This window comes from Camelus ferus, chromosome 3 (assembly GCF_009834535.1).
Source record: "Camelus ferus isolate YT-003-E chromosome 3, BCGSAC_Cfer_1.0, whole genome shotgun sequence".
Lineage (NCBI taxonomy): Eukaryota > Metazoa > Chordata > Mammalia > Artiodactyla > Camelidae > Camelus > Camelus ferus.
The window spans coordinates 43,227,127-43,803,842 of record NC_045698.1 but is presented as its reverse complement, the minus strand read 5'-3'; the positions used below and the strand labels follow the sequence as shown (position 1 = coordinate 43,803,842).

The following is a 576,716-nucleotide window of genomic DNA, read 5'->3' as shown; positions in this document are numbered from 1 at the left end:
GGGGAGTGGCCATAGATTTAAAAGTACTGGCAGACAGATTACCTGAACAGTAAATATTTTGAGGTCAATGTTAAAGTAAGTAAATGCAGTATACAAACCAGATGATGAGGATAATGATGATAATAAGCAACTAACATTTACTAAGCACTTGCTATGTGCTGCATAGTCTTCTAAATGCTTTGCACATAATTAACCATTTTAATCTTTACAACAACCTTACAAAGCAAGTATGACTAGTATTCCCATTTTACAGGACCTATAACATAGGTAAGGAAACTGTGGCACAAAAAGATTAAGAAGCTTGCCTAGTAAGTAATGGAGACAGACGTACTGGCTTCAGAGCCCATGCTTTTAAATCTCTTTACTAGGAACCACATATGAGAATTTTGGAAGACAAGAGCCTTAACGTGGGTAGGAGTTGAATCGCTAAGGTCCCTTACAACAATGTGATCCTCAGTACCTTGGATAGAGGTCCAAGTAGAACTGTCCTAATACTTCTCCTGAAGCTTTATCCTTCACAGTGTAGAGTGTAACACTTTGATTCCAAACATGAGCATCCGTCACCTGCTCAAATGAAAGTCCCAACAGCTCCTGGTAGATGTTCAGTAAGCCTTCAGTGACCACTTCAATTGGGAAGTATTCCTTGAGGATCTCTTGGTCTACAGAGTACTTGAGTTCTTCTGTCAGAGTCATGTAGTAATGAAGATCCCAGGCATTGATTCTCCCATCGTATTCAAAACCTCTCTCTTCACATTCCTTTTTCTTCAAATTTAAAATGAACTCTCGTTCTGCCTCACCCAAGGGTTTTAATTTCTGGCTTAAATCATCTGTGAGGGACAAGGGAAAAGTTTTAGCCATCCATCGCTCTTGGGGGCAAGCATATTCATACATACTACCAGGATTTTAACATGGCGCTTCCTCTTTTTCATACCCAATGCAGACATATAGGAGAAGAGGAGGAAGGTAGGAGGGAGGGAGAGGAGAGGAAAGCAGGCTTTATTATGACAGCACTGCTGTTCTTTTCGGAGAAATTTTTTTATGGCTCCCCACGCCCACTCCTTTTTTTCAACACCCAAACTAGGCCACAACTTCCTCAGAGCATCAACAAAGCCGGAGTTTACCTCAGAGAACTTGCACTCAAGAATGTTATAATTCAGGGAACAAAGCAATAGGCGAACTAAACTCATGTTCGTGATTATTTTTCAATGAGGTCAGGCTCCTCAGAGAGTCAGGGAAAACAAACCAGATGTGACCAGTGGTTAGGATTACTAAAAACTGCTCAACGCCTTTGACAGCCATGGGTTTAATCTATCACTACCCCGTTCCTATGGAGAAGGCCTATTTGGACACAGCAGTTCTACTTTTTAGATGCATACCATAATTTTTATAGTTTGGTCAATTTTTGACTGTTTCACTGTATTTGGTTAAATGAGTATGCTTTTAGCATGTATTTATTCTTCACAACTTGTAAACATACGTCAGAGAAAATGTGTTGGCTCTGTAAGGGGTAAGGCAGTTTGAGAGGCAGCCCTATAGTATGTGGTGAAGGCAGCAGCCTGAGGAAGGCTATGAAATGAAAGAAGGAAACCCATGGAAGATATAGAGATATAATTCTGATTCTATCTATCTATCTATCTATCTATCTATCTATCTATCTATCTATCTATCTATCTATTTATCTATCTATCTATCTATGTATATATATATACACACACATATATATACACACACACGTATGTATACATACACACATACATACATATATGTACACACACACATATATATATATATATACAGTCACCACTATAGGAAACATTCTCATCAAACCCATTAAAGCCCTTCTCTTGTATAAGACACATCAGAATATATAGCAATTGCCTCTTCACATCTCTGTTGTTTCCACTCAATGGAAAATTCATTGAAGAAAGGACCTTGTCTTATTCCTTTTTATAGTCCAACTATGCAGCATTCTGCCTATTATAGGGTAGTTGTTCCATAAATGTCTCATGAATGAGTAAATGAATCGTACAGATTGAATAGCTATCCTTTATGGAGCAAATGCTAGATGCTGTATGTAACACCAGCATATACATTAATAATTCAAGGTAAGGCCACTGAGAACACAGTGGAGTAAATTTCAGGCTGAACACTGTTTTTAAAACATCATTAGTCATCTTTAACTTAGTTAACCTACTAAAATTATACACTATTGTTAAAGGTGAAAAAAAATCTGAAAGGGATCAGTGAGAAAGTAAAAAAAAAATCATACTCGGGTAAACTCTGATTAGGGAAGATTAAAACAAAAATTAGTATCTTTACAATGGCAATGTTATTCAAGCATTCTTACTAAAATGAAAGAGTAAAGCAAAGTGACTGCTGAAACAGTGACACCAAGACTGAGAAGAGGGTGTGGAAGGGTGACAGAGGGCCAGTGACTAACTGTCATGGACATAAGAATCATGGTTTTAAAAAGATGAATAAAAAAGATGACTTTAAATGAATGTGAAGATAGTTATTAGACAGTTTTGATGCATATTATTTTGTATTTTATGTATTAACAAGTGGTTTCTGGAATATAAAATCTTTTTTTACATGCTCTATTTTCATTTATATCCTATTTACCACCTTATTTCATACAAATTCGTAAGCAGCCAAACACCTAGTAACAGTTGAACAAAGCCAGTGGGCTAATCCTCTGTGTAGAGCCCTAGCTATCTAGTTAGGAAATAGTATAAAAATCCCAATCAAGATACAAGACAGAATGAAGCAAGAACTAAAACAGTAATACAAACAACAGCAACCCTGAGGGCTAAGCATAGTATCTAACACATAGTAGGTGGTCAATAAACTTCTTTTGAATGAACGAAAAAAAGCAGAATGTTCTCAAAGGCATATGAGGTTCTGAGGCCCTCTATCAAATTGGTATCACGTGGAAGAACAGTCATAAGAAAAAAAAAGGAAATACACCAGTGACTGAGAAAAGGAGACCTAACCTAGAAAGGCAGTTACATGGCTTGTACTCTTCGCAGTGTTCATTTCAAGAACAAAGTCAGCATGCGTGCTGTAGCCCAGCAGTTTAGCTACTTTGGCTCGCAGTGGAAGTAGCTGCTGCAGGATTATGGTGTTTTCCTAGTAACAAACAACAACAACAACAAAGACCAAAATAAAGGTTATTAATTAATTGCATCCAAAGCACTCAGAAGATTCATTACAGTATTTTTATGCTGGTAAACCTGTCAAATATTTTTAGACCTTCTCAACTTCTAGTAAGTCATTCCATTTCAGTGTTACACAATTTTTTTTTGATTCATAATCCAATTTTATTTCTGAAATAATGGACTTTTTAAACCTCAGGGGATAGAGATTGAAGTCTTAACAAAATTTTAGGTACAGTAAACTTAGAGTACAAATACTTTATTAAGGACTAAAGTGATTCCACATTTAGTCTCATTGAGAGAACTGCACCAAATATCGGTACTTAAATTTTTATCTTATTGGTATACACAATACAAAATTTACCACTTTAACATTATGCCCATAAGTATGGCTATCTTTTTTTAAGGAAAATTACAAGTATTGGCAAGGATATGGAAAATTTGGAGCATTTGTGCATTGCTGATGAGAACATAAAATAGTGCAGCTGCTGTGGAAAACAGTATTACGATCCCTCAAAAAATGAAACCTACAATTACCATATGATTCAGTAATTCTACTTCTGGGTATATATTCCAAAGAAGTGGAAGCAGTGACTCAAACAGATATTTGTACACCCAAGTTCACAGCAGCATTATTCATAATAGCCACCCAAATGCTCAAAAAGAAAATGTGGTATGTATATACAATGGAATATTATTCAGCCTTAAAAGGGAAAGAAATTTTGACACATGCTAAATCATGGATAAACCTAGAAGACGCTATGCTAAGTGGAATAAGCCAGTCATAAACAGATAACTATTGTATGAGTCTACTTACATGAAGTTCCTAAAGTAGTCAAATTTATAGAGACAGAGAGTAGAATGGTGTGTGCCAGGGGCTGGGGCGTAGGGAGATTGGGGGAGGGTCAGTGTTTAGTGCGTATAGAGTTTCAGTCGGGAGAGATGAAAAAGTTCTGGTGATGCATGTGGTGCTGCACCACAATGTGAATATACTTAATGTCACAGAACTCTACTCTTAAAAATGTTCCAGGGATTTTTCTTAAATTATTACATTTTCTATATTTTATTTGCATTGAAATGCAAAAAAGTGACATTGTTTTATTAACAATAAAGGAAAAATTATGTAGAGAAATGAAATAAATATTGAGGCCGAAGAAAATGTACTTGTGATGATTAAATCATCCAATTATTTATAGACATGTTCCTAAGGAAAAATCACACAATGAGGTCAGACTACTGGGGCTCACAATTTTGCTCCACCCTTTACTAGCTGTCTGACTATTGGTAAATCCCTTAACCTTCGTAAGCCTCAGTTTTCTCATCTGTAAGACGTGGATAATACAAATAGCTACATCATAGGGTGATCATGAAGATTCAAATAAGAATATAAGTACAGCACATAGAACAATGCCTGGCACAAGAGCAAATACTATATAATTACGTGTTATAATTAGCATTATTTTAAAACTAGAATGGAAACATGGATATAAGAAATGCATAATTCTATATAATTCCACATAATTTAGAACTAAAGTTTAAAGTTTTCTAGTTTGAGTTTTTCTTTCACATTTTTCAGTTTCCTTAGAACTTTTCCCTAGACCGCCAATTTTCTCCCAGTATCTATTCCCCCATGGTTGTTTTTAGTAATAAAAGAATTCCTCTGAGCTTTTGCTGGACACATGGTCACCTGACTACCTCTCTTGGCCTTTTTTAAAGCTAGTTGTGTAGTTGGGGGAGGGTATGGCTCAGTGGTAGAGTACATGCTTAGCATGCTCGAGGTCCTGGGTTCAATCCCCATTACATCCATTAAAAAAATAGATAAATAAACCTAATTACCTCCCCCCCGAAATAAAAAACAAAATTAAAGAAAAAAAGCTAGTTGTGGCCATGTGATACACAAGGGAGCAAAGGAACGTGAATGAGGTAATGAGTGAAATTTCTGGATCATCTCTTTATAGATGCTTGTCTTGCTAGCTGTGAACTGAAGATGACAACAATGACCTTGGAAGCCATATAATCTGAGGATGGCAGAGCTGTCTTCCAGCTCTGGACCACTCACCTCTGTACTATTAGTTGCAAGAGATATAAATTGTTTTTTAAAAATTGTAGTATAACATATATAACATAAAATATACCATTTTAACCATTTTACATGTACAATTCAATGGCATCTATCACACTGTTGGGCAGTAACCTTTAACACTATCTGTTTCCACAACTTTTCCAACATCCCAAACAGAAACTTAGTAACCATTAAGCAGTAATTCTGCAGTCTCCCCAGCCATCAGTAACCATTAATCCTTTCTGAAGAAAAATGACTCACTGTGCTTTTGGTTGACTTTGTATCATTACTTAACCTGTACCCTAATGTCCACAGAGACTAATATTACACATAGGATGCGGCTATAGCAAAAATGAAAAATGTACAGGAACGGAAGGTGAGGACGCAGACACTGTTGGCTGGGAAGCTGGTTCTCCTCACTATACCACGGATAACATTTGTTGAAATTGTTGCTTGCCATAACTTGGAAGGCAGGCCAATCTCCTCCTCAGTCTTAGCTCTAGGCAGAGTGTTTGGACTAATAATGTTGGTGTGTTTGTCAGTATCTGTTCCTTTTAGAAAGATTATGTGAATTCAACTAATTCAACTGAGAATTAGTCAGTTTGCAAAGACGGAAGGAAAAGAATTTTGCTAAGAAAGGTTCTGCCCATGGCCCACAATCTGGGGTCTCAGAAGGCTGGAAAAGCCAGTTGCTCTGTATTCCTAACGTCGGGAGAAAAGATTGTGACTTACAGTTGCTGAACTGCAAAGACAGTCTGAGAATGCTGCCCTCCTCCTCAAGCCTGCCATATCAGAGGGTCTTGAAGCAGATGCCACTACACAGAGGAAGAGTAGGGTGGACACCATACAGGAGTCACATAGAAGTATACAAGAAAAGACTTGGTAGTTTTAGGACCTAGGACCAAAAGTGGCATTTGGGGGTAGTTATTTTAAAATAAATCTGATTGGAAACAAACAGATGAGAAACCTACTAAATTTCTGAGGAATTTTTATTACCAAAGATATAAACCTGGCCTAACATGCTTGTGATGATTTGACCCCTAAAGCAACCCTCAGGCTGTAAACTGGCACTAGTAGGAATGTACACTAGCAGCTGCCAGGTTATCATCATGGAGGGTAATGGACAAGAAAGAATTCCCTGCAGACAGAACCATGGGGCATGCAGTACAGTTACTAAAGGAATTCCTGCTAGAAAGGAGATCCAAATAAGTCCAACAGGCTATCCCAGGGACTTCGCCAGAGCACGGAATCGTCACAATTCCTGACAAACTGTTTCTGAAAATTGGTATGGGTCTGCTGTCTCTCCTCTTTCCTTTTCCAAACGGGAATCTTTAGCGTGGTTTTTCTGTTCCTATCTTATCACTGGTTGTGCGTGTTGGAGGTAAGGGGGCCAGGAAACCTGTCTTCCCTTCCGTAGGTTTCTAGGTCATGAGAAGTTGTAACAGGGGAGGACTATGTACCACCTAGAGACACTGGTCTTTGAGCTCAAGGCAGTAACTGGTTGGGATCTGATATATGATGAATGGATTTTGTCTGGTGGGGCGGGGGAAGAAAAGGTGCCCATGATTACTTGGATGGCCAGAGAGGCAGACTGTGGTGGAGTTACTAGACTCTTGGGTTCCATTTCCAATTCTTCCTTTTTTCCTTTTAGAAACAGGATTCCCTCAGCTGAGCAAGTGGCTGTCAAAAGGAGGCTACATTTCCTAGCCTCCCCTGCAGCTAGACATGGTTATATGATGGCCTTTGGGGTCAATGGGAAGTGAATGGAGTTCATGCATGTCATTTCTAGGTCTTCTTCTCAAAGATGCTCACTCTGCATTTTACCTTCCCTCTCAATGGTTTGGAAAATGGTGACAACTGGAATGGCCTTGGAAGTCACTTGCTGAAGAGAGAGAGGTACCCCATCAGCCTTGGACTGTTGACTTGGGAGAACACAACTTTTAGTTTATTTAATCCATTCTATTTGTATTAGAACAGCTTAGCCTATGGTCATACCAAGCAGGTTGCCAATGAACAAGGAAAAAGCTGTCTTACAGGCTGGAGGAATTAGGAGGCAGAATGCTCACATAAATGGGAATATCAGTCTCCGAGCTGATTTCAACAGTAGTAAACAAAGCAAACCTTTTCCCTAAAGTCCTCCATAAAAACAAAAGAAAGGCAAACATTTACAGTACCTCTTTGCATCTTGTATTAAAAGCCATTTCCATCTTCCTTCTGGTTTCAGGGATACAACATTTCTTCATGACAGGAAAATAGTGTGGGTATTTTAAGGTAATTTTATACTTGTCATCATCTGTCTTTTCTAAACTGTCAATGAAATCATCAGGAAGAGCACCTGCAAAAAATCATTTTCTCACACATCAATTTTCCCACTCATGATTGGTTTATTTAGCACTGGCATGGTGCCTTTAAGAAGCTCTAGGAATTCTGTGGAGTAACTGAAATTAAAGTAAAATAGTGACAATCCTTATAATAACGTTTTGATGTTACGGGAATGGGGGTGGTGGTTAGAGGACAGGTGGCCTAGGAGATGGTAATTTACAAGATGAATAGGCTTCAGTGCACTTGTACAGATGGTGTTCTGATGGAGACCAGGCAAAATTAAGCCAAGAAAAATTCATAACAGAACAAGAAGAGACTAGTTTAAGTTACAACGTAGAGGACACTGTGAGGCAAAAAAAAAAAAAAAAAAATTCAAAGCACTGAAGGGTGTTAAACATTAGCATAAGTTACCATGAAAGATTATGAAATTTCTTCTGGACTGTCTCCAGAAATCGTACACACTCCTATAGCCTAAAATCTAGGCATGGTTTGGTTGGGTTTTGTGTAGAAGAGGTGGTGGGTTCTGTAGAAGGTATGTTTTTTAAAGAACTCTTTTAACTTTGATTTGGCAAACTGTGAGGTGACATTATTTGCCTAAATTATATGATCTAATCTAGAAAAATAACAAAATTTTACCAAGTTCAGCCTTGGAAAATACAAGGAAGGTATCATCCTCATTGAGGTTTTTGTTAAAGTCAATGCATAGTTCACTCATTCTTTTCTTCATTGCTTTGATTTCCTAAAACAAAGATAAAAATACAGGACATTAACAATAAAATGAAACTTCCATTTTTATCACCATCAGTGAAGTAAGTTTCACTTTTATGTGAAGACTGGGTTTTGTATCTAACCCTCAGGAAGTACTTTCTAGAGATGTGCTTGATCAAATAGTTTTCTTCAATCTTCTATGTGGTGTCAATTAGCATCTGCATGTGACATGTACAATAAGGCAGTCCTGGCGATGTGTTAGAAATTAGGCGTAAATGTGTAAGAACTAAATACATTTAGCAGATGTAGTCAAAGCAGAGTCTGGCACATAGTACACACACAATAAGTAGTTGCTGAGTGAGTGAATGAATCTAATAGCCTATTAATAATGAACATTTCTAATCTTTCCCAATTTAGAATTTTAATTTAGCAAATCAATGTTCGGTGCTGAAGTAAGCCAAGAGATAAGAACCGAGTAATTAATTCTATGGTTCCTTTGGAAAACAGGATATGCCTTAATTTTATAGGGTGCTTGCAAACAAAGGCAATTTATGGGCCCTAACATTTGTATAGAAAGTATTAGGTGGGAGAGCAAAGGAAGAAATAAGAAGAAAACCACAAGAAAACATATGAGATAATTTACTAATCTGCCATACTCTTCTAAAAATGCTATATAATAAAATTTATGTAAACCACACTCATTCTCAAAATGTGTACCTGACCAGAAGCACCAAAATCACCTGGGAACGTGTTAGAAATGCCAATTCTTTGTTTTGTTTTGTTTTGTTTTGTTTTGTTTTTCAGGGGGGGTAATTAGGTTTATTTATTTATTTTTTAATGGAGGCACTGGGGATTGAACCCAGGACCTCGTGCATGCTAGGCATGCACTCTATCACTGAGCTGTACCCTCCCCCATAGAAATGCCAATTCTTGAGACCCACACCAAACCTACTGAAAAACAAACTCTCAAAGGTGGGGCCATGTATAATCAGAGATTTAATAAGCCCTCCCAGTAATTCTGATGCACAGTAAATTTCAGACTGCTTATTTAATACACAGTGTCACTTTTAAGCACTCTGCTTGTCTCCCCAAGCCCCCTTTCCCCTTCTCCCCCACTCTACAGTAGCCATGTAGTTTAGGTGGGACCGGAACCCATCTGAAGGTCCATGCATGTGACCTCTACACCAGTTAGGTAATCCCACCCTCACTGCAGCAGTGACTGGTTCAAGTAATCCTGGCACTCCCCTGACTAACAGTGGATTCAGGATTAGGCATACTATCCAGTCTGGGCCGCAAAGACATGAGGGGAGGTTTCATGGGGCGCCTGCTTTTCAGTGGTGCCCTCACACGTGTCTACCGTGTTGACATCACTCGGTCTGAAATTTCTTTCAAACTTGTTTCCAGTTCTCCTGGCTAGAAGAACAACCTGGAAATAAATCATGATTATATTTCCTGTGCAAAAGAATGAGCTAATTCTGCAGTCAAGTTTATTTCTGAAACTGGAAGCTCTCAATGGTATTAGACAACAGAGAAAGTTTGAGAAGCAAATCTCTCCACCTTTAAGGGGCATATATTCATCATAGGGTGTTTCATTCCAAAATGCTAATTTTACAGAAATAGACTCATAGACATAGAATACAAACTTGTGGTTGCCAAGGGGGTGGAGGGTGGGAAGGGACAGATGGGATTTTAAAATTGTAGAATAGATAAACAAGATTATATTGTAAAGCACAGGGAAGTATACACAAGATCCTATGGTAGCTCACAGAGAAAAAAAATGTGACAATGAATATATATATGTTCATGTACAACTGAAAAATTGTGCTCTACACTGGAATTTGACACTACATTGTACAATGATTATAAATCAATAAAAATGTTAAACAAACAAACAAACAAAAAAACCAAAAAACAAAATGCTAGTTTTAAAACTCTATGTCCTAAGGATTTTATCACCAGTGCTCTATCTCTGTATGAACAAGGGAGTAAGAATACAAATCAACTATTAAGATCTGAGCTAGCTATCAGAGAATGTACAACAGAGAAAGGAAAATAAGCTTAGCATACGTGAAACAAATAAAGCCTGGACAGGATTAAAACCAATTAAGCTAACAGTTGTTGGTCAGTCATCATGAGGTTAATAGTTGCAGAATGTAGTCACTGACTACCGAATACACTGTACGTGGATTCGTATTATGGGCTATTTCTCATGTTATAAACATGTGTTTCCCTAATTCCTGTTTTTTGTTGTATTGTGTTTCATTTATTCTTTTGTTTTTTAATAAGAAAAGGAAACAAACTCACATTTTGTACTTGTTCTGGAAGATGGAGCCCATTCCTTCTTCCCATTTTAACTGATTTTTCCAAGTATCGTCGGGCTTCAGGCTTTATCTTCCCCAGATCACAGGTCTCCTGAAATTAAAGAGTGTGACAATCTCTTTCATTTCTGTTACAATAGTGCATGGGTAAATCATAAACTATGAGGCCAAAGCAAAATTTATTCATCATCTCTCCTGGGCTATGAAGCACACAGGTGATTATGAGGCAGCCCTTTTTGAAAACCTAATTCATTTTATGCTTTACTGAGTTTCTGCTCATTTAAAACAGAAAAATAAATAAAGAGCTGACCAGAATTTCCTTGCCTTGCATCAGAATCAAGTGTGCCTGTACCACTTGAAAATGTGACTAGAAACATTTGCATGATCTCATTCTGAGCTTTCTTTATGACTGAGTGGTCTTTTTCACAAAACAGGTTTCTTATCACAAATCATCTGGATTTAATTTTCTATCATTTGCTAACCTGGTTCCACTTGAGAGGCAGGAATAGAAAGAATGGGCGAATTCTACACAAATGGAGAGGAGGATTCTTTTGCCAACATACCCAACACGGACAGCTGGATTGAATGCCAGCAAAAGGCTTCCAATACTTCAAAAATGCCTTACTGTCATTTGGTAAGCGAGGTCAAGGGACCAAGGCAAGCTGCATATGAACAAGCATCTGGGGAAAATGAGTCAGCACTGCACACAGAGGAGGAACGCTGGACAGTATATGCGAGCCTGTAGGCAGCCAGGCAACCACACTCACTGAAAAGGACGAGGGCCCTGGAGGAGAGGGGGACGTTCCCCTGGCCACAGCAAGGCAATAAACACACCAGATGTTTCTTTAAAACAGATGGCAGAATACACATGGCACATCTGGGTAGCGGGTCAGTTCGTAGTCCCTGGGAAGTGTGCTCCAGACAGACTCAGCAGGTGTAAAGGATTCAGTCTGGCTGAGAGCCAATGAGGGACTCCTGTCTCTAGAGGCTTCGAGTCCGCTCAGCCCTCGAGCTCTACCGCTGGCTGCACTCTCTCCAGGAAAGACTCGGGCCGTTCACCCCAAGCTTTATATTTTCCCACTAATTAGATCTTTAAAAGGACTGTGTTTAGCTCTAGGGCCTGCATTTTAGATTGTTGGTAAAAGGCTCTTGCTGCAATAGTTCTGTCATTTTTTATATTCTACTGCAGCAGGTAAACAGAGTCGTATTTCAGCTGAGGGTACTACTTGATACAACAATCTGTATCTCCCTTTACCTACCAGCAAATAGTTCTGAGTCACAGCACTAAAGCGCTTATTGTGCATCCATTACTCACAGTTTCCTCTGACTTTATCCTCAGTGGAGGCTGAGAACAGTTAAGACTCCTTTTTCCATAATAACCCGTTTTGTGTCCTTGGGGAATTTCTGAGCAGGCTGGCATGACTGGAGGTGGAACCCTCCCTAGCTGGTATTGGCACATACTGGGGTCCCAGCGGCAGGTGCCTGCAATGGCAAGAGACCCAGGATGGCTGGGGAGATAGCCGGGCTGTGGGCTGACTCCCTCAGAGAGGGCCAGCAGTTCAAATCACAGTGTTCATCCGGATATGATTAACTTGGGTTGATTGAGCTTCAACAGCGCCAGGAAGTCTGTCCTGAGGCATGGGGCATGGCAACAGGAGTCCCTAGACAGGACAATACTGGAAGTTGTAAGTCTGGGGAGAATCTAAGCAGCAGTTATGTGCAGTGGGGGAGAGGGAAAAAAAATCCCTGGTGAGAAGGGCCTGGCAAGGACACAGGTGAGCAGGCTGAGACCCAGAGCAGAGAAACCTTCCCACCTGGGCAGTGGGCCAAGGCAGAAGCAAGGCACACAGCAGGACAACAGTGCGGGTTCCTGGGCTTCACCTGGTCACACGTGGCCCTGAGCTTAGCAGAGAGGCTCATCGCAAGCCTTGCCAGCTTATGTACGGAGGATTCTTACTCTAACGCTTGATCAGGATGGGCTCTCATACTAGGTGGGCCTGGACCTGGCATACCTGGGAGCATCAGGGCTGCTACTTGAGAAAGCCTGTAGGTATACTCAGCATAGGAAACTCACAACTTCTGGTCTAGGTTAGGTAAAACTACTGACCTCCCTAAATAGGTAATCTAAGTGTAAACAGGAAGAAGGATGTTCTGAGAAAAATCAGCCCTGAATTAGGTCTAATTAACTATGACTAATTACCTGTCCTGAAATATCTGACTTACTACAAAAATGACACTTAACAAAAATCTGATTCAATTATAACCAGACACCTTGTGCCAATCAAACTCAGGGGGTCGGGAAATCTCCGGAGGTCCCTGGAGGGAGTAAAGCACTTCTAAAACGTGCTTCTACAGCACATTCCTGTCCCAAAGCTGATCATAATAATATTCTCCCTTATAATCTTCAGGCAAGGTCAGAATTGCTGCCCAGGGATTTTCTAAGAGGGAATCAGCCAACACTCTAGAAGGCTCTGCCACGTTGCACCTTCCTTTCCTGTAAAAGAATTTAATCCCTTGAATCTGAACAAGGTCTCAGGCCTCTTTAGGTGAAGTTTCTTCTCTTTGGGGTTGGGGTGGGGGTACAGGTAGGAGCTAAAGTTCTCTGAAGTAATTTTCAAATTGATATAATCTGACAGCAGGGGATGGTATTTTAATCTATGTGGTGATGAGATTTATTTTTCCCCAACTTCCTCGTATAACTAAGAGCATTTGTATAAAAGTATGTATGTGTGCACGTGCGCACACACGTGTTCCTACACATATGCTCATATGCTCATTTTACAGACAGAAAACTGAGGTTAAATGATTTCTCTAAGATCACACAGCTGTTTAGTGGTACAAATGGGGATAGAAATAAATTCTTCAAAATCTTAGTTTATTACTTTCCCTAATATGCCACACTGCTACATTACCATCCTTAATTCATTATCATTCTTTAAAATTTCATAGTGAAAAAATGAAAAATTGTCTTAAATCGCCCCAGTGCTCCCCACCTTCTGACCCATGACTTTGTCCTTTTCTTTACAAGACCTTCCCATTTCCAGTTTCTAAAATATGAAAAAATATTTCAGTGGGATTTCCTGTATTGTGTATCAAACTAGAATTTACAGTTTGTTAAAAGAATGCTGAAGATTAAGATAGTATATTCCTCTGAATATCATTTAGAAAAGCTGATTCATAAGCTCTGAATACACTAAAGAAATCTAACTGAATAACAGTATGATAATATAGGTCTTACTGCAAAAGCTAAAATAGAGATACAAACTTGTATAACTCAATGTGGTATATATGCAGTTTCTTTCCCCTTTTTTCTGTGTTTTTTCAATCATTTACTGTCAGGTTTCTATTGTTTCACTGTGAAGAGGACATTCTGAGGCAGCTGCCTGCACTCTGGACAGGAGGGCTGCAGAAAGGCCTGCTTGCTGATCACTAACTCAATATGCTCACACAAGATTCTCTGCTTCTGTGTGGGCCTCGGCAGGGCAAGGACCTGGAGAGGGGAACCACACTACATGGAGACACACTGTAACTGGGACCAGTTCTGTTCCATTCAACATCCATTTACTGAGCTCCAATTTATGTCAGGCACTGGGGAAACAAAGGTGAATATCCTGGAGGCTCCTTAAGTCACAAGAAGGAAAAAAACCCCATATGTTAGCAAATAATGTTAATATCATGCAGTGAGTGAAGAGAGGTAAGTACCTGGGAAGTACAAAACAGGGGCATCTGGCTAACAGGGAAACGAAGGCAAGGTAGTTGAGGCTTCATAGCAGATCTCTAGGCTTTTAAGAGCCTGACAAAGGTACAAGCTTCAGTAGTATTATGACCAACAACAAGACTTACACATTTCAAAATCAAGAAGGCATGGTAAGTAAAGAAAATTACCACCACCATGCTGAATTTTGGAAGTGGCTTTTCCTCTTTAAAAAGTTTTTCTTTTTGTTCTCTTCTTTCTCTCTCTCTCTCTTTTTTTTTTTTTTTTTGTCATAGTTTTAAGGCACTGCTTTTTAAAAAAATCTCATTTATTTTAAATTAATTAGTTATTTTTTATAAGGCATTGGTTCTTGTATTGTAATTTGGCACCGGGTCTCCATGGCTCAAAGTAGATCACATAATGCTTAAAAACACTGATATGCAATCTCGTGACTCATTCAATTACACTAGAACATTAAAATTCTGTTTAAATCACTAACTGGCTAAGATGAATTGGCAAGACCAAAGTCCATAGCTCTGAAAAAACATAAATATTACAATAGGTAATTGTATTTCTCAATTCAGCTTGTGTAATTCAGACTCAATTTCCTTAAAGAATTCTTTCTCTGTACTTACTATTTAGCAGGCTACTGGCATAAAATATTATATGCCTGGATTGTTTTATAATGAAGACAGTGTACATTTTCTCACCAATATGGCCTGAAAGAGTGTCTATAAAGCCTTTTTGATCTTTGCTGGCTTTTCAGCCAATGATTGAGAAGCCTTTGTCAGGCCTGGGAAACACCGAGACTTGAGGCCACAACTGCTGGCTTTTGATATCTGAACATTTTTCAGCTAAAGGAATAAGGACATCCTTGTTTTCATTTCTTTTTCTTGTATTTTTTCTTCTGGTAGAATTAGGGATAAATTAAATTTTATATTTTTATGTAATATTTGACATCTACAAATGAATATAACTACACATATATGTTATGAAGACAAATTGAATCCACTCTTAAGCTTATTAAATAGAATATTAAAACACTGCTATGAATTGTGTTAAACAATTTTTTCCAGTTTTACTACTTACATATACATTGTTTAGTTATGCTTCTTTCTGACTTTTTAAAATTATATATTGTATGCAGTATTCTGCAACTTTGTTTTTTTTTTCCTTGTTACTAAAATTTAGCCATGATGTTGCAAGTTGCTGTAGTTTATTTCCTTAACTTGTATAAAATATTTCATTATAAATATACTACAATTTATTGATCCGTTTTCTTATTGATGGAAATCTGAGTTGTTTCAGTGTTTTCCTATTATAAATAATGTTGCCATGAATATATGTCCAATTTTACCTGTGCACAAATACAAAAGTGTTTCCGGGTAAATGCTGAGGTGGGAGTGGGGAGGGTATGCTAACTTAACAGAGAATGTAAGATCCAACTTCATAATACTAGATTTCCCCCCAAATTAGTTATTACTATTATTTTAAAAATCAATTTATACCTTCATCAGTGGTGCACAAACATTCCCAATGATTCATACCCGCACAGACACTTGGCATTGTTAGATTTGTTAATTTCTGCCAATCTGGTAAGTGAAAAATGGTATCTTATTGCAGTCTTTATTTACATTTCCCTGATTTAATGAGTGTAAATATTTTTTCATATGCTTAATTGCCATTTCATCAGAAAAGTGTTTCATCTGAAATAACTTTCCATGTCACTTCCCCATTTTTCTATTGGGATGTTTGTCTTTTATTGATTGTAGTAGCTCCTTTTATACACTAGGTACTAATGCTTTGCTAGTTTCATGTTTTGCTAATTTCTTTTTTTAGTATTTGAGTATGTTTTAGTATTAATGTCTTTTCACTTTCTTTATTAATAAAAGTTCTTTATTTTAATGTAGTCACGTTTATCAGCCTTATATTTTATGTCTTGTTTAAGAAATACTTCCCTGCTCAGATGCCATAAAGGCATATTCCTATATAAATTTCCAGAAGCTTTAAAGTTTACCTATTTAAGACTTTAATCCATTAGGAATTGTTTTCACTTGGCTGTGAGGAAGCAATCCAATTTTTTTTCCCCACGTGGATAACCTATGTCCCAGCACCAATTACTGAAGGCCTATTTTTCAGATCTGTCATAGTTTCTCACTTTACTTTGATGAACATTTACTAAATGTTTACTGTACTTTGTACCAGGCACTCTGCCAGTGATACAAAATAGAATCAAACATGACACCTCCCTCCTTTGAGGGTTTTAACATAAAGTCTACATGACTTCTGGCAAGCATTTACCAGCTACTTCTATGCTGAAAAGTTATGATTTCTGAGCCTCAGTTCCTCCACTTATAAAAAGGGATACCTCAGAAGATTGGTGTAAAAGTTAAGTTAGATAATGATAGTGCTATACAAATGTAAAGTAGTATTACTAGCCACACTTGGGAAGGAGACAGGAAGACTAGAAGCACGCTGGTTAGTCTTGTGCTCCACTGTGATTTCATCCATCCAGTTAGTCAACAAATTGCTATTTTAAAGGTCCTGAAACGTGACTGCAAGTTAGTTGATACTCCCTACACTGAGAGGTGGTATCCCTTGAATCCAAGCAGATCGCAATGACTAGTCAATCAATATAGTACTGTGGAAGTGATGGTATGTGGCTTCTGAGATAGGTCACAAAATGCAATGCAGCTTCCATGTAGTTTGTTGCAACATTTGTGCTGAAGCCCTCTGGCTGCATGAAAGAAGTCCTACCACCCTGATGCTGCCATGCTGTGAGGAAGTCCAAATTAGTCCACATAAAGAGACTACATGGAGGTGCCTGGCAGGGACTTGAAGACAGAGCTGCCTGGCTATCCTCTACATGCTCCAGCTCCAGCCACCACTGCCTGCAACCACATGTGAGACTCCAAGCCAGAACTCCCCAACTGATACCTTTCTGAATCCCTGATCCACAGAAACTGTGATTGTTGCTATTTTTAGCCACTAAGTTTTAGAGTATGTTGTACATCAGTAGATAACTAGAACACTTATTTATTTTGCCATAAAGAAATGTGAAAGGTAATCTCATATTTCTATTCATCAATCTTAAGTGAAAAATAACATAAGAGCTAAAATAACACATTCTGTATCTAATTAAGATAATATAGTTGATTATCATCTACATTGGTGGTATCTTGAGACTTCAGTATTATTTACAGCACCCTCATTTTTGTAGAGCATGCCTGAAACTGATGACTCTACATAAACTTAAAATTCTATTACCCAGCCTAATGAAGGCTTTATGTATTATATTATGGTTGCCCTATTTTACTTACAGTGTTACAGAGAAACATAAATATAAGATTTAGATATATTTAACTTTGTTTTTTAAGTATAAATGGGATGAGTCCATTAAAGAGTCCATCTCTAGCAGAAAACTGATACTGGCAGTTTTAGATTTTTAAAAATATTGACTAAAAAATTGTAACTATTTGCCAAGAAAAGTATTTAAAGGTAACTAAATTCATTCACCAAATAAGCTCCAATGCATAAACAAACACAGTAGATACTTTTTATTATTCTGAAGTAGCCTTAACATTGTAAATGTTCTTAAAGATGTTCACACAATAATCCACATGTATGAGAATAAACTACTTTGGAAAGAGGAAAAATCATGTAACCAAATCCGAAACTATTTTAAGTTAATATAATAAATCCTGAAGTGAACGAGCTCAGATAAATGAACAAATCTAATGAATGCACTGGTGTTTATCAGGTCACTTATCGTGTGCTAGGTCTAGTCTACTATCCAGGCAGCAATTTTTTTTCCAAATTTAATGGTATCAGAGCCCAATATATAAAAAGTTGAGAAGTATAAAAGAGAAGTCTAGAGTGACAAACCTCCCATATCCTGATAACATTCATAATAATCAGAGAAGGTGGAACAGTAACAAGAACATTGAACTCAATTAGTAACATTAAGACTGCAATAACTTTTTGAGGCAAGAAAATCCCAAGTGAGAACTTAGAAGTCAGGATGAAAGTAGAACTAATCAAGGGAAAGTAGAAATGCTGAGGAAAAGTTCTAAAGAACATATATACTATCCATTCGGAAAAGAAATTAAATTATTTGGGGATGAAATAAAAATAGGAGACTATAAGGGCCATGATTTGAATCACATAGAATAACAACTGGGGTCAAAAGGAGAAAAGAGAACAATTTACCTAATAAAGAATAACCATAGTTATTTTAACTTAGGTTATTTTTATAGAGCCAAAGATGAATGATTATGAACCACATAGATGAATATCAATTATAAGGTGAAAAATGTCTGACATGAGAAAACAGACAGTAGGCACATCTTACATGTCTAAATAAAGTCTTGATTACATATTCTAGAGTGAATTACAAATAAAATACTTGAAATAAAACTGCTTTTTATTTCAACTCTTGTTGTAGTTTGCTGAAAGGAACACAGTTTTGAGATTTTGCATGTTTTTATGCAAAATTAAACAAAAATGCCTATGTGAAACATTGGTTGTTTTCCAAACAAATTGCTGAGTGCCATGAAAATAAAAAGTCAAATAAAAGACATGAAAATGCTACGGAGCAAATTAACGTCGGTGATGAAAAGACCAAAACAACACGTGGCAGACCCACCTAGAGCATTCATTATCCGTAATCTCTGTGAATCCTGAAAAATGTGAGGATGACAGATAGGAGATCCTCTGGCCTGCAGCATCAATACTATGTCATCAATACTATGGCCAAAACCACACAATTTGATAGATAATTCAATTTCATTTGCTTCTAGCTGATCTGATCTAATATAGACCTTGCAATATTTTAAAAATTCAAAGAGGTTTTTACATTAAACCATTAAGTTCATGATGGTTAGAAAGCCTTGTATTTATGGATGTACACTCTTTTATACTTGGTATTAATAATTTTAAGTGAATGTAATTAGCAATTCAACATAAACCTAAGCGGTATGACATAACATTATATAACACTGTGCTGCACCCATTATAATAATTAGAAACAAAATCTAGGAACATTCAAATACTTTTTATCGTTGGTTAAAGGTTTTTACTTTTTTATTGTCAGGTTTTTTTTTCCTTTTTAAAGGATTTATACCATCATTTACCTTTAAATGAACAATTCTCAGAAAGATATCTTCTCTCATGCTCATCTCGATATCAAAGCGAGAGAGTTTTTTGTCCGCTTCTGTACTTGCTGCTCGTACTTCTTTGTCAGAGGAGACGTGCTGGGGAAAGTCTAGCATGGTTCGCTCCACTGTTAACAGAAGAAGACACCATACGGACTCATCAAATCAGTATCAAGAAAAATATCTCGCACCTACAGGAAAGATTATCCCAATATAAGTTTTTCATTTCATACTTTCTGTAAAGGCTCCTGAGGCTGATGAGAAGCAGTCTCTAACGCAGGACTTGGCTATTCCAGGGCATTGTAAGGAACAATAAGGGTGTGCATGGAGTACTTACCAAAGTATGTCTAGCATGTAATTTAGTAACTGGGAATGTAGATTTAAAAAGATGTGGTTCTTATACTGAGGCATTTTATAGTCTGGGAGTTGGGGGTAGGGAAGAGTACTTAAAAAGATAAAGAACCATACAGGACAGACCAGCTTAGCTGTCAAATGAATGGGACAGTAACTCAAAGGCAGCAGCATGGAGGGCTGCAGCAAGCACTATGCGATGTCTGAGGGAGAAAGCGGAACCTAGAAGATGGGCAAGAGGAAGAGCTCCGTCAGGACTGGAGAAGCAGAGACTGCAAGCCTAGGGACTCCCAAACACAGAGGATGTTTAAGAAATGAGCAGACCAATTTAGTGGGATGGGTTTGTTTAGAATAGAAGTTCTCAACTTTTATGACAGACGCCTTAGAAAATCTAATCAAAGTCATGGACCCTCCTTCAAATGTTAACATTCATACAAATATAAAGACTTCCATATAATTTCAGAAGATTCCTAGAAATCTCAGTGGACAGATCCAGTAAGCAGCTGAATATTGGGGCTATTCCTGTTAAATGATGGTGGTAATGTTGTCCACTCTCATTTTCACATATTAAAGTTGGTTGTTGGATTTTTCATCATTTTTTGTTTTGACTTCAATAAATCAGTATCGTTTATAGGTATAGTTGGAGTTAAGCTGTGACAATGAATAGATTTCAACTTTAATATCTTTAGCACTTTGAAGGTATTGTAAATAGGTAAAATGTACACACGTGATAAAAGGTTGGCAGTAAAGCTATCCTTTACATACAAAGAAACTGCCCAGTTAAACAAGCTACCTTACTCGTGTCAGTCCTCTTAAGGCACTGTTACAAAGAAAGCTGTAAAAAAAATCGCCACAAATATCTGAATAAATTCATAATATCTGTTTAAAAAATCAAATTAGATCATTATTATTTTAGGATTTAATACATCATTTTTTGTTCCTTGATTAAAAAAAGAATGAAACATAAGATTTAAAATTCAATATATACAGCACTTGTTTAAGTGAGTTCACTACAGAGTTACAATTTCTGTTTCCTTTTAAAAATTAGCTCCAAAAGGTATTAAGAAGGAATCAAAATTGCTCAAGAACGTAAATGAGCAGAACAACATGCAGGAGTCTAAAACTGGAAACATATTCTTAAACAAACAATAATACTGAAAACCATTTCCTTCCTTACTTTGCCACAAAGACCTGGAACCAGACTTATGTTCTCACTGCCAAACTAGAAACAATGCTGGTGCCTGGTACCTGACACTAGACAAATGGGGTTTTAACAGCTACTGCAGGAGAGAGAATGAACTCTGAGAACATACACATTTAAGAGAAAGTTAGTCTTTAAAAATCCATTCTGAAACTCAAACATTTTTATGAATACCCCACAAAGATAAATTTGCGGGAGAGCAAGAACGAATGTCACAAAACTAAAGGTATACTTAAAAGATGAATGATTGGTAAAGAAACTGAATTTAAGATAATTCTGTTTTAAAAGGTTTCATTTTTTCCCCCACCAGTTTTTACATTTGTTCGATGCACAGGCTACCAGGCTGGCACACTGTCTTAGCCATAAATGTCTCAAGACGTGAGTGAATATGTGAACCAAGGGCAAACCACATACAGTCTGGGAGCTGCACACGAACCTGCCTGCTGGGAAAGCTCTGCTGAATGGGGACCAACCCCATCCCTTTGACACTGACTATGAGATCAACCAGACCTTTTTTATTCAAGAGTTTAAACTCAAGGCTCATAGAAAGATTTAGTGGCTAAAAATGAGAGGGAAGCAGTGGGTAGCAAGAGGCAGAAACAAACAAAAATGCAGAGGTAAGAGAAAGTAGCCAAGCTCTGCTATGGTAAGACATAGGGTAAGGAACTCTTAGTGAGGGTAAAGAGTCACTAGGTCATTAGGGCTGTGCAGGATTCCGGACAACCTCCCAAATTCCAGAACACATGCAGATGTTTACGATATCCAGTTCTACAGATAGCCTTTGTTCTTACAAAGCCTGGGTACACAGCCAAGGTTGTTTAGCCTTAATTATCCTACAAAACATATCCAATCCTTTGAAGTAACTGGTATGAATCTTCATCCCTTATAATTCAAAGGGTCTTATATTATAGAAATAATATATTTTAAGGGGGAGGGTATAGCTCAGTGGTAGAGCATGCACTTAGCATGCATGAGGTTCTGAGTTCAATCCCCAGTACCTCCATTAAAAAATAATAATAAATAAATAAACCTAATTACCTACCCCCCAACACACAAAAGCAAAAAAAAAAAAAAAAAAAAAGAAATAATATATTTTAAGTGTAGGAAATATGGAAAATAGAGAAAATCTTAAAGAGTAAATTAAATATCAAGTATAAACCCAGTACCCAAGATACCGGCCTTTATTAAATTTTTTTCTTCTGATTTTCTTTCTCTGTGCTTTAAAAAAAATGTTATTAAATGCTGTCCCTAAACATGATTTTAATGGCTACATAATGTTACAGAATATGAATGTATTATAATTTATTTAGCTATTCTACTGACTGCCACCTGGGGGTTGTTTCCAACCTTTTGCTATGGTAGAGTACCTGTTTAGACATAAACTTATACATGATTTTTCCTATATCTGATTATTTCCTTAGATTATGTAAATGCCTAGATGTGGAATTAATTACTGGGCTAGGGTATGAACTTCTTACAAATTTTGATATATATTGCTCTCCAGAAAGCAGTTATAAAGAGAGTGTACATTTTATAGCACCTTTGCCACATAATAAAAATTTTTAATCTTGGTAATATAATTCTAAGCAATTATGAATCATTAACCATTTAAGCAGTTACAAATCATTATGTAAAAATCAATGTCTTGTAAAATTGGAAAACGAATTGCCAAGGCAGGAAGCATAAAATGGTTTATGATGACCACAAAGTGAAATATTGATGTGCTTTTGCATCCTACTCACCTATATACTTCACCTCTACATCTGCCAGGGCCTGCAAACAGTTCTCGTAAGTTACTTCCTCAACGTCCAGCATGCCAATAGAATCATACACCTGTTTGGTCTGTGCAATGAGCTCCTCAGTTCTTGTTTTGATTTGCTCTGGTGAAAGATCCCACCTTAAAACATTTCTACCAGCTGCAGTGTAGGAAGACATTGCCTGAAGAGGAGACATCACTTCTCTTCCTAAAGTCATTCTCAATAAAATCCTGGAACCACCAACTCTAAAAGGAATCAGAAAAAAGGATAAAAATTAGGCATTTCTGTTGATCCAAAGTGAACATACAAATGTATATTACCTAATTAAATTTTAAATTAAAAAGAACTTTTTAATAAAATTAAGCAAGTTTCTTTCAGGGGAACACATATACACAAAACTAAATGCACTTGTATTTTCTTTTTTTCTTGCATAGTTAACAGAGTTAATGGAATCTGTACTTTCCAAACACTGAATTGTTTATGTAATTAAATCACATAGAGAAAAAAAGTTAGGTGCCAAAGACATAACAATTGTCCTTTATAAATTAAACCAGTAATCGTTCTTATTTAAACATTTTTCCTGTGCTAATGTCTACCTACTATGTATGTAGACTCAAAAAATATTTTGAGATTCAGCAAGGAAACATTTTCAAAATTCTCTTTTTATATGGAACAATAATTTTAAAAATGTTTTACCAAAATTTCAAGAGAATCAACTATGGCAATTTGAATTTAAGACTTGGAAAATAAACTCTGGTATAACTATGGTATTATCCTAAAAGAGAAAAGGAAAAAAATTAAGAATCATGATACCCTTCCTTTACCCCCTTAAAACAATGAAACTAAAAATTGATGCCATATGTGTGTACATACATTTATAACATATAATTATGTATAATGTATAATTCTAGAGCTTATGAATAAAAATATTATAATTAATAGGTAATATTTATTGTGTTTGGGCACTGTACTAAATGTTTTCTATTTACTAACTCAGTTCTCACAACAACCCTCTGAGACAGATACTGTGGTTATTCTCATTTAACCAAAGAGGTAACTAAGGCATAGAGAGAAGTTAAGTAATTTGCTCAAGGTCACACAGCTGGCTATATGGTGGAAGCTAGGATTAAAAACCAGGTAGTACAGATCCAGAACCCACTCTTCTAACCACAGTGCTAAACTTACTTCCTATTATCGTACAAGACCCCAAAACAACCTTATAATGTAGACAGGACAATACTCCTTTTTAACAGATGATGCAATTGAGGCTCAGAGAGGCAGTGACTTGTTTCATGTTATTTGTTTTGCAAATAAATATGCACTGTGTCTGGTCATTGTAACAGGCACCCGTTAAAAAAGGCAAATTGACTGGGACCCTGCTATTTATAATACAGTGGAGAAGACAAATTGATAAACAGGCAATTGTACTACATTGAGATGAGTGTCATGATAGGGTAAACAGGGAGGACTTTGAAAGACCACAGAAGGAGCGTTTCTAGAAAGATTTTCTAGAAGGAGTAGAGTAAGACAAGATCTACACAAGATGCAGAAATTATCCAAAGGCCAAAGGCTGTAAGGCAAGAGAAGTCTGAAAAGGTTAAGTGGGACTAGAGAATGAATAGCTTTGGGAATCATTTAAGAGTTCAGACTTATTTTGAAAGCAATGAGAGAGCTACTAAAGGGTTTTAATCGGGTGAGAGATGAGAAAAGATATGCATTTTAGAGAAATCACTCAAATTATAGTGAGTTGAAATGTTTAGAAAACAGGGATCATTTGAAAGGAAAGCTCCAAGTGTAACTGGGGAATAATATTATAGTATACCTAATTAGGAAACACAGGGAACTGGAGTGATGTAAAAGATATTCAGGAAGTAGCATCAGTGTGATCTGGTACTGAATGGATGTCAGGAGGAGGTGAGAGAACAAAAGATGATGTCCAGACTTCTATATTGGAACTGGAGAGATGGACAGAGGTGCTGTTGCTAAAAAAGGGAATTTAGATGAAGGAGGAGGCTCTTTCGGGGGGGGAGGGAAAGAAAAATTCAAGTTTGGATTTGTCAAGTCTGAAGCAGCTGTGGCACATGTAAGAGGAATTCATTAATACTAAACGGTAATTGGAGTTACATGGGTGGTTGAACTGGCCCAAGGGAATCTGCAGAGTAAGAACAGAAGAACAACTGAGCTCTAACTCTAGTTTAATCATTAAGGTAGAAGGAAAACCAAGTAGGATGGGCTTTAGGAATTGTGAAAAGTAAAACTGAAAAACGGAGGGAGTGAGTAACAGTATGAAATGCTGTACAAATCTCAAAGACAGAAGGCTCTCTGCTGAATTTAGCAGCAGGAATGTCACTGGTGACTCTGGTAAGAGCAGTGTCAGTGGGGTAGTCGCAGGGGTGGAAGTCAGATTTCTGTGGTTGGGGGCTACAGAGAAGTGAAGAGCCAGAGAGAGCATAGCTCAGCAATTCCCCACAGAGCTGGCTGTGAAAACAAGGAGACCTAACGCAGTATAAGGGGCTGAGACACAGGAGGGTGCATTTTAACACAGGAGAAACCAGAATACTGACCCCTTAACTGTCTCCACAATAACTGATGTCCCCCATGTGAAACCTACTGGCTGATGGTTACACTCACGATTGGCAGACTATTTTCTAATGCATTTCCTCATTTTTCCTTCAACCAGTTTACATATTTACCAAGAGTTAAGTCTGTTTGTTCCTAAATCTGTTTATGCCTATTACACTGGTTACCATGTAATTTAAATATTTAACTGATTAAATGCATGCAAAAAGAATAATCTGTTGTTTAGGTAAACCATATGGGGAATACTTTTTAGAAAGATAGTTACTAAAAAGCTAACCCCACCCCCCAAAAAAACACACCAGAACTGCTGTTACAGAAGATTGAGAAAAGAATTATGAAGATTCAGAAGGCTTCTAAATTCAGATTACTTATATATGTCTGGAGTGTTCTTGTTCTACTTTAAAGAAACTGAAATTGGAAATGAAAAATTTTCGGTAGAGTTTATACAAGGACAGTGAGGAATGCCAATCAAGTGATTCACACTTAACAAAAAGGCCTTGGTCCTACATTAAAATATATGAAAATAAATACACATTTATATCTCGTGTGAATACATTGTTTGAGCTATTTATCATTTTCTTATGATTCTATTTGAAACCAATTTTTAAAATTAATTATGAAATGACATACAGAGCAAGGTCCTAATGGAGGTCGGAAGAAACAGTATATAAACCATGGGCAGAGCAAATTGTTTTTGACAGGAAGATACTAAACTCTGGGTAAAATCAATGAAACAGGTAAAACAGAAGCAGTTAGGGTATAGTAAAAAAGTGAGATGTTTGAATTTAAGAAATCAGAGGTTAAGCCTGACAGAACCTAGATATTTTTCTAGAAGTGGATGGTTGATATAAACGAGTTGAAAAGAGCAAAGAACCGACAGCCTCGTATTGGACAGACAGTCTGTGTGAACACTGGAGTCAGCAGCTTGACAGCTGGGCCTGGGAGTGGAAAAGGAATGAAAACCTTCAAAGAATGAAGGGAAAGACCAGGTGGGTGGGAGAGGACACACGAGCCGGGGTAGAGAATGGCAAAACCAGACTGTGGGCCTTGAAGGTGTTTTACACAACGGTGAACAAATGCTGGTCTGGGAGCACAACTGGAGACGAGGCAGGAGTCTGGGAACCAAGATGTGGATCTTTCCTCCTTCTTTGTGGTCTGGGGTGGGGAAGAAAGAGGGATGTGGGGAAATATTTTCCTCAGGGTTGAGTGGATTTCAGGAAAGGGTAAGAGAAGAGAGGATCCAGAAAGTATGGAAATGGAGGGGTTTGCTTACTAAGCTACAAGGACTCCAGAAATAACAAAGGAGGAGTCCTAGAGTATAACCGGTAGATGAGGACGTGCTGGTTGTCCAGCCGTTACCTCCTCCCCCATCTGATTACCACACACTTTCCTCCCAGTTCTCATGCATCCCCCACAAAGTTCATGGTCTGAAGGTGGCTGCCCCTGCCCTTCGAGCTCCTGTGAGAGAAAGGGGCCTCGTTCCTGCCGAGTGTACCTAAGCAAACTTGTGTCCTTACTGCAGCTGGCATCCACCTTATGAGAAAGAGTGGAACCTAATTTACGATGAACTAAACACTGTGAACGGAAGAATAAAGGAAGGAAACCAAATATTTACTGACATCACTGACCCCTTAGCTCAACTAAGTCTGAAGCCTGACCTAGAGCTAGACTTTCCAGTTATGTGAGTCTATTGTTTATGCCAGGTCAAATGTGGTTTTATGCTATTTGCTTCATACAGGATCTTAACTGACAAAGGAATAAAAATTGATAAAGGAATGAGCTCAGAAAAAACAGAGTATGAAGGTCAGGGTATAAGAAATGATGGCTGACTGGAGGGTCTTACATGCTTGGCGGTGGCCCAACATAATAGGGATATGAAGTCCAGTGTGTGGAGTTGGCTGAAAATTTCCAAAACAATTACTCCCTTAACCCCTCATGGATACGTATGACTGAGGCCTTGGCCATGACTGGTTGGGCTTCCAAGGAAGTTCCAGTGAAGAGGTTGGCCACGGGATTACTGAGGTAAGGAATAGTGACAGGACAGACAAACAGAACATAAGATTTCTGCATCTCAGTACCGTGTTCTTTTCACCATTCCTCTCAGTACAAACCAATTATTCTGGACAAATTTTCATTACTGTTAAACAGCTTTAAAAGAAAATTATATCAACCATTCCATTGATAAGATAACCTCCACTGGTCTTCATTTATTTCCTGACATTTATCAAAAGATTGTTATGTCACAGCACACCTGATTTCAACTCAGGTAAGCTGATAAAGATGTCAGCACCTCCATTTCGGCTGAACAGCTATTCCCATAACCACACTTGCACAGTTTCTGTTGCAAGTAATGAAAAGCTACCACCCCTTCCTTAAAGTAGTATTATTCCTTAAGTGTGGAAGGGGTAAAAAGAAAGGGACAAAAGTTAGAAATCATGATTTCATGGGTCAACAGAACACATGGAAATTTTTTATCTTCTTGCCTTCTGGGATTTTGCCTCAATTCCTTTCAGGACTTATAATTCTTGTTACCAAAGAAAATGAATGGAGACAGGATTTCCTTATACTTTTAACTAAAATAGTTTGATCTATTGAGAATTTTTGTCTCTGCATCGTCTCTGCTTTTCCTCTTCCATTTTATTTTGCTGAGTATCCCTCCTCTTCTCTTTTATTATGATTTCAGGCTCATTCAGATGCTGGTATGTTTGCCTCTTCCTCCCGTTCAGGCTCTGCAGCCCTGGAGAACCGGACTTGGGGGGAAAACCAGTGCACCTGCAGTCATTCTAACAACTGTGCTTACACCCTTGAGAATCTGGTGAGGCTTTTTTATTGATTTTCTGCAACTGAGAGCTACAAAATTTGAAAGCAGGCAACATACTGTGATTCTGTCTTTCTTTACAGGAGTTCTTATGTGCAATTACCTGAACATGAAAATCTAGATTAAATCTGAGATTCCTACTGTCTAATTAAACACTAGGTTTTTTCCCCTATAAACTTCCAGGCTCTCTGCTACTTCAGTTGCAACCACACTGTCTTCATTTTCTCCTTCGTCTTTAAAGCACTTTTCAACATCCAACTCTGTGAAATTTCTAACCAAGAAATAATACAGAATACCTCAGTGGAATTGACAGGAAAATGCATTTGTTATGGGTCTGGTCTCCTGTGTCTAAAAAACAAATAAAGTACTTAGCGAGAGGAAATAAATGGGGCAGATTTTGATAGAGATCACCGGGTTGCAGAATTTCATTTGGACAAATGAGCATGCCACAGTTATTCTGAGTTAATTATTGTCTTAAAAAGTTTAGCAAAACACTTTATGGAATGTCTTAAAAAGTTTAGCAAAACACTTTCAGAAATGTTCTGATTTGCTGGATTCATTTTCTTTTGAAGCATAATTTAAAGGCCTCCACTCCCTCCCACCAAGGTGTCTTTGACCATTCCAGTTCATACAGACCTTCTATCACCTTTTATCTGTGCCATTCATTTTAGACACTTAAATAACTGTCATCCACCTGTTCCACTGTTTGTGTTGTATTAAAAGTTAGACTAGGACTTTCCCTCACAATAGCCACTGTACATTTCTTGTGTCACAACCCCGGAACACTGCTGAGCACACAGCAGATGTTTGATATATTTGAAATGAGATGGCGCTGACATGGCTAAAACATTACTGCCAACACCATCACCCTTCATCACCACAAATAAACATCCATACAGGGAAGTGTTTTATCAGAGCCAGGACTAGAGAGAAACTCCACTGTGTTAAATATTACAACTTCCATTTCCTCAGAATTTACATTTAATCCACGTTCCCACTCTTCCCTTATAGTGTTACTGTGTTGTAGTACGTGGTTCGCATGGTATTTCCTGAAATTGGCCCCAATTCTTTGAAATACTTAACAAATATTCCTAGAATTTACTTTGGAACTAATGTTTCTCTACAAGCTGCTATTGAGGGCTGCATTTCATCAACCCCTCCCTCATTCCCCTGACTGGAATTCCTTTATGTTCCTTTTTTTGGGAGGCGGGGGTAATTAGGTTTATTTGTCTGTTTATTTAGTGGAGGTACTGGGAATTGAACCTAGGACCTCACGCATGCTAGGCATGCATTCCACCACAGAGCTATACCCGCTCCCCACCTTATGTTTCTTTTAGTTATTTCTCATCTGGCTACTTTGTCAGAACCATTCCTTTCTAATGTTGATTCCTAGTGTTCACAAAGTTGTGTTTTTCAGCCACTGACTTAACTAAGTCACCCCTCTTCTTACAACGTACAGGCCACAGCTCAAGTCCGGGCTCCTTTCATCAGAGTACATAGGGCTCCTTAATTTCGGATTTCACCACGTGCCTCCTCCAGGCTTACCTGCTCCTTCAGGCACTTAGCCCACTTCTACCATGAAGCCTTCAGCCAAGGAGCACTCTGTCTGCTACATCTGTGCTGTCCAGCACAGTAGCCACATGTGGTTATTTAAATTTAAAGTAAACAAAATAAAAAACTGAGTTCTTCAGTTGCAGTAGGCACATTTCAAATGCTCACCAGCCACCACGGTAAGTGGCGACCACACTGGGCAGCACAGACAGAGAGCATTTTCATCACTGCAGGAAGTTCTAGTGGACAGTGCCACACCAGACGATCTCACTTCAGGAAGGAGATGTGCGCCTGTTCCCTCCTATGGGTATCCTTTCTCCTTCCCCTCACAAAGCAGCTCCCTCAGTGTCTTCTTTGGAGGAAAGAAAGAACAGAGCAAGTGAGGAAGGGAGAACTCTTTACTAAATAGTTCCTACGTACCAGGCAGTGTTAAAAACACTTATTCAATCCTAACACCATTCTGAGAAATACGTCTAAGGAAGCACTATTTTCATGAGCATCAGTGTAGTAGAAAAGACTTTTAGTTCTTTCCACAAGAAGCAGGGCCAAAAGGTACCAACAATATAATTAAAATATAAAAAAGGCTTTTCTACAAGATCGTTTAAATTTTACAAATCTTTTTTTTTTTTTTTTAATAACCGGGAGTTAATCTTAGCTGTGCTTACCAAGATAGAGGTCAAGTTACAAAATTTGACCTGCAGATTCCTGGTGCTAGTCCCTCCACATATCAAAAACATGTGAACTTACTGTTTTCTCTTGACTGTAAGTGTCTTTTTCTCTCTCATATTCCTGCCACTATCCCAAAGGTTAAAGCATCTCCAACTGGTGAACCACTCCCATAGTCCCAGTCTCTCTCCTGATACTCAAACTTCAACTTTCTCACATCCCCAGTCTCTTCACATAACACTCTCTTTCCCACTCTGTCTTAACTGAAACCTCCCTGGAGAACATCACCTCCACTATGAAGCCTCTCCTTCTTTCAGGCTTCTCATGCTACTGGGCCTTGTGACAGGGTGAACTTTCTCCTAGATCCCCAGCAGTTTCCAAATCACTACTGTGTCACAACCCTACTCCTCTGAGGCTGTTGACTTCCTGGACCACTCGCTGCCATCAAATGATCTCTCTGCTACTCCCTCACATTTATCAAAGATTTGGCCCTATAGCCTTTCCATCTTAAGCTCCAAAATCACGCCATGGAGACTCTAAGGGTAGAGGGATGAGCTAGACCACTCCCTTAACTTCAGTGTCTTGACCCACTTCACTCCAAGAATCTTACCACCACTTGCAGATGCTCCTAAGAAATGACAAATTCTGATACTCCACTCTCTGACCACAACCTTCTAACTTTTTAGGTTCCATTTCGCTATTGCTATGAGACCTTTTTTTTTTTTTTTAAACCTCATTTCGATCTCAGGTCCTTTGATCCTTCCCTTTCCTCACTCTAACAGGCTTTTTCTGCAGCTCCACTTAGACCTGGGGAATTACCACACTTTTGAGGGGCCCACCCTGGCCTTCCTCCACCTGCACTCTGATCAAAAGCACTAAGAGGAGGTGCCCATGCAGAGCCTCGCCCCTGCCCACCACACAACTATGCTTTGAGCAGCCAGGGCTCCAGGACTCCTTGCTCAAATGGCTCCCAGAGCCTATATGGGCTCCTTCCCTGGGTCAGCACTCCTGAGGTTGAACTGCACCATTGGTACAGTGTACACCTGTTGGACTGAGGGGTGTCATAGGTAGGAGAGAGTGTGGTTGGAGCTTGAACTTACAGGTGGGGGTGTCCATGCACAAGTGAGGCCCCTCAAGGTACAGGAGGGGGCCAGGGTGGACTCCCAATTGGACTATTGTCCCAGGTTACATAAATGTGAGAAGTGAGCCTTATGTATTAATCCACATCCTTCTCTAAAACCCAAACTGCCCTGCTCCTAGTCCTTCTGCTATATCCACCTTAAAAAATCTCTGCCCCGAACCATTTTAACTTCCCTATTCTTACATCTAGATTACTGAACAAGGTGGTAGATGTTGATGCATTTATATCATGGTCTCTGATTCGAGCTGGACTCTCAAGGCTTTAAGAAAATCCATCCATCAAGGTCTGCCTCTCATTCCCCACACCACTTATTTCAAACTATGACCAGCCTCCCAACATTTCTCAGAGCTCTCACTGCTGCTAGCTGACCTTGCTGCCTATGTTACTGAGGCCATTACACAGAAATTCCCTCAATTTCCCACCTAGAAACATAGCTACATTGATAATCACCCTTTCTTCTTTTCTCCTAACTAGTAGAGGAGGCTATCTGTCTTGTCCAATTTCTCACTCTGTGCTTGGGTCCTCTCTCACCTCTTCTGGGAAGAGAAGAATTTTAAGTATCTCCTTTGTATTGTCTCTTTACACACATACACATGCCTGAGTCCTTAGTTTCTTCATCTAAATAAAGCAAAACAGTAACTTCCTTGATCCTGGGTCTCTCACTAGAAAACACCTTCTATTTCTCCCCTTCCCTTCATCACCAAGACTTTTCAGAATGGTTGAGCCAGCCTTGGTGTCTTCATGTTCTCATCTATCTTTGATTCTTCAATCTACTTCAGTCTGGGTCTTGGCCTCGTAAAAAATGAAAACTGCTCTCAGCAGGGTCCCAATTTCTATTAAACCCAACTGATGTTCTTCAGTACTTACCTATCTTGACTTTTTGTGGTATTTGACAGTGTTGCAAGCCCTTTTTTTACTCCCTCTTTTTTGCAGTTTTCCCTTCCCTTAGCACCTGTGATAATAATTCTTTTCATTCTATGTCTCTGGCTGTATCTTCACAAGTTCCACCATCTGCTCTTCTTTTATCTTCTTCTTTAGGATTCCCCAGTATTCCTCAGGATTCAGTTCCATGCTCTTTTTTCTTCTCTTTTCATTTTATACACCCTTCTAGGTGTTCCGGTCCCCTTGTGTGGCTACATATGCGACCTATAGCTAAAGACTTCCACATGTGTATATCCAGCTCCAATCTCCTGAGCTTTAGACTCACATATCTAACGCCTATTAGATAGCTCCACCTGGATGTCAACGGTCACCTCAAATCCACTGTGTCCAAAAATAAAGTGACGACCTTCCTTAGTTCCTAGAACCAAACCTGTCCTCCTCCTGTATTCCTTATCTTAATTAAGATCACCAGCATGCATTCAGTTGCCCAAGTCAAAAACCTAGAGGACTTTCTAGATGCCTTCTGACATAGCTTCCAGATCGCCTGCAGAGTAATTCTTCTAAAATGTAAATCTTGTCATGGCACTTTCCTTCAGTGCCATGGTTCGGGATCAAGTTCTGACTTCACTGACTTCAGGATCAAGTTCAAGCTACTTATACAAGGCCCTCTGGATCTGCCCCTATGTCACTGGCTTTCTCATTGCCACCCTTCTGCCCTTGAATCTATGCTCTTGGCATAAATAACTACTTTCACATCTCCCTAAAATTGTTAGGCTCTCTTCAGGCCTTTCCAATGTTTCCCCCTCTGCCTGGAATACCTTTCCTCTCCCTTTCCTGAGAAACATCATTTCTATCATGTCTTATTTACCTTTTATATCTCAGCTCAGATTTCATTGGCTCCAGGAAGCCTTCTGTAACTACTTACAGCTGTTTTATTAATTCTTCCTCTGTGCTCCTAAACTATCCCACATGTACAGTGATCAAAGCACTTATCACACTGCATAGTATTCACCTATTTACTCAGCTGTGTCTCCAACAGACCCTGAACAGAGACTGCGTTTCAGTGATATTAGTAGGCCCTGAAATTAACATAGTTTGTGGTATATTTATATTTTAACAAGTTTACCCCCCAAATTCCACTTAAGGTTATTTGTTTAATACTTTTCTTCCATTATCTATATGTCCAAAATACAAGTTCCATCTGAGAGAGTTTAACTTCCATGGAGTATTATAAAAAGTCCTGATATCCAATTAGGGAAGATGACACAGGTTGGATAGAATGGCATATAATGGATATGCAGGCATCCTGAACGTTGCCAAAGGTTTTTCTTGTGAATGAACTGCCACACTGGGGAACCAGAGACAGGAGCAGTACTCAACAGTTAATGAGCCCTCCGCTTTGGGTACGCACAGCCCTTAACAAAGGTAAGCGTTTGGTATTCAAGTTACTAGAGTTCCAGACAATAGCTTTTTCATTTGTGGGCCTTTTAATTTGGCTTAGGATCCAACTGTTTTATGAACAGAATGTTCTAAAGTTAAATGCCTAAGAATAAGTCAACTTTAAAAGTAAACAGAGATTTACATTCTTAGCCAAAATTGTTTGTTTTGATGTTCTTTAGTGGAATTAATGTCCAGAAAGATCATTCCAGCTTTGTTTCTAAGTTTACAGAAAATGTAATTAAGTATGATCAAATGTGTTTATATCTCTCCTTATTCCCATTTTATTCCTGAGTTTTAAAGAAAAATGTGTGTCCTCCAACCTATGGTCTTCAGCTTTTCAGTCCTGCAATTTTCCCATTTACTCTCTTCAATTCCTTGCCTATAACTAATTCTTCCACGCTAGCACACCAAAAATGCTCTGGCAAATGTCATTTTCCTGCTTTCCTAGTCCTTCTTCCAGTTCTCTGACCATTTCTTCTCAGACTCCTTTGCTGGCTCCTCCTCCTGAAACCATTCAAAAAAGTTGGGTATCTCGCAGGATTCCAGCCAGATCTCAAGCTGGAGCTCCAGATCCACAGACATCTCAAATTCAGCATGTCCAAAACTTGATCTTTCTCACAATTCCCAATCTCAGTTTACCACTCTTCATCTAGGCTAACTTAGAAACAAGTCACGAATATGAATGATGAGTATCATCATCAACCCTAATATATATTAAGAGTCTGTTCATGTGCCAGGTGCGACATCAAGAGTTTATTACATGCCTTTCCTTATTCTATCCTCCGAACAAGGCAAGAGGCAGGTATTATTAACCCATTTTTACTGGGCACAGAGAAGTAAAGTAGCTTGCTCAAGGTCACACAGCAGGGGCGGAGCTGGGATTTAAACCCAGGCCTGACTACACAGCCCATATTCTTAACTACTGTGCTATACTCCCATTGCACCTGCATCCTAGAAAAGGAAAACATCAGGTTTCTTACCACTTGCAACTCCCTGAGCTTTCATCCTGCTTGTAACGAGGAGAGAATAAGATAGGCAGTTAAAGCATACACATTGACATCACTTGTCTGATTTGTTACCCATTCCGCTCCCTGAAGGACTCCTGCAAGGGTTGTGGAGGAGTGCCCCACTTCAGCTTTCATGCAGCTCTGAAAAACAGGCTGTGTAGGCATGGGCAGCTTTTAGTCATCCATTTCCAAAGAGTAAAACAACTCAAACTGGGACAACCTGATGGCTACCGTTTGTACCCAGGCCTCATTTTTTTCCAGACTCCTTTGATTAACTATTTTTTTTTAATTGAAGCATAGTTGATTTACAATGTTGTGTTTCTGGTCTAAAGCACAGTGATTTAGTTATACACATATATATATATATATATATATATATATAATTATTCTTTTACAAGATATTGAATATAGTTCCCTGTGCTGTACAGTAGGACCTTGTTGTTTATCTATTTCATATATAGTAGAGTGTATCTGTTAATCCCAAACTCCTAGTTATCCCTCCCCTCGCTTTCCCCTTTGCTAACTTTATTTTCTATGTCTGTGAGTCTGTTTCTGTTTTGTAAATAAGTTCATTTGTATCATTTTTTAGATTCCACCTGTAAGTGGTATCATATGATATTTGTCTTTCTCTGTCTGACTTACTTCACTTAGTGTGATAATTTCTAGGTCCATTCATGTTGCTACAAATGGCACTATTCCATTCTTTCTTTTTAATGGCTGAGATGACTAACTATTCTTAGGTAAGCAGTAAACCACTTTTGATAAAGCACTCCTAGAAGCTGCAAACACTTTCTTGAAGTACTCATGCAAACAAATAATCTACATTTCTTTTAGATGAAATTTAGCTGAGGCATTCTAAGAAATTTTCTGTGCAACAATTGCTACTTCTTTATTCCCTGGTGATTTCTCAGATAAGATATATTGACTTGTTACTATCATCTATGATTATACCTAAATTGTAGATTATATTCCCCCCTAAAAAGGCTTGTTATAAAGGGATTTCTCATAAAGTAAATTGGTTGATTCAGTCATTCCTTCAGTAAATATTTGCTGAAGTTACAAAGATAAGACATAGTTATTGCCTTCTGGGAGCTTACAGACTTGTAAAGAAGAGACATAGAGATGGATGTGAATCCAGGCAGCAAATTTTATACAAATAGAGCAAAGGGGAATTTAGAAAACAGAGCAAGTAACTACCTCGGGGAGGTTCTTAAATTTCTCTCTCTTTACACACACACACAAACACACACACTTTAGAATTTGGTTCTTCTCTTTCTTTTATATCCTTTGTATAAAATACTTTATTATTATTATTAGTTGTCAGTAAACAGCTAATAGAATTGATAGAGAATATCTTATTTTTATTTTATTTCAACTAATGTTTGTGGAAGGCCTTCTATGTATATTTCTGGAAATGTTACTCACGTTAGCTACTTCTAACTTCTAAATCCTTCAGTTTAATATTTTAGGGTTTATATGTCAACTTTCTCTATATAATCTGTACTGAGAAATTTAAAAATAAATGATAATTCTGTGAAGAGTGTTTTGATCTTTTAAAAAAAAATCTGTTAGAAAAAGAATATGTTTATAAACTAAGCCCCTATATAGTACCTAGTACTCGGTAAATATTTGTTGAATAAATTAAAAACTGTGTGAATACTGAATGCCGACCATAGGTTAGTTGGAGGTACACTAGGAAGGCTGAGTGGTATGTTATCCTAGGCCAGAGGGGAATGAAGAAGACAGCCTCCTTCTAATTCTACTAGAATGTAAGCTGTTTGAGAATGCAGATCAGGTCTTAGTCATCTTTTTATTTCTTGGCGAATGTGGAAGAATGTATCAGCACATAGCTTGTGTTGTAAATGTTTAATCGAGTACAAGCAATGAAAAATCTAAATTAGCCTGTCTTAGAATGACTATTAAGTTCAGCCTCAGACACTAAGTAAATAAGCTGATAAAGCAATCAAGAGAGGTGCTAAGACAATAAAGTTGTTGAAGAAAAGTAATTAAAGTGAGGGATGTATCATAAAGATACTCTGAGTCATGGATAGATTATCTACAGGACATGCCAGTGTACTTAGAAAGCAAAGTACAATTTGACTGCTCTTGCTTCCACCTGCTGGTATGGGAAAGTAATTTTTAGACAGGGCAGAAAATGTTCAGCAGCTCTAGAGAAAAAAAAAAAAGACTTTATGAAAAGATGGAACTTTCAAATTACTCCTGCCAAGGTAACGCAGTGTATCTCACATAAACAGCCATTCACATAAATGTACACCATGAACTCAGCTCCAAATATTTTGAGTTCAGAGCAGAACTACCCTAAACATGGAGATATTCCAGTGGCCTTTATTCTGAGAAGTCTCCAGCATCTGATAAAGTTAAAAGCATTACCCACTTTCATTGTGCCATCCATTTTTCTGTACTCAAAAACATAGCATTTAAATTTGAAGACTAAAATGATCAGTGCAACAATAATGGTCCAATCTTGGTCTTATATCATGAAAACATACTATTTTGGAAAAGTGCCACAAACAATCTCAGTTGTGTACAACTTCCTCTATAGATAAGGCTTAAAGATAGGACTAATTATATCATACAAAGGCTCCCCTAGGAATAAATGACTTACTTTCAACTCTTTTTTAAAATGTTAGTGATCCATTTTAAAAAAAGGCAATTTTATTTTAGATTTTGGAATGTAATGGAAATAAGTTGTTTCCAAATTTCATTGTAAATAAATGAAAAGGGACTATTCAAAGTCATCTTTTCCAACAAATAGGAATGAAGATTAAAAATGTTAGAAACTGCTTAAGGTCAAGTGAAGAATTATGTGACACTAGAAATATTTATAATATTTCTGCTCTAAAAAAACAACTTTTAGAAAAGGTTCATATTACTAAGGTTATAAAGAATGAAATAGAAAATCTCAGGTTCTGAAAAATAAGCAGCAGAAGAAGATAGTAGTCTAATTGATTTTCTCCTAACTTTCTGTATAGGACAAGTAGTTTTATAATTACAGTTTTTAAAACAAATTTATTATAAATGGACATGAAAAAAATGACTCTTCTTATTAAGACATTTAACTGGATTAAGTAAAGCCACCAGAGACCACAGAACATCTAAAATCAAGTGCTGTGTCACAAATGAAATCAAGGCTTCTTTAATAATTCATAAGTAAAGGGTCTACCATGGAAAACCACAACTCAAAAAAAGACATTCTGCTTTTATTTTTCTCTAGGAGGATGAATAAATTGCTTCTGGCACATTTAATTGGTGTTTGGGGCATACTTTCTAGAATTGAAATTCTTAGTAAATTACTCAGGAGAGTCTTCTCTCCTCAGTACATTATTTAACACTCAGGCTTTTTTTTTTTTGGGTCATTGACATGTGGATATTTTGTTGAGTGAATAATGATGCCTGGGGGAGGGTATAGCCCAGTAGTAGAGTGCCTGCTTAGCATGCACGAGTTCCTTGGTTCAATCCCCAATACCTCTGTCAAAATAAATAAATAAAAGTAATTACCTCCCTTCCCTAAAAAAATAAAAATTAAAAAAAAAAAATGATGACGCCTAAATCCTCATCCTAGGCCTGGCTAATATCTAGTTTGCTTTTCTTTTTAAAGACTGGTTCAACCACAAATAGGTGTTTATTATTTTTACATGTGACAATGGTGCTGTGATCATGTATTTTTGGAAAATGAATTTATCTCTTAGAACTATATATGGAAATACTTACGATTATACTTATGATTCAAGTAATATAATGTTGGGCATATGTTTCAAAATAATTAGTGGATGGAGAGGTATATGAAAAGAGTCGTGAGCTGACAATTTTGAAGCTTGCTAATGGGGAGGTTCATTATACTAATTTCTTAACTTTTATTTATGATTGAAAATTTACATAATAAAAAGTAGAAAAAATAACTGTTCATGTGCTTAGCTCCAGCTGCTATTCTAAATTCAGATATGTTGTTTAAAAAACATACAAATTCAACATTAAGACAACACTCATGCTGACAAGCATATTAAAAGGGATCATAAGTGGAGCCAACCCCAAGGGGAAACTAGAGCACAAGTGAGAATAAATGTATTTGATCAAAAAATGAAGATTTCATAAATTCACAGTTGAAAGGGTCTAAGAAACCAGCTAGTTCAAGTCCTCTAATTTAAGATGAAGCTCAGTGATGCTAAATCACAAATAATTAACTAAAGGCCTGTGCTTAAGCATTTAACTTTATTGCAGAGACAGCGAATGTTCTGCGATAAATGGATTATAAGAGAAGATTCAAAGTGATTCTGCTTTCTAGATTCTAAACCTTGAGGCTGACAACTGTAAGCACAGCTATCAAATACTTTAGCTAGTTACGAATAAGCCTCTAGCTGCTGTTTGGCCACTGCCAACCACCACCACGGCTACCATCAATAATAACAACAGTGTGAGCCATTTACACAGCAGTGTGGCTTTACATATACTAACTCATTTAACCCTCTGAACAATAACACTGCGATATAGACTCTATTACTATCTCTACTATCAGAAATGATGAAACTGAGGCACAGGGAGGTCAAATAACTTACCCAAGGTCACATAGCTAGAAGTGGTAACGCAGGCAGCCTAGCTCTGGAGTCAGTGCTATTAAGCACTATACTGTATCACCAGTCACACCAAACACTGTGGCAGTTCTGCCGTTCTCTTCAAGTTGTCCACAGCTTTTAATCTAGTACCTCATCAATGTCTGCTACTTTTCTTTATTCTCTCTTGTCCTTATTGAGAGACAGACAGAGACAAAATCACAAGGCGCAGCCTAGATGGCTCTGTGAAGATCCTTGCTGTGTCCCAGTGCTCCTGCTGGTCTGGCACAGCAACCCCCAGAAGACAACTGTCATTAACTTATGTGAGAAATGAGTAAATCCACAGACTATGGTGAGAAAAAGAAAACAATGATGCCTTGCATTTCTACAGTACATAAGCATACTTAGCAGATTTTACTTTAAGATGACAAAAATGATTTCAAATTCTTTGCCTATATATCAAAAGGCTAATCTTCCTCACCAATAAAAGATAAAAGACAGGTTTTCAAAACATTTCCTAAAAAGATGAAAGATGAATAATTACCAGCCTTAAGTCCTTTAGATTTGCAAGTCACAGTGAAAGCAGGGAAAGCATCTACTTGAATATAATGCAGAGTTGTTCATGCACTTATGAAGTGCTAATTATGTCCATGTACTGGCACTAAGTGCTTTTATGCATTATCTCATTTAATCGGCAGTCTATAGATGAAGAAACTGAGGGACAGAGAGATTGAGTTAATCATGCCAAAGTCACACAACTAAGTTAAGTGGTAGATCCAGCATGTGAACAAGGCGATCTTAATCCAGAGTCTGAAATATTAGCTATTTACTAAGCTGCCTCTTTCAACCTAAAAATGTTCTATTATTTTGTATCAGCCAAGCTGCTGCTTACCAACAGAATAATAGCATTTCAGAACTGGAGGTCATCTAGATTGAGAGTCCCTTCTATAGCAACCCAGTAAGACCTGGTGAGATGAAGGTGGGAGGAGAGGGGGAGGCTCTGATGATGACCATGGGTTTGGGTGAAGAGGAACTTTACATACATTCAATTTTAGACACACCGAGTTTCTAAGGCCAGGAAGACATCCAAGGGGAGATGTATAGTAGGCATTTGGAATTCAGGAGAAAGTGAGCACCGGGCTACTTGCTAAAGAGAAAAGATGACTAAGGCTCCGAGGAGCTTACTGGCTAATACGGCAGAAAAACACATTAGAGTTAATGGAGCAGATACTTACTGATTTTCTGTGTACCAAAGATAACAACAATATAGTGTTGTAAATGCAACTACAGAGTTACATACAAGAAGCTATAGTTGGACAGAGAAACAATACTCAGACTGGGGAGTCAGAGCAAGTTTCCTGGAGAGGAAGCATGAATAGGAACTACCTGGGAAAGGAGGGGGTGGGGTGTGTGGAGAGGTGTAAAGAGTAAGCCTGGGATAGCAGACAGGACTAGCAAAGGGCCACTTTCAATCACTGGCCGTGTATTCCAAGAATTACGACCAATTTGGAAGTTAGAAATGGAAATTAGAGAAGAGATATGGCTGGAGAGGATGACAAACAAAATTCCATGGGCTATTTATGTCATTCTGGTGACCTTAAACTTTGTATCATAAGTCATGGGAAGCCCTGAGTGAGAGGGTGAGATCTGTGTTTTAGCCAGGCACTCAGAGGGGAAGTGCGGAAAGTCAAATTTAGGAGGCAATGGAGATCCTTTAGGAGGCTTCAACAATTCAGATCAACCACTAGAATTAAAAGTGGTAGCTGAAGTGGGAGAGGGAACCATGGATTCAAGAAATACCCAAGAAGTAAAACTGGCAGGACTTTATGAAAGATGGGATGCCGAAGTTTCTAATTTGTGTGAGATGGTGGTGGTACTACTACTGATAAACACAGCAATACTGAAACAAACAGAAAGTGCAAGAACAAGGTCAGGTTTGGAGAAACATTACTAGGTAAGTTTGGGCCATGTCGATTTTTCAGTGCCTGTGAGATATGCCAGGATGTGGAATTGTGGTGATCTGGCAACTGGATATATGAACCTGGAGGCAAGGAGAGGGCGGGCTCCAGGTGGGTGACACAGATACAGATGTCTTCAGGTGTGTACAATTCTTAGCATAAAGTGGGGCATCTAAGGACAGTATGTAGGTAAGAACACCAGGGAAGACTGGAACAGTAGGGAAAGGAAAAGAGCATACTAGGTGGGCTGAGGGAAGGTTTCAGACAGGAGGGTGTGTGGAACAGACTTCAGCATGTACGTATGTCAGCTCAAGGAAAGGAGACAGAAAAGAGACCGAATAGACACTTGAGAAAAACCAAAGCTTGAGAGGCAAGTGTCAAGAAAAGGAAGCTTGAAAGAAATCTGAGGAATGCTCATAATAGAGGAAAATTAGGAATTTATTTCTCTAGAAGTTGAGCAAATGTGTCTGTTGGTACAAATGTAAATTGGTGCAGCCACTATGGAGATCAGTATGGAGGTTCCTTAAAAAACTACAAATAAGACTACCATATGATCCAGCAATCCCACTCCTGGGCATATATCCAGAGAAAACTCTAATTTGAAAGGATACATGCACCCCAGTGTTCATGGCAGCACTATGTACAATAGCCAAGACATGGAAACAACCTAAATGTCCACTGAAAGATGACTGGATAAAGAAGTTGTGGTAGATACACACACACACACACACATACATTTCAGCCACAAAAAAGAATGAAAGAATGCCATTTGCAGCAACACGGATGGGCCTAGAGATTATCACACTAAGTGAAGTAAGTCAGGCAGAGAAAGACAAATATAAGATACCACTTACATGTGAAATCCAAAATATGATATGAATGAACTTATTTACAAAACAGAAATAGACTCACATGCATAAAAAACAAACTTATGGTTACCAAAGGGGAAGGGGGTAGGGATAAGTTAGAGGAGTCTGGGATTAACATATATAAAATAGATAACCAACAAAGGCCTACTGTATAGCACAGGGAACTATCTTGCAACAATCTATTAAAAAAAAAAAGAATCTGAAAAAGAAAAGATTTGTATATACATGTGAAACTGAATCACTTTGCCATACATCTGAAACTAACTTAACATTATAAAGCAACTATACTTCAATAAAAAATTAAACTAAATTAGAAAAAAAAAAAAAGAATGTGTGGTCAACAGTGTAAATGTCACAAGGACACCAAGCAAAGTCAGGACTGAGAAGTATCCACTGCATCTGGCAACTAACACCCAAGGATTAAAGTGTCATCTGATTAGTGGCTCTTTCCTCCTTTGTTCTTTGGCAGCCACATCAAGCTGCTAATTCACACTGAACCGGAAAACAACTCAAGTTTCTAGTTTTTCCCACGTGCTGCACTTCCAGCATCCGGTTCTCAGGCAGGTGATGTGTGTAGCTTAAATATAAGACTTCATATTTGATACTCCTAAGAATCTCCTCCTTACTAGAATGGTGTTGCAGCGAGCAGAGAGCCTCTGGAACTTTAATTTTTTCCCCTTCACTTAGAGTCACCTAAAAATTTCATCAGTAGGTCACTTTTATCTTCCCCCAGTCACTGATAAAGCATTCGTGAGCTTCAGTATCCACAAATACAGTGTCCTCCACCGATAATTGCTAAACCTAAGAATTTTCCGCTTTATAATGCAAAAGCTATATGCACCTTCTAGAAGCCATACTTCAAATTGTTAATTTCATCTTTTCCTGGGCTAGTGATACCCGAGACGATCCCCTGCTATGATGCTGGGCAGCAGCAGCAAGCTACAGCTCCCAGTCAGCCAGGCGATCATGAGGGTGAACAAATGATACACTTACTATCACTCCATACCCACACAACTGTTCGGTTTTTTTACTTTCAGTACCATACTCAATAAATTACATGAGGAGTTCAACACTATTCTAAAACAGGCTTTGTGTCAGGTGACTTTGCCCCACTGTAGGCTAAGTGTTCTGAGAACACTTAAGGCAGGCTAGGTTTGGTTACAGTGTTTGGTAAAGTTAGGTGTATTAAATGCATTTTGACTTATTTTCAACTTATGATGGGTTTATTGTGGCATAAGCCCACCATAAGTTAAAGAAGATCTGTACTCAGTTCTTAATTGTACAAGTCCTTAGGACTACATTTTTCTTCTGCCTTGAATGGAAGGGAGGAAACTATGTCACTATGTACTTAACTTGGTATCAAGCACCATGCTAGACGTTCTCACATACATTAGTTGCTGTAATCCCTACAAAAATTATGAGAGATGGTTAATATTATCTCTATATTAGGTTTGAAGAAACTGGGACTTAGATTACACAAGCATTTGAAACTAGATCTGCCTCTAAAGCTATTCTAAGCTATATGGTTTACACATCCTCTTTCCTTTTTTTTTTTTTTTTTTTTTGGTGTAAATCTTTACATACTGAGATTTGAGGGGTTTTTTTTTTTCAGGCTTTACTGAGGTATAATTCACACATAAGATTACATAAGTTTAAGGTGTAGCATATTTTCCTTCTTGGAGTCATTTTATTAATTTCTAGCATGTTTGCCTTGGACATTGAACTAACTTACTCAGTGTGCTTATTTCTAAATTTGGGTAAATAGTCTGAAAATCCACTCCCCTGATCTTCACATGTCCAAAGCCTTCCATCCTGCAGTTACGACCTCACCTCTCCCTTTTATCCTGAAAGTCATCTCCTGCACCCCTGAGCTCCCATATCAGTTTCTCTGTCACTCTCTGTGATAATTATCACCTTCTAGCTTGTATTCTAATTATTTATGTATGTACCTTATCACCCTAAGTAGCCTGTACTGCCTTGGCCTTTTAAGAAAAGTCAGAATAAGAAATATCCTTTATAAAGTCTACTTCTGCACTTACCAAGTAAGTATTCTTGCAACTGTTATTCATTGCATTTACTCAATTTCCTCTATACAAAGCATCTACACGATAAATTTATCTCACAAACAGTACCAGGAAAAACTTTGTTCCTGATCATTTTTAACAATATGTTTTCCCTTTGCCTTTATTGCTAGAAAGTCCACAGCAAAATTCTGAACGCAGTTAAAACAACTAGACTGACCCTAATGGTTTAAAAATTTTTTTGCCTAATATACTTTTCTTCTTATTAATTGTAAGGTATATTTTTAAGTAAGCATCAAACATTAATTATGGTAAAGAGGGGAGTAAAAGTAAACTTCAACAAACAAATAATACCAACCTAGGTGCCTTGCAAACAGGGTCTGAGTTTGTTTTACATCCATCCTCGTGATATTTAGCACAGTCCCTGGCATATAGTAACTGCATTCGGTTAGTATTTGTGGCATGACTGAATGAAGATTTGCAATTTACATATATGTTTCAACCACATTCTACTACTACCATTTCTGTAACTTTACAATTTTTCAAAGTCATTAAAAACATTTTTGATGAGCTGCTATACACCTTACTGAGTAGCCGTGGGTCTTTTTCGCCATTCCGAGAATGTTTCCTTGTTTTTACTTCCCTTTAGCTATTTCAGAGCAGTTATGGGAGTATAGTTCTGATAGCACAGGGATGTGATTTCAGGATATGAATTCATCATCATGGCTTTTCTGGGGTTCTTCTTTTCTGGGGTACTTTTTCCGCTGGGTAGGGCAAGCTGCATGTCATTACCTTCTTGGTGTGACTAACAAGTATTTCTGCTTTCCTTAGGATTTTGCTCTGCTCAAAGTTATGTGTTTTCCCAGTTTCAAATAACTCCCACATCATACTAGTCCAGAGAGTCTGGTTTCCCTGCCCTGAGCTGGCCCCTGGCCCACTCATGAGAAGTTCACCTTCTATTCTTTCTCAGCTTGGTTTCTTCTGACCCAGTACTTCAGAGATTGGTACCTCCTCCAGTTTCTTCCATATCCGGGTTGACATATATGAGATAATATATATTATAATATATTAATATAATATATTAACATATATGAGATAATATATTATAATATATTAATATATTAACATATATGAGATAATATATTATAATATATTAACATATATTAATATATAGAGGATTCATTAATTAGACTGTTACTCTATAGACCTCCCAACTAGGTCTGTGGGGGTACCAAGTCATTATTTGAATGCTCCCAGTGATGACAAGGGAATATGACAAAGATCATGTCTTTTAATATATGGTTTCTCTTTTCCCTCATATACTTTGTATATACACAAAATTCCTATAAATCTGTTGGTTAAGTTAGTTTCCTACTGCATATTACTCGACTCTGTAATTTTTATTACACAACTAGGTGTAAATTAATACTTAGACACAGTAATTTCCTCTGGCAACTTTTTTTTTCACATAAAGAAATTCACAGTGAGCTATTTCATATAGGATTTGAAATATTTAGTTTCTACTGAAAGTTATACCTGTCATTGTCAATATAAAAATGCCAAATCTAGGCCTATCCTCCTTAGACATCAGGAATGAATGCTGAATTTTCAGTTATTATCACTGATAACATCTTTTTATCCAGCCACTCAAAAAATACATTTGTTAAGCAACTACTCTGGGAACAACTCCATGCTAAGTTCTGGAGGTACAGATATGAACAATAACCAGAAAACTGGCTCCTGATCTCAGAAAACTTGTGAACTAGTGAGGAAGACAAACACTATTAATAATAATGTGTGTGCTATGAAAGTCCTTGTAGTTGTCAGAGGAATCAGATTTAGTAGGAGTTTAGTGCAGTGGCAGGCATAGGCAAAATACACTATAAATATGCATTTCTGAATGGAAATCAAATGAAATATATCTAGAATATATAAACAGTACTTAAATTCAATATGAAAAAAAATAAACAACCAAATAGGAAAATGGACATAAGACACAAACAGGCATAAAATACAAATCGCAAATAAACATGAAAACATGCTCAAACTCATCAGCAACAATGGCAACGCATACAAAAACCAAGACGTACCATTTTACAGCCATTGGATTGGTAAAAGGTCTGACAACACCAGGAATTGCAAAGGACAGAGGATCAATGGCTACTGATTAATGCTACACAGGGAAAGGGAGTAAATTAGGATCGCCACTTTAGAAAAGGACTGGACATCATTTGGTAAAGTTGGGAATGTATATAAATCCTACAAACCCAGCAATTTTTCTTAGGTGTATATCCTTGAACATATATCAGGAGAGATTACAAGAATATTCACAGCAGTACTGCTTATAATAGCAAACAACTGGGAGCAACCCAAATATTCATTGACAAGAAAATGGATAATAAATTTTGGAATGGCCATACAGTGAAAGATCTTACAACCATAAGAATGAACCACAGCCATGTCAAATTAGTTTCATCATGTGAATCTAAACCATATATTGTTTTGGGAAACATACATTTGTGGTTACATTTTAAAGAAAAGCAAGAGGACAATAAATGTAAATTCAGGACACGGATTATCTCTGGGATGAAGAGGAGAGATATGGTTGGAAAGGGGATCATGAGAGCCTTCAAAGATACTAGAAATATCTTTTTGGATATATAGATACCTTTGTTCTATTCTTTTAAATATATAGATATAAAACATTTTATGTAAAATATTTTACAACAACTTTTAAGATGAATGACAGGTATTAGCCAGGCTGTGGAAAGATAGGGAAAGAGAAGAATGCTCCAAGTGAGGGATTAACATGTGTAAATTTAAGGCCAGGAGATGAGCATATGGACTCCAGCTGAAACCCTGAGTTCATGGAGTGAGAGAAGCTGGGAAAGCTAAGTCACGGTCAGAATGTATAGGGATTCATAAACCATGTGAATGAGTTTTGATTTTATCCTAAGATTAATGGCAATCAAAAGAAGAATTTTAAACTGGAGTGTGACACATCACATTTGCATTTCGTAAGGATCTCTGTTTTCATAAGGAAAGTGTACTAGGGGGAAGCAAAACTTGAGGCTGGGACTCATGGTGAAGATTTAGATTATAACCACAAATAGAGAAAAGAGAAAGAATTTGAAGACTTGGCAGTTCATGGAAAAAGCAGAGAGAGGAAAAGGCCAGGAACAGCTTTGAGGCTTCTGATTTGGGTAAACGGTAACGTTCACTGAGACAGAAAACAACAGCAAAAGAGCAGATTGTTAAGGGAAGGCTGTAAATTTAGTTTGGGATAAGGTGGCATTGAAATTGAAATTAAACAATAACATAACAGGTGCTCAATAAATATCTGTAAAATGAAAAAGTGTCTGAATATGAGCCCTCCAAAAAAAAAAATCTGTTCAATTGGTAGCTGGAATCTAGTATCAGTCACCTACATCATTTTTACATAAATAATTTGTGTTTCTCTGTTGTGCCTTGGCAGAAAAGAATTCCTGTGAAAACCATAAAGTTGTATATATGTAAAATCTTCAGTGTTAGAATGATAAGCTCTAACCATGTAGCCCTTATAGTATATATGTTACGCACTGTAGCAAGCAGGCTTCACCTCAAAGCTGTGATTATTTCAGTCACTACAATTCTGACTGCGACGTGAGGCAGAGAAAAAAAATAGGTATCAAAGATATCAGCTAAATGTGGTTGGGAAATAAGAGGGTACCTTCTGAATGCTACGCAGGAGGTGTAGATAATCTCAGAGTAGGTGAAATAGTACAAGTCTTCCAAAGTGAGCTATGGTGAATCAGAAACCCGTATTTTATAGGCTGAACTTTCTCTTATACTTACTGCAGCTTCTGTGTTGATTTTCTTTTTGTTTTGCATAATAATTAGAAAACGTCTTTCAAAAAAAAGTCAGTCTTCATGACAGAGAAAGGGTTTAATAGCGAAAAATGAAATATAACAGAAGAAATCCAGCTGATTTAAAAAACTTATAATCTTGGGGTAGGGCATGAGACCAGAGGGAGAAGTCATAAAGGAAAAAAGAATGATATGCCCTATTGCAGTAAAAATTTAAACTTTTGTAGGGCAAAAAAGCAAAAAGCAGTAACAGTCCACCTCAAAATTCAAAGACAAAAAAAATTTGCAACATCTACAAAAGGCTCTTACAAATGAATAATCTCAATTTGAAAACCTCCAAAATACAACTAGGCAACTCACAAATGTAAAAATAATAGCTAATATTTATTGAGCTTTTAGGTGCTAATGTGGACTAACTGCTAAAATGGCCTCTGTTCTCCATCCTTCTATGTATCTATGCCTTCTGTTAATTTGAATTTGCTGTCCCCCTCATCAAAAACAGGGTCTATTTCCTTATTTTTTAAATCTGGGCTGGTCTTAGGACTTGCTCTAGCTAGTAAAATGTGGCAAGTTGAGGGTGTTCCAATGCTCAACCTTGGCCTTAGGAAGGCTTTGTATAATCCCACACTCATGGAATCCTGCCACCGCCATCAGAACAAGCGAGGCGGCCTCCTGGAGGAAGGGCGATGACGTGAAAGAGAGCCAAGCGGCCAGAGCTTTGGCCACCCTAGAGCCTCAAACACGTAAGAGAGCTCAGCCAAGATCAGCAGAGCTGCCTACACAACCCACGGCTGATCGGAGGTGCAGAATGAGCCCAGTCAAGATCAGAAAAACTACGTAACAAACACGTAGATCTGAAAAATATTTATCATTGTACTCTATTGAGATTTAGTTTGTTATACAGCATTCTTGTGTCAATAGTAATTGATTTAGCCAGGCAATGCTCAAAGTGCTCTATATTTGTTATCTCTCAATCTTAAAAAGGTGATACGAGTTAATAAAAAAAATATATATACAGTGGTCTCTGCCTTTAGTTTCTGGCACAGAGCTCCTAAAACCCTTGTAATTTCCCAAGTGATAGGAGCACCAGGAACATATTTTGTTCCAATAGTTGGTCTCTGACCTTGGTTCCTGACACAGGGCTCCTGAAATCCTTATAGTTTCCTGGGTGATAAGAGTGTCTTTTGTTCTAATGATGTGACCCTGAGTGGGCTCCTGGATGGGGGCTGGTCAATGGAAAGACCAAGCCATAATTAAAAGCTGGGCATTTTCAGCCCTGCCACCCCCCACCCTCATCATGCCTACCTGGTGAAGCCTCCACAAAATCCCAACAGTATGGAGTTTGGAGAGCTTCCAGGTCAGTGAACATATCCATACCCGCAGAATGACACACCCCAGCTCCACGGGCTCCCACGCTTGGGATCCTCCCAGACCTTGCCCTACACATCTCTTCATCTGGCTGTTCATCTATATCCTTACAATATCCTTTAATAAACTGGTAAATGTAAGTGTTTCCCTGGGTCCTGTGAACTGCTCTAGCAAATTAATCAAACCCAAGGATGGGGTTGTCAGGACCCCAGATTTATAACCAATGGGTCAGAAGCACAGGTGACAACATGGGCTTGCAACTGGCATTTGAGTGGGATGGGAACAGTTTTACGGGACTGATTCCTCAAGCTGTGGGATCTGATGTTATTTCCAGATAAAAAGTGGCAGAATTAAGTTATAGGACATTCAGCCGGTGTTGCAGAGAATGTCGTGGGGAAAAACCTACAGACGCTTGGTGATGAGAAGCGTTGGAAGTGAAGGGTACTGTGTGAGCAGTAAAGGAGACTCACAGGAGAAGGGAGACTAGGGTTTCCTAGTACAGCTGAGTACAATTTTCCCCTCTCTTGTCTCATCCCCTACTCACCTGTCTGATATCTCTTCCATTCTAGTCACAGTGCCCTCTCCACTTTCTCAAATACATCATTTGAGGCACAGCATCACCTCAGCAAGCCCTTTCCTGTCAAATCTTTAATTCTGCTCCGACCAACACATACTAAGTACACCCTTTCCTGCTTCACTTTTGCTCCTTAGCACATTTCCCCATCTAACATACTCTGTATATTCCTTAGTTGTCTCTTCTTCAAAGGTAAGCTCCATGAACACAGGGATTTTGGGCTGCTTGGTCCATTGCTGTATCCCTAGATAGACTACCGTTTGGCAGATAATAATAAATATTCGGTGAGTGAAGAAATCAGCCAAATTTACTGATGAGGAAACACACAAAGAGAAGCTAGGTAACTCTGCCTGAAATCACAGTGCTAGTCAGTGGCAGAGCCAGCATTCAAACTTAGGCAAGCTGGCTCCAGATTATTGCAGCCTACCTGTCTAGTCCAGACGACTTTGCTACCTGTCTTTCTAACGCAGAGCTTAGCATACACATATACACCCAATAAACATCAGTTTCCTTCATTCTTCATATTTTAATCTAGGTGCTTCTCCCCATGGAAGTTCCGTGCTTTTTCTTAACCAAAGAGGCGACAAAACAACAACAGCAAAAATAAACCCTCCTTTACAACTTTCTAAAATTCATTTTTATAAATAATTTCAGTCTAGCCTCTGATACTTGAAACTTAACATCTTTTCTTCTTTAAAAAAAAAAACTTTATTAGTCTATTTTTCTTTTTCTAGCACCGTTGTTTTAAAAATTTGGGATATATAGCTACTGGATTTGGTGGGAAATTTTCAAGTTTATTTAATTACAGTCAGATACATAAACATTATTACATTTATGAATGACAGTAATTTAATTTGTCTGACTGTCTAATATTTCTCATATAAGTAATTTCTCACATCAGAAAACAAACAACTTTTTTGGTTTCTAAATCACAAGTTCTTAATTTTTGTTAAGGAATTATAGTCACCAAATAAACCTTCAATAACATAAGTAAATGCAAATTATAATAAGAGGAGTTTCCACTTATTAAATTGGTAGTGATAAAAAATATTAAAATGCCTGGTGTTGGTAAAGGTGTAGGAAACTAACATTGTATATTCTGCTACTAAGAGCATAATTTGGTAGAAACATTTTGAAGGGTACGTAGTAAGTACCAAAAGCCTGAAAGATGTGTGTACCTTTTGATGTACAGATTCCATTGCTAAGAACTCATACTAAAGAAATAATTAAGGATTTAGGAAAAAACTTAACAGCAAAAATGTTTATTTAAGCACCGCTACGCATAGCATGAAGTTGGAAATAGATGACACGTCCAACAGTAGGCATTACTTGGATTGTCATCCATCCCCAGATAGACTACATTATAGGTGTTTATAGTATGGAAGGATGTTTATATTACATAAAAATTACAATAGAATGTATTATATAATCTTGTATTTATTAAAAATGTCTGTACATGGAAAAGAGTTTGGAAGCTATTAGTAATTGGTTCTTCTGGATGGGTGGATTGTATATATTTTCTTTTGCTTCTCAATATTTTCTAAGTTTTCTACAATGAACATGCATTGCTATTATAACTTTATAAATCAAACTTCCTTTTCTAGTTGAAAGAGGAAACTAGGGCTATTCTAGCTATAATTGGACAAAATACTGCTGAATCATCTCTCTCATTTCTTTGACCATGCCATCCATCCCTCACTCTATAGTACACATTAGATTTTGCTTGGCTCGTATGCTGTACAATCTGGCCTCAAGGAGGGGAAATTCTCCTGATTTTATTTCTATGGCAACAAGAGTTGAAAGAAACCTTAGATATCATTTAGTCTATTCCTTTTCATTCTACAAAATAAGGAATTTGAGAGAAATCCAAGAAATTGGATGATTTAATTAAGGTCACACGGCTACCTAAACAGCAATTGAAATCCAGTCTCCAGATTCCCCATCTGCTTATTTCCAAGTAATTGGCTTAACAGCCCCCATCAATGATCCTGGCTGCCAAGTTGGCTTTGGGGAGGGGGTACGCAGCAGCTCCACCAACAGGAAAACCCAAGAGAAATCATAAGCCAGTTGAACAAAAACCTAGTTACTCTCATAACACTAAAATGAATTCCCAAGTGTCAGAGGAACAGGAAAAATATATCAAGAGTACACAGAGGTTCTTCCATGTTGTCAAGTATTGACTCCTTTAGGAAGATACAGATGTTGAAACAAAGAGATTCTGTGATTAAGTCACTCACGAACCACACGTTGATGACTGCTACTACTACTGTAGGAGTTGATTAATGGCAATATATATCCTTAAGTAACAAAATAGTTCATATATTAATGGTAGATTGTTAGCTTCTAAAAAAGTAATAATTATATGGCTTTTAACATTTATTTTCTTCCATGCATAAACAAAGAATATGAATAACACATATCAATGGTTCTCAAAATGTGGTCTGCCATCCTGGGTGGGTGTATGGGGAATAGTTGTTGAGACTATTTCAATAAGTACGTGAGGTTGAAAGTATTTTGTAATAATACTAAGACATTATTCACCTTTTCACTTGGTTGATGCCTGCACTGATGGTGAAGCAATGGCAGATGAAATGGTTGGCACTTTAGAACAAATCAAGGCAGTGGCACCAAACTGTTCTAGCAGTCACTATGTTCTTCACTGCCACTCCCTCAGGCTAAAAATAATGTCAACTTCACTTTAAAATGTCCTTGGTGTGATAGTAAAAATTATTAATTTTATTAAATCTCAACCATTAAATACATATGTGTGGCAAAGTAGCCATAAAGCACGCCTGCTGCATACCTAGGTACAATGGTTGTCCAGGGGCTCTGGCTGTCTGAATAAAAAGCACTTGTGCAACTGACTGAACTTTGAGCTGAAATAGCTGCTTTTTTCACAGAACACCATTGGTACTTGAAAAAAACGACTGGCAGACAAACTACGGTTACTCAGACTTAAGTATTTGACAGAGATTCTCTCAAGAAAGTATGCCTGTCACTTCAAGGAAGACTACTGAAAGTATTTGTTATCAATGAAAAAATGCCAGCTTTCAAATGAAAATTAGAATTTTGAAAAATTGTATCTGCCACCATGAGCTTGCCAGCTTCCTAATATTTGATGACTTTTGCAATGGGATGATGATATTAAGGAGTATGATTGCTTGATATTATATAATGAAATGTGTCAACATTAAGGAAGATCTGTGTAACACAGTGAAGATTATTTTCCAAATGATCAGTGTTTGATACTACAAAATCACTCAAACTATAAGACAGATCTATGGATTTTAATGTCACAGTAGGAAAAGTACATTGATAGTTTCATATTTCATGTTGCAATCATCCTTTAAAAAACTACCACTTGTCACACTTTGATGTGATATCAAAGAATACCCATGATTATCTTAAAAAATCTATTAAAATACACCTCTTTTTCCAACTATATATGACAGGTGGGATTTTCTTCATTTTCTTAATCCAAAACTAATCAATGCAACAGAGTAAATGCAGAAGCAGATGTAAGAATCCAGCTATCTTCCATTAAGTCACAGATTTGTTTTACAAAAGTGCAAAACAATGCTACTCCAAGGGTGATTCTTATTTAAGAAAACAAAACAAAACCCAGAAAACAAGTGTTGATGAAGATGTAGAAAAACCAGGACTCTTGTGCTTTGTCAATGGAGTGTAAAATGGTACAGCTGCTGTGGAAAACAGTATGGTGGTTCCTCAAAAATTAAACAAAGAATTACCATATGATCCAGTAATCCCTTTTCTATGTATATACCACAGAGAATTGAAAGCAGAGACTTAAACAGATATGTGCACATCAATGATCATAGCAGTATTATTCAAAACAGCCAAAAGATGGAAACAATCCAATGTCCATGGATGGATGAGTGGACAAATGAAATGTGGTATGTCCATACAATGAAATACTATTGAATCTTAAAAAGGAAGGAAATTCTGACACATACTACAACATGGATGAACCTTAAAGACATTATGCTAAGTGAAATAAAACAGTCACAGAAGAACAGATACTGTAATACTCCACTAGCATGAAGTACTTAAAATAGTCAAATTCATAGAGACAGAAAGGATAGTGGTTACCAAGGATTGAGAGAGCGGGTAATGAGGAGTTACTGTTTAATGAGTTTGGGATGATAAAAAAAGTTCCAGAGACAGATAGTGGTAATGATTACATAACAATGTGAATGCACTTCGTGCCACTGAACTGTGCACTTAAAAAAGATTAAAATGGTAAATTTTGTGTATATTTTACAATTAAAAAAAACTGAAAAAAAAATCTAAGGAAAAAAAAAAACCCCATGTCACTCTTCTCAGACATTTTTGGAAACATTTTGGGAAATAGTTATTTCCATTAAAAATGTTATTTATGCATGTAATGAGTTTATTATTGTTTTTAAAATAAACTAATAAATACTTAAAAAATCTCCCTGGTTTTATTTCTAATATGGTAAATATGGAAAGATATAACTCATGTAAACAGAAGCTCTTAAGTCTTCAGTAAGTTTTGAGTGGTAAAGAGGTCCTGAGACTAAAAAGTTTGAGAACTACTGTCTTATTTGAAATGTATTCTCTTTTTATACCTGCGTTATATGAAGACATGTATTTCTTCATTTGTTGGTTTAGCTTCATTTGACAGCTATATCACTTGTAGCCTGCAGACTAAAAGGACATCCTGGAACATGGTCAAAATCATCACATTAACTCTTTATGATTTCTATTGTTCCTGCATGCACCAAAACTACAAGGACTGAACAGCACAAAACTCCACAGATGACTGGAAGCATACAACAGGAAACTGTTAAAAAGCTTACATGCTGATTGATATGTTCTAAAGTAGTTTTATAAGGATCTAGCAAGAAACACACATTTTCCTTTTTCTGTTGGATCTTCATTCGGATTTTCAGTTCAAGGCTAAATTTGGGAATGGGGGTGGTAGTGGCATTGTTTCTGAAAACCACTCCATCCAGCACATCCGTGCAAAGAATTTAATTCTCTCACCATCTTGCTACTGGTCTACTGCAGAGGGGTGTGGTTAGGGAGCTAGGAAGCAATCCAAATCAGCAGCTGAGGCTGCCCCAAACCCTGTGCAAGCAATTATTTCCTCCATTTTGGGCCAAGTCAATTTTCCCCGGCAAGAGGCAGACTGTTTCATGGGGAAGAAGTAAATAAAAAGGACACTAGAAAGCATGGGCAGAAATAAGTAGCAAAACCATAGCGGCTTTATCGTGTGTGGATGTTAAACGATTTGTAAGCCAATGGTATGCATGAGGGGCAAATGAAAATTGTTATTCAAGTCTATAGCTGCTGGCACTTTTAATGACAGATCTGCAGTTCCGGTTGCGGGAGAAAGTCAAATGATTTTCTTATCCCGACCATCTTTCTGCATCCGTTTGGGGCCGGCCTGTGACCAGTCTCGCTGCTTGCGGCTGAGGCAAGTCCCAAACAAAGAGGAATGGATGCCCTCCCAAGGGAGCGGAGGAGGGAAAGGTGGCCCCAAGTTCCCGCGCCAGGCGTCCCTTGGGGTAGACTACGCGGGCCACGGGGAGGGAGGGTTCCAGGAGCGTTGTAGGGTTGCTGCGGAGAAAGGCTGGGCCGGGGCGCCCGGCACTGACCGGGCAGAAGACCCCGCCCTGCCCACGGTCAAGATTAGCCCGCGCAGGGGAGGTACCTGTGGAGGCCTCGCACAGCCGAAAGGCACTGGGCGATCATGGGAGCGCCGAGAGGCGACGGCGGCGGCGAGCGCGTTGTCCTCGGGTTTGGTGAGGGGGAAGCGGGGCGCCGGGAAGCCGCGTGGCGGCCTAGCGGAGGCGACAGCAGCTGCGGCGGCCGGCTCTGCCCGCGCCCTCCCACGTGCGGCAGCCCCACGCCCGCGCCCACTTCAGCCCCGCCCCGGCCCCGCCCCCGCCGGAGCCTCGGCCCCGCCCCGCCCGGCGCCCCGCCCCGCGCGGCTTGTACCGCCCCTGGGGGCGGTTCTGGCGAGACCCAGCAGCCGGGAGCAAAGCGCACAGCCGGGTGGGCTGAGGGGCGACGGCGGCCTGGGAGCCGGGGAAGTTTGGGCCACCGCTGGCAGTGCTGCGAAACGGAGGCAGGCTCAAGCCCGTGGACCAGGGGGCAGGAGGACCGGCTTACGGACGCCCTCGGGACCGCTGCCACCATCTCGCGTCCTCTTGCCTGGTAAGGGGCTTCCGTCTGGGAAGGGTGCATCTCCCGCCGCCCCAGACTGGGCCTGCACCACGCACCTGCAGCAAACCCCTTCAGGGCCAAGGAGAGGCCCGGGTACTGAAGGGAGGGAGAAGGAGGTCGATGTGCTCTAGGGAGAGGAAAAGAGAAAAGCCCGGAGGAGGTTGGACTTCTCCATTTCCCCTTCGCACTCCCTTTCCCCCTACCTTTCCATTCTTTTTTCACCCTTCTGCCCTGGGTCCTTATTTAGTACTTGCAACCCCGTAGCCTATAGGCTGGACTCGCCTTTAAAATAAGCACACCAATAATAAACATCCTAGCGGTGGGTACCACACCCTGGCTTTGAATTAGGGAACCTGGGGCACAGATGGATGATGCGATTTAGTGGAAATAAGCCATTAATGCCGTCTGGCCCTGCGCCACTGTTTGGATGCTATAGTATTCCATGTGAATGAACATGACCCGGAGCTTCCAGGTTGTCCACGAGAGCACAGCTACTGCAGAGAGCACTGGTCTGTTTGTAGTATCATCCACTTAGGCAGTGATTCTCTGACATTGTCTGTTGATTAAATAGAAATGCCATTTTTATTAAAAATGACATTCAATGGTTGAACAACCTTTCATTAATATATTTCCTCTTCACATAATTTTCTCCTCCTTCAAAAGTAGGTGGAATGCAAATTATGCATACATTTAAAAAAAAATCTCATGAAATAGAAGAAGATGCTCAGTGTGGATCAGCTTCTGAGTCAGCAGTATGAAATCTCCCTCAACTTAGTACTAAGGCCTTTGGGGGATTTCTACACTGTATCTATACCCCTGGCCTTATCTGGATCTGTACCATATATATAACGTTAAGACACAGCAAGCTATTCGATGAGAGTCTCAGCTTATGTTGTACATGTTTTGAGAAAAAGTTTGCTTTTGCAAGTTTAACGTAACCTAATATTACTGGGTATAAATGAAAATATGTCATACATTTCCATATGGATACTTCTCTAGAACTCTTTAAAAAGAGGAAGGAGTGAAGGTAATACAGGTTTTTGTTCTTGCTTTTTTTTTTTTTTTTTTTTTTGGTTGGAGAAGGTAAATTAGGTTTACTTATTTATTTATTCTTGGAGGAAATACTGGGAATTGAACCCAGGACCTCCTGAATGCTAAGCATGCTCTCTACCACGTGAGCTATACCCTCTCACCTTGCTTTTCACTTTTAATGTAGCTTATGATCCTTGTTATTTATAATCTTCACTGATTCTTTAAAATTACTCAGTTCAGTGTTTTCCTTTTTCTTACTGAGGAATAGTGTTTACGCTTTTAAAATGTCATCCATCAAGCACCTGGTTTATGCAGTTATTCGTTTCTTACGGGAACAAAGTCAGATGGATGCTTATACTTCAGATGAACAAGAAAGTTTGGAAGGTAGGCCCTGTTCTCTGTTCACTTGTGTTATAAGTATAAATAAAGACTAAATTAGCTATAACACTGACTCTATGATCTGTAATGTCAAAATCGGAATATTTTGTTGATTTTTTCAAGGAGAGAGACCTAACGATGAGGTTATGATGTTTTTATTCTCTGGGGCTTGTTTTGTTTGTTTCAATTAACAATAAGAGGACTGTTATTTATTTATTGAACAACTGTTATGTGTCAGAACTATGCTATTCGGATTAGATGGAATTTTTTCTCCACAGTGAAACAGATCCCCACTTAACAGATAAGTAAGTGAAACTAGATAGATTAAGTAACGTAACACAGCTAATATGTGGCAAAGCTGAGATTTAGATCCTGGTTCTTACTCTGAAGGTCTTGTTGTCTCTTTCTGATAGGAAAACATCCAGTTTAGAATCAATATGGAAAAACACTTTAGTCATCATAGAAGCACTATGTAAAAGTCTAATAATTATATCATTATTAAGTTCTGGTGACTTACTATTGGGGAAGAGAAGATTTCACTCTTGTTTTATGTGGGCTTTAAATATTCGATTCGATAATCTGTAAAGTTGAGCAGGATTTGGGTGACAGCATCACATTTCTTTGACACCATTGTTTCCGCTTCATGTTTATGCATTAGAAAATTTAAATTCAGCTGAACCATAACAAGAGAGAATTCTGCAGATGGGCTTGTGGATGTTCAATGAGCCCAGCTTCCTTGTGGCCTAAAGACTTAATTATTACAATGAGACAGTGCATTTGGGAGAATTTAATAAATAACAGTACTATTTGAATTTCCCATCTTGGCGACATGTCTATCAATTTCAACAAGGAGTTCCCTTATGAATATGTTTTTAGAAAGTGGGGATGAAAATTGGGCATTTGCTCTAAATCTGCTTGCAATCTGGTGAGATGAAATCTTTCCAGGTGGCAGTGAGAGGAGCAGGTGACACACAGTTGGAAAACATTGCAATTAGTCCATTTAATCAGTCCTTTTGTCCTCCTTGATGGTTAGACTGTGTGAAGACAAAGGTGATTGGTTATCTAAAGAAACTGTTTATGGTTGCTCGGTAGCAAACAGATCAATGAAATCATTTAATAAAAGATGTTTCCTTTGTAATTAAAGGCAGTAAAATACTTTCAAGGGCCAGAAAGAAAACTGAGAGTTTTTTAAAAAACCAAGATGTTATGTCCTATTTTTAGGATGGTATTCAGCCAAAAATGTGTGCCTTCAGCTGTGTGTTATATATGGCAGTCAGAAATGGTGCCAGTTGTTTTTGATCGACCCCTATTTTTGACTCTGTGAGTCTGATTTAATTGAATATGAAATCATGTGAAAATGTCTGCCCACCTTCTAGACATTTAAAAAAGACCTGGGAGAGGAGCCTGGTTTTAATACCAGCTTTACCACTATGGTGAAGCTGGTATATTATCAGCTTTGAGCCTTATCATCAGACTATGTCCGTCCTAACTGTTGTCATCTACTGACATCTGCCTCATGTTTTGATTGTTGTGGCTACTGTTCACTGTCTCTCTAGCACTACTCCTATTGTAATTGTTGGCAATTGCGGTACACTCATAGATGATTCTTCCCGTTCTCTCAGCACTCAGTTCCTTAACTTTCTCTCCTCTAGTAATCTCAGCCACTTACTTGCTTTGTCATACCCTGGACCAGTGGTTCTCAGTGAGGGGCAATTTTGCAATATCTGGACATATTTTTGACTGTTACGATTGGAGGGCTGGTATTACTAACATCTAGTTGTTAGAGGCCATGGATGCTGCTGACAATACTACAATGCACAGGTTGGCTCCCAACAACAACAAATGGTCTACTACAATATGCCAGTAGTTGCTGTGGTTGAGAAACTCTTCCCTAGATCTTGTCACTATCCTCCATAATCTCTGTCTTAAACATTTCACTTCCTGACCACTACTGCCTGCCTGTCCAGCTCACTTCCTCTAGAATCCCTACCCCAACAATTCTTTGACCCTACCAATACCTCTGAGCTGTTGATCCCTTACCATTTCACACCCCTCTTCCTACCCAGCTTAAATTCCATGGTTGATCATTAAAATCGTGACCTTGTATATCTCTCCCTTTCTTGCAGAACCCAACCTTGTTTAAATCCAGCTCTCCACCTACTCTGTGCCCATATCCACATGATTATGTATAGATGAAGCAAAGCACACTGCTTTGCTAACTAGCCCCAGTTTGAATTTATGACCACGAGCCTCAGGTGGACCTTTAATCCTACCCTCTGTTCCAAGTCCATAGTTTTGCTTTCCTAGATGACCACTTTAACAGTTTCTTTTGTCTTCTAAAAACCCCAAACGTCCTCCCTTGTACTCACTTTTAGTTGATGACCTTGCTTCTTCACCAGAAAAACTGAATTAATAAGAAAACAACTTCCACAGACTCCCCCTGCCCCATCTGCCCACTCACCAGCATCTATGCTCACATATTCTGCCTGCCTGCCTAGCTATTACCATGTACTATGGACTAAATATTTGCGTCCTCCCAAAATTCTTATGTTGAAACCTATTGCTCAGTGTGATGGTACTAGGAAGTGAGGTCCTCATGATTGGGATTAGTCCCCTTGTAAAAGAAACCCCAGAGAGCTCCCTTTTTTGTACTGGGTGAGGACACAGCAAGAAGGTGTCATCTGTGAACCAGAAAGCAGATCCTCACCAGCCATCAAATCTGCCAGCACCTTGATCTTGAACTTCCCAGCCTCCAGAACTATGAGAAATAAATTTCTATTGTTTATAAGCCACCCAGTCTATGGTATTCTGTCATAGCAGCCCAGACTGACTAAGACACCGTCGATAATATCCATTGTCCTTTCTAAATGATACCCTCTGCTAGCAGACTGGATCCCACCCTGTCTCACCTACTCCAGGCTCTCACTCTAATTATTTACCTTCCTTGTCTTACATCAGTAATTTTTCAACTTCTGCTAGCTCATTTCCATTGGATATAAACTTTCCATTATTGCTCCCTTCTTAAAACCATCAAAAACAGCAATTGATTACTCTTGGCACACTACCACCCCTTCTCCTCCCCAGACATTGCCTACCTTTTTGGTCTCCCTTTTGATGGGAAACTCTTTGAAAGAGTTTATACTTGCTTCTGCACTCTCTCTCCTTCTATTCATTCTTAAACCCACTCCAGATAGGCCTTTACCTCCGTCTCTCCACTATACTGTTCTCATCAAGGTCATCAGTGATTTCTGTGTTATGTAGTTCAATGGCCCGTTTTCAGTCTTCATTTCGCTTATTAGTTGCCATTGATAAAGTTGACGATCAGTCCCTCATCCCCATCCACCTGTATACTTTATTCACTTGGCTTCCAGGATACTTCATACTCTCTTGGATTTCTTCTTATCTCATTGTTTTCACCTTCTCAGTCTCCTTTGCTGATCCCTCTTCTTTTCCCTGACCTGGAGTACCTAGCATCTAATGCTTGATCTTCTTTTCATTATCTACACTCACTTTTTTGGTGTTATAGTTCAGCTTCTTGGCATTAAATATTTTCTGTTTATATGCTGTTATCTGTCAAATGTGTAGCCTCAGCCCTTTCTTCTGAACTCCAGACTCCTATATCCAACTGCTTACTAGCTACCACCACCTGTATATGTAACAGGCATCTCAAGTTGAACATTTCCAAAACTGGACTCCTGATCCTCCCAGGCAAAATCTGTCCTATTCCATGACTTGCCTAACTCAGTTGATGACTTTCCTAACTCCATCTTTTCAGGTGCTCAGGCCAAAAGTTTTGTTGCCAAAAGTTTTGTTACCATTCTGGACTCGTCTCTTCTTAGACTCTGCATCTAATTGTTTAGTCAGTCCTGTTGGCTGTACTTTCAAAATATATCTTGGCTTTTACCCACCTCCACTGAGCTCACCCCTGGATAGAATTAAGTATTTCTCATCTGTTTTACTGTGATAGCCTCTGATTGGTCTCTCTGCTTTGATATTTGCTGCTTCATTGAGTATTCTCAACACAGCTACTGGTGATCTTTTAAAACAGAGTATGTCAGATTCCATCATTTTTCCACCCAAAATCTTGCACACTCTTCATGTTACTACATTGTTTAAGGAATCTGTATAATTTGGACTTCTGTGATGTGTTGTTTACAGACTCCTCTTTCTCATTTGGCTTTAGTCAGATTAGCTTCCTCACTCTAAATGCACCAAAAACTCTTTCCTAAGGGCTTTTGCTGTTTTCTCTACCCCCATCTCCTTCCAGTGTCTGCCAAACCTCTTTTCTGAATGCGGATCCATTAAATCTGCAGCCTGCTTCCCTGCTCTGCTCCCCACGCTCTCATCCTCTTTGCACTGTTCTCTGCTCTTTGCCTTTTGTAGTTTACTGGCTACAGTCTACCTCTCCATCCCCCACTAGAATGGCAGCCCCAAGAAGTCAGGGATCTTTTCTGTTTTATTCACTGGTATACACAAAGCATCTAGAAAAGTGCCTGACACACAGTAGGTGCTAAGTAAATATTTGTGGAATTGAATTGATGAGTCGAGTCAAGTGATCCTGAGCATCTCACTTAGTTGGTCTGTATCTTTATTTCTAAGTCTATCAGGTGGAGCTCTCTGCCCCCCTCCTGCTAATAGATTTGTCAAGAGAATCAAAATCAGTGATAGCAGGTATATAGTATATGGGAGCTTTGGTATAACGTGCTATACAGATGGGATATGGTGGTATTGACTAGAATTCTTCACTTGTCTTTCTCTTCATTGGTACCAAACAAACTATTATTGTTTGGTGTTAAAGTGGAACAGAATTGTATACAGAATTTCCTTAGATTTTTATGACTTATTCCTGAGTAGAACCTCTGAAAGGAGGATCACATGTAATAATCCCCATTTCATAAGTGAGAATCTTGAGGTAAAAGCAAGATAAATTATAATACCGAGGTTATTTTTTTTTTTTTCCTCTCGATTAGTAATGATAATGAGATAGTCCTGAGTTCCAAGGCTGTGGTGGTTTTTTCAGTAAACCATATGTCTCTCTAAGTAAGTGTTAATGTTGAACACTGAACAGTTTGGCAGCAAGTTCACTTACCAAAACAATGGTGTTTACTTAATGAGGAATCTAAAATAGTCAAATGCGTAGAAGCAGAGAGTAGAATGGTTGTTGATACAGGCGAGGGTAGGAGGAAATGGGAGGTAATGGTCAAAGGGTTCAAAGTTTCAGTAACGTAAAATAAATAAGTTCTAGAGACCTACTATACAGCATAGTGTTCTATAGCTAACTGGATTGTATACTTAAACTCTGATAATGGGGTAATCTTACGTCAGGTATTCTTAACACACACACACACACACAGCATTAGAGGGGACAAGAGGAAGTGTTGGGAGCTGATGGGTATGTCTGTGTCCATGGCCTTGATGGTGGTGACGGTTTCATGGGTGTGTGTGTATCTGCAAGCTCATCGAGTTGTGTCCATTAAATATGTGCAGATTCTTGCATGTCATCATACTTCAGTAAAGTGGTTTAAAAACAATTGTGTTTAAAACAAAACAAAACAAAAAACAGTTACCTCCTTTAGTGATACTTGATTGTGTCTAGAATGTGCCAGATCTGTGTTCTCAGGTTAGTGGCAGCAGAGATAAAGGAGTTGGACTGGATTACCCTGACAAAATAGCACGCAAAAATCCCCCCGAGTCCCCTCAAGGACTTTTCACCTGTCAGCGTGTAGCTCTGAAGTTTCATATTCTGGTTCTGGTTAAAGCTTTGGTGGAGTTCCATCCATCTTTAACAAGGCTATTAATTAATATTTTGGGGTGGGGGGAAGTGCTCTTTTCCACAGATTTTATCACTTTTATTTCCTCAGAAATTAAACCATTACTTCCACTGTAAACAAAGAAGTAGGATGTACTGAGCATCTACTATTTGTCAGATTCTATTAAAGTCAAAGATGAATAAGATGCCAGTCTTATCCTCAAGGAGACAGTCTAATATGAGAGACAGACATTTAAGTGCATATAATATAGTGTGTATGATACGTACAAAAATAGAAATATGAAATGACGGATCTGATCAGGGAGGAAAGATGCTGATCCAGAATAAATAGATACGTATACATACATACATACATACATACATACATACATTAATTGTTTTTAATCAATTGTCTTCATGGCCACAAGAAAATAGGCTCTCATCCTATTTTCTTGTGGCCCAGTGTTTTTAGTGTAAGTACAAGAACGCCTACTTGGTGTAGGGATAGAAAGGGAGAGAATGAAGGATGGGTAAACAGTGGATTATTTTCTATCGAAAAGACATTTTTGACTTTTGGTAGTTGCCAACTTAGTTGCTTATTCAGTGTCTTTTCTAAGGAACATTGTTCTGTGATTAGTGAAAGTAATAATGTTTCTTTTTATTTTCTCAGAACAACAGTGAATACATAATATATCTTTTAAAAGTCATACACAAATGTACGTGAATCTGTAAGTAAGAGTTAGACAAATACCCTATGATCTCTCTTATATGTAGACTCTAAAAAATAAATACATAAATAATCATAAAACCAAGCTCATAGATATGTAGACTCTAAAAAATAAATACATAAATAATCATAAAACCAAGCTCATAGATACAAACAACAGATTGGTGGTTGCCAGAAGCAGGGGGTGAGAGATGGGAGAAATGGGTAAACTGTTTTTGGTTTTGGTTTAAGTAAACCGAATTTTTTAAAAAAGTCATATACAAATGTAAGTGAATCTATTCCACACTGTCTGGAAGTACACTGGATATTTTGGCTACATTCTCATCTTGTTGAGCCAGGAGAGAATTCCTTTTCAAAGGAGAGCATTCCCAGGATAAGAATCTGCCTCCCTTCCCCTCACTGAATACTTGCAGAAAGGACAGGATATGCTTTATTCACTGCTCCTGCCCTAGTTTAGGCTCCTTGTCTGTTTAGGTCATTGAAGTAGGAACCCACTTGGTTTTTTGCTTCCATTTTCTTCTTCAGCTTCCCTCTGTAATCCGTTCTCAACATTCTTACCAGACTTGTAGATCTAGAGACAAATCCAGTTATGTTCTTCTTCATGAAAATCTTTAATGGCCCTCCATTGGCCCAGAGCATGAAGTCCACATCCTTTAAAAACCGTATTCAAGATGCCTTATCATCCAGTGAGGCACGTCTTTCTACCTGGTCTGTATCCAAGCCATACTGGTTATCTTGTCCTACACCAAATGTAGATGAGGCATGTGTCACCACTTAACATGCCATGGATTTTACTTACTGTGTTTGTCTGCCTCCTATGAAGTGTAAGTTTTATCATGTGGATCCTGATTTTTGTGTTAGGTTAACTGTTGTAGCTCTACCACCTTAGAACAGCATCTTGTACATAGTAGGTACTTGATAAATTTGCATGCATGAAGGAATTTTTAAAAGCCAACCTATTGTCACTTAATTAAGTACACCAGGATTAATATTTAGTGCTTCCTATGTGCCAAGATTGTTTCTCTTACTATTCTTAATCAGGTTGAGAATTCTACTTCCCACATTAAAAAAAGATAATTGTAAAAATTTTAATTCAAGACGTTAGGACATTGGTGGTTAATCAGATATTGGTAATGGGGAATGTGGTGTTAATGAGTTCCTTTAACAAGAATATGATGTAATCCATAAATTGAGAAGTTGTATTTTAGGTAACGTTTTTCTTTAAGTGAGGAATAAGAAACCAAGCTCTCTTCCCTCAATAGCTGGTCTATAAACAGAAATCTCTGCAGCTGAACCGTTTAGTTTTCCTTATGTTCTGTGATCATAAATGCTGAATTACCACAGATTGCACAGTACAGAGTTCTACCAGGAAAAAAAAAAAGGTTGTTTCTTTTTTAGGTTGCTAATTTTTTTTTCACTATTAAAATTTATTTCAAGTTGCAATCCAGTGCTTGGAGACAGTTTTTAAAATCAGCTCAGAAGATACACATCTAGCAGTTTCACAGCCTTTGACAGAAATGTTCACAAATTCCTTCTGTAAGGTAAGCTGTCATTGTTCTCTCATTTATCATCTGATTATCTAAGTAAAACTGCAGTATTATGTTGGATTGTTAGTATTTGAGGGACCAGGCCTATAAGTAACTAACTTCTTCTTGGGTATAAGATAGTTTGCCCACATGGATATTATTCGGAACCTAAAATATAACTTCTAATATGCTTAAATTTTCATGTTAGTAACTCTTCTCATCCTTTCACCCTCTTATATTTAGTATGTCTTAGTTGACTTTTTAAGTTCTTTATATTATCTGGGTGTTTTTAGGTTTCTTAGATCTGAATTAATATTCCCCTCAAACATGACATAGAAAACAGAAGTTTTAATGTTTAGGAGGAAACCATATAGAAAAAGATTCATCAGGATTTGAGTCATCAGTTAGAAACAGATTTTATCAAGTTTGGCCACTGATGGGGATCTTTAAAACATGGAAAGGTTCAGGGTCAATGTGCAAAATCAAGACTGAAACCCAAGTGTTCTGATCCCTGTTGCCGACCACTGCCTACATGATCTCTGGTTTCTGGCCTTTTCAGGAAATATGGACTGTAAGACTGAAAAATTTTAAGGCTAGTGAGTTTAGGGCCTCAGGGGGACCTCCCATGTGGGTTTTCATTACATTTTGGTGCCACGTGAACTTCTTTGATTATTCTAGCTCTGTATTCATGCTTCAGTACAGAATGAGGAGCTCAGGAGAGGAGCTGCAACAGGCAGGGTGTCCTTCAGCCTGGCAGGGACATTGCCAAGAGTGCTGCCATGACTGTTTCTAGAACTCGTTGGGAAGAGGTTCTTAGAGTTGCAACGGAGATGGTAATTTGGCAGTAAACTGCTTGCTCCCTCTTTTCATACTGGGAAAAAAGATAATGCAGTTGTACTTGAACTCATCGAATAGACAGATGAAGTGTATGTTTGCAACAAGATGTAAGGAGACAGTGGCATGTCTCCGTGTTCCTTATCAGGGAATCCCTTTTTCTTCTCTTTGGTTTCTGTGGTTATTTCATTGTCCCAGCTTGTGGCCTCCTTAGGGAGTCCTATTTCAGGGGACTCATGGTCATGGCTATGGCCAAAGCCGACCTTCTTTACTCCTTGATGCCCGAGACCCCTGTGCTTGGGACAGCACTTGGATTTGCTCACTATGTCGCCTGTCACCACTGACCTACTACTGCAGAGATTGTCACTTTTTTTTTCCTCCCCTCAAAGCTCAGATTGACTTATTGACTGTTATACTCGATTTGAATAGAGCTCCTTTTTTTTTTCCGGTCATTTCTTTCTGATTGTATTTAATTGTATCTAAAATATAGTTTCTTAAGACTGGCTCCGTAGTATATCTACCTAGTTGTATTTGTGGTGTCAATCCTTCAATAGTCCTTAACAGCTATGGCTTCATGACATATGTTTGTTAGCAGATTATGGCGGAGAAAGTCTAAAACTTGGTTGAAGCAGTATCACAACTATTACAACTAAAGAAGTTATTGCCTTACCAGTTGTATTGGGTTGTTATATTGGGCAGTTTATTTCTGGGATACTGTTTTTTCTGTCCCCGCCCCCCCCCCCCAATTAAGTTTATATGCTAAATGGATTCCTTCCTTTTATATAAAGTGGCAAACACTTGTCCTCACGTCATGGGCTGCTCAAAGAGGTGTTCAGTGAATATGAGAATTAAATTTCAAAGTTGTAAAACTGTGGCAATTTCATTAAAATAATTCAGAAGGATGTAAAAGACAGAATGAATTATAATTCATTTTTCAATATGCCATTTTTCTGACCTCCAAAAGTCACTTTTTTCATGCATAAACTGTCTAGGCTTGTTAAAAGATTTGAAATAGATGGAACCCTGGAAGCAAGTACTGCAGGGCAGTAATATGTCTTTGAACTACACTTACATCCTGAGTGACAACACAGTCAGTTTTAGGTAGTGACCTCTGCTTATTAAGGTTCTCATTTTGATTCTATACAGTTTTATTCTAATACTTTATGGTTGGTAAAGACTTTTTTAAAGTAGGAACAACTCATATACTTTATCAGTGATCTTGTACTTGTGAATATTTATGTATAACTAGCACAGTGTATTTCCAGCGTTAGCGCTATCAAGTTTATTGAAATTTTACTCAAGACAAAGGTAATGGTGGATATATTTTAAATATGGTACATAGGTATATTGGTTACAAATCATGCTTTCTTGAAAATTATAAACATTTATGAACTTTAAAGTCAAGTTTAAGAACAACGCCATTTTAAAAAGAATCTTTCAAATTGGAAAAATACATTGTGTTCTCAGTGCCACTCAGGACATTTCTAGATTTTTATTTAGCTTCCCTAGATACCTTTAGTTTGAACCTTATTATTGCAAAACAGGTTTGAGGATGATAGTAGGTGCTAAGAACAGGAGTGTTATACATTTTTCTTTGTCTTATGGGGAAATAAATATATGTCCATCGTTTTAAATAATTTGGACAATATGGACTGAGAGAAAGAAGAGACTGAAAATCCTACTTCCAAATATTTCTACTGTTAACCTTTTTTGTATACGTTTCCCGTCTTTGATTTTCAGCCTGTGTGCATGTGTATGTATGTGTGCACATATTTACATAATAGGATCATATTATAAATGCTTTTTTTGGTACCTGTGAATTTGACTTAGTAGACTATCTCTTAGGATATTAACACTATGTTTGGAAATTATCACTAATATAAACAATCCCTTGAACATGTTTCTATTACCATTCTTTATATACTGATTCCATGTTTTACTTATGAAGTAGGATTTCTTGGTATGGGGAAAGCAAATAAAAAAGGTTTTGATTCACAGTTGCCCATTTTTTTCTAGAAAATTTCCACATAGTCACTCTTCTAATAAAAGTAGATGAGAGGACTTCCCCCCTTTTTCTTGCTAACATTATTATTTAGATACTTGATTTCATGGCATGGAATTACGGGTGATTTGCTATAGTGATGGGCAAGTCATGATTATTTAATGTTCTCTGGGATGACTCTTTATGTATCTAAATGGAAGTACTTTGTATTTTATTTAATTTCAGAATGACATTCTGCCCCTTTCAAACTCGGTGCCTGAAGATGTGGGAAAAGCTGACCAATTAAAAGATGAAGGTGAATATTTCATGGAAAAATTACTTATTTAGTAAAACTTACTGTAACTCTGGAGAAAGTGACTCTGTCAACTAATAAGATTCTGGTTTACACTGCCAAGACTGGATTGTCATAAGTCCACGTGGCATTTGTGAAGCAGAAATGAATGTGATAAGGAAGAAGCCTGGAAATATAGAAATGGCTTGGGGACAGTATAGGTATGGCTTGCTTCAAGAGGAGCAGATCTGTTGTGAGTAAAACTAATGAAACGGGTATCTGAAAAGGTGATTGTGTTTGCTGTGTGTACTCTAGGATCCTAGATTCTTTATGTTTAATTAAAGACATGAAAATGATTTTCAGTATTATTTTAACTTTTGTGTATTTAGTGTTTTTGAGTTTTTTGAAATTTGTTAATGTATGTGTATGGCACTTGACTTAAGTGTTTATTAGCCAGCACGTTTGATGACTAAGTTATTAAATTTTCTAACAGTGGTTATTGAAGCCTACTTGGTTTTAATAAATGAGACCATTGAGGATCTGTATTCAGGTTTTCCATCGTGTCAGTTATGTTAAGCTATAGAGGCAAGCCAGGTCAGGCCTACGAGATTTGTACTAAGAAACTGTAGGCAGAGTCCTGATCGTTAGCAGTGAATGAGGACCGACAAATACCCTGTCTTATAGGCAGAGAGTTATTAGGGAATATGTGATATTCAGAAGCTATACAAAAATGGTTCACAACCATTTTCTAGCCTTTTCTTTAGTGCATACCTTGAAGAAGGCAGTTGAGTTAAAAAAAATCATTTGTTGTCTAAAAAGGTAGATATCGAAAGAGTATACTTTTCCTATTCCTTGAGGCTGGTCCTCTCTATTAGGTCTATAAATGTTCACTGTATCACTGCTTTTAATGGCTGTGTAGTGTTCCACAGTACTGAGACCATGATTTTCTTACCTAGACAAATAATGTTGTAATTCTAAGTAACGTTGTCTTAGTCTTTGTCATTATTTATTTTCACTCTGGGGTGATTATCTTCTTTGGATTACATTAGAAGGTGCTGTGTTTCCAACAGACAGACTGGCTTCAGTTTTCAATTGTTTATTTCCTCTAAGAAATGATATCACTACAATGACTTAAAATTTTACAATTATGACTTTCATAAATTTCATGCAAAGTAAAGTAACAACCAGATCCTCATTGTCATTTGAGTTATAGTATTCCCTGAAGAATTTGGATTTAAACTATCCAGAGACATATGCATTTTTCATATAGTAGTTTGTAGTGGAAACAATTGAATTGATTTTTCTCCCTTCCACTCAGATTTCTGCAGTGGGTGAAATCCTCAGTGATGCGTCAGATGCTCCACTACCATTTCGCTTTTGCAGCTCTCTTGCTTTAGCTCTGATCCTAAACGGCAAATTGAAATTTTCTTTTTGCCTTTCATGTTTACTCCCTCTGCATGGCAGAACACTGGGAGACTGCATTCCCTGTAGAGTTTGTTTTGATGAAATGAACGTTAGTAAATCTAGGGTTGGAAGGTGCAGAATGAGACTCCTTTACTGTGGCAGCATGAGTAGACTGAATTCCTTACTGCTTTTGCCTTTAACCAAAAGCTCTTATTCTTTGTTTTCACTAAGACATGTCACATCTAAGACATGTTACACATAAAGTTAAAGTAGTTGAGATTTAAACAGGTGTGCTGTTCATGTGAAAACAGATGGCCGGGTAGACTGTCAAGCACAGGATTATTCCAGGCTGCATGTTATACTTACCTGCGTCAATTAAGGCTTCCAGCCAGCTAGTACTTTCTGGTACACACAATATTTTTGTGTTCTTTGCTTCTGAAGTGCTGCAATAAGATCAGACAAAACCAAGAAGGATTCATTGCTGTCATTCCCTGACATGTCACAGAAGTGCAGGCATGTCTCATAGGGTTATCTTGCTAATTAAAGGAGACAGGTGAGTACTGTGTATAACTGTAAAGTGCTCTGCACTGCTTATATTTATCTTCACAAATATCTGTGTCCGGAGCTTTTGTATATTGAATATTTTGTCACTTGAAGCTTTTTATCATTAATATGTATCAATATGCATATGTATATATACATACTATATATATTATAGTATCTATACATTTGATGTGGTTTACAGGAAAAGACATACAACAGATTTTACTCCTCCTCGTCCTCCTGAGATGCCATCCCAAGATAAAAAGACTCAACAGCAACAAGAGAATAACCCCCAAAATTTAAATTTTTTACAAGGAAGAAGCAAATCTATTTAAGTACCGAGGCTAATGTAATTTCTTGCTCAAGTCATAAAAATTATGTAATCCTTTTAGCTTCCTTAGAGGCGTTATATCTATTTCTTTTTGGGGTTGGGGATCTAAATTAATGTTTTAACTTTTAAAAAACAGCTTCATTGAGCTGTAATTGACATACCATGTGATTTACTCCTTTGACATGTACGAATTAATTGATTTCTAGTATATTCACAGAGTTATGTAGCCATCACCACAAGTACAGAACATTTTTTATCATTCCTGAAAGAAACCGGGTAGAAATCACTTTTTATTTTCATTTAGCAAGCACTCTTTATACTCATTTCTGCGTCCTTATTTGCAGTAACTTTCGTATAATGTTAAGTGCTTTCATCTACCTGTCTTTCCTTTAACCTTCCTGTTCCTGTTCTCTGCAAATTTACACTCTTCTTCTCTCATTAAGTAACTAATGATCTATTAAAAAAACAAGGCTAATAGGAGAGCTTCTGGTTTAGAGAAAGCTGGAAGGAATGATAGAGGCTTTTGTGATATAAATCCTTCCTCCTAATTCCAGTGTTTTAAAAATTTCAATTTTGACCATTGGTTCTTAGAAGTAAGCATGACACTTTTTTCTGTTTACTGGAATAGAAATGATAACTACAGGAAATCCCTTATCTTGCTGACCAGTTGTTAACATAGCTGAATATTGCCAGATGTATCTGCAGATGCCCTTCCTGAAGATCAGTACCCTGTGGGCTAGCTGTGGTTATCTGAAATTCTTTCTAGAAATTAATCTCCAATAATCCCCCTTTAAAAAGAACCTGTCTCCAGAAGGGATAGCACATAAATATATTATCTGCTGATAACATATTAACATGATTAGCTTTACTGGCTTAACCACTCAGCATGTCCTGAGGGCTTGGTTGTCAGCAGGTATACATTTTGACAGGGAGGACCAGGTCCAGACTGAGATGGTGATTGAGGGGGGTGTTCCATTTGGAACAGGATGGGGCAGCTCTAAAAGGAAAGAGAGATGCAGATAAGGAAGGTAAGAAGAGATTAGATTTTGCTATGAGATCATCACCATTGTTGCATTTACTCACTTATTGAAGTCTGGTTTTATAAGATACATAAACATTAATTTTTAAAGACTGCACTGTTAAAATAATTCAAGCACACTGAAGGCTAAGGAGTATCAACTCTATAGTACATATAAAATTTATCTCCAGTGTGGGGAGGGGAGAGTATAACTCAGTGGTAGAGTGAGTGCTTAGCATGCATGAGGTCCTGGGTTCAATCCCCAGTACCTCTGTTAAAGAAAAGAAAATTTAAATTAAATAAATAAATAAACCTAATTACCTATCCCCCCCCCCAAAAAACCCAAAGAATTTATTTCCAGTGTGACTGAAAACTCTTGTTGCTGACCTTCATGTTATTGTGGTTTCTATGATTAAAATTTATCTTTCAGACCTTATATTTTTTCTGTATATTATACCTACTGTGCCTATTGATTACTTCTTTTTTAGGCAATAACCACATGAAAGAAGAAAATTATGCTGCTGCAGTGGATTGTTACACACAGGCAATAGAACTGGATCCAAATAATGCAGTTTATTATTGTAACAGGTAAACTGGCAGTATTGTGACAGATTTATAGTTCTTAAACATTTGCACTAATAGCTCTGAAGGAGAACTGTAAAATTTGTTTTTTTATTTAGGAAATTTTGAAAGTTTGGAAAAGTAGAAAGAAGGAAAAAAATAAACCCGTAAACTTACCAGTTAGAGGCAGCCACTGTTACTAATAACCTTTTTGGCATCTTTTATTTAATGTAACTGTAATTAATTTCAGATTAATCTTTTTTCACTAGGAATATCATAAACATGTCCTTGTTTTACTGAAATCCGTCTTAAACATTATTTAAATGGTGTAAATTAGTCTGTTATCACCTCTTAATCTTTTTTGTCTTTCTAGCACCTATCATTACAGCTGGAAAGCAGTACTGTTTTTTAATAAATGGATAGATGTATCTTAATTTGCTTAACTCTTGACCTACTGGTGGACATTGAGGTTGCCTTTTTTTTTTTCCAATATTATAAAGCTGCAATGAACTTCTCTGTTTCTAAAATGATTTTCTGGACTTAAGTTTTTCTAGACTTTGGATCTATCCTTGGAAATGCACTTAATTGGTCTAACAGTATAAATAATTTAAAAAATTTGTTGATGCTAATTTCAAAATTGTTCCAACTGCTTTGAAAATATTTTGAAAACTAGTTTCCTCCCAAGCATATATGAGTATATTTGTTTTTACCACATCTTCTCAGTGCCAAGTACTTGAGTTATTATTTATTATTGTTAATTTAATATTAGTCTTATTTTGATAGTAATTTTTCTGATTTACATTTAATTACTATGAGGTTGGGCATTTTTCAAATATTAGCCATTTGTGGTTTTTTTCTTTAGATTATCTGTTTGTACCTATCCCAGCCCTCAGCCTATTTGACCTCAGACTTATTTCTTTTCTTCCCTGTTGTGCCCCAGGGTCTGACTCCTATAGGCTGCATTTCCCAGGATCCTTTGTCACCTGGGATTTTTCTCTGTATTCAGCCAAAGGAGGTGCTGGCAGGAGATTATAGGGCAGAAGGAAGGGAGAAGTTGGGTATTTCTTCCCCTCTTTTTACATCCGAGTATTAATCCAGCAGGGACTGCTTCTCTTCCTTATCTCCAGCTCCCACCCCAGACACCTGCTGTTGTCCCAGCTTTTGCCAGGCAATGTGGGGTTTTGGGCTCTGCACTCTGTCCCATCTTAGGGATGGTAATGGCTTCCTGCTCTTGCTAATCTCTGGACTGCTGCACAGCCCCCTGTTTGGCATCTCAGCTCTTCTATCAGCTATGTAATGAACTCCCTGCGCTAAATTATTCTTTTTAAATATTAAAGTTCCAATAGAACTTTCTGCAGTGATTGACATGTTCTACATCTATATTGTCCGATACAGTAGCCGCTAACCACAGTGGCTATTGTGCACTTGAAATGTGGCTCATGCAATGGGGAAACTCAATTTTTAATGTTTAATTAATTTAAGGTCAATTTACATAGATTAATTTAAATTTGAATAGCCACGTGTGGCTTGTGGCCACTGCATTGGACAGCAGAGCTCTATATTAACGATGGGATCTCTCTTCTCATCACAGAGCTTATTGTTTGACTTTTAATGTTTTCTTATGTAAAAGTTTTCAGTACATGTGTAGACAAATTTGTTTTCCTTTTCTTTTGAATTTTATTACAGGGTTTTTAGGCTGAAAGCTCTCCCCATTTATAGACTTGGCAAATAACTTCTGTTTTCTTATTTTTCCTTTACATTTAAATTTTATCATCTTGTCTATTTTGGTCACTGGTGTGACTATTTTAATCAATCTGATGCTTTTTATGACAGATTTATAAAGATTATATTTTATTATATAGTAAGTTCTTAGATTTGAAAGAGATCTTTAAGTTAATTTGGTCCAATCTTTCATTTAGTTTTTTAAGGTATGTTCATATGCTTCTGAGATAGTTCCTTCTCCCCACCTTTTCTTTTGTGGTTATATCTGTTAGAAAAGTCCTCCTTATGTTGACATTGAATTTGTTTCCCTGTAGCTTCTGTAGCTTCTCTCAGTTGACTTTATTTTTATTCTTAAGAGCAATTACAGAGTAAGTATGATTCTTCTTTTTCATGACAAAACCTTACAGTTTGAAGTGTGCTACTTCGCTTATTTGAGTTCTTTTCTCTGCATTAAGTATTCACAGCTTCTCCAATTATACCTTACATAGTTCAGCTTTAAATCTTGCGCTTGTGCTCTACACTTGTTCCAGTTCACCTGTATCCATTACTGTGTAGCTCCCATAAGTTAGCATGGCGTATCTGGCCTTGGTCTGAGTAGAGCAGTCTTGTGGTGTGCTCATTTAACCTACCTCTAGATAACATCTACCTCTAGATTAGTGGTTTTTTTTTTTTTTTTATTGAAGTATAGTCAGTTTACAGTGTTGTGTCAATTATAGCTTAGTGTTTTGTAGCATTATTTATTAAATTTATATTTTGCTTTCAGTTTATTAAAGCCTGCCCTTCTTTTTCACACACTCTGTCCATCCTGTCACTCAGTCATATACTCATTTGACAGGTTCTTGCCCAACACCTGCTGTGTAGCAGTGTTGTCACAGGAGGTAAAGTGGGTTGTCTGGACTCAAATGCAGGGTCTTACATTTTATCCCTATAGAATTGTATCTTGTTACAGTCTTTTATTCATTTGTCCCTTAGTTGTTTGGAATAATTTGTAAAGTAATATATTTGCTTTGGCTCCTAGTTTCATGTCCTCCACAAACTTGAGAAGAGTACCATATGTTACATTGTGTCAGTGTTATGAAGTCAACTAAGGCAGCAGTCATGGGGAAATGGTGAAGAGCAGGGGTTCTGACCCAGGCTCTTTGGATTCTGATTTCTGACTCTTTCACTTAGACCTGTGTGACCTTGAGCAAATTATCCTAACATATCTTAGTTTCCCCCATTAGTAAAATGTGGATAATAGTACTTATCTCATAGGATTGTTGTAGAAATCAAATAGTTAATACATATTAAGTGCTAGGAAAGTGTCTAGTAAAGAGTGTACACAACAATAGCTATTATTATTATTATTATTATTTATGCAGTCTGGGTTTTTATTGCCTTAATCAGCATATGAAAAGAGATCCAAATTTATTGGGGTCCAAATATGTTGTCAGTTGTTTTTCTCTGAGTTACCAGTCTGGTGGTAACACTATTAAAATAGAAAGGAAATGATGTTAGCCTGATAGGACTTGTTCTAGATTAATCTACTGTCATTTTTCTTCTTTTCTTGATCTTGTAACGTTTTTTAATGAAAATTTTCAAAGTGGAAGGTAGTTCACAGTGAATATGCATATACCCACACCAGGACTGTACCATTAATATTTTAGTATGTTTGCTGTATCACGTTTATTCATCTCTCTGTGCCTTTCTATTCATTATTCCATCTTATTTTTGATGCATTTCAAGGTAAATTGCAGGCATCAGTACACTTTCCCCCTAAATATTTTAGTACTCATATCATTAACTAGAGTTCAGTATTTTCTAATTTTTGAGGTAAAACTTACTTGCAGTAAAAAGCACAAATCTTAACTGTATGTATGTTCACTGAGTTTTGACAAACGCATACACCTATATAACTCAAAACCCCTATCAAGACAGTGAAAATTACAACCAGCCCAGGAATTTCCACCTGCCCCTTCACAGTCAGCTGCCTAACGCACTCACCAGAGAAAAGCATTGTTTTGTTTTGTTTTTCCACTATAAATTAGATGTTAGAATTTCATACATTAGGAATCATACTATATGTACGTTTCTGCGTGAGTTTTTTTGGCTTAGCATAATTGTTTTGAAATTCAACCATGTTGTTGCATGGTTTTTTTTTTAAACTGCTCAGTCATAGTTTGAATGTATCACAGTCTGCTTAGCCATTTTCCTCTTCATGGGCACCTGGGCTGCCTTTAGTTGTTGTTATCATTGTTGTTGTTTTTGTATCTTATACACAATTTATAGTTGTTATTTTTGGAAGAGTTGGATCCATAAGGAATTTAGTTGGCCATATTGAAAACCTACATTTTCTTTTATCACAAATAAATCTCTTTATTAGTCTCAGCTCAGAAAAATAGAAAATACAGATAATTTGTGGAGAATTAATTCCCCAAGCTGTGCTTTTATATTTGGATTTTATTCTCTATAATCATATGAATATGCATGCTTTAATTTAGCATATGAAATCTTGAAATAAATACATTTAATAGTGTAATAAAATGTTATTAGCAGATAATGAATGTTACCAGAAAATTGAATATTTACAGACCTCAGTAAGCCATATACTTTTAACTATGAATATGTTAAATCTGAGCCTAAATAAATCATTTACTTTTAATGAGATTAAAGTTTGGTAATAGTCTTATGTCCACTAGTGCTGTATTAGAAGAGATTTTTGGCAATACCCATGCTTGCTTTTCGTTTATTGTTAAATTGAAATGAATAATTATGCTCCTTTTTTTTCATTTAAATAGTATTAAATAGTATCTTCTTCCCTGAGGAGTTCAGTAATAGAGCATGCAATTTAATATTACATAATTAGAAAACTTTATTTGTGCATTTAATACAAATATTGAATAAAGCTTTAGGAATGTTTTAGAGTCTAGTGGCTGTATCTCAATAGTCTATAGTCTTGCCAGCTACCCCTTGCCATTTTTCTTAGCCAGCTGACTGCCAAAGGTTTGGAAGCTCAGAATAGCAGATCTCAATCTTTCTTTTGATATGCATTTGCACAGTTTTATTACTATACAAAATATTGGTCACATATTAAACTTGCTAGGTTGAACCTAAGTTTATTTTTCGTAGAAGTGACTTTTTTATATGTTGTAGAGTGGTCAGTTGGTACATTTCTTAAGCATGTCTTTCTTTTCTAGCATTTATTTCTATTTTGACCTTTTAGGATCCTAATGATGCTTTAGGCTCAGCTTAGAGCCTAAAACCTGAGATCTTCCTTGAAAACCTGGGTTCTTCCTCGAAAATCTCTTATTTAGTTTTGCTTCTCTTCTGTGCTCCTAGTACTTACCACCACATATAACATTTGTATGTTTATTGTATGTGTTCTGCCTTATTTTATAATTATATGCATACTTGTTTTATTTCTTCTGTGGAGGACAGAGATTGGATATTGTATCTATTCATATTCCCTATGGTACCTAGCATTGTGCCTCACAGGAGTTCAGTTTTTGATGGATGTCTGGAAGACTATAGAAGAAATATAAGAAATTTCCAGTGATGTTGAAGTGATCAGACACTCTAACACTTAATACAACAAATGATTGAATATAGGTCTAAAACATTTCCAAGTCTTTTATAATATGAAATGACATTTCATATTGAACTAGCTATTTCTGTGACTTCTGTCCCTAAACAGTACAGATCTCCCTCAACCTGTGATGAGGTTACATCCTCATAAACCTGAAAATGTCATAAGCTGAAAATGCATTTAATACACCCAACCTACTGAACATCATAGCTTACCCTAGCCTACCTTAAATGTGCTCAGAACACTTGCATTAGCCTCACAGTTGGGCAAAATCATCTAACACGAAGACTATTTTATAATAAAGTATTGAATATCTCATATAACTCATTGAATATGGTAATGAAAGTGAAAAACAGAATGGTTGTGTGGGTGCAGAATGGTTGTAAGTGTACAGGTTGTTCACTCTCAAGATCGCATGGTTGACTGGGAGCTGTAGCTCGCTGCCACCGCCCAGCATCATGAGGGAGTATCATACCATATATCACTAGCCCAGGAAAAGATCAAAATTCATAATTTGAAATACAGTTTCTACTGCATAAATATTCTTTCGCACCATCATAAATTAAAAATTGTAAGTCAAACCATTGTAAGTCAGGGACCACCTGTATTTGAAATGAAATCCTTACAGATGTATCTTTTGTGCAGCCTCATTGCTGAGTACATTACCTTACCCAGAGTCTTCTCATGTTTTGGGGATGGACAGATGGTTGAATGTCTGAGGCAATAAGTGGAATTAAAGATATCAGGAAAGAGAGAGAGTGTGATGGAGAGAATTTGTCAGAAGGTCTCTCATGTGATGTGGGGCATTTGCGCTGAAGGTGGATTTGATGGACAGGTGGAGCTGGAATAAACAGAGGAGAGGGGAAGGCATTTATGTTGGAGAGCATAGTTTGCAAGGCAGAATTAGGAAGCAGAAAGGCATTGTACCAAGGAATGCTAGTGACAGTGTGAGCTCTGAGAAGGATGGGAACAGAGATCACATTGTTTTCCTCCACCTCCATAAGCAGCATGTAGTCATTAGGTTCACTGGGATTTGAATCTGGTTTGTTGAACTTGGAGTTGAATCTCAGTTCAGCCACTAAGTAGCTATGTGACCTTGGGAAGCCACTCAACCTTTTTAAGCCTCAATTTCTTCACTGGTAAAATAGAGAGAATACTATCCACTTCACAGGGTAGTTGTGAGGAATAATGAGATGTATATAAAATCCCTAGCATAGTTCTAGCCTTTCAATATTTTTGTTTCTTTCAAAAAACGATGTAATTCCTAGTTGTAGGAATAGATTTTTGTTATAATTTATGCGTAGTATACAATATGGGAAATGTTAGGTACCTGTGATTTTTTCTGCCTTATTTTTCATAAAAATAGAGCACAAGTTATATTCATGCTCTTGCTCTAACAAAGTAAAGAAAGCGAGGGTGTCTGCAAACATGATGACTCTGACTGTTTTGTTCTGCTGGAATTTCATTAGTTCTGCCCTGATAACCAGACAGCAAGGGCAGAGAGAGCAGACCACATTGTTATTCAGTTCAGACATTGGCGTGTTTGGCTTCATCTCACAGAAAATTCAAATACAGCCTGACTTCGCTTCCCTTTCCTAGACACAGATCCAGACGCCTCTCCTCTTTCTTTTGTGAGCCACACAAATCTCCTTTCATCCCAGCTTGCCGTTTGTGATCTTTTAAAGCTAACGCCATCACAATTGAAACACAGTTGTACTCTTTCCTTCTGCCCACTCTTCTTTCTGATCTGAATTTCCCTGCTTTATTCCTTGTCTTATCAATATCTGAAGCTAAAGATCAGAGAGTCTTCCTCTATGATTCCCTTTTCCATATATCTTCCAAATAGCTCATTTGTTCTCTCCTTCATTCTTATCACTACTCCTTAGTCAGCTTCTTAATTTTTGCTAACCTAGTACCATAGTAACTTCAGTTGGCTTCCCGTTTCTACTTGCACTCATTCCAGACTTCAGTCAGAAGGATTTTTCTAAAATGTGAAATTAATCATTAACTCTTGCTTTCTGTTCACTAGTTCCAAATACCTACATGACCAAATTTAACCTCCTCCAAATGATACATAAGATCTTTTATAATCTAGGTGCTCTCTTTCTTTTTAACTTTATTATCCTCACTTTTCTTCCTACCCCATTCCTCTTCTCTCTGCTCTCTATGCACATGTAATTTGAAATTTACTGACTTCCTGCAAATGCCATGTTGGGACATCGCTTCATGCTTTTATGTGCTCCTTCCTCTGCCTAGAATATTTTCCTCCCTTATCTAATTGGTCAATTGCTAGTCATCTTGCAAGATTCTGTTAGGTGTTGCTCCTTTTAGGAAGACTTTCTTAATTTCTTCTCTCTCCAGCCTCCTGACTATGCTCCCCTTCCCTGCCATGCCCCATGGAGAGGTGCTGCCCAGTAGAGTAGCTCCTAGCCACATGTGGCTGTTTAAATGTAAGTCAATTACAATTAATAAAACAAAAATTCAGTTCCCAAGTTGCACTAGCATATTTCAAGTACTCTTTAGTCACATGTGGCTAGGGTCTGCTGTTTTGGATAGCACAGGTGAAGAACTTGTCTATCACAGGAAGTTCTATTAGACAGCTCTGCATAGGGTTAACCATCCCCTTCTCTGGGTTGCCTCTTCCTTTGATATTTCCATTGTTGCACTTATAATATTTTTTATTTATTTACATATATGTTTCCCTATTAGACAGTGAATGTTTAGAGGGCAAAGATGTATCCTCTTCATTTCTATATATTTGGTTTTGAGTTGGGTTTAGTTATTATAGGTATTCAACAAAATTTTGAGTTGAATTGATTCAGTGAATTTTGGAAAGGAGAATAGCCCCTACTTGAGGACTTCTAGTGGTGAAACAGCCACATGGCAGCATGTTGCTTATGTATGTATTCACAAATAATGTATATTTAGTATATATAATTTTTGTATGACATATATATTTAGAGAAACAAATTATTTGTGTATGCATATATACATGTTTGTACACGCACAGACACAATTTTCTTGCTGACTCTAAATACTTTAGTTATATTTCCTAAGAATAAGGATATACTTTGCATAACTATCTTACCATTCACATGTAAGAAGATTACCATTAATATTAAATTTCTCCAGTTGTTCTTCAAATAAGCAATCTAACCTTACATGTAAAGAAACTAGAAAAAGAAGAACAAACAAAACAAAAAGTTAGTAGAAGGAAGGAAGTAATAAAGATATAAACAGAAATTAATGAAATAAAGACTAAAAAAAAACAGAAAAATCAATGAAACTAAGAGCTGATTCTTTGCAAAACAGTATGGAGGTTACTCAAAAAGATTAAAAATAAAACTACCATACAGTCCAGTAATTTAAGTTCTGAGTCTTTGTCCAAAGAAAACAAAAATAGTTATTTGAAGAGATATATGCAGCCCAGTGTTCACTGTAGCATTATTTACAATGGCCAAGATATGGAAGCAACCTAGGTGTCCGTCAATAGATGAATGGATAAGAATGATGTGGTATATTTATATGATGGAATATTACTCAGCCATAAAACCCCTGAAATCTTGCCATTTGTGACATGTATGGATCTAGAGGGTATCATGCTTCATGAAATAAGACAGAAAGACAGATATTGGATGATCTCACTTATATGTGGAATCTAAAAAACAAAACAAATAAACCCAATGAGAACAGGTTCATAGATACAGAGAACAAATGCATATTTGCCAGAAGGGAGTGGCATGGTGGGTTGGATGAAATAGATGAAGGGGATTAAGTGGTGCAAACTTCTAATTATAAAATAAATAAGCCAGAGGACATAATATACAGGATAAAGAATATGGTTAATAATATTGTAATAGCGTTATATGGGGACAGTTAAATACTAGAATTGTCGTGGTGATCGTTTCATAACAAATGTAAATAACGAATCACTATATAACTTACCTGAAACTAACATAAGATTGTACATCAACTGTATTTCAATTAAAAAAAAGGAAAAAAATTATCTATACTGTCAGATCATGTGAATAATCCTGTTCCCCAATAATCTTTTACTCACTGTTTTATCAACCATTAATGATCTGTCCCTGAATCATTAATACACTGATGGTTACAAAATGGTAATTTTCTAATTTTATCATTTTCTTAATATTTATTTCCTCTGTATTTCTGTACAGAATATTTTCTTTCCTTCTCCCCCTTCTCTGCTTTCCTCTTCCTGTGTCCTCCCAAACTTTTTGAGTATTTATTGTATGGAGTCATGAATCTTAAAAACTTCACTATCCAGTGTGTTATCACCATAATTATTATTTTATGTCCTTAAATCATATGATATTTTGCTAGTGGGAGCCCCTTTAAGCTGGCTGTGTGTCCTTTTATATACCTTTATTTGTTTTTGCACACTTTATTGCTTTCTGGGACAATAAACTATTCCAGATTTGCCTTGTGCTGTCTCTGCCCTAGACCTGGGCTCAGCTATTTCTGCAAGGAGCTCCTGTTTCTTTTAGTGGAGAATAGTTTCTAGGAACCAAGATCTGGTTGCAAGACATGAACATTGCTACTGAAGTGTTATTGCTTCTAGGTTCTTTCAGAGGACAGAGCTAGGAAATACATTTTTTGAAAAGTCATCAGGAGGAGGAGTCCTCAATTTGTGTCCAGTGTCACAGAGATCTTCCTTACCTTCTGCCATTTTATGTTTGTATCTCTCTTCTACCAGAGGAGAGCCCTGCTTTCCAACAACACCAGTGTGTGTAGTCATTAGCTCTGTCCGTCAATTGGTATTACAACACCAGTGTTACGCCACTAGCAAGCCTACTAAATAAACTTCAGAATTTCTTTGCAATTTATTTTTTTGTCCTTGGAACGCATCTCACCAAGGATATATACTCAGAATACAATACTTGAAAGTTACGTAAATTCTTTCTTTTTTGATATACAGTTAGCTTCATTTGTTTCCGTTTTATTCTGTTTTAAGGTTTACCTTTTCATCCTTTCTGAAGTGTCATTCCCATTTCAGTCCCATCTGCCCCTGTCCAACCATCCTCTAGAGGATGAGAGTGAGGCTTTTAATGACTTCTGAGTCATGTAAATCTTTTTCATAAAATTAAACTAAAAAGGATGATAATAAATAATGACTCTCACTATCCTTAGTAATGTTCTTTGCCTTACACTTGATATTAATATTTCTACACCAGCTTTCTATTGCTTGGTTTTCAGTTTGCCTGATTGTCTTTTTCTATCCGTTTAACTTCAGCTTGTGTGTGATTATGTTTTAGGTGATATCTCATGTATACAATTTGAGAATCTGACATTTATCTAGGCAACTTTATGATTACTTATATATTTGAATTACTTTTTGTCTTATATTTTGTTTTCTTCTCCCTCTCTTCTCTCTTTCTTTCTTTTGTATTGATTGTTATTTTTACTTCATTTTTTTCTTTCTAATTATTTGGAAGTGGTACATTCTATATCTCTACTTTTCATTGTCATTTTAATGGACAGTCTTGTCATCCTGTTAGTTTTGTGTCAAGTATTCAGTCAAATAAACCCATACCTCTTTTTCGCATGAACTACCAAAACAGGTTTGTTGAATCCTATACTTTCATATTTACATTTTTTAACTCAAGCAAATAAGACTATGTGTTTATTTTTTTCCCCACATTTTATAGTCTTAATCAGAGAAGTAAGGGTCTCAGTCATGCTGTCTCAAGAAAGGTTGACAGAAACCTGGACTCACCACAACCTTTTCTTTACAGTCTGGCAGCCCTCAGCTGCACCCCTACCCCTCCACCCCAGGAATCTAAGCACGATTGAGGCCAGGAATATTATTTTGATTACTGCTCTATCCATTATATCTAGAAGAATGCCTGTGCATTAGCTAGCCCTTAATAGATGTATCAGTTGAATGAATAAAGTGAAATACTTAGTCTGGACGAGAAGGAGTGAGGTAAATGGTGGATGCAGGGTCGGAGACATTATGGGAATTTTTAGTCTGAAGGACTTGCATGTTGAACAGTAAGTCTGCTTGCTGAGTAAAGCCCTGAGGGTTGAGGTGAGCATTACTGCAGAGAAACAGAGAGCTATCTACTATCTGGGTTGCATGGAGGGGAGTAAGTGGCTTCATTATATTGTCAAGTCCCAGTTATTCTAGGAGAGTTTTGCTAGAGATAACTTGGAAGGAATTAAATAGTCCTTAGTTGCTCTGAGATTCTATGCTAAGTAGATGGAATACGTTGCCATACTTACCTACAGCCAGATTTGGGCACCCAGGTAAATTTCATTTTTCATCTTAGACTTGGAGATAATCTTAACCCTGCTAGTAAACTGATCACATAACAGTACAGCACTGTGAGTAGCCATTCACAGCAATCACTTAATTTTTGTTCCTCCTTCATAATCCCAAACATCCTGGTGTTTTCCATTTTCTGTCTGGGAGAATTAGGAAGCAGTATGTAGGTAGATCAGTTGTAGGATTCTCATATTTATCTTGTCTGTAGCCAAGCAAACTGTGAAAAACAGCCTGCATATTTTCTCTGAATTGTGTTTCTGAGTTTTCTTTTCATTTGATTATAGAATTATCTTGATTTGATTTAGATATTTACTGGGAGTGATATACAAATTGGGACAAGGAAAATGTAGTTTTATTACCACCTGAAAAATCTAAATTAGTGCCTTGAATGCTGCTTGTATTAAAAATCTCTTCTTTTTCTCTTAGGGCTGCTGCTCAGAGTAAATTAGGTCACTACACAGATGCAATAAAGGATTGTGAAAAAGCAATAGCAATTGATTCCAAGTACAGCAAGGCCTATGGGAGAATGGGGTAAGTTCTGGGAGAATGTTCAAAACAGTATATCAAATAGTATCAGATATGCTGTTCTTAATGGCTTGGTTGTGAATTTCCTGCTTAATATTGTACCCTCTAAACTAATAAGATAAATATGACATAGAGAGAGGAAATAACTGCAATTTCTGTAACTTGAGAGAGAAGATTAGTTGTGTGATGAATGGCTGGTTGTTGGAGAAAGTCATACAACCATACTGAGTAGATCCACTTCATATTCAAGGCCACAAATCTCAAATGAACTCTCAATATTTTGGCAGATAATCCTACTACACTTCCTTCTAAATTCACCTTCCCACTCTCCGAGTTGACCATTTCACACCTACTCTTCTCTTCACATTTCCCCCATACATTCCATGGTGACTCTCAACCTTTTACAGTTGAAAAAATAAATGCGTTTAGAAGAAAAGTAACTCTTCTTACTTGTAAGCCCACCAATCTATCTGCATTTGTATCTGTACAGATTGCCTTTTTTCCTGTTAAAATGGAAGGGTAAGACCACTTCCCTTCCCACTCACTCATGCTTTAGGGCTCATCCCTTTGTACCTTCTCCAGGACGTTACACTTGTAATCATCTCCTTTGTCTTTACAGCATTAGTTTTTTCTGTCTCTAACAATGGTAATGACTGCTTGTAAAAAGATCATCAGAAATCATCGGTTAGAACCATCCTTTTACTCAGCTACATAATTTCCCAGTTCCTGTTTCTCTGCAAAGGCCCTGATAGTTGTCTGACCTTGCTGTCTCACCTTCACCGTCTCTTATTCTCTCTTCAGCTCACTCTCGTAGGACATTTGTCTGTATCACTCTGTTGAGAGCGCAATTCAAGGTCTCCAGTTGTCTGTATTTTCCCAGGGTCAGTATTCAGTTCTATACCCTTACCCTACTCCATCTCTTAGTATTTGGCATGAGTAACTACTTTTTGAAATACTTCATTCTCTAGGCATCTGTGACACCACGCTTCATGGTTTTCCTTCTACTTCACTGGATGTTCTTTCCCAGTCTCTCTTACTGGCTCTTCCTCCTCTCCCACCTCTAAATAATAGTGTGCTCCAGGGCTCCCTCCTCTGCTGCTGCAGTTTTTCTGTCCATATTCTACTTTTGATTCCAGTGTGTCCCATGCTTTTAAATTCCATCTTTAGTCAATATGCATTATTCATGAATTCTGTATTTATGAATTCACCTACTTGCTAAAGCTTTTTTTTTTTTTTAATGTAACCCCAAATCTGTACTCACTGTGCTTTTGTTGTCATCCACAGAGTGGTGAAAAACTTGAGTCACCTGACATGCAGGATCTCAGCTGAGGTCAGATAAAGCAGTGCTCTGCCTTTTGGTTTCAGTTCTCATGCTGTAAAATGAGTGTCTTTTTTACAGTCAGCGTAGTGCTATATTGCATTTTTGTGCTTTTTGTTGTTGATTTCCCTTTTTACAATTGCCCCCCTACATAGGTTGAAGTATTATCTTAGTGTTCCTAAGGGCAAGAAGGCTGTGATGTGCCTCACCAAGAAAATAACATGTATTAGATAAGTTTTGTTCAGGCATTCTTAGTGCAGTTGGCTTAAGTTCAATGCTAATGAATTAGTGATATGTATTAAATAAGGCTGCTTTAAACAGAAACACACGTAAAACAAGGTTGCATATTGATTGGTTGATGAAAATCTTGTGACCAGAGGCTCACAGGAACATAACCTTATACTTCTTCTAGGAGAAATTGTTCAGTGTTTGCTAATTCAGTGTTTGTGGTGACTTTGTAGAACATAATTACTGTGGATAATAAAAATAAACTGTATATGTTGGTGAATCTCTTAAGTTATACGTCTGAACTCCATACTCATATATTCAACTACTTTTCATCTCCACTTAGATGTTTCATAGATATTTTAAACTTAACATATCCCATACAGAACTCTTGTTACCTTCTTAAATCTCTCTCATCTGATTAAATGTACTATCATTCCGCCTACCCAGTGCTCAGGTCAGAAGCCTAGGAGTCATCCTTCATTCTTACTACACCGACACATCTAATCTATCAGCATGTCCTGCCAATTCTAGTTTCCAGATACTCCTTGAATTCAAGAATTGATTGCTATCTTGTTTATAACTCTAGTCCAAATTACTGTCTCTTACTTAGGCAATTGCAATAGCTCCTTAACTGGTCTCCCTGCCTTCACTCCACTCTCCCCATCTTGTTGGTCCTTTGCAGACAAGTGAGAGGGAGCTTTATAAAGCATAAATCAGATCATGTCATTCTGTTGCAACCAGAATGAAATCCAGACTCCAAACCATGGTCCTTTGTTGCCCTGACGTCATCTCTTCCCACACTTAGTTTTCTGTGCTCCCTCTTCCTCGCCTTTGTCCTGTTCCTTAAGCATCCCAAGCTTGCATTGTTTTCAGGGCCTTGGTGTTGATTGCTGCTTCTGTTTAGAATGCTTTTCCCCTAACTTTCATGACTGCTTTCTTTTCATTGCTCACATCCCTTGAATGTGGCTGCCTTTGAGCAGTTCCCCTATTTATCCTCTTTAATATTAATCTTTTTTATCTGCATGTTTATTGCTTTGTCTTCCCAGATAGAATGAAATTTTCTTAACCTCAGGAACTTTACCTTTTTCATTGTGGAATCTAAAATAGTGCCTGCTACACAGCAGGATTCCAATAAATATGTACTGACTGTTGAGTAATTGAGGATTCTGATGAAGTATCTTTCATGGTTGACTGGTAGGAAACTAATTAGGCTCTGAGATTTTTTTTTCCTATGGCTAGGCGTTGTATTTTATCTAGATCAGAAGTCTGTTAGGTAAGTCAGCCAAAAAAAAAAAAAAAAAAAAAAAAAAAAAAGAGTAATGCTTAAAAATAAACTAAGAAAAAAAAATTAAAAAACCCTCAATACTATCTTTCCATGTGTACCATTATTGTTTCATTCTCAAGTAATTTTCCAATAAATAAATTCTAACTAGGTAGAGGAAAACATCAAATTTGGTAACTCACTCTTTGACCTGTTCTTGGGGTAATAATGTGTTATTCGAGTTGTAAAGGCTGCTAATTTTATCTATTTCACAACTAATGTGTCTTACCCAGTAGTGACCAGCTAACACCCCACAGCCTACTTTGTGTATTTATTTAAATTATTTTTTTAATTGAAGCGTAGTTGATTTACAGTGTTGTGTTAGTTCCTGGTATATAGTATAGTGATTCAGTTATATGTTATTATTGGATTATTATAAGTTATTACTGGATATTGAATATAGTTCCCTGTGTTATACAGTAGGACCTTGCTTTTTATCTATTTTATATATAGTAGTTTGTATCTACTAATCCCAAACTCCTAATTTATCCCTTCCCACATTCCCTTTCCCCTTTGGTAACCGTAAGTTTATTTTCTTTGTCAGTGAATCTGTTTCTGCTTTGTAAATAAGTTCATTTGTATCATTTTGTAGATTACACATATAACTGATATATATTTGGTATTTGTCTTTCTCTGTCTGATTTACTTCACTTAGTGTGATAATCTCTAGGTCTATCCATGTTGCTGCAAATGGTATTATTTCATTCTTTTTTATGGCTGATTAGTATTCCATTGTACATATACCACATCTTCTTTGTCCATTCAGCTGTTGATGGGCATTTAGGTTGCTTCCGTGTCTTGGCTATTATAAATAATGCTGCTTTGAACACTGGGGTGCATGTGTCTTTTTGAATTAGAGTTCCCTCTGGATTTATGCCCAGGAGTGGGATTGCTGGATCATATGGTAAGTCTATTTTTAGTTTTTTGAGGAATCTCCATACTGTTTTCCGTAGTGGCTACATCAAATTACATTCCCACCAACAGTGTAGGAGGGTTCCCTTTTCTCCACACCCTCTCTATCATTTATCATTTGTGGACTTTTTAATGATGGCCATTCTTACTGATGTGAAGTGATACCTCATTGTACTTTTGATTTGCATTTCTCTGATAATTAGCGATATTGAGCATCTTTTCATGTACCTGATGGTCATCTGTATGTCTCTAAGTTTTCTGCCAAATTTGTTTGATTGAATTGTTTGTTTTTTTGTTATTAAATTGTATGAGCTGTTTGTGTATTCTGGAAATTAAGCCCTTGTCGGTCGCATATTTTGCAAATATTTTCTCCCAGTTCATAGATTAGCTTTTGGTATTGTTTATGGTTTCCTTTGCTGTGCAAAAGCATCTTCTTTGTATGTTTGGTAGAATTCCACAGTGAAGCCATCCAGTCATGGACTTTTGTTTGCAGGGAGGTTTTTTTTTGTTTGTTTTTTGTTGTATTACAGATTCTGTTTCACTTCTAGTGATTGGCCTGTTCAAATTATCTATTTCTTCTTGTTTCAGTTTCATTGGACTTGTTTCTATTTTTTGATTTTTAAGGTAAATTGATATGTATTGTGGCTCAGTGTCTCTGCTAGGAAGGAAGAAAGTGAGATATTATGAAGTACAAATCTAGCTCAGAGTTCTTAAAACGGTTTTAGCATCACGGTGTTAAATGGCCATAGAATTGTTAGTCAGCTCACATCTTTATGGAGCTTAATCATTCATAAAGCAAATTGTTTCACATATTAGGCTTAAAAATGGAAAGATATGTAAGGTTCATTTCTAATCATTAAGTCTTGATTCATGTAGGAGAGCCAAGGTTATCACCAAGCAGAATTGAGAGAGTGCAGATTTACAGAATCTTGGAATTAGAAGGCAGTGATACTCCTGTGAACTATGGTACAATTGACCCTTGAACAATGTGGGGTTTAGGGGTGCTGACCCTCTGCACTCGAAAATCCACGTGTAACTTATAGTAAACCTTTTGTATCCACAGGTCGTCCGTATCTGCAGTTCCTCTCTATCTGCAGATTTAACCAACCTCAGATTGTTTAGTACTGTAGTATTTACTAATGAAGAAAATGCACATATAAGTGGACCTGCACTCTTCAAACCCATGTTGTTTAAGGATGAACCGTACATTGAATAAATTAAGTGTAATCTGGATTCAAATTGAATACAAACTAGGTGTTTGATTAAATTTATGATGTCCTGATGTTATTTAATTATATATCTTACACTCTTACACTGTATTCTTTTCAGGCTGGCCCTCACTGCCATGAATAAGTTTGAGGAAGCAGTTACAAGTTATCAGAAGGCGTTAGATCTTGATCCTGAAAATGACTCCTATAAGTCAAATCTGAAAATAGCAGAACAGAAGTTAAGAGAGGTATCCAGTCCAGTAAGTTACTAATGCCAAATGAGTGACTTTGTCATTCACAATTTACTGTAATCAACTTGTAGTGGTCAGACCATATTCTGAAGAGAAAAAAAATCTCACTTTTAATTGTCATAGGTTTAGATTACTGTTTTATACTGAATAACTTCTTCAGCAGAATAGGTAACATTTATTATATTCTAAAAGTAATGTTACAAATATGCTAGTCAAAGTAAGAAAAATAATTTTAGTCAGAGTTAATTGCATGAATAGAATAAGGCAGGGAAGTGAGATAAAGAGTCTATATTTCAAATCCCTCCTTTATTAGTTTTAATGAGATGAAAATTCAGAATTCTGCAAAAATTTCAGCTCTTTTACCATGTCTGAAGTTCTCAAGAAAAATAGTAATAGTCCTCTCTATGGAGAGGTCAGCTTTTTCACAGTATTTTATAGAATATTTATAAATATATATATATTAGTTTAAATTAAAAAAATTGTAGTGGTTAGTATAATTCTCAGATATAATTGTTTTACAGACAGGAACTGGACTGAGCTTTGACATGGCTAGTTTAATAAATAATCCAGCCTTCATTAGTATGGTGAGTATATTTCCTTTTCTGCTTTGCTGGCTCTATTTTCCACTAGAGCTATATAGTTCTAAACTTTTTAGAAACAAACAAGAGCGCTTTTGTGGTGGTGGTGGCAGGAGAGAGGTAATATAGTGCTGTGGCTGTTGTCTTTAACCTGCCCATGTACTGCTTTGTGGAAAAGCCATGGGTGGACTTCAGGAAGATAAAAACAATTCCCCTCCCACTGTGAGCACAGGAAGGAGTGAAACTACGAAGTCCTACGGAGCAAGGTCACGTCTCTTACTTTTTTAAAGAATTATTTATTTATTTATTGGTGGCGGAGGCAATGAGGTTTATTTATTTACTTATTTGGTGGCGGTACTGGGGATTGAACCCAGGACCTTGTGCATACTAAGTATGCATTCTACCACTGAGCTATACCCTCCCCTCTTCTCTTACTCTTTTGAAGTGGCCCTTCTCAAATGTAGGAGGTTCTTTACGCTTTACCAGCTTGTAAAGAAGTTTGTAAAGCTTCTGTTTTCACTTTTGGCTTTTACTGGTCTGATCAGTAGTTAGTAGTAAGTAAACTGCTGTCAATATCCTTAGTCCGTAGTGTTACTTGTAATCTCTTTTTCCTTGAAACGTATTTTCAATACCATTTTTTCTAGTACCTCCTCTTTTTTACATTCCCATCATTCACTTTGTGTAGCACATTAAAACTCAGCAAAATGTTAGGACTTACATGGTTTAGTTTTTATTCCAATGCTTTTAAAAAAAACTGTTACTATGAACTGCCTTTAATGGTAGATGCCATTTTTCAATTCCAGGCAGCAAGTTTAATGCAGAATCCTCAAGTTCAACAGCTGTAAGTATATAGAAAGAGCATATATTTCCCGCTTCCACTTGTCAGCCTCCTAATTGAGCACATCAGCTCCAAAATGATAAAACTGGCCCGAATGCTGGTCAGTGGGAACTTAAAGTCATACCCATTTGGTCCAACCTACACAATGTGTGTTTATTTACCTGCTTTTCTTTGGCCAGTATCCTGCTTGCCAAGCGTATATGCCAATTCCAGTGATACATCTCTTGCCCACTGTAGAATGTCAGGAATGATGACAAACGCTATTGGGGGACCTGCTGCTGGAGTTGGGGGCCTAACTGACCTGTCTAGCCTCATCCAAGCGTAAGTATTATTTAAAATAGAAACAGTAAAAAAGTATTTCATGTTTTATAGTTTGTGTCTAAGGTGAGGGTACCAAGGCTTTCTTTTAAATTTTCATCTTTTACTGTTAGTATCAGTGACCTCATTAATTATTAAATCTAAAAGTAGTTCATAAATTGAAATTTTCTGATTGAAGGGCAGGAATCCAGAAGATCTGGGTCCAAGAAACATTTTTTTCAGCAGGTTTGAATAGCTATTCAAGGATGTATATGAAAGTCAAATATCTACTTAAAGTATGTGTGAATTTAGGTACGCAAACATATATATACTTAAAGAATTTATTTATTAAATTAGGTTTATTTATATAATAGAGGTACTTGGGGATTGAACCCAGGACCTTGTGCATGTTGAGCATGCGCTCTACCACTGAGCTGTACCCTCTCCCCAAGAATTTATTTTTTTAATTTTACTTTTTGAGGGGTGGTAATTAGGCTTATTTATTTATTATTAGTTTGTTTTTTTTAAATGGAAGTACTGGGCATTGAACCCTTGTGCATGCTAAGTATGCAGTCTACCACTGAGCTACACCCTACCCTTCACACATACATATTTAAAAATCATATATTATAAATATGAATGTTTCAGACCACTTAGGAAACTTTTATTCACTTTTTCAGTGCCCATCATTACTAAAGGAACTTGTTTCATCTTCTTGAGCACATTACCTTTACCTCCAAGTTGCTTAAGCTACTGTGCTTTTTGAATTGCTTTTTGAATCTGTGTGATGCTGCCAGTGGAAACACATGAAGTGAGAAGTACCATTTCCTGTTTGTGATCATAACTATGTAACCCTATTTGCATTTTTAGAGTGATCTTTAAGTGGCATGATTATAGTGATACCTAACACTTGCAGTTGTGAGTCACACAGAGGAATTTGGATTAAATTTCTTTACCTGTTTAAAGATCAGTGCTGTTAGGTGACTTCATAAGCATCCCCAAATGGGTGTAACACCTGCCACACGAGGGATGATTAAGACTTGACTACAGTAACAAATACCTTGCATTATATTTGCAGACCTATAAAAGCACATACTTGTTAGCCATTGGCTCATTTGTGGTTAAGCACTTGGGGATGGGGTGGTGGATTTCACCTCATTCAGGAACTCACTTTTTAGCTTGGGTGTCTCATTTCTTATAAAGAACACTGCACTGTAATAATGCTGTATGGATGCATTGGTAAACTTGCAGATACTAAAGTTATGAATCTAAAACTTGTTTCTATACAAGACGTTCCCTTTGGGTAGTATCCATATCTTTTGCAGTTCTTTTTGCATGTGTATTTTGTGACTGGAAATTCCCTAATTCATACTACTTTTCCTCTTTACTATAGGGGACAGCAGTTTGCTCAGCAGATACAGCAACAGAATCCTGAACTTATAGAGCAACTTAGAAATCACATCCGGAGCAGGTCATTCAGCAGCAGTGCTGAAGAACATTCCTGACTTAACCAGAATGCAGACAGTTATGGCTCTGAAGTGTTTGCTATAGATAGTGGCCAAAACAAAAACAAAAACAATCTAAAGAATATATCTGTCTAAACAATAGGTTTATCACAAACAGACCTGCACATAACATGATTCCTTTGTAAATGAATGATCAGTAGCCTTGTTAAGTGCTAGTATAGCACTTAACTGGACAGGGTTCCATTTTCAAATCTTCATCATGTTTGTATATTAGACTTAATAGCAGAGTATATTTATTGAACCATAGGGCTGTTTATTGGTGAGTTGAGTTCTCTAGCTTCAAATTCCCCTAAGCAAACTTTTTGAAAGGGGACCAAAGAGGAAGGTTTCTCATTCTGATTTAGGAGAAATATACTTACCACTGAGCAGCATATCTGGAGAGAAGGTTGTTACCTGGGTTTAGCTTTGATAGCTATTGGTAATGAATATATGTCATGGGGGCAGGTGCTATCTTTAATGCTGCTTATTCTGATGGGTGATGAAATCTTAAGAGCTGGTGGAAAGCAGCATTTGGTGCAAGGGCTGTTATTTTGAAAAGAAATAGATGCTGTGAATGTATAGAAAGTGGAGGTAGGATGCTCAGGTTTTAGTTCTTAACTAACCTCGCCTGCAGTTTGGTATTGATAACATTAGCATGGCCAATTATGCTAAGTACATAATAAAGTACATTTAGAAATCCTTAATGATTCTGGTTAGGTCAGTTGTATAACTGTTCGGTTTAACTATCACAATTTCCCCAGTGGTGACTTTACTGTGGAAACCCTCCAATACATCAATATTTAAATAAGCCGATGGCTTGGCCCTTAAGTTAAGGATTTTCTAAGTGGCATTTTATTATGTGCCTGTAAACACTGATTTTTTTTTTAACTCAGTACTTATTTGATGGGTTACAAAAAGCATCTATCGCTAACATTGCTTGTTCATGTAATCCTCTGCTATAATTTGGCTTGGCATGTTGCTTTTATCCTTAACCTTAATTTGATACCACTTAAACGTAACAGGGGACTTGAAATATTTTATTGGAATTAGGATACATACTAGTGGAGAGAGATGTTAAAGTACCATGGGAGTGGCTTTAACTACAGTGATAGATGAGGCCATTCTAATCGCAACTGGAATTTCTTTTGTTTATTATGAAATTGGTAAAGTTGGCAGACACATAATGATTTCACAAGTGTTGTGAGAGAAAACTGAAATAGAAAGTAATATAAAAGTAAGTCAGTAATACTGATGATGATCAGAGCCTTACTATAACTGTCCTCCTCAGAAGGCTAATTACTTGGTATCTTGAAGTTTAAAAACCAATTTTCCCTTTGTGAGATTACAACAGAGGTTCTATAATTTCATTGTAAGAATAACCTGGAAATTCATTAAAAATGCAGATTCAGGGGCACAGCTTCAATTTTTATTTAGTAGGTCCTTTAATAAGGTCTGGGAATCACCATTTTAAATAGCACCTATACTTCTGGCCAGAGAGAGCAGGACTTAAACCTAAGCTAAGCCTTCTGAATTAAATATGCTGTATTGCATCTAAACCAGCTTCATTTTTCATGAAGTTAAATTCATCTCCTAGAGTTCAGTGTTATACAGAATGAAGTGCTAACTAACCAAAGAAAAATGATGACTGCAATGGAAAAAAAAAAAACCAACAAAAAACGCAAAGTTGATCCTTAATAAAAAATTAGTCACTCCTACCCAGTGTTGAGTAAGAAAAAGTCCCCAGCATAACTATCTTGAGTTTATTAACAATGCTTTCAGATCAATAAAATTGATGAGCCTCTAGCTGACTGACTAGGAAAACAGAGAAAATAGGTAGCAACAGTATCAGAAGTGAAAGAGGAGATACCATTACAGACCCTGTCGACATTAAAAGGATAATTAGAAAATACTATGACCAATTCTAGGTCCATATATTTAACAACTTAGAGGAAACAGACAAATCCCTTGTAAGGTACAAACTACTAAAGCTCACGGAAGAAGATACCTCCAGAAAAGACAGCTACAGGCCCCAGCGATTTCAGTGGTGAATTCTCCCAAACATTTCATATCAATTCTACACAATTGCTCCCAGAAAAGAGAAGAGGAAACGCCTCCCAACTCTTTTTGTTTAGCTATTACTCTTATACCAAAATCAAAGACATTATAAGAAAAAAACACTTTAAAACAATACCTTGATTTGCTAATATCTGTAGTTAAGGTAGGCATTCTTTTTACATGAAGTAATGGGAATTGGGGTATTTCTTCCATTTTACCTTCTGGTTTGTTTGTTTTCTAATATATCACCCATTATAAATTAAATCTAGGTATCTGTCCATTTACCTGGATTTCCATTCTATTCAAGCCGTTTTTCCTCTTTAAGTGCTTTCACCACTTTGGAATCACTGCATTCATTGCATGCTATTTCAAGAAGGTTTACTCTGAAAATTATAAGTAATGCTGTAAATGTTACTTTGCTTGTCTGAAACAAGAGGATGTTAAAGTAAATTTTTATATACATTCTACCTGGGAATGACTGACTTCTATTAACCACATTTCACTATAGTAGCTGTAGCTGTTATACTGCTGTGTAAAACTTATAATGTCCTTTTTATGCAAAAGACATTTTCATTTAATGTACCAAACTGTTCATCTAGTTTTTATAGTATGGTTTAAACAGATCCTTTCTAAGATGACACTGTCTAACCTTAAAGAATGAACAATATGTGTCTAGGTTATTGCTTATAAAAGGATACTTTGTAATTAAATCAAATTATATAGCAGATTTTAAGTGATTGTTACACTTTACTTTCAGAATTTGAAACAGAAGGTTCAGTCATGAGAAGATGCTCGGAAATCAATAGAAGTATCCAGTGCAGTGGCTATAAAGTCTTATTTCATCATTTACTCAATTGTGCTCATTTTGGAGGAAAGGCAGACTTCAGTTTTACTGCTTGCACTTTATTTTCATTAATTACCTCTCCAATTTAAGGGCAAATCTCATTCTGAATATAGCTTTCATTTTGGACCAATTTGTCATGGCAATAAATAATTATGCATTTAAGAAAAACCAATTTCTGTATTTGACTTAATGCATTCTTACATTTAAGCAATTATATATACATGCTTGAAATTCAACTTACCAAAATAAGTCTTTATTTAACAGCATTAGTTTCTGTTTTCAAAATATTGAAACTTTTATTACACTCATGTTGCAAAGTTGTGTACATTCTTAACATTCTCAGTTTTGTTTATGGTGTAAGTCAATTAGTATGATTACATGCAGAAATACAAAGTTTTATAATATCAATACATGATTTACAGTTCAAGATTAAGTATCAGAAGCTGGAAATCCTGTAAATATGCCTTATGAAAATAAGTGGCTTATTTTTCAAAGGGAAAAAATCTAGGACTTTTTAACTTGGAAAATTATCAGGCTTCTTAGTTCAGAATTAACAGAGTAATCAACAACTTAAGAAATAAAACCAATTATGATCTACTGTAACTGAAACTTAGACGGGCGTGTTTGTATGTAGACACAAACAAAGATAAACACCAATACAATAATTTTGAAAACAACTAGAAAAACTCATACTGTTAGCAAATACAAGGTTACATAAGGACTACCCAAGTTGTTTTAAACGTTTTTGTTACTGACCAGCTAGGGGAAAAAAAAAAAAACTGGGGTTAACTGAATTATTTCTAAATAAAGTATGAAAAGAATTCTGAAGTTTTAAGACACGACGGTTATCTTCTAGATCGAGGCCGGTACACTACGGCCTGCAGGCCGGACTGGCGGCTGCCTGCTGTGAACGGACAGCTGCGCTCGGTCTGTCTGCTGGCTGCTTTTGCCCAACAGCAGCAGGGTTGAGTATTTTCAACAGAAACCACACAGCCTGCAGAGACCTAAGTATTTACTACCTGGCCCTTCACATGAAAATTTTGCTGACCCCTGTTCCAGATACCTGCTAGGGACAAGTGGTCTCAAATATAGACCTCTTGGGGAATAAAGTCCAATGGTCATTTAAAACGAAACAAAATAGCATATGTGTAGAAAATGTACAAATGTTCATTTAGAATATAACTCACAAGATAAAATCAGCAGATGGTTCTTTTCAAAACAAACATTTAATATTTAACTGCTTTACAGGAAAGAAATTTAAATAATACATACTTATTTTTGCTGTTGACTTGATCATTTTACAAAGGTGACAGAAGTACACAAAGTTCCTGGAAACTCAGTGAAAAGCACAACAATAGAAATTTTCTTCAGCTTTCCACTTTAATGGCCGAAGATACCACACAGACTTGTGCGATGTCGTCGTATTCATATGTTCTCTTTAAGAACGTGTCTGTGAGTCTTAAGCCGGAGACGCTCTATTGAGAGAAAAATATAGATCGAAGTTTTCATTCATTGGTAATAACCAGAGAAAATGTGGGTTAATATTTTCTACAGTCCCCAAATACTGAAATTGTTGAAAAGAGAGCATACTTGCAGTCCCTGTACTGAAGACAGTAGTGTAAGTGCAAGGCAGAGGGAGGAACTGGGATGTAGTTTTCCAAGCTGTCTTCCTGAAATGCCACACCAGTGGATGGAATTGGTATTGCACATCTCCAAAACCAGATCCATAGTCCTTTCACTGCTGGAGGAATCAGAAAAACAGGAATAAATCTTGTTCCTTTCACAAAGAGGTACTGCGATATTTATTCCACTCTTGCCAGTGAATTCCTTTTTTGAGTGTCCAATAGAAAACCAGAAACAGAAATGAAAAGCTATCATTTCATTTTCATTTCGCTTAAGATAGAATCAGGAAAATGAAAGGAGACAGCATCTTCTAGGATGCTCAGGGGAACTGAGACTAATCTGCCTGTCTGGATGCGGGCCTCCCGGTTCTTTTAGTGAACACTGGCTCCCTGATGCTGATCGGTTAACAGTTTTGCCACTTTGAGAGACTTCCAGGCATCTGTGTTTAATCTTATTGCTATATATTCTTCTTATTTTTGTTAGGTACTCTACAGGAAAGAAGAAGATTAACTGAGTCTGGTCCAGTGCTTTTTCTGTTTAATCTATGTTCCTTACCATTCACATAATATAGAAAATGACCAGCAGGATTAATAAGTAAAAGTATTCAAAATTGTAGAATAGATAAACAAGATTATACTGTATAGCACAGGGAAATATATACAAGATCTTATGGTAGCTCACAGAGAAAGGAATGTGACAACGAATATATATATGTTCATGTATAATTGAAAAATTGTGCTCTACACTGGAATTTGACACAAAATTGTAAAATGATTATAAATCAATAAAAAATGTTAAAAAAAAGTCTTACACTAGAAAAAAAGAAAAAAAAAGAAGTAAAAGTATTCAGGTGTTCAGTGTTAACATGAAAAGACTACTTCTGTGTATAACTGATATCACGAGTTCAACTTAAACTTACTAAGTTAAAAAACTTTTAATGAAAGTATGCACATTAAAAAAAAAATAACCAAAAGGCTCATAATGAAAAACAATCTGCTACTCTACCACCATTCATGACTACTTTCATCTCTTAAAGCTCTTTTCTTCTTCTCATAGTTGGCTCTACATTTTTCAATTTAAACTTGATTTTTAGACATATTGATTTAATTTAGCTTTTACATGCCTGTCTCCCCCCAACAATCTGAAATGTCCACTGTGTGCCCAGACCAGTGTATATGCACTACATGAATTTTCTCATTAAGTTTCACAAAAATCCAGTAGGTGTATGTTGTGTGTGTATGTCTGTGTGTCTGTATGTGTTGGGGGGTGGTAATTCCATTTGTATAGATGAGGGAACTGAAGATCTGAAGCACAAGTGCTTTTTAGAAAGCCTATTTGAATCACCAAAAGGTAAAGTACCCAAAATAAATGAAATTTCTTTATTTATTACAGCACTTTGTCATCTGGCCAATAACTGATTTGTTATAACTTGAAAATGCAAAACAAAAAATCCAAAAGTACACCTTATTAGGTACAGGGTCTTTTATCTTGTGTGTGTTATTGTTTGTTGAGCTCCTATGATGTGTCAGGCACTACATTTATAATGCTAGGTAAGACATGGTCTCTTCTCTTGAATTATTTGCAATCTAGAGAGGAAGAGATTAATAATTATAGCAATAAATGAATGTCACTAAAAAACTGTATTAAATTTGCTAGACAGAAAGGGATGATTGTACAAGGGAAGGTCCAGTTATCTTCATAGGGAAAGTAGGTATTTTTATCATTTTGAAGGATGTATATTTCCTATCTCCCTAGTATCACAAAGTCAGGATGGATATAGAATTGAAAAGGATTATATATTCAGACCATGAGGAATGGGATTCATCGCTGCAATATTATCAAAGTGCCCCAAGTAGTAATACAAGTAGTGGCAAAAGTGACAGGACTGGGATTTAATTCTAGGTTTTTCTGGCTTCAAAGCCCTATCCTCTTTGCTTCCCAATAGCTAGATTATACTCTATTATCAAAGCCTTGTTTTGAATCTATGATTATTCCTTATATTAAATTCATAACCAATTTTTACCTTCTTAATACGAAAGATACAACTCGGGTATAAGTATGCCTCAGAAAAATCTATCTTATTATAGTAAATCTATAATGTACTGTTCTGTAAGAACCTAGTAGCTCATGTTTTAGTAATCTGAAGTGTGAAGGAAGTGTAAACAAGGAAAAGAACACGGACTTTGAAGTCAAATACACCCAGTTTCAAATTCTAACCCTATCTCCACTAGCTCTCTGAGCTTGAATAAGTCACAACCTCTCAGTTGGCTTTCTTTTGCATAGAATGTAAATAATTAATACCTACCTCATAGATATGGAAATAAAATACAGAAAATGTCTAATATTGTAGGATCTCTAAAAAATTTAATATACAGCTACGAGATGAAGAACTTCACAGTATTCAGTGTCAACATCAGAGATGGATATATGGCAAGAGGAAACTTTAAAGGAGACAGTGTGTTTAAAAGATTTAAAAATTCTCTCTTAGATGAAGAAGAAAGGACATCCATCCACAAACACTGGCATTACCTGCAGTTTGTTATTTTACAAGTAATATGAAAAGGTTCTTCTAGGTTTACAGTATCTGGAATTGCCTCCAAAGACAACCTAACATCTCCATAACCTGGAGCCTAAGAGAAAAAGCAATACAGTTAACATACATCTATTACAAAACCTTTCCATTTTAATGAAGGTATCAGTCATTCTGCTGTTCTTCATTCTAACTTCTTTTGTTGCTACTACGTGTAGGATAGCACTATAGCTCCTGACATTTTTGTTATAATTACTCCACGTTTAGGAGAAATATAATGAATCTCACAGGTAAACAGTAAAGAAGTTTCAGGGGGTTTGATCTTAAAGATATGCTTTCTAAAGATACTGTAGCTTATACATACTCTACAAGGTTACTGCCTGCACAGAAAGAGGAAATTCACTGAAATGATCCTGGAAGAAAATCATGTCTGTTCACAAGATACACTGGCAGGGACAGACCACAGAATCAACATGCCATGGTGGGGAGGGAAGCAGCTCAGTGGTAGAGCATCAGAGATGATAGCTAATGGCTGTATCCAGAGGTAATCCTTTTTCCCCAATTATTACCTCAAATAGTATAAGAAAAACAAATTTTAGAATGTATCTCAGTAGGTACTACTCAGTATAAAGTGAGGATTCTGTAGCATATTCTCACTAGCATAAGAAAAGGAAGACTGGCAGCCGTTCATACTATTCGAGTAGCAATCAGGCCAAATATCCAACCAATGTCTACAAGATAACTTGAGTGGGACTCACCTGAGTTTCAGATGACCTAGACCTAAACATCTTAAAAAAATGTAAGAACTGAGTAGGTAAATGTAGTGTAAGTCCAAGAGTTCCAAGACATTGCAAAAAAAGAAAATTTTAGTACAGTGGAAGTCAGACGAACAGCAAGCATGAGTTATCACATTCATTTAAATTGTTTGGAAAAGTAAAAAATCATGTATTATGGACAAATTAACATGTGAACATTTCTCCTCATTTAATACCCATTTTCTACCTAGAGACCAGTGTAATAACTAGTCTTTTATTCTCTACCAATATTAATGCTTTTTATAGTGCTCTGATTTTTAGTGACAGACCTAGGAAAATTTAACCTGTTCTAACTATTTGCTCCCCACACACCAAAACCCCCACCAATGTTTTTTCTAGACTCACCATTCTTTGAAGTTGGCTGGTCTGCAGTCTTCCTCTTTCACCTAGATTTGTTTTCCATACTATATCCAATTTTCCAATTACTGTTACTCCCTTAATGATGCCTGCTTTTTCTGCAAACTCCTTCTTGGGTTTTAGGCAGTACAAGTATTGGCGTGTATCCATTGGCTGCAAATACGCTCTTGACCCAAATGTAGTTACACTGAGGGGTGGAGACAGAGATGGAGACAATTCTCTAGAATCTTTTAAAAGAGAAACCAAGGCTGTGATTGTTCCTTTGAACAGGAATTGAATGATTTACCATCCAAAGTTCTAGAATAGAACAGGTCATTGGTTTCGATACAAATGAAAAGGACTTGTACTGGAAAGACTTATTTTTCTTTAATTTGTTTTCAGTTTATATGGAAAATCTTGAAATTCGTTATAACAGAATGTAATAAACTACCTAAAGTATTGGACATGTATCAATTAATTGAAAAAATGCAACAGAAATCAGAACCTTAAGTATCCTGTTCCTTTTCTCTAAAACTATGAAAGAAAATAGTTTAGAATAAGAAACATACCATTCTAAACTAAGTAATCATTTTCAAAATGAATTAAAAGATCAGGAAAAGAATGGAAGATTATTGTTTTTCTCTGTGGGGGTATGAGATGCTAAGAACTCTACTGTAGCCACCATAATAAGATAAAAGTAAATTTTTCTTTCTTGGTTAATAACATCAGGTACTTTCTACAGGTATTATCTTCTTATCCATGTAAATGTTAAACCTACAATTTATTCTTCTTCTGAATTACCTACAGAAACACATGTGTATCTCATTTTCATAAAAAATTAAATCCTTTATTCTTATGCTCATTCTTTTTGATGCTGAGAGAGTATTTCTTCTGCAAACTCACTGCTTACTCTTACCCTAACTTCTCCATCATCATTTCCTTTATCATTTGCAGCATAAGGATGAACTGTTCCATACTCACCTCACTGAAATATTATGAAAATTAAAAGAATAAATGCTTCAAATACAAATGGCTAGTATCTTATTTTTATGTGAAGGGAGGGACGAGTAGGTGGACTACAGGAGATTTTTAGGGCAGTGAAACGATTTTATAAAAAAGTCATGATGGCTACATGTCATTACATCTGTCAAAATCTATAGAATGTACAACATAAAGAGTGAACCCTAATGTAAACTATGGACTTTTAGTTAATAATAAGAATCATTATTGGTTCATTAATTATAAAAAATGTGTCACATTAAAATAAAATATAAATAATAGGATGGACACTGTAAGTGCGGAGGAAGGCATGTGGGAACCGTACTTTCTGGTCAATTTTTCTGTGAATATAGAACATCTCTAAAAAAATTAAGCCTATTAATTAAAAAATATATACAAACTAACCAAGAGTAACAACGTTAGAAAAAGTTCATGTCCTTCAAAATGAAAACAAACACTTCATAATTCATATTTACCATTCTCCAGCTAGGTTGACTGAATTTAATTCTGCTACATTGTACATTATAGATGGTTCCAGTGAAACTTTCTCCATAAACATGGGTGAGGTTGTAATATTCTGAATCTGGGCTTCGAGAAATACTTCATCAGTCTGAAAATATGAAAAAAAAATCCACCAAAGTATGATGGTGTTTAAAGTATTTACCTCAACAATAATATCTAATTTATATGAAGAAAAAACATTAACCACAAATGTGATTAGTTCATGCCTGCAAATCAAAGTTATCATAATTAATGCAAGAAAAGAAATCTTCATCCTACCATAATTAACAGGGGTAAAGTCAATTGTTAGTCAACTGATAGCTTTTCAAACAATGGATAGGGGATAACTATAATAATTTTTTGTATTAATGTCCAAAAATATTTAACTGGAGTTTCATTTACATATATCTTAGATTTTCTAGTAAGTTATTAAAATGTTAAAATGCAATTTAGTATAATGAATATACCTGTGCACCTATCATTTCAGTGCTACGTTAAGATAATGGGTCTTCATTATAATATTCCTGCATAATTTAGCCTCAATTTTCATATTACTTCGATTTAGACAGTATAGGGACCACTAGTATAGTTGAATGACCCATTTTATAATCTTATAGAATTTAACTTTTTAATTAAAGCAAACTTTTTAGTGGTCAGTAGCTGGATTTCTTGGTTCATTGTAAATGTACATTTAGGGCAAAAGCATCTGAATTATACTAGATAATCTTTGAGTTTTTAAGTCAAACAAAAGGTACTATGTAGCCTCAGTGACAGATTTGAAAACTAATGCTATACTTCAGTCAGTGGGTAACTTAAATATGTACTTTTTCATAGTTTTTTAATTTCCTGATTATGCTAAACATCTTTCGTTTTATGCTATTTAGTTTTTTTGTGTGTTTATAATTAAGGATAACAAACAACTTGGCTCATTTTTAAACAAACCTATATACAAAATGGTACACTAAGGATATTTAAGAATTATTTTGTTCAAAAGTTTCATAGTAATAATACAAACAGAAATAAAACAAAATAAACTACGACCAAAAACAAATTGGCTCTTATTCAGGAAAATAGAAATCATTTGCAAAATTATAATGAAAGTTATAATTTAATGTATTATTAATCTAAAATGAAACAGTTTCTTTAGTCTTTGGCACATGTGCTCAAATGAAAATATAAATACAATGATTTACCAGTTTAAAAGAATGTACATGTTTAAAAGCATTTTTCTGTTACTTTTTCTCAGGGAAAAAAAAGTAAATATATCCCATCGATCCATTGCTTTAAAAAAGAAAAAAAAAACCACAGACCCACATTTCAAATTTTCAAATGCAATTTTCTGCATAAGTTTAGAAGCGCTTAGATAAAATGAAAGAAAAACAAGCAGCATAATGGAAAATTAAGTTAGTTTGAACAGTTAGTATGAAGTAATTTGACACCTGAAAAATTAACATAAGAATTCAGTGCTAAGGCAGTTGATGTTATAATATATGTAGTGTGTTATAAGCAAATGTTGCTTATATTTAATAGAAATTTGAAAAGATTTTAGCCAACTTGGGAAAATTTAATTTTCTCCCATTTACTGTTGTCAAGGGGCCATCTTTACCTGACCCAGACTTAAAACTAAAGCCACCGTGCATTTGAAGATGAATTTCAACTACATAGTTTATTCAAAAAATTATAGTATGATATTTTATATTAAGGCTATTTTAAAAAATGTTAACATGCCTCTTTTAAAAAATATCTACAAGAAAAATACTAAAAATGAGAATATAATTGTTTCAATATGATCATTTTTCTTTGGTTTATTTTTTTCCCACAGAATAAGACAATCAATATAAAATAAAAAGTACAAATTGTATACATTTTTTTGAAGTCACATAGATAGTATTCACAACTAACTTTGTTTTTCCACTATGTTTTGTAAAGAGATTAATTAGGCAGAGTCAAAAAGTGGTAAGAAAAGCATATAAATTTATAATAAAAAATCAAATTACCACAGAACTGAGGTCACTCTAATGGAAAAATAAAAAAGAAAAATTAGAAAAATCAGATTAAATGTTAAAGAAAAGGAATAACTTTAAAATAAAATGCATTTCTGCATTTTAAAAAATTTACTAAATAAGACAGCATTAGTAAAACAAGGAAGTAAACAGAAAGTAACATAAAGAGATATGACAAATCATTTTTCTAAAAAGGTGAAACTGCTAAGGTTAAATGAATAGAGAAGAACACTATATGTGAACACTCACACAGGAGCAACTATTCAAGGGCATATCTTGGGGAAGAGAGGTATATCCCATGCTTTTCTAGTTCTAAAAATTCTTTACCTACATGGTAATTCTTCATGGATTGCGTAGGATGGATACACACGATCTGCCACATTCAGAATATATACTGTATGCCTTCTCCTAAACTTATCTAATTAATAAAGGAATCATTTTATCAAGCAACATCTTGGATGATCAGAGTTCCATTGATCCCACTTTAGGGAATGCTGGGCTAGACTACTTTAGACAACTAAGAGTTTATTCTCTTCTTACTAACAGATTTGTTTGTTTTTTTCATATATATTTCTAAAGCAACTTATTTATTAAGGGCCATCTCAAATGTCAAACACAGAGCTGGAAATCATTTTTCACCTTTCTATGTTCCCAGAGTCTAATAACACTTCATGATCGTGGTGGGGTGTGGTGCTTAACTATAGTTATGTCATGTTGTCTCCTCCACCAGATCTAAGTACCTTGAGGATTGGGAGGATGTTCAGTTTATATTCATTTCTCTTCAGTACCTGGCATGGAGCTCTGTACCTAGCAGGTGACCAAGTGTTTGAAGTGCTTCTAATGTTACCAATTTTTTTTTTTACAAGTTTTTTCTATTTTAGAAGACTATAACAAAGTGTCTCATGAAATTTGTTTTCCTTTAGGTGATTCACATATTATTAGAATTATTAGAAGCAGCATAAAAACCATGTTTGAAACAAATGTGGGCTAATACTAGTCATCGTGTAAAGACTTTGGCATAGAGTAATAAACATAACTATGGATATTACTGTAGTTTACTAACTCCTACAATTTACCTGAATTGGGGACCAGAGATTCTGCCTCATGCTACAGGCTGAACAGTATTTGTTTGTCTAATTAGATAATATCAAATATCTTAGAGAGACACTAAATGCTATTTGTTCACTCTTCACTTTAAAAGAAATGTCTATTTTCAAAAGTTCAGAATTTTAGTAAAATTTTTTTAGCTTAAGTTCATTAGCAAAGTTGAAAGATTATGTCTGTATTTAATGTTAGCTGGAAAGCACAGCCAATAAAATTGTTACTGAGTATACAAACAGAGTATTATATATAAATGAGTAAAGACTGAAAGGGAATATTGATTAATAAAAAACCAATTATTTTTTGGTGTGGAGGAATAGTGGGTTTTTCCCTTTGTTTTGGGGGAGTGTGCTACTTTTTCAGTATTACTCATGGAATAACTAGCAATTAAAAAAAGGGTTTGCAACTCACTCTGAACATTAGTGTGATAAAACTACTTGATTAGCATCTTTATGTACCACCATATTTCAACAAAGAAAACCTAAAATAGCTTAATATATACTCTCCTAGGAGCTAAATAGAAAAAAAAGACCCACCTACAGCCCTGTTTGCTTTTAATTTTCCAATATATCTATACCAGCAGAATAGTTAATCAATCTCGCCTCTCACTATGAATGAAAACTTTCCCAGTAAAGACTTTAAAATTCCCCAAGCTGGATAGCTATACTATAACTAATCAACAGTACATTATTAATAACAAAAAATGATAGAACAAATATGTAGTATCTCAACTCCCCTATGCCTCAAAAAGAAATGTCAATTCTTTAAACATCTAGTAATCTCCTTGATGAGACTGTATCCTCCCAACAAATACATATACTCCTCATTATGTAATCAATATTCCATGTGCATTTGCAACTCTTCTTGGAATGGCTTCACGGCTCTGACACTTGGACATTTCTAACACCTATTTCTTCCAGACTCTGCTCATGAAGCTTCTTCAGACTACTCTAAAATCTCATCCCCACAGTTCCTGTAGCACACCTTTTTTATCATCCTCTTTAGTTTCACTATATACTACTCTAATTACCTTTGTTATTTTATGTGCTTTTTTCTTTTCTCCTAATAGGTCTTTACTGCAGGTCAGGTTCCTTATCTTAAGACATCTCAGTATGGCCAGTTGTAGCACAAACTTTATACTGAATAAAAACTCAGCTGCTGATTGTAAAAATATGTATCAAATTTGACATGTGGCTGCAAACTTCTGATCATCTGGTTTTAGAGTAATAAAAATATACTTTTAATTTCAAAATATTGTATCTGAATATCTTCAAGTTTATCAATGTGTTATGAAACACGTGAGTTTTGGAGGGGAAGAGGCTTGCTAGGAAATCTGCTTTTTCTGGCGCTTTAGATGCCAGGATAAAATAGAATTTTGTAAAATAAATTTAAATAATAAAACCTTTCTCCTATGGCAAATTCCATTTTATCTCTTTTGTTAAGATACAAGATAGTTTGCCTTCTATTTAAAAGTTACTTCTTTCTATATTTTTGCCAAATTTGTTTCTGCAAAGGAGCATTTCAAGCCATTCACCAAACAGCAACGTAACTCTGGATGGCACAATGACTTCACAGGATAAAGAATTTAATGAGCTGAGCTCTATTTAATATTCTTCTACATGAATATTAAATTTTTTCCAGGGTTAGATCTACTACTTTAATTTCTGTAATATTAGAACCACATTTATAAATATATTTAACAGACTGCTAATGCTTTTTGACAGTAAAAACAACTATTCAGTGGAAGCATAGGGCAATCATTTAATGAAAGGGGTTGAAAGCCTCACAAAATTAACAAGAATAAAAATCAAGGCATACTGATTCCATGTAAGTTGAAAACAGCAGATTAAAAGAGATCTACAATGAAGTTATTCACTTTTGATTGAACTTTATGCTCATTTTTCACAAGTAATTTGTCGTCTTGTCAGCAATTTACTTTAACATGAAAAGAAACATAATAAATCAGAATGTTGGTCAAATAAGATCTTAAGGTTGAATGTGAAATACCATTAAGTGCCCAACACTTACCTCTGCATTGTAAAATTTGGTTTTCACGTCCAAAGGTTTGAGAACCTAATTGAATAAAACAGTCAAAGGAGATTATTATCATTTGACCGTTTATTTTTGTTTATTTGTTTTAAATCATAGGGCTTAAAGTTGTCAAAGGCATTTTCCAACTTTAACTTTTCTAAGCCTTTTTTAATGGATATTTAATACTCTTGTAAAAACAAACAAAAACAATCCCAAATGCACTTTTTACAAAGCAACCATAATTTCTTGACTGGGTTATAGTTAAGTTATACAAGTTATATGCGTTTGTACTTCATAATATTTTGTTAAACAAAACATATTTTATGTATTTTTCTTTACATATTTCACTAAAATGTTTATCAAAATAAGCAATTGAACCTTTCGCTTTCTTTTATAAGGCATGTAAAATCTTAAACAAGTAAGTGATCCAGCAAGGCAACAGCAAAATTTATTTTCCTATTGATAACGCTTTTTCTTCCACTTACAAAGAGGGGGATAAAAATACACATAGCATCATATCTATGTAGCTACATATGGTCATCTCATCTCCCCATCCATATGCATACATGTGTTAAACCAGGGGTTTTTGACTATTTTTTTGATCATGGACTTTGAAAATTGTGTATAAATACAAAATTCTAACTACAATTTCAGTGATTTACAGAGTCTCTGAAGGCAGCTTGGTCCAGTTAGCCCAGGTCAATAAACTTTCACTTAATACTTCTTTAGAAATTTGACATTATTTACACTTAGTTTGTCTAGAATTTACACTCACTTTATCCCTCTTCTAGATTCCTGTATATTTAGTTAAGGCATGAGTAACAGTTTTTTTTTGGATAAAAATCTTCAAGTAAAACATTACACTGGTGATGACAGTTTCTCTGCTTTTATTTAACTTACTTTTGTATGACTTTAGATTGCTAGTAATATGACAAATCCTAAGATATTAAGCTATTTGCTTTATTTGGAAGCCAGTTTTCACTGCAGATAAATAGGAATAACTTCCTAAGGGGGGGAAAAGTAATCTAAAAACTATTTACCACTGTCATATTCAATACCTGAAATTTGAAGAATTTTCTAAAATACATTTTTTCTCCACCCTGAGTTGTATAACTCACTGCACACACCAAGCTGAAACAGAAAGACGTTTTAATGATTTTGAATTATTTTCAATTTTGTTTCTTAATAGTTAAAAATTCTATCCACAAATTTGGAAAATATTTATGCCAATGATGTGACAATGTAGCCAAATGAACCTAGAATAGGAAAAAAGGAGTTCCAGCAGAGATGGATATAATTCTATGAAGAAGAAAGCTCTGATTAGTAAAGGAAGATATACCAGTTTTAGAATAGGAAGTCAATAACTTTTCCTTCAAAAAGTGAAGTATAATCCAATATGTATGCCAGAATAACGAAATAGCTGAATGAAATATAAGTTCATATAAACTAGAATATAATTTTTTAGAAAGACACCAGAATAGAGAAAGACTTTTTAATATAAATGCACTGGAAAGAAAAGGTCTCTTTAAAATGTATAAATTGAATAAATCAAGAACACTAAAACAAAATTAAAAAACAAACTGGGATAAAATACTTCTAACAATACGAAGAGAAATTCTTGTAAGCAAAACTTTAATATCTCATTCCAATTAGGAGAAAAGGATACACAGGTCAATTGCAGTACCATAATCAGTTAACAAAAATGTAAAAGTGTTCAGCCTCACAAAGCAGTCAAAGAAACAAATTAAAATAATGAGAGAAGATTTTTCCATTTCTTAAGATTTGACAAAAATTCTTTTTAAGAGCTGTCAGGTCAGGGTTGGTAAGGAAAACTGACTCTCTTTACACTGCTAGTGGTTTTAAGAAATTCAGAAAACATTCTGTCAGTAAAAAAGTCTTAAAAATGCTTATATACTCCTATACTATCCCATTTTAAGTAATCTATCATAGGAAATATTATAGTGTTAACTACTGTGTTATTTATAATAGTGAAAGACTAGAAATAATGTAAAGTCCAACATTAGGGTAAACGAATTACAGTACATGGTCCAAGCGTATAAGGTAAAGCCATTTTAAAAATAATGTTTTCAAATAATACTGACTCAAGGAGGAAAATGTTCACAGTGCATTGAAAAAGATAAAACCATGGTAATATAATTAAAATTTTATAAAATATTTTAATATTTTAAATATACTTTATTAAAATAAAAATATTTATTCAATATACTTTAATATTTTGATATTTATTTTAATATACTTTTATTTTAAAAATTTAAATATATTTAATATTAAACTACTCATACATATCTGATATATATATATATATACACATAAACAAGATTAGAACATAATATACCAATATTTAATAGTGATTATAGTAGGAACACAATATACCAATGCTTAACAGTGATTACAATGGTGACCAATATAGGAAATTAAATTTCTCCTTCATACTTGTACCTAGTATTAAAACAGGTGCTAGGGACTTAAGAGTTCACCAAAACTCAATACTTGCTCTCAAAGTGCTCACAGTCAGAAGCAGGATAGCAAGGTATTGCACTGGTTTTGAAGCTAGATTAAGATTTCTATTCTATGTCATCATGTACTAGCTATTTAATTCTACAAGAGTCTCATTTTCTGTAAATGGGGATTTTACACGTTTAATATTATTTCAATAAACTCAGTTCCAACAGATACTAACCACTGTTCTCTGCTAAATCCTGGAGATACAGCCAATTTTACAGAACTCACACTTTAATAAGGACGACAGGCACTCAGTAAGTAATTTGAAGTACAAAAGATGTAGAAAAAAATGGCAAGTTGTGGATGCTCCAGAATGTGCAGAAAGGGAGATTTAATCTTGTCAAGGAGGTCAAAAAAGCCTCTTTGAGGAAGTCATGCTAAATCTGAGATATGAAGAAGTAACAGTAAACTAAGCAAAATGACACGGGTATTCGTTTGTCAGGGAACAACACATTTTAAAACATGGAGGAGTTCAGAGATAACAAAAGACAATATGACTGCAGTGCAGAGAGCGAGGGAAGCATGATGAAGGGTGAAACCTAGAGTATGTTGCGCAGAACTCTGGAAAACCTACACAAAGTCAGAATTTCCTAGGGCTTGTGGGAGATCAGTCAAGTGTTAAGTAACTTATCCAAGATCACACAGTTACATAAATAATTGAGCTGAAATTTGGACTCCAGAAAATTTGACTTCAAAGCTTATACCAACCACAGAATATATATTAAGAAGTGTCTGCAACAGAGCTTATTATCAAAATGAATTAGTTAAATAATAGCTAACATTATATACTTCTTTAAGACAAAGAAGAGAAGCAAAAATGGTGATGTAAGTGGAGATGAAGAGGGGATACTGAGAGACGGTTAATAAGAACTAACAGGACTTTGTGAATCAACCGGATGTGGGGGTGGTAAGGCAGACAGAGAAGTCTAAAATTACTTGAGATGGCTCAAATTTTTATATTTGCCTCTCAGACAAACAGAAATAGAGCATTCACATTCAAATACATACAGAGGTTCAGGAATACAGAATTTGAGATTATTTTCCTCATCGCTTGTCTGACTTTGGTTCTGTATTTTTGATCTCTCAGGGTAGAGTGTATTTATATACAGTTAAATACAGAACTGAAAATTTTTGAATTTCAAAGTAAATGCTATAACATCAGTTGTTAGCAATTCAAGGGAATAAAGGTGCTTTTAGAGTGCTACCTGGGTTTTAAAGGTTTGCATTGATTTTGATTTTTTAGGTAAGATTTTCTGTAGATGCAAAAATGAAACTAGAGATAAATGAGGGTAAATTACATTTTTTTTCCCTTACAAAACACTTGTTTGAAGTTTGTTTCTGGCAAGCATGTTAACATGGAACATAAAATTCCTTCTGAAGTAGGTTCTTAGGCTTAATAATACATGGAAATAAAGCAAAAACGTCAAATAAAGGCATATATAAGTAAAAGCCTCTGAGATCTAGTAAAATTAATTCTTACATGTGTGTTCCAATCTCCTTTACTTCATGGTGTATGACATCATCAATACAACAATCAGGTTTTAGTTCAGCCACTGCAGAACTGGAGGCTGAAAGATTTAAACGCTGAGAACTTGTCTGAAGATCAGCCTTGAAAGAAAGAGAGAATAAAATCCAAATGAGACTGGTTACCTACTGGGTATGGACAAAGTATGGGTGGACAAAATAGGGGAACAGGAACAAGGAAGCAGGGATAAAGGGGGAAAAACACTTCTCTGGGTAAATCTTTCTGTATAGCTCTGATCTTTGAACCATGGTAATACCTTTATTATATATTCTGTCTCTTACATATTCAGTTATTAAACAGTAGTAGCTCACATTTACTGGGAACCTTCCTACATGCAAGACCGTGTTCTAAGCACTCATTTAATGCCCACAATCCTGAAATAAGTAGTTGCACCACCCCTATTTCACAGACAAACCAAGGCACAGAGAAGGAACAACTTACCAAAGGTTATACAACTAATAAGTAATGAGGCTGAAATTCAAAATTCTTTAACAAACATTTTAGAAAGTAGAGAAGAAGGGAAAAATAAAAAACTAAAATCCACAGGCTTTCGGTCCAATATATTTTCCTATGTGTTATTTTTTAAACCATAACTAGTGTATATATTATATGTAGCTGAGCACTTTTACATTTCTCCTTTTTCATGTTACAAATAATGCTGCACTTAACATTACCTACCAGGGTTTTTCCAGGAGCTGGAGATATATTAGTGAACAAAACAGACTAAAATCCCTGCCCTTATATAGTTCAAATGTTTGTGGAAAATAAAACAGAATATAGGAGGAATGGAGGGTTAGCTTGAGGTAGGGGAATACAATTTAAATTGTAGGGTAGGCTTCATGCTGCAAATTCGTTTTTGGATGAGTAGGATTAAAAAAAAAAGCCAGAGAGGAAAGGGGAGAAAAGAAACCATTCCAAGTAAGTTAAAAAGAGTTAGCAAAGCACCTTAAGTGTAAAAGCTCAAGATGCATCAGAGGCCATTAAGAGTTTGGTATAATTAAGTGATTCATGTTAAAAAGTAGGGAAAAAATATTTAAAAACATCAAGAATAAGCTTCAAGAGAATAGAAGCCTTGTCTATTTTGTTTCCTGCTATAACCCTAGTATCTAGAAATTCTTCATGCCTGGAACATGGACTTGTTGAATAAATGAGCAAATGCTTATTACACACCATTGGTTCTAAGAGTATGGCTCCCAGACTAACAGAATCAGCATAACCTGAGAACATGTTAGAAATGTAAATTCTTGGGCACCATTTCTGATTGATTAAATCAGGAACACTGAGGGGTGAAGCTCAGCAATAGTGTTTTTACAAATCCTCCAGATGATTTTAATAGCTTCTAAAGTTTGAGAACCAACGATACAGACCATAGGAGTTATCTACTATTTTTTTTTTATTTATAGCACACTATAATGTTTTTTGTTTCTAGAACACATTATTTTTTTTGTAGCATGCTGACGTTTTCACACTTACTGCTGAAAAATTCTTTTCAATTAAAAAACAAAAAACCATCTTAGTAGTTTCCAGTTAAATATAATAGATTATACAGCATTTTTATTCTCAAAAGGAACAGTAAGATATCAATGAAGGAATAAAAGAAAGTAAAGATTCATAATCTGTTTTCCACATTAGAAAATTTTAAAAGCTATAAACAAAGTTTTGAGGGCAGAATTCTGAGTAGCTGAAGTAATGGCAGTAGAGTAAACTGTTAATCTCCTAAGTAATCCTCAAACAAATCAAATAAAATAATTAACTATACAAACCCTGTGTTAGCATAACTAGAGGGCAGCAAATGTATGAACTTCAAATTACCTGTAAGGAGATAAATAACAAATTTCTGCAAACAAATTTCTCATGCTCTTGCCATGAGCCTTCACATCGGACAACAAAAGTTCAGGAAAGAATTGAGCTTAAGAGAGAAGATGAGAGTAGATACGGGCCTAAGAATGATCAAACCCACTGCCCGAAAGACAAAGTCTAACCTAAGCATGAAAATACTCAGAAAGTGCATTACTGGAAAATGAGAGCAAGTCTACAGGGAAGAGACTTAACTGTATGTTTGATTGTGGAGAGGCAATTTTGGAAAGATAAGACTCCAGGGGAAAAAGAGAGTTAAAAAGCTGAGGAACCTTTTGCAAACCATCAGTGAAGAGAAAAAGCAGCAAGAGGAAAAACATTTAGGATGCTGCCGTTCATAAGAAAAAAGAAAAACTGAGGAATACTCAACCTTTTCTTCCTCCACCACTGTACCAAAAGCCACTCAGTAAAGAAAACATACTTTGCTCACAATGCTGCAAGAGGGTGTATGTGAACTAGGAATAACAAAGCATGCCAAAGTGCATTTTACAGAATGCGAAGCCACCCGCAGTCATCAGCTATACAAAAATACTATAAAAAGAAAACACAATGATAACAAATAATTCATTGATCAAAACTGCCACCCAAAACCAGTGGCGAAACAGAAGAAAACTGTATCACAATATTCAAACTGAATTAAATATCTCTTTAAAAAAACTGGAGGTAATTGCAAGGCACCCAAGGAAATACAGATCTGAATGAAAATTTACTAAGGGGAACTAAAGAAAAGCAGATAAAGGAGAACAAACTTAGATGCAATTGCAGTTTGTAAAATGATAAACAAAATGCAAGTTCTTAGTTGAAACTAAGATGACTTGGTGACCACCGCACTGCTCAATAAACATTAGCTATTGCTGTTACTATTCCAAATCGCACTGCCTTTATAGAAATTAACACCGAGTAAAGCCCATGGATACATAAATACATATTTTATAACAAATATGTTCTTGTAATATCTGCTTTTTAAATATTGACTTAAATTATACACATTTGCTGATTTATTCACCTTACAAAAATAAATTTAACATTTACTGAATGCCAACAGTCTATGCCAGGAAAAAAGTTCTAAAGTCAGACTTTTTCATAATCAAATGCAGAGGTTGCCAAACTTTTTCTTTAAAGGTCAGACAGCAAATATTTTAAACTTTGAAGGTCATACAGTATCTCTTGCAACTACACAATTCTACTGTTGTGGCCTGAAATTTGCCACAGATAATAAAGAAATGATTGAGTGTGGTTGTGTGTCAATAAAACTTTATTTATGGACACAACATTGTAAAATGATTATAACTCAATAAAAAATGTTAAAAAAAACTTTATTTATGGACACTGAAACTTGAACTTGATATAATTCTCACTTTACAAAATAAGCTTTTATTACCTTTCTATCATTTGAAAATGTAAAAACAATTCTTAGCTTAGCATTAAATTGCTTTACAAAAACAGGCAATGGACCAAATTTGGCCTGCAGGCTGTAGTGTGCCAGTCTCTGATAATGAAAAGCGAAATCCCAACCATAGTATGAGAACCATATGCACATGTATGCAAAAATGTGCATCCAGTTTCTCCAAGTTGGGTCCTGTATGAAATTCGGAATATTTGCTCTCTGAGGTCCTTTTCAATTCTAGTACTTGATGATCATGTTCATCCTCATTCTAACTGGACTTCCCTTTTGGCAATGCTCTGGTGACCTAAACTCACCACTTGAAGACAGTTTTGACAAAGACTTCTTCCCTACATACAATGAATTTTTACTTTCTTTATACCCTTTCTCCTTGTGAATAAATTTCAAGTTGTTTAATTGAGTTAGCATATTCTGTCTCTTGATTTCTAAACTACTGCAGGAATTTTCTTATTGATCTATTTCCTACAAACCATCCTATACAATGCTTTCATGTTAGTCTTCCAACACAGTATGACTACCTCTGCTCAGAAGTCTCCATGGACTGTCCACTGTCTTAAAATATCCTTAGCCTTAGCTTTGCTTTTAAGATGCTCCACTGTATGGCTACTACATATCTCTGCAATCTTCCCGACTCTTGTCAAATGAATTTTGTTCACTGCTACAAGAACACATTATATATTTCTATGTCTCTTCCAATTACATTCCAATTACCAGCTGCTTCCAATTACCATGACCCTCTTTGTCTTTTTCTTTAAATCCTGCCATTCTTTCAAGATCCTCTTGTGTTCCCTCTCCTTCAATAAGCCTTCCTGAATGATGCAGTCCCCTGTGATCTTTCCTCCTCTTTCAAATTTTATCACGCTAATCACAAATTATTAACAAAATAAAAACAAAACCCTATTTACCTTTGGTACATTTTCTCACTCAAGCCATCACAAAATTTGAGGATAGGGAAAAATGATTCTGTGCTTAGCATAATATTTTATTATTTTAGATGTTCAATTAGTGCTTGTTATTAATGACAATTAAAAATCTAGTATCAAATGTGGATTTTAATGAAGTTCCAAAACATAAGAATAGAAATTAAAAAGATTTTTTAAAAAGTCCCAAGTTAAGAATGTCACTTACTTTTACCAATATATCTTTTACGACTTGATTGCTATCATTATGAACGCTGATATAACTGGAAAAGGTCTCTCCCAAAAATATATTCCTGTGAAATAAAATTAAATTTTAAGCAGAAATCTATTCAAGTTTGAGCAGCACTGTGAACTTCAAATGGAGAAGTTACTGAAAGATAGAGATCAGGTGAGATACTATTTCAGTATTTCTTTGTTTACACTAGGCTGGTCATTCATTACCTAGTGCAATTCAAAATACTAATTTAATCTATAAAACATGTCACATATCTTGGCCCCCAACTACTGCACAAACTGCCAGTTCTCCTAGATATAAGTCACTGAAATCAGATCCATCTTAAGAGTCTTAAGATTTGTTACTGAAGAGGCTAGAGAAATGCAATTTTTGAAATAATTTATGCTCTGAATCTACAAGAGACCCAAGTTATTGATGTAAGAGTATTTTTTACCAATTTATTTTATTTTTCCAAGTTATTCTAATGAAAATGACTAGTGACATTGGTTTATATTTTTATAAGTATATATTTTATACATATAAATACATAAAGATACAAATATATATAAGTGACCACATTCTATAAACCTTTTAAAAAAACCTGAAAAATTCCTTTTGGTATCAAATTGTCTCAGTTGCAAACAGAGTGGAACCAGGAGCTTCTACCTCATTAACAATCTAGAATAAGAGAACAGTTAAGAGCAAGAGAAGGAACAAAACATTTACAGCTCCTAATTAGCTGACTGGTCTGATAATTTATATTGGGAGAGGGCTCTGAAGATGTATAAAAAAAATGCTTTCGAAAGACATTTAGACTGTCAGTTAAAATAAAAGGAATTTGTGGGCATGAAAAAAATATGGTAAGATTTAAAGAATAAAGTTAAAATCCCATCATCCTAGGAACCACTATTGATATTTTGGAATGCATCTTATTTAACTAAAAAGACCCAGAATCACATAGTATAATTTTTGTTAAGACTTATTTTTTAAACCACTTAAATTGTATCATGAGCATTTTTCCATCTCATGGTTATTTTCTGAAAACATCATTTGTAATGGCTTCAAAGTATTGTTGCATTTCTTACCCAAAATTCTGTGGTAATGTCAACATTTCTCCCAACATTAAAATTTCTGCACCATTTACAGTTGAAGGATCATCTCTCATAAGCTGGTTAAAGAGATCTCCTGTAGAATGAGAAAAACATCAAATTTTAACATTTACCTTATAAATAACTTTTACTGACCTAAAGAAATAGCTGGGAGAAATATTTTAAGAAATAATCTCTTAACAAAAACTGTATTTTAAAAAATCCAATTTCTAATCTTCAATACAACAATGCATGCCCCAAATTCTGTTTCCACAGAGAATGAACACTCCAGGAACAAAGAAAAACGTATGTCATGAGATATAAAATACAGACAGCTCCAATAATTTAAATAAAGGAAATGCTAACATATATTGATGGAACATTTGATGATAAATGAAATTTTTATAGTGTCATTACTAGGAATGTATTTTTATCAAAACTAAAATAAAAGTCTCTTGCTGCCATGAGGTATCAATAGTATCTTGAATTATAGATATGAGTGAGATCTGTTACTCAGGTAACTACCACTCACAGAACAGGCCACAAAGAATGCAGCAAAGAGCATAAAATTGGAAAGGTTAGGCTTATTCCAAGGAAATACAGGCAATCCAGGTTTCAACTTTTCCATAGGTGCAAGTAGAATAAAGCATGTGCCATACCAGGTAAGTCTTTCTCTTCACATGTTACCGGAATATTGGTGAATAAAGTAGGTTTAGTCAACCGCATCACTGTGATTTAGGAGAGAAAAAAAAAAACAAAAAGAAAAACTTAGATGCAATTGCAGTTTGTAAAATGATAACAGAATGCACCTAACATTTATCTAGAAAAACAAATAAATAGCTTAATATGTGCCTTCGTAGAAGCCAAATAGGAAAAAAGACCCACCTACAGCCCTGTTTGTTTTTAATTTTCCAATTTATCTATACCAACAGAATAGTTAATCAATCTCCTTTCTTACTATGAATGAAATCTTTCTTAGTAAAGACTATTTAAAATTCACCAAGCTGGATAGCTATACTATAATTAATCAACAGTATATTATTAACAAAAAAAGATAGAACAAATATGTAGTATCTCAACTCCCCTATGCCTCAAAAAGAAATGTCAATTCTTTAAACATCTTTAAAAAAAGTCCTAAGTGACTTCACTATAAACAATATCAGGAAAGTATTATCCAATATTAGCCTAAGAGGGAAAAAAAGTTTAGATGTACCATTTTGAATATGAACAATAGTTTTATTCCAAAAAAATTCCTTGTAAGTTTTATCTCTTGGTTATAATCATGGGCCACTGGAAGTTCAGTAAGTGGCCCTTTATGTAATACTAATTCTATGTAAAATTTATGAAAGTATCAGTTAAATGTATAGGTTTATAGAAGTCCAACCAAAATTAATATTTGTTCTTGGACTGTAACAGAATGTATCTAACATTTATCTAGAAAAACAAATAAAAGTAAGCTAAGGAAATTAATGGGAAAAAAATGAGAAAGAAATGGACTAAACATATATTACAACATTTCGGCCCATAACCAACTAATTGGCTTACTAATGCAAGACCATACAGATATACTAGGTAATTTTAAAAAAAATATTAGGTTGCGGCAAGAAAAATCAACATTACAAGGTGCTAGGACAAGTGGTTAGCTATCTGGGAAAAATAAAATTAGTTTACAATTCATTTCAATATCAATTAAATTGTATATACATCAAATTAAAATAGACAAAAATTAAGCTATAGAAAACTAGACAAAGTGAAAATTTATTAAACATAGTCTAGCAAAAATTAAAAAAATCTTTTTCAATTAATTTTAGATTAACATTTCGATCACATCAAAATAATACTAGACAACATACAATATAAAGACAAAAATATAAAATTTAAAATCACACAAACTTGTAAAATATTTCAGAAAATGAATCTCAGAAGACTCTCTTTATGCTCTACCAAAAATGCTCATTTTAATCAAAACTAAAATCTTTAGATTATTGACCTAAATAACTAAAGCACAATATGTGGTATTCATTACCATGTGTAAAATTGTAACACCTAACTACTAATTAACTAGCTCTATCATTCATATGAAATTTAGTGCCTTTTTCATCTTGAGCTTAGCTTAAATGTCTTTTTCAGAAAAAAAGTCACCCTGTTTCTCTCATAGCACCTTGTATTTCTCATGAACTGTGTTTACTTACTTACTTGTTTATAGCAGTCCTATCCTTCTTGAGGATTAGGATCATGCTCAGTTTTGTGGCCTCGGTGCTTGACACAGGTTCTGGCACATAGTATATTCCATGGATCTTTGTTGAAAGAATTAGCACCTCACCAAAATCCTCAAGTGGCATTATTTTGAAATTAAAGTTTTTTGAACTAAGACCATTAAATAATTTTATATTAAATAGATGGCTTTTGAAATAGTCAAAAGTGCTAATGTTAAAATTTCTGAAGTCACTTGGGTAGCTGGAATCTACTGAGCATTTACTAGTGCCATACACTATGCTAAATACTTTACAAGTATTAACACAATTAATTCCCATAACTTCAAGGTTGGTATTATCATTATCCCCCTTTAACAGATAAGGACACTGCCTAGGGAGGGTAATTTGCATATGAAAGATTATACAGCAGATAGATGATAAAACTAGATTTGAATTCAAGTGATTTCCCTCTGTTTAAAAATAATTTTCCCTATTAACTATAAGCCCAGGGTCATAAACCTGGAATCATGCCTTATCAGAAACATCCCAAGGGAACTCAAAGTGGGACTCTATCTCAAACGAACATTAACCATCAATGGTGTGGCAGGGAAGTGGTTAAGGAGGCGTTTCTGACTTTCTACTTTATTCTTATGTTCAACTAGGAAAACAGATTAAAATTAAGTACAATATGAAGGGGATAAAAAGATGTTCTGAAAATGATATACAGGAGATAGTTCTTCTCAGTTTAAATATCTGACTCTAAGCTCACTTTTAATACCAATTGGTGTTCTGTAGTCTCCATTTTTTTTTCATTTCAGATGAAACCAAATATTAAATAAAGAGGAAATACACTCTCAAGGGAATTATGAAACACTCTTAAAAAACTATTCTTGAATTCACTCAAACTGTGTAGCCAGCTTATTTGCTTATTATATGCTCAAATTTCCATTATGTACAAAAGTCCTATAAAGCTTAGTTTGTGGTGATTCCATGGTTTTCTAGGGAATGAGACAGCAGAGAGTGAATAAACAACAACCCTCCATTACAAGTAAAAAGATCCCAAACTGGTACTTAAAACACCTGTTCATATTTTCAAAGAGGGTGAAAATTAGCAGAGGGGATAGCAGTTTATGTAAAGTACTATCATCTTGTAGACTCAAAGAAAATTACTATAAAGCACCATTTGTCATACTGCAGATATTTAAACACAAACTGGGAAAGCCAAATTAGTGACATAAAACTAACTCATTGCTTGAATGATAATACAAAATAGGCCCATATCAAATAGAGGTTTAAAATTCAGTATTTCCTGTCTTAATATGAATTAATGGACCTCAAAAATTAAACTGTTGAAAAAGAGCAAATACCAATAAAAAACAAGGTTTAAAAAAACTGGCAGAGGAACTGTAAGAAAGCTCTGGTTATTAAACAGTGAATATGTACCCAATTTTGAATGTTAAAGCAACTTTTTGGTCAAAAATTAAAAACAGAAGATGTGTTTTTAGTTGAGTGACAAGTATTCACTACACACATTGCACAATTAGTGCCATGTGTAGAAACACTCTGAGTGGAGCTCACAAAACAAAGACATTTGATTTACTTATGAAGTTCAGGTTTCATCTAAAATATTCCAAAAAGCTTTTTAAAGTCTTCAATAAATGTAAAGATAGCCCTGAGGTTACAAACTAATGAATTAGGCCAAGTTCATCTTGCATGTACATTTTGCTTGCCCAGCACATTAAAAAAATATTATGGAGATTTTCTCCAGAGTTTCGTAGTTTCAGAGTCGTTACCACAGTCTTATTTGTCTAGTCCCTGAAGGCATTCAAGTTTGTGAACTTTGAAATAATTTAGGGCATTTTCAGCAGATTAAATCAAAGTGAATCATTATGCAGGAGCTCATCTTAAAATTTTTCAAAAAATGTTCTTTAAGATATTTGATAAGTTGGCAAAGTTAAATTCGTGTGATGCCCTCCACACCTTTTTTCTTAGAATTTGAGTTAGTATTTAAGGTAGATAGCTTGTCAGGGAAAAATAAAATTATGGTACTGTTGCTACTTTCCCGGAGTAAGTGCTTTGGCATTTTACCAAATGGTTTCAGATTCACCTTCCTGTATACTTCTTTGCTCCCCTGATTTGTTTTCTTGCTTATGACTTAACAGTGGAACCCAGAAATACTGCTGAGCCCAACTGTTAGCTAGTGCTAGAATCATCAGTCCTACGGTTCTAAATACTCTAAAAAGGCCTCAAAGATTCTAAATTCTTAGGTTTTGATTACTCCCTAAGTCCTGTCTAGATAGATGAGAAATGAATCTCTCCTTCCTTTTAGATCATAGCACTATTTGCAGTAAAACTCAATCTTCATATTGTCAGTTTAAAAAAAAATATTTATTTATTGTTTACTTCTCTTTTTTTTTTTAGGGGGGAGGTAATCAGGGTTTTTTTGTTTGTGTTTGTTTGTTTGTTTGTTTTAGTGGAGGTACCTGGGATTGAACCCAGGACCTTGTGCATGTTGGGCATGCACTATACCACTGGGCTATACCCCCTCACCCCATATTCCCAGTTCTTAATCACCTTTTCATTGTTTTTCAATGGGGTAGAAAGTAATTTATATAGAGTAAATTAGAAAATTTTTAATCTGCCACATATGAAGACAAAGAAGCTCTTTTTAACGTGAGATTCTTAAAAAGCTACTCATGAGACTGTCATAAGAAAATATTCACAAGAATATTTTCAGCTCCATATAAAATCATTTCAAAATAATAAAAATGTATCAGAAAAACCTCATTGTGGTCTATGTAAATGACCTTGATTTAGGATTACCAACTTTTAATCCTTGATTAGCAACCTAAATGCTAAGTAAGACCTAACAATAAAAATCAAATCCACCCTTTATGATTGCACAGTAATATTACCCAACTCTTGTTTGCAAAGCTCTCTGGCAATTATTCTGCATTCTGATTTTTCTTCAGCAATCTTGAAAATCGAGATGACTTAAATGAATGAAAAGAGGAAGTAATGACTGAAAAAGTTATTTTGGAAACTCCCTCTACACCTGGTGATTTTTTAAAGACTTCTGGAAGAAGTCAAGGACATGATGATTATTTTCTACACAGCAGTCTCAACTGAGACAATAAAAAGGTACTCAAAGTAGTTAAAAATAAAACAATGTTTGGATAGTGTGAAACCTGATTAGAAAAGATTACCTCTTTAGTTAAAATTGGTAAACTCCTTGTGTTTTAAACAAGCTCAGCCAGGCCAAGCAATGAGAATCCCTCCAAAGGACATATTTACTACGTATTATCAAGTCCCTACAACGCCAGGCACTGTACCACAAGGCAAATGTGTTTCTGCCTTCCTAATGAGTACAGTCTTAACCGATTTTTTTCAGGGATGTGGCTGACTCCATGTAAACTCTGTGAGGGCAAAGTCCATGTTTGTCTCCTTCCTTACTTTATTCTAGCACCAAGCTCATGGTAGGCATTTAAATTTGTTAAATAAATATAGTTTTTTAAAAATAAAACTTTTATCATATAATCACTCTGGGTATTTTTATGAAGTCATGTATAAACCCAATTTATAACATTTTGCTATGGGGAAACCACAGTGACTCCAAGAACCAGAGAACTAGTACTCAGCATTAATGGTCATTAAGACTGAATTACCTATATTAGATTAAATAAATAACAACTTGATCTCTTACCCATATTTCATACTTCACTTCAAAAGAGGCTGCCTTATTGCCTTAGAGATACATTACAGTCCTAGGCAAATTATATATTTTGTACTTGTGTTTCATAACAACATATCAACTATTGTCTATTACATATCTGTGGAAGTATCAACAGAATCTGGGCTGGTCTCTCAATCTGAACTACATTCATGCCACTTGAATATCATTCATGCCACTTGAAGACCATTCCCAACAGAATTGGTTTTAGTTTTATTTGGGATAAAAAATCACTACATTTTAGGTGAGTAAAGAACAAATACTGTAAAATTAGATTTTGGGGATTTATCAAAATTCAAACTATTCACTATATTTCACTATAATTCGACCACTGGAAAGATGAACAAAAGGAATAGAACATTTTACCTCTAAATTCAGTATAAATAATAATTTATCACAATTCACTTAAAAGAAGGCTGCTCAAAGTAGAACCCAGAAAGTTCATGACTTAACTGACAAGCCTATGAATTCACCTGATATTTATTTCTGGGATATAAACTGCACACATATTACCATACAATTATTTTTCACAATGTTAGGAATAAATAGCTTATATTAGAAAGGGGTCAAATAAAAAAAATAACTTATTAAAATTTATCTCATTGTTTCAGTTCATAATCAGATCATTCAGAATACTATTCTTTTTGACCATCAGTGGAATTCATTACATACTAAAAATAACACCATATTTATTCACAAATAAACTTATTTCCCCAGTAAGTGCTAATCTTCCTTTAAGAAGATTTCCCACATATTCACAGTACATAACATCACAGAACACCCATATCTCGCCTAAATGTCTCTGAATTGTAGCATTACAAGATGGAAGTTCATTATGCCTGATAATTCGATTGAGTTTTGCCCAAATGTCTTCCAGACTTTGGTTGTTACAAACAGTGTGTTCTATTATCCATCTTGCTCTATAAAATGAGTGCAAATTTAGTGCCTTTAAACTATCTTGCAATTTTTTAGACAAAGGAAAAATATTTTCAGTACAATTACTGCTGGGAAGTGAAACACTCCAAGACCTCCTTTTGTGTTGTCTTCCTTTTTCTGTTCGTTCATCCAGGTTTCCAGGATTAGTCTGTTCACTCAGTGTGTGTGATTGGATTAAGTGCCTCTTTTTTGTCAAATTAGGTTGAAACTCCAATAGATCTACTGTGCAATCATAACTCTGTGATTTAACATCATGTTCTGAAATGGTTAAGTATTGTCTCATATCTTCAGCTGCCTCTTCAGAAATCACAGGTGGTGATCTTCTAGGTTTGAGAAGTTTGGACTCGTCATGAGGAAACCAAGGAATAAATCTTGATAGTGGCCGAGTGGGAAAGTCTTGAATTGCTTTCTCTGCAATTTTTGGCAGTTGTGTGGGATCCCTCTCACTTGGTCGATAATGTATTATTACTTCTGTAGTCATTCTGCAGTAATCCAGTTACTCTTAATGAAGAGAAAATTTCTTAGCTGAGTTCCTCAGAGCTAGAATGTAATTTATAATTACAAGACTCTCTTTCCAAATCAGAGGGAAACAGGACCTAAAGTGGAAGTATTGCAAAGAATAAGATATGGTAGAGATAGCCTATATATAGATAGGCAGAGGAAAAAAGGAAAATCAAAACCAATCTCAATATATTTTACCAAAGGGCTACTGGTAAATGTGAATGTAATCCACACACTGGAAATCCTTTCTCTTACCAAAATAAGGGATCTGGATTAGATGCCCTATAAGATCCTTTCAGCCTAAAACTGCTAGTAGTCAACATGTTTAACTGAGCAGATATAATGGATCTGGGAGTATTGATATTAATATATTATACAGTAATGATCTTAAGACTATAGCAGAAACAAAGAGTAAATTAGTAATATTTAAAATGCTAGGTTCATAAGAAGATAACAAAAATGTAATAATTCTTAAAAATGTGAGACATCTGAATTGAAGACAACAAAAATCACTGTACTTTTTAATCTCTTGAATAAAATGTATATTATATGTTACAATTATATGAATTCTACCAAACAAATATACAGACAGAATACTTAATGATTTTATTTCATTTTTAGAACACTGAAAACATGAAAATGGCTTAACTTTGCATTTTAACAGGCTAGGAACTGGTTTCGTGACAGTCTCGTCTGTATAATTGGGGCACTTAAGCACTATCAAGACCTTAGTAGCATGGCTCTTAAATTCCAATTGGGAGGATGAACAAAAACCCTGAAGTCTTTTTTTTTTATTTCTTTTTGCTCTTAGAACAAAGAAGTCCTCAAGTTGCCCCCAGTTAAGTCATTGATAATAAGTTCTAGCACACAGTACACAGGCTCAAGAATGGAGCCTTCCAGCATCTGCAAGTTAGGCTTCCTAATCAGGCCCAAAGCTGCATAAGCTGTAATGCAGGCTCCTAACTACTGGAGACAAAAACAAGTTGAATCCCTTCTCCCATAAATCATTAGAGAACTACTTGATGGGGGTTTTTCCTTTGCCAGGACGACTGTGAGTGGGGATTCCTTGCCATGATGTCACAATACTCATTCGACCAGATTCTGAAGAGTCAAAAAAAGTAACCAATCTCAAAATGATTCTTTTCACTTACTGTTAATGTTCACTGAGTAACAGATTTGACAACTCAAATTCATAAATGACTGTGATCCTTAACATCCATAATTTTTAATATGAATCTAAATATAGATAGTACATTCTTTCAAGAAAATAATGCTTTTATCTTTTTCTCCCCTCTTCCTTACATTTTCATATTTTAAGATATGGCATTGAGAATTCTTTCATTGTTGTCTGAACTTAGTGTTGTATTCGAGGGACACTCAAGTTGTGAGAGCACCTTAGTATTTTACATATATAAAAAAGCAAACTTAAATGACCATGTATTTGACATCCAACATTGGTAAAATTAAAATCTGTGAAAATTCCTGGATAACTATGACAACAGGGAAGAATGGTATCAAAGAGCTTTAAGAAAGCTGAAACTATCAATGATTTTAAAGCACTTGTCCTTTTAGGTTGCTGAAATACTCTTCCCAAGGAATCTTCTATTTTGGAAAACAGAAGATACCTGGGAAAGACTATTTTATCAGCCTTGAAGGACAATGGCAGTTAGCTTCCACTCTCTGGAATTTAACTGTGTTTAATATCTTCCAATTTGTATAAAATGACACCTAGAAGCTAACGTAACTGTTCCAAATTCCCATCAAATTTTAAGGGAATGATGTCTGAAAATGCTGTTTCCTTCATTAGGAGGCAACTTGGAGTTGTGGAAAAATGAAGACTTTGTGTTAAAATATTACCTCAATCACTTACTAGTTTTGTGATCTTGAAAAAGTTTAACTTCTGAATTATCTATTCCACATACTTGATGTGAGATGACCGATAAAGAACATGACAGTTTCTTCTTTCTTCAGAGAAAACCCATTTCAGACCAGGATATTTGCTCAGGATAAATTTACAGGTCCTACTGCTATATCAGTTAACATTTCAGTTTCTTAGTTCTACAGTCAGTCAGAGACAGTTCTGATAACCCCAACTATCAGAATATGATTTTACGTTACAAATGGAACTGGTGAGCTTCTGGAATGTTTGATGCTTACACCACAACTGAGGGGTAAGAGTCCCTCAAAATGGACACCACAGGGAAGGTAAGTGCAATTCAACTGAATTCACATGTCTAACGAGCATTTTCTCAGCTCAGTGCAAGAAGATAATGGTAACCACACAGTGGCCTCCAAGAAATAAGTGCATTTGTGGTAGTAGAAAACAAATGAAATAAACTGAAAGCATTTCAAATAAAAGTATTAAGAAAACAACAGGAGTTCCAAAAAAGTATGCCCTGCTGGTTTTCCCACAATAATGATCCAATTAAACCATCAAAACTGTTTGCTGTGGACAGAAAAAGAAAATTGACCTGAATTTTCCCATATACACACAATACTTTGAAGTAAACGGCAGTGTGTTTTAACAAATTTAAATTATATGTTGTACTATGTATCTATAAATTCTTGCCACGATACTAGAGTAATTTCACAGATGAAGCGGAAGACTGGTAACTGTCATTGCCGCAGGAAGAGACGAGACAGAAAAAAAACCACTTTAGATACCCGCTGTTAATCATACTGGTTTACAGGGCTCTCCCCGGCTTGGGAGGGGACGCGAGCTTCTGCGGCTAAAATCTGTCTGGTGACTGCAGCAACACGTAACAGAGTAAGTAATTCACCAGTTATCTACTCCATTCTACAGGGAGGCTCTCAAACCTAAAAAGCGAAGAGAAATCCCTTTCTTCCGCTCAGAGCCAAGGAACAGAGCAGTAGGAGAGTACCGACAGTGTTTAAAAAGGACGAGGCCTATATCCCAGAAGCCAGGTCTATGTGCCAAAGGCTTCGAGAACTAGTGAGAGAAGGAGGGAAATTAAGGGGAGTTGGGCTCGCAAAAGTTTACCTTTCAGGGCCAGCAGGTGCTCCTGCTTGGGGGGATTCACTTCCATTTTGACCGGCACTTTTGACTCACTGGCTACGGAGGCTGAAGAGGTTCAACCAGCAAGCATGAAAACAGAAAAGCGCACGTTCGGGAAGACAGGGCATCAGTTTCTCTCTGCTGCCGGTGGTGCCTTAAATTCTCCTCTTACCACGTCCTTTACGGACTCAACGGCTTCCTTTTACCAAAGCCATCTCCTGCCTCTTAGAGACTATTCGTAAAATACTTCTCTAATTTCCAGCCACAGTCAACATACCGCGACTTCAAGAAACCACTCCTCGGGAACTACACACGGCCTCCCAAGTATCTACACTGCGGAGTAAAAGATGGAGATGGGGCCTGCTGGGATTTGTGGTCTAAAAGCCGCACGGCATGCAGGGAGATGTAGTCCCCCGTCCCCGGTCCGTTTTACTGTTGGGAAGACTATATGGTTACTGGAGCGGGAGTTACCTTCGCCAACTTTACTTCTGTTTTACCCCTTCTTTTCCTCCTTAACTTTATTCCTTCCATCAACTTAAGACTCCTCAATAATAACAAGAAAAGTAACAAAGGCCCCCCACCCATGGCTGTGAAGCCAAACACCTAATGATCGGCGGGAGGAGGAACGAAGAGGCTGGCCGAACAGCACCCCACGTCGCACTGCGCCTGTGCGCAAGCGGCGAGCGCAGAGGCTTCTGGGTGGCTCTGCCCCCGCCCCTCAGGTGAAGGCCGTGAAGGCTGCTTCTGCGGCACCGCTCCTCCTAGGATGGCTGCCCTGATTGTAAACAAGCCTGGAGCGGGACTAGACAGTGGCCGTCAGGGCAGCCGGGGGACGGCCGTGGTGAAGGTGAGGGACTTTGCGTGCTCTGTTCTCCACCATCGGCCTCCCTTCGTTTCATTCTCGGAGATCTGGCGGCAGCGCCGCGGCCCTGGCTTTTTTGGGCGGGATGCGCGGCCTCTGGGCCTCCTTCGGCATTACAAGGCTTGCCCTCCCCACCTCGACCCTTATAACCCCACGCCTGAGGTTACCTGGTCTTCTGCTCGTGCCAGTCCTCTGCTTGGAGTCGCCAGTGGGGACATTTGTGTATCCACCTGCAAGAATGACCTGGGCTTGTCTTTGCCCAGGTCCTTTGCTTTTAGTTAAGCTCAACAGGCATTTATTAGCTTATTTTTTGTTAAATTGAGCCATTAGTATTGTCAGATGTAGTTAGATATTTTAACTCGTTCATGTCTACTTATGAGAAAGGTTAATTCCCGTTTTACAGGTGAGGAAACTCAGGTTTCAGTTAACGCAGTGTGTAGCAGAGTCAGAGCTGGCTGGCTCTACAGTATGCTTTTCGCTGTTGCACTACTTCTATAATCAGACCTGTATTATTGCTTGACCTGCTCTTGGTAGGACAATCTGTCAACACTTTTGAGAAGTCTCCAACAGCACCATAAATGCTGGGGGATGTGAATTGCCCTATGCTTGAAGTCTGAAATTCTACCATATGTAAATGCTCTAAAATGTATTTACTGAAAAATCAGTTGAAATAAGAGGAATTCATTTTCCCTTTGATTCACACATACACGGCAAAGATCTGGAAGGGTTAACTGATCTCAGTGGTTTGTAGAATAACCTTTCAGGATCATCTATAATTTGAGATATTAGTAATTCTTGTTCTTTTTTTAAAAATCTTAATTCTTTATTATATATTAGAATCACTGAGGACTTAAAAAAAAAATCTACTTAATCCCCCAGTTCTGATTAAGTTGACGCCAGTATATTTTTTGCATTGCCAGAGTGATTTTAGTTTGCAACCAGGTTTCAGAACCCCTGGACCAAATATCATAAATTCTTTTAAGATCTTAAATAATAGGCACCTATGATTTTTCACATAATTTTGGTTTTATATGACAATAAACAATATATTTCTGCTCACAACTGTATTATCAGTCATTATTGGTGGTGGTTGATTCATCTGACCATGAGGTATTAATGAAGTTATTCTGAAGGTACACGACATATCTGAGATGCAGGGGAGCCCTCTTACTAGGCTTGTTGTAAAGTTGAGATTTTATTTATTGAATTGTGCTTTTTCTAAGTAGAGACTACCTGAAGATTATTTTGTGAATTTACTTGAAGAAGTTGTAATTGGAATGGTTATTACTCTGTAACTACTTTTCTTTTTTCTTTTTTTAAACTTTTTAGGTTTATTTATTTATTTATTTTAATACAAGTACTGGGAATTGAACCCAGGACCTCATGCATGCTAGGCAGGCACTCTACTGCTGGGCTATATACCCTGCCCCTGTAACTAGTTTTATTATCCTATTTGTCTTAAAAATCTCAAAAATAAACCAAAGCCTAATGTAACTCCAGTTTATTATAGCACAGAGTTTGATATATTAGAGGATGATTTTGTTAATTTTCATTTTTGGCATATTGTGAAGTTTATAAAATTAAAAGCTTTTTTCCCTACCTAGGACTTAATTTCTTATGCTGTTAGCCACAATTTCTATTCATAAATACTGAAGAAAGAATTTTTTCCTCTGTTATTTACTGCATTGATGCAAAATAGTCTCATAACTATTTTTGGACCCATGTTTGGTTTACTAATCAGTGGAATTTTACTAGTGCTTTTGGAAAAAACCTAGGGTAGCAACATCAGGAAGTTATTTTATCTTGTGTAATGATGGGATCAGAGATATAAGGTATGAATGAACAAAGTAAAATTTTAATTTGGTTCTTTGGAATTTTTTGTCATATGTAAGTTTAATGTATTATGGTGTCACTATAGTGAGAACATTTATTTAAAATGTTGCATTTATTTTATAATATCTAATTCTTTTGTGAATACCTTTTCTGTATTTAACTGAATTTGATATTTAAGTGAGGATATTTAAGTGAAACTTTTTAAAACAGTAAGATAAATTGAAGTGTGTATTATGTATATATATAAAATTTATGCAGAGCTGTTCCCCGTTTCCCTTCCTTATTGAGAAGTGCAATTCCAATGTAATGTTTCCTGTGTATCTTGCCAGAAAGATAGTATGCTTGTAAAACAATATATATAAAAATATATGCTCTCTTTTGCTCCCCTCCTTTATGAAAAAGTTAAATATTCTGTATGTCACTTTCCACTTTGCTTTATTAATATGAAATCACTTTGTGTGTGTACATAAACCATCCTCTTCTTCACTAGACTGCATAATTTTGCAGTATATGAATGTGTCCTAATTTATTTTCCATGTATATTTGCTTTGTTTCCAGTCTTTTGCTAATGCAGAAAGTGCTGTAAGGAATAGCATATAGATCTCACACACGCGTGATATATTTATAGGACAAATTCCTGGAAGTAGAATTACAAAGCTACTCAAACATTTGATGGATATTGCCAAATTGCCCTCCACAGTGGCTATATTAGTCAATAAACAATTCACAGCAACGGCAATGTATTTGCTCTCCCACATGTCTACCAGCACAAAGTGTTACCAACCTTTTGATCTAATCTGAAAAAAGTATATTGGTGTAGCTTTAATTGCATTTCAAAATGTTTTGGGCGAGGTTGAACATCTTTTCATATAATTAAAGAGCTCTTTTCATTTTCTGTGAACTGCGTTACATTTAAGCTTCTTTTGAACCATACTGGGATGCAGGCCAGTTATGAATTATTTGAATTATCTGTTTACAGTGAAAGATGGTTGCATTTTAAACACTGACTCCAAATTAATTGCAGAGTTAAGATTAAAATTTGTAGTAGATCATGGGTGGCAGGCACAGGAATTTGTGGTACAATTGAACAGTTCAGGGTGGGTATTTTTTAAAAAGTCAATTTGTGAAACACTTAAGGTATATTAAGACATGAGAGTACCTTTGGTATTTACACTTTGTTGACTACTTATAAAACAGACTCATGAGCCTGGGGATCAGAATATGCCAATTCCTGTCACCTTTTTTTTTTTGACTGACTGCATGACCTTGAGCAAATCATGTACTTGTAATTGTAACTAGATAGACAAAATATTTTCTAACCCAGTGGCATATCTATTAATTGAGAACAAGGAATTGAAATTTAAGTCCAATTGCATTCTTACCTTTATATTATATAATGGAAGTGGCTACTAGAAGATAGTTAAAAATTACTTACAGTATTTTCTTAACAAGTTCTTTATCATTTACAAGGTAAATTGTCATCCTAGCAAATATTTCAGATTACTTTTATCCAAAGTAATGATGATTCTTTGAGAGTTATGTAATTGCAGAGAAATAGTTTAAGAATCCAACTTTGGTAGAGTTATATTTTGTTACGGATTTAAGTATAATGAATCAATTCATAGTTTTCAAAAGCTAAAGATGTTAATATACAACGTTGTCTTGGTCCCTGACACTTATCATTTCAAGATTTCACTATGTAGAGTCTGTCAGAGAAGGTGATAAAAAAGGTGATTTAAAGTTTTACACCTAGACAGTTTTTTCATGGAGAAATAAAGTAACTTAACAAGATTGATTCATTAAGTTATGCTTTTAAAGTCATTTAAAGATCACATGTTTCCTTTCCAATTATTAGGTGCTGGAGTGTGGAGTTTGTGAAGATGTCTTTTCTTTACAAGGAGACAAAGTTCCTCGCCTTCTACTTTGTGGCCACACAGTCTGTCATGACTGCCTCACTCGCCTGCCTCTTCATGGAAGAGCAATCCGTTGCCCTTTTGATCGACAAGTAACAGACCTCGGTAGGAAAATTTACAATTGTTCATGTAATACAAATGTCATAGAAAACAATTTCTTTCCATTGATTTTTAAAAATTTTAAATTCCAAGGAGGTTTCAGGTCCTGTTAAGGCCAGTAGTCTTAAAACTATAAACTAGCTCACTTTTAGGTACTAATTTTATTTCGCCTTCTGAGATGTTTATATTCAGTGCTTATAGATGAATAGTTTTAAGATACCTGAGAAAAACATTCTAACCTTATTCATTTGCCTAAAGCCATTATTCCAGGAAAACAATGTTTACCTTAGAAATGAATAGACCAATAATGGAAACACAAATAACTAATTTGAGTCTTAGCGTGTTGTTGACTGATATCAGAGACAAAAGTGTGCAGCTTGTGAAAACTACTCCTTGTTTTCTGTTAAAATGAATTTAAAGGTCTGATGGATTTTTTTCAGTTTCTTGCATACTTTTAAAACTTCACTTTATTTCAAAATGAGTTATTGCTGTGGGAGATCAGATTTGGAAATAACAACATTTATTAACATTTGAACAGTTATTTTACAAACATAAATTCCATGTTTATTCTTCTCGATAATGGAATTTTCTCCAAAATTAATAGTTTGAGGTTGTAATTTTTTTTTAAGGTCAGTAGTACTATTTGTTTTAAGCTTGTTTCCATGTATTCATACTGTATGTCAAGTGGAACACATTCAAAATAATTTAGCCACCAAAAAAAGAAAGCAAAAGTGCCCAGATTTTTAGACTGTAAAGCTTTAAAATGCTAAGAAACATGATTGTAAAATGTTTTGTTGTAGGGGATGAATAGGTTTCTTAAGGTTTTGGTAGTCTTTGAGGGTATCAGTCAAGACCAGATTTCCAAGCTAGGTAAATTAGGAGATGGCTGTGTTTTTTAAGAGGGCTTAAGGCAGCGTTCCTCCCCGTGAGGGCTGGGAAGGTTGATGTGGGAGGATTCAGAAACCGTTCCATCACCTTAAGTGAGTCATCAATCCCTGAGGCCTGTCTGAAAGCAGGAGGGAGAGCCCTGATTTCCGTGGAGGTTGCCTTTCTGTCTCAGATGGGGAGGAGTAGTCTCTGAAGACCTGAGGAGGGCCTCCCGTCGGCAGGGCCTCCTCTGGGGCCTTCTGCGGGGCCAGGAGGCTGTGGGATCCTCAGACAGAGGCATCTGTTGACTGGGCCACATAGGAGAATAGGATTTATAAAGTTAAATGGTAGAAAAATATAATAGAACTTTCAAGTGTGTTTCTACTTAGAATGCTAAGGAGTTATGTATTTTAGAGAGATTATTAAGACAATTGTTCTAACATAAACAGAAAATGGAGAAATTTTGAATTTGTAAAATTTAGACATTAATAATTATTAAACTATGTGACACAGAAATTACTATTGAGTTATGAGGTAGAATGAATAATATTCCATTTTGTTAGATTTAGTTTTTATTTTTATATTCCAGGAGATTCAGGTGTTTGGGGATTGAAAAAAAATTTTGCTTTATTGGAGCTTTTGGAACGATTGCAGAATGGACATATTGGTCAGTATGGAGCTGCAGAAGAAGCTGTTGGGATATCTGGAGAGGTATTAACTGAACCTGGTGAAATATTTGTTATGAGCATGAACTTTGTCTTTTAATTTAAAATACTTGCCATTATAAGTACAATATTACCTCACTTACCTAGCAGGTAGGATTCCAGAAACACAACTTTTCACTGCATTACAGTTCTGAAGGCAACGATATCACCAATAGAACACAAAACTGAAACTTGAATTCTCTGAAAATACTGTACCCAAACTATGTTTTAAATTTATCTCCTCATCATCATGAGTTCTACCTAAGGATAAAGTGAAAGAGTAAGAAGATTGTGGAAGAATAAGAAGGCTGTGTAAGCTCCAGTAAAGCAGAGGTTGCAAAAGTGAATCATTCAACAGTAAAGCACAGAGGAAGAAAGAGGATCTCCATGAAAGAGGCCTTTAGTGTAGAGGCAGGATGCCTTAAAGGTAGCAGTAGCTCCTGATGGATTACTATTAAATATCTTCATGAAAAGGTTAAATTGTGTGTAGGTGTATTCTCTTTATCCAGACATGTAAATATCCAGTAAATATTAGAAAAACCATTAACACAAGTTAAACTACATTTTTAACACTTAAAGAAATTGTCTGTATAGCTCATAGACTGTTCTGGGCATAAGAATAATTGTAGTAAATAACTGTTAATAATTTTAGTGATCAGCTTTTTTTGGTTTATTATTTTTATTGACAAGGTTTATAAGAACAAATTAAATAGTTAAAACCAAAGGCCAATTCTTAAGTCTCATTTAGTCGTTTATTTCACTCGTTTGTATTAAGTATACGTTTTTCTAATGTCTTAACAACTTTATCAAGAAACAAGTCAAATCTGTGAAAATATTTTAAACTTTAAAACCACATCTTTAGTACCAAGGGAGAAAATGTCAGATTGGTTTTTTTACTGCTCTTTGATTAGATCATGATTTCTTAATAAAAAGGAAGTTAGTGAAATGAATTTCAAACTGAAGCACTGTTTTCTAAAATTTTTGCAGTTCCTTTATGTGATTTATCTTTTATTTTGAAAGACATTAGAATATTATCTAATGTTGACCTTGTAAGTTATTTGTCAGGTCTGGAAAACAAGATGTGACATTTCTATTTTACATATATACATTTTTCATAATTGCAAATAAAACTGTTTAACTTTGGCTTTATTTTTTATTTAATGTAATATTGAATGACACCACTGATGTATTTGCTAAATTTTATTTCTGGAAGAATTTGTACCAAATCTTTCCCTTTCCAGCTATGACCTTCTTGTAATCAGTGAAAGTTTTCAAAGCATTCTTGATTATCTGACAACTAGAATTTTCCATCTCAAAACGCTTTTTAGTAATTTGTAAAAATCAGAAATAATATTTAAAAGCTTATATATAACATGCATTTTATTTTATTTTTTTCCCCCTAAATCAAAGGTTTTCAGCCAGAATAGTGCAATGTGGAGCTTTAGAAAAAATACATAGCTCAGACTTCATCTACAACCTATTGAGAAAGAAGTATTTCTCAGGTTGGAGTCTGGGCATCTATGCTTTTAAAAGCTTCAGGTTATCTACATAATGTTCGTGCTTCTCTTCTTCTACATATCATCATGACAAGTAATATTTAAAGCAGTGGGGATCTATTTAATATCAGTTTTTTCCGCCATAAAAAAAGACTTCTAACCTTTATTGTCAGTTTCTTGTGTGAAAAGTGAGGGGATTTAGTGGAAGATATGTTTTCACTGACTGAATCAATAACGATAGTTTTATTTTTGGCCTCAAATTCATAACATATACTGATGATTTTGGAAATAGTTTCTCTTTTATCTATAGAAATGAATAGCGAATGAATTTTGTATTTAATTACTGGTATATTTTTATATATAAAGGCTGATCAGTTAAAAAAGACGTATGGACTTTTATATTTCAAAATTTGGCATGTTATAATGATTGGGGTTTAGTTTTAATATAAGACTTTTTTGTTTATCAGAGCATCATTCGTTGTGATGAAGATGAAGCTCACGTTGCATCTGTATATTGCACTGTATGTGCAACTCACTTGTGCTCAGAGTGTTCCCAAGTTACTCATTCTACAAAGACATTAGCGAAGCATAGGAGAGTGCCTCTAGCTGATAAACCTCATGAAAAAACCATGTGCTCTCAGCATCAGGTGCATGCCATCGAGTTTGTTTGCTTGGAAGATGGCTGTCAAACTAGCCCCCTTATGTGCTGTGTCTGCAAAGAATATGGAAAACACCAAGGTCACAAGGTATGTATATAGTTAAAGTGGGTAGCTCTGCCTAGTTTACCAGCCCACCATTCATTTTCACTGACTTGGTTCTTTATGCTGGAAGTAGAGGTTGAAGGAGAGCTAAATGATGAATGAGCCGAGCTTGGTAGTGCGAAAAGAAGCGAGAGATTTATTTTCTGAATGTCATAACAAATTTCAGAGAGGCCTCGCTCTTGGGAACGAGCCTGATTCTTTCTTTACTCAAAAATGGCTTTCCAGTAGGAAACAGAAGTTCTTTTCTTTGTGTGCATGTTTTCATAATGCACTGGATTGTTTTGATAATATTTGTGTCTACTGATGGACTAATGCTCGTGATAAAATTTTAGAGAGAGTCTTTTGGATTCTTGTTTAGTGATAAATGGACTTCCAAATTTTAAAATATTTCTTTGAAGGATAAATAGTTTTGAGGTGAAGGTGAATTAGTATTTCTTAAGCTCTGCTTTTTGTAAATGTGTTATAAAAGCTGCTTGCAGCTGATGCCTTTTTTTTAAGTAATAGGAGTGACTTAAATAGCATTTTATGTCATTAGTCACTACTATGCATTGTTTTCTATAATTATGTTGCATCTTATAGCATTCAGTATTGGAACCAGAAGCTAATCAGATCCGAGCATCAATTTTAGATATGGCTCATTGCATACGGACCTTCACTGAGGAAATCTCAGATTATTCTAGAAAATTAGTTGGAATCGTTCAGCACATTGAAGGAGGAGAACAAATAGTGGAAGATGGAATTGGAATGGCCCACACAGAACACGTATGGATGTTTTTCTTCCCTACTCTTTTCCCCTCTCATCTTTTCACCTGCTAGTATTTGTTGAGCAATTACATTGTGCCAGTACTGCACTAATCATTGGAAATAAGTTTCTAAAAAAAGTCTCTGTCTTCATGGAATTTATAATCCATCATGGAAGAGAGACAGTTTCAAGGGTGGTAACTGTGTACTTTGTCGGAGAAGTACAAGATGCCCTGGCGTGGACATTTCGAATGGCAATAGTTTAGGTGAGGCAGGGAAGGCTTTCTAGAAGGTATGACATCTAAACTGAGACTTGAAGGAATTTAGTCAGGGAGAAGAGTAGGGTGGGGAGTGAGTTGTCCCAGAGAGGGAAGCATATGTTAAAATGCCTGGCAGGGAGAATTGGCCATACTGTAGACATTTAACTAAGTTCACTATGATTGAAGCTTTGAATAGGGTGGGGCATGGCAAGCAAAGATGTTAGAGTGTTGAGGGCCAAATCATGTAGGATCTTGTTTGCCATGTTAAAGAATTTGGACGTTATCTTATGGGCAGTAATGAGCCATTGAAGAATTGGCATAGGAATAACATAATCAGACTTGCATTAAGAAAGTTTGCTCTTTAATGTAGAAAAGGAATTGGCAGAGCAACAGAATTGGAAGCAAGGAAACCTATTGGGAGGTTGCTGAAATTACCTGGTTGAGAGACTTGTATGGCCTATAATTCTAGAGTGGTGAGAATGGAGAGAAGGAGGTGGATCTGAGATATTAAGGAAGCAGACTAGGTAGGTCTTAGTGACTGATTGACAATATTGATTGGATAGGTAACTTAGAGGGTGAGGCATGATGCCTAGGTTTTTACCTTGCTCAGCGTGGTAGATGGTGATATCAGGCACTAATGGAAAAGAAAGAAGAGTTTGGGGAGGGGAAAATGGACCAAGGTAGTAAGTTTAATTTGGATGTTGAATTTATTATTTCTGTGAAATAAGGGGAGATACCCTCCAGGGAATTAAAGGGTAGGTGGTGTTGGGAAGTGAGTGTGTCTAACTTTTAAGAAGTTTGGCAGTGAAGAGAAGGAAGGAACTAAAGTGGTAGTGGTAGTTGCTCTTTAAAATTGTGCTATAGAGGAGAAAGGGATCTTTTCAGATGAGAATATAAAACCCTGGGACAGACAAAATGTAGTGTTTTTCTTTGGTAAACGAAAAGTTAAAGCTAAATCATTGGGGAATAATGCTAGAACTGCTTTCTGTCAAATATAGTAGCCATTAGGCTCATATGGCTATTTAAGTTTAAATTATTTAAAAATTCAGTAAATGCAAAGTTTAATTCTTCAGTCTCACTAGTTACTTTCCAAGTACCTTTTAGGTGGTATAGCTAGTGGCTATTATATTGGTCAGCACAGATGTAGAGCATGTCCTTCATCACAGAAAAGTATATTGGACGTTGTTGTGCTGGAGTGGAAATATTTTATTTATTCCTTCAGCAAAACATACTAAATGCTAGACACTGTTCTAGCTAATGAGGCACCACTGTACAAGTCAAAAATACCTGCCTTTGCAGAGTTTACATTTTAAAGTGGGGGAGAGAGACAACACATAAGTAAAGTACTTATGGCAGAAATATGTTAGGTGCTTTGGAGAAAAAGAAGGGAAAGGGGGTTGTGCCCTTTTATGTCATGTTTGAGGACAGTCTCCCTGAGAAGGGCCATTGAGCAAAGACCTAAAGGAGATAAGAAAGGGAACCATGGCTAATATTTGAGGAAAGAGCATTTCAGACAGAAAGAAGGCAGCACAAAGGCTTTGAAATTGGAGTGTGCCTGGTGTGCTTAAGAAATTGTGAGGAGGCTGAGTGTAGCTAAAGTAGAATGATTGGTGGGGACCATAGCAGGAGTTGAGATTAGATAGGGCCTTATAGGCACTTGCTCTTCTTTCTGCCAAGAATGCTCTTCTTCATGATTTCTTGAGGTTCCCTCTCTTAAGTCCTTTCGGTCTTTGCTCAGATGTCTCTGTCTCAGGGAGTCTGTCCTTGAACATCCTATATAAAGGATTTTGGCATTTACTCTTAGTGGAATGGGAAACCGCTGGGGAGTTTGAGCAAAATAATAATTGTCTTTCTGACTTAACATTGAAAAAGGGTAAGTTTGGCTTCTGGATGGAGAATACATTATAGAGAGCAGGAGTAGATCTAGTGAAGACTATAGAAGACTGTTACAATAATCAAGTGAGAGATGATAGAGGGTTGGATCACACTGATAGAGGTGGAGAGGCATGATCAGATTCTGGATGTATTTTGAAGTCAGCAGAATTTGCTGAAGCACTAGTTGTGGGATACAAAAAAGAAGTATTAAGAGTAACTCCAATTTTTTTAGTTTGAACAACCTGAAAGATGGAGTTGCTATTTATCAAGATGGAGGAAGCTAGGTTTGGGGTTAGGAGAGACTGGAGAGTAGGTATTCCATGTTGCTTGAGATGTTGTTTAAACAGTTGGACATCCAAAGGCTATGGTTAAGAGGAAAGATCTAGTGTGGAGATACAAATTTTGGAATTCTTAAGGGTATAGATGGTATTTCAATTTTCATTATTTCACATATAAAATATTTGTTAAGGTTACAGTTTAAAACTTATTTTTATTTCCTTAGGTACCAGGTACTGCGGAGAATGCCCGATCATGTGTCCGAGCCTATTTTTCTGATCTACATGAAACTCTGTGTCGTCAGGAAGAAATGGCTCTCAGTGTTGTTGATGCTCATGTTCGAGAAAAACTGATTTGGCTCAGGCAACAGCAAGAAGATATGACTATTTTGCTATCCCAGGTTTCAACAGCCTGTCTCCATTGTGAAAAAACTTTGCAACAGGTATGTAGTTTAAACATGTTAGGACGTAGTTTAAGAAAGAGGATTTGTGAGCTTAAGTAGGTAGTTACCAGAGATACACACCAGTCTATTTTATTAATTTAATAAATATTTTATATTATTACTGTATGTTACTGCGGGCATTAACGCTGTGCTTAGGACGTGGTCTCTAACCTCAAATTGCTGCACTCAGCCATATCAGTGTCTGCTTCTTCACATGTCCTCCCCACCGTAAAAACCGTGGGTTGTAGAACCTCTCTAACTTCTTGTCTATTCTTCAGTCACGCCAAGCCCTGTGACCCTTCTTTGCCAAGCATGTACTATTCTTTCTGCTTGGTGGGCTTATATCTCCCTTTTCTGATAGGAGAAATCTTTCTTCAAAGTTTAGTGTGAATGTTTGCCATTCTTTGAAGCTCCTCTTCATTGTTCTTTTTTTTTTTGGGCGGGGAGGGGATTGCCTCTCTAGCATGTACTACATTTCTGCTCTAATTTAGTGGTTCTTAATTTTGATGTCACACAGCAAAAGTAGGTTTTTTGATGGTTGAAGTAGCATAAGCAATTTGTTACCTAGTTTGCAGATGTTGTGCTTTTAAAATACATTAGATTTAAGGCTATTCTAACAAAAAGTCAGTCTTTCTTGTTACTTTTTTGAATCTGTCTTCATGAGCATGTGATATAAGGCTAATTGTTGCCCTGGGAATTTCCAATAAGTTGCAGTCTATCTTATCTTTACTCTGTTATTTCTAATGATTATGTTGATTTCAAATCATTGTAGAGCTAAACTTTCTACTATTATAGAGCTTTTCCACTTAAATATCTGATTAGACTTATATGAATGTAGCCAGGCTGTAACCATATCAGTCTTGAGTCCTTTAGTCCTTATCACATTGAATTGTAGTAATTGATGTTTATGCCATTTATTAAGTTGTCTCTGAGCCCCAGTCCTATTCTTCCATCCTCTGCTTTGTGATGCTGGGACTGGAACTCTACCAATCATGTACCTACTTTGCCAGCTGACTCCAGGCTAGTTTAGTGAAGTAGAGGGAGGCTGGAAGGTGGGAGGCAGTTTCCTGTGTCTGCTTGGAGTTCTTGTGGATGTCACTGCTCACACAAAGACCGCTTTCCTTAGAGAACAGACTTTCAGCTCAACGTGCCCCTCCTGTAAGTTTCTAAGTTTTAATAATTCTAGCATCTCTACTTTTTCCCCTTCTCCCTGAGGGTGGTAGCTGTTTCCTCCACAATACCTCAGAATTCTTTTTACCCTTTCTGTTACCTAGTTAATAACTACACCTAATTAACAGGTCTTCATATTAATTTTTTTTTGTTCATGTTACTGGTGTGTTTTTTTGTCTCCTCACTTGAACCTAATGATATAATATACACATTTGTCCCTCTGATTGTTGATAGGATATATCTTTGTATCTCTAAATTCTTTGTATCTGGATAGAAAGAGCTTAATACTTGTTCGGCTCATGATAGATTATCAAGCTATACAGCAAAATCAGAAATGGATCATGTCCTAAATCATACTTATGTGAATATTTCAAAGTATTTTTATATTTATTTTATTAAAAAGTATGTTCATAGTTACTGAAACGTTTAGAAGTATTATTAAGAGTTTCTGAAGCATTTTGTCAGAGTGAACAATAATTATTAATGACATGGTATTATCTCACTATGTTAATGCAGATGAAATTGGGATCTTGGATTCATTCTTCATACAGACCTGTTAGTTTTGTTCTGATTTATGGCCACAGGACTCTAACCTCAACCAATAATCCTAAAAGTTCCTGGTACAGGGATAATTGAACAGAGGAATGGCTGGAATATCACATGTTTATTACCAATTTTGAGGACAAAACTTAATCATCCTTCCCTCTTCTCCAAAAAAAAAAAAAAAAGAAGATATATCATCTAAGTTCAAGGCGTGATGCTGAATGGTTAGGATTTGTTTATTTACTTAGCAAGTATTTGTTGAGGGTCTACTGCATGCTATGTATAGTCTGGGTACACAGAATATGTCAGTAAACAAAACAAGCCAAAATCCATAATCTTGTGGAATTAACATCCTAGCAAGAAGACAATGAGCCATAACCATATCTAAATAAGTAAATTATATAGTGTGTTAAAAAGTGATAAGAGCTAAGGGAAAACACAAAGTGTAAGGATACCGCAGATTGCATTTTTAAATAGTCAGGGTAAGCATCATTTAGAGAAGGTGAGATTTGAGCAAAGACTCAAAGGAGAAGAAAGTGAAGGAACTGGTTCAAGACCTATTGGAGGGAAGAAGATTTCAGCTGAGGAAATGGTTAAAGCAGAAACCCTAGAGTGACATGCCTGGTGTGTTTGAGGAACTGCAAAAGAGGGCACTGTGGCTGGAATAGAGTAAGCGGCGGAGAGAGTAATAGGAGCTGATATTAGAGGTAATAGGGAGTATATGTAAGGAGGGCCTTGTGGGTAATTGAAAGGACTTCAGCTTTTACTGATTGAAATGGGGAGACCACTATGGGGTTTTGAGCATAAAAATTATTTGGTTTTACTTAAAAGAATCACCCTGGCTGATGTGTAAAAAATACATTGAAGTAAGGCAGAGATGGAAGGAAGGAGTTCAACAGCCAGGAGACTACTGTAGATTCCAATTAAGAGAGAATAGTAGCTTGGATAGTCGGGGCTAGAAGTGCCCAAATTCTGAATATCCAAGAGGATTTGTTGACAGATTGTGTGTGAGGCATAAGGGAGGAGAGGGCAAGAATGACTTCAAAGTTTTTGTTCTGAGCTATTCAAACAACTGAATTGCTGTCAACGAATGTGAATATACAATAGTGAGCAAAAACTGAACACCACTTCTCTCATGGAGCTTACATATTGCTGGGAGGTCTCTGTCTTATGATGAATGCATTAGTATAGAGTATCTCTGGAGTAAAATTTGAGAAACTGGAAAGTGCTTGACTTTGAGGAGAGGGAGACATCACAGTTTAACCTTTAGTCCTTTTTTTTTTTTAAATCCAATACATGTATATCTTAAATTATTTAGGAAACTTTTCATAGAAGTACAACATATACATATAGAAATACGTGCATAAGTGTTCAGCCAGCCAAATTTTCAGACCAGACATTACTGTGTAATCAGTGTCCAGATTAAGTAACAGAATATTTCCCGCACCCCAAACCCTTCAGGTGCCCTTCTAGTAACTATCTGTCTTTCCTCCTAAGGATAAACCACTGTCCTGATTCTAATGCATACTTTGTTTTTGCCTGTTTTGGTTATTAATATAAATGGAATCATACAGTTCAAACTCTTCATGTCATTTCTTTTTTTACTCTACATTATGTTTGTGAAATTCTTTCATCACATGTAATTGTGGTTCATTCTCATTGTAGTAGTGTTGCATTTGTGAATACGCCACAATTTATTTATCCATTCTTCTTCTGATGGGCTCTTAAATCATTTATTAATGCCTGGTTATTATTATCTTAGTCAAATTTACATATAAGTTAACTCTGAATACTGTAATGTTGAATGAGTTTTCTTGAGTTTTGGTGATATCTCTTTTTCTTGTATGTCTTTAAAAAGTTTACAAGACATACTGTCTTCTCTTTTCTAGGATGATTGTAGAGTTGTCTTGGCAAAACAAGAAATTACAAGATTACTGGAAACATTGCAGAAGCAGCAGCAGCAGTTTACAGAGGTTGCAGATCACATTCAGTTGGATGCCAGCATCCCTGTCACTTTTACAAAGGTAATATACTGTACTTCATTTTTAGGTGTGTTTTCTGACAAATAATAATTGTTTTACATTCCATGATAATCTGCTTGAAGAGACAACTAAGAAATTAATGAACCATAGATTAAAAAAAAAACTATCAGAGGAAAATAGAAAGTGGTGTAAGAAATTCCCTGTACTCATCACCCACTTTAACAGTTAAAAACTTTTTATTTCATCTGCTCTTTCCCTCAGTCTCTGTCTACCTGCAGCCTCCCAGGTTGCTTTTTTTTTTTTCAGATTTTAAAAACTTATTTTTTTTAATTTTTATTTTAATTTTTTTAACATTTTTTATTAAGTTATAATTATTTTACAATGTTGTGTCAAATTCCAGTGTAGAGCACCATTTTTCAGTTATACATGAACATACATACATTCATTGTCACATTCTCTTTCACTGTGAGCCATTCCCAGGTTGTTTTAACAAATTCTGACATTTTTCATCCTAACATCATATCATTCCATCTATGTAATATTTTTGTGTGTACTTCTAAAAGGTAAGTTCTCTTTTTAAATGCACAACCAGAATACTATTATCACACCTAAAAAATTTAATAATACATCTCTATTTTTTCTGTTATCCAGTTAATATTTAAATTTCCCAGATTGTTAAAAAAATATTTTTTAGGTTTGTTTTTTTTTTTTTTTTTTTTGAGACAGAATCCACACAAGGTATGTATTTGGCATTTTGGTTGATATATTTTGGTCTCATAAAATGGATTCTCCCTAATTTAAAAAGGCATATGTTTTCCATTTTGCTTTCTATTTTTAGGGACTGATTTTTTTAGATTTTAATCTTGTTTTATAATTATGTGAAACACTTACATGATCCAGAGTCAAATCTACAAAGCAAGTTTCATTCAGAGAAGTCTAACTTCTCTTCCTGCTGCCTCCAACCTTTTCCTTCCTTCTCCAAAGAAAAGCATTAAGAATTTTTCTTAGTTTTATTCATCATTAAAAAAAAATAGAGAAATCTATTTGTATGCACACTCCCCACATTTAAAGGTAGAATACCTTACACACCTTGCACTTTTCACTTGGGTGTTCATCCTAGAGCTCACTCTATAGCAGTATACAGTGACATTGTCTGTTCCTTTTTACAGCTGCAAGCTGCTTTATAGTGAGGATGTACCACATTTGTTTTTATTGTGGAAAAAACACATAATATAAAATTTACTATCTCAACCATTTTTAAGTATATAGTTTAGTATCGTTAAGTATATTCACATCATGTGAAACATCTCCAGAAATTTTTCATCTTGAAAAACTGAAACTATACCTTATAAACAATAACTCTCCTATTCTCCCCCTTCTCATCAGTGCCTATAATTATCATTATACTTTCTGTTTCTTTGAATTTGACTTCTCTAAATTTCTCATATAAGTGGAATCGTATAGTTTTTTTCTTTTTGTGACTGGCTTATTTCATTTAGCATAATGTCCTAAAAGTTCATGCATGTCGTAGTATGTGACAGAATTTCCTTCCATTTTCAGTTTAAATAATATGCCATTGCTCGTTTATGCACATTCTGTTTTTCCATTCATCTATTGGTGGTTATTTGGCTTACAGCTACCTCTTGGCTATTGTGAATAGTGCTCCTGTGAACATGGGTGTACACATATCTCTTTGAAACTTTACTTGTAATTCTTTTGGATAAATACCCAGAAGTGGGATTATTGGCTCATATGGTGGTTCTATTTTTAATTTTCTGAGGAATTGCCATACTGTTTTCCATAGTGGTTGCACCATATCATATAAATCCCACCAACAGTGCACAAGGGTTCCACTTTTTCCACATTTTCATCAATACTTGTTATATTCTGTTTGCTTTGTTTTTGATAGTAGCCATCCTAATGGGTGTAAGGTGGTTTTGATTTGCATTTCTCTGATGATTAGTGATGTTGAGCATCTTTTCATGTACTTCTTGGTAAGTTCTTCAGAGAACTTTGTACATGTCCTTTGCTTGTTTTTTAATTGAGTTATTTTATTTTTTGTTATTGAGTTGTAGGAGTTCTTTGTGTATTTTGGATATGAATCCATTATCAGACATATGATTTGCATATATTTTCTCCCATTCTTTAGGTTGTTTCTTCACTCTGTTGATTGTGTCTTTTGAGTCACAGAAGTTTTTAAGATTGATATAATTCCATTTGTCTATTTTTGCTTTTGTTGACTGTGCTTTTGATATGATATCTAGGAACTCATTTCCAAATCCAATGTCATGAAGCTTTTCTGCTGTTTTCTTCTAGGAGTTGTATAGGTTTGGCTCTTACATTTAGGGCTTTAATCCATTTATTTATAATCCAAATATTTGTAATTTTTATATATTCTTTCTAAATTTACCCTTTTATCATTATATAATGACCATCTTTGTCTCTTATAACAGTTTCTGACTTAAAACCTATTTTGTCTGATATTACAGTAGCTACCCTTACACTCTTTTGGGTGTGATTTGTATCCCAAAAGGTTTGCATCTTTTTCCATCCTTTCACTTTCAGACAATGTGTCCTTAGGTATAATTTGAATCTTTTGTAGACAGCGTATTGTTGGATCTTGTTTTTTTAATCCATTTATTCAGACTAGGTCTTTTGAGTTGTGAGTTAAGTCTAATTATATTTAAAGTAAATATTGACAGGTAAAGACTTACTATTGCCATTTTATTCATTGTTTTCTATATAACTTGGTAGTTTTGTTTGTTTGTTTCTCCTTTCCTCTGTCATTGCCTTCTTTTGTGTTTTATTTACCTTTTTATAGTGTCATGGTTTGATTCCCTTCTCATTTCCTTTTGTGTATATTCTATGGATTTTTTTTTGCTTGTGTGTTTACTATTGCTATTACATAAAACATCTTAGTTATAACATTGTATTTTAAATAACAATTTAACTTCAGTTGCATTCAGAAAGTCTACTCCTTTACAGTTCTACCCCTGTATTTTGTTATTGATGTCACAAATTAGGTCTTTATATATTGTATACCTATTAACACAGGCTTCTAGTTTTTTAAAAAATGTTTTTATTTCAATTCTATGAAGAATTAAATTTATGCACCCAAATTATAATAATACAGGTTGCTATTTGTCCATGTAGTTTTCATTACCATTTTAAATTTTCTTCATGTTGCTGTCTAGTGTCTTCATTTCAACTTGAAGGACCCCTTTAGCATTTCTTATAGAGCACATCTAGGGGTAATGGCTCCTTCAGCTTTTGTTTTTCTGGGAGAGTCTTGATTTTCCTTCACTTTTGAAGGACTTATGCCATATATAGCATTCTTGGTTGACACCTTCTTTCTTTTAACACTTTGAATATATCATTCCCACCCCTGAGAAATCTGCTGATAATCTTATGGAAGCCCCCTTATATGTGATGAGTCACTTTTCTCTTTCTGCTTTCAAGGTTCTGTCTTGACAGTTTGATGATAATGTCTCAGTAGGAGTCCCTTTGGGTTTATCCTAGTTGGAATACATTGAGCTTCTAGAATTTTTGTGTCCAGTTTCTTTCCACAGATTGGTAAGCTCTCAGCCGTTATATCTTCAAGTAATTTCTCTCTGCCCCTTTATTTCTGTATTCTCCTTCTGGGACTCCCATTCCTGGAAGTCTCTTAGGGAGCTTCACTTTTCTTCACTCTTTTCTTTTTCTTCCTCTAACTCGATGAGTTCAAATGACTTGTCTTTGAGTTGCTTATTCTTTTCTTCTACCTGATGAAGTCTACTGTTGAAACTCTTTAGTGAACTTTTCAGTGCAATTATTTTATTTTCACACACAGATTTTGTTTTTTTTTAAAGTTTCCATCTCTTAGTTGACATTCTCATTTTGTCTATTCAAAGTTTTCCTATTTTGTTTATTTATTTGTGTTTCTTTTAGCTCACTGAACATCTCTGTGACAGGTTTTCAAATTCTTTGTCCAGCAGTTCATAGATATGAATTTGTTGAGTGTCAGTTACTTGAAGTTTATTTTGTTCCTTTGATTGGGCTCTTTTTCCCTGTTTCTTGGTATGCCTTTTGATCTTTTGTTGAGATTTGGGCTTTTGAAAAAACCACTGCCTCCCCCAGTCTCTATGGGCTGTCTTCGTGCCTGGGAAACCTTTCATCTATAAGCCCAGCTAGAGATTCTAAGACTTCCCAAAACTCTTCTGGGGAGATGCCTTTGAGCTTGTGCGTGCTGCTTTTACCTCAGGTTCCCTGCTCAACTTGCCCCTGTCTTCTCAGAAGCCAGTAATCTCTTGCTTCCTCTGGTGTTTCCCCAGGGAACTGCAGCTCTAACATGCCATGTCTTTGCCTCTGTTTCCAGTGGCTTCCAAACTATGTCACCAATACTAAGAGGTCCAAGTCTGGTGAAACCGAAACTAGTGTCTAAGGCCGCCCCCAGATAAGCCAGAACACTGGGCGCTCAGGCCGCTCTCTCTGTTTCTGTCCGGAGGAAGGAGCCTGGTATGAGAGTTTTCCTCCCTGTCACACCATGCTATGCCAGGTAGGGGGAGGGCCACAGATGGGTGTGTAGAATTCGGTGAATTTTCCTAACCCTTTTGGTGGAATCCCTCCTTGGTTTTATGGCCTGGGTGCTGCAGCTTCTCAGCTGGTCTCTAGAGTTCTCACAAAGGTATTCTGATCCACATATTGTTTCTGAACAATATGTATTTCTGAAGCTTAGGACTGGACTGAATTGTAGATTTGGGAATCGGCATCATATAGATGGTAATTCAAGTGCACGGAGCAAAGGAAAACATGTAGAATGAGAAGGAGGCCTCATATAGACTCTGCAGAATGCCAACATTAAAGAGGTGGATCAAAGGAAAATGACAGGGAGCATCCATAAAGGTGAGATGAAAACCAGAAAAATTTGTATCACCAAAGTCAAGAAAAGAGTGGTCAAATGAGGAAGGAAAATAATTTCTGACACTTAAATAGCAGTTACCATATCCCAGGGACTGTTGTGAGGATTTTTAGAAATCTTATAAAAAATTAATCCTTGCAGAAATCCTATGTAAGTTAGGTACTATTTTTATCCTCATTTTATAGATGAGAAAAGTGAGACGGAGAGGTCATGCAGCTAGCAATATATACAAGTATGTTCATTGCAGCATTGTTTATAATATCAAAAAATCAGACATGACCTAATATGTATCAGTTGGAGACTGGTTAAATTGTGGTTCAAGGAATATAATGAAGCAGTTGAAAGAAAAAGGTAGGTCTGTATGTTTTGAAATGAAAGGACTCCATAATGTACTATTGAGTGTAAAAAGTTAGTCTCAGTGTAATGAGGGTTTTTTTTTTTTTTAAGTATATTTTTGTATGTCAACCAGTGTGTGCACAGGGAAGTGTCATGAAATTGTTAACAGTGGATATTTATGGGAAGTGAGTATCTCTTTTCATTTTTAATTAATATATTTAGCACAGCATAAAAAATCTTAAAGAAGATTCAGTTTAGCTATAAAATCTGGGAAAATTAAGTGGGTGAGTGTATTTTTTTAACTTACATAAAAACGAAGTACATAGTCAGTTTTCCTAAGCTGAGATTTAGCAAAGCAATGAGGAATGATTCATCTTTCTAAGAAGATCAAGGGCATTTTATTTTATTTCTAAAGGTATTTTAATAGGGAAATTCAACTCAGGTTTTAATGGGTTAAGGAATGAATAGGAGACAAAAAATTTAAGATATTTTGTAAACAAAAGTATTAGTGCTGATACTTTCTAACTCCCTGTCAAAATAAAAAGATTAAAATTTTTTTAAAATTATAGGACAATAGAGTTCACATTGGACCAAAAATGGAAATTCGAGTTGTTACGTTAGGATTAGATGGTGCTGGAAAAACTACTATTTTGTTTAAATTAAAACAGGATGAGTTCATGCAGCCTATTCCAACAATTGGTAAGTATGAATATTGCTTTTTACCTTAATGGACATTTTACAGACAAACCCTAGCTTACAGCTAAGTTCTTGGGAGTCTTATTTCGTGCCAGTGTGGTGGGGAGATTGGCTCTTAAGACAGCAGCATTTCAGAGAAAAAAATGCAAGATTCGTGGCTATGGGATGAAATGTGGCTGGTGGGATAGTTAGAAGGAGCAAAACATTGGTTGCTGAGGTTTAGGGGTGAGGTTTAGGGGTGAGGAGGTGGTAGTGGTACAGAGATGACATTTGGGTGCTCAAGGTCCTAAGGACTCTTGATGGTTTAGAGGGCTAACCCTGGTTACAGGTATATGTTTCCCTATGTATGTTTATTAGGAGTGGAATCAGTTGGGCAGCAGTAGATATTGCTGTATGAAAATGATTTGTAAGTCACATTTATAAATGGGGTTGCCTGTGTTTGATGTGTCACTTATTATAAATATACATTCAGTATTAAAGTAACTTTTTTTTGAAACAGGTTTTAATGTGGAAACTGTAGAATATAAGAATCTAAAGTTTACCATTTGGGATGTAGGTGGAAAACACAAATTAAGACCATTGTGGAAACATTATTACCTGAATACTCAAGGTAAGAGTGTAAAAATGACATCTTAATTTTTCACATTTTTAGGATGCCAGTTTTCAGTGGTTTGGCTTATAAAGCTGATATTCTAGCATTGACTAAATATATGACTATACTTTTAAATATTGGTAGCGAGCCCCACATTATTAGGAAAATTAAGGTGGAAATCCTGGATATGTACTCTGGTTTATTTCATGAAAAATTATAGCATTAAGGTATTTAAACTATATATGTAGGCAGTTAACAGTATTTACCTCTTGTTGCTCTCAACACCTAAAGTATGTTATTACCGTTCATATGATTGATCGCTGGCAATATTGTGGTGTAGGGTAGAATTTGTGGTGTATAATTCTGTTTAATTAAGTACAGTGCAACATTTATCTGATTATAATCTCTCAATAGCTCCACTTCTTCATTTTCATTCACAATTACTTGCTACCTGCAGAAGAACCTATAGTAGTTTGCTTTTGACCAAACTTTGTTATATCACATATATTCCACCTAGCATTTATTCACATTTGGGCTCCATTCTACACCTTGCTTCCTGTATGCCAACACAAATGTTATGTTCATGCTGCCTGTTCCATATGTCATCCTATTTTCCACCTAGAAGAAAGACTAGATAATTTTTACTTCGGGATTTTTTATACTAAGTTTAGTATGAGCCAGTGATTAAGGGGGGAAAATGAAATTTTGAACATAAGGAATGCTTGAAAAGTCTGGGATGTTTAGCTACAATAAGGTAGCTGGAAAGATTTCAAAACAAAATTAATTCAGTAGATATTTATGAAGTCTCTGCTGGTATTTTGAGTACAGTCTATGGAAAATGCTGTACTAGACACCTAGAGAGAACACTCTGGAGAGATACAGATGGTGATCTATTTGTTTTTAAAAGACTATTTTTTGGTAAAGGCAGTAGTAATTGAAGAAGTAGTATCCACAGGTAGATCATGAGAACTACATTTTCATTTATTAAGAGAAAAATATTCAGTGATATGCACAGCAATATGTGTTTGGTAGAGCAAGTGTTGTAAATATTGTTATTGATGGGGAAACAAAATTTGAAAGTTACGTGAACTCTTTGAGATCATATTATTTCTAGGTGATCCTATGATAATAGGCAGACTTCCTGTGAAAATAATGATGGTAGACTAACCATAATATAGTAATTAGAACATTAAAATATTTAGTCCATTTACTGAAACTTAATAAGTGACTGAATATTTTTGTTGTCTTTTTTTTGGTAGCTGTTGTATTTGTTGTTGACAGCAGTCACAGAGACAGAGTTAGTGAAGCACACAGTGAACTTGCAAAGTTGTTAACGGAAAAAGAACTCCGAGATGCTTTGCTCCTGATTTTTGCTAACAAACAGGTAACACATTTCAGAATACTTATTTTAGCATTCCACATAAGGTAGCTGTTACTATTTCAAGAGAAATAATTCAGTAGATATTTATAAATTTTCTGCTCTTTATTTTGAGTACAATCTATATGGAAGATGCTATACTTGGTACCTTGGAGTTTAAACAAAAAAAAATAAGGTAGTTGATGTCCATCAGAAACTTTTATGTACATAGGTAAGCCTGTTAAGTGTATATTTCTAATACAAAGAAAACTGGTAACTTCAGTAATATTAACAAAGTATGGTGGGAAATTAGAGAGTAGTTCTAAAGGTGGAATTCTAATAAGATTTATAAAAAATTTGAATTGAAATTATGATAAGAGTTGAAATTAGGGGTAAGACTTTGAGTCAATATGTGAAGGAAGGAACACTGCAGGCAGAAAAAATAAAAGCATGAGTATTTTTAGGGAGCATCAAGCAGATCTGTATGTAGGGGAGTAGGCAGAGGATGAAAAAATCTAAGAGTAACAGATGACGCCATGTCGAAAAGGCCTGACAGGGTCTGACTGAGAAATTTAGGTTTTACTCTGTGAGCAAAGAACCATCAAAAGGTTTTTGGGCTAGTTGGTGATAAGATCATATCAGTGTTTTAAGATTGTAATCCTGGGGGTATGATGTAGAATTCATGAGGGTCAAGGGAGTGGAGACAGGCAGATGGAGTAAATTGCTGCAGTAATTCAAGTGAGAGTTAACAAGTAGTTGAATTAGAGGAATAGAAGGGTAGAAGCAGATTGAAGAGACTTTTTCATTGAGATAGAATTGTTAGAATTTGGTGCCTGAATGGGGAGGATGAACAGGGAGTAGCTGGGTTGCTAGATCTTGAGCCTAAACTTCTGGGACGAGGAGAATGCTTTTCTTTAGTGTAGTAAGGGGGGCTTAGATATCATAAGAAGGAAGAACAGGATGAACAGTAAAGGATTTTCCCCTTAATTAAAAAAAAAAAGAGGCAAACTGTTAAGAGCTGATATACTTTGTTTTATTTATGATTAAAGACATGCAAATAAGGCAAAGTGAAATACCATTTTCCACTTACCGTATTGTTAAAGACAAAATGTTTGATAATCCTCAGACTTGCATATACTGTTGGTGTATTAAACTGAAACATTTTCTTGGAGGACAATATAATACTTGTCAAAGTTTTAGATGTGCATGCACTTTACCCTGTATTTCTATCTCTAGTAATGTATCCTGCAGACAAATATCCTAAGGTTATTCTAGGGACAATTTTGCAAATGTATGTATGTAAAAAATATATATGTTTGCATCTATTTGTATGTATTTGTAATAGCACAGAAGCACATGACTTCAACCTACATATACAGTATAGGACTGGTTAAGAAAACTGTGTTCCAACTAGTTGGCCATATAGCAGTTGCACTGTGCAATATTACAATAAGGACTGGGAAAATTTTAATGGATGTAAAGTCTATTACGGTTTGGGATAGTATTTCTGTCTAGTTCTCAGTGATTTAAATGTGACCAAGCCTTCTGTACTTTGTCACAAAAAGCGGGTTTTCCAGGTGTCTATTTTGGTGAGTGTCAAAATAAGAATTTATGGTGTATCACTGTCAATTCACTTTGAATTAAAATATATATATTGCAGAAAAAAAAAAAAGAAAACTATGTTCCACCTACACAGTGGAATGCAACTCAGATGTTAAAAATAATGTGGAAAATCTGCTTGTCCTGATAATGGAAAGAACCTATATCTTCGAGATGTGTATTAAGTAAAAAATAAAAAGAAAACTAGAGTATGTTCCTACTTATTTTGCATGAATATGCATGAAAGTTTTCTGGAAAAATATGAAATAAATTGTTACTGATGCTTGCTTCTGGGAAGAAGTAGGTATTCAGTAGTGTTAGGAGTGAGAATTTAATAAACTCTTCTTATATAAACCCTATATAAAAGTCATTTTTTTAATGATATACATGTGTTAACTTCTTTTTAAGTTGATGCCTTATAATTACCTAGGCAGTATCATTCATTTAGGGGGCATGGCCTTTACTGATTTCATTGTGAGGCTCTTCTTGCAAACTATATTATAACCAAAACTCTTAATTTTTTTCTATTCTCATTAATCTCAGGATAATTACTGAACGGTGAATTTAGGTTTTAACTTTAGGCTTTTGTTAGAATGGTACCAACAGAATTCTAGATGGCAATAATTACAAAAATGATAATTTTGATGGGCTGATTAAAAATAAAATTCTGATGTGTATATATCTCTCAGGATGTTGCTGGAGCTCTGTCAGTAGAAGAAATCACGGAACTTCTTAGTCTGCATAAGTTGTGCTGTGGACGAAGCTGGTACATTCAGGGCTGTGATGCTCGAAGTGGTATGGGACTGTATGAAGGGTTGGACTGGCTCTCACGGCAACTTGTGGCTGCTGGAGTATTGGATGTTGCCTGATTTTAAACGCAGCAGCTGTTTACAGTTTTGTGATTAAGAGTTATTTTGCACACAGTATGTTGTAATAAATTCTGTATCTCAAAGATAATTAGTTAACTTAGGATGTGTATATAAAAGGACTCTTGGATTGGAAATTCAGTACAATATTGCTTTTAAAATATTCTGTAGTGAACTGTATCTGATTGAGTAGATTAAATTGGATTAAATAGGGACTTACTGAGTATACTTTTTTGAGACATTTGTTATTTAAAGTTTTCAGATTATATGTGACCCATATATTGGGAAAGAAGTAATCACAGAGAAAGGGTAGGTGAAGGTTTATTCTTTCAATGAAAAAGGAATATCTAACTGAGTGCCTAATGGAACCTCTGTATGAAGCAAGTGAAGCATGGCTTCATCTTTAACTTGCCTTTTCACTGGATTTGGCAGTATTAATTTAGCGACAGTGACTTAATGAAATAAAATCCAAACTGCATCTTTGGGTAATGGGATTAATTTAATGTTCAGTATAACAGAACACCTTTAATGCTAAGAACTATAAGCTATTGAAAATTAGTATTTTATACAGTGTTTCACTAAAAGTTTCTTGTAAAACCTTTTGTATAAAACCCAGTGAGTCAGAATGAAATGTTACCTAACTAGGCTTGTCAGATTAGTACTACACTGAAGAACAATTCATAATAGAACTGTGAACGTCAGTTATATACTAGTTGATCTTCACTTATGAAAGACTCATTTGTAGGGCTGAGCCTGGATGTAATAATTTCCTAGGTCAGACCTCTAAATTGGCCCTTGTATTTTTCCAACATAGTTAAAGTACTTAGTGTGTTTCTTTTTAACATAATATTGCATCTTTAGTGAGAGTGGCTACAGGTAAAATGTAGTAAGTTACACATAGAAACCTGGGTTGGTTTTGCATAAAAGGTAGAGATCTAAGTAGCAAACTGCCTTTACCTCAAGAGAAGTCATTTAAGCAGTGGAGACTGCTTATTACCTTACTTTAAAATGTTTTCCCAAAATAAGTGCATTTATCTTGACAATAAAACATGATCAAGGCTTTTCATGACAAGGCCTTGGAAAGTTGAGAGAGAGAACATGTAGAGAAAGGAAAAGAAATGTACAAAAAGTTTACACCACATTTATTATGCAGTGTTCGAAGTAAAAGTTTAAAACTTGTGCTCTTTACTGTTTTTCATTTTTTAAGGAAACTCCCTTATTATGGCAGTACAATTTATATTTAAACATAGCCAGATTGGATTTTATGGGTTTTTAAAAAATGTTCTTTATATTTTAGGATGAAGTTGAATCCTAAATCTTATTATTTGAATTCCTGTAAGGACATTGATGTCTGATGACAAGATGTGACTTTTCGGTGGCACTGTTCTAGTTCAGTCTCTTCAAATGTATTTTTGTTTAAAACAAAACTTTGAGAAAACAGTGCATTAAAAAAAGTCCATCAGTGTTATGGGCAGTGTGTAAATATGTAAATATAATATTTCATCCTTTATTTTTCAAGTAAAAGGTCATGCCATTACAAATGTAGCTTGTGCATATAAGTAATTCTTCTGAATTAGTATTTGACTGATTGCAATAACTGTGAAAAATTTAGAACATGTTACATTTACCTTGAGCCCTTGAACTGTTTTCTCTACTAGGTAACTGAAAAAAAAGTCTGACACTAACATGTAAACTTGCTTTCCTTGTAAATTATTTCACCAATTTAGCTAAACATTTAAATTCACGTTCCTAGCATATTGTTAAAACACAATTTAAAAACTGCTTAGAAGTGATTATAATGTACATAACAGTAGTGTTTGTGTGTGATTTTTTTTTTTTAAGAAATATTTTTCTCAGGTTCTTATTACTATTTGTGGTTGTATTTTTTCACTAATTATTAGTTAAGATTGTGTTAGTTCCCTCTGGGAAATGTCAAATTTAAGAATAAGAGAAAGGTTTTAAATACAGTCTATTAGGATTTGTCTCCTAGCTCTGAATTTCTGTATTAAGCCTTAATAGTATTGTGTATGGTTTATGAAAGCAGGCTTTTTAAAGTGTATAGCCCTGGTCTGTAATTCTGGAATGCTTTATAATCACCAGAAGCCATTATTTGCATTACATATATGATCAGTATAGACAGCAATAAAATATTGAAATTGTTTTAAAGTCCTATCATTATTCTAAAAATTCTGTTTTTTGAACTGTCTATCTAGTACTATTGCTAGCAACCAGTTAGTCATATTTCTGCTGCAGTTAAGAAAACCAGTAAGACAAAAAGGGGAAGGGATTGACTTGCATGTCCAATTTGAGATGCAGTTTATTAAAAATTTAGAAATAACTTACTATTTGCAATTTAGGTCCCATTACATGTTTTATAAATGTAGTGTTTTGAAAGGAGAGCTAAAATTTTGCACTCAACAAAGTAAAACTTGCTTTTTAAATTTAACCTTGTTTCATGGTGCATTTTAAGTAACTGTTTTGAGAAAATGACTTGGAAAACTTAGCTATCTCCTATAGGCTAATATTGCTAAAAAAAAAAAAAACAAACTTTTTGTGTTAACATTGATATACTTCTCAATTTTCAAAGTGGTAATAAGGAAGACAGCTGTGCTTTTCCCTAAAAGAATAATGAATGAAAAGGATTAATGAGTATAAGTATCAGATGTTATTTGCTAATAATTTAAAACATAATTAAAAAAAGACATCTGGCAGCGTATGTTTTTAGGTCTACTGATTAAATCTGTGATGTAGAATAGAAAAATTCATTAATCAAAGTATTTTGGGAAGAATGAGGCATTACCACCACCACTTGGTGGCAGTATTACCAAAATTTAGGATTTAGCGTTTAGGAATGATTAAGTTGCTAGGTAGTTAGGTCAAAACACCTAAAATTAGGGAGAAAAGGCAAATGTCATAGTGAAAGTCATCTTGTGTCCAAATTTTAGTTCTACTTTTTAAAAGGAGGACACAATATTAATTTAAAGTAGAACAATTTTGCATATTCTTCTATATCACACAGTTTGTGGTACAAAGTGGGTTAAGGAAATAATATTACTGATCAATAGAGAAGTCTAAGTTTACATTTAAAGCATAAGGATGCGAAGTCTGTTGAACATGTTCCTCCTAAATGTTCTTAAGAGTCTGGAAAGGAGAAGCAGTGGTTCTGAATAGCTACGAAGTAATTTATAAGGGTAAGTAAAGAAGAAATGATATCAATGTAAGATTGGACTCATTGTTTTATTGCTCCAATTTCTACTAATCTATTATTAGATAGTATTTTTACTCAATATATACTTTCTTGACTACATTTAGTAAGGTAAGAAAAGATATACTATAACTTGGAGACAAAAATTGTTTAGCTACATTAGAAAAATGATGTGAAAACAGTAAATGAATCAGTATATAAAACCAAGGACTCAGGTATTCATTTTTTCTGATTCTTACATTTGAAAGAATATTTCACAATTATTAAGGAATTTAACACTTCTGACTAAAGGTACTTCCTATTTATTTATTGAAGTTTTACTCCCACTACTTACTACTTAACTAATCAAAAACCAAAATTATTTGGCATGACACACAAACCTTGTAAAAGAAAGGATATAGTATATTACTATCAGATCCTGGTATGCTTTCTTAGTGGATCTAAAGAAACATATAAGGGCATATTTCTAAAAAGCTAAGGAACAAATACATAACCATTCTTATCACTTAATATGGTTTTAAGTCTCATGAGAAATACATGTAAAGAGTGCTGTGTCTCAGTTTTAGTCCATTTCAATTAATCACCTCGTAGGATGAGAACTACTGCAAGAAAACTCAAAGGCAGAGTTTTTTTTTTTTTTTTTTTAAATAGCCTTTAATGAAAAATACAATACTGAATCCTTGAAACATGATTTGTATATTCAGCAAATCTTAAGGGCTTCCTCGTGTAAAATAATCCTATATTTAATATATGTGTATTTTTATTTACACATACAATGAGACAAATCTTATCTTACTTTACAGTAATATTTATGATGCTGACATCCTCATAGGGCTTATCTGTTTTGGGATTGACTTTGACGTTGGAGATCCTTTGTACAACTTCCATTCCTTTAGTCACTCGTCCAAATACTGTGTGCTTATTATCAAGCCAAGGCTGTGTTGGAGGACAAATGGAAAATGTTGGTAAGCCCAGATTTCTTTAAACACACCCTCTGAGCAAATTAAAGAGAATTTATACTTTGGCTTTGCTTTTTAAATATAACTTAAAAGATATACTTCCACTTAGCATCTTTTAAGAGTGATTTCCATGTTTATATGACAAAATATAAAAGCAAAGTATAATGTTTAACTAAATATCTGCATCTTTCAGATCAAAGGGAGTTGGAAGATGTTTGCTAAAGTTTCTTCACATGGTTTAAAGAATTATGGGTAATTATTTAAAGAAACATGGGTAAGAATTATGGGTAAGGCTTTAAAAGTTCTCTGCAGGAATCCTACCTGCACAGTTAAGAGGCAGTAAGGAATAGTTTATGCAGCATGTTCTTTGGCATCAGACAGATGGGAGCTCAAACACTGGCTCTGCTACTTACTTGACCTTTGGCAAGTTAATCATGTCTCATTGTTTCTTCATGTAATTTTTTTAAAACTGGGTATACTGATACTAGAACTACTGTGAATATTACATGAGACCATGTGCCTGGCAGATAGTAGTTACAAATATTTTCCCTTCATTGCTTGGTGCTTAATTCCAAAAATAAAATATAATTTTTATAATTTGGTGGAACTGCATAGTGATAGAGAGCTACATATTCTTACATTGTATTTCATCAAATCTACAATGTCATTGATTATGGGTTCCACTCTGATTTCATAGATAGAAAAATGTGGAAAAAAAGTCTTAGTATCACGAATTCTTGTACTCTAATCCTCCCATTCTAAAGATGAGGAAACAAGCCCAGAGGTAAAATAATTAGTAGTGGCAAAGTTCGCTTAAACTCAAGTGTCCTGAATTACAAAATGATTGTTTTACAAAGTTAAATCTGATTTGTTAGGTAATTTTAATTTTTTTCTAAATTGTTTCCATTTTTATATTTTGGCAGATACAAATAATGGTAGAGAATAAAGCAGCTCTCTCTTCACTGAATTCACTCTCTCAGATCATAACCTATAAATCTTCAGCTTATAGCAATGCTGTTCTACTTACCGTTGGTACTACTGTTATGAAAAACTGGGATCCATTAGTGTTTGATCCAGCATTGGCCATGCTGAGTGTATATGGTCTGTCATGTCGCAATGTTGAATGAAATTCATCTTCAAATTCTCCTCCCCATATGCTTTCTCCTCCCATACCAGTACCTGTTGGATCTCCTGTCTGAATCATGAAGCCCTAACAGAAAGTAGACAAAACTGTATTATACATATTACATATATGTATGCTTTGGAGTCTGTTTGTCAAAAGTGTTTTGCAGTCAGTGAAATCTTAACTTTATTAACAGTCATCCTATAAAGTGATTAAACCCATAGTTACATTTTAATTTGGGTAATGTATTTCCATTGCTTAACTAGTACATTACTTCAGTGACTGAAACAAAAATGCAGAGGTCTTTCCATTTATAAACATGTAGTATCTTGCTCATCTAGTTAAAGCCAATTATTAGTGTAAATGAGTTTTAGGATACTGTATACCATGTTAGGTCTTACATAACTACCCCACTCTTCTATCCTCCCTTTCCCTACTCTGGATTTCCTAGTGAGTAATTTCACCACTTCCTTCAGAACCCTGAAAGCTGATTTTTACTTCCGATATTTTTCCTGCCATTTCTGACCTGCAAGTAACCAAGAACTACATCACTGCCCCATCCATTTTACGGAATGCTGCTCAGCAAAATCCTAGGCTGAGTTCATTCTGCTCTTCAGGTATTAACGGTAGTTTTCACAGATAAAATGGCAACATGGCTCTTCTATTATTTAATCTTATCTTCTAGATCTAGACCTTATCTAACCACTAGGAACATGTTACCTTGGCTATAGGTTTTATCTTAGCAAGACACTTTACTCATTATCTGACCCTTTGATTTAGCTGCTGACAAAAATATTGCTGCATTGTTTCTAAAAAGGTAACCATGCTACTATCCCTATATCCTTGATTCTAGATCTGATATTCATGACCATCCATTTTTCTTTGGGCTTCGATAGTCCGTTTCTTCTATTCCTTTCTAATAAACTCCTAAGTGGGAGAGAATAAGATTCTTTACATTTAAACCTCTTGTTATGTAATAACATACTATTCCTTAAATCATATAAAATTTGTATAACTTACCTTAATTATACGGTGAAATGTATGCCCATTATAATAACCATTTCTGCTGTGAACACAGAAGTTTTCCACTGTCTTAGGGCACCTAGTAAGAAATATATTAAAAATGTGAAATCTATTGGCAGCATCTTAGGACAGTTTCCTTTGTAGTTTGGCTTCCTAATGGGTGTTTGCAATATCTTTTGAATGCTTCAGAAGGACAGGCTGTTTTTCGTAACTGCTGATTTCAGGACAACCAAGAGTTGAAAGGGCATACAGGCAGTAGCATATTCTTATAGTTTAACATTTTATCTTTAGATATGATTGCTTTTTACAGTTGAGTTTTACAGTATTTAGATTCCAAAGTCATTCTGCAGTTAAAAAAACATAATCATAGCACTATATGTATATAGTTAACTGCACATAGTGGGGTTAAGTTCCTGGGAAAGGTAATTTTCTTAACAACGTCATAGTATGGTGACATATTCCTGACCAAGGACTTATTCACTGAAATGACAGCTTCTAAATTTAACAAACTTTAAATGACAGTCACACACTCACACACACTCAGAGTATGAAGTTTCTAAATAATATTAACTAATCTCATAAGATGATTTAATATAGTACATTATCATGTCGTAACTCCTAAAGCTAGGAATGGCAGACAGATTCAAAAGAATCTTGCACCAAACACAGTAGGGAATAGGCTTAATGGATGCATGGGTTCTGAACACTTAAGAATGAGATGGTCTAGGAGTCTAGAACTGCCTAGTTTTTGGTTCAGTACCAAGGTACGGTTTGGATATAAAACATTCATGTCCAAAATAAATAAATGCTTTCAAGTCAAGGTGTTGTAAAAGATGTCCTCTTTCAGATCAAGAACAACCAGTGATATTGTACTGTATTTGGTATTGCATGTTCACTTTGCAAACTTTTAAACTGTCCAGAATACTTTTCTGCTTTTTCAAATGGAAGCCCTTATTTTTTTTTTGTTGTTGTTGTTGAAATTTATTTTTAAAACATCGCTACTGGGACTAAAGAATAGGTAATATATGTCTAGCAAATGTCAGTAAGGAAAAATAATTATCATCCCTTTTAAAGATGTGCTTTGAGAGGAAAGCTACTTACAACAAACAAGCCACAAAACTTACAAAGTGTAAATTAATGATAATGGTGATATACACTTGTATAGCACTTTATAGTTTACATTCAGTGCTTTCACAGCCAATATATTTTGATCTCATAATAATAAACCTGTGAAGTATGTGTATATATCTATAAAACTTTCCCATTTTCTAGCTTAACATTTAACAGAAAGCTCAGGCTAGATGCTCAAACATTTAAATTCTTCAAAATTCCTTCAGTCAAAATAACAAGAACTTTTAAGTTGTATAATACGTTTCTTTGAATATACATATTTACGCTTGTGTGTATTTACAACAATGAAAATAGTACATACTCAACAGGAAAAAGTTTGATGTGAATGTCTCCCATGCTTGTGTGGATAATGGCACTGTCTGACACTCGTTTAGGTCCCTCAGCTTGGGTAGCTGCCATGACTTCTTCTTTAGAAGGTTTCTCATTAAAAACGTCTCGGTCAGAATCTGCACTTTTTGTATCTTCTGGTTCTCGTTTAGTAAACTCAAGGAGGAAAATAAAAAGTGAATTAAACTTTTCATCTGGTTAAAATTTAGGACAATAAAATTTCACTTCTAATGAAGTATTTGAGGAAAGTAAGAATTCCCATCAGAATAAATCCTTATTTTAGTAATCACTTCCTATCACAAGCTGTGTAAGGCAGTTAAATTATTTCTATACTTACCTAATATGAAAATTCATATATTGAAGATGTATAATTTCAAATGGAATTTAATTTTTTGGTGTGGAAATTTTTTTGAGTATACATTTAACAAGATGCAGTTTTAATGGAGTAGTTCTCTGCTTCTGCCATATAGTACATCCTACCTAACCTGCCGCCTGTTGCTTATTCTTCACTATTTAGATTGTCTGGGCTTGGATTCTGGCTCTGCCTCTTACTAGTTATGTGACTTTGGTGAAGTAAATTAATTCCATTTCCTCATTCATAATGGGGATAATAATTACTCCAAATGGTGCCTGCTGAGAAGATTAAATGAAGGAGTGGAAAGTGCTTAGAGAACAGTGCCTAACATATAGAAGGTGCTATATACACATTAATAATTGTTATTACGATGAGCAGGACTGGCTGATGGTAGGATGAGGATTCAAAAATGAATCAGTAATGGATCTTGACCTTCCACTTTTTTCTTCTTCTTTTTTTTTTCAGCACCCTAACGATCTATCTAAATCCTAAAATGTACATTTTGAGTGAAGTTGTAGAAATCTCAAGATCTTCATGTTTTAGGGTGAATTGAGAAAAAATTTTTTAGTTGTTAAAACTCTGACTTCTCAAGTCCTGTTTCTTTTATTTGACTCTTAGTAAGCAGAAATCTTTTTCTCTAAGACAGCTCTAACTGGGTATCAACTAGTGCCCAGGCCCTGTCTTGCCCAATGTCATTCCTCGATCCACCTGGATAGATTCCAAATAATGGAACAATCAAGCTAGGATGTTACTGCCTTAACATCTTATTCTCCAGTTGTCAGAGGAATGGCATGTCTGTTGTACTATTTAATTATATGAATTTTTAAATAGTTATCTTAATTTAGTTCATATATGGAACTATTAAAGTTCAAATTTTATAAAATTTTATTTCATGATACTTCATTTGAAAATTTTAGTTTTGCTAAAGAATATATATGCCTAATAAAACAATGAAAATTTATGAAAATGTTAGCTGTATAAATACACAGTGAGTGACAATTTTTGTTTTTCTATTTCTTTGAAGTTTATAGGAACAGACATGGTTTAGTCAACATAAAAATAAACTCTGGGGTCCCTCACACCATACACAAAAATAAACTCAAATTGGCTTAAAGACTTAAAGAAGACATGATACCATAAAATTCCTTGAAGAGAACACAGGCAAAACATTCTCTGACATAAATGGCAGCAATGTTTTCTTACATCAGTCTCCCAAGGCAATAGAAATAAAAGCAAAAATAAACAATGGGACCTAATCAAACATAAGCTTTTTGCACAGCAAAGGAAACCATGAACAAAATGAAAAGATAACCTACACACTGGGAGAAAATATTTGGAAATGACACAACTGACAACGGCTTAATTTCCAAAATATGTAACAGCTCATACAACTCAGTAACAAAAGAACAACCAACCCAATCAAAAAATGGGCAGAAGACTTTAATAGACATTTCTCCAAAGAAGGCATCGAGATGGCCAATAGGCACATGAAAAGATGCTCAACATAGCTAATTAGTAGATAAATGCAAATCAAAACTACAGTGAGGTATCACCTCACACTGGTAAGAATGGCCATCATCAAAAAGTCCACAAATAGCAAATGCTGGAGAGGGTGTGGAGGAAAGGGAATCTTCATAAATTGGTAGAGCCACTATGGATAACAGTATGGAGGTTCCTTTAAAAACTAAAAATAGAGTTATCATATGATCCAGCAATCCCACTCCTGGGCATATATCGGAGAAAATTCAAATTGGATAAGATGCACGCACTCCAGTGTTCATAGAGCACTATTTTCAATGATCAAGACATGGAAGGAAACTAAATGTCCACTAACAGATGACTGGATAAAGAAGATGTCATATATACACACAATGGAATATTAGTCATAAAAAAGAATGAAATAATGCCATTTGTAGCAACATGGATGGACCTAGAGGTTACATACTAAGTGAAGTCAGACAGAGAAAGACAAATATATGATACCACTTATATGTGGGATTTAAAAAAAAATGATACAAAGGAACTTATTTAAAAAACAGACTCACAGACATAGAAAACAAACATAGTTACCAAAGGGGAAAGGTGGGAGAGGGATAAATTAGGAGTTTGGGATTAGCAGATACACTACTATATATGAAATAAACAAGGTCCTACTGTATAGCACAGGGAACTATATTCATTATCTTGTAATAAACTATAATGGCAAAGAATCTGAAAAAGAATATGTATGTGTGTGTTATATATAAAATTATATTTTTACACTTTGTTGTATACCAGAAACTAACACAACATTGTAAACCAACTATACTTTAAAAAAACAAAAACTAACCCTCTGGGGAAAGAAAAAGCAAACTTACTAATATTTTTTAATAGAGTGGATGGAAAATTAGTATATGTGTTTTTAGTGTATATCAAAAATTATCATTTATGATTTATTTTTACCTTCAAAATAGTTAAATTACAGGTAAAAACAAGAAAATTATTTTCCTTTAACATGTATTAATAAATTTTTAGTAATGAGTTTGAAAGTTAATAACAAAATCCTCATCTTAAAGGAATGTACCCATTTTAGGTTAAAAGCTTGGTTGGGGTAGGTAAACTATTTCCTACATTTACCAAATGCTGGTAACCTTTAAAGCATCATAGCTGCTTGTAATATATAGCTAAATGAATGATTATACTACAATAGGTCACTTTACCAAATTCCATGGATTCAACAGTGAAGAAAACACACCGCCCTTTATGGATTTCATATTATCTTGAGGAGGGGAGAACAGTGTCAGAGACCAAAAACAAACAAAAAAAAACCCAAACAAAAAAAACTCAAAACATAAAAAACCAAAACAGCAAATTATTCCAACAAGTGTAACACATAATACAAGGAGGCACACCTAATCCAAATTTGATGTCAAGAGAAGGTTTCCAAGCTGAGACATCAAGTATGAGTTCAGAACTGGGGAGACGTGTGTGTCTGGAAGAAGAAATAGCCTGTGCAAAGGCCTACAGGCAAAAAAGAACACGCAACTATTGCAAATGGGATCAAGTTCAGTATGGTCAGTATAGCAAATGAACTAAAAATGAAGAAAGATAAACTCAGAGCGCAGCTATTGTAGATAGCTGAGGAGTCATTAAAGGATTTTAGGCAGAAGAATAATCACACATGGGTCTTAGAAAGTCTCTTCCTGGGGAGTGAAGGACAGAATACAAGCACAGAGGTCTCTATACTTTAGATTTTTCTGCTTGGCTGAACAATTAGAATGGCGCTATTCCTAGACAGCTTAGGAGTTTGATTCTGACCTCCATCATAGTTAATGTGCAAAGTACTTCTCATTCTCCAGAAAAAAATTCTTCAGGAACTTACAATTCCAGGGTAGCATCATTACAGTGGAGTCAAAAGGTAAAAAGAGATGTAGTTAGAGAAGGAAGTATGCAAGTTCTGGGGAAAGAAGTTACGTTCAAGAGAAAAAGGTGAAAAATACTAAAACTGAAGAATTTTAAAATCTCCACAGCAAGAACTATTTTGGATCCAATTATTACTACAACCACTTACTTCCTATCATCTTAGACAACACAAATAGTTATAGAAGCTGGGCTGAAAGTTTTTCACTACAGGATGGAAAACAGTACAGAAATACTTAAAATCAAGACCTAGTTAAAAATTCTACAGTATTAATTTTGTAAAATGGTACTATGGTTGTTTAGAATGTCTACAATTATTGCCAACATTCTCTTCAGTTGAAAGCACAAGCTAAGAAAATAAAACTCCAACCAAACTGGAAGAAACATTAAGGTGTATCTCCTAGTACTTCCACATACCATATAAAATCTGTTCTTTTTGAAAGAGGTACACACTATTGTTGGGTCAGCTTGAATATTCTGAAGAACTGGATTTTCAGAAGCTTTCATTTCTATAGTAGTTGCAGCACGATGTTTTTTGGCTATTCCCTGAAACAAAGCCAATTGCATCACTCTAATATTCTCTTGCTTGCCTAAGATCCGCACACACCTGGAAAATATGTTTTATACGATAAAATTATCAGGATTCACTCCAATTATAACAACTTTACAGATGAAAGTTCGGAATCAACTATCCTTTATCTTTGTACAAAATAACTAGTAAAAGGTTTTTAAAAAGTGTTTCTTTACCCCTCCCACCACCCACAAGAAGTTATTTTAAATTGGTAGGTATCTATAATTTTCAGGTTAAAAAAATACAGTCATTCATACAGTTTTAACCTGTCCCTATTATCTTAATCTTTCTGCAAGCCTTCAAAGATTTTGTATTGCCAAGAACTACAGAATAAATTTGTTTATATGTGAGAATGTACAGCACAAGATTTTTCCTCCTTTAAATATACTGTAAGTTCTTTTCATTTACATTCAGTGATAGTATCTGATTATAGCAATTTTGTTCTAAGACCAAATGGACTGTTTGCACAAAAGGCTTATTGTGGTTTCATGCATTTTAGCTTCTGATTTTTTGTCTAGCAGGATGTAATGCTGAATTCTGTGGTTAAAATATTTGGCAACATTTAACATGAACCAGGCTAATTTAAATCAATAAGCAAGAGACAGACTGAAACTTGTTAAAAAAAAAATTGCAACTATGCATATCTTCCTTCCATTTCTTTTACAAACATGAGTGGAAACTTTTTACATAAGATTATAAACAACCAAAAGACCACAGAAAAATCCAGTCAAAACATTTGGTTAAGTTTAGACGTTTGGGACCATTCCACTTGTCTTGGAACAAACAAAACTCCCATTGTTTCTCAGAAGGAGGAAATGGTCCTCCAAAAATGCATTTTTAAAAAGCATACATCATATTAAAGCTTACCGGTTTGTTTCTACATTTATAACTTTAATGCCCAGCATTGTTCCATATAGCACGAAGTGTCCAGTTTCATCAAAAACTATATTAATTAATCTTACTGCATCCACCTTCTCCAGTTCACGTTCTACAGCCATTCGTCGGCCAAATTCCATGTCTGGTAGCTGTTGCCTCATCTGCTGCAGTTCAGTAAACATCTAAGAAACAAACCATTTATTAACAAAAAAGCTACATGATAAAGGGAATGAGAATTTAAACAGAAGCAGAGTATACATTAAGAGGCACTGACAGTTGGTGTACTTATATGTTTTCTTAGGGAGGATTCTAAACACTATAAGCAGGAAATAAAAAGGCATTAATAAGTTCAATTATTAAAAAAACCCAGTATTTACACTAACTAGTTCTTCTAATGAAAAAGATACATAACTATTGCTTCTTTACAGAAACATACCTGGTGCTTTTATAAGCCACAGACTAGCACTTTCCAAATGAAACATAATGCAAACCACATATGTAACTTAAAATTTTTTAGTAGCTCCTTTAAACAAAGTAAAAATTATCACGTAAAATTAATCTTAATGTTTTATTCAGTCCAATATATACAAAATATTATCAAAAGACCTTAAGCAATATGAAAAATATTAAAACATTAAGCAATATAAAAAATGAAGTAAGTTATATTCTTTTTTTCCTTAAGTCTTTGAAATCCTGTGTGTATTTTATACTTTTAGCCCATCTCACTTTGTACCAGTCACCTACCAAGTGCTCAACAGCCATATGTGCCTAATGGCTATTAAATTGGACAATGAAGCTATAGATTGTGAGGTCCTTGTAAAAGGATCATGGGCCTGCCATATTTTTGTTGAATGAATGATTCAATTCATTTTGCTGAATGAATGAACTCTTTAATGATTTCACTAATTTATAAAAATTTCATGATATCTCAGAAAATGTTTCAAGTTGTTTTGGTGTATCACTACAGTTATATCATTAGGTAAATGTGATTTGGGATAGATGAATATTTTTATGAGTGTCCTTTAGTTTGGACATTTGGTTTACTTTATTGAGATATTTAATACACCACTTCCAAGATAGGGGTCACATCTTAATTACTATGTACTACCACACTCTAAGTCTCTCAAAATATGTAATCTTTACATTTAGTTTGCCAGCCATTTAGAGCAACAAACTGCAGAAATCAAAAATAGCTCTCCACTGCAGATGAAAAGAAGCCAGGCTTATGTCCCATCTACTTCCTATTTTCATGCCTGCATTAATAAAATCTCCAGTTTTTCTAGGTATGGAAAGAACAACAATATAAACAACTTTAAAAATGAAAACGTGCCACGTGTATTAGGGAACAACATGAGGCAAAGGTCTTCTAGGAGAGCTAAAAAGCCTGGCCATTAGGGTTTATTGTCTCCAGTCTCTGACACTGATATGCTGCTTTACTCTTTTGCTGGAAACAGCCTAGATGCTGGACTACATTTTTGTAGTGTGGGACTCCGATTATTTTTGCTAGAGAGAAGATTCAGTTTCAAGACTTAAAAGTTTGCAGATGGCCATCTGCCCACATATAAATATTTTATAAATGTTAATTCAGCCTTTTAAGCAATCAGTTATCTTTTTACAGTATTCAAGCTTTAATAGCAGGGCTTCTATGACTTCTATCACTGCACGGTCACAAGCAGTGATCCTAGTTAATAAAAACTAGAGGATAAAACTTTACATCATCCAATTAAATTTGTCTATTTTAACTAGGACTCTAACCAGCTAGAAGCTCCCTCCCTTAACATGGAACTATGGGATTCTAGTCATTAACTAGTCACTAGCATTGTTACTTATTTGATTGGCATTTGGCCTTTTTTCCTGCAAACTCTCTCATTCTCAATCTCAACTTCTCTCATATGCTTTGCTACTGACTTCCTCTTATTACCCTAGTCCTGTAACTTCAACTTGTTGAAGACAACAATGAAGAAAGAGTGGATTAAACAGCTCAGAGAATAGATTTTAAGTATTTTTCATAAGGAATCTTGTTAGACTTGTAAGTTATAAAGAGTTTTAAAAATTACATTTAAGTTGAAACTAATATGTAGTTACCCACTACCATAAAGAAGAATACATCATAAGAGAAGATTTTCCTTTAAAGCATAATGGAAAGCTATCTTGTTCCATCAAGAAAATGAGTTATGAGGATGACTTGACTAGCAAATAATTTTTCCTTTTGTCTGGATTCATATTACTTCAGGTAGATAATCCACCCAACTTACAATCACTTGCCACCTAATAAGAGTATCACCTGAGTGGTAGAATTTTTGAAGAGCTTAATGCAGGAACCTAATGTAAACTGGTGACTACCAAGACTGTAGAATTGACACTATTATATAAAAAACACTATTGCTACAAAGATTCAATCCACCGACTTTCAGAGGATTTGACATACCATTAGCAGTTAGAGAACCACTTGATGGAAACAGGTGATGAGACTCAAATTTCCACAAAACCTAGTTACCTTTGTGTGGATAAAAACTCTTATTCCACAACTACATGCTCTAACAAATTCTCATTAGCAGTAATTATGTATTAGGTACTGTTCTTAGTGCTTGAAATACAATGATGAGCAAAACAGATACAGGGCCAGAGATCACACTCAGTTGAGTCTATTGGGGATGGATATACAGTAATCAAACAATAAGATCATACAAAATACTATAAGAGAAAATAAACAGAGTGATACACAGCCACATAAAAAAAGTTCTCCTTTCACTATTGGATGAATAGTGAAAGATTCCCAGAGGAAGTGACTCTTTGAGATTTGAAGGATGAGTTCAATATGTAATGGGAGGAATCACTCCCGCCACCAGGAACAGCATATGCAAAGACCCTGTGGTGGGAGGCATATTCAAGAAATTGAAAGGCCTAACTGGCTATAGTAAGAGGCAGGGAGAAAGGTGATTTACAGTAGGTTGGAGTGGTAGGCAGGGACACAACACGGCAGATCTTAATCCTAAGAACAACAGTAGGAGGAAAGCAGAATAGATAAAGGGAGCAGGAAATGCAATAGGCCAGGGAAAAGATTATGAACTAGGATAATGACAGCTGTGCTAGAAGGAAATGGATGGATTTAAAGTATATGTAGAAAATAAAATCAACAGGATTCATGATGAATTAAATAGAAGGGTGAGAAAAAGAGTTAAAGATGACTCAGGTTTCTGGCTTGTGCAAGCAGACAGATATCGGTGTCATTCATGAAGACAGCAAAAAGAAAAAGAATAAAAGAACAGGAGACTCAGTCTGTTTATAATAGAAAGCTGGAGAAATAAATTTGGAAGCAGTCACACAGACAGACAAGAATGAACAGCTTAAGAAGAAAAGGAGGCCTAGCATGAATTTTGAGGATCTCAAAAGAATGAGTTTGCAAACAAAACAACTGAAAAAACAGCCACATTAAGTGTAAGTGGCTCAGAAGATAATACATCCTAAACGTAGGGAAGAAAGTTTTAAAGAGCAACAATGCAAGACAGCAGACAGCTGAATAATATCTTTAATATCTTAAGAGAAAATAACTATCAATCTAAGTGTCTGTATCCAGAAAAATACCTTTAAAGAAATGGCAAAAAATAAAGACATTTTCAGAAAGTAAAATTAGATTAAATTTATATTGCACTTACACTTAATGATTCATCAAAGACTCTCATGAGTTTTCCAGTTAAAAATCTGAAAATTCTAACTTTTCTATCAGAACCAATAGTAGCTATTTTCTTCCCATCAGGTGAAAAACATATGCTGGTCGGATAAGCCTTGCACTTGGCAAATTCATATAAATCTGTGTCAGTTTTATATTCCCAGTTCACATTTTTGGGGAATTTATATTCATGAGGAGGACCAGTCCAGTATTCAATCATTCCAGATTTGTCAGAAGACACTATTGCTTTGTAAACTGGGTTTAGCCGTATCTGAGTAAGAGGTGATGCATGGAGTTTGTCAAAAATATGTAATGGCTGGTTATCTCCTCGACCATCGTAAATGAAAATTTTTCCTGTACTCTTCTCAGAAGCAGCAACTGAAGATATGGCATCCCCTGGGCAATAGATCCACTCACATTGTCCCGGAAAATAGCTAAAATAGTAAAGAATTGAGGGGGAAAAAAGAGGTCAATACAAGTAAGCAACCCTCCCCATTCTCATCAGCAAAAAATGTCCTGGCCAATGATTTAGCTTGTTTTGGATTCCTTGCTCAAAAGTAGCAGAGAGACACAGAAAAACAATGAAGAATAGCCACTATTTTTTCTCTTTCTGATCACATCAATGCAATGATAACTTCTGAAGATCTATCAAACCACAAGAAGGGAACTGTATACAACAGATCATTTATAGGGAAACCTAACCAGACCTGGGCCCTAAAATATTCTGTGGTATAGTTTTTCAGATCTCTGTCTATGTATAACTTACTTTTAAATAGGTTAGTGTGTAACAGTATACTTTATAAATCCATTCTCGAAATATTTAAGATCAAAATATTTTAGTCATGACTATGCTCCAAAGAAAAACATTCTGATATCACATTCTCATTATTGGTAACTTGATCTTAAAACCATGAGCTTTGAACATACTACCTGATAAACTATACAAGAACTGGGACAGATTTAATCAACACACCAAACTCAAACTCAAATGTTTGTTGTCTCCTTCGAAGTAGTCAGCCTGAGAAGTTACAGTTATTCCAATGATTGAGCTAAAGCTCATAACTTTTTTGGGGACTCTCAGAATTTCTACCAAAGGTTAAAAAATTACAGGCATACCTTGAAGATATTGCAGGTTCAGTTTCAGACCACTGCAATAAAGTGAAAATCGCAATAAAGAGAGCCACACAGATTTTTTTGGTTTCCCAGAGCATATAAAAGTTATGTTTATATTATCTGTGGTCTATTAAGTGTGCAACTGCATTATGTCTAAAAAAACCAATGTACATATCTTAATTAAAAAATCATCTGAGCCTTTAGCACATCATAATCTTTTTGCAATAGTAACATCAAAGATCACTGATTGCCATAACAAATATCGTAATAGTGAAAAAGTGTGAAATGTTTTTGGAATTACTGAAATGTGCAATAATGACACAAAGTGAGCAAATGCTTTTGGAAAAATGGTGACTTGCTCGACACAGGGTTGCCACACACTTCAATTTGTAAAAAGTACAATATCTACAAAGTGCAACAAAACGAGGTATGCCTGTACTCTTTCAACATCCTCAGAGGTAGCAAATGTTCAACATTTATGAATAGATTTAATTTTTTTTAAATAGGTAAACCATGGGGGAAACAAATCTGGGGAAAAGGAGATTATCAATAGGTATTTCTACTTGTAGTCAAAAAATAAGTTCTGATCATACATAATGAGACTGATTTCCTTTAGTGGCTCATAAATTGGTTTTGGAGGAAATTCCAAAAGAAGTTCTGCTACATACTGAATAGTGTAGTTACATTCCCACCCCTACCCCTCACTGCTCCCTTCACACCCTGAAGCCCTAATCCCTAATCCCTTTCTCTGGAGAAAAGGTCTTTAAGAGCTAATTAAGGTTAAACGAGGTCATAACCATAGGGCCCTAATCCCACAGGCCTGTGGCCTTCTAAGAAGTGAAAAGCAAGACACCATCCCTGCCTTGTCCCCAATGATGATAAAGTGTGAAACCCAGAAGAGCTCACAAGAAACTACACCCTGCTGGAACCTCAGTTTTGGACTTTCCAATCTCCAGAACTGTGAGAAAATAAATTTCTGTTGCTTAAGCTACCCAGTCTATGGTCTTTTGTTTAGTCTCATTCCCATACAGTCTAACCACAGAGTCTGGGTGTCAATGTACTTCAAAGTTCAAAATTACTAACAACTCCAAAAATGTGCATAAGCCTTATAAGAACACAATCTCCTATTACTGAACTAAGCACAGCAAGGAAGTTGATTCCAAGTGCTAATAAATTAGACATGAAGGATCCTCATTAATTTACTAAGTTGTATTAAATGCATATAACGACTCCTTGATGCTGTTTGGAAATTTCTGCTGTGATTAACAACAAAAACCACAGCAGTTTTCAAACAGCATCATAACAAGGATTCATAATATCTAATTTTTCTGAGTAAAACCTAAAGGCGCATTTTTTAATGGAATAGCAATATATTCTGTTATGTAATGGTTAAGTTCAGTTTAAAAATTATTTCACTAAGTAAAAAACTATACTTTAAAAAAGACTTACCCAAGCTTTAGCATATTGATCATGTCAAAGTTCACTACATCAAACACCTTCATTGCTTTATCATCACCCACAGAACAGAACAATGCTCCCTCAGAGCTAACTGCAATACTCTCGATAACTCCTATTTAAATAAATCAAAACAGTCTAGTAAATACCAATGAAATAAATGGACATGATTCAAAAAAAATTTTTTTAAAGAAACTTTAATGAATATAATTTAAAAAGAGAGAAAAAAAGTCAAATTCTTACCGAGGTGACTACGAAAATGTTTAACAAATTCAATCCCCTCTTCTATTTTTTTCCAGAATTTAACATGTCCATCATGACTGGCAGTAATAATAAAGTCTGTCCTGCATATATAAAATGTGGAAATTAATTTCTAATGCAGATATAAGAATCACTTAGCAACCGCAAAGCAATCATTCACTGAGAATCTTGGACTCTTTTGTAACAGATTTGTAAAAAAACCCAAAAAACCCCAAAAAACTTTCTTTATGCAAACCACTAGATTAGGGTAGAAAGAACACAGCAAAATCTGAAGCTTTTTTCTGTCTATCACAACAACTGCTGCTGCACTAATTTTAACCCTAAGAGCTAGGCTCAGAATTGACCTAGGACTTGACATTAAAAAAACAAACCAAAACAAAAAAACCTCACTGGGAATCACTAGATTTTGGGAGTTCTTTATTGCTAAAATTACCCTATAGGCAGTTTTTTCACAGGAAAAATGTACCATTTTTCCAAAGCTGATAAATAATTAAATTGCAATATACTACTTTCATATACAGCAAGATTCAATGTAAGTGTGTTTTGTATCTTCTCCCAAGTATTTTGATTGTTTGTATGAAAAAGATTTTGTACAGTATAGCTTTCTCTGTCAGCTACATAAAAATAGAAACCATTTATTGAAACGTGGTATGTAACTGAGATAATGTGTACTATTATTATTATCCTTCTACAAATCCCCATTCATCTATTTTGAAGGTCCTGTGACATTTCCACAATGTCTTAGTTCTCATCATTTCCCCCTTGAGTACTGAGGATGTCAGCTACCAACTACTCCCATCTTAACTAATACACCCTTCTTCTGGGAAGCTCAGGTACTACCTGGATCATCCTCTTTTGGCATTTATCTCCAGAAGACATATACACAAACTAGGGAATTTTGTCTTAGAGAAGGCACTCCCTGTATGATACAGAAAAGAGCATGTAGGTCTTTATTTAACTTAAACTAATACAAAATCTATGGAATTAAATAGAAATCCATTAATATGCTAAAATTACTTCTACAAATCCACCTCAAAATTGAAGTGTTTAAAACAAAATTATACTTTTCATAAAAAAATGAAGATGCGATAGACTTACTTGGTGCACACCACATGGGTGATAACATCTCTATGCATGTAACTCCGTTCATACATGGATGCACTGGGGAGATTATCAAGATAGACTCTTTCAAACTCTAGAACTAAGGGAAAAAAGTAAAGAAAAAATTTTATTTTTTAACAACTGGAACTAAACACTATTTTGTATTTTCTTCTAGATTTTAATTTCTCTCAATTCATGTGTAATGAAAAAAATATAATGTCTGTTATGTCAGTTGTAACTTTCATTATTTCACAGAACTGAGCAACATCATTATTTAATCAGTCAGGACAGGTTCTCAGGCATTATATAGATGTTTAACTGTTACCAGACTTAAGAATTGAGTGGTTCTGGCTTAATGTAAAGCTTTCATTAAAAACAAAAACCTTAAAGTTTCATGAAAATATCACAACCATCTTTCTAATCACGTAGATTCAATTTTTGTGCTAATTTAAATAAATAATGAGGTCAGTGGTCATCTATATTTCTCAATTTATCTTGAAGGCACTGACCCTCTTTGAAGTCACTGATACCAGGTTTGAAACAAATAGACACAATAAAAACTTAGATTTTTAGAGCTGAGAAAGTCCTGGAGGATATCTAGTTGAGTGCGTCTCAAGCTTTTTACAAGAACAAAATATTTTTAAAGCGGCAATCTGAGTAAATATTTCATTATATGAGCTATGAAAAATTTTTCCAGTAAGAAATGACATTTTATGCGTACCTAATAAAACAGTCCAATGATGGCCAAAGTTGCTACAATAAGTTGCTAAATGAAACACAAGCTGTTTCATAGTTTTTTCTAATTACTAAATAGCAGACTCAAAGTTGTGTCCAACAAGCTACTTTTACCTTTTTAGTAAAAGAATTCCCATTTTTGTATGGGAATACTGACATCCAGCTATAAGAAGACCTTCTCTACAGTTACATGTGACCATGTGCCAAAGAGATAAAAGTGGAAGTATTGTATGACAGTCAAGAAGTCTCCTTGAAGAGGTGTGCCCTTCTTCCTTTCCTCAACCTACAGCTTGGAACCGGGAGATGAGCGCTGTATTTCTAATAACTGCTAAGGACAAAGATGAAGTCCATACACTAGTGATGTTAGGGCAGAAAGCTGGAGAGAGCCTACGTCCCTTTGGAGCCTCCACACAAACCTTAGATTGTCTATTTTAGGACTTTTACTCATGAGAGAAGTATACCTCTATCTTTTTAATGTTACTGTCATTTTGGATTTTTCTATAATATGTAGCTAAATTTAATTCTATCTGATACACATTCTTTTTTTGCTGTTTGTTAGTTCACTTGTTGAACAGATATTTATTGAAAACAAAATAGGTTACAAAGCACAGGGACAAAAAGAAGAGTAGCACATAGTTTCTGTCCCTGAGAAACCATCAGTTTAATTAAAGTTGGTGCCACATAATTAAGAAAAATGTCTTTCTGGAAATGTCTACAGAAGCCCAATGTCCAAAGGACATATTAAAGGGGATGTTTCCATTTCTAGAAATTTAAATATATTACTAAACCCCTGTCCTTTTAGACAAAATCTTCTATGGCATTTTTCTAACATTTCATATGTGTTTTTAAATTACAATTCTTTTCTTCAAGCTGAATACACTACTGACTGGCTTAACTACAATAAGCATCTAATTGTCTCAACTGTAATTGCGTTTATAAGCTCTTTGTCTCCTAATGCTAATATCAGCACTTAAACATTTTGGGATTTTTTTCCATTTCCTCCACTCTTTTCCATAAAAAAGGACATGGAAAAATACTGTAATACAATAAAATAATTAAGAGCATCAAAATCGTAATATTCATTCATTCATTCAATACTTACTTAGCACCTACTATATGCAAAGCACTGTACAAAGCAATGGAGCAAAATATGCAGTCCTTGCTTTTACATGCTCAGTTTTAACAATGGAGAGAAAAATTAATCAGATAATCTCATGAACAAATATACAATTACAGAATGTAGCAAATGTATTGAGGAAACAGTTGCTATGGAAGATTTAAAAGGAAGACCTAGACGTAAAAAAGGTAAGGCACTTCAAAGGTGTTAATGTACAATGTTCAAAAAAGTATCTTCTTCAAACTCGGATACATAAAATTTGAAGGCTACCTATAAATTCAGTGTGATAAACATACCTCAGAATTATGATCAGTGTGCTTTAGAAACCCATCTAGACTGGAGAAATCACAGGCTTCCCAGATGAGGGGTGATAGCTGAGCAGTGCTGAAGGTTGAACAATAGTTAGCCAAGTGAAATGATGAGGGAAATTACTCCAGGCAGAGACACCATGATACTCACCTCGGCATCCACAGGAGAAAAAAGAGCATAACCCATTCTCAAGTGTTTTAGTATGACAGGAGTACAGAGTAAGGAGTAAGGGTTTGGGAGAGAGAAGTAATGGAACAGTGCTGAGAGATGTAAGGAGAGATCCTATCAAGAAGGGCCTTGTATGCTATGTTTGGGAGTTTGGAGTTGTTTTGAAAATAGTAAGAAACCACTTTAGAATTATAAGCAGGGAAAGTAATAAAGATTTGAGCTTTCAGAAAAGTCACATGTTAATGGTCTTAAACGTTTAAGGAAAACATTTCAAAGAACTTGAAAGATAAAATCTAATCTATCCCTTTCATCACTCTTTCTATTCGATAAAATTCTGTCACTATTTCACGCTAGTGGCAAAGTGCTGCGGGCCATGGTATCCCATAAGTATGGTTTGAATACCACAGACCTCGGTTTTTAGATGAGAAACTTGTGATTCAGGAAACTTACGTAACTTTCCCTAGGTCAGAAAACTCATTAGTGTAACAGTCAGGATTGAAATGATTTTTACCTATTCTTTACGATTCTAAATAGGCACCGCCTTCCCCGGCGGCCCAACACACTAACACCACTCTTGAACTAAAAGCCTTAAACAGAAGCAGTACTCTTTTCCACATCTACTGAACGGAGTTATAAATTCCAACCTCTATAGCTGCTGTACGGATTAAGTGCGAGGCGCCAAACGCGTTAAGTATCGGCGTAAGTTACCTTTAGCGTCTGTTACAAGAAATCAGAGATTAATAGTGTTAGATACCATCTAAGAGACGCTTTACTCCGACCAAATCACTATTTCGGGAGGACGTACAAGTACCGAACGGCCAGAAGTGACAAGAGGACCCTCTGTTCCGAGGGCACAAATCCTCACAATCACACACCCTCCGCCCTGGGGTCCGGCTTGAACTCTATCAGTACTAGGGGGACGCAGCATTCCAACTCTCCCCTGTGCCTATCTCTGTAGCTACCTTTCCTCTTCTTAGCCAACGTTGCCTCTACAGGTAAAGGCCCAACCCAGCGCTCTTCATTTTCCTCGTCGTTCTCTTGGGCCACCGCCACTGCCAGCTCTCTTTCGCCGAGTTCCGTTTTTTCCGGTTCCTCCGCATCCCGGCGCCTTCTCCTTCTCTGCTGAGAATCACTACCACCCTCGGCGGCCATGTTGTCCGCATCGTCAGAAAAAGCGCGACCCTTACAGCTGGGCTACCAATGCTGAAGCAGTGGCGCAGCCTGTTCGTCAGCGGCCGAGCGAGTTCCGGGATTGGCTGGGGTGGGTGGGAGCAGATCCAATCAGCAAGCAGCGCGCGCGTTCCTGGGCGGTGGAGCCGCGTCTCGCGTAGGCTGAGGCGACCTGAAGTCCGCACGGCTGTGGTGGTAAGCGGCGGGCAGGGGAGAGGCCTAACGGTTGAAATTTGCGGTCAGGGTTGGCAGTTCCCGCGTTATGGAGGGGGCTGACCTCGGAGGATGGATGCCAGACGTCCAGCCAGGCCTTGAGTCCCTCTCTTCTCCTGCTGTAGAACCCCAGCCTGTTCGGGGAGAAAGAAGGGTGGGGAATTGAAAGAACTGTTTAACTTGGCGGTCCTCCTTTCAGGTGCTCCAAACATGTCTTTTTTCCTGAGCTTCTTGGTTGTTTCACGCTCTAAAGAAAGTGTGCCCGCTTGTTACTGTTTGGCGGGGGGAGGGGCGAGGCAGAAAACGCCCGGTAACCTAAGTGGCCGGGGCAGGACCATTCTCCCTTTTGCCTTCACCCTGGTCTAGATTTCCATCTCTTAATGTCCATTTGGACTTAAGCTCTCTTCTTTAAAAACATTTTTTAAAATTGTGGTGCGCGCGCGCGCACACACACAAACACACACACACACACACACCAAAATTTACCAGCTTAAAAAAAACAGATTTAATTGACGTTATATTAGTTTCAGGTGTACAGCATAATGATTTAGTATTAGTATTGGGAAATGATCACCACAGTAAGTCTGACATCCATTACTTTACATAGCTACAGAATTTTTTTTCTCTGTGTGAGAACTTTTAAGACCTACTCTCTTAGCAGCTTTGAAATATGCAATACAGTATTATTAACTATAGTTACCTTGTTGAACATTATATCCCCATGATTTATTTATTTGATAACTATAAGTTTGTACTTTTCAGCTCTCTTCATCCATTCCCACCCCGCCTCCTGCCCCCTTTTCTGGCAACTATCAAACTGTTCTATAAGCTTAGTTTTTTTTTTTTTCTTTGTTTTTATTTTTAGATTGCACATGGAAGTGAAATTATGCGGTATATCTTTCTCTCTCTGACATTTCACCTAGCACAATGCCCTCAAGGTCTATCCCTGTTGTTGCAACTGGCAAGATTTCATTCTTTTTTACTGCTGAATAATATTTATCCATCTATGTATTTTACATTTTCTTTTTTCATCAGAGGATGGTCACTTAAGTTGTTTCCGTATCTTGGCTATTATAAATAATGCTGCAATGAACATGGGGCTGCATATATCTTTTTGAATTAATGTTTTCATTTTCTTTGGCTAAATAACCCAGAAGTGAAATTGCTGAATCATTTGGTAGTCCTATTTTAAACTTTTTGCAGAACCTCCATATTATTTTCCGTAGTGGCTTTATCAGTTTACATTCCCACCAATAGTGCACAAGGGTTCCCTTTTTTCTACCCCCTGCCAACACTTGTTTCTTATCTTTTGGATAATAGCCATTCTAACAGGTGTGAGGTGATACCTCTTTGTGGTTTTGATTTGTATTTACCTGATGATGTTGTGCACCTTTGCTTGTAACTGTTGGCCATCTGTATGTCTTCTTTGGAACAATGTCTATTTAGATTATTTTTCATCTTTAAATCATAATGTTTTTGGTATTGAGTTGCATGAGTTCTTAATGTATTTTGAATATTAGCCTCATTTCAGATTTGAATATTAGCCTCATTTCAGATTTGTTGAAAATACATGATTTTCAAGTATTTTCTCCCATTCAGTATGTTGCCTTTTCATTTTGTTGATGGTGCCCTTTGCTGTGAAGAAGCTTTATAGTTTGATACAGTCCCAGTTGTTTATTTTTGCTTTTGTTGCCAAACCCCCAAAAATCATCACCAAGACTGATGTCAGGGAGCTTATCAGTTATGTTTTCTTCTAGGAGTCCTATGGTTTTAGATCCTACATTCAAGTCTTTAAACCAATTTGAGTTAATTTTTGTTTTGCATGTGCTCTCCAGTTTTCCCAACACCGTTTTTTGAAGAGACTCTCCTTTCCCCATCATACCGTATATTCTTGGCTCCTGTGTTGTAAATTAACTGACCATATAAGTGTGAGTTTATTTCTGGGCTCCCTATTCTGTTCTGTTGATCTATGTATAAAATTTACCATTTTAATTTCTTCTTTTTATTCATTACATGTAACTTGTAAAATGCCCTTCCTAAAATGATGCTTTCAAAAGCCTTCTGGTTCCGTATTTCAAACCAGTAAATCTCTACTTTAGTTTTGAGGTAGACACCAGATACAAGGAAAGAACTGCCCATAGGAAGCACTTGTTAAAGGTTTTTATTTTTTCCTAAATTTTAAAGACTCCCATTTTTGACCCACCCTACCTACTCAGTTTCTTTTGTGTCTCACAAATTTTCCATGCTCATACTTGCCTCCAGGCTTGTTTTTAATGCCTTGAGAGCATCTTCACAGCAAATGCAGGTTTCACTTTTACAGCTTCTCATCTGTTAGAGCCTATGGCAAACATCATGAGGGATAGCATTGTTATCAAACAATGATAATAATGATCATTATCATTTCTAGGGAGCTGGTACTGTGTACCAAGCACTGTACTAAGCCATTTGTTCTTCCAGGTAGCATTCTCTCATCTTCTCTATCCTCAATTCTGAAAGCACTTGTAGTCTATGTTGTAAAATTTACCACATGATAGCACTTCCAACTACCTGAAATCCTGTCGGCTATTTAGTTGTGCATTTGTTTATATTGTCTCTTCTCAGTGAGAATGTAAGCTCCATGAGGACAGAGACTTTTTCACCTACACTGCTATAGCCATAGTGTCTGACAAATGGCACACATTAAGAATGAATACAGCTTAGAATTACATGGGTACTTTCTGTTACTTTATTTCATATATATTAGTCTTTTTCCAGTAATAGTATGAGGTTCTTTAATTAGTGTTAGATCTTTTAAGTTTGTATGGCATAGTATCCCTAAATATAGCAACAATATTGTTCTTCAGTAAGTGGTTGAAAATTGAAATACTAACTGAGGGCCTCAAAAGATTGACTTGTTCTCTTTCCGGAAAAATAGTTTAAAGGGAAGGGGTAAATTTAAATCCTTAAATGTTTTTGTTTATTTATGTTCTCATACTCCACTGAGCTGCATTTCAGCTAACTTGTTGAATATATTTCTACATGCACACACAAAGTTTCAAGTTACTTTTGTGTACTGATAATGTATTTTATTGGTTAGTATTCTACAAAGTGGGGAAAGATCAATTTGCACTTAAATTCTAAACTGAGATATATTTAAAACAAATATTTATGATTAACTTTTTTGCTTAAAAATATTTTGAAATTATTCATGACTGTTTATGGCTTTGTGAACTTCACTATATCTTTTGTGTACAGCAAGTAAGATGTTTAGTGTTAACATTTTGTATAATAAGTTTAACAACTGGTGGGGCAAGTCTTCCCATCTTATTCTTCGTGAGGATCTTGGCTGTTTTTTGCCCTTTGCACTTCCGTATAAATTTTAGAATTAGCTTGTCAAGTACCACAAAAACAAACACAAACTTTTAGAATTTTAAAATAGATTCAATAGATTAACTTGGAGTGAATTAACATCTTTACAATATTGAGTCCTCTAATCTATGACATAGCTCTCTTTTTATGTCTTCTTTAAAACCTCTCTGTTGATAAATAGTTGATTATTAAGCAATATAAAACTTAAGTTCCATATAAAAAAAATTTCAGGGAGTAGGTTATTCTGGTTTGCATTTCGTGTTGTGGGATAGATGTCCTCATTGTTTTTTATTTGCTCTGTTCATCTCCTTAAAATTACCCAACTTTGAATCTTACGCCATCAAACTCTACCAGCTGTCATTCCTCCTTGCAGCAGTTATCTATCTAACAAGACTGTCGTGCTTCTTCATTCCTTGAAGATTTTTAGCTCCTGACTCACTGTCACCCTCTGTCACACTATTATTGTAAATCTTGATTTTAATATCCATGTCTTTCCAGTAATGTGGCCTCTCTTTTTCTTGACCTCCTTTCCTCCAGTGATTATATTCTCCATCTTATCTTAGCTAGTTGGTCCTATGATCATACCTGAGAGACTTTGTCATTCTTTCACTTTGTCTCTGTCTGCACCTATGCTCCTACACTGTAGAGGAAACACACATCCATGTTCTAGTTTCACTTTAAATTCATGGCAACTAATCTCAATTGGGCCTTTAATGCTATGCAGTAATCCTACTGTTTCACTCTCTCCCACTCTCATACATCTATTTTATCCACTTTTTTTTTTCGTTCTTAAACCTCCAGTGCTTTTTCCCCACCCTCATTCATAGCTGATGGCCTTAGTTACCATTTCATTTAAAAAAAAAAGAAGCAATCCAAGCAGAACTTCCACAAGCTGCTACCAACACATGTACTCACCTACCTGTATCTGTGCCCCTAATATTCTGTCTACCTTCCGTTAACTGTATATACATCTATCTTAAACCAAGCCCTCTACTTGTGTACTAGATCCAATTCTTCTCCTTCCTCTTCTTTATCTCCTGCATCAGCATTATTTCCTTCTCTTAGTGTATCATATAAAATGCTGTATTTTCCTCCATCTTAAAAAAAAAAAAACTCTCTTGTCCCAATATCTCCCTCCAGCTGGTGACTAATTTCTCCTTTATAGAAAAAATTTTGAAAATGTTATATACTGGATTGCCATAGTTCCTTGCCTTCTAGTCTCTCTTGAATCAACTCCAGTCAGGCTTCCACCATTCTACTGAAACTACTTTATAAAGGTTAAGAATAGCCTTCACTTTTGTGTATTTACTTTAATGAAATTGTGTGACAAATTTCTATAAAACGTTGAGGTATAAAACAACCATTTATTATGCTCAGTGATTCTTTGCATCAAGAATTCAGGCAGGACACAGCAGGACACACATTGTGTCTCTGCTCCACAATGTCTGGGTCCTTGTCTAGAAGACTCAAAGCCTGTGGGCTGAATCATTAGAAAACTTGTTCACGTGCATGTCTGGTGGTTGATGCTATCTTTTGTCTGGGAACCTATCCTTTCTGTGTGGGCTTCTCCACTTGGAGAGGGGCTAAATGTTAGTTAGCCCTAACATCTGTGCTAATTTGGGCTTCCTCACAGCATGGTGGGTGGGTTGCAAGGGTGAGTATTCTGAGAGAGACAGACAGATGTAAGCCTTTTATTATTTAGTCTTGGAAGTCATGTGACAACACTTCCATTGTATTCTATTCATAAAAGTAGTCAGAAACTCATTCTCAGATTCAGGGCTAACAGGCTCTGCCTCTGAATAAGGAATGACAACCTGAACTATTGTTGTGACTATTTTTGGAAAATACAGTCCCCTATCCATATTGTCAAGTAAATTGTCAATTCTCTGTATTTATCTTATTGACCTACTTATCACTAGTATTTGATAGTTCATTATTCCTTCCTTGGACACTTGTCTTGGACTTCAGGCTATCACAGTTTTGTTTTTCCTCTTACCTTACTGGTCATTCCTCACATTATTTAGGTAGTTCTTCCTCATCTCCTTAATCTGTCCAGGTCTGGAACTCTTTTCATTTCTATCTGTACACTCTTTCTTTTCTGATCTCACCCAGCCTCATGGCTTTAAGTATCTGGATGGGAATAACTCTCAAATTCTAGCTCGAAACTTTCCCATGAACTTCAAACATATATATATATATATATATATACACACACACACATACATGCGTGTGCGCGTGCACACACACACACACACACACACAGTTGACTAATTAGCAGCTCCACTAATAGACACCTTAAATTTAGCATGTCCTAAACTGAATTCTTCATCAGCACTCCCTCATGTCTTGCTGAATCTATTTTCTTCTGCCATCTTCTTCATCTCAGTAATTGGCATCTTCATTTTTCTAATTGCTTAGGCCCAAGCTTTTAAAATAATAATTGATTCATCTTTTTCTTTGACACTTTGTATACAGACTGTTAGGAAATCATGGTGACTGTATCTTAATATATTTAGACTTGGACATTTTGTACCACCTCAGTGTTATTCTGGTTCCCATCTTACCTGGATCATTGCAGTAGCTTTCTAACTGGTTTTCTTGCCTCTCTCTTTACTGGCTATAGTTAACCAGAATTATGTTAAAGTGTAATTCAAATCATGTCATTTCTCTGTTCAAAACCGTCTAATCACTTAACATCTCAGCCTCAGTTCTTAAAATGGCCCGTGAAGCCCACATGATCTCATCCTATTGTCTCTCTGACCTCATCTTGTATTCTCTGACTTACTTAGTCTGCTCTGATCACATTGGCAACTTTACTGCTTCAGGAACACAGCAGTCATATTCCTACCTCGAGGCCTTTGTACTTGCAGTTCCCTCACCAGTATCTCTTCCCCTAAATATCCATGTCTTACTTTTCTCTCTCCTTCATGTTTTTGCTTAGTTGTCAACTTCTCATTGACCTTACATGACCACCTTATGTAAAATTACATTGCCCTTGTCTCAGCACTCCCTATGTTTTTCTTCCCTGCCTTTCTTTTCTTCACAGTACTTATAAATTATTTGATTTACAATAGTATATATATTTTAATCTTTTAAATTTATTGTTTTTCTCAACTAGACTGTAAACTCAGTGGTAGGAGGGGTTTTTGTCCACTTTGTTCACTGTTACATTTTTAGCTCCCAGGTGAGTATCTGGCAGGTCATGGGTATTCAACAAATACTGTTAAATGAACAATTTTTACTTTAGGTTTTCTTATAAGGTTGAGAAAGTCACAAGCACATGTCATTGAGTCAGCAAGATCTAGATCCAGATAGTACTACAGATATGGAAGATGTTACAGATGCTGAAGAGGAACTTATTAAAAAATGTGAAGAAATGTGGAAAGATATGGAAGAAGTAAGTATCAAGAGATGAAAGTGATATATTAATTACTATAAAAATTAATTCCATTTCAACAGTAGACTTAGGAAAGAAATAATAGTGCTGGTTCTTGAAAGCCATTAGATTATGATATATATTTATATAGTTTTTAGACCTATATGCTTTCATTCAAGAAACATTATACTAGGTAAGCTGTAGAAAGAGAAAAAATTATGGCAATCCTTGCCCTCAAGGAGATTATCATCTAAGGAGGCAATAGCAATTATATTAGAAGTATTGTGTTAAAGTGCAAAGAATATGTGTGTACTTAGGAGAAGTACCAAGCCTAGACTGAAGGAGTCAAAGATAGCTTTCTAAAAGCTATCTAAATGACTCAATTCATTTCTAAAGGATAAATAGGAATTAGCCTGTGAAAATGGGGGAATACAAAGCAGAAAGGACAAAATATATAATGGTTGGAAGAGGTTAGAGAACTCTAAGTAGAATAGTTTGACTTATGTAAATTAGGACTCATTTTGTTGAGTGGATATTATGGTAAATTAGTAAAGAATTATAAACATGAAGATATATGTTGAGGTTTGGGAAAATTACTCTGGTGATTTTGGAAAAGATGGAATATGGAAGAGTGAGACTACAGGTAGAGCCTTCAGGAGGCTCTAGTAGTAGTCCTGGTAAGAAGTACTGAAAGGCTCAATCCTGTCATTGCAAATAGAAGAATAGATTCAAGAGATATTAAGGAAGTTGGACCAAAAGGACTTGAAGGTTAATTGTTGTGGACTGAGGAGGGGGAATTACAGATAGTTTTAGGTTCCTGGTTTGGGCCATTGAGTGGTCAGTAGGGTTATTTCCTAAGATAGAGAACATAGAGGTGGGGACGGTATAGCTCAGCGGTAGAGTGCCTGCTTAGCATGCACAAGGTCCTGGGTTCCCATTAAAATACATAAAATAAATTTAATTACCTCTACCAACAAAAATTAAAACAAATTAAAATATATATATAGAAAGGGGAGAACACATACTTAGGGAGTTTAAGTGGAAGTATGATTTAATTTAGAAAATGTTGTGTTTGAAAGGTGTGTACATTTTCTAAGTTAATGAGATAGAGTCACTTCTGGTACACTGTATGCTTGTAAAAATTTGTTGTACTTAAAGTAGTGTAATGTATGATATAGGCCATAGACATTTTTTGGATCATATTCTTCCCAGTAAAGTTAAGGCAGGTTAGTGGGTTTTTTTCCTTTTTTTAAAATTATTTTTTAACATATAACCTTGGTACACTGGATCATGACTGTATTTTGAAGATACTTTATATAATCTTGTTTTTTTACTTTTGAAAATTTTTTTAATACAGAAATTTAAATTTAAAAGTAACAAATTTTACTGCAACTAAAAATAAACACAAAATTTAAATTGTCCATATTTTTACACAGATATAAATCACTTAACAATTGTGGGGTTTTTTTTTTAATGGAAAAGAAGCAATGTCTCCTGAAGGCTTTATTTTCTTGTGATCTTAACTATCTTCTTACCTCTTTTCTAATTTTTCTATAGTGCTTTCTCTCTTTTTTTTTATATTTCCCATTTTTCCATTGTATAGTTTCTAATTCACTCAAGTTGTTAGTTTGTTTTTTTTTTTCAATGCTCATTTTTTCATTCTGTATTGAGTCTGTTATCTACTTTTACTTTTGATGTATTCACCTTGTTTGGCTGCCTTCCTGATCTTCTTGCTTAGGAAGTGAGGAATTTAAACAAACTTTTCTCTTACATCAGATATTTGTGTATTGTTTTAGTGGAATATTACACTGACTGATATAAAAGGACAGGGAAAGGAAATTGTCTGTGGGTTATATAGTGTGTGACTTGTTTTTCTTTACTTTTTAAATCAAGTGTCAGAATAAATTATCACTTGTTGGAACTGAGACACTCACTGATTCAAATGCTCAGGTATGAATCCTTTTGTTCTTCCTAAAAAATAGGTAAGTGGAATTCATTGTGTTTAGATAAGAAGTGTGTCCATCTATATTTATGCCAAGTATAATAGCTTTGTTAATACCTGTATGCCTAATGATTTGGAAGATTTCTACTCTTTCTGATTTAAGAGAAGTATTCTAAAATTTTTTGAATAAGATGTTATAAATAAATAAGATAATATTTTCTTTATTGTTTATCTAACAACCGTATACATTTAACTTTGAGTGAATTGCTCATTGGCTGCTATTATGGTACCTTGTTAAAAATTAGAATGAAGACCATCCTACTTTATGTTAGATGCAGTAGCCAGTTATTTTACTGTCCAAGTGGAATCTTAACTAGTTTTACCCTAAGCTTAAAAAAAGGATTAAGATATTCACTTTAATAATCAAAGACCTATGGAATTAGTTTAGGAATATACTAGTGGATCAGTGCAACAGATTAAGAATTTAGAATATGACAAAGGTGATAGTTCAATCTTTGCGAAAGGGATGAATTAGTTGATAAATGATGGTGGTACACCTAGATATCCTTCTGGGAGAAAATAAAATTAGACTTCTCTCTTTCATTATATAAACATAAGTTCTAGATAGATTGCTGTAAAAATCTTATAACAAAAGCTTGAGACTATTTATGCAATCTAGGTAGGTACAGGAGAAAACGTCTTGGCTAATAATAGAAAACTAGATATTGTAAAAGTAAACTTAGATGTATTTGACCAAATAGATTAAAATGTTTTCGTGACTAAACGTCTAAGAACAGAGTACAAATAATTCCCATAAAAGTTCTCCAAAACTGGTAGGAGCATGTCAGAAGACAAAGGAACCAATTAAAGGGACTCTTGCAGTCCAAATTTGGTATCCTTTGAGCATCAAAAGAAATAATGGCTTCAATTGATTATAATGATACGAAAACATAAAAATATATGAGTGTAATAATACTCAGTAATAAATGAGAATGAGAGAGATAGAGAAAGAAATGGGGGAAAAACCTACTTTGTCACTTTTGGAAGAGCCTATTACACCAGATCTTCAAAAATTTGTGATAAAAAATTAAGCTAGCTTTTGTAAAAAGAAAAAATTGTATATCGATAAATAAAGTGTTCTGTTATACAACGTAAAACTAAATATTGTATTTGGAAAAACATACAACATATAAATTATCATCTGGTTTCCTTTGGAAATGTCATTCTTGTAGAAATTGAGACCTACTGAATCAGAATTACGGGGATGAAGCCTGTAAGTTTCCTCAATAATTTTCAGGCAGTAAGCCAAACACTGGTTTTGACTCTATCTCCTTATGTAGTTGTGACTAATCAGTATCCTGAGATAGTCAATAATAACATTATCTAAAGAATCCACAGATTGTCTTTTCCTACTGTCTTCAGTGTCCCCAAGATTATTTCCAGGTTTAATGATTCTCTAGGAGTACTCATGGGACTCAGTTTATAGTCATACTAATGGCTGAGATTTATTACATTGAAATGATGCAGAGTAAAATCAGTAAAGGGAAAAGAAGCATGGGGTGAAATTCAGAGGAAACCAGGAACAAGCTTTCAGGAGCCCTCTCCCAGTGGAGTCACATAAGATATGCTTAATTACCCCAGGAGTTGTGACAAGTGTGAAATGTTGTCTAGCAGGGAACCTCATTAGACACTCAGAGCCCAGTGGTTTTTGTCGGGGGGTAGTCATATAGGTACTCTTTGCCTAGCAGTTGTCAAAATACCTGACTCTTGGAAGGAAAGCAGGTGTTCAGCATAAATTAAATTTTTGTACAGTGAACTACTCTTATCAGTTAGGTTGGTGGGAACCATCTCAAGATCTAGGTTCCCAGATGCAAGCCAGGGCCCACCGTTGCAAGCAAGCCTTTACAGATAATCTCAGGCTTACTTTTTAACTCTTTTCTGCATACCTATTAACTCCAAAGCTTCCATATTAAAACTCAATCCATTTTCTAAAGCAAGAAGTTAGATATTTAAGTGGGAAAATGGCAAGATTAAAAAAAATTGTGTTTAAATCATTTTAGAAATACTACTGTTATTTTCTTTTTTAGAAAGGGTTGAATTTTATAGCAGGGTCAGAAATAATTTGGGTGTTTGCTTTAGCTGGGCTTTAGCAAGGTAAGAGCTGTGTTTCATCGGTATAGTATGAGATTAAACTGAAATTACAGTTTTTTAATAGGTTAAAAAATAAGTACCAGTAATTTTATATATTTCATTCTAATATATTCAGGAAAAGTGATGTAGATTCCTTTTCGTTGTGATAGTTTTGCCTAGTTTAAATACTGCTTTTTAAGAATTTTTTCTAGTAATAATAAACATTTATAAATCACTTTATAGTTCACAAAAAACTTTTTTACATTCTTATTTAATTATCTATAAGAAAATAATATTAAACTCTGTTTTGTAAAAATTTTAATGCATGGAAATGCATTTTTATATAATTAAACCTTTCAAAGAGACTAGGTTTTTTTCCTCTGACTGTTCAACAGACAGTATTATGATCGGGAGCAGGGTCTTAGAACTCTGTATCATAAAAATTGGTTAAAGAAAGACAGGACTTGGTGTCCTTTTAGTGTCCTTTTACAGGAATATTTACTGCATTTCTGAAATGTGAATTTTTGATCTGTTTTGCTACCTATAAGAATTATATAGAAGAGATAAATGTTCTGAAATTTAACTTTAAGCATACATAGATTTTAATTTCATGGTCTAATCGGACAACAGATATATCACATAGGTTTGTAATGATCAAAATTATAGTGATTAGAACTACCTAATATCAAAAAATTTATCATAATTTATCTTTGACTAAAGGGGTACACCAATTAACAAATTATTGTGCTGTAAAACTGGTTTTTATATGTGACTTGTGGAACCAGTCTCATTTTATAATTGTCTCTATGTATGTGTTTAAATTTATTTTTAGCTACTCAGATTAATATATTTGCAAGTTTTCTGAAAATGCATAGAGAGGAAAAAGAGCATCTTCAAACCAAATTTGTCTAAAAAACATTGGCAAGAAATAACATATTTTTAAAGAATATTAACATAGGGAATAAACTTAATGTACTCAGGTTCTTTAAGGTTGAATGGTGAAGTTAGAATTGATCGTTTTTAATACTGTATCACTAGCATAATGGCAGTTGATGAGCTATAATTAGTGTAGTTTAAAGCAAAAATTCTGTTTGGAGTGATACTTTTTAATAGTTTAGATGGCTGTTATATTAGCCATATGTGTTAGGAACTTGTATTAAAGAATTAAGACTCTACACTTTCATCTATGAATACATACAAGAAGTGACTGTTTTATTCCCTTGTTTGTTTTGTTTCATAGCTGTCATTATTAATTATGCAAGTGAAATGTTTGACTTCTGAACTCAGTCAATGGCGGAAAGAAACTCCTGAAAGTAAGATTCTTATTTTTAGGTTTATATTTTTGTGAACAAATTAATGGTGAATTAATTTAATGGTCACAAGAATTCAAGATCCATTTAGCTTTCTTGAAATTACCTAAATTCCATTGATATTAGGATGTCACCTTAATTTTCTTTTCTTACATATATTATTTTATGCTTATTTTATTATTATAGATGAATGTATCTGTCTCACATTAGAGTATAGTAATCTTGATTATGGAGACTTTACTAATAGCCATCATTGTTTTATATGCTCCAGTAGAAACTGTAAATTGTTTCTTAATGAATGAAACTTACCTAGTGGAAGAGAGAAATTCTTTTAGATGCTTATTTACATAAGGGCCACATAGATTTTATGTTGCCTTTTGACTTGTCCAACTGAGGCCAACTATATTTTTGCTTTTAGTGGAGAAAAAAAAGATGACTTAAAAATTTGTAGTTATAATAATAGAAGATATTTTTGTCTTATGAAAGCCTACATTTCTCTGTTGCATTTTTACATCTGTATTTGATCTTCTGTATAGATTGCACCCTTTTTATTTTTTTGTATGTCTCCCTTCTTTCTCCTGTCCCCTGTCTCCTTTCCTTTAGTTCCCCCTACTTCCTTTCTTAGTTTCTTTTGTAGGCTTATCTTTCTCTATTCCAGTTATTGGAATTCTTTTCTCCTCATTCTCTTCCTAGACAATTTTATCTGCATTCTTTTCTTCAATTACTATATTCATGCCAATGTCCACCACTGTTCTATGTCTTCACTACCATCTAGTAATCTTTTTAATTTTAGCACTTCTGCTAGGTACCTATATACAATTGTGATTTTAATTTACATTCAACTGTGTATCATATTGCCTCCTCTAGCATTATATTGACCATCTCAGTGACTACTCATACTCTGTTGTTAAAATGTTGGTGTTTTCCAAATGACTACATTCAGCTTTTTTCACTTCTTTCTTTTTATGCTCTTTCAGGATTATATTTTCTGCTTCTATTTTTATGTGTTATATTTGTATTAGACTTCTATATTAGCTTGCTAGGGCTGCCATAACAAAGTAGCATGGACTGGGTTGCTTAAACAACAGAAATTTATTTTCCCATTATTGTGGAGGCTAGAAGTCCAGGATTAAGGTGCTTGCAGGGATGATTTCTTCTGAGGCTTCTCCCTGTGTCTTAACAGGGTCACCTGTCTGTGTTCTAATCTCTTTGTATAAGAACACCAGTCATAACTGAGTAGGGCTTACCATGATGACCTCATTTTAACTTAATTACCTCTTTAAAGATCTAGCTCCAAATACATTCACATTTTGAGGTATTGGGGATTAGGATTTCAAATTATGCATTTAGACAGGGTGGGAAAGGGTGGAGGAATGGGGAAAGGACGTAGAATTGTAACAACTCTCAAGTCTATATATCCAAATCAAACTTCTTTGTAACATCACACTTTACATATCCCTCTACCTTCTAGATATCCTTTCCGAATTATTCTACAGATGCCTCAGATTCATGAATTGATCTCCATTCCTTGACCCACTGAATGGGATCTATTTGATCAGCCATGATTTTAAAAGTCCTTCTAGATACTTCTAGATTTTTCGTATTTCACATATAGTCTGTAAATACTGAGCCCTACTGCCACAGATTTACTTTAGGCCTTTATCACCAATCCACTACTTTATTATAATAAACTTTTTATCTCTTGATCAGGTTTTTTTTTAGTTCTAGAAATGTTTAAACTTAAAAGTTGAAGGTCCAACTTCATTCTTTCGCGTATGTATTACCTAGTTTTCCCAGTAGTTTTGTTGAGAAAACTGTTCTTTCCCGCATTGAATTGTCTTAGCACTCTTGTCAAAAATCAATTGATCACACAGTAAGAATTATTATTTCTGGGCTCTCTATTCTTTTCCATTGGTCTGTATATGTATGTCTCTATGCCAGTAGCACATTGCTTTCATTACTATGTCTTTTCAGTAAGTTTTGAAATAGGAAATATGAGACCTTCAACTTTGTTCTTTTAGGAAGGATTTCTCTATTTCTACAAAAAAAATAATTGGGATTTTGATAGGAATTTTACTGACTCTGTATATTGCTTTGGTGTTGACATCCTAATATTAAATATTAAGTCTTATAATCCTTGAACACATGATTTTTTTTTCTATTTGTTGGTGTGTCTTTAATTTGTTTTGTCAGCATTGTGTAGTTTTCAGTACACAAGTTTTTTGCCTCCTGAGTTAAATTTGTTCTTAAGTACTTTATTCTTTTGAATGCTGTATGTCAGAAAATTTTAAATTTTTATTTTTCTAACTATCATCACCCCTTACATACACACATTGTACTGGTAACACTGAACACATTGATCTGTTGGTCAAATACCTACTGTGCTTAGGGTTGCGAGTCCCATAGGCTACCATACTGGAAAGACTTCTAAAATCTTTATATTCTTAGAGCCTGCCATATTGTACTGGTTGAAATGATTGAATGAATATTGAAATGCTACTTTTGGCCACACTGGCCAAGAGGGAGATTTTTAAGCTTTATGTTCTTAGTATCCTTTTCATTGTATAGCCTTCCTGGGGCTGCCTATAATTAATTCAAATATAGGGCCTATGAAGCACATAGCTTTTTCCTGTTAAAAGATCCTCTAGAATAGCAGATAGCTTAGAAAGTTTTTAGTAACATATCATTTGTGAAATTTTCAATAGCACTTTATTAGGAAAGGTAAACTTTTTTAAGTTTAAGGGTTGAACTTTTCCAAGTGTAAGGGTTTGATTTTGCTACCAGAATTACAATGAACTCTTAGTTTATGCTCGTAAGACTGGCAAAAATTTTAGAAGTCTTTATAGTATCTTATTTATTGCTCCTAGGAAATTTTAAAACAAGAATCCAGCATCCTGTTTTAAAATTCAAAATACACATTTTAATCTATGAAATTTCATTTCTGGGAATCTGTCCCACAGAAATGAAAGCACCAGTATTAAAGACACAAATAAGAGAATGCTTCCTGCATTATTGTTTTTTGTTGCTAAAAATTAGACACAAAGTCATAGCTCAGTCAACAGCAGAATTACGTAATACATTATGGTATATTCACTCTGTGGAATATAATGCAGCATAAAAAAGTATGAATTAGGTGGAGTGTATAGCTAAGTGGTAGAGTGCCTGCTTAGCATGTGTGAGGTCCTGGGTTCAATCCCCAGTACCTCCATTTAAATAAATAAATAAATAAACCTAATTACCTCCCCTTAAAAATTTTTTTGTTTTAATTTATGAATTAGACTTATACCAAATGAACAGAAAGGATTCCCATGGGGAGTTTTGTTGAATGACAATACAAATAATGTGTATGATATGATCCTATTCTTAAAACCAGCAATAACCCTCATATGTATATGTACAAATATATATATACAAATATATATGTATGCATAGAATCATATGACCACAGAAAACTATTTAAGCAACATGCTATAGATTATTAATTTTTTTTGAGGGATAGGGAAAACAAAATGAGAAAATAAAAAGGCACTAAAAACAAAATGCATAAATGTCACATTAAAATTATATTTAAGTTGGCTATATGTGTAAAGATGTTAAATAAAACTAATTTCATAGAAACTGTACACATTTTATTAAATGTTCTATAATATATAAATGGAAAGAAAAGGGGGTATCTTTGAAACTACAGAATCAAATTCTTGGTTTTTGAGAGTTAACTAAGCATATGTATAATTTTATTTCATTTTGTTCCTGTAGTGATTCCACTGAAGGAAGAAGTTCTGGTGGCATTAGGAAAAGAAGAGGTAAGTCACTTAATGAATTTATAGTAATCCCAAATAATTTGTAAGTAGAAATGTTTTGGATAAGTTCATGCTGTGACAAGTAAGATAAAACCATTTTAAAATCGTATTTTTTATTGAACAGAATATTTTTAAAAATTTGGATTTTGAATTTAATATGTAAATTTTACTCTTGTGTTCAATTTTCAGCTGATTAAACTCTTCATAATAAAAGCAAAAAGGTTAAACATAGCTAATGTTCATACATATATCTGTCCTTCTCAAAAGTTAACATAAATGTTGATAAAGACATGTTTTTAAAGTGTAAGGTTTTTAGACCAAAGTGTAGGAGGGAAGATAGAAACAGAAGAATTTTAAAGAAGGTTATAGAGCATGGAAATAGTATCTGTGTGCCTGAAAAAGAAATGGGGATGATAAGAGAGATTATCTACCCTACAGAACTGAAGAAAGTCTTTGGATTTGAAAGAACTTGGTACTTCAAAATTCAGTGTTTAAGTGTGAAACTAAAAACAAGGAGATTTCTTTAAAGTAAGAACAGACTATTAGACCCTGTCTCCCTTTCTCTTTCCCTGTCTCTTTTGTGATCAAGCAGCTAACTTTTACCCACAAGCCTGAAAACTGGAAGTGTATGGTATGGAGACATTAAAGTATTGAGAATCTGGACTCAGTGATACCAGGTTGGGTGTTTAGTAGATGTGGTGTGAGGTCAAAAATCAGAAGGTTCAAGTCAACATTTTTATACTTGTATTGTGGAAGTACCAACTCTTGATCTGTCTCTTGAGGCCCTGCAGTCCGGTATAAAAGAAGCCTCAGACTGGAGGTAAAATAATCTTCTCTGAAAAATCTAAATGGCTCAGGGAAAAAAGTCTATAAGTATTAATATATGGGGGTTCCCAGTGAAAAGCAAGGCGGCTATACATCAGAAGCCTCACTCATAAACAGAGTATGTTTTTTGAGTTTTAAATGTGAATGGCCAACTTTTATTCAACTTAGTATTGGACTTCCTAGCCATAGCAATCAGACAAGAAAAAGAAATAAAAGGAATCCAAACTGGAAAGGAGGAAGTAAAAGTGTTTTCAGATGACGTGATAGCATACATAGAAAATCTGAAAGTCATTACCGGAAAACTACTGGAGCTCATCAGTGAATTTAGTGAATTTATGGGTTACAAAATTAATATACAGAAATCTGTTGCATTTCTATACATTAACAATTAACTATCAGAAAGAGATATTATGGGAACAATCCCATTTATCATTTATCATCACATCAAAAAGAAAATACCTAGGAATAAACCTACCTAAGGAAGTAGAAGACCTATACTTGGAAAACTGTGACAGTGATGAAAGAAATTGAAGACACAAGCAGATGGAAAGGTATACTATGTTCTTGGATTGAAAGAATTAATATTGTTAAAATGACCATACTGTCCATGGCACTCTGCAGATTCAGTGTAATCCCTATCGAAATACTAATGGCATTTTTTTCACAGAACTAGAACAAATAATTTTTAAATTTGTAGGGAAACACAAAAGACCCTGAATAGCCAAAATAATATTGAAAAAGAAGAACAGTGCTTGAGATATTACACTCACTGACTTCAGATTATACTGCAAAGCTACAACAACCAAAACACTATGGTGCTGGCACAAAAACAGACACATAGATCAATGGAACAGAATAGACAGTCCAGAAATAAAACTACAGACTTATGGTCAATTAATCTACAACAAAGGAGACAAGAATATACAATGGAGGAAAGAGTCTCTTCAATAAGTGGTGCTAGGAAAACTGGACAGCTACATGTGAAATAATGAAATTGGCACATTCACTAATACTATGTATATAAATAAACTCAGAATAGATTAAAGACCTAAATATAAGATTTGAAACCATAAAATTCCTAGGGGAAAGCATAAGCAGAACACTCTTTGACTTAAATCATAGCAATATTGTTTTGTATCTGTCTCCTAGAGTAAATGAAATAAAAGCAATAATAAACAAATGGGACAATACCAAACTAAAAAGTGTTTGCACAGTGAAGAAGACTATCAACAAACAATAAGACCACCTATTGAATGGAAGAGGATGTTTGCAAAGGATATATCTGATAAGGTGTTAATATCCAAAATATACAAAGAACTCATACAACTCAACATCAAAAAAATAAACAAACCAATTAAAAAAAGAGTGGAAGATCTGAATAAACATTTTTCCAAGGAAGACATTCAGATTATCAACAGGCACGTGAAAAGATGCTCAACATCACTAATCATCAGGGAAATGCAAATCAAAAACCACAATGAGGTATCACCTCACATCTATCAGAATGGCTGTCATTGAAAAGAATACAAATAACAAGAGAGGATGTGGAGAAAAGGGAACCCTTGTATACCATTGATGGGAATGTAAATTGGTGCAGCCACTATGGAAAATGGTATGGAGGTTTCTCAAAAAACTAAAAATAGAACTACCATATGACCCAGCAATTCCACTCCTGGGTATTTATCTGAAAAAAGGAAAACACTAATTTGAAAAGATATTTGCACACCAATGTTCATAGCAGCATTATTTACAACTGGCAAGATAGGGAAGTATCCTAAGTGTCAATCAACAGATATGGATAAAGAAGAGGTCACGTGTGTGTGTGTGCGCGCACGCGTGCGCGCACACACACACAATGGAATACTACTCAGCCATAAAAAAGAATGAAAATTTTGCCATTTGTAGTGACATGGATGGACTTAGAGGGTATTATGCTAGTGAAATTAGTCAGATGGGGAAAGACAAATACAACATATCATATGTGGAATCTAAAAAAATATGACAAACTAGTGAATATGACAAAAAAGAAGCAGACTCACAGATATAGAGAACAAACTAGTAGTTACTAGTAGGGAGAGGGAAGAGTGAAGGCAGGGTATAGGAATAGGGGTTTAAGAGGTACAAACTATTATGTATAAAGTAAGGATATATTGTACAGCATAGGAGAGATAGCCAATATTTTATAATAACTATAAATGGAATATATCCTTTAAAAATTGTGAATCACAGTGGGGAGGGTATAGCTCAAGTGCTAGAGTGCATGCTTAGCATGCATGAGGTCTTGTGTTCAATCCCCAGTACCTCCTCTAAGAATAAATAAATAAACCTAATTATCTCTCCCTGCAAAGAAAAATTGTAAATCACTATATACCTGTAACTTATATAATATTGTACATCAACTATACTTCAGTTAAAAAGAAAGGCCAGCCAGTGATTATTGACATTTGTGAAATACCTCCAAATACAAAGGCAGAAATCCAGAATAACTGACAAAGATGAATCATAAGGAAATAGAGACAATTCAGGGAACAAAGAGAACTTAGTAAAATAACATCTTCAGAGAGATAAAAAAATTTGTTTAGTCCACTAAATAACAGAATGTAAATTTTAAAAAGGGACAATTTTACACCCCCTAGGATGACTATCATCAAAAGACAGATAATAATAAGTGTTGGTGAAGTTCCAGAGAAATTAGAGCACTTACACACTGCTGGTGAGATTGTGAAATGGTGCAGCCACTTTTGATGACAGTCTGCTAGTTCCTCAAAAGGTGATAGAAATATTCTTTGAACCAGCAGTTTCTCTCCTAGGTATATACCGAAGAGAAATGAAAATATGTGTGTCCGCACAAAAACTTACCCATGAATGTTTATAGCAGAATTTTTCTTAATGGCCAAAAAGAGGAAACAACCCAATGTTGATCAGCTGGTGGAAGGATAAATAAAATGTGATATATCTGTACAATGGCATATTTGTCAATAAAAAGAAATAAAGTATTGATATAAGGGCATATATACTGATATGGATGTACTTTGAAAACATTATGCTTAATTAAAGAAGCCATTCAGGAAGGATCACGTATGATTCCATTTATATGAAAATTCTATAGAGACAGAAAATAGATGTTACTTGTTGATTAAGGCTGGATATTTGGAGAGGAAACAGGGAGTGTCTGCTAGATATTAATGGCTACTGCTAACAAGTGTCCCTGTGAGATGATAAAAATGTTCTAAAATTGGTTATGCTGATGTTTGCACAACTCTATGAATATACTAAAATTACACACTTTAAATGGGTGAATAGTATGGTATGTGATTTATATCTCAATAAAGCTGTTACTGTCAATCAGAGGTGAAGTAAGAGCCCTTCTGTTTTCTTTTTTTTAATGGAGGTACTAGGGATTGAACCCAGGACCTTGTGCTACTAAGCATGTGCTGTACCACTGAGCTACTTCCCTTCCCCGTTTTCATTTTAACTATTACAGATAAAAATAACAAAGGAGTCAGATATTTAGCTTGTCTCTCATTATTTTGCATTTTCTTGTGCATCCAGTGAGCCAACTTTCAGAGAATTGTTTCTATTATTTTTAACTTTCAGTGATAATTTCTTCCTGCAGTAACTGACCTTAGTGCAGCTGATGCCTTAGATCTTTCTTGCACACTTCTTTTTATTCTCTTAATGGTGTCTTTTGAAGGGTTTAAATTCCTAATTTGATTAACCCAACTTAATTAAGTTTTTTTTTAAAGATTTATACTCAAATATAAAAATATTTGCTCAACTTGCAGTCAGAGATTTTCCTGCATTTTTTTTCTTTTTTTAAGAAATTTTAAAGTTTTACATTTAGTATTTGGATCTGTGACCAATTTTGAAATAACGTTTATATGTGGAATGAGTTATTGATAAAAGTTCTTTTTTTTCATATGCATACTAATTGTTCCCGCACAAACTGTTGAAAAATTGTTTTCTTTCTTTTGAATTTTCTTTGCACATGCATTGAAAATTAATTGACCATATACATGTGGATCTATTTCTAGACTCTCCATTTTTCTTCCATTCTGTGCTGTGGATGTTTATCTTCCTTTGTTCTGTGCTTCTGTCTTTAGGTCAAATACCATATTGTTTTGTTTACTGAAGATTTGTAATGTCTTGAAATTAAATAGTATGAGTTCTAACTTTGTTGTTCTTTACCAAAATTGTTTAGTATTTTCATATAAATTAGAGTTGGCTTGTCTATCCCATAAGTAAGCTAACTGAAATTTTGACTGCGATTGCCTTGAATCTGTAGTTCTAATCGAGGAGAAGTGACATCTGCTACATACTGAGTTCAGTTCAAATCCATGAGTATGGTCTCTGTATTTATTAAGGTCTACATTTATTTGGTATTTTGAAAGTTTATCTCACCAATGTTTTGTAATTCACTGTATCAACAGACTAAAAAAGAAAAAAGCATTTGATGATTTCAATGAATTAAAAAAAAAATGACAAAACTCAATATTCATGATTTTAAAAAAGACTATAAATTATAATGGAAGTGTGCAGGTCTTGTACATGTTTTAACAAATTCATCCATTTAGTATTTCATATTTTTATGTTATTAAAATTGTATTCCTTTTTAAAATTTCAATTTCCAATTATTTATTGCTAGTATGTACAAATACAATTAATATTTATATATTAATCTTGTCTCTAGTGTTCATGATAAAGCCCTTTTTCTAATAGCTTTTTTGTAGATTCTGTAGGATTTTCTATATTAGCTAGTCATATCATTTGCAGTCAAGGCAGTTTTATTTATTCTTTTCCATCTGGATGCTTTTTATGCCTTTTTTTTTTTTTTGGCTTTTTGTACTGTCCTAGAATATTTAGTAATATACTGAATTCAAGTGGGCAGAATGGACATTTTTGCCTTATTCCTAATCTTAGTAGATAGCATTTGCTCTTTCACCATTAAGTGTATGTTAGCAGTAAATTTTTCATAGATACCATTAATAAAATTGAGAAAATTACCTCCTGTTATAATTTATGAAGTCTTTTAAAAATCATGCATTAATATTGAATTTTGTCTTTATTTTTTCTGAATTTATTGAGAAGATGTTTTTTCTTTTTCAGTTTGTTAATATAGTAAATTTCATTGATAAATATTTAAAAACTGACTTCAGCTGTTTAAGTTTATTCCTAAGGATAGACTCCACTTTGCTGTAATGTATTAATCTTTTAAATTTATGGTTGAACTTAATTTGCTAAAATTTTTTAAAGATTTTTGTATCTATTTTTTGAGAGATACTGGTCTGTGGTTTTCTTTTCTTGTAACATCTTTGTATCAGGGTAATACAAGGCTAATAGAATGATTTCAGAACTAATCTCTCTTCAAAAGAATTTGTATAAAATTAGTATTACTTACTCCTTAAATGTTTGTCAGAATTTATAGGTGAAGCTGTCTGAGTCTGGAATTTTATGTGTGTGAAAATGTTAAACTATAATTTCAGTTTCTTTATGGCTAGTCAGGTTTTCTGTTTTTCCCTGAGCTTTGGTAGTTTGTGACTTTCAAAGAGTTTGCTCATCTATGTATCAAATTTATTGACATAAAATTATTCATAGCGTCACTCCATTACCATTTTAATGTTTGTAGTAATGCCAGTTTTCCCACTCCTGATGTTGGTAATTTATGTCCTTTTTTCTCCTTTAATTAGTTTGGGTAATTTTATTGACCTCAGCGAATCAGCTTTGGGTTTCATTGCTTTTTTCCTATTTTTGTTTTCTATTTCATTGATTCAACTTTTTATCATTTTTTTCTTCAGCTTATTTTTTATTTTATTTGCTCTTTTTCTAGTTTCTTATGGTGGAAGCTGAGGTCATTAAATGACAGCTTTTTTCTAGTATGAGCTTTTAGTAGTGTAAATTCTCATCTGAGTACCTCTTTTGCTTCATCCCAGAAATTTTAATTTTATTTTTATTTTCAGAAGTGCATAATAATTTTTTATTTTCCTACTGATTACTTCTTTCATCCATGGATTATTTAGAAGTGTGTTTTCATTATCCAAATATTTGCAGATTTTTCCAGGTATCTTTCTATTATTGATTTTTTAAAATTACATTATTGGATCATATTTAATGTAATATCAACATGGCTGCATTAAAATTACATGATTTTTCTTTCCTATTTGTCCTACCTTTTCTCTGTTCCTGTTTGCCTGTCTTCTTACTTTCTTGGATTGTGTATTTTTAAAAATAAGCACATTATTTACATTATTAGCTTATTAGTTATATCTCTTTTTTCATAGTGACTCTAAGGTTTATAATATACAGCCTTATATTACCACTGATTTAGATTTATAAAAAGCTAATGGAAACCCTTAAACATCAGGAGAATGGAACTAGCTAATGTATTCTAGAAACTAAAGGATTCTTAAAATCTAGAGCTTATTGTTAACCCCCTATAGCCACACAGCCTTCTTTTGTGTTCCTCAGATACCTTCAGCATACTCCTGCCTCAGGGCCTTTATACTTACAGTTCCCTTTGCCTAGGACATTCTTTTGCTAGATAGTGACATAGGTTACATTTGCCTTCTCTCTCTGCTACTAAACTGTTAACTGATTAGAGAGGTCTTTTCATATCATCCTACCTAAAAAAGCCATCCCTGCTCCTCATTTCTATACTCTTGTTTTGACTTATTTTTACTTCATGGTACTTATCCCTCCCTGGACTTACAAATTTGTTTGTCTGGATTCCTCTCTTTGTTCTGTTCACCATTACATCCCTGACTCCTTCAACGATGCCTGGTGGTCAAAAACTGATCAATAAATGTTGACTAAGTGATATTAATTTGTGTCTCTTTTGTATAGTCTCCTTAGAAAAAAGACCTCATCTTCCTTTTTACTCAAAATTCACCACTAAATTGCCTTTCAGTATGAAATTAAAATTTATTGCTCAAACTCCTTATATTTTTTAATTTAACAGTGAAATATTACAAAGAACTTAGTACCTGCTGTGTATTTCCCTTTCAAAGACTTTCTCCTGGGCTTTTTTGCTATTGATTTCTGAATATATATTCTAGACCAATATGTAAATTTCACCATCGTTCAGAAATATAATTTTTTATAGGATTAAAGACTAAGCAATTAATTTTAATTATTTCATTCTAGTTCCAAAAATTGAGAGGTGACCTTGAATTGGTACTATCTACTATTCAGTCAAGGAATGAAAAGTTAAAGGAAGATTTGGAAAGGTATATTTAAAAGTACCGTTAATCATTGATACATATTGACTTGGTATTAATATTTTATTTGACTATTGTTTATTTTGTTTTTCCATGTTTTAAAGGGAGCAAAAATGGTTGGATGAACAGCAACAGATACTGGAATCTCTTAGTGTACTACACAATGAATTGAAACATCCGGTTGTGACATTTTCTGAATCAAGGTATTGATTTTGTGTTCTAGGTTTTTAAATTAGGAGAAATTATTTCCTTTTTAAAGTTACATGAAATATGTAGATGAAAAAAAAGGTAAATTTTACCAGAAATTGTGAGTCTTACTCTAACTTTTGCTAATTGTTAGATTATGTAATCTTTTAATAATTCTTTGAGTAATTTGAATTTTAGTTTTCCTACACATGAAGTAGAGAATATTTCTCTCAAAAAAATGATGTAAATGAACTTATTTACAAACTGGAAATAGACTCATAGACATAGAAAACAAACTATGATTATTACCAGAAGGGAAAGGGAAGGAAAGGAGGGATAAATTAGGAGTTTGGGATTAACATATACACAGTACTATATATCAAATAGGTAAACAATAGGACCCACTGTATAGCACAGGGAACTGTATATTCAATATCTTGTAATAACCTATAATGGAAAAGAATCTGAAAAAATATATATATACGTGTAACTGAATCACCTTGCTGTACACCTGAAATTAACATAACATTGTAAGTCAACTATACTGCAATTAAAAAAAAGCCAGTTATTTGATTTGAAAGTTTTGGGGAAAAAACTGAAGTTTGAAAAAATATTTTGAAGTTTTAAAAAAATTTTTTGATCAACTTTATGAGTAACCAGTTGCATATACTTTTGTATTTTATCAGTGAAATATTTCTCTTAATTTATTTTGAAATCTGTTAGAATCTTTAATCAGCTGAAAACTAAAATGCGTGACATAAAGGAATATAAGGAAAAAATCTTAGTTACCTTGGGCGAGTTTCTAGAAGACCATTTTCCTCTGCCTGATAGAAATGTTAAAAAGAAAAAGGTAAGTTTCAAAGAAGACATTAATGTAGATATTCTTATATGAAATTGTTTCAGATAGGTTCAAGTATAAATTTTCTGATATATTTTTGTACATTATACATTTCAAAGATATATACACATGGATACATGTACAGAAATATTCAATGTACAGAAATATTCAATCATCAATCGCATTATTGTATTTGTTGAAAAATTAGAAGCAACCTAGTTACTCAATAAAATAGGACTAAATACTTTTTTTACATTGTATCCATATGATGGGAAAAATGCAGCTTTTAAAAATAAGGTATTGAGCACTATCAAAGGAGTTTATAAAATGCTCACAGATTATTGTTAGATGGGAAAAACTCAGATGATTGAATTGTATGAGTCTAATTTGTACCAAAAAATGTAATAATGCTTGTGTCTGGGGCTAGAATTGTAGGTGAGATTTGTTTTTGTTTTCATTTTTACTTATGTTCCAAATTTTCCATAAAAAACATGTAACTTTTAAAATCAGAAGGTATCTGTTAATTAGGGTAAGTTACTAGCTATTTTAATAGTAGTTATGATGGAATAAACCTTTTCCACAAAAGCAAATAGATATTTCATTGAGTTTCAGAAGATTGGGAACAACACTTTAATTCCTTTTTTAAAAACAGTAAATGCACAACATTGTAAACTGCTTATACTTCAATTAAAATAAGTAATTAATTAAAAAATAAAACCAGTATATGGTATAAATAAATGGAACTTGTAGAAATGGAATAGACACAAAGGATATCTTTGGCATATTTTTTAAAAATCTCAAGACTTGGTGGGGGATTTCTCCATTCTTCTGGGATGGAATGTTCTCTGTAGACGTCTGAGGGCAGCCTGTAGATGTCTTGTTGCTTCTGACTATATGCCTGAAGAGTTCTTTATCTTTGAACTTCAGTAACTTAACAGGGATATGTCACAGTGTTGATCATTCAATATCAGTTTTGCTTTGAAGATGACACTGTTTCCAGGGGCAGATTTAGAAATCATTTCATGGAAATTATATTTTATTATATCATATTCTTATGTTGAAACATTTTTTCTTTGTCTGCTTTCATTATATTTTTCCTCTGGATTTTCTTGGATTGTCTCAAAGCTTTATATTTTCATTTGTGCCTAGCTGCTTCTTATTTCTTTATCAGTTCTATAATTGTGTTTACTTTCATTACTAGTGAATGATATGCTGCTTTTTGCCATTTTTTCATTTAGTATGGTATTAGGGGACAGATTTTGAGATCCAGCTTTACTGTCTTTACTCAGGAATCGCAGTTTTGTTTTTTTTTTTCTTTTGTTTTGTTTTTTTAACTATTTCTTTAATGTGTTTGTATTTCCATAAGACCTGATAAGGACTCCATGGCAGTCTTTGACTTTTGTCAGGAAAGTACTAGATGTCCCCATACTTGGAGACTTTGCAGTTAATTGAATAATTGTCTGAACTTAAAAGTTAATGATTAGGTTTATTATTATCCTGGGAGATTTCTAGCAGTTTCCCTTAGAAACTTGTCCTAGTGAACATTTTCAACAGTAATTTGGATAAAGAGGTAGAAGACATGGTCATTAAAGTTTACAAATGATGTGAAACTAAGAGGACTAGATAGTAAAGTTATTGGATGACAGAATTAAAGACTGTTTTTCAACTGGCCAAAATAAAAGAGGATGGCCCAAATAAAATTGGATGATACTTAGTGGAGAATAGAATATCTTTCTTGGGTTTAAAATGTTCAGTAATGAAGGAGACATATCTTAGCTAAATATAATGAAAGAGACTTCAGCATTTTAGCTGATGGTGTTCTTAGATAAAGGTCGGCAGGGTGAAATAGATGTCCAGAAGCTAATGCAATCTCAAACTTAATGAATAGAATTCCAACATCTACAGGTATGGAAATGAGTCTTTTCTTTTCATCTTTGATTTTCAAATCATACCTATACCATTGTGGAGACTGGATGTTTTTAAAAAGGCAAATGAGAGCACATTCAGAGAACAACCATGATATTGAGGAGCTGCAAGTCTATGAAAAATAATTGAAGAAACTCCTGAAGACTAATATGGAGAAGACATGGAGTTCATAATAGCTGTCCTCAAATATTTGAGGAACTCTTGGATAGAACTGGAATGAGATTTATTCTCTGTCATTCCAAGGAAAAAATAACTACTGAGTTGAGTTAACATTAGGAACTGTCAAAAACTATAGAAAGATGAACAAGCCTCCCTGGGAAGCAAGTTTCCTGTCCTGAAGCTATGTAAATTTAGCCTGGAATGTCATTTGATTGAGATATTTTGATTCAGAGGGTTCAAACAGTTTCTTTCAGGTGTGTTATAATACTTATAATATAATTTATCCATTATATGTTTATAGATAGACAGCCTGAATTGTGTCTTCTGGTAATTGCAAAAGATTTCCTTGTCTTAGAGGTTGTTTCAACTATATTTTTATGAACCTTACTATTTAGTATAAGCAGGTTGCTTTTTTCAGAATTCTTAAATCATATAATTATAAATGTCTGGTTTTAATATAACTTGTATCATTGTGATTGAGAAATATTAATTTAAAATTTTTTAAATGAATACAGTCTAGTATTCTGCCATTGGCTGAATCAAAATGTTAATTCTTTGTTATTCATACTTCTCTCAAAGAAAAACATTCAAGAGTCAACTGCACAGCTGATAACACTGCATGAAATTTTGGAGGTAAGCGTTTTGTGTGGTTGTTTTGTCTTTAAGATGTCTCTTAATTAGTGATTTGTGAGCAGTTATATGTAGGCTTGAAAATGAAAAAATGTGGCTTTAGTTCTTAAGGTATACACCAATTTTTATTAAATATGTGTATATTTATTTGTCTTTAGAGTAAAATTAGTTTCTATTTTCTATAAAATACTAGAAAGAATATTATTTTTTAAAAGAAGATGAAATTGACTCTTGCCCTTAATCATATTATCAAGATTATTACTTTAAGAACATTTTAATAATGTTATTTATTATCTACACAGTGAAGCCCTATGGTTTTACATTGATGTAATCTTTAGTTGGCAACTCTGTATTCTATCTAAAATACATAAGTTAATTTAAGGATTCTTTCCACAAAGTTGCAGACATTTGTGCACAAGTTTTCCATAAATTAACACCACCTCCTTTTTTTCATAATGTTAGGACTGAGTAATTCCAATTTCTACTTCACATTTACTTTTTTTACCAATATCTTGGACCTTTTTAAAAAAAAGTTTTGAACTTCAGCCAAATTATTAAATATATTAAATATTTTAGAATATCTTGATATGACAATCTATTGCAAATTAGACAGACAGGAAGGTAAATAGTCTGTGAAGAGCTATTTAATGACTATTGTAGCTTTTAAAAATCACTGGTAAGTTTAGAAGAAAGTAGTTTTAGAAAACTTGTTTTATTATAACTAAATTGGATGCCAAAGTTTCTAGTTTTTCCAGCTAAGTGGTTTTGATGCTTCAGGATATCTTAATATAAAATATTATTGCTTTGAAAGCAGAATGCAAATATTTATTAGATTTGTGGTTAGAATCTTTTAACATATTTCTATTTGCTCCATTTTATACTGAAACTAAAAATACTACTATTTCTCATGGATGACTTAACTTTTTAATAAAGATTGTCATATATGTGGCAAATATTGACAGTTATTAACTGGAAAGTACATGTGTGATTTTTCAGTAGTGTACTATGGGATACTATATAAAACTTAGAAACCACTTTTGTCTCTAAGGATTATATTATCAATGATAGAAGGAAAAATTTAAACTGCAGTCAGTGAAGAATGAAACAATATACATGTTCATCTTAAAGTAGAATTTTTAGCATTTTATTGTTTCTGGCATCTACTAGAATTTTGATTAAAATAATTGAAGATAGACATGAAAAGTAAGAAAGATTTTAAATTGTGTTAAAATAATCAATTGCTCTAAAATAGGACTAATATTTAATTCTCTTATTGCCATACCTAATAGAAATGAGACCAAAAGCTTTTTTTATCCAGGATGTGGTAGTTGAAATAGCTAAAGTTAATGACAGATGAAATTTTATTTCAAGAATTGAGATATTGATATTATTATGAAATGTCATTGAGATGAGAGCTTTATAGTTGGTTTACCATTTAATTTTCTGTGGCATTTTATATTTGTATAAATTGTACTTTTCCTTTTCTGTGTTTCTTAAAATAATATCTTTAAGTTAAAGCTTTGGCCTGGCAATACAGAGATACAGAGTCTAATCCATAATCTGCTATTAATTATGTGCCCTTGGAGGAATCTTTTAACTCTTTTGAATTCTGGCTTTGTAAATTATGAAGGCACTGTGTGGGAACTGAAGAGGTAGAGTAATAATTGATATACATTTAGTATTTTTAAGTATGTTTCATAGAACGTCAGTGTCCAGAGAATTTAAATATGTCCTCTTGGAAAAACTTCTATAATGCCAGTGGATCTGAGAAAGACGGGTGATTCTCAGTGCACATTAGCAATCTTTCCTCAGCTTGTTTAACCACAGAACCCTGTTTCTCAAGACTAAGAGAATTCTCATGGAGACCAATTCCATGGAATGCCCTTTGGGAAGTGTTAGTCTTATATAATTTATACAAATACTCAAAACTTCTCAGTTTGTGGTTATAACCCCTCAGTATCCTCAGTGAAAAAATCAAATATTTAAGATGAATTTGAAGGAAATGATGATGATAGAATTATTGTTTTGAGGATTTATGGGATGAATCAGTGGTTTTTTTTGATGTGAGAGGTGGGGGGAAGGGTTGGTGATTTCTTTCCCCCAAACATTAAGACATGCATGCTGTGTTTTTGAACTCTATGTGTATTTTGTTGAGTATTTAATTTTTAATATTTATTTTTAAGAAATTGTTATAACCAAAATTCTAACATAAACATAAACATAACATAAAGAGAAGTGGGAAAATTGTAAATGCCTTTTAACCAGTTTTTAGGAAATGTTTTTAAAAGTTAAGATGCAGAGGTTCATTTTAAAGCTTTTTCTATTTACTAATATTTGCAATTAAAAAATCAATAATTGAGTATATAGAAATGATAAAAAATTCAAAGAGAAAAGAGACCAACATTCTTTGGTAAAAAACTTAATGTTTTATTATGGCTATATCAATTTTTTCCCAAGTAAGGTATATTTTGAATGATATTTTTTCCTAGATTCTTTTAAATAGATTATTTGATGTTCCACATGACCCGTATGTCAAAATTAGTGGTTCTTTTTGGCCACCTTATATTGAGCTGCTCCTGCGTAATGGAATTGCCTTGAGACACCCAGAAGATCCAACCCGAATAAGATTAGAAGCCTTCCATCAGTAAAAGGATGGTCTTTTTTCACAGTACTTAAAGAATCTTGTCATTCAAGGATAATGGAAACACTGAGGGCTACTTGGAGAAAGAACATTATTTGCAAATCAAATGATATGGTTTTGAAATTTTAACCATGTAAATGTCATTACATATTTTTTAAAAAATCAAAAAGTGAAGAGCAAATTATGAAATTCAAAATAAACTGAAACATGAACCAAAAAAATAAAAACCATTATTTGCAAATCAAAGCACATAGGCCATCTTCCTTTTATGCTTAAAATAACACATGCTGCCGTCTACTATTCATTTAAAAATGGTCCTTTCACATTCAGTCAGTGCTTTGGTGTTTTCAACTGGATGGACAAGAATGCAAGTAAAAAATACTCTAGAATTAATCATTATAAAACTTTAAGTGTACTTCTATGGAAAATTCTTTGTTAATTTATAATATTGTTAATGTAACATTACTCTTTTGAAATTCATGAATTTCTTTTACACATTTTGATTTCCATTTGGTGCTTACGTCCTTTAAATTTAGAATTATAATGGAAAGTCCACTTAACTTGCAAGATGTTCAAAAATTGACTTAGTGTCTCACATAGAAGGGAGTATAATTTAGAATTATTTAGTAAATCTGTTCCATGTATCCTGCCATATTTCTTGACTTGTTAAAAATTGGAATATAAAAGAACTAATGGATAAAGGTAGCATGAAAACTATATTTTAATGTGTATTATATTACAGGTGATACTATGTATTAAACCATTCTTGATTCTGTTAATTGTTTCTAACAAAATTGTGTTCATAAAATTTTGTTAATCCTCTGTGACTGTTCTGGAAATAAAATTCTCATTTTAAAATCTCTATCTTTTTTGGTGATGTGGCTTGATATTTTAGTAGATTAAACAGACTTTTTCATAGGTTGATGAATGAAGATATTCTAGAACTACATACAAGCTAAACTAGAGAATTCCAAACCCTTTTTGTACTAATAATTTTCTAAGAGGATTTAGTACATACTTTTGTATTTGAAATGCTTTCTACTGTAGTATATTATCCACATTTCTTGCTTACCTTCAATACTTCATCTTTTCCAAAGTAAACAAATACTATTCCAAGTATACCATGTCCCTTTTTTAGAAAATACAAATACTGTTCAATATTTTAGAAAATGTAAGTTTTTTTATGGGAAGATGACACATAAAATCAGCTTCCTGGAATACTCCAGTTGGGAGTCAAAGGAATGAGCAACTTTATTCCTTGAAGCTGCCGCAGAAGGGAGAAGTCTGACGTGAATTCTACAGAGCAGGTAGTACTGTTGTCCATGAACTTCTCTGTGTTGCAGATTACAGAAATAAATAGGTAAAGGCAAAAAACAACTTGATGACTTACTCAGCAAGTCTTTATTTCAAATAAATTTATTGGTTAGGATCTTTTTACTACAGAATTTCTATAAAAGTTTAAAGAAAACTACGATGATTGCATCCTACTTCTTAATTTGTTAACCCAGGCTTCTTATGTAACAAGATTTTTTGTCCATTTTTGATCTCAATCATAAACAAATTAAATTGTAGTAGAATTAGTCTTAACTTGTATTCCATCTAAGCTTAGAGCCCTTGAAGCTTTTGTGGCTTTGAGTTTGTTGGAGAAAATGTTTCAAGTTCTGAGGACCTATATGTAGGAGCCATCAATACTGATGGCAGAAACATTAAGAGTGTAATAAAGGAGTATTACAAGTAACTCTGTGCCCACAAATTTTATAACTTGGATGAAATGGGCTAATTCTTTGAAAGACAGAATCTACCAAAACTCACACAAGGAAAGATAACTACTCTCCAAAAACTTTTATCTGTTGAAGAAATTGAATGAATAATAAGCTGCCACAACAGATAACATCAGGCCCAGATGGTTTCCCTGGTGAATTTTACCAAACATTCAAGAAGAAAATAATGCCAATTCTGTATAACCTCTTCCAAAAAATAGAAGAAAACTCATTCTGTGAAACCAGCATTACCCTAATACCAAAATCAGACAAAGACATTTTAAAAAAGGAAAGCTACAGACAAATATCTTTCATGAACATAGATTAAAAAATCCTCAACAAAATAATCAAATTCAACAAAAAAATCAAATTTAATTCAACAAATAAAATTATGCACCATGGCCAAATGGTATTTATTCCAGTTATGCAAGACTGGTTCAGCATTCAAAAATCAATGAATTTAATCTATCACGTCATCAAACTAAAATAGAAAAATCATACCCATGGATTACAGAAAGGCTATTTGACAAAATATGATACCCATCCATGATGAAAACTCTTAGCAAGCTAAGAATAGAAAGGAACTTCCTTAGCTTGATAAAGAACATCTACAACCTTATGTTGTTATTAAAAAATTCTACAGAAAACTAAGAGCTAACATACTTAATGGAAACTAGATTCTTTCTCTCTAAGATTAGGAACAAGACAAGAATGTCTCTTCTCACTACAGCTAATCAACATTGTACTGGAATTTCTACCTAATGCAATAAGGCACAAAACATCCCAAGAATCAACAAAAAAATCTCTTAGAACTAAAGACCAATAGCAAGATTGCAGGATACAAAGTTAACATAAGAAAGTCAGTTGTTATCTATATACCTGAAACTCAAAACATTATTACATTAGAGTAAAAAATATGTACAAGATTTACATGAGGAAACCTACCAAAGTTATAAAAGAAATCAAAGAAGATCTAAATAAATGGAAAGATATTCCATGTTTATGGATAGTAAAACTCCATATTGTTAAGTCTTATTTCTTTCCAAATTGATTTATAGGTTTAATGCAACCCCAATCAAAATACCAGCAAGCTACTTTGTGGAAATCAACAAATTAATTTTAACTATATGGAAAGGCAAAAGACTCAATAGCTGCCACAATATTAAAGAAGAAGAACAAAGTGGAAGGATTGACAGCAACCTTAAGACTCAGTATAAAGCTACAGTAACCAAGACTGTGATATTGGTGAAAAAGCAGATCACTGGAACAGAATATAGAGCTCAGAATTATACCATACACATATGGTCAGCTGATCTCTGATAAAGAAGCAAAGGCAATCCAGTGGAGAAAGCTTACACTTTTTCAACAGATGGTGCTAGAACAACAATACCTTGACATGCAAAAATGAAAAAAAGAAAGAAAAAAATAGACACTAACATACTGACATTACATCTTTAAAAGTTTATTTTATTTTCATTTTTTTGGTGGGGAAGGGAATTAATTTATTTATCTTAATGTAGGTACTGGGGATTGAACCCAGGACCTTGTGCATGCTAAGCAGGTACTCTACCACTGAGCATACTCTCCCTTTCTGACATTACATCTTTAACAAAAATTAACTCAAAATGGATCAGAGACATAAATGTAAAATGCACAACTATAAAACTTCTAGAAAATAACATAAGAGAAAATATAGTTTGACCTTGTGTTTGGTGAAGACTTTTTTAGATAAAACCCCAAAAGCACAATCCATGAAAGAAAAAAATTGATAAATTGGACTTTATTAAAATTAAAAACTAATGATCTGTTAAAGGCACTGTTACAATGGAAAAACTAAGCCACAGGTTGGGAGAAAATATTTGTAAAACATGTATCTGAAAAAGATAACATAGAACACATCAAAATATACAAAGAACTCTTAAAACTCAACAGTAAGATAACAGAAATCCCAATTAACATGCACAAAATGTCTAAACAGACAACTCACCAAACAAAATGTACAGATGGCAAATAAGCAGATGCAATGATCTCCACATTCATAGAAATGTAAATTAAACAACAGTGAGATACCACTACACACCTATTATAATGGCCAAAATCCGAAACATTGACAACATCAAATGCTGACAAGGATGTGGAGCAACAGGAATGCTCATGTATTGCTGGTGGGAATGCAAAATGATACAGCACTTTGGAAAACAATTTCGCAGTTTCTTCCAGTACTAAGCATACTTTTTCTATACAGCCCACCAATTATGCTCCTTGATATTTACCCAAATGAGTTGAAAACTTATGTCCATACAAAATCCTGCACACAAATGTGTGTAGCAAGCTTTTTTCCTAATTGCCAAAGGCTGGAAGCAACCCAAATGTTCTTTAATAAGTGAATGGATAAATATACATCCATAAAATGGAATATTATTCAATCATGAAAAGAAATGAGCTATTAAGCCACAAAAAGGCATGGAGGAAACTTAAATGCATATTCCTGAGTGAAAGAAGCCAATCTGAAAAGGCTACACATACTGTGTGATTCCAGCTGTATGACATTCTGGAAAAGGCAAAACTATGGAGACATTTTAAAGATCAATGGTTGCCAAAGGTGGCTTCAGGGGGTTGGCAGCAGGGAGGGCAGGGAGAGATTGAGTAAATAGATAAGAGTATTGTGAATATTTAGGGCAGTGAAACTATTCTTTATAATCCTGTAATGGTGAATACATAACACTATGCATTTGTCAAAACCCATAGAACTCTACAGTACAAAGAATGAATCCTAATGTAAACTATGGACTTTAGTTAATAGTAATGTATCAGTATTAGTTCATCAGTTGTAGCAAGTGTAAAACACAAATATAAGATGTTAATGATAGTGGAAACTGTGTGCAGGGGGAGAGATCCTAGTACTGAAAGTGTATGTGAGTTAATGTTTTAATGTGAAACACTTTATTATAGCACTGCAAATAACAGGAGTATCAACATTGTGCTGGGTTTCTCTGTACCAAGTCACACTGAGCAATGAGGTGGGTGCTACACATGCAATGGGTTTTGCCATAGCTAAGGAAGCCAGGACCAAAGAGTACTTAGCAACCTCTGTAGCAAGCAGCAAACAAGCCAGTCCTCCTTAGGGGGAGCAAATACTTAGGTTAGTCATGCTGTGGTTACCTTGACATATTTAGTTGTCTATGTGACTAGTTCCAGAAAGTGCTCAATATTAGAATATGGGTAAACCCTGTAGTTTTGCACTTAGCAAAAGCATGCAAGTATGCTCTTGGCCCAAGGAGGACTGCCTCTCCTAATATATATACCAACAGATGAGACCAAACATTTTAATTATATCAATGAGAATCCTCTTAACTCGCATACCAAAACCCAATTACCTTATGCAGGAGATATACCCAAAACAAAATTATTCAGAAAGGTTAAACATAAAAGGATAGAAAAAGCCTATAACGCAAATGGAAATTTTTTTGCCCACTTAAAAATTGGATTGCCTGTCATTGAGTTTTGAAAGCTTTTGTACATTCTGAATACAAGTCCTTTATCAGATATAGAATTTACAAATATTAGGTAGGATTTACAAATATTGGATAAGAAAAACCAATATTGGAAAAACTACTGAAATTTGAGTAGGGTCTACAATTTAGTTAATAGTATTGTACCAATGTTGGTTTACTGGATTTAATAGTTTTAATGCAGTTATGTAAGATGTTTATATTCGGGAAGCCACATGATGGACAAATGGAAACACTACTTTTGCAGCTTTAAAATTACGTTAAAATAAAAAGCTAAAAAAAAAGACTTCAAAGTGATACGATGAGTTCTCACATTAGTGTACTCTTTTAAGATTTGACATGCACAGGTAAAATTTCAAAGAGCAAAGATGAGAAATATATAGAAAGACTTAAGAACTAGGTATATTAGTGGATCAGAAATCAGAAAGAGAAAGTTGTGAGTGGAAGTGATGCCACAGTCATATATGCCTCTGGATTTAGAAGTACTTACTGTGAGAATTTGGTTCTTTCCTGGTAATGAATATTAAAACTTTTCCAGATGAGAAAGAGAAGTAGAATCAAGGTCACTGAAGCTAAGGGCTTGAGTGAGTCTTTTCACACCCAAAACCTTGTGAAAGGAGGTTTAAAACAAAAACAACTACTACTATGGCTTATAACATGCTGTGGTACTCACATCCTTGAGTAGCCCCACGTACACAGATTATGTCTGCATTAATCTCTGTGACCAATAGCATTGGTGAAAGTGACAGTGTGAAGCTTTGAAAGTAAGATCATAGAAGACATGGCCTCTTCCATCTTGATCTCACTAGGACTTTTGGCTCTGGGAGAAGCCTGACACCATGTCATGAGAACACTCGAACAGCTTGAGTTGATGGCCACATCAGGAGGAACTGAGATCTACCAACAGCCAGCAGCACTTGGTCAGCTGTGTGAGCGAGTCACCTTCAGCCTTCAGATAACTGTGGCCCGGACCAGAATCTTGACTGCAACCACATGGGAGACTGAGCCAGAACTGCCCAGCTAAGCTGTTTCTCGGTAAATGACGCACTGAAACTGTGAGAAAATAACTATTTGTTGTTTTAAGCCATTTACTTTTAGATTATCTTATTATATAGTCACATATAATTTTATCATGCGAATGTTAAAACATCCTAACTGGTTATGGGTTTGAGGATGGGATAGACTAAAGCAAGGAAAAGGAGTCAAAACATAGGGGGAGAAGGAGAATAAAAATGACAAACCATAACATAAAGCACAAAATACTTTTCCTAGGAAAATGATCACACAAATAGAAATGTTAAATAAGTAAAGAAAATTAATCAAAGATAGCCAAGGTGCAGCAGATTTTGTTTTTGCCTCTGCTTTTCCTGATTTCTAACAGAACTAAATTTTGTTTGGGTAATCCACTCTTCTCTACACAACCACGCATTTAACTAAACCAAACGTGGTTTGTGTGAATTCCCTTCTTAGTGATTTATTTAGGAATACATTTGCTGCAATATTGACTTAATATATATGTGTCTACTGAGGAACTTTAGGGGAAGACTTTTCTTACTGATTAAAATAATATATAGGAAGAGATGCCTTCTCTTATTCTAGTGGATGTAATTGGGACTGCATGGAACATCTGGAACTCTTTAACCATAAAGAGATTGCTATGGACAAATCTGGCATATTTAGTATGGCAGAGTCTCAAAAAAGAGAACAAATTCTGATAATGCTATTGAGCCAGGGAATTAATTGGCCCTAGAGCTACTGTACTGGGGAACATGATATACAAGATAATAAATTTTCCTTCTGGTTTAAGTCAGTTGTGACAGGTTTTTTATGTTACTTGAAACTGAAGACATTCAAGCTGGTAGCAATAGTCAATAAAATCATCAAGTGAAACTCTCACTTAGGATGAAATTATTTTATGAAATAGTCTGACAAAGACTTTAAAATGCATATTTTGGGGTTGTTGGAAAAATTAATTTCCTTTTAAAAAGGGGTAGGCACTGTAACACAAAAATAGGAACAAGTGAAGTAACATTTGGTTATGAAAAGGAATTAATTACAAATCCCATATCTGCTTAAATATAATAATTTAAATACAAATTTTACAAGTAGGATAAACTCTTGACTGGATAGTAAAAGACTCAGTTAAAGAATTAAAAGATAATTTGAAGAATTCACCCAGAAATATAAAGAGATAAAAATTATAAGAGCAGATAAAAGATGCAGAGGACAAATTGAGGAACTTCACCAACATAGAAGTTCCTGATGAAAAGAACAGAGGGAATGATGGATAAGTAGTATTTGAATAGGTAATAGCTGAAAATTTTTCTGCAGTACAATAGAAAGCCTCATAAAAACATGTGCACTGAATACTGTGCAGGATAGATAAAGCTGAAATTACACCATGAAACAGTTTAGTAGAACTAGAGAACATCATGGAGAAAGAAGAAAAGAAGAAAAAAGAAAAAATCAGTGCAGAACTGGTCCCGCAGGGAGTGAGCGGCATAGGAAGAAAGGCATCCTCGTGCTAGGATGTCCCCTCTCAAGCCAGGAGGTCAGCAGGGACAGCAGCGGAGCTTCTGAAGCTTGGAGGAGAAAGTGGCAGCTGCTTGATAGACAGAACTAAAACAAACTGGCATGGAGGGACCCTGCGATCCCCAGTCCCAGACATGAGCTAGCAGGGATGAGCCAGGACTGACTGCTGGAGATTGGTGAGGAGCCCAGGCAGAGGGCTGGAGCCCACTGCACAGGGGACTGGAGGACAGTGTGAGCTCTGGCAGGGGTTGTGTGCGGAGCAGAACAGCCTGGGACCCCCATAAAAAAGCACCACTGTCGTTGTATGTGTGGGGAAGGGGTGCAATGCAGTCACGCCATAGCTGCTTTCTCTGCTTGGCTCCATCGTTGGTGTGTTCTTGTGAGAAGAGAGGTGGGGCTTGGTCATAGCCATCGCTGAGGCAGAGTTGAAAGCTGAATCTATATCCAGCAGCCCTGCAACTTCACAGGCAGGACTGAGATATGTTTACAGCCTAGGCAGAGAGGGTGGATTTGCTCTCTCTGGACCCTTTGTGGACCCACGCCTCTGCTCACAGGCAAGGAGTGGAGTTCTGGTGCACAGTTGGGCCAGTACGGGTATTTACAACAGGCAGGTGAAACTTACAGTACATGGAGGTGGGGCTGAGGTCTGCACTAACCCAGTGGCGCACCACGGATTGAGGCTTGTAACTGCACACTCACTATGGCGGGCCCTAGTGCCTGACTTTGGTGGATCTGACCAGGTGGTTCCTGGGGCCCAGAACCTGGGGGACACCAGAGTGGGTGGCCAACATTCCCACAGCTAAGGCTGGGACAAAGGCAGCATCAACAAAGAGTATTCTGTAAGCCACATAACAAGTGACAGACAACACCACATAGGGCACTTCCCAGTGGACAACTCCTGCCTACTCTTCTTCCCAGCTGAAGCACTCCAGCCCTGCCTACTATACATCGTAGCTCAGAAACGGGTCTAGAAGCCTCTGTTCCAGCAACAGGGGAGCAGACCAGGCCCCTTTCAAGGCTGTGACAACCACAGAACAAAAAAGGAAGCCCTGCTCAATAACAACAATCAGAGCATGCTCTGAATGAGACAACGCCAACCACATTCCCCAGTCAAAGGGATAACAGCCAGCACACACGGAAGGAAGACAACCATCCATACTAAGAACAGTCATCACAACAAAACTATCAGATGCACACAGTCTACACAGGAATGCTCCCATTTTAAATAAACACAGATAAAACAGACTTTCAAGACAACAGTAGAAAACTGACACTCCTAAATCCATACAGTGAGAAAATATAAGTAAGTGAAGAAGCAGAGGAACCACTCCCAATTAAAAAAATAAAAGAAATCCCCTGAAAGAGCAGTTATTGAAATAGACCTCAATAATCTACTAGATCATGACTTCAAGAAGGGAATGATCAATGCACTGAAGGAACTACAAGAGACTATCAATAGAGATAGAGAATACTTTAAAAAAGAAATTGAAAGTATAAAGAAAAGCCAGTTAAAAACAAAACTCAGTGACTGAGATAAGAGCCGAGCTAAAGGCAGTCAAAAGCAGAGGAGATAATGTAGAGGAATGATTAAGTGACTTAAAAGACAGGATAACAGAAGTCACCCAATCAAAACTGCTGACAGAAAAGCAAGTAAAAACCAATGAGAGCAATATAAGGGACCTATGGGATAATATAAAGCATGCCAACCTACACATAATAGGGGTCCCAGAGGAGAAGAAAGAGAAAAGGAGATTGAAAAGGTATTTGAAGAAATCATGACTAAAAACTTTCCAAACCTAAAGAAGAAAGCAGTTATCCAAGTACAGGAGGCACAGAGGGTCCCAAACAAGAAGAACCCAGCAGACCTACACCAAGACATATTATAATTAAGATGACCATGGTTAAAGATAAAGAAGGGATTCTAAAGGCAGCAAGAGAAAAACAGTTAATTGCAAGGGAACCCCTGTAAGGCTTTCAGCTGATTTTTCTACACAAACACTGCTGGCCAGAAGGGAGTGGCAAGATATATTCAAAGTCCTAAATGAGAAAAGGCTGCAACCTAGGATACTCTATCCAGCAAGACTATCCTTTAGAGTAGAAGGAGAGATAAAGAATTTCACAGACAAGCAGAAACTAAGAGTTCAGCAATACTAAACCTATGCTAAAAGAAATATTGAAAAGTCTACTCTAAATAGAAAAAAGCAGGAAACTATAGAAATGAGAAAACCATCATTAGAAATGTGATAACTACAGGGAATTGCAATAGAATAAACATGAAGATGTGAAAAAAAAAAAAAAAGACATCAAAATCATTAAAGGTGGGAGAGGGGAGCAAGAAAATAGATTTTTTTTCCCTTTTCTTTTTTCCTTTTTTTTTCTTTTTTTCCCCTTTTTCCCCCCATTTTTTTAGGATGTATTGGAGCCTACATGACTACCAGTCTAAAGCAAACAGATATAGTAAGGGGTTAACACACTTGAAAAACAAGGTAACCACAAATCAAAAGCATATAATAGTCACAAAAACTAAAAAAAAATTAAGCTAATACAAAAGAAAATTATTGAACCAGAAAAATAGCATATGATACCACTTAAATGTGGAATCTTAAAAAAAAAAAAAAGGACAAAATAACTTATTTACAAAACAGAAACAGACTCATGGACATAGAAAACAAACTTATGGTTACTGGGGGTGGGGAAGGGGATAGGAAGGGATAAATTGGGAGTTTGAGATTTGCAGATATTAATATATATAAAATAGATAAACATCAAGTTCATACTGTATATAGCACAGGGAACTATATTCAATATCTTGTAGTAACCTATGGTGAAAAAGAATATGAAAATGAATATATGTAGGTTCATGTATGACTGAAGCATTGTGCTGTACACCAGAAATTGACAACATTGTAAACTGACTATACTTCAATAAAAATATATATTAAAAAAAATAAAGAAGCCAATGTTTTTTGCTTTTTTTGTAAGAAAAAATTATAGGAAGTAGGCAAAAAATTTCTTTAAGAGAATACAAAGAGTCTAAAACATAAAAGAACAAAGAGTTAAAATTGACTATGTTAAAATTAGGAATTTCTGTCTATAGCAAAGGAAAACACCTTTAGAGAGCGTTAGAAGGCAGCCCAAAGAATGGGAGAAATTATTTACAGTATCTGTATCCAACAAAGAAGTCAAATCTGAGATATATAAAGACTGTCCCCAAATCAGTAAATAGAAGACATTCATTCCAATTAAAAATTATACTGGTGAAAAAAACTTAAGAGACACTTCATAATAGAGAAGAAGTATCTTGAAAATATTTTTAAAATAAAGGAGAAAGAGTGTCTTAGTTTGTTTGGACTGCTATAAGAAAATATCACAAACTAGGTAACTTGCAAATGATAGACATTTATTCTCAGTCCTAAAGGCTGGAAGTCTTGAGATCAAGATGCCAGCATGATCAAGTGAGGGCCTTCTTCCTGGTTCACAGTGACTTCTCCATATGTCCTCACATGGTGGAAGGGATGAGGGATCTCTGTGTGCTCTCTTTTATAAGAACACTAATCCTATTTACAAGGGTTCCACCCTCATGACCTAAGCACCTCCTGAAAGCCCCATCTCCTAATACTATCACACTGGGCATTAGTATTTCAACATATGAATTTTAGGAGGACACAAATATTTAGACCATAGCAGAGAAGAATTCTAGTTTCTGATTAAGATGGAATAGACACACTTCTCTCTATTCCTCCTGCTAAGTACAGCTGAAAACTTGACACGTTATGAAAATATTAAGAAAACTGAAAAGTAGACTGAAGAGGGCACACTGGCTAAGGAGTTAGTGAATTGTAGTTCTATTTAGTAGATGGAAAAGACAGAGAAATAAGCTGAATTCTGTTTATGTCACATGAAGTTTGTATTGCCCATCAGATACAATGGAATAGATATTTAGATGGAGGAGCCGTTGACATATAGATGATTTTTAAAGCTGTGGAAAAAGGGTGCATTAATCAAAGGAAAAATTAGTTGACAGAGAATAGAATGGGTATCAGGAATGGGCATTTAAATATTTAGTGACTGAATAGAGGAGGAAGGACCATTAGGGGAGGAGGAAAGCTAAAAAGTATAGTGTCAAGATCCTGAGGGAGGAACATTCAGCATTTCCAGAATTTGAGAGTGATCAACTGAGGTGGATGTTGTTGGGAGTTCAAGAAAGAACTACAAAATTGACAAGATTTGGCAACATGGATGTCTGAAAAATCATTATTTAGACTTCACTGAGTTCCCTTATTTGAAGCCCATAGCACTTACAAAATATGTCACTAAGTTATGTAACTTATTGCAATTTTTCTGTAACCTTATTGAGGAAAGGAACATTGCCTTATATTTTTATACTTCTTTGCCTTTTGCACAATGCTGAAGAGTAGGCATTTGTTATTGGCATATCAGGGTCTTTGCTGTTAGCTCAGTGATACTCTTTGCATCTTCTCCTCCTTTTTGAATATTAGATATTTGTATAGTAAAGTTATAAACCATTGATTATACCCACACTTTCCTTCTCAAGTTTTAAAAAAATTCCTGCTTTTGATCTCATAGTCTTAATAAGAAAGTAAATAAGGAAAGAGGTTAAAATGAAATTATTTTTTGCCACTATCTAAGGTAAAAATTTTGGGTATAAAGACTAAAATTGTAAGGTAAAATTTAATACATGAATTTTAATTTGCTTTGCTCACCTGTAGTGTACCAGTGTATTGGTAATTGCAAATTTTAACTCTTTTTGAAATTGCCAGATGAATTGTAATAACAAATCACAGTAATCTTTCTTTTTTCGCCTTTTTGTAAAACTGTAAATTATACCAACTATACAGAGATTAAAATAATAGTTACCTATGTACACTCAATACCCTGAATTGGTAGATGTTAACATTTTATGATAATAATTTATGTTGTTTTGTTTTTCAAAGAAAATTTTACAGATTTTGTTGATGACCACTTTGTGCTCTTCCTTAATCCCATCCTCTCCTCTTTCTCCCCTAGGTAACTGACCTTCAAGGTACTGTACGTTCTTCCTCTGCATACTTTGGTAAGTTTGATATATATATTTGATGTTAAAAATAATCATAATTTTAAAATTTTATAAATTATACATTTCCTATCCCAGTATCATGTTAAATTTTATACATCGTACCCAGTTTGAATATATCCTATTAGAGCATTTCAACTTAATATGTAATTTATCCACATTGACATGTGTAGATGTAGTCTGTCATTTAACTGCCATATATTATTCCATTGTGGGAATAGATTACAACTTACTTTTTTCCCAATTGATAATCATTTAGGTTGTTTCCATTATTCACTGCTACAAATAGTGTTGCCGTGATTATTAATGTGGATTCTCAAGTGCAAGAATTTCTTAAGATTATATACTTAAAAGTAAAATGGCCAAGTCAAAGACTGCTATGCGCATATTCCTCTTTATTAGATATTGCCAAATTCTTCTTTGTGATGTTTGCCCTTAATTTACACTCCCATCAGTGGTATATCAGATGTCCAGTTTCCCCAATCCTCCCAAACACTTGATATTTTCAAATTTTAACATTTTTGCCACTCTGATGAAAGAGAAACATTTACATTTCCATGATTCCTAGCAAGACTGAACATATCATTTTTCATTTATTGGTCATTAGCTTTTTTCCTCTTGTGACTTTCCTATTTATGCCATTTTCCTTTTTTTTTTTTTTTTGGCCTGTCCCTTATAGATTTGTGAGAGATCTTTCAATATTCTAGATATTCATTATGTCTCAGTTATATGTGTTGCAAATTCTTCTCCCACTTTCTGGCTTTTGTTTTTACTTTTTAATAGTTTTAAAATTTCCATTTAATAAATTTTAACTTACCAGTCTTTTCCTTTATGCTTTGAGCCTTTGCACCTTAAGATATCCTACAATAGTCCTTTAAAAGATTAGTAAATATTTCACCATATCAAATTCACATCCAGTCTCATTGAAAGAATAAAATGTTTTGTGTAGAAAACGTATTGAATTTGGTTTTAATGTGTTAAATCTGGTTTTAATGTCTGGGAGGTAGAATTCAAAATTTATCATCTTTAGAGATAGTCACCTGCTCCAATTTAATAATGTCAAGCAAGCGTAAAATCAGAATTCTTCATCTAATTTTTTCTGAAAATACAAGCCAACAATCTAATTTTAAGAAACGCCTTAATTTTTAACTTAAAAACATTAAATTTCATTCACTTGCTAATATATTAAAAATTATAAGGTAGAAGTTTATTCTTATCTCTGAAAGTTCCTTAGTCCCTATTCTTTGGCTCTGAAACTCTCCTGCCTTTCTGTTTTTCAGTTTCTGAAATACATACACATATACATGCATACATACAAACTCACTCTTCTCCCAAATTTCCATTTATTCCTTCTTTGATTTTCTGAAAGGGCCTGTCCACTTAGATTTAATTAGGCTTCTAAAGACTGATAGCAAAGCTCTTTTTTAGATGTAAGTAGTGGGTTTGCTATTAACTCTACTTTGCACATAAATCTTCATCTCTTAATTAAACAGAAAGAGAAGGAAAGCTGGAGGGAAAAGTTTTCAAAGAGTAAAGGACTGGTCATTATAAAAATTTTAAAGAATTTCTATATCAACTTAAGTTCTCTCAGGGTTTGATTTAAATTTGTTTCATTTAATTCAATTTCAATCCCTGGTACCGCCTCTAAACAAACAAACAAACCCAATTATCTCCCCCCACCAAAAAAAAAAAAAAAAAAAAAGAAAGAAAGAAAAAGAAAAAGTAATAATGCCTGGATATTACCCTAAAGCATGTACATGCTAACAGAAGTGCTACACATAGTATTAAGATGGCAAGATATTAATATAGTATTTATATTACAAGATAAGAAGTGAGGAGGAACCAATAGATTAAAAGAATTACATGGTTACATGGGTAGGTTTCTTTGTGAAAATTTATTCGACTAAATACTTTTCATCAAATTATATATTTATGTACTTCTCTATATGAATATTTTACATTAATAAAAAGTTTTTTTAAAAGGAACATACAAGATAGATCAACCTAATTCAGTATATAGATCCTGGTTCCAATAGAAAGTTTTTTAAAATCTGTATTTGCAATTGAGGAAGTCTGATATTTGATGAAATTAAGGAATTATTAATGTTTTAAGAGTAATAATAGTGGTATAGTAGTGGTTATTTTTTAGTCTTTATATTTTATAAATACAGGTAAATATTTAGTGGACTCAATGAAATGCTACCTGGGATTGGTTTCAAGGTAATCCAGTGGGGTGGAACAAGCAACAGGGTTTGACACTTGTTGAAACTGGATGGTGGATACATTGGGGTTCATTGTACTATTTTTCTACTTTTGAAAGTGTTTGCATTTTATGTAACACAATTAAAATGTACACATACACACAAAAAGTTATTAGCCCTTCATCAGTTCTCATGCTAACAATTTTTCACCCTTACTCATACTGTTTTTCTTACCTCAATCATTTGAAGGAAAGGAATCTGTTGGAAATTTTTCATTTCTCTGTTTAGACGCAGGATGGCACTCTTTGAATAAGTAATTAGCCAAAGTCCACTTCTCATTGAGTAAGCAAGCTCCTTTCCTTTACAGTACTGCTATTTCCTAGGGCAGTTTGTCTTAGTTGAGAGTAAAAACTTTTCAGATGGTTTATACAGATGATTACTACTCATATCTTTACTTTAGTTTTCTCTTCTGGCTGTGTCTATCTACTGCTAGTTTTTAAAAAATTAAGGGTAAAGTTCAACAACTATTTAAAAGGTGGTTTGATGCAAAACCAGCTCTGTGCCCACTGTATTTTTGCTGTTTACAATTATTGCTAAGAAATTAACCATCTTGTGTATTTTAATGCAAATATCTATCTATATATCTATATCTAAATAGCCCCATATGAATCATCTTTATTTAAAACTGTCAATTCCAACCATAGGACATATTTCTACGTTTTAAATGGCACTGAGCCAAATACTACTGATTAAGGTCAAGATGAGGACTATTGACTGTGGACAGATGCTTTCCCCTTTCAGTCCTCAAAGAAGAATGGAAATAACTCTATTCTTGGATGTCCTCAGTCTGATTCATGCCTTCTTTTAGCCAACTATTCATGTATTCACCAGAAGAATTACACCTACTACCTCCGGTGTAGGAAGGAAAAAAAAAAAATCAAATGAGCAATAATGTTAACAGAAGCTTGAAACTTAAGAGCTGGTATTCAGAAAGGTCCTTCTCCCCACCCCCTTCCCTCCGGTCCAATTCCCCTTTCTGGTTCTGGCCATCGGAAATTGACTTGGCGTTAACTGCGGACTGGAATTTCAAGGCGTCAATTCCCGCCCCCCTTGGGCCCCCCCCCCGCCCCCCCCCCGCCCCCCCCCCCCGCCCTCGGAAACTCTTAAACCTCTCCCTGCCCTATTCTCTACTGTAGAGACAGATAAATGATGCAGCAGATTACACCGCTGAAAGGCAGCATTTGTCCTGAGCTATTTTCACATTTTTTCCTGTTTCCGATTTGTGTGCCAAACTTTTGTTTGCTTGCTTAGGACATGGATAACATATTTGGGTATGTTCCCCACCGTTTAATGCCAGTGGCTTTCTCCCAGCAAATGAAAGTGAAAGTGCTACGTTGTAGCTGTGTTTTATTCTTAAAGTATGGACTGGCAGCTGGTGTGTATGGAGTGGTGGGGAGGGGGCGGGGAGGGTGGATTTAGGAAGCTTGAAGAACCAGTTTTGAGGTTTTGTTTGTTTATCTTGAGATCGCAGCAGGATTTCTGACCACCCCCCTTCCCCTTTTGGGGTCTGACTTCGGTTTTATTTTCATTTGGGCAGTCACTGAAGTTTCATTCAATGTACTGACTTAAAAAAAAATACAATCCTCTTGTAGCTTTCCCCGGTTGCACTTTAAAACACCATCCAGTCTCACCCTCATCTGGAAATAATGCAAGCTTCTCTCTCTTCCCCCCGCTCCCTCTCCTCCCCCACTTATTCTCTCTCTCTCTCTCTCTCTCTTTTCTTTTAAAGCTCCACATAACCTGAAGTCGGTAATCAGATGGAAAATGTGCTGGTCTTAGTTTATTTTAGTCTACTCTCCCTTTTGGTGACAATTTTATTTGTTGAGATATATAAAGAAAACACAGGCATTTTGTGCACATGTAGCTACCGAGTCTTGAAATCTGCCAGTGATCGAAGTTTGTTGTAGTTTCCCCAGAGACACTGTTTATGTGCAACTCTTAACATTTCTGTTGCGTTGATTTTTTGAAAAATACATGGAGAAGGGCACCAGAGATTTTAGCAGTGACATTAGTTCATCTAAAGCCATTCATCCTCCCTCCCCCTTCCCTTTACTAAGAAACTAATCACAATCCAGGCTAGAATTTCTAAAAAGAGGTTAGAGGAGGAGGAGGAGGAAAAGAGGCGGAGTGGGGAAGGGGACTGAGGTTAGAAGGGCCAGAATTTCTCTCATTCACAGGGTGGAAAAGTTGACATTGTCTAAGCCCTTCTGAATGGCTGGTAGTTGGTTACCCCGATTGTACCTCTACCTCCCCTCCCCCTCCACGTGACGGCCCAGGACACATGCGCACCCGACGCAGCCCAGCACATCTGCAGACTGACGTCAGTGTGCTCTGCCTCCGAGGAAAAGCTGCCAAAATTTTGCTGCAATTCAAGTTGGCTGGGGGCCGGTAGTGAGATCTAGGGCTACTTCAACAAAACTTTGCTGCCCTTCCTGCTCCTCTTGTCTTCTTTTCTCCTGATACCTTTTGATGCTCTTCACATGTTATTTGCATAGCAAAGGCACTAAAGCTGTCCAGGAAGAGAGGGCACCACTTCCACCCCCATTAAGCCTTTTTTTTCCCCTTCCTTCCTTTCTTTTTTTTTTTTTTTTTTTTCTTTCCTTTTTTTTTTGGAGGGGGGTGCGAGAGAGAAAGGGGGTTTTGCAAAGGCAACATCTCAGGATGATAGCCTGGATGTATTGAAGGCATCTCTTTTTCTGCCAAATCGGAAAGTCCGTTCTCTAAAGCCCGGGTTAGTCAGACTATAGGGTTTTATTCTGGCTGCAGAATAACTAACTGACTGCTGTGGCTTTGCAAAGGGGGGCAGAAAAAAAAGTTAAAGAGGAGAGGGAGTACGTGAGTCGTCCAGTGCAATCTCTATTGTTTGAAACTTACTTTTTATCAGAATTTGAAGATGAAAACGGTAAGGAAGACTTCACAATATTCAATGAAACCGTTTTTTTTTTAATTAAAACTTGTGCTTTGCTTGTCTTCCGAATAACGCGTAGAAAACTTTTTTCTGTGTCTGTTTTTTTTTTTTTTTTAATGGCAATGAGTGAGCTTGACTGAACTCATTTTACAGATAGAAATCTTTTAACTCCAGACTAGTCGGGGGATGGAGAATTCTGGGTCTTGCAAATATTTTATGATGCAAAAAAGATACGTTTATTATACAAATAGACGTGTTTTGTGAAGTGTGACTTGATTATGATTTTTGTGGTCTTTAATCACCAAAAAGTAATCGGGAAAGTAATAATGATGTGTATTTGAAACTGATTTCCAGTTTTCTTAAAGAAAAACCTTCTGCATTTTATAGTTTCAAGTCAGTGTCTTAAGTAGTCAGACAAGTGCATATTTTATGCCTGGGCTAGAGGGCAGAATTAATGTGCTAGCTATAGCCTCGATGCTCAGGGATATGTTAAGCTCTTAATAGGCTAATCAAAGAGATGGAAATGTGTGTTTTTGATTTACTTTTGGTCACTTGGGACGTGCTAGACTCATAACCCTCCGGAGCCTTGAATATGGGGGTATGTCTGTATATATGGTATATGAGATCAAAGTTCAGAGATTGGTGGGGGAGGGGGTTGTGCTGGAGGGGTCATTGGAAAGCTGCCTTGTGATAATGTATACTACAATTCCTGTCTTTGGTAATTTCTTTCCTTGTTGTACTGGAGGCAAAGAGAGCGAGAGAGTGAGAAAGCGCACTGAGAGGGAACAAGAGAGTGAGTTTCTTACTCTTGTTTTTATTTGAGCTGCCGGTGCAACGCGTTTGGGCCAAATGCCAACTGTCTGGGTCACACGCGTTTTATCCAAATAGATTTAGCGCTGCTGTCTGGAAATGGGCTGCTGAATGTTAACTTTAGGATCAACTCAACCAGGGCAGCTCAGACTGTTACCCTCTGTCTGGGTGAAGTGGGATGGGGGGGCGGTGGGGGGTGAGGGTGTGCAAAACGGGGGCAGGAAAGGGGAAACTGAACCATTGCTTGGAACTTTTAAAAACATTCTGGAGTGTGATTTTCAACATATTCTTTTATGTTCAAATTTCTCATACAAATTTTCTTCCTTTTTCTTTCCTTTTTAAGCTTATATTGATTAGGCTGAAATTTAAATGTGTGAATGACAGTTCTCAAAATTCATGACAGGAAAAGAAATGTAACATAAAACTGGTATAGTTGAAAGGAAATTGAGAAAATTATTTTTGGAGATAATTGTTTTCCTGTGTTTCACCAAAGTGGTAGCTGTAGTTCTGGTTTATATTAATTTAGTGTTTATATGTGATCACTGGTGTTTTGGATTTTTGAAAAATAGCTGTAGAGGCAAATACATTGATTTCAAACAAGTCCAGGTTCATTCATTTCTCACAAATGGCAGCAAATGAAATATATGTTGTGGTATTAAATATTTTTGTGATTCTCAAGGGGAAAACCTCTAACCTCAAGACCTTAAATATTTTAATACTTTTCATGTCTGGGCCAATACATGTAAGATTAATTGCTACTCTTGTCTACTCTTACCACTTCCTCTTCATTTCCTTAGCAACCATTAGTAGCTACTAGTGGTTTAGCACAGGCCTCTATGCCAGATCTTACCCTGTGTATGCTTTTTGTGAGAGAATAAAGAGAGGTAACATATTAAGAGAGTTAATAGCACATTCTTTGGAGCATTTTTTCGGGGGAAGAGTAAAAGGTGGAAGAGATGGATAGCTCTTTTGGTTCTACCAAAAGACATAGTTGATTATCAACATTTTGAGTTAACCTCAAGAGAAAAATGTGTTTCTATTTTTCAAGAGAGAAGTTTTAATACAGATAACATATATTTAACTTTCCATCTGGAAAAAAAGTTTGGGACTATATTTAATTTAGGGCTTGATTTTTATAGAATAATATTTTGTAATTTTGCTTTTGGCTTATTACCTTTTCTTGTTAGGTAACTTTTGAGTGTCTTTAACTACATCCTTCCTTGGTAACCAATCTCACAAAATTGATGAATGACCTGGAATCCTTTGTACTTCAAGCCTTGGCATATAGTGGGTGACAATAAATATTTGTTGGGAGAATAAATGGAAAATGAGATGAGAAGTTAATTTTCACATATAAAAATTGAATAACCTGAAGGAAGCACAGTATTGTTGCTTCCTATGTGAAAAAACCGAATCAGCTTTAAAAGAAATAACCAGACTTAAGATGGATGAGAGAAGTTGAAAAGGATGTTAGACGTGTTCTTTAGCTCCATAATAATAGTTCATGGGAGGAAATCATTACCTTGGCTACTCCTAGATCATTTGAGTGGGAAGTAAAGATGATAGAGGAAAAAGACAAGTAAGTACTCTTCAACCAGGGCAGACTACTGAGGGAGTCACTGAAGCACAAGTTGTCTGATCTTATTTCTACTTAGCTAGTTTAGCTTTGATCCATGGAAGCAGGTAAATGATCCCTTAACTTTACCAGTTGGTGCATTTGTATTAGGGAAAAAAAGCATATGTGAAATCAAAGTAAAATGCAAGTTTTGATTCTCTTTTCAAATTTTTAATAGTTGTAAGCCCAATTATCATGACTTCTTCTTTACTGTTTGCTCTGAAAGAGAGTATAACCTAGTTGGTCGATTGATTACATCATCATATTCAGCAATTCCACATTTTTAAGGGAAGGAGGAACATGAAGCTATTTTTTGAAGGAAGGCCTTTGAAAAGTGATGACTCAGATAAGCAGAAGAAGGGGGCTCATATTTATGTAACCATTAAAATGAAGTGTGTGGACACTTTACATCATGTGTAATCTAATTTAATCTCTCAACAAGTCTTTGTAAGGTAGATAACATTATCATGGTTTTAGAGATGAGGAAGCAGATTCAGAGAGGTTAAGTTGGAGTCAAGCCAGGACTCAAAGCCTTTGTGCTTTCCACAGCATAATCTACCATACAATTTAAAGAATTAATGCATTATGATTTTGGGACAATTGTGTAGTATTTTAATGTTCATCTGAATTTTGGAAACCATATCTCGAAAAGCTAGTGCCTATGTATATTTATTAATGATGTCCAGATTAACCTCACCAGTAGGTGCCAGAAAGTAGGTTCTCCCACTTATTTTTATTGTGTACATGACTAGCAGTGGTTAGATATGTTAATCATTATGGATTGTAATTGAGCTTAAGCCAACTCATTTTCTTATTGTAAGTTTCTTCACTGGCACTGGGGCCCTGAAAAATGTGGAGTGGGAAGAGGGTAGTGAGAAAGGAGAAAGAAATTCAAATTTCTTGAGTGCCCATGTGCCAGGTACCATATGTAGTGGTGGAACCAAGACTGTAGCTCTGGTTTGCTTAACTTCAAAGCTCCTGCTCTTTCTATTATACATCAATGCCCTTCTTACTACAGGTCCTTAAAAGAACTGTTAGTTTACTTCTGGCCAAGTAGTTACATACTACTTTTCCTCTCAATGCCACTGGCTTACTTATCTTGAGCATTTATAGGACAGTTCTAGTAATGGTGAGAGTGGGAGTTAAAAAACTGTGAAGAGCAGAAAATTTCTCAAGGGGAAAAAAAAATTGTTCCCTAAACCCAGCTAACTATATTGTAAGTTTGTCAGTTTCAGAGCCCAGGAAAATTGGAAAAAAGAATGAATGATTCACTACAAATCTATCATCACTACTAGAAAATTAACTCAAATGTGTTAATTATATATTCCTCTTTAAACGGAAGATTAAAGTATATGAGGGACTCACTCAATGTCAGACAGTTTTCTGCAAAACACTCAAGTAATCTGATAAATATTAAAACAATGAAGAGTAAGTGTTTATGAAGCAACAATTATGGAGTTGCAGACTGTAGGTAAGTAGGTTGGAAAGCAAGATAACTGGATTTTTTTCTTTACAACTGACACTTGAACAACACAGGGTTGAGCTGTGCAGGTCTACTTTTACAAGGATTTTTTTTTTCAATAGCAATTCTGAACTACTACATAATCCTCAATTAGTTGAATCCCCTCTGAAGGAACTATGCATGTGGAGGGCCTATGATAAGTTATATTCAGATTTTTGCAAAAGGTCGGTGCCCCTAACCCACATTTGTTCAAGAGTCAATTCTACTGTTATTAAATAATGGTGTGATTTAATCTCTTTAGAGGTTTTTTTTCCTGAGAAAGGATTTATAGTGTCTGTTGTCACTTCTAAATCATCACAGAAGTAATTTTGAGATGAAGCAATTTTTTGTATCAAGTTACTTAAAACTGTTCATGTTAATTAACCTGTGTCATTTATGAATATCTGGTTGTATGCAATTGCTATTAAATATTTAAATTCGAGTAGCTAGAAATGGAAGTGTGATGTCATACAAAGAATTTTGACTTTGGAGCCAGGTAATCTTATGTATGAATTTGGGCTCTGCTGTTTTTGAGCTGTGTGGCCACTATGGGCTTCAACTTCCTTATTTGTAAACTGGCAGCTGTATTAGTTATCAATTGCTGCAAAAAAAACAAAAAACAAAAACAAAACTGTAGACTTAGCAGCTGAAAACAACACACATTTATTAACTCACAGTTTCTGTGATTTCAGGAGTTCTGTGGTTGATGGCTTAGCTCTGTGTTGTGTTTCAGGAACTGTTGCGAGGCCACAGTCAAAGCATTGACAAGGACTGGGGTCACCACAGAAGGCTTGAGTCGGGAGGGTATCCTTCTAAGTTCACATATTAGCGGGCAGGATTCAGTATCTTGTAAGCTATTGCCCTGAAGGCCTCAGTTACTTGCTAGTGGTTATCTGAAGGCTGCTCTCAGTTCCTTGCCATGTGAGCCTCTCCATATGGCGACTTGCTTCATCAAAGCCAATAAGGAGAGACTACTAGAAAGGTGGAAGTCGGAATCTTTTGTAATCTTATCATGGAAGTGACATTCCATCAGTGTGGAGGTATTCTATTGGTTAGAATCAAATTACTCAAAGAAAGAGGATGGATACAAGGGCAAGGATATCAGGAGGTAGGATCATTGGACCATTGTAGATTCTGCCTGATTCAGGGGCAATAATACCTACTTTACAAGATTTTTGTCAATGTTAAAAGAAGTAATGTATATTTAAAGTTCTCTTTATTTTTGGTCTGACCTTAAACTACCTTTCTATTACCTGTTAGTCTTCTGCACAAGGACCAAACTTACTATTACTACTTTTACTGATACTATTTTCCTTTTTTTCTTGCTATCTAGACTTTGTGGAATCTGTTTCTTTAATTTGTTAGGATTGCCCCCAGCAACTGGACTTGTGAAATTACTTCCATCTTCCAGAGCCTATCTCAAATGCTACTTTTTTTTCATGAACTTTCTTCACTCATTCTTTTTTGACTTACAACTCATCCCCCTCATCTGATCTCCTCTAACACCTTTCATAACTTTATTATGGCATATGTCGGTCTGTCCTAATTTTTCCTTTGTTCCTTAGATTATGAGCTCCCTAAGACAACGACTGTATCTTAATCTTTTCTTATCCCCATGTTGGCATAACATCATTTAAAAAACATAGTAAGACAGTATTTGTTGATTAATGGATTAGTTTTTCCAGGTTGAGCAGTTTAATAACTTGTAGAGACAGACATAAGAGACTAAATGATTGTGGTTGTAATTACCAATATTTATAGCATTATAGGGAATGAAGTATTCGACATTTGTTAATTTTACAATCAACCTTAAATATCCTTTAATATACCTAAAGTGACTATTTTAATCACTATTTATTTATTCATTTACTCATTCATTTTTTTCAACCAACAAATATGGAATTATTATATGATAATACTATATACTAAGGATTTGGGATGAAAATCTTTCTATAATATCTTTTGTGTACTTCTCTATCATAGCAGTAAGTTATCTTATTAGTAGTAATTTAACCTTTTATTCCTGACTCAGGCATAGTGTTTTGAATATCAGATATTGAACTGTAACACAGTCATATACACAATATGAACTGTTAAGCTATATAAGGGCCATTTGCCTCTATCCCAAACTGTATTGCTTTGGGGTTCTAAAACTATTTTCTAGTTTTTCCTCTTCTTTTGTCACTTTAATGCTTTCAGAGAGCTAGTTTCTAATCCCGTTATTTTTTTCTTTTAAAGTGCTGTATGCTGGGACGTCAGGTAGCCAACTATGCTACTGTTTTATATAAAATGTGAATTCATGGACTCTGAGTGAAGTTGTAAGTCGAAAGGAGAGTACATAAAATCTGTTGTGATACCTGAGATGAATTTTTAAAAATTCTTTTCATAAAATTAATTTCTTTTTTTACAGTTACATTCTAGATTAAATTGTTTCATATGTGTTGCTTATGACTCATATAAGACTTCCAGATAGAGTCCAGGGTTACTGTAAATATGCTTCAACTTTTTAGAAGTTTAGTTTATGCTACTGTGTGAGCTTTCACAGACAGTTGCTCAGTGCCACTGTGTATTTCTAGATGCACTCTCTTAAGGAAAAAATGATAAGTGCCTCATAAAGCAACAAGTCAGTCTCTGGATAGGAGAGTACTGAAAAGCATGTTAAGAAATGAGATCACATACTGTTTATCACTTTCATAAAATGAACTCTGTGAAGTCAGCTTGTTTTTTATTTTATCTATTTATTTAGATACTTGTACAATATCTTCAAAGTTTTAAAAAGAGACTTTTTATGATTCCCTTTCAAATTCCATCTTTGATTATTAAGTAGCTCTGGCATTATCCTGCTAACCATTTAGTTTTCTAATTCTGTGTTTAGTCTTGTGAATGTTTATTTAAATTACAAAGCACAACATTGGTCTGATTTAATTATATTATTGTGTAGTATATGTCCTTTGGCAAGCATTCAGCAATATAGATCTGTCCATTCAGTATATTTTTCATTTACCTTAAACTTTTTTTGTTTGTTTTTCTAGGTTAGAAAATGGCCGTACTTTCATAGCTAATCAGCTTAATGCTCTGCTTATGAAAATTTCACCATCTTTTTTTTTTTTTTCATTTTGGATTGAGAAAATGAATCCAGATATAGAAGAAAGTATGGGATGTTGGAAAAAAGTACCCGTTAAGTAGTGGAACATCTAATAACTCACTCTCAAGAAGTTTTAAAGAAATAAAGTTGTTATGCTTCGATTTTGGTATGGTATTGACTCTCTAGCACATAGGTAGCCCTCTAAAAAATCATCCAGTTTTCTAAATTATGGAAATTTTGTGGAAGTCGTTGACCTGGATTTTGAGCCTCATCATGGCTTCATCGGAATTTCATAGTGACCACAGACTTTCATACAGTTCTCAAGGTAGGATTCCTGCTTTTGAAACTGACAAAAATATTGCTATTAATCTGACGAGAAAAGACTAAATATTTAGGTTGGGTGAATGTCTTCTTTGGGATATGCAGTGGTAGGAGTAGAGTCCTACTGTGTCAATTCAGTGCTAATTTCATAAGTGTTTCAGTGCTAATTTCATAAGTGTTAAAGGCTTTAAGAGTCTGTCTACTAGTGTTTCACATCCACTGCATTTTTAGGGTTGACTGGTCTTTCTCAGAAGATAGACTCAGGACTCTTCTTTTGAATCCTAAACTTTAATAGGCTCACTCATTCCTAGGGTTTATAGGCAAGGTATGTTCAAAAGGAATCCAAAGGTTTGTCCTATAAAAGCAAGAAGCCAGACAAATTCTGATGTAGTATCCTTCTGATATGGACCTTTAGTGAAAAAAAAAAAAAGTCTCCAAACTTAAGAACTCTCATCTAAGGAGTAAGAGCTGGATAAAAGAGTAAGAGTTATAAGAAGTTTAACTTTTCAAATTTGAATCCATAAATCCCTATAATTTTAATACATAGAATTGAACTTTACATCATAGAAAAGATCTTAACAGAGGTCCCAGGAAGGGAAGGTCATTTTGTTTTCCTAGGTCAGTCTAATTCTTATAGAATTATTGAAACCATACCTTTTGGATTCTCCTCTCATGAATGTATAGTAACAGATCATTTTTTGGTGCTGATGAGCCAGATTTTCAAGGCTGTTACAAATTGATGTAGAAATCCAGAAGTCCATGTGTACAAAATGTGGCTCTCAAGGTAGATCAACAAAGTCAAAGCATTTAGTATGAACTTTTATTTATAAGAAGTGAAATAAATATTGTCTTTCATTTTTTTCCCATTTGATCATGGTTTCATGGGAGTTTATATTTGTGGATGAACTCCATGTATAGACAGTGAAGTAATTTGAAGACATTTGGTTCTTTTTTAATGGTAAACTTAGGTAAAGGGAGATGTGATTAAGGAAGTAGACTGGTAATATTTAGTACGCCTAAGTGAGGAAAATATATTTAATAGTACTTTGAATTTTTTGTCAATGTGATGATTTTTAAACAACTTTATTGAGGTATAATATACATACCATATAATCAACCATTTAAAGTATACAATTCAAAGGTTTACAGTAAATTTGTAGAGTTATACAACCATCATCACAATCAATATTAGAATATTTTCATCACCCCCAAAAGAAACTGTGTGCTCATTAACAGTCACTCCCAATTTCCTTCTAAACCACCTTCCCTGCCAGCCCCAGGCTACCTCTAATGTATTTCTGTCCATAAAGATTTGCCTATTCTGTATATTTTATATAAATAGAATCATGTGACTGGTTCTTTTTACTTAGCATAGTGTTTTTATAATATTAGATAATGAGTTTTGGTTTTGAAGGCAGTTATTATGGAGGTTCATTCATGCCATAGCATGTATCACTACTGCTTTCCTTTTTATTCCAGAATAATATTCCATTGTGTGAATATACCTCATTTTATTTATTCCTTCATCAGTTAATGAGCATTTGGGTTATTTCCTCCTTTTGGCTATTATGAATAATGCTGCTGTGAACACTCATATACAAGTTTTTGTGTGGCTATATGTCTTCATTTCTCTTGTAAAGATACCTAAAGGTGGAATTGCTAGGTCAGATGGCAGGTAGTTCCATGTTTAGCTTTTTGAGGAACTGCCAAAGTGGCTGCTGTATTTTACACTGTGACTGATAATCTGAAAAAAAATTCACCAAGGCTATAGAGATTCTATATAAACTCCTTTGGATAGCTTTTATAAATATATTTTATCTGAATGAAATTCTGTTCTTCTATATGTGTACTTTTCACTGTTTTTTACTTCAATATAAAATATTCATATTTACTGTAGAATTTAGCTCTTAGAATTAATGTTTTTAAAATAAATTTATAAAAGAAAAAAGCCTTTTAAAATAATATTATTTTAAAGAATGAAATGATTGGAGCTCCATTCATCTTTAGATTTTAAACTTTTACTATTTCATTTTTATTTTATGCAACATGTTTTGTTCATACCTCTCATGTAATGATGCATAGTTTTAACTGATATATTTGTTATTTATACTGCTACTTCTTTGTTCTGTTAAATTTTCTTTTCTTCCATGTGTTTTTTCTGGATTCTCTGCCTTGTGACTACAAAGAGGAATTCCTGACTTATCTAGAACACTACCAGCTAACTATTCCAATAAGGGTTGATCAAAATGGAGCTTTTCTCAGCTTTACTGTGAAAAATGATAAACACTCCAGGAGAAGACGGAGTATGGACCCTATCGATCCACAGCAGGCAGTATCTAAGTTATTTTTTAAACTTTCAGCCTATGGCAAGCACTTTCACCTAAACTTGACTCTCAACACAGATTTTGTATCCAAACATTTTACAGTAGAATATTGGGGGAAAGATGGACCCCAGTGGAAACATGATTTTTTAGACAACTGTCATTACACAGGATACTTGCAAGATCAACGTAGTACAACTAAAGTGGCTTTAAGCAACTGTGTTGGGTTGGTAAGTAGATGTTATAATTTTAAATTTCTGATGGGGAAATAAATTCACAATGTAAATGTCTTTCTCCAGATTAAAAAAAATATAAATGGTTTACCTAGGGATGGTAAAATTATTAAAATTATTTCTGCTCCTTTGCTCTTAAGCTTTTTAATAATGTTTGCATTGACTTTTCAAAGTAAGAACTCTTTTTAAAACTTTGTATTACTGAGTAGAAGAATGAGCGAAACTTCATGTTTCCGCTTAGGTTTACATTTTTCTATTCAAATACGATAGCCTTAATGCATAAACAAAACTCAATCATTGATGAAGAGCTTAAAAGCATATGTGTATGTATGTGTATTATGGCAGGAGACCATGGCACCGATTGCCTCCTTAGGTCTCTTTCTATAGTATCTTTCTCTGATAATTAACATAGCTTAAAACTACTTATGACCTACTTATGTTCATAAATTCTTGAAGAAAAACCTTTTATACCAATGGTTCTTTTATGAAATAATTTTCCTTACATTTATCTGAAGATTGATAATAAATCTTATTTTACTTAGAAATTAGATTTCAAGAGTATAAGATCTATGCTGAGCATTTGAGTTCATTTAATGGTAAATACACAGTTCAAGGTTGCACATAGTAATGCTTGTAGAACAAAGCATAATCTTCTATTTCCTCTACTTTTTCTACTCTACACTTCTGCTACTGCTTTACCCTATTCAGGCTAATGTAGATGCTCCACTGAATCTTTGTATAAAAGAGTACAGACATTTTGATGCTCAGCTCATATTTTTCAGAAACTATTTTTCTTCTTTACTCTGTCACATCCGTATCCTCATTTCTACTTCAGTATAAAAAACACTTAATTGGATTTGGGTTTAAGTAAGTTCTAAATTTGAAAGGAGTAAAAGAACCATAGAGTGGAGAAAAAAATTTTGCTGTAGATAATGTATATAAGAATTTGCTCAGATTGTCTGTTTTCTATAACTTAAAAGTTTTTTTTATTAAAGTGTAGTTGATTTACATCTATAACTGTTGAGTCAAAATGATTACTTAGATTTTAATATTTAGATTTAAAATAGGTACATTGAGTAAATTTATCACTAGCTTGTTTCTCTGTAAGCAATTGTTAAGCTTTATATACAACAGAGACTTATCTTTTTGAATAAAGATAAATTATTCAGAATAAATTTGTTTTAAAACTTCTTATATGTTAAAATGACATTTGTTGTTAAATATCATAGAAAAATACTGCTCCTTGTGATTGACCAAGCTCTTTAAATTTGGCATTAACATTAATTATGCCATTGATAATTTTAACAGGGTGGTGAAATGAACAGATTTGAGATTTAGGGAGAAAAAAAAAACTAATTCCATTGTGAGATTTGAGGGAAGAGGAGTGATTGGAGATATGAAGATGAGTTAGATCACGTAGGAGATAATGAAGGCCTTTACAAAGACTCTGGCACTGGGAATGGAGAAGATAGGATGAATTTGAACCATATTTTGGTGAGAAAATTTATAGGATTTGTGTCTTATTAATCTTCTCTTCCCTGGCATATAGTATATAGTAGATATTTGAAAATATTCTAAAAAATTGACATATTAATGAACTCAGTGTGTGAGAGAAAGAAATTGAAGATAGCTGAGGTTTCTCTTTTGGATGAGGCTGTATATGAATTTTGCTAGTTGAGAAAGGGAATCCTAGTGGAATGTTGGATTGGAAAGGAAGATACGGAGACTGATTTTGATACTGTAAATGTGAGGAATCTGAAGAAATCAAGGTTAAAGGTGTCTAGTTGACATTTGGGAACTATAGCTCTGATCAGAATTTAGAAAAGAATTCAATTCTGGAAACAAGTAATTTGAGAGTCATTAATATAAGTGACTACTGATGAAATTGTGAAAGATGTTGTTGATGAGTCAAAAGTGAGAATAAAGTTGAAGCTGGAAAGTTTTCTTTACTTAAGGGGATAGTAGAGTGTCACCCAACTATTCTTCATCCTCACTGAGACTTTCTGTGTCTCTTGTTCTTGTTCCTTCTGTTTGTTAACACCTGTTTTGCTTTGCTTCCTATTGAAACTGCATGGTCCATGTTTACTAACTTTGATTACTTGATTAAGGTGTGTGGTCTGCCAGGTTTGTCCACTAAAGTTACTATTTTCCCCTTGGCAACTAATAAGGAATTTGTGAGCAGATACTTTGAGATTATGTGAATATCCTATTCATCATCACACTTTTACCTATCAATCTTAGTAATCCTCACCTTCGTTCTTATTTTATATCATGTTACATTTTTAATCAAGTGGAATATGTAAACAAGTTTTTTTAAACCCCACTTTTCTTAGGCCCCTTTTGACCAATTCTGTTTTTAATTGTTTTATATAAAATAGTTTTTGATATTGAGATCATAGTGTTTTCTAATCCTATTTCCTTTCCCTTAGTTTGTGTTACAACACTTGCACCATTCAAAGAAAAAAAATTCCTTGTGTTATAGTTTATCAGTTGTTCAAAATAATGTCACATTTTAGTTTACTTTATATTTGGACCATGGCTTCTTATTCAGGTTTTGTTTTTCTGGAGTTTCTAGTTACTTTTATTTTGTCTTATTGAGAAAAAAAAAAGATTTCTTTACCAACTTGTCAATATTATCTAGTTCCTTTGTGCTTGTAATATATTCTGTTCTTCTTTGGAGGCATTTTTCTTGGAGTCTACTGGTTAATTAATTTCTTGAGCCACTGCACATCTTTCATCTTGGGATTTCTTTTCTCCTAGGTTAGTTCCACATCTTCTTCTTTCTGAGTTTACACCCTGGTTTTGTTGGAGAACATCTTCAAGTAATTACCTCAGAAAAGGTGCCTGAGAAGTAAAATTTCTAAGTCCTTGCCTATTTGAAAGTGACTTTATGCTACCCTCATGTTTGGTTAGTAATTTAGCTAGATATGGAATTCTAGGTTTAAAAATAATTTTGCTTCAGAACCATGGATGATGGAATTGGGAAAGGAAAATAGGAGACATCCAATTTATCTATATGGTTTTATATCTTAGGAAAAGATTTCAAGATCTTAAAGTAATAGCATTGATTCATTTGGGGTGACAGATAGAAGATTGCTTCTTGTTCTTTTCTTCTTTAAAAAAATTTTTTTTCAAAATGGTATGAGTTTTTCTTTACCCTTCCATTTAAAACATAATAATGTGGTGAGCTGTGGGTCTTCTATCCTGATCCCTACTTTGTATTTGATGGGGACTTTCAATTTAAAGACCCTCCTTCAACTTAGAGAAGTTTAAAAAAAAATTTCCTTAATTTTCTCTCCTTTCCCACGACTACCCTGTTTTTTAACTGGTTCTCTGCTTCTCTTATCTCTCTCTTTTTCCAAACCTTTCTCTTTTTTGTTCTAAGTTCCATGGGATGTTCCCAATTTTGCCTTCTTTTTCTTTAATTGATTTTAAAATTGTGACATTCATATTTCTAATTTTCAAGAGATTTTTCTTTTCTTGATTGTTTCTTTCTTTATATTTTGTTCTTATTTCATGAAAAGTGATTTTTAAAATATCTCTGTAGATACTAAAGACTATATCTCTAGTTAGAAAAGACTAATGACCCTATTAGACTTTCTGGTCACTTAGTTATGTCCACACTTGCCTCTCTATGTTTTCCATTATTCATTCATTCATTCATTCACCAAATACTTCTAAGTACCTATCATATAATAGGCACTGTTCTAGGTAGTAGGAGAACAATAATGAACAAAACAAGAATCCTTGTTATCATATATAGCTTGTATTCTAGTGGAGGAGATACACAATAAGAGAAATAAGTAAAAACCATAATATGCTGGATAATGATAAGTTATAATGTAGAAAAAATGTTGAGTAAAGACCTTAAAAAATGAAGAAAGGAATGCTGACATCTGATAAGATTTTCAGGTAGAAATCTTCAAGTACAAAATTCTGATCTGAGAGTGTTTGAGGAACAGTGAGGAGACTACTCTCATGACTAGAGCTGAGTGAGAGAGGAAGAGTAATGGTAGGTGAAGTTAGAAAGAGAGCTGGGGGCCAAATGTTAGGTTTTAGAGGACACAGGATAAAATCAGTGAGGACTCCAGGCTTGGGGCCTGAGCAACTAGAAGAGTATAGCAGCCCTCAGTTTTGATGACAAAGACTCAGGCATTAACTGAGATGCAAATGCTGTAGGGGGAGTAGGTTGGGGAGTGGTGTATATCATAACTTCAGTTAGACATGTCAAACTTGAAATGTGTGTAGGATGCTGGATATGCAAGTCTGGAGTTCAGGAGAGAGATGTAAATTATGAAGTTGTAACTTTGGGAGTCATCAATGTATAGATGACATTTAAATCCAGGAGATTATATGAAATTGCTTTGAGAGGATTATATATAGAATAATGAAGAGGCCTAAGGACTGAGCCTTTGGGCTTTCCAAGAGCTTAGGGAGGTCAAAAAGACGTAGGGGAGACAGCAAAGATGAGCAGGGTAAGAAAGTTGAAGGAAAACTAGACAAATATCCTAGAAGTTAAGAGAAGGAATTATTTCAAGGGAAAACTGCTGCTGCGTAGAACAAAATAAGAGTAGGACTGAAAAATGACTACTGAATTTATTAATGAGGTGTTACTGATGACCTCAACAAAAGTGGTTTTGGTGAAGTCATAGTGGGATTTGGAAAAGAGGCCTGATTGGAGTAGATTTAAGAAGGAATGAGAGAAAAGAGTATATAGACAATTATTTTGAGGACTTTTGGAAAAGCAAGGAATGATCAGTTGCTGCAGGCAGAAGTAAGGTCTTCATCATTTTGTTTGATAAAGATGAGAATCATGATGTAAAGAGAAGGGAAGTTTCTTGAGTGAGTTTTTTGATAGGTGAGAAGGGATGAAATTATCCATATAAATGGAATAATTGTTCTTATCTTGAGAATGGACAGTTAGGAGGGAAGTAAGAACATGAAGTGGATGGAGGACAATGAAAAGGTGATGGGACCATTGGGGCCTAGTGTGTGTGAAAGGACTGTCTCTTGGAGTTAGGATACTAGAGGAACAGTACTAGAAAGACAAAAGAATGAGATATTTGAAATTGACATTATGGCAGAGTTACAAATATGGATAATGTTATAATCTCGGGTTCATAACTGTGGGTATGAGTAAGGTCAGGTGAGGGACAAGATATTTGAAGAAGAGGAAGCCAAGGAATTGAGAGGACAGGGATTGAAGAGACCATGTATGATGTTAGTAGTTCCTAACCTGGGGTCTATGGATGGAATTCAGGGGCTTTGTTAACTGGAGTGGGGAAAATTTCATCTTTATCTTTCCTAATTCATATCTGAAATTTAACATTTCTTTCATTTCATAACAAACCAATAAAGTAATAGCAGTACCTGTGACTTTGTCTCTAATAGAAATTATAGATATTTTCATATTATGTTGCAGTTTTTGCAGGTCCTTTAAAATATTACTGTTAATCACTGTTGTGAAGTTATGGTAGTCACTAGGTCTACTGCAAAACTTCTTATTAAAGTGTTATATAATGTCATATGTGTTACTATGTTACATTTAAAAATATTTTGATAACTATATTTCATTACAATTATTTTTTTAATAATCCTGTATATTTTGCATTTAAGATATTATTCTGAGAAGTGGTCCCAAGGTTTCACGTCTAGACTTCCAGAGGGGTTCAGGGCACATGTACATACACACAAATTTTAAGAGCCAATGGTATAAGAAGATAAATGAAATCAGCAATTATTCAGGAATGGTTTTGCAGAGAGTGACTGTGATCCAGAAGCTAAGATCTCTGAGTAATGAAGAAAGTGACTCTGGGTCAGTAGGTAACAGCAGCTAGCAGAGGGAGAAAGTGATGCTATGAGATTCAGAGGTGGTGAGGTTTCTTCTTTTCTGTTTATTTTCTCTCTCTCTCTCTCTCTTTTTTTTTTTTTTTTTTTTTTTTTTTTTTTTTTGAGAGAGAGGAAGAGTTGTTTAGAAATGGTAGTGAGCCACAGGGACACTTACCTTACCTCCAGGTCCAATAGGAGGCATGTAGAAGAGAAAGCAGCCACCATTCCAGAGGTTTTCAGGAAAGAATGAATGTTATTTAGGGAGATTCAGGTTTTTGTTTGAGCAAGATGAAGTGAACATTCACGGATGAGGCTGAGGGTATAGGAGATTTTGTAGGTAACTGACCTTGAGTTTGAGAGGGCATAGAAGCATTTTAAATAGTGAAGGGGGAAGTAGGAGATGGGATCAGAAAACACGATGTGCATAACCATACAGGGAATAGAATCCAGGGGATATGTCTTGGGCTTTTTGGAGGGACTGATGTGGTAGGGAAAGGGGGCATGATGAGATTAATCCTGATGATCCTGAGGCCAACAGTATAGAGATGAGTGGGGACACTGAGGGAAGTGAGAGTAGGACACTTGCTAGGCATGCACGGATTTCTGGGACTCCCCCTTAACTCAGGTTCTTCATCATCTGGACTCCAGTACCTTTCTAATCTTAACATCATTTTCCCCTTCTCTCCCTTTAGCCGCAGTAGCTCCTTGCTTTCCTCAAATACTGCACACATGTTCCTTCCTGATTGCCTCTGCACTTGCCTCCTACTGTCTGATCTGCTCTTTCCCAAGATATTTGTTTGGCTTGCTCCTTCACCTTATTCACGGTTCTGTTCAAATATCACCTTACTAGACAGGATGTTCCTGACCATCCTAAATAGTTTGTATAATTCCCTCTGTGCTCTGATTATTCTCTGTCCTCTTATGGCTTTGTTTTTCTTCTTAACATTTCTTATTACCTAATTGATCATTTATTTATCTAATGAGTTCTTTTTTTCCTGGCTCCTCCCACCAGAATGTAAGCTCTGTGATAGAGCCAGAACTTTGTTTTGTTCACTATTGTATTCCCACCTCCTGGAACAGTACCTGCTCTGTGATAGGCACTCAAAACATACTTGGTGAATGACTAAATAAAGTTAGAGAAGCAACACTCAGAGGATGAGGGAATTATAATATAGTGGCTAAGAGTCCAGGCTCCGAATTCAGTTGAATGAATTTGTTACTTAACTTTGCTCAGTATAGGTTTCTCATCTGCAAAGTGGACCTGATAGTAGTAACTTACTTCAAAGAGCTATTATGATTAATGAGGTAATGTGTGTAAACATCTTACAGAGTACCTAACACGTCAAATCTCTGGGTTTTCTTCCAGGGTCTTTCCATTCTTGAAATTAGAGATTTTGTTTACTTACAAAAACCAGGTGTCTGACTCTGGTTTTCTCCAACAACCTACTCAGGTTGCTGTTGGGGACTTTTCAGCATCCTTCTGCCCACAGTCCAGCATCACATGACTTTAGTGCTCTGCCCTTTCTTGGCAGCACTCTAGACCCTGCTTCCTACACTTCCCTCTTAACAAAATTTCATATACAAGGTCTCTTCTGCACGTGCCCTCCTTTCTTCAGAAACCTTGCTCAGTTTACTCTCACACTGTTAATCTTTCTGGTAAAGTAATTCATGATCAGGTATTAGAGTTTGTTAGTGGCATATTATATTACTCCTGACAATATTTGCATATGATTTCAAGACTGATATCCTTAAAGTAAAGCAAACAATGGTGAAAATAATGTGAAGTGACTAGGACTGCTTTTTTTGTTTTTTGCATTCTCAGGAATGCTCATTTCGTGTAGGTGGTTGCCAACTTCATCTGTAAGTTAGGGGAGCTCTGATTATGTCTTATTTTTCTTTCTAAGCATGTGGTACTTAACATGAGTTTCCCTAAACACAATCATAGGAGTTTAGATTCAAAGGGATCTTAGAGGCTATCTGAACCAGAGGTTTTCAGCAAAACTCTATTCTCAAATGAAAATATTATGTGGAAACTTAATATATAAATTAATAAAAGCACAGCTGATTCCTAAGCCCAGGAATCCAAGCTGTGTAGGTCTCCCTTTGTTGTCTGGAGCAACCCCTGCAGGCACTTTCATGGAACCCTTAGGGCTCCCTAGAGTGCTGTTTTGAAACCACTAATTTACACCAACTCTTTCATTTTTCCAGCTGAGGAAATACACCCAGAGAGTTTGTGTTTTGTCCAGTGTTATAGGGTAAATTAGTTGGATTAAGAGCAGTCCTCACATGTGCTATTCTTGGGATAACACTATTAGAGAAGAGAGGAAGTTCTTACTTCTGGTGCATATAACTTTTACTATCTCATTTCTTTTAATCAGCCAATTTTACTTGGTATATATACTGCATATGAGACACTGTCTATGGCTGTAACTGATACAAAGAAATATGAGACATAATTCTTTGCCTTAAGAGAGCAAATAGTATGGTTGGGAAGATGAAACATGCAGTTGAAGTTATACCAAATTTATGGCTTTTTTCCTGTACTTTATTATTATAATTTTTTAATGGAAGTATAATTGGTTTACAATGTTGTGTTAATTTCTGGTGTACAGAATAGTGATTCAGTTATACATATTTATATATATATTCCTTTTCATATAACAAACTTAAATATAGATGCAATACTTGAAATGCAGCAAAGCAGTGTAGAATTAATTAAAAAGAAAGAATACCAATGATATGCTCTGCTGGATCTGAGAAGAGGGTAAATTTGCTCCAGTTGGGCTAGAGAAAATTTTAAAGAGGAGCTATGGCTGAGCGACGTAGGACTTGGCTAAGTAAATAGGTGTGAGGCAGTATAATACTGTGAATAAGAGCAGAGCTTTGTGTGAATACCTGCTCCTTCACTTACTTCTACACAGTATTAGACAAGTTCTTAACCTCTGAGCCTATTTCCTCATCTGCAAATGGGGATGTGTGGGATGTGTATTAATTCAGGACATATTAATTAATGTAACACAGACCTTAAAATGTAAGTATTTTATCAAAATAGAAGTTTACTTCTCTCTTATATCAGTGTCTAGATTGGACAGCTTTCCATGAGGTCACTCAGGGACCCACGTTCCTTCTCTTTTGGCTTCCACCTCCCCTACGTCTTTTCTCAGAGAGAGTGGAGAATTCCACTGGGGAGATTCTCAGAGGCTGGGCCTGAAAGCGGTATATGCTTTGCCCATTTTCTGTTGGCCAAAACTCAATTATAAAGCTATATCTAAACAAGGCTTATAGCATGTAGAGATATTTAAACATTCTTTTTAAAGAATAGGAAAATTTATATAATATTTTTCTGAGTAAAAATAAGTCACTAAATTTTTATTATCATGTGTTTTAACCTCCTTTTTGAAGGAGTATCAATTTATTTTTGACTCCTGATAATAAGGTAATTAATATTTAAAAGGATTCTTCTTGGTAAATTCTTTGCTTTGTTTTCTTTTAGCATGGTGTTATTGCTACAGAAGATGAAGAATATTTTATTGAACCATTAAAGAATACCACAGAGGATTCCAAACATTTTAGTTATGAAAATGGCCATCCTCATGTTATTTACAAAAAGTCTACCCTTCAACAACGGCATTTGTATCATCATTCTCATTGTGGGGTTTCGGGTGAGTGTGTGGTTTTAGAAAGTGTAGTATTGTATTGCCATTCTCTTTTTTCTGGCATGTATAAGATTAATAGTAAAAGTAAATAGAAATTTGAGTAATTAGAACGATAATGTCCAGAGTCCTCTTAAAAGATGTGACCTATCAATAGTTTTAAGTCAATTCTGGAAGGTCTTTAAGAAGTCCTTAAAATACAAGTCTGTGTAAAATTTGATTTTCTTTTTTTTCCTTTGAAGGGGAAACTCTATTTTATCCAAGTAATAGTTACAACTTTTGTGCACAGGTGTCCCATAGTACTCTGTGCTGTTTAGTTCGCCTGATTTTTATGTTAGTGGTAGGAATCTAAACCCTTGAATAAGACTTGAAGAGTCTTAAGGTGGTATTCAAAGACATTATTGGTTAGGGTACTATAGAAATTCATAATAGGGACAGCAAAGCCAGACTTCGGTGGCCAAAGAAGGCTTCATGGAGATGACTTCTGAGCTGAGAGAGCAATGGGTAGAGTGTTCCATATGAAAGAAATAGCATTTTAAACATTTCCGAACCAAAAGAGAGAATGTCACATTCTAGTGCCTGACAGTTTATGTAACTGGATATTAGAATATGGATTGGAGAGATAAGGGTGAGATTCGTAGTGTTTGGGGGCTGTGGGGTGAAACTGGAGCGGTAAGAAGGGACTAAATCACAAAGGACTTGTAAACCATGTTGAGGAGTATATCTTTAGTGTACTGGAATCCCACTGGAAGGTTTTAAGCAGTAGAAATCACATGATCATATTTGGGTTTTAGAAAGAGAACTCTGGCAGCCATTTGGAGACTGAATTAGAGAAGAGGAAGACTAGATGTAGGGGGTTAGGTGGCTGTTTAGTCTAAAGATTAGAAGGCTTGGTGAAACAGAGGGTATATAGCATAGCACAGTAGAAAACATGGACTTTGGCAATGCTGTGGACAAATTACCCAACCCCTCTGAGTACTCCTGTCAGTACACGTTAGTTCCTCAGTCCAATTGTAGCTGTCATTATTATTGGGATGATTGTTTCTAGCATTTAAAAAACCACTATATTAAAATAAAAAGATTAGATTTATTCTATGTAGTTCTAGTAGCTGGAACTAGGAGCAGAATATTTCAGAGGCAGATTTCAGCTTAATACAAAGAGTTCACTAACAAGTAAATTTGCTAAAAATGGAATGGACTTTAACAGGTACATTTGTAAAATGGAATGTGGATTAGTGAACTCTCTTGTTTCTTCTCCATATCCTTCATGGCCTCTTTTTCTTCTCTATCAAGTGTTCTTTGGAGTTCTTTCCTCAGCTGACTGTTCTTATTCTACATACTCTCTTCTTGGGTAACCTCTGAGGCTTTTAATCATGGGAGGTCCTTGTTTGGCAAGAATAATTGATTCTAGAAAAAGACCACTTAAAGTGAATCTACTTGAGACACTAAATAAAATTTCATAGTAAGTAATAAAAAAAAAAGGTTTGATTTGTCTTTGGCTTGAGTAATGAAACTAAACATTATGGAAATAGTTTATCTTGTATTTAGCAAAATTTAGGCTATAAGTACACTATATATAAATTCTTTGAAAACTAGGATTCAAATATTTAGTTGTTTATGTGATATGATTTCCCCATAATTTTTTCCATAACATAACATCCTTCATGTCATGATTGCAAAGATCACTTTTTGCAAAAGTATTTAAAGATTTCATCATATTCTGAAAGGTATCTCTTAACCATTTGATGTTCAAATTATCCTCTTTTTGAAGTGACTATCTTGTTATTAACTGGTATTATTAACTGGTAGTTCCCAGGCAGATTCTTATTTTTCAGTGGTTTAGGCATGAGTCAGGCAGTTCTCCAAATCATACTAGCCATTTCTGCTAACCCTAACACCAGTCCATTTAGTTCAGACCCTCATTATCTCTTGCCTAGAACACTGTAATGACTTTCCACCTAGTCCTCCTGTTTCCACGTTTGTCCTTTTGTCTTTTATCAAGTCTGTCTCCTAATTCTGTCTTATATATCTTCACTGGCTTCCCATTAGTGGGAATGTAGTAATAGTTCTCTAAGTTCCATGGGAATGTCACTAGATGTTATTGGGGAAAAAAGCACTTTATGTTTTATATGTTTGGGAAATGTCTGATTAAAAGAACTACTTATCTTAATTGTGATACTGTTTCAACAGTGTAGTTCAAGTGATATGTGCATTTACAGGCATACATTGTCAGTTAACTTATTCTCAGGAACTCAAATTTATATCAGAATATAAGATATAAAAACTCTTTTGACAGTGGGTGTATTTTTCTCATATTCTGATATGAATGTTCCCATTTTGATTTTTCTTTAATGGAGGAACTGAGGATTGAACCCAGAACCTAGTGCATGCTAAGCATGTGCTCTACCTCTGAGCTATACTCCTACCGCCTGAATTTTCCCATTCTAATTAGATTTAAGCTACTGATAAAATTTTTTTATGAAAGCAATATCTGTTCTCTGTAGAAATTTTAGAAAATACAGGATAAAAAGAAAAAAGGAAATGAAAGTTGCTCTTATATCACCACCCAGAGATAACTGAGTGTTCTTGTATTCCATTCTTATAGGTATTATTATGTCTCTATATCTGCATTATCTACTTATGTATTTATTAAATAAGTATTCATTTAGCATATATATGCAAGACTATTCCAGGTGCTGGGATGCAGCAAAAAGTAAAGCAAGAAAAGTCCTTACTTCCAGAAGTCTTACATTGTAGTGAGGGGAGACCCTTACTAAATAAGCATTTAAACAAACACATGGCCAACTATCAAGAAGTAATAAGTGAATAATGAAAAATAAAGCAGATCAGTGAGATAATGTTGCATGGCCATATATATATTAAGAATATTTTGAGATTGAGATTGATCAAAAACTCAAAATAATATTTCCGTTGACAAAGAGCCATATATTTGGTTTTGGGGAAAAGTTCTTTTTTGTATGTGTTTGTGGAGGAATGTTTTCTTTAACATTCTGTCCAGAATTAAACTGAGCAAAAGCACACGTAATGAGTATCATTTGAAGAACTACTAATCTCTAAAACAAGTCAGTTGTGTATTCTATTTTAAACTAAAAATATTAATTATATATCATTAAGCTTAATGTTAAGCATATAAAATGTAGATATTTTATAATGATCAAATCATGCATTAAAGATGTTTAATTTAATCTTTAAATTGAAACTGAAGATACTCTCTCTTTAGATCTTATTCGTTCATTATGCATGTGTTTATATTATATATATTTATTAGACTACAACTTTTTGTGTATAGGGATTATACCTTTTCGTTTATGAATGTCCATCAAAGACCCTGTATTTTATATCTGATAGAGCAATAGCCAAAGCAAACTAACAATTGAAAACATAAAAAGTTGAAAATTATGAAAAGGGTGTTAATAACAGCAGCTACCTTATACTAAATGCTATCAGATGAGAAGCATTATTGCTAAGTGTTTATTTTGCCCAAATGTGTCTAATTCCTTTTACAATACTTTAAGTAAAAATAAGGAGAAATTGAATGATTCAGAGAAGTGAAAATGATCAAAATAATGGAAATTAAAACTTATATTTAGACATTTAAGCTGTCCAGTCAGAGGACGAGAAGACTAGGCATGATTTGAATACATGAGTAGTTTCATCATCACAGAAGACTGAGCAAGAGAAATTGAAGTAATGTTTATTCTGAAAAGATTTTGGTCGTCTCATAACAATATTACCACAAAAAAAGTGCATTAAGCAATGCACTTTTATTATCTCATGGTTTCTGTGGACCATGAGTCTGTACCTGGATGGGTTATTGATTTAGCCTCAGCCAGGACTGGGTTCTTATCCAGTCTTTATTGGGGAAGAATCCACTTCCTCATCCCCATAGCAGTTGGCATCATTCAGTTCTTTGTTGTGATAGGACTGAATGCTTTAGTTTTGGGCTGTTTGTCTTCCAGAGGCCACCTGTAGTTCCTAGCCAATTATGGTTCACCAGCTTGGTTGGTTGCTTCCTCTACATCAGCAAGGGAAAAACTCTAGTAAGAGAGATGCTACAATATTATGTAACATAGTTATGTAGTCATATACATGTGATCATGTACATTCCATCATCTTTGCTGTCTTCTGTTGTTAGAAGCAAGTCACAGGGCCTGCTCATACTCAAGAGGAGGAGATCAGGAGGCAGGAGGTTATGGGAGTCACCTTGAGAGTCTGTCTGCCACAGTGGACTTAGGGGAATACTGGCTGTCTTTGGGATATGCTGTTAAAATAACAAGCAGTATGTTTCTGCCTCTCTTGACCATTAGGAAAAAAGACACTCATTTAATTTATATGTGTTTCAAAAGTGTTTGATGCTTCTTATGGTCATTTCTGTCTTATTTCTTAAAATTTATAACTTCTGTCAAAGTAATTTTTAAAAGGGAGAGGCTATAGGAAAACAGAATAGTGCCACTTTCTGTCAAATCAATTCTATAAATTAGTCTAATTTTTCCCTCACTAAGTTTTTCAGTAAGAAGAGGTTAGAAAGATTTCCTGTTCATTATAAGGATATGAAAGTAGGGTATACAGAGGACCTGTACCTGTTCAAGTTTATTAAATGAAGATGAATATCAATGAGGCAAATGTTTACAAATACCACAGTACTAAAATGTTTCCTCTGTAGTAAAAGACCAAATGTCTAGAAATCAAAGGATAGATCTACAATCCACCTGAAAATGTGATTTAAACTTAGCCATGCTCATTCTTGGAGTCTGCTCTAAGGTGGTCAAAGTAGCCAGTGACTCTCTTTTGGCTTTATATAAAGGCATGAAGGAAAGATCAAGATCATAAGTTTTGATGGTGAAAGCATGATAGTAAACAAATTTTCATATGCCAATAAACAAACAAACAAACTTAGTCATGCTTGAATTGTCTTTCAACCCTCATGCTAATGCCATTTACCTCTAAGTTTTGGAAAAGGAATACTTTGGGTACTTTGTCAGCATGAATAGTTGTAGATTGCAAAAATAAGTGAAAAAGATAATTCACAGCCTTTTAGAATTGAGATTTCTAGAGCAGTAGAATTGCCCTAATTAAGATAGTTTAATAAAAGCATCATACTTTGCAATAAATGTGCAAAAGCATTTTAAGAATAGATTTTTGCAACATTAATATATTTCATCAGAACTGTCTTAGGCTGTTTAGAAAGTTAATGCTCTAGTTGCTTTTTAAACAACTTTAAATGATTTTTTAAAATACCAATTCTAAATTTAAAAGTATTGTGATGTAATCACTTACTAGAATAATATGAAACGATTATTTGAAGATTCTTTTTTAAAGATAATTTATTAGATTTATTTTGTTTTGTTTTCATGAGCAGTTGGAAATTATTAATGTTTAACTTTTTAAGATAATATGATTATTTTGAGAAATTTGAATTTAGTTTTTTTATTACTGCATTTCCTCATCTCCTTCCCTCACTTTGAAAAATCTTAGTATATTAGAGAATTTATGAGAAGTATATCTACATGAAAGCTCTATAAAGAAGTTTAATTAGTGAAACTATCTGAACGAGTTAACTGTTTTTATTGTAGACCTCATAAGAAGTGGCAAACCTTGGTGGTTGAATGACACTTCTGCTTTTCCTTCTTCGCTACCGATTAATGGCACACATATCCGCAAGAGACAGAAGAGATCAGTAAGCATTGAGCGGTTTGTGGAGACATTAGTAGTGGCGGACAAAATGATGGTGGGCTACCATGGCCGCAAAGACATTGAACATTACATCCTGAGTGTGATGAATATTGTAAGTTTGATCCCTCTATGTAACTTTTTAACTTAATAGTTTATTGTGGTTTTTGACTATTAGTGTTTCAGTTCCATAGAACATAAATTTAAAAGTGACCTTATTGTTCATTTTCAGATATTACGACTTTCTTAATGGATTATAGATCTTATTTAAGAGGTTTCCTTTGACTTGAAATATCAGCTCACCCTCTTAATTACTATGTTGTAGTTCATCTTTATGAGAAAATATTTCTTGAGATAGACTTGTATAGCAAACCTTTTACTGAAGCATCTTGGAGGTAGAGTTCTAAGTGATATGGGATAAAATACCTTTTAGTATACACAGTGGTTAAATTGATGAAAAATTGTTTTACCACTCTAAAAAAATATCAATCACCCTATGATTTTTGTCTGACTTTGTGTCTTTTCTTATTTTCTGGAGGTCAGGTTGCCAAACTTTACCGTGATTCCAGCCTAGGAAACGTTGTGAATATTATAGTGGCCCGTTTAATTGTTCTCACAGAAGATCAGGTAAGAGTGAATTAGTTTATAAATCTAAAACTCTTAACAGACAGGCTATAGAATTATATATTACAAATAATATACTTTATTATTGCTTCTCTTACGAAGTTCTAGTTGAATATGATTTTCAGCTCTAAGCATTTAATATTTTAAGCAAATTTTAAATAGTTTACAAGAATATACCTTATGTCATGTTAAAGCTATATATGTATATCAGCTACCCGTTTCAATATAAAGATGAGCATTTGCATGACAGACCTTATAACAGTGGTTTTGGTTGGTTTTGTATGCTGATAATCACATATATTCATGTTATCATTAAAGCTGGAACTCGGAGGAATATCTGTTCAATAATACACTAAATTAACTCTAGGTCAGATATTACAGAGATAAAAATTGGCAAGAGATTATTCCTAGAAACCACTACTTCTAATTATAGTCCCACTTAAGCCTTCAAAAGTTTTAACAACTGACCTTAGTAATTTGTTTGGAACATTTCTGGTATGCATGTTGTATTGCAGCCAAACTTGGAGATAAACCACCATGCAGACAAGTCCCTCGATAGCTTCTGTAAATGGCAGAAATCCATTCTCTCCCACCACAGTGATGGAAACACCATTCCAGAAAATGGGATTGCCCACCACGATAATGCGGTTCTTATTACTAGGTATGGTTTGTTGCAAGTATTTTACCTTTGATTGTTGTGTTTGATATTGTAACTATATTTGGTTCTAGCTAAAGCCTCATTCAGGTAATGAGTATAGAGAAAGCAAAATGGTAATTTATTATTCACCATTAAGAAAGAATACCTTACACTATTATTGTATTTGCGTCAAGTGAACAAAATAATAGAAAAGATTTAGAATTGACCTAGAAATTTAATAAGTATCTTTTCTTCTACTAAGATCTATTCATAAGTTTTAATTGGAAGCACATGTATGTTTTATTAATTGAACAAAATACATATTAAAAGCAAGATTTTAAAGTCTGAGAAAAATAAATTTTAAAAATAAAAATGAGTCATCACTCTTAGTTATAAACTATATTATTCTCACCTCCAAATTGTTAAAAGTGAGAACATCTGTAGCTACAGAATTTACTTAGATGAAAGTTTATTTAATTAAAAATATTTTACTTAAGAGATGTAAGTATAAAAAAGCGGATTTATGTTAAACATCTTGTCTCTCAGGCAAAATTATTACTTGATGATTACCCGATGAATATTTATATTTCTTTCCAGTTTTACAAAATTGTATTCAGATTTATTTTTTTCCCTTACTCTCCAACAATTCTGTGAAGTAGATAGTGTTATTATTTTTTCCATATAGAAAATGAGGAAATCAATTCAAAATATTTAAGTGAAAGAACAGGGCTCAAGCCCTGGTGATCCTGTCTTCTTTGATTTTACTATGCTGTCTGTCTTAGTTTTTTTAATACTCTAATTATGGTTGATTAAAGGCATGCCTAAATCGTTTAAAAATCTTTGTCTTTTGACTTCTTAACAGTATTTAAAAATGAGAACAAAATTAATAATAATAAATTAACAGTAAGCAAAATGGAACATTATTCTATCTTGGCTAAGTGAAATGGCCTTTGTTATCTCAGGTATTTCTTTTATTTGCAAGGCAGTATTTAACATATGTTTCATCTCTGTTGAACCCAGTGGCTCCACACTAGACTCTATAGAGGGGGAGTATAAAGTATTTGGAATCAGAATCTTGAGATCCAGTAAGATCATGTAAATTTAGCTTTTTGAAGAATGTTCCTGTTAACTTAGAATGTTCCTGTTAAACATTCAGGGAAACATTGAGTTAAAGTTTCTGAGCTGACTATTTTTTTTTCACAATTATACTTGTTTTAATTGACTGCATCTACCTGGCATCATAAGCCAGAAAATTTTGTTTATGATATGCTTGCTGAATAAAACTAACATTGTAAGTTTCTATATTCAAATGTGTTGACACATCAGTTTGATAAATTCTGCAATTCCTCAGAGTCTTGTGGTCTGGAATGATTTCCAGATATATTTGAGGAGTTAAAAATATACTAGAATTTGCAAATATAGAAACTTTTGTGTTAAAATATATATGATATGATTAGTGTCAATGAAATTACTAAAGGAAAATATCTCTTATATATTGTTAACAGAATGGTCCCAGGTATTTACATTGGCTTCTGTGTTTATATTTATAAAACCCTACCTCTCCCTAAAAAGTAATGCCCCTGATGCTTCACATTTTTGTTATTGTATCTTCACTGGATTTTTAACTTTTGCATCAAATGACAGGAGTTGTACTAAGACTACACATTTGTAAATATTCGATTAGTGAAATACATCTGGGCAGTTAGCTATCCTTTCTTTGTATTCAGCTGACTGACTTGTTTCTCTGACTTGGTCCAGATATTTTTTTGATCCTCTGCAGAGCTCTTCTTTGCTTCTGTAAACTATTTTGAGTGCCTTTTTGATGTCTGAGATTTGAACATAAAATCTTCTTTTTAAACTTATCTCCTAGTGGTCAGATAACACTAGAAATGATCTCAGGATTTAAAGGACAGTACTACAGAGAGTTCTTACCTCAGATCATTTTAGATTGGTTATGTAATGGTGGTTAGAAACATGCCTCTTTGGGACAGCATAGAATGCCTTTTTGAATTGTTGTTAAAGTCTCAAAGTAACTCTTAACTTATTTAAAAGTCTACAGTTATCTTTGAAATATTAGGGCCAAAGAGGACTTAACTAAATGAGATGACTATCTGAGTATTATCTCTAATAATTAGGTTGTTTTTTTTTTGTTTGTTTGTTTGTTTTTTTGTTTGAGGTTTTACCAGGGCTCGGCTCTCCTTTACATATTTTTGATTTGTGAAATTGAACATATGTTTAAATCATACTGCTACTTTTAGTAAAAGTAATTATGAGAATTCCATAAATGATTTTATATCAATGTTGAAAATTGTTTCATATAACTCACTTATTAACATGTTCAGAGTTGTGACTCCACCTTTTAGAGGTAAGATAATGATTTATGTTTGCTGGAAATGTCAGCTCACCAGGGAGAATGTATAATGTGTTTATTGAGAATTTCAGAGGAAAACTGATGGATATGTTTATCTCTACTAGGCCAAATTTTGTCCTAGGGATTTAAATGTTTTAAGCAGAAAACCATTTGGAACTGTAGTTACTTAGGTAATAATAGTTACTTTTGAAAAAAGGCATAAAAACTCAAAATATTATCTTCTCTTAGCAAATGATATTTTGTTTTATTTTACTGATTTAATTTTAAACAAACTATACTCTACAAAACTATCAGATCACCATGACTATAGACAGAAAGAAAATAAAGAAAATTAAGTCCCCCTTCGAAGAAAATGAAGACAGAAATGTGTCCTCAGGGGCAGCCTGTCAGGTTTTCAGGAAATGCCAACAATATTAAGCAAGAGGTGGAAATGAACTGGGACATAATACAGGTATGCATAGCCTCTTTCTGTCACTTCAGTTCATTTGATTCCTTTTTTGTTGACAAGGATGGCAGTGGCAGTGGCACTAGCTAGGGAAGGGCTGGGAGTTTTCTGTTCTCTTTTCACTTTTGCCAGTGGTTCCTTGAGGCTTTGGCACCTGATTCCTTTCCTGGGTATTCTCTCTGGTATTTTAGCTTATTGTCATCAGTTGTTCAGCTCAAAGCTGTGACCTCAGGCAGGGTAGGTCTTTGCCATGGTGTTCTAGTGAACATGCACTGTGTCAACAGATTGCACTAACAGATTGGGCCCTCATAAGTTTGTTGTTAAGTTTTTGCTTTGAACTTGGACTGAATTTCACCATGAAAGCAATGCAAGTATATCTATTTGTGTATCTATTTAACTCTTAGTGTAATTTTGTAATATACCACGAACAAGGCCTAGTAATTTCTTTTTCTTTTCTTTTTTTTTAAAGGGAGGTACTGGGGATTGAACCCAGGACCTCATGCATGCTAAGTATGCTCTCTACCATTGAGCTATACCCTCCCCACAAGGCCTAATAATTTGTTAAAGGAAAATTCAATCCCAATTCCAATCTGAGCTATCATAATTATATCTCTTACTGCAGGAGAAATTGTATTTCTCCCAGTTTTTTGGCCTGGCTTTGGGGATGGTGAACAAGACCCGAGGAGTGACTCTTAAATAGTGGTTCTCAGACTTTTGTCTGTTCCAACACACTCTGGGAACATTTTGCAGTCATAGCAGTGCCCCTTATTGTAGATGCCGTAACCTCCTTCCTTATTGTCTGTCCCATGGTGATTCTGAAGTGTACTCCTTCCTCTGCTGTGGATTACTGCTCTGGAGCCCAGGACTTCTGCTGGATCCTTATACTTCTTCTCAGTCTGGGATCATGTGTGTGTGTGTGTTACCTTTTCCTTCAGAGGAACTTCTTTTTACCCCTGCTGGGTTTTCTATTACCTATTAGCCCAACATTTCCAGTAATTTTTAATTATGATTTTTCTTCTCTGTGTTTCACTAAGTCATGGAATGTTGCCTCATAGCTTTCTTCTCATTCTTGTTCCTGAACTAAACAGTCCAAAGTTTCTTGGAGAAGCACAGTGTAATAAGGCTCCTTTCTATGCCTCTTTTTCTTTTTTCATTTAGACCTACAAGAAAATGTTTTAAATGGGTGGTTCAGGGACAGCCTGCATCAGGTTCACCCAGGCTATCTTAAAGTGCAGACTCCCTGGTTCTAGTCCAGACCTACAGGGATAGGTGGACATGTCCCACTTCCCTTCTCTACTTTATTTTTTTAAAAAAATTTCATTGAAGTATGCTTGATTTACAACATTGTGTTGATTTCGAGTGTACAGCAAAGTACAGTTATGTATATATGTATTTTCAGATTAGTTTCTATATAAGGTATTACAAGATATTGAATATAGTTCTCTGTAAAAAAATTAAATTTTTGTTGTTTTATCTGGTATCAAAACTATTGGATTAACACCAAAGAGCATTTAAAAACAATTAATATATGTGTATATTTTAATTTTTATATATATTTATGTTTATTTTAATATATAATATATAGTGAACATCTGTTATACATCAGCTAGTTTAACTAACCTTTTTTTGAAAAAACTGAGGTATAACTGACAAAATTGTGTGTTTAAAGTGTACAATGTGATGATTTAATGTGCATATACATTGTAAGCTGATTGATCTAATCAAGTTAAGTAACACATCCATCATCTCATAGTTATCTTGTTTTTTTTTTTTTCTTTTTTTTTTTTTGGTGAGAATGCTTCAGATCTATTCTCTTGACAAATTTCAAGTATACGCATAGCATTATGATTAGTCACCATGCTGTATATTAGATCCTCAGAATTTATTCGTTTTGTAACTAAGTTTGTGCCCTTTGACTAATATCTCCCCATTTAGCCTACCCTCCATCCCTAGGTAACTACCATTCTACCCTTGGTATCTATGAGTTCAACTTTTTTTGCTTTTTTTTTTTTAAATACCATATATAACTGAGATGTCTTTCTCTATCTGGCTTATTTCACATAGCTAAGTGCCCTCCAGGTTCATACATGTTGTCACAGATGACAAAATTTCCTTCTTTTTTATGACTGAATAATATTCCTGTGTGTGTGTGTGCGCGCGCGCGTGCACGCGTGTATGCGTATTTTGCCTTTTCTTTATCTCTTCATTCATTGATGGACACCTGAATTGTTTCCATATCTTGCCAGTTGTGAATAATGCTGCAATGCATTTAAGGGTATAGATAATTTCACTTCCTTTGGATATATACTGAGAAGTAGGATTGCTGGGCCATATGATAGTTCTATTTTAAATTTTTGAGGAACCTCTATACTTTTTTTCCATAATGGCTGTACCAATTTACATTCCTACCAACAATGTACAAGGGTTTCCTTTTCTCCATGTCCTCAACAAATTTGTCTTCTCTTATCTTTTTGATAATAGCTATCCTAATAGATCTGAGGTGATATCTCATTGTGGTTTTGATTTGCATTTCCCTGATGATTGGTAATGTTGAGCACCTTTTCATGTACCTGTTGGCCATTTATGTATCTCCTTTGGAAAAATGTCTATTTGAGTTCTTTGCCCATTTTTAAATTGGATTATTTGTTTTTTTATTCTTGGATTGTAGAGGTTTTGTTTTGTTTTGTTTTGTTTTGTTTTGGTGGGAGGAGGTAGTCAGGTTTATTTATTTATTTATTTTTTAAATTTTTGTTTTTTTAATGGCAGCTCTGGGAATTGAACCCAGGACCTTGTGCATGCTAGGCATGCATTGTACCACTGAGCTATATCCTCCCTGCTAAGTTCTTTATATATTTTAAGTATTAATCTTTTATCAAATGTATGGTTTACAAATATTTTCTCCCATTCCTTAGATTGCCTTTTCATTTTGTTGATTGTTTCCTGTACCGTGCAGAGCTTTTCAGTTTGATGTCCCACTTGTTTTTATTTTGTTGCCTGTGTGTTCTGGTGTCATATTAAAAAAAAAATCATTTCTAAGACCAATGTCAAGGGGCTTTTCCTATGCTTTGTTCTAGGAGTTTACAGTTTCAGGTCTTACATATAAGTTTTAAAATTCATTTTGAGTTTATTTTTGTGAGTGGTTTAAGATAGTGGTCTAATTTCATTTTTTTGTATATGGATATCCAGTTTTCCCAACACTATTCCAGAGACTCTCCTTTCTCCATTGTATGTTCTTGATGTCCTCATCAAAGATTAGTTGGGCATACATGCATGGGTTTATTTCTGAGTTCTTGATTCTGTTCCATTGGTTTCTCTGTGTCTATTTTTATGCCAGTACTGTGCTATTTTGATTACTTTAACTTTGTAATATAGTTTGACATCAAGATTTGTGATGACCCGAGCTTTGTTCTTCTTAAAATTGCTTTGTTTTTTCAAGATATTTTGTGATTCCAAATGAATTTTAAGACTTTTTTCTATTTCTGTGAAAAATACCATTGGAATTTTAGTAGGAATTATGTTGAATCTGTATATCACTTTGGGTGGTATGGATATTTTAACATTAATTCTTCCAATCCAAAAACAAGTGGTACTTTTCCATTTAGGTATTTTGTCTTCCATTCCTTTCATTAATGTTTTATAGTTCCAGTATAGACCTTTTACCTCCTTGGTTAAATTTATTCCTAAGTATTTTATTATTTTTGATGCTATTGTTAGTGGGATTAATTTCTGAATTCTTTTTTAGATAGTTTATTGTTAGTATATAGAGATGTGACTGATTTTTGCAGGTTTATTTTGTATATTACAATGTTAGTAAATTTGTTCATTAGTTCTAACAGGTTTTTGGAAGGGTCTTTAGTTTTTTTTGTGTATAAGATTATGTCATCTGCAAACAGACAGTTTTACTTCTTCCTTTCTAATTTGGATAAATTTAATTTTTTTTTTCCTTGCCTAATGACTCTGTGTAGGACTTCCAGTACTATGTTGAATAGAAGTGGAAAGAGTGGGCATTCTTATCTTGTTCCTGATCTTAGAAGAAAAGCTGTTAGATTTTCAGCATTGAATATATATATAATGTTAGCTGTGGGCTTGTCATATATTGCCTTTGTTTTGTTGAGATACATTCTATTTTTAATTTTGAGGGAGTTTTTATCATGAAAGTCTGTTGAGTTTTGTCAGGTACTTTTCCTGCAGCTATTGAGCTGATCCTATGATTTTTATTCTTAATTCTCTTCATGTGGTATATAATATTTTTTGATTCATGAATGTCAAACAATCCTTGCATCCTAGTGATGAATCCTACTTCATGGCGTATGATCCTTTCAAAACTCTGTTGCATTCAGTTTGGTAGTTTTTGTTGAAGATTTTTGCATCTATGTTCACCATGGATATTGGCCTATACTTTTGTTTCTTGTAGTATCCTTATTTGGCTTTGGTATCAGAGTAATGCTGACCTCTTAAAATGAGTTTGGAATTGTTCATTTCTCTTCAGTATTTGGGAAAAGTTTAAGAAGGATTGGTATTAATCATCTTTAAATGTTTTGTAGATGTCACCAGCGAAGCCATTTGGTTCTGGGCTTTTCTTTGTTGGGAGATTTAAAATTACTGATTCAATCTCCTTACTCATTACAGGTCTATTGATATTTTCTATTTCTTCATGATTCAGTTGATAGGTTCTATATTTTTAGTGATTTATCCATTTCTTCTAGATTATTCAATTTATTGGCATGTAATTGTTCGTGTAGTCTTTTATGATCCTTTGCATTTACATGATTCAGTTTTAATGTCTCCTCTTTCATTACTCATTTATTGGAGTCTTCCTCTCTTTTCTTCTTAGTCAGAGAGCTGGTGGCTGGAGTGCTAGTGCTTGCAGAGTGACAGCAGCTTTGGTGTTGGTGTGCTGGCTGTCCCACAGCAGTAATGATGTATGAGTTGCAGGTATAGGTGAAGTGGCCATGAAGATGAAGTCTGAAGCATGGGCACCTAGAGGGCAACAGTAGCAGTTGGGTCTTGGTGCTGGCTAGCTTGAAGTGATAGTGGCCCTGGTTCTTGAGATGTAGGCATGTGTGGAGTAGCCATAGATCTGGAGAATGGGTGTCACAGAGTGGCCCTACATCCAGAGGCTGGAGTTTGGGAACAAGTGTAACAGCTGTGGCTCTGGAGTCTGGGATGTGTTCAGGGTTTGGGAATGCTGGCAGTTCCATTTCTAAAGCAGCACAATAGCCGCTTCTTCTTGGAGTGGGCACAGCAGCATCTCCTTCCCCAGGGTGTGTGGCAGCAATAGCTTTTGGTTACTTTGGTGGTGGAAGCTGCCCGTCTTCTCTGGAGCAGGCTGCTGGGCCCTGTGCCAACCAGCACTACAGTATCCTCCACTGTGAAAGCTGTGGGGAGTCCGTGGCAGTTGTGAGGACTGTTGAGGCTTGTTCTCACCCTTCCTCTTTGTTCCTGGTTGTCTCCAGACATCTCTAAGCCAGTCTCCGCAGTGATCCTTTCTGTGCAGTTATTCTCCATTTTTTGCTGCTCTATGTTGCTCTAGGTTCCTTATTGGACCCTTGAGCCCTCCCAGAGCTATTTTCCTTTGTGGATTGCTATCTAAATTGTTGTTTTCTGTTGGGTAATGAAGGTTGGTATCTCCTACTTCACCAGGTTGCTGATGTCACTTCCCTACCTTTATCAAATCTTAACATTATGCCATACCAAAGAGCAGTTTCATGTCACTTTCTAAAGTGATATACTTTAGAAACAATGGTTACTTCTTGTAGTATACTAACTACCTGACATTTTCGTTCTGAATACCTGAGTTAGTGCTATAATGTATAAATTTGTGGAAATATGGTGATATGAAATAAGTCAACATTAATGGTGGTATATTGAAACTGATCTTTCATTTTTATGATTTGTTTTTAGTTAAAATATCAGTAGTTGTAACTTACATTGATTGCTTCTATAGGCTAGCTCTGTTACAGTTATCTGACAAATATTAGTACTCATCTAAATCAGCTTGACTCGACATCTATTAACTCTTTAAAATAATGGAATATGACACTATATAATTAAGTCAAAAAATGATTAATATTTTGTACTTGATACTTTAGAAACAGAATTTAAGAAGATAAAATAGGACTGTATGTATACACTTAAAATGTTACACTTGCTACAAAAGTTTTAGATTACCCTTGTTAAACTTTATACTGAGAAATTAATGAATTGTATTAGTTAATAGTTACTTAGGGACATAAGTCTAAAATTTTTCAGATTATGTTGAAATTGTTTATATTTTCACATGAAATCAGGAAACATCCACCACAAATTTAAAGTCTAAGCCAATTTCTAAATTTATTTTGTTGCAAAAACATTCAAGAAATCCTTTTATGTCTGAAAATAAGTAGGAATTCAGTCACAGAGTGTACATGCATCAGTGTTGAGCAATTAACATGAATAGACTAATGTGTGCATTTCCTTCCTGGCTTTCCATCCTATCAAACATTGGAATCATATTTTCCATCTGTAAGATATTATTATTTAACATATATGTTTTGAATAAGAATTATAACCTAAGTTCTTCCTTTTGGTTACAGCTTTATTGAGATAGAATTCGTAGACCATACAATGTACCCATTTAAAATGTAAAATTAAATGGTTTTTAGTATATTCAAAGGGTTGTGCAGCCACATATAATTTTAGAACATTTCCATCATTCCCAAAAGAAATTATCCCCCATTCCTTTCATCCTCCCCACCCCAGCCCCAGCCTTAGGGGTAAGGCTAATCTGCTTTTGTCTCTATAGCTTTGCTTATTGTGTATGGACTTTTCATATGAATGCAGTCATACAACATGCAGTCTTTTGTTACTGGCTTCTTTTACTTTGCATAGTGCTTTCAAGGTTCATCCATGTTGTGGCACATACCAGGGCTTCTTTCCTCTTATTAGCCTAAATTCTTGAAAATTCAAGGAATAGATCTTTTAAGAGTGTCTCTGTTAATAGGCTATTGTTCAGTAATTATACTTTCTTTTCAGTTTTTCATTCATAAAATGTATAGGACCTATAAATACAACTCAAAATACCGATGCAAAAATGCACACAAAGTCACATAATTTAGTCTTTAATTAAAATGAGCATATTTATCCTCTTAAGGGATCATGACTATTTGCTTTGATGCTGCTGGATTTTAAAGGGATTAGAATTTCCAAAGTCAAACAGTGTTTTCAGGTGGGAGATTAAAAATAGCTATAAAAATGGTTTCTTGCTAAAACTTGGCCTGTAGTATGTAGATTTAAACAAGTTTTTAAAAAATATTTTGAAGAATATATCAGAATTATATGTTGACTTCATGATTATATATTAAAACACAGGAAAGTAAAATTAAATATGGTACATTTATTTGGTATGCATTTACAGATTTTTCTTAATCCTTAAGGAAATGCCAGTTAAATTTTTTTATGAAGTATTAGTAAGCTTTTAAGAATATGCTCAGTTCACAGGCAGCAGAGGAACTTTGAATTCAGATTTTGGGTGAATTGATTTTGGTATTTGGACATTTTGTAACATTTATTATTCTCTTACCACTCTGACTCTACCATTCTTACTTATCTCCACTGCCTATACCTTTCTCCTTCCTTTTTCAGTTTTTTTTCCCACTTCATCCCTTGTTTGTTGGTTCCTTACTCAAATATGTTTATCTAGATTCAATTTCCATTCCAATCTAGGATTGTGACACACTTGAGTGACCTTAACTTCTTGTGCAATCTGGGTCACTTTAAGAGTGAAAGAGGGTACCATTGACAGTTAAACCTAGACAAAAGGCACAAACTAGGACCAGGCAAAACAGGATTATAGTAATCCCAGGCATTGCCTATGTTTACTTGTTAAATTTTAATTAAAAATAGGAATAAGAAGATACTTTTCCCTCAGTGCCTAATGTTGACTAAATAACATGTAATTTAGTAAATAATCTTTGTACACATCTGGACTAAAACTGTACTTTATTTGTGATGGGCATTATTAAATAGTTAAATCAAAGAAGGGTATGTTGTAATCAACACTTAACTTTAAGGAATAGTAAGTTAAATATTTATGTTGGTTTTATGGATGTATTTATGTTGTTTATTATGTGCCAAAACCAGATATTTACTCATTTAAACCTCACATTAACTGCATGAAATTGGTTCTGTTATTATCTCCATTTTATAGAGGAGGAAACTGAGACATAGGGAAGTTAAATGATCACACATTAATTAGAAGACTCAGGACTTAAACCAGATAATCTGGCTCCAGAGTCCTTTTGGAGGAATTATAAAAATGTTCAACAAAAATTAATGTGGAAATACGTTACTAATATTAGTGCCTGTGGTAGACAGTCTTCTAAGATGGCTCCCAGTGAGCTCTGCCTCCTGGTGTTCGTGACTTTGTGTCATTCCTTCCTTTTGGATTTGGGCTAGACCGAGTTAGTTGACATCTTAACTGTTAGAATTCTTCCTACCTACAACGAAGGTGTATCTCTCCACTTACTTAGGTCTTTAATTTATCTCAGCAATGTTTTGTGGTTTTCAGTATTTTCACACTTGTCCTTTTTTGATGTTATTGTAAATTGTATTGGTTTTTTAAATTCATTTATAAATTATGCATTACTATTATATAAAAATGTAATTGATTTTTGGTATTAGGTGGGTAATATTGACCTCACAGAATGAATTAGAGAATATTGTCTGCTTTTCAATTTTCTGAAAAAACTTTTGTAGAATTGGTATTACTTCTTCCATAAATGTATTTATTTATTTATTTGTTTACTTGTTTATTTATTTAAAATTTTTTTTTTTTCATAAATGTTTAAGAGAATAAGTGAAGCCACCTAGACCTAAAATTTTCTTTGTGGAGTGATTTTTAACTGCTATTCAAATTGTTTAGGAGATCCAGGTACCTGGTAGGGAGGCATGATAATAATTTGGAGCTATTATTAACTTTATGTTTTGAGAGCAACCAGGATTTGAGAAGAGAAAGTATAGTGGGATCATAGAAGTAGCACCTGATTTTACATGGAGGTATATTTGATCAGAGACCTCAAAATTTCATACATATTTGGATAAACTATAGGTGCTTATTCAGGAAGGAGACAGTGCATATGAAGGATGTCGAAAATATGAAAGAGAAAATTTAGATAACCAAAATCTCAGTATTTTTAGGGTGGAAAGTGAGTAAGGAATTACAGGAGCTGAGGTTAGACAGGTAGAATTTCATTCATTGATTTATTCATTTGATCTTTATTTATTGAATTGAAAATATGTCATGTGCTGTTAGCTGCCAGGTATTCAGTGGTGAATGAGTCAAAGACTGAGCTTGATGGGTATGAAGAAAAGAAGTGAAATGTAGTGAATAAAGTGGAGAGTGATATGAGGTAATGTTAGAGATGTTGCAGGGGCCCTAGCATGAAAGGTTTTGTATGCCATGCTTATAGGTTTAACACCATAGATATAGATTTAGATATGTAGATAGATAGCCACTTCCCCTATTCATGAATATTTAAACTGATTTCTTTTGTTTATTTTTCAGTTATTAAAAACAATGTAATTCTTTTTGTGCGCAGGTACAAGTATGTCTGTATTATATGAAGTGCTAATTAGGAGTATATGGAAATGGAAAATTCTTCAAGACATAAAACAAAGCAAACAAACAAAGCCACAGAATAATACAAAAAATCATTATTTCTTTATTTTTTAAAGAATCAACTAATAAAAAAAGAAATTTAGCTTTTATTTTCTTTACATAATGGGTGACATTGGAGAAATTTAAGCGGAAAAGTGACATGATCAAAATTTTAAAATATCCCAGGCAGGGGTGTGGAGGAGAGATTGTGTGTGTGTGATTAAGTGCTAATATATGCAAAGCAGTGAAAAATGAGTAGAAAAAAATCAATGCCTCTTTTCTTTCTAGTTCAGAAAGGCTTTTTAGAACCCTTTGAATTAGCATTTCACTTTCCTTTTTTTCTTCTTATCCCAAAGAATTGGATGCTAGGAAAAAATCTTTGAGTTCTGATGCTGGAAGATGAGGACTTGATGAGTGAGATAAAAGAGAAAAGGGAGATTTGGGGCTTAAAGAAGGGGGGAAACTCCATTTAGAAACAGGTATTAGAAGTTCTTTTCTGGTTAAGTTTTTACACTGGGTTCTTTTGGGACAATATTTACTAAATTAGCTTTACCTTTCCTCCCTCACTCCCCCAAATTTATCAAAAACCAGCATTCCTACAAATGATATCTTTCTCATTTCATAAATTCTCAGACCTGATAATATGCCATTGTTAAAGGAATATTGATAGAGATAATTCTAAAAAGTCTTTCTAGAAGAAGCAAAAGCAGCATTTGAGTAACTTACCCACTTCTTTCACAGTCTTTTCTCGACTTACATTTACGATTAGTGACCTCATTCATTTTCATGATTTTAAATACCATTTATATGGTTAGGTACATTTATCCTTAAGCACCGTTTATATCTAAATATACATCTTTAGCCTGGACCCCTCCCCTAAACTTTTTATTTGTATATCGAGTTGTCTAATTGACATCTCCATGCCTCCCAAACTTAGCATGTCCAAAACCAAATTCCCAGTCTTTCCTTTAAACCTGTTCTTTCTGCAGCTTTTCTCATTTCAGGTTCTCCCTGAATGGCAATTACAATATATTTTTCTGTCATAAAAAGCAAAAGAGGCTCCAATTAGGAAACTAATTATCAAGAAATTAATAAGTTGATACTTGGAAATTAATATATATTAGATTCAGCTGTCATAGAATTCTCAAGCCTTTTCTCTGTTTCCTTCCTTTACATTGATTTTTTGTTGTTGTTAATCTCCCATATCTTTGGGCTTATCTCCTAATAGTTAGCTTACGTATGTCATGAGCTATTTTAGCAAAACATACATACTTAAAAACACTATTAAGAGGGAAGAAGAGGAATTATAGTGTTTGCAAAGGTATATGAAGTATTTAGAAGATCCTGCCAACCAGTCCATTTTTCTGGAGTTCTAGGTTTAACATTCCCATTGGGTTTAGGGGCCTGAAAGATACACTTAAAATAATACAGTAACTTTGTAAAAGTTCCTTTAAAAAATAAATTGTTCCTCCTTTTCACCTATGATAAAGGCTAATTGAGAAAGCAAAGACTAAGAGACTTATGTAGGGCTCTATAGTGCTGCAGTGGAAATACTGGAAAAATAAATAGATAAATGATTAAAAATAATCTTGAGATGTACAGAAATTGTCATCTCCTCTAAGAAATATTGTAAAGCTGCATTCATTCATTCATTGAGATATTCAGCAAACATTTATTTATTGAGTGCTTACTATGTGTAAATTGTTGAGATCACAGTGACCAAAAGTCTGAGCTCTTAGCTTTCACTCTAGAGAGAGAAATAGATTATGAAGAAGTAAACAAAGAAATATATAATTTTAATGTGTGATATGTATGTACAGAGACAAACTACATATAGTAGATGGTAGAAAAGTGTCTTTAATAAGGTGGTTTGATTTAAAAGTTCTGAAGGTGGAGGAGGACATGACAAGGGCATGTGTTTTAGGCAAAAGAAATAGCACGTGCAAATAATAAACACTAGTAGGTAAAAGAGATGGGAAAGAGTTTGGCTTGTATGAGAGTATTTGCTACAAATGCATACAAATGCACTCTTTCCCCCCCTGTTTGTTTTTACTTTCTCTTTCTTTGAGTACTCTTCGCTGTTCATTTTGAAGAAATGCTAATTGGGAACATTATTTACATTAGTTAGGACTTGTTGACTTTTTCCCTTAAGGCGATTGCATATTGGATGACTTTTTTCATGGGAGCAAAAGTGTCAGTGTCTATGGGTCTTTTCTGTGAGACCTTTTAATTTATCCAGAAAATAACCTAACAGTTTCCTATCTAATTACATGTGTTCTGAAAGATGGGGGAGAGGTGGAAAGGTTTCCTGTGAGGACATTGTCACTTTTTTTCAATTTTGGGCTTTGCTATTGCCTTCCACTGGTTAAGATGTCCTTGAAACTAAGCCTCTCTAGTTTCATTTCTTCAGAAAACAAAACTGGAGGTCAGCGGTATGGAGGGGAGCTGTTTTCTAAATTTGCAGAGAAATATCCAATCTGTTGTATACAGATTTTTGAACCAATCCCTGTTTTTAGCCTCTCGTCTCTGTCCTTTCAAAGGTGGTTAATTCTTTATTTTCCATTTCCTTTTAGCAAAGATAAATTTAAATCATTCAGAAATATAGAACTAATGTTGATAGTGATAGCCGAAGTTAACTATTATAGTGATAGTTGAAATTATCAACTAATATTGATAATGAAGTATGTGGAATAGACAAAATTTTGTTAAATTTAAGACAGATTAGTGAGTGTAGTTTTGTGACTTCATGTAACCATAGTAACATGTTAGTTGCTGAGTAACAGTTATTAGAATATCTACTTTCTTAAAATCTGCTTGTAAAATCAGACATGATTGGAGTACATAGAATGTAATAGTTTCTAATTTTGTATTTAAACTCTTCATTATTAAAATAGAATTATTGTGTATTTTTTCTATATAGAATGTATTAATTACTAGCCTTTCATTTTATTGACTTTCTTTTAAAACATCTCCAAATTAGTGATTTAATTTTGATATTACCTAGGGTTGGTTAATTCTGATTAATCACTCAGTATTATATTTGTAAATAATATTATATCTATAGCAAATTTGTTTTCTATAAATTTCACTTTCTCATGTTCACTTTGTCTTTCTCTTTTCCCATTGACCCTGTACCTCCCAAAGGCAGTTCTTCGCTTCCTCAGTTTTTTCTTAAGTATTTTGTTTGTGATCCTTAGTCTGGTTAGAAGAAAGCTTTGATTTCCTACTTTTTGTACAAGTGTCATATCAATATAGACTGAGCATCCCTTTGGACTTCTCCCCACTAAACTCTTTAAGAAGCCATCAGAATTGATAGATACCGTGGTACTGTATTGCATAGTAGGATCCTCAGGAAAATTCAGACATGTAAAATAAGTTGTTTAATAGTTTTCAGAAAAAAGCAAGTAGTTTTCTACCCAACTTGAGTGTAGAATATAAATTACTGAGTCATTTCGGTGCTTAGTAGGCATGTACTCCTTGAAGCCCTTTAACTCTGCTCTGGCTTTCCTCCATTGCCATGTAAGTATTTTTACTTTTCCATGGAGTTTGTAGAAGAATAATGATAATGTTTGCTAAGTGAAGGGTGACTAAAAATAGTAATACTTTCTCAGTGTGTGCTTAGTGAAACTTTCTAGTGGGAATAGAGGTAATGATACAAGTAACTTTCAAATCATGGTTTTTGAGCTTTTGAAGTAAACCTGTTACATTACATCCCCTTTTCCATAAATAATTTCTTAAAGGAAGAGAAGTTTGTAGTAAAAATTCTTGTATTAACTTAATTGTGACTAGAGTTTTGGTTAATTATGTTTTCTTGCTTTTAAAACTTACCCTTTTTGCTAGAAGTATAGCTGCAAATTAAAGAAAAAAATCTTTTCAAATATTCTGAGTCATACTAGCATTTGACTTATACCTGCATTTAGCTGTGTTTGGTTATCTATCTACTCTTATTCTAAACTTTGGGGTTTTTTTATTCCAAATATGTATTTGCACTCTCAGTAAGCTCTCTTTCGTACCAGTATTGGTTTTGTGCTTTTTTTTAAGCCAGTTACGTTTGCCACTTACTATAATCAGTCCCAATTTTAGGAATCAGTGCATTTATGGAAAAAAACCAAAACATAGTTGTATTGTTTCTCTGGGATTGAGCTTTTTTGGTAATAATTTTATATAGATGCAATCCACAGACCATATAGTTCACCCCTTTAAAGTATACAATTCAGTGGTTTTTAGTATATTCACAGAATTGTGCAATCATCACCACAGTGTATTGATTGAAGTTATTTCAATTGTATTTTTTTAATGGTTACTCTTGAAATTTTATCAAGCATATGTAACAAAGTAAAGTTAATTAGTATTATTTTTTCCTGGACAAATCAAATATATTGAAATGTTTAAATATGACCACTCCTGTTGACTTCTGTGGTATTGTTGTTCTGTATTTTATTTCAGATTTTTTTTCTAATTCCACAAACTAGACACCACCACCACCATGCCACCATCACCACTACCCCTTCATTATCTTTGCAATTTTTGTATAGACAACAGGTGTTTTCATTCATTTCCATATGCGTCAATTCCTTTCTTGACTGTATTTTCTTGCATATTAGGGATCATTTTCCTTCTTTCTGAAGTGCATTTTTTAGGAGTTTCTTTAGAGAGTCTGTTTGTAGTAAACTTTCTCTGTTGTTGATCTGGAAATATCTATTTTGGCAGAGTTCTTGAAAGATAATTTTGCTGGGTTCTCAATAGTAGATTTATGATTACTTTCAACATTTTGAAAATAACATTTTATTCTCTTTTCGGTCTCATTGGTAATGTGTGAGGTTAGCGTGATTGTCAGTCATTGTATGTGTAATCTATCTTTCTAGCTACTATCAAATTCTTCTCTATATCTTTGCCATTCTGAATTTCTCTTGAGGAATATATTTCTAGGTATTTATGTTACTTAATATAGAATGTGCCTTTTGTGTCTTTGGATTCATATATTTCATCAATGCTGGAGGTTTATAAGGTATTAGATTTGCAAACATAGGTTTTCTTCAGCTTTTTGTATTTCCTCCTGGGTCTTTTTAGGTGTACGTTTAACCTTATTTAGCCTTCTGTTCTCTTAATCTTTTTTCCCCATAATTTTCATCTACTTGTGACTTTGTGCTGCAGCCTCGGTGATTTTTTCATATCGACAAGTTTCTTAATTCTCTCCTTGATTCAGTTTTGGTGGACTGTATGTTTATAGCAACTTGTCTATTTCTTTTAAGTTGTCCAGTTTATTGCCATATAGTTGTTTGTAGTGTTCTCTTAGGAGTTTTTGTATTTCTGTGGTGTCGGTTGTAGTCTCTCTCATTTTCATTTCTTATTTTGTTTGTTTGTGTGCTCTCTCTTTTCTTCTTGGTGAGCCTGGCCCGGGTTTGTCAATTTTGTTTACTCTTTTAAAAAACCAGCTCTTGGTCTGATTGATTTTTTTCTATTTTTTTAAATCTCTATTTTATTTATTTCCTCCCTGATCTTAATTATTTCTCTCCTGCTGATTTTAGGTTTTGTTTCTTCTTCTTTTTCTAATTCTTTTAGGCTAATTCTCTCTTCAGCTGTGATTAATCTGCTATTTAAGTCATTAATAGATTTTTTGTTTCAAAATTATACATTTTTTTCTTTTTTAGAAGTTTTGTTTTTTTCTCAAGTCTGCCTAGCCATTTTGACAGCTCTTTTTCCATGTTTTTATTTAATTTCATTTTTTTTGTTTTTAATATTTTACATTCACTTTCATTTTGTTCATGTGGCCAGTTCCCTATATAAAATAAAAAGTGGATTAATCTTGGATCTAACTGAACCCATGTAGTAAATTTGCCTTTCCTCTTTTAAGTTTATTTATTTATTTATTGCTTAATAATAAAGAAATGATATTTTAGGAAGATATAATAATGGCTAAATTACACTAGGGACAGAGTGACCAGTTAGGAGGCATCTACGTGACATATATATTGTATTGTTGACTTAGAGAATGGGAAGTATATGTTAAGCAGAAACATTGTAAAGACAATTCTATGTGAGAACTAAGAAAGATTAGGCAAAAATAACACCAAGTTTCACCTTCTGGGACGAGAATGATTTTTGCATTTACAGGTATGGAAAAATTGAGAAAATTATTGGCTTTAGAATGTAAGAATGATGATGGGACATTAGGATAGAAAGATCTATTTGAAGAAAGTACAGATCTAGCATTTAAAAAGTAAAAGATTGTGTATCATGAGGAAAAAGAGAGCTGAAACAAAGAGTATAAGTGCCTCCAAAGGAATTAAATTTGGAAGGGCCTGAGACTTCTGTGTAACCGGAATCAGGTCCTAGAAATAGATGTGGAGTCCATTGAACAAGACAATTTGTGTAATTAAGAAATCAGGTTAAATAAAATCAATGAAACAATTGATACCATAAATTTTACTGTATTTTTCTATGGAGTTGACGAGATTTTGGGGGTGTGCATGTACTTTTGTTTTTTTTTCTAAATAGGTCAATTTCAAGAAAGCCCAAGAAAAGATACTCAACATCACTACCTTTAGGGAAACACAAATCAGAACCACAATGAGATGCCACTACACATCTATTAAAATGGCTAAAATTAACAAATAAACAGCTAATAGCACCAAGTACTGACATATACCTGTCAGGGGCAACTGGAACTCTCATACATTGCTGGTGGGAGTTCAAATGGTACAGCCACTCTGGAAAACAGTTTGGTGGTTTCTTATAAATGGACACTTACAAGTGACCCAGGAGTTATGCTTCTGGGTATTTATCATTGTTAAATGAAATTTGTGTTCACACAAAAACCTGTATGCGAATGTTTACAGGAGCTCTAGTCACAGTCATTTAAAAGTGGAAACAACCCAGTTCTTCCACATGTGAATGCTACCCAGCAATTCAAAGGAGAGAGCTATTGACACATACAGCAATTTGGATGAATCTCAGAGACATTATGCTGAAGCTAGTCTCAAAGATTAGGTACTACTACAATTACATTGATATGACACTCTTAAAAAGACAAAAGTACCGTTTTGTAGTCACCAAGGGTTAGGGTTAGGGAGATGGTGTGAATTTAAAGGGATAGCAAGAGGGAGGGTTTTTTAAAAAACAGTAATAGAATTGTTTGTGGTAGTGGTTATACATTTATATATGTGTTAAAATTCATAGAGCTTTATATAAAAAGTTAATTTTACTGTTTGGTAATTGTTAAAATAAAAAAAATTTTCAAGTGCCTTTAAGAAAAAGGCAATTTGGTAACAGTCATAAAAATTTAAGGACATGCTATTTTAAGTAGTTCAGCTTCTAGGAATGTATATAACCGATGCTGTCCATATGGTAGCCAATAGCCGCATTTGGTTAATGAGCACTTGAAATGTGGCACATCTGAATAGAGATGTCATTTAAGCATAAAATAAATGCTTGATTTCAAAGATACAGTGCAAATAAAGGAATGTATAGCATCTCATTACTAATTTTACATTGATTTACATGATATAATGATAATATTTTGGATATAATGAATTAAATATAATATACTTTTAAAATTTTTAAAAGGCCATTTTGTGATTTATAGAGGCAATCTTAATGCTTATTTGATCCTTTACTGTTTTCCAAATGCACTGTCATAGAATCATTTGTGGAAATGTATTCTCAGAGCTTTAATCGGAAATGCAACTATAATGGAAACGTCTGCTTTCCCAACAATGCTTATTTAGCACCATTAAATGTATAACCATTTACATATTATTCCAGGAGTTTTGATATAGGAAGATCAAGAGACTTTGTTAATTTCATGCACCTATTCTCTAAAGCATCCATCGACAACATGATAAACTAAGTATGTAAATTCCTAATTTAAAAACAATAAATTTGGTCCATAAGTGAATGACACTGAGTACATTTAGTTGTTACATATAAATTTGATTTTCCAACTAAAATTGCCCACTTAATTGCCTACTTCGAGTTCTGTAGTAGATCCTTTGGGGAAAAGACCGTTTCAGAAAAGCTTTGATTTATTCTTTTTTCATGATCTGTACTTCAAAGTAGAATTTTTCTTGCTTGATTACACTTAGGGGAAGGGGGGTGGGCAGAAGGAGGAAAATCAAAGTAAGCTATACTTTAAAAAGAAAAGAAAAGAAAAGAAAAGAAAAGAAAAGAAAAGAAAAGAAAAGAAAAAAGCAATGACAACCTGGAAAATGAATTTGCCTCTTTAGTTTTATATTGTTTCAGCTAAACCCTGTGATGAGGTAATTCCTGGTGAACTACTTTACAAATACTGCTGTTGTCTTGCTATCTTCATATTTAGGCAAGAGCAAATTAGGATGAACAGTCAATACATATCTGATGAGTTAGATTTATTCATTGTTCTTAGATGTGAAATGTAGAATGGTTGTGAATACTGGGCTTTGAGATTCCCTTTTTTAAGTAGCAGCTGTTAAAGTGTAAAATAAATACTTAGTAAAATGGTATTCATAGTTTCATGTTGTGTATATTATGATTAAAATTGGTCAGGAATCTGAAAAGATGTATAACTTCAAATACATTAATGTCATATTTTTGTTTATTCTTTGACGATTTTTATCCTAATATGAATTTGAGTTTAGTTTTGCTGGAACAATAATAACAGAAAAAATCCAAATAAAAATATTTTATCTTAAACAATAAATTTTATATAGACTTTTGCTGTTAACTGCTATTGCTTATCAGCTGGACTGTGTAACTTTAACTTTAGGAAGAGGGCCTTCTTAACTTTTGTTTTATTTTAAACCAGCAATGTTAAAGTCTTGCCCTGGAAATAAAAATATTACATTATCAGCTTCTGGAAGTATAAATTATAAGATAGAATTTATAAGACTCTCTCCCTCTTTTTAAGTTAGAGACACTGCAAGTTGGGTTTAGAATGCTTTTCCTTTTTCAGAAAATAGTCTGATATGTGTTTACCTTTATCTAATTAGTTGATAATTTAATTTGAATTTGGAGTATGTATGTAGAGATCATATTATTATGTAGTTTGTTAATATTTTGAATTAGTTATTTTACAGTAGAAATGCACAGAACCTTTTGATTTTGCATGCAAACACAACACACACAGTTTTAAAGAAATTTGTATTTCAGACTAATCCAAAAGTGGGGTTGAGGTGTCAGTTAACATATATTTCTGTATTATTTTGTGTGTGTGCCAGGAGGATATTACTTGAGAAGAAAGAAAAACAATAAAAAGACATTTTTAAGATAGTAATTTTTATGGGTCTTACTACAAATGTGCTTTTTTTTCACTTTTATAGTAGCTTCTTAAGGTAGATTTTTCTATTCATTAAAGAAAAATATGATGCACAAATACAGACTTAATAGTTTAAGACTCATTATGTTTTCTGTGTTGCTCTCTTGCAAGCTACTGTATATTTCTTGCTATTTGCTCTGATTTCTTAGAAATCATTGTTAAATGCTTTTATTGTTTCTATATAATTGACCAGCCCATAAAAGCAACTTATAATTATTACCACCTTTTTCAGAGCTTAAATTTTCTATTTTTCTTTCTGATAACATGCTCACGTAATTGTAAGCTGCCACTGTTCATTTTTGGAAAGATAATAAATGAATGATTAATTACTCTCCTATGATAATCACACTTATGGGATATAGACGTTTCTTTAAAGTATCTAATAAATTTAGAGACAGGTATCCAAACCAGTATTGAGGAGTGAAATATAAAAATTTGTATCTTGTGACATTCATATTGACAGCTTGGAATGAGAAAGAGTTCGAAGTCTCATTCTCTTCACAATTGTAGTATCAATTATTATCATTCATGCTCATAAGTGTGTAATATTAATTTATATCTGACTAAAGAATTGCCTTTACAAAATTGGCCTTGAAATTCAGTAGAAGTGACCTAAGTAGTTTTCCCCTCCAATATCAGAATTATTGTCCGAAAATATCGAGAAATGTTAAGAGAGTAAAAAGAGAATGATTACTGTTGGAATATTTATTTCAATTATGATTAAAGATAATATGGCCTGATTTTATTGCTAAGTAATAAGTGCTTCCTACATGTAAAAGGAAATGCTATCTCAGTTCATATTTAACTTGTGGCTCTAAAGTGAGAATATAAATTTGTCTAAGAATTTTAACTTTAACAGATTTCCAAGGAAAATTTTGACTTTTATTTCTAACTTCTGAATTACTTAAAATGATTTTATGACAGGAATGCTGAACAGTGGAAACTGATACGAAGAAGATGCTTTAAGATTTCATGTAATGTTGCACTTTGCCTTTTAAATTATTTTTTAAAAATTGATTTATAATTTGGCTTTGTGAATGTATTGAATCCTAGTAAGGGCTCTACTGGAGCTTCAAAAATTAAGGAAAGGGGCTGAGAGAACAAGATCCATAAAGAGTGAAGATTAGATTTTAGGGGCTAAGAAAGACACAGGAGACCTGAGATAGAAAGGAGGGGAAAGGGGATTCTAGGATAAATTTATACCCATGAGGTTTTTGTAGCATCACCTTTGTGGGAGAATGAGGGAGACATTGAGGGAGACAAGTCAGAGACCCTGAGAAGTGTGTGTGGAAGAATTTTATGAGCATGATTGGGCTGACTCATTTGGATGGATGGAATTTGAGAGGTGATATTAGGGTAGGGGGACCAGAAACAAAGTGCTACTTTGGAAAAAAAGATTAGTAATGAATTTCTAAAACACTTTAATTTGAATGTAGAATGAATTGGTGATTACTGTCTGATATTAAAGTACAAAATAAAGAGTTCCCTAGATTTGACACTAGATATTCTTTAATCATTATTATCATCAGCAGAGACAAATATCTTTTTGAGTTGTTGATTTTAACTTTGGTTAAAACATTCTTTGGAGATTGGTTTAAGAGAAAATAAAAGCCAAGTGAAGTTATCAAAGATTTAAATCTAAAATACCAAATTACAGGTATTGTTTTTAATGTTAAAAAGTTACCAAGAACTACATTATAGTTGGATTTTATCCAAATTTTGCTTTATTACTATTAATGAAAGTTGGGGAACCTAAACAGAATTTTATCTTTACTTCAATAAGTCACCCAACTTATTTGATGCTTACTTAGACGGAGCTTTTTAAATAGCCTATTGATTTTTTCTTCCTATAATTATTCTTCCTTACTATTAATTTCAGTGGTACTATTTTGCTCTTTAAACAGTATTCAAACTTTACATTAGAATTTAATTAAGAATTGAATAAAAGATTTAATAGACAGTTCTCTAGAGAAGATATACAAATGACCAATAAGCACATTTAAAGATGGTCAGCATCATTAGTCATTAGGGAAAAGCAAATCGAACTACAGTGATATACCACTTTGTACCCACAAGGAGGGTGGTAATCAAAAATGACAGAAAATAACAGGTGTTGGTGAAGATGTGGAGAAATTGGAACCCTCATATATTGCTGATATAAATGTAAAATGGTATAACCATTTTGGAAAACAATTTGAATTTGATAGAAAACAAAACAAATTGGCAATACTTTAGGGGTTAAATGTACAATTACCTTATTATTCACCAGTTCCATTTCTAGGCATAAACCCAAGAGAACTGAAAACATGTGTCCACACAAAAACTTCTACACTAATAATAGCATTATTCATAATAGCCAAAAAGAGGATACAACCCCAGAGTCCATCAACAGATGAATGAAAACTAAAATGCAGTATCTATTCTTATATTATTCAGTCATAAAAAGGAATGAAGAAGTGATTCACGGTATCATATGGATGAACATTGAAAACATTATACTGTGTGGAAAAATGTCGAATACAAAAGGCTATATATTATATGGTTCCATTTATATGAAATATCCAGAATGAGCAAAACTATAGAAACAGAGTATAGATTAGGGGTTGCTTAGACTGGGGAGAAATAGAGAGTGATTTCTTGTGGGTAGAAGCTTTCTTTTTGATATGAAGATGAAAATGTTCTAGAATTAGATAGTGGTGATGGTTGTATGTGGTGAATATATAAAACAACTGAATTGTACACTTTTAAAAGGTGAGTTTTATGTGAATTCTATCTTAGTTTAAAAAAAAAGAATTAAAAAGTGGAGGAAGATAGAAAAGTAGGCTAGAGTCAGATGGTAAAGTTTTTATTGTTGATTTATAATATTTCTTTATATATTCTGTATACTAGACTCTTATCAAATATATGATTTGCAGATTTTTTCCCATTCTCTGGATTATCTTATTATTTTCTTGATGGTGTTTTTTGGAAGCGCAAGTTTTCAAATTTTAATAATTCTGTCTTTCCCCTTTGGTTCTTGTGCTTTTGATATCATAGCTAAGAAACCATTGCTTAAAATAAGGTCACAGATTTAATTCTGTGTTTTCTTCTAAAATTTCTAAAATTTTTTTCTAAAATTTTTAGGTCTTACATTTAGATCTATGATCCATTTTGAATTCATTTTTGTATGATTAGAGGTAGGAGCAAGGGGCTCTTCTTGTCCTTCATTCCTACAGAACACATTTTCCCAATTTTTGCCTTTATTTGAAAGTGTTCATGCACTTGGGTTAGTTTTCTTCTATTCTGAATCATCTCTAAATTCTATCTTTCCTTTATGGCCTATTTCACTTGCCCAGAAATCCTTTAAAAATTTTTCCCTTTTATCCACAAGAAAACAGGAATAATCATATCTCTCATATGGCTTTATCTGTATTTTTCTTACAGCACCTTTGTCACTTTCCATCTAGTACTATAGTTATTTATGAAAATGTATTAGCATTCCTCCCCTTAGGGCAGGTTCATAGTTTGATTTGTTTTCCATAGTTTAGCATTTAGTATATATATCTGTTGATTGAATTACATAGTGAATATAGAGGAGGCAAAAGGAAATTACAATTGTTTAGAGAAAGAATAAAATTAATCTCAAACACCAGTAGACTAATAATCTTCAATGACCATTGAATTTGTAGAATGTGTATTGGTCCTTTATTAATTTTGTTATTTTAATGTGTAAGAAAAGGATATACTCTAATCGTAAAATGACTTTTACTTGTGGCATCAAGTTACAAACGCAATTTTTTGTGGGATTAAAAATGAAAGTCATTCTATGAAAATGTTCCTTGGGAATGGAGAGGAATCTTTCATTATTTAGTTTAACTGGCCAATTAGGAATAGTTAATAATATTGCTTATATTTTGTCTTCTTTTAAATATTAATCTTCTTTTACAAATGGTCACTTATAGATAATAGTGAAAAGTTTACTTAAAAAATATCCCTGCAGTGCTTATTGGAAATGTTTCTGGAAAATCTGAGTTATACATTGCCCTACTGAAGAAAATTGCCTGGGAAAACTGTGACTGACAGCTTATACTAAGGTTTGCAATCTTGCATAGGTATCATGCCAAGTTTTCATTTATTCATTTTCTTGAAAGTGGAAGGAGACAGGAAAATGTAGGCTTACTGCAGAGTTCCTTTAGAGAAACCATTGTCATCTGAAAGGATGTCCCACTGAGCCTGACTCTAGTTGTAATCAGTGATTCTTTAAGAAGATATGGAGCCTCTTTCTATGTTTTTTATAGGGTCATTTTGAGAGGATATAAATTGATCGAAACTGCAAGTTCTTCCTTCAGTGCTTTGGAGAAATAAATGCAGTTCCATGAACTTTGATTTTTGATGTGTAGGTTAGAGCAGTTTATTAACAAACTACTAAGCAACGTTTGCTAAAACTTGATATTCATAAAATTAATCAACATATTAGAAAGTACTGAGATACATATGATTAGGGACTTGTAAACTAGTACTAAACAGTTTCAGCTGGAAATAGTTGGATTTTCAGAAAAACACTTTATCAATGTTGTTTTGAATTAGTCATGGTCTCCAATAATTTCATTGTTGCTTTTCAATCATACTAATAATTTATGTTTATTTAATTAGGTTTGTTATTTGGTATCAAATATATATATATATTTTTCAAATATATATTTTGCATAAGCATCTTTACTGTTTGTTTTTGATGTATAATATTTGAATAACTTAACTATCATATTCTCAGTATGAATCATCCATAGCTTCACTGCTAAAGCATATGTACATACATTATCCTCTTCTCCAAATATATTTGTATAGGCATATATTATTGGTGATGTATGATATGAGTGTGTAACATTTAAATAGCTTACAACATATTATTGTCAAGGTATGAGAATAAGATTATTGCCTTAAAAATATTTGACATTGTTTTATGATATAAAATCATGTATATATGGTCAAGTGATATGTGTATGTGTATGTATGTTTGCTTCCACAAAAAATGCTTCTACATGACTCTACAATCCTAATTTACTCTTTCAAGGACTAACTTTGTTAATGGGTGAAATTCTACATTCATGTTTGCCATTCTACTATTACAATTTATCATTTTGGTTCTTCAAGGCTTTTAGCATTTGCTGTTTCCGTTTTTACTTATTCAAATATATGTTCTTGTAGACTATAACACATCTTAACCATTTGCTGCATTAAAGATCTTTATTATTGTTATTATTTTTTAATTATTAATTTAATTTTTGAGTAAACAAAGTTTATTCTAGGAGGAACAACTCATTGAGAGCTAAAACCGTTTTAAAATTTACATATATGTACTGTTCATTTTTTTAAGGCTTTATTTATTATCTGTCTTATTACTTTCCTAACTGTATCCTTGGGCAAGTTATTTTACTTCTTTGTAATTAACTTTTCTTACCTATAAAATGGGGATTATCATAATGACCTACCTCATGGAGTGATTATGAAGATTAAATAATTCTTGTAAATATCTTAAAACAGTGCCTGGTACAAATTAACACTCAATAAATGATAGCTGTTATTAATATGTAGTCCCCTTGTGGGATTAATTGACTTGATAGGAGATTTACAAGTGGAATACATAGTAAGAAAGCTCTAATTTCCTACTTCACCACCTTTTATGTCATAGGAAAGTGACCTACAGGAGAATCTAGAACTTTTAGCTTGTGACAACCTTCAACAAAAGCATAATTTCTTTCAAGAATTCTGTGCACCTGTTACTCCATAAAATATACCTATGTTTATTTTAATAATAAAAATTTTCAGTTACCTTTTAAATTGTTTTTCTCTTTTCCTCCTCCTCAATGTACCTCTAACTTTTAACAAAATTGAATCAACAAGAAGATGCACCATATTTATCTTATGGTTCTACCTATCTTATGGCAACCTGCCAAGCACCTCTAGTTACTCATACTCCAATTTGAAAAGTACAGGGACCAGATAGACTATGGGGAAGAACTGGCAGCAAAAGATGGACACAGCTAGAATAGGAAGAAAATGCTGATGAAAGAAATCATAGGATTGTATTAGAGTTATTTACATATTTGGCTTTTACACATTTTTATTTTCATTTTAAGTTGTCTCAGCTCAGGCTGGAATGACAAAATACCACAGACTGGGAGGCTTAAACAGCAGGAACTTATTTCTCACAGGAGGCTGAGAAGTTCAAGGTCAAGGTGTTAGCCAATTCTGGCTCCTGACTCTTGTCCTGGGTTGCAGACAGCTACTTTTTCACTGTGCCCTAACAGGGGAAAGAGAAGGAGGGAGAGAGAGAGAGACGACCTCTTTCTTTTCTTTTAAGGACACTAATCCTATTATGGAGACCCATCCTCATGACATCATCTAAACCTGATTACCTTTCTAAGGCCCAACTTCCAAATACCATCACATTGGGGGTTAGGACTTCAACATATGAATTTCAGGGAGGACACCAACATTCAGTCCATAACATAAGAAAAAGAAAGCTTATAACTATTATTAGCTGTTAACTTGTATCCATGATTTATTCAATTTAATAAATTGTGCATAGTTATATATAAACTGTTAAGAATAACATGATTGAATTTGTATATAATAATTTATAGACAAATAAATGCTATTTTTCATAATACACAGACATAATGCTTAGTTGGTTACCTGTACTACCTGGAACTTAAGCCCCTGTGACATGACCAAGTTTGTAATTGGGATTCCCAGCTTCTCTTTTTGATGCCGTTTCTCATTCTTTCCTAGCTCCCAGTATTGCTTGGGAGCCTAAGTATGTATTTTGGAAAGAATATGATAAATTCAGTCAAATGAAGTTGTAAATAATTTTCTGAAATTACAAATACTATGTTTTCTCTTCTAGATTATGTGACTTTCATAGAGACCAAAGCCTTTGAGTAACTACGCTGCTTATGTCAAAAGACTCAGTCAAATATGGTTTCTTAATTCATTGATGAATTAATATCAATACTAAAATGTGAAATTTTATTAGAATTTTTCCAGGATTTGATACATTACATCTGGATATAATGAGCAACTTGGATAAAGATTCTTAAGCAGTGATTTTAAATTGGGATAATGTGTAATACTCATGAATTTATTTTTATTGAGCCCTTGTACACTGTGCATTCTAAGAGCTGAAGTACAGCAGTGAACAAAATTCCTGCTCTCTTTGGAATAGCTTACATTTAAGTGGGAATGCAGATAAAAAGCAAGACAAATGAATATAGAGTAAACTAGTGATAAGTTCATGAAGACATTAGAGACTGTAGAGTCACAGTGTGTGTTTAGGTATATGTATAGGAATTGCTGTTTTACATAGTGTGATCAGGAGGCTTCTCTTAAGGTGATATTTTAGAGACTCAGTTGAAATGACAGAGTAAGCCAGGTGGATTTGGGGAGATATTTATGAGAAAGGCATCTGGTCAAATGATACAGGAATAATAAAGGCCTTGAGGTAGGAGCAAGCTAAACATATTCAAGGAAAATCCAAGGGACTAGTGTGGCAGGAGCAGAGTAAATGATGGTGAGTGAAGTAAAAGGTAAAATCGGAGAGGTGCATGGACTAAATCAGGTATGACCTTGGAGATCATGATAAAGATAGTATTTAACTCTTAGTGAGAGAGAAAGGCAATGCAAAGTTATTTTGACTTCCAGGTAGATAACATGCTGTATAAGAGCAAGTGTGAAAGCCAAGTTACCAGTTAAAAGTTATTCAGCATTTCCTGTCAGACATAATAGGAGCTTGGACCAGTGTGGTGGAAAGGCAGTCACATTCTAAATATATGCTTAGAAGGCAGAGTAAATAGATTTTTGCCATTATATTGGATAGGGGCATGAGAGAAAGGAGTAAATGAAAGCTCTATAGTTTTAGACTGACTAACTGGTTGAATGGAGTTGCTTTTTACAAGAAATGGGGAAGCATGCTTGAGGAGCAGGTTTGTAGAGGAAAATCAAGAGTTCTTGGTTATGAGATAGCCCAGGCGAAATGTCAAGATACATGAGTCTGGATTTTAGTAGGCAGTATAGCACTGTAGTTAAACATTTGAGAGACATCAGTTTACAGGTTGTATTTAAAGCCCTTGAACTAGATTAAAACACTCCGAAAGTAAGTGCATGTAGAGAAAAGAAGTCATCCAAAGGTTGAGTCTAAATTACTTTAATGTTTAGAAATCAAAGAGAAGAGGAAAAATCAAGAAAGGAAACCAAGAAAAAGCAGACAGTGGGGTAGAAGGAGAACCAAGAGAGTATGGTGTTCTGGAAGACACATTAAGAAAGTTTCAAGGAGGAGACCATGGTCAGCTATATCAAATGCTCTTGACTGAATAAAATGAGATTCTAGAAATCACCATTAGATTAGGAAAGATGGAGGCCATTGGTAATCTTAAAAAGAGCAGTTTCAATGGAAGAGTGAATTGAAAACCTGATTGGAATGGGTTCACAAAAAAAATAAAATAAAATAAAAGGAAAAGAAGTGAAGATGGTGAATGTACAAGAGGTTTTTTTTCAATGAATTTTGATATAATCAGACAAGAGAAGTCAGACAGCAGAAGGGATCATGGAGTACATGGAAATTTTTGTGTTTATTTTTGCTTTTTAGGATGGGTAAATATTACATGTATGTTAGTGAGAATAACCAAAGACGGGTAAAAAAATTGATAGTATTGAAGAAAGAAGGGAAATCTCCAATAACAATGCCCCTGAGAAGGCTTAAAAGCATGGGCTCCAGTATTCAATATGAGATAAGAGTCCTTGGGTGGGAATCTGTTGATTTTATTCCTTGTAACAGGAAAGAAGGCAGAGCATGTACATCAGAATATTGTTGGTGAGATTTGGTGTGTGAATATCTGGACATTTTTTTCTGGTTCCTTCTACTATCTCAGTGAAATAGGAAACAGTCAACTGAGAGCACATAAGAGGAAGAAGAGGTATTGAAGATTTGAAGAGAGAGGCGTGTGAAATAATCATTGATGAGAAGAGTGGAATGTAGTAGCATTGCTGAGAATTGCTAAGGCCTTACTTAAGGTTACTTCTTGAATTTAAAGTGAAATCAGTCACCGTGATCATGTTTCTTTTCTTCATTCAAATTCTTCTGGTTGGGTGTAGGCATAGCATAGGTAGAAATTTGAATTTCCTTAGGATTGGAGGTTTTGCAGGTGGGTACCTTGGAGAGAGAAAGAGGAAAGGAACATGAAGGTTATAAGCAAGAGGGTGATGATAAAGTGTGACCATGGTGTCTAAGCCTATGAGGGGAGTAATTGCACACAGGTGGTGAGGAACAGTGGAAAGTGGGAAGAAGCTGGGAAGACAGAAGATGATGGTCAGAGAGTAGAATGCTTGAAATTAGCAGTGACAAAGTCTTGAATATGACCATGGGATTAGGTGGCTGAAGCAGAGGGGGGACAAGACTATTAGAATTAAAACTATTAGACAAAATTAGAATGTTGAATAAATAAGAGGCCAGGATATAAGGAAGATTTTAGTTGATACTGAAATTATTAAGAGTTATGGCAAGTGACAGTGAAGACAGTGAAAGGAAGAGAGGGAGGGAAAAGTAGAAAAGGAAGAAGGGTGGGTGGAAAGACAGAGAGTGATCTAGAAAAGTGCTGTCTTCTCTGTGAAGATTATTTTGTTAGGTATTATAATAATTACAGAGAAATGTAAGATGTAAGGATCTGGGCAGTGAATTTTTTTCTATTATTTATTTATTTATTTTAATTGAAGTACAGTCAGTTACAACTGGGCAATGAATTTTTATGTAAAAAATACTCGTTCTAAAAGAAGAGGTAAGATGAAGTAGTGAGATTGTCTGACAGGAGAATAGAATAAAGATTGATTTAGTTAATTATTTTAAATACCCAAATGATATTTGAGTGTGGGGTGCTAAACAGTTACTTTCTATTTTCATATAGGATGGAACATGTGTTTATGGTTTATGTTTCCTGATTTAACTCTGCTTTAATACACAGACATGATACTAAGAAATCTGCAAAATAGCGTATATTTTTATTCTTTTGCTTTTTATGAATATAGGAGATTTTTAGCAAATTGCTGTAAAATGTTACTTCCATAGGGAGAAAAGAAAGTTCCTATGAGAGTATCTGAAAGAGATTGAAATTATCCTATTGAGAAAAGATATTATTCTTTTCTTTTTGTATAAGCATATTAGAAGTTATCTAACAAATTAATTGGTTAAGACTGGGGACTGTGGTGGAGAGAAGTTAAAAATTTTATGTGTCTGAAACACCTTCATAATTAACTTGGAAGATTTTAATGAATGGAGAACATTTTTAATGAAGATCTCACAAGTTCTTATAAATTATGCCAGTAAATTAATTAATTAATTATTAAGTATGTGGTTCTCCTGAGTTATCCATAGTCTCACAGTTTTATACTTCTAGAAATCCTTCTTCATCTTCCAATTCACCACACAGGCAAAGTGCTGGCAACATCACTGAAAAGCATTTAAGAACTTGAGCTTGTAGGAACATGATGGCCCACGATGAAGATGGGACTTCGAAGGTACAGGACTTTCATCTGCCTCAGTTGTTAATAGTTTTTTTTTCCCCCTTTGGAAGTACTACATTTATTATTTAAGATATCTCTTAGTATTAGAAGGCTCTTAAAAATTGCCTTGCCCAATTTTTGCTAGTATTGCCAAGAAACTAAAGGAAAAAGAGGAATTTTATTCAGATGCTAATTCAAGGGAGTGAAATCTAATTGAAATATTTAGACATGAAATAAAAAAGTATGCATGACCTTATGGAATCAAAGTGGTCTTCTGACCACTCAAAATAGTCATCAAGTATACAGGAAAAGACTGAACCCTCTTGAAAATTGTGGAATATGACTAGCATAATTCATATGTATTTATATTTAATATATAAAATTCATATATGTACAATTCATTAACAGTATGAGTGAGATGGGTTAGGTGAAGAGTGACCAGAGGAGAAACTGGGTGGCTATAGATAGGAAATGTCTGTTTTAATCAAATAGTAGTGTAAATTTCTTTCTTATCTCATGATCAAGACATTTTAAGCCCTGTAAGTTTTATCGTAATGTTTCTTTTTCTGAATTTAAATGTTTTACTTAGTTAAAGACTATTACCGCTTTCTAATACTTGGCAAGAATTCTTAAAATGGCTATGTACACGCATAGAAACAGGGTGGTAGTAATTAAAAGTGACATCAACTGGGCTATTTAATCACCTTCCAAAAACGGAGGGAGGAGCAAAGTGTGTTTAGAATTCAAGTTTGCTTTCTTGAGATAGTTAGTGTACCTTATTATTTTTTGTTGCTGTAAGTTTTCTAAAGGGAAATAATCCTGTTGAACTCTCTTGGTATATTACTTCGATTGTGTTTGTTTATTTTTTAGACACCGAAGTGCCATTCTGGTAATTAAGCAAGTGCATTGTGGCCTGTGGTGGGCTAATGTGATGAGTATGTGGCTTGAAGCCAGTGAACTGTCTGAATCTTTCCAACCATATTTAGTTGTTTTCAGATATATAGCTGTCATGATTACTGTGCTATACTATTATGATTGTGTCTATTGTAATAGTACAACTTCTCTTTAGCTGTCAAAATATAAGTTGTGTGATTTTGTACCATCAGTTAGAAGATTTTTTTGGTATATCTTTTCAATGTTGCAAAAGGGACCAGGGATTTACAGTAGAACTACCGAAGCTTTAAAATATTAACAGCCCATTAAGTGCAGGATATGGTTCATGAGGTTTAATGGGAAGTTGTTAAAAGGAGATGGAACTATTCCAGTGGTTGGGGAGGGTGGTTAGTGGCAAAGAACAAGGCAAAGAATAAAAAAGCTTGCTTTTCCTATAAATAATCAATGTTTGTAGATGAACAACAACAGCAACACAGCAAGCCTCTTTTGATCCTGATAAGCAGTACTAGGAGCTCACTGAGAAAGTCCACTTGGTTTGTTTGTTAACTTTCCTGTTCAGAGGATATCCAGCAATGTTGTATTAAAAAAATTTCCTGTGGATTTGAGATGCTTGGCATTCATTAAATCAAACATTTGGACTTTGAAATAGCACCTACTTTGTTTAACATTTTAAAAATTACAAGTCTCCTGAGACTAGTCCTTGGAATAGACTTTAGTGATTATCAAGAGAATAATAAAAATGCAAGTTTTTCAGAAAAGGATATTTTTAAAGCAAAAGAGTATAACACTTAAGAGCATAATATTTAACATAAACCTGAGTCTTTGTTCCTTGGAGAGTGGTACACTTCTAGAGTACATGTGACAATTAGAGTCTAATGTATCATTTGTTTCCCATGCACATACTTAGGTCTTGGGTCCTAGGTCAAGGTAGCAGGTCTAGTCTACTTGCTTGAATTAAATACATTTTTTCCCACAGCTCTTTAATCCTGAGTAATTTATGTAACTTCTCTGCGTCTCAGTTTTCTCTCTCTGAGGCTCTGCTACTTTACAGGATTATTTATAAGATCTAGTGAAATCATATATATGAAAGCACTTTGTAAATTATTATTTACTAAGTATATATAATGTTGGTAGATTAGAGTAGGTAAATCGGAAGCTAAGACTCTGGAACTTTGGAGATAGATCCAATTATTGAAATCATAACTCTACTTAATGCTGCTGCTAACTCTTTTCAGCAGACCAAGGTTAGCTTTACCACTTAGGCTTCATGGTTTTTTTTTCCTTTGGATTTTATATTTAATCAGTGTTATTGAATGAACTTTGAAAAAACTGAGGGCCCTGTGGACACTTCAGTGACAATTACAATGAACATTCAGCCCCACTTTCATACCTTTAATTCTTTACCTGACATTCCTTTTCAAACCAGTCCATGGTATTATTGACTGTTCACTGTCTGGAATGCCAACATGTTCTAGTTGCCTATGGCTGCATAACAAATCACCCCAAAACTCAAGGGCTTAAAACAACAATCATCATCATCATTATTATTATTACTCACATATGCTGTAGGTCAGAATTTGAGAAGGACTCAGCCAGCAGTGCTAGCTCTTTCTGTAATGCAGTTGCAGTTAGACTATGACCAGCATTGATTAAGGGGGCTGATGCAGCTTTTTCTCTTCGTGTGGTTTCTCCATGTTGTCTAGTTTGGACTTTCTAACAGCATGCTGGCCTTAGGGCAGCCAGCCTGCTCACAGGAGGCTCCAAAAGACAGTGTCCTGAGAAAAACAAGAGGAAGTGTAATGTTTTTTATGACCTTGCTTTTGAAGTCACAAACCTGCTTAGACTCTAAAGGGAGAAACATAGATTTTACCTCTTGAGAGAAGTGTCAAAGTCACAGGTGCATGGGAGATGTTATTATGACCTTCTTTGGAAAAAACAATCTGCCACATGAATGATGATTGATTCTGTCACTTCATATATAGCACTTGCTCCCTGTTAATGACCTCTCTAGGACCACAATATGGAATGATTTACTTTCCCTTTTCTTTTGTAACTACACAATTTTCCTGCTATACATGAACAAGGAAGCAATAAAAGCTAACTAAAAATAATAGATCTAATCTTTTTATACTCTTCTTGAATCTTAAATCAGCCTCATTTTAGAAAGATTGTTTACCATACCAAATGAAAAAAAAAAACCCAATTATCTCTGGAGTCATACTTAACAAAAGATGTGCTACTAAATTATCATTAGTTTAGAAAGTGCATTAAAAGCATGCATTATCACTGATTTGCATTAAAACTCCAGAAACTCTTGTTGGAAGAACAGTTTGTGCTATGACAGATAGTGAGGATGTTTATCCTTATTTTATATGGCACTTTTATACACTTTTCTTATAAAATTTATCACTTCACACTGCATTATAGTTATGTGCATATCCATCTTCCTTGTATGTTGTCATCTCTTTAGGGGTAAAATTTGTTGCTGATTTATTACTACTGTAGAGTGCTTGATAAACATTTGCTGAATTTGAGAAAAATAATCTATATGTTCAGGGAGTTGACAGGAATGGCTTCTGGGATGGAGATGATCACCCTGTTACGTTAACATTCCTCTCCAGCCAGCGGTTGGTAGCCTTAGGTAGTTACAGTTATTCAGTATTAAAGAACATTAGTTATTAGCACATTTCTGGTGTTGAAACCCCAACCTATTAAATCAGGGATTAAGTAATTCGGTAATTTACCCATACTAAGTGATACTCATTCTGTTTCTTTTTTCCCCCCCAGATTTACTGTGATGTAATTGACATATAACATTGTGTAAGGTTAGGGTGTACAATATAACAGTTTGATATAGTATGTATATATTATAAAATAATTACTAGAAAAAAGTTATTTAACTCATCCATCACCTCACATAGCTACCTTTTTTTTTTTTTTTACTTTTTGTGGAGAAAACTTTGAAGATTTACTTTCTAAGCACCTTTCAAATTTACAGTACAGTGTTAACTATAGTCATCATATTGTACATTAAATCCTAGAACTTCTTCATCTTATAACTGGGGATTTGTACTCTTTGACCACCTTCATTTCCCTCCTATTTTTCTACTTCAATATCTACCACTCCCTGACAATCACTGATCTAATCCCTGTTTCTATGAATTAGGTTTTTTTTTTGGACACCACATGTAAGTGAGGTCATTTGGCATTTGTCTTTCTCTGTGTTTTTTATTTCACTTATTACACTTATTTCACTAATCACAATGTCCTTAAGACCCATGCAGATTGTCACAAATGGTAGGATTGCCTTCTTTTTTATAGCTAAATAATATTACACAAATACCCACAACATTTTCTTTATCCAATCATCACTCACCTATGTGTTGGCTATTGTAAATAATGCTGCAACAAACATGGGGGTGCAGCTATCTCTGAGACAGCGATTTTATTCCCTTTGGGTATGTACCCAGAAGTGGGTGTCCTGGATCATATGGTAGTTCTGTTTTTATTTTGTTGAGGAACCTCTATACTGTTTTCCATAGTGGTTGCACCAATTTACATTGCTATCCAAAGTGTACAAGGGTTCCCTTTGCCATCACTTGTTACCTCTTTTTGATAATAGCTATTCTAACAGATACGAGGTGATAACTCATTGTGGTTTTGATTTGTATTTCCCCAGTGATTTGTGATGTTGAGGATCTTTTCATGTGCCTATTGGCCATTTTTATGTCTTTTTTTGTAAAAATGTCTATCCAAGTCCTTTGCCCAAATTTTAATTGAATTATTTGTTCTCTGCTATTGAGGTTATGAGTTCCTTATATATTTCGGCTACTATCCCTTATCAGATATATAGTTTACAAAAACTTTTCCCATTCTGTTGGTTGTCTTTTCATTTTGTTGATTGTTCTTTTGCTCTACTGAAGGTATTTAGTTTGATGTAATCCTGCTTGATTTTCTGGCTTTTGGTGTCATATCCAAAAGATCATTGCTAAGACCAATGTCAAGGAGCTTTTCCCCTTTGTTTTTCAGTTTAAGGTTTTTAACATTTACATTTTTATTCTGTTTATTTTTTTTCTATTTTTATTCTATTATACCTTTATTCTATTTTAAGTTATTTTTTGTGAATGGTGTAAAATAGGGGTCTAATTTCATTCTTTTTATGGGAATGTCAAGTTTTCCTAACACCATTTATTGAAGAACTATTCTTTCCACATGAATTTCTTGGCTCCCTTGTCAGATATTAGTTGACTACATATTTGTGGGTTATTTTAACAAATTTAACTCTTCTGATCCATGAACATGGGATATCTTTTCACTTATTTGTGTCTTATTCAATTTCTTGCATACATGTCTTACAGATTTTAGTGTATGAATCTTTATCTCCTTGGTTAAATTTATTCCTAATTTTTTTGATGCTTTTGTAAATGAGATTGTTTTCTTTATTTCTTTTTTAGATAGTTCATTATTAGTGTATATAAATGCAACTGATTTTTGTATGGTGATTTTTTTGGTATCCTGTACTTTGTTGAATCCATTTATTAGTTCTAACCATTTGTTGGTGGAGCCTTCAGATTTTCTATATACATGATTATGTCATCTGCATACAGGGACAGTTTTATTTTTTCCTTTCTGATTTGGATACTTTTAATTTCTTTTTCTTGCCATATTGGTCTGGCTAGGACTTCTAGTACTAAGTCAAATAGGAGTGATCAGAGTGGATAGATCACCTTTGAGTTGTTTCTCATCTTTGAGAGACTGTTGTCAACCTTTCACTGTTGACTATAATGTAACTGTGGGATTGTCATATTTGTTACATGGGCCATTACCATATTGAGGTATGTTCCTTCTATACCTACTTTGTTGAGAGTTTTTATAATGAAAGGATGTTGAATTTTGTCATATGCTTTTTCTGCATCTACTGAAGTGATTATATGATTTGTATCTTTTTTATTAATGTGATGTACCACATTTATTGATTTGTGTATGTTGAACCATCTTTGAATTTGAAGGATGAATTCTACTTTATCTGGTGTATACCTTTTAATGTGCTCAGTATTTTTGTTTGCTGGTATTTTGCTGAGAACTTTTGCATCTGTATTCATCAAGGATACTAAAAGGAATTTGTAATGGCATTTTCCCTGTAAACTTCTTTAAGCAGTTTTACAAATTATCAGCTATCTGTAGGTTCAGTAAATGTAACATTGTAAGCCAAGAGAGTAATAAAAAAAAGCATTCTTTTTATCTTACTACCTATTTGTCTTCTGGAGAAAGGATAATTTGTTAAGTACTCTTTGACTTCAATATTTGAATTAATTTTCAAGATTGCCTTTAAATGAACAACTATAAAGTAATACATATGTCAGCACTTTTTGAAAATCAGTTTTTAACAAGAAAAATAAAGCATTGCCAATTTGAAATGTTGATAAAATTTGGTAGAGTTGGCAGGAAATGGTTGGAGTATACTTCTCACATCCTGAGATTCTAAGTAAGTTAGAAAGAAATATAAAAATGTAATGTTTTTAAAATTGCATGATTATCATGTTTTAGATGGCTCTAAAGTTACTTGATAGTTGAGACATTTAAGCCTTTAAACAATCAGAGAGTTTTAAATTTTTAAATCACTGGGCAGTTTTATAATGTTGGCTTCTCCAGTGTTTTAGAACCTACTAAAGTAGATTGATCTTTAGATTCCAACAATAAAAATATTCTAACTTTGCAAAGAAAAGGAGGACTTAGAGGCTCCTCAGAGAAATGGCTGATTTCAGGAGTAGGTTAGGATCAGTGCTCAAAAAATTATAGCATTATGTAACAAGAACACAAGAGCCCGATTGAAGGGGTTCACATTTGCCAACCTGGGACCAACTGGGCATCAAAAGAATTAATTACAGTAATAAATTATAAACCATTGAAAAACTAGTAATTGATGTGTCCATAAATAGAAAGAGAGGGTCTTCTAATAGAATGCTGAGGGTTGACTGTAAATATAGAGGACGTCTGAGTTGAAAAATCATCATGGTAAAAGTTAGATCAGGCAAAGATAATGTATGAATGTTAAATCTAGAGAGAAATTTTGATGAGGAGCAGGGCATTCGAGTGACTTCAAGTAACAAGTTACTTATTAGGTTTCAAAAGTGGAAAAAAAAGTCCCAGAAATTATGCAGCGGAGAAATCAGGCAACAGCTTGATTAGGTAATAAAAGTGTACAGAATGAATGAAGGACAAATAGACCTAGTATATCTCCAGGTGTGATATTCTGGTCAAGAATGCCTGATTTCATCCTAATCACATTAGACAAATGCAAAATGAGGAATGTTTTATTCAAAGAAAGGAAGAAGGAACATGTCCTTTAAAAATGTCAGTGTTATAAAAGACAAAGACTGTGAAAATGTTTACGTAAAAAGATATTGAAGAGACATGACAACTAAACGTAACACATGACCCTAGACTGTTTTTCCTGCTGGAGGAGAAAAAAATAAATACTATTAAGGGCATTATTAGGTCAACTGACAAAGTTAGAATATTAGATAAAAGTATTTTATAAATGTAAATTTATGTAGTTGATATTCTTTGTGGTTATACAAGAAAATATGCCCAAGCGAATTTCTTAGGAAATATACACTGAAATTTTAAGGGTAAAGTTTCATGATGTGTGTAACTTACCATCAAATGGTTCAGAAAAAGATTTATGTGTGTATACAGAGAGCAGGGTGTAAATAATAATGCAAATAGGAGAAATTGTTAACAGTAGCTGAGTCTGGGCTAGTCCCTATGATTTTGGCAGCTGGTATAATCAAAGCTGTGAGAAAAGTTGTTGTAGTAAAGATAAAAGAAAAATAGCAATGAGCTTATTGTTAATGTCCTCATCTCTATTATTTTGGTGTATTCAGGTATGTAAGTAAGAAGGGACCCAAACTATTACCTGTTCTTTTAGCATATGTACAGTTAGAGAACAAACAGCATACATACTTTCAATGACCTGAGTGACTATGAATTTTACCGTTACTTGGGAAAGTATTTGCCAATCTGTGCTTGTGTATTAACCATTCTTTTGTTTATACCTTACTTTGAAAGTTCCCTTTGCTTCTGTCCTGCAGCCCTGTAGCTAATCTTCTAATCTACCCTAATTTTCACCAGCTTACTGAAATCTCTGGCAGCCTGTTCTCAATCACTTCCTTACGTATTTTCTCTTCTAGTCTTTGACCCAGAGTTCCTCTTATGAATTAGTCAGGAGGAATCCTGACCAATACAAACAGTTTTAAAATGCTTAACTAAGCAAGTCACAACACCAGGTGATCTCTCTCTCTCTGTAGTAGACCTGGTCTCTGATGAATTTTGTTGTATTTGTGTCTTTGTTATTCTTAATATGCTTGTATCAAACTATTTATGGAAAGAGGTTATTAATTAAATGAAAAAACTACCTTGTTTTCAGTGACTTTCTACTTCTTTCAGGATTGTTGGAGAAGGCTAGAATTATTTTATAACCTGTTGAGCCCTAGCTACTTCAGCTTCAACTTCATGATTTCAAGCTTTGAGAGTTCTCTTGACTACCTGTTCAATAGAACAGGTTCTCTTTGTTAGAACCTCCTATTCTTTTCATTAAATCAAAGGAATACATTTCTAATGATAAACTCCCAACAATGGTCATTAAAGGTGACTTTTTTTCACTCGAATGATGCCACAAAAATGAGTATTAAATCTGCCAATCTCTACCCATTTGTTAATTTCTGCTATATCAAGGCTGAAAATGGAAATCAAATCATGCCCATCAGACCACCCTTCTCCACCCTCCAACTATTACCATGGACTGGAAAAAACAAGCACACCTAGTGAAATGCCAGATAACTATGTAATAATAGATATGTACAAGGAAAGGGGTGGGTACTACATTTTACTGAGATCTATCTTGGACTAAGCACTATTTATACATTATCCCAGTTTCAAAAATAAAGAAAAGCACTAATTCCTTTTAAAGAAAAAAATATTGTCTCAGATACTCAATATGAAATTAAAATATTTTTATTATCATTGTTATTTATATATAAATGTGCAAATATAAAACAAAGTATGATTTTCTTATGCTCATAGGTCTTATAGAATCATAAAACCAAAATGAATTATAAATATAATAACAAGTACAAAACCAATAAAAGTTACATCACCTTCAAGGCAAAAAGTATTATTGGGGAAAAGGGTATACCTCAAGTGGTAGAATGCATGCTTAGCATGCACAAGGATCTGGGTTCAATCCCCAGTACCTCCTCTAAAAACAAACAAACAAACAAACCTAATGACCTCCCCCCACGAAGACAAAACTTTAAAAAAAAGTATTATTGAAACTAAATTGCCTCTCAAAGTGATTATGACACATGTTCCTGTGAGTTCAGCATGCCTCTACCATTGTGTGATGATGATTCTCCCGCTTTTTTTCTTTATTCAAACTGTTAGAAACCTTCATTTATAGAGAATTATGACCTCACTTGGCTTTCACTTGGCACAAATAAACTTTTTATGCAAGTTCCTCTGCTGGATTCTCATTAAACTATGACAATTAAAGTAGTCCTTATGGAGGACAATGTAACCCAAAACACAAATGTGAAAACAGTACTTTGTGAGCTGAAAGTTCATTCACTCTATATGCTTATTTTTATCATACATATGTTCATTATTTTATGAAAGATTGTCATCAAAATGAAGATCTAAAATTAAAAATAATAGATCATCCCTGACCAGGGGGAGTTTGTGCACCCCCTGGATGAGAGACACTGCATTATCAAATTTAATCCTTGTAACAACCTTAATAGATTGATATTTTTCTCCATTTTACAGATGAGAAGACTGAGGTTCAGAAAAATTAAATGCTTCAGATCACATAGTAGAAAGCAGATCTAGGAGAACACTTAGGTGCATTGGACTAGAGCAGGGTAGTAATGGAGGAGTGATAAGGGTTAGGTTGCATGTTATACTTAGTATACCAGTCTTATAACATTTATTGTACAAGTTTTATCATTTATTTTTTTTCTTTGGTCTCACACCTCATATAGATACGCTAAGGCAGATGTTAAGTTCACTATTGTTTCAATTCACTGAGTAGTCTTTTGTACATGGTTGCATATGGTAATCTACAAATTTTGGGGCCAAAAGATTAACCAACAAACCTCACTGTGGAAATTTTCAGGGTAACCCATGAGTTTAATCCAATGAGATGCACATCAAACAACTTACTGATGATCTCCTTCATCACCTCTGAGACTATACATAAACGTCACTACTATAAAACTGTTGATGATTACCTATTTGTAGAGTAAGAAACTTATTCCTGAAGTCAAGTGCCCTGTTCCATCACTCAGATATCAGGTTGACTTGACTTAACCATGAATCTAAAGTAACAGTGACCTTACTGTTAACCTGGCAGACATTTTAAAGCCTTCAATTTAAAAGTTACATTGTCACCATGTATAAAGTATAAAATTCTAGTCCTGTGCTGGAGGTAGAATTATAAAATTTGAAAAGTGTTAAAAAATGTATAAAATTTGAACAGCTAGTTATAATAGTTTAATGATGGAAATAGGGATGATGGAATTAACTAATCTGTGAGCTACCTTTTCTTTCTTATTCTGAATGTGCTTTAAATGAAATGACTATGAATTTTTTTGTGTGTTTAAAGGTAATTACATATATATGTGTGTGTGTATGTGTGTAACTAGTTTTCTAGCATTTACACTAAAATTCAGACTAGTAGTGTAGGCTTTATTTCTTCTGAATATTTTTATTAAAATAAATAGATTACCTGTGCTGGGATCAATAAATGTCAATTATCGTGCATATTTCCCCATATTTTGAACCAAAGAATGACTCTACTGAAGAAATTTCAAGTACCATGGAAGGCCAATATGAGGTAATTTTGAAATTGTATGTTATCCAAATAATTAAAATAGAAACCGGCTTGCATTGTTGTTCTTCCTTCTTTAACAAATCAAATGAAATCATCTTTGTTTCTCAATAATTATTTTGTATTCATCAGGAGCAAAAAGTTAGTGCAAGTTAATGGTTGTTAAGATGTTGATTAAAGAAGCTAATAGCAGTGCTTGTTAAGGTCACAGGCCCTCATATCCCCTGTGTTTGGGTAGTATAAATTGATATATCATTACTGAAAGGCATTTTGTCAATACGAATCAACAGTCTTAATATTTATATACCTTGGATCCATCAAGTGCATTTTTAGGAATCCCTTTTAAGGGCATAGATAGATACATCATCAAAGATTTATTTATAAGGATATTCATTGCCTTTTTTTTTTTATAATAGGAGAAAACTGGATGCAATATAAGTAACCAATAAAGGAGGATGTTTAAATATAAAATTTCAAATATATACAAAAATAGAATAGATGTACTCATTAACCAATGTTAATAAAGGAACTTTTTTAAAAAAAGAAAAATGTGGGATATTTTCAGTGTCAGGCATGATGTAATAATATATGGGTTTAAGTTCAGTTAGAAGAAAAACATCTAAAGGTGTAGCTGAGAAACCATTGTAATTCTTTGTTGAGCACTCACAAACCTGGTAGAATATAACTTAATTAGTAAGTTACAATCTTTGTTGTTAAAATATTCAAATATCAGGCTAGAGGGGTTCTGATTAAATAAACTAAAATCTGGTTACCATGAACACTTTTTCTTTTCTCTGACCATAGAAGTCATCACTGCTCCACAGGTCTTAGTCCTTCCTCTATGCTCAGCCAAAATGAGTAGTGGTAAATTGTAATCATCGTGTTGAACCTTACGTTTGGGCAGTGCTTATACTCTGAGATATTTCACATACTGCACTATTCCTTTTGATAATTTTTAAATTCCTGCAACCACTTCTTCTCGGGTATTATAAAATTGGCTGTGTTTGCTCCTTTCTTTATAAAATACTCAGTAATTGGATACAATATTGTGCTGTAGCAAATAGGAAGGACAAGCATCCTTCTATCCTGATGCTTTTAAAATTCATTGAGAATCAGATTTGTTTTGAGAAATTGTTTATCTTAATATGGAAAGGATGACTCAAAATATAAATAATAGTATATGAAATACTAAAAATGTAAACAATAAACATAATAAGAAAATGATAATAGTTTTTTTTTAAACTAAGTAACACCATGAGCCAGTCCTCTGCTAAGCACTTTATACATATTAGTGGAGTTTTGTTTTTTTTTAAGGGGATTCACATGTTGAAGAGAAGTGAAGAAAGTGGTATATACAGAGTGGATTGCTTGAATGGGGAGACATTAAAAATAGGGAGGCCAATTCAGAGACTGTTGGGACAAATCAGACTTGAAAGATTAAACTGAATTAGCACTATGTTGAAAGAAAGATTGATAGAATTGATGGTTAATTGGATATCAGAAGATGAGACGAATAAGCTAAAGATTATTCAAGAGGCCTAGGAGCATAATGATAGCATAGAAAAATTTGTTGGAGAAAATAATGCATTTTGTATTTAATGGGATAATCATACATCTAATTTGAAATGCCCATTTGTCAGATGCTGTATGGTTGGATTGTATCTCCCTAAAAAAAGACACTTTGGAGTCCTAACACCCGGTACCCCAAGTGACCTTACTTGGAAATGGAGTTGTGGCAGATCTAATTATTTAAATTAAAGTTATGTCATGCTGGAATAGCATGGCCCTTAATTCAATATGACTGGTGTCCTTATAAGAAGAAGAGAAGAGACAAAGAGACAGAGACAGAGACACACAGGGAGAAAACAGCCATGTGACTACAAAGTCAGATATTGAAGTGATGCATGTATAAGCCAAGGAGTCCCAGGGATTACCAGCGAATAAGGGAAGCTGGAAGAGGCAAGGAATGATTCTCCCCTATAGGTTCCAGAGGGAGTATGGCCCTGCTGACCACTTAATTTGGAATTTCTACCCTCCAAATTGTGAGGCAATGAATTTCTGTTGTCTTAAACCACCCATTTTGTTGTACTTTGATATACAGCCACAGGAAACTAATACAAATGCTAATGCTATTGTTTGATTATTCTTTTTAACCATTCTCTTTCCCCAGCTTCCTCCCTGGGAAGAACTTAAAAAAACAAAACATAAATAAGTAAATGGAGTCAAAAGTAGAGAGGAGAGTTTGTTAAATTTTTAAAAATATCTTTGCATTTATTAGTGTTTTATTTTCTTATCATTATTCTTAAATGGAATTTTAGTGTGGGCCAAATCATCTTGTTAAATTATGCAGGGATAGCTCATTAGAGTGTTCTGCATATGCTTTCAGGAAATAAAGATAATAATGAGTCTTTCCAGCTTGTTTGGCAGTTTAAAATCCCATAACCTACATTTTCAAGAATATCAGATGTCAGAATGAAGTGGAAATTTAGCCATATGAGATGGGAAGAATATGGAGATAACAAAGTAATCAAAGGAAGCATGGTCACAGGGCATGTGGTAATGACATATGCTCAAACGCTTTGAGGACTTGCTATAATAAAAAAAAAAATTACGCTTTGAGGACTTGCTATAATAAAAAATAAATTAAACAGGGAGAGAATAGTAAATGCTTATCTTTGTCTTATCTTTATCTTTAAATGCTTATCTTTATCTCTTATCTTTAAAGAGGTCCCATGTAAGTGCGTGTATTAATGCTGGTGTCTTAACTGTCAAATTCGACTTTTTTAATGATTGAAAGGATATCCAGGTTGTGTCTAATTTTAGACACTTCCTTTTCCCCTTAATAGGCTTTTCTGGCTTGGTTTCTGGTGTCAGTCTGTCTGTCTGTCTGTCTGTATCTATCTATCTATCTATCTTTCATGCAGGAATATTCCTCTTTTTATTTTGCTTTTTAAGTTTTGAAGATTGGTCAGTTAGGCTACCAAATATCTGACATAATTTGGGAAGAATAACTCTTTTAAGTGCATGGAGACATTTGATGTTTTGGAACTCACCGTGCCTAGGCCACAAGTTTTTATTCTTTTTTAAGTGAAAATATAGACTGTGACTCTCATTGACCTTGCTACATAATTTCCTTTTCCCAGAGGGTATACACTATCCATTTGGTTTCCGTGCAAAATTCTCCCTTTGATCATTTTAGTAAAGAACAGTCTTTATTTCCCTAAGTTCTATTATCGACTATGAAACCTGAGTGACTATAGTTTTGTTGGTTTAGATGATTTCTAGAATTGTTATCTTGCTGCAGAATTAATCATAGCAAGAGAAATTATGCCAATGTGGAAAACTGTAGGCTGAAAAGAAGCCAGGTAACTCATATTTGTATACTTGTTAATATACCTAATTTATAGTACTTAATATCTTTATTCAGTTACTAATTTGATTAAATAAAATGCAAAAAAACTTTAATATTCACTCTTAATAAGATGCCACAGGGCTGTTTAAGTGGATACTTAAAATTTTTTTGAGGTATTAGTTTTCTATAAAATATGATTTGGCTGTAATCATAGTTCATTTTTGCTTTATTCAGATTCTAGTGTTTGTTTTATTTTTTAAAAAATGAATCATAATAGTGATTAATGGCTTAGCTGGCTAGGAACATAAGAAGATTTGAATGTTTAGCCTCCATCAAAAAGATAGTTTGTCTGTCTGAATTTGTATATTTCATAGTTTGAACCATATGAAACCACCATGTTGTAGGTCCAATAGAGAACTTAATATGATTCAACTTGTTACTTAGCTTAGAATAATAAAGACTGTGGTCTGTCCTGCTTTTGATGCTTCTTTGCAAGATTGTAACACATAAACTATAAAGCAACAGTTTATCCCACTTAGGCATCTTTTGGTACAATTAGGATAGATGTTCATATTTGAAAGATAGTCAATTTTTTAATCCAGTACTTTAATTATTTTACAGTTTAAGATCAATTCATATTTTGAAATTACGGTTCTACAGCTGATGAAACCAGTACTCTGTATAAAAGTAAAAGTCCCCTCTTACTGCTTAAATGGATATTTGATTGTTTAGTTACAACAAATGAAACAAAGACAGAAAATCAAACTATTACCACTGGCTTCATTATGGAATTAGATTATTCAAATAAAACAACGTTCTGGAAATGTAATATTAAATTAACTTTATTTGAACAGATACAAAGCTGCTTCCTAAGGGGAAATTCTGTTTTTTCCTTTATCACTGCATACGTATGATAAAGAGTTTTGTTTTGTCACCAACACAGAACACCTGCACAAATGACATTTCTTAGTAACCCTACTCTTGCAGTGTTAGAAGGGGTTATCCAAAAGGACATGTTACCCATTCATTCTTCTAGGATAGCCCTTATTTTAATCAAATTAGATTACTAAACTAAGTGATACACCTTACAAAGACTCAGATTATAGCTTTGTGTCTCCTTTCAGTTTATCCCTTGTTCAGGTTCCTTCTCTCCCTCCAGCCTCTTCTTCCTTCCTTTCATTCATTATTGTGCCAAGAGTTGGTAAGTATTGTTCAGTCCCAGACAGCTCTTAACACATCGTCTAATTCAGGGAAACTTGAAAAGAAAATGTTATTCAGTGTCCCTGTGTAAAAACTTGGTGAAATTCTTTATATAACTTAATGTTAGAAGAAGTTTGTTTCTGTTAGCGCACAAATATGCATCCTGTAATTAAATAATGAGTATAATGGAAAATTAAAAGTAAATTATTTACTGGTTTAAATTATTTTTTTGTGTGTAAAAAGAAGTGCGGAGGTAGCCAGTCCAAGGGCAGATACAGTGGCTCCCTCTAGATTTCCATTCTGCTATACTTCGCATGTGGCTTTTATTTTCTTTCTTCAAACTCAACATGGCTGCTGCATTTCCAGGCATTACATTTACTTTCCAGGCAGGAAGAAAAATAAAAATGGTCTTTTTCATGAGGCTTCCTCCCACTCTCTACAAAGAAGGGGAGTTCTCACCAGGGAATTCTACCTGCATCTCATTGTCTAGGATTGTGTTACATTCCTAAGAGTATTTTTGTTTTCTAATCTCTATAGTAGAGGAAGGCAAGGGAAAGTGGCATTGAAATGGGTATTGAGTGACACCATGAAGCAACAAATGATAAACCATTCCAGACTAATAAATTCCAGCCCAAATGAGTTGATCTTTGCATTCTTAAAGCAGATGTGCTTTGAATAACATCAGGATCCAAAAGAAATCTTGTTATAGGTGAAATGATAGCTTAAATAAACAAAAGGAGTTTCTCCTCTTAAACATAGAAAGACAAATTGATTTCTGATGATCATATTTGCTAAAGGAAAATGTAAAATTAGAATGGGGAGGCAAAACAGACACACTATGATCAACTCCACAAAGTTAATTGACCTTAAATCTTATCTTTATGGAATCTTTCATTTCAAAATATAGCCCTCTAAAGCTTCTGAATTTCATGACTTTAATGAAGGTAGATTTTCATCCTGTGATTTTTTTTTACATCTGTCTGTCTGCCTATCAATGTGTCTATCTATCTATCAATAAAGTTGGCATACACTATTATATTAGTTTTATGTATACAACATAGAGATTAGACGTTTATACACATTATGAATTAATAACCATAAGTCTGGTAACCATCTGTCACCATACAAAGTTATTGCAATATTTTTGATGGTCTTCCCAATGCTGTACATTACACTTCCATGAATTACTTATTTTATAACTAGAAGTTTGTATTTCTTAATCCTTCTCACCTATTTCACACCCCCCACCTGTGGCAACTACCCATTTATGCTTTGTATATGTGAGTCTGTTTTCATTTTGTTTTATTTGTTTTGTTTTTTAGATTAAATATGTAAGTGAGATCATATGGTATTTGTCTTTCTCCATCTGGTTTATTTCATTTAGCATAGTACCCTCTGAATGTGTCTTTTAGCTTGTGTTAGCCTGCTAGTGGGCAAGGCCAGGGCACTGGGGGTCCTGGGGCTGGTTCTGGCTTCCTGGTGAGCTCAGCAGGGTCCTAGGTTCTCTGACTGCAAGCCCTGGGGGCCCAGGAGTTGTATCAGCCTGCTGGTGAGTGGAACCATGGCCAGGAGCATTCTAGGGGGGCCTGCCCACTGGTGGGCAAAGCTGGTCCTGGGCTAATCCCTAGCCTACTGGTGGGATGAGTCAGGTTCTGGGGACTCTGGCTGCAGGGCCCTGGGAGTTCTAGAGTTGGTGTTGCCCCACTAGTGGGGAAGGACCTTCTTAAATTTACTGAGATTCATTTTGTGGACTAACATGTGATTTATCCTGGAGAATGTTCCATGTTCTTGAAAAGAATGTGTACCCTGATGTTTTGGAGTGGAATATTCTAAATCTATTAAGTCAATCTGGTATAACATGTCATTTAAAGACCTATGTTTCCTTGTTGATTTTCTGTCTGGATGATCTATGTAAGTGAGGTGTTGAAGTCCCCTATTACTATTGTATTATGTAACTATCTCCCTTTATGTCTGTTAATATTTGCTGTATATATTTATATGCTCCTATGTTGGGTGCGTACATATTTTAAAGTGTAATATTTTCTTGTTGCATTGTTCCCTTTATCATTGTGCAGTGCTCTGTGTCTCCCTTTACAGTCTTTGTTTTAAAATCTATTTTGTTTGATATTTATATTGCTACCCCAGCTTTCTTTTCGTTCCTGTTTACGTGGAGTATCTTTTGCAATCCCTTCACCTTCAGTCTGTGTGTCTTTAGATCTGAAGTAAATCTCTTATAGGTATCATATGTATGGGTCTTGTTTTTTTCCTCCATTCAGCCACCCTATGTCTTTTGATTGGTACCTTTAGTCCATTTACATTTAAAATATTTTTGATAGGTGTATACTTATTGCTATTTTGTTAATTGTTTTCTAGTTGTTTTTGTTGTTCTCTGTTCCTTCTTTTGTTCTTTTTTCTTGTGACTTGACGTCTTTCTTTAGTGTTAAGTTTATATTACTTTCTCTTCAGTTTTTTGTATGTCTGCATAGGTTTTTGGTTTGTGGTTACCATGATGTTCATGTATAACAACCTGTTCATGTAATAATTGATAGCTGCTTAAGTTCATGTGTATTCTAAAAGCACTACATTTTTAATCCCCCCAACATTTTATGTTTTGGACATCATGTTTTACATCTTTTATTTTGTGTATCACTTAAGTGATTATTTTAGATATAGATACTTATGATGCTTTTGTCTTTTAAGCTTCATACTAGCTTTATAAGTAGTTGATCCCCTACCTTTACTATATGTTTGCCTTTACCAGTGAGATTTTTTTCTTTCATAATTTTCTTGTTTTTAGTTATGGCCTTTTCTTTTCCATTTAAAGAAGTCCCTTTAACATTTCTTCTGTTGCTGGTTTAGTGGTGATGAACTCCTTTAGCTTTTGTTTGGAAACTCTATTTCTCCAATTTTGAATGATAACCTTGCTGGGTAGAGTATTGTTGGTTCTAAGTTTTTTTTTTTGTTTTTGTTTTAGTCTTTGGGTACACATTGTCAGACCTTTCTGGCTTGTAAAGTATCTGCTGAAAAATCAGCTGATAGTCTTCGGGGGTTTCCTTGTATGTACCTAGTTGTTTTTGTCTGCTGTTTTAAATATTCTCTGCCTTTAATGTTTGATATTTTAATTATAATGTGTCTTGGTGTGAGTCTTTTGGGTTCACCGTGTTTGGGCTCTCTGTGCTTCCCAGACGTGGATGTCTGTTTCCTTTACTAGGTTAGAGAAGTTTTCAGGCATTATGTTTTCAACTGGGATTTCTGTCCTTTTCTCTCTCCCTTCTACTTCTGGGACCTCGACAGTGTGAATGTTAGTATGCTTGATGTTGTCCAAGAGGTCCCTTAAATTATCTTCATTAATTTTTTTTTTTTTTTTTGCTGTTTCCATTGGGTGATATTCACTACTCAGTTTTTCAGATCACCAATCCACTTTTCTGCATTCTCTAATCTACTGTTGGATTCCCTCTGGTTTATTTTTCATTTCAGTTATTCTATTCTTTAGTTCTGATTGTTTCTTTTTTATATTTTCTGTCCCTTTTTGAAGTTCTCACTGAATTCATACATTCTTCCTTCAAGTTTGTAGAACATCTTTATAACTATTTCATTGAACCCTTTATCTGATTTTCTCCCTGGAGAAAGTTCCACCAGATCTCTACCTCTGGCATATGTCCTAAAATTAGTCAATGAATATCCTTCTTGTATGACCCAGGTGCTTATCAAGCTCTGCACTGGGACTCGGAGCAAGTGAGCTTGTGCATGAGCCCTTCAAGGGTTGAGTCTCCAGTACCCACAGCACTCTGGCTCTCTTGGACCTAAGCCCCACTGGTTTCAAAGCCAGATATATGGGGACTCCTCTTCCTTATGCAGATCCTCCATTCTGGGGAGCCTGACGTGGGCTCAGACCCCTCACTCCTCAGGATGACCTCTGTAGTTGTGATATCCCTCCTGTTTATAAGTTGCCACACTGGAGGTGTGAGTTCTAATTAAACCGTGTCTCTCCCCTTCCTACTTGTCTTGATGTGGCCATTTCTTTATATCCTTAGTTGTAGAAAATCTGTTCTGTTCATCTTCAGGTCCTTCTCAGAGATAGTTATTTTATAGGTAGCTGTAATTTTGGTGTGTCTGCGGGAGGAGGTAAGCTCAGGATCTCCTTACTCTGCCACCTTCTGATAGTTTTTTTAAAAAATAGAAATAAAGCCTGAAGTAAGAAAAGAATTTTGTGCAGTAGGGTATGATATAATAGTATGATCTTAAGTAGAATTTTATGTGATTGGTTATATGTGTAGTCTTGTTTGATTTATATATAATTCTATTTGATTTATCTACAACAATTGCAGGTTGGTTCCCCAGGAGGCCGAATTAATATGCAAGGAGGCAAGAAATCTTTCATGATGATAGTGTAACAAGGGCTGAGTTTCAAAACTCCAGGGGGCATACTCATATTGTATTCTCTATGAATGTTATCCTCAGGAGTTGTGTGACACGACAGTACTCCATGATATATTAAGCATACTAAAAGAGAGTAGTTATTCAGTGAAGAAGCTCTGAAGACTGAGAGGTCTTTTATTCTGGCTAACTCTGATTATCAGTAAGTCATTTTCCCAGACAGAATCTTTTGGTCTTAAAAGGCTGAGGTCAACTCTCACAGCTGCAGTTTCTCCAGGGAAAAATAGTCCTTGTACTTCACCACAGGACTTTCACATCAATATTTGAAGAGAGAGAACCATGTCCTGCAGTCAAATTGAGGATATTTATATCCCTTCCAAACACAGAGAGGATGGGTTTTAAGATGGTAAGCTGTTTGGCAAGATGACAGGAGTTCAGAACACCAGAGTCCTTGTCACATCTTCATGTGATTTTTGCACTTTAATCTTTTCTAAAGTCAAACTGGATTGTGAAGATAGCTCTCATTTGGCTCTGAGAACTTTAAGTTATGGTTTAGACAAACTTGAAATATCCTGGAATGATTTTTAAATGATTCATATTTAGGTACAAGCTTTTCACGATGTTAACATTTCTATTTGTCACAGAAAATCATTCTTTTTTTGAATAGTTGATGATTTATTTTGATTTGAAATTATAAATCCCAAAGATAATTTTCTTACCATGAACATTGTATTGTTTGGCCAGTGGCTCTCCCTAAAGATTTTTTAAGTCTCTTACCTTTAATTGAATATGTAACACAGCATAAAAATTCACTAAGCAATGCTTCCAAAAGTTATTTGGTTTTAGTGGATTATGTATAACCCCCTTTCAAATTTGATGAAAGGAGTCAATAATAGTAAAATGAATTTAAATACATTTTCAAGATGTAGAAACACTCGTTGCCAAAGAGAAGAATGAGTATTGGTCTCAAATGAATTAGCAATAAACTCTGTATCTTATACCAGAAAGTATCACTTTGGAGGGAGGGAAAAATAAGGATTTTAAAAATTCATGTTAATGCTAAAATTTTCTTTCACTTTGCTAATGCTAATTTTTAAATTTGCCAAAGTGGCATTATTTGCAGTCTAAACATAAAGGTTATGTAATTTTCCTAGCATAAAAGAGGTTGAAGCTCTTGTTACATCCTTGTTGGCCATAGATTACTGTCTTGGAATCTTATCATATTGACTTAAAAGTAGAAAAATAGAGAAACCAGCATTTGAAGCAGCTTAAGCTGAAATTACATCAGTAACATACTATCTATATTCTCTGGTTTTTTCCTTCAGAAAGGAGAGTATTAAGTATTGTATCTATATGAGAATTATAATATTTTATCTATGGATTAGAACATAGAACTAGGCTACAATAAATACTTAATATGAAAATTACTTTAACTATATTTTAATACATGATAGATCAGAAATACTGATAGACTCCTGCATTGTGTTGGGTACATCTTTATGCATTCTAGATACTATATAAGACCATGGGAAAATGCTAGTTGTTTTAATTTGATCTTTTGAATTTTGGGTAAACTGGGGTTTGTTATATATTCCTTCTACATTCTCTGATGTCAGATATTTAGAAACAAATTATTTTTTCAATGATATTTAAAATTTTCCTTTTTAAAGAAGTTCTTTACTGAAATAGGATAGTACTCTTTAGTTTTAAAATCACATTTATGAATGACTTCTCTCCTGGAGTGAAAATTGTAGACTGGGCTCTATTTGTCTCTACCCCAACTGAAGGCAGAAATCTCTTCTGGAGTCAATCAAAGGTTAGCAAGATAGAAATAAAGTAAATGATTGGAAGAATTGAGTCCAGTGGTTCCTGCTATTATGGTAACTTTCAACTGAAACATGTGGAATACTCTTCAAGCTCTATTTCCCATTGTTAAGTTAATATACTAAATGTCTGTAGAATATGATTGGGGCAATGTTTACTTTTCTAGATTTATAATTTGATTTTTTTACGAAACAGTCTCATAAAAGTACTTACACTTGGATAATTTGTTTTGGAGAAAAAATAATGTTCATTGACAGAATTCTCTCTGGGTTAAAAAAAAATAAAATGAGATTATTTTTATTCATTTTAATTGGTTAGTTTACTAAGCTCATTAAGTACTTTTCTATTCATGTGGAATATTTTCATCTGGCTCTCCTGGCAATACCATGAAATTGAGAGGGTCACTATGAGAAAATTATGGCACAGTGAGATGACTTGCCAAAGGGTATATACTAGTTACTAGTAGTTCCAGGACTAGAACCCCGACCTGACAGGCTAACTTCATGTTCTCTTTAGCCAACCACTGTCTTGTTTTATAGCCTGTTGATCACTATATGCCGATTTTAACACCATAAAAATGAGCTCTTTAAAAAAAATCTACCGGAATGATTCTTTTGAGTACACTACCATTACTTCATACAAGGCATGTTTTTTGAGTGATAAATACAAAATTACCATGATTAAATAAAATAATTTTTTACTCATGAAGATAGAGAATGGAAATAAGGTGATGCATTGAGTTGAGGCATCAATTTCTAGCCCAACCGACTTAGATCTTTATCCTGGCATGAATTTGGTGGCACCTCCTAGTCCCTCATGGACTTTTTTCCACATCAGACAAAAACCACTGGATGGTTTTGTGCAGTCTGGCAGGATTGTTAGTTACAGTGGTGTAGAAACGGAAACAATTTGGGAGTTGTAGGTTGAAACTGAGGTGCCTGGTTCTATGAAGTGGTATTGGTACTGAACTTTGAATACCAAATTTATGTATATACTTAAAACAATTTTTTTTTAAGATGGATGCTAGTGGTGACTATTTGAATGTCTTTGGAATACTGTGACAGTCAACATAATTGTATATCTTATAAAGAAGAATTTTGGCACAGGATGGCTTGTAAATTCACTGCAAATTTAGAATCCAAACAAAATTCATTTCATGTTTGTATAATCTATTTTAAGCCATCTTGTTCTTACTAAAAGTTTTTTTTTCTCTAATCTGTAGTTTTTGTTTTTAAGGCCTTTTTCACTATGGGATTTTATATTCATGAGCCTGCTGAGTCACTTCTAGATGGTCCCCAAAGAGATTGATGCTGCTCAATTTGCAAATCTTTATTCGCAAATCATTTTCATGGATTTACAGATTTCACCAAGTTCTTGGAAGAGTTTACATGGTAGAGATAGGATATGATCAATACCTTCCAAAAGCTCATTTTAAAGGGGGTGTTAGACTAACATAGTAAACTATTTTAAATTGTGATACATTTTATAAAAGAGATTCAGCATTAAGGTTGTATTTTTAGCAACTTCTTTACATGAAATAGATAAATTTGGAGATCTTTCAAGGACGTAGTCTCTTTCTCCTCTGAAGTCTCTTAACATTCACTATCTTAGATCTTGGATCAAAGGACCATTCACAGTGCTTTGTAATGGTAGACTTTCAATGTATGAATGAAATAAGGGAAACGGTTTTGAATTACAAATATGATACTGTCTTAAAATCTACAATTCCATTAATTTTTTTACAAGGTCATCTTATCTAATTGCTGCTGAGGTAGTTATAACACATGCAGTAGTTTTTGTTTTAAGTCTTTTGATTTTATTGAAGTATAGTACAATATTATATGTTACAGGTGTACAATATAGTGATTCATAATTTTTAAAGGTTATACTCTATTTATCATTATTATAAAATATTAGCTATATTCTTTGTGTTGTACAACATATCCTTGTAGCTTATTTTATACATAATAGTTTGTACGTCTCTCTACTGGTAACCACTAGTTTGTTCTATCTGTGAGTCTGCTTCTTTTTTGTTATATTCACTAGTGTGTTGTATTTTTTAGATTCTACTTATAAGTGATATCCTACAGTATTTGTCTTTCTCTGTCTGGCTTATTCCTCTTAGGATAATACCCTCCAAGTCCATCCATGTTGCTGCAAGTGATAAAAATTTCATTCTTTTTAATGACTGAGTAGTATTCCATTGTGTATACATACTACTTCTTTGTCCATTCATCTATGAATGGACACTTAGGTTGCTTCCATATCTTGGCAATTGTAAATAATACTGCTATGAACACTGGGTATGTATCTTTTTAAATTAGTATTTTTGGTTTTTTCAAATATATGCCTAGGAGTAGAATTCCTAGGCCATATGATAGGTCTATTTTTAGTTTTTTGAGAAACTTCTATACTGTTTTCCAAAGCGACTGCACCAATTTATATTCCCACCGAACAGTGTATAAGGGTTCCCTTTTCTCCACATCCTTGCCAGCATTTGCAGTTTGTGTTCTTTTTGATGATAGCCATTCTGATGGGTGTGAGGTGATGGCATTATGGTTTTGATTTGCATTTCCCTGATGATTAACGATGTTGAGCATCTTTTCAAACGTGCCTGTTGGCCATCTGCATGTCCTCTTTGGAAAAATGTCTGTTTAGGTCTTCTGCCCATTTTTAAATTGGTTTTTTTTTTTTTTTTTTTTTTTTTTTTTGATGTTCAGTTGTGTGAGCTATGTATGTTGGATATTAAACCCTTATTGGTCATATCATTTGCAAGTATTTTCTCCCATTCAGTAGATTTTCTTTTCATTTTGTCTATGATTTCCTTCACTGTGCAAAAGCTTTGTGTTTAGTTAGGTCTCATTTGTTTACTTTTGCTATAACTTCCTTTATTTAGGAGATAGATTCCCCCCAAATATTGTTATGACTCATGTCAAAGAGTGTTCTGCATATGCTTTCATGTAGGATTTTTATGGTTTCTGGTCTTACATTTAGGTCTTTAATCCATTTTTATTTTATTTTTATGTATGGTATTAGAGAATGCTCTAATTTCATTCTTTTACATGTAGCTGTCCAGTTTTCCCAGCACCACTTATGGAAGAGACTGTCTTTTCTCCATGGTATATTCTTGCCTCCTTTGTCATAGATTAACTGACCATAAGTGTGTGGATCATGGAGTAGCTTTATACCTAGTTTTGAGTGCAGTAAATTCTATTAATTATGCTTTTACTATTTGCTTGACACTCTTCTTTTTTACCTTCATCCCTACCCACACCTACAAGCAAACTCCATACCAAACGCAGTTAGTGGCTCCCTGTCTGAAGTAGCGGCTATATCACTATTAATCTTATCACTCCTAAAAAAATGTGACATCATCATTTAAAATTAAAAGCTCAACAAAAGTGAGTTGAAATATGGAAGGAAAGCAAAGATGGAGAGCTAAACACCTTCAATGTTCATTCTCCAAAATACACGATTTGAACATTCTCCTAAGACTTTAGGGAGCAGCTGCATCAATATTTGGTTGAAACTTAAAATCCCTAATAAATTCCAGCTTCCCAGCAAAATAGAGTTTGAGCAAAGTGATAAATGTTAATATAGTGTTATTCGCTTGAGTTAATTTGAAGAGACATTCACAGAGGGGATCCCTGGAAGGGATAAAAATGCATGTAAACAAAAGACATAAAATGCTAAACGAGAAAAGGTGTAAGATGTTTTCCCTAAGACAAGAACTGGAAAGCATGGCTCTTTGGGGCTAGCCAACTGCTCTCTGGATCCTGGGGGATGGGGTCCTGTTGTTCAGTGCTTCCTTCATATTGCATGCTTTCCATTCTTATGCAGGGAAAGAATAGCAATCTTCATTTGACATAATTGTAGAGAGGTTCACCGACACACCACAACCAAGAACAGGATGCAGTTCTCCTTTTGCAGAGATCAGGGCGCACGCGCTCTCTCTCTCTCTCTCTTTTTTTTTTTTTTTTTTTTTTTTTTTTTGAGGAGAGCTAATTAGCATGAGACCTACAAAAATGTTTTACTTTTCAAGATAAAACGTTTATAGCTGACATTATTTCAGTGAATTATTATTAGAAATGTCTGCCTTGCTCTATTTTATTTTTGTGATTCCTTGTATTTTTCTGACTGTCATGCTCGCAAAATAAATATCATATTGATGAATTGGATGTATGAAATACATTGACAAAACCTAAAATTACATACATTTTTTAACTATTTAAATGTAAGCTAAAAATATGTCTATTAAAAGTAGGAACCCTGGTACTAAAAAAATCTCATTCAAATATGAATGGTTTCCTAGCATCACTTTATTGTATGAACGTATGTGTTTGTGTTTGAGCTAGAAGTCAGTAATGCAATAATGAAATTAGGGGATGGAAGGAAGCAATTTAAAAAATAAAGAAATAGAATTAAATATGTATAATTTAATGTTATGACAGTGATGATCAATTCCAGGCATATTTTCTGAAATAACTTCATTCCTGAAGAGTATGTATTTTTAGTTTTATTAAACGTGTTCCTAGACCTATTTTAATACTAATGCAAATTCTGAAAAATTAATTTAAATGAAGCTGATAATGTTAATGTTATTAAAATAGCATGTTTACCATGCTTTAGAGAGAGTATTTCATTTCCTTTTTACTCATTTCCCATGGGTAGGGTAAACCCAATTCTGTTTATCCAAGGTGGTTTTGTGTTTTATCTCTCAAGTGGTCACTATTTTGAAACCTTAGTGGCTAAGTGCCATGACAGGCTAAAGATGAATTTAGAGAATTCATTTGATTTGAGTGGGTAAAATACTATCTTTACTTTGGCTGAACTTTTTTTTTTTTTGGTTCAGTAATGTTGAATATGGGTGTCACAGTTTAATTTCCCTTTTGCTATTATAATTCCTTTATGAGAGTAGAATCATGTCCTATGTAGCATAGGAATTGAGTAAGTTCATAATGGAACTTGAAACCTTGGATGAAGATAAATTTTCCAACTATTTTGGTATTTTGAGGGTCACTTTGAATTCTGGAATGTTGTTCTTTGTGTCTCAAATATTTCCACTTGGGGTTATTATTGCCTTGCCTTTATACAGTTTTAACATATCATTGTCATTATATTTTTAAACTATCTATATAGGCTCATTTTCATGTTATATTCATGTTGATGTTCCCATCAATATGATGGTTTTGTGATAGAACATTGCAACACACCTTTGTGTTATGATGAATCCATGAATGGACATTAGGACTTTTGCTCAGAAAAATTTTTAGTCTTGGAAGCAGTGTAAGGGGCAAGAAACAAGAGGAATAAACTAAAAGATATACTAGATTTGGCCAAAAAACAGCAAGAGCACTTTGGGGATTTAAAATTTGATTTATAACTATTCCAAAAAAAAAAAAAAGCTGACTACTTTTACAGTGCTCATGAGACTAGAAGAATAGTTGTTTTGGAAGAAAGGTTAAGGATTCTTTTAATTGGCAGATCGAAAACATTCACCAGCCAAATAGGCCTTCATACTTGCCGCAAAACCTTTCCTGACAATTCATTTATCTTAACTACATTAAGGCTAGTAATTTTTTAGTTTGGCAACCTCCAAGAAAACTTTATTGAAGATTCAAAATAAATTGTGAGGCAGTTCCTAGCTTGTTCTTAGTTTCATTATAATTCTACAAATATCATCTTTTAGTGTCCATTTTGTGAATTTAATTGTGACTCTACAGAAAGTAGGATATTGTTAATTGCCTCATTATGTTTAATAAAAAAGTTATTGTTATTTCTAAATTATGCAGTTTACTGATGTGAAATTTGGAATTTGCAGTTAAGTTTTAATAAAGAGATGAAAGAAAAGTGAGTTACTAGCATTGTAAACATAACTGCAAAAGACCAATTCCCAGTAAGTACTGAATGAGACTAACCTAATCAATTAGTTCACAAATCTTATTAATATTAACTAAAGCAATAATAATTAAAATATCAGTAACATTTATTTTAAGCTTTTAGTGTCCTAATATGGACAGTACAAATACAATACCTAAGTTTATCCACAAAGCAATTCTAGAAACTGTAGTTACTATTTTTCACATTTTATAGATGAGAAGACAAGTTATACAAATAGATGAGGGATGGGGTTATTCTAGAATCTGTGCTGGAACTCTGTTAAAGAAGATACTAGGGGAGGGTATAGCTCAAGTGGTAGAGCGCATGCTTAGCATGCACAAGGTCCTAGGTTCAATCACCAGTACCTCCTCTAAAAATAAATAAACCCATTACCTGTTCCCCTGCTAAAATAAAATAATTAAGTAATATAATAAATAAATAAAATATTTTTTAAAAATAAAGAGGATACAGAAGCAGTAGAAATCATTGCCTTTTCTCTCATAGGCTTGCAAACTAATTGGAGAGATAAAACTAAATGGAAAAAAGAACAATGAAAAATATGAGGCAAGATATAGTTTTTGTTTTTTTTGTTTGGAGGGGGGAGAGGTAATTAAATTTATTTATTTATTTATTTTTAGAGGCAGTACTGGGGATTGAACCCAGGACCCTGTGCAGGCTGAACATGTACTCTACCATTTGAGCTATACTCTCCCCCTACAGGGTATAATTAACCAATAATTTAAGTGCAGCTGGAGCTTAAAAGAGAGACCACCAGAAGAATCAGAAGGTAATTCTTCCTGGATGAGATGAATCTTAGATAGGAACATAGTACTGTCAAGATAGCAAGGTCAGATCATTTAGAGCCACATAGGCAGTTATATGACATGGGGGTTTTTTGTGAGTGTAATATTACCATTATGCTTATTTGAAATACAGTACTTGTCATCTGGGAATGGTAAAGTTACCCTTTTTTTTCTTTTAACTGAAAGAGGAATCAAGATAAGAGATCTTAAATTTCATATATACCCAAGAAAATAATGAGAAAATAGAGATTATATATATGCCTGGAGATACCCTGCAAATTTTTTTTTGCTAAGAAAAACCATTAATGATTCCCTGTGATTATTGAATATTCTGTTTTATATTGAAATGTATTTATATCATTGTCATCTAATCTGTTCTAAATTTCTTTTAATCATGGAATGTGTTTTAATCAAACTTGTGTAGAATAGGATTTTTTTCATTAAGTTTTTTTAACATCAAAATAATGTATTATTATGGTAATAAACAATAATGTCTTGCCCCATTCTTTGTCAGCTATTATTTCTGGGAGTTAGTACTCTATCTATAAATAATATGATTTCTATGACAATTTTTTGATTTGTCAATTTTATATACTTTTTGCTTCTTTTACAGATAATAATTTCACTGATTCAAACCACTGACTGTATGCCCATCTTCTTAATACAGTTAATCATTTTTAATTCCTCTTTTGGTTACCATTTTCACTTTAAACAATGAATTAACCTTTATTTCTTATTTTATCAGTTATAAACATCTTTTGCTTCTGCACTTTGTAGAGGACAATATTTGTGTTCACTTAATATTTTTTAAAGTTGACTAGAAGCTTTGTTCAGATGGAGTACAGAGCATCATGATTACTTTTCTTCTCCATGGCAGTTAAGCACTGATCTTAATCTTTCATCTCTTAAGTACACTTACTCTTGAATAGTATTTAATACATAATTCATGTCTTTGTGATAGCAGTAAGTGACTTGCTGGACTTTATATATACTTCCATGTTAATAAGTTGCTCATCAGTGGAAACCAGGTCAATTTAATTTTCTTGGTATTTTATCTGATGTAGCTCAACAGATGATAAGGTCATTATGAAAATACCTTTTTTGATAAACTTGTTCAAACAAATCTTTTTCAGTTAATGTCAGAATAGAAGGCCTAGTGGAGCGAGGTAACCCAATAGTTATAATGTATTGTGATCCTGCAAGCTTTTCATTGTTTTCTGTAAAAGAAACTGGTCAATATATTGGGAAATTTTTAATCTAGCTTTTTGAAATAATGGAAGCATTTTGGTTTTTCCGATCTTCTACCCACTAGCCTCTGAGACAGTGAGTGTTGGGGCTGAAGGTGATGGAGCAAATTTGACAAGGCCTCCATAATCATATTTCTTCAAAGGATGATGAATTTTGGCATGTTGGTTTTTTTAAGAACACTTAAATTCCAATTATAGACTTGTGATGGTTAGGTGTTCTAATATTTTTAATAAATTATTGACAATTAAAATTAGAGCAAATATGGTAAGAGACATCAGTATCTTATATCACAGTATAAAGTGGTGTTAGACTAAAATAATTTCGCTAATTGGAATATTGGTTAGAAACTAGGATAATGAAATATTGTAGGGAACAAATATAAAGCAATATGGATAAAGAGGAAAAATAGCATAAGCTCCAGAGGATGAGTAACTGACTATATTTAAGTTGAAAAGCCCCTTAGTAGTAAAGGCATATAGTATTATTATGGGTTAACATTGTAGTGCCGTGGTTAAAGCAAGCACAATACAAGGTCACATAAGTAATAATCAAAAATGTAGGAAACTTGAGATTATTTTCCCATTGTACTTGCTACTGGTCAGACCCTTATGAGAGCATTGTTTCTAGTTCTGGGCTCTACCACTAAAGAAGGACATGGAGAACTTGGAGAAAGTTCAGAAGAGTACCACAGAGATGATTAAAGGGTTGAAAAAGAAACCTAAAAGAAAAATGTTAAAGTAGCAGGGATTATTATTATTCCAGAGAAGAATTAGAGGTATTTAATTTATGTGTAAAGGATGGAGAACAGATGTTCTCAATCTTCACTGAAGGTTAAGCAAAAAGAAATCAATTTACCCTGTGGCATGAATAATTTAGATTAGATATGAGGAAAATTTTACACATAGAGTGTTAGAATAAGTGACTTTGGGACATACGAAATCTTTTGCAACACTGTAGATCCTTGCTGATTACATCAGACTGCTCAAAGGGCATTTGAGGCATTTATTACCCTAGTAGCTCATTAGGTAAACCTACGTATTTTTCATTCTTTTTTTTCTGACTGAGAAAAACTAACAGTTAATGGAGAAATTCTGACTTATTATCAGTTCTTAAGGAAAATTTGTCTAGTTGACTTGATAGAGGTAATGTAATTAAAATTGTAGTCAGTTCTATTAATAAGACAGTGTAATATGATGTTCCTATAAATCAGAAGGGTAATCAATATGACCTTTTTCCCCACTTTCTTTAACTAGACCATGCTTTAGAAGATACATGGCAGTTGTTCATTATTCATTGGTTTGATGGTAAATATCAATAAGAGAGAAATGATTGGGTTGAAGTTTAATTATATTTCTATTTTATATTTAACTTTTATATATATACTCACAAATGATAAAGTGCTTGATGGTGCTTTTCTCAGAGTCGTCCTTTTTTATGCATTTTTAAAACACAGTCAGGCTTTTAAAGTTAATGTTGTTAAACAGTTTGCTGATTGACCCTAAATAAAAAATTATTTACCTTTACAAATCAACTACTAAAGTACTGACAAGCAGAACTAGACTATTGGTCGCTTGTGGCTAGATTTTAAGATCCATATACTAACAATAGAAAAATTCTTCTCCCTATTGAGCAATGCTTTGCATGTATATTATGCTTTTCCTTTTTTTGCTTTAAATAGCTTCTTTGGTTTTGAGGTTTTTGAGGAAGAAGACAAAATAAGCTGTGTACTTCACTTTAAGGCAAAGAGCTGTTGTGGTCTACCATGTTCTGCAAGGCTGAAAAGATGTCATAGTAGCAATTTAGAAAGAAAAAATTTTTAAATGTAGTAAAGTGTAAAGTTATTTGTATTAACCATCCTTCTATATAAATAATATAAAATGAACTCATCAGTTTTTGTTGTTTCTGAAGCATTTCCATTTTATGTTGATGTCAGATATCATTTTTTCTTAGTATTGAAGGAAGTTGTACTTTTTTTAATACGTAGGTAATTTGTTTTCTAAGCAAAGAGCAACCTGTTAATTATTTTATTTTTAGAAAACCAACCTTTTATTTATTTAACAATTTTATCCATTTTTGTTCTAGTTGTAATGGTTGTAAGTATTTTAATATTAAAAGTATGTAATATGTTTCTTTATGTAGCTGTGAAGGAATATTGCGATTCTTATTTACTCCCTAAAGAAGAAACTATATATCTCAGGGTGGCATTTATTAGTTGGGTGAATTTAGCACACTCTAGAACCTGGCCCTAACCTTACAGATTAAAAAATCTGATTTTTGTCAGCATGGAAATCCACTTTTAAAGATATACTCACAATTACCCAAACTCTTAAAACTGATCTATATGAAATCAAAATGCCCCATTCATTGTAACTTACAGGGAGAAATATGACTGACAATAGACTAAAGTCCATTAAGTTGACATAATCATTACTTTTCTTCCTTGTGACTAAACCACATGAAAAGCTTAATCATATTCTGAAGACCATTTAGGATTTTACAATGAGAAATATAAGTATTCTAAAGGTAAGAAGATCATAAAACTCTCATAGTCACTGTCTTCTGTTCTGTATTCTCTATCTCTCTCTGTTTGTTTGAATGTTTGGGGGGTGATGGACAGACTATATTATATCTCTAAATACTTATGTTAGTATTTGGGAGGAAAATGACATTATTTATATTAGTAACAGTAGTACAAAACAAAGTGTGAAACCCAAGAATGCTGTAATAATTACAAAAGGGATAGGTCACTTCAGGCATAATGAAGGATGAGGTATTTGAACTGGGGCTAAAGTTTGTCTCCAATTTCACAGTAGAAATGGGGAGGATATTTCATGATCAAAGTGTGGGATGTAAGAAAGTTCAGGGCATTTTTAGAGAGTAATGAGTATCTAGTCAGATTTGGCTAGAGTAAAACACGTATGTGGGGAGAAGTAAAAGATAATTCCAGTAAGGTAAATTGAGATTTTTGAGGGGTCTTGAACTCCAAGTTAATGTGTTTAGATTTTTGGAGACAGTTGTATTTCTGAGTGGGTGAATAGCATGAACACATCTATGCTTTGGGAATAATATATGAGACTTGGATAAAGGATATTTGCATTCATCCCAACAAGAGATACTTAAGGATGTAAGCTAGGAGTTATAAGTAGAATTAGAACTGACAGGATGAATGCAGCTACACTGGGAAAATGTTATCCAGTTCATGTGAAAGAACAAAAAAAAGGAGGGCACAAAAATAATTCTAAAGTGACCAAAGTTGAGTCCAATAAATTGTACTCCAGTGGTGTAAAAGAGTGAAAAACACTTTCTCTTTCTGGTGATGCCTGACTAAACCTTTATGATCTTAGAAAAGTCCTAAGCTTCTTCAGATAAGGGGTATGTTAGTCTTGTCCTTGTTTTTCCTTACCCTATCACATGGTAAGCTCTCAGTAAATATTTGTTGAAAAAAAATTTTAATTTTCTAATTTGTTAATACGAGAGAATCCTTCAGCAGATAGATTTTTAAGGAATCAAACTTATTCCATTATCTACTTACCAAGGCAACACTATGTTAAATGTACCTTTAAAAAATTTCTGTTTCCCAGATGACAGAAATAAAAGCAAAAATAAACAAATGGGACTTAATTAAACTTATAAACTTTTGCACAGCATAGGAAACCATAAGCAAAACAAAACAACAACCTACAGAATGGGAGAAAATATTTGCAAATGATGTGACTGACAAAGGTTTAACTTCCAGAATATATAAACAGCTCATACAACTTAATAACAAACAACACAATACAGGAAATGGGCAGAATACCAAAACAAGCAATTCTCCAATGAAGACATACAAATGGCCAATTGAAAAAAATGCTCAATATTGCTAATTATCAGAGAAATGCAAATCAAAATTACAATGAAGTTTCACCTCACACCAGTCAGAATGGCTATCATTTAAAGGTCCACAAATCATAAATGCTGGAGAGGGGGAACCCTCTTACACTGTTGGTGGGAGTGCAGTTTTGAGCAGCCATTATGAAAAACAGTATGGAGATTCCTCAAAAAACTAAAATTAGACTTACCATATGATCCAGCAATCCCACTGCATATATCCAGAAGGAACTCTTAATTGGAAAAGATATTTGCACCCCAGTGTTCATAGCAGCACTATATACAATAGCCAAGGCATGGAAACAACCTAAATGTTCACTGACTGATGGCTGGATAAAGAAGATGTGGTATATTTATACAATGGAATACTACTCAGCCATAAAAAAGAATAAACTAATGTCATTTGCAGGAATATGGTTGGACCTGGAGATAGTCATTCTAAGTGAAGTAAGCCAGAAAGAGAAAGAAAAATAGCATATGCTATCACTCATATGTGGAATCTAAAAAAAAAGGAAGAAAGAAAAAAAGAAAAAAGAAGATATTAATGAACTTATCTACAAAACAGAAACAGATTCACTGACATAGTAAACAAATTTCCGGTTGCCAAGGGGAAAAAGAGTGGGAAGGGATAAATTGGGAGTTTGAGATTTGCAAATACTAACTACTATATATAAAATAGATGAACAATAAATTTTTTCTGTATAGCACAGGGAACTATATTCAATATCTTGTAGTAACCTCTAATCAAAAAGAATATGGAAATGAATATATGTATGGTTTATATATGACTGAAACATTATGCTGTACACCAGAAACTGACACACTGTAACTGACAAAAGAAGTTTTTTCTGCTTCCCTGACACAAACACACAAGAACTTCATTATTTAACTTTGTTTTGACCCCTTAAAATAACTTTCTTCTTAACTGGTGACAAGGGTATTGGGAAATGGGCTTGTGGAAGCATAAACTGATATGACTTTTCTAGAGGGCATTAATTGTATAAACACTAAATACTTACTGTGCTCCAAGCATTGTGCTGAGTTCTGGGATACAGCAGTGAGCAAAACAGGCCAGTCCCTAATCTCAAAGAATTTGCAGTCTAGTGGGAAAGACACTTACATGAAAGTACCAGTCTGGTAAGAGCTATGAAGGAAAATTTTAGGGAGTTTGACAAGTATTTATTAGGGGAACCTCATCTACTCAGGGGAGGCTTCCTTGAGGAAGTACATTGACTAGGAATATGTAAGATTAGTAAGAGTAACCTAGCAAAAAGAGTAGAGTCAGTAAAAAAGTATTTTAGAAGACGGAAGAGCAAGGTCAAAGTTCATGAAATGAGAGGAAACCAAAAGAAGGCTAATATGACTTGAGATTGCAAAGAGGTGGAAATAAGGCTAGAGGAGTGGGCAGGGCCGAGATCATGACTATCTGAATAATAATCCTTAAATGTGTTTCATTTCTAGGAATTTATGAGAAAATGGTCAGACAAACGTGTAAAAATATAGTGATGTTCATTGTGATTAAGTTTCTATCAGTGAAAACCTAGAGTCTCAGTCATATCTGATTTAGATGATATTCAGGTAAGACTCTGGACTTTAGAGTTGATACTGGAATGAAGTAAGACTATTGAGGCTATTGGGATGGAACAAATGTATTTTGTACATGAGAACGACATGAATTTGGGGGGTAGGAGTGAAATGTCATGGACTTAATGTTTGTCTCCCCCACCTCCAATTCCAATGTTGAACATCCCCAATGTGGTGGTATCTGGAGGTGGGGTCTTCGGGAAGTAATTAGGTTTAGATGAAGTCATGAGTGTAGAGTCCTCATGTTGGAATTAGTGCCCTTATAAGAAGAGGAAGAGACACCAGAGCTTTCTCTCTTTTCATGATCAAGCACCAATGAAAGACCGTGTGTGTGCACACAAGGAGAAGGCAGCTCTCCATATGCCAGGAAGTGAGCACTCACTAGACACTGAACATGTGACCACCTTGATCTTGGAATTCCCAGCCTCCAGACTTATGAGAAGTAAATATCTGTCATTTAAGCCATCTAGTCTGTAGTTTTCTGTTATAGCAGCCCCAGCTAAGACAGGTCGTTTCATAATCTTTTTCATTTATCATAAAGAGCAGTATATACTCTCACATATATTGGGTTAAAATAATTTTTCTCTTCATTATTTTATTACAGTCGTCTTTAGAGGTGAAGTCAGTTTTAAAATGCTGCTACCTCAGGACATGTAAAGAAAGCAGGAAAGTGCTGGGTCACTATCATTTGGCTTTTGCCACCACATCTAAGAGATCAAAATGGGACAGCATAGTACATAGGACGTTCTGTTTGGAAGTTAGTCTATGACTTAGTGTTAAACAAATGAAACTCAAAGTTTAGATTTTGATTCATTCCATTTTCAAAACTAAATCATTGAAAGGAATGCTTCTTTGCAGTGATTGTTTCTCTTACATAAGAATGGAATGAATGAAGAATGGAATGAAAAGATTTTAAGAACCCATGTAGGTATTTCATCATTGTAAGGTGGTGCTGTATGTTGCAGGCCTTAAAATGGAATTTAATTATGTGGTTTGGTCAGTTTCTCCTGATAGCCACACCTAGCCAAAAATGATTAGGAGATTAAAGAGTTGAAAGTACCCACCACAGAAAAGTATACCAGAGTTATAGTAACAGATATTTAACCAACTCTGGTTTCGATCTTGCTCAATCAATTCAACTTACAAATTTAGGGTAAGGAAATGACATGTATGCATTCATCTACTCATCCAAAAGGAACCCTGACTTCCCTTAGGTATCTAACTTTATGTCAATTTCCTATGATCACATTTCTTAGCTCTTTTCCTTCTGTCCTAAGCCCTTTATTATTCTTTCATGAAAAGAAAACAAAGAAAAAAGCACCACAATGATAAGGTGATGTTTATCTATCCAAATTCAGAATCCAGAGAACTTTTTCTAATCATATTTCAGCTTTTCTCTCACTGCTTGTACTCCTTAGCCTTGCCTGTGGCTTAGACCAAAGGCTGAAGTTTAGGGGCTCCTGCCACAATTGGTTTGGTCAAGAGTTAGTAGAGATTGATTTGTCTGAAGGGTGCTGAAAGTGGGTAAAGGAGAACTCCTTTTCCTTGGTCTCTTCTTTCTTCAATTTGTGTGGCAGCAAGATAAGTCCTAAAAGTACGCTGATTATACCTCTGGGTTAAAGCAAGATTCCTGCAGTTTTTTCCTTTGCAGTTTTCCCTGAAATGGCTCAGGTTTGGAGGAAAATAAGGCAAAACCATAGTATGTTAGAGAAGAGTTGACAGAGTATAGAGTGAATTTGATGTGAGGTAAAAATGAGAAAGGAGAAAGGGGAGCAATGTGAAGATTCTTACGGCGTAATGTTGAAAAATGATGTTTAAAGGTAACATGTGGAAAGACTGAGGGATATATATTGAGAAGCTGAAATGAGCTGGTTCATACTTGGCCTAGTTTGAGAAGTCATGGTTTAAGTGTAGCATAGCTTGAATTAGGTAACTCCTCAAGACCCTTTGTCTGTTTCACGGGGCTGACAGCAAAGAGATTGTCAGAAAGGAAAGAATCAGGAATTCATGCATGAAAAGGAAGGAAAAATAGTTATGAAATAACACAAAAAAGACATTTAAAAGGTAAAATGTGAAGGACGAAGTTTACAAAAATATGGAGGTAACGGAATTAAAACAATTTTTAATTTTTAAAAATATCTCAAATGATTACCTTGCACTCATACTGAGCATTTGCTTATGTACAGGTTACACAGTGTTGAGCAAGCACACACAATCAAGGTGTGGGAAAACACTTGTATTTACCAATTCCGTGTTGAAGTGGAAATTCAGTATAGTTGAAGAAGTTTACCTTGAATAGAAACTTAGGCTTTTCAAATTTATCATTCCCAATTTTGATACAAACGTGATTCTATATTATGTAATTCATGGATAAGACTGTGTAAAGTTTTTAATCCATGGCTGAAGTCTTCCTTCTCCTCACAATTACAATAATATCCGAAAGAAGAGAGATCTTTAGAAGTATGTATCATAGTGTATATAGCTACATGTAAATTATTTTTTCTTATTACTGTATCACCTCTTCCTTCCATCAATCAGGAAATTTTATTGTTTCAAATAGATCTAAGCTAATATGATGAGACATACTCTTTAATTAGGTTTGTTTGTTTGTTTGTTTGTTTGTCTGTTTATTAAATGGAGATACTGAGGATTGAACCCAGGACCTTGTGCATGCTAAGCATGCACTCTACCACTAAGCTATACCCTCCCAGCATTGTTATCAGTTATAATGAAGGGAAGTTTTATATCAAATTTCATTAAGCATACAAATGTTTATTTAAAAAAAAAATGGGAGGCACAAAATAGTTTATGCTCCTTATTTTATAAGCTTGATGACATTCCAACTGCTATTTTGGTGCTCTGACAATACTTTGCATGAAAAATGCACTCCGTATGTATGTGAACATATTTTAGGGACAGACTTCTGTCCTTATAGTTGTCATCTTGCACCATGATCCTTCAAACCAATGAGTGGACAAAGAAGACATATCTCTGATGCTTTACCTAAGTGTATAGCCTACAAAGTTTGCTGGATTCTTTTAAGTATTCATACAGAGTAGTGGAGTGTTCTGAAATCTTTGGGCCAGTCTACAGATCTGGAACATCACTAACTTTTTTCTTTACTGAAAAACACATTTTCAACATTCATCAAACATTAATTAGGCTAATTATCAATTATGTTTTCTGTTGATCATCAGAGACTGGCATAGATGAAACGCTTTCTGATTAATTGTTGGCTATACAGAAATCATTATATTCTTCCTATTCTCCCACCTCTTCCTCAGATACCCAGTTATCCTCCCAGGTTTTTATCTGTATATAAACTAAATCTGTATACACATTCATGTAAACATACTTAAAAAAATTTCCTACTATGCAAACATATTTTCTACTTTCTTTTGCCTATAGAAAAAAAACAAATCTGGTTTGGTATTTAAGATACCAAATTCTAAATTCATATTTTGATATTTTGTCCTATACATTCAGTGTTTCAGCCTCTTTGAACTTTTCATGGTTCCCTGTATTTGCCATACTCTTTCTAGAATCTATTTCTTTGATTTTTCTGTTCTGCCTAGAATGCCTTTACTTTTGTGTTTTCTCTGGCTAAGTCTTTAAAATCTGTTTCAGATGTTATATACTATATGAATCTGTTTCCTCGTTTTCTATTGTGGAGTCATTCCTCTGTATTTCCATAGTATTTGATATATAACTTGACTATGGCAATAATCATAATTATAATAGCTAACAAGTGTTGAATCTATTGTGTGTAAGTAAGTTTAACTGTTAAAAATTTTTTTATTGAAATGTTTAGTTGATTTACAATGTTAGTTTCAGATGTACAGCAAAGTGATTCAGTTATACACACATATACATATATATCTTTTCAGATTCTTTTCCATTATATGTTATTATAAGAAATTGAATGTACATCCCTGTACTATACAGTAGGTCCTTGTTGTTTATCTACTTTACTTTTAGTGATGTGTGTCTGTTAATCCACAACAGCTAATTTAATCCCTTTCCGCCCTTTCCGCTTTGGTAACCATAGTTTATTTCCCATGTCCGTAAGTCTGTTTTTGGTTTATAAGTAGAATTTGTATTTTTTTTTTGAAGATTCCACATGTAAGTGATATCATATGATGTTTGTCTTTCTCATTTGTCTGACTTACTTCACTCAATATGGTAATCTCTAGGTCCATCCATGTTGCTGTGGATGTTTATATTTCATTCATTATTTTTATTTATTTATTTATTTTTAACAATATAGCATTTTTTATTTCAGTCATTATTATGGCTGAGTAAACCACATCTTCTTTATCCAGTCATCTGTTGATGGACACTTAGGTTGCTTTCATGCTTTGGCTATTGTAAATAGTGCTGCTATAAACATTGAGGTGTATATGTCTTTTCAAATTACAATTTTCTCCAGATATATGCCCAGGAGTGGGATTGCTGGATCATATGGTAAGTCTATTTTTAGTTTTTAAAGGAACTTCCGTACTGTCCTCCATAGTGACTGCACCAATTTACATTCCTACAAATAGTGTAGGAGGGTTCCTTTTTCTCCACACCTTCTTTAGCATTTATTATTTGTAGACTTTTTATAGATGGCCATTCTGGCTGGTGTGAGATGATACCTCATTGTAGTTTTGATTTGCATTTCTCTAATAATTAGTACTATTGAGCATCTTTTCATGTGCCTGTTGGCCATCTGGATGTCTTCTTTGTAGAAATGTCTATTTAGGTCTTCTGCCCATTTTTGGATTGGGCTGTTGGTTTTTATGATATTTTGATTTTGATATAAAATAACTTTTATACATTTATTTTATATAATAATTTTTTCACATTATTTTGTAATTTATCTGCTTATCTGTCTTTTCCCAAATAGACCACAACTTACTTATCCATCTTTAGATTCTAGTATATGGCACTATACCTGGGCATGATAGGTGCTCAGTAAATCCCTGTTTGAGAGAATGAATGTAAAAATGTTGCTCTTCAGTACTTGGTTTTAAAGGTGAGGCATAGATCAAAATTGTTCTCTATGAATATAGAATAGAGGAGGATACAGTGTGAACTCAATGCAGAAGCCACTGATAAATGGTATGTCTTTTCCCTATAGAATGGCTTGTAGAGAATTCTGTAAGTATGTCAGAGGATTGGGTAAAGCTAAAGAAAAGGCAGGTAGAATTATCTTAGTCTAAGATACTTTAGCTTTTATTATTTGTTGATGGCTTTAGCCTTTGTGCAGGTATTTTGGGCAGTCATGACAGAATGAAATAATATTCATCATGAGCATAACATAAAGGACGCAGGCAAAATGAGAACAAGGAGAGGAGATGAGAAAGGACTGCTATCAGGTGGAAATATAAGTTGTATTTATTTGTGCTCTTCAATTTTTTTTTGCTTAATTTGCCTCCTAAAATAATTTTTTAAAATGATGTACCTCTTTGCATATTTTAAAGCTGATATCTAAAATACTTTTTATCATAAGTTTCAGGCTACAGAGACAATATTTTAAAACATTTTGTACTGTATAAATTTTTTCAAAACTTTGGAGGTGCTTGTTTCATTCAGTCTTGAAAAATGTTCACCATAAAATCTAATTGGCTAAATCAGTCCTTTTTGCCAAACTACTTAGCTAAGTCAGACTTAATGTCTGTCAGTAACAAGCCTGACTTCACCTTTTAGATCAAATCAACCTGGTAATACACTCCATGACAACCATTCTCACTTCTGAATTCTAATTGTGAGATAGAATTAGATGGATATTTTGATTGATTTGTAAACAGTCAGATAGACTGATAGACACAGGGTCTTGTCAGGATGAAACAAGCATCATCCCCTTCAATTTTTGCTGCTTTGTTTAAGGGATTATCCTTCAGGATCAATGAATTCTTGAGTTTCCCCTTTGTGTTATGCTCTGGTGACTTACACCTGGGAAGACAATGCACCATAATAAGGTTTGGGGTGGGTGAGAAGTATGTTTTCTTTTTTATAAAGGAGAAAGAGGACAATTGTGAAAGGCGAAAGAGAGACAAAATACTGGTGACTTGAAAGTGCGTCCTCAGGCAGATCAGTTTTAGGAAACCGTACATATGAAAATTAAGGATTTAGAAATGGATTCTGTTTAAACATTTATATCTGCATTACCCATGAGAAGACTTTATTTACATTTTCTTGAGGACTGCTGGTATGGGTTGTTTCTATGTAACATCATAGGCATGACACACTATGATCACAAGATAAATTGATTGTGACACCCAGAATATACTTTCTGTTGCTTTGAGAAATACACCAAATACACTCTCTCTATCTTATATTCGAGAGTATACCAGATACTGCAATCCTGTGGTTTACCAATTACAAGAGAATAGAGAGGATGAATGTGTGAATAGTCAAAAGAGAAAGTTATGCAGTAGGAGAAGAAATCCTTTTCCTCAAATGTAAAGTGAGCAAGATGAAGATTTTGAAATTCAAAAATAGGGAAAGGAAATCTCCAGGTATTTTAATGAGCATAACCAGTGGTTGTAATATTTGTTTCTTGAAAATACATTTTGATCTGATGAACAAGAATGGGATTAGTTATTAACCCCTTCCTCCTGTAATATGACTAATCATTATGTATACACAATGAAAGAGAACTTTTACAACTTGAATTTTCCTGTAGATTGTGAAATTTTATTTTTTACCCAAAAAGCTTTTCATTCCTAGCATAAAACATAAATAAAAATGTCCAGTCTTTATTTTTCCTTTTTTTAAAAATCACCCAGGCCCACCTGTCACTGTAAGGTTAGTGCCTTTGATATCACCAACAAGAATTCACCAGGAACAGCTTCACAACCTCACAGTGTGTGGTGGGTAACAGACTTTACTGAAGGAACAGTCCAGAGACTTGAGCAGATACACTGTGTGGGTTTTGGAGAGTAGGGCACTGCCCACTTTGCTCTCTGTCCTATGGGACAAGTGTAGGGGAAGTTTTGTGTTCAGTCGTTAAAAATATTTTTCTCACTTTAAAACTCTGATTACTTTTTATTTTAAAGATTAGTTTACAAGGATATTATTAAAATACTTAAATGTCCATATCAATACTTATTTAGCATTCTAAATGTAATATATTTTTAAAAATGCAACATTACTTTATGAATTCTAACTTTTGTATTAAGTTATAATGCAGTACAGCATTAGAATAAGTATTTGACCAACGTTAGGAAAGCTTTCTATTGAGCTGTTTATTTGGCTGTTTGTAAAATATTTGTGTTTTAACCATACCTTAAATTGCTGGTGTACAATTAGGAAAACTGTATGATATCAATTTTATTCCCATTGCTGTATTGCCCTAGTTTTTTTTTTTCTTTAATAACAACCTGTGTTAGAGTTGAAAGGACTCCACATATTGCTTATAGCTCAGAATTATAAAATACAGTCTGTGGCTATAATAAGAAACTATTCCAACAGGTCCAAAAGATACTGGGAATAAAAAGCCACCCATTTTCTTTTTGTAAAAGCAGTAGCAATCTGCAGACAAGCTATTCTAGCTTCAAAACAGCATGGTAGATGGTTTTATGGAACTCACAATTACAAAAATCCACTTTAACCTTTCTTTCTTACTGGCAGGTGTCCCACTGGCTTGCAGCCAGAGGCTGTGAGTGTAGTACAGCAGGCGTGTCCCCCAGAGTGCTGAAAATGCCGACACTCCAGCTGGCTGCTCATAATTGCACTGATTGTGGTCTGACAACCAGAGCTCCATGAAAGAAATGTGATGAATATACGAAAATATTTTACAAATTTGATCAGATTACAAATTTCATTTCTCTTTTTTCTTCTCTATAGATATGATATCTGCACTTATAAAAATAAGCCCTGTGGAACACTGGGTAAGTTTTTTGTAAAGGGAGGATAGTTCAGATTGTCTTTTGGTTCAATGGCTTTACTCTTTATTATTAATAATTTGGTAATTTTCCTCTCTGGCACAGTTGAAATTATTCCTATAAACTGTTAATCCTGACCTTTGTGGATATGTCACTTACTGGGAAACAAGTAGAATGATGATTTAAAACAACTTAGAAGATGATTCAAAATCATCAAACAGTAATGATAAATCAGAAGTTACCACTTATTTTCATATAATCTATCTCTGCAATGTTTTTCTCAAATAAGGAGTTTGAGAGCAAATTAAAGCAACCAGCAACTTCAAATCTCAGTCTAGGAAAGAGAAGGAAAAAAAAAAAAAACTTGGAGGATATTTATTGGAGAGGCATTAAGAACAGTAATTTTGGGCCAATTTTGTGGAAAGAGAATATCCCCATAAATAAAGATATTATTGGGAAATTTTATTACCTGAATCGAAAAAAGCAATTTTGTAGAACATTGAAGCCAGAGGTGGAGAGAGGACAGAATTATCGTTCTTGTGCTCCCCAAATATCATGTTTTTTAAAAAGCAATTTTGTAGTATTCTAGAATTTAAAAAATCATATTTGTTGTAGAGCATAACCTCATACTGGTTAAAAGTTAACTGCAAATACAAATGGGGGAAAATTGTAGCTTTCAAGTAGACTAAATTTTGAGCAACTAGAGTTATTTTAAGAAACAGGTGCTTTTTTTCTATGATAATATTTTTAATGTCATAGAGACTTTTTACAGAATCAGAAGTTAAGCAACTGAAGGTGAATTCCTTAGATTTTCTGACAAGCCTCACTTTTGATATCTGTAAAGAAATAGTTATGAAATCTGTTCCTATGTACCTCATGAGAATTTTGGAAGATCAAGTTTAAAGTAGAGGTGGGAGAAAAGGTGTTACCCAACTTCCTGGGGGAGTTCAGTGAAACATCTCTTCAGAAATTAAAATTTCTTTTAATGATTTACCTGCCTTCCCAGGCTTCTCCTACCCCATTTCCCCTCAGGATTTATGGCTAAAGAAGAAACCCCAATTTGCCAGTGACAAGTATTACGGTGGAGAAGTTTGCTATTTAAAAAGCATAACAGAGAACGAGCTCTTTGCTGAGAGAGCTCACTTCAAAGAGATTTCTTTGGGGTGTTTTAGGTTAAAAAGACCAACAATAATCCAAAGGTGGGAACCTGAACTGTAAACCAACAACTGGCTTTGACAGTTTCAGTGCATTACCTTTTACAGTTTATTTAGCTCTTTCTTCCTCAGTTTCCTTATCTGTGAAGTAGGAGTTAATTTTTTTTTTAATTTTCTATTTTTTGGGGGGGGGGGAGATAACTAGGTTTATTGATTTTTTTAGAGGAGGTACTGGGGCTTGAACCCAGGACCTCATGCATGCTAAGCATGCATTCTACCACTTAAGCTATACCCTCCCCCCTGTGAAGTAGGAGTAATATCTGCCCTTATGCTGCAGGGATATTGCTAAAATCATTTAAGAAAATATAAAGGTGTTTAGTAAAGAATATTGTAAAAATAAACTGGTATTATTATTTAATGTAGAAATTATCTATACTGTTTAACTTCCTCCCTCACTCTACTTTTGTTCTACTTCTATAAGCATTTACTAAGTACTCAGTTTTAGATACAGTATTCACTAAGCCTCAAAGAAGGTACAAGCTAGAGCTTGTATTTTCTAGTGTATATATATTTGAGGAAATATGTATGTAAAGATATACACATGTATACATCTATGCATGTTCTATTCTGCCTTTTGAAAGTAGATTATTTGCACTGAGGTATGTTCTTCATAATACTGCCTAGTACTTTTATTGTCATTTTTGTCAAAATAGTATTTTCTTATCCTACCTCTCCTTTTATTTTTTTCTAAATAATGTGTTCCAATTTTGATTATTAATTTCTAGAATCAATACGTTAATACTTGGGTACCTGTCAATGCATTTTCAAGCCTAATATACTTTTCAAATTAAAAAAAAATCATAAATTATTTTTGTACTCTCTTATTGGGAAAGCTGTATGAACTGTATTAAATATACTTGTATTAATTTTTGTATGTGGAAAATATATTATCAGCACAGAATTGATCAGGTTGTTTTCTTTTTGAGTGGTCTTTCTAGTAACTTTCATATTGGTTTTCATGTTGATTCTTGCATATTCTCTTGCTTAGTACTTCTGGTGACCAATTGTAACATGGCTAAATAGATTTAAAGGTGCAAACTGTGACCATCAAACTGAGGAAATCTAAATGACCCGAATAGTAATCAAACCCCTATTAACACAATCACACATAAGAATTTTGACAGCTTCAATTTTACAGGAATATAAAAAATGGTGGGGAGTTGTGAAAAATACATTAACATCTAAATTATTCTTTTTACTTTTAGTTACGATTTACCTTTGTATTCTCAACAAGTAGTAGTTATTTTCCAAATATATTTTTTCTTAAGTTGCCCTGTTAGTGGAGCTAACAGTTTTATATCAGATGCAGAGGTAAATCTGTGTTTGCAGATACACCTTGGGGAGTCATTGAGAATTCTCAATTAAAAGTACGGCCGCATGACAACACACACACCAAACAACAAGAAAAAGTTAATCCATGGAGTAATATATTTCAGGAAATATAAGAAATGTTAATTTAACAGTAATTATTCTTAGTAACGATTTTTTAAAACCAAATTTCTTAAAGCTCAAAACAGAAACAGTGTTCAAAGAGTGACTTTGTTCTTTCCATATCATGGAACATATTGAATCCAATAGCTTAAATGCAGATAATGTACTGCAGACTTTCTTGTGTTCTCCCTCTTTTTGTGTCTTAGTGCAGTTTGGAAGTAATATTCATTAAATATATTTGGTTAACAACAAAAAACTTAAGTCATCTTGCCCCAACTAGTCCTTCTTTTTTTACCTCCTCTTCTTCAGGTCTCAAGAGTTCTAAGTGAATGGAAGGGCAGAACAAGGGTATCAATATTTACGGTATCTCTGTGAGGCAGAAATCAACCCTTTCCTCAACTCCTGCCCCTCCCACATAAAACAGTAGGAAAAGCAAGCAATCTATTAGCAAATCCAACACTAACCTCAACTCTGTTCCAATGTGGTTATTATGTTGATATTTCATATTAGAGGAAACAGAGAAACACAATTTTTAGAGCTTGTCAGTAAAAATATGAATTCAATAGCTTTTACTGTTCCAAATTAGTGCAACTGGGACATTGTATCTAGCACAGAACATTGTTTATTGCATTCAATAAATATTCATTTAGTTGGATTGAAATCACTTTTGGTGGGTAAATAACTATTAATATTCAGGTGATGAAAGTAGACTACTAACATGTAAAATATTTTCCTTACATTTCTTTCAATTTCTTTTAAATAATTTTAGTACATATGTGTGTTAAGTATGATTTGGCATCTGCTTCCTTATAACACATGACTTTTTATATTTCTCACAAAAATTCTTTTTTCTCAGCACTATTTTAAAGCTGTGTACTAATTCACAGAGCATGATATTCATTTGGAAGTATATATTAAAGCTTTTACGTACTAAAATTCCCAAGGGAAGAATACCTTGAATAACATAACATTTCACTAGAATCAGTGAATTAACACCATAGTTTTTGCTTTATTACTAAAACTCAAATGCATTTAAGGGGGATGGGAGAGAGGAGACTCACACTGAATGTGTGAATGACTTTCCACCCATTAAAATACTTAAAGAAATTGCTGCATCACTAGCAGGACTAATTTCAGAAGATTAAAAAAATGTGAAAACCTCCCATCTTTAACAGTTTTCCTTTTTCTCTTTTGAATCATTCATTCTTCTTTTTATAAAAATGTCATTTAAAAAAACCATTTGGGATTCCCTTTTTTTGGTAACTCAAAAGTTGCTTGTATATTTTTATGAACCCACTAAACTTAAACAGATCTCTTTAGAAAAATAATGTGGATATATTTTGCTTTCTACAGGCTGAAGAATGTTAAAATAGAAATGCTTTCTTGAATTCCCTCTTCTGGCTCAAGTTACTAGGTGGTCCCAAGTTACCAGAAGTAAAATTTATAAATCTAACCCCTAGTCTAGACATTTTCCAGCACTGACTGCAGTTCAAAAAATATTAATGTCTAGCCGGCAAAGGGAAACTCCCCCCAGTGATTTTGCAAATGACTAGAAAGTTAACCTTTTGCCAACTGCTCCTTCTGTGCATGGAGGTTATTAAAAAGAATCCAGGCATTTATAAGTATGGGCTTTTTAAGACAGAAACACCTTGGCTTGACCCTTTGTGTCTCCTTCTGTTTATTCAGGCTTGGCCTCTGTGGCAGGAATGTGTGAGCCTGAAAGGAGCTGCAGCATTAATGAAGACATTGGCCTGGGTTCAGCTTTTACCATTGCACATGAGATTGGTCACAAGTGAGTGAGTTTAAGAAAATCAAAATAAATTTTAGAACTCCACTCTTTTGAGCAACTCATAACTACTGTGTGGAACGCCTGTGCTCAACCATATTTTACAGGCTTTTTGCCTGATTTCAATAGAGAATGTTATCATTTAAGATACTGGGATAAATCATCTTAAGAATTGGAGACTTGTTAAATAATCTTTTTGATTCAATGACTAGTGTCCTTGGAGTGGTGAATGCACCACACTTAAATTTTGTTATAGACATTTGAAATAACTTAGCTTTACTGTGGTCCACTCAACACCCAGTTTTTCAAAGTCAAAGTGTTTAAATGATCTTTCTTTTCCTCAAGTGACAGTACATACATATTTTAAAATCATCATTGACACCATTACCATAAAATGTACTTTGAATTTTCACTCTTCATACAGCTGTGAACATTCCTTTTCCAAGTTTGTGTAATCATTGCTTTGCAACTTGTATTTTCAGGTGTACTTGTGTGTCAGTGAAAAAACAAACAAACAAAAACTAATGTTACAAGAGTAATGAGCTATCATCCTCACTAATTTTTAGGAGGATCTTGAGTTTTTAATATTTCTTTTAAGTAAATCTGTGCCCCAAACTATCCTATGATTTCCCCTTCCCCCAATACATCCCTCCCAATAGCAATAAAACCCCTTCTTTCTTTCAAACAACAGGCAATACTAAATGTAAAAGCTACCTTATATGGAGGGAGAGAAGTTTGAAAACTTTAAAAACATAGTTAAACATTTTTAACTAAAACAAGCAGCCTATTTGTAAGAACTTCTGCCGTTTGTATGATTTAAGTTTTACAATTTGCTTTTTTGGTAGAGAAATGGATGGGAGTAAAAACAGGACAAGTAAAAATGAATGTTTATTATATACCTGCCTCAGAGGTCATTCCTGAGATAAGTCTAGCAGTTTAGCTTTTTTTTTTTTACAAAGTGGAGAGTAAAACTGGATCCGTCTGTTGCATTATCATAAAACTTGCGATTTAAGTTTTACCAAACTGGTATTGATTTATGTGTGAATTCAAGTAACCAACATGTTTCAAATCTGACTTAATTCAGACATGGGAAAATCAGTATTATACTTTTAATGAAGTCCTAACAGTATTGGTAACCTAGTTTCCATTGCAATAAATAGCAGAGGAACGAAAGGGAAAAGGCCTCTTAACCACGCAGTTTATCTTCAACTCACTTATAAACCTGACTCATTAATGACTGTCATAATCTTATGCAACCAGACTGGATTTAATTGGTTCTGTTAGATTCAATTAAGTTAAAAGTTTAGGACAAGTAACATGCAGTGGATGAATAATGTGTGGATAAGAGCACCATTACCTCATGCAGCCACAAGTTAGTCCATGTCAACATATGCATGATAAGTCGCATCCTTGTATATACTTACATAGCCACGGTAAGAGTTTATCTTTTTGTATCTTTTATTAGGATTCTAACTGAGCTACTCTCAGGCTTCCTATATTTTCTTGTTGACCTTGTGGATAATCCTTTTTAATTCCTTCTAAGATGAATGGTTTGTACCTTATGTAGAAGAAATGTAAAAGAGAAGTAGAATATACCTCTTAAGATTGATGTGCCTTAGAGTAACGTTATTTCACAGCTAATTCGTGTTTGATGATGTGAGGGTTAAAAATGAGGGGAAAATCCACAAAACACTTTATATTGAAAGCCAGAAGAAGTGCTTCCATTCAAAAATGTTATTTAGCACACTAAAAATCAGCTTTCTTTCTGTGTTGATTACTATATCACTATCCTCCTATCTCCTTGTCCTCAGATGACTAGGTAGGATGTGTTTAACACACCATCTTTTCCAATATGTCAAATTATTATTAGTCAGTTAAGGAAAATCTAATTCATGGATGAAAATCCTTTTCTTGTTTTTATGATCTTAGGGTTTAGCTTTAGGAAACTTAGGAAGCCAACTCTGGTGAACTCATGTCACCATTAAAATACAGAGCTCTCTATTTTTCCTGAAACAAAACAATAATCATGGTAGATGTATCAAGTATTCTCTAGGTAGAGTATAATGAACTCTGTACTCCATAGAGTATAAAACAGACGTTTTATTGAAGTGACACGACTTCTGAGATTTGCTTTTAAAAGAAAGAAAAAAGAGAAAGATAAAACAAAAATAATAACATCTTTAACTTTATAATGTTGATGGTATGTAAATGAGAGTTCATTACACTACTCTCACTACTATTGCATCCTGATATTTTTCTCACAAAAAAATAGGTCCTATGATCATAAATCTTTTAGATTGGACTTAACTCATTTATTAGTTAATAGTGATTGAGTGAACTATAACTCTAATTTTGAAAGAATTAAAAGAAGTGTCAACAGTTGTATTGGGTATATCATTCTTGCTTTTAGAAAACCAGTATCAGTGTTTGGTCTTACAAACAGGGATATACTTTCTATAGAAGATTGGGTAGGAGATTCATTTTTTTCAAAAAGGAGAAATACAGCAAGACTTCAGGATAAAATTGTAAATTAGGTTACCTGTGTTACAAGCTCTTATTACTCTTTCCTTTATCTAAACTTTCCTTCTCCTGCTGTAACTACCTAAGTGTCTTTAACTGCTTGATCAGTGCTGTGCTTTCTTAATAGAAGGCTAGTAATAAACATATACCAAGGTAGTTGGAACATACATGCCTTTGTTTCGTTTTGGTATCAAAATAATGTGAGTCTTATAAAGTGAGTTAAGTATTCTATTTTCTGGAAGAGTTTGCTTTTCTATGAGTATGTTTCAAAACATTTGGATATAATTTCCATACAATAAATATGCATACATTTTGTGTACCATTTGATGAATTCTGACAAATATATGGAACCATGTAACCACCACTATAATCAAGATATCAACATTTATATTATCTGAAAGAGTCCTCTTGTTCCCTTTTATAGTCAGTCTTCACACTCCTCTCCCATTCCTTGGCCCCAGACAACCACAGATCTGCTTTCTATCTTTATAAATTAAGCTTGTCTTTTCTGTAGGTTCATTTACGTGGACTCATAGAGTGGTTACTCTTGTGTCTGGGTTCTTTCCCTCAGCACAGTTGTTTTGAGATTCATTCATGTTGTTCTTGTGTATCAATAGTTCTTTTTTTTTTTTTTAGGGTATTCCATATCATAATAATACGCATCAGATTTTAGGTTGTTTCTAGTGTGGGGCTGTTATGAGTAGAATTGATGTGCACATCCATGTACAAGAATTTGTATGGACTTATGCTTTCTTTTCTCTTAGGTAGTACAACTGGTACTGTGATATGTGTTAGTTTCACTTTATAATAAACCAGCTTTTTTAAAGTGTCTTTTTTTTGCCACTTTTTTTTTGCATTCCTACTAGCAATCTATGAGAGTTCCAATTATTTCAGATCCTTGCCAACATTTATTATGTCTTTTTGATATGACTATTATTATGCATTTTAGTGGTATCTCATTGTGGCTTTAATTAGTTGATTATCTGTTTTCTGATAAATAATAATGTTAATGATGATGAACATCTTTTCATGTGCTTATTTGTCATTCATTATCTTCTTGAATGTCTATTCAAATCCTTTCCCATTTAAAGAAACTGAGGTATTTTCTTCTTATTGAGTTGTAAGAGTTCTCAGTATATTCTGGATAAAAAGTCTTTATCATGCACACATAATATGAATATTTTCTCCAAGGCTGTGGTTTGCCATTCGCTTTTTTTTTAAGTTTTTTTTAATTGAGTTATAGTCATTTTACAATGTTGTGTCAATTTCCAGCGTAGAGCACAATTTTTCAGTTATACATGAACATACATATAGCCATTGTCGCATTCTTTTTTGCTGTGAGCTACCTTAAGATCTTGTATATATTTCCCTGTGCTATACAGTATAATCTTGTGTATCTATTCTACATATGCCTGTCAGTATCTACAAATTTCAAACTCCCAGTCTGACCCTTCTCATCCCACCCCCTCCTCCCCTTTGGCAACCACACCATTCATTTTTCAATGGTGTCTCATGAAAAGCAGAATTTTAAAATTCTGATGAAATCTAATTCATAATTTTTCTTTTGTCATTTGTGTTTTTTGTGTTTTAAGAAATCTTTGCCTACTTCAAGACTGTGAAGATTTTCTTCTATATTTTTAATCTAGATGTTTTGTACTTTTAGCTTTTACATTAAGATCTATAATCCATTTTGAGGGTTTTTTGGTATGCTATGAGGTAAGGGTTTAAGTTCCCTTTTTCTCATATGAATATCCAGTTTTATTTCAACACAATTTGTTTAAAAAATTGGTTGGTTTGTAGTTTTCTTTTAATGTCTTTGTCTAGTTTTGGTATCAGAATTAAGTTAGTTTTATAAATTGAATTAGGAACTGTTCTATTTTCTGTAAGAGTTTGAATACATAAGTTTGATATTTCTTCCTTAAATGTTTCATAGAGTTCATGAGTGAAGCCATCTGAGCCTGGAATTTTCTTTGTGGGAATATTATTATTAGTTTAATTTTTAAATTAGATAAAGGATAAGATATTATCTAAATCCTTTGAGTCTTTTTGGTTAATTATATCTTTCAAAGTATTAGACTATTTCAGCTAAATTGTCAAATTTGTTATATAGTTGTTCTTAATAGTCTCTTACTGTCTTTTTTAATGTTTGCAATATAATGATGTTCCATCATTCATTCCTGATATTTGTAATTTGTGTTTTCACCTTTTTTCTTTTTTTTTCCAGCTTTATTGAGATATAATTGACATATAACATTGTATAAGTTTAAGGTGTACAACGTGGTGATTTGATACACGTATATATTGTGAAATGATAAGGTTAGTTAAAAGATCCAACACCATATAATTAACTTCTTGTGTGTGTATGGTGAGAGTATTTAAGGTTAATTCTCTTGGCAACTTTTAAATATACAGTACAGTATTATTAACTATAGTCACTAGGCTTTACATAAGACCCCTAGAATTTATTCATCTTATAATTGGAAGTTTGTATACTTTGAACAACATCTCCCGATTTCCCCCCAGTTCCCAAACCCCTGACAACTATTAGCTTATTCTGTTTCTATGAATTCAGCTTTTTTACATTCCACATATAAGTGAGATCATACAGTATTTATCTTTATTTATCTGACTTCTTTCACTTTTCATAATGCCCTCAAAGTCATGTTGTTCCAAATGGCAGGATTTCCTTCTTTTTTATGACTGAATAATATTCCACTGTGTGTGTGTGTGTGTGTGTGTGTGTGTGTGTGTGTGTGTGTGTGTGTGTGTTTGTGTGTGTATGTGTCCGTCCGTCTGTCCATGTGAGTGTCTGTGTGACATTCCACTTATCCATTCACCCATTGATGCCAGCTAGGTTCTTTTCATATCTTGGCTGTTATGAATAGTGCTGCATTGAACAAGGAGGTGTAGATATCTATGTGAAATAATGATTTTATATCCTTTGACTATATACCCTGAAGTGGGATTGCTGGATCACATGGTAGTTCTATTTTTAATTTTTTTGAGGAACCTTAATACTTTTTTCCATAGTGACTACACCAATTTACATTCCTACCAACAGTGCACAAGGGTTCCCTTTTCTCCACATCCTAGTCAGCACTTGTAATCTTGTTAGCCTTTGTAACACATGTAAGATGATAATCTTATTGTGATCTGTTTTGCATTTCCCAGATGATTAGTGATATTGAGCACCTTTTTATGTATTCATTGGTCATCTGTATGTCTTCTTTAGAAAATCATCTATTCAAGTCCTTTGCTCATTTTTAAATCAGATTTTTGTTTGTTTGTTTTGGCTATTGAGTAGTATGAGTTCCTTTATATTTTGAATATTTACCCTTTATTATATGTGTGGTTTGCAGATATCTTCTCCCATTCCATAGGTTGCCTTTTCATTGTGTTGATTGTTTCTTTTGCTGTGCAGAAGCTTTTTACTTTAAAGAATCCCACATGTTTACTTTTGCTTTTGTTGCTTGTGCTTTGGATGTCATATCCAAAAAATCATTCCCAAAATCAGTGTCAAGGAGCATTTCCCCTATGTTTTCTTCTAGAAATTTTATAGCTTCTGGTTTTACCTTTAAGTCTGTTATCTATTTTGAGTTAATTCTTGTGCATTGTATAAGATAGGGGTCCAATTTCTTTTTTTTTACCATGGGAATGTCCTGTTTTCCCAACATCATTTATTAAAGAAACTCGATTATTCTTGTCTTCCTTTTCAAATATTAGTTGATGATATATGTGTGGATTTTTTTCTGGATTCCTCATTCTGTTCTGTTTGGTTTATGTGTCTATTTTTAAGCCAGTACCATACTGTTTTGATTAATATACCTACTTGCAATATAGTTTGAAATCAGGAAGAGTGATACCTCCAGCTTCATTCTTTCTCAAGATTGCTTTGGTTATTTGGGGTGTTTTGTAGTTCCATACACATTTTAGGGTTATTTTTCTATTTCTATGAAAAATATCATTGAAATTTTGATATGAATTGCAGTGAATCTATAGTAGATGGTTTAAGTAGTATGGACATTTTAACTATTAACTCTTCCTATCCATTAATATAGGATATCTTTTCATTTGTTTTTTTCTTCTTCAATTTCTTTCATAAACATCTTACAGTTTTCAGTGTATAGATCTTTTACCTCTTGGCTAAATTTATCCCTAAATATTTTATTTTTTGTGCTACTGTAAATGAGATTGTTTTCTTTATTCATTTTTCAGGTAGTTCATTATTAGTGTTTAAAAACGCAAAGGATTTTTGTATGTTTATTTTGTATCCTGCACTTTACTGACTTTATTAATTCTAATCATTTTTGGTGGCATCTTTAGGTTTTTCTATGTACAAGATCATGACATCTGCAATTAAAGATACTTTTACTTCTTCCTTTCTGTTTTAGATGCCTTTTATTTCTTTTTTGTACCTAATTAGTCTGGTTAGGACTTTCAGTCCTATGTTGAATAATAGTGGTGGGAATAGAGTGGGCACCATTTTCTTTTTCCTGACTTTAGGGGAAAAGCTTTCAAGTTTTCATCACTGAGTATAATGTGGCTTGTCATAAAAGACCATTATTATGTTGAAGTAGGTTCCTTCTGTACTCACTTTGTTGAGAGCTTTTATAATGAAAAGATGTTGAATTTTATCAAATGCTTCTGCATTTACTGAGATGATTATATGATTTTTAAATCTTTCATTCTATTAATGTGATGTATCACATTTATTGGTTTATGTGTGTTGAACTGTTCTTGCATCAGAGATGAATCCTAGTTGATCATGGTGTATGATCCTTTTAATGTATTGTTGAATTTGTTTTGCTAGTATTTTGTTGAGAATTTTGTGTCAGGGATATTGGCCTGGAGTTTTCTTTTCTTGTAGTGTTTGGTACCAAAGTACTGCTAACCTTGCAAAATGAATTCAGGAGTGTTCCTACAATTTTTTGGAAGAGTTAGAGAAGTATTGGCATTAATTATTTTTTCCTAAATGTTTGGTAGAATTCACCAGTGAATATATCTGGCCCTGGGCCTTTCTTTTTTGGAAGAATTTCAATCCCTGATTAGTCTCCTTACTTATTATTGGTCTGTTCAGATTTCTACTTCTTCATGATTAAGTCTTAGTAGATAGTATGTTTCTGGAAATTTTTTCTTTTCTTCTAGGTTATCCAATTTGTTGGCGTATTATTGTTTGTAGTAATCTCTTATCTTTTTATTTCTGTGGTATCAGTTGTAATGTCTCCTCTTTGACTTCTGATTTTATTTAAGTCTTTTTTTTTTTTTTTTTTTCTTCTAGTATTGTAGACTTAGGTTTGTCAGTTTGGCTTATCTTTTCAAAACACCAGCTCTTGATTTCATTGATCTTTTCTATTATTTTTCTAGTCTTTGGTTTACTTTTGCTCTGATCTTTGTTATTTTCTTCCTTCTCCAAAATTTGACCTAATTTTTTTCTAGTTGTTTGAAGCATAAAGTTAGATCGTCCATTTGAGGTTTTTTTTTTTTTTAATGTAGGCATTTATTGCTCTACCTTAAGTTTTGGTATATTGTGGTTCCATTTGTATTAGTTTCAAGATAGTTTTGATTATCCTTTTGATTTCCTCTTTGACTAGCAGTATATTGTTTAATTTCCATATATTTGTGAATTTTCTTGCTTTATCCTGTTGTTGATTTCTAGTTCCATACTATTGTAGTCAGAAAAGAGACTGAAAATGATTTCAGTCTTCTTAAATTTGTTGAGACTTGTGTTGTGACCTATTATGTGATCTACGTTGGAGACTGTTCTATGTACACTTGAGAAAAATATGTATTCTATTACTGTTCAATGGAGTGATCTGTATATGTCTTTTAAAATGATTTGATATAAAGTGTAGTTCAAGTCTAATGTTTGTTTCTTGATTTTCTGTCTGAGTGATTTACTGTTGTTGAAAGTGTGGGTATCATAGTCCCCGTCAATTATTGTTTTGTAATTTATCTCTTTTTTAAAAATTTGCTTTATATATTTAGGTATTCCATGGTTGGGTACATAAATATTTACATTTGTTATATTCTCTTGATGAATTGGCCCTTTTATTATTATATATAATCTACTTAGTCTTATGTTGCAGTTTTGATGTTAAAGTCTATTTTGTCTGTTATAAGTTTAGCTACCCTTGTTCTATTTTGGTTAACTTTTTCATGAAATGTCTTTGTGAGTGTCTGCACTTTGAACCTATTAGTTTCTTTAAAGCTGAGATGAGTCTCTTGCAGGCAACATATAGTTGAGTCTTATTTTTTATCCACTCAGCTACTCTATATCTTTTGATTGGAGAATTTAATCCATTTACATTTAAGTAATTATTGATAAGAACTTAGTAATGCCATCTTAAATTTTTTTGTGTGTGTTTTTTTGATTTCTTCATTACTTTCTTGCTGTCTTTGTGAACTGATGGTTTTCTGTGGTGGTATGCTTTGACTCCTTTCTCTTTATCTTTTGTGTATCTACTGTAGGTGTTTGCTTTGTGGTAACCATGAGCCTTGCATAAAGCATATTATGGATATAACATCCTATTGCAAGCTGATGACAACTTAACTTTGATTGCATACAAAAAACTACTCTTTTTTACTGCTTCCTGTATTTCATATTTAGAGGTCATTTTTATTTATATTGTGATCACTTAATAAATTATTGTAGGTATAATTTTGTATAATTGTGTTTTATGTGTTCTTTAACTTTTATGCTCTAGTTAAGTGATTAGCACTACCATATTATAATATTGGAATATTCTGAATTTGACAATATATTTGCCTTTACAGTATGTTTTATATGTTCTTATGTTTTCATATTACTTATTAGCATCCTTTCTTTTCAGCTTAAAGAATATGTTTCAGCATTTCTTGTTTGGCAGGTGTAGTGGTAATGAACTCCCTCAGCTTTTTTGGTCTGAGAAAGTCTTTATGTCTCCTTCATCTCTGAAGGAGATCTTTCCCAGTTGTCCTTTGTTAAGTGTTTTTTGTTCATAGTTCATTTCTTTCCACAGTTTAAATATACCCATTCTCTCCTGGTTGCAAGTTTTCTGTTGAGAAGTCTCCTTGTAGCCTATAGTATGTGAGTATAGCCCTTGTATGTGAGTAATTTTTCTCTCTTACTACTTTCTATAAATAAGTTTTCTGCCACATTCTCCTCCCTCCTCTTTCTCTAATAGTGCATAGATAGCTTCTTTTAAATGATATTGCATAATTCACATAGGCTGTCTTCACCTGAAAAATTTTTTTTTCTTTTTGCTCCTCTGATGGGATAACTTCAATTGACTTTTCTTCAAGTTCACTGATTCTTCTGCTTTGTCAAGTCTGTTGTTGAAGCTCTCTATTAAATTTCTCCATTCAGGATTTCTGGTTTTTTTTTTTAAATGGTCTCTATTTTTTCATTGAATTTCTCTTTTTTTTTTCATGCATTTTTCTCCTAATCTCATTTAGTTATCCATCTGTGTTTTTTTGTCGGTCACCGATTTCTTTAAGAGAATTATTCTGATTCTTTTTCAGACAATTCATAGATTTCTGTTTCTCTGTGGTCAGTTGTTGGAGCTTATTAGTGTCCTCTGATCCTGAAAGTTTGCCCAATTCTTTGTGATCTTTTTATCTTTGAGCTGGTATCTGTGCATTTGATGAAGCTGTCTCTAGCCTTACACAGCAGTTGTTTGGGGCTACTGATGTGCTTCCCTGTCATGACTTAGTATCAGATGTGCTACACAGCTACCTGGCATCACCTGGCAGTTTTCCTGGTTGGGTGGGGCTGGACATGGTGGTCAGCAGTTGAATAGGACCTTGCTTTCCTCTGTGAGTGAGGCTCTAAAATGGATCCATGGCTAGGATAGGTTAATAGCTGGGGACTCATACCTGGAAAAACTGCCAATCATGTTACCCAGCCAGAAGGAAACACTAGGTCGATTCTGCAGATAAGCTGAGCCACTGTTTGGGAATCTCTGCTCAGGTATCACCTCCACCAAGAATGCAAAGTGTTCATTGCTGTGAGCCTCAGTCTCCCTTCTCCCATCTTTATCTGATTCCCAAAGTGATCCCTATGAGGCAATAAGTAAGTGGTTCTCCTGGTATATGTCCTGGAATGCTGGGAAAACTGGATGGCCAACCTTAGATCTCCTTTTTCCACCAAGGAATCTATAGGCCTAAGATTATCCACTTGGTGCAGTGCTGTGCTGGCCTGGGACATTTTAATTGTCTTCAATAAGAGATTTTTAAAACAAAATGCATAAAATTTGAATCTCAAAAATCCTTTATTGTTGTCATAGATTTTTACTTCTTTATATGTTGCAAATCCTACAAGTCCTTGTTTTTTTGCTTTAGATAGTCAATTACATTTAATAGAAGTTGAAAAAAGTAAGAAACAATGTATTTTATGTGTACACATGCATTTACCATTTCAGGTTCTTTTTTAATTCCTTGCTGTAGATCCATCTATTATGTTCATTCTGCCTGAAAAACTTCCATTAGTATTTCTTATAATGCAGTTGTCCTGACAACTTATTCTTTTACCTTTTCTTTGTCTGAAATTTTAAAAATTTACCTATACTTTTGAAAGATATTTACATTGACTTAAAATTCTCCATTGGCAGTTTTTTTTTTCTTTTTTGAGCAATGGCACTTGAAATATCAAAGAACATGGTGCTTCATGATGACCATATGGAATTTAATGATGGTGAATGGTGAAATACCTAAACAAGAACTTGTAAAATGAAACTGGTGAGGTAGACAAGAAGTAGATGGCAGATTGCTGTGTATACATAGTAAGGAGCTTACATGTTATCTCTGGACAATGGAAAGCCACTGAGTAATTCTGAACAGAGACGGCATGATAAGATTTTCATTTCAGATGGATCACTCTAGAAGAATATGGGTATGACTTTCACATAGGAAACCATGTAGCTGCAGTTGTCCAAATTAATACTACTCATTATTTGGTGTTGGGGGGGGTTGCCATGTTCCAGCATCTGTTAAACACAATGGCTGCACACAATAATAAATATTTTCCCCACTATACAGGTGAATTAATTGAGACACAGCAACATTAAATGGTTAAGCCCTCTGGCTCTAGGATGGCTCCTAAACCTTTCTGCTGTATAAATTAGGGATAATGATGATTGGAACTAGGATGGTGGCATTTAGATGGATTAAAGACATGTTGAAGAGATAAAATTAGCAGGATTTGATGACAGAGGGAAAGCTGAGGGTTAGTCTCATCTTTCTACCTTAGAGGGACGCTGGTCACATCAGTACCACCCAGTTGAAATAAAGATGGAACCCATTTAATTGAAGAAGTAATAAGTTCAGTTTTTTATATGTTTAAATTGAGATGACTGTAGGATATCTAAGTGGAAATATACAGAAAGAAATTACAAGGTTAAAATTAATAAGATAGGTGTAGGCTGCATATAAAAATTTGGGAATCATCCATAAAGGTAAGGCTCTAGAGAACTGGCATAAATCAAAAAGGCAGAGGGCTCAGAACTGCATACATAAAACCTTGTTATATTTTAAAGTTTAAGAATTGCTGTAAGTTGAGAAAATTGTTCCTCTACTCTAAGAATCAAGGAATAGTGATTTCCTTAATGTATCCTATCTCTTATTTTATTACAGTTGTAAAACATATAGCTTATGTAAATAAGAAAATACTTTATGACTTTGATAAAAAGGATGTATTATCAACACAGGCTAAAATATTTCAGTTTTGAAGTTTGATATATCATGAATCTAGTCATTGTGATGTAATTTATTTTTAACCCTTTATAAAAGTTATTTCTAAGTTTAGCATTACATGATTCTTAAGTCAGTAGTCTTATATTAAAAAAATCTGTGTTCAATGAAACAATACAGTTTTAGTGCATCTTATTAAAAGCATGAAAGATTTGCATGTGTGGAGGTTAACAGAAGAGAGAAACAACATGCAAGTTTTGTTCATTTTGGTTTCATGTTCTGAAGAGAACTTTTATAGTAAATCTTATTTGTTTCATTATTTGAGTAAGTACAAAATTGTCTATTCTTTTTATCAAAGATCAGTTCACTATATTTGTGTGGATCTATTTCTGGGTTCTCTACTGTGTTCCCTTGGTCTAAGTGTCTCTTCTTTTGCCAATACTACACTGTCCTAATTACTGTAGCTTTATAGTAAGTATTGAAATTGCTAGTGTGAGTTTTCCAACTTCATTTTCTTCAATAGTGTGTTGGCTTTTCTAGACCTTCTGCCTTTACATATAAACTTTAGAATCAGTTTTTCAATAACTGCAAAATAGCTTGCTGGAATTTTAATTAGGGTTTAATTTAACCTGGAGATCAAGGTGGAAAAATTGACATCTTCAGTATTCAGTATCAATACTCAGTATCAACAATATTGAGTGTTCCAATTCATGAACACAGAATATCTCTCCATATATTTAGATCTTTGTTTCTTTTTCTTCAGAATTGTGTTGTTTTTTGTATATGAATCTTCCACATATTTTGTGAGATATGTAGCTAATATCTTTTTTGGTGCTATTGTAAACTATGCTTTAAACTTGTAATTCCAATTATTCTTTGCTAGTATATTGAGAAGCAATTGACTTTTATACATGACCTTACTTTCTGAGACCTTTCTGATTCATTCCAGAAGTTTTTTGGTCTGTTTGGAATTTTCTGATGAGGCAGTTGTCATCTGTGAATGAAGACAGTTTTATTTCTTTCTTCCCAATCTCTATAACTTTAAAAAAAGTTCATTCATTCATTCACTCATTTATTTTTGTCTTGCTGCACAAGCTAAGATTTTCAGTATGATGTTGAATAGAAATAGTGAGAAGATAGGACTTCCTTGAAAGTTCTCAGTCTTAGAATGAAAGTATCTAGTTTCTCACCATTAAATGTAACTATAGTGTTTCTTCCTAGATATTATTAATGAAGTTAAGGAAATTGCCTTGCATACCGAGAGTTTTAGTATGAATAGGAGTTGGATTTTGTCAAATGGTTTTTCTGCATTAATTTTTGGATTATTTGATTTTTCTTCTTTACCCTGCTGATGTGATAGAATACATTGGTTGATTTTTGAACGTTAAACTAGCTTTAAATACCTGAAATAAATCCCACATGCTCTTAGTATATAATTCTTTTTATACATTGTTGGATTTGACTTGCTAATATTTTGTTAAAGATTGTTGCATGAGAGATATTTGTCTTTATTTTCCTTTCTTGTTTAATATCTGTCTTCCTAGAATGAGTTATGAAGTACTCTCTCTGCTTTTATTTTATGGAAAACATTGTGGAAAATTGGAATAGTATCTTCCTTAAATGTTTGATATAGTTCATCAGTGAAATCATCTGGCTCTGGTGTTTTCTATTTTGGCAGGTTATAAATTATTTAATTTCTCTATATGCTGTGTGAATTTTGGTAGTTTGTGTCTTTTTTTGTGTATATATATATATATATTTGTTGAAGTATATTCAGTTTACAATGTTGTGTCAATTTCTGATGTACAGCACAATCCTTTAGTCATACATGAACATACATATATCCATTTTCATATTCTTTTTCACCATAAGTTACTATAAGTTATCGAATATAGTTCCCTGCACTATACAGTATGAACTTGTTGTTTATCTATTCTATATATATCAGTTATTATTTGCAAATCTTTAACTCCCAATTTAACCCTCCTACCCCACTCCCCCTGTAACCATAAGTTTGTTCTCTATGTCTGAGCGTCTGTTTCTGTTTTGCAATTAAGTTCATTTGTCTTTTTTTTTTTCAGATTCCACATATAAGTTGATGTCATATGATATTTTTCTTTCTCTTTCTGGCTTATTTCACTTAGAATGACAATCTCCTGGTCCATCCATGTTGCTCAAATGACATTATTTTATTCTTTTCTTATGGCTGAGAAGTATTCCATTGTATAAATATATCACACAGCTTCTTTATCCAGCCGTCTGTTGGTCGTTTGTGTCTTTCAAGGAATTAGTCCATTTCAGCTAAGTCATCCAATTTGTTAGCATAATATTCTTTTATTATTGTTTTTCTATGTCTAAGGGATCAGCAGTGATAACCCACATTTCGGATGTTAGTAATATGTGTCCTCTCTCTGTTTTAGTTGCTTATCTTGGCTAGAGATTTATCAATTTTATTGAGATATTCAAAGAATCAGCTTTGGTTTCTGAATTGTTTTCCTGTTTGCAATTTCTTTGATTTCTATTCTCATTTAGATTATCTTTTTTTTCTGCTTGTCTTAGGTTTAAATTGGTCTTCTTTCTTTATTTCCTAAGTGGAAATTTAGAAGATTGATTTTATCTTTCTTCTTTTTAAACATATGCATTCATTGCTATACATTTCTTTCTGAGAACTGCTTTTGCAAAAGCATCCCACAAGTTTTGATAAGTTGTATTTTCCTTTTCATTTAGTTCAAATTATTTTTTAAATTTCTCTTGAAACTTCTTCTTTGACATGTGTTGTTTAGAAGTGTGTTCTTTAACCTCCAAATATTTTGAGATTTTCAACCATCTTTATGTTATTGATTTCTAGTTGAATTCCACTGTGATCTAAGCACATATTTTGTATGATTCCTATTCTTTTAAATCTTTTATTAAGGTGGCCTAGAGTATGGTCTATCTTGGTGAATATTCCCTGCAAGCTTGAGAAGGATATGTATTGTATACTTGTTATATGGAGTATTCTATAAATGTCATTTGGATCAAGTTGATTGATAGTGCTGTTCAGGTCAACTATAATCCTTACTGATTTTTTTTCCTGCTTGATCTATGTATTACTGAAGAAGGGGTATAGAAGTCCCCAATTATAATTGTGGATTTGTGTATTTCCCCAAGCATTTCTATCAGGTTTTCACTCATATATTTTGACATCGTTGTTAAATGCATACACTCTAAGTTTTTTGTCTCCTTAGAAAATTAGCTTCTTTATTGTTATAAAACTAATTCTTTATCCAGAAAAATTTCCCTTTCTAAAGGCTTTGTCTGAAATTGATACAGCTACTCCAGCTTTTTTTTGATTCATGTTAGCATGGCATACCTTTTCCAATCCATGTCTTACTTTCAGCCTAGCTGAGTCTTTATATTTATAGTGGATTTCTTATATTCAACATATAGTTGGCTTTTGTATTTTTATTCTTCTGATAATTGATGTCTTTTAATTGATGTATGTAGACTATTCGTATTTAAAGTGATTATTGATATAGTTGAATTAGTATCTACCATGTTTATAACTGTTTTTGTTGCATTTTGTTTCTTTTCCTTCGCTTTTTCTCCCTTCTCTATTTTTAATTGAACATTTTATATGATTCCATTTTATCTCTTCTCATAGCTCATCAGTTAGTGATACTTCTTTTAAAAATTTTAGTGGTTGCTCTTGAGTTTTACTATAACATTTTTACCTTAAATATATTTAATAGTGTAGATACATATATAAATGATTATATATTTATAAAATTTATATATAATAATATATAAAATTTATATATGATCTATGTCCACCTTCTAATAGCAGTATCCTCCCTCATGTTTATTATAGGTGCCTTATGGCAGCATACTTTCTCAATTTCTTATTCATGTCTCTGTGACATTGCTGTACTTCATTTCACTTAACCATTTATTATAATTACCAATATATTGTTATTATTTTTAACAGTTATCTTTTATATTAAGAAGAATAAGAAAAATATATTTTATTTTTGCTTTATTTATTCCTTTTCTGATGCCTTGCTTTTCTTTATGTAGGTCCAAGTTTCTCACCAATATAATTTTACTTTTCCCTGAAGAACTTCTTTTAACGTTTCTTTCAGTACATGTCTGCTGATAATAACTTTCCTCAGTTTTTGTTTGTTTGGGAAAGTATTTATTTATCCTTCATTTTTGAAGAATAATTTTACTGGGTATAGAATTTGCATGGTGTCTGATCAAAAATTGCTGTTATTCCTCCCCTTGTTTGTTTTAAGATTTTAACATTTTCTTCTTTTAAGATTTTCTTTGTGGCTTCCATAGTTTGAACTGATATACATAGGTGTAGGGGTTTTTTTGGCATTTTTCCTGGTATTCTCTGAGCTTCCTAGGTCTGTGATTTGGTCTGTTGTTAATTTTGGGAAATGCTTGGCTATTATTACTTCAAATATTTGTTCTGCTCCATTCTTTCTGTTTTCTATTTGTAGTATTCAAATTACATATATATTATACTCTCAGATATTGTCTCAGAGTTCATGAATGTTTTATTCTATTTTGAGGGGGTTCTTTTCTTTTTCTTTCTTTTTTCTCTTTGCCTGTCAATTTGGGAAGGTTCTATTGTCCTGTCATCAAGCTCACTGATTCTTTCCTTAGTGAACACAGTCTCTTGTTTGATATCTGAACCTAGTTTTGATGCTTGTTTTGTCTCTTTTAACTGTGTTTCAGCATGTCTTGCCATTTTTTATTTAAAGCCAGACATGACGTATTGGGTATTAGGAACAGAGGTAAATAGACCTTTAATATAAGCTAATAGGCATTCTGTCAGTAACTGTTAATGAATGAATGAATGAATGAATGATGAATGTTTGTATTGTAAGGTCTAACTCTAAAATGAAAGTTGTGGTTCTTTTAAGGTTTTATGCCCTTTGGAAGAAGCAAACGAACTTTTTCTTTTCTGCTATGGAAATATTTTTAGTCAATTTTACATTGACAGTTGATTAAGGTTTAGAGCTGTATAGTGTGACATTGATATTTACCCACACTAGTGGTACCATACATAATATTATTTCTTATTTCTTTCCATTAATATTAGATTTATTAATCCACTACAAAATTTTATATATTTCATATTAGAACAGATTGTTTTTATTATTAAAATACTACTTCATTACTATCTTTTAATAAATATTGCCTTTTGGTCAGGTCAAGGACAATGCCAAAATTATGTTACCTATCTGTACACACACATATATGCACATACATACACATACATGTGTATGTTACATATACAATATGCATTTTCATATATAGGCAGTCACATATGCAGCCATGTTCCTATAGTAGATAAAGCAAGTGTTTTTTAAAAAACAACTGTTTTTTACAAAAGTTATTACAATAAAGTCTGACAATTAAATTATTTCAGTCATTAACTATTTCCCATGATATGCAGTAATGACCAAAAAAATAATCAAAATGAGGTAATTACTGAATTAAGTATCTGAATTACAGAATGAAGTAAGTGTACAGATGGATGTATGTGTTGTAGAAATAATAAACCTACTAAAGTAGAATTTAATTACTATCATCTTTAGGAACTTTGATAAGGCATTCCTTTCATTTTGCTGGAAAAAATAGAAATGAATTCGTAGGCAGACACCATTGTATTTGGTGATATGAATTTCAGCTACCAGAAACTAATTCAGTTTCATTTTACCCATAGTACAAAAAAGATTATAATAGCAGAAGTTTCCCTGTTCAAACTATCTTACATACTTTTGCTATGGTTTCCTTATCTTCCCTGTCTCTTTCCTATACACACACACACAGAAATGCACGTACGTGCATATACCACATCCAAAATATTAGCATATCTCAAATAGCTTGTTTCCTCTGGTCCCTGGCATCTTTGCAGTTAGATGAATGGAAAAAAGTGTAAAGTAGTAGTAGAAAAGTTGTAAATGGATTACAGGGAATTCATTGGCTTTGGAAACCTAACTTTCAAGTCAGAAATATTTATACTGACACCGCTTTTTACACATGTGGAAAGAGTCTAGGTCCTAGATTTTGCTAGGCATCCCCCCTCATTAAATATCTTTCTAAATAAGTTCAGAATCTTGAGTTCACTTAGTTTAGTAAATTGTATATGAAGCCCAAAAGTAGAATTGAGTTCCAAACTCTGTTTCAGAAAACACATGAACAAATTGTAATAACTATCCTAGTGGGTAACTATTAAATCTAAAATGTTTGCCAGATGTGGGTGTAGAAGTTCCTGAATACATCCTTTAAATTTCATCTTTGCTTTTTTATAACAAGTGATTCATTACCAAGATCAGTTATGAATAAGAACATATCAAAGAGATTATAAATGGAAAATAATTGTAAAGAAACATGTCCCTTTGTTCTTTTGTATTTTTCTACTACAATGAGAAAACTTTAGTTTTCAGATTTTATGGCTGTCACAACTTAAAACTGTATCTCATCACTTCTTGAAGAGAAATTTAATCATATTTTAAAAACATTAGGAAACTATTCTTTAATTTTGCAATTGTATATCTGTTATCTTTTTGAAGAAGTGAGTGATCTTTTATTTATTTTTTTCTTTTAGTGGCAAAGTTTAAAAGTACATGCTTAATGTACTAGTTATCATTGAACAAAATGCAATACAGGGCTTAAAGTACCATAGTTATCTAACAAAAACAATGATGTTGGTACATTAGCCATATGGTAAAATTAAGATTGCTTAGACATAAAAATTGAATTAAGCATTTTAAGACTTTCCTTACCTATACAGATTTTCTGTTAGATTTGAAAACATTTGTTATATTGTAAAAAGAAATACAGACTAAATGCATATTTAAAAAAATTTACAAAGTAAATGCATATGTTATACTCAGTAGTTTACATTTACTCTATTTTAGTTTTACAAGTCTTCCAAAAGAACTAGTAAGAACTGTGTACCAAAATCAAGGGAGTAAGCTATTATTTTGTGGTACAACATACAGTATGTTACTTTTTCAGTGTTAAGTGGTCATATAATATATGGTGAAATGGCGTCAAATATAATTACAAATGAGCTGTCTCTTATATATCCTAAAAAATAAAAAGATATAAGAAATTCTCTCCTTAGATATATATATATATCTCCTTATCTATCTACCTATCTATATATCTATGTGTTTATTTCAAATCTAACAGAAAATCTTACACTTAAACTTTTAATCCATTTGAGTTTATTTATTTTTTAAACTTTTTTTGGGGTGAGGGGTTATTAGGTTTACTTATTTATTTATTTTTAGAGGAGGCACTGGGGATTGAACTCAGAACCTTGTGTATGCTAAACATGCATTCTACCACTTCAGCTATACCCTCCCTGCAAGTTTATTTTTGTATATGGTGTTACAGAATGTTCTGTTTTCATTCTTTTACATGTAGCTTTCCAGTTTTCCCGGCACTACTTGTTGAAGAGACTGTCTTTTCTCCATTGTATATTCTTGCCTCCTTTGTCATAGATTAATTGACCACAGGTGTGTGGTTTTGCTTCTGGGCTTTCTATCTTGTTCCATTGGTCAATATGTCTATTTTTGTGCCATTACCTCACTGTTTTGATTACTGTAGCTTTGTTGTATAGTCAGGCAGCATAATTCCTCCAGCACTGTCCTTCTTCCTCAAGATTGTTTTGGCTGTTCAGAGTCTTCTATGTTTCTTTACAAATTTTTAAAATTATTTGTTCTAGTTCTGTGAGAAATGCCATTGATATTTTGATAGGGATTGCATTGAATATGTAGTATAGCCTAGGGTAGTATGGTCATTTTAACAATATTAATTCTTCCAATCCAAGAATACAGTATGTCTTTCCATCTGTTTGTGTTATCTTCAGTTTCTTTCATCAGTGTCTTATAGTTTTTGGAGTACAGGTCTTATGCCTCCTTCGGTAGGCATATTCCTCGGTATTTTATTCTTTTTGATGCAGTGGTAAATGGGATTGTTTCTTTAATTTCTCTTTATGTTGCTTCATTGTTAGTGTATAGAAATGCAACAGATTTCTGTATATTAATTTTGTATCCTGTAAATTTACCAATTCATTGATGAGCTCTAGTAAGTTTTCTGGTGGTGTCTTTAGGAATTTCTATGTATATGCAAACAGTGAGAATTTTATTTCTTCCTTTCCAATTTTAGTTTCCTTTATTTCTTTTCATTCTCTAATTGCTATGTCTAGGACATCCAAAATAATGTTGAGTAAAATTGGTGAGAGTGGACATCCTTGTCTTGTTCCTGATCTTAGAGGAAATGTGTTCAGCTTTTTACCATTGAGTATGTTAGCTGTGGGTTTGTTATAAATGGCTTTTATTATGTCAAGCTATGTTCCCTCTATGCCCACTTTCAGGAGAGTTTTTATCATAAATGGATGCTGAATTTTATAAAAAAAAAAAAACTTTTTCTGCATCTATTAAGATGATCATTTGGTTTTTATTCTTCAATTTATTAATATGGCATATAACATTGATTGATTTACAGATATTGCAAAATCCTTGCATCCCTGGGATAAATCCCACTTGATAATGGTGTTTGATCTTTTTAATGTGTTGCTGGATTTGGTTTGCTAGTATTTTGTTGAGGATTTTTGCATCTATGTTCATCCATGATCCTGGCCTGTAATTTTCTATTTTTATGATATCTTTGTCTAGTTTTTGTATCAGAGTAATGCTGGCTTCATAGGATGAATTCAGAAGTGTTCCTTTCTCTGCAATTTTTTGAGATAGTTTCAGAAAGATAGGTGTTAACCATTTCCTAAATGTTTGGTAGATTTCACCCATGAAGCCATCTGGCCCTGGACCTTTGTTTTTTGGGGAGTCTTTAAATTACTGATTCAGTTTCATTACTGGTAATTGGTCTGTTCATTTTCTATTTCTTCCTGGTTCAGTCTTGGGAGATTGTACTTTTCTAAGAATTTGTCCATTTCTTTTAGGTTGTTCATTTTATTGCTGTATCCTGTTTGCAGTAGTAACTTATGATACTTTGTATTTCTGTGGTGTCAGTTGTAACTTCTCCTTTTTCATTTCTGATTTTATTGATTTGGTCCCTCTCCCTTTTTTTCTTGATGAGTTGAGCTAAAGATTTACCAATTTTATTTTTTCAAAGAACCAGCTTTTAATTTCATTGATCTTTTCTAATTTTTTTTTTTTTTTTTTTGGTCTCTATTTCATTTATTTCTCCTCTGGTATTTATGACTTCTTTCTACTAACTTTGGGTTTTGTTTTTTCTCTTTCTCCAGTTGAGTTGGGTGTAAGGTTAGGTCGTTTATTTGAGATGTTTCTTGTTTCCTGTGTAAGCTTGTATCACTATAAACTTTCCTCGTAAAACTGCTTTTCCTGTATCCCATAGGTTTTGGATCATTGTGTTTTCATTTTCATTTGTCTCATATTTTTTAATTTCCTCTTTAATTTCTTCAGTGTTCTATTGGTTGTTTGGTAGCACATTGTTTAAACTCCATGTATTTGCATGTTTATTTTTTTGCAGTTTTTTTTTTTCTTGTAGTTAATTTCTAGTCTCATAGTATTGTTGTCAGAAAAGATGTTTGATATGATTTCAATTTTCTTAAATTTACTGAGGCTTGTTTTCTGGCCTGGCATGTGATCTATCCTGGAGGGTGTTTCATGTGCGCTTGAAAAGAATGTGCGTTATATTGCTTTCAGTTAGAATTCTCTATATATATCAATTAAATCCATTTAGTCTAATGTGTTACTTAAGGCCTGTGCTTCCTTATTGATTTTCTGTCTAGGTGATCTGTCCATTGATGTAAGTGGAGTGTTAAAGTCCCCTACTATTATTGTGTCCCAACAGTGTACTCCCCTCCAATCAACCAAGCTGTAAGCTCTTGGGCTTCCCGCTAAGAGAGCAGCTTTGGTCCTTCTGTTGCAGCAGGCTGACTATGTTGGTGGTCTGGTAGGTTTCAGTGGCCCCTAGCCCAGTTAGTTAGTTGATAGGCCATGCCTTGTGTGGATGCTGCTGGCTACTGTCTAGTGGGGCCTGGTCGTGAAGCAACTGGCTGCAGAACCCTATGAGACCCAGAGCTAGTGCTGGCTCACTGGTGTGTGGAATCAGGGTCCCAAAGACTCTGGGGCTGTTGCCTGCCCACCAGCAGGTAAAGCCAAATCCTAGGGTTAGTGTTGGACTGCTGGCAAGAAGAGCTGGTTCCTAGAGTCTGGCTGCAGGGCCCAGGGATCCCAGAGCTTGTTTCAGATTACTAGGGTAGAGGTGTTCTTGACATAGCTGTGTTTGGGGCCCAGCTGGTCCAGGGTAGGGTCTTGTGAGCTGTGAGTGGGCTGGATTTACAGGCTGTTGTATCATAATTTTCTTGCATCTGTTGTCTGCCTTCTGGTGGGTGAGGCTGGACTAGAGGCTAGTGCAGGCTTCCTGGAAAGCAAGGCTTATACCTGCCAGCTGGTGAATAGAGCTGGGTCTTAACCGTCTGGTGGGTAGGGTTGTGTTTAGCAGCAGTTGGTGGCTCAGGAAGTCTTTAAGTAGTCTCTCTGCTGATGTGTGGGGCTGTGTCCCTGCTCATTTAGTTGTTTGGCCTGAGACGTCCTAGCACTGGCACCAACAGGTTGTTGGGTGGGACCAGGTCATGATGCTAATGACTCAAGATGGCAGCTGCCGACAGCAGTGTTCACATGGTAGAATGTTCTCAAATATGGCTGCCACCATGTCTGTGTCCCCAGGTTGTGCCACAGCCACCCCCGACCTCTCCAGGAGACTCTCCATGACTAGTGGATGGGTCTAGCCCAGGCTCCTATCAAATTACTTCTTTTTCCCTGAGTCTTGGTGCATGTGAGATTTTGTGTGCACACTTTTAGGGTGATGTCTCTATTTCCCTCAGTCCTGTGGGACTTCCCAAATTAAATACTGGCTTGTCTTCAAAGTCAAGCACTCTGTTGGATTTTCTTCTTGGTATAGGATACCCAGGCTGGGGAGCCTGATGTAAGACTCAGAACTCTGACTTTTCTGGGAGAATCTCTGCAATATAATTATTCTCCAGTTTGTGATTTTCTCACTCAGAGGGTATAGGATTTGATTATATCCCAAGTTTGCCCCTCCTACCTGTCTCGTTGTTCCTTCTTTATGCCTTTAGTTGTAGAAGATCTTTTCTGGTATGTTCCTGTCTTTTATATCACTGGTTGTTCTGCAGATGACTGTGATATTGGTGTGCTCATGAGAGGAAGTGAACTCAGGGTCTTTCTACTCCACCATCTTGTCTGCTCCCCCCCAATTTTCCATCTCTTGGTCAGTTGCTTCAAGAACATCTTCTGAATCACACAGTTCGTTTTTTGTTTTTTGTTTTTTTTTTGTATTCTTCTTTTCTTCATTTTATTGAGATATAATTGACACATAGCATTGTATAAGATTAAGTTATACAGCATAATGGTATGACATATACATCATGAAACAATCATCACAATAGGTTTAGTAAATTTCCATCATTTCATATCGGTACAAAATTAAAGAAATAGAAAAATCTTTGTGTGTGATGAGAACTCTTAGGATTTACTCTCTTAGCAGCTTCCATATATAACATATAGCAGTGTTAATTATATTTATCATGTTGCTACATCCCCTAGTACTTATTTATCTTATAACTGGAAATTTGTATCTTTTGACCACCTTCATCCATTTTTCCCTGCCCTTCCCTCTACCTTTGGTAACCACAAATCTGATCTCTTCTTCTATAATTTTGTTTTTGAAGTGTGATTGACCTCCAATACTATGTTAGTTCCTGTTATACAACATAGTTATTTGGTATTTCTATATATCCCAAAATGATCACCACAATAAGTCTAGTTATGATATGTCACCATACAAAGATATTACATAATTATTGACTATGTTCTCCATACTGTACATTTCATACCCATTTCAAACTCATTTATTTTGCAGCTGGAAGTCTACCTGTAAGCCAAAAAAAAAAAAAAAAAGCAAAACTACTAGGCTGAGGTTATGTAGTGTTCATGGTATATCTTTATGAGGGAAAGTAAGAAAAACACAAATTTTTAGATTTAGATATAAAAGAATCAAAACCATTTACCTACAGGACTTTTTGATAATAGGTACAAGTGCCTTTTAGAAGTTCAGTAACTTTTACTTATCTTTTTCTTTGATAAATCTGCTCTTCTTCAAGTATTATTAATTCTACAGAAAAAAATTAATATATTCCATTTTGCTTGTTAATTCCAACAGTGTTGTCATATACTATTTTCTATTTCAGAGGCACAGATTTAGTCTGTAAAATAGGTTAAATAGGCTTATGTAAGTTATCCTGGACATATAGTAATAATTTATACCATTATTTGTGAATTAAAATGTTTAAAGGTCCCAAAAATTAGCTTCAGAACTATAAAACTGTCATTTTACAAAGCCGAGTTAGCTATCTTATATAATTGGTCTGAAAGGAAAATTTAATTGCTGAGTTTTAGAACAAAGTATTCTTTATATATTCAGATACATGTAATTAACTATATAGAGATTTTCTTTTAAAATGTTTTACTTTGAAATATTCTGTGTGTGTGTCTATGTGTGTGTGTATTGTAACAGACATCCATGTGCACACTATTCAGATTTAACAAATGTTAATATTGTTCCATTTTTATTTCATACCTTTTATTATTGTTATTTTCAAAGATTCCCTGTGTGAGGACATGTTGCTTTAATTACTTTAGTTTTAAGACAGATACTGAGGTTATCCCCTCCTTCTTCAACACCCTCTTGGTTTTTTCCTGAGCCTTTACTTTCCTATGTTAATTTTGGAATCTGAATGTCAGTTTCCATAAAAAATATCTGATAGAGTTTTAATTAGCCTTTTTATTAAAATAGCATTGATAAGTTAACAGGCAATTTTTATGATTCCTGATTGTTTCTCCATGCACTGAATGAACATCTGTACTCACATGAGGTGAAGTCAAGAACCTTGGTTGAGCTTTGGAGAGAAGGACCATCCAGGGAGTACTATGCCCCACAGAAGAGAAACTTTGCTGGATAGGGTAGGTGATGAAATCAGGCCAAATGAATAGAGTGCCTTTTTTTTCCCCCTCTAATGACATAGTTGCAGTTCTTAAGATTCTATGTTATTTAAAATTATGTTTAAAAATATTATTTGCATATGAAAAAATTGATTAGAAACCAGATTGTCAACTCATTATTTCAAAATCATTTTTCCTACAGAAATTAAACTACTGAAGTTTTTGATCAAGCCTGACAAACAAACCTAATCACATCAACTTTTTCCTTTTAACAACACACCATAGCTATTGTCTTTTCTGTCTCATTGGCCTTGACCTTATATTTCTGCTGAGAGCACAATGCTTAAGCATCAGTAGTTCTTAACAAAAGCACACAAAACCATGGGTAAAATAACACTTGAATAAAGCAACTCGAATAAATCAACTATGTGTTCCTATGCTACAGTCATAAGCTTTTGTTTTCTAAATTGGACTAGTTCCCAATACACCCTGCTGTATAACCAACAGGAGTCTATTTAAATTATGGTAACTAATTAAGCACATTATATCCAACTCATGTTGTGAGAACTTTACTAGTTTAGTCTGCCAGCAGTGTTTAGATAAAAATTCAGTCAGGAAATTGTCAATATCAGGGAAGTCCTGTGGATTTCTATAAGTGTGTATCATAGAGGGTGAAGCATAAGGCAACCTGAGTTACATACCTAGGGCTTTTATACCCCGAAGCCAAATTAAATCCCTCCTCAAAAAGAAGTGGAATACTGGTCAGGGTCTCAGAATTTCAGGAGCAAGTGAAATAAACAAGGATATCAGGTGTAAGATAGTGTTTTTTTCCACAAGGAATAGGACCAGAGCCCAACAACTACAGTTACCTCAAAAACTGGAACTGAACTGGACAACATGCCATATTTGATGCTGTTCCACAAGTCTATTGGCTTCAGTCTCTTTAAATTCTCCCTAACAGTGAATAAAATGGGTCCCAGAACCCATAAGCAGAGTTGAGCATTCCTGTACTTATGAGTTACATAACTCTAGTTACAGTCATTGCAAGAAGTGCAGAAAAAAAGTGAAGTTCATTGTGGTGAATATGGAGTGTCAGATTCTATGTAGTCCATGCTTAATCAGAGAATGTTTATTGGATCTGCATTTTAACCTTGTGAGTCCCCTCAGTTTATGCGAGTTAAATGTCAGCTGTAGATTTTTCGTTCACTAAGCCTCTAAGTCATCATCCCCAATTATTAAACTCTGATCATATGCTTCGGATTGTGAATCAAAAAAAATATTAAAAAATACTTTCTGCTTGGTGAAGTAACATGTGAAAATGGATCCCTGTGTCAAGCCATACATAACCTCAGGATTTATTATTAACAGTCACTTTGGAAGACAGTTTGACATTTTCTTATAAAACTAAATATACTCTTACCATAGGACCCAACAATACCTAAATGTGAAAATCAAACTATTAAAGGTTTTAGAACACATTGTAGAGGTAAATCCCCATGACCTTGGGGTAAAGAAGGATTTTTTTTAAAATAAGACATAAAGATCACTAATCATGAAGTATATGGTTAGCAAGTTTAACTACATTAAAATTGTAAACTTAATCAAAAGATACCGTAAAATGAGAAGATAGGACACAGCATAGGAAAAGATGTTTGCAGCTGATATAGTTGATATAAGGAATTCTTACCACATAAATGTACAAGGTACTTGAACATTTTACAAAGGAAGAAATCCAAATGGTCGATATATGTATATATATAAAGATATTCAACCTGATTAACAATCAGGAAAATGTAAATTATATCCATCATGCTCAGTCTGACAATACCAGATATTGGTGAAAATGTGATACAACTGGAATTCTTATACTACAGGTGAGATTGGTGCAACCACTTTGAAAATCTGTTAGATATTATCTAGTAAAGTTGAAATTTTATATAACTCATGACCCAATAATTTATTTTCTACATATATCCTAGAGCAGTGATTCTCAAATTGTGGTCCATAGACCCTGGGATTCTCAAAGAACTTTCAGATTAAAACTATTTTCATAATAATACTAAGACTTAACTTGCCTTAAAAAGAAAACTATTGATGTTTATACTGATTGTGCAAAAGCAATGGTGGGTATGTACTGGCACTTTAGCATAAGTCAAGGCAACCATATTAATAGTCGTATTTTTTCCCCATCTTGCCAGTTTCACTTAAGAATGATGAAGCAGAAAGATTATTGACTTTATTGAATCATGATCCTTAAGTACATCTTTTATCAAATCATCTATATTACAAAATGGAAAGTATGTAAAGCACTTTTTGCTCCATATCTTAGTCTAATGGTTGTCATAATGAAAAACACTTGTACAATTGTTTGAAATGAACTAGCTGCTTTTTTCCTGGAACACACTTTTTATTTAAAAGAACAAATGAGAATCTATGGGTAGTTGACAGAAATACACTTGAAAAGTGAACAGATGAGCTTATTATTCAAGGAAAACAACTGACACTGTATATTGCCAGTGATTAAACTGGAACTTGTGAGCAAAAGTTCAAATTTAGGAAAAGTTCTGTCAGTATGAGCTTGACAGTTTCCTAATACTTAAAGACTTTTCCAATGAGATTGGTGATATTAATGAAATGGGACAACAAAAGATCATTGATAATGGTTTCAGAACCCACACTGCAGCTAACCTTTTAAAAATAAACTACTAGTTGTCAAGTTTTATTGTAGTATTAAAAAATTCACAATTATCTGAAAGGGCTGTGAAAATACTCTTCCCTTTCCAACTGTATATAAGTGTGACTCCGTATTTTCATCATATACTTTAATCAAAACAAAAACCACCCTAGATTGAATGAAAAAGCAGGTATGAGAATCCAGCTGTCTTCTAGTAAGCCAGAAACTAAAGAGATTAGCAAAAATATAATTAAACAATATTACTCTTCTCACTGACATTATTTTATTTTTGAAGATTTTGAAAATTTAAATGGTTATTTATGGGTTTATTAACACTTTAAAAGAATTAATAACTTTTTAAATTTTCTCAATTTTAATTTTTAGTATGATAAATATCACTACATACAGCCTCGTAAACAAAAGTTCTTTGGGGTCATCAATATTTTTAAGAGTGAAAAGGATCCTGAAACCAAAAGTTTTAGAAGCTGTTCTAGAAGTACTCTTATATATATGACTATGAGTTATGTTTAAGAATGCTCATAGCAGCATTGTCCATAGTTGCCCCCTACTAGGAGCCACCCCCAAATCTTTCATCATAGAATAGATAATTAAATGGTATGTATATGAGGAAACCTATATAGCAGTGAAGATGGGTTATGTATATAGCTAGACAGCTCAGCACAGATAACAGTTTCTAACAAGTTGTTGAATAAAGGAAGCAAGTTATCAAAGACTGTATACAATGTGATTCCACTTTTATAGATTTCAACATCAGGTAATATAGAGGTTTGGAGGTGCATAGGGAATGATTACCACAGAAATCAGGATAGTGGTTCTCAGAAGAGGAAGAATATAATTGTTAAGGCAAATATAAGAGTCAAGGATTTATTCTGAAAATGTTCTATTTCTTAAATTGGTAGAGATAACAGTTTTTATTTCCTTCAAGTTTTCTTATAGCAGTTTTTGTAAGAATGATTCATATGGCCTCTATTTCTTGAGTTCTTGTTCAAATGATTTTATACTCAGTTTTGGCTGGATGCACAAATCTTCCTAGGCACTACTTCATGGTATGTTGGTATTAAATATCACCATAGAGAAATCTGAGGTTAATCCAATTGTCTTACTATTACAGGTAATTTGTTCTTTTGCCCTGATTCCCCAGGATATATTTTATTTTTGATGTCCAGTAAGTTTACTAGGATTTGGCTCAGGGTGGATTCATCTGTGTCAGTTTTTCCTAGGACATAGAATAGTTCACATTTCATAAGATTTTAGCAGTTTTTATTTCCTACTAGTTTTCTTTTATCTTTTAAACCACTTTACTTTCTGTTTATTATTTTGATTCTTCTCTTTGGGGACAACAGTGATCCATATATTGGATTCCTTTGATCCTTTTAAACTCTTTGTCCAATTTCATTTTGCTTGCTCTTTTCATTTGTGAGGAATGTTTTTAGCAGTTGCCCTTTTTTTTCTTTCTTTTGCTACCTGAGCATGGCCTTTCTCCTGTGATGGTTTTATTCCCCCTTGCCTCCACCCTCCAAGGGATTTCCTCACAGTTCATGTTTTCATCTCTTCCCTGATTACTTGTATCTCTGCACTGAATTCTCATTTTTATAAAGTGATGGTTTCATCAAGTTTGTTCAACTTCATTTTTGTCCAATTATTATCTTTCCTGTAGCAACATTTTTTCCACTGAGTGCCCCTCATTCTAGTTGTATTTTCCTATTCTTTAAAAAAAAATCATTTAATACATTTATAGATGCACCTCTTATTCCTTTTGAATTACAGGTCTTTGAATGAGTTTGATTTTTCTAGGTGAACTGCTTGTTAGAAGGTTTATGTTGTGTAGGGGCCAGAACTACTTTCTCAGCAGATACTTGTTAGTGATATACAGTATTGTATATGATTCAAATTCAAATTCTTTAACACTACTGTATCTCTTTAAAAAGTACTGATAACGTACAATCTCTCTTTCACCTTTCCTCACTGACAGACTGATTCCTACAAATATGGTTTGTATGGCTCCCCAGTTAGGCCACTCTACTCTTCTGACAATTATAATGAGAGTGTATATTCCAACAGTTTGCACCCTTACTCTGTAGGAAACTACTGTTGGTTTTGTTCCTCAGATTGTTGCACTTAGCTTTGGAGAACATGCTTGGCTTGTTTTAGCTTTAGATCAGTTACTGTTGTCCCCTCTGTGTCTTTCTGCATTCCTCTCTGAGTTTTCTGTATTCAGCCATCCTCCCACATATATTATGATATTGTGGTTTATAGTTTTAGAAGTTTCCTACTTTTCAGTAAATATAGATTTTGAGTTTCTGTTTCTTATTTTTCTTATTGCTTTTTGGTGATGTCTTAGAGCAAAAAGGGGGAGAACTTTTTACTGAATAATATAGAAATAAGAATGTCCTTTAAACTTTTGAGATAGAATCAGAAATACTAAGATATGAGAAAGGAATCTCTGGTCTTTTACTTGTATCCACTGTGAGGTTCAGTTGAAAATCTTCAACTTACAATTTATTTTCCAGGAAAGAAACAAAACAAAAAGCTTACTTTGTTTTAATAGTTATTTATTTTTGAAATTTTGGGCTTCATTTCCTGAAAAATTAAGACTAATTTTGAAGCTTTTAGGATTACTTAGCTTTCCATAATTCGGTATGAAATCCTAATCAACTACAAACCTCTCACTGGATTTGAGATTTGATTTTACACTACTTTTAAGCTAACAAGTTAGCCTGTTACTTTTGCATGGATGCTAACAAAAGACATGAGATTCCTGGGTCAGAGACAAAGGACTTCATTAATTCAGCACAGCAAGCAGCATGAGCATCAGCATATTTATTTTGGTTCCTTTTGGCCCCAAATCTCATGTAGGCAATACAATACGGTTTGGATAAATGCCACACATTTAGTGGGTTTGCATCAAAGCTGAGAAACACTGAGCTTGGGCAATCTACTACTTTCATAGCAAGCAGTAAGTAAATCTGCTCTTGTCCAGGAGGAGATGTTACCTCATTTCTCAGAGTTATCTGGAGGAATGGCCTGGGTTAACAGCAGAGCTTGCAGGACTTGGCATGCTCAGCAAAACGTGGGAAAATCACAAGAGGCCTAAGGAAGACTGTCTCTCCCAATCTCCCTCTCTCTCTTAAGTCCTCCACAAGTGAGAATCGTTACCTGATCTGAAATGTTTTCTTAAATACATAAAACGAACCATGGAAGTATTCTCTTGTTACCACTGTTCACTTATCAGGGTGGACCCCAGGTTTACCAAACTCTCTTTTATTCTTTTTTTTTTTAATTATTATTTTTGAAACTCAAGAGCATAGACTTAGGAGTTTATATTATATTTAGCATCTATCTATTTATGTATCTATCTATCAGACATCTTTATCTTCATCTATCTATCTATCCTTTGTTCTTGGTACAACATCACTATCAGTCCCAGCAAGGAACCTTCTTGTTTAACATGTGTGTGTGTTATGTTTGTGTGTATATATTTTATTTGTTTGTTCATTTATTTAATTTCTATATTCCCATTCCCTACTTCCATGTCTTCCCTCCCAGATAGCTCATTTAATAAATATGATATGTATATTTGAATTCATATGTATCCTTGCAAAAAATTGCAGGTTGTTTGTATATATATGTGTTTATTTGTTCACTTTTTAAGTTTGAGACTTACAGAAAATTTGGCATAGTAGACAGATTTCCTATGTGCACTTGACTCAGATTAAAAAATTGTTACTATTTTGCAACATTTCTTTGTCTCTTTTTGTATGTGTACCTGTATTTTTTTTTCTGAACTATTTGAAAGTTGTAGACATACCTCTTATCCCTTATTTTCAGCATCTGTTTCCTAAGAAGAAAAGATAATCTCTTACATAACCTCGGTACAATTATCAAATTAGAAAGTTTAACATTGATATATTACTATTATCCAATATACAGGCCGTCTTTACATTTCCTAAGTTGTCCTAGCAATGTTCTTTTTAACCTCTCTCCCCCTCAATTCGAGTTCCCATTGTATTTGGTTATAGCTCTTCAGTCTTTAATCTGGAACAATTCCTTGGCTTTCTTTGTTGTTAATGTGTATGTAATTTTTGTTTACATGTGTGATCTACTGCTATAAATCTTGTTCCTTTTCTTAATTTTTTGTTCACAGTTTTTAAGATCTAACTGTATTTATATGTGGACATACATCTTGTCTGCTGCTTCCAACTTCTGCTTACTATTTCATAATAACACATCTGCCAAAGTTTTCTTACCCATTCCCCAGTGTCAAACACCTAGATTGTCTTCAGCTCCTTGCTATCATAAACAATCCTGTCATGAACATCCCCATACATGTTCCCTCTGGGAATGTTACTGGGATATCTCTCCAAGAATAGGATTGCTGGGTCATGGTGTATCTCCCATTTAATTTAACCAAATACTGCTGAATTGTGCTCTGAAACAGCTGCCTGACCACACTAGAACTGTTGTGTACTAAGATTACAGTTTCTCTGCACCACTGCCAACACCTAGTCTTAGGTAGCATTGTAATTTTTCAGTATGATGGTTTTAAAGTGGACTCTTGTTTATTTTCTCTGACCACTAGTAAGTTTCACTTTTTTTGCCAAACTCTTCACTGATTGAGTTATCTGAGGAAGGAACTTATCTTTAAAATATATGTATATATATACTCCAGCCTAGTCAGCCTACTATAGGGGTCTTTTGAAGCTGATGTCGTAAATGGTAGTTGTAAACTCCCATTTCACTTTGTGTTACTGTCAGTGAACTAATTGACATTGGTTAGGTTATTTCTTGGATTTCTTATGTTTTATATATAAGCTGCAAATGTATACATTCTTTCAGACAGCTGAAACCTAAATCCTTATGACAGCTATCTGCATCTGACACCTAAACTATAAAGATTACAAGTATAAATAGAATTTAAGATTTCCTCCTTCAAATACTTGAGTTCATTAGTTTTCAAATCTTTTCTCTCATGTACTTCTGAAAGAATTTTTAAAAACTATATACCCTATTATTTATTTTTCAATTGAGGTCCAAAATTTTTTATCTTATGCCTAAGTAATTTCAAAGGCTGGAACTTTGCAAAAGTTAGTATGTAAATAAAAACCTCCTTTAAGTATGCCTGAGCAAATCTAATTGCCATAGCAATTTGGTAACTGTCATCATGCATTTAAAAATTACACAAACAGGTTCTTCTTTTATAGTTAAAATTTACATCTTTTTCCCCCTTCTTTAACTCAGTATGTATGTACCTCCTTCCCTCCAAGAATATTAATCTTAATGTATATTTTAATATTTCTTAATATATTTTAAATGTTTTATGCTTAAAATTATTTTAATTATATCAAATATTGCTATAACAAAAATATTTAAATTGCAGTTGCATTTTTAAAATTTCCTGTGATCATAAAAAATTTTTTTTTCTGGATCATATGTTCATTACATTATAATCATTAGTTAGTTAATGAATGATCAGAAGAGCATGTAATACTACAAATTTTAATACACAATTAAAGTTTTTATTAGAACATGTATATTTAGATGTATGTTTTCAATTATTGCAGTTATCTCTGTATTGCTAGAATGAGGCAGAATTTTAGCACCAATTTGATTTATTTTGTTCCTATAGATGTGAATGCTAAGAAAATTTATTCACATAAATAAATAGATAGATGGAAGAAATTTATTATAGAAATATCGCTCAGTTCTTTGAACTCCTTTTGAATTATTTGTCAAAATATAACCATTATGTTCTTCCATCAGAATTTTTAACAACCTATTGGTTATTAATTTGACTATGCCCTCTTGTAAACTTGGTGAAAGCAAGAAACTACATTTGTTATTCAATCATTAAAGCCATTCTTTTTCTCATCCTGACTCCAAATGTTTCCAATTGCTTTTTTCCTTAACACCCATATTCTTATATCCCAAGGCAATGAACTATTATAAAATTATGGATGGGGGGAAAATAAGTTTTTCTTTTGTAAGATGGGAGAAATATGATTTCAAAAAGAAAAGCTTTTCTTTTTTTAGAAAAGAATACATAAGGAAGTTGAGGATCTCAAAAATGATTTTCTTAAAGCCATCTGTGCCTGCATACACCTATCTTAACATGCCTCAGGGATATGTATGAGACTGCTGATAAAAGGAAATAATATTCTTAAAACTATCATCATTTGAAAAGAATCATAGCAGTATTCATACAGTAACATTAACCTTTGAGAGAAATATAGAATATTGTTCATTGAATTATAAATTTTCAGTAAGGAGCTTTTTCTGTGAATATATAGCTGATTGTTTTGACAGAATATGGGTCTAATTCAGCAAACAGTGAACTCCACCACTGTGTTCCTAGAAGACCCTTCAGAGATGTTGATTTTAGCATATTTATGTCAAACAGGAGAAGACTAAGTATTGATGTTCTTGGGAAGTTATTTGGTATTTTAATCTAGGAGGTCTCATATACTTCTCTTCCTTTGCTTATATTAGTTCCCACACCTGAATTACTAGTTCCTTCTCCCTGCTCCCCATATATGGATATATCATGTAGCTTTTTTATAGCTCTTTAATATTATATTTATGAAGGCCAGTTCATTCAGTTTCCTGAACATGTCTCAAATCTAATCCCACTTCTCTATCTAGTGCCCTAGTTCAGACTTACATCATTTCACAATTGGTTATCATCTTCTATCTGTGCTCCCTAGCTCCATTCTCTTTCCACTCCAGTGTCTGCAACACAGAATTACTATAATGACCTGTCTAAAATACAGATCAGTTCCATGTAAGTCAGTTACTCTTACTCTTGCTGAAAAATCTTCAAAGTCTGTACACTGCCAAAAGTATTAGTATTTATTTGCATTTATTATCTTGTACTTATCTGTTCTCAACTACCCTTCCAAATTTTCCTCCAGCAACTATCCTTATCTATTTTATCCTCATGTCACATAAATTACTTATTTCTCTGAGCACCTATCATGGTGCATTTATTAGAATGATGCAGTGGAGACAATAGTGATGTTTTTAAAGTGATTTTCAACCTAAACTTTGGCTTCTTGTGAAGAAAAGCTAAAATTTATTCATATGCAGTAGGTGTATCCTTTACAGAAAAATTTTGTAATTTGTCATTGAGATATGTTTTCAGATCACATTGATAGTACTAAGCACAGCTACAGGACACAGGAAAAAAATTACAAAGAAAAGCTTTGAAAAACCAAGGGAGACTGTGGTAAACAAAGGGATTGTGAGATACATAATCCTTAAATGTATCAAGATTTTTTTCAAAAGGTGTTTTGTAAACATATATACACACAAACATAAATTACATATCTATTTAATTCTTCTTTACCCATATTAATAAAAGAACTGTGTTTGCCCTGTAACTTAGAACTCTGTAGATCGTAACTATCTTTTCATTATTCCCTTTTGGAGTCAGCATACGGAGGTAGCTTGAACTCTAGCATGTTAAAGGTAGATTCTACTAACAATTTCAGCATTTACTAGCTATGTGATCTTTGACAGGTCAATTGTCTTTACTAAATCTAGTTTTTCTCATCTGTAAGTTGAGAATTAATGTGAATCCCCTGTCTGTTCAAGGAGAGATTGTATCATATGAGATAACATTTGAGAGTATATGATACATTTAAAGAGAGTTAGAAATATATTGCATCATTATATTATTCCTTAGTCTCTTTAACTTTAATCCTTTATTTCCTTAGAGGATCTGGTCCATCCTGATGGAAGCCATATGTTGATAAGGCTAATAAATGATCAAATAAGGAAATAAAGGATGTATTGAGGGTTTATTTGTTTTACTTTTTTCTAATTTTTTTCTTTTATGTTTCTTATGTTTCTTCCTTGTTAAAACAGTTTTGGTATGAACCATGATGGAATTGGAAATTCTTGTGGGACGAAAGGTCATGAAGCAGCAAAACTTATGGCAGCTCACATTACTGCAAATACCAATCCTTTTTCCTGGTCTGCCTGCAGTCGAGACTATATCACCAGCTTTCTAGAGTAAGTAATCTCTGGAGAGTGATGATGAATTGCTCCAGAAGCAAGCCACTGATAGAAGCCTAGTATGTAGTGCTTTAAACTTTGCATAATGAGTAAGTTTTATAGGGCCCAGTGATATTTCAGGCTGTTCCCAAAATACTTTAATGTATCATTGTGGCAAATGTTTTCCTTCATACTCAAACAGAACACAAACTGAACAGATTAGAGGAACTGGAGCTAGGTTATAAGAGGGGTTGATGATGTGAGTGTTAGAAATGTTCAATAAATGGGAAGCAATGTCATAAGAATTTAGATTTACATAATTTAATAAATAGAGCATAAGCCAAACTTTAATTCAGTGATTGCATATTTCATTTTGTTGTTAAAAAACTGAGTTCTATAGGAAGGCCAAAGTATCTAATAGTAACAAACAACAACAACAAAAAAATCAAACACCCAGGAAATGAACATGAGAAAATGAAAATTTGTCTTTGAAAGTTTATTAAGTGACTAATCTTTTCTACAGTTTGGGAACTTCTTTGCTGGTCCCATAATCTATATTCCAAACATCTGGTTGTTTAAATATGAAGAATATAAATTAGCTCAGATGTAACTATCACCTGTATAGCATAGGGCTTCAGGATTGAACTTTAGAAACTGATTGACTTAGGTCACACTTTCTAACTGTGTGACCTTGGGCATATAACTTTACCTTTCTAATCGTCAGTGACTCCATTTGTTAAATGAGTTTAGGTAATAATACACACATTATCTGGTTATTATATAACTAATTATGTGTAATGCTATAATTTATAAAAACACTTAATAGACATTTCATTAAGTGGTAAATATTATTATTTTAAATAATATCAAGGTTTCAAGCTTTATTACTCTATCATTACCTTCAGCTGTTTTGTGCCATTTTTTTCTTGGGGAGAAGAGATTAAATACTCTGTGAAAAAGTGAGTTATACATAAACAGGTGAGCAACAGAAGTTCTCTTTAAAAATTGTCTTTGTTCAAGTTCACCTTAACATGATTGTAATGTAAAATTTTAAAAATTCAGATAGGTTATATAGGATAACATTATTCACTAAAATTCTGGTTTATATCTGCTAATAGCCAGATCATATTCTGAAAACTTATAATTACATATTTTTAAAAGCCCCAAGCAAGAGATTTTAAATTACCTAGCACAAATGCTTTGCTCAAATATCAAAAGATAAATGTTTAAAATAGGCTCTTTTGAATTAATTACTGTATTAGTGAAATTGAAGGAATTTGAAATTTATTTTAGGATGTAACTCTTCTGAATAACCATACTATAACCAACAACTTTTGATATTAGTAATAGATAAATTATAACACTGTACTTGATTAGTGCCAAAACTGAGTGAAGGGCTGTTAAGATAGACCGCAGAGAATTTGTTTGACATCTTTTGGTAGTTTTTAACACAAAGCACTAGCAATATCATTTTCTAAAATGTTTTTAACATGATCATATTACTTAAATTTTAAACACTGTTGAAGATCTGCTCTCCCCAGAAGTCAAGCCAGATCTGGAATTTCTCCCTTGACTTGGCTCATGTTTTTATAATGGAATCTTAGTGTCCATCAATTGCATGCTCAGTATTTCTGTGCATTTTCAAAGGCTTTCCTCCTTTTTTTTTTTTTTCCAAGTACCATTTCTCTCTCCTCTGTCCTATTTGTTAGGACTGTCTCTGTATACTGTATACTAGGACAAACTGTGATCTCTTGCCAGACCCTGCCTAGTTGAAACAGTATTATTAAGACCATTAAAACACTCCAAAGGGGAATCCCTAAATTGCTGATAAAATACAGTTAAGAAATCACCACTGGTTTGGTGAGAGATGTAAAATTATTACTAGTTGCAATAAACTGTTCCGTTGAATTAACTGAAAGAATTAATCCAAAAAGCATTATGTAAGCCTTATTGCCTCTTTGCATTTTCTACGTGTAAGCATGATTAGTGTTGACAGGGTTCTAATGGGCTTATTTATCCGGTATTTTATCAAAATGTTTCTCTTGTGTGTCCTCATGGGAATGCTCATAAAGTTAAAACAATTAGTAAAAGATAGATGTGAAAGACAATGGGTAGAGATTTGGGAGAAGATTGGGTATTTTTCCCCCCTCTCTAATAGAAAACTAAACAACTTTGATTATAATCTGACCAAGCAATAAAAGTTTTTTAAACACAAGGCCCTTTAAAAAGGTCAGTTCACTGGAGCACAAAGACATAATAGTAATTTTCTTGTATTTCTTTGTTCCTTTTTCTTAATGCAGTGGACTTAATTGCTTTAACAGCTATGTGTGATATTTTTAAAAACCCTGTGATATTTTGATCAGGGATTGAGGTTACATTTATGTTTTATAGTTGGCTCAAAAAGACTCATAACATTTTATTTTAGTTTCTCTTCTCAAGAAAAAAGAAATCTTGAAAGATGAATTGTTTAGGAACTGCAGCCCAGCCAACAAAATGCATACTTTTCTCTACTTAGTGACTGTATAGGCCAAAGATGATGGTGGATTTTAACAATGAGTTTCCTATGATTTATAGAGATTCACTATTCACTATGTTCAACTGAAAACAATTCCATGGCCTTTAAATGCCAATAGAGTAAAAAGTCTCTCATGTCATTCTGAAACACTAGGTGCTATTGATCAGTCAGGAGATGGTGTTTACCAACTCCCAATATTTTTTTTCAGATTTCTTAAACTCGGTGATTCAATAAGTGGTTCATGAATCGCCCCGAAGCCGTCCTGATTAAATAATAAAGAACCCATTTCCGTTTAAATGGACGTGTTATGCCAGCTTCTGATGTTTTCGACGACGGCTTTGCAGGTAGTGTCCTTCCTATCTGCCTGCGGGACTTACTTATTTATTATTTATTTATTTAGAAATTATAGAAAGATGAACCTGGTATCATGGCTCACACTCACTGATGTCTATGGGCTAATTTACCAGGCAGTGGAAGGCAGCCAGAAGCAATGTAGGCCAGTTTTTCATACATTTTCCACCACTTAGTGGTAGTACAGAGTAACTTCATATAGTCTTCAAAAATTCTGGGGCCTCTGTGAATCAACTCTTGTTCTATTTAAATTAAAGTCTGTTAAATTGTTTGAACTGTCAGAGATCTATAGCAAAATTGCCTGCAGTTCCAAATTAAATACAGATTAGCTATTTTCACAGATAGAATGGATGCTAAAAAGAGGCAATAATTATAGTTGATGATGAACTAGGAAGAAAGGTGAGCGTAGAATTCAAAAGAAGTGATAAAAGATGAACAGGATTACCAAGACACTAACAGATCCTCTGTAGCAATTACCTTTGAAGATCAATATCGATAATCTATTAGAAAACATTTTATAGATGAGATTGCCTTTTTTATGGGGAACCCAAGAAACAGCTTATCAGAACAGATTTCTCCTCCTTCTATTATGTGATATGTTTTGGGGACTTCACTCTAACCCATAAATATTTTTGGTAGGTTGTAATTACATACGGAGAAAAAGAGCATAACTTAGTAAACATTATCAGTATAGTGTTTGTGTATTGAAAGCCTCAAGTTGAATTGTATTCAGGTACACAGAGGGCAAGAGAGAAAGGTCTGATTAGAATGACTCATTTTAGAAGGTAATATATTATTAGTTTTGTAAAGATTGATAGAGCAGTTTATGAGAATGTAGACACTTGATTTGCCATAGATAATACAACTAGTTCATTTTTACTTAGTTTAGATATATTAGCACAATTTTGTGGTAAAAAGTAGGAGATAGTATTATCTATTAACTTTTTGTTGTTGTTGTTAAGAGACTGTTAAGATATGTACAAGGTTATATAGAAAGATTTATTTCTTAAATTGACCTACTGTGTTGTAGACTAAAGGTCTGTACTTTATAGTATAATTGTTTAAGTGAAAAATAAATCTTAAATTACAATTAGGAGTACATCCTCATGTGTTCTGGAAACAAAGCCAAGAGAGCATATTTTACATAGAGATCTGTAAATTTTAGTTGAAGACTCAATTCTGGCGCATGTTCCTATTTTCAAGACTAATTTTTGAGCTATGTAAATAAGAATTTTCTAAATTAGAAGTAGAATACATAAAATATGACTTTGCTATCATGCTGCAAGGATTTCTGGAAATGTAAATATACTTTGATTTACTAAGAATATAATCGAGGGAAACACATATTCTTAAACTAATATACATCTTTTTGCCTTGTCTTAGAAGTGTAAACAAAAGTAGAGTGTATTAATTCAGTAATTATCTATATTGCTGTATGTATTAACTAGGATTGGGCTTTTAGTTGTGAAACATATGCTGCCAAGGAAATAATCATACTTCCACTTTTTGTATATACAGTTTTCCACAGGACAAGTATATCTATGCCTAACAATAGTAAGTTGTAATAGCATCTCATAGATGGAAACTACAGTGTTTCTCATTTCATTTATTAATGAGTGAGGTTTATGATTTCTGAGTGAAAAAATTCACATATTATACAAACCAGCTATGCTTAAAAATGGCATTTAATGAGAAAATTCAAGAAGACCTATATATAATATTACCACTATTATTTTTAAAATAGTAGCATAAATAGCACTAGGCTCAGCATCATAAGAATTGTATACTTATATTGATTGACTAGAAACCTAGATTAAATAAAAATTACCCATAGATTCCATTTTGTTAAAAGAAAACAATTGTAAAATAAAAGACAATACCTTATATCTAATATTTTTAAGAAAAGAAAAGCATTTGTACCAGAAGACTATACAAAAATGTTTATATCAACATAATTTGCAATTTCCAGAAATTAGAAATAATTTACATGTTCATTAATAGAAGAATGAATAAATAACTGTGGCACCGTCTTAAATGGAATATCAAAGGACAGTATAAATAAACAGCTGACAGTTATTCTCATTAACATGGATATATCTCACACTCATAATAGTGAGCAAAATAATATCAAAAAAAAAACCTTTCAGTATGTCTCCTTTATATAGAGTCCAAAAACAAGCAGATAATTACTAAGAAGACCAAGGAAATTATTATTTAAAAAATCATAATATTAGTTACTTCTTGAAGAGATAGAAAGGGATGTGATTGGGGTATGCACTTAGAAATTTTCTAAGGGAAAAAAACAAAGAAAAGCACTTCGAGGGTTAAATATACATTTCTTGGATTCATGTCCTCAACCTTCTATACGTATATCTGTGATATTTCATAATGGTAAATAATGATGCAGAGGCATGAGAATATCTGGAATTATCTTCTAAGAGTTAATTAATAGTTGTGATCTATAGATCTAACTTACAGGAAAGTAGCAGGAAAGTAGCAAATTTAATAACATTATGGGGAAAGTATTTTTGTAGCTTAACCCTCAGTTAAGAATTAAAGTATGAAAATTGCCTCACTCCTCCACCCCAAACACTTTAATCAAAGTTTTTACTGTACATAATGTATATGGTTACTGGGGGGAAATATGTAGTACATTTTCTACCCAAAATGTAGAACCAATTTACATCAGCCTTGCGAATATCCCATACTTGCTTTCCCAGAGCCAATACTAGTAGGTAAGTCACTTGCAAACATTGGTAATTTGTACAAATACAGCCAAATCCATTTTAAAAGGTCTTTGTTGATGCCATATTCCTAAATATGTATTCATTATTTAAAGATCTATATGATTTTTCACTTACATTGTATTTCATGTAGTGTTTTATTCTGTAAAAATATACTGGAAAAGAGAATGAGACGTTTCTAGATATTTAATTAGACCACATTAATACAAAGCAATAGGTACTTCCAAAGAATTGAGACACAAATCACTTTTGAGATAAACTTTCTTAGAAAAATTTGTCCACAGGTGACCACAGTGCATGGCATTCTTTGTTGTCTGAAGTTTCCTGCAATGGTCATCTGATTTGATATTTTTTAAGGAACATGAACCATGACTTGAAGACCACTAATGCCTGGAAACAAGAACTTTAAATGAAGTAATTATTGTTGCTTCCTCCTAAGTTAAGCCAATTTTCAGTTTGCTACAAGAAAGAACTTTTGCCTCAGTGTATCTGTTCTTAAACTCTTTTTTGAGGTCCACATATTTCTAAATTTTTAGGTTAATTTTCTGTATTCCTAAAAGTAATTGTGTCTAATAATTTTTAATCGACTTTGAGTTGGTGCCACTTAGTTGAATATATCTTATACTTTCTTTTGTTACTCTTTTGACAGATATTTTGCCTATAGGATTCTGTGCTTAAGTAATTCAGGAAATTTAAAATTCTCCCATTGATTTATAGTAGTGCTTAGCTTTATATTTTATTTTTGTTATATACTTAGCTCCCTTCGTAGAAACTTTTATCATTTTTTTGTAGATAGAGGTAAAACTAATATTTCAAAACTACTAATGCAATGATCTCATAAATTCTTTTTTCATTATACTTTTCACATTGACCTCTTTATCATTAACCTTAATATAGAATTTTGAATTTACTAGTAGAATTGCACTTGCCTAAAATTTGTGTACCCATATGAAGATATTTTACATAATAAAATAGAACTTTCTAATTTAAAAATTCAACTAAAATAATTTTTCTTACTGAGTTACACATCAACTTCTAAAAGTACAATAAGCAAAATTAAAAGCATTCTGTCATAAAATCTAGATAGCTGGGTAAAATAAAGTTGTTCTCTATTAGTTAGACACCTTGAGCAGTGACAAGTGAAATGATAATATTCAATAATAACATCTATTCAGTACATTTAATATTCCATCTGATTATTTTTATTGATTAAAAAATTAATCAAGAGGGACATAAATGAAAGAAAAAGGGCATAAATATTTTGCCCCTTGGGTCTTTGAATCTATCACCTTATTAATAGTATGGTTCAATTTTTAAAAGGTATGAATTTGCTACTGTGTAAATATATATTTTCATGTAACAAATTAACTTTTGCATTTTAAGGATATGATTAAATTTTAACTGCATATGAAACTCATTATTATGCATGGTTCTTTCTTACTTATCTATAAATGAAAATTTGTACTGTCCTAAATAATAGTTGAGGAACTTCTACTTGTGAAATTATTTTGCTTTGGCAAAGTGGATGGAAAAGATTTGGAAAAAAAAACACAAGTGCTGGCACAATTGACAGGAATGTTGGAAAAAATTTTTAAATGTTGGCATAGGAATTCTTTAAAAATTCTAACTTACTCACATGTGAAATGAAAGTAAAAAAGCATCTGTCCTATTTTATGCACACTGGCTAAATAAAAATGAACAATTATATTTAGCAAAGTATAAAGCTCTTTAAACTAAGGTATTCTGTCTGGCTTTTGGCGATCTTTATGTTATTTGTTCCACTGAATTAAAATATTATGTTTGAGTGCAAGCATACTTTGAAAAGCAGAAATTATAAAGAGAAGAGAACATTCTCTTTTCCAACTCTGATGACCCTAGATGAAATATGAAATATTTGAGAGACTAAACAATTCTAATATACTGGAGAGGAGAACTTTGGATCTTGGCCTCATCTATCATTCAGCCCATTTGTTATTGAAATACTTCAAGAACCTTTGGACATGTCTTACCACAGTATCTATTGTTCTGCCCAAGATGGAAGTATATAGATTAGGTCTTTAAGGATTACAACCACAAATTTTTTTTTCACATTTTGTGTTTTTGATTCTACTACCAGATGTGGTTATATTTTCACTGAAAACAAACAAGAAGCTTAGAGCAACATGAAAATGTTTTGATTCTTTAAGAAATTAGTTTAAATCAGTGTTTAAAGGCCAACATGACATTTTTAGGTTGTTTTGTGAGATTCTTTTATTGTGTCTTGGTGCTGGAAAAAACTATAGGAGCTCTTATTTAAATTTTAGTAAAGCAATTCTGTTTTGCCATGTGTTTTTTTTTTTTTTTTTTTGTAGAAAGTATTGTTTTTCATGCATCAATTATTAAAACAAAGAGCTTAACACATGGTTTAATAATTGTGATTGAAACAGTGCATAGTGTACCTAATTTCCTTTGATGCTTTATGTTGAACAGTTCAGGCCGTGGTACTTGCCTTGATAATGAGCCTCCCAAGCGTGACTTTCTTTATCCAGCTGTGGCCCCAGGTCAGGTGTATGATGCTGATGAACAATGCCGTTTCCAGTATGGAGCAACATCCCGCCAATGTAAATATGGGGTAAGAAGTCCTATTCCTTATGTTTAATTATTTATATGTGTGGTCATGACACAGCTTTCAAGATGCAATTTTGATGAATGTACTCTGGTAACATCATTAACACAAATATGGCCTTTGACACTGCTCTTTTTCTGGTATCATTTATATAATATTTATTATACAAGTATTTATTTCTAAATGTTTGAGTAATCAAGTTAAACAAGTTTCAAGTGTCTTGTGAAGGATGCAGGTAGAATTTTTGAAGTTTCTAATTATTTCTTTTTTAAGTTCTGATTTTCTGATGCCAACTTTTTGTTTGTCTTTGAAATGTTATAATTTTGAAACCTCCCCCCATTCCCCGCCTTTTCTGGTACTCTAATAATTGGATTAAGGGCATTTTTATGTTGGCTAGGAGCCTTTAATTTATACTTTTAGTATTGAGTAATTTCAAGTTACTTTATCCACTGACCACATTCTAACGTAATAACTGAGTGGGGATAAGGTGACATTAACCCAAATACAGAAACAAGGAAAAGTGCTATGGAAAAAAATGAAGGTATTATAATTGACTCTTCTCATCTGCCTAAAAAAGTCTCAGTGTCTATCTCAGAAAATGTAAAAAAAGAAAAAAACAGTTCCATAGAGAAAGATTTCAGAGTCTAGTATAGAGAGATGTTCATAGTAGGTACACAGTATAAGCATGTTGAATGAAAGAGTCACGTTTTAAAATGACAAGTTGTTTGTCAAAATAATTCAGATTTTAAAAAGTAAATTTAAGGCTTAGTTTCTATTTTTATGTAAATAGTGTGTTTAAGATCCCTTTTAAAAAATAATAACAATAAAAAGAATAAAGTTTTAAGGTAGTTAAGACCAAACAATATATACATTGTACTGTACCAGTTATTCCTCTTGGGTGCAGTACAAAGGAAAGTGATTTTTTAAATAGCCCTTAGTGACAAGTATATTATTATTCCTGGTAGGGTTTGGCAGCACATTTTGTGCACTAGATTTAAAGATTGTGTGCAACCATCTGAAAATCTAGAGCTTTGAGTAAAACGTTGGCATTTCTTGTCTCTCTGTAAAGAGTCTTTACTTCTATTCTTGTTTCTGTATAGTTTTAGTTTCTTTTTTACCTTGGGTTGCTTTTTGCCTCAGAAAAAGTCTTTTTTACGTTGGGTTGCTTTTAACCACAGTCTTTGATATACTTACAGCTTACTGAGTTGAAATTCATGATCAACTGAGTTTACAGATTTTCTGTTAGATTTATTCTTACCTATGGTCTCTCATTTCTTTGTTAGCAAGTAAAAAAGTTCATCTACATTTCAGTTTTCTATTGGGAATTGGGTTTAACTCCACCGGTACATTTCCCTATTAGATAGTTTATATTATCAGTTTTACAGGATCTCTGGATGTGTTTTTTTTCCTTCAGTAAATTAATTAAAAATTTGACCTGATTATTCTGTCTCAATATCTGTATATCTCATTCATTTCAAACTAGTTGATTTGAAGTGCAATAAAGAATTGATAAACTGTACATTTCATTCTATGATCCTTATGTGCAGTTTTTAGATTCTATTTTTGTGTTATGTTTATAAAGATTTTTATAATAGATGTAAAATGAAATTAGAAAACTTGGGGAAAGATTTTAGCATCTTACAACCCTATACAATTTCATATATTTTATTATGAATTTTTTGTGTCTACAATCCTATATAATTTCATATTCTTTCTGGTGAATATTTTTCACTTTGATTTGTAACAAAATGGTTTCCTTAAACTTATGTACTATATGAAAATGCTTTTGCTACTTTTTTATAAAGTGCTATACATTACTAACAAAGTTTCTTGGGTCATAACAGATTCTTTATAACCACTCCCACCTCTTATGCTTGTGCCTGAAGAGTTGAGTTTACACAATTGATAGCACACACCAAAACTCCCAGTCTTTATCTGGATTATCCCTAAGGTTATAAATTATTCTAAATGGTACTTGAGAAAACAATAGTGGCTTTGGAGGTGAAAGTTCAGTCAGGTAAACAAATCATGCTTCAGATCATAGCTGAAGGGAAAAACAAACCAGTACTGATTTAGATAGCTACCTGAGTGTAGCATCCTGAGATGAACACTAAAATATAAGTGGTGGAGTTTTAAAAGAGCACATAGCCTTTTATGCAGGAGATACTTCTGATGCTAAAGCATCATGAAATGATCCTCTTTCGACTATCAACTATCAGGGAAGATTTTAAACAGTGATCTACAGGATGACCCATAACTGCAGCAGTGATCAGCTTTCCATCTCTTCTACTTTGGTCCCCATGTGGTCATTGTGGAGATTAACAGTGATTACATCTGTAATTATGAAAAATCTTGCCTGAATTCTTTGTTAGTAGGTTCATTAATATACATTTTAGACACATTTGGGAATTTAATTTACCCATGGAACAGAATAGAGACCCAGAAATGAACCCATGCATAAATGATCTGATTTTCAACCAGGGTGCCAGGAATACAGAATGGAGAAAGGATAGTCTCTTTAGTAAATGGTGTTGGAAAAACTAGACCCTTATCTTATATCGTATGCAAAAATTAACTCAAAGTGGATTAAAGACATAAATGTAAGACTCCAAACTAAAATACTCCTAGAAGAAAATGTAGGGGAAAGGCTTCTTGATTTTAGTCATGGCAGTGATTTTTCAAATATGACTCTAAGAGCACAGGCAACAAAAGCAATTATAGACAAGTGGGACTACATCAAACTAAAAAGCTCTACACAACAAAGAAGTAGTCAACAAAATGAAAGGTCAATTTATGGAATTTGGAAGAAGTATTTGCAAACAATATACCTGATAAAAGGTTAATGTCCAAAATATATAAGGAACTTAGTAACAAAACCCTAGAAAACCCAATTTAAAAATGGACAAAGGAACTTAATAGACATTTCTCAAAAAAAGGCATACAGATGACCAACAAGTATATGTAAAGGTGCTAAATATCACTAATGGAAACAAAAGATAGCCAGTGTTGACAAGAATGTGGAGAAAAGAGAACCCTTGTACACTGTTGGTAGGAATGTAAATTTGTGCAGCCACGGTGGAAAATAATATGGAGCTTTCTCCAGAAATTAAAAACAGAACTACCATGTGATCCAGGAATCCTACTTCTGTGTATATGTTCAAAGGAATTGAAATCAGGATCTCCAAGAGTCATGTGTACTCTCATATTCATTGCAACATTATTCACGATAGTTAAGACATGGAAGCAACCTAAATGTTCAATGGCAGACAAATGGATAAGGGAAGTGTGGTATATACTTACAATGGGATATTATGCAACCTTAAAAAAGGAAATCCTGCCATTTATTACAACATGGATGAACCTGAAGGACATTATGCTAAGTAAAATAAGGTAGACACAGAAGAACAAATACTACATGATACCATTTATATGAGGATGTTAAAAGAAGAGATTAGAGAAGTAGAGTGGTGGTTGCCAGGGTCTGGGCAAATGGGGGAATGGAGAGGTATTAGTCAAAATGTACAAAGTTCAGCTATGCAAGGTGGTTAAATCCTGGACATCTATTGTACAGCACAGTGCCTATAGTAGACAAAACCATACTGTATATGTAAAAATTTGCTAAGAGAGTAGATCTTAAGTTAAATGTTCTCATCACACACTCAGAAATAATAATAATCAATAAAGAGGTTGAGAGGAAACTTTTTGGAGGCGATGGATATGTTTATTGCATAGTTTGTGGTAATGGTTTCATATACGTATCTCCAGACTCATCAAGTTGTATACATTAAATATGTGCAGCTTTTAATATGTCAATCATACCTCAAGAAAGTTATTTTTAAAAGAGAGAGAGAGATGATTGTTCATCCACAGGTAGATTTAAGGCCCAGGACAAAACCAGAGAAATTTTTCAGGTATGGCTTTGTTTGGTTTATGGGGAATTTTTATTATCTATGAAATTTGTCACTTTTCTGTTTACATAGACTTGAGTTAGCACATTATTGCTAGTATTTTGTACAATAGTTATTACTTAATCCAGTGTAGAATTGAGCAATGTTTTATCCATGGACCTTATATTCTGAACCATAAAGGGGGACACATGATCTAAGATGTGGTTCCATGGTAGAATGGAATGTCTCTTAACAGAATACTTTGAATAACAGTCTGCTTGCCACTAATTATTACCTATGACCTCAAATTTACCACCAATAGATTTTACTCAGCCACTTTTTTTCAGTGGATAGCAGCTAACTTGTTCTTGTAAACTTCAGATAGCTAAAGAGTATGACAAGCATGCAAAGTACCTGGCACATGGCAGATATTCAATAAATGTTTCCTTTTCCTCTATGAATATCTATGTCATCCATGATAGCATTCCTACATAGCTGATATGCTAGTGGTGCTTTAGAAGCAGCTGAGCCATCTGCACTTCGGGGAGCATATTAAGATACTCTAATGGTCACATTTTGACTCATTCTCATCCTTTAATTTCAGCTCAAATGCATTTCTCTTCAGACAGACTTTCTGTCTGATCCATCTGCAAAGGCTTGTCTCGGTTACTTACCTTTATGCTTTCAGTTAAAACATAAAGGGAATTATGCTTTATATTTCTTCGTAACACTTATTGCAATCCATATCATTTCACTTGTTTGATTACTTGTTAATTATTTAAATGTAATCGTCTAGTTAAGGCCTTCCCTAACAACCTTACCTAAAATTGTGCATGCTTGTGTGCACATAGGCACACACACACACGCTCACTTTCTGTCATTTTTCCTTGCTTTATTTTTTTGTTACCATTATTACTTTGTAATATACTATATATTTTACTTGTTCATCTTGCTTACTGCCTGCTTTCACGACTAGAATCAGTTTTCCTTAGGGGCAGAGATTTTTGCCTATTTCATTCACTGCTCTATCCTTAACACTTAGAACAGTGCCTGGCTCATAATAGGTGCTCAGTAAATATTTGTTGAGTGAATGAACTGATAATTATGAGAATGTAAGTTCCATGAGAGCAGGAATTCTACCTATTTGTTCATGGTTATTTATAAAGTAAGTAGCATAATACCTACCTCATAATAGGAGCTCAGAAAATATTTGGTGAATAAATGAGTGAGAAGAATTATCTGGTAAAGAGATAGTGGAGGGGTTAGGGTGTAGCTCAGTGGTAGAGTGGGTGCCTAGTGCACAAGGTCCTGGGTTCAATCCCCAGTACCACCATAAACAAACAACAAACCTGATTACCTTCCCCCACCAAATAAAAAGAACCCTGACAAGAAAATATTGAAAGAAAAGAAAAGAAAAAAAGATAGTGAAGCAAGGACCTTTGTGAAGACCCTGAGGCTGTGTATTTGAAGAGCTGAGACTCTGAAAGCAAGCATCATATACATGATGCAAGAAAACATTACGAGCCAAATCAGACTGCACTTTATAGGCCGTGTGAAGAATTCTAGGTTTTTATTTTAAGAGCAGTGGGAAACTATGGAAGGATTTTTAATGAATGAGACCAAGAGAATTTATTGATGTGTGATCACAGAATTTTGAAGACACATTATCTTAAGAAACAAATATAATTTTGTAATCTAGGGAAATCATATTGGAAAATTGGAGACTTTTGTAAAGGGATCTGTGTCCTCTTACCTCCCCTGTTCCCTTCCTCTCCAAACACACCCTACACAGAGTACTAAAGCATCTCTGCTCTGCCACTGATGATACTTCCTTGTGTGATGCCCTTGCTTTCCTGTATAAATTCAAATGTACTTTTTATACTGGAGGGTACAGCTTCATAATTCTGAGATGAAATGAATGGAGGTGTTTATGTGTAGAAGTGTGTGGGCTTCATAATTTTGACTTTAAGATTGCAGAATCCCAGTATATTATGGTGGAAATAGAACTTACAAAAAGAAAATATGACATAACTTTGGAGACTTTAAGACTTCTCATTCATTCTTAATCTTTCCAGGAGAAATGTATTTGTGGCAAGGTCTGTATTTTACTTACAGATCATTAAACTTTTTAATGTTTCTCTTCTGCATACCTCAATTAAGTGATTAATGATAGAATAATCTATAAATGGCTAAGTGTACCATATTTGCAAGACACTTTGTTATGAGAGACTTTTAGAATCTAATATTAGATATGAAAGGTCAAAGGGAATATATATTTCTATATAAAATTAGATTTATTAATTTATAGTAAGAAATATAGCCTCTCAGTTTATATTCAGTCAACTATACTAAAATTTGAACATTTTATTACCTAAGGAAATCTACTCAGTAGATCAGTTTATTATCAAAAGTTAATTTGGTAAACATAGAATTAAAATACAGGACAGCATAAATTATTTTTATTCACATGTTAATTAATGACTATAATAAGTATGCCATCAAGCTATGTCTGCCTGAAGTACAGCTCTTTGCATTCAGGGTAACTGACTTGAGATAATATATTTGAGTTCTCTAATCAGGGTATTATCCCCCTAGAGAGTACTTAATAAAGACTGACCTATTTTTGTCTCTTAGACTTTAGTTTTTAATGTTTTTTGTGCTCACTCAGTTTTGTTTATTATTTTATCATTACCAATTAGATAAGATTCAAGTCATCATTCCAGTAAAAATATTTTATTAGTCTTCTTAGGGTACTGTTGGCTATCTATTTTTTTTTAAGAGATGCAGATAACTTGGGAGAGGATAATAATGAAATACTTAGAAGTACATATAAGGGAAGTTTAAAGAAATTGAGTATGAGTAGCCTGTGAAAAAGAAAGCTAAATGTTGGCTTCAAAATCACTTTCAGACTTTGGAACATTTATTATAGTTTGACTGCTGGTAACAAATTGTTCTTCTTACCCACCAAAAGCATAAAAAAACACAGTTGCCTTAATTTTTACAGCTGGAAGGCAGGCTGTAGATTAGGTAGTAGGAAGAATTTCAAGTTGTTAAATATTGGAAGTTTGTACTCAGGGAGGTTGTAGAATCATTTTCCTTGAAGATTTTAAGGTGGTGTAAATATTCTACAGTATGGTTTAATATGAGTTTAGGGAATAAAAGGCATGGGATTATTTTAACACGTCAGTATACGTTCGGAGTCCAAACATATATATTTATCAGGCATATACTCGACAAGAAGTTGATTTGACTTTTTTTCCTTAAATTTCAAGCCAAAATCTTAAGTTCATAATCATTTATATTCTTAAATATCAGTAGTTTTTACTCTGGGTTTGCTTCTTAGAAGTATTTTTTAAAAACCTTTTAATAATTTTTAACCCCTTCAAATTGATGATTAGTTATTTAATCTGAATTTCTAGATTAGTTTTTTATTTATATATGTATTATATCTGTGTATGTATAATACATATATAACAAAAACATGTATAAAACTTTTTTTTTTTTGCCTTTCTAGGATCTCTTATACTTAAATTACCCACATAACAGGATTAACCTATTTAAAGCTGAAATAAGGGTACATTATTCTCTTTCTTCAGATGGCTACCAAACACCTGGAGCCAGGCCACAGGGTCACCATATGTTGGTTTTCAGTTTTCCTTTGTGTGATACAATGATAAGTAACCTTTCTAATCACTGATGCTCCTTCTTGACCTCTTCAGTTCTCCGCTCTCCCCCTTGGCTGTCACGATCCTTTATTGCAAACAGCTGTTGAAAGATGTTACTGATAGGATAATGAGGATGAAGAGAATGTTTCATATCCACAACCAAGGACCCAAGATGGCATAGGGTTTAGGGTTTCCCAAGGGCAGAAAATCTGTGTGAATCTCTTTATTGATCTTTACAATTGTTTAAAAAAATTAAAAAACAAAAACCATCTAGCAATAAAGATGCCATTTTCCCTTCATATACTGTTTTATTTCCTTAATATAGCAATTATAAAGTGGTTTTGTACTTTTATGATATCACTTTCCCCCTTATGTAAACTGCTAATTTTGATTTTTTCAGGTAAATCTAAGAGCTTTTCTTCCCAGTTTTCAGTATCATTTAACAGCTACAGTTAGTTTAAAAAGGATGGAAACATTAGAAAAAATAGTTCCAATTTCTTTTATTTTGTTGAAAGTGTCTTTTACTGTAATTAATTATTTTATTCTGATCAAAGGAGCCCTAGTTCAATTCTTTACAATGTTATTTTCTTAATATAAGTTTTATACTAATTACTTTTATTTTATACTAGATAATTAATTTAAAACTCCATTCTCTCTGTATATTTTTATTATGATTCATACTTGCTTATATTTTTTATTGCTGTTAATGTTTGAAAGTTAAATAGACTAGAAATCTGGGAGTTGATATTAATTTTAAATAAGTAGGAATAGTTTAAAAGTCTTGTATTTTGGAAAACCATGTAATACTTTTGAGGAGTATATTAACACTATTTTTATGTGGTGTTGTTACATTCAGAAGTTCCAATAATGTATAAGTTGATGCCTAAGCTCATACGTTGAATGAATATGTTATGATTAGTACATAGTAGTCTTAATTTTGAGATATCATCCTTTAAAATACAGGTAAAGGGTAAGAAGGTATTAAGAACATTTAGTGGGATTTTGTATTATATTAGAATGCAAGTAAACCTTTACTAATCAGCCTTAATTGGCCAGTGACTTTATTTAATTCTGACACATTTAAGAAAAATGGAAAAGTAGCTTAACTGTGTGGAGATATTTTGGACATTGCTATCAGACAGCTGATTCAAATCTAGATTTAGTTAGGATTAAAGCAAATTGCTAAGTCTTTCTGAACCTAAATTTTCTCACACTTTCTAACAAGATTGTCATGATGATTAAATGAAAAACAAAGGTGAATATGCCTGACACAGTAGTTGACAGTATACCCTGAAAAAATGTTAGTTCCTTTCTTTTTTTTTTCTGCCTAAAACATTGCTGCTAAGAAGTCATTTAAGTGTATGCTGGAGTATCTCCAGTGATGGGAGATTCAGTTTTATTTTATCATTATTCAGCTCTGACTTCTGGAAGATTTTTCTATACATTGAACAGAAATCTGCAGACTCCTCAGCATTTAAAAATTTTTTTTCAGTTTTATTGAGAAATAGTTAACATACATCAACTGTATAAGTTTAAGGTGTGCAGCATGATGGTTCAATTTACACATATTGTGAAATGATTACCACAGGTAATAGGTTTAGTTAACATCTATCATATTGTATAAACACAATAAAAAGAAAAGAAAAAAAATTTCTCCTTGAGATGAGAACTCTTAAGATCTACTCTTTTTACAACTTTTCTGTGTTTCTCTTAGCTTTTACCCATTGGTTGAACTGAATTCTAAATTGACATGCATATTTTGTCTCCAATCCTTTATATAATTGGCTTTTTAAAGAATGGGGGAAAAGTTTCAGTTTAAAAAACATGATAGAGTAAACACAATCACTCCTTTAGGTATGAAAACAGAATATGCTAGATAAATAAAACTAACAATATACAATTGAATATAATTTATTTAGCTACAACATGTATTTCTGTGATGAGAAGATACATAGGTAAAATTAACAAATTGTGGAATGATTCCAGTGTAATACATAAGTCTTATTTGTTCATTTATGATTGTTCCCTAGTGCATTAATGATGTGAAACTATCAGCAAGTTCTCCCAAAGAGAAAAACTATAGCAGTATATAAAGACCTATAGAATGGTGTTTCTTTGCTGGACATAATGGATAGCTTAGTGCTTTCATCTCCAAAACACTAAGCTATTGAAGTCATGAGGGCAGGTTAAGAATCTGTGATGATGCATCAGTTTGTGTTATTTTTTAAAAGTTGATTGATAAAGAAGCTATACCCTGAAGCCACTTCTTAATTTTTATGAAAGTGATCTCTGTTAGAGGCAGATACTCTCAAAGACCTACATCTCTAAAAAGGAAGCATCACAAGCCACAGAGTTTAAGCCTACAAAGGATTGACTGATTGGCATGATGGGAACAAATGCCAGTCAAGATTTAACAGTATAAATGTTTAGTACTGTTGGTGTTTTTCTTTGTTTTCTGGCTACAAGGTTACATAGGTTTTGAGTGGTCTTTTTTTTTTTTCATAAACCCTAGTTTTTTCATAAGTGATATAATATTGATTGATTCATGTATCATTTTTCAGTAGAAAGCTTGTATATATCAAAACCAAAAGATGGAGAGGTAGGGATGTGCCAGAAATGAAGGGGAGTTTTAGTTCAGGTGGTAAACTAGTGAGCTGATACTGTTCGTGTTGGGATAGGAGATATCACCTTGGGCATGAACTAAGGAATTCGAAAGGAGACCCTTTCATACAGCCAGAACTTGAGAAGAGTCAACTTTCTGTGAAGAAAGAGCTAAACGAAAATGATAAGTAAGCTTGTCTGCCCTTTGCTCTGGATAGGGAATAATAGTTCTCATGAGAAATTGAGGCCCTAGGCTTGTGGCTCACATAAGAACATGGTAAGACTTTATACAGTCTACATACATGGTGTGACCAAATAAATCAACATGAAAACCGTGAAACCTTGAAATTGAAGATGACACAAAAAGGTGGAAAGATATACCATTTCTTGAATTAGAAGAATCAATATTGTGTTAAAATGACCATACTAGCCAAGACAATCTACAGATTCAATCCCTATCAAATTACCAATGGTATTTTTCACAGAACTAGAACCAAAGAATTTTAACTTTATATGGAAACACAAAAGACCTTGAATAAAACAGTCCTGAGAAGATGAACAGAACTGGGGGAATTATGCTCCCTGACTTCAGGCTGTACTACAAAGCTACAGTAATCAAAACAGTATGATACTGGCACACAAACAGACATACAGATCAAAGGAACAGTATAGAAGCACAGAAGTAAACCCCGACACTTATGGTCAATTAATCTATGACAAAGCAGTCAAGAATATATAATGGAGAAAAGACAGTCTCTTTAATAAGTGGTGCTGGGAAAACTGGACAGCTACATGTAAATGAATGAAATTAGAACATTCTCTAACATCGTATACAAAAATAAACTTAAAGTGGATTAAAGACCTAAATTTAAGACTGGATACTATAAAATTCCTAGAAGAAAACATAGGCAGAACACTCTTAAGATAAATCACAGCAATTTTTGGATTCATCTCCTAAAGTAATGGAAATAAAAGCAAAAATCAAAAGAGGAGACCTAATTAAACTTAAAAGCTTTGCACAGCAAAAGAAACCATAAACAAAACAAAAAGACAACCTGTGGAATGGGAGAAAATATTTGCAAGGGACTAATTTCCAAAGTATACAAACATCTATATATAGCTGAATCACTTTGCTCTACACCTGAAACTAACACAACATTGTAAATTAACTACACTTCAGTTGTTTAAAAAAGGGAATAAAACGGAAAAAAAAACTGTGAAACCTTGGAATGTATGATAGAAACAAATGCATGAGGATATACCTCTCCAACTCAGGAGATACAGGATGCTCAAAGAAAAAACAATATTCACTGAGGATAAGCTCAAATACAAAATAACAAATAGTATGAGGGAACAATACACCATGAAGTCAACAAGCAGAAAGATTAGCACCCCGTGAGAATAAGATACAGAAAATATGAAAAGAGGTTAAGAGACATGGTGGTTAGAATTAGAAGGTTCAATACAAGTTGAGTAGGAGTTCAGAAGAAAGAATGGGGAAGAAGTGTGTTAAAAGAAATAATGACTAATAATTTTTCAGAATCAAAGAAAGATATGAATCCTCAAGGTATGGATCCCAAATAGAGAAATAAAAAGAACACCCAGGTGCAGTGGTCAGACTGAACTAAAAGAAACACAAAAAGAACTCTTGAAAGCAACTTGAAAGACTTTATCACAAAGAAACAACAATTAGACTGGCAGGTTACTTTTCATCTGCTCTCTAAAGTCCAAATGTCAAGGGACTTAATACCTTCAAGTACTGAAGTAAGATAAATAGATTAGAATTCTACATTCAACTAAAATAGTATTTTTAGAGTGAAAGTAAAATAAATATATTTTCAGACAAATAAGAACAAGAGTCCCTTGCTAAATTAACTGCTAAATAATGTGTGTCAGGAAGAAAGAAATTGAATTCAGAAGATAGTGGTAAGATATAAGAAGCAATTAGTTATTAAAGGCATTGATTAACACATAACTACATCTAAATAGACAGTGATTATCAAGTTTTGGTCAATGAGTGGTTCATAAACTTTTAGATTTTTGTAAGCTAGGAAAATTTCTCTCCAAAAATTAATGCACCAACATAGGAATGCCAAGTTTTACTTCTGCCAAGTAGAAATATTTTGTAAAGACTGTGGTAAGCACACACATCTTGACTTCAGGAGTCTTAGTCTTTTGTAAAACCTGAAAATTAAAAATAATAAAATGTAATGAACAAAGACAATTCACTAAAATTTTAAAATTTTGTTTCATGAAAAAAATTAATCACATAGACATCATTCTTCTAATTTCATCACAGAATATTAAAAACTTTATCACAGAGCATTACCAATCCACGGCATTTGGAAATATGTGTCAAATTATACACTGCCTTCTTTCTGGTTCTCATAAATTCTAAGTGATAGTGTTATTTTTTCATAACACTAACATGTTGCCTGATGTATAGTAGATGCTCAACAGATATTCTTGGATCAATGGGAAATAATGCTATTACTTTTGTTTTACTATGCAATCCTCCTAATTGGTTAGAAGTTGACCCCATGAAATAGGAGATTCTATTTCCAATGGTTTTGTGTCATGTAACAGAAATTTTCCTTAATGGATTGTTGTTGATTTCTCTTTTCCTCCTTAAGTTTAAAGGCAAACATCAAGACCCAGATTTCTCCTAGAGAGTCTCTCCAAAATGAATTGTAGGCTTAAGAATGTAATTGATTGCCCTAACAAACAGGCCATGATTTATTAGTCCATAGAGGTCATGAGACTAATCTTAACCAATCTTAACTTCTCCTGTAAAGAATCGTGAGTATGTGAAAGGGAACTGTGGTCTACTAGAGCTAAGATGGTGGGCAGTCAAAAAAAAATCATCAGTCCCTCTCACTAATTATACTTCATCCCTTTATATATTTTATTTAGGCAAATTAATCCACCTACTATGATGGTTGTTATACAAATTCCCCAAGAGGCAAAAAATTTCAGCATGCATTTAACTTACTTAGAGATTGGGACCTACCTTAGGGTGCTTATTCAGCAACTGATATACATGTGCAATTAGAACTAATATTCCTTTGCAAATATATCAGCCATGTTCTAGGACCCAGCAGTTTAGAGAAAAAGGGGTAATTCTGAAAGTGTGAAATTGTTCTTAAATCTTGCAGCAAGTGTATCTCTTGCTTTCTTGGCATAAAATAAAATTTTCTTGGTTTTTATCTTCCAAGAGAGTATTTTTTTTATCTTGGGAGATCTTAATTGGGATATCAAGATCTTTCCTATTCAGTTGATATTCTAGATGAGAAGTCTATCTGAGAACTCTTTAGAGCCTTCTCCAAGAAGGCTACACTTGACAATACTTGAGAGTATTTCCCATTACATAGATTTCCAGGCTTATACTTTAAACAGAAGTTAATGCCCTAGCAATTCAAATTCCAAGGAGCCTGGATAAGATCTTCTTAAAAGTGGGAATCAACCTTTCAAAATATGTCATTCCCTAAAGGAAAAGAGGGCTCTGTCAGAGGACTCTAATTGTGAATCTTGAGATTAAAGTTTCAGAAAGAGGATCTTGAGCACTTGCCATTTTGGTTAGAGATTTTCAAGGCACTTTTGGAAAATAGTTTCTATGACTTGACTAAATAACTCTTTTTCCTAATAGATGCTATGAATATTGTCCTTTTCAGTGATAGAATTTTCATTGTGTAGTTCTGTCTAAAATAAACCTTAGGCTCTTATTTTTCACTTCTGTCTAAAGTAAGATTTAGACCTAATAAAAATCATAGAAGATCAGGAGTATGATCCAGGATTATGGATTTTTTTTTTTTTTGGTAATTTCTTATACGTTGTTCTAGCAATGCTTCTCTATTTTTGTGAACACATTTCTCTTTGACTATGGGTATTTTTGATACATGGGATAATATTTTAAGAACCTAAAATATTAGTCCTACTGGTTTTAAAATAAACTGAAATAATATATTTAGGAACATATAGTAAGAAACCATCTCCTATAGAAAAGGAAGAATAAAGTAGTATAAATATCCTTCTCTTTAAGCAGAAACTGAAGCTTTGAAAGAAAGTAGAAAGTTTTATCTTTGTATTAAAATCCACAGCACATGTTTTTCTTTTCTGATGTCTTTTAGCTTTCTTCTAGCTCAGTATTTCTCCACATGGAGTTTAAAGTAGACAAATAAATTAGATATAATATACAAATTTTTAAGTAGTTTAAAACATTAATTTTATGTCTTTTTCTCTGTCTGGTGGAGGGGGACACCCTAAAGAGGGGCCAAAGAGATACCTTCTTTTTGCTGTATTCTGTGGGGCATCTCCATTTGTAGCAACGGATAACCAGTGAATTAAATGTTATCACTATATTTCTGAATTGTGTTTATGTGACATAAATTATTTTTTAAAATCTTTATTAAGATATACTTGATATTTTATATTAGTTTCAGGCGTACAACATAATGGTTCAATATTTATATATATTGCAAAATGATCACCGCAGTAAATCTGTTTAATATTCATCACTATTCATAGTTTGTAGTGATATGTGGCATAAGTTCTTAACAATTATTTTGAGAGTGAAAGGGCAGTTGGGGAATAGTAACAATAGAATTGAGTGTCATATATAATGTTACATACAAACGTTATCTTTGCATTCCAGAATAGTATATTTTTATTGCAAATATGTATTTTGTACTAAATAGTTTAAAAACTTTTACTATTAATAATGATGTTAGTTGGTGATCATATATATGAAAAGAAATGAAAAAATTCGGGTATTTCCTTCAAAGTAAGCTTGTTTTTTTGCTATTCAAACACTTTACTTAGGGAAATGTTGGACAGCTTATTTTAAAATTTGATAGATTAATATGTGTGAACAAAATGAGGTATTTTGTATTGCCAACATCACAATAAGTGTAGTAATTCTCCCATGCTGAGGTGGAATAATGAGAAATTATAATAAAGAAGACAGGGCACTCCAAACAACATCTGAAATATGTCAGTTATGAAAATGGCACATAAGTAGCAACATTTTTTGAAAACCAAATTTCCCTTTCATGAAAGTGTACTATATTAATAAACTGCAAATAACATTGCTAGATTTTTCTTTAAGCATATATGAATTTTAGAAATTACTCCATGCACATTCCCATAGTCTCTCTTTTTTTATAAAAAAAATCTTTATTTGAATATTACAATAGGTCTAGGAAGTCATCCACCTGTCAACATGCTATTAGTAATTGGAAAGTTTGTGCTATTGTGTACTTTGAGGAGTAGTAAACATGTATTTCCTTTCTACATATTCATTCATTCTCACTATTTTTTTCTATTAATGAAATTTCTGCACGTTATTTTAAAGATTCTAATCAATCACCAGCAAGAGAGAATTAATGCTGAGTATTGCTTATCTATTGTGGGTATATTTTATGGACTAGTAGACATGATTTTAGTTTCTACTTCTGATCAACTTGCTTTTGCCTTCTTTCCTAGGAAGTGTGTAGAGAGCTCTGGTGTCTCAGCAAAAGCAACCGCTGTGTCACCAACAGTATTCCCGCAGCTGAGGGAACACTCTGTCAGACTGGGAATATTGAAAAGGGGGTAAGCTCAAATGATTTATTAGCTATTTGATGTGTAGACTAACCTGATAAATTTCTGGTTTTGATATTCAGCTACTAGGAAATCAAGCGTACTAATTAAAATGTACTTGAAACAGTAAATTCCTAGGCTAGTGAATTTTCTTGATATCTGCAAATATATATTGTTTAGGAAATTATATTGAATGTTTTCTGGGTCAATTTCTCCTTCTATACATGTATGTTTGAATTGTATTGAACAAAAATATCCAACAACAAACTTACATAATAGAATCTGTTTAGTCATATGTCTGTTTTTTTCTGACAAATAATTTCCAGGAAAGTTATGTGATCCTCAATAGATTTTACAGCTATAATCTAATGAGTCGTTTTTAAATTGCAGTATGAGAGAAAGAATTAATAGTAGAAGAAAAAAATTAAACAATATATTGAGCATAGAAATTGTTGCCAAATAATTTTAGTTTCATCAGCCTAGTTTTCAACAACTATAATTATTAAGAATTGTTCAAGTAGATAAGAATAATTTATGCTATTCCTGAAATTCTTTAGGAATTGCTATATATGTGGATTCTAGTATTTATTGCCATGGACTAAATTTACAACAATAACTACTACTATCATCTGTTCTCAGTTCTGACTTCTTCCATGTTAGTTGGGCTGGTTTCAACAGAGATTACACTGAATTTCAGCTTGCAATCTGATGTTTAAATAAAAAGAATGAAAGCTTTTGGGCAGCTGTCACAATTTATTAATCCTTGCTGATGGCTTCATTCAGGATCCATGACCTAGTGCCGTGTTGATGGCTTTTCCATTCTGAGTTTGGAAATGTTGGTAAATTATGCTAAATGTATGAATTGATAGGGTCATTTTTAAAGGATTAAGGATCTTTTTTTGAGACTTTATAAGTAGCCAATAAAAATACAGAGACCTTTACACACTACCAAAAATTCCTTCTTTTTTTCACAAAAGTAATAGAAAATATTAGGAACCACATTCTTGAAACAACAGTCTAGGTTTATTTTGGAACCAACAACTCTTGTCAATGACAAGTAGCAATTTACATCAATCTGTACTTAGAAGAAATACACAACTGTAAGGGGAAAGTCACAGTGTGAATCTCTCTCTTTATTTACCATTGATTGATTATTATTCTTGTGATCTACACCAATGGTCTACTGTTTCTATTTGTCTATAATAATACTATCATTAGGCCTGATGGCTTTTTTTATTTTACTTTATTTTTTAACCCAAAGCATAAAGAACTCATTCTTTTAAACACCTCAGAGCTCTCCTAAAAGCATTCTGTAAATTATATAATCACTCTAAGTTAACCACAAGTAGTGGCTATCTGAGAACATGTAATTCAACTCAGTCATCTGTCTGATAAATATATTTAATACCTTATCATTTGTGCTTAATAGCAAAACTCTCAAATGTCGTATCTTATAGCTTATGTGCATATATTTGATAAAGATCAAATTTTCTTTCAAATTACAGTTTGAAGGTTACTTAGAAAATACTCTAAATAATATCAAAGCTAAGAGTATTGAATTTAAATTTAGATAAGCAAATAGAGGGAAATATAATTACATCCAAGCATAAATAAGAATAACCACAGACAGGAGACAGTGAATAAAATGGGGCAAAAATATATTTGGTTTCTAAAGATTTGCATTCTTAATCTAGGTTAATGGATGTCAACTTTTTGATCCTTAAACTCTTCTTTAAATGGGTCTATGTAACTCTGATAAATTACGCTTGAAAAAAAAAATGGGTATGGTCGAGTTAAAAGAACCCCTTGCCTGCCTCCTTACCCTGTCCTTAGAGTCTTGTCAGCTTCCAGCATATCTCAGCAGAACATCTTGGGCTCCATGAAAATCTATTTAAAGAACTTGTACATGTAGCAAAGTTTGTCTACCAAGAAGTCATTGATATTCACATTAGAGTGTAGTTTCATAAAGTCAGTATGTTGGATTTCATTATCTAAAATTAACCTACAAAAAAAACCTTAGCCATTCTTCCAGAGACATGAAGGCCAATAGACAGCTTTAGGCATAGCACTAGGAAGTTTTTAAATGAATGAATGAATGAAAAAACATACACATGCAGATTCCTAGAAAGAAAAAGACAGAGTGCTAGGCAAAAAGCCTCAAAATATCCCTATCATTAATACCTCTATCACTATTAATTTATGAAGAGAGTTTCAAAGAACTAGATCACTCTACATTTTTTAAAGGAGAAAAGTACCAAAAACTACTCAGTGAGCTGAGCACTTCTTAATTTATTTTTAATTTATTTTTTTTACTAACTGCATTTGCCATGTTATCTATTTATGAATTGTTGTTGTTGATCATTTCAGTTATTTTTTCCTTTAGGGAGAAGCATGTTTACAGTTGCCAAATGCAGATTTTCCTCCTATGGCTATACCTATTTGGATATTAAACCAGAGTTAGAGTTCAGAAGTTTGACTCAAATCAAAACAGCCATGCAAACACCTAGTCACAAAATTAAAGTGAAATTTTCAATTGGTGTAGGCAAATTTGTGTGGCCAGACTGTATTCTTGCCATATAAAAATAGTTGGCATTATCAGTAACAATGATGATGATAATAATGAATTGTTTCAAAGTATTTACACTGTGCCAGGAACATATTTGTTCTGTTTGCTATTGAGAAAAATCCTGGGAAATGGGGACTATTTTAACTCTGTTTTACAGATGAAGAAAGACTTGAAAGCCTAAGATTACACAGCAGTTTAATAGAGAGCTGAGATTCCAGCCCAAATCTTCCTGATTTCAGAGTGAAATCTCTTTGCTGCTTCTGATCATACTTTACTTTCAGATGGGAAATTTTGCAGAGAAAAAAGAAAATTTTCATTGTTACACTGAGCCTGAGATGGGTGGTAACAATATATTTTACCCCTTTAATACTAAGTTGATTTTTCATTTATTTACCTGTAACAGTTTCTTATCTCAAGAATCACAGTAAAAAGGCATCTAGACAGAACATTGAGCCTAAGACTATATGATAGTGTTACAACTGGCAAAAATAATGAATCTCTACTTTAAAATGAGAGAAAATCTATCTATATCTTTCATACAGGTATTGTGAGGATGGAATGAGAGAATATCTCAGTGACTTTCTGTGGGCTTCCTCAGAGGTGCTAGTATATATTACTAGAGCATCATCATTACTTTTTATTATTATTTGCCAATCTTAGATGATGGTGGGCAGAAAATTCTTTGGCAGACAGTCTTAACTGGCAGTAACGAGCATCACAGACTATAAACATGAATTTATGTGTCTCAGAAGTATGAATGGAATATCCACGACCTCTGATCTTAACTCTGAATTTCAAAACTACTCACATCCGAAGGAACAAGAAAGAACCTACATCCTGTCTAGCCAGCAGGATAAAACCAAAGCTGCTCTTAGTTTTTTTTAATAAATCTTTTTTTAAAAGGTTGGAGGAGGGGAGAAAATGTGGCTCAAATGATAGCTTAGACATATCCAGAGGACTGGATCCACAATGATCTCGTCAAACTCTGGCTGCAAAAGATATGGGATCTTTGCCCGGGGGCACAGTTCCACAAATGTTCCATGTAAGTATGGGAACTGTTCCATGCACATTTAGCAGATGGAGTAAGAAATATGGCCAAAAAATTAAAAATTGATATTTGCATGAGTCCTGGGGGGTCTGACATCGCTATTACAGCCATTGGATGTTTGCCTGAATAAGCCATTCAAGGACTGAATAAGAACCATATGGTCTGAATGGATGTGCTCAGGGACAGTAGCATTAACCAAAGGAGGAAATTTGATGAGCCCAGACAGTGCTCTGGTACTGTGTGTCCATGGGTCAAACTCCTACAAATCAATCAATATAACTTTCGGCCAAAAGAACTTTCCTTAGTCGTGGCATCAGCAATAGCCCTTGGGACAGAAATCAGAGGTATACCATATTTGACAACATAGTAAACAAAGATTTAGACTAAAAAACTCTGATAGTAGCATTGGCATTTTTACTGCACAAGATAGTAAGGGTAATCAAAACCCAATCCTCGCAAGCCTGATGGTTACCACAAAGAAGGTTACAGATACTTGGTTTATTGCCAGAAGATTGATTTAATAATTCTACAAGGCCAAATCAGAGACATAGCCCAGCATTTGGGCTTACATATACATGACATTGATTCCTAATATTTTTGCATGAGAAACATAGGACAGGATTAGAATAAGATTATTACATGCCCTTCTGAAAGCCCTGCATGTATAATTGGACATTTGCAGCCTTAGATCTTAATTCATTTAGAGTAGAATGTAATATGTTTTGACTTGGTCCCAAACTATAAACACAGGAAGTGGAGAAGGAATAGCTCTTCCAATTGCTCTAGAAATTTAAATTGTACAAGATGACAATTTCTGATTTAGAATTTGGGCTGAAAGAAGTTTTAGCGTTCCCACACCTGGACAGCAGAAAGATACGGCTTTTAATAACACTGTGCTCGAACTCTCAGCTTTTCTGATTTGGGAAGGATGTTTTATATTGAATCACCAAAATGACTTCCTTTAAAGTCTTAGCTTTCCTTAGAGGTATCTCATTCCAGATGCTGGCTAGACCCAGTTGCTGGCTATGGTGCAAGATCTACCATACACATCTGAAAATATCTCTAGATTAAAAAAAAATGTTGAAATACTCTGTGTATATGCATTTCAAAATTTTTCTTTGTAGAATTTTGACAAATTTTCAAAGTTGGATTGTTTGATTTATAATATATCTTGCTTAAGCCAATTCCCAGATGGAGATCATGAAATTCAGTGGTCTAATAGCAAGAGGTGTTGTTTAATGATGAGTAAGTGTTTCTTAAGAAATATTTTAAAGCCTGACTGGAATATATCATCTTTCTAGATAGTTTTTAAAACATATTTCTTTTATTTAGAAGGAATGCGAAAAGCAAGAATGAACAACTTGGGATTTTATTTTTGGAATGTGATAGTTTCATTTCATTCACCTTTCTGAATCTGGTTAAATACACCTGAATTAGCAAAAAGATGAACAAATTTATCCAAATTATCTGGATAATTTAGGTTGAAGTAACATGACTGATATTTAGAATAGTTCAAAATCACTAGATTGGCTATTACCCTTGGGAATAAAGATTTAAACCCGGTTTTCATCTGAATATTTAACTTTTCTAGTTTAAGAAGTGAAGTAAGATTCTACACCTGTGGAAATAGAGCTTTTACAATTTTGGCAACTTCAGGTTTAAAAAGATAAAAATAGAAAATACAACTCTAAACAGATCAGTGAGCTAGAAGACAGATTAGTGGAAACCACTACTGCAGAACAGAAAAAAGAAAAAAGTATGAAAAGAAATGAAGATAGTTTAAGAGAACTCTGGGACAACATGAAACACACTAACATTCGCATTATAGGGGTCCCAGAAAGAGAAGAGAGAGAGAAGAACCTGAGCAAATTTTTGGAGAGGTAATAACTGAAAACTTCCCCAACTTGGGAAAGGAAACAGTCACCCAAGTCCAAGAAGTGCAGAGAGTTCCATATAGGATCAACCCAAAGAGGAACATACCAAGGCACATAATAATCAAATTGATAAAAATTAAGGATAAGGAGAAAATATTAACATTAGCAAGAGAAAAGCAACACATAACATACAAGGAAACTCCCATAAGGTTATCAGCTGATTTTTCAGCAGATACTCTACAGGCTAGAAGGGAGTGGCATGATATATTTAAAGTGATGAAAGGGAAAAACTTACAACCAAGAATACTCTTTCCAGCAAGGCTCTCATTCATATTTGATGGAGAAATAAAAAGCTTCACAGATAAATAAAATCTAAAAGAATTCAGCACCACCAAACTAGCTTTACAACAAATGTTAAAGGAACTTCTTTAGTCATCAAATCATTAGAAAAGAGAACAAAAAGAAGAAGAGAAAAAAAAAACCTACAAAAGATTGCTTTGAAAATTTGGGATCTTTTATGGTTCCATATAAATTTTGGAATTGTTTGTTCTAGTCCTGTGAAAAATGTCATGGGTATTTTGACAGGGTTTGTGTTGGCTCTGTAGATTGCTTTGGGTAGTATGGCCATTTTGATACTGTTGATTCTTCCAATCCAAGAGCACAAGAAATCTTTCCATTTCTTTTTATCATCTTTAATTTCCTTCATTAGTGTTTTACAGTTTTCAGAGTATAGGTAACCTCCTTGATTAAGTTTATTTCTAGGCATTTTGCTCTTTTTGATGCAATGGAAATGTCTATGCCAGTTATAAAATTCTGGTTTTTGAAGTGAAAAAGAAAAAGTGAATGAAGGGCCACAAATGGCAAAAAATAAAAAAAGAGAAAGAAAGAAAAAAAGAAAATACAACACTAAAAACTCTCACCTTTATTGTGCTTACTGGATTTATATACTTCAAGTTGCTTTATTTGGTATAATCTAATTCTATGATGACTTTTGCACATTAATATCTTAGTATATATTGACTAATATAATCCTCTAGAAATTAGCTCAAATAACTTGATCCACATGAAGTTCTCTATAGACTTCTTAAAGCACATATTATGAAGTTTCTTTAACTTACTTAACTTTATTTATCTTATAAATAAGTTTCTTTTCTTAAAACCATGTACTACATCAAGATACTTACTACTACTACTACTACTGCAGGAGAGAAGTAGAAAAATCCCAGAGAGATTCTTTTCTATAAATACAAGGTAAGGGGAAACTAAATAAGCACAGAAGAACATTGTGCCAGAGAGAAGTTAAACAAGTCCTTTGATAGATTTTTAACTTCTTTGAAGGTATGTTTGCATAGAGCTCATTTCTTAAGTCATCCTAATCCAACTATATTATAATTGAAAAGTAAAGGTAGTCCCCATTTTATAGTTAGAGAAACTAAAGAAAAGGAACAAATGACTTTCTTTGGACCAAAAAAAGATATTGCTATAATGAGAACTCAAGTTTGTAACACAGGCTACACACAGACTGAAGTTGTCCCTACACAGACTAAGTTGTTAATTAGTTGTTAAACTAGACGCTAATCTCTTGTCAGCTGCTAGATGGCTGAACTTATATTATCGTTGTGAATTCTTCATTCTTTACCCATTAATCTGTGTTATTTAGCTTTCTGATGTAATTGTCTATTATGTTACAACTCCATGGAATAGATATAATCAGTATCATGAATTTATGCAGTAAAAGGTTTTAGCCAACCACTCATGAAATATTATTGTCTTGTAGATGTTAATTAATTGTAAGAAATGAGCAACATTTAACAGACTGAATATTTGTATTTATCTTTTACCTTAAGAATAAGTTTTAAAAGGAAAACAAGAAAATTTGTGTAATTTCTTTCCCTGTTCTACATGTTGTGAGCATGCAGGAAACGTATAACAATATTATTAAATACTTTAGAATCTATATCTTTCAATATTTTTGTGGCTTTCACAATTTCGTCCCCTGAAAAATGCAGAAAGTGAAATTTTTTCTCTACCAATTATAAGAATACTTAAGGAAGTATGAAATAGCCCGTGGGTGTATATTTGCAGCTAAATGGGTTTAAAAAAAAACCTCTAGTGTTATTTTGTACTTTATGTAGTAAATACAGTTCAGTAAAGTATATTAGAGTATTTTTTAATGTCTTCAAATATATAATCCTACACCTCCAGTTGATGTTTTTCCACTGATTTTTGTGTATGTTTGGACAGATAATCCTTTTCTGCCAGTGAGTGACCCTGGGCAAGTCAACCTCCTTCAGGTTCTGGTTTCCTTATTTGAAAAAATGAAATGCTTAGATCCCATAAATACCAGAGTCCCTTTGAGCTTGAAGTGCTGCTCTGCGATGATATAAAATAAATGTTAAGTTAAATTTATTGTTATTTGAAATCAATGCTAAAATTCTAACTTAAGAAAAAACAGGCAGATTTTAAGATTTGGAATTTTTAGTGTTAATTGTCACTAATTGAAACCAAAGAAAAAAATCAGTAATTGCTGGTTAATACTACATTGCTCAGTTACTCTTATAGGAAAATAGGTGCAGGCATAAATATTCTTACGCACAGCTATTTGTAATAATAAAAATGAAAATCAGGAGATTATTTGATCCACCACTGTGAGTTTATATAAGTGAAGGTCTGACACAATTAGCATATCATTATACAGATGGTTGGTCTTCAAGATCAATTCAAGGTAAATCATAAGCTGGCAACTGGAATGTTCTCTTCCTCTCACACGTGCACTATTAGCAACCCTACTCTCAGAGCTGATACTGTATTATCGGTTCAGCTAACTACCTCAGCTTTATCATCTTGGACAGCTGATTTTTTTCTTAGTGGTAATTTTCATTGTCCAAAATTCATAAACTTTTTAAAAGTCCTACTTTAATATTTATTTTATTTAGGATCAAAATGTTTGGCTTTATAGCCAGCCACATTTTGACTTCCTCTTGCCTGATTTTTTTATGGACAAATGTTAATTGCTCAGCACTTCTGTAAAAAAGTCCTTTATACTGTTACAATTACTGAAATAGTCACTGAATGCCAACCACCAGGAAAACAAAGATAAATTTGACTTTCTTTACCCTCTAGTATCTCCAGTTCCTTCCTGACATATAGTAACCAAAATAAGACACAGAATTCTATAATTTAACTAATTATTCATTCATTCAATAAAGTTTTGTTGCGTATTTATTATATTTTAGACACTGTTCTAGACATTGATAGAAATGTTCTATCCACTCTGTCCAATGTTGTGGCCACCAACCACATGTGGCCATGGAGCCACAGAAATGTGGCTCGTGGGTCTGAGGAACTGAACTTTTAATTTTAATTAATTTAAATTTGAATAGCCATGTGTGCCTCTCAAGGCTTTTGCATACTAAGTAGAGGAGACAATAAAAGTAATAAAGAAGTAATTTGAAAAATAAACAGAGTAAAGTAGTAGTAAGTAGTAAGAGGGGACCGAAACAGGAAGACGAATCTCTGTATATCCTGGAATGGGCAGGAAGGGTAGTGCAGTGCCACTGTTTCAGAATAAGGATGGTCAAGGAAAGACCTCTCTGATGAAGTGACACTTGACCTGAAACCAAATGATGGGAAGACAACAATATGAGGAATCAGGAGAGGAGTCTTCCCAGGAGGACTAGCAAATGCAGATATCCTAAGGACAGAACAAGTTTAGTGTACTGAGGAAGAGAAGGAAGGTCACTGTGTCTGGAGCATTCCATACAAGAGAGAATAAGTTCAGGGAAGGAGGTAGGCGCTAGATCACAAAGGCCACAGTTGAACAGAGTTGAGGGAAGGAGGTAACCACCACAGTCTTTTAAGCAAAACAGTGACATGAAGCAATAATATGTTTTTAAAAGAGCTCTCTGAGAGCTTCCTGGAGAATAGACTGATTACAGGCAGAAGAAAGTGAGGCGGGAGGACCAGGTAAGAAGCTATTCCATTTGCCAGTTTAGTCTAGAGCGGTAGCAGTACAGATGGTGAAAGTGACAGAATTGTAGATATATACAGTTAGTATAATAAACTGATATATAACATAGTATAGAGTAATAAACTTTCTAAAATCACGTGGCATACTCCCTTCACATTTTAATATAAGGGTTGAAATTTTATTTAACAATCTGACATTGCTGACAGTTACTCAGCTCTAATAATGTTCCCTATTGTTATTCATATAAAGCAATGACTTTCATAGCATCAGTATGGTTCATCAAATTTTTATAGCTCAGAAAAATGCACCAATAAAAGCCTAGAAATGCTTGTTTTTTAAAAAAAAAGTTTCATTTTTACCATATTCTGCAAATAAGATTTATCATGTTAGAGTTATGAGCTGATTATGCGATGTCTGCGTCTCAATAAATTATTCCTGGCTTTCTACTTATGTGCAGTATGTGTGGTTTATTGCAGAGAGTAAAACTGAGAAGAATTCCAGTACACATGTTTGTGCAGGGGCTATACACATGGCTAGTCATTGTATATAAGGGTTTTTTTGTACCCTGTCCCTAGTGTCTTGGCATTACTTTTATTATGTCTGCAGTACTCATGTAGATGAAATGCCACAACACATTCTTTTACTATTGTAGCCTCAACCAGGCTTTTTTTTTTTTTTTTTAAGAAAAAGCAATTACCATCATAAAAATTCCTTACTGGGGAACTTTCCATATTGCGTTATCATTCCATGAGTCTAATAATAGTGGAATATAAAGAAAAAAAATTTTTTTAATACTGAAATATCTAAAAAAGACTTTTGAGGTCTCTATAATGAGAAACACTAAAAGTCTGGAGGAGGAGAAATAAGAAAAAAAGAAGTAAAGTTTTTTAGACTCCTGGTACTTGTTACAGATTTATAAAGCATTGCCTAGCTAAAGATAATTTACAAATCACATGCACCTTTACCAATGTCTAAACACAGTTAAAGAACTCTCAGTCTGTCATCTGTTGGGAGATTGCTAATGCCTGTAATTGGTCATTGCCTGACCTTTATGTATTTCTATCCTGATAGCTCTATCTGCCTAAAAGCTAATTCTGTGTTTTCTGTGAAATCTTGCAGTGGTGTTATCAGGGAGATTGTGTTCCTTTTGGCACTTGGCCCCAGAGCATAGATGGGGGCTGGGGTCCCTGGTCACTATGGGGAGAGTGCAGCAGGACCTGCGGGGGAGGCGTCTCCTCATCCCTAAGACACTGTGACAGTCCAGCGTAAGTAGCTAAAGTAAGCCGGAGCCAACAAAAAGACACAGTTGGAAATGATTCAAAGCTGTGGTTTCGCATGTTATCTGTAAAAACGTTTCACTAGTGAGCCAAGTGCTTGTCTTCAGAACAAGCACTAGGCATAGGAAAGTGGAGGAGCCTTGTTAGACAGACTTTCTTTTTTTTCCCTTTCACCTTACTATGTAACCAAAAATAAAAGAAAAAGAGAAAAGAAAAGCATAGTGTATCTATCCCAGGTATAGCCAGAATTTTAATCTAGTAATAATCAGATAGATTTCCTCCTGCAAAGACTACTGAATTATGGATGGATCCAGGTCTGGTCTTAGCTACATTACCATTATTCCCAGGAAACCTAAGTTCTTTTCACATGTCACATAAAATTATTACTGCTACATTAGTATCAAAAGGACCAATGAGAGCACTTCAAGGTTTGAAACGCCTTGATTCACATCACAAATCACAATGAGAAGAATACTAACCATGTGTTAAAATAGTTTCCATTCACATGCCCCCATTAATCATCTTCCAGGGCTGCCGCCACTTTTCTCCCCGTGACTGTTTTATGTAGGTCAGACTGCTCCTCTCCCACCACTCCTTTTCGCCAGCCAGAGTCCCCCTGGCGTAAAGCCAGCCCCATCAGTATTCCTTGCTAGCTGTATTACTTCTCTCTCCCACCAGTGCCCATTGCAGGTGGACGATTCCTCTGGTTGGTCTTTCCTGTCCTCCCCGGGCCTGAACTGCTCCTTAGCTGCTACAGGTCAAGTGCTCTCATTTTTGTCTAGAGCTCAGGTCGAGGGCCTTCCTTCCTGACAAATATTTGGTACAGAATAATGTTACAATATCACTTCTTTTTTTCCCCTTTCTGGGGTAAAAGATGATCTATTTTAATTTTTCGCTTTTTCTCATTTTAACTCATGATCCCTCCCTTTGGTTCCTCTCTCTAATGTCTCTTTTCTTCATTTTTACTCTTTTTAGCTTGAAATTGCTTCCCTTTATATTAGTTCTTTGTTTCCATTCTCCCACTTTCTATTCGATTATTACCCACCTGCTATATAGAGCTCTCTGTCACTGACTCATGAACCAGCCTTGCCACCACCACCACCCTACCTTGTTTTTATCTGACCAACCCATTTCTCCCATGCTGGTTCAAGCTGGGCCATTTTTTCCCCTTCCATAGAGTCAGCATTCACTGGAATTCAAAATATATTACAAGTGTAACTTTGATTTTCCCACTGATACCAGTGAGCCAAAATTATAGTTTAGACGATCTTTTTTAAACAGTTACAGAATAATTAACCTAAGTTCAACTGCAGGCATAAAAGCATAAAACCCTATGATAATAGATTATATACCCAGATACTTAAGAGAATGACCTAGACCTCTCTAAGAGAACAAGTTATTTTTTTTCCATTCAAGAATAGCATGCCCAAGGAATAACATATGGCTTTTCCTAATGTTAAATACTTATAAATTAATTTATGTAAAGCAAATATTTGACATCCTAATTTAAGTATAATATAAAGTATTATAATGCAGGCCCGTCTCATGTTTAGATTTAATTTTTTAAAACTTCATATAATATTTGAAATGAGATATAAATTTATTTCTGCATTTTATACTTTAAAGTGAAGCTATTCCCAACCTGGAAAAAAAGCACTTTCCATTTCCTACTTGGTGAATATATAGCATCAGATTATGTGTTTTGTTGTATATGATTCAAATGGCTTTTTGTTATAAATGATTTTTAAACTCGTTGCATTGAACTGAGCACCTATTTACTATGATTAGAAAATACATTGATTTAATTGTATTGTCTTAAGAATGTAAATCATCACAATTAAAAGCCTTATAAAGTTACAATAAATTACCTTAATTTTTGTGCTCAACAACCATAATCATTATTACTATCACCAGCATGATTATTACTTTAATAACTAATAAAGTGTCAAATTTTGTATTTTCTTAAAGTAAATGTTAATATGTTTTCATCAAGCAATTTATGTACTCTTCATGTGGTTAGATATATTATATTCACATGTTAAACAAAATGTGTTTTCAGACCTTCAGGAGGTGGAAAATATTGCCTTGGGGAAAGGAAACGGTATCGCTCCTGCAACACAGATGTAAGTAAAACCAAACTCTGCTATGAAAAATTAGCTTACATTTCCCCTAGAGCAGGGAAATATTTTAAATTGTAAGCTATTTGATCAGAAATCCATGTGTGTGAGGGTCACATGAATTTTTGAAATTGAATGGAACCAGCCTCAAATTCATCAATTCCATCAACAAGAGTCAAGAGGAAGCTTCATTACTGGAAGCAAATACACTCTCCTGCAACAGAGTCAAGAGAGAGACACACACACCCTGAACTTCCCTGACCCCCCAGCACTCGCAACTTTGCCCCCATTATCTTTCTTGAGTTCAAGAAACAAGGATTAATCTTATTATGCCCTTTATTCCATTTTATGTTTGCTATGGCAAGAAGTCCCAGACTCCCTCATCACTCCTCATCTCTTGCCATCCAAGCCCATAAATCTGCATATCCCCACTTCTGTTTCCTAACCCTGCCGAACCACTGAAACTCTTTTGTGCCCTCAGAAACTCACAACCCATCATCAGCAAAATTCCTCATATCCTGACATCTCTGAATTTTCCTTCCCTTCATCTTCTTGTTCTCATGGAAACTAGCTCTGTGATACTGCTTCCTCTGCAGCCCTCAAAAGTTGAGGACATGTATTTTCTCCCTTAGCTCTCGAAAGACTGGGCCTGGAAGTGAATTGACTGTCTTCTCTATATCTCATTACTCTTTCTAGATAGTTTTTCCTTCCTTCTATCTAAAAATTACAGCTTTTAATTTCATGTCATCAGAGTAATACCCACACTCCATACTATTTCTCACTCTTATGCTCTCCAACCCTATACTTATCTTAATTCTTGATTATTCATAAATATGTAGATGATTTTTCCAACATCTTCTCTTCTAGGTTTTTCTGTAAGCGTACAAACATGCTGTTATTTCTATCTTGAAAAAACCTGCCATTTAGTTTTCCACTTCTTTGCTCCTTTTGAAAGAAAATTCCTCAAAAGACTATCTATACTTAGTATATCTAATTCCTCTTCTCATTTTACCCTGAAATTGTTCCTCTCAGGATTTCACCTCCATCATTCTATTGAAAATGTTTTTATCAAGTCACTGATGTCTTCCATGTTGCGAAACCCAATAGTCAATTCTGAGTATTTATCTTACTTGATCTTCACTAGGTTTCCATGACACTGTAACTTTTTGGTTGTCGCTCTATATTGCTGCTTATTCTCTCTCATTCTTCTTTGCTGGTTCCTACTGTTTTCTCTGACCTCTTAATGTTTGAGTACCCAGGACTTACCCTTTGGCCTTTTTCTCTGCCTTATCAATACCGTTTTCTTAGTGTCCCATCCAGTTTCTTTGCTTTTGATACCATTCATCTATTATCGACCCCCAAATTTATATTTTCAGCCAAGACTTCTTCCATGGGTTTCAGGCTCATATCTTACCATTTGTTAGACTTTTAATGGACATGTAATATTTAACATGTCCAAATGTTATCTCCAAAACATTTCCACAAACCTATTCTTCCAGCAGTTTTCCCATCTCAGATGTCAACACCATCTGGCTCAAGCTAAAACCACTCTATCTTTCACTGGATTACTTTTAAGAACTTTTTCAGTGGATTTCCCAATACTACTCTTGCTCCCTGCGGTCCTCAGTATAAGAGGCAGAGTGATTCAGCTGGAGTATAACCTTTACTCAAGACCTTTCAATGGCTCCCCATTTTACTTAAATCCAAATTTCTTACAAAGGCTTGCAAGGACTACACAATCTGGCCTTCCATTACTTCTCCGAGCTTATCTTTTACTGTTTTCCTCCTTATTCACACTGCTCCACACAGGCTGCCTTCCTTGTATGTGCCAGGTGTGCTCTCACCTTAAAGGCTTTTGCGTTGGCTATTCCCTTTGCCCTGTATACTTTTCCACTGAAAATATCTACATCACTAGCTCCCTCACCTCACCTTTACTCAACTGCCATCTTCTCAATGAGGCCTAGCCCAAATGCCGCATTTAAAATTGCAAACCTCTCTACTCCTTACAACCCTGGAACTCCTAATCTTCCTTCCCCTTCTCTATTTCCCCTCATACTACCTCTAACACACTCTATAGCTTATTTATCATTTTTACTTCTATTGAATTTTCATGTTGAAGTAATTGCAGATAGCTTCAATTACAATGATTATTTTAAGTTATCGGTATTATTCATTCACTCAACAAATAATTGAGTGCCTACTTGGTATCAGACTGTGCTAGAGTGAAAAAGACAATCTCTGCTCTCAAGGATTTTATAATTTCTTGGGAAATCTCAGAAAATCACAATATAGCAAAATATGCTAAGTGATATGATATAGTATGATATGATAGGATAAGTATGGGATGCTATGAAACACGTGGAATTGGCACAGCCTGATTAGAGATTTAAGGAATTCTTCCCATTGGAAGCTAAAGATCTGAAGGGCAAATTGGAGCTGAACAGAGAAGAAAGTGACAATGAGAGCATTCTAGGCAGGAAGAAAATTAAGTGCAAAATGTGGTGGTTGAAAGATTCAGCCTCAGATTTATGCTTTAGATGAAAGTGGATTAGAGAAAGTGAGATTACAACAGAACAGTAAACAAATTAAGAAGAATTTGAGGATACTGGTGAGAATGATTGAAGTGCTGAGCCACGTGCTATGCACTAGGGAATGATAGTAGAGTCTAAAGAGGGCTAACAGGGAGAAAATTAAGATCTGATTTTGAAAAGTCCACAAAAATTAAAGAACCAGTGTTGTAGGAAAAACAGGGTATGAGAGCCAGCAGTTGAGGGGATCAGAGAATGGAATGGATTTGAATTTGAGATATGAGAAGTGAGGCCGTTCTCAATGAGGACAAATCTGAAGTGTGGCCATGGCAGTGCTTGCCTAACCTCGAGTGGAGGTGAGGGAGTTCCGGGAACGTCGAGGCTAGGGAGTTTGGGGAGTCTTCCATGTGGAGGCTGAATTCATTCAGCATGTTATTAGGACTTGAAGTGTATAATGAGACTGTTAAGAAGCAGGTATCAAGCTCTTTAACAAATGAGGGGAAGTGACCATCATGAGGTTAGTAGGAAGCAGTGATGAAGCCAGATAGTGATTTGGATAGATAATGTGAATCTCAGAAAAATAGAAGTTTGTGCAAGGGTAGAAGAATTGAATACCTACTGTATGTTAGACTGTGTTAGGTAGGAATGAGAAAGCCAAACCCACCTCTCAGTTCCCATCCATTTCCATTGTTACATAATTGTAGGGACGGGCACACATTTTGGCCCTAATAACACAGGTAGTATGTAATATGAATAATATGTGACAGGTAACAGAAAAAGAAAAAACCATGCCAGCCATTTCAGGCTAGTCGCGTTTTACCCATGAATTGTGCTTTAGATGCTCAGGTTGTAGAGCTTGCTATTGGTGGGTTGCATTTCTGTCACTATCTTTGTCTTCTGTTTCAGCTTTTAGCAAATGTAAAGGGGGTATATTTAACATATCTATATCATGGATATACAAATAATTACGTTTTTTCATTAATCTTGACTCTACTAGTTTAGAATTTGAGGCAATTCAGTTACCACACTGAAATTTCTTTTCATGCTATCCAAGTTAATAAAGCTGTCTAAGCATTAGCTGTGTAACCTGGAGCCTTTTAAAATGTAATGTAATACATGAGAATTTAAACTTTCAAAACACATAATCTAGCCCAATGCTGTCCAAGAGAACTTTCCTCACTGATGGAGATATTCTACATGTGCACTGTCCAGCCTGATGACCAACAGCCAAATTAACTATTAACCACTTGAAATGTGTCTAGTGCAACTGAAGAACAGAATTTTTAAGTTTAGTTCATTTAAATTTGAACAGCCACGTGTGACTATTGACAACCTTATTGGGCAGCACAAAGCTAGTCTAGCGATGCAGTAGAAAAATAATTATAAAGAAGATTGTAAATATTATATATAAAATCCTTGAAACAAGTCAATATTAATTCTAATTTTAGAAACAAATGTGAGACTTCTATTTTTGGTAATGACATTATTCTGACACAAAAAAAATTTTAAATTGCTGAATAAGATTTCACACTTTAAAATCAGCCAAGAGCTGACAGGTAGTGTGGGAAATGCCCTAAGGTCGTACTCTTTGTCGGTAAACTCAAAATACAAGTGGAGCATCAGAGCAAGTAATGCACTTTTACCCTGACAATATTCAGAGGAAGAGAAGAGATAAAGAGATAAAGATATCTCCTTAAAGACAGAGATAAAAATCTAGTGTCTCTTTTTAAGTATAAGGAAAGGTGTTTTTTTGTTTTTGTTTTTCCAGAGGTCCTCCCCTGCTACCTCAGCAGACTTCATTCATGTTTTGTTGGCCAGAAAACCACATAACCACATTAACTCAGTCATAGGCAAAAGGAATGGTGTTACCATAATTGGTTTAGACTAATCCAGATATGCCCCCTAAAATGGGGTTAGAGTCACCTTCCCTGAGAGGTAGATTCCTGAGCAAAAATCAGAATTCTGTTGGCAAGAACGTAGGGAGTAATAGATATTGAGTAAGCTACAGATGTCTGCATCAGCGCTCTTTTACTTTCCATCTTTGCTAATGGAAGCAGCAACAGAAGGAGTAGTAGCTGCTGCTAACATTTATTGAGCACTTACTACATACCAGACCTACTGTTTTAACCGTATTTTCTTTCCATACTGAGAGTTCTCCTCAGTGTTGAGTTGGCTTGCTAAGATATTTTCAATCTCTGTATGTTCAATATAAATCTAGAAAAAACAATGCTAATTTAAGGTTTTGGTATAATCTGTTCTATAACAACCTTGTTTCTGCATCACAGATTAGTTAATAAGTGATTGAGCTATTTTGTGCCACATTTTGTGCCACTAAGTAATATAGCAGCTGAAGTCAAACTGAATTTTGACTTTATACAGTTGAACAGGAGACAAAAATTGTACATGATGACCATTCACCCCACATTCTTCTTTTGGTTCAGTTTAGCCTCATGCTCTGTCATTTCTATGTATGTGTTATTGTGTGTTTCTGCCTGCTCTTTGCACATTGGCCTTTTGTCTCTGTAAGTCAGCAGCCTCAGCCCTTTCTTATTAACTTATTTCACTTTTTTTCTTTAAAGATAAAGTGTTATGTTTACTTCAATATTTCTTCATTAGGAATTTGCCATGTATTTTTTAAATTGTGCTGTTATTTTATTAGAATTATCACTGTTTGTGTTAGTTTTCTGTCTTTGAGTTGTCTGCCTCTAACACTGTTTTTCCTGTGTGCCAATTATTTTCAGTGTGCAATTTTTGCAGAAAGAGGTTTTTCAGCAATGTATGTATCATATTAGAGCAGAAATGCCTATACTGTAGTTTTAAAATCTGTTCTAAAAGTTTCCATTACATAGACTACATTATGGGACAGATAATTTAATTATAAATCACGAAGGGTGAATTGATTAGAGTTAAGACTGAGTAATCCAAATGCAAGCAGCATTTTAGTATTTTCCAGTTAGCATATAATGGGTGTTACTATAGGAGCATTATAAGGTTATTGTGTTTGTATCCTTTAAGTTAACCTTGGTCCTGTTTTCTAAATGTATAATGGTTTAAATGTTCTTTTTCACTATAATGACTACATGTCTATTATGTACAAGCTAATTTAAGGGATTCAAAAGAGTGTATTTGTCTTTTATCATATCAGCCTCCTGCCATAGTGCATGTTTTACTTAATTTAATCCTATGCACATCATATTTAGTGACCCTTTAAATAAGAACTTAGAGAAACCTTTCCAATTAGTTAGAATCACTTTGGCAGTCGAGAACTAGAAAAAAAGTCATAAGCATTTTTGGCTTGGTCATTTATGATTCAAGAGCTTTTCTTAACACTTAAATAGGGGTAATACAAAGGATAAATTCAAATGATCCTGGAAGAACTTTTAATGTCATGAATCTCTGAGGCTTGCTCTCTGCTTTCTAACTTAAGCTCAAAATGCACATTACAGTAACAAATAGAAAATAGAAAACCTAGGAGATATCAGGCAGATTCACATATATTTAATAGGTCCTACTTGCATCCCTTTTAAAATCTTATGACTCATTTCACCCATCCTATCAGTTTGCCATATACTATAGCAGCCTTGACCCTCTCTTTTCTGTGATTAACCAGCTGGTACTATGGATTATTGCATAGTTCTTTTGCTTTTACATACAATAATACTCATTATTAGTTATAACTCTCTTATTAGAGTTGAATTAGCATCATTAAAATAACAACAGAAAAATAGAATAAATCAGAAAATCAGAGGAAAAGGAAAATGATATAAAGCTGGGATTAGTACCTAAAAAATGTACCTCAAGTTCCTTTCACTTACTAAAGTGGGCCACAAATTTTGCTTTGAGTTTCCTAGTAACCTAAGTAAAGAGGCAAACACTATCAGTTCTAAGATTCATAATGTCTGGTAGCCATGAGAAAAGGAGATATTTCCACAATGTAACACTTCATTATTCTGAAGCTTTGATACTCCTCCTTTGTGGATCTCTACACTTGTGAATCAGATTGAAACATATAAGGTTGACAGTATTCTTCTTGCTGAGGTTTGAGGAGGAATTGGACCTAGAACCAATGCAGACCAATCTTAAAAAGTGGCAAGCACTAAAACAAGATAGCCACACTGTCTCCCTAATGCTGGTGTAATTCCCACCACGGACATTTGAAGGGTATAGGAGTGGTGCTCCGTTAACTCCTTGTCCCACTTTCCCCAGTTTCAGAGAAAGAGATCTACAAGAATAGAAGAGACAACTTATAAAGAGAGAATCTCAAATCTTTAAGATTTTCAAATAAATCAGAAAATAGCCAGCTGTAAAATTGGCCTGACCACTCTCAGCAGCAACATAATCACCTCAAGGCCAGATATTCACACACTAGACTCTGAGGCTGATTATCTGTATCAGGATGTATTGGATGTGCAGTTTGTTCAATACATCACCATTGGTCACCCTTAGAAGCCTTCAAAAGCATCTAAACAAGGACTCCTTCTTTGACATCCATATGATGGTCTCCAGGACAGAATAGCAAGTAAAGATAATAGCTGTGGCAGGAACAAATGAATATGCTTTTCACTTTGAAGTTGCTGAGAAATTGGGAGCATCTATTAAAGACAGGATAATTGGATGAAGTTTGGTCTCACCATTAAACCAGGAACTTCAATAGAATATTTGGGATCATAAACTAATCTAATAGATACCGTCTTGTGGAACTTGGGTTTGGAGAGCAGAATTTCATGCAAGTCATGAGGCCTGTGGTTTGTTGGCTGAGGACACAATTCCCCATTCTGGACATAAAAATAAATAATTGATATGGTCCTGACAGTTTTTATAAATGTGCAAAGGTAGGAGCTAACATGATTATCAGGTAGTGTCATTATGAGACATAAAAACCCCAGATCTGTGCTCAAATCTTCTAAAATGTGTTTGCTCAAGAGCTGCTCAAAAATACTTTATTATGTATATGGAATCTCCTTTTAACTGGCATAAAAGAATTTTGACTATTAACAAGCATTTTGGCTTTCCTGAGCAATTTTTCACTGCAGTGACTTAAAATTATCATGCAAAATGTTCTAAGAGGGTATAAATTGTTGTACATAGTGTAAGTATTTTAAGTAGCTGAATATGTAGGTCAGTGTTGTGAGTACTTTACTTGAAACTTGATTTTTTTTAATAGCACAGGGAACTATATTCAATATCTTGTAGTAACCTATAGTAAAAAAGAATTATGAAAATAAATATATCTGTGTGCACAGTTTTTCCTGGAAAGATAAAAAGCATCAATAAGTTTAACATAGGCTCACACAGGCACCTCTCGTCTGTGTGGCTGCTGCTGTCTATGGCAGTGTACCCTGATAAACTCCTTTTCTATTCTCAAAAAAAAAAAAAAAGAGGTTTAATATAGACTGAGAAGGTTGATTTTAAACCCTCTAATTACTGAACCATCTATATGTCTTCGGGTAGGAAAAAACATGCACATTAACGGGATAATTGGAGATCACATTGATAAATGGAGGAAAATATGTGACTTTTTTTTTCTTTTAGACAATGTACGGTAAGTTTTCATGAAAAAATATTTTATTCTTTAATAAATATTGAGCAAAGTGGCTGAAACAAATGAAAACTTGATTTTTGTAAAGAGTAAAAATATGGCCATATTAAGGTTATAAACCAAATTTTATATCTAAAGCTAAGGAAGTATTAACTACCATGAAAAGGAATTTTCTACATTTCTAAAAAGACTGTCTGGGTGTTGCTTAGCTGTTTTCCAAAACCAAGAAAATCCTTGTGTTTTTCCTATTCCACATTATTTGCGATTTGTGTGTCTGCTTGATAATGTGACTAGGATAGAACTTCTGGTGAAAAGCCTAAGATCCACTTTGGCTGGGATGAAATATTATTCTTACATCTTAAACATCTCGTTTCCTCCTTTATTTTATTCATCAAGACTATAAAAAATTGTGGAGACAAAGGGTTTTCCAGGTCATCGATAGTCTATTCTAAAATTTAAGCATAGACTGGGTAGTACCTGGGTATTTTTTCAGTCAGCTTTGCTAGAGGGGCATGCTATTCTGCAGTCTTTTTCTTCTTCAGTCCATTGCTTAAGGTCATTAAACAGTGTTATTGCCTTGATTGTGGTACACAGGAAAAGTATAGTCTATATTTGGGGTAGGATTGTACTGAAAAAAGTATAGACTTTGGATTTACATTGACTTAAATTTAATCCTGAATATAATAGGATTGGTGTTAGCTGACTTTGGCAAGACACCTAGCTGCACTAAACTTCAGCTAACTCCTATATAAGTAGAGTATAATTATATCAAACTTGGAGGTTTATTTAGGAATTAAAAGAAGTAACACATTAAAACATCCACTGCCCCTCCTAGTACTGAATCTATACTCAGTACAGTGTAGCTATCATTGTATCCATTGATGTTTTATAGATTACAAAGTACCTCTATATAACCTCATTAAATCTTCAAATCACTTTTATAAAAGGGAAGGGCAAGTTTTTTTTTAAGTATTTTAAAGCAAGAAACTGAAGTTCAGCAATAGGCCAGTACCATGGAGGGCACTCAGTAAGGCATGGAATTTCTGAGTAGCGCTCTAGTCCTCATATAACAGATGGAGCCTTTGGGAGGTGGGTGTTGCACAGTAACGTTCTCTGAAAGAGATTGGTCACCTGGGACATTGTCTTACTTGTGGTCTAACCTTACCCTGCAGCAGAAACAGATAACTGAAAAAATTATGAAACTACAGACCTTGCCCCCAGGGTAAGGTGTGGGATAAGTGATGACAAGGTACAAAGGGGATCCATTAGCTAACAATGTTACAGCTGTGCCCCAAGTTATAATTAGAAAACAAATATGTATCAACTGTGTTATTCTTGTAAATATACTTTAATATTAATTTATAAAATATATTTTCATATACATTATAAATGTAGATATGTACATATATAATGGCAAAAGATAACAGGAGCAGTGCCATTATCTTTAGATTAGTATGAATTTTATAGTGTACATCTTGTTTTGAGGAAAAAAGACTAACTTTTAAGCACCTGATAGAGCTTGCTTATTTATTTTGTTTTTTAAAGAGACATTTAAAAAATCACAAAGTAAAAGTTTGTTTCTTAACACTTTTATAGGCTTAGGGGAAAGGGTCCTCCTATGGATAGATGGCATTTTCATTAAATTTAGACTAACAAGGCATATAGAAATAGCTTTAATTTTGAAAACTTGCATAGAAGATTATGGTATCAGACATGATAGCTAGATTCAAGTTTGTTTAGACAATGTAGGTTTATCAAGCTTTTGTTTTCTTTTTCTTTAAAAGTAAATGTACAGTGAAACTACCCCCCTCCCCAAAGCAGAAACTATTTGAGGGAGAAAAGATGAAAGATTTGCATCAAAACTGTGATATGATTCACAACATGCACTGAACCTTGGAAATGCCCTTGTGAATTACTTCAAAGGGATGATAAGAAAGTACCTGATAATTAGGAAATCAGGAATTTTGTTTGCAACTTGTAAGAGAGAGTCTAGAAGCATGGCCTCTGTTAGCCTGCGTGGTATCTTTATGCAATTTTTAAAAAGACACCTGTCTGGGTGAACAAAAAGAAACATGTCCCTTCTTCACAGCCCCATGTCAAGTGCATGACTTGCTAAGCATAGCAGGGTTTGGAGTCCAACCTCCACTTGTGTTCCCTCAACTAACAGGGTATATCTGGCTAAGAATATGTTGCTATCCTGGAAAGGAAGAACATTAAATTTGGGGAGTGTAGAAGGTTGGTCTAGTGTAACAGTGAAGAAGGAAAAGTCCATTGGGCATGGAAGTAAAAAAAGAAGAAGCAGAAGGTTGGAAAAAGAAAGAAAAGGAGTAGAAAAATAAAATGCCAGTTTTGCTCATTTTGCTGTTTCCCCCAAGCCCAGAGAAATCCTGGTATCTTCCCAGCCTGCCCATCTTTTCTAGGAGAAAGAGAGGAAAGGAAAAGGGGAAAAGAGTTTTCATTCTCCGCCTGCTTCTCATTCTTTATTACCCATAAGACATAGTACAGTATTTGGAGAATTTTCCTCATTTGCAAAACATTTTGAGATATGTTTCTCTTAATGATAAGGGCATATTTTGCAAATGAAAGAAAGAAGGCACAAAGCGATTCCAGCACTTTCCAAGGTCACCCTATTCTTTCAGACAAAACCAGGATTACAGCTCTGGTAATAGAAATGCCACTGCACAGTTTATCAGCGGAAACTGGGATTTCTTTCTACAGCAGTTTTTATGCCCCAATAAATTATTCTTTTTTATTTTAGATTTATCCACCAATAACAAGCATTGAGTTTAGTCAAGAGGAGATTCTTTAAAGCTATCAGTATAATTGAAAGCATAAGGTAGTTTATAGAATGTGCTAACTTACACAAATCTCTGAAAAAAAAGTGGTGATAAAGGTGCCAATATTAATTTTTTTTCTATCTTTGAAAATACTAAGATCAAAAGATGCTGAGACATGTAGTATTGCTCTCTGGATTTATGTGGGGCCCTGCTGGTTGCTTTTTAGAAGGAGAGGATGTTTGATTAGTTTAACACTAGGAGGCTGAAAACCTGTCAGGCTTTACATAAAAATTTTGTTGCTTATGCCTACTGCTTTATGTTAGGGTTTCTGCATAGTGTCAGCATTTATTTTACTTAAGTAATTTAAAAAGCATTACTCCTTAAATTCTCCACTACTCTTAAACAAAACAGAAATATATTTCATGTAATTTTTCCTTAAGAAATTCCTCTTTTCTTTGATCTCTCTCATTCTTTGGAACTAGAATATACAACTCCTACTGAATTTATTTCTAATCAACAGATTCAGAGCATTCACTGAAGGAAATATTGAAATCAGAAGAATAAAACCCTCACTGACATATTCTAGAAACAGGCATGGGATCGAGTCCCCAAGTCTACTATAATTTACACTTTAGAAGACCTTCCATCCTCCATGCCACTCACTCCTGCCTCAGGGCTTTTACATTTAATATTTCCTGGAACACTCTTTTCAAAGTTATGTACAGAAGTCACTCCCTCAGTTTCTTTTAACTCTTTGCCCAAGTACCACTTTATCAGAGAGAATTTCCCTTACCCTACCGTTTAAGACAACTCTCCTGACCCCCGCCACCTTACTGTCAATTCCCATACCTGCTCTATTTTTCTTCCTTCTCATTTTCGACTAGAGTGATCTCCGTGGAAGTAGGGACCTAATCTGTTTTGTTTATTGCATTACCTCCAGAGCCTAGATCATATGTGATATAATAAACATTTTATATTTATTTGCTGAATATAAGAAAGACATTTAAAGCCAGTTCTTGGTGCCTGGTTTTAAGGGGACTAATGACAAGGTATTATGTTCCCATAGGAAAGCCATCAAGGCCTACATAACTTTCAGTTAGGGATTAGATTTGTTTGGTGTGGGTCCAGAAGGGGCAAGACCACTGGGTTATGATTTGCGCTGAAAGTGTTGCTGGTGGTGACTAAGTTCTTTTCTTGTCACAGAAAGAATTCAGAGATGGGACATGGAGGTTAAGAAAGTAAAGTGGGGATTTATTATTTATTAAGGGATGGATCGTATACTCTCGAGGGGAGAGTGGGCAGGCTCAGGTTAGCAGCTGCCCTGAGTCTCTTTGGCAAGTTGGTTACCTACAGTGTGAAAATGAATGGGCCGAATATTCATTGGGAAGGGAAAGGTATGAGGTTATATTCCCTGATTTTCACCCCAACTCCATCTTTCCAGAGGGAGGAGGGATTTTTGTCCTTATTTAGTCTGAATCAGAAGTGTCATGGCATCAGTGCATGATGGGTACTTCTAATCTACAAGGCTAATTTTATTGTAATAAGGGCATAATGAGCAAAAGGTTACATTTGGAAATTCCCTTTTCCCACCTTTCTTTGTTGGCTTCCAGGCCACTTGTCAGTCCAAAACGTATGACCACTTATTATCCCAGAGGTTCCTGCTTTTCTCTCTCTGCTGAGGGACTCCTGTTGTTTATATAGTATATGGTTTCCTGGATTTGGCCTGTGCCCCTCCTTTTTGCCCAATTACTGCGATTTGGCCTGTGTCCCCCTTTCTCTGCTCACATCTAGCTATCTGCCTGCTCTAACAAAAGTGAGAAAGAACCTGATAATAATTTCAGCTGTCTGAAAAGTGACCTGTCTTTCTCTAGATGTTTATACAGATTGTGTGACCACTTTGGAGATAATTAAAGAAAAAATATAAGCATCTTGTGCAAATTATATTCTGACATCAGTTCGTAGAAGTATATGATTCTGTATTGACTCAAAAATTAGCAATCGAGCTTGATTCTTCTACAAAATGCTGCCAGACAGTTGTATCTGTAACACCCTAAAATCAAGGGGTGGCAAATCGCACCTCCTGTGTCAAATTTGGCCCATTGTCTCTTTTTGTAAATAAGACTTTAGTGGAACACAGCCCTGAATGTTCATTTGCATATTGTCTGTGGCTTCTTTCACAATATAACGGACAGTTGAGTAGTTGTAACGGAGACTGTATGGTATCCAGTCTGAAATATTTACTATGAGGCTCTTTACAGAATAAGTTTGCCAACCTCTGCTCTTAACCAGTAAATTGTAAAACATAACAAGGAAACGTATCTCCATTCTCTAGTCTCCCAAGTACTACTACTATTACTTGTACTACCATTTTGTCAATCCTCCTCCTCCTTCTCCATCATCATCATCAACTGTTGTTACCTGAAAAGATCCAGCCATGATAATATAAACCATTCTGAACATTTAAATAGAGGGGATTTAAAGCAAAGAATTGATTACATGGATAATGGAAGAGGCTGACAAGTCCGTAGATTAGCATCAGCAGAGAGATGCCACCACTCCTACAAGAAAAATGTAGGAAGGGAGTACTTTTATTTAAGCCTAGAGAATCTGGAAGCATAGGATTGAAAGTGGGTAGAAGTGGCTGTTGTCTGAAGTTGGAGACACAAAAATATTCTGCTTCTACCTAAGATGCTGCCTGCGATAGAGAGGAAATGAGAGAAATACCCTGGCTTCTCCCACTAGTGCCTTTTAATGCCTGAACTCAACCTGAAGTCAACTGACGTAGAAACCTAGGAAATGGTCCCAGCAGTGTGGTTTCCCTGAAGTAAAAATCAGAACAAGAGAGGGGTGAGGATTTAGTCTAAGGATGTCTAGACCAAAGACCACACAGCTGCTAATAGTTATTAAGTGCTGCCATGTACCAGGTACAGAGCAAAACAGTTTATACAAATCCTCACCTACAGGGTAAAACTAGTGTTATCCCTAGTTCATAGATGAAACTTGGAAAATAAAGTACATTGGTCAAGGCTGTGAATTAAATAAATAACTAAATTAGAATTGAATCAAGGTCTGTCTTACTCCAAAATTCTTACTTTTAGCCCCTCTTATTTTGTAAATCAGGAAATAGTAGCTTGGAGCAGATAAGAAACTTGCAGCTGGTAATGGCAGGGCTAGGTCTAGAACGCAAGTTCCTCTTACTAGGTTTTTGTACATTTTAACAAAGCTAAAAACCTATGCTGTTATTGTAGCATTTAAAGAGTCCAGAGGCAGCTCCCCCTCAGATGAAAGAAGTGTCTTGCACCCCGAAACTACTACTAAGCAGCCTTTCTGTATCCAGTTTGCTCAGCTGTAAAATGGGATTATTAATTATAATTACCTCATAAGAGTGTTGAGAGCTTAAATATAATTACCTCATAAGAGTGTTGAGAGTTAATAGATCTAGAGACCTCTGAACAGTGTGCCGTGGAATAGGTACTTACTAAATGCTTAGAAAATGGTAAGTAGGTTTTGTTATTGTTAATATTTTTACTATGCTAACCCTGGGAGTGGTTATCACAGGAAAAGAATAGATCAGAAATTTTATGAAGTGTCATCTAAGTATTCCATTAAATGGTAATATCTTCCTGTTGGACCTTTTACATCCCTTGCATTTTGAAGACAGTCAAGAATAGGACTTTCGTTTGTTTTTAAGTGAGTGGTTCTCAAGATGCCTTAGTTTATTAATTCAGGGCTTTTTTTATTTACCAGTTATTATCTTATCTATGAAGTGTATTCTCTTATACTTCCATACAGTTTCTTTCTTTTAGCCAGGATGGCCTTTATCCAGCTACCCCCAAAATATGACCTTTTCCTTCCTGTCTCCATGGCTTTACTTAGCTTCATTCTTAATAGTTTTTCCCCTTTAAAGTCATTTTTATTTCTTAATCAGCTCAATTCCTGTAATGCTTTATAATAGTATAAAGAATATTATGATACTTTTATTATAATTCTTATAATACTCTCAAGATTTTTTTCCTCAACAAATACTCCCCTAACTAATCACATGACACATTGATCATTTACCTATATACAGCACCTAGAGACAACCTGTAACATGCTGTCATAAACTTTATTGCCTGAAATAGAGCTATAATTTTTCTATTTTTATCTTGTTTCGCCAAATAGATTGAAAGCCATGCTTGGGTGAACTTTTAGGTGGTTGGTGCTTTACAAATACTTAGGTATTATGTGAAAACTTGTAGCTAGAGTTCAGATTACTTGCATTTTTTAAAATTGATAATATTTGCTTAAAAACTAGTCTTGCTACATGGCAAAGCCACTGACCACCTTGGTCCTTGTGTGAGATTCCCTGAAAATGACTTGTAAAGGAAAGCATATACTTCCATCGAGATGTACTATGTAGCCTACGATAAATAGTTGTTTTCATTTTTTTTAAAGGCAAGAAAGAAGTATAATTTGGCAAGCAGAATCTTTAGGTTTAGCATTGCAATGTCATATTTTAATGTGCAGAAAATATTCTTAAATGCAGGGTTCATAACAAAATGCTGACCTGCTGCCACTATTTTAAGAATCTAAGACTTTGGACTTGATATGATAGAAATTTGAACCATAGTATATAAGAAGTAGTGATGACTATACAGATATTTGCACATTGTGGTCTATTATTTTGCACATGCTTCAAGGGACCGTTTGCAATGTTCTGACCTCAGGAAACTGTACAAAGTAAATGTAGAGATCCAAGGGAGGGCAGTAAAATGTCTTCAGAATGATCTCTGACAATGTCTGTAACATACTTGTCATTTATTCACAATTGAAAATTTTATCTAAAGACTTGTTCCATTCTGTCATGTTTAAGAGGACTGTTTCCCCATGAGTGTTTCAAAAGCACTAAAAGATAAGTCAAATTAGGTCATATTGCTCAAACACTATGAGAAGTTACACTTTTAATTCTTTGTAAACTTAAAGATTGAATTTTGGATGACCCTGTGGTATTTGGAATCTAGGCCTAACTAGATTGGCAGAATTTTCTTCTTTAAAAAATTTAGGTAGAAGAAGCATTCCAAACTTTTAAAAACAAATAATCCTCTCTTCACCCTCTCCACATCCTTCTCTCCTCTGCCACTTGATTCATGTACATATTTTGAAATTTTGGTATTTTATTTCCTGTGATGTCAAGATTAAATGTAAATCTTAGTAAGTCCAAATTTCTTGAATTTTAAGGTGTTTAGACTTGAGGACTAGCATTTTTCCCAGTTCATTCCACATCTTAAAATATGTTTTTTGTCAGGGCTAGACAGTAAACAGCTATGGTAGTTTGGATCCAAACCACAATTAACAGTGCTGAATGTCATGTAACAAACCTGCCTCTTGATTTCTTAAAATAAAGAATTGGGAGTAGCTGTGGCAGCTGGACCTCAAATACTGTTACCGAAAAGGATTTTGTGTTTTGGTTTCTTCACCTAGTTTTTATGTGTGTTTATAAGGAGATACCTGATGGATTGATTGCATAGTGGACTATGACATGCATCTGAGTGTAAATTTATATGGAAACTGTCTAACATTGAACTTTGTTTAAATTACTTCAGTTATTTCTTCTGTGGCTAAGATTACAACTCAGACATGTCAGTCTGAATACTGGTTATAAAACAGTAAAGCAAATGCCAGAAAGATAGCCAGAGAGTAAGGAAGGGAGTGAGCTAATGTGATGGAGTTCAGGCACTTTTAGTTTTAGGGACATTGTTCCTTGGTTTTGGTATTTTTCAACAATCACACCATTTATGATTTTATTTTATTTTAGCCATGTCCTTTGGGGGCCCGAGATTTTCGAGAGAAACAGTGTGCAGACTTTGACAATATGCCTTTCCGTGGAAAGTATTATAACTGGAAACCCTATACTGGAGGTAATGTATAATCTGGCAGAGCATTCATCATACTTGAGAGCTTTGCAAATATAAAAGAATATGTAAATACATACAAACACACACATACATTCATATATATACTTGTAACAATTAGCGTTTGCAAATCAAAGTAGGAAAGGACTTATAGTACTATAAAGGTCTCATGTTTTAGTTTCCCTGTAATTAGTGCAAGTGATCAGAAATCATTTATTAAAACCTAATTCTATTTTACAAGGAACATACGTCTTAGAAAAGATACAAATTCAAATAATATTTCTGAGTTCTTGAGACTTCCTTGGGGTCATATGGACATTATACTATAATAATAATTTATAATCATTGACTATTTGGAATTATCATCCAAAAAACAAAATATAACGATATAAATCAATTCAAAAGAGGCCAGGAAAATCTGTTATTTCTTGGTCAAAGGCCAAGAATCTTTCCATAGATGATTATTGTTTTTTTTAGGGAAACATTTTTTGCTCTTTAATTTGGGCAAGTATCAAACACTAACTGCTCAGTAAGCACAAGTAGTTTTCTTATGCTCCCAAAATACAAACTAAATCTTGTTAAAATTTTCTCTTGCAAAAATAGAATGTACTGTTTAAAAACTTGCTGTTTGTTTTTCCAACACAGCCAATATTGAAACAATTTTTCAGTAATAACTGTATACCCACCGCTAAGATTCTATCATTAATATTTTAACATACTTTCTTCATTATATGTTTGTCCATCTCTCTATCCATTCATTAATTCATTCTGTTTTTTAAGTGTATAAACTGTAGTCATCAGTATACTTTCCTCTAAATACTTCAGTGTGTATAACATTAACCACAGTTTGATATTTATTTACCTTTTTGTTTTGAGGGAAGTTTATGTACAATGAAATGCACAAATCTTAACTGTACTTTCCCTGACTTTTGATAAATACATCCACCTGTAAAACCTTATTGAAATACAGATCATTATTATCATTACCTCCAAAATTTTCATAGTCCTCATAGTTCTTCCCAGTCAGTGGCTGCCTCTACCTACTTCTTCCAAGAGGCAATCAGCTCTGATTTTTTTTTCTTGACATGTGTTCCAGAATTTCATGTAAATGAAATTATGCCATATTTACTCTTTTGTGCAAAATTTCTTTAAGCGTAATGTTTTTGAGATCCTTCCAGGTCATTGCACGTGTAATTAGTTCATTCCTTTTTATTGCTGAGCAGTATTCCATTGTACTAATCAGTTTGTTTTTCCATTCTGCTATTGATGGAAACCTGGATTGTTCCTAGTTTTCATCTGTTATGAATCAGCTGCTTTGAACATTTGTGTGTAAATCTTTTTGTGGGCATATGTTTTCATTTCTCTTGGGTAAATACTTAGGAGTGGAATTGCTGGGCAATAGGGTAGCTGTGAGTTTAGTTTTAAAAGAATCTGCCAGATGTTTTTCCAAAGTGATTTTACCGGAAATATACACAAAATGTTAAGATAACTCACAGAGAAAAAAAATGTGACAATGAGTGTGTATATGTCCATGAATGACTGAAGAATTGTGCTGAACACTGGAATTTGACACAACATTGTAAAATGATTATAAATCAATAAAAAATGTTAAAAAAAAAAAGTGATTTTACCAGTCACACTCCCACCAACAATGTACGAGAATTCTGCTTGCTCCACATCCTTGCCAACATTCAATGTTTTCAGTCTTCTGGTGGGTGTATAACGTTGTCTCTATGCAGTCTCAATTTGCATTTTCTGATATTGATTATGTTGAGCACATTTTCATGTGCATATTGAGCATTTATATATCTTCTCATGTAAAGTGTTTGTTCAAATCCTTTGCCTATTTTTAAATTGGCTAATTATCTTTTTATTCTCAATTTGTTCATTTATCAGATAGTTTTCACAAATATTTTCTCACAATCTGTGGCTTTCTTATAACTTTTTTAGTGGTGTTTGAATGAGTATAAACTTGCAATTTTGATGAATTCTAATTTTTAAATTTTTTAATATTTTGTGATCATTGTGTTCTGTCTCCTCTCTTAAAAATCTTTTGCCAATTATAAATCAATAAAAAATGTTAAAAAAAATCTTTTGCCTACCTTAATTCAAGAAGGTATTTTATGTTTTCTTCTAAAAGCCTTATGGTTTTGGTCTTTATATTTAGATCTACAATCTAAAACTAATTTGAGGGTATGGTATATATTTGTAGTGTATTTGTGGACTCTATTTTTTTCATTGATCTATTTATCAATCCTATGCTAATTTTTAGGTTGATTTTAACTATATAGTTTTGGACATAGGTAATGTAAGCTCCCCCTACACTTTGATCTCTTTTTTTTTTTTTTTTTGAGATTTATTTGAATATTCTAAGTGTTTTGCATTTCCACATAAATTTTAGAATCAAGTGTTAATTTTTACAGAAAAACATCCTGGGCTTATGACTGCTGTCATGTTGAATCTATACTTCAATTCAGAGAGAACTAATATACTAATAATATTGAATTTTCCAATTTATGAACGTGGTATATCTCTCCATATTTTTCTTAATTTCTCTCAGCTGTGCTTTGTAGTTTTAGGTGAAGCTCTTGAAAAAATTTTTTAAACACTTTTATTGTGGTATTGAAAATCTTTTGTTCCATCTATTTCTGAGCAATTTATGGCTTTGACACTATTATAATACACGTTTAAAATTTTTCATTTTCAATTATTTGCTCTAACATATAAAAATAAAATTGATTTTTGCGTATTAACTTTGTATTCTGTAACCTTTCTAAATTCCCTATGAGTTCTAATAGTTGTTTTGTAGATCGTTAAGAATTTTCTTGCTAAATAGTCATGTTATCTGGAAACAGATTATTTATTTCAATCTTTATGCCTTTTATTTTATTATCTTGCCTTAATTCACTGCCTTGGCCTTTCAATACAGTTTGTGCATGTGTTGACTGTATGTGTTTTTCTTCTTTATTCTATTACTATAGTGACATAGTTGATAGTTTTATAATGTGAAACCAACATTTTATACCTGGGATAAACCCCATGTGGTGATGATTTATTATCTTTTTATGTGTTATTGGATTTAGTTGCTAATATTTGATTAAGGATGTTTGCATCAATCTTCATAAGGAATACTGATTTGTAAATTTTTTTCTTGTTATATTTTTGACAAATTGTGGAATCAGGGTTATTTTGGTTTCCAGAAATAGAATTTTTATTTATTTTGAAAGAGTTTGTAGGATTGATACTATTTCTTCCTTAGGATATATTTTACTAGTAAAACCACCTAGGCTTGGTGTTTTCTTTGTGAAAATAACTTTTTATTATAAATTCAACTCCTTTAATAGATAGAGGGCTATTCAGAATTTTTTTATACTTACATCAGTTTCTAAATCTGCGTCTTCAAGAAATTTGTTACTTCTATGTTGTACAAATTATTGGCATGAAAACTGATTATAACATTCTCTTATTATTCTATTTAATAACTGTAGGATCTGTAGTGATGTATACTCTTTAAATTCTGATATTGATAACATGTATTTTCTCTTTTTCTTGATCAATCTTGCTTGAAGTTTATCAATTTTATTATTCTTTTCAAAGAATCAACGTTTGGCTTTAGTACTTTTCTCTAATTTTTGTTCTTATTATTGGGGGTTTGTTTTGCTCTTCTGCATTCCTAAAATTTTATGTATTCTTATTTCCTTCAATTCAAAACATTTACTTACTTCTGTTACAATTACTTCTTTGACTCATAGGTTATTTAGAACTATGTTATTTTTATTTCCCAGTAGTTGACATTTTCTAGATTTTTCTGTTATTAATGTATAATTTAATTCTTTTATGATCACAGCATACTCTGTATGATTTAAATTGTTTAAATTAATTGAGATTTGGTTTATGGTATAGCTAATTGTCCATGTTGTATACTTGAAAAGGATGTGTTTTCTCCAATTGTTGGATATAGTGTTCTGTATGATAATGAGGTCAACTTGACTGATAGTATCATTCAGCTGTTTTAAATTCTTTCAGATTTTTTTCTGCTCTGATTTTTCTATCAATTCCATAGAGAAATGTTAAAATCGTCAACTATTATATGACTTTACTTTTTTTATGTGTGTAAGTTTTTGCCTCATGTATTTTGAATTACTTTTAGAGGGTGCATATACATTTGGGATTGTTTTGTCTTACTGTAGGAGGAGAAGTAAATCTCTGAAATAATTAACATATTTAATAATTAGCATCTAGATAATTGTATACTTAGTAAATTAACCCTGAGTTTATAATAAGCATTAACTGAAGGTAATCAGTAATGTGACTTTCCTTTTAGAGAGGCATCTTAAATCCCTTCTGGAAATAATAGTGGTACCTCTTCTGAAAACTTATTGTAGCAGAGGAAGCTGAACATATCTTCAGATGTAAAAAAAAAAAGAGAGAGAATAGATTTATTTCTATTATTATCACATAGAGTGGGCTAAGGAATACAACCATAGCATTTATATGTCCTGCCTATCAAATACCATCTTACAAAATTAATGCTAAAATTGAATAAATAAAAGACTCATGTTCTCTTTTTAAAGCTTGATACATAAAAAGTTACATTAAATTTCAAAGCATTACAATAAAAAATGGGGAAAGAACTATACTGGGTAGCAATGAAAAAAAAAAATCCCAGTAAAGTCTGTGGAGATTTAGAGCAATTTTATTCATGAGAATCTTATAAAAATAAATATAATACGTTGATTATCAGTTCAGGAAGAAATTATTTTATTTATTATTTGTTATTTCTGTGCTCAGTAGAGCAAAATTTATCATTAATTTAAGCATAATAGTAACATTATAAGTTATATAGATGTTCTATAGCCTGTAGACATTGAAAATGGAAGAAAACATGGACTTCAGCCAGAGATTGTAAACTGGCAGTTTAGGAACCATTTTTACTTATATACATGTTTTAGCCTCCACATTTGAAAACTTTAAATGAGTTGCCAAGAAGAGTTTATATTTTTAAAATCTAGGTTTTTAATCTTCTCCTGAAAAAAACAGGCTGACAACAGTCAACTGTAACAGGAATCTCCTTTAATGGACTGTTCTTTCTCTAATTTATCATTGTCTCCACCACTCAGTTGATTTCCCTTTTACTTCACCCTACAGAAACCTAGTTTCCACCTTTACTAAGACCTAGACATGTCATTTCATCTTGCTGCATAATTTTCCTCATTAGAGGTGGTCTTTATTTCAGAGAAGTTTTATCAGCATCATTAGAGTAAGGACAAAGTGTTCTTCATGAAACTTCATGAAATGAAGTTTCACAGAAAGTATTTTTAAGTCATAATTTCAATCAGTAATTATATATTTATAAATAGCTTTTTATGTGCTGTTTTGAATAAAATAAATCTATATTTATTGCTACTTTTCCAATATACTAAGAAGTTATGATACAAACTCTGCTTGATTTTTTTAAATTGCTACCATTTATGCCTATTTTTCACATCAGCCTTAAAAATACAAATTTCAATGACAAAATGAAAATGCTCAAGTTATTATATGCATTTATTCACAAAATAAAATTAGATGTTTTAGTTATTTGAGTTTATTTTTTAAGTTTTTATTAAATTATTTCAGCTAAAAAACATTAACACTATGTAATATTTATCTTTATTAATCTCATAAGAATTATTCAAATTTAAAGCTATAATTAATTTTGACTTTGATTTGCTAATCTTACAAGAATTTATCTCCATGATAAAGCCATGTTCATGGAATATGACATGTTTAAAGCAAGTACAAGTTTAGTTTTGTTTTACAACTAGCATATCTGCTTTGAAGTAGCAGTTTTTGTATCATCTTCAGTAACAAGTGACAATTTGCAGAAATTCCTATTTGTCATACAAGGCCATTCTCAAGGCCTTCTTAAACTGTATTTCCTTAGTTTTTTTTTTTTTTAAATAGCTTTTATTTCATTCATTTTTTCAACATTTATTTACCTCCACTGTGATGCCTTTTGTCTAAAATATATTGAAAATACATATGGGAAATACCTGAAAATTTCAAACCTTAAGATTACTCATTGGGTCCTCCTTCCATTTGCACAAGCAATGAAAATAAGCATGAAACTTAAGCAAAGGAGGAGAGAAACCTACACAACTAGGTTTACAATCAGGGAATGATGTCCGCATCAATTGTAAATTTGCCATGGATAATACTGAATCACTGTTCCTTAGAACCACTCCATTTATTCCTCTATTACTATATTTGTCCAGGTGGGGTAAAACCTTGTGCACTAAACTGCTTGGCTGAAGGTTACAATTTCTACACTGAACGTGCCCCTGCGGTGATTGATGGGACTCAGTGCAATGCGGATTCACTGGATATCTGTATCAATGGAGAATGCAAGGTTTCTCAGATTATGAATTTCACTTCTTTATGTTGGGGTTTTTGAGACTTTTGTCTTTCTTCTCAGATGGTAGCTCCTAATTAATACTATGCTTATTTTTAATAAAGAGAGCTACATTTTAGAGTAATTTAATTTTTAATAAAGAAATATACATAGTTAAAGATAGAATTATCCATTCATATTCAAGCACCATGTAAATGTGATTTATTGTGGTGTTTTAGTTATGTTTATAGTGATTGCTAGAGCTATGAAAATATTTTGGACTTTAATTTCCATTATTCTTCTGTTCTGTTTACAAACAACATGCTAGAAGAAGACAGAGATTCAACTCTTACTTCATATGGCTGCCATATGTTCTTAATGAAAGATTATTTGATATATTTCATAGCAAAATTTTTCCTTGAAGTGTGAAACAACTATGCTTCTCCCACTTTGTCTTCTTTTGAAGCATTTATAATGCTTTTCATTATAGAGTTAGTCTTTACCTTACTAAAGTGTTTACTTCAGAGAATTAGCCAGACCGGTTGGGAATTGCAGGAGCAAATCCATGCTGTTTTTCTAGACCTGTGTATGAATCTTTTCATAAGAAAAGCCACAAATGAAGGTTCCCTTAACTTTTTGCCTTGTTTGTTTTTGTCTTACCTTAAAAAGAAGCACAATATTAAGTGCCAGAAACTGAGAAAGATGAGATAAAAACACTATTTTACTTGGTCTCATAATTTCTTGAAAGTTTCTATCCTTCTGGTTAACTTGCTTCCAAATATATCCAATAATCCTGTGTGTGTTTGTGTTATTTCTGGGACAGTATTAAATTTTTTTCAGATAACAAAGATCGAAGTACATGTTGAATTCAGCCATTACTTGCCTAGTATCAATGGTTAAAGGTCAAATTACATATTTAAGTGCCAAAGTATGTACATAAAGTATATAAAAATCCACATTTCTATGGTTAAATTTAAAATTGAAAGGTAGAATTTCAGCCTCTAATGTTGCGTGTTTACATCTCCTTTTTGTTTATGGTAATTTTCTTCAGCTAATGGAAATAGGTATTCAGTTTTAGAGATACATCCAAGTATGAATTTCGCAACTAATCCTTGACACTAACACTAACAGTTGGATATCCAGTAGAGCCAGTGGTCTAGAAAGGACAAACCATAATGCCCAGTCAAGACTCTTGTTCTTACAACCCTCAGTAGGATCATACGCCATTTTCCTTAGTTCTTGCATTTCTTGATTGAGGGCATAAGTAAGAGCCCACTTACAGTATCTATAAATGAAGAAGAAATATAGGTTAGAAATATAGGCATGCATAAGTTCCTGGGGAATCAGAATTTTTTTTTTCTTTAAACTTATGAGTTGAGAAATGTTAACTAAATGAAAGTGTGAATGTAAAAGTGGAAAGAAGAAAGTATTTCCTGTTTTGATTTCCTGTACTGGAAAAACAAATAAACAAATTATGTATTTGGTTAATTATGGGTTCAAGAGTTCCTCTTTTTGTCACACTGAATATTATTCTCTCTTTTCAGCATGTAGGTTGTGATAATATTTTGGGATCCGATGCTAGGGAAGATAGATGTCGAGTCTGTGGAGGGGATGGAAGCACATGTGATGCCATTGAAGGATTCTTCAATGATTCGTTGCCCAGAGGAGGTGAGTGTATAGAAAGAACTCTTCCTCAAACTGCTGGTATACTTGGAATAGCCAAAACACATGATTTCTCCTCTTATTTAAAAAATTTCTTTCTCTTGGCAGACAATGTTTTTTCCCCAAATTTCGTTCAGTCCTTTAAATATTAAACGTGGCTTCCTGTAAGATATTTTAAGGAAGTCCTATTCCCTTTCTACTTGATTTCATTTAGCCACATTTCTTTAAGATGAGAATTCCCACAGAGCATTGATGTGGAAGCCAATATTATACATGTTGAGACTTTAATGATCTCTTGAGATAATTTTAGAGAAAAAGACAAATATTGTAGAAGTATTCTTGAACCAGAGGCAAACTTGCTTATTGTCATAATTTATAAAGTGTAAAGTCAAGGATAGTGTGGAAAAATAAGGAAACTTATTAACAACTGAATAGTTTACTAAGTGCTCATTTTCTGACAAAAGCTCCAGAGGCTGCTTATCACTGGCTCTCTTTTGTGTTCCAGGCTACATGGAAGTGGTGCAGATACCAAGAGGCTCTGTTCACATTGAAGTCAGGGAAGTTGCCATGTCAAAGAACTATATTGGTAAGCAGCATATTTTGCTAGATTTTAAAAACTAATGAGGAAAGGAGCATAGTATCATGAAGGAAGACATATACTACTCTGAGGTAAAACACTTTTCAGGCTAAAAAGAAGGAAGTTCTACTTGAAAGAACTAAACAAAAATATTAGTAGTTTATAGCTTACTCTTCACTGGGTTGGTTATTTGATTTTTTAAAATGAATTTTATTGATGTATAATTTATATATAATAAAATACATCCATTATGAGTGTACAGTTCAAACTGTATTTACAGTTCTTTATCTCTATATATCCATATAAATACCACAACCAAGATGTAGAACATTTCTGTGAGTCTAAAACATACTCTAAATACCCTTTGCCATCAAATACCCTGAGCTTTAGCCTTGGAAAACATTGCTCTTTCTTCTGACATTATATTATTATTTTCTGACATTGTTATTTTACTTCTAATTATTCTGGAATTTCACATAACTGGAATCATACAGTACATACTCTTACATCTGGCTTTTTTTTTTTTTGGTTCAGCATAATGTTTTTGATATTCATTTATACTGTTGAGTATATCTGAAATTCATTGCTTTTGACTGCTGAATTGTATTCCATTGTGTGGATATACTGTAGTTTATCCATTCACTTATTGATAGATATTTGGATCATTTCCAGTCTTCAACTATTATGAATAAATCTTCTTTGAACGTTCATAGACAAGCTTTGTGTGGACATGTATTTTTATTTCTCCTAGATAAAAAGCCTAGGAGTGAAATCAGTGGGTCATATGATAAGTACATATTTAACTGTATAAGAAATTAATTAACTGTTTTGCAAAGTGATTTTATCATTTATATTCCCACCAGTTATGTGGGTTCAGTTACTCTACATCCTTGTCAATATTTAGTATTGTCAGTCTTCTTGATTTTACCCATATATATATTTTTTTTATCAAGTATCTAAACAAATATTTTTGCCTTTTTATTTTTTTCTTTCTATCAAGTTTTAAGGGTTCTTTATATATTCTAGATATGTCTTTGTTCAAATATATGTTTTATGAATATTTTCTTCTAGTCTGTGATTTGTTTATTCCTGTTCTTAATGATTTCTTTTAATTTTGATGAGATCTAATTTATTAACTTTTTATGGTTTGTGTTTTCATGTCCTACCTTAGAAATTTTACCTACCCCAATGTTGCAAAGATTGTCATCAGTGTTCCTTAGAAAAATTGTGGGTTTAGCTTTTACATTTAGATATGTGACCCATTTTGAACTTTTCTGTCAGATATACATTAAAAGATGATTATTTTTAATTATTTTCATGTGGATATTCAATAACTACAGCACCGTTTGTTCAAAAGACTATTTCTCCCATTAAATTACCTTGACATTTTTGTTAGAGATCAATTGCACATGAACACATGGATCTATTTCTCTTCCCTCCCATTGATCCTTATGGCTATTCTTAAACCAAACCACACTGTATTATAGAGATTTCCACTAGGTCTTGAAAACAGGAAGCCTTAGGTCCTCAAATTTGTTCTTCTTTCTCAAAATTATTTTTTGCTTTTCTAGGTCCCTTACATTTCTATTTACATTTTAGAATCAACTTGTCAATTTCTACAAAAAGATTATATGGAATCTATAGATCAATTTGGGGAGAATTGACATCTTAAACATATTATCTTCTAGTATGTAAAAAGACTTACCTATAGATTTATGTAAGTCTTTACATTTGTTCACTAATGCTTATTTTTCCATGTACAGTTCTTGCACATACATATTTTAAAAAATCTATCACTAAATATCTCATTCTCTTTGATATTATTGTAAATAATATTGATATTTTAATTTCATTTTCAAATTATCAGTTGTTGTATAGCAATACAATTTATTTTTGTATTAGCCTCATGTCCTATGACCTGGTTATGTCACTTATTAGTTCTAATACTTGTTTTGTAGATTTCTTTGGATTTTCAACATAGATTATCATGTCATACTTGAACAAAGGCAGTTTTACTTCCATCTTTCCAATATTTATGTCTTTTATTTCTTTTTCTTGTCTTAAAATAGTAGTCAGGATTTTCAGTACAATGTTGAATAGAAATGAGGAGACTGGACATCCTTTCATTGTTACCAATCTTAATGGGAAAATACTCAGTTTTTTTATCATTAAATATAATGTTAGCTAGAAGATTTGTATAGATGCCCTTTATCAGGTTCAGGAAGTTCCCTTCTTTTTCTAGTTCTGGGAGTTTTCATGAATGGGTTTTGAGGTTTATTGTGTGATCATGTGTTATTTTTCTCTTCTTTTCCCTGTTAATATAGTAAATGCATTGATTGGTTTTCAGATGTTAAATCAATCTAGCATTCTTGGGATTAAAAATCACTTTGTCATAAATGTATTATCCTTCTTATATATTGCTGCAATTGGTTTACTAATATTCTATTAAGAATATTTGCATCTATGTTCATGAGGGACATTGCTCTATAGAGTTTTCTTGTAATATCTTTGTTAGTTTTTATATCAGGATAAACCTGGCCTCATAAAATGCATTGGGAAGTATTCCTTTCTCCTCTGTTTTCTGAAAGAGTCTGGGTAAAATTGGTATTATTTCTTAATGTTTGATAGAATTCTACTGTGAAGCCATTGGTGCTGGAGTTTTCTTTATGAGAAGTTCTTAATGAAAAATTAAATTTCTGTAATAGCTATAAACTTGTAGGATTTATTGGCATAATGTGCATAATATTCCTTTACTATCCTTTTAATGTCTGTAGGCTCTGTAGTGAAGGCTCTTCTTTCATTCCTCACATTGGCTATTTGTGTCTTCTTTTTCTTGATTATTCTAGTGAGGGGTTTGTTAATTTTGTTGATCATTTCAAAGAACAAGCTTTTGGTTCAAAAGACTTTTTTCTGTAATTTTTCTGTTTTTCATTACATTGATTTCCTCTCTTCTCTTTATTATTTCCTTTTTTGCTCTTCACTTTGTGTTATTTTTCTAGCTTCTCAAGAAAGAAACTTAGATTATTGATTTTTAAAATCATTTCTACTCTAAAATAAGCATTTTGCACCATAAATTTATCTCTCAGCACCACTTTAATTTCATCCTATGTATTTTGATGTGTTATTTTTTCATTAACACTTGAATTAAAATATTTTCTTGTTTACCATGTGGCTCATGGCTTAGAAGGTATTATTCAATTTCCAAATATTTGAGGGGTTTCCAGATGCTGTTACTGATTTTTAGTTTAATTCTTTTATGGGTAGAGAACCTTCTCTGTATGATTTTAGTTCTTTGGTTGAGGTTTGTTTTATGACTCAGAGTATTGTCTATCTTAGTGCATGTTCCATGTGCACTTGAGAAGAATGTATATTCTGATGTTATTGGGTTTAATATTCCATAAATGTCAATTAAACAGGTTGATAGCTTTATTCAAGTCTTCTATATTCTTATTTATTTTCTGCCTCCTTGCTTTAGCAAAAATTGAAAAGCCATATTCAAATCTCCAACTAGAGCTGTGGGTTTGTTTATTTCTTCCATTAATTTGTAAGATTTTGCTTCATTTATTTAGAACTTTGTTGTTAGGTGTATAGACATTTAAGATTGTTAGATTTTCTTGATATATTGAGCATTTTATAATTATCAAATGTTCCTCTTTATCTCTTATAATATTGTTTGATCTGTGTCTATTCTGTCTGATACTAATCTAGTTATTCAGATAACTTTTAATTAGTCTTTGCATGGTAAATTCTTTTCCATTCATCCACTTTTCACATATAAGTGTTCCCGAACCTAAAGCATATTTATTTTAGACAACATATAGTTTGATTCTTATTTCTTATTTTGTCTAACCATCTTTGCTTTTTAAATTTCAATCTCTAGTAGCAGAGGGAGTTGACACACTTTTTCTTTAATGGGCCAGAGAGTAAATATTTTCAGCTTTACAAGACAAGATATCTCTATCTCAGCTATTCAGTTCTGTTATTATAGTGTGAAAGCAGACATACATAATACAAAAATAAAAGTTTGTAAATAACTTTATTTATAAAACAGGTAGTGGGCCATAGTTTGCCATCTCCTTGTTTGGATCATTTATATTTGATATAATTATTAAAATCGTTGGGTTTAAGTCTACCATTTTGCTATTTTTCTGTTTGTTCCATGTGTTTTGTCCTTTATCCTCCTTTTATGTCTTCTTTTAGATTTGTCAAATGTTTTATAGTATTCTATTTGATCTCTAGTAATGGCTTATTAGCTATTCTTCTTTGTTCTGTTTAATTAGTGGTTGGCTCTAGAGTTTACAAAGTGCATCTTTAATTTATCACAACACACACCTTCAAATAATATTACACCATGTTATGTATAATGTGAGACCCTTAAAACAGTTTACTTTCATTGTTTGTGCTATTTTTTAAAAATACATTTTACTTCTTAATATGTTATAAAACTCAGTACACTATTTTTTGTTTTAAAGAGTCATTTATCTTTTTAAGAAATTTAAAAATAAGAAAAATTACTTTCTATTTTCCTACATGTTTACTGTATCTGGCATATATTCTTTCTTCGTATAGATCTGAGCATCCATCTATATATATCTTCTAGTTTCTCCTCACTATATTCATTTTTCTTTAAAATCCTATTTTAACTATTTAACAGTTAAAATAGCTGCTTGAAAATTATTTTCTGCTAATTCTATAGTTTCTGTTATCTCTGAGTCTGTTTCTTTTACTTGGCTTTCTTCTTGGTTTGGACCATATTTTCCCCCTTCTTTCCATTTGTAGTGGTTTTTCATTAGATGTACATTGAGAACATTTTTTTATTGAGTGTATGGATTCTGTTTTTTTCCTTTAAAGATTGTTAAGTAACTTGTAGATGAGCTTGATCCTTTTGAGGTGTGTTTTTGAGCTTCGTTTGGGTGAATCTCAAGTGGTCTTGAGTTTAGAGTTTGCTCAGCTCTACTAAAAAGGCATGATTCTCTACTGAATGCCCTTCTGGTTGAATCTCTCTGAATTCTCACTCTCGAAATTTTTCTGCTTATGGCTCCATAGCAGTTTTTTGGCCTGGCTTCATGGAGTTGTATCCTATGCATACAGATTACTATTCAGCAACAAATTCCCTCCTGTAATTCTCTGGTTCTACAAATTCTGGCTATCTTAGCCTTCCCAATTTCTGATCTCTGTCTTCTAACTCATTGAGACCACCATGCTCTGCTTGGGTTCTTCTGGTCTACACTGACAGAAAGTGCCTCCAGGCAGAAAGCTGGAGAGATTATATGACGCACCTTGTTTCCTTTTCTGCGTGTCAACAGTCCTGCATAGTCTTATAGCCAATGTCTAAAAACTGCTGATTCATATATTTTGTGAGTTTTCTAGTTGTTTACAATTAGAGGAGAAGCTAATCCCAGTTATGTTACCATGTGAAGAAGTGGAAATTCTGTTTATTTGATTTTTGATCCCTTGAGGTTTAGATTCTAGAGACTCTTATGAAATCTGGATGAATTCTTATTCCCCTTAAAACGTCATTCCTTTTTCCTTATATGTTTTAAAATTAAGAATGCATCTTTAGATAGAATACCAAGAAGACTCCTTTATTTTTATTTAAGAAGACTCCATTATTTTTACACCATAATTTTAGACTCTTTTCTGCATCAGCAAAACAAAAATAAGGTTTCTAATGTCAGATTTTTCCCTTTGATAATTCTCTGTTCATAATGCCACATCCTCCTCCCTTATCAAATTTTTATTCAGCCCCTCTTAAATGCTTAGTGTTTTTCTAAACTATGTTATGGTACCAGCAAGGGTGAGTTAGGATTCCTTCACTGAGTAGTTAAAAAAATGGAAAGTGGGAGCTTAAATTGAAGGAGAATTCAAAGATGCTAGAGATCTTGTTTTTATTTTTGTTTTTACTATTCTGTATTATACATGCTCAAATGTCCTTATATAACCTAAGTAATTCTGATGTTTCAAATGAGACAGAGAACCACTGTAAGAGTTGAAAATAAAAATTTTGAAATACAAGACAAATTTAAGACTAAGTAATTCTTAAAATTGGTTGACGTGTTCCTATTGCAAAAAGTTAATTAAATTTATTTTTGACAATTAAATGGATTTCACAACATATCTGAAGTAAAGAAAGTGCAGGTATATTTGCCATGCAGATGGGGGTTGGGGAATGAAAATGCTCTATATTCTTAAGGACAAGTGGTAGAAGTCCGGAGAGTCAGACACTCTCTCCCGTATGACACTTTGGGACTGTTTGTTCATCTCACCTGGTGAAGTTTTTGAAGAAGCTAGCATACTAACAAAAAAATTAAACTGACATTTTTGTTACTGGCAAAGTATGGTAATCATTATCAAAATGATCACTCCTGTTTATTTATAGAAGTTTTTGTGTAGTAGTGCTAATAGCCCTTTTTCTATCACATATTTTAAAACTTTTTAATGCATTTTTCCTATAAAAGTTTTAAAATTATGCATACATATCTATTAATCTTTTTCTTTATAGTTTTTGAGGGTTTTGTCATGCTTAGAAAAGCTTTTCATACCCCAATTTTTTTTAAAGTGCTTCCACATTTTCTCCTAGCATTTTATTATTTAACTATATTTACATTTAAATATTTACTCATCTAGCATTTATTCCTTTCTCTCTTTTTTTAAAACTTTGGGTTTTTTTGAGGTAAGATTGAAATGCTTCAGTCACTTCAAACATTTTAAAGTGAACAATTAGTGGCATTTAGTACATTCCAAAATATTTTAATGACCCTAAAAGGAGCTCTGTCCATTAAGCAGATACTTTCTATTCCCCAGCCCCTGGCAACCACCAATATGCTTTTTGTCCCTATAGATTTACCTATTCTGATATTTCATATAAACAGGAACATATAGTATGTGACCTTTCCTGTCTAGCCTCTTCCACTTAGTGTAATGTTTTTAGTTTCATCCTCACTGAAGCATGTTATCAGTACTTTATTCCTTCTTATGGCTGAATAATATTCCATTGTGTTGTATGTACCACAATTTGTTTATCCTTTCATCCACTGATGGACATTTGGGTTATTTGTACCTTTGGCTTTTGGAAATAATGCTACTATGACTGTGCATGTACAAATATTTGAGTACCTATTTTCATTTCTTCTGCATATATAACTAGGAGTAGAGTTGTAGTATTTATTCTTATATAAAGAATGAGACATAAATTCAGCAAAAAAATTTTTTTTTGCCAAAAAGCTAGTCTTTTGTCTTAGTTCCATTTCTTGTTATCTTTCCTTTACTAATTTAAGATGCTTTCTTTGTCGCATAACTAATTCTCAGATGTACTTGGCTGTTTGGTTCCATTTTTCTATCAGTCTGTGTGCATACCACAGATTGTTCCCACCCCATATTTATATAATTACTGTTTTAATATTTGCATAGGAAAATCTGCTCCCTACACCCACCCCCATCCCCAGTTATTCCTTTGTCATAATTTTCCTTGCTAGTTACACATTTTTATTCTTCCAGATAGGCCTTTCATTCCCTTCTATCAATAGCATTATGAATACATAATATCTTCTTGACAGTCACATGGAAAATTACTATTTTAATTTGTATTTGAGAAAATGGTCAAGAATCCCATCTCTAAATGGAAGTGGATATTTGTTGTATACTTGAGTGCAGTTAATTAATCTGTGACATTGTGTTAAATGAAGTTTTACATTTTTAGGTAGATAGTGATTTAAAAAAATTTTATTTTTTAGCTTTAAAGTCTGAAGGGGATGATTACTATATTAATGGTGCCTGGACTATTGACTGGCCTAGGAAGTTCGATGTTGCTGGGACAGCTTTTCACTATAAGAGACCAACTGATGATCCAGAATCCTTGGAAGCTCTAGGTCCCACCTCAGAAAATCTCATCGTCATGGTAAATATGTCTTTGCCATGTCATTTGTACTTTTTAAATCTGCCCTGTGAAGTAGGGAGGGGCAGGTTTTATTATCTCTGTTTGACAGGTGGTGAAATTAAGATAAATAAGGTAAAATATTATGCCCAAGGATATAAAATCTAGGTAGTGTTAAGGCCATAGGGCTCTTTCCATAAGACTGTTTGGTCTTTTCAGTGCCTGCTTGAATAATAGTTTTGGAACCAAACAACGCATGTGAGAGAAATGGCTCCAAAGTACCCATGAAAATGGAAAGAGAAAGTTCAATATAAGTGCATGTGTTCTAAAAGTTGTAAATTTCTTATAAAACTTACAATTTCTTCTTCAAAAAAGCCCCTAATATCTGAATAAAGGCTCATTGTATTTTAATTATCTTCACCAGTTGTTTTCAATGGCAGGTTCTGCTCCAGGAACAGAATTTGGGAATTAGGTATAAATTCAATGTTCCCATCACTCGGACGGGCAGCGGAGACAATGAAGTTGGCTTTACATGGAATCATCAGCCTTGGTCAGAATGCTCAGCTACCTGTGCTGGAGGTAAGACACCCACTAGGCAGCCCACCCAGAGGGCAGGATGGAAAGCAAAACATTCTGAGCTATGCTTTGTGTTTGCTAAAGAAGCTAATTGGAAACATTTCTTGCAGGTTTGCTTCAAGCTGTAATTTAGCAAAAGAAACTTTGCTTTAATTATATTATATTCCGTTTGTTTTTAATCTCATGTAATTTGTACAGATTTGTTGGTAAAATACATCTTGGCACAATGAGTGTCTCTGCTGGTGCTTCTCCCAAGACTATCTTGAAGGTGGGCTGTTTGCTTTTCGTGAACACATTCTTGGTAAAGAACATCAAGAGTTTTAAATAAGAAAATGAGCAAGAATCAGGCGGCACAGATGCAACGTCTTGTAATGGGGGATGAGAATGTATGTCTGTGTGCTTGTGTGTTTGTGTTTGTGTGCTTGTGTGTTTCCCGCAATCCTATTCAAACTCCCTTCTCCAGCCATCAAAGTTAAGGGGCTATATACTGGGATACTACAATAATTACTGGTGTCTGGGTCTCTGAGTTAATGGTGTATGCAGACCCCATGATAGTCCCTCAGAGAGGTAGCTGTAGGCGGTGGTTGGTGATGTGTTGGTTGTCCCATGTGCGTTTTTCATGGGTGCCTTTTCCCCACAATTTACTCTATTCCTAATCCTCCTCCCTCTAGTGGCCACCAATGCAATTCTTTACCTCTGGCTGGGAGAGCAGGACAGTTGGCTTCCTTCAAAGCCAACACCCTTGCTGCTGCATGGACTGGTGAGTAGAAGTGCTGTGCAAGCAGCATCTTCCTTCTCTCTGGAGACTAAATGCATCGCCTCCACCGTACACCTTGATCCCAATAGGCAAGGAAACAACTCTGTCCCTCAGGCCTAGGCTGGACTAGAGCACCTCACCATTCCAAAAGCAAAGATTAAATTTTGAGTAGTGATATTTAGAATGGAAGAAATGGAACTAAAGTGAATCATCCCATTTTACTTCATATTGCCACGCTTTGCCTACTTTTCTTTTCTAAACTACTCAGAGACGTGATTTAACATGGACTTTATCCTATCTTGTCCTGTACTCACTAAGTCTCTAAACATTTCTGATTCTCAAGGCTTGAATCAGAGAAATTATTTTCATGGAAATGATTATCAGATAATAGATTCAGTTACTTTAGACTCATATAGAATTAAATCATGAATAAACTGCAACTCCAACTTCAGTAGTGAACATTGTACAAAAGCAAAAACAAAAAAAGCAAATGAATAATAATAGTAATGTTTCCTCTTGGTGAAATGTCATGAAACATGTTTATGCGTAATTTGTGGCATATTTAAAAAGATCTCGAATTCCCATCCGTTTTTTGTGTGAAATGGCTGGTGATTTATAATGTAAAGTTTTTAAAACTATAGGGAATTAGTATTTCTTTTAATTAAATAGAGGATATTTGAAATTAATTGTTCAAGTGAATGCCATTATATTTTAGTGGCATTTATACATATATATATTTCTTTGTTCCAATTAAATTCCTTTTTATTTAATCTATAAATTAACTTTCCCCTTTTCACATACCAAAAAGAAGTTTTTATGATAATAGTAAATACATAATTTGGGCCCTGAGGTAAGGTGGGATAAACTTATTAAAGAAGAGTCAAAATAATTTAAAATTAATTTAAAATTTATCTTAGAAAATCTAATGAGGAAAGTCTAAATGTTGAGGTTGATTAGCTTGGAGAAGAGAAGGTTAAGGAATAGGAAACTGAATAGGAAATTCTTAGTGCCTGTTCATCTTTGTACTGAAATGTTTTATATTTGGGGGTGGTTTAGATACAGTCTTATCTGAAGCCAAGGAAGGATTAAGTGAATTCTCTATATTCCTTCTAACTCTATGGTTCTTTTGTTCAGAAAGGAGATAGTTCAAAAAAGAGCTTGGGAGGGAAAGGCCGTGAGAGCTGAATTTAGAAGAAAAACTCTGATTTTATTAAAGTAAAGAAATATGAAAAAAAATCTGAATGTGTGTTATTCTTTTCCATAACACTTGTACTGAGAAATCATAATAGAAAAGTGATTTCTTGTGATGGGGGTAAAACGCAAGAAAAACAAGGAGGTAGCAAAGCCCCTGGAAGGAAATTTTTCTCTTCTTTGTTATTTGTACTTCTTTCTTCTCTACTGGAGCTACTGATCCTAGATATGTGAAGTGGTTCTAGGAACCAGAATTCTGCTCAATTGTGAGTGATTATGACAAGCCTTTGTAAGGCTATTGCCTCTTTTGGAAGAGAGATGTACAGTGTTTGAAAGGCGGTAGGTACAGGTGATGAGCTACCATTTCTCGGTGAGTGGGTCTCCAAGTGTGGTCCCCGGATCAGCAGCATCAGTGTCACCTGAGTATTTATTAGAAATGCTAATTTTGGGGCCCTATCTCAGACGTACTGAATGGATACTCTCTAGGTGGGGCCCAGCAACCTATGTTTTAACGAGCTCTCCAAGTGCTTCTGAAGCTCACTCAAATTGATGTAGCACTGGCCTTGGTTAACAGAGAAATTGAAACCTAGCACCCTAGACACATAGAGTTCATATCCTCATCACTGAAGTCTGTGCATCTCTCTAGACCCATTTTGCACCTAGAGCAATGTCTGGAACATACCAGGCACTCAGTAAATGTTTATAGATAAGTGAATGAGCAAAAGGAACTAATTATTTTGGCAATTATATAATCTGTGTTATTCTTTCCAGTGTGGAAAATTAGAGTTTAGAATTGCTATTTTTCTTATGAGGTGAGGCAAAGTGATTGCCGGGGAAAGACAGTATAATTCTGATTAGCATGCATAAGTAAAACCAAGTTCCTCTCTTTTGTTCTCTTTACCTTGAATAGGTTGAAAGTATTTCCTAGGGTATAGTGATTAGATATCAGTTATTAGAGTTATTCTTCCTATATGTACCCCCACTTTTTAATCCCAAGTTCTTTAAATATAGAAAGCTTATGATTGAGGGAAGTGAAATCCCTTAGGACTCAGGAATCTTGATCAAAGAGAGAACCAGGGTCATCTGCAGGTAATGGTAATGAAATTTCATCTATAGTTAAGGAATCTTTTAGGAAAAAGTCACTTCTTAGTTTTCACTCAGGAACTAAGGATGAATACTAACATGAGTTCTATACTCTCTTCTTTGTAGGGTAGTGCTAGGTATCTCGAGGCTGCCAAAACTTTTAAAATGAAAAAAGAGAAAACAAGAAATCTCAAAGAACTTTCTATTGTAGTCTCAAGACTCCTCAGTGTTCTCGCCTGTACTATCCTGCGTGTGTCTTATTAATGGCAAGACCTTTGGACTTGGAGTTTGGGAGCAATGTTGATAGTTTTCTCTTATGAGATCTTTTAACATAAGAAGTTTTGAGACTGTTTTTCTGTTGCTTAGCAGACCCAATGACAACTGCAAGGCTGTAGGAAACATTGCTGGTGATTCAGTCCAAGTAACGGTCTTTTCTCTGAGTCAGTGATGAAACACTTCCTTAGCCTGAATAAGAACATTGAGATGCTGTGGGGTGTTGTCTTCAGGATAAATGCGATTTTTAAGATACGGTTGTGACTTTTCCTCTGAAAGAAACCCAAGCCCAGTGAATTAAAACTTGACCATTTTCTGAACTACTGTTTCTTTATTGCTTATTCAGAGTGCTGTAGTCTCTATAATTTATCTGACTCCCAAATTTATATACTACCATTGTATTCATGATTAATGTGTCAACTGATAAATCTTGGTTGGGTAGTGGGAATTGTATTATTTTAAAATACAAAGCTTTAGAAGCTTTCTTTTTAAGTGGTAATTTATGCTGGTGTGCCTTTGCACTATGGCTTTTAAAGATTTAAATAGTAAGTAATGTATATTCATCCTTTGATTTTAGTCATACATCTCTTTTTGCTGATGTTTGGCTAGATGTGTGGTTTTCAAGTTTTAGCATGCATAGGAATCACCTGGAGGGTTTGTTCAAGCAAGATTGATAGGTTCTGCTGCTAGTTTCTGATTTGGTAGATCTGAGGTAGATTCCAAGAATTTGCATTTCTAACAAGTTTCTAAGTGGTGCTGGTGATACTGGTTCAGAAACCATACTTCTAGAAACATTGGGCTGGACACTTGGATTTTATAAAGCAAATGTCTTTTAAAACAAAGTGGCAAATCTTTTAGGTGATAATCCATATTACAGGTGTAATCCACATTACAGCTAGTCTTTTTAATGATAAATGGTTCTATTGCTCAGCTATGTTATAACAAATAAAATTTTACAGCTTATGAAACATTTTTTGGTACCCTATTTCATTTGCTCATTCTCAGAAGCACTATGAGATAGGCATTGCTATTGTTATTCCTATTTTACAGGTAAAACTCAAATGAAGTTAACTTGCTGAAATCAAGACTTAAAAATCTAGTGATTTTTCTAATGTAGCATTTTCTCTTATATTAAAAGTTGTCCTTTACCTTGGACAGAGCTTTTTCATCAGTTGTTATCCTCAATAGAGCAACATGATATATCCACACTCAAGAATTTCTTCTTTACTACCTTGAAATTTCACTTTTTCAAATGCTTTCCCTAAAGCAGTGGTTCTCAGCTTTGGCTGCATATTGGAATCACCTGGGAAATTTTAAGCAGTTTTGATGCTTGGGCCCGCCCCCCCAGAGATTCTGATTTAATTGCTTAATAGTATGGCCTGAGCATCAGATTTTTAAAAGCTCCCTAGGTAATTCTAATGTACAGGCAAGGTTGAGAAGTATTGTCTTTGAGGCTGATTGAAAAGTTTATTTAGTCTTCAAGTAAATTTACATTCAGATGCAAATATCTCTGAGAACTCACATCTCTGTTATTAACCGGCTACTAGTTGAATGCAAAGGTCACTGAGATTTAGATATATGTATCTGGCGTGGGGAAGTAGCTAGGGACATCAGAGAAGGGAATGAAAAACGTGGTAGAATACCTATTAATTTCATAATTTTGTTTAGTGTGGCCATTGACCTTGGACATGCCTTTAGAAAACTTTTATTGTAGTTTAGTTTATTTACATGTTTTTTTCTTTACCTAATGGATCATTTATAAGCATCTAATTAATACTTTTAAAACTGGCTGAAATTGTGCTAAGTAACAGTTCTTGGCCTTTTGGCTAAGATCAAGTGAAATTGTGTTAACAGATTTTCCAAACTTTCTTCTAATTTCAAGTTTCTGTGGTAATTACGAAGCTAAAATGAGTAAGTGGTTATATACTCAACCAACTTTAATTTAGACCCACAAGTCAGAATGTAAGAGGCATATGGCCCCTGTTTTTAACTCAACATTTATAAAAAACTGATAACAAACTTTTTTTGTCTTTGTGGCATATAGTTCTAATCAGAGAAGGCCTTTTATTGTTTTAGGAAATGGTTGTTTTTGTTAGAGAATGAATCTTTGCAAAGTGCACATTCATGATAATTTCCTACCCTATCTTTCTGGATGTGCTCTCATTTCCCACTATTCAAACCATTCCCTTTCCACCTTCACCATCCCCCTAACTCCTCCTCTTATTTAATACAACCCTTAGACCTAAAGCAAAAGCTTCTGAAGTCAATTAACTGGGAGTTGACACTGTACTGTTACATCTGTTCTGTTAACAAAAGAAACTTTAAGGATGCTTTAGTTGTGCAAAGGAAGGTCAGAAATACATACGGATGTTGCATATATTCATTCTCTAAACATACAGTCTTTGTCCTGCAGTCGAGTCTATTGACACTTCTGATTACTTTCTTCACATTGTTCTTTCTAGGTTTTTCTTTCTTCCTCTTTGTGTAGAAGTACACAAATTGCATACCAATTTGGTCAGGTTTCTACTGACTGAGGCATCTTTTTGCTAAACATTCATTGCTTGGCAACTCAGAAAAAGAAAGATAAGCTAAAGCTATGATAAGACGGAGGACTAGAAAGGGGAGACATGTTTATTTTTAGAGGCAATTTTTATTTTGTTTGAAGATCACAAAGGATAGATTTTTCGTACATATACTATGGAGTGTTTCAGGAATGTTTCTGATCAATTGTCTGACAATTTAAAATGTTATCATTACCTTTTCTCTTACGTTTACATATCTTAATTAATTTTTGTTGTATGTTTGATGCTTAAACATTTATATGGATGCTTATTTTATTTGTTTTTCATTTTCTTCCCTGGATGTCACCTTAAGCCTAATGTATGTGTGAATGTGTGTGTGTGTGTGAATAGTATATAAACTTGAAAGATATTCTATGCTTTTTTTCTAACTAGGACATATTCTTTTTATTTTACTTTTTGTGATTTCACTTAGTTCACCTGGATTCTTATACAAATTGGAACTGATTTCTACTCTTGAAGATTTTTAAGATACTTTGTATAGTTTCCGACTAGTATTTTGTATTTTCCTGATTTACGGCCATATATTTCACACTGCACCGCGGTGCCCCAGGACACTGCAGCAGATGCACAGAGGTGCTCCAGACTACTGTGTGTTTCCAGTGGAAACACAATGACACAGGTCATGCACCACACATAGTATTGCTATTGATTTGTTTGAACCTAACTACTTAATAAATGAAACTCTTAGATTTTTTTTTTTTCTGCCTGGGAGGGCTCTGAAAAAATTACTGAGATACTAAGGGTGCTATGAAGCCAGAAAGCTTGAGAACTCTTGATTTAGGGTAAAATAAGTATCAATAAAGTTGGATAAAAACTAGTAACCTCACTTTCTTACAGTAGATGGTGAATTCTATTTCTTAAGAGGGGGAAAATGCATGTAAATTTCTTACTCAGAGTCCTGGTGTTGTTCAGAGTTTAAAAATGGAGACTCTTCTGCACTTCTATTAAGAAGCTAGAGATTTTGAGGAATATGTACATTTCTCATTCATATCTGTATTAAGCATTTCTTCTAGACATGCTCTCGTGAGTTCCTGTCTCAGTTCAGTTTCAGGTTAGTGGGTGATTAAAGCAAAAAAAGAAAAAAGAAAGAAAAAGAAGAAGAAAGGAAAAAGAAAAAGAAGCTATATATTTAAAAGAGCCCCTGATAGCAAATAGTTCCTTAAAGTTTACCGCCTAGCAAGTTTATGTAATAACCCATACTATTCCATTTACTAATAATAGAGTTTAAAATCATTTTAATGAATCTATCATGTAAATTACCTAGTCCCTTTAAAAAGTAGGATATTTTTACATGATTTCTATGGAAATATTATATGATAATGTCATATATTTCATAGTTTTCAGGAATGATACAACACAGCATAATGTGTACTTAAATGTACAGTAAGTGCATTCTAAAATAACAATTAAAAAATAATTATTAGAAAAATATAATGGGATCTTTAGGCCAGTACTAAAATCTGGCTGAAAGAGAACAGTTCTCAAGGTACTAGATAAAACAGAGGCAAATGCTTTACACTTTTCCCAGGTCTCTCTTTAATTTCTATGCTAATTCTAACATGTTTAACATATTAAACATTACTAATAATGGTCATTTCACATTATTAGTGGCCTAACAGAATGTTAAATAAGGATTTTGAGACTTGACTGTTATAGGTATAATAACAATAGTAATGACTCGCACTTGTATTGTAGCTTATAAAGGACATATACACTGTAACTTGGACCGAAACTCGAAGTGAAGGAGTCTCAAAATTGAGCCGAGGAAAACAAAATCTGGTTGTTTTTTGAGATTAAAAATAGACTTGATTAAAATTAAGTGTGAAAGATGTTAATAAATCAAATTTTATAACTCTTTGCTTTTCTTTGATTTAGGAATTACCATCCAAATGTTACTCTCAGAGTTAAGTAAGTGCCAGTTGATAACAACTGGAAATTTTAGTTTGAATAATTAAAAGCCCTTTAGCCATTGCCAATTCTTTCCCTTTGAAGAAATACAGTTTTTAAGAAAAATTCCCTATAACAGATATTTTCTGTCTGAGGTTGCACGATGTACTATTGTTTAAAGCTGTAGGCATCCTTTTACTTTGATTCCTGTTATATACCAAACTTATCACTGTGATATCACTGATCACTGTGATATTACTGATCACTGTGATATTTTTACTGATACAAGTCCTTTGTAAAAAGTGACTTGAGTTTACAAGGAATAAAGATTCATATTCAGCTTTGTTTGTTATTCCCTAATTTTTCTTTGGCCTTTGAAAAATAAAATATCTGTAAGACTAGCAATAGTCTGTCATTGCATTGACCATGGCATTCCCTTATTCACTCTCTCCCACTGTCCCCTTCTTCAGCTCATTTTCAGTGTTGAGAAAGAAGAGCACCTTTAACATAAGGGATTAGTTGTACCAGGCGTCACAGCAGGGCACCTGTGAACATCACAGCTCCCAAAAGCATGCACTGTGTACCCATCAGTTGCACCTGACTCAGTTCTCAGATAATATGCCCTTGAGAGGAATAACTCCTCTAGGTAAACTCATGCTCTTGGCTGGTTCACACTTCTGGAAGTTATTCTTTTATTTGTCTCTAATAATTATTTTTGTTTATTTTTTCCTTAAGTATATGGCTTCCTGTATAGAATATACTTTAAAAAAATTCTTTGAATTGTCCTGTATATTTTCAATATACTTTAAGCTTTCTAATTTCTTGTAAAAAAATCTAACGTATAAAAGTTTAGTTTGATATCCTGACATTTTTTATGGTTACCCCCTGCATATTGTGGTTTAAGTTTTCTCTAATGTTAAGGTATGTAACTGAAGGCAAAAAATCTCTGCTAACCCAAAACATTCCTCCTAATGCTATTCTTTCTCTCTCATTTTATTTCTATTGCTTTAGAGATTATATTCTTCCCTAACATAAATAGGGCCTAGGTTCATTTTCACTCACTGAAAAGCCTGGGTAGAATTTTGATGCATTCCAATTGTAGTAATGATCTGTGTGTCACAGGTCATGTTCTACTTCCTGAAACTTTTGTCCTAAATCTCGTTTTTGGCAGTCATAGCATTATGCACCTTTACAAGATATTATGCATAACATACTTTTGGAAAAAATAAAATCTTATAATGATAAGCAATATCATCCCAATTTTATAGGACCTTTTGATATTACTATTCCCTGTTTTTACCTAAACAAAATGAATGTTTTAGCTTAAGAACTATAGACCTTGTTTATGATTGTGTCCTTGTTATAACTTAAATCTGAAATATTTACTCTTTGGTTCCAAGAAAAAGGATTTTATATATAATTAAAGAAAAGCTTCTTTATTAGTAATAAGTCCATCGTGATATGTGGAAGAAGATCAAGAACTCCTTGTACGCCAACATCATTCCTCTAAAATTTTTAATGAAATAATCCAAAACAAGTAAGCTCCTACTTCCTAAGTTCATGGAAATTCTTTTTTAGTATAATATGAGTTAATTCTTTGTATTAGGAAACTTGCCTCTCACAAATTCCTATTTCCACTTAGTGTTTTGCCTTTTGACATGTCTGATTCTTTTGATAAGTGCCTCACACTGGTAAGAACCGAGGCACTGAAATAAGACTACAAAACCAAATGAAATCTAACAAATGCCTGTTTTCCAGACTTAATATTTTGTAGAGTACAAAGGCAAAGCCGACAGAGGAGGGAAAAAATGAACACTTGAATTGTGAAGGAAGAAAAGAAAAGACAGCTTTCACAGAATTTTGAATCTGGAAGAAACAATTAGAAATCATCTAATTTGATTGTCTCATTTTACAAAAGAGAATGAAAGCTTGCCTTTACCTAACTGCCTAGAATTCAAAAAGAGGTAACGAAACATGGCAGAAGTTGGAGTGAGAAAAGAACATAGTAACAAGATAAAGTGAAAGGGAATGACATCATAGACTTTTGGCTATGAAAAGAGTTCTTAAGATCCATGAAGATCAAGGAAAGAGAAATCAGATAGAAACATAACAAAATGGAGGAACTATAAAATTAAAAATATTAGATCTGAAAATGCATTATTTTATTAGGTAAGGTAGCTTCTATAATATAACTATAATGGTAATTGCCTTATCCCTTCCCCCCATTTTAATGTAATCTCATTGAGGTCAAGTCTGTCTCACTCATTTTCACCCTTATGATAACAAAAACCCATGGCTTAGACATAGTAGGAATTCAATGAGTCAAATTAAGTTAGACACTTTCCATGGAAGAGATTACTGTTAATGTAAAATGAGTAGTACGAATTCCCTCCAGGAATAGTGTGATTTCGAATAAACGCAGTATATGTATACTCCACCCTACTTTACCATCACTAAACACAGTTGCTCTAGAAAAATAAATATTTTTAAAGCTTCTTTCCTTTTCTTAATCCTGCTTCCTTGGGACACTTAATTTTACTTCAGACAGAAGGGAAGACACTGGAAAGACAGAGAAAGAAAGCCATTAGAAGATAAAAAACTAGCAGGAGTCTCTTCAGAAAAAGGAAGCATATGGGTGGAGCTGACTGGTACCCTGATGCCAGCTGTTAGATCCAAGGCAGATGCGCTTTGCTCTGCCCTACAAGTGCTTATGTCTGGCCAATAATCACACAGCACAGCAGCCAGATTCCAGCCATGAAAGGCAGAGCAGAGAGACATTTTTTTTCCTGGCATTTGTTGTTCTCTGGATGCTATCTGTACTGAAGATTTAGATTAAATTAATATTGTTGGCCATATGCTCTGTATACTGTGGTTATAGAATGTTGTCTTGGTTGCTAACTACTTTGGATGCTGTGGTTAAGCAAATTGTTGCCCTAGCCACCAACCATATTTTTACTATCAGCTCTGACTTACTAACTTTTTCTCCCCTCTTCTTCAGAAGACTATTTCTTGAGTAGATATGATGTGCTTTGCTCCTAGGTTAAATTATCTAGATGTTAATAGCCCACCAATCCCAAAGTTACATTTTCCTCTCTTTCTTTCCCTTACTGACTCACTCATATGTGGTTATAACTGCTCACTTACCAACTGAATGGTCTAGGGCTGAAATGCTGGATCTTATGAGTAGATTTGGAAAGACTTAGATGGACTTCCTCATGCACCTAACCTCTCCCACATCCCTCTTGGTTTATACATATTACTCTTTCAAGTGAAATTCAGGTGGTAATTTCTGTGCATCTGGTGCCCTTTCTCTACTTTTAAAATGGTGAACTTCCCTAAGAAAAGTGATAAATTACTAAATATTATGACACATGGATTTATAAAATGATGCTGTTATATGAAAGAAAAGAAATGAGACATAGAGGAGGAACTGAAAAGGAGGCAAGAAATGAAGAGGAGTTATGATCTCTGAAGTCTTCACTCATGACTGAACCTAGGACTGCAGCTAACACACGAAAGACGCTCTATTCTTGAACCATCATCACCCTTTCCTAGAGTAAGCACAGCATATGAGGGATCCCACACAGGGCTCACTTGCAGCTTGGTGGACTTCTTGCTCATTTTCTTATGGAATATGCTATTTCAAAATACTAAAAGCCATTGCTTCAGATGTGGCTAGAGCAAGTGTTTCAAGTTAGAGATTCTTCCCAGTGGACAGCAGAACCTTTGGTGGGCAAATTGATCATCTGTAACTTTTAACTATTGGCAAAAATTAAACATAAGACCTCACAAATTTAAACTTCCAGGCTAAAAATAAGGGTTATGTTTCCATGTTAAGAATCATCAGATTTGATGAATAAGCAATAAAAGCTTCTAAACAGGGTATACCCATTTTAGAGAGTTTAAAGTAAATATATATTGGTGATAGCATTTTTTTCTTTAGTTTTATAATATAAAACCATTCATTTTTTTAAACATGGAAGTGAGTTTGTATTTAAAAACAGAATACGTATAGAATTTACATTCCAGTAACTTCAGGTGTTTAAGAATAAAATATAATTTTAAATTTGACCAGTTAAATTCTCCTGAACATTTCTATATCTCCACGGGATATGGACACTGAACCACCAGAATTTTGTTTTTTATTAGCTGTGTACTGAAAGTTCATGTGGACGTTTTATATTTTGGGTTATAAGCTATAAGTCTTCAGATTTGAAAGCATAGTGGCTTTGTGTAACTGGATGTAATTATTCCCAACGGGGTTTAAATCAACTTCTTAGCAGTGTTTTACAGATTACTTTAAAAGAAGCTATGTACAAGAGGCTTGGTCATATAAGAAGATTCTAAACTAAATCATTTCTCTTGTTGATTTAGTTTAGATTATTTCCAGTTGACCTGTATTTTCTAATTTCTAAAGCTAAAAGCTGTATTTTCCTTAATCCAAAAGTATGTGTTGAAAAATCCATCCAATTAGGTGCACTGGTTTAGACAGTTATTCTCTTGCTACTGACTTTTAAAGAAAAAAAAAAATCTGTAAACCTGCCAAGAGTGGGAGTAAAAGTTGGAAGGAGATTTGTATGCTGTTGAAGGAAGATAATTCAGCGTTTAGGAAGATTTGGAATAGATTACCAGCATGGTCAGTTCTTGAGTGTGAAATACCACACTGTATAATGTAACATTTTAGAGGAAAATTAATAAAAGATGAATGCAAGCAAAATGCATCTCCATAAAATTATTTCAGCTGTTTATTCAAGGACTTGATTTCTTCTTCATTAAAAAATTGCATTCTAGGGGAGGGTGTAGCTCGAGTGGTAGAGCGCATGCTTAGCATGCGTGAGGTCCCAGGTTCAATCCCCAGTACCTCCTCTAAAAATAAAAAAACCTAATTACCTCCCCCACAAAAAAAATTTTTTAAAGCATTCTGAAATTATAACACTGAAATACATCCCCAAATACCGTAATTCCTAGTTTTTAAGGAGAATGACCAAATTAAATCAACTTATAATTCTTAGCAGTTAGCTTTGTATCTCTTGAGAACTATAGTGCCTTGTATTTTGTAATTATTCTCTGTTGAATGAATGAATTGATGAGTGAATGAATGAATGACCTGCTAACCACATTTAGATGGCATTTTAAGTTGGTGTATTATGTAATTGTAAATTAATTACTGGATCCCACCGAAACAAAATAGCCTTAAAATGAAGGTCCAGAGCAAAGAAAAGAGATTGTGGATAATTTTTATTTTGTTCTTTCTGGTTTTGTGTATCTTCCAAATTTTTAACAATAAATGTTATGTAGCTAAATTTTTTCAGGATCATACATGGCTTGCATTTGTCTTCAAATCAAATATCAGTCTTACCTTTAATAACTGATATCTCATCTGTGATTCAAATTTTAGAGCCTTTGCTTTTACATTAAAGGCTGTTTTTTAAAACTAATGTCATTATGACCAAACAACATTTCTAAGATTAATTTAAAGGAAGTACAATGTTATGTTAACCTGTAGAAATTGAATTAATGTTTCTGCCACTGATATAAAGCAGCATCAATTCCATTTTGTAATGTTTATCCTCCTTCAATAAAAACAAAATAAAAGAAAAAGAAAAGGTTTATCTTTTTCTGAAAAACAATCAAGATACTAGACTGAATGCCAACTTTACCCTTGCAAGTGTAATCATATTTTTTTAAATATTAAAACATATTTATAAAAGTTGGCTGAAGTTGTAAGTTCTTTGTATATGTGGATGGTCTGAGTCTCCCTGCCAAGTATTATTCTATTTGAGAGACTTAGAAAAAATAACCATGCTAACCTGTAAAAACAATCCCCAGCTCTTCCTGATAGGAACAAAACATTGAACCTTGGGTGGATGGATATTTTGAGCCACTGTGGCAGTTGGTAGTTGAATCCTGTGACTAATGGTAGAGATGTTTGTCTAGGTGAATCACATGGGCTTAGTTATCTGCTCACTGGAATGACACAATGGGGTGATATCTGGTGAATATTATGGAACATCTGTGAATGGCTCACAGCTATGCCTGCTATGAATCATTCTTCCTCAAAAATCTTAAGTTTAGTAGTTAAAAAATTCCAAATTGTTGTCACATAAACTGAAATGTTTGGCCTATTCAGAGGGTTGAGAAGGAATGAATACAATGCATACTCTGAGACATTTTGCCAGTAAGTTGTTTGGCTGTGTTTTAAACCCCTAAATTTAGGAAAACCTAAAAATTGTTGAAGATGAGCGGTAAGAGCCTTGGGTCACTGCAATGAATAAAATATACCTTCTTCAACTGTTTGCCACCATCATGGAGGTTATGGGACTTAATGGTTTTCCCCATCAGGGAAGTAGATTTCTCTGTCTTTTAAATTCAGAGCACTTAGTTTAAAATGCATGTAACGTGATGACTGAGGCCCTCCCACCTGCAGAATTCCCATGATTCTTAAGGGACCTTGGGATGAAGGGATGAAGCATTTGGTGCTTCTTCAGGTGATAGTTTCCTTCACTGAATGATCCTGTTTCACATTAATTTCCCTAATTTGGGATCAAACTCTTTTCTTTAGGATACTAGTAAAACTGATAAAAAAAAAAAAAAAAAGAAAGGAAAGCTGAAGGTTTCCGTGGGGCTTAGCTGAGTGTGAAGTTGGACTTTCCTGAATACTGCTAATGCTGGGTTTACAACTGGTTCTGGGTAATTTAGCCATCCTGGTTGCAGAGATGGGGTGGGTGAGTAGGGGGATAGCTTAGTTTGTGCTTTTATTTTCAATTCCAGGAGAAAGCTTCTACTTCTGCCGGATCTGAAACTTTTAGCATTGTCTTGTAGTTTGACTTTTTCTCTGAGACCTTGATATACCTATCTTTGCTTGTTTTGATTCCTTGACACTGAAGAGAAAATGTATAAAGTCTAATCACTGGGCATGTTTACAAATAAGAGTGTGTTTGTGTGTGTCTTTGTATTTTGTGAAATGTGAGCAAGTTGTGGTGGATATATTTGCCAATAAATAATAAACAAACGTTTAGAATTTTACAAATTTTACAAGAATATGTTTAGTTATGGCAAACAGTTCACACAGACTAATTTTTAAGAATGAGATAAGTATTTTGTGAGTCAATATTTGATGGAATCTGTGTATATCTGACAATGGTGTCATCAACAGAGGCCGACTCTGTTAAAGCAAACAGACTACTAATGGGTTGCAGTCCAAAGAGGCTCACTGCAATCTTTAAATTCTAGACTTTGTGTGGGCTTTCAGAAAAATAAATCTCTAAATGGAGGGAAAAAAATGTCATGTGTGAATGTTATGTGTTCCTAACAAAAACTAAATTGATGGGATTTGTTCTACAAAATATTAAAAAGTAAATTTGTCCCTAATGTTTTGTTTCATACATTTTATCTGATTATATTTTGGGAAAATAAAGTTTTTGTTTTTGTTTTTTTTAAGGAAAGCACGAAGAAGAATATACAAATGGGAATGCTAATTATTTAAAATGACCAATAGTTTCTTTTCTGAACTTGAAAACAGTTATGTTTCTAAATATGAGAACAATAATTTTGCCTAAATTTGCAGTATAATGACCAGGACTTCTCTCCTTTTTAGAGAAGCAGTCAAGTGTTTCTGGAACAGATAAGACAGCAGCGATCCAGTGAGGTTGATGCCCCACAGAGGAAAGCTATGCATACCTAACGTACTGGAAGGTAAACTACTCTTCAATTAATGATGTCCTCCTTTTCTCAAGGTGTCCAAAGACAGGAGGTGGTCTGTAAAAGGTTGGATGACAACTCCATTGTCCAGAACAATTACTGTGACCCTGATAGTAAGCCACCTGAAAATCAAAGAACCTGCAACACTGAGCCCTGCCCACCTGAGTAAGTAAGAGAAAGAAGTGAGAATTACTTTCTTCAAGTACAAAGAGAAAAAACATTAGATATTCATATTTACAAACATACATTCATACAATATGAATACATTAGGCTGAGAAAAGGGGATGAAAACATCACAGAGGGTGAAGTTTTGATTCCTGTTTATCCATAAGTTTTAGTAATTAATTCCTTTAAAGCGGGAACTTCAGTAGATTGATCCTGGCACAGTGCTGGAAATGATCATATTTCATCAATTCCAAGGCATATTTCTTTTCACATTTTAACATCTATGAAATTGGATTCATTTTGTAATTGATGATGTCTTATAATTGGCATTATTTTTTCTATCTTCATGGTACCTAAGATAATGGTATCTTAGATTCAATAAAATACAGTCAATTGGCGTGTAATCATGTCTTTTCCAGATATTTATCCTAAAGGCCTAAAGACTTTTTAAATAGTTTAGAAATGTTTTGTAATGGAATATCTTTGCTTTAATTTGCTGACCCAGTTTCGAGTTCTGTCACCCTAAGGCATCCTATCTTCTGAGTGTTGAGCACAGGCGTAGAGGTACACTTCAGTCCCTTTCTGTTGATTAATGTAGCAATTACAATCCACTGTAAAGGGAAGCACAAGAAGAGAGCCCATCCATCTTAATGGTGACTTTTGAAAAAGTAAAATTTAAAAATATGAGACCTGCTGTCAGTGGGCCACATTTTATAATCTGTAAGAACAGAGAGTTTTCTTGATTGAGCAAAAGGCAATGATTATGTGAAAAAAGACAAAGATGCTGAGTTGATCATGAACATACTGATCTTTGTAGGGATTTTGCCTGATTGTGAATGGCATTTCATTCTTGGTTGAGAAGTCAGGGTAACCATTATCCCCCATGTTAGCTAATTATCCCAAAAAGAAATTAATATAGACAAAGAGAGTAAGCCAATGTATGTATATATCCCAAGCTTTCTAGAGCTGGCAGGGAATGCTCTATAATAAAAGTGATCCCTGTTTCCAAAAGTGGAGTCACAAAAACTTGAGACTTATAGTGGATAAAGAATTTAGATTCCTAATATGGCTGAAGCAAAATGCATTTCCTGATATTTGTTTCAAAAAAGTAATAATGCCTTATGAACTTTTATTATTCAAAATCACTGTCTGCCTGAATGAATCTTAAAGGGAGATATTCACTCCTAGTCTCTTGAAAAGATTTAAAGCAAGTAAAGAACACATGGAATCTAGATTGATAGAAATTTTATTCTAAGACTTAAAATTTCGTAACTCTTCTTTTTGAAATGTGATCACCATATAACTAACTCCTTAAAATGCAAGCAGAGGAAAGTACAGAAATACAACCTATGATATGTATTAACAAAGATAAGATATTTAGTTGTTTTTTGATTTTCCTTTCATTTAATTATTTTTATAAATTTATCTCAAGAGAAGCTGAAAAACTATATAAAACAAAATGAAGCTCAAAAACTGTGGACTAATTTTTGACATTTCCAACAACTTCAGTATATTTTCATATAATTGTGAGTCTCAACCTATCAAGTTAATTCTCTGACTCTGTATTGAAGGTATTATGTTTGGCATGATCAGCCATTTAAGCCATCTGAGTGGGCCTGGTCACACCTGTTCTATTTTGGCCAGCTTTTTTATTTGTTTGAATTTAAATGCTATTCAAATGTCCTTTGAAATTTCAATGGTTGGTCATTTCATCCCATATATTGTGTGTTTGGATATTATGGGATTTTTTTTTAACACTTTAAGGATAATTGACATATTTGAATTAACCTATGTGATTAAAATTAAGTTTTCTATTTCCCTTCCTTTTGTAGTTCTGAAATAAAAAGTTACTTATTACCTTTCTTTTTAACTTTGGAGAGAATGGAATTTGAAAAAGAGAAAATTTAGGCTGACAGGTTTTTTTTTGGAAAATGCTAATGATACATATTTAAAATATTACTCTTTATTAGTCCATTTTTTCTTAGTTCCTTTGTAATTTATCCTTTATTCCTTCAAATTCAGACTATGAAAAAGGAAATCTAAATTCTTCAGAATGGTTTTCTTTTGTAATAAGATTCCCGGCAGACAGTGGTATTATAGAGATAAAATTCACTGAAAGACTACTGAATTCAATTAAGCTCTGAGTGTGGAAGGAAGAAAAGGAAATAAGTTTTTTCAGATGACAGTGTGATAATTGTACTTGTTTTTTGTAATACATATTAAAGCATAAAGGTTTTTAAATGCAGGTAAGTAGAAAGAAGAAACACAAAAAACACTTAAAATACTTGTAAAACCACTGTTAATATTTTGATCTATATATTTCATCTTTTTTCTGTCTACATAGACACGTGTATATAACAAAATGGTATTATATTGTTTATGATGCTTTGTAGTCAGTTGTCAACACATTGAACATTAAACACTGTCTACAACATTTAGTGGATATGTCACTGTTTATTTAAATTAGTTTTCCACTGTTGAACAATTTTGGCTGGGTCCTAGCTTTTGATCCCTTTCTATTCCACAGTGTTAACCATTTTTGCTACTAAAACTTTGCTGTCTGTAATTATGCCCTTATGCTAAATGAATAGGAATAAAATTTCTGTTTCAAATGGAGTTATATTTTAGTCTTTGAGACATATTGTCGAATTGTTCTCCAGAAAGAATATATGAATGTATTTTCCCACTGACATTATATATATAAGACTGTCATTTCTCTGAACTGAACAATGCTGGGTATTACTATTTTAAAAACAATTTTTAACTATTTTATATTTCTATAAACACAGGGTTTACATTTTATAGAAATGTTTCTGATTGTTGTTTTATTTTGTATTTCTGGAATTGCTGGTGAAGCTGAACATTTAAAAATCATGTTCAGTGGCCATTTGTATTACTTTTTTTTTGTTTTCCTCTTCATGACCTGTCTCATTTTTCTGAAGTATTTACATTTTGTTATTGATTTGTATGAACTCTTAATGTATTAAGAATATCAACTCTTTTGCATATGTTGCAAATATTTTTTCCATGTTATTTATGGTGTTATGATCTATTTTTAAATATTATATAGGAAAACTCAAACTTTTATGCTCTTCATTCATGTAATGTTTAGGAAGATCTAACTCACTCTATGATTATATTTTCAAAAAAATTTCTAATGTAAACTTTAATCTATCTGAAATATGTTTGCCTGCTTTGAGGAAAGGATCTGTATTTATTTTCAAATATTATTGTTTTCCCAATACCATTCATTTAAAATCCTAACTGGTATTTTTTTTTTTTATCAGAAATTGTCTTTTCAAACAATGAAATATTTTAAATATCTTTTAGTCATACTGGAGACTTCATAAGTAGAGTATGGAAAAATAGAGGACAGTAAGATTTATCCTTGTGTGTTATTGTCATTATTATTTATTTGGAAGACCTTGGAGAGCCAGTGAAAGCCTCGCTGGGAGAAAGCAGTGTGCTCAGAGTGGTAGCACTTTCATGAGAAAGGGAATGGTTGTCAAGATGGCGAGGTGACTAAGGATAGGGAAAAAAATGAGAATTCTAGAGGCATTGAATGAAAATGGTGAGATTAATGCGATAGGCGGGAGGAAGCTGATAGGAAGCTAGTGCCCCACCTTAAGAAAAGGAAGTAACGCCCCACCATAAGAAAGGAGAATCCAAGAGTTCAGTTTTGACCATGCTGTCTTTTAATAGCAAGAATATTTCTACATATGACTGTAATGATTCAGCACTTGATGTTTTCAGAGAAGATTTTTGTGTTCATATTTTTACCACTGAATCTAGAGGAGGAAAAAAAAATGAGAATGTCTTCAGAGGGTCAAATGCATGGAGAATGAAGGTAAAGGAAACAGTCTATCTTAAACTGGACAGAAGAGTGGTGAAACTGGGGAAAGCAGAGGCAGTGGTAAAATTGCGAAACTATTTACATAACTAGATGGTGACTTAATCCTTCAGAGAGATATGGAAAGGGATGATTTGGTGAGCAATAAAGATGCAACAGGGACTAAATGTGAAGCCTGAAATCAGAGTTAAAGACAGAAGGGTAACTGGGAGGGTAGTTAATACTTTTATACATTCTGAGTTAATGCTATAGTGATACATCTAGTCTAAGAGGTGGTTGGCAATAAAAGAGAGGAGAACAAATGAGAAGGCGGAGATAGCCCTGACCTCATGCAGCAAAGAACAGCAACACCTCCTGAATCACTGCTGTTACTCTGGGCACCTGTGTTTAATTTGAAGGCCTCCATCCCTCTTACATTATGAGACCTAATGAGATCATGGCTGGAGGTGGTATGAGTGAACTTTTTGTGGATGAGTTATACATATTTCTGTTTTATCCCATTATGTTGGTGATGAAATCACTGTTGTGCATTGAATCAGAGTTTCACTATGGCTGGCATGCAAGTATTATTCTCAGTACAGGTTTTCCTCTTTACCAAAAATGGTACTAACAGCTTGGGAATCCATGTTCATCTGTGGAAAATAAAACAGAAAGAATTATGAAAATCACTTTAAGTCTCCCCTAGAAAATGACCTAGAAAAAAGAACATATAATGTCAGATTTTCAAAATTCAGGATTAAGTTGTCATTCTTTAAATAAATTTTAGACTGAATTTTTTAGATTTTGACAAAATATATTTTAAGTCTGAGAAATTGATTGATTAATTAATTGTAATTAATTATAATGTTTCTACCTGTAGGTTTCCCGCTGTAAGTAAAGATAATACAAATAATAATGGACAAAGGCCATTGTGATTTATTTGGCTAACTATATGCTCAAATTTAGGATACTAGTACTCTGACTTTACTAAGGTACCATCTTCCACATACAAAACTGGCACAATGAGCTAAGCTCGTGAAAAGAGTTAGAAATTTGTTCCTAAACTTTCTACTCTCCTGTCTGGATAGTCTCTTCCCCAAGAGCATAAGCATATCCATTTAGGGTAGGTGCATGACTTATAATCATAGATTGAAGAAATCTTCTGACTTCATGCTTGTGATCTAGGTTCTTCTATTTGGCAAAGTTAAAAATGAAATTCAGTAGATGGTAATTGATGGGGATCTAGTCCTAGCTCCATCATGGCACTTTTCATGATTTTGGAGAACGGGGTCTTACTTTCTTCTATAAAACACAGTGCCTTGGGTACAGTAGGCATGCAGCATGTATTCATTACATTAAATACAGTAATACATCAGTCAGGACTCTGGTTGGAAACAACACTACTTCAACTTTAGCTAGCTTCTGCACTTAAGAGGATTTATTGGTTTATATACCAAAGCTGAGGGAAGTATAAGAGTGGACCCTTCAGGAATGGCTAGAATCAAGGACTCAAATACCTTCAGGACTCTGTAGCTCCTTTGCATTCTTTCAGATCAGCTAATTCCACTTGACAAGGACATGGCCACTTTATATACCTTTGTGACCAGAGAGGAAAGGGTTCCTTTTGCTCTCACTGAGATATAAAAATTCTAAGGCCAAACTCTTGTTGGTCTGATTTGGATCATGATTCACATCATTGGACCAATTAATGTACCCAATAGAGTGAGTCCTGCAGAAGTATTACACACACAGACGTACTTGTGCACACACATACACAACCCTGAAATTATATATATGAAAGTTTATTGATGAATTTAGGCAAAAGGAGTGGTATACCTACAAACGTGAGACATGTTCATTTATTAAGACATTTCAGTTTCTTCCACATTAGCTGTGTAGAAGCTGTTTACAAGACTAAAGGGGCCAAAGCAAGGAATTTCCATTTTCAGGGAGCTGGCTCAGGGCCCTGCTCTTGCTGCAGGGTTTTTAAGACTCCTGTCTTTAGGATGGATACCTGGGCTATCTCTATCCCTACAAGGACAGTAAAGTCATCCATCTTATACAGAGCCTGATGTTTATTTCTGGGAATCAGAAAACAAATCCATAGCTCCTGTAGTGTGGCTTTGTCACAAAATTCTCAATTGTAGGAGAGCCTGTCTCAATGTAGTAATAAAAATAGCTACTGTTTCTTGTTTGTTATGTGTCAGACACTGTTGCAAGCTTACCAGCAGTGTGCTGAAGCTGTCTAGGACCGGCTCCTCAGACCACTTTAACTAGTGTATCTTCTCTTCTTCATGTTCAATATGTCAAGGTGTTAGCTTGAAATTGGCCATAGTGAAGTATTTATACCATAAAAATTGGCAAATGCAACAGATCAGAATTCCCTCACTCCCATGAGGAGCCAGTTGTTAAACATTTACCAGCACATGACTATGAACTTCATATATGTTACCTTGCTTATCCTCATGACAATCTCATGATTGATATTGTTATCATTTTAGACATTAATTTAAAAAAGGAGAAAAAGAAGCTTAAAAACATAGTGCATTGCTTACTTGAACCTGGGTTCTGCCTGCTCCAAAGTCCATACGCTACACTCTAGAAGGCAGCTGGCAGTGAGTTACCTCTTCCTTAAAAGATCTTCCATTTGTCATTTGTCACATCAACAGACACTGAAATGTTGGCTCTTCTGGGAAGAGGAGATAGTCCACTGATATCTGCCTTCACTCAGCTGCAATCTCTGGCTGCACTGAGGAAATGCTTTTCTGTGTTTCTTCCACTTCTTGCTGCAGGTGGTTCATTGGGGACTGGTTGGAATGTAGCAAGACTTGTGATGGTGGCATGCGCACAAGGGCAGTGCTCTGCATCAGGAAGATTGGACCCTCCGAGGAGGAGACACTGGACTACAGTGGTTGTTTAACACATCGGCCTATTGAAAAAGAGCCCTGCAACAACCAGTCATGTCCACCTCAGTGGGTGGCTCTGGACTGGTCAGAAGTAAGGAAATCTGAGGCTGTATGTTTTGAGATGTCTTAACTATCAATACCAAAGCATTTAATATTAAGGACACCTGAGCATGTGAGCATCTTAGAACTCAACAAGTAAGGACTGCATAACAGTGAATTTGGCCATGTTATATTTTATTGCTAATTGTCAGTGAGTAAGGTTTTTTTGGGTCAGGGAAATCAATTAGAAACTAGTCACCAATTTGATTGAAAACAAGCATAAAGTGAATTTGAGAGAATATTATAGTGAGTACTCCTATAAGAGGTTTTTCTCCTTTGCTTTTCTTGAACAGCATTATAGGCTCAGAATTAGTGATATATTGTATCTTTTTTCCCAAGTAATGTTCCAGCTTAACTATAGAACTTTTGGATATGAGTTTGTTAATGTATTATCACGTGTTATTTATCTATATATGTTTTAATTACCTCTTGTGTCTGGGGAAGAAACTTGGAGTTGTGGGTTATAACATATCAAAGAGTCAAAATCAGATTTTATCATTACCTCACTTACATGATCAGTGAGGAAGATCTGACTCAGATAATGTTTTTCTGGCATACATATATATTAAAAAGCCTAATATAATCCCAAGGCCTCAGAAAAATGGCCTTATGAAAAAAATGAGGTAGGAGGTAGAGTAAATTCTTGACTCCTCATTCTGCATGAGACATACACAAACACACACTATATCGTTCTTCACATTTCCCGAAGAAGACCTGAAACCTTCTGTAGTGTTGGTTACTGTTAGAAAGAATGAGTACCTGGATATATAACTACAGGTCATTCTTCCAAGTAGCAAAACAGGATGCATTTCCTGCTGGAAACATTGTGGTACTTGCTTTAGGTATTTCCTGTAGACCTCATAAGTTTGTCAAAAACTAAACAAAAACCAAATTAAACATTGTTCTTTAGGAAACTCTGGATGTAACTTTTCTCCCTTGTGAATCTTTCTGCCTGAATAGCCTTATTTTGCTAGAGGCATGGGGCTAAAAGAGGGAGTGTGTTTAAGATGGTGCATGGAAATGGAGCTTCTGCCCAGTTGTGGTTATCCATGGAATCTTTGGCAGGAATTGGGAGTGTTCTCCCAAGTTTCCTGGCCATAGTCCAGCTTCAGTAATTACATTCTGCCTACCTCACTTTTATTTGTGTTTCAATCAAATGTAGAGATATTCTTGGTATTATCACTCAGTGGTTATGAAAAACAATATGAACTCTTCTGTTCCCTAACAGTGGGTGTATTAGCTCCTAAATTCACTTGGAAGATAAAATCCATTGATAAAGAATAGACATTTTACATAATTGTACACGTTAGTAGTTATTTTACTTGCAGTTCAGTGCCCATGACCCTTACAGAAGTCTATAAGTAGTCTTTGATAATGATGACAATGTTGTTACTGGAAAATCATAATGGGAGACCTGATGATTGACTGCAGCATTTTTAGGATTTCAGCCCAAGTCAGTAAGTATAATTGGGTGCTTACTAAACACACTGGGATAGGCACTATGGAAAATACAAAAGAACCTTATAAGTTTGGGAACATAAGAACTATCCAGGAAACAGCTAAAGCATAACGTAAGACAGCGTTTAATAAAATGGTGGATTGTGAGGTATAAATGTGTAAGTAATATAGAAATTCAGAGCTGAGAAGGTCACAATAGACTGGAGTAAGATCAGAAGGCTTTTTAGTTGATGGATTTGAACTGAATGTTGTAGGAATATAAGATTTGAAGTAGGGAAGAGAATAGGGAAGCTAGAGAAGTGTTCCCCATAAGAGAAACAACGGAACAGAAACAAAGTTCTTGTGAAAATAGGGTGGGAGAAAAGGGTTTGTTTTAAAGAATAAATTGAAGATAAGATTGAATAAAGTAGTGATAGTTAACAAGGAGGCTTGAACATAAAACCCTATAACACATCATCTTTCTACAAAAAGTGGAGAAAAATAGACAAGTTCAAAAAGAGAAACTAGAAAAAATTTGTGCCAACCACTAAAACACTAAAACTTCATGTGCAGACTCATTTCACATTGGTCTCTTGACCTACATTTTTCTGTATCATTGTATTTTTATTTTAACATAAAACACCAAATATATATTGCCTTGAGAAATAGATGATGTATATTATTATATGTTTCCGTTCCATATATCATTTTCAGATTTTCTTCCTAATTCAATCTCATACAGGTTGTTGTTACCCTACTTTTAGCATTTGGATTCTTTTTAAAAAACTTTTTTATTGATGTGTAATTGATTTATAATTGTTAGTTTCTGGTGTACAGCCAAGTGATTCAGATACATATTCTTTTTTGGATTCTTTTCCATTATAGGTCATTACAGCATAATTGAATATAGTTCCCTGTGCTATACAGTAGGACCTGATTTATCTATTTTATATAAAGTAGTTTGTAACTGTTAACCCCAAACTCCTAATTTATCCCTCTTCTGCCTTTCCCTTTTGGTAACCATCAGTTTGTTTTTGATGTGAGTCTGTTTCTGTTTTGTAAATAAGTTCATTTGTATCATTTTTTTAGATTCCACATATAAGTGATATCATATGGAATTTGTCTTTCTCTGTCTGACTTACTTCACTTAGTATGATAGTCTCGAGGCCCATTCATGTTGCTACAGATAGCATTTTGATTCTTATCTATCCAGGCTTAGAAGTGACTTGCTCAAATGGCTCTCTGAGGCTCTTAGGCTCTCCTGGAAGCTGCCTCAGGAGATATGTACAAACTAAGGGGACTTTTAATCACATTTCTGCTATCTTCATTGAGAGAGCTGAGTCAAAGCTTAGGGGAAGGAAGTGGAGATGAGGGCATGGAGTAAACATGTTAGGACTATCACCTCAAAAAAAAAAATTAGTGGATGTTGTTGTCTCTCCACAAACAATGCAGGAAGACTCTTCTGGGGTAAGCATGAGTCAAGAAATGCTGCCGTCACTGTCTCAGACATTCTAGTTAGATAGCATCTGTACCATCGTCTTCATCCTTTGTTCAGGAGGAAAGAGATGATTATTGTCCCATACAGTCTCTCCTGTTTATTTTCCAAAGGAGAGGGTGTGCTCTCACACTTCCGGTTACTTACTTCACCACAAAGTCCACCGCTTCTCTAGATGAGTTAAAAATCAGTAAAAGTAAATAGCATTAATTGAAATAAATGTCTGAGTAGCTATGGAGAGCAAAGTGAGAACAAGGACCCTGTTCTTCCCAGAGGGATAGAAGCTCTCCTTCTAATGAAAAGAGGAGGTCCCAGCAGAAGAGCAGACAGTGTGCAGCCTCTTTCAGTTAACTTTTACAAAGATATTTCACACAATATCTTTTTGACACACCCATGAAAACTTGCCTCCTCTTTCTGCCCCATTCACACTTCCAACTATCTGCTGTCTGAGCTCTGTTAATCAAAAGGTGAGGTTCAACTGGCGAAAACATGTTGCAGCAAGAGGAATGTACCCTCTGACCTTTTTCTTTTCTTTGCCGGCTGCTCTAACATAAAATTTCTATTGTTGCAAAGCCAGGAACTGTTTTCATTTTCCCCATCAGTGAAACTCACCCTGTGCTTATGGCAAAAAAAAAAAAAAAAAGAGAGAGAGAGCCAAATTAACTTGGTGGAAAATGGGTCTTTTGCTGTCTTTTGTGAAACCAGCGAAGCCACAGCTTTCCCATTTCCTACAATCTAGTCTCACTCTTGGGATCACCCTTGCTATGGCTTTCTGTTTTTGCCCTCTCTTGGCATGTGACTCTTAAAGCATTGCCGCGCACTATGGATGAGCTCCAGCAATCCTTAGCAATTCTTTTGATGTACCGGAATGGCTTCTTTTGACTCCCACAGAGTACCCATTGGAAAAGATCTGTTTCTTGTACTTACCCTTGGACAAGTGGATAACTGGCATCATACTCAGTTGAGTTTGTACTTAACATTTAGGTAGCATTCCTGAAGAAGGATGGGGGCAGAAATGTACCTACCGGGGACTGAGCTTTGTTTTAGTAGGCAATTGTGCTACCACCTTGTTTACTCCTGGGTTCTACTCTGGTACCATAACTAGGTGAATTAAACCCCTCTCTCCAGAAAGAATTCAGTCTAACCCCAAAATGTTAATATTCCTATCCTTTACAAATGAGAGCCAAATTGTTTTCCCTGGTGTGGTTTCAAATATTTTTTTTCTGCAAAATATGTTTTTGCTTCTTAATCATAGAGCATTAAAGTACACGTGTATCTCTAATAAAAATTACCTCCTATATCCCACTGAAATGAGAACAACAAATGAATGGTTTGGTCAGGCTTTAAAGAATTTTAAGATTCTGATTATACAAATAAAAGAAAAATAAATATTTATCTGCAATAAGGAGCAATAGTGAAAAATAATTTTACTAAAGAATGACTATTTCCTGAAATAATATCTTCCACCCACCTACCTAATGGTTTACTATGAGTATGAATTGAGTGGATTTTTGTGTTTATAACTGTATTTTAATCTAAAGAATGACTTTTTATTACTGAACTAAGTATTCAATTTCTAATTATTTCTAAGAATTTTACTGCAAACTCAAAAATTCTGCAAAAATATATCCTTTACATGGGTATAGACTAATGATTATCTCTGAAGAATGCTCTGAAGCCTTCATGATTAATTTAATGCCTATTAGTCATATAAATAATCATAGTTATGCCTTGCTTTTCTGGAATTTTTTTTAAGATAACTAAATAAAACTGTGGCTATCAGATAGGTAAACATTTATTTATCAGAAGGCTAAAGAGAGGGAAAGATGAAAGGTAGGCTAAATAAAGCAGAGGGAAGAAGTAAAAATAAAAACAAGCTGAGGGCTGTCCCTGCTTGAACACCTCTGACATAAGGTCAGAATTTGCAGGGTAGAGTTCTACTCAGAACTAGGCTGGTCTGAGGGGCATCCTTGTGCCTTTACTATTTTTTGCAAGAAATTTCTAAGCATTTAATTTTACAGTCACCCTTAAGAAGTGCAATATTTGCAGAGACCAGAGCTGAGATTCCAACTATTGACATGTAATACTTGTGGCTAAATCTGCAGGGCTCATGGCTGGTGTATTCATTGAATCTGAATGTGGCAGAAATGTCATTTTCAGTCATTTACTATTTTGAGAATCCAGTTGATTATCTCTCTACTTCCAGTGCCGTAGGATAGAATATTCCTGGCTTATTTAGTGGAGCTTGGCCTTTAATTTTCTAAAATTATTTCTTGCTAGTAGAAGATGTCACTATATGTTCGGCTTTGCATGTAACTTCACATTGTCCCACAGAGGATTTGTGTCTTTTTAGATTTGTCTTTCAGAGCATTACCTTTTACAGAGCTGCCATCTGAGTTTCTCTGTACTTCTTAGTGCTTCAGTTTCCCACTAGTAAAATTGGTGTGAAAACAGCACCAGTGAAGTTTCCATGAAGATTAGGTAGATTATGACATGCAAGGACTTAGAACACCGTCTGACACTTAGTAAACATTACTGTTGCTTTCTCTTTTTATTCTTCTCCGCATTATTATCAGTCTTTTTTTGTTTTGTCTTGTCTTTGGCCCCCTGGGGACTTCTCAGACACGAATGAATTGTCTATCTTTGCATTGTCTGCCTCCCCTAATTGTAAAAGTTTTCAGGACTTTGATATAGGCTCTTAGGAAAGACCGCTAGATATTAACACAGTCTTCAAATAACAGCAGAAGCTACTTGCTACTGGAAAAAGGTGTTAAAATAAGCAAGAGACATATGTCCCAGGCTTTACTATACATACATGTGCTTTTAAAATGTGAAGGGGGTAAGAAAGTGGCACAAGTGCATTTTCAATAAATGTTCCCAATGTAGAAAAATTAGCCTCAAAATACTAAAACTGAATTCCCTATATATCCTGTGTGTTTCTGCCCATATCCCTAAAGTCTGAGGTACTCTTCTATCCTCTTGTACTTTACCTCATTTGTTTTTCATAATAATACTTCTTATGTATTCTCAAGACTGTTTTTGTCAATGCTAAGAGCTAAAGTGTGGATGGGAAGGCTTAGGATTTAGTTCCAGCTCTACCACTTGCTATCTGTTTAACCTTAGATTAAGTTGCTTAAACTTTCCTCATCGGTAACAACACTAAAAGCTTGTGTCAAAATAATTTATTGAAAGCGTTCTGTGAACTATCAAGCTCTAATGGAATATAAGGTAGTAGTGTTGTTATTATAATCAATAATAATATTAAGCATTAAGAAAGTGACAGAAATCCTTTAAGGCTGTGTCTTCTAACATTGGTGGACAGTGGAAGAGATTTAGTGTGAATTTAAGAGGACCAGACACAAGTGGAGCAAACTCAAAAGACTCGAATCAGGGTTTTATTCATTCTACGGAATGCATGATTGCAAAATAAGATTGCACGTCTTGACTTCTTGAACCATAAAATGACAGTGTGGTTGTGAGGATTAAATGAGATAATATATGCAAAGTACAAAGTGTAGTGCCCAACAGCCAGGAAACACTCAGGAGTTAGCATGAGGTCTGCCATTTAATCACTGCATGACTTTCTACCAGTCACTTTACTCTCAGGTTGTTTCTTCATTTTAAAAACAGAATAATAATTGTCATCTCACAGAACTTTTGTGAGGCCTATGTGAACTATGGCCCACAGCACAACACTCGGTGTCTACAGTATTTCTTGGATGGCCGCTGCTGTCATCATCCTTATTAGCAGCAGCAGCAGACAAAACTGGAGGGCTTCAGCCAGCTACCATGTTAAACAGGTGCCTCTGGAACAGAGCACTCCAATTAACTTGAAAAAGAGGTCAATCATTGACTTCATGATATAGGGAGAAGCGTCTTTCCCTCGGTATGAAGAACAGACTGGTCCAACTGAAGAATAGTCAGACACTAGCTTGCTTCACAAAAACAACTCCTCATGGTCTACTAGTAACATAAGTATTCTTTTCAGAAGACTGTACCTAGCAAGTAATAAACCAAGAATTCCATGTTCCAAAAATTAGCAGAATCTTTTCACCGCTGAATATGGCCAAGGATAAGGAGGAATTGAGGAATAAACCTACCCACAATCAAAGAAAATATGCTGCCAAGAAAAGCAAACTTTGGATTTAGCTCTTAAAGACTTAAGGGAAAAAGTAAAAGTTCTTCTGCTTAAGAACTTAAGGAATCTTCATATCTGAACGACTTTGCCTAGAATTTAGTGTGTGTGTATGTTGTATATCCAAACACATATTTACTTGAAGAAAGACTTTCCTCAAATTTTCCTCCTTAGACTGTTGTTATTCATTAGTATTTCTTTTATTTACAGTGCACTCCCAAATGTGGCCCAGGATTCAAGCATCGGATTGTTCTGTGCAAGAGCAGTGACCTTTCTAAAACATTCCCAGCAGCACAGTGTTCGGAGGAGAGCAAACCCCCAGTCCGCATCCGCTGTAGCTTGGGCCGCTGCCCTCCCCCTCGCTGGGTGACAGGAGACTGGGGCCAGGTAAGGCAGCTGGACGGTGGGCTCCTGCTGAAGCAGCACCTTGAGACACTTGAGGTTCCTGATTGGGTCGTTGCAGGGGCTCAGGAGATGAGTAACAACGCACAGAAATCCAGGTGTGTGATGTGAGTGTGAGGCAGTGTACAGGCAGCCCCAGTCACACACAGACACCTAGCCACGTTTCTCCCACACCTACACACTTCCCACTGTCACCTTCTCCTTGGATCCTAACATTTTAACTTAAAATTAAAAGAGAAATAGTTTAGATGCCCAGAGATTTGAACAAGCTACCAAAACTTTGGATTCTAGTGCCAACTCTCTCCACTAATTTAAGAACGAATCAGTTAATACTGTTGTCTTAATTTTCCCACTTGCAAAATAACTCCTCTTAACCTCATAGAAAATATGTGAGGTTTTAATTAGCTTGATAATGACTGACAATCTTTGAAATAGTATTAGTATTTATTCTTTAGTGGATTTATCTGATGGAGACTATGAATGGGGAAACAGTATATAGAGCTTTTGGTATGTATTTTTGTATTGATTGTAATCATTTCTATTTTATGTTCCAATTCCTATTTTTTCTTTCTTCTTTCTCACATTTAAATTGTGTTATCTTTCTGAAGGTCACCTTAAATTCCTTTCAAAGCAAACTGATGTATTTGGATAGAAGGAAAATTAAGTATTGTTCTTTTGAATGTCAAAAATCAAATCTATTAGGTTATATTAAAAAATAATGCTCCAGAAAGTAAATTTCTAGGCAATCAATACTCTTTCCCTGTGGATTTATAATTAAACTTGTAGATGGCCATTTTTAAATATGAGACTCAAATAAATCATAGTGGTATATAACTACACCAGCATGATTTTGTTTGTGCTCTGAGCCTGCCATTACTTATTAAAAATGGCATTTCATAGAACTAGTTACCAAAACTATGGCCAAAATTCAGTATTGCTAGAGTTAGCAGTATCCACAGAGCTTTTAGGGGAGCAGGCAAAGATTTTGAATCTCCACGAAGGTAAATAAATATACTTGCTCTGTGCTCAGCCCTGTGGGGGAAACAAAAGAAGTGTGATCATAAAACAATGAACATTTGCATTTGTATAACAAATAGGTAATAATTTGCTTTTGTTTAACAGTATTTAGTTTAATTTACAAAGTGCTTAAGTGGAATATATATACATCATAAGCTTAAATAAACACTGAATGTAATTACCTCCCTGTAGAAGTGTGACCATTTCATAATTTATAATTATTATGCTATTAAGGAATCAGTACAGACATGCTCTCATAATTTTTATTTAAACCAGATAGGAATTTCCTTTTTTATATATTCTTTGTTGCAATGCACTCTTATATAAAGATCATTTAAAAGTTTTTGCATATTCATAATTTCACCAAATTTACAGTTATGAATTTGAGATTGTTCCTAATGTTGTCAAGTCCTTTTCTTCTCATCTATATTTTCAATTCAGTTTTCTAAAATTGAAATTAATCAGTGAAAATACATTTTCAAAGATGCTTTAATACATCTCTAAGGTGCACTTATTTGTCATTCTGTACTTAGAAACTTAAAAATAAAAGTGTCTGTGAATATCCTTGCAAGTCCTAAGTGCTTTGAAAGTTGTTGCAAATAAATTCAACAGAGCCTCGGTCTGTTTACCTTGTAAACATCACCATCACCTGTCTTCCCACCATTAGCTCCTCATCCCTTTAATCCCAAATCTCACAGGCTTTCTGGTATTCTGGGCACCGGGCCCAAAGAATAGATGCAACTTCATTCTTCAGCCTGGACAGCGGATCAGTCCCAGCTGAAACTAAGCCCCTCACACAGTAACTTCAATTCTAAAGTATCTGAATCCACACGTAGATGAAAAAGGAGAGGGAGACATGCTAACTGGCTGACACCGGACCTCTTCTCAGATTTGTGTGACTTTCACTGCCTTACAAAACTCAAGATACTTACTTAAACTCTTTTTTTTTCTTAACTGACCCCATCACCAGGCCCCACAGCAGTCACTGCTGTTATACTGAACTAGGATTTTCTTCATTTTCAGAGCACTCCAGTAGACCTTCAGGTGGTTTTCCCACAAACCTGTGATAAATAGGGAGCAATAGTGGAGTCCCAGCCCCAGAATCTCTGATTATTTCTACTTTGTCATAAAGATTTCCTCATTATACTCCTGTTAAAGTTCACCAGCACTGCTTGGAACTGTTGGAATAATAGCCCAGGAAGTCTCCATCTGTTGTCTTCTGGAAATTCTACTGCTTCCATTTTCTAGAGCAATAACATGATCCTTGAATTTAGTAGAATGACCTAATCATATACCTCTCCAAGATGAGCTACATACAGGCTTTAAAAATTAACATATATGGTATTTGAAATAACATAGTATCTTTTTTACCTCCTGAAAATTGTTGAAATCAGTATTTTGTTTCTCCCTGTCTTTCGGTGTAGTGTTCTGCTCACTGTGGCCTTGGACAGCAAATGCGGACTGTGCAATGTCTCTCCTACACTGGACAAGCATCGAGTGACTGTCCGGAAACTACTCGGCCTCCATCAATGCAGCAGTGTGAAAGCAAATGTGACAGCACCCCCATTTCCAATGCTGAAGGTGAGTTTCCCGTAGAGAAGGGGCCCGTGGTCTCTGGTGACTCACCTATGCTGATTCTCAGAGTTCGAAGAGCCCCATCAAACCACCTTTGTAGTGTGCTTATACGGGGCATTTGTGAAAGCCACATATGTATGGATATGTAATCAGGAAACCGAAGTGTTTTTCCTGACTCTTCCACTGACTATATGACCTTGTTAAGTCACTTAAGCTTTCCAGAGCTAAGTTTACCTATCTCTGTAATGAGAGATTGCAGTGGATAATCTCAAAGCTTCCATCCAACCTAACATTCTATGTTTAACTTGTGCTAGAAATACAGAGATGATTTCTAATGAACCAAGCTTAAAAGTAAAAACTTGTTTCTTTTTGGCTGTAACAATGGATCTCTACCATTGTGAAGATTAAAATTCATGCTTGTTATACATATAATGAAAGCATATGTTTGAAACTACTTATGTTTCAAATGTTAATTTTCTCATTGTAGAAAAGTAGAAAAATATGATTATACAGTTGTTCATATAGGCAGACAAAGGTCTTCAGACTTTGAAATTTTTCTCTTTTATATATGAGGAAATCCTTTTATTAGCAGATGCATGCCCAAACCCTGAATTTTCTTATATCTTATTTAAACAGACGTACTTTGTTTATTCAGTTAAGCATTCATTTGAAATTTCCTGAATGCCACTATATGCAAGGCACTGTGTAACAGAACCTACGGGGAGTGTAGAGACAAATATGGCATAGCCAGGAAGTTCAGACTGCTTTCTCATTTGACGATAGAGCCATGATCAAATACACGAACATCTGAAGTCACAAATTTTAATTATGTAAGAAATCCAGCCATAAGGCTCTGCTTAAAAAAACAACAAAACCAAAAATAAAAAGCTATGCTGAAAAAAAAAAAAAAAGCTATGCTGAATATAATTTGTTAGTATTTTTCAAATGAAAGTGATATGCTCACAAATCTATTAAAAAAGACTGTTCCTTTTGACCAGATTTATCCAGTTTGAGGAATTTTTTTAAATCCTGTTTTTTAATATTTAAAATCCTATTTTTAAATTTTATTTTAGGAAGAGCAATCATCTTCTATGACAGGAGGCAGACCACTTGCATCTTTGCATCTTTCCTAGTGGTCTGGTTTTGATATCTGAGCCTCAACACAGTATACTTACTGTGAAATTTACTCTTTCAAAGAAGTATAGCCTTACCCTGCTTTAATTCAAAATCACAATTTTAATTTGCGAAATCTCTGGCCCTAGTGCCAGTTTGGTAAGGGACATTCTAAAAATCTAGCTCTCCTTCTCTTGAGAAGGGCTCGAAATCTATGACAAGCAGAAGTATTTTTCATAGCAAAACTATTTCCTATAAATAATCTAAATTTTAAAATCTCTTTTCTATAAGACTTGCAGCAAACAATTTTCACCTATTGTAAATTATTGGCAATCAGTCACATGGGTTTGGGAGTCTGTTTTTCAGGGTTGAAAGATTAAAAGTTCAAGGGGAAGAGAGGATACCACTATCACATTAAACTAAGTTGAGTATTATGGTGGGCCCTTTATAGTCATTATCCGTTTTACATACCTTATGTACATAAATATCTGTGTGTGTTGTATAATCATGATCACAACTTTGTGAGAGTTGGTATAAGCAATGCGGAGACCGAGGCACAGGGTAGTCACTTGCCCGTGTGACGAGCCTAGGGAGTCATGGAGTCAGGATTTGAACCTAGATTTGGAAGAGCCCTAGGGCATGTTATTTTCAACTACATTTATACTCTATTCGTAATTCACTCTTTAAAATCAGGTATTTTAACATGAAAACAGAGCTTCTGATTATGAAATACAGAAACTTCTGGCATGACTGTCAGCCTGAGTCAAAAGATTAACCATTGCTGAAAGAATTGGCTTTTTGACATGCCCACAATAATGTCTGTTGAAGTTATGTTTGTTACTTCATTTTAGGCCATTTTAATAATTTCTCCAAAAGCTTCTCTATAGTGGGTAATTGTCATACATAAGCTTTGCAGCTTAAGATGTAATGCTGTTTTTAGAGTGGGCAGAATATCATTTGCACCTGCACTTATTTCTGCCTTAAAGAAATTTCTTAAAATGGATAGGTGTTAATCTGATGTTTCTTGTATTATTTGGAGAAATACCTCATACTCATTTCTGCCTGGCCAAATCACCTTTTATTAATAATAATCTGAAGTAAGCAGTTAGAATATTTTTAGCCTTCTCAGTAAAGGAGGAAATTTTTAGGAAATTATTAATCCTGCAAGGTATGACTAATCTTAGAATTGTTATTCTCTAAAGCTGTTGACTCATTTAAAGCAGGATCACTTTCTTTTACAAAATTAGAATTAAAGTACAAACAGCATATCTGTTGTAACTTGTTTTGTGCTCTCTTTAGCTTCCCAATAGCATATATTGAATATATTTAAATGTCTGAAACTCTGTTCATTTCATCAGAACCTAATTATTTAATGTTTGCTATGGCCAGCTTCTGCCACTTATTATGAAAAATCCAAATATATTACAAGTTCATAATCTTACAGGGAAGATACTTCTGTTTTAAAAAAGCACAGTGGGATGTATTAAGTTCAGCAGTTTATGAAGTGCTAAGAGTGTTCAAATAAAGGACTAATGACAACCTTTTGGATTAAGGCAAGCTTCATAGACTAAATGGTCTGTGAGCCAGCCGTAGTGCGTAGTTGGAAAAACCCAGCATGTACCCTGAGAAAGAGGATGAAACAATTGATTTGAATCATAACTTGTCATCCATAGGAATATGAAATGGGCAGATAACATGAATTTCAAAAGAGAAGGGGCTCTTGCATGAAAGTAATGTGAGAGTGACCTGAGAGGGCTTCTGGAAGTCAGATTTCATAAGAAGTGCCTCTTATGAAAGTAAAGTTTGGAGGAAAGTGCAGTCGTTGGGAAAGGAGCAGGTTCTGGTTAATGCAGGAGGTAGAAGAGTACCCTTCTTTTTCCAACAGAATCAGGTTCTCTTGACTCTTAAAGAGGAGGCTGCTGAGAATCTAGTTCATCTCTACCCCCAACAAGATAGGGTAGGACTAAGGGAAATTTCTTGGGATCTAAAGTACAGTCTTTCAGTGGGGTCTCTGTGGCTAACATAGGCCACCGATAGAACCTTAAGCATTGTTTCAACTACCATAATTTAGGAGATGGTTCCTCTCCTAACATCTTGTTATGAAAATAATAAAAAGTTTCAAACATATAGCAGAGTTGAAAGAATTTTACAGTGAACACTCACCTCCTGTATTCTAGCGTTAACGTGTTACTGAACTTGCTTTATCATGTAGATATCTATCTGCCCTTCCCTCAAGGTGATGATGTTCAAATTATATGCTCTAGTCATCCAACCATTAATTCATTTAATTAGTCAACATACCTACTATGTGCCAGCCATTGAGACTATGAAAGGTCCCTGTCCTCAAAGGAAGTGCAGTTTAGTAGCGGTGGTAACTTGCAAACAAACAATTTTCACAATGTGGACAGTACCGTAACAGGGGTAGAAAGAAGCTACCATGAATACACAGAGGAAGGGGTAATCAGCAGCAGCAGCATGCAGAAGGAAGGCTTGAGCAGGGCACAGGAGGACTGGCCACAAAGACATTAAGATGCTAGGCATTCCTGGCAGAGGATGACTGTGTGCAGTCACGGGGCTGTGGAGTCAAACATGATTCACTATGGTTACAGTGGGTGGCAGATGAGCAGGCAGTGGAGATGAGGCTATAAAGAGAGAGACAGGGACTTGGTTTTGGAGGGTCCTATATGCAGTGGAAGGAAGTTAGGATTTTATCTATGAGTTCTAGGGAACAAGTGAAGGAAATTGGGGAATGACATGCTTAGGCTGGCAGGTGTATAAAGGGGCAGCTTTGTGTGGAGAGAGTTAAAAAGGAGAGTTAAAAAGTTGTTATAAGAGTCCAGGCTAGAGATGATGAAGACTAGAACTCAGGCAGATATAGTAAGGATCATGAACTGGGGGAAAAGACCAACACAGAAAGGAGAGTGAAAAGATCCTGATGAACAATTAGACAGGGATGAGAATACGATATGCCAGTGTCCACTATGACTCCCAAGTTTCAGATTTACGTCACTGGATACTATTAATCATGGTAAGAAATTTAAGCTTCTATTTGGAAATTAAGCACATTAGTCCCCAAAAGCTGTATAAATATAATGGAGTTTAAATAAGATTTTTAAAAATAAACACTGGAGAGAGGTTGAAGAAATGGAGGGAAGTTAAGGCAACAAAGGATAATAAGAAAGAAAATCAGAAGTGGAACATCAAGAAATCAAAAGTAAGTAGTGAGAGGGAAATCGGAGGAGGAGGAAGAAAGGCGATACAATTTGCCATGTTCAACATCTGCTTTAGTTTTTTATTCCTGAAAACCTTCAGCTAAGAACTAAGGCGATATAGGCTCGATCTTGACAGACTGCCACTGCCACTGATGAGGGTAATACTACATCTGCTAAGAGTGAATTATAGACATACTGAGTATCACTGCATTTGAAATACTACTCAGAGTAATTTTTTAAAAAAATACATCTGGCAGTTAGGACTAGCCTACTCAAGCTCACCTGAAATTCTATCCCAAATGCCATTTTATTCATTTTTATGCAGTTTCAAGTTCCCTTGTAGTTTATATGGTAAGTCTTTTCAGAAAAGCCTCTCAAGAGCACAAGGCATTCTGTCATCTAGCATTTATTGCTGCCAGGTAATGATTCATGGTGTGGAAAGGTGAGCAGGAAAGATGTGGTTAGTGTACATTGGTTTACCAGCCCTGGCTGTCTAACAGTGGCTTTGGTGGGTCTCAGTCTGCCTCAAGTAAGGACTCTGAGCAGCTCCAGAAGTCTCCTAAGATCCCTGGAACAAAACAGCTACTGAATTTGGGTTTTAAAGTCACATCTAATATATTAAAATCAGTGAAAGACATGGATAGTGAAGGTCACTTGAACTTTGATTTTAAGGAGATAAGGAAGACCAGTCATTTTTGTGGCCATTTTAAAGAACTCATAATCTACCTTAGCACTCAAGTTCACATTGCTGGCTATCTGGTTTGAAAAGAACCCTGGATTTGTGTTGGGCTCATAGCACCTCAAAGCTGACTATGGTACCCAAAGCATAAGACTGGATAAGAAGAAACTGAGAAAGCAAGAAAGAAAGGAATGGCTTAGTCCATGCTAAGATGCAATTAGAATAAAGTTCCACAGTTGATATCACCTTGCTTCAAGGATAAAAAATTTGATGTACTATTTCCACTGCAATGAATAATACTGAGTTCCCAAGCAAAACCAGTCTGAATATATAAACTGTCAAGATCTCAAGTACAGTTTCATCAGGAAAAGTATGCTGAGTTCACATCCCCCAGCCACAGCTCCCTCCTGCACCGCACATGCACATGCACATGCACATGCACAGCCTTTACCATCTCACTTCTCACCAGGCTCTGCATCTCTGAGGGCAGTTTGACAGAGGTACAGCTGTTTGCACTTTTGTAATCCAAAAGATAGACCCTTAGGTGAGAGTCATAACTCTCTGCTTACTGGTTCTTCCTCTGAATCTCATAAAGAGTTTACAGGCACAGGGAACATGCATTCTCCAAAGAAAGATGCTGACTGGTCCAACCTGGTCATGGAAGGATACATCCCTGTGTATCCCAGCTCCTCCAATGATACAATTTAGGCAGGCTTGGCAACATTTTATGAAAATAAATACAAGAGCGCTGCATTTCAGGAGTTGCTCTTATACTCCATGGATTAAGTCAAGACATCAGAGTCACAATGAATCTGAATCCAATTGCTTCCTAAATTCATAAGCCTCTGTTCAGCTATTTTTGAAAGCATGTCTCTTAGGTGAGAGTTCTGAAAGATTAATGTAAAGCACCTGGGGAAAAAACCCATTGGCAGATCAGTAATAAGTAGATTCATGTTTTGCCTTTGAAACTGTTTGCCTAATTTTGTCATTCAACTCTACCAAAACCCAGATTACCAATGAGACCCACTTCAGCATATGTGGCAAGTTACTTAAGATTCTAATCATGGGTCTAGTTCACATTGTAGGGCCTAGGGGCTGGCTTTCAGCCCTTGATATATTCCCAAATCTCTCTGAGAAGAATTTAGGTATATTCCATAAATTGTCATTGCCACCAGAAATCTCTGGCCTTGGGTAAAGTGAAACTATTTTCGGTCAGGTGGGTGAGAAGAGATGTAAAAAAAAGAGAAACTAGTTAGGTCCACAGAATATGTCCTAGAAACCATACAATAAGGACCTCCACCCTTCCAATAGCCTCAGAAGAAAAAAGCTATAATGTCTTGTCATTCCCCTCCCTAAAGAGTATTTAGCTGGTACATGATGATAGTCGAGGAGAAAATCAGGCTCCTTCATCTGAAAATCTTTGACCCTGCTGGATCAGATTCTACTACTCAAAAAGCAGTAGATGTAAGTGTAGCTACATGAAAAAAATATCATAGTAAAGACCAAACCTTCAAGACAGTTCAATTTCAGAGTGATTGTATTACAGAAAGATTCAACCTAAAGAATTCCTTTTAGTAACTCTCCTAGGATAATTGTTTATTTGCAGATTATGTATTACTTGGATAGAGAAAAACCAATCGTTAGATATTTTAGATATCAGCTAGAAATCTGTACTAACTCAAGATCATTCAGAAATTAAACCAGAACATGGTTATTATTTTGGTATCAGTGGGAAGATGTGACCTATTTTATGCACAACTTTTCCAGAATGGTTTTATCACAAATGTAAACTGTATTATGTATTGGCTGAAGGATGGGAATGACAAGGCTATTTAATATTTTCAATGGGCTTTGAGGATGAGGCAGACAGACTAGTGAATAATAAGTTTTATAATTAAGACCTCTCAATGATGTACATCCACAAAATGTCAGTGAGTCAATCCAAAGGCTAATCAAGTAAAACCTCTCTAGCTAAGCTCAAAAAGTGACACGTAGGCTGAATGCATCAATATAATTTAAACCTTGTGCTAATATTTTTGAGATTACATTCAGCTTCCTGTAATGATGGGGCTTTAAAACTTCTTGGTGTGTTAAAATTACCTTTCACTCATGTAATTTTACAAAATTTGGGAAGAGAGGGGTAGCTGAAGAAATGTAATCAGGCTATTCTGAATGCCTGCGACCTAGAAACCACCTTTAAAAAATATATATTTTCACTTTCTCTAAGGTGGCAGAGCAAACCTCCCGATATTGATGTCCCCACAGGTTGGCTTATCCCTAGTATCAGCCAAAAACGCAGAAGCATTGACAGGCAGAAACCTTTTTGCATTAAGATGTCAAGAATACTCCCAAAACCGAGTGGTTTTGGAGTCAGACAAACCTGATCTGTGGTTCCAGTTCTCAGACCAACTAGCTGTGTGACCCAAAATGAGTTTTGTAACCTTTTTGAGCTTCAATTTTGCCATCTATGTAAGGCTGACAGGATTAAATTTAGAAAGGTTAAACATAAATAAATACGTAAAACTGCCTAAAGCAATGCCTGGCATATAAATTTTTTCTCTTTATTTTATTTATTTTATTTTATTTTTTAATTGAAGTATAGTCAGTTACAATGTGTCAATTTCTAGAGTACAACATAATGTCCCAGTCATACATATATATACATATAGTCGTTTTCATATTCTTTTTCATTAAAGGTTGTTACAAGGTATTGAATATAATTCCCTGTGCTACACAGAAGAAATTTTCTTTTTATCTATTTTTATGTATACTGATTAACCTTTGCAAATCTCAAACTCCCAAATTTATCCCTTCCCAAATCCTTTCCCCCAGTAACCATAAAATTGTTTACTATGTCTGCAAGTCTGTTTCTGTTTTGTAGATGAGTTCATTAGTGCCCCCTTTTTCCTTTTTTTCTTTTCTTTTTTTAGTCTCCACATATAAGTGATATCATATGGCATTTTTCTTTCTCTTCCTGGCTTACTTCACTTAGAATGACAGTCTCCAGGTCCATCCAGTTTACTGCAAGTGGCATTATTTTATTCTCTCTTAAGGCTGCGTAGTATTCCATTGTATAAATATACCACAACTTCTCTATCCAGTCATCTGTTGGTGGACATTTAGGTTGCTTCCATATCTTGGCTATTGTAAATAGTGCTGCTATGAATATAGAGGTACATGTGTCTTTTCTCATTAGAATTCCCTTCAGATATATGCCCAGCAGTGGGATTGCTAGATCATATGGTAAGTATATTTTTAGTTTTTTGAGGAATCTCCATACCATTTTCCATAATGGCTGCACCAAACTACATTCCCACCAGCAGTGTAGAAGGGTTCCCTTTTCTCCACACCCTCTCCAGCATTTATTGTTCATGGACTTTTGAATGATGGCCATTCTGTCTGGTGTGAGTTGATACCTCATTGTAGTTTTGACTTGCATTTCTCTGGTAATTAGTGATATTGAGCATTTTTTTCATGTGCCTATTGGCCATTTCTGTGTCTTCATTGAAGAATTGCTTGTTTAGGTCTTCTGCCAATTTTTGGCTTGGGTTTTTTGTTTGTTTTATTATTAATTTGTATGAGCTGTTTATATATTCTAGAAATTGTCTTTGTCAGTTGCATCATTTGCAAATATTTTCTCCCGTTCCATAGGTTGTCGTTTTGTTTTACTTATGGTTTCTTTTGCTGTGCAAAAGCTTGTAAGTTTAATTAGGTCCCATTTGTTTATCTTTGCTTTTATTTCTGTTGCCTGGGTATACTGCCCTAGGAGAACACTGCTAAGATTTATATCAAAGAATGTTTTGCCTATGTTTTCTTCTAGGAGATTTATCGTGTTTTGTCTTATATTTAAGTCTTTAGGCCATTTTGAGTTTATTTTTGTGTATGCTGTGAGGGAGTGTTCTAACTTCATTGATTTACATGCTGCTGTCCAGTTTTCCCAACACCACTTGCTGAAGAAACTTTTCTCCATTGTATATTCTTGTCTCCTTTGTCAAAGAGTAATTGACCATAGGTCTGTGAGTTTATTTCCGGGCTCTCTATTCTGTTTCATTGATCCATATGTCTGTTTTTATGTTAATACCACAATGTTTTGATTACTGTAGCTCTATAGTATAGTCTGAAGTCTAGGAGGGTTATTCCTCCAGCTTTGTTCTTTTTCTTCAGTATTGCTCTGGCAATTCTGAGTCTTTTGTGATTCTATATGAAGTTTAGGATTATTTGTTCTAGTTCTGTGAAAAATGTCCTTGGTAATTTGATAGGGATCACATTAAATCTGTGGATTGCCTTGGGCAGTATAGCCATCTTAACAATATTGATTCTTCCAATCCAAGAGCATGGATTATCTTTCCATTTCTTTAAGTCCTCTTTAATTTCCTTACTCAGTGTTTTGTAGTTCTTCATGTATAAGTCATTCACTTCCTTGGTCAGTTCTATTTCTAAGTATTTTATTGTTTTGGATGTGATTTTAAAAGTGATTGTTTCTTTACTTTCTTTTCCTGCTATTTCATTGTTACTGCAAAAAAATGCAACTGATTTCTGTACGTTAATCTTATATCCTGCTACCTTGCTGTATTTTTTTTATCAGCTCTATTAGTTTTTGTGTGGAGTTTTTAGGGTTTCCTGTATATAGTATCACGTCATCCACATATAGTGACAATTTTACCTCTTCTCTTCCAATTTGGATCCCTTTTATTTCTTTTTCTTGCCTGATTGCTGTGGCTAGGACTTCCAAACTATGTTGAATAGAAGTGGTGAGAGTGGACATCCTTGTCTTGTTTCAGATTTTAGTGGCAAGGCTTTCAGTTTTTCACCACTGAGTATTAAGCTGGCTGTGGATTTGTCATAAATAGCTTGTATTATATTGAGATATGTCCCCTCTATACTCACTTTAGTAAGAGTTTTTATCAGGCTGTTGAATTTTATCAAATGCTTTTTCTGCATCTATTGAGATTAGCATGTGTTTTTTGTCCTTTCTTTTGTTGGTGTGTGGTGTGTCACGTTGATTTGCATGTGTTGAATCATCCTTGTGTCCCTGGGATAAATTATTTTTAGTAATCATTACTAGACTAATATCTCATGGAGTTTAAAAACTTATAAAATGAAAGACCAGTCATGGTTGACTTTCTTTGGTGAATAGGTTTTCATCACCCTGAAGACCAATTCTTCCAGTCCAGGCAGTCCCTAGAAGGAAAACCCAAGAAGTAGGAATGAGATCTTCCTCAGGGCCGCTCCTTCATAGGAACCCCCTACATTCCATCAAGACTAGGTGTCCTTCTTGAGTGCCCAGGAGTCACCATTTAATGGGCCCGTTATCCAAGGCTTGGCAGTCCCCAACCCTGGATCTTCCCCCAGATCTCTCCTCACTCCCACCTTATCATAATTCACCTGCTCTTTGTTAAAATCTATTCATTAATTTGCTTATGTGTGCCAATGTGTAGCCCTTACTCAGAGCCTATATACCGCTTGACAGGGATCCCAGAGAAATAATACAGAATAGTTGTTCTCAGAGGCACATGTGTTGGTGGTAACAGTAACAAGAGGTAATAAACTAAGTGCTCACTCTGTAGGCGTTACCTCATGTAAGCCTCACAACATCCTATGATGAGGTGGTCTTATCACTGTCCCCATTTCATAGATGAAGAAACTGAGGTTTGGAGAGGTGAAGTCATTTGGCCAAGGACAAACAAATCCTGGCAGGAAGCAGCACCAGAATTCATCTCCAGATCTGCTCCCCTCAACCCCTGGTGCAGGCAGGTCCTGGGACACTCATAAGCAGTCTTTGCCTCCCTAAGCTTGATCTTGCTCCCAGGACACAAATGATTCCCTGCTTTCAATCAAGTTACTTGGAATCCAATTAGCTGAGAACTAACTTAACAGGTACTGGGAAGTTCAGAGGTGGCTACCTTGGCAGCTGCCTTTAGCCTTTCCCTAGACTGTTCCTGGACACTGTTCCTGGCCAAAGGGCTGTGCTGGAGCCCCTGCCTGCAAATGAATCTTCTCATTTCCAGCAGCCATCTCAGGAGCCGAATCCCTGAGTATTTATTTATACTGGTAACAGCCTGAATGCGTGGATGGGAGGGGTAGTTGGAGGAAAAAATAATTTATGAATATTTTATTTTATTTATTTGTTATCTATTATTTAATCAGATTCCAAAGTCTAAATCTAAAAGAAAAATCTGTGAATTTTCTTGTATTTTGCTCATCTCAGAATTTCCCTGGTCCAGAAATTCTTCCAAAAATGAAGTAAAGAATCTCCCAATAAACTAGTACTTCAGAAAATATTCTTATTTTTGTCTTCAAACTGACATACCTATAGAACAGCATTTTCTCAGCAGTGATCTAAATATTACATCCTCACTGAGAAATTCAGAGCACAACTTACTGTCATCAGGTGGTAAGAGATAATAATAACTAGTAGTGATAATAATAATAATAATAGTAAGTCAATGTCCTATACTTACTGAATGCCAGTGATGCGCTAAGTGATGACACAGGACACACAGGCTACATGTGGGAGCGGGGAAGCTCATCATCCCTATTCACAAACAGGGATGCCTAACCTCTTATGCACAGAAAGGTTAAGCAACTTGTTCAGAGTCATAAAGTTACTAAATAGTAAAGCTGGGCTTAAACCCAGGCAGTCTGGCTTCTAATTTTATTTCCTTGTACTATTAAAACAACCAATCCTCCTCTATTCGTTTATCAACTAAATCATTTTTATATTTTTGCAAAGAAGACCAAAGCCCAACGTTTATTTGGTACTTTAAGCCGTCCCACCAAGCCCGGTCACAGAGCTTTGAGAGTGGTAGTCTTTGCCGGCGGGCTAACCCATTAGGATGACGATTTGAAATTAAAGATGAGAGATATTGGGTCAGCTTTTCTTATCATTTATACTTAGCTTTTCTCATCCTTTTAATAATTGCATTAACTGGATGATATATCCCTCTTGGTAACACTAAAACAACTTTTTTTTTACCACAAAAATATTCTTAGTCTAAATGTTTTCTTGGTTACCTTTTACTGGTCATGACGCAGAGGGGAAATAATAAGTGAATTCCAAGTTAAAATATATGGAAATATTTTCGTCTCAAGTTCAAACTTGATTCACTAGGTATCATTGATTTTTTTTCTTTTTTTTCTTTTTTTTTTTTTTTTTTAGTGCAAAGTTTCGAGAAATTTTTCGTCTCTCCTACCTTCTTTCAGCCAAAACTTAAATTTACTGAGAATCCTAGTGTGGAAAGTTTCTGTTCAAATTTCTAACTCCTACTCTCTCTGTAGCTCACATCTCTGTTAAGGGAGCTTCGTAGTGGCAGAGCTCATGCTTTCAGAGGATTGAGGGTTACAGCGTAAAATTTTACATCTTTCATTGAAAAAGCCATGAAAGTGAGATCAATAAAACTGTTACTTTTCAATAATGAGAACTAGAAACTTTCCCATTCCTTTGCATTTAATTTTCTAAGTTTATCGTATGGCTCATGTACCACGTACATGATTTCTTAGAACTTTAGTGGATTTCTGAAGCCAGGGGAAAAACAAGGCAAATAGACAAGGAAACAACAACAATGCTGCTCTGTTACACTAAATGTTCCCCAGTGTTCTGCCTGATTCTAATTACCTTAAACAATTTACCCAGAATGCTTCAGTGTAACCACCTGGAAAAGTGAGCGTAGAACTTTGGTTCTGGGAGGCACATGGAAATTTAATTACTAGATTTACAAAGTATTTTAAAATCCCCAGATAAAAGTGACCAGAAGACTGGAGGAGAGTATCATCGTTAGCAGCATGAGCCTAGGCAGGGTGGCGGGGCTTTCTGAGAGTCGGAGGCCGACGTCTCTTTCTCCACACTGGCTCCTCAGCCTTGTCTTCAGCAACCAGCCTTGAGGGGAGGCAGAGAAAGAATCATTTATTCACCTTCTGGCTGCAAGAACTGCAGACTTCAACTGGGGCAATTCTAGCACTGAGGAGAAAACACACATAGGAAAAAAGAAGGCCATGTCTCACTTCCAAATTAAAAAAAGACATTTCTACATGTTTCCATAACCCACAGACTGCTGCCATTTGAGGCCAACCCCTCAGAGTTTTCCTCTTTGTCTAGTGCAGTTGCTGAATCTAGGCCACCGTCAGCAGTCCTTTTCGTTCACCCAGGCCCGTCCCCACACCCCACAGATGCAGAGATTCTCCTGAGACGTGTACTTTGGTATCAAACAATGCAACTCATGTTTGATTTTGGATAACCTTGCACTGCTGAATAAAATAACCCTTGAGAAAGAAGCAATAAAAGCTCTGTAAGAAAAATGACTCATGTTTCCAAGCTGTCTAAAGTGATCACTTATCCCAACAAATGGTAATTCTTTCAAGACACAGTGGGCATGCACCATACTTATAAAAGTCTGGGAGAAAAGCCTTGCAATCATTTTTTTTTAATTTGTGTTAAAATATATCAAAAGACTGTTTCTGGTAGGCTGTACCAGACAGGATATGCTTAAAAACAAAAACAAAAACCATATGGATGTGAAAGCCAAGGTGGAACTGGCGCAAGGGGCAAGGGTGTGTGTGGGCCGGGGGGACTGGTCCTCGCCGAACATCCGGGCTCATCGTCTTGTTTATGTACTTGTTTGTATGCCTCTAATCATTTTCCCATTTCTGCCCTCACTCGTTAGAGTGCAAAGATGTGAACAAAGTGGCTTATTGCCCACTGGTGCTGAAGTTCAAGTTCTGCAGTCGAGCATACTTCAGACAGATGTGTTGTAAGACCTGCCAAGGACACTGACCCACAGAAAGCCAGAGAGAGCGCCTTGTCATTCATCATGGAAGTGCATCCGTCACAGAGAGCCACCCAGAGGAAGAGGATTGATGTCCTTGCAAATGCATTACCCTGTGGAAAACGTAACCACTGGTCAGCCCGAGCTGACAGGATTTCAATATTATTTTAACTTCTGTGAAGTGGGATTTATTGATCCAAAGTGCTGGACACAGAATTAGGAGGGAATGCCAGATTGGAGAGATCCAAACAACACAGGGAGACTTGCTTACTGTGGAACGTTTGTGTTCTTTCGAGTAAATCCAATAGCCTGTTTACCTCCTTGGACCATTAAGATAATTTTTATTATGGACTTAGCAATGACACTGAATCCATTTGTATTTAAAACTGTTTAAAATGTAGCTGTTATGACTTGGTCAACTATGGAAGTAAAGAAGATTCAGAAATCTTAAGTCATAGCTTGAAAATATTTACTATACTTTATCTCACTACAACAGCACCACAATTTAAATTCTAAAATGGGCTTTGAACTGTAATTTAAGGAGCAATTATAAATCAAAAGTAATGCAAGTTTGTATTATTCTTCTTCATTCCACTTAATTTCCTTGGGAGTAATCCCCCTGTTCTGAACACTGCTGTGAGCCATGTAGAAACTACATTAAGCCGAACAACAATGAAGGACTTAGTTGAAAGCAGTGCATCAGTTACTGCAGCTGCGCAAGTCTGTAAACTCACTGCTAAAGGACTGGCCAACTTGCCATTGTGCAAGTGAAGCTGAGATTTCCATTAAAACTTTAAGAGAAAAACATTTCAATTTCATGCAGAAGCCAGACCTGGGGTATGGTAGAGACTGAAGTGCCAGCCCTCTGGTGCCATCACACAGGATGCCTCAGTTCTTACTTGAGTCACCCCAACTCACTTGTGTTTACATCCTCTCCAGCCACAGAACGGCTTCTGCCTTGTTGGATTGTTGCATATGCATGTTGAGCTTACCGAGATGATACCATGCAAAAGATAGACTGGCTCAGTGACAACCAGGCAGACCCTTTTGCTGACAATTACGATGGGTTCCAGATGTCCCTTCTTTGATATGGCAGAGGGGCACTTATTTATATGAGAGCAAGTGTGTGTGTGTGTGTGTGTGTGTGTGTGTGTGTGTGCGGGCACTTTTGGGTGTGTGGGTAGATGAGTGTGCTTGCACATGAATGTGCTATTTCTGTGAGTTTTAAAGTAGGCAAGGGATAACAACCAAAGAAGAAATGCTCATGAAGACTAGAGATCATAAAGCATAATTTTAACAGTCACTCAACCAAGTATTTTGTATTTTTTATGGATACTCTGAATGGCAACTAAATGTGAAACCCAGTTTCTTGGGCGAGTCAAATTCTAGAATCAAATCCACCTAAATTAAATTGACTGGCGTATATTCTCCCTGTCCACCAGTATCACACCATGCTCATCAAAATATCTGACATAGAGAATTTAAGAAGAGAGAGAAAAAGAAGAGGGTACTTGCTTATATGAATATTTTGTACTTGAACACTTGCAGCAGGTTCTTGATGAATGTGTTTTGTGTCCTACACGTGTGTGCGCCATGTGACGACAACACCTCAGACTCAAACCAAACGGCTACTTTTAAAGATACTACTTGCAGTAAAAGAGTATGTCTGACTTAAAGCCATCACTGTGCTCTGAAACGGCATGTCAGGTGTGTCACATATGCCATGACCTAAAGTGGTTGATTAGGTTTTTCAGAAAGAAAGAGAGACTCACAAACTTCAGAAACCAACCTAAACATCAGGTATGCTGTGGACAGTCGGCACGGAACGTTCCTCTGCATGCTCAGTCAGTCACCCGGTGTCCTCGCCTGCTTTCTCAGCACCACAGCTCATGGCCCTGAGTGTCCAGAGAGAGCTCCTGATGATAGACGAGTGGCCAGGGCCCCCATCAGTGCTGCCCTGGAAGGCAGCCCAAGTGCCTCCTCAGCCATTCAGGGAAGGGCAGGCAGCCCACACTTGGGCAGCGCGGCCCCAGCACTGGCTTCCCTTGGCCCCTTGCGAAGAGCAGTTAACTTGGTGCTAATGTGCCCTGGTGACGTACAATACACGAACAAAGGATGGGTGGTTTCTGTGGCATTTTAGGCTTACGTTTGCTATCAGAATCTGCTTTTCTCCGACATAAATATCAGCTCATGTTTTTATTTCCAAAAGATTTCTTACATTACTAACCAAAGGCAACTTTTCACCTCACCTGGGAGCTAACGCTGTGAGGGCCACCCCCTGTGCCCTGTGCAGCACCCCGACTGGTGCTAGAAGAGGAGGACAGCCAGTGTCCCTCTGGGGTGTGCAGGCGCACCAAGGCCAGGAGGCAGAGGGCTCCTGGGGGCAGCGTCAGATCACCTTCTTAGAAAGCGCCAGGCACAGGATGGAACAGGACCAAACACTTTCAGTAGGCCTTGAATTTAAACCTGAGTGGGGAGAAATCATACCCCACAGTGCACCACGGCACTGCTGCTACCCTGTAGTCACGACGCGGCACATGGTGCTCTGGCCCTAAACAATCACAGTAGGACAGTCAGCGGACACTGAGCCGCCCGGCAGGCCCCTCCAGGAGCGGTGAGCTATGTAGGCTACTTAAGGAGCCCTAAGGAAACCGGTGCCCGTGGCCAAGAGCAGTAGCTGCCACTGGCACGAAGGCCCACCAAAAAAGGCAAGGCAAACACACCCAGCAGATTAAACCCCTTGACATACATATGACTCCCCAAACAGTCCATTTCATTAGGAATTTTATCATCTGAGTGAATGTCACATAGGTATCCTTAATAATACAGAATGAAATTACCTTTGTATTATTGTGATTAGTTGTTGCTTATTATTTTATACTCAGTATTAATGTGGTACACTGTTGCTTTTTTTTTTTTTTGCTTTTGTAAATTATATTCTAATTTATTGCCATGTTTCCTAACACTTGTCCTACATTCAATCTCCTGCTTGTAATGAAAATGAAAAAAGTCATTGTAACACTTGATGGAGTGAAATTCCACACCAGGCACAGATTTTTTTAACATAGATAATTTAGTGAAAATAAAAATTCAGCTTGTAAGAATGATTCAGATGGAAGTTGTCTATTCCCTGAAAAGCTGGTGTTAACTCACAGTAGGAGGAATGTATCCCTTGGAACACCACAGTACATTATCCAGATTTTCCAGGTAGCATCCAGGATTGAGATACTTTGTTGCATCATTGTTACCCTCCTCAGAGGATGCATCTATTTGTGGTATTTCAGTAACATGTAAATGCAAGGCCTCAGTTATTTCTGGGGGGGATTCTATCCCCAGATGCCACTAGCCAACTATTCTGAGGCTAGAAAGGAAGTCCAGATTGGCCACTGCCAGATACCTTCAATCACATGGCCCACAATTTTCTTGCCCTCTCCTCCTTTTGCCTCCCATGTGAATTCTTTAGACTAGAAGAAGATGCAAAATACTTCACTGTGGAAAGGGTGTTGAACAAAGAGTTCGTGCTTGAGGGATTTTTCTACTCAGACTCAGTGGGTAGCATAGAATCATGATGGGCATACCTTTCCACCTTCAGGCCTTCCACCTTCCTCTTAGGCTGAATCACTTGGCTGAACTGGGGGATACTATCATATGCAAAGGCAACTCAGTATGTGGTTAGAATGAAGCTCAGCAGCTAATATGAAGGTGGCCCTCCTGCATGCTTAGCTCTTTAAGTACTTTCATAGTGACAGCATCATCAGTTACATAAGATGTGCAATGTCCAAGCATGGTTGTGCTTTAATCCGCCTACCCCATGCCCTTCCTCTACACATTCGATCTTATACATTAGAAGAAATCAGGTAAGGTGGTTAGATAGTCCCCAAGTCATCCTAGGAGCCAAAAGTCCTGGGACCAGCTATTTTAACCTACTGCATTTGCAAAGAGTGGTTCTACTAGGAGTCAGGGAGAAGGGAATAGCAAGAAACAAGGCTCGCCTTAGCTTGGATTCCTCAGATTCAAGCCTATCTTCTCAACTACATTTGTTTTCAAGCTTCCAGTTAAATGTTTCTCTCCCTGTGAAATGTCTAAAGGGCACTTGCCTGCTTCACTGACAGCGAGGACAGTCTGCCTGCATAGAGAGTGTGCCGCTCTCCAAGGAGCTCTAGGGTCATCCTTAAGGCCAGGCAATGTTTTTTCGAGTAAATTAGGAAGAACGTTGGGTATTGATCCTTGTAACAAAAATGTGTGAATTTGTGTGGTAGGGTAAGAGTCATTACTTTTAAAAGAAGGGAAAAGAAATGTATTTCAGGAAGAAAAAAAAAAGGCATAACCCAGGAGGACTGGAAAATTCTAAACAAATGATGACAGAAAAAAGATCAGTCACTGAATAAAAAAGTGACAGATAAACTGATTTGCAATTCTGTCTCATTCATATCATCAGAATGTTTGGGATAAGCTAACATATGTTTTTAAAAAGAACAGCTGTTCACGATGGTTTTGTGCTTCAGACTTCAAAACCTCAGGCTGGAACTTAGAAGGAAATGATCTTCTCCCATCTCCTTCTCAGAGTGTTATTTCTAGCATTCCTTGTCCCTCATTTCATCCACAGACAATGTCTGAGGCCAGAAATGAAACAGTGGTTTGAGGGCTGGCTCCACTCTGGGGGGAACCCAAGGTTATGCCCATACTGTCTCTTGGTGATGGCTTTCCTTAGGCCACTGAAAGCCTTTAGCTGCATTAGGTGATGAAAGCTAATTTCCATGATAATGTCCTGTCTTCTCCTAAACAGCACCCTGTGATTACAAGAGGACCTACTAGCACCTGATGTCCCCAGGTCCAGGGATTATGGAGCCTGAATATTCTCGTTTACCTGAAGACATGGAACACCATTCCTGACTAGTCAGGTTCCATTGTCCCAGACCTTAAGGCTTGTGACATGCAATCACGAGGCCTCTTCTTGGATCTTGGCTTGGATACCTTTCCTTACAGAGAGGTTTCACACAGGAGAAGGCAAGTTGTCCCACCAGCTCCAGGCTTCCCAGAAGTCAGGGTGCTTCTTCAGGCCAGTGGCTCAAGAGTGAGTGGCATCAGCCAGCCCAAGGCTGATGTATTTTGGGGGGGCGGGGGCTGGTCGGTGCCTTCAGCAAGGGCAGTTGTGGATAGCAAGCGACCTTATGGGCCCATAGAGCAGTAATGGTGAGATGAGGACCCTGAAATCCCAAGCAAAGGTAGCAGCAGGAAGCTCCAGTCCAGGGCTAGAGGTGCGGCCTCTGTTTCTAGAGCGTGGCATCAGCCAGGGTCAGTTACTTACACAGCCTCCTGTGTCCCTGTTGTGCCCAGGTGCTGTGCTAGGCACTTAACACATGTGCTCTCGTGGAATGTCCTCTCAACAAAACCAGGACAGTACTGTCAGTCCCCATTTACAGGTGCCAAAACTGAGGCTCAGAGAGGTTAAGTAAGTTGCAAATGGTCACAGGCCAGTGATGGAGTGTCACCTCTTTGGCACATGTCAGGGAGCTGCCTGGTCTGCCTCTGGGACAGGGGAAGGATGCTTCTGTACCAGAGAGAAAATGACTCATCAGGCCAGAGGAAGTGGGGTCCTCCTTCCTGGGAGGCAGTGGGCCTGAGGCCTTGGGAGGGGCCTCGGGGGTCAGGGAACGGTGAACTTTGGGCTCCTGTCTGGTAGGTGGTAGTGTTCACTATGAAAATTCCAGTGTGTGGTGACAAAATTACAAGTGGGGACCAAAAGTGGTTTCTGAGCATGTAGTTAGGGTACGTGGGAAGAGGAGGAAAAGGAAGGTCAGAGACACTGGAGGGTGGACAGTGTCTGTGATGGCAGCAGCCAGACAATGTGAAGGCTCTTCCTGCCCCTGAAACGTCCTGTTTTGAATCACGGAGCCTATTCCTGCCTGACAGCCCCCACACCGTTTCCAGACTTGCCAGATGGCCTTGCTGACCTGTTTCCACACAACTGGAGCAGAGTAATTCCCGTGTTGGCTTTGGGGTAAGTTTTGAAGAAGAAAGGTGGGTTCTTCTCTGTTTTAGTCAGAGCAGGACCATCGGGGCTTGAAAGCTCAGGCCATGGGGTTGCTGCCAATAAGCACATTCTTGGACCTTCTGCGGTGGGTCCACAGAGCGGACCCAGGTGCTCTTTCAGCCCATGCCAGAATGGACTGACCGCCCAACTGGCCACCTGCCTCCACCCCACCGACAAGGCTTTGGCTGGCCCTCTACCAAACAGCTGTGCTGGGAGCCACAGGTGGCCGCCCACACTTGTGCCCAGGCCAGCAGCTGCATTGGCCTGACTCAGCCTGGCAAGATGGACCTCGTGTGCCTTTGCCCTCCGCCCCAGCGCCTCCCCGAGCCAGGTCACTCAAGGGGCTGGGGAGAAGGAAAGGCAAAGCTCACAGACACTAAGGAATTGCTTTTGTGATCCAAGGGCAAGCAAAAAGCATACTGTTCTCTTCCCCTTCCTTCGGTAGCATCAATTTTGTTATTTTATTTTTAATCATTCAAATTAATCTGATACAAATGAATACTCATTTAGTTCCTGTGTGTTGGGTGTATTATTCTTAGAATAAAAATATCCTGGTGCTATGTATCTGTATAAATAGAAAGGCAAAGGAAGATGACATCCCAAGTTCAAAAACATAGTATGTAGTTATTATCGGGATAATAATAAGCATTACTTGATATCCTGAAAAAACAACCAGAGAAGTGGCTAAAATATAATATGAGTTTGAATTAAAGTGAATAGCAAAAAAAAAAAAAAAAATTATCACAGCTGAATGAATTGCAATAAAAAATAATTTAATTCAGGGTTTTAAACTTTCAAACAGAAAAAAAGTAAAATTGAGAAATGAGATATATTTTAATTTGAGATTAAAAAGAGAAAATGTAAGTTGGAATTATGAAACAAGATAATAACCTGGAGCCACTTTTAGCTTTGAGGATCTTCCGAGTGTAGGCTGGGCTAGGAAGATGTCATTCTCCACTGAGCTCAGGGGCCAAGCCCCCACCAAGGTGGAGAGCTCCTGCTGAAGGGAGGGAAGAGGGGCTCACTGTTTCATTTCATCCCACATTTAATCTCAATTACAGAAACTACATGTAACAACTCTCTTTTATGTCTGGCTTTTTAAATCAATGCATTAGAACTTAACTCTCCAAATGAGCACTGTTCCCTTCCATGTAATCACCTGAGATCACTCTGTACTCATTCTTAGAGCAAAATAATCACTCAAAACTGTTTTCAAATTGCTTGTTTAGACTATCTCCCAGGGTAAGATGGATTTGATTTTCACAAAAGTCCAAAACCAAATGTGGTGAGTAATTTGCATATAATCATTCTGGCTACAAATATCTTCTTACAGATTGACCCCAGGTGATACTACAAAGCGACTCCAAATATGCTTTAAGTGACTTCTTTGAAGAATTTCACTCATTTGGATACAAGGGTGCTAGTGTTTTGTCTAAAAATTATTGACATTGCTCTATAATCCAATTTAAGATTACTATAACACATTTCACTCTTTCCAATTCTAAAATTAGCTAGAATCTGGACCACCTAAACTGCTGTGTTATCTGTTAGGGAAAAGAAAGATCTCTGACCTCTCAGGGTTGAGTAAACCCTTCAGTCCAGGAAGCCAAACCACTTCTCAGACCCTGGAGGTTAGCAAACAGCTGTCCTTCCAGGATTCTCCTTCCAGTGGGCTAATTAAGCAAGGTCTGCCAGCAACATTAGGGAAGCAGCCACCGCCAAGTGAGCAAGACTCAGTGCTCTGCTTCCTCCCCACTGGGGCAGGGTGACCACACGGATGTGCAGCAACTGACACAATTGTAGATGTTGTTCCATTTCTGAAGCGCGATTCATTTCCCATTTGCTTAAATGATCATTCCAAGATGAGCCTGTGCTTGGATCCTTAACTGGCTGTGTGTGGGGCTGATAACCCAGCACTGAGTGTCCTCTCCCTTAGTCTGAAGTTGTTAATGATGTGTAAACAGATACAGATACTCAAACATGTGGGGGAGACTACTGTCGTAAGGAATTCCAAGAGTGGTCTTTTGAAGAGGACAGTTACTCCCTTATTCGTTTAATTTCAGAGTGAATTTTCACCATGCTTTTTTTTTTTTTAATGAAACAGATACCCATGTATCTATCAAGACAGAAACCAAAGTTCCCCCCCCAACATTTTTGCTGAAACTGCCTTAAAATCCACAATTTTTATGTCTTTTTTCCCCCTGAAAGAACCGAATGATTTTAAATTCACACCCTCTCTTTCTCAAGAGCCTCAAAAAGTCTCCTTGGGTGGCCTGGAATTCTTATTCCTCAAAATTAGCAATAACAGCCATAGTCAGGGACACTTTTGGAGTCCATTGTCAATCCAAATTAAGAAGAAAACTTAACTTTAAATGTATTTACAGTTTCCCCTTCAAAGAGGCTAACCAGATCAATCTTTTCCATCAACTTCATAATAATCTAATTGCTGGTTATTGCCTAGGAGAAAAGCCCTGATGAGGCAGACAGATGGGGTCCCTTCAAAGAGTTCTAATGAAGAAAATGATGAATGAATATGTATTTACTTAATGCAATGTCCTTTATAAGAGTGAGAGGTGCTGAGAAATTAGAGGTGTTTCCTGCATCGCTGAAGTTGTTTAATTCAAAATTTTTTGCTTTTGGTAAGAAATCATTACCTTTGTTTCTTTACTTTGTTTTTATTTATTTTGGAAATTTCGAAACATAAGCAAAAGCAGAGTAACTTGTTTGACGACTCTCTTCTCACCCAGGTTCTGGCAACTATGAACACGTGACCAGCCTTCTTTCCATCTCTACTCCTCTACTATGATTTATTTAAGAAACATTATATCACTTCATCATTAAATATATTGGAATGTGTCCCTAAAAGATAAAGACTCTTAAAAAAGACTACGTTACCATTAAAAAATATTTGCATTTACAATGTAAAATTTGCATTTGCTCATTTTAGAACTACTGTCCCCACACTCAAAGAAAGTAATAAAAATTGTGTGTACCACTTAATGGGCATCTATTGTGCACTCTATTCCAGGCAGTATAGTAGGTGCTTTCTGTCTATTATCTTATCATCATTATTATTGATTTTATAAAAGAGGAAACTGAGGCTTAGAGAGGTTGAGAGACTCACCCACTGGCAAGTTGAGCTCAGCAAGACTCTGGAAAACCAGGATTTATGAGAAAACAGCTCTTCCACCGCCAGTACCTATCCTGTTTCTCTGTTGCGAATCACATTTAGGAAGAGGAACATCCAGCACCCCTCTCTGCTTGCTGGTCCCAGAAGAGTGTTCCAAAAACAAGTAACTCGTGGAGAAAACAATCCTCCTTCTCTGGCCCTTCTGGACCATTGCTGCTTCCAACCTTAGTTGCATAAGATATTGCTGCCTTCGCGTAACTACCTTGTTGCTACAAATGATTTCAGCCATATTTTCCTTTATAACCAGCTATAAAAAGCTGCCCTAGTTAAAACTTCTCTCAAGTTTCCCCTTCAATCTCCAACTCCATTGTGAAATTTCCAACTGTGACCATAATTAATAACTAACTGTAACAAGCTCAACTGTGGAATAAAATGTGTAAATAAAAGTTGTCTGTAGAGAAGTGTCATGATGTCTGCAAACAGCTTTCAAAGAACTGATTTTTTTTTTCAATGAGGGGAGGTGTAGAGAGAGAGCAGAAAAACAAATATTGCAAATGTTCGTAGTTGGGAAATAGAGATAAGCAAATAGGAAGAAAACCGCCCATAGAGTGTGCGTGTGTGTGCATGTGCATGGGTGTATGTGTGTATTCACATGCATGCATATGTATGCATGTGTGCTCATGGGCCCCGCGTGTATGCACGTGCTTGTGCACATGCGTGTGCATGTGTGTGTGTATGGAGAGAGGACGGGAGGAAATGAGCAATGGTGTATTGATATCTCAGTCAAAAAAGTTAAAGCTTAGTGAAATACTGTTTCCTATCCTTTTTCATCTTTCTAAGCAGGAAACCAAGTGAAGGGCAGGACTTGAAGTCACAAGTCTTTCATGGGAAGACTGGCCAGAAAGGAGAGCAGCTGGGCTAAGACCCAGTTCTGAGTCCTAGTCCAAGAATGAGTTTTTCTCAAGTTGGAGCAGTGGTTCCCAGACTTTCAGATTTCATGGACCAGTAAAATTTCAAACTACTTTGCAGACAGATGTAGAGTGGCTACCTTTTTATTTTGCCAAGCAAAGACATTTTTTAAAAAATCTATTATTTACTATTGCCATAAAAGGTACCTTCCTAAAAGAAAGGACATTTTAACACCAAAAACGCAAATAAAGTTACTCTTTAGAAGTTACTACGTTGTTCTTATTTTTCCATTTAATGTCTTTTTCAAATAAGAAGGCTTTTAGCTGCAAGTATACACAACTACAAAAGTGACCTGACCACTAACGGCAGGGCGGTTCCAGTTCCAGATGCAAGTCCACTGTCCACACGATCCTGGAGGACCCGGGGACACCTTCTCCCCTCTGCTTATCTCCGTGTGCCCATGGCTTCCCTCATCTGCAAGACGATGGCGGCAGCTCCGAGGGTGCGTGCAGAAGAAACAGCAGTTAGCACAGAGAGGCAGCCCCTGCTGCTGTGTCACTATCACGGAGAAAGAATATTCTCAGAAGCCCCCAGCAAAGGCACCCTCAGAACCCAGCGGCCAGGACTGAGCCACACTCCATGCCCCAGTGCCAGGGAGGCTGGGACGATCTGCAGTATCTTTGCCTCTCTACTGAAGCTGCCTCTGCTAACCCGGAGCAGGGATCAGCTGTTTCTAGGGACCAAGGGACAAAATCAAATTTCTGAAAGCCCCAGCTGGGGCTCACATGAGTCTGAAGCCTGATACTTGGGAGCTATTCACTTAGAGCTTCCCATGCTGAGGCCTGCAGCGCCTGCTGAGCGTATATCCACGGTCTAAGAAATGCTTTATTTGGTTTCATCCAAGTTGAGAGCAGAGATTTATGTCAATACCTCTCAAAGTCTTCCTGCATTGCAAGGGAGCCCGAAGCAGCCTGGCCAAATGATATCATAGCTCTGCTGAGAAAAGCTTGAATAATCTCCCATCATTTCACCCCCAACTGCACGTGAATAATTCCTCATCTTTGTTAACTGCCTTACTGAATTATTCATGAAAGCAAAGGTATTCAGACCCTCGGAACTGGCCTTCCCTTGCTACATAAAGGAAATTGTAACAGCTCCTAGTGAGAGTTGTTAGTGTTATTAAAATGAACCTTTTACTCTCTTGACAAGCTGTGGAAAAAGTGATAACCTACAGATAATTTTAAAACAACATTTTAGCCTGGAGCTGCACTCTCTTTTGAGATGCGTACCATCACTGAAATTGTATAAAAGAGAAATTACAACTGTAAGCAAAAACTGAGGAAACAGATTTCTAGGGTAAAATGACAGAATGAAGCAATAATATAGAATCTCTCATCCCCTAGTTTAATAAAATAAACAAGGGAATTTTTAAAAGGACACACACATGAAAAATCACCAGCAACAAACAGAGAGGCAGAATCATATTCTGCTGTCAGTATTGAAAAATGGAAGCTGAAGGAAAGTCTGGTGCGGCCCACAGTTAACATAGCTTCTAACACTGCCCCCACCCATCATAACTCATGCTTAGAAAAGAAAATGAGTCAACAAGATCTTGAAAACTCTCACAGATATCCTCAAACATAGGAAGAAGCAGACTAGGGGGCTGATTAAGTGGCTCTGGGAAAAGCAGAGGAAAATCATCGAGAGCTGAAGTCCGTGCCTACCGCGACCTCAGAGATAAGGAAGGCCACAATCTATGAAAAACAGTATGGCCGTTGCTCAAAAAATTAAACAGAGAATTACCACGTTTTCCAGCAGTTTCACGTCTGGGTATATACCCCAAAGAATTGAAAGCAGAGACTTGAGACGTTTGTGCCTCCATGCTCGTGGTGGCATTGTTCACAGCAGTCAAAGGTGGAAACGACCTAAGTGTCCATCGACAGATGAGTAGGTAAACAAAATATGATACATACATACAGCAGAATATTATCAGCCTTAAAAAGGAAGGAAATCCTGACACCTGCTACGACACAGATGAGACTGGAGGACATTATACTAAGTGAAAAACTAGTCACAAAAAGACAAAACTCTATGATTCGACGTGAATGAGGTACCTAGAGTCAAATTCATAGAGACAGAAAGTGGAATGGTGGTTGTCAGGGGCTGTGGGGAGGGGGAGTGAGGAGTTAGGGTTTGGTGGGAGCTTGAGTTGAAGAGAATGGAAAAGTTCGGGAGTCAGATGGTGGTGGTGGTTGTACACCAGTGTGAACGTACTTATGCTACGGAACTGTGTGTATTAAAATGGTGGTTGTAAATTCTGTGTTAGGCATATTGTACAACAATTTTAAGGAAAGAAAGTCTACGAGGACTAGCCATCTCCTAAAACACTGGAGATTTTGGGAGAAGATCCCAAGCCCGCAGGGTAGGGATATACTAGCTACATAAGTGGTGGACTGTATTGTCCTTCCCAGCTGCTCCCCCTCCTCCCCATCCTTGCCCTTTGCCATGGGACTTGAAGTGGCCCCTGCTACAGAACAGAGACTGTGTCCCTGCCTGTTGACTTCGAGCTTGGCCATATGACTCTCTGTGTTTAGCCAATGGGATGTGAGCAAATGTGATATTCTCTGTATCCTGGCCTTTGGTGGTTGGCTCTGTCCTTTTTCCCTTCTGCCATGAGATTGGCTTGTCCAAAACAGGCATCGCTTGGATGGTTTCTATTTTGGATGTTCATTTGAGTGTGTTGGAAGCACACATCCACACAATGAGCAAGAAGAAAATGTTGACGTGTTAGCACAAGGGACCCTCTTTCCCTACCTTCTCTTCTCTCTGTAACCCTCTCCCTCTCTTCCCCCAGTAGAGGGGACACTTACTGAAAGCATTGCCCTAGATAGAAGGTTCTTTTCTGTCACATGCCTGGCTTCCCCATCTTGTGAGCCAGGTCCTAGCTGAGGGTGACTATTCCGAGATTCCGTTGTGAAATCTGTCTTCCTCCAAATTTATCTAGAGAAATGAAAACAGCCCATCCTTATGAGCTCATGGGAAAATCCTGGCACTCTTGCCAGAGCATCGTAAGGGAAAGGCCATTGCTTCAGACAGACAGGGGCGTTGGAACCTGGAGTGGAGCGAACTCTCTTCACCAGAGCCCCACATCTCAACTTTCCTCCTCAGCTCGTATAAATATACCTTCCATTGTGCTTGGTTTGCTGCTTTATTCTAATATTCAGAATTTGCCTACTCCTACTTGAGATGTGTAAGTTGCTAAATCCAGGGCAGGTCCAAGATCTTTCCCGACCTAACTCAACAGGAATTCTCGCCTATTCCCTCAGTGTCTGCCCAAAATAGGTACAATTATGAGAGCAGCTGCCGCCCACAAAGTGCAGGCTGCCGTCCCCTGGGCTGTGGATCAGACAGAGGGAATGAGAGAGGGTTCTTGCTAAGAAGGCCTGTGGCAGAGGCCTGGAGGCACACACTTGCCAGACAGAAAATAGCCCAAGATGATGATCTCAGCTTATTCCTGATTACTGCTAATTTCTAGTTGCTGTACTGAACACAGAGTTAGAAACAGTCTGTGCTTGGAGGGTTTGCAGTCTAGGCTGCCAGTGGCATGCCCCGTGCACGAGGCTGGTCAATAAATATCACTTGATGAGCCGGGGGTCTGGCGGGGGCGTGGGGGGGGGGTGACGGGGGTGGAGGGGGGACAAACTGGCTCCCTGAAGAGTTCAAGCACTCAGTACAAGAGGAGAGAAATGGGGATTCTGCCAGCAGTCAAAGTCTGGCCTGGTTGAGAAGGAGTAACAAAATGATAAATAATCATTCCTGTTTATGAGCAAGGAGATTTTAGGCCACAGGACTCGGGTACTTCTGAACTCCTGCCCCTGCCCAGCAGCCTCAGGAAGCATTGGAGAACAGAATCTTCCCAACTTTTGAGAAGAAGTTGAGCATTATGGAGACCTGAGCCAGGTTTCCCATGGTTGGATCGTTACAAATTGCCCTCAAGGTAGGTTTCGTGCCTCCCAGCCAAGGGATACAGTTTTCAGACCTCACGTCTCCTTCTCGGGACTTTTCTGATACAATGCCACCTGTCAAACATTCAAAAAGCTCTATGGCCCAACCCGGTTTGGCTTTGAATTCAATTTGGCAACAGTTGGCGGTGTGAAACGGAGACCTTTCCCCAAGAGGCAAGAGTAAGTGTGGCCCTGGAGGAGTGTCCCCTGTGGGAGAGAAGCAGGCGACACCAGACACCTCTGCTTCCCTGAAGTGTGGCCCCCACAAGTGACAGACATGACAGACTCACTCCCTAGTGCTCAGATCATCTTCTGAGACACTGGATGACAGCTGGCCAAGAACAGGCTCCACACCTGGCTGGCCCAGCTCAGACTTCTCTCTGAAAATAGCATGTGACTCCAAAACCTCCATTCAGGTAGCCTGGGACAGTTTGAAATGTCTAGAACCTGCCTAAAACAACAAGAAAACTAAATGGCTTCCCTACAGACATGGCTGCCAACTTGATCATCAGCAAAGGGAAAAAATCAATATGCTGAATTACCCTGAAAAAATGAAATGGAAGCCAACTAGATTAACCAAATAGGCAAGATCCATAGCTCTTAAAAAAAAAAAATCACTAGACACCACCAAAAAGGCTAAAATATAAAATCAGGAGTTGCCAGTCAGTAGAGACTTGGCATGTTGAACGTGGTGGACCAGCTGTCCAAGATGACAGGATTGTTGTTGATGGGTACTGGCCTCCAGGGAGATGGGCTTTGGATGATGTTGCCATGGCCCAATCACAGTTGTTTACATCTGTTCCTTGGAATACTAAAACAGCTTTGTCCTCCAAGCCTCAAGCCCCCGTGGAAGCGCAGACAGCCCTGTCTTGAGAAGATTCCTCCAGACACAGGTCAGCTAGAGGGCACAAGGGGACACTGTGGCAGAAGAAGCATTAGATGAGGGGTCAGAAAGGCTGTTTTCCACCTCTGCCTCTGTCAGCCGTCTGACTTCACTGCTTCAGTTTCCTCTGGGCAAGGTGGGGCTCATACTTCCCTACCCTCTGTGTGGATGTGAAGCTCCAGTGACATCTCACACGTAAATTGCCAGGTCCCGAGGCTGTCGGTGTCCCAGGGCAATTCCACCATCACCTTGGCTTGCAGTAGATCTTGAGATGGTCCAGTGTCACCATGTCAGTCACAGAGAGGGGCTTCGCCTGCCACCTCCCCCCACCAATTCTTGGAGTGTGAGTATATCTTTAGATGTTCCTGTGAATTATTGCTCCTGTTGGATGATTGCCAACTAGAGACGGAAGCGATACCCCAGTCTATGCCCTGTTCCTGGAAGTGTTTGCTAGAATCTAGTGTTCACTCTACTCCAGGCCAAGATACTGAAGATTCTGGCAAGGCTTAGGGTGTCTCCTAAACCTACCCCCAAGAATCAATCCCACAAAAGAGCATTTGACAAGTCCTCAGAATCAGCATGATTATCTCCGTGGTAGAGAGGGAAACTGAGAAGGCAGGACTGAAAACAGAGATGCAGCACTTCATGAGAGGAAAAGTTTGAGGTGATCACAGGGAATGCATGAAAACAAATCAACACATGGAAACCATGAGTTGAAATCAGATTGGGATAGACTAGACTCGATGCACTTTGGGGTGCCTGCCCAGCCCCTCTTCTCTGAGAAGAGGCCCCCCTCACCCGTCAGGTGGGGGCCTCGCAGCCATATTTGTGTAGCGTGGCTCAGCTTCCGTGGCTTCAGCTGATCAGGTGGGGCCTCAGTGTGGATGGGCTGATGGAATTTCCCTGGGAATGTGGAGCTGGGATTTAAGAATGCAGCCAGTCTCTGGGCATGGCCGGACCTGCAGGTCATATAAACTTGTTCTCTGCGGAGCCGACATCTACTGCCATGTGCATGGTGGTGCAGGAATGCTGACCTAAATAGAGAAGAGAAAAAACAGACACACAAAGACAGCCAGAGGGGAGAGCCCCCACAGCCTCAAGGAGAGAGTGGCTGCCTTAGTTCCTGGCAGCCACCCAGGGGCTGATTCCAGTCCCTTGGGAAAGCAGCTCCTTCCCTGCTATTCCATGAGACACTTCTCAGTCCTTACACCACATCCTCCTTTCATCACTCACACTAGACTGAGTTCATTTCTCTTCTATGCAATTCTATAATATAATTAGGCAATATAATAATCCAAAGGAACTCAAGAACCTTGCTGATCAAATAAGGTTTAGACTTCATTCTACAAGCGATAGGGACAGTGCACCGCCAGTAAAGTGGTAGCTCCTCAAACCACTACTTAGAGAAAGTGTTGAAATGTATCTGACACAACATCTTCACATAACAGCCACTCAGTGAATGGTTCCTGAATTACAAAGTCAGGATAGGACTTAAGTCATGTGTAGGACACTATATTTAGTATAAGAAAGGAAGATGATGAGAAAATACTGCTGGTAGGTCTTACTAATCATCATGATAATTGAATGATCTGTTACTTATGGCACAATACCTGGGGACCTCCATCTCCTCTAGGTAGTATATTTGTAGAGTATGTCCATATATTCTGGCACCTAGTGGTGTTCAGATGGTACAAGAATGGCAGTATTTATGGAATCTTCTTTTACATATGGTAATTACAAACAGATGGATGTACACTTCAAAATACTTCCAAGGAAAGATGTTTCCCCAATAGATATAAATATTAGACAGATGCTAGACAGGGGAAACCTAGACATTTCCTCCCCAGTGACACAGGACTTCTCAACCCTCCTCCCATTACGCTATGCTCGAGACCGTGCTAGGGACCAAAGAGACATGGACAAACTAGAGATTGACCACATAAATCACCATATGCGGGGACTTTACATTAAGGCGTGAGGTCTTGGACCAAAGAATGCTTGGCATGGAGATTAATTCTTAGTCTTTACTCCTGTCTTTAAATATTTAAAAAATTTTCAATTTGGAGAGGAATTAGACTTTGCCATAGGCTGATCCAGAGGAGGAAACTGCAGGGGCACATTTTTCATCCAAAAAAAAGGCAATATTGTCCCAATATTATATATTTAGTATGGTGTTTCTAATCCTTCAGACAGCAGCTGCCATGCTTGGCCTCACGGCGGGCCAGTCATGGACCCCCTGCCTTGGCCTTTCTCACTGTTTGGTACAGGACTCAGGAATTTCCCTTTCCATCGGTGTCTCTGCCTGTTCAGGCTGCTGTAATAAAATACCACAGACTGGTGGCCTATAAACCACAGAGATTTGTTTCTCACAGTTCTGGAGGCTGAGAGGTGTGAGAGCAAGGTGTCAACACATTCACATTCTGGTGAGCACAGTCTTCTGGGTGTAGGGCCAGTGCCTCTCCCTGTGTCACGTGGTGGAAGGGGCAAGGGAGCGCTCTGTGGGACCCTTTTTTATAAGGGCACTAATCCCATTCACGAGGCTCCACCCTTAGGACCAAAGCGCCTCCCAAAGGCTGCACCACCTCAATACCATCATCTTTGAGGTAAGAAGCTCAACATATGAATCTGGGGGGGACACCAACATCCAGACTATAGCAACTGGGTTCTTGTTACAAGCAACTGAGAGAGTACTGCACAGGAACTAACTAAAAGAGCTGCCTAACAAGAAGCAGGCTGTCCCTCAGCAGTCAGTTCCCACGATGGGGCATGTCCACAGAAGGGTTAGAGGCAGCTTAAAGGGGGCGTTGGGGGAAGGGAAAAATCAAGATGCCCTCTGCATGAACCATGGTCCTTCCAGCTTCTTGAGCACTCAGTAATAGGAAAAGTCTTCTTTCACAAATTAGCCACTGGCAACTAGGAAATAATACATGTCACATGCCACACACACACACACACACGCACAAGTCAGCAAAATGCTGTAAATAGGTTAATATTATACTCAATTACAATTTAAATTTATGACTCAGCTCACCTTGATTAATTACCTCTCTTCCTAACCTCTAAATTCCTTGAGGACAGGGTCAGTGTCTTTCTGTGGTTATTTGGGTTTGGGGTTTTTTGTTTTTCTCTATCCAGCACCTGGCTTAAACATTTTGTATAGAATTGGATATAGGTGGATCTTTGTTTTTAACAGTTTTCAGCTTTTAAAGGAAATGACTTACTTGGATTCAGGAATTTAACTGGTAAGTATACTATCCTGGTTGGCATGGGCTACTATAGCAAGGTATCATAGACGGGAGGCTTGAATACCAGGTATCTGTCACAGTTCTGGAGGCTGGAAAGTCCAAGAACAAGGTGCTGACAGATTCAGTTCCTGCTGAGGACCCTCCTCTTGGCTTGTAGATGGCCACCTTCTCTCTGGGTACTCACGTGGCAGAGAGGGGGTGGGGAGAGAGAGAGTACTCTAGTGTCTCTTCTTCTTCTTACGATGACACTAATCCCATCATGGGGGCCCCACCCTCATGACCTCATGTAACCCTATTTCCCCTCAAGGTCCCCACCACCAAATACCATCACACTGGGCTTAGGGCTTCAGCATACACATCTGGGGGGCAAACATTCTGTCCATAACAGGCACTTATTAAGAAAAGAAACTCTCCCCAGTCTCACCCAAGAACCAGACTTCCTCATGGAGGAAGAAGAAAATGCTCATTAAAACTGTGCACCAGGCTGAGTTCTGACTTCCCACCTCCCCGAGGGCAGCCTGCCACCTGGGGGTGTTAGGAGCAGACTCCTTCCTACCCCAGGGTGGGGCTGGCCCTCATGGCAGGTTGTCCCACTGCTGTGAGATGACATCAGAGTCAGATTTCTTACCTTAGCCCTAGACATGACAGGACATGGAGCTTCCTTCCAGAAATAAATCATTACAAAGTGAGCCCCACCAAACCCCCAACAGAAAGCACCACACAACCGTGGGCTGAACCTCACAGGCCGACCCAGGGCGGCAGAAGCTGTGAGAACGCAGAAGCAAGATTTCTTGAGGATTTGGCCCTTTTGGAAGCCATCTTTGCTCCCCTCTGACCCCAACTGGCTATCCACGAGGCCTCACAGATCACCACAGGGAAAAGGCCTCAGATGACCTTTCCACAAAAAGCTGTCAATCACCATCCAACAGCGCCCACTGGACCCTGGAATTACGGAGTATATGGAAGCACTGGGGGAGCATGAGGGGTCGTAATCTTTTTCTTTCTTTTCTTTTTCTTTCTTCTTCTTCTTTTTTTTTTTTTTTTTTTTTTTTTAATAGAGTACAGGCCTTTACAGGGTGAGGGTGACCAGACATAACTGTGATCTCCGTTCCTGGAGAGAGAGAAAACTTAAAAATCACTTAATTATGACATGTGGGCTTAATATTAACAAGCTCAAAAGTTTTCCAACACCCTTCCACAAAGCTTCTCAGCCTCCAAATGACTTCAGCTGCTCCGAGACAATCCACTCCGTGTCTGGAGCATCAATTTGATTTACAGAGCATTTCAAAATATTTATATATTTTTTAGGGTTTCCATCACAGCCTTAGCCAGTAACCTGCTGTGTTTGAAAATGTCTGGGCAGTAATTGTCATTGTTTGCAACAGCTATTTTGGACTCCAGCGAGTGCCGTGGTATTTTGTAGAATCTAGGAATGCAATTACCAAAATTGTATACATAATCCAAGTGACCTCCTGGCTTCAGAAGCTCAACCCCTAGGGAAAAAAGGATAACAACAGCAAAACGTTTGTTTAATTTTTCTTCTGTAGTTGGTCAGTGGTAGGTGGATTATATTATGGCCAATTTGGCAAAAAGATGATTAGTGCAACAATTCCTTATAAGTACAAAACAATGTTGAATTAAACATACAAGAAAGAATATGGCTGGGATGACGGGCTCTTCTGACCCACTTTCTTACCTAAGTGTTTGTGGAGGAAATTGGATACAGAGGGGACGTCTGGGTCTTGTAATGACTCATCCTTCATGATGCAAGAGATTGTTTTTTACCAATGAAGAGAGGGCTCTCTAACGTCATTTAAAAACAAGCGGCTAACAGTCAAGATGCCTTCATAAAACAACAAAAGTAACCAAAAAGCCAAAAAAAAAACCCCAAACATTTATTCAGTAAGAAAGAGGTCATTCTGAAGGCAGTAAATGAATTTACAAGTTGCCGTGACTGTCATTAGGGATTTAGGTTTCTTGGATCTTATCAGTTTCTGACAGGCTCGAGTTACTCCCAAATTATTTTTCCCTCTCCTGTGTTTTTCTGCTTTCAGATACTATCTGGAAACCGCACTGTGCAAGCCCTCCCTTAGTGTGAAACAGAGCCGCTGGACCTAAGTAAGGAATCGGTGAACACAACTTCTTGATTTCCAGCAGATCAGTGGCTTGGGTAACTCGGTTGCTAGAAGTACAGGATGGCCAAGAAGAGTTTCAAAACTTCCAGGCTTCCTTTAAGAAAAAGCCAATAACTTGTCAACTAGAAATGACCAGGATCGTTTCGCTAGTCCTTTTCAGGCCTAAGCAGCAGCTCCCCTCTCCTGTCTATCTGCAGGCGTGACAGTGCCCGTGGTCTGGACCCGGCGAAGGTCAAGCCTTTCCCTCCGATCTAGCGCTAGGTGGGTGACATGCCCCACCTGCTGCCCTGGGCCTTTGCTTGGTGGCGGTCCTTGCTTTCCGGCTTGTTCCGGAGGTGTCAGGAAACTAAAATGAAACCAGCCCTAAGCAGGTCCTCTGAAGCCCTCTGGGAGCCTGAACCTCCCTGAAGTGACTCAAGACCAAAGAAATGGGACCCGGCTGACCCAGGGTCCTCTCGCAGTTTGGGGTTCATTTTTATTTATTCTCCTTTACCAACCCCTTCCCTTCCTCTCCTGTTTCCTCACTCCCGCGTGGAGTTATACTAAGTGTAGACAAACACCCTCCAGCCCCCACACCGCCCGAAGCGCCGCTCTCAGCCCCGGCCTGGCTCCCAGACATCTCCGGGGACAGCAAACGCATCGCGCCAGGAGCGCACACAGGGCCTGTCTCCGAAGGGAAGCTCTGCCAGCGAGTCTCTGTTGGGGAAGGGCTCCGTCAAGACGGGCTAATCACTCCCAGGCGAGCTGGGTGCCGCAGGATGGTGTGTAGACAGCTGTCGGCCCAGAGAGCCGAGGGAGGGGACCTGAGCCCAGACTCGGGAGGTGCTCAGATAGTGGTAATAATAATTATATCTAAAGTGCCCGCCACCTCGAGAGGTGACCTCATGCGCAGACTCTTGATAAATCATCCCCCAGAGCTCCAGCGGGAAGTTCTCTTCCAGGAGGCTCTCCAGTTTTCTCTTTTCAGATTATGCACAAGACCAAGATAAAATATCTTCGTGGCTACTGTTCACATAAATTATATGGCTCCAAAATGCCAATTTTGCAACCAGACAGGCAAATCTTTCAGCCAAAGGAGCTTTTATAATGTAAGCTTTACTAGGTACTTCCGCTTTCATGTCTACTCAGTTCCCCCGGTTTGTCTTTTATTACTGTAAGCATGGCTTTTGATGAAAGGAAATGAAAGCATTGACATTTTTGTTCATTCATTCATTCATTTTAAAAGGAGACTGATGCTTTTGTGATGTAAAGATGTTCCCTGGGAAGCAATGACAGCCCTGCTGGAAGAGCGGATTTAACAACAAATACATTATTCTTGCAGAATTTTTCCTTGTGCCAGGAAAGCAAAGTGATGTGAGCTTCACGGGGGTAACGCCACCCTGTCCCTGTGAATTCAAAGCAGAACCTCTGATGTTCCCTCCAGCTATCCACTAAAACGCCCACAGCAGGAGGGAGCTAGCAAATTAACCCTTTAATGTGTCTTTAACTCTCTTAAAGTCTAGATAGCAGAGGAATGGGGAGGCCACAAATTTATCATCCATCACGTATGCCTGCATCTGAATGAAAGATTTCAGAGTGGATTTTGACAGAAGGGAACGATAGAATGTTAGGGTCTAAAGAATCTCTAGAGGAGATCAGATTCCACCTCTCAGTCCTGCCTTCTACTTTCTGAAAGGCTCTGGTAATGCCAGCCAGCCTATGGGACAGGTGTGTGGGAGAGTTGTTCTTTGGAATTCTATCACCAGGTGATACTGGTCCTAATTCTGTTGTTTGGAGCAAAATACGAGACATTCTCTTTTCTACCTAAGGGCCTTCGAATATTTGAGGATAACCAGTGTTCCCACTCCGTCTTCTGTTCTCTCGGTTTCTGTCCCTCTGATCTCTCTTCATATGGTATGGTTTCCAGATCCCTCATGTCCTACCTCATCCACTGAACCTACTTCAGAGATCAGTGTTTCTAAACTGCGATGCCTCGAACTGAACGCGGTATGCTGGGTGCTCTGTGGATCACATTCTCTGCTTCACACAGTACAATTCTCTTCCCAGAGCTGGCTCACTTGTAGCCAACTTTCTTCCTCATGAACTGGTATCACGCCATGTTACCCCATCCTGTACTTATTTTTAATGTAAAATTTATATTTATCCATATTTTTAAAAATCCGCTTGATGCTTCTGGTCTTGGTTGTGTCTCAGTTCTGACATTTTTGTGTACTTGCTGACTTTCTCTTATTAACATTTATCAAAATCCTGGGTAACAATGTTGCACAGGATATGGACAATGCTTGAGATGTGTGGCATGCTGCTGGCCCTCCCTCCAGATAGAAACTGATCCACTGAATGGCATTTCGGATTCTGCTCTTACTCACTTTCTACCATTCAATTTGTCCTTCTATGTCCCATACTTAGCCCAGGGCCGGGCACCGTGTAACTTCACCGTTTACTGAATGAATGCCATCCGCTGTATTTCTCCACTCAGTGCACAAGAGTAGACACTTTACATAAATCTTGCTAAGTGGAAGATAAACTGTCTGCATTACCTTCCCTAATCTGTTGACGTGGCAGCCCATGTAAGAGGAAACAAGTTTGTTTAGAATAACTAACTCAGGGTCGCATTCTTTCCCAACCACGACCTGTGCTTTGGCACAGTGTACTGGCTGTGGCTGGGAGCTCAACCTTTTCTGGAGTTTGCCTAATTTTCTGATTAAGTCCTGGTCCTCAGTTTTCTCTGCCATCCTGCAGGAGCTGGGAGCCTTTCTGTATGATACCTGGAAGGCCCTTTGCTTTCACACTTCATTTTCTATTGCCTTTATTTGCTTTCAGCCTTTTATTGCCTTTTCCTAAGGTCCATGGAGCTGAGCAATAGCCATTCAATTTCACTGGCTTTACAGTTACTATTTGCCTCATAGACCTCAGAAGCCTGATACTTTGCCCCAACCTGTGTATTCCCTTCTACTAGTATAACATCCCAGTGGAGTTTTTAACAATCAGACTTCCACCTGTGCTGGGTGTTATTTTGTGCTCGACCCACCACCAGACAGGCTATAAATGATCCAGCTCCAAAACCCAATCTTATCATCTGTGCTCCCAGACCCCTCCTGGTACCAACTTCTCCAGGAAGCAGACTGAGACAGAACACATCATGCAGGATGTTTATGAGGGAGTACTCTTACCATAAGCCCCTGAATATGACCCCCAAATGCAAGTCAGCTGTGTTATCAAGGTTCAATCAAGAAATAGTAATGTATTGGAACTCTGGAGGGAGATCTGGCTGTGTTAAACTTCCTAACAGACGACGACTTTTGGTCCTGAGATAGCATCTTCTTGAGGAAATGTCAAGGGGGATTTGACTTCATATGAACCTCATATTGTGCCGAGGAAAGGAACCCCCATGTGAGCCTGTGCCACTGCCCTCCACTGTTTCCCTGGGACCTTTGGCTCACTTGCCTTCACCTGTTCTCTCTAGTCTCACGTCATTCCCGAGGGTGGAAAGCAAACATGAGTGCACTGACACAGGACTGAGGGGAAACCTGCCCACATCACAATTGTGTCCACATTCAGAGGTAAATAAGCCACAAAGTATTCTCACTGCTCACCATACATTCACTGATCTACTCAGTCATTCAACAAGTATTTACGACCGTTTGCTATATGCCACGCACCGGGAATCAAATGTAAAAAGCCACAGGCCCTGCTCTTAAGTTACTCCCTCATGGACAGACAGAAATATAACCAAGTAATGTATTTAGTGATCAAATAAAACATGTCTGTGCAATATATGTACAGAGGTACAGAAAGAAACATGGCATAATGAACTTGAGCCCAGACCCTGGAGCTGTGAGACCTGGGTTTGAATCCTGACCCTGGAAACTAACCATGAAGACTTGGGCAAGTCACTTAATTTATCTAAACCTCAATTCCCAATTTCTTTTTTGGACATAACAATCCATATAGACTAATGGTTAGTGGCAGAGAAACTAGCATATAACATATATGTGATACATTATTATCATTATCATTATTATTCACATCGATTGGCCACCAAAGGAAGACAAAGGAAGATTACTCTAAATCTGCTTAAGAAAGTTATGGCAAGCGTGCCAGATCTCAGTTGTCTTGAGCTGGCCAAGTTGACACAGGAAAAAGCACATTCTAAGCAGAGGGAACTACACATGCAAAGGCGCAGAAGCCCAAAAGATAATGACAAGTATCAGGAACAACACTGAGATAATCAGGGTGATGCACGTCCAGAAGGGGCACAAAATGAAGTGGGAAATGTCCGCTTCAGCCAGATCATAAAAGAGAGGGACACTACGCTATCTTGGGTACATCACATAAGAACTTTAAGAAAAGGAGGAACACAATTGGCTTTGCGTTTTTATAAAGATAACTCTGGCTACAATGGAGAGAATAGATTGAGTAAATGAGCCAGTTAATCAATGAGACCAGTTAGGAGGCTACCACCTCTACTGGGCAGGGTTGGCAGAGACAGAGAGTAGGAAGGATAATAGATAAGCTATGTTGACTGAATGGATATTGGAGGAGAGAGAAGGAAGAGTCAGAAAGTGACTCCCTGTCCTCTAGATTGTGCTTCTAGGGGATTACGGACCACAAGGAGTGGACTAGATTGGGATGTAGTTGGAAATATGCATCTGGAACCCAAGGGAGAGATTCTACAAATAGACATTTGAGAGCCATCAATGACTAGGTGGTAGCTGGTATAATTAATTCACCAAGTCCAGCACTGAACTAGGTTCTGGAGATGCTATGACACGGACTTGCTCTCAGGATCTTATAGACAAGTAGGGAAAGGTAACACGTTTAAGAAATCATTTTCATAAGAATTGTGATGAGTAGTGCTGGGATCAAGGAAATATGGGACACCTAACCTCGTTTAGGGTTCAGAGTCTCTCTGACAAAGTGATATTTTACACTTTGACTTTAAGGACAAGTTGAGACTAGCTGAAGAAGAGTGATGCAGCAGAATACATGCCATGTACAAAGGCCCAGAAGTAAGAGAGAGTGCACAGCACAGTGGGGTGCACCACACATGACAGCAGGAACGCAAGAGACCAGACAGGAGAAGCAAGCAGGAGCGAGGGTGGGCAGGGCCTGGTCAGCCTTGGGCAGGAACTTGGACTTTTAAATCAGGAGGGTCTTGATAAGGCTTGAGTTCTAGGAAAGTCATGGCAGCTGCACTGGGAGAACGACGCAGAAGGGAGGGAGACTCTTTGCAGAAATCAACCAGAAGGCTTTCAGTGGCCTGATGAGACTGATGGCAGGAGGTACACACAGAATTAGCAGAGAACAGGACAGATTTGATTTATTATATTAATCAGGACCCTCAAAGAAACAGAAACGACCTCCAAGAAGTTCTGCTAAAGATAGGAAACATTTTGGCTCCTGCAAGCAAATCACAGGAAGGCAAGGGAGCTGCTGGCCCTGCAGGGCTGGAAAGGGGAATGGAATCCTGCCCTTTCTTTCTATTTCTGTTCTCATCTCTGCTTATCTCTGGAAGTCAGCTGTTCACTCTTTCAGGCCTCAGTACATGACTTGTTGGTGGCTCTGAAATCATGTCTTCACAGATTCTGATGAAAGGAGGAGTCCTGCTCACTATGATTCAGAATAGATTCAGAATATAGGGTCCCCCCTGTTATTGGCTGGGCTTGGATCATGTGCTTACATGTGGGCTCATCTCTGGATCCAAGGGTTCTTTGTCTAAGGACATGCTCTCATCAGTGCAGTGGTCAAGGAGGTAAGTGCTTTACGAGATAAATGGAGGAGAAATTCTGGCAGTCCCGGGCAGACAAAAAGGCACCTCAGAATTAACTGAACTTGGTGGTTGATTGAAATTGATTGATTGATTGACTGTGGAGGAGGGGCAGGAGTGAGCCAAGGATGACACTTACATTTCAAGCTGGGGTGCCTGGGAGGAGGCTGGAGCCATTCTCTTAGGAGACAGAGCAGAAGCAGGTTTGAAGGGGAAGACCGGAGTTCAGATTTGTACCTGGGGACTGCTAAGGAGCACACAGAATCTCCAATGTGAGATGCCTAATAATAAGCCTGGTGCTCAGGAGAAACAGCTAAGCTGGACAGAGATTTGGGATTTGTCAGTGGTGAGAGGGTGCTGGCAGCCCCAGGATTGGAAGTGACCTTTCAGGGAGAATGTGGAGTGAGGACTGCTTGAGGAGTTATTCTAGGAAGATGCAACATCCAAAGGGAAGACAAAAAACTAAGGAGCAGTAGGGAGGGGGAAACCAGGAGAGAACCCTACTGTTACATGAATTCTGGTTCACGATGGTTGAAAGATCTGGCAAAGAAGAATCAAAAAGCTAGTGGCAAAGTGGAAGAGAGAAGACACACTCCCCAGTCTCTAGGAAGCTCACCATGTCCCTAACAAGACAGAAACCATCAACAAGTAGTGTGTCATAGGTGCCAAAATGAGTTCCAGGAGGGAGGGAGAGAGAAGGAGCTCTGTGACTGGGGGAGCCAGAGGATGCAGGACATGAGTAGGTCCAAAGTACTGAGTAAGATTTGAATAACTGAACGGTTGGAGTGGGGGAAGGAATTCCAAGTTGGAGGATTTCATAAACAAGGGAGGAACCGCACCAGGAACATTCAGGAGACATATTTATATTGAGGAGTGATGAGGGAGAATTTGGGGAGGGCAAGCTCAGGCCAGAAGGAAAGAGCCTTGAACACGAAGCTGAGACATCTGATAATCAATTCTAGTTAGTAAGGAGCCTTCAAAGATTTTGGATATGCCCTAAAAGAAATTGTCTTCTGTTACCATTATTTTTTCTTTCAAAGCATCTCTGTCAGCCCAGTCCCTGTTATGTAAATGTATTTCTCTCCTACCTCCCTCTGTTGACTTTGCATTAAAGAACATGAGGTGTGACTCTGACACTCCTTGAGTGTCCAAGTTGATCTGGGACTGCTCAGAAGCTTTCTCCATCAGGTAGTTAAGTTTTCTTTTCTTCCATCCTATTACTTCCAGTTACATCCCTGAGGGACCGTGTGAAACAATTCTGTGCTCTCCTCGTGTTTATGTTCTGGGGATGCTTATAGAATTTCCACATTCCCTCTGCTTTGCACTTAGCCAAGGTATACATGTTTAATTCCTTTCATCTCTCCCCCGAAGTCACTCCCTCTGGCCTCTTAATCATCCTAATTGCTCTTCTCTGAACCGCAGCCAACTCAGTGTGTGCATCTTCCTCGGGAGGAACATAGTATTCCACGTGTGGTCTCACGAGACCCATCTGTTACCTCCCAGTTTCATCATCTGATGGCTGGACCTGTGGGGCTGCACCTCTCCTGCTCTGCCCCACCCCAGTGTGCACCCTGGGCCTTGGTAAATCCCTTATCCCAACAGGCTGTCTTTCCATTTCCAGGTGGCCTGTTCCATAGCTGGGAACCTGTGTTCACCGCATGTTCTCCCCCAAACTCCCATCCCCGGAGGTTTCTTCCTGGGGAAGGTGGCCTGGAACCAGGCGGAGTATCTGTGGAAAATTGCAGCTAAGCTTGCATAAATTAACCTTGGAAGAGGGGAGGCTGAGGAGTGCCCAGGATTGAAGGATGCTGCGGCCTGCTATGAGCTGTGAGCCTATGAGAAGGTGCAACTTGGAGGCTGCTTCTCTGTTTCCAATTATCCTTTTTATCTCTGCTCTGGCCCCTCTCCTTACCTAAGTGTTTTCATAGCTCTCAGCCATTACTGTTTAGCTTTGGGGGAATAAACGTGAAACCAAACAAATTATAAATATCCTGTTTCAAGATGTGTTATCACGCTGTGAATAGAAACCCCCAGAAGCCCGAGTCTTTTGAAAGCTCTAGCCTTTTTTTTTTTTTAAGTCTTAGGGGTAAAAAATCCTCCGCCACTCCAAGGATGTGGTGGCAGAGGTTAAACTGCCTTTGAGAAAGTCAAATGTTTGGATTTCAGTGAAGGTTGACATGGAAACCCACCTGAGGCTTCCTGAGGCGTCTCGGGAGGAAATAAAACCCGAGATGGACGTTCCTGCAGCAAGAGCAAGGGCGGCTCGGTGGGGCTGCAGGTACGGCCCGCCCTGGGTGAGGGAGGCCCGCCCCGGCGGCGCGGCGACGGAAGTCGGGGGACAGGAAACGTAAAGGCAGAGAGGGCACACGTCGCGCGTGTGCCGCAGCCGGGGCAGAGACGGCCGGCCCGGGACTCGCCAGGGCGGCCGCTGGGAAGCTGATGTTTTTTATTCAAAGCCTTTTCTGGGAGCAGTTTAACAAACAGCAGCCACCGCCGCCCCAGGGATGGCTCCCGCCGGGGGCACCGTCCTCCCGCAGAGTCCGGGGCCGCCCCGCCCGCCTCACCGACGGGGGTGGGGACAAGGGGGGAGGGGGTTGCACATCCTGATCAGGCTTCACGCATACCTTAGGGTTAATTCAGCCATGGCTACACGTAGGCACATGGGAACCACAGTGAACATTTGTTTGTTTGTTTGGCTTTTGGGGGTCCTGGAGCGGGGAGGAAGAGAAGACGGAGCCGGGGCAGACGGAGGAGAAGGGGAGCAAGAGAGAGGAACCCTTAGGAAGAGGAAGGGGCGTCCATCTGCTCGCTTCCCCCCTTTCTTGGATTCCTTGCCCACCGTGGGCCAGGTGGACCAGGCTTCTGGGATGGACTAACCCTTGCCCTCCAGGCCCTCTGGGACTCTCCGCTTTTACTGCGGGTACTTAAGGATGCCCTTGAAAAGAAATCTTGAGAACCTTTTTCTTTGGAGTTTTGAGGCCTCATTCTTCTACAGCCCCTGTTTCTTCCAAATGTGGGTGATCCATTCCATAGAAGGGTTCCATAGACGGGTTGTGAGGACGCCCGGCGCCATTTGAACATCAGAGAAACAGGGACGACGTTTTAGTATAAGTATGTCCCATACAATATTTGTCGTTTGTTTGTTTTGCCAAACCTGGCAACCCTAGTTCAGTTTGTGTTTATAATTCTTCTAGTTCAGTTCCTGTCCAGATAGCAACTCTTTAAAGCAGGAAAGGGGCATGCTCTCATGCCAACCACCAGGCGCAATCTCATGTCTTCTCCTTTGTCCCCTCTAAAACTGGCGCAAGTTCACCTTTACTCTAAACCCTCAGGTGTCTTCTGGGGCAGTCGAGTGGAGAGAATTGAGGTGGGAGTAGAGATTTAGGGGGCAGTAATTTGGGTCACCTAAACCAGCAATTGGAATTTCCAGCGTGAGATAACATTGCTGGTAAGTGCTGTATTCTGGTTTATTGGAGACATTTACAAGATGTGCTGTGAACATAAGAGTTAAATAGTAATCGCCTTTTGTAAGCGGCGACTCTAACTGGGGTTTACATTTGGGATTAATAGTAAACTCCCCAGGCCTTGCTGACCGAAGAATGTGGTTGCCCGAATAAACAATGTTTTCGATCAGGACTCAGGACCAATGCTCAGAGCACGCAGCCTCTTCCTAGGAAGGAGCGTTTCCCAACTGAAGTAATCTGTAATGTGCTGGGAAAATATTTTTTAAAAATGGCTATCTTAGATACCATAAAAGGGAAAACAGTTCTCTCTTTTGAAGTAATAAATACCACTTGGAGCAGAATTCCTTCAGTTTGCATTTCTCAATTATTTCCTGATAATACTCAGCTTATAGTGCCCGAGCGGTGCGCACTGCCTAGTAAGGAAGAGCCTCATGGAACAGTGTGGGTCTGGGGTTTACTGTCCTCTGAATGCTACACATTCTTCTTGGGACGTAAAACTAAGACTGCCTCCCACGTACTGGCTTCATGGGGCTGGCTGTTCAGACATGGAGTGGAAGGCCTCTCAGACTGTGGAATTCTGTTACGTAGTCCCCCAGCAGCCATTGTTCCTTCAGCCTCCCCACCAAAGGGGTAGAATGAATTATCAATATTTCCCAAGGGATACCAACTTTCCAGCTAACTAGCTGCCTTCCTCTCCTTCCCATCCTGACCTGGACATCACACACTGGATTTCAGAGACACTGCACTTTGACTAGAAACATGAATGTGCCGAGAAGCACAGAAAATATGTTGTTGTTCTACTGGGAGGTCTCAAACGGCTCCAGGAGGACTCTCTTGAAAGGGCTTAGGCTCTCAGTCAGCTCCACAACTGCTGCTTGCTCTGCCCCCTGGTGCATGTGTGTGCGGCTCAGCTGGTCCACTAAGGAATTCCTTCCTCCCCACTTCCAGGTGATGCTGTGAGCAGCTTTGGAGGATCCTGCCTCCCAGGGGCCCGGGGAATGTTTCCCACTCTTTGTGTCCTGTGCCTAAGGCTTGTGGGGGAAACCAAAGACTTGGATTCCTTTCCAATTCATTCCTTCAGCAAATATTTGTTGATTTCCTACTGAGTCCACATCACTCTTCACCACGCTGTCAAGGGAGGCAGGCTTGTGGATAAATGTAGGGTTCTGAGTCATGGTGGGGAGTGGTGAGGGGTTGGGGGTGGCAAGGAGGAAGCTTGGGAATGTGGGACTTCAGCAACAGTAAAGCTGCTGTATGCCCAGAGCCTTGCACTGCGCTTGGCACTAAGCGGAGGCTCAGAAAAATATCTGTTAAATATATCTGAGGATGAAATATTCTGGGTGGTTTTTTGTTATCCCTAAACTAACTCTTTTTCATCTCATTAAATAACTCTTTATTAATACTATCTTAGTAATATTATGTACTAAACAAAGCGAATTTTCTTTTTTTTCTTTTTTTCTTTTGAGTAAAAGTAGATTTATTTAGAGAGGTGTACACGCTGGGGTGGGTATACACTCCATAGACAGAGTGCGGGCTGTCTTCGTGTAGTGTTGCTACTTTTATATGCTAACAAGTGAGAGGATTATTCTAACTACTTTAGGGAAGGGGCAGGGATTCCCAGGAATTGGGCCACTGCTCTCTCTTTGACCTTTCATGCTTAGCTTGGAAATTGTCATGGCACTTGTGGGTGTGTCATTCACCATGCTAGTACATTATAATGTGTATAATGAAGTTTAAGGTCCACTGGAGGTCAAATCTCCCTCCATCTTGGGCCTCCAGGTCTGTTGGGAGTTGACTTTTCCATCTTGGTGCTAATTGCTGTGTCATTACTTTAATGGCTGTGTCCTGCCCCCTTCCTTCCTGTCTCATTCTTTTTTTTTTTTAGGTGGTTAAAAACCTGGCAGCATGTCAGACTCGTTCTAATCTTGGATAGTGTCTGCCTGGTAGTGAGGGAGTCCTTAGTCAGAGGTGTTGTATTTTATTATTTTTTTTTTTAAGATTTTTTGTGGGGGAGGTAATTAGGTTTATTTATTTTAATGGCAGTACTGGGGATTGAATCCAGGACCTCATGCTTGCTAAGCACTCTAACACTGAGCCATACCTTCCCCGCCAGAAGCCTTGTAGAAGGCTGGGTGAGTGTGCACTGACCCAGGGACAGGTATGGCTCTTCTGAAGGAATCCCTTTCTTGGTCGAGATGCTGTATCTCACTGAATCCAGCATGTGAGGTTTGGGGTCAGGATGGGAAGGAGAGTAAAGTAGTGGGTAGAGAGCTGTTACTCCCTGGGAGCCCTGCTAATTAACGCTGTCTAGCCCATGGCAACACGCAGGTGGTTTAGGTTTGCTTGAGTAAAGTGGGCTGGCCTCTCTTCAGTCTTTGGCTGGCTCTTGAGAACATATCTGGGAGACACCTATCAAATCACGTGGCTGGCTGCACCTTGCATGAAATTTTAAGAAAAAGTTTGCCCAAGAGCTAACATGTGAAACAATGCTACTGACTTTTCAAACAATTAAATACTATTTTGCAAACAATCAGATGTTTAAGTCTAGAACGTGAGTACATTCCACAGTGACCAGTGTGGTGGGAGAGGGAGACAGAGGAAAAGGCTCTGTCTCTACCTGTGGGGAGCTTGTAGTGTAGTTGAGGATTCACAGCAAAAACCCACAAAACAACCAAGTACCATTTTGGGGAAGAGTAGAGAAGGCAGAGAAAGGCATGGGTCTTAGAAGTTGGAGAGATTTGGAAGACAAGGAGGGACCTGAGCTGACAGTGTCACTGGCAATGCCCATTAATAATTTCTGGGAAATAAAAATAGAACTTGGGTAATAAAATAAAGTCTAAACTTAAAAAAAAAAAATCTTTTGTGCTGAGCCTAGTTTCACTTGCTCGCAGGGCACCACGTTCAGAGGCCTCACACCTGGCCCTTCGGACCAGCGTCCTTAGTGCAAACAGCTGCGCGGACACCACCTCTCTAGCCGAGTGCGCATGACACTGGCAATTCAAGGTGGCGGCAGCGGGGGGTGGGGCACGCCTTTGCGTGACCCGCGAGAGCTCCGCCCCTTTCCCGCCCCCACGAGGAGAACCCTATATAACGCAGCGCTGCGTGGCCCGCGCTCTGGCGTCGCCATTCTCTGACCGAAGTGACGTGGTTTTCTTTGCTTTTGAACCCAAGTCGGTCTGCTTGAACAACACTGGGCAGGAAAGCCCTTACTGGGGTCCCACTGATAGGGGCGATAACAATAGGATAATAATCACCGGCCAGGCCCTGTGCTAAAAGGACGGAGCAGACGGTTTCCACAGTCCTCATAAGAGCTCTGTGGTACCTGTGCTGCTGTTGCCCCGTTTTCTACGTGAGAAAACTGAGCTATGTGAAAGTAACTGGCCCCACGTGGGGCGTGGAGGAGAAAACACGTGTGCTGAAGGTAAGAAAGGTGGGGGGAAATTGTGGCTTAGAGCGAAAAACACCGTTTCCTCTCCCCCTTCTCTTTACAGTGCAGATAATAATTTCGACCTTTCAGGATTGGTAGGCGGGATAAATGAGAGTGTTTGTGAACCTCCTGAGCTGCCTGGTGCTCAGTGGGAAGTCAAACCGCATTAGGAAAAGGGGGGCGAGGACCGACAAGGCACAGAGGCGACTTTGACGTGGCTAATGGAGCAGTGGGAGGTAAACGTGGAAAGGAAAAGCAGTCTGGTTCATAGAGGACTTTGAAACCTGAAAGGGAGGGTGGGGATTGATGTGGCATTAGATCCTTTAACAAAAGTGATTGTTCTTTTTTTTTGTTTTAAAAGTAGTATCTACTCATGAATATTTTTGGGGAAAAAAAGTAGAAAGTATAAAGATAAAAATAAAATAGTTTTACCACCCGGAGATACCCACTTAGAACTTTTTTGTATACTTAACTTTGATCCTAACTTTATGAATTGTGTTACAAAATATGAAATTATGGTATTAACTTTATGAAATAAAGTGTTTATAGGCATAATAGTGTATAAATACTTAAAATATTCTTTATGATTATACTGTAGAAGAAACACCTGCTTTTTTCACTTTGTTGTGAACATTTTTCTCATCACTCGATAATATTTTTTAAAGAGTTTTTAAGGCTATAGAATATTAATAAAGTAGAAGAACCATAATATACTTAAAAGTTTCTGTTGGCTATTTATATTGTTTCCAGTCTTTCTCTATTAGAAATAGCACTGTGATGAATATCTTTATACATGAAAACTTTAATTGCATTAAAAATTATTTCTTTAGGCTGAGTTCCTAGAAATAGAGACACTAGGTCAAAGAGTGTAAGTGTTTTTAGGTCTCTTGATTCCAGTTGCCACTTTCCAGTTACCACCCCCAAAGGTAACTACTCTTCTGACTCCTGTCACCATCTATTAATTTTGCCTGGTTTTAAACTATATATAAACAGATCCCGGAGGTTATTTTGTTTCACTTTTTTAGTTATCCTGAAATTAGAGATAGATCCAGATCTGGTGTTAGCCCAAGTGGTGATTCCCTTGTCTCTTCCACTATATTCTTGAGTAGATAGATTCTCGTTCTCAGAGTCCCAGCACTCGTGCAGTCAGCAAAGTATACGCCCAAGTTTCCTAGAAGGTGGAATTGTTACACTCTTCTCTCCCATCTCTCTGATTCCTTAATACTCTGAACCTATGGTGCATGAAAAACATAAGTTCCAGCACATACAAATCCAAAATCATAGGATTTGGTTCAGGGTATGAAATAGAAAAATTACAGCCGCTTACAAGAGATAGAACTATATTTCCTTCTCACACAGGAGACCGAAGACGTGCAGCCCAAGGCTCACGTGAGAGTACTGTTCCACCAAGTCTTAGACAACCCAGGTTCTTTCCAGCTTTCTGCCTCACCATACCTTGGGTGTGGTACTCATTCTCGGGGTCCAAAGCAGCCATTAGAATGCTGGGCAGTAGAATGGAAAAAGGAATGAAGAAAAGGGGGCAAAGAGAATGCACTCTTAAAGAGACTTAAGCATCTTTGACTTAAATGCTACTGGTTCACGGGGACACCTAGGTGAAGGGGGAGCTGGGGTATGGAGTCTCCATTCTTGGAAGCCATTTTTTAACTATGCACTCTTTCCAGAGAAGGTCAGAATAAATATTGGGGAGGCCAACCAGAAGTCCCTGCCTCCATTTGGCCCATAGAACACAGCATCTTGGAAGGGGTGGTCTCACACTCACTTCCTTGTATTCCCATCCCGTTGTAGTCTGGGAGCGACAGTCCTAAAGGGTGTAGAAGGGGGCACACTTAAGAGGACACAGAGGGACTGTAATGTGCTATTCCGAAAAGCAGTACCCACACAGTGCAGTGACAGCTGCCTGACTTTCTAAAGTACACACCAGAATGTCAGACAGGGAGCAGGAAGTGGGAAAGAAACGACGTCTTTGCCTTCTTTCAGGCTTTGGTTTGTTCAGTTTGAAGTGGCAAAAATAAGTCACCTTTTATAGAATTTCTCAATTCAGTTCCAAAGGTTTTGTAGTTAGGACAGTGTCCTCCCATATTTTAGGAATAGATTGACTGTCAGTCTTGCCTTTGATTTTTCTCTGTTCATAGATATACAAGCATTAGGAATTGTTAATCAAATACTACATGTTTTCCTCTGTGTTAATAATTAATTTTTGACCAGAAGTTGAGATCATGAGAACTACGTTTTAGAAGGAGGCAGAACTATACAGAAGACGTTTTGGAAGAGCTTAAGCTTGGAGGCGTGGACACAAGTTAGGAGGCAATTGCAACAATCTTAGACCGAGGCAGTAAGACTCTTGACAGGATAGGGACACTAGGAATGGAGCACAAAGCGTGTGCCCACAAACAATTCCTCTCAAAGGAAACACTGGGTCTTCGTAAAAAGTTGGACATAGCCAATGAAAGACTTGACTTAAATTTCTCTTATTTGGTGGATAGAACTTCTATGCGGTATTGCCTCACCAAAAAAAAAAAAAAAAGGTGGGGGGAGGACTGTAAATCTGACTTATGGGAAAATGTTATTTTAATTTGGGATATACCAAGTTGGAGAGAAAGCAAACCACTTGAGGAAGAAACTGAAGATTAGCTCATTTAACATCCATTCACTTTCCCTTCCAGCTTGTCCTCTATCACAGGGACTAGAGAGCTAACCAAACACACCTGTTTTCTCTCAATCTCCTCAACAGATAGGCTGTAAGCATGTGACCTAGATCCCACCATTAATTGCGCCTTGTGAGGTTTAATTTCGGAATTGATCACACAGGCTTGTGGAAGAGGTAACGTTGGAGCTTAACCCGGTAGTTCTGTGCTGAGAGTAATGGCATGGAAGGAGATGCGCTACTCAGAAGAAGAAATATGTGTTGGTAGAAAGTGTGGGGACTGTGTCGAGGAGATGCTTTGCAAAGCATAAAAGGACTGATTAGCTGCAGTTGTGTGGCTGGTTGAGGCTCAAGGGCATGAATTGTAAGGGCCGTAACAATTCAATTTTATATCTTTTTTCTTTGGGAGCCAAAGCAGTGCCTGGCAGGGTAGTGTGATCTGTATTTGCTAAGGCTTTATTATTACTTTCAGCAAGTTGCTTAGAGTCTCTGAATTTAGTCTTCCTCATGTAAAATGAAGATCATCTTACATATGTAACGAGTTTTTGCCAGGATTAAAGCACCCTCCAAAGTGAATATTCAATAGCAGTTCACTGCCCCTGTGAATCAGGTAATGGGCTGGGCAGTCAAGATACAAAGATTATTATGACAAATCCCTACCCTGAGGAGCTCACATTCTACTGGGGGAAACAGACAAGCAAACAATAACTACGGCACAAATAAAGTCTGTGAAGAAGGCGCACACGAGGTGCATCTCTGCTTGGGTGGGGCTGGGTAATTGCAGTGGAAATCAGAGGATTCTTAGAGGAGGGTGGATCTGCACGGGATCAGAAGGGTGAATATAAGTGTGAGACAGAGAAAGCAGGTCCAGTCATTTCTAGCTGATAGAACAGCGTGAACAATGGCCTAGAGATGTGAACATTCTTGGCCCGCCTTGGGGGAAGGGCTGGTAGTGTGTCAAGGTCCCCGGGAGGAGAGGTAGCCATGATCCATCCCTTCTCTTGCTCCTGGGACTGGCTCTGTCAGTTGACTCCTCCCTTTCCAATATCTTCATAATTCCTCTCCATTGGCTGCTTCTCTTTGGCCAAAACCTATAAACTCAGATCTGAAATACTTTTCCTTGCTTGATCGTTTCTCAGGCTGCTGTCCTTTGTCTCTTTCATTTCTTTTCACTCTTAGCCTCCTTTTCCTCCCTTCTCATTTCTCAGCGCCCTGTGTTCTGGGTTCTCTGTCCATTCCTGTCCTGAAGTGGTCCTGTAGGTCACCAGTGGCCCTTGGTGGCCAGAGTCCTTTACCATGTATTGTAGTCCCTTCTTATTTAGCCTTTTTCCACCACTTCCTGAGTTTTCTGTCTCACTGTCCTCTCAGGTCTCCTGAGTCTTCTGTCACCTTTGACAGTTCTTCTCTGCTGCCCAATCCTAAAGGTTGATGTTTCATGGCATTTTTTCTGGGCTCCTTTCTTACAATCAACTACTCTCTCTGCGTAATGTCATTCACTCTTGAGGTTTCAGTTACTTCTCCTAATTACTCCAGTGATTACCAAACCTTGATCTGTGGCCTCTGTCTCTTTCCTGGGGTTCCAACTCTCATGTCCCATCTCCTCCTGAGGACTCCACTTCTTTGACCCTTATGCACCTCCAAGTGAACATATTCCAAACCGAACTTCCCATCTTCTCCAGCAGTCCTAGCTCCTAAGTATCCTATCTCCATTCCCTTTTCATAGTCCAAACCTGGGAGTGGTCCCTTCCCCCGTCCTCCTCTCTCCTCCACATCCAATCTGTCAACACATCCTCCTACTTTCTGTGTACCTCCTGAGTTTATTCTCTCCCTGTCACTGTTAGAGGTCTTAGTCATTCTTCACCTTGACCAGCTTTCGAACTAAAGTCTTGCCTTCCCTTTCACTCCACTCAGATCTGTCTTTGAATATCTTTTAGAGCGATCATTCTAAAATCCTCTCGTTCCTACGGTGGATGATTTAAATCATGCTACAGTCCTGATTTAAAGTGTGTAACTGTTTTCTATGACCTACAACAGTAGTTCCTAATCCTTTTTGCATGGGGCCTTTTTCTGTCAGAAAACGTTGTGGCTGCCCACATGGTAGCTGCACTCCTCTTCCCTGCTCGTGGAGCAATTCCATAAACCAAAAGCAACCATTTACAATTTATTTTGTTTCTAATAAGTCATTAGTATACATGGGACCAAGAATAATAATATATACAGAAACATAAGATGTGTTCGGTCTGTAGACAGCGAGTGGTAGATTCTTGGCTCCTCGCAGTACATACTTAGCATTAGTCAGGAGCCCCGGCCTTCAAGAGGACATCCAGATTAATCAGTCACCCAGAGAAGCTGCTTTAAACTCTTGAAGCTAATGTTTCCAGTCTCATCTCCAGTCATGCTGCTCTCCTCGCCCTGCTTTTCTCCACGTCAGCCCCACACGCAGCTCCCATTCCTCCCTCTTCTCACTTATTGCTCTTCCCAGGAATGTCCTTCCTTCCTTTTCTTTGCCTCATCTGATCCCACAGAATTTTTTCCTTTTTTTTCACGCAGCTCACAACATTTCATGCACCATCTCCAGTGAAGCATTTATTACGTTGTCCTGGGGTGGTTTTTACGTTTGTCTCCCTCACCAGATTCTGGGCTCCTAGGTGCAGAGCCTGGGTCCAATTCATCTGTGAATCTGGGGCTCCTAGAAATGTGTCTGTTACACAAGAGGAGCTCCCGTGGTGGAGGCGGAGTCACGGTGACTGTCAGAATACCTTTCTTTCACAACCTCAGAAAGAGCAGTTTCCTGGCAGAAGAAGAAAAGTAAAATCTCCCTGCCCCCGTGCCCAGGTCTCTCCCTTGGAATTAGCCCGCTCCACAGGAACAAGTGATAATCACGCCCGCACTTGGCCACAGAGTGCAGAAGGCTAGAGCTGGGAGGGCCTGCAGCTCCCATTCAGCACGGCTCCCTCATGTTGCACGTCAGGGAGCAGCACCGAGCCCTTGCTTTTCCGTGTTCAGCAACACGCTTTTCAGCTTTCTCCGTGTTCAGGTCTTGACTCATTTTCTTCGGCTCCTGACTTTTCTACATTCCTCCTCGTTTGTTAGAGCAAGTTGCTCATTTACAGAAGGTGTAAAATTTGTTTGAGGCCTTCACTTGAATGCCTGCAACCCACAGATAATTTATGTTTTAAAATGATTTAGACATGTCAGCCTTCTTCTTGGCCAAGTTCTTTACCCAGCAGTGTCCTGAGGAGGAATGAAATTGGCCGATTTGAATTCTAACTGCATTTACTTCTCTTGCCCAGGCCCTGGTGGAAGTGTGAATGGACAGCAAAATGCCAAAGGCAAGGGGCCAGAGGAAGAGCAGCAACCTGGACATTCAGCCTCTGGAAAAATGGAAATTCTCTGGAGTCCATTCATTTCAGAGAGAAGAAGCTGCCTGGTTTCTACTTCTGCGTATTGAGCGTCAAATGCCAGGTATCAAACAGGAGACGGGTATTTATGTGGTGACGTGGATGAATTTGTGTGGGGGATGATTTGTATGGAGCTGTGAAGTAAGTAGATTGGGGAGAATGTGGAGAGAATCTGTCTTTGGCAAGATGCTGAGTGGCTGAAGTATCTTCAGGGCACTGCGTACAACATGGAAAAAATGACACTCTCTTCTGTTGCATCCAAGTGACTGCACGGTCGCTTTGAGAACAACAAAGTGGTAGTTACTCCTGAAGTGTGTAGAAGAAAAATTAGCAAAAGGAAGTTACGACCTTGCCCAAGATCTAAGATACATTATCGCCTTTCCAAAGAGAGGAAGCCTGGGTGTCTCTCTGAATTTTAATGAGGTATTACTGCCAGCCGTTAAAAATAAAACTCCTACATCCAGTAGCCTGTGGGTGTGCAGGCATCCTTACCAATCTGTGTTCCATCTTTTGGCAAGTAAACACAACCTGAATTCATCTGTCTATTTATACTTTATACAGAATTCCTCATTCCAAGGGCTTAAAAGTTGTCAGGCTCCCAGATTCAAGTCTAGAGAAGTTAGAATCGTGGATTGTTTACAAAGCTTCTCCATCAAACGGAGCTGGTGTTAATTAACTCTGGCTTCCCTAGATTCATTTCGTATATTTCATGGTTGCTATGAAAAAATGGGTCTGAATAACAAATGTACAGGCGGCACCATGAAGCAGAGTGTAGGCATGACATATTTTTTCCTTGGGTTGCTTCTGTTACCAATCAAACTTGCAGACATGAGACTAGAGCATTTCTGACAATAAGTCCCACAAAAAGATGCTGCTCATTTATTTTGGCAGTGGGTTGTACTGTTGTAAGATGGCAGCTGTGTGTGGCAGAGCCCAGCATTATAACTCAGTTTGTCCTTTCTTAACACTTGCAAGACATTGGGTTATGGCGTTTTAGAGGGAGATGGAACAGACAGAAGGCTGTGTTGAGAAGCAGTTAAAATTCTGTAACTTGTAAAATCCCTTTTGTGCAGTATAATGTTTTCAGTTATTAAATGAGCATAATTTAAAGGGCAATTTACTTTTCAACATTTGTCCTATTGTATATTCCTACCATGTTGGTCAGTTTTATTTCTTTGTAGACAATTTTCAACTTGTGCAGGTCAATAGTAATTCATGGGTATATTTAAATCTTAAGCCAAGAGGTTTATGTTGATATTTTAGCAATTATATAATGTGAGCACTTTCCAAGTTTATTAAGTTCTACAAATACTCTATTGAAATGGAATATTCTGGACATAAAGCAAGCCAGCAATGCATTGGTGGAGAATTGGGCCTTTAGTTTTTCGCCCAATACATTTCTGGACAACACAATCGCAAACTCATTCTAAGGGGATTCCAAGGCAAAAGGGGGAAATAACCGTGTGTACCCCCCGGAGCAGGCTGACCTGCTGTGACCAGCATGGCTTTGCCTGGGCTCATGTGGCAGAAAAACTCACGCACACTCTGATGACAGACACATCTTTTCCTTTTGGTTGTTGGCAGGATGCTCACGGTAGACTGAAGCAGACTGAGTACTAAGCCGAGGCGGGGGGTGAGAAGGAAAGGAGAAGATGACCAAGTGCCCCAGCAGGACAAGTGCACAATGTGTGTTTGTTTCCTCTATAAATCACCAGGCAAATGTCTAACCGTTTTAATATACACTCAAATCAAGTGTTTTGGGGGTCAGTGCTTCTGGAATAAAATGCTGCAAGCAGCCAGGGCCATGAATGTACATCATGTATTATTGTACTATTGTCTTGGTGTAGATGCTAGTGTCTGCTGACTCCAATTGATTCCGCGGCATCTGTGTAAGTACGTAGTAGTGTCTGCGTCTTATGGAGCTGGAATTGAGATTTGGGTTTGGAACTGAGGTCACTTCACGTATTTTTTAAAAATTCTTCCTTCTGAGATTAGTCCCTTGTATTCTCTTCTGCTTTAAGCCAGACTCTCCTAAAATAGTCTGCACTTTGAACAGACTGGGCATTGTTGGGTATCCATGCTGCAGTTCTTTGGAAACCATGTTCGTGAGTCAGAAGGCAAACAGCAGGCCTGTTGTATTGATACTATGATGTGTGTTCCTAACGTAGCACCTGACGTGTGTGTGTGAACTGGCCGAGCGTTGCTTCCCCACGAGTTGCTGTGCAGGATGCAGGGAAGGCTGGAGCTAATCGAAATATAACCCATGACTGTTTGGGTAAGGTGAAGTCATGCCATCTTAGAGGCAGGCCTTCCCTTCTGTTTCTCAGTGGGGCTCCTCTTTCCTTAATAGTGCTCACAGGTTTATTGCAGTGAGTGGAAGACAAGAGGCCATTTGCTTCCTGCACATCAATCACTATGGACCTGAGACCTCAGAGTCTGTACATCAGAAAGCAGGCCACACAAGCCTTGCTCCTGAATTCTCAGAAAGCCCTCAGATATGTCAGCCAACTCCAAGAGTCCAATTAATCAGGCTCTATGGTGGGAAGAGGTGAGAAGAAAAACTCAAATGTGTTCAAATGATTAAGCAAAACAGATTGCTTATCTGTTGCCGTCTATGCCATCGTGGGTCTGCTCTAAGCCAGGGGTCGGCAAAATACAGCCTTCAGCCTGATTTTGTACAGCCCACAAAGTAAAAATGATTTCTTACATTTTTAAAGATTTGTTTAAAAAGAAACACTAAAAGCAAAAAATATGGGATAGAGACTACGTGGCCCGAGAAACCTAAAATATTGACTATATGGCCTTTTACAGAAAAAGTTTGAGCTAGGAGGGTGCAATAATGAGAAATTTTTCACTTTTAGCTGCCACCCATTTCACTTCTCTTTGTCCCTTGAGTCCATCTGTCTGTCAGCACAGGAGAGGACTTACGCTTTGACTCCCTGTGAGACCCACATGGAGTCCGGGGGTTTCTGGCCCCCCTTTCAGGCAGGCCTCACCGCAATCCGAGTCTTCTCTACCTTGTATCCGGTAGGTAAGTGAAGGGAGACCCAAGGGCTTGCAGAAAGTGAGATGGAACATGGATTAGAACAATCTGCTCTAACTTCCCAGGCACCTCAGGGCTTCCAGAGCAGCCCAGCCTCTCCGCAAGCGCACGTGTTTATCAGATCTCCTGAGCCATTTGATACCTGGGTGTTTTTCTTCCAATACCCTTCTTTAAGAGCTGGCTCACCTCCAAGCTTTGGGGAAGATAAGATTCTAAACTAATTCCTGAAGTTTCTGGTTGGAGAGAGACTGCCTTTCACTCCAGGCTGCTCCTCTTTGTTCTTTGATCTGACTCCCAGGAGAGCCATGAGCGTTTCTCCTGCTGCAGCTCTGTCTGAATATCGCCAGTAAGCTCTGCTTATGTGCCCACAGGTTGATGACTGGGGGCTGGGGTTGGAGAAGAGGAACACCCCTTGTCTTGTTTTCTTTTTGGGCCAGACTTTCTCTTCTTGAAGGAGCATACTCCCAGGGCTAACGTGCTCCCCGAGATAGGTATTTCCCACATAAGCAGACTGAACAGCAAACCTAGGGTTTAAACAAGCTCCGGGGCTGGCATCGGTCACCATTTCCTTGAGACTCTCGACTCCCCTACTCTTCTTCATCCTCTTTGACGTTGCCTGAGCTTAGGCCCTCGTCATCTGTCACCGAGACCAAGGGAGTGGTCCCTGCACTGGCGGCTTGAACCTAGAGTCCAACTCAGGCTATTCTCCACACTGCTCCCGGGGAGCTGAAAACCTGGTCATGTCCCTGGAGGTTGGAACCTTTCTTCTGGTTCCCCACTGCCTACAGAGTAGAAGTGCAGCTCTGCTGCAACCTTGTGAGATCTGTCTACTTTTCTGATAAGTTGCCCACTCCCTTCCCTTCCCTTCTGTTTGCACTTACCCTCCAGTGGTGGTTACTGAGAGGTTGCTAAAGCAGATCGCGTCATATGCACATACCTTTACTCACACTGGTTCCACCACCCAAAATGCCCTTCCCTGCTCTTTCCCCAGTTTGCTTCACTAATCCCTAGTCATGTTCAAGCTGAGGGGTCAAGGGTCATGTTAAGGACTGAATTGTGTCCCCTGAAGTCCTAACCACCAGTCCCTGTGAATATGACCTTATTTGAAAATAGGGTTTTTGCAGATGATTAAGTGAAGATGGTGTCATTAGAGTGGGTCCTAATCCAAAATGACTGGTGTCCTTATGAAAAGAGTGTATTTGGACACAGATTGACTTAGAGGAAAGACACTGTGAAGACCATCTGCGAGCCAAGGAATGACGGAGGCTGTCACAAGTAAGGAGAGAGGCATGGAGCTGATTCTTTTTCACAGCCCTCAGAAGGACCCAAGGCTGCTGACACCATGATACTAGATTTTAACCTCCAGAACTGTGAGAAAATAAGTTGTTTAAGCCATCCAATTTGTAGTCTCTTGTCAGGGCAGCCTGAGAAAACTAATTCAGGTCATTTTTAGTGTAGAGCCTTTCTCGGTCCACATATAGTTAACATGACTAGCCTCTCGTGTGCCCCAGCTTGTTCCTGATGTATCCCACAACCCCAGCAGTCATAACACAATAAAGCAGTACTTTTCAAATTATAATGTGCATAGGAATCACCTGGTAGCCGGTTTAAATGCAGATTCCGATTCATGAAGCCTGGGTCGGGCCTGAGACGCTGAATTTCCAGCAAGCTCCCCAGTGATGCCGATGCTGCTGGTCCACAGTGCACACGCTGAGTGCCAAGATGTTAGGGTGCTTGTTTATGGGTCTGTCCATGGTGCTGTAATGTGCCTGAGGGCAGGGACTATGTCTTTGAATACCCAGTGCTTAGTGCAGTGCTGGAAACGTGACAGGCACATACTAAATGTTGGTTGAATGGTTGATGAATGAATGAATGAATGAATGAATGAATCTATCTGTATTATTAGAATCATGCCTTGGTATGGAAGGGTTGACGGTCATTCCCAAGGTATGTTGGGCATATAATAATTAGACTGCCAAATGTCCCCTAACTTTCCTGCCCTTCAACATTTTTATTCATGTAAAACTCATCTTGGCGAGGGAAAGAAGCTCTAATCGTACACTTGAGGAAAAACATTCTGGAATGCCACACAGATGGTGGGGAGGTGTATCACTGATCTTTCAGCTGGATTTGAGTCAACCTTTTAACACCAGTTGGCAAAAGCCACCCCTTCCACCATCCTTCCTCCACATCTGCCCTTTGGGTAACTGCCCAGAACCTGGTCACTGAGAGCAGAGGGCAGGCAAGGAATATAGATGACTAGATTCACAGTAGCATAGGAACCTGGCCTTGTACACTTAAAACGGTTCCCTGGGTTAGGTATCTCTGTTTATGGATAGAAAGTGGAGGCTTGAAGTAGTTTGTCCCAAACTAACAAACTAAAGAGTGACAGAACCAGGGGACAAACGGATTTAACAAAGCCTGTGTTTTTTTCACACTGCAAAAAAGAGATCTAATGGTCTGACCGGCCACACTGTTGGGATATCTACGCTACATTCCCTCCTCCCAGTGGGAAGCTGAAAGCAGTAGGTACTGCTCCGTAGCTCAGAGGCAGTTACTCAGTTGCTTTCCAGAGTATTCCAATTCTGATAGTCAGAGAGATGCCTCATTTTTCCGGTATCTTCAAAAACATGATATTTCTTCCTTTAGATGATTCCTTCCTTTAAATTAAAAAAAAATATTTTAACAATTTTGGACAGAATAATTCTGACATAGAGTACATTTGCTTTGTCTTTTTAAGTAAGATAAATCTTTTCTTAATGCTTCAGGGCCATTGTTAAGGATTGTCAATCCCAGCACTATGCTGAAATTCATTCATATTGTTCATACAGATGTTACTGTAATATAGTGAACTGTTTGCCAAACATTAAGTGGTCTCAGATTTAATCTTTTTTGAGACAATAGTTCTCCTCTCGTAGCTTTTTTTTTCTGTCCCTCCCTCAATCTAAAGACTATCAGTTGTTCCTTTCTGCTGCTGTGGATGAATCTGCTTCTAACATGGTCTTGTTTCTAATTTGTTAATTTGTTTCTCAAGGATGAGAAACACTGATATGCAAGCTTGTTAGAAATATAGGCGAAGTAAGAGTGAGTAGGATATGAAGTGAGCATCTAAGAGGTTTCCTTCCGAGTTAGCACGTGAGATTCAGCACCTTTAAAGAGTTGCTTTTGATTCCCTAGAGGTTTCTGTTCATTTCTTGGTTCTGAACATTATATTTTCAGGTTAAGGTCATCTGAAAAATAAGATCTATACATATGCAATGGTGCTATTCAGTATAGTGGCTTTAGATTCCCTGTTGCCTATACCAAAGCTAATGACAGTAAAACCTCACTAACTTGGGACAACACTAAAGGGGAAGACATCCTGAATTAAACTTTTAAAACTTGATGTAATGTATTTTTCAAAATGTATGTCTCGCTTTCAAAATCAAAAAATGACTCATATTTGCTGCTGAGAAAAGGTTACCGAGACTTCTTGTTGGATGCTTTCTGTTGAATAGACAATATTCATCTAGCTTTAAACAGTATGTCCACACACTTTATTGTCTTAAGTAATTTAATGCTATTATCTTTTACGTTTTTACTTCCATGTAAAATCTAAAGAGTAAAAAGATGAACTCTAGTCTCAACCAGGTTGAATTACTGTAAATCCCTAACGATAGGGTCTAGCTTTACTAGATATATGTATGTGTGTATATATCTACCTATATATTTTTTTAACTGCTAAAGAGTCACCTCAGTAACCTTTTGACATTTCACAATTAAATGTTTTCCTGTACCTTTGGGAAACAGTTTTAAAGCTGAAAGTTAATTTTATTTATACCTACTTATCAAGTTACATGCTATAGCTTCTCATTTAGAAAAATGAGAAGAGAACCAAGGAAGAACAAGCAAAGATGAAGAGGGGAAACTGGCCAAAATTAGATGTGATATATGTAAGGCAGGCTGGGGGCCAGAGGACGGCCCTGCTTTGATTGACTGGAATGTTTGGGCAAGAATGGATGGAAGGCGCAGCCCCGGGAGGCAGCCAAGTCCTTATTGTTACAGACAAATGACCCTTAGTTTCTTCCAAAAAAATAGCTTTTGGAAAGTCAGTGTGGTTTATCTAAAAAGAAATCTGTAGTAGTAAATTAGTTCTTTTAAAAATACAAACAAACTGTAAGGGTTATTTTCTAGGCTGCGTTTTCATTCCAAATAGCTTTTGAATAAAGAGATCCACTACAGGCTAAGAGTACATTCATCTCAGATAATGCAACAAGGTTGAGTTCTAACAGGATTTCCTGGTTTAATTGAAGCTTTCCATAACAAAATAATTGTAGTCTAGCAAAACAAGGAAACCATACTTTAAATGTCTCTTTTCTTACCTTTTATTCTTTTGAAATAATAGCACAGTTTTTTTTTTCTTGTTTCAAGAAGTTTTTATGATGAATTAAATAGGCTAATACGTTGGAGTTTAGAACAAAACACTGGGCAAACATGCAGCTTAAGGAAATTTACAGCTTGCTAGCCAGAACCACATCTGTTGGGCAAGAAGTCTTCATAAAATAATTATGAATATAAATAGTTAACTTTAGTTTCTGTTGATCATAAAAAAAAGTTAAGGGCCATTACTTTGGCAATAATAGTACTATCCAAAAAAGAAAGAAAGGAAAAATAATATAGAAAGGACACTTTTATAAGATGTATGTCCACACAATCTAAACAGGCTCTTAAAGAAATGCAGCCACTTAGGTGCAAATTAAATAGTCTCTTCAACTTCAGTTGTTTTTAACCACTATTTTACTGACCTTGTTTTTTTTTATTCTGATTGAAGGAAAAAGCTGTTTGCACAGAGTGCTTCAAAGAGCAGGAAACTCCATCAATAATCTCCTCTAAGCTTGCTGCTCATCCACATCAAAAGGGCTTAACCATCTATTTACTTGTCCCCCATCAGAGAGATGGCCTTTTCCTGCTCCAAAAGGATCTAGACTCCTCCCCAACTGTGGGAGAGGAATCTGCATTCTACTAGGGAACATGTAAATTGTATTTGCCTACGCCTACAACTCTTGTATCTTTCCTTTATAAGCTGAAAATTGCTAAGTCATCAGAAACCCAGGGAGGAAAAAGGAAGAACAAGATGTCAGCGAGACTCCCCATAGCCTATGAAAACTCCATGATAGTTTCTTACTAACTAGAAAAGATTTTGCAAGAAAAGGCATTCATTTTATACACACACACACACACACACACACACACACACACATACACATACACATATAAAAGCTTCCTCTTCTCTCTGTATCATTGAAATTAAAGTTTGTATACAAATTAATTTGCATTGAATTACCATGCCCCTTGTTTTCAAAATTGCTTCTCAGAGAAGCATAGACCTTTTTCAGAGCATTTAAAAATAGCTTTAAACAGAAGTTCTAATTTTAAAAAAGCCATATAGAGAAAAGCAGTGTTATCACAGAGTCCGTTTTGCAGGTGGACAACAAGGACAGTCTGTTAGAGACAAGAATTACTCGTGGTCCTATGACCTGACTACAGGAACGCTTCTAATACTCAGGTCACTCATGTGATTGCATTTGATGTAGTCTGTATCTCTATCTGCATCCAGGATAAATTAATGGACATGGTTCATTGACATTGTATGCTTTGGTTATCTACTTTTCCACCCACTTGAAAAAAAATTCCATATGTGTGCTAAACTCCTCCTTAGTCTTGTGTTTTATTATGAGGAATGAATTTTAATTGCTTTTTGGCCAAGAGAAAATGTTTGGCTTCAATATCATGCCAGACATTTTTTTTTTTAAGTTTGTAAGACCTTAGTGAACTTGTCCTTGGAAGCCAGGGTCATGTGTGTTTGTGTATTGTTTTTAAGTAAATGCTGAGACATTTAAGTAAATGTTTTTAAGTAAATTTGATTCTTTATTTTAAACAACCTTAATCTCCCTGTTACAGTCGTGGTTATGGGTGAGAAACTCATGGCCTCAGTGTTCCAATGATCCAACTTTCTGATTACTCAGACTGCACCTCCAGAAAACCCCAATGTCTTCCCTCAAGAGAGGCTACGCCAACAAACTCTAATGTCCTGATTGATCTTCCTTTGTCAGCGAGTCGACAAATAGTTCATGTGCCAAAGGGGACGGCCTCTTTCCATCCATCCTCAACTACCTCACCCATGTGCGCTGTAGAAATGGATTTTTTCTTTCTGTGAGAATCCAGGTCATCTGAATTGGGTGTTCTGTTGGCTTTTTGTAGTAGGGGAAAAGCACTCTGCCCTTCTGCTGGAAAGTGTGTCTCACCCTGGTCTGTTATCTTCCTTTTGTGTAGAGTGAGGTAAAGAAATGATTTATCCTCTCAACTGCATGCTCCGCCTTGTCTCGCTGACTTCCCTTCCAGCCTCTCCATGGGATTTGAGAATTTATATTTCCTTGCTTTTGTTTGCTGATTGTATAAAGGATTTTTATCTTCTTGTTTCAAGTAAAGTCTCACAAGATAGGATTTCCTTTCTTTAGTAACACTTTGTCCCCTAAGCATATTTTAAGGTTTTTTTCTTGAGTTTGTTCACACTCAGTTTCACTCTTACTTTGTCTCTTTTCTCGAGTCTACTTTAAGAAGGCATGGCTTTTCAGCTCTATCTGTTGTCTTTTCCTTCCCCACCCCCTTCCCCTCCCAAGGGCAGACTCTTGTCTCTCCGTCCCCTGTCTTCCTTCACTGTTATTTAACGTGATCTAAAAGGGGAAGTGCAGCGTCCACCCCACAGGCTACTATTTTTTTGTTTCGAAAAGTTCCACCAGTCAGAACTTAAACCTGTACTGAATAGCTGTTCTCAAATTAGAATCACCTACTGTCATCCACCTAGTGTCACTGGTCCTTGGGGTGTAAGCTTAGCTCCACAGGTTAAATGGAATATGCACCAGAGGGAACAAAAGTACAAAGACTGTCATTCTCTGGGCTCCCACCTCCCTAATCACTAGCCGAGCAAGACTCAGCACAGCAAACACTTTAGGCCTGGGACGTACAGTGTTTCACACCAGAGTGTGTGTGTGGAATAGATATTAATTTTTGTAAGAATGAAAACATGTGATGAGTTTCATAGAAGACAAAAGAAATAAGATTGCAAGTTAAATTCAGTTTGTATAAAATAATTACGACAGAAGTTGTATTTGTAAGATGCTTTCGAAGCTGCAGTTAATGGCTTACATTTTTTTAAAGAAAATATTCTGTATAATAAAATTCCCAGTCAATGAAACTGGAAGGTGCCTAGAATTTGCTGTAGGCAAATTTGCTTTGTATTTAGTTAACTCAATGGTTTTGAAGTTTTTCTGTTAAATAATACTTTAAAAAAATTTAACTGATAAGTGGTAGCATAGTTTGATTCAGGTTTATCACAAGGTATAAAGTAAAAGACACAATAAGTTGTATTTAAGGCAGCAATGAAAGGTTAAGTTTTAAGGCAGCAATGAAAAAGTCGCTCTAAACATTTCTCATGTTAGCAAAAGCAGCAAAAAGTTACCATCAGCATTTTCAAACATTAATTAACTCTACCATCTTAGAGAATCAGCAGGAGAAAAATCATTGCCCTGAGCTGTATAGGACAGCATCTTATGAGATAATTCTTGGTATGCAGTAAGGAGAAAAGGCCAGAAAGGGCTAACTAAAAAGCAAGAGTTTTCAGAAGCACAGCAAAGGTTTATCTGACTTCCTCCATCCCACTTCAGAATCACCAGCTTTCATGATTGTGTCAGGTGTTTTTTATGTGTATGCCATCGAGGCCTTACATCACGGTCTAAAGATACGTAAAAAAATGTGCAAGAGGATTTTTAGGGCAGTGAAACTAAACGATTCTGTATGAAGCTATAATGCTGGATACACATCACTCAGTATACATTTGTCCAAACCCACAGGATGTACATCACCAGGAGTGGTCTTTCAGTGATCATGTGTCAGCGTAGGCTCAGTTGTGACAAACATACCACTCTGCTGGAGGATGTTGCTGGGACGCTCTGCACGTGTGGGGACAGAGGTGTAAGGGCAATCTCTGTACCTTCCTCTCAATTATGCTGTGAATCTAAACTGCTCTAAAAAATAAGTTTTTAAAAATGTACATAGCAGACACCTTCCCACCTCCCCTGCACCTTCTTTTCAGTTCAGCATTTCAAATGCTTTGTAGTAAAAGAGATAGCACGTAAGTAGCCTCCAGACATGTCCTATATCTATAGGACCATAGAATTTGTCAACTACATAAGGCATTTTGGGGGAGAGGAGGGACCACTATTAATAATTGTGTAGAGACAACAGGCACCTGGGACTATTCCAGCAAAACAGGATGTATGATCCTACTGTTTACCAGCATTTTTAGACTATGAAAATAATGTAGCAACATAATGGAAAGTTTGAAAACTAGGAGGAAAAACATAATCTCACCATCCTAAAACAACCACTCAGTTAATAATTTTGGAACATTCACTTCCAATGTTTACCATATATTTTTTTTTTTTTTACAATGGCAGTCCTACTATGTATGTGATTTGGTGTCCTGTATTTTTTTAAATTTTATGTATACTTTTTCATATTTCTAGTTTTCAAAATCATTTTAATGTCAATTTTAGTATTCCAGGAAGTGTACCTACCATTTATTTAGTCATGTGTTTGATTTATTTTAGATGCACATAAAGAAAGCTCTTGTTACTCATAGTGTGGCCTGTAGACCAGTATCATGGGTATCGCCTGAGAGCTTGTTAGAAACACACAGTCCCATTGCGAAAGCCCCAAGCAAATCTACCAAATCTGCCCTTCCAGAAAACCTCCAAGAGGTGTACATCAGAGCACTGAATTCATCTACCTATAAATAATGCTGCTGTGAACATCTTCATGCACATGTATTGTGGATAGTTTAGTTGTATCCAATCCCGAGAAGAGAGATTATGAGTTGAAAGGACTTGCAGATTTTTATGATGGCCAGAATTGCAGGGGAGTACTTAGAGGGCCAGAAGGGCAGGTGTGACTGAGTGCTGTAACCTGAGGACTGGTCCAGTTAGTACCGTCTGTTGGCTGGTGGATTATGACTGACCTGTTGGGGCCCTCTGGTGCTAAAAGCTCTACCGTTTAAAGAACAAGCCTCATACTCCCATCTGGAGGCAGAGCCAGAGAGAAACTTTCTGTTCCATCTCCCTGCCCCGTAGACTCACAGAGCTTGCTGCAGTGCCTATCAGATTGCAAGGCTGACAACTCCTACATCTCCTAGACACAGGCCAGAAACCTCCTTAAATTTCATGTGCAGGGAATTCATTCCTTACTTTCTCGGAGTCATGAAGAGAATTGCTTCTTTGGGGGGCCTTTAGATTCACCTTCCAAGCCACAGTAATTTTAGCTTGGCTCTGGCATCTGTACCCCAGAGGATCACTGTGCTGCCTCCCTGATGGCTCCTAAGTCTCTCTTCCTCCCCAGGAGCTGCAGATACTTTCCTTAACAGACAATCTCAGCCCTTTAGGGGGGTCTGTGATTCCAGTGCTTGTGCCATCCTGCTGGGTTCCAGCATATTATCTGGACTTTGCTCATCACTGCTTTCATGTCTGACCTGGTTTTCTGCTCTGGCATCTCCAGTTTTTCATCTGGCCTGTGGGTTGCTGTTTTTCTTGGGACAATGTCACATGTGAGCTTTATGATACGCTCTCCTGATAGTGATATTGTCCAGATGCTCAGTTTGTTTCTTAGTGGTCTTAAGCCTGCCCATCAAAACTGCCACCCATCAGGCCGGCTTATCTGTGAAGATGTCTGGGGTAGAGTCTGGCAGCTTCATCCTGCTGCTTCACCTTCATTTAAGGATGATCTCAAATGAACATCTGGATTTGTCTTAAGATAACTATGATATCAGTGTCCATCCTGACAGACTTGAGCAGGTCACTACCATGCCTCCGCTATTTCTTCTGAAGACGTTTTCCCTTTTCCATCAATGACAGAGCTTAGCATTATCTCAGAGAGAAATGGAAGAGTGCTTTCTGTGACCTGCACTTCTTTATGGGATTCAACCTGTTCAGTCTCACATGACGTTTATGTAATCATCTTTGGTGTTCAAGCATGATGCTGTAACAAGCATCATTTGGAACTTTTTGTATGAGAGTGAGAGATTGAGAGTCTGAGCGTTACCTGGAGTTCATTTTGCTCTGAAATAGGCCAAGTGCAGTAACTTGTCCCCAAGATGATTTCCACCCATTCCTTCCTGTATGCACAAACCATTCTCCCGTTGAGCAGTAGAATCTATGCCTCCACCGCATTGAATCCAAGCTGATCTGTGAGTGCTGTGACCAGTTGAATACAGAATTAAGTGAGACTAAAGCATAAGAAGGCTGATAGCTTCTTGCAGTGCTCACGCTGGGTGGGGGAATTTGGCCATGATGTAAGAAATCTGACTACCCGAAGGCTGCCATGCTGTGAGCAACCCCAAGGTAGCCGAGTGGGAAAGCTACGTGGACAGAGGTACGACCGGTAAGCCCACAGCCATTTCAGCCCATATGCGAGGCATGTGAGTGAAGAAACCTTTAGAAAACTCCAGTCTCCATCTCCAGCCAGCTGAAATTATGAGGGAGCCCTGATGAGAAGTACCCAGCCGAGCCCTGAGAGCCTCAGAGCCATGAATAGCTGTATCAGCCCTGATTTGGGGGCGGTTGGTTAGGCAGCAGTGGGTAACTGGAATACCGAGTGTCTATTCTTTATAAGGGAAGATAGATCGCTGTCTCAGATCCAAAGTAGTAAAACAGTTGTGTCTGTAATTATGACATAGGGTTTGAAGTTCGGTTTTAACTTGTCTTTAAAAGCTACAGCAGGCTAAATTACTCCAGAAGGGTCAAGTGTTACAGCTGCTTTACTTTTTTATTAATTTTTTTCTTTTTTTAAATGTATTTTTGTTGAAGTATAGTCAGTTTACAGTGTTGTGTCAATTTCTGGTGTACAGCACAATACTTCAGTCATATGGGAACATACGTATATTGATTTTCATATTCATAAGTTACTACAAGATACTGAGTCTAGTCCCCTGTGCTATGCAGTGTGAACTTGTTTGTGGCTACTTTAGTTTGCTACTCGGTTGTGGCTTAGATGTGCTGGCTGATGGAAGACTTCAGTTCAGCGCTGATGGACTAGCAGTGTTCTAGAACTTCACTCTTGGCGCGTCTGATGTTACTAATGTTAACTACAGTATGAAAATAGGTGATAGTCATAGAAAGTTAGAGGAAGAAGGAGCCATATATATAGAAGTCACCTAGTCCAGTCACCTATTTTTTTTAGATGAGGTAAACAGAAAGGCACAGAGGTGAAGTGTCTTGCCCAGATCACAGAGCTGGTTGGTATCAATGTTGAGACTAGAATTCGAGTCTTCTGGCCTGAGATGAGCTCCTTTCACCATATCCCTCTGCCTCTTGGATGCTGAAGAAACACCGAGGAAATGAGCATGTCGTGTGGCTTTATCGTCCCTTCCATTTATTGTGTATGTCCTTTGTGCTATTGATCTATATGATGATGCTAAAATACTGACCTTATATGATTATTATAAGGGTTAAAGACACAGCTTGTGGAAATTAACTGGCACTGTGTACTTCATAACTGGTAAATATTGTCTTCCAGAGCCTGGTAAGACAAATTCTTTGGATAACCATCTCAAGGGCCTTTAAATTGAAAGAATTTCCCTCACAAAGGGTACCCTAGGTGTGAGAAATTCACCACTGGGGAGGGCTGCTGAAGGGCATTGAGTATCAGCCCAAGTTCTAACCCAGACAAGCAGACATTTAAATGACCTGTGAGAAAAGAAAAGAGTGGGGATGTGTATAATTAGCATGAGCGCATGGAACAACTCACCATCCTGCAAAGGGAAACGGGGCTGAGTCAGCTCTGGTCACGGGAACGAGAAGGGAGCGGGCTGGGGGTCTGGAGTTTTTTCTGTCAACTTTTTATAAAAAGAAGGACCTCTAGCTGTCTGTCTGCTGAGGAGGCGATCCATCACCCGGTCTGTGAAAGGAGCTTTCCTTGGGCCCATCTCTCCAGACTTGTGTTGTGGTTACTTGTCTCACTGTGGTTATCCCCACGTCTGCCTCTCTGTCTCCCTTGTATCATATGTGCTGTGTGTGTAAAACTCTTCAAGTGGAGTCTGGGAATGGTTTTGAATACATTCAGAGCAATAAGCCAGAACCTCCACCTTTTAATACCTGCTTCTGCCATTTCTCATCAATGGGGCTGTGCGCACATGTGGGGAGCAGCCGCCCGTGACGGAGCGGGGCCTCACTGCACAAAGAGAAGCAGATGGGGAGAAAAGGGAGCTTTTGTACCAACACCTGTCTGGCTGCTGGGACCAGGAAAGAGGGGTTCTAGCAGCCGCGAGGGACAGAGCCCAGGTTGTGGACACAGTCACCAAGGATGCCACAGGCTATCAGGGCGATTCAAGTGATGCGCAGGAAAAATGATTCTCACTAGTTTTCTGCTCACCGCGTGGTACGGTGAAGTTGTTTCAAAGCTGTTGGCAGACGCCTTTGGAGTTAGACTGATGGGTTCAGTTTCCAGGTCTGCTGCTGGTTGGCTTTATGATTTGCGGCAAGCTATTTGACTTCTTTGAGCTGCAATTTCCTCACCCCGAAAAGTGGGGGTGATAAGAATGCCTGCTTTATAGGCAGGTTGTAAAGAAGATTATGTGAAAATAGTGGAAGGAAAGTGCCTATCACTGCCCTGGAATATTGCAGATGCTTCATGAAGTATAGCCATTAGTATGTAGATAATGATTTTCAAAATAAAAGCAGGGAAATGCTGTAAAGTGAATAAAATTAGCTTATTCAGTTAGGCTCAATCTTCAACCTTACACCTAAAACATCTCTTAACCTCCCTGGCCCTACTTAATAAGGATCATTTTGTTTGACCCATTCACAGATTTGGTGAATCTTAATCTTAGGTCGACCTGGACTTTCTTTTCTCTGCAACGTCAAGAGGTCTAACTCCAGAAGATGTGAGGGACCACAGGATTTTAACCTGGGGCTCAGGATTGGTCTGAATTTGTTTATGAGACAAATTCAGGGATTTTTTTTTTTTGACAGGAAATTGTTTGAGCTCCTCCTCAAAAGGATGCATTATAAACGTTTACTACTATTGTTGATGCTTCTAAAATGTTAATGTTCTGTATAAAGAGTGCAAAAGGAACTTCTAGTCCTACGTATTTTGCTAACAGTTTTGTAATAAGTATAGCAGTGAATTGTGTTTATAGCCTGAACTAATGATAAAAAAGAAAAACAACCGTTTAGTGAGTGCCTGCTATGTGCCAGGCATGTCACAATCCTCCTTTGAGGACTGTCGCAGTCCCATGTTACGTAGGAGAGATCTGAGGCTCTGAGAGCTTCAGTCCTTGCTGAAATCCCTGTGGGCAATTGGTGGCGTTGGGGTTTGGATGCAGATCTGTCTGATTCCAAAGCTCTTGCTCTGTCCAGCCCACTTCATTGCCACCCGGTTCAGCTGCATTTGCTTGACTTTTATGAGGACCCAATAGAAACAGCCTCACAGTTTTCTTAGGCTGTTGAGATTCTGTAAACCATCCTTGCTCTCATCTTTGGGATGGCTCTACTGCTTCCCCTCAGTCCAGACAATAGAAACTCTCTGTGCATATGTCAGTTATTTCAGGATGCTGAGTGTGAAACTTTTAATCAAGTATTTCAGGGGAAGGCCACATCTGGAAACAGTTGTCCAGATGTTATAAACTACTTTAGCCAGCAGTTGCCAGACTGCTGTCCAGGTGATGAGTATAGGACCCCCCTCCATATGTGGAAGATGTTCTGGAGGGACTGAGAGCTGGGAAGTTTTTAACTACTAGGCTGTGTTCTTCCCTGGAAGGGATGACAGTGACTTGTGTCCCCAAGACCAAGGGTGACCTGATGACTCAGAAAAATCTCTGAGCTAAAGAATAAATGGCCCCCTTTTTCTCACGATCCCTAACACCTTACCCTGAAAGAGGGGTGGGAAGTAATCTACACAGTTACAATGCTGTGGGCACCTGCACCCTACACCTCAAATTCAGGACTTTGTTTATGGGTTGCTTTCTTTCCCCTCGATCTTCTGCAGAGAAAGCTCTGAGTCCCAGAGCTTCCCCAGAGAGAAACACTGTGGAGTTAGAGAGTTACTGCTGCTGAGAGAGAGGGCATGGGGCAGTGCTTCTGCCATGAGGTCCAGAATTTTTAAGAACTGGAATCACCATCTGCAAGTGGGAGGGCTCCCTGTGACTCACACAGCTGTGTTGTAGGACAAAAATGACACAGGCAACTGAGTTCTAATCAAACTTTATGATTTGTTCTATATCACACAGCCTTTTGGTTTTGACCTCTGTGTTCATTGCTGCTTGTCAGTTGAAGCCAGCCTACTCATTAAAGAAGCAATAGGGCATCAAGCAAAAAAGGATTAAAAAACATAGATTTGGAAGTTAAGCTATCTGCATTCAAATCTATTGTTTTCTACCTGTGTGACCTAGGATGAGTTAACCTCAGTCTCTCTAAGCTTCAGTTTTCTTCCATGAAAATTGGTAACATGACTAATACCAAGCTTCATAGGGTGGCTGTGAAGATTATTATTGGTAGTAAATGTACAACAATAGAGGACTGATTAAACAAATGAGCCATGTGACAGAATGCCATATAGTCATAAAAAACCATGCTGTAGGAGATGATGCATGTAGAGCAGTTAGCACTTGTAATACCCCCTGAACATCGTTATTGTGGAGGTGGCGGCTGGTGACCATTTGTTCCAAGAAAACTTGATGTCTTCCTGTCAGCTGGAAGGAGAATGGCAGGTGTTGGGGTCACTTGCATTTAAACTCGATTGGCTAGTGATTTGGGCCAGAGAAGGAAAGGCTGATGAGGAGGGACTGAGACCCAGTGATGCTGTTGACATTCACACTAGCAGACTCAGTTTGTAATCTGGTCCAGCCAGCTTGATTCAAAATCAGTCTCTCCACAGGAATTTCACACATGCAAATGAGAATTTCGATGGTCCTTGGAAAATAACCTCTAGTTTAGTCTACACAGCCCTGCCAGTTGAGAGCCAAAGTCCCCAGGGGGGCCAAGTACACTGCACAGTTGCTCTCATCTGATCCCAGCCTCGGGAACCACAGGGCCTACCTTCCAGTCCTGGAGGACACTCTCAGCATTGCTACTGAGTGAGCAAGCCCTGTGCTTATTTCTGAGCAGAGGGAGCCAGGCAGCACTTAGGCTAGGAAACAAAAGTGAACCCTCACTAGCCCCCAGTGTTTAGTAATATGTTCAAGCAAAAATGTCAGTTTAACCTTTAAGGATGAGAATCTTTGGTCTATAAAGCCAGCAGGACCCTTTCAAGGTCTACCCATTTACAAACTTTTCATGATACAGTCAACATTTTGGATCAGGATTGTATGCCTGTAATTATTCACCTACTCCTTGAGAACTTTTATAGATTTTTTTTTAACTTTTTTTTCAGAAGAGTAAAATAGTTGAGCTCTTGGAAATATTTAAGTATAATTTTGCTTTGTTTTATCCAATACATCTGGATTTATTTAGCCCCAGACAAAGATCCATTAGCATCAAACAAAACTGTTGCCTTCAAACCATATTTTTGACTAAAAATTTCCACCTTAAAACAAATGATGTTTATATAGTTTGATACAGAGGAGACTCATGCATGCTCTTACTTCTTGGATAACCCCTTGAGATTTACTTTTTTCCTTCTTTCCCTGAAATGTGGACCAATCCCATGGGTCTGTCCTTGGTCTTCTCCCCTCATCTTGTTGTGCTCCTGACTGCAGGCATCTTAGTTACCTCTGTTGGTTTACCTGTCACCTCTATTCAGGTACCATCCAAATAGTGACATTAGAAGAAAAAACAGAATGAGCACTGCTCCACATGTATCAAGCCTCCGGGATGTTCAAATAGAAAAGTCCAGCAGATGCATGCAGAGACACTCTTAAGCAAAAGCTTTATTCAACTTTCTCTCGTCTATAATCATGCCTTGAAAAAGCTCCTGTTTGAATAAATCATGAACCATATCGGTTTGCCAGAGAGACTGATGAAGCAGGTCTATTTTTCTAACTTCTTTTTTTCCCTAGCCTGTGGGGTCTCCCATTTCATGCTTCTGTTTATCCAAGTTTTATTTACAATATCCTAATAAATCTCTGTGCTCTAGGATCATGTGGACATGAAGACAGTTTCAGGGGTTACCCATGAGTGTTGTAATGTTATGAACCATATGGCAATGCTTTACTGTCAAGGACACGGGGATCTCACTGTGTGAGACTGAAGTCAGGCTTCTTGCTCTGGACTTAAGGAAAGCGATTCAGACAGAGGACCAGATGGAGTCTTACACAGACCCTGTCCAAACCACCACTGGGCTAGGAATAGTGAGAAATGCCCACTTTACCCCTTCGATGATGACACGTAGAAAGCAAATTACTTCCATAATAAAAGTGTAAGTAAAAATTCTTATTGTGCAAATGTCCCCAAGTCTCACCTGCCTGCAGGTATAAATGAAGTCAGATCAGTGTCACTTCCTTAGCCTCCTTCTAAGGAGACTCCCCTCCATCATTTAGGGGAGTCTCCAGGACTGTCCTACATGGGTTAATATTGATGTTATTCTATCTGGACATACATTTGGTATATATTGTTTTGTCATCTCCTTTTTCACTTAGTGTACTGTGAACTTTCTCCTATGGGTAGATATTTTTTCTGTAGCATGATTTTTTATGACTATATGGTATTCCATCACATGGCTAATTTGTTTAATCAGTCCTCTATTATTGTACATTTACTACCAATAATAAGTAATTCTTTGGTGATTGTCTTTGCACATGCCTCTAATTGTCCTGAAATAATTTCTGGGCATAGAATTGCTTGGCCAAGGCTGTGCTCATCATAAAGTGTTAATTCTATTATTAATAAATCATGATAATGATATTAAGTACTACTAAACATTGGGCCAATGGGAGGCAATTCCTCTGGAGAGAACTCTTGAAAACCAAAAATACAACACTTACAGTCTCTTAAAAAATGCATTTTAAGAAACAAGAACCATTCCAAATTGATCAATACAAAGGAACAGTTTTGAATTTTTGAGACCCCCCTTTGTAATCTGACATTTTTGTTTCCTAAAATTTAATTTAGATACAGTATTTTTAGGTAGGAGTGGTATACATCCATTTAAAATGAATAATGTATAAATTGTTGATTTGCGATATTTATCATCAATAAATCGGGCAAATCTGGACAAATATTTTCAAAAAAAGCTCAGCATCCGGAAGTTTGTTACTTCTTTGCTAGAGAGATTTAAAGTTCCAGTGGTCCATAAGGAATTAAGTGGAATGTATGATTTGTATCCTTAACTAGATCTTAAGAGAAAAGAGTTGTCACCAATATGATTTGACCAAATGTCTTATAAAAGACACCACCAAGAACGGCGCTTGGAAGCACGGGCAGCCAGACACCCCTGGCAGCTCCATCCTTCTGTGCTTTAATAACTCACTGGCAACAGGATGAAGTAGTTTATGTTCCAGACTTTGCCTCCTGGTATCTAGATTTTTATAGGTGTTTTGACTGAGGTGTAGAGGAGGCATTTTTTTGGCCGCTGATTTCTATTCCAGATTGTGGGATGTGAATAATTTGGTAAATTAACATCAATGGGTTAGACTGTTCTTTGTTACCAAATGCCCCTGGGCTGCCTGTTCCACTGGATGGTCACATTAATTTGCAACCACATGAGGATGGCTGCTGGGCACACACGCCCAAGTTAAATTTCCTTTTGCAGGCTTTCCCCCTATTTTGGATATTCAGGTAGCCACTGAAGTCTGAGGCAGCCCTCTCTTGTGCATTCATAATTCTGGCTAAACCTAGGGCTTCCAAAACTAATATCAGGGAGGAAAGATCCAAATCTTAGTGCTTTTGTGGCTTTTTTTTTTCCCCTCGGGGCCAGCTTTCAGCCGTGATTCCAATGATCAGTCTGTCCTCCTAGCTATATACGAAATGCATAAACTGTGTGTGCTACGAATGATGTTTTTCTAGCCTGTCCGTATAGCCTATTAAACCGGAGTTGGCAGTTTTCCATCTCTTAGGAGAAGCGTTTGGCATAAATAATATTGTCATTTGGGAAGGCTAGACGTGGTTTGAAGAAGTGACCTTGTATAAATATTGTCTGAGGTATGACTGAGGCTAAATTATATGACAGGGAGCTAGTATACTCTGGGCTCTGGGCCCTCCTGGTGATGAAGTTGCTTCTTGTAGGAATGGAATCATTTGAATTGAAAATGTAATCAAATACATCAGAGGCTATTAAAAAAACACACACACACACAGGAAACAGCCTATTTGTGAACCCCCAGGGTCCAGAGGATGGCAAAAGGGTGCTGAATTTCTTTGTTATTCAAATGGCTTTGCTTTTTTAAGGGACAAGATGTCCTAGAAAGTGCCTTTGTCCTTGCTGTGGGACTTCCCTCAGTGTGGAGACTCCCGAGCATGCCAGACGTTTGCTGACTCGCCACCCGCGCTTGAGGGGAGCGACTGGCACTGAACACAGGGTTGCTGGCTGCTTGCGGGTGACCTGGCATATCAGCACAAGACAGTTACTTTCCATTCCCCTCTCTACATCCCACTTGAGGATTTCGTTCTTCTTTCCTGGCCTGTGTTGCTCTAATTGCCTCCTAATTATACAGAACTTCTCTTCACTTTCTCTTCCTTCTGTTAGTTGATTGGCCAGAGATGTCTTTCAAAAGCATGATTTTGTTTTCATCAGTCCATCAATGTATCCATTCACTCAACAAATATTTATTGGGTGCCAACCGTGTGTCAAGCACTTTGTTCCCTGCTATAATAAGATTTCTGGTCTAGTGAGGGAGAGAGATAGTTGACAAAGAATTCCAGTACTGGATATACGTCAGTATAAATTAGTGTGAGCATTCTGTAGGAAAGAAGGAGGGTTCTTTGATGGTACGTAGAAAACAAAGGAACCTCATCAGGACTGAGGAGTCAGGGCAGCTCCTCTGAGGAAGTGATTAGGTTGTAGTGTGAGCTTGCATAGTTGTCAGTCTCCACTCGGCAAAGGAGAGGCCTGGGGAGTGGGGGCAGAATGGAGTGTGGAGTGTTTTCCAAACAGAGTAGTGTGCAGGGCAGGGGAAGCACGGGGCCAGGGGAGGAATGGAGAGAAGGTCGCTGTGGCTGGAAGATGGAGAGTGAGGGCCACACAGGGAGGGATGTGTAAGCTCTGTAGAGAATTGTGGTCTCTATCTAGAGCAGTGAGGGGCCATTAACGAGCCTTTGAGCCGGCTGTGACTTGATCAGACTTGTGTTTGGGAAAGACGACGTGGGCTGCAGTGGGGAGAATTAATTGGTGATGGACAAAGAGCTCTGGAGCAAGAGGCCATAGTGAAGACAGGTTTTAGCAGTGGAGATGAGAAACAGACAGGCTTGAGCTTTGCTTATGTGGGGGAAGAAACCCACAGGGTTTGACAATGCACTGGACATGAGGCAAAGGGAATCATCAAGGGTGACCCCGAGACTCCAATTTGTGCAACTGGATTGGCTGAGGTGCGATTTACTGAGTGAGGGATCACTGAAAAAGAGGCCTAAAATCATGAGCAAAGGAGGCCTTGAACTGGGGAGAACACTTGATGATGTTCAAGGAATAGCAAGGGGGAGAGCGGCAGATAAAGCCACAGAGGTGTGACTGGGGAAGGCAGCAGATATAGGCCACCAGAAAAGGATGCCAGCTTTCACTTGAGTGGTAGGGGAAGCTATCGGAGGGTTTTGAGCAGAGGAATTACATGATCTGACTTTCATTTGTGAAAGATTACCGTGGCTTCTGTATGGAGAAAAGACTAGGAAGGCAAGACCAACATCAGGAAGGCCAGTTGGGTGACAGTTACAGTAATCCCAGTGGAAGATGGTGGTGGTGACTGACTTCAGGGCAGTAGCCGAGAAGGTGGTGAGATGTGGTTAGGACCTGGACAGATGTTTAATACAGAACCAGCAGCATTTCCCAACAGATTGGATATAGTGGGAAGGAAAGAGAGGAGTGAAGGATGATACCAGGATTTTTGGCTTGAGCTTTTTGCCATTCACTGAGATGTATTAGACTACTGGAGATTAAGGAGTTTGGTTTTGAAAATTAGGTTTGAGATCCTTGTTGTATATTTAACTTAAAAGAGTAAGTAAGCTGTTGGACATATGAGTTAAAGTTTAAAGGGTGATCCAAAATAAAATACTTTTCATTATGTTTAGGGTAGAAATAGATAACACTCAAACCATGAGAAAGGATGAGCTTACCAAAGGAATTAGGGTCGAGAAGAGGAACGATAAAGTTCAGAAGCTAAGCACAGAGAAGACAGTTCTAGTCAGCAATCAGGGTTGACAGCAGCAGTAGCAAGGCATACTGACATCACACACCCCATGATGCGAAGCCCTGAGAAGAGTGTGACATCACTTCTGTGGTTTTTGCCAAAAACCCATACTCTCAATCGAAGCACGAGAAAACATCTGACAAATCCACGCTGAGAGACGTTCAACAAGATAAGTGACCAGCCCTCTTCAAAAACGAAAGAATGAATGACTGAGAAACTGTCACGGATTAAATAACTAACTAACAAGGCACGAAAACTAAATATAATGTGGGATCCCGGATCGGATCCTGTACCAGAAAAGGGGTGTTAGTGGGAAAACTGGTGAAATTCAAATATAGACTGCAGTTTAGTCAGTCGTGTTGCACCAGTGTTGTTTTCCTGGTTTTTGATGGTTGTACTACGCTTATATAAGATGTTAACATTGAGGGGAGCTGGTTTAAAGAAACAGAGGAACTTTGTTTTATTTCTGCAACTTGTCTGTTAGTCTAAAGTTATTCCAAAAGAAATGCTTATGCGTCGAGGACGTGGCTGCCCTCGAGCCCGGCCCAGAGATACCGGGGCAGCAGGCAGGGCCATCCTTCAGGCCTTTAGGCTGTGCTAAAGACTTCGGACTTTCCTCTAAGAGCCAGTGAAGGATTAGGCAGGGAATGTGGAGGAAGATGAGAAACTAGACATGTTTGTTTTAGGCAAAAAGAGACAAGAAAACAGAATAAATACTGGGTTAGGCCCAGATTCAGGCAAACACCCAGTTACTCTCAATTATTCATCCTGTTCTCCAAACAGAATTGACCATGAGTTAGTTCATGACTCACAGGGGTGTTAGCACATTGTAACGTCTGGCTGGGAAGATTGCTCAAATCCCAGAGGATTATCCTTGAGGGGCCTCGCAGTGTCCTGTTTTCTCCTGGCACTCCTACAGTTCAGGCGTGACTGTGGAGGGGGTTTGAAGCTTGTGGGCCTGAAAGGTGAATTGTGTGTTCATCACATCTGACCCTCCCTGTCCGGAATGATTCCAGAACAGAGACTGCAGCTGGCTTGCGATGCCAACCTGCAGTGAGTAAGGAAATGACCCACTAGAAAGGAGAGGGCAGACTCCTCCTGTGCCTTCTCGGCCAAGTCTGCTGGGGGAGGGGTTGTGGCAAGGTGGGGTGGGGCGGGGCGTGTTCAGGGTTTCATCACATCAGAGGTCCCAAGCGGGTTGTAGAGCAGTGGGAGATGGTGACTGGGACCTGCTAATTATAAAATTATATATTAAATGTTAGCCTAGGGAACAATGTAAAAGGGTTCATATAGAAGACAGAGGGTTGGTTCGCTGAAGCTGGGGAGTCTGTGCCTCTGCGCAAAGAGGAGGTGAACCTTGGGAAAGGAACCTTGTGCCCTTTAACTTCCCAGCTGTCCTATGCAGAATGGGCTAAGAATCAGGAGAAGCCATGGAGTCTAGGGTATGACCACTCCCCGCCCTCCCACCACCAAACCACCCTCATCACCTGGCCTGGCAGGAAACTGCCCGTCCACCTCGATGGCTAGCCCTGCTCTCAGAAACTCTCATGCAGTCCAATATTGTGAGGCTCAAATACTACAAATGTGATTATTAACCATTGCTGTCGACTTTTGAATACTTACTGCATGCTAGGCTCTTTATATAATGGCTTCTAATCTTTTCAACAATGCTTCAAAGCAGTTATCATCATCCCCATTTTACAGGGGATTTTCCCAGTGAGGAAATAGAGGTTTAGGTCGTCTGAGGTCACACAACAGTGAGGGGCTGAATCACGATTTGAACCCAGATCTGGCTTCCCAGAATTGCATGAGTACGTGGTGCCAGGAGTGAGGAATCCTCCGGGAAGGGCTGTGACTGGCACTGACCAGCACTCCCCCAACTTCAGAGACACACACTGATGCGCCGGACTTGGGGAAATTTCACTGGGGATGTGGCATCAGCAGCCCGTGACTCATCGGGTGAATCTGAGGGCGGTGGGCCGATGGTGCTGCTGGCGCCAGTTTACAGTGACTGAGGCCTGTGAAGAGTGAAGCTGGGGGGCATCAGGAGTCCTGACCCGCACACCTGGGCCCCTGGTGTTGGAAAACCATGGGGTCATTCTGTCTGTGTTGGCCTGCAGCTCATTTCTGGCTTAAATTTTGGGTGGCTTTACCAAGCCTCCAAAATGGAAAGAACACATCGTATTAAGAGTCGGACAGTGAAAGAGGTCCCGGGTGCTAGCTGGCGCTTTGCCATGGACTTGACATGTGAAGAGGAGCAGAGAAGCTTTCTTGTTACCATCAGAGTCTGTCGTCTGCTCTGGGCATCCCACAGCAGAAAGGTGGCCAGGCCTCAACCCCACTCCCTGGAGCGAACCCCTTTGGGGCAGAATTACAGAGGAGTCCAGGCACACAAAAGACCTTGTGTAACCACCTAACACAGTGACTAAGTAGATCTGCTCTGAACTATTTTCATAAGTGCAAGCAGTGGGGCAAGAGTGTTTTGCATGTTGGAGACATTTTAAGAAGTTGGCTTTTCCCAGAAAAGGTGAGGGAAGAGAAAAGTCAATTCTTGTGGTAGGTGCTGAGAAGAGGGAGCTGAGAAGGACTCCCATGCACTCCTTATTAGGTCAGACCCCACCTTGTCCTTGTTTTATCTCCCACTGTCCCCTCTGCAGCCACCGTTCCGTCATTTTGCTCTCTTGCTGCTCTGCTTTTGCACACTTTCTCTCTCCCTCCGAGACAGCGCCTTTCTTACTCCTCTTGCTGCCCCCATCACCTGGGTACCCCCTCTTGTCCTTCCACCTCGGCTCGGCATCTTCCCAGATGTCTTCCCTGCCCTCCTGCGTTTAGGTGGGAGCCATCCCTATGCCTCCTGTGGATTCTTCTAGCAAAATACACACCACTTGATTTTGTTAGCTCCTCCAAAGCAGGAACTGAGTCATTGTTCCTGGCCCTTCATGGTTGGGCTTCAGGGATACTCAAGAACAAGAAAGTAAGGATGTCCAGCTGTAGACAATCCATGAATGTCCCACTGGCTCCTCCACTGGGTTCCTTGTCACTTCAATCCCCATCAACCATCTTTGACCCTTCTCTCCCCAACTTCTTTTGTTCAGTCACCCACTAAGTCCTATCCATTCAAATGGCAGTAAGGTTAAGCCCTTAGTATATGTTAGATATTGTGAGCAGTTCTATACACGTGTCGTCGTTATGCCTCACAACAACTTTATAAGGTGGGTGTTACCATACTATTGCTTTACAGAGGACGAATTGAGGCAAAAAGATTAAGTAACTTGCCTGAAATCACACAGCTAAAAGGGATGGAACGAGGACTGGGCCCCCAGGTAGTCTGGCTTCAAAGCCCTAAGTCCTAAATATGCCTCAGTTCTCAAAGGCAACCATGATGTCACTTCCCCTTGCAGTACATCCCCTATAGTGCGGCCAGAGCAATTGTTCTAAATGAACTCTCTTTAAAACCTTCCCTAACTCCCTATTTCCCTCCAGACAAAGTCCAAATTTCTTAGGCAACAGACAAGACCCTTCCTCCAGCTGCCCCTGCCCACCTTCCAGACTTGTTTCTTGCCACTCCTCACCTCAGTTCCTGGGCCCAGGACTTTGTGTGTGTGGAACTCTGTGGCGTCCTCCTCTCTCTGCCCGGCTAATCCCCACTTGCTCTCAGATCTCAGCTTAGATGTCCCTTCTTCCAGGAAGCACTCCTTGACCTCCTGACTCAGTGCTGCCACAGCATACAGTGCTTACCCCTTTATCCTACCTTTAGAAAGTCTGGCCCATCCCTAAGTCAAAGTTCTGACCTTGGCTGATTCTGTGAAGGCCTTTATCCCTGTCTCTTCCTACCTTATTAACACAAAATTGCCAGATTCATGAGTGACGATGGTATTAAGGGCAGATGACATGGAAGAGCTGACCACAGAGGGAAGCATACACTCTCCTCTTGACACAATATCTACTTCTACTTCCCAAGGGATACAGAAGCCCTGCCAGGACTTTTGCTTGAGAGTCTCTGGCTTTAAATCAAATACCCTGCACCTGTCCACCAGCCAGAGTGCTGTGTGAGCGGTTGGGCTACCTGTGGCTCCTTCCAGGTGTCAGCACCGCGCACTTACTGGCTTTTGGACTTGGATATAGCTTTAGTAAACTTCATTTTAGTTATCTGGAAAAAACCACCTGGATTTCGGTTTCTGGCCCTGTAACAGATTAGATACACAGAATGACACTTCCAACTGAAGCAACTAAAATGAAAGAACAAAAAAAAGTCTCTTTTTTAAAGCACACATTGTTTAAAGTGTCTTGAAAGTAAACCAAGTGAATCCCCAAAGGGAGGTAACAGCAGGAATCCAGAAGTCACTGAGGAACAAGGTGATTTTCACCCTGAGGTCTTCTGCCTGGGCCACGGAACTTGAACTTCTACTTTGTTGGATGCCCAGTGGGGAGACTGAATAAGACACCCTGGCACAAGCTCGGATCCCCAAGGCGTGAAAACACTGCCCCACAGAAAGAGAGCAAAGAGACTTGCCTGCACTGAGCTGGTTCTGAGTGGAGGGACTACATAACTCCTCCCCCCAGATCGTATGACCACAACTGAGCCCTCCTAAGGACTTATCAGCCCGAATCCATACACCTTGGGTCAAAAACAGCTTTGGAGAATTCAACCTTAAATAGTACCAGACTCGTGCCCCCAGGAGACTGGCTGAAGCAATTTGAATCCTCTTGAGAGGAACTTACCTTCAATCCAAGCCTTAAATAATTATTTTTCAGATAAAGTTACAAGGAAAATGAAAAATTCACAATAAAATAAAACCCCCAAAACACACTGGGAAAACAGGACACTATGAGTGAGAAAGAAAAGAGAGAGAGAGACAGCAGAAACAACTTCAGTTATGAAAAAATTTCCTAGATAAAAAATTATGAATAACTCTATACCAGTAAAATTGAAAACTTAGATGAAATAGCAAAACATAACAGAAAAACTGACTCAAAAAGTAGAAAATCCAGATAGTTCTGCAACAGTTTGAAAAAATGAATTAGTAATTTAAAGTCTTTCCATATACAAAACAAAACAAAAAAAAGTTGCCAGGCTCGTATGACTCAGAAAAAGCGTTTGATAAAATTTAACATCTATTCATGTTTAAAAAAATAAGTAAAAAGGAGGTTTGCCTAACCTGGAAAATGGTGTCTGTAAAAAATTTCTGTAGAAAATATAGTTATTTAAAAAAAAAAAGCAAAAAAATATATAATTTATTAAAAAAAAATTGAAAACGTTCTATTTAAGATCCAAAAATAGGAGGCCCATTAGATATCCGATGTTTTACTGGAAACCCTAGTCAATGTGGTGAGACAGAATTAGAAAAGAAGATAGACAACATCATTTGCATACCCAGTACCTGAAAATTTAAATTAAAAGAAAGGCTTTAAACTTGTCAAGATCTATAGTTTGAGGATGAATAAGTGAGTTTGCAGAAAGACTGGGTATAAGAGCAACATAGGAACAGCCAACCACATTCAGTGTATCATCCTTGCTCAGTTGAAAATAAGCATTTAAAAAATAATAATTTATGGAAACACCCGAATATATGTAAGAACAAGTCAAAGAAGAAAATGTGAAGGTGTTTTGTGGAGAAAATTATAGAGCTTTATTCAAAGAGATTGAAGAAGATCAAAATAAATGGAGCCATAGAGCAGATTTTTCAACAGAAAGCTTCAATAGCTTATGTATTGATAAATACAGAAATTCAGAGGAATTCCAGTCACTTTTCTCTCAGAGCTTTTCCTAGAACCTGACAATTTGATACTAGAATTTTTATGAAAGAATTTTTATGCCTAGAATAGCCAATATTCTCTGGAAGAAGAAATGCTGGGGAACTTGCCCTACCAGATAGATTGCAAGACCTAAGAAAGTTACAGGAATTGAATCAATGTGATATTTGTGCAGGAACAGACTGGTGGAACAGAATAGAAAGCCCCAAACAAACATGTACATATAGAAACTTGAAATAAGACAAGGTAGCCCTTATAGCATGGAAGGAAATAAATTCTGTTGGGACAACTGGTTATCTGTATCCCAGCTTGAACCATACACAAAAATCAAGTTCAAGTGGAATAAAGACTTAAATATGAAAGGTAAATGTATAAAACTTTTTAATTGAGTTATAGTCAGTTGACAATGTTGTGTTCATTTCTGGTGTACAGCACAATTTTTCAGTCATACATGAATATACATATATTTGTTTTCATATTCTTTTTCACCATGAGCTGCTACAAGATCTTGAATATATTTCCCTGTGCTATACAGTATACACTTGTTTATCTATTCTATAAATACCTGTCAGTATCTATAAATCTCGAACTCCCAGTCTGTCTTTTCCCACTCCCCTCCCCTCTTGTAACCACAAGTTTGTATTCTATGTCTATGGGTCTGTTTCTGTTTTATATTCAAGTTCATTTATCCTCTTCTTCTTTTTGTTTTTTAAGATTCCACATATGAGTGCTATCATACGGTATTTTTCTTTCTCTTTCTGGTTTACTTCACTTAGAATGACATTCTCCAGGAATATCCATGTTGCTGCAAATGGCGTTATGTTGTCATTTTTTATGGCTGAATAGTATTCTGTTGTATAACTATACCACAACTTCTTTATCCAGTCATCTGTCGATGGACATTTAGGTTGTTTCCATGTCTTGGCTATTGTGAATAGTGCTGCTATGAACATTGGGGTCTTTTTGAAGTAGGGTTCCTTCTGGATATATACCCAGGAGTGGGATTGCTGGTAAGTCTAATTTTAGTCTTTTGAGGAATCTCCATACTCTTTTCCACAATGGCTGCACCAAACTGCATTCCCACCACACCCTCTCTAGCATTTATCATTTGTGGACTTTTGAATGATGGCCATTCTGATTGGTGTGAGGTGATAACTCATTGTAGTTTTGATTTTCATTTCTCTGATAATTAGTGATATTGGGCATTTTTTTCATGTGCTTTTTGATCATTTGTATGTCTTCATTGGAGAATTGCTTGTTTAAGTCTTCTGCCCATTTTTGGATTGAGTTTGTTTTTTTGTTACTAAGTTGTATGAGCTGTTTATATATCCTGAAGATGAAGCCTCTGTCAGTTTCATCTTTTACAAAAATTTTCTCCCATTCCATAGGTTGTTGTTTTGTTTTGTTTATGGTTTCCTTTGCTGTGCAAAGCTTGTAAGTTTAATTAGGTCCCATTTGTTTATCTTTGCTTTTATTTCTATTGGTTGGGTAGACTGCCCTAGGAGAACATTGCTGAGATGTATGTGAGATAATGTTTTGCCTATGTTATCTTATAGGTTTATTGTGTCTGATGTTTAAGTCTTTAATCCATTTTGAGTTTATTTTTGTGTGTGGTGTGAGGGAGTGTTCTAGCTTCATTGATTTACATGCTGCTGTTCAGTTTTCCCAACACCATTTGCTGAAGAGACTGCCTTTATTCCATTGTATGTTCTTGCCTCCTTTGTCAAAGATTAATTGACCAAAAGTTTGTGGGTTCATTTCTGGGCTAGGTATAAATCTTTCAGAAGACAAATTAGGAGGGTATTTTTATGATGTTCTAAGGGTAAAGAAGGATTTCTTTAAGCAAAATCCAAAAACATAAGCCATAAAGAAAAATGGAAAACTTCAGCTCTTTTAAATGTCTGTCAAAAGACACCATGTAGAGCATAAAAAGAGGTCGTAAAGATGAAGAAGATATTTCCACACATAAAATCAATAATCAAAAAGTATCCAGAGTATATTAAAAATTCCTATACATCAATAAGAAAAAGACTACATGATCCAATAGATGAAATGGATGAAAATAGGCGCTTCATGAGAGAGGACATCAACTTCATTAGTGCTCATCCTTTTCAGTAATCAAGGAAATACTTATTAAAATTACAGTTTCCTACTCCCTGGATGGGCAAAAATTTTAATTCTGATAAATCCAGATGGCAAGTCTGTGGAGGAATGAGACCTCTAATCCACTGTTAGCAGAATGTAACTGGTATATGCATTTCAAAAACACTTTGGCATTACCTAGTAAAGTTAAACTGTGCGTATCCTACACTCTCCGGCATACTTCTGAGTATGTAGCCTGGAGAAGCCCTGCCTGTGTGCACTAAAAGCCGTGTAGAAGAATGTCCTAGCAGCACTGCTCATGGTAGCTTTGACTGTATAACACTCCAAATGCCCATAAAGAGTGGAATAGATAGATTGTTGTTTATTTATACAATGAAAAATTACACAGCAGAGAAAAATGATTGAATATTCTGACTTGTATCAACATGGATGAATCTCAGAAAATAATGATAATAACATAAAGAAATTGAAAACACAAAGAAAAACATAACAAAATAAGCTACTAAGACTACAACAGCATGATTCTATTTCCATGAAGAACAAAAATTGGTGAGACTAAGTATTATACTTTGAGACATATGCATAGTTGGTAAGTTATAAAGAAAAGCCAGGCTGTAATTAATACAAAATTCAGACGCTTTTCTCTGCAGGGAGAGAAAGCAATTTAACTGCAGAGAGGTCTACAGAAACCTCTGAGATCCTGGTAATGTTCTGTTTCTTATCCTGGGCATTAGCTACACATTTCATGATTATTTTTCAAATTCTACAGATAAAATTTATTTATTTTTATAGACAATACATTCTGGAATTAAATGAAAACTCTGCTCCATGGTATTATGGCAAAGATAGAATGACACAAGACATATAAAGTGCTGGGCATCTAAGAAGTGCTCAATATATGTGTGTAAATTTAAAAAATAAAATAAAATCATTCTTCCCTGAGGCCTGACAAGGGTGGGACCAGAGGCACAGCGGAGTGGGCTGTGGACAGCAGGACAGATTCTCATGGGCCCCAAGTAAGGATGCAGAGTCTCGGACATTGGCTGGAGCTGGTCCAGCCTGTGAGGAATCTGCCAAGCGAAGCAGGCAGACACATTCCAGAGGATGGCATGTTTACAACCTCTTGGCCCGACACCACTGCCATAAAAGCAGTCAGCCCAAATCCCTTTCTTCTTATCTGCAGATGAGCCCCAGGACATTATACCCTTCCTGGGAGAAAATACTGACTGTTTTCTAAGAGAAGACGACCCGCACTCGCCACGGCTCCTCACCCCCCACCAGCCAGCTGAGATTTTCAGGGAATGATGTGACCAGCAGACAGTGCTTACCCGCCTCACCCCTGCCTGTGGGTGGAGGGTCTCGGACATACTGGCTGCAGGCCAGGTCTCACTCGGGGCTCAAGGTCTTTTAACAAACCTTCACTGAGTATGTTGGATGACCTCAAGACGCTTGCTGGATGCCTGGTTTCAAGGGTTGAATTATGTCCCCTCGAATATGTTGCAGTCCTAACCCCAGTCCCTGTGAATGTGACCTTATTTGAAAATAGGGTCTTTGCATGTGATCAAGTTAAGATGAGGTCATTAGGGAGGGCCCAAGTCCAAAGTGACTGGCTCCTTATAAAAAGGAAATTTGGACACAGAGACCAGGCACACAGGGAGAAGGCCATGTGAAGATTAGTGTTCTGCTGGCACAAGCCAAGAAACTACCAGAAGCTAGGAGAGAGGCCTGGAACAGATCCTCCCTTAGTGTCTTCAGAGGGAGCAAGGCCCTGCCCACACCTTGATCTCAGACTTCTAGCCTCCAGAACTGTGAGACAATAAATTTCTCTTGCTTAAGCTGCCCAATTTATGGTACAATATTTTGGCAACCCTAGGAAACTAAATACAAGTAGGCAAACATAGAAATGAAAAAGATAGGACTCCCTGCCCTCAAGGAGCCACCCTCTAAGGGCAAGGAAAGAAACAGTGGTATTTCAAGCAGAATGAAACAGGTAGAATAATAATAATAATAAAAAAAGCAAGGAACCTGTTCTGGCTGTGCAAGCTCTAGAGAGTAATTCCAAGTGCAGAATACAATGCAGAACTTCACACTTCCATTTATTTATTCTTTCTTCCACAGAGGCACATATTTACTCACAGGTGACTGGCAAGTATATTGATTAAAATTATAGGCTTTGGAATCAAGTAAATCCAAGTTCAAATTTCAGCTCAGTTCATTTTTACTGGTGTGATTCTAGGAAAGTTTATAGATCTTCATAAAGGCTCATTTCCCCCATGTATATAAAGTGAGGATAATTTTACCTACCTCATGGAGTCATTGCCTGTATTAAATAACATAACATACGGGAATATATATTTGATGTGTGTATCATACATGTAAATACCTCAGTTCTGTGCTGACACACAGGAAGTGTTCCATAAACAGAAGTGACCACTTGCAGCAGTGGCAGCCGCTTTACTATCCATCCAGTGCAAGTTTATTGTGTCTGCTAGGAGTCAGACAAGTTGGATGTAGAAATAAGGCAGTGGTTCCTGCCTTCAGGGAGCTCACGGTCAGGCTCCTTCCTGTCGAGGAGACAGATGTGGAAGGGAAACAATTACAAAACAATAGAATGAGTAGTGCTAGAGGTGGGTGTCATGGGAGAGCCACATAGGGAGTGTCTCCTTCTGAAGGAGGGATCAGGGTAGAGGCAGAGAAGAGGTGATGCTTGAGATGAGTTTTGAAGGATGTGTGAGAGTTTATTGGGAAGAAGGCCATTCCAAGGAGCAGGAAGGAGTATGTACAAAGAAGTGGCAGCAGGAAAAGACAGGCAATGTTTGCAGAAGGACAAAGAGTTTGGTGCAGCTGAAGCACAGGATCTGGAGTGAGGAGGGGATCTGGGCAAGATGGACAAGGGCCATGGGCAAAAAGCTCTTTGTGCCAGTCTGAGGAGTGTGGGCTTCATCCACAGGCAATGAGAGCTTTTGAGGGACTTTTTGTTTCTCAGTAATAGGTGGTAGGTAAGGGTGAGATTTGCTTTTAGACGTATTGTTCTAGCATGAGTATAGAGGTGAGGAAAGAGGCAGGGGAAACCAGTTAGGAGGTGATCACATTAGTTAAGACCACAAACTATGAAGCCCAGGGCTGAGTCAGTGGTGGTGGGTGGGCTTGGGAAATAGGAGATAGTGTGAGCTGACATCTGTGATGCCTTGTGGCTGCCCAGCATTTCTTAAGCACTCTTCCTATGCTTGGGGAATTTCCTAAGAAGCCAGAAACTCGCTTTCCCAGCCTTCCTGTCTGATGGGGAACAGGCATGTGATCTGGGCTCTGCCCATCAGGACTTGGTTTTAGAAAAGAGGCGTGCAAAGAAGGAGATGGCACATGGAACCCATTCTGGAAAGGAGAGTGGTGGGACATTGACTTGTGAGAGACAGTGCTCCTGGCAGTCATTATCCGCCCTGGGCTTTGTTGTGATCCATGGGGTCTGTGCTGGCCGTGGCCGCGGCAGGATTTCCACTGGACAGGCTCACAGGGTGACTTGGGCATTGTTCCTGTCTGCACATACTCTGAGTTGGGCCCTTGGGCCCTGCTGAAGATTCTGTGTGCTACTTAATAATTTAATAAATGCTTTTAAATTTTTTAAAACTAGCTAGAGTGGCTTCTGTTGTTTGTAACCAAGAATACAATCTGATACAAGTAGAAATGAAAGAATTTAGTGATAGATTGGGGGTGAGAGGGAGGGTGAAGTCTAGAATGATGCCCAGGTTTCTGCCCTGGGGGCTCAGGTGAATGGTGGGGATGGGCAGCTCAGGGAAGGCTGTAGCAAGGAATAGTGAGCTCAGTTTCCAACATGCTGAGTTTGAGTTTCCTTTGGGATGTGTAGTCATAGACAGGGAGACATATGAATCTGAATAGCAGCAAGGAAGTCTAAAAACAGATCTTGGACTAGGTAGAATTTATTCATTCATTAAATTAATGTCAGTTGAACGCTTACACGGTGCCAGGCACTGGGGAAACAACTGTGAATAAGATAAGATCCCTGTTGTCATAAAGTTTATAATCTAATAGGATAAATGAGAAGTAAGTAAATAATTAGATATAAAATATGATTTTGGGCATAAGTGCTCTGAAAGAAAAATAGAGCAGAATAAAGACATAAAAATAGCAGTTGGAGGTGGGGTTGGAACAAGTTTGGGGACAAGGAAAAGCAATCTGAGCAAAGGGAACAGCAAATGCAAGAGGAAGATATGCAAACACGTGAGAGTCTGCATTGTTGACCGTGATGGGGAATTTGTATTTTATTCTAAGTTTGGTGAGAAGCCATTAGAGGTTTCTGAACAGGGAGAGAGAAATGATGCGACTTATGGTTTTAAAGATCACTGTTACCATGTGGAGTAGAGTCTTTGGGGGAGCAAGAGTAAGAGAAGGTAGACCAGATATAAGGCTAGTGCAGTAATCTAGGTGGGAGATGATGGTAACTTAGAGAGGTGATGGGGATGACAGGGTGGTGAGAAACAGTTGGATGCTGGATATCGTTAGAAAGTACAACCAATAGGACTTGCCAATGGAATTGGTGTGGATGTTAGCGAGAGAGAAATCTAGAATGACTTGCATGGTTTTGGCCTAAGGAATGAGGTGAGCAGTGGTATGACTGAATGAGGTGTGAGAGCAGGTCTGGGGAATGGTGGTGGAAATCAAGTATTTTGTTTTGGACTTAAATTGGAAATGTCTATTAGATACTAAAATGGAAAGTTTGGGGCAAGATTTATCAACTTGGAACTCATCTCAGAGACAGTGTTTAGCCATCTCCCCACCCCATCCCTTCGCAAACCCCCTGCAGCCCTGGGGAAGCCCCCTGCCATGGGCGACTTACGGAGGGAACCTTCACCTTTCCTCTGGCGCAAGTCTCTCCCGGGGGGTCTGTGCTGAGCCTACCACAAGAGGACTGCAGAAAACCAAGGCAAGACATTTTAAAGAAAAATATATTGCACTGCCTTATGAATTTAAAAATTAACACATGTGTGCTACATGTTGTAGGGTTTAAACCTCTGCAAGGGAGCAGCTGTTCTGTTTTGTGTCTTGGGAAGCAGTTTGGAGAAGTGGTTAAGATCACTGGCCTTGGAACCTCACTTCTTGGATCCAGCTTAGAAATGCATCATCTTGGTCTAGTTGGTAAATCTTTCATTCTCCTCATCTGTAACGTAGGGGCTGTACTAGAACTACCATTTGGGGACTGTTGCGGAGTTTAAATGACTGAATGTGTAAAGCCCTTGGAATGGCACCCGACCTGAATGCACTCAGTAGCCACTGGCTATTAGTATTATGTATTCTGTAGGAACGCAGGCAAACTGAACTCCTCATAGGAAATGCTCAGGCAGAGGCTAAAATACTCCTGCTAAAATGTAGAATACCGTATTGGGAAGGGAGGGGGCAGGTGTGTCTAGATCTAATACCACCTCAGATTATTTTTTGTTCTGTGAAATGACTCCTGTGTTGCCTGGGAGCACAAGTGCTAACCTGAGGACAAAGAATGAGGTTGGGAGCAGGGAACTTCTCAGGCCCCTTTCAATGCCTCTTCCGTTCTTGGGATGCTCACTCTTATCCCGGGTGCCAGATGATTAGCTGTATTTCGTGCGTATTTGGGTTCCTTGCCTTTCCATGCCTCCCATGTGATGAAGTCCCTTTGCCACATGACCCCCCTCCTCATCAGCTTGAAAAATTACCCATCTCCATTCTTGATTCTTCAGGTGAGAGTCTTTGCCAGCCAGCTGACCATAGGATGACTCTTTCATCCTTCCTTCTAGGCAGTATTTGCATGTTAGCAAGAGGCCACTAGGACGAGGTTGCAGAGGTGAGTGGCGATGAGCACGTCAAGCGAGGGAGGGGATTGCAGAGCCCACCCTGGACAGTGTAGTGGGATTTGACAGGTCCCTGTGGCCCACCCTGCTGGAGCCCTTGGGAGAGTTCTAGAAGAGATTAAAATTATCTAAACTAAGCTCTGGAAAATAGGAAATGAAGTTTTTACACCCACTCAGTGTCACCATGCTTGTATGTAGTGCTGGACTCTGATTTCTCTGGAGAGAATGGATAAGATCTTTAAGGCTAGAAACAAGGACAGTAAAACTCCTTTGCAGCTATGTTTGAATGTTGTGCTGCTATTCTGAGGTAGTGACCATATCCCTGCACTTGCCTCAGAAAAATCCAGCCATTGTATGTGGTTTGCATAAAAAAACAAAACACATAATATTACCTAACCATTATGGTGTCATCTCCAGGTGATTCCTTCCAGATGTAACTGGACAAGACATCACTCTCTCCTCTGGCTCTCCCTCACTGAGACTGTGAGGAGGGTGGTCCTTGTCCAAGTATTTAATGGAGGATCTCACAAGGGGAAATGTCAACACTTTCCCTGGGTCTTTGTATAATTAAATGGGCAGCCAATGAAAAGCTCACATCCTGTGTCTAAAGGGGCACGACAAACAAATGTGATGCATGATTACTGACTGGATCCTGAATCAGAAAAAAATAAACAAAAAAACACCAACCCCAAAACCCTGATATTTTGCAACAGTTGAAGAATGTTGAATATGGATTGCATATTAATTAGATCCTTGCTGTTTAGAGTGTGGGCCACTGACCAGCAGCAGCAACAGCACCTGGAGGCTTGTTAGAAATGCAGTTTTAACATCAACCGGGTGGTTTACGTGCACATTAAAGGTCAAGGAGCACTGTGTTAGGCAATATTATTGTATCAGTGTTAGATTTCTTGCTTATGATAATGGCATGTCAGGAGAGTGTCTGTGCGTGCTGGGGTAGGTGGGCCTTCCCAGTGGAAGAATTCAGAGGCATGTCTACAACCTAGGCCAAAGGTGAAGCCTCCAAGGGAACTGGACCCTAGACTCTTGCGAGTCACTGTGGATTGTTGCTGAACCATTAGTTCTTCTTTTGGCAAGATAGGCCAGGCATGGAGATGGGTACCACACAGAGAAGAGGAAGAATGATGGAGGTAGACCAACCCTCCCCCCCAGGAGGAAACTCCAGAGTCCCAGTGGTGTCTGGGGATTCATTTCCACTATGTGACAGCCAGTCAACAAAGTTCGGGTGTGTCCCCTTAGCTCAGTGGGGATTTTTTTCCCTTTGTTGGATGACACAGATTAAAATTCCTTCCTTCGTATGTTGTAATTCCCTTTGGTTTTTCCCCAACACTTTTCTGAGGTCTGACAACACCCCTGCAGCTTTGTGCCTTCGTGACAGGAGAGACGAGACTGGCCTTTGCAGAGGGAGCAGCACCCCTCCAGGGGCAGAGGCCCCAGGGCTCCAGACTGTATTTCCCAGAAGGGGAGTTGAGCTGCTGCCAGCTCCTGGGCCTCAGTTGAGTGTCTGTCTCCTCGGCAGGTCAGAGTCTTGAATTCAGGCTTACTAACTTTGAGACCTTTTCCCTACTCGCCAAACACATAAGGGGAGTCATGAGGACGAACCTCCCCCAAGCCCCACATTTCCGCAGCTGTAGAAGATTTGATTCATGCTGGGTGTTTGTTTCAAATAAAGACTAGCACAAACCAAAAAACTGAGAAGTTACCTCCTCCCACTCGTTTGCAAATTCCATTCAGGTTTGGGAGTTATTTGAATAATTTTCTTTTTGAAACTTAAAAAAAGGTAGAAGAATCCAGCCTCCTGCTAGCAGGAGACAAAGATAAACATCGCTACATAAAGGTACCAGATTATGTTACCCTTCTGGAATCCTGGTAGCCAATTCCAGTTGTTTTTGAAGCACAATGCTACCCATGAGGCCTAAACTAAAAGAACCAGACATTCCAGATTGACTCAAATAATTCCATTTTTTAAATGTAATGTTCTGGCACCTCTGTGATTTCCATATTTGTTCCAGTTTTCATCACACCCTGTGATACTGAATGGCAAGATCAAGAACAAAATGCTTTTTTGAATGACTCAGCAGCCTTCCTACCTTGTGGCTGTCAGGTGTGGGACATAGTGTGTCAGGAATTAGAGGAAAACAAAATTCAAGAATTTAATTCCCTTTAAGCAAATATAAGGAAGGGAAAAATTGTCTTGTGGTTTTGTGGGCATGGGAAATCTTATTTAAAAAAAAATGGAAAAAAGAAATCCTCAGTAGAACCTATGGATCTTTGATGAATTTTTCTTCTGCATGATTTGAGATTTATCAGGAACCAAACTAAAACTGAGTTTCTCACTATGTCTCATCAGGAAGCGGGGAAAGGACATGAGTAACTATTGAGCAATATGACTCTCAGATACATAGTGACTTACTTGGCTTTGCAGGCAAGTTACAATGCCTCTAGAACCCCAAGATAGGAAGGTTAAATGCTTTTTATTTTCTCTGGAACTGTTTGGAAACATTCCCAGTTCAGAGCCGGGATCTCCATCCTATGGTAGTGCAAAATAGCTGTGCTGTCTCTGACTACACAGAACAAGTTTACAGCCGAACTGGAAAACAGTTCTCCTATGCTATGTCTAGTCCGTGCAGGCCAGGCTTTATCAGTTTTTGGTACTCCATGTGATAATTCCCGCTTGCCAAACACACTTGTCTGAATTATTCCATAAAACAACTTGATAAATGGACTTATCAAGACCATTAGGTCTTGAAAAACTTATATTAATCCCAGATGACTCTCTTTTCAGTTAAATAATAAATTTAAATAAAATGTGAATGTAAATATATTTTAAACTCACAGTTCTACTTCAAAACACTGAAGCACATTCTGGCGCTAAGCACTGTATCTGTTTCTGACATTTATGACTTTTGTGCTTGTTGGAAACAAACAAGATCTCAGGTGCCTGTATTTATTTTTTTTTTACATTTATGACTCTTTTGTATTTTCTGGAAATGAACAAAGTTCTCAATTTTTTATCTGTAAAATAATAACAGCTGTTTCATAAGGATCTTAGGATGATTAAATAAGATAGTGGACATAAAGTGATCGTCATAGTACAAAGTACATAATGAGTGCTTAATTAATGTTGTAACTTAATCCTTTGGTTCATGGTAGATGGACAAAGACTTGGGAAGTGATTTAACCTATAGGTTTCTCTCACCATCTGAAAGTAGAGTGTTCCTACAAAACATTACACAAACTGAAATGGTGAAAAGCAAAGAAGCAATTACCTTAGGATGAGTCTCTTGCTAAGGATGCACAAAATAAGTCAGGATAGAGCACAGATGCTCACAGACACAGTTCAAAGCTATGGCATCTTTTTTCTTTTTTGATTGCATTATATAGTTGATTTACAATATTGTGTTAACACCTGTGCTACACACAGGTGCTGTACACCTGTGTTAGTTTCAGGTGTACAGCAACGTGATTCAGTTATCTATGTGGCAGATTATTTTCTATTAGAGGTTATTACAAGATATTGAATATAGTTTCCCGTGCTCTACAGTAAATCCTTGTTGCTTATCTATCTCATGTATAGTGGTGTGTATCTGTTAATCTCACACTCCTAATTTATCCCTACCCCAACTCCCTTTCCCCTTTGGTAACTATAAGTTTGTTTTCTATGTCTGTGAGTCTGTTTCTGTTCTGTATGTAGACAAGTAGTATATTGCTATCACTTATATGTGTAGTCTAAAAAATAATACAAAAGCTATGGCATCTTGTTGCTGAGATGCTGAGTGTCGTTCCTGGGGAAGGAGCTCGGTGGTGCCCCCTCTCACTGCTCGGGGTGAGCGCTGCCTCTGTATGTCAGATAGCTGCAGAACAAACAAGAACGGTGTTTTTGCTTTTTCCCTTTTTTTCATAAAAGGGATTTCTTTTGGTTGGCGAAAACAGGTACTAATTTAGGCCTTTTGTAAAAGTGAAGTGGCATAAAGTGGACTTGCGAAAAGCGGAGGATACCTGTGTTCATTTCCCTCAGTTTTCAAATTAATGTATTTATTTTTCACTGTAAAATAACAGATTTTGATAGCAAATTCAGAGCTACTTTTTTTGTGCATTAGTTAAGTTTTAAAATTTAAGGCTTTTCCTGATCCGCTTTTAGGGCCCTCTGCTTTTCCAGACCCATTCCACACCACTTCTTTCCTGTTCCCAGCTCACCGGTCTGACAGAATCATGTACTAGTCCTGTTACACATACCACAGTTTCTCTTCTGGCTTTATTAAGATATAACTGACATGTAACACTGTGAAAGTTCAAGGTATATAACTTGTTGATTTGATACACTTACATGTTCAGAAGGATGACCACCATAGCGTTGGATGTGACATGACACCTTGTCACATCACACAATTACCATTTCTTTTTGGTGGTGAGAACATTTAAGATTGACTCTCTTATGAACGTTCAAGGCTGTAGTACAGTATTACTAACTATAATCACCATGCTCCTTGAAACTTACTCATTTTACAACTGGAAGTTTGTACCCTTTGACCATCATCTCCCTATTTCCTGCCATCCCCAACCCCCTGGAAACCACCATTCTACTCTGTTTCTATGAGTTCAGCTTTTTTAGATTTCACATGTAACTGATATTATACTGTATTTGTCTTTATCTGGCTGATTATGACTTAATTTCATGTAGCATAATGCTTTCAAGAGCCATCCATTTTGTCAGAAAGGCAGGATGTCTTCTTGTGGCTGGATTAGATAGATAGACAGATATATAGATAATATAATCATCTATTTATAGGTATATATCTTCTTATCCATTCACTTGTTGATGAGCACTTAGATTGTTTCCATATCTTGGCTATTGACTCCACAGTTTCTTATGTCATTTTTCACCTGAGTAGAAAACTTTTTCCCAGTTCCCTGTATTATAATCTCGTTCTTCCTTTAAAGTTCACACACCTTTTCTACAAAATCGTCTCTGATTCCCTTGGTACAAGAGTAATCTCTCCCTTACTGTCATTCTTATGACATTGCATATATTTAAAATTAAAATTAAAATTTAGAACAGGATTAGATTTACAGAAAAGTTGTAAATATTGTACAAAGAATTTCCATATACCCTTTTGTTTCCCCTAACATTTACACCCTACATTACTATGGTACATTTGCCACAACTAAGAATTGAGCATTGCTACATATATTAAGCCCTTTAACTTACACTGTAGCTTTCTCTTAATTGTAAACTCCTTGACGCCAGGCCATGTGGCTACCAACTTACTCATTTCTGTAATATGTGCAAAGTCCGTGCTTACCACTGAGCACTGAGGGGGCCATAAAACAGTATTTGTTGAATGAAAAAATAACTGCCTTCATTGCCTTACTGCGTACCTCAACAAAAACCCTTAGTTTATGTCAACTTTCTATTAAAGTGGAACATAACATGCAGAAAAATCTCACCGTAAATTAAGAGCTTAATGAATTTTCACAAGTGAACACATTCATATAATCATCACCCAGATTTTTGAATAAAACATTTTCTGCATCTTTGCTTTCCTCAGAAGTCCCTCATGTACCCCTTCTAATCACTACTGCCATCCATTCTGACATTTTGTATTGCCCTTAGTTTTATTTTAATAATGGGTTCACAGTATTAAAGTACCATGGTATAACCCACTTTTATATTGTTATCATATCCATGCATAGTGGCTTGAATCTATCTATTAAAATAACTGCTTGATTAAAGGAAGTATAATGAAGTAGATTTTCCAACAGCCAAACAATGTCCATTGTCTTTGTAGTTTATATAGTTTCAGCATCAAGGCCCAGCTTATGGTTGGGTGTACCCACTCTGGGCCGAAGGACAATTCCATTCTGACAACATCAGTCAGGCCAGTGTAGGAAGTGGGACGTAAACCATTTGGGTTTCTGTTCCCTTAGAAGCACATGGAACAAAATAGAGTTTGCCAAATGGAAATATACAAAACCACCAGGGAAATAAATGTTATTTTTAAGCTTCTAAGAGGCTATCGCAAATAACTGGGAGGAAAGTGGAAAGAATTCAAAAAGCAGGTGACCTTATAACAGGCAGAACACAGCAGGGTCAGCAAGTGCCTAGAGAATGTGACTTGGAGAAAAAGACATGGAGAGCCGAGGCTGAGAGGCACTGACCTCACTGGACATGATGAGAGCTAGCCATGAACGAGCTGGCTTTTCCCCAATCCTCCGAGAGCCAGAGAGCAAAAAGGAAACCATTCTCTAGAAATGGGAGGTTCAAGAATCCCTGGGTACTAAAAAAGGAGCAGATGTGGAGATCTGGGAACTGGTGGGTTTGCCGCTGGCAGCCAGGTCTGGAGTGTTGCCCTCAGCAGGCTGGTTCTCCTCTCCTCTTAGAGCACATACCGCCCTGTGTCTTCTAGGTGGAGCCCACAGAGGCCGCACAGTGGGCAAGGAGGCAGGGGAAGGCTGTACTGTCCATGGAAGGAGCTGCCCCAGAGGCAGACGGGGAGAAGGGCAGGCGCCTCCTCTGGGTTCAGAGGGAAGAGAAAGCCACCACGGCCTGTCTCTGCCCTTCTGAAGTTCCATCTGTGCTTCACGGCTAGTTCTCAGAGGGGTCAGGAATCCACAGCTACTTTGCAAAGTGCATGCCAATTACACAAATTGCCCGCTTTGTGGTGTGTATTTAAATCAAGACAGAATGTTGCCAGTTGGTCTGTCTAGCTTTCCTCACAGAGATAGCACTAAGAAAACTGGCTCCACCAGAGACAGAGTTTGTGCCACACTTTCTCTGATAAAGGGGAAGCCTCCCCAGACCCAGCAAAGAGGGAGGTGCAAAGAGCGGGATGCCAAGAGCTGGCTGCTCCTGTTTTGCACTTGGGTCACAGACAGTCATAGCTCCAAGCACAGCCGGGACCTCTGCAGTGTTTTGGTATTCACACAACTAGCAGGACGACATGCCCAGACTGCAGACGACAGAATGCACAAGAGCTTCTCGAAAAAAGGGCCTGGGAGTCTGAATCTACTCTCCAACCACCAGCCTTTCTCCCACCATCCCATTCTGTCACAACTTTCAGTCCAGGTGACTTGCGGGAGATAAACAGAAGTCGGCTTATGCAGGAGCGCCCAGGGAAGTTCTGGATGGCTTATGGGCTCTCCTTATCCTAGCTATCTGGAATCTTACAAAGACATGACACCAGTCTCTCATTAAGTGGGAAAGGAACTTTCCAGAAGGGCAGATCACAACAAGACAGAAAATGCAAGTGGTGTTAACTCTTTCTTTAACGTAAGCTGAGTTCTTTCTCTTACATTTCTCTCTTTTTTTTTTTTTTAAGTAAGAGAAAGAGACAAGAGTTTTCCCAAATACTACATTAGAGCTTGTGACCAAGAGAATTAAAATAGAATCTTTGACAACGATATTTTAAAAATAATCAGCCACTTATCTTTATGGGGAATTTCCCCCTCAGGTGCCAGATTACTGCCTTCTTGGCTTCTCTTTCTCACCTGACTGGAAGGTGCATCCTCTTCCACTACCAGCCTCCATCTCCATTGCAAAGCCTGCGATCTCCCACTTCACAGACACAAAAGCTCATCCTGCAATCAGCCCCCACCCTAGTTCTCCACCATCAGCAATATGGAAAAGGGCAGACGTTTTCAAGTTTCTGCCCTCTTTACCATATATTGGGTAAAATTCTCAGTTTGCGCTTGTATGCTCCACTAACCAACAATCCCAGGCAAGCACAGGACAGGGAGCAGGGCTGGTCTACCTGCTTCCAATATACCAGTAAAAATTGGAAATATCCTAGATACACATAAATAGAAATAATTTTAAGTATCTGATAGTACATCCACTAGGGAGATTCTCCAGGAGCTTTACAGAAATGCTTGTTAGAAGCACATTCAATGCTTCTGCTACAACGTTAAGTTTAAAAGGTAGGATACAAAATTATCTATCAGTAACTGGACTGCAGCTGAGCAGTGTTTGACACTTGCAAAGAAAGAGAAGACAGACCGGAAAGAAATGCATGAAAATTAACAGATTGAGCCTGTAGGGTGAGTGAGATTTTGGTGGATTACTTGTCTGTTTATAATTTTCCACCTTTTGAAGTGAGCATGTCCTGCATTTATAACAATGAAGAAAGGTGGTGGGGATAGGACCCTTTGACTTTCGCATTTAACCAGTGAGCAAAAGCAATGAACAGCAGAGGTTCTGTGGCGGGCACCCAGCACTCCTGCGGCCCCGCCCATCCCCAGCCCGCGGGGCACAGGACTCTGCTGCGGCAGGAGCCTTCAGAGAGGAGCCTGTTTTATCTCTGCGCAGGGGTGACGTCACCCCAGGAAAACCAGAGAGTGCCGATTAATCACGAAGTCAGGGCTAATCCCTGAAAAGAACTCTGGTTGGGGTGAGACGAGAGGGTGCCCCAGACGGAGGGCGAGCTCAGACACCGCCGTGGGGCTGCAGTCTGCGTCGCCAGGCCACGCTGCCCGCTGCCGGCGGACTGCTCAGGGGGCGCATGCGCAGCAGCCGCAGGACCCCCCCCCCCATCCTCCCGCCAGCCGGCCACCTGCTCTGTCTGCAGGCTCGCTCCCAAGCCTGCAGGTTAGCTGTGTACCACGACTGTTCATGGTCGTGGACCCACGACGAGCAGAGCTCTTAAAGATGACTATCACCACGGTCATGAGACAATTGTTTGGCTGAGGTCTATTGTAGTATCAGAACCCAAAAGGGTAAATTAGATCCTGGACCGTAACTGGAAGACGTTTGGAGAGAGAGGCCATTCTTCTTATTTTTAAAGTTTAGGGTTTTACAGCCGTCTGTTTTAATGAGATCTGTAGTATAGATACATATTGTTCATGACTGAATTTTATTAAGATTGTTTGAACGATTTCATTCCGTTGTTTGCACACTTTGTCAGCCCGTTGCTGGAGGATGGCAGGGCCCCGGGATTCAGAGCCAGGGTGCAGGCCCACGCTCCCCACGGGCCCTTGCAGGAGTCACGGCAGGGAGAAAAGAACGGGCACCTGGCAGCACTGTGGATCAGAGTTGCTGATCCCTGAAGAGGCCCTCTGAGGTTTAATGAACCTTGGATGCCATCAGTTTCCCTTAGAGAAGGTCCTCACACTGGTCTTGCCTGAAAGCTGTCTGTGCCCTTGAGGAGAAAAAGTGACCAAAGGCTTCTGGGGGGTCTGAGATGTCAGATAAAACACCTGGCAGTGAAATGTGTCGTTCTTAAGAATGGCTTTGTAGAATCTTCTAAAATACTGGGTGATGTGACACACTCTTTTTAGGCTGGGCAAGCAAAGGACTTGAAGCATTTTAAGTGGGGAGCTGCCCGGCTCTGCTGAGAAGGAAATGCTGGGAAGAGTGCCCAGGAGCAGGTGGTGTGAGGGAAGCCTCCATCTTGCCTTTAAGCAGATTCTTGCACTAACTTGGTCTTATGGTCAGTCTTGAATGAGCTCCCAAGCAGTCCTGAAGCTAGGTACTCCAGCCCGCCATCCTGTGTTTGGTGTCTGGTTTATCAGGCAAATGTTAAACAGTGAGCCACAGAGGCCTCTGGCCCAGTGGGCAGGGATTAGGAAAGTACCTGGAAACTGAAGATGAGTGGAGATAGAGCTGAAGTTGGGGTGCAGGTGAGCAGAACAGGTGCTGCAAACACAAATTGCCCTACTGATTTGTTTTCATTACATCACTTGTCACACACTTTCTTTTCTTCCTTCCTTCCCTCCCTCCCTCCTTCCTTCCTTCCTTCCCTCCCTCCCTCCCTCCTTCCTTCCTTCCCTCCCTCCCTCCCTCCTTCCTTCCTTCCTTCCCTCCCTCCCTCCCTCCCTCCTTCCTTCCTTCCTTCCTTCCTTCCTTCCTTCCTTCTTTTTCTTTCTTTTTCTTTTCTTTCTTCTCTTACAAAACAAAGGTCTTGCTAGGGTTGCTTTATGAACTTCCCCAGTGCAGTCAGTGAGTGCCGCATGGTATTAGACTGCCTTGGCAGGGAGAAGGGTGCTTATCTGCTTTTGATCACTGTTGGAGTCTCAGGCCTTTAAATCTTTTGAACTTGGATCCATTGTTCCACACCAGCTGCTACTGATTCTACAACCCCGATGCTCTCTTGATTATATTTTTTTGGCTCAAGTATGTCTTTTCTATCTCTTGGGCCTAAGGGGCTGGGAATGTGGAGTTTGGTTCCTCAGCCATAATTAGTAGCTTGAGTCCCTGTGACCTGTTCAGAGCTCATAGTAACTGGAGTCAACAACTAACTGGGTTTAGGAGAAATAGCAGCAGGTTTATGTAGCTTGGGAAAGATAATCCAGCTCCAAGGCATGGGAGGAACAGATAGGGATATTTGGTGGCTGCTGAAATCAGAGTTTCTCTAACTGGGGTAATCATCATAATCACCCAGGAAACTTAAAAATAGAGACTTCCAGGGCTGGGAGTCGGGTAGACATCTGTGTTTTTCGAAACTCTTGGGTGATTCTGACATCAGTCAAGGCAGGGCCCACTGGTTTATGGCTTTGGCTGCTGTGAATCAGGGGCAGAGCTTGGCTTGGGCAACACAGTGTGTCTAGGGGTGCGGTTGACGATCAGAAATTACGAGGTTTTAGACATTTGGCCAATTTTCCAGGATTAGAGCCTTCCTGTTGGGGATGACTTTAAGACTTGGGACTCAGAGCTGAAAGGATCTGGGAAGACAGAGTACCTACCTCCTGAGTGACTAGATCCCTAGTCACTAAGGTTTGCAAGTCCCTAAGCCTGGGAAGGGGGTCAGGCTCAGGTCAAAGAACTAACAGTGGAGGGGAATAGTAACAGGAGAATCCAAGGTGGCCTCATATCTCTGCAGAGCATCCACCCACCTGGTTCCCAGCACAGCCAGCAGGAGGGGCTGTAAGGTTAAGCTTACAGGAACTTTGTTAGACAAGGATCCTTAACTAGTAAGCTGTGACTGAAGGAGGTAATAATAATATTAATAATAGCCATCACTAAAACAAATGCTACTGTGGTTAGCATTTATTGAGCACCATATGAAACACTTTACAAGTATTAGCCAACTGAATCCCTCACAACAGTCTTCTGGGGGTAAACTCTATGTCCAGATTACAGATGAGGAAACCAAAGCTTAGAGAGTTTAAGTGAATCATCCATCTAAGGATTCCCGTCTAGTTGGTGGCAGAGACAGAACTTGAGCTTACCGCTGTTTGATTCTCGAGTGTGAGCTTTTTGATATCAGATTTCCCATTTCAGAGTTCTGTTTAGTCCCAGAAAGGAGCTGAATCCAAGTTGAAGAGTTGGGGTAGTGGTGGTGAGAAAAAGTTAGGGAATGAATGGTAGCCAATGCTAAAAGATGCAAAGAGTATTTATTTTGAAAAGTCACATCTTACATATTTGGAGTTGTTTCAGTTTGGTTATTCATAGTCTGAGATCTTAGTATGGCCATGGTATCTTAAAATCAACCTGAGAATTAGGTAGAGGGCATAATAAACCGAATTAGTGGATCTAGAGGATAATTAGGTTCTAAATTTTATTTTAATAAATGATTTGTACTTTTTCAGAATCATTTAAAAGGAAACTGGTATAGTTTTGTTAATACAGCCAGCCTTCACATTTTAGCAGTGTCTCTAAAGTGCTGACCGACTTGGTTTGAGGAGATTGGCAATGACTTGTAAACCATGTCGTCCTTGTGACATGGGCTTGGGAGTCCAGTGAGGGAAGAGTGAAGGAAATGACCAAGCACCCTTTGGAGGATGATGACAGAAATCCACGTAGGAAAATAATCACACCTTAGGGATCTTGGAGGGTCTGCAAGCACTACTGATTACTCACCAGTTGTAAGATCTCCCAACATTAATCCATCTTGGCAGTGGGAAGGACATTACCAAACAACTACATCGCCTGCTGGCTTCTTCTAAACTCCTGGCTGGAAAAGAAAACAAGTGAATATTCAATCTGGAAGATGGAATTGTTTCCTGTATGGAGTCTACCTCATGGAGGTCCTTCAGGCAAGTAACCCAGGATTTGAAATTTTATTTTTCTGTTGATCACATTCCAACAAATTCTGAAGAATCTAGGTCCTGTCTTGGAAGCAGTTTCCTTAAGGCTTAACCAGACTCATGGCAGACCAGTGACCACCAAGATTATTTTTTAGCCTTATGTTTTAAATGCTATAGAAATGTCAAACTTTGCCCCATCATATTGGATGAGAAGGGAAGAAAAAACTTCTTGTTTCTTGAAGGTGCTGTAACATTTTTGGTTCAATGTTTACTTCCAGCACATAAAGTGCACTTGCCGAAGAACGAAATGAAACAAAGCTATTTTCCCCTGTTGGTGGGATACGTTTTACTTAGAGACTGTGAGGATGACATGGGCTAGAAGGCCGAGGGAGCTAGCCTTCAGGTACAAGCAGAGGCTGGAAGACTTTTTTGGCCACTGTGGATTTTGAGACAGCTGCCTCTTCTTTAGGTGGTACTTGATGGGATTGTTAGAAAAAAAAATTCCCATTATTAACCAGTAAAGCTCAGGAGACACTGAATGTCTTGGATATTTGAAGGAATGCAAGTGAAAGAGGTAACCATGCCGTTCTAGCATACTACTAAGCCTTGTTAGCAGAGAGGACTTTCTTTGAAGAGAGGTACTAAACACATTCCCCATGTTATGCATACAGAAAGAGTTCACCCAGAGGCCAGAGACAGGTTATGGACCACATCTGAATGTCATCCAGGAGCTTGATCCATCCCAGCTCCAAAGGTCATGAGAACCTCATTCTGAAACCTGGGACTGTCGCCAGCCTGTGGAGAGACACTTTAGCTATTCATATAGCTCATAGGCCTGGGAAAAGTGTCTTTTTTCCAGAACTTGCTGGGTGGCCATTGTAGTGTAGGTCTGAATCATCTTCCTCTGAGTGCTGCAGAAGGTTGAGGGCCAGAGCCAGAGGGCTGTGGCCCTGGACAATGAGGCTCAGAAGTCTCTAGTTTTTTTAGAGTCTGAACTTCTAGGTCTATTTCCTGAACAAGCCATGGGCCTCTGCCGGTGAGATGGAACGTCATATGGCCCAAGTCACAGATTATTGTCTTGTCGCTAAATCTGCTAGCCTGTGCCAGAAGTTGTACAGGAAGCCAAATATTTGACTGGAGTATCTGCTGTGGGAAACGGTGAGGTGGTACTGGCTAAGTCGTCAAGAACAGGCAGCACTTTTCGCCTCTACCTGTTAAATGCTTTGGCTCCAAAGGCCATTCTATGTTATTAGCGACCAGATTCTTCAGAACTAGAGTCTAAGAACAGAGACCACAGAAAACAGGAGCAGAACAAAAATTGCTGGTAGGAAAGGGAGAGAGTTAGGATTAAAAGAGGGAGGAGAGAATGCCAGGAAGGTAGTGCTCATGGTGCTTTCCTGTTGGGCACGGACAAGAGCCGTCCTGCCCGGTGTTGCTCTGGCCAACAGAAGGAGACCGCGTTTGGTTCAGAAGCAAAGGACAGCTTTATTCTTTGATCAGAGAGTGGAGAGGTGGGAGCTTTTGCTCTGAAGCACACTGTCTCCCCACTTGCTGTGGGCGGGGTGCCTTGTAGGGATCTGGTCAGCGGGGAGGGGGTGGAGTTCTCACGAGGTGAGCTCAGGAGGCCTGCTCATGTTCCAGATCGCAATGCAGGCACAGCCTCTCTGCACGTGGCCCACCACCGCAGTCTTTTTTTTTTTTAATTATATTTATTTTTCTTTTCAATTTTTTTTGGGGGGAGTTAATTAGGTTTATTTTCAGAGGAGGTACTGGAGATTGAACCCAGGACCCTGTGTATGCTAAGCATGCACTCTACCGCTTGAGCTATACCTTCCCTGCCCCCCACCGTCTTGAATTGCGGTGGTCCACACAGTGCTTCTCCCCGGGGCTGCTGAGTAGGGGTGTCAGCTCAGTGATTCTGTGCTGGGAACTCTCATCCCACGTGTTAGATGCAAGGCCTCTGCACGTGACCCCATACAGGCAAGTGAAACTAGACTAAGCGCAAAGGAGGAGCTTAGACCTCATCACCTGGATTTCATCTCATTTTTTCTGGGGACCTTAAGGGGCTTTGCCGGTGACAGTAGGTATGAATTTGGCAGGAAGAATTTCATGCATGGACTTTGAGAGAGCAGTTACAGTTTCCGTAGGGCTCCAGGGAGCATTTGGGCTGGGCTTGCACGTGGAGGTGGCTGACAGTGAAGAGGGAGCCTTGCTGTTGAGCTTTGCACAAGGGCACCACAAGGTCTCCGGGGATGTGATTCACATCATGAGCGACACAGGTTTGACGTTTGATATGGTGACCTTTCTTGCAGATGTGGTAAAGTGTCTTGTTCAAAGAAAACCAGTATGTTAGCACAGTTTCTGACATACGGAAGCAAAGTGTTTTGGGGCATGGGTGCCTTTTTCTGATTCACACAGAGGCACCCGTGGGCTAGCAATGGCCCTGAGGAGGAAAGCACAATACTGGAAACCATTCCATGCCATGGATGATACTAATGCGGTAAAATCCATGGAAGACTCTAAGGAGAATCTGTCTATTTCTTACCCTTATCAATACTGTGGTTAAGATGGAGGCATTGAAGGTTAATGTTTTTATGTGGAGGAAGAAAAGAGGATCACTGGAATTGAAGCTTTCTGTTTTAACATGTATCAGAACAAAAGGACTTTATCTGTTCTGAAAATTCTTAAGGGTTTTCTTTTGCAGTCCTGTCTTGTCCCTCCCACTAGAGCGCAAGACCGCTTCCCGTGGTTGCTAGATGAGATTTGAAAGTGGCAGGAGAATGGTAAATGGGAAAGAATCATTACTTAAGTCAGAACCACTTGACTTACATATGAAACCCTTGATTGTTTCAAGACCATCATTCAAAGCACAATAAAAGTAAGTTTGATCTTCAGTTGTGACACCTTAGGTAATGAAAAGCCTCTAACAGAATCCTTCCGATTTACTCTCTCCCCTATATCCTTGGGAAAAGATTTAGGAGAATAAGTTGAGTTTAAGGCAGATGGAACCATGGTATCAGAGAAAAAGAAAATCCACTAATCTTTCTTGTAGTAGAATGAATACTACCTCCAAAGGGGGTGCCTAAGAGATTATATGCAGGGAACAAACACTCTAATCTTTGATGTTATGGTGGGGACATTTCACTGATTAACCTTTTGAGTAACTAGTTTGCTATCTACCAACTTTGAGGTATTTCTTCTACAAAGATGGCTGTGGGAAGGTTGTATTCAAACACACCTGGATAAATCGCCCATTGTTTCA

The 576,716-nt window shown here is 35.9% G+C and overlaps 8 protein-coding genes, 1 long non-coding RNA gene and 1 pseudogene across 28 annotated transcripts in view; 5 read left to right on the top strand and 5 right to left on the bottom strand.

Moving 5' to 3' along the window:
- The window catches only part of NLN (neurolysin), an 85,729-nt gene extending 29,520 nt beyond the window's left edge, over window positions 1-56,209 (bottom strand). For 3 of the 4 annotated variants that reach the window (XR_004317195.1, XM_032473134.1, XM_032473144.1), the window contains exons 1-8: window positions 55,709-56,209; window positions 22,707-22,966; window positions 19,392-19,540; window positions 10,552-10,659; window positions 8,176-8,278; window positions 7,392-7,552; window positions 2,994-3,129; window positions 461-827 (exon numbers count right to left, since the gene is read on the bottom strand). Coding sequence is in view for 3 of the 4 variants with exons in the window: in XM_032473134.1 (XP_032329025.1) it covers window positions 461-827; window positions 2,994-3,129; window positions 7,392-7,552; window positions 8,176-8,278; window positions 10,552-10,659; window positions 19,392-19,540; window positions 22,707-22,966; window positions 55,709-56,196 (1,772 nt within the window). In the remaining variant the exon portion in view is untranslated. Of the gene's footprint in view, window positions 1-460; window positions 828-2,993; window positions 3,130-7,391; window positions 7,553-8,175; window positions 8,279-10,551; window positions 10,660-19,391; window positions 19,541-22,706; window positions 22,967-31,927; window positions 31,944-55,413; window positions 55,442-55,708 lie in introns of those variants that run through there. The other variant, XM_032473153.1, reaches the window with a different exon arrangement.
- On the top strand, window positions 56,045-96,227 carry SGTB (small glutamine rich tetratricopeptide repeat containing beta). 4 transcript variants are annotated; one of them, XM_032473189.1, is made up of 11 exons: window positions 56,045-56,214; window positions 57,518-57,639; window positions 65,547-65,650; window positions 68,697-68,766; window positions 72,527-72,626; window positions 84,602-84,706; window positions 89,809-89,947; window positions 90,460-90,522; window positions 91,320-91,357; window positions 91,592-91,675; window positions 93,045-96,227. In XM_032473189.1, exons 2-11 carry the CDS (start codon window positions 57,540-57,542, stop codon window positions 93,154-93,156), a joined length of 915 nt encoding a protein of 304 aa, XP_032329080.1. In that variant the 5' UTR covers window positions 56,045-56,214; window positions 57,518-57,539; the 3' UTR covers window positions 93,157-96,227. The 4 variants fall into 4 exon arrangements, with proteins under 4 accessions (XP_032329080.1, XP_032329099.1, XP_014415886.1 ...); XM_032473208.1 differs by having other exon boundaries at window positions 56,083-56,214; window positions 89,809-89,935; window positions 93,045-93,181; XM_014560400.2 differs by having other exon boundaries at window positions 56,084-56,214; window positions 57,524-57,639; window positions 93,045-93,181.
- Window positions 73,411-80,991, bottom strand: LOC116661346. Its single transcript, XR_004317228.1, has 3 exons — window positions 80,982-80,991; window positions 76,527-76,531; window positions 73,411-73,919 (listed from the first exon to the last, which is right to left on the bottom strand). It is a non-coding gene; the product is annotated as an uncharacterized LOC116661346 (long non-coding RNA).
- Window positions 96,228-96,286: 59 nt separating the features above from the next.
- TRAPPC13 (trafficking protein particle complex 13) lies at window positions 96,287-128,224 on the bottom strand. Of its 4 annotated transcripts, none has more exons than XM_006186073.3 (13): window positions 127,890-128,224; window positions 118,186-118,254; window positions 117,524-117,623; window positions 116,433-116,517; window positions 111,998-112,125; window positions 109,053-109,125; window positions 107,992-108,036; window positions 104,857-104,874; window positions 102,835-102,968; window positions 101,369-101,567; window positions 100,208-100,308; window positions 97,646-97,796; window positions 96,287-97,530 (listed from the first exon to the last, which is right to left on the bottom strand). In XM_006186073.3, exons 1-13 carry the CDS (start codon window positions 127,933-127,935, stop codon window positions 97,423-97,425), a joined length of 1,257 nt encoding a protein of 418 aa, XP_006186135.1. In that variant the 5' UTR covers window positions 127,936-128,224; the 3' UTR covers window positions 96,287-97,422. The 4 variants fall into 4 exon arrangements, with proteins under 4 accessions (XP_006186135.1, XP_006186137.1, XP_006186138.1 ...); XM_006186074.3 differs by having other exon boundaries at window positions 97,263-97,530; window positions 97,646-97,793; window positions 127,890-128,223; XM_006186075.3 differs by lacking the exon at window positions 104,857-104,874 and having other exon boundaries at window positions 127,890-128,028.
- Window positions 123,330-128,026, bottom strand: SHLD3 (shieldin complex subunit 3). The gene is made up of 2 exons (XM_032473250.1): window positions 127,890-128,026; window positions 123,330-124,983 (listed from the first exon to the last, which is right to left on the bottom strand). Exon 2 carries the CDS (start codon window positions 124,866-124,868, stop codon window positions 124,116-124,118), a length of 753 nt encoding a protein of 250 aa, XP_032329141.1. The 5' UTR covers window positions 124,869-124,983; window positions 127,890-128,026; the 3' UTR covers window positions 123,330-124,115.
- A 372-nt stretch (window positions 128,225-128,596) lies between the features above and the next one.
- Window positions 128,597-156,240, top strand: TRIM23 (tripartite motif containing 23). 2 transcript variants are annotated; one of them, XM_006186078.3, is made up of 12 exons: window positions 128,597-128,751; window positions 132,455-132,617; window positions 134,068-134,189; window positions 136,146-136,424; window positions 137,019-137,201; window positions 139,818-140,033; window positions 143,636-143,770; window positions 149,531-149,660; window positions 150,157-150,267; window positions 151,509-151,633; window positions 153,895-154,010; window positions 154,327-156,240. In XM_006186078.3, exons 1-12 carry the CDS (start codon window positions 128,671-128,673, stop codon window positions 154,382-154,384), a joined length of 1,719 nt encoding a protein of 572 aa, XP_006186140.1. In that variant the 5' UTR covers window positions 128,597-128,670; the 3' UTR covers window positions 154,385-156,240. The 2 variants fall into 2 exon arrangements, with proteins under 2 accessions (XP_006186140.1, XP_006186139.1); XM_006186077.3 differs by having other exon boundaries at window positions 153,895-156,240.
- A 1,234-nt stretch (window positions 156,241-157,474) lies between these two features.
- On the bottom strand, window positions 157,475-178,157 carry PPWD1 (peptidylprolyl isomerase domain and WD repeat containing 1). Of its 2 annotated transcripts, XM_006186079.2 has the most exons (11): window positions 177,932-178,157; window positions 174,638-174,740; window positions 173,522-173,622; window positions 173,273-173,393; window positions 170,697-171,144; window positions 167,032-167,222; window positions 166,011-166,200; window positions 161,814-161,995; window positions 160,379-160,460; window positions 159,263-159,445; window positions 157,475-158,212 (listed from the first exon to the last, which is right to left on the bottom strand). In XM_006186079.2, exons 1-11 carry the CDS (start codon window positions 178,119-178,121, stop codon window positions 158,069-158,071), a joined length of 1,935 nt encoding a protein of 644 aa, XP_006186141.1. In that variant the 5' UTR covers window positions 178,122-178,157; the 3' UTR covers window positions 157,475-158,068. The 2 variants fall into 2 exon arrangements, with proteins under 2 accessions (XP_006186141.1, XP_014415888.1); XM_014560402.2 differs by lacking the exon at window positions 177,932-178,157 and having other exon boundaries at window positions 173,273-173,295; window positions 173,597-173,622; window positions 174,638-174,689.
- An 82-nt stretch (window positions 178,158-178,239) lies between these two features.
- Window positions 178,240-215,116, top strand: CENPK (centromere protein K). Of its 3 annotated transcripts, none has more exons than XM_032473129.1 (10): window positions 178,240-178,334; window positions 184,948-185,097; window positions 186,970-187,026; window positions 190,389-190,461; window positions 194,215-194,261; window positions 202,224-202,306; window positions 202,402-202,500; window positions 203,207-203,333; window positions 205,986-206,039; window positions 214,759-215,116. In XM_032473129.1, exons 2-10 carry the CDS (start codon window positions 184,981-184,983, stop codon window positions 214,795-214,797), a joined length of 696 nt encoding a protein of 231 aa, XP_032329020.1. In that variant the 5' UTR covers window positions 178,240-178,334; window positions 184,948-184,980; the 3' UTR covers window positions 214,798-215,116. The 3 variants fall into 3 exon arrangements, with proteins under 3 accessions (XP_032329020.1, XP_006186145.1, XP_032329017.1); XM_006186083.3 differs by lacking the exon at window positions 214,759-215,116 and adding an exon at window positions 208,526-209,533; XM_032473126.1 differs by lacking the exons at window positions 178,240-178,334; window positions 214,759-215,116 and adding exons at window positions 178,357-178,551; window positions 208,526-209,533.
- Window positions 215,117-221,535: 6,419 nt separating this feature from the next.
- ADAMTS6 (ADAM metallopeptidase with thrombospondin type 1 motif 6) lies at window positions 221,536-488,425 on the top strand. 7 transcript variants are annotated; one of them, XM_032473104.1, is made up of 25 exons: window positions 221,536-221,555; window positions 233,683-234,060; window positions 236,243-236,607; window positions 245,933-246,101; window positions 251,687-251,898; window positions 252,327-252,410; window positions 252,923-253,068; window positions 328,074-328,117; window positions 332,443-332,548; window positions 368,294-368,440; window positions 376,502-376,643; window positions 392,272-392,379; window positions 402,945-403,090; window positions 405,162-405,225; window positions 421,861-421,963; window positions 428,215-428,348; window positions 429,875-429,998; window positions 430,498-430,578; window positions 438,303-438,466; window positions 438,883-439,021; window positions 454,528-454,657; window positions 461,279-461,483; window positions 468,769-468,945; window positions 471,402-471,558; window positions 485,217-488,425. In XM_032473104.1, exons 2-25 carry the CDS (start codon window positions 233,964-233,966, stop codon window positions 485,324-485,326), a joined length of 3,354 nt encoding a protein of 1,117 aa, XP_032328995.1. In that variant the 5' UTR covers window positions 221,536-221,555; window positions 233,683-233,963; the 3' UTR covers window positions 485,327-488,425. The 7 variants fall into 7 exon arrangements, 5 of the variants coding, with proteins under 5 accessions (XP_032328995.1, XP_032328992.1, XP_032329002.1 ...); XM_032473101.1 differs by lacking the exon at window positions 221,536-221,555 and adding an exon at window positions 224,937-225,087; XM_032473099.1 differs by lacking the exon at window positions 221,536-221,555 and adding an exon at window positions 225,719-226,718.
- On the top strand, window positions 408,027-412,788 carry LOC102520283 (annotated as a pseudogene).
- Window positions 488,426-576,716: the final 88,291 nt, after the last annotated feature.

Bases quoted from the DNA above. Each gene is read 5' to 3' on its own strand.
- SGTB (XM_032473189.1), top strand. From the start codon at position 57,540: ATGTCATCCATCAAGCACCTGGTTTATGCAGTTATTCGTTTCTTACGG. The intron at 84,707-89,808 runs GTAAGTTCTGGG...TATTCTTTTCAG, and splicing joins AAGGCCTATGGGAGAATGGG to GCTGGCCCTCACTGCCATGA. The intron at 90,523-91,319 runs GTGAGTATATTT...TTTCAATTCCAG, and splicing joins ATCCAGCCTTCATTAGTATG to GCAGCAAGTTTAATGCAGAA.
- SHLD3 (XM_032473250.1), bottom strand. From the start codon at position 124,868: ATGACTACAGAAGTAATAATACATTATCGACCAAGTGAGAGGGATCCC.
- TRAPPC13 (XM_006186073.3), bottom strand. From the start codon at position 127,935: ATGGAAGTGAATCCCCCCAAGCAGGAGCACCTGCTGGCCCTGAAAG. The intron at 109,126-111,997 runs GTAAGAATTAAT...TTTCTGTTTCAG, and splicing joins AAGGAGATTGGAACACACAT to CTTGGTGTGTGCAGTGAGTT. The intron at 100,309-101,368 runs GTGAGTCTAGAA...TTTTTCTCTTAG, and splicing joins CCAGCCAACTTCAAAGAATG to GCTCCAGGTTATGGAGATGT.
- TRIM23 (XM_006186077.3), top strand. From the start codon at position 128,671: ATGGCTGCCCTGATTGTAAACAAGCCTGGAGCGGGACTAGACAGTGGC. The intron at 136,425-137,018 runs GTATGTATATAG...TGCATCTTATAG, and splicing joins GAAAACACCAAGGTCACAAG to CATTCAGTATTGGAACCAGA. The intron at 151,634-153,894 runs GTAACACATTTC...TATATCTCTCAG, and splicing joins TGATTTTTGCTAACAAACAG to GATGTTGCTGGAGCTCTGTC.
- PPWD1 (XM_006186079.2), bottom strand. From the start codon at position 178,121: ATGGCCGCCGAGGGTGGTAGTGATTCTCAGCAGAGAAGGAGAAGGCGC. The intron at 161,996-166,010 runs GTATGTGGAAGT...TTCCTCCTTGAG, and splicing joins AAAAGAACAGATTTTATATG to TTTACTAAACGAGAACCAGA. The intron at 159,446-160,378 runs GTAAGTTATACA...ACTTTCTGTTAG, and splicing joins CATTTCACCGTATAATTAAG to GGCTTCATGATTCAGACAGG.
- CENPK (XM_006186083.3), top strand. From the start codon at position 184,981: ATGTCATTGAGTCAGCAAGATCTAGATCCAGATAGTACTACAGATATG. The intron at 194,262-202,223 runs GTAAGTCACTTA...ATTTCATTCTAG, and splicing joins TGGCATTAGGAAAAGAAGAG to TTCCAAAAATTGAGAGGTGA. The intron at 202,307-202,401 runs GTATATTTAAAA...CATGTTTTAAAG, and splicing joins TTAAAGGAAGATTTGGAAAG to GGAGCAAAAATGGTTGGATG.
- ADAMTS6 (XM_032473104.1), top strand. From the start codon at position 233,964: ATGGAAATTTTGTGGAAGTCGTTGACCTGGATTTTGAGCCTCATCATG. The intron at 234,061-236,242 runs GTAGGATTCCTG...GTGACTACAAAG, and splicing joins ACTTTCATACAGTTCTCAAG to AGGAATTCCTGACTTATCTA. The intron at 332,549-368,293 runs GTGAGTGAGTTT...TTGTTAAAACAG, and splicing joins GCACATGAGATTGGTCACAA to TTTTGGTATGAACCATGATG.